The sequence below is a fragment of the Varanus komodoensis genome, unplaced genomic scaffold (assembly GCF_004798865.1).
Source record: "Varanus komodoensis strain SLA01 unplaced genomic scaffold, ASM479886v1 scaffold16, whole genome shotgun sequence".
NCBI lineage: Eukaryota > Metazoa > Chordata > Lepidosauria > Squamata > Varanidae > Varanus > Varanus komodoensis.
This window is the reverse complement of record NW_025335468.1, coordinates 15,415,482-15,894,373: the sequence shown is the minus strand read 5'-3', so window position 1 is coordinate 15,894,373 and position 478,892 is coordinate 15,415,482. Positions and strand designations below refer to the sequence as shown.

Sequence of the window (478,892 nt, the reverse complement as noted above, 5' to 3'; positions counted from 1 at the left end):
TGTTTTTCTGGAACTCCCTAGCATTCTCCATGATCCAGCATATGTTGACAATTTGATCTCTAGTTCCTCTCCCTCTTCGAAATCCTACCTGTACTTCTGGTAATTCTCAGTCCTCATACTGCTGGAGCCTAGCTTCTAGGATTTTGAGCATAACTTTTCTAGCATGTGAAATGAGTGCAATGGTGCGTTAGTTTGAACATTCTTTGGCATTGCCCTTCTTTGGGATGGGAATGTAAACTGACCTTGTCCAATCTTGTGGCCACTGCTGAGTTTTCCAAATTTGCTGGCATATTGAGTGTAGCATTTTTACTGCATTGTCTTTTAAGATTTTGAATAGCTCAGCTGGAATACTGTCACCTCCACTAGCTTTGTTGTTGCTCAGACTTCCTAAGGCCCATTTGACTTCACATTCCAGGATGTCTGGCTCGAGGTCAGTGACCACCCCATCGTGGTTATCAGGGATGTTAAGCATTTTCTTGTATAGTTCCTCTGTGTAATCTTGCCATCTCTTCTTAATCTCTCCTGCCTCTGTTAGGTCCCTGCCATTTTGTCCTTTATCATGCCCATCTTTGCATGAAATGTTCCCTTCATATCTCCAATTTTCTTGAAGAGATCTCTGGTCCTCCCTATTCTATTGTTTTCTTCTATTTCTTTGCACTGTTCATTTAAGAAGGCATCCTTAGCTCTTCTAGCTATTCTCTGGAATTCTCCATTCAGTTGGGTGTATCTTTCTTCTTCTCCCTTGCCTTTTGCTTCCCTTCTTTCCTCAGCTATTTGTAAAGCTTCCTCAGACAGCCATTTTGCTTTCTTGCATTTCTTTTTCTTTGGGATGGTTTTAGTTGCTACCTCTTGTACAATGTTGAGAATCTCCGTCCATAGTTCTTCAGGCACTCTGTCTATCAGATCTAATTCCTTAAATCTATTTGTCACCTCTATTGTATATTCATCAGGGATATGATTTAGGTCATACCTGAGTGGCCTAGGGCTTTTCCCTACTTTCTTCAATTTAAGCCTAAATTTTGCAACAAGAAGCTCATGATCTGAGCCACAGTCAGCTCCTGGTCTAGTTTTTACTGACTGTATAGAGCTTCTCCATCTTTGGGTGCAGAGCACAGAGTCAATCTGATTTCTGCGTTGACCGTCTGGTGATGTCCATGTGTAGAGTCGTCTCTTGGGTTGTAGGAAAAGAGTGTTTGCTATGACCATCGTATTCTCTTGACAAAATTCTACCAGTCTGTGCCCTGCTTCATTTTGTACTCCAAGGCCAAACTTGACTGTTATTCCGGTTATCTTTTGGCTTCCTACTTTAGCATTCCAATCTCCCAGGATGATAAGGACATCACTTTTGGGTGTTAATTCTAGAAGGTGTTGTAGGCCTTCATAGAACCAGTCAACTTCAGCCTCTTCAGCACCAGTGGTTGGGGACTTGGACTACTGTGATGTTGAATGGTTTGCCTTGGATTCGAACTGAGATCATTCTGTCATTTTGGAGATTGTATCCCAGTACTACTTTTCCTACTCTTTTATTGACTATGAAGGCTACTCCATTTCTTCTGAGGAATTCTTGCCTGCAGCAGTATACCTGATGGTCATCCGAATTAAATTCACCCATTCCTGTCCATTTTAGTTCACTGAATCCTAAGATGTTGATGTTCAGTCTTGTCATCTCTTGCTTGACCACATCCTGCTTGCCTTGATTCATGGATCTTACATTCCATGGATCTTGCATTCCAGGTTCCTATGGAGTATAGATTTTTGCAGCATCGGACTCTCCTTTCACCACCAGATACATCTGCAACTGAATGTCCTTTCGGCTTTGACCCAGTCACTTCATTCTTTCTGGCGCTACTAGTACTAGCCCTCTGCTCTTCCCCAGTAGCATATTGGACACCTTCTGATCTGAGGGGCTCACCTTCCGGCGTCATATCTTTTTGCGTTTTGGTACTGTCCATGGGGTTTCTGTGGCAAAGATACTGGAGTGGGTTGCCATTTCTTTCTCCAGTGGATCACGTTTTGTCAGAGCTCTCTGCTATGACCTGTCCGTCTTGGGTGGCCCTGCACGGCATAGCTCATAGCTTCATTGAGCTACACAAGCCCCTTTGCCACGACAAGGCAGTGATCCATGAAGGAGATTCAGCAAATACACAGCACTAATATTTAAAACTTTTGTTGAAGTGAAGAGCAAGCCAGTGTGAAAGGTTGGCACCCAGAAAGATAAGAAGGCTGCGGGGAGAGAAAGTGGGCAGATTCACATATCACAAAAAGGGTTAGTAGAATGGGGCTCCCTGCAAAGTTCCAGACGCCGGCAAGAAACAAAAAAGACCGTGAGCATCACATCTGGACTGTGCACCAGAATGCACCGGAAATCCCTATTCCATGAGATTTGTAAAGAACATCAGGCTAGGGTTAGAGTTTAGAAACCATAGCACCTTGGACTGGTTCTGGCAGTGGTAGGTGCCACGGATGTTCAGTGATGTAAAGGAACTATATGAGAGATGCAGTCTTGCGCATAGGAAGGAACCTAAGGAGGCACAACTCTCAGTTTGCTGGAAGTACAAAGGCCCGGAAGTATGGAAGGGAAAATTTCAGCTTCGGGCTGGGGTTAGCAAACTGGGGCACTCTGCACAGCACTGGAACCCTGGAAGTCGATGGGGGCAGGCTACCAAACATAGCAAACACAGAGAAGACCCTGAGTGTCACATCTAGCCTGTGGCCCTGATTGCATGGGAAAGCCTTTTCTGTGAGATTGCTGGAAGTGTTCAGGCTAAGGTTTCATTTTAGAAACAGTCATTTCTCTTTCTTTTCTCTGGGCATGAAAACTCTTGTTGGGTAGGAATGATGTTCAGCAGTCACAGTCAAGCACATGAGAGATCCAGGTTTCTACTTCTGCCCAGTTCCAGGCAGTACAATGGCTTGAAATTATTGCAGGGAAAATCTAAGCATAGGACTGTGATTAGTAAAATAAGGCATCTTGCAGAGTGTCAGAGCTCTAAAGGTTGATGGGAGCTCTAAAGGTTGATGGGAGCAACCTACCGAACACAGCAAACACAAAGAAGTGTATGAGTGTCACATCTGACCAATGCCTCCCATTGCATGGGAAACACCTATAGGGCAAGTTTTGGCAAAAAAAAAGGTCAAGAAAAACTTGTAGTTTGGAAACCTGGCCCCCAAGATTGGTCTGGGTGGTGGAACAATTTCAGTGCATTCCACGGATGTTCCGCAGTCGGACCATTCAATGTGAGAGATGCAGTTTTGCACTCTTGTCAGTTTCCATGGGCCAGATGTGACACAGGCTCTTCTTTGTGTTTTCCGTGTCTGGGAGCCCGTTCATAAGGACTTCCAGGGAGGTGGAGCTGTGCAGGTTGCCCAGTTTTCCCTGCAATAGTTTCAGGTCATTGTACAGCATGCAAACTAACAGAAGCGCAAAACTGTGTCTCTTGGGTGGTTCGTTTGGACCACAGAACATCCGTGGGATCCGTGAAGCTTTTCAAGGCCCTGGACTAGTCCATGAGGCCCAGCTTTCTGACATACAGACCTAGCCCAGATGGTTTGCAAATCTCACCAAATAGGTTTTCCACATGCAATAAGAGGCATGGGACAGATGCGACACTCAGGCACGTCTTTGTGTTTCCTATGTTTGGGATCCCATTCGTAAGGACTTCCAGGGCACCGGAACTGTGCAGGGTGCCCAGTCTTCCTAACCATGGAAGTCTGTGAGTGTCACATCTGGCTGGAGCCGTGGATTGCATGGGGAAACCCTATTCCGCAGGGCTAGGTCCAGGCTACGCTTTGAGATTTGGAAAAGTGGTTTCTTTTCCTGCGGCTTGAAAATTGTTGGTGGCTGGCAAAGATGTTCAGTGGTCCATAGGAGCCTCCTGACAGATGCAGTTCTGTGCTTCTGTCAGTTTGCATGCATACACTGGCCTGCAACTATTGCTGGGAAAATCTCAGCATAGGGTTAGTATTAGTAAAGCTGGCCACCCTACACAGCTCTGGCACCCGGGAAGTTGTTAAGAACGAGCTCCCAACACAGGAAGCACAAAGAAGTTGGAGGGTCCCATCTGGCCATGCCCCTTAACACATGGGAAAAGCCTATGCAGTGAGATTTGTAAAAACAGTCACACTAGGCTTGTATTTCAGCAAGAATGTCTACATGGAGTGTTCTGGACAATTCAAAAGTTCTTGTGGTTCCCTTGGATGATCTGTGGTCCAACGGAAACACATGAGATGCTGCTACACAGCTCTTTGAATTTGCAGGCAGTACAATGCCTGAAATTATAGCAGGGGAAATCTCAGCCTAGGGTTAGGGTTCGGAATCCTGGGCACCCTGCACCACTCTGGTGCTCCAAACATTGACTGCAGCCTGTTACAAAATGCAGCGGACACAAAAATCCATGTGTGTTGCATCCAGCATCTCCCATGTGGTTCCATTGGACCACATAACATCTGTGGGATCCAGCGAGTCTTTTCAAGTGCTTGGACTTCTCCATGAGGCCCTGTCTTCTGGCATACAGCTGTAGCCCGAATGCTTTTGCAAATCTCACAGAATAGGCTTTTCCCATGCTTTAAGGGGCACGGGCCAGATGTGACAATCAGGGTCTTCTCCATGTTTTCTATTTCTGGGAGCCTGTTAATGACTTGCAGGTGTGCTGGAGCTGTGCAGGGTGCACAGTCTTCCTAGCCCTAGCCCTAATCCCAACCCTAGCCCTAGCCCTAACCCTACATTGAAGTTATCCCTGAAATACTTTCAGGGCATTGTACTGCCTGCTCATTCACATAAGTGCAAAGCTCCATCTCTCACATGGTTCCATTGGATCATGAAACATCTGTGCAATCCACCAGTACTTTTCAAGTGCCTGACCCAGTGCATTTGGCCCTGCTTTCTAACCTCTAACCCTAGCCTGAACTTTTTTTGCAAAATCCCACAGAATAGACTTTCCCCATGCATGCAGGACCTCAGGCCAGGTCTGACATGCAGGATCGTCTTTGTGTTTGCTACATTTGGTTGCCTGCTCTCATTGTTTTCCAGGGCACCAGAGCTGTGGAGGATGCCCTGTTTTCCTAACCATGATCCTGAGATTTTCCCTGCAATACTTCCAGGGCATTGTACTGTGTGCAGACAGACAGAAATGCAAAACTTCACCTCTCAGAACTTTCTGTTTGACCATCCAATATCCAGGGGATCCACTGAGATTTTTCAAGTGCCCAGACCAGAACAAGACACCCCAGTTTCCTATGTCCCAGCCTAGCATTTGGGGACAGCCTTACAGTGTACTGCACATTGCACAGCTCTGGATCCCTGGAAGTCAATGGGAGCAGGCTGCCAAACATAGCAAACACGAACATGCTTTGATGTCACATCTGGCCTGTGCCCCAGATGGCATTGGAAAACCCTATTGCATGAGATTTGCCTATAAATTGAGGCCAGTCTTGGAGTTTGGAAACCTTGCCTCTTGGACTGGTCCAGGCTCTTGTAAATTCTTAGTGGATGGGATATATTTTCCACCCAGTGGTCTAAAGAAGCTATCTGAAAGATGCAATTTTTCACTTCTGTCATTTTTTAAGCAATGCAGTATGTTTGTTTGTGTGTTTGTTCTTTCCTCTCATGGGAGATTTAACAATGGTACATCTTGTTTAGCAATGGTTCTACTACTGAGGAGTTCCAATGTTCACAAAGGCATCACTCTGGCAACTTGATTTGTTTGGATGTAAGTCTCATTAACTTCAAAATTTATTTGCTGGGTAAAGTTTCTTGGGATTGCAAACAGATCTTTTTTCCCTGTTCCTCTTTTTACTACAGCAGTGTAAGCCCCTCCATTTGCTGTATGAAAGAATTAATGAGTAGAGATTTCATATCGAAAATGCAAAAATGCAGAGATAGTAATTCTTTCAAAAAGTTAGGTCATGTCTGGGCTATGTTTTATATTCTTTATGGATGAGGACATGACTTTATGAAATGGAGCCAATGAAATAGAAGGATAACCCAGTGGCAACGCATTTCAGTCACTTTTATTTGTAAAGGAAGTTAGAGAACTGCAAGTTATTATTATTAATGGAGTATCAACAGAGGGCAGCAAACACTTGTGGGTGCCCCTCACTGATGGAAGAAAAAAAATAATATCAGCCTAACAACACTCCATGGAAAAACTGTTCCATTTGTTTCTGTCGTATAAAGCAATGATTATAATAAATCTTCTCTGATGACCCTTGCATATTTGGTAATATGAGATGTTTACTGCACTGAAGCCAGGTCTTGGGTATAACAATGTGAAGGGTCAAGTGAAAGCAATGTTTTTATTATAAGATTTATTTTCTTGTGGAAATTTCTTTTAAGCTTTTTAATAAACCTTTCGCTTTTTGTTACTAAGCAGACCCTATTTACCTTCTAAAAAATGCTAATTTGTAATGCCGGTAAGTGCACGAGGGCAGGACGTGCTGTGCAAGCTACTGCCTGCAAATGGAGAGAGCACAAGCTCGGGGTGACTGCCACTGCTCCGAGCAGCCTTCCCCAAGCCAGTGCCCCCCAGATGCATGGGACTACCACCCCCATTATCTCCAGTTTCTGCTCCAAGGAGCCATACTGGCTGGGTGGGATGGGAGTTGTAGTCTGACGCATCTAGCAAGCCTCAGCTGGGGAAGGCTGGTGTACTGGATGGCGCTGGAAGAAAGATGCCGGTTTAAACCGGAAGGCTCCCTGGGGGGCTTTGGGCCAGTCGCTTTCTCAGCCTTACCTAATTATCCCATGCAGGCCACCCCTGCTCCATGGAGAGAGGAAAGGATATCAGTGCAATAGACAGAATTCCATTCTCTCTGTGTGTAAGAGAATGCCATTTGTTTGTTCCTTGTGTTTTAAAAGTCCAGGCTACTTTTGCCCGATTAGACTGTTCGGGTGAGTTAATACTCACACAATAGATTGCCAGCAGTCCCTCTTGTTCTGCAGAAAGTCGAAGGGGAACCCACCTTACAGACTTCCCCAACCTGGGGCTTTCCATTTATGCTGGGCTATGTATCCCAGGTGCCACCATCCCTGGCCAGTACCGCCATCGGGAGGAATGGGGGGCTGTCAGAAAAGGCTGCTGTATGCCACATTTGCAACATGTAGTACAATAACATGACACTTGGCCCACATGCTGATCTTGCCTCCTGTACAACTACAGGAATGACTTGTTTCTGTTCCATTGCAGATGTGTTGATCACATCATCCCTTCTTTTCCATATACTGCCTTCCCCTCTAAAGCAGCATTCAGTTTTTCAGAGTCCTTTGCTTCATAAAAAGCTTCACCCCTTACTTTTGAGCTGCAATATTGGCACTCAGGTAACCATAGGAACTACTGCAGATGAAGGGGTTACTGCAGGTCTCTCCAGTTAAGGCATGGTGCTCATCACTGCCACGGCGCTTTAACAGCCCAGAGCAATGACAGGGCCTGTTCTACAGTTGAAGAGCTGACTATAAATTAATGAACTTCTCAGAATGTGCACAATAAATGATGCAACAAAGTGTTTACATTTAAACAGAGATGAGAAGGCAATTCAGTCCTTGCTTGCATACTCACAATCTAATAGACATTATTATACAAAGGGAAACAGAAGGGTTGAAGAAATAAAGCATTGTCGTAAGAGTTCTTTCTGGAAGGAAAAGCATTTAAGGGAACAAGCCTATGCATGTTCAGGCAAGAAAGAAATCCTGCAACTCCCAGCATGGTTTACTGGTGGGATGCTGGGTGTTGTGGGACTTTTTTCTGTTTAAACATGCATAGCATTGCTCCCTAAGTCAACTGGTATGTTGAATATGACCTGCCCGACGTTTTTACTGAGTCATGATGATAAAGCTAGGCAGAAATCTAGTAATGACCTTTTGTGATGTCATAAATTGTGCTTGCTTACAAGTAGCCCTCTAGGCTCTGATATTTTCCCTGGGTCTTCCAGATCCAAGTCTAGATGAGACCAACAAAGCTCCCCAGGTTGTCCTAGAACAGTATTGCTTTAAGAAGCATCTGAACTTTATTGTATTACTCAAGGAATCCTCTTGTGAGTTGATCCAGGCCTGCCTGTTCCTTGTCAGCAAGCTCAATTAGGGATGTATTACTGATCACAGGGCACATTTGTTCAGCTGGTAAATTCTTGGCAGGTTTGTGGAGCTTGGCAGGTTTTGAATCACTGGATTTCCCTGAAAAGAAATCTACTATTACAGTTTTTGAGAAATACAAACTAAACAACAAAACTCAGACACGGCATTAACTGAGGAGATGTGTATAGATAAATAGATATACCTCTTTACAACCAGCATAGTTTACTTTAGAGCAGGCCTGCACAGGGTTCCAGCATAGCTTTTTTTTTCTTCCCTCCGTTCATCAGTAAGAGCAACTCTCTTGGCCTTCAAAATCACCTCACGCTTTTCTCAGATTACTATTCTCTGCTCCTCCTCCTCTTCCACTGTCAAAAAGTTGACAGGAACAGTGAAATTCAAATTAATTCAAATCAATTCAAATGGTTGTAGTCTAGGCCCAGAGTAAAAATGAGCATGCTTGAGATAACTTGGCTGCTACAGGGCTTCACGGGGCAGAAAAACTTCCATGATTTTTCAACTACTGCTCAGAATTTCATGAAACCAATGAAAGACACACCTACCGAAAAAGCCTGAATAAAGTGCATAAGTAGTTTATGCACTTAAAGTACATAAGTAGTTTTACCAGAGTTGGAAAGAAACATATGAAATGCCAAGCCACAGCTTGAGTAAAAAGTCCAAATGTTTCTATTTTCAGCACTTTTAGCTTGTTTAATCTGCAGCAATTTGCATTGGAAGGGTTTGAAATTTTGCAGGATTCCAGAGGACATCAGGTAGATTATAGATGCCAACTGTCAGCCTGCTAGTTCTATGAATATCGATTTTATAAATTGCAGGAAGATGAGGATTAAAATAGCAGAACTTTTGCCTTTGCAAGTCAACTGAACGAAAGGGGTGCTGTTGTGCACAGGGATAGCTGGTGCTGCTAGGAAGCGAAGTTCAGCTCTACGGCATCTGAGCATTCTTAGGCGAAAACATTGTTGATTCCCAGATGTAGTAGGATGATTCTTCTGGTGCTGTTCTGCTGGCATGACTCATGTAGCCTATAATCAAATAATCAGCAGTGGCACCCACTCTCTGGAAAGTTCTCCCGTGTGTGCTCTGTGAGACAGAAACTGTGGCAGGCTTCAGACAACTTTTGAAGACATATCCGCTTACGTAGACTTTCCCCGACTTGTAATTGCAAAACTTTGTTCCACTGAAATACTTGATTCTATCTACTATGTTATATTGTTTTCACATTGTTTTCAATTTTCCGAAAATATTTTTGGTTTAAACCAATTAGGGACATAGTCTGGGAAGCCGTTGAAATCTTTGGAGTCCCAGTTCTGAGATCTTGTGATCTCAGAACTGGGACTCCAAAGGCCAAGTTTCTGCCCTGCCCTTTCACAGCTGGTGGAGACAGAACAGTACTGGCTGCCAACACCACTCCAAGGTCACTGTTGTGTATTGCTCCTGCCACGGGATGCTAATATGCCTCTGAGTTTGGAGGATTGCAAGCATCTCTCACAGGGATTATAGGGTTGCACCTTCGGAGATCTTAGGATATGAAACAGAAGACAGGCAGTATGTGCATGTGAATAAATGAGTCAATAGAAAACGCAGAGGCTATCTTTTAGGCACTGGCTGCCAAATGTTATCTTTTTGTCTCACTTTTCTTGCATATAATCGTTGTGTTTGTTTTTCAAGATTATAGCAGGTCACACATCCTTTTCCACTTCACAGATCTCATATCCTTGATATGTAAGAAGCTCTGATTGGAAGAGCAGGATTCAGCAGAATTGCCTCTATATCTTCTGCCATGTCTATTTCCATTCTGAGATATGTTTGATTTTCTGTGGAAAAAAAACCGCACATGCTTTTCAGGAACATATAACTTTTTGTAAACAAACAGACAAAAACTCTAACCATTTTTAAATCAATAAAAGATATGTTGTATGTAGCAAAAACAAACAAACATGTCAGGTTGACTTGCAAAGGCACCTGATGTCAGGAATACACAGTATGGGTAATTTCTGCTGATATATTTGACAAATTGACACCAAGCACGCGTGCCCTTGCTTAGTCATTTAGAAAATTGTGCTTCTACTAGCAGCATCCTGGCATTAGTTACTCTGCTCTCTTTGGGTACTTGGCATCCATAAAACTACCAGGAAGAGAACCGATGTATCGAAAGCCCTTATGTAAGAGCTGTCTCCCAGCTCATGAAATAATTATGTTCTTTTTGCTCACTGCAGGACATATGACCCAGTTCCAAGGATCTCAGAATGTAGAAAGTGGAAAATACTTCAAAGTTAAAACAAACCATGATCTGAAACAAATAACTCTTGTACAAATATTTGGGGAATTAAAAACCTATCAAACATTTTAATACAATAAACACAGTTGAATTAGAGCTGGCCAGTGTTAGCTCTTTTCTTCATAATATTGGACATTTTGGATGCCGACATGTACAAGGGCCATATTAAGCAATTCAAAATGACATAGGCAACAGGACAAAAGTATGCGTGAGCCATTAACATTATTTCTTTTAATTGTGACATGTTGACTTTTGGGATTCAGTCCAGGAACATCTGTATATATGCCAAAATATTCACTAGTGTTCCCATCTTGGTTACTTTTGGAACATTATCTGAGACTGTCCAGTATCTTGTTACCTTAGGATGGCCTTTCATTGCACTAGAAGCATTGTAGAACTACTGCCAAAAGCAGCTCTGGCAAACCTGGCAAAGATTAGTTGGTTCTTTCCCAACCATCAGGAAACACCATTACTGGCCAGGACAAGCATTTTTTTTTTTCTAATTTAGGCCTGGATTTCATCAAGTGTTTATATGCTTCACTTCAGAGATACTGCCATCCTCAACCTAGTTGCCCTCTCATTATGTTGGACTACAGCCCCCACCATCCACAACCATCATGGCCATTATTAGTTGGGGATGATGGGAATTGTCTTACATGAGGTTGGACATAAGCTGGAGCAGGTCAGAAATGGGACATAGTTTGAAGAAAGTAATAAATACTTAATAATTTAGCAACCCCACTGAGCCAGTCGCAGTTCGATTGTGGCAATCTATGATTAATTTTGCTTTTCTCAGTTTTTTGTTAAAGATATTAGTGCTTTTGAACCAAAAGGCAGTCCACTGCTAACAGTTACCAAGTTGCTGTCAAAACCATCAGGAGCATGGCTGACTGCAAAAGGTGTCAAATAGCACTAGTTTGGGTAAGAAGCTTAAGTCCTCTTCAGCTGGACCAGCTGAATGGAGAGAACAGGCCAGGAAATCCAGCCACCTCTGTGCTGTGATCACTAATGTCACTGTAACCCGGGCATGATCCAATTCTATGTTACTTATTTAAAAAATGCAATTATAGCAAAAAGGAGAAAGGAGGACAAAAGTATCGAAAGGCAACAAACAAGGCAAAGAAAAGCCAAAAACGCATATCCAGCTGCAAGAACTGTTCACAATTAATAAACAGAGAAGAAAAAAAAGGGGAAGCTATTTTACCCTACTGTTTTAGATATACAGCTAAATAGAAGCAGTCCATGTTTCTAAATGAGCATCCAAACCGATGGCTGTAGGCTACGCATGCAAACACAGCAAGAAGAGTAAGGTGCCGAGCTTAAAGGTTGTGGGTATTTGTCTTTCCAGGCCTGAAGAACGCATCGCTTGGCCCCTGGGAGGGCCCTCGCAGCCCCCTCGGATGCCTTCGCGCCTCAGAGAGGATTGCCATGCCCAGAGTCACAGCCTTGCATCTGGGCTACACTGCTGAGCGTGCTGGAATGAGTGGTGACTGTGAGCTCCTGTGGGACATCAAGATCCTCCTGCCAGACTTACAGAGGACAAGCTGGGAGATACATGCACACTGCGGTGCCTGCCCCAAAGGGCCACGGCTGCGGCACCGTCGATATGAACCCGGTGCCGCCTCAGGGGCGGTCATAACCCACACCAGCTGTGGAAATGCACCCTTCTGCCAGGCAGAACCACTGGGTAGCGAGCCAGCTCCAGCATGCTGCTGGAGGAGAACCTGCACGGGCCCCCTGGGAGAAGGGCTCGGGTCTCTCCAGACCTTTCATCAAACTTTTCCACCAGAAAGGTGCTGGTGCTGGTGTGGGGGCAGGGGCGGCACATGCGGGCACACGGGCTGAGGCCGGGGCAGGGCATGTGGCGCGGCACGGGCAGGAGTGCATGTGCGCAGTGAGACGAGGGAGGGGAGGCGAGGCAAGGGTGGGCACGCGCCATGAGGCAGCTGCACGAGGTGGCAGCTTGCTCTGCTCGCTTGGAGATGGTTTTCTCCGAGTGAGCAAACCGCTGCCTCCCCACGCGTGGGGCGAGGTGGGCGGTGGCTGGAGCGTGCGCGGTGGGTCCAAATGGGCATGGCGGGCCGGAACCAGCCCCCAGGCTGTAGTTTGAGGACCCAACTAGAGGAAGACATCCCTGTGAAAGAAAAATAGATTTTCCCAGGAAGAAGAAAGGGGAGCACTAGGAAAATCAATGCTAGAAGCCACTGAAAGCCAGTGTGGCATAGCGGTTAAGGGTACAGGCGGGGAGTCAAGCGTCCTGGGTTCTAGTCCCTGCTCAGCCATGGAGCCACCTGGGTGACAGACTCTCGGCACAGCCTGCCTCGCAGTGTTCTTGTTGTGGAATAAGACTGAGAGCAGGAGGAGAAGGAGAATATTGTAAGCTGCTTTCAGTTCTTTAAAAGAAAAAAAGCAGGCTATAAAACTAATAAACAACCAAACAAACACTGCGTCAACAGAGGAAGCAGTCCCTTATACTCTTTCGTAATTCATCTGAAAATATCAGGTTGAGTTTAAAGTCCTACTATGATGAAAATGTGGACTGCACCACCATCAATTACTCTTGTGTGTGTGCGACCCAGAGAGAGAGAGAGAGAGAGAGAGAGAGCACACTCTTACAAAGGGGAAAAGAACAAGGCCAGTATTCCCCCAACCCACTTTGTAGAGCAGCTCTCTAACCCCAGATTCACAGCATTTAATTTAATTTAATTTAATTAAAACATTTCTATGCCATCCTTTGCAACAAGCCTCAGGATGGCTTACAAAAGATAAAAATAACAATATAAATAACAACATAATAATATAACTATCATTAAAACATTCCACAATAAAACAAAATAAACAACAATATATCTTTTCATAACTAAAGAAAAAGAAAGAAGAAAATGAAAATGCAACTGTATAAAATTAATAATATTGTTAAAATTAATGATATTAATTATTAAAATGGTGGTTAAATAAAAAGGTCTTTACCTGCTGCCAGAAAGAGTAGCAAGTCGGCACCAGGCAGACCTCTTTGGGGACCGTATTCCATGGTCCGGGCGCCAATGAAGAGAAGGTCCTCCTCCGGGTGGATACCCTCCATACCTCCTTCAAAGAGAGTTCCCGGAGCAAGGCCTCCCCTGCCGATCTTAAGGGGTGTGAGAGCATATAGGGGAAGAGATGTTCCTTCAGGTATCCTGGTCCCAAGCCATTTAGGGCTTTATAGGTTAGTACCAGCACCTTGAATTGGGCCCGTACTTCAACTGGGAGCCAGTGAAGCTGATAGAGGACTTCCGCTATATGAGAATAATGGCCAGTCCCCGTCAGCAACCCGGCAGCTCTAGTTTGTAAGAATTGAAGTATTAAAGTAGTAAAGGCTTATGGGATCTCCCCACATCCCTGTCACAAATCCAGCTCCATAGGCTAAACCTGTGGGGGCTGTAGGTGGAGCATAGTCAGTTGCCCTGGAGCCAGAGCAGTGTTTCCCAACCTAATGCCCTCTGAATGTTTTGGATTTCAACTCCCATCAGTCCCATCAGTTAGCAAAAGGGCACCAGGCTGGGAAAGCTCTGCAATGCCAATAAATCAGTCGTGGCCAACTTTGTCATCTCTAGAGAAAGCCTTCAACTACAGCAGAAGTAGCTAGTCCAAGGTAAGGATAATAAGCGGGAGCCATGTGTCTGCATTATTTCAGTCTCAAGCATTCTTTAGTTTTATTAAAGAATAATGAAATTGTGGCACAAGAGCCTGACAGTTCCCTCCCACCCTTTGTATACAAAGAAAAGCAAAACAGAAAGAACATCATGTGTTTGAGTTCACCAACAGCAGATTCTTAATTGTGGCTACCCTTTGCTAGGTTCAGAAAGGTCCTTCAAAAGTGATGGTCTTATTTTAATTGAAGCATCTAATGAACAGATGCCGCTAGTTTGTTTTAAAGCATGTGACTACATATTTTCATATGTCATCTGTCACCCAGAGGCACATGCTGTCCTTGAACTGGGCACAAAGCTTCCTCTAAGCTTCCAGCTTATCAGATGCTATTAAAAGAAAGGGACTTTGGTAGTGTGGAGTTGCAGATGAGTGGAGAAATCAAAAGGATTTTTAGTGGCTTCCTGTCTGAGCCATAAGAATGTCACAGCATGATCTTCTCCCTGTGGCAGCTCGTAACTCTGTGTGTCTATCACATTTCATTGATCCCAGTGTCACACCCACTTGTTGCTTGCCGCTGATGCACCATGGGGGACTCAATTACACACTCAAAGCTGGGCAAGCAAATAGCAGAGCAAATGTCCCTTGCTGATGAGACATCGTTGGCCTTCTCTTAATGCTTTTACTGAGTTTTGGTTTAAGCGTGCTGATGCAACATGTTTGCCTCCACTCCCTTCTCCTGCTTGTAATAATGCTTCTCCTGAAAGAAGAGCCACACAATCACCAAAACACCCATCGGCATTAGTAATATCATCTGCAATCTGGTGCAAACAGCTCTTCGTTGAACACACCCATGTGAATGCACACTTAGGCTAACTTATGCCATGCTAATCCATGAACAATTTACAGCTCTGTATATCCAAAGTGTATGTAATGTGATTTAGTTGCGACACCAAGACTATATCCTTGTTTGTGGAGATTTCAGGACGTTCTTTGGTAAGCTGAGTTTATTTACAAAAGTAAAGCACGCATCAGTGGGGGAACATCGCTTAGCATCCCTACAGGCAACCAATACAGTCTCCTCCAGCAGCTCTCCAGAATGACCAAGCATTCCTATTGATCTTCACCTGCCAATTCAACCCTCTCTGTCCCCATCTAACTCTGACTCAAACTCCAGTTTCTTTTTCCCCTAACAGAGGCATAGACCTGAACTGCCTGATTCTTAGCTGGATGGTTGGAAGAAGTGCCCCAGTGCCAATCTTTTCCCCGCATCCAGAATGCTCAAGGAGTAGGACCACGCACAACTAGCCTGTCGCTAGGGCCTAACAAAAGGACGCACAGCCAGATTTGGCTGACAGGTTTGACCAGGAAGGACTTCAAAGCAGACTTTCTAGTCTGTTTAACGTCTTTTTGTCCATACTTAAAATCCTTCATAGCAATTAGATGGCTGTTCTGTCAGATTTTCTTTAAGCAGGCCCTGGCAAGGCATTACCGAACGGCAATTCTTCTCCCTTAAATTGTCTGGCAATAAATCAAACATTGGGGGAAATTACTCTTTACCGGAGTCCACGCCTTCCCATGACTGCTTAAGCAGCTTATCCAGAGAATGATGGGGAAAGCAACCAGTGTCACATACAGTGTGGGCGAGGAGTCCCAGAGCCCCCCCCGCCCCCCCGCCGCCTGCAAATAATATGGTCACTACATGTTTGTTTGTTACTGGCTTCAGAGTTCTTGACTTCTGTGGAACAAAGGGAACAAAATTCTAACTGGGACACATTGCAGAGCAAGCAAAACATGCATCGCAGCCCATTTCTTGGAATCACCAGGAGCTAGAGCGGCCAGTTTTGCCCAACATTGCTACGCAGCTAAAATTTCCACTGCATTAGAAAGACTGGGCTGGTATGACAGAACAACCCATTGTGGGTTCTTGTGAACCTGAACAAGCCACCCTGAAAATCTATGGGTTGTTCTAGGGGTTGTTGTACCCACAATAGGTTGTTGTATTATCAGAATCTGAGGGACAGATTCTGATTTTATGGGTACTGGGAATTTACTAACTACTTGGCAGGAGCAGAAAAAAATCCTTGTTGAGCTTGCTGTTCAACAGCAAGTGAACAAGCAGAAACAATTGGCACTGGCCCTCTTCACCATAATCTGAGACTCCTTTGTTTACCATGGTTTTTTCTCCCTTTGTCCTTTTCCCGCTGAGATCACAACATCTGACTTGATAGCCAGCACTTGCAATCATCATTTTGGCAGCTTCTGACCACCTCCTCAGAATACCTAAGCTTCACCTCGGTGTGGGCAACAAATGTTTTAAAACTTATTGTTTTGCATACGGTGTGTGCCAAAGATCCTCATTCTCACACTCACACAACAGCAGACCTGTCCAAATTTGCAAGCTAAACAAAAGCCTTTAAAAGTTTGTGCACATTGTTCACATCATCATAATAAGAAAATGCTTGTTGCATTTGGACGCTTCAAAGTGGCTCTCATTAGCTGCCAATACAGGGCACACGAAGGCTTGCCTTCAAGACAGATACTGCAACTGCCAGGGGGGAAATCTAAAGAGGCAGAAAGCCATGGTGAGCCGAAATTGGTTCAGGATCATAGGAGGGAGGTGGCAAGCAAGCCTGCTGCTGCGTGGCTGTCTCAGATTCCCAAGGAAAGACCAAGAGGGGAAGCGAGGGAGGGAAGAGGCAAAACAACTGTGTCCAGTTCTGGTCCCTAAGATTTAAGAAAGGTGCAGAAAAATTAGAAAGGGTCCAGAGGAGGGCAACAAAATGACCCAGGGTTTGGAAACACTGCCTTATGAAGAGAGACTGAAAGAACTGGGTATGTTCAGCCTTGAGGAGAGAAGACTGAGCAGGGACATGATATCCTCCTATAAGTACCTTCAAAGGCTGTCACATGGAGGAAGGTCAAGAACTCTTCTTGCTGATATCAGAATGCAAGGCACAGAATAATCGGGTCAAGCTGAGACAACCCAGATTCAGGCTAGATATTAGGAAAAGCTTCCTCTCTGTCAGAGAAATATGACAGTGGAACCAGCTGCCCAGAGAAGTGGTGGGATCTCCCTCAGTAGAGGCATTCAAACAGAAACTGGACAGCCTTCTGAGTGGGAGGTGTAAATTGGAGTCCTGCAACAGCAGGGGGTTGGACCTGAGGGCCTTCCTGGACCCTTCTGACCCAGCTGTTCTGTGAATCTGTGACTCAGTGACCCTTCCAACTCTACTATGCTATGATTTCATGAACGGATGGTGAGCCAGACATCGGTTCACTGAACAACCAATGTTCACTATGGCATATTGCCATGGTGAGTCTGTGTGATTTATGAATGCATCCAGTGGCTGTCACTGGAAAGCACCAAAAAGGGAACCATGTCCTCTCTTCATCTAAAGGATCAAAGAAACAGCAGGCAAGACCAATTTCCGTGAATTTGGGGTATTAGGTAAGGGAACAGACATGTTAAATGTAGCTGGGGAATAGGATGAAAGAAAGGGCAGGCAAATATGATTGGGTTTAGGGATTCCTCACTAAATTTAGAGTTTCAGTGAAACATAATGCATGCCATCAGCCTGACACAATAAATGGGCACACACAAATCATAGTATGAATTCCAAAGCTTTTTAAAATACTTCATTCAACAAATGATAGCCACTGAAGTTTCTGGTGTCTACTTCTGCCCAATCACTGGTTAGTTTCTAATACAAGGAGCGGAAATGCACTTATTTCATCCATCTGTGCTGGAATCAGAGATACCACATCCTACAGAATTCTGCAGATCATTTCAGTCTCTGTAGATGTCACTCTTGCCCCTTCCTTTAATGGAAGCCTCTCCCTCCTCCCTTAACTCATTAACTCCAAGATCAACAGTATCACAACTCCTAGTTCTCCAGCTTCAGCTTTTTTCAACTACGCCAGAAATCTCATTCTTTCCTGACAATGATATTGCCAGGGCAAAGAAGGTAAACCCTTTCTGATTAACAATATTTGGCGAATAGATGAGAAGAGTAAATAACAGCAAGAGCAGGTAGCTGGATTGCCAGTATCAGCCACAATTGTCCACGCTGAACAAATGTCCACGCTCTACCATATTTTCAGATGCAGAAATCACCCAGTGTGTTTTAGCCATCTGCCCACAGAAGCTGCATTTTGCAAAGCAGAATACCCATCATGTCCTCCATCTCTAATGTTCAGACAGTGAATGTTATTGCTTATGAAGCCAAAATAGTACCCCATATGCTCACTTGAGGGAAGTCTAATTACTAGAGGCATGAAGGAATGCCAAGGCTTACAGAAGTACAGATTTTTTTTTTTTTTCAGAAGAAACCTCAAAGCACCTTACAGCACAATCCTATTCATTTTAGACAGAAAAAAAGCTAACAACTGTTAGCATGCTCCTGTCAGCCATGCTGCCTGGGGCATGCTGGGAGTTGTAGGCCTTTTGTCTGTCTAAACATGTATAGAACCACACCATGAATGACTAAACACAGTTCTCTGTCTAAGCATGCATATGATTGCACACTTAATGACAATACACAATCCTCTATTTAAATATGCATAGAATTGCATCTTTAATTGCTTTTGTTGCAAATGTCATTTGCTGCATTGTATGTTCTTGTCCTATAGGTCTCCATACTTTCTGAACACAAACCTGTAATTTCATCATGCAGATTAGATTGCATTGAGGCATTCTGTCCTTGCCTTTACTGTCCATTTTCTAATTGGATACTTCAGATGGTTCAAAATAGAGCTGCCAGGATGCTGCCAGGATTATTCTCATATAACCCCAGTCCTCTATCAGCTCCACTGGCTTCCCATCAAAGTCCGGGCTCGATTCAAGGTGCTGGTTATTACCTATAAAGCCCTAAATGGCTTGGGACCAGGATACCTAAAGGAACGCCTTCTTCCCTATTTGCCCTCCTGCCCCCTGAGATTGGCAACAGAAGCCCTCCTCTGGGAACCCTCTGTGAAAGACATTAGGAGACAGAGTACCCAGAGGAGGGCCTTCTCTGTGGTGGCACCCCATCTATGGAATGTGCTCCTCAGAGAGGTCTGCTTGGCACCATCATAATATGTTTTTCGGCGCCAGGTTAAGACCTTTTTATTTAAATGTTATTTTAATAAGTTTTAATATTGAATTTTATTACTGTATTTTAATTTGTAGCCAGAGTGGGTTGTCAATTTATTGTTTATGTACCTTGGAATTTTATTTGTGTAAGCCGCCCTAAGGCTCTTGCAAAGGATGGCATACAGATATCTTAAATAAATAAATAATTCCAATAAGTAAATTAATAAAAATCATGCACTACTAACGATTCCATTTTGTGAGACAGGAACGCAGCAAATCCAAGGAAGGCAAATGTCTTAAGTGTGATTGGAAATCTTGCACTGTGCCTGCAAAGCTGGCAAATGCTGGCTTGTAAACATACAGTGCTCAGCCAGCCACAACAGGCACTTCGTAATCTGTAATTCTATTAAGACCTATTTAAAAGTACTTACAAAAGCTACGATGTTCAGGTATACATTCTCATAGATAACCACAAGTGATGTTTATTTATAAAAGCATAAAAGGCATCACCCAAGATGTAGTTGCATGAATATGTTTTCCGTATTACCTGCATACTTGTTATGATGTTCATACAGCATGGAATAGTTAACTTATTTTATTCTGAAATAATGTTGCAAGCCGTCCAGAGACGGAATTAATGGACGGCATACAAATTTGATAAACAAATAAAACACTTGTGCAGTACTCTTTCCCGTTTTGTTGTGAAATCCAGTTAAGTTGCCACAGGACGATGTAATTCACAATATCCTCTGGGAACAGTATGAGAGACTGTAGAAATGATATTCTAGGTTTCACAGTAATTATTTTTCTTATAGGCCACTTACTTAGCCAGCATATGCTGAGAATGACTGCAGAGGATTGTGGAATAACAGTTCCTCACATGAGATATAGAAGTTAGAAAACAATGGATATATAGGGAGTAACTACTTTGGTATTTAAGGGTGTATGTGCAGTTAAAGCAAGGTAGTTATAAATGGAAGTTCCAACAGCAGGAACATCCAGAATAATTACTGAATGAATGAAAAGTAATGAACACACTTTACAGCTAAGCCAAATGTTCCAAATATATGCATGTTGGAAGAAGGCAGTGATGTAAATATAACTCATGGTTATCCCCAAACTATGCAAAGTAGCCAAATGAAGGTACACATTTACTATGCCACCATGTACATATGTACACCATAGCCTTATCATGAAAAATGTTGTGTCAATGGCTAAAAATTGTGTGCATGTGGATGAATTAATGGATGAACAAATGCATAGTGGAACATTTCTTATGAAGATTTATTCATACCTACTTGGGTGGCTGAAGTTATTCAAACTTTGCCCAAGGCAAGTAGTTATGTAGGAAAAACGGCACAGTTGGTAGTATTGCTCTTTATTTTGCAATAACTGAAGGACACCAGGTGCTTGTTTAACATCTCCCTTCCTGTTGTAGACTGTATACATGTCTAAACAATCTGTTACTTCTTTAAAAGAAAGATTTGTAGCTAATAATACCCAAGTGTGGGCAGCTAACAACACTATCAAGGAAGAAGGTGTGTGCCTCTTTAACTGAGAATCCAGACTGTAGTAATAATTGCAGAATACAACAGTATGGGGAAGACACTGAAGAAAGCCAGAAACGATTTCTGCATTTAAAAAAGAATATCTTGGAACAAGCAAATCTAAAGTTCATTAAAGATAATAAGGTTTAAACTACTTTAAAAAGTCAGAAAGATCCAGTCAAAGGTGATTCAAAAGGCTATCTGCTTGGGACCATGGACAAGTGATCCAAGCAAGGTGGATAAATAACATATCATAATTTAAAGAACAGGTCTGCTGTTAAAGCAGATCAAATACTAGCAATGGCAAATTTGATCATTTCTGAGATCCCGCTAACCAAATGTTTAATGCCACTTAATGTATTAGGTCAAATTTGCTTGTTTTTTTATACCTATGCCAATATTCCTAACATATCCTTTAACATTATGAAAAAACCGTCCCAAAAGTCACAATTATCAACCCCCCCCCCCAACTGTCACAAATAATTCCCACTTCTTTCCAAGAATCTTCCATTGCTGATTCATAGGGCAAACGAGTTTGGGAAACTCAACTATGATAGTAATGTTAAATCGGGCCAGTAGATGGTGCTGTGGTTACATTTCTAGGCTGATGTTGGCTGTTTTGTTTTTTGGTCTGTGGCTTTAGGAATGTGTGTCCTACCATTCTCCGGATTTTGCCTGAACTTTGGCTGGGAAATCCTTCAGAAAAATAACCTTGGAAGATACCCTGACCATTAAAAAAAACCCACATTTCTTCTCCCTATAAATCTGTAAGTTTTCTTGTGCAATGTGAAAGCAATGTTGTTTTCCAGATTAACTGCTGTTTTAAAAAAGATCATAAATTCAAGCTCTGACATGTTTTAACTTCACTTGAAAGACATGTAAGGAGATGAGGCCTTGAAGTTGCTTGGACAGCTCTGAATCTTTATGTGAAAAGTACTTTTCATGACTTTGTGATGTTTATTAAGCTGGATGAATTTATTCCCAGTTCTGTCTCAACAGAAAGTGACAAATTGCATACAGTTAAGCAACTTTAAATCCAACTGCTTCTAAGGAGAGAAACTCACGTAAATAACAAGGCAGCCTCCTTCCACCCATGTCCACACCAAGCTTGCTCACGATGTTTAAAAAACACCTACCCAGAATTTGTTTTTGTGATAATGTTTATTTTCCTCCATGTATTGGAGAACAGTGATACATCTTTTACCAGTCTGGAATGTGTTAAAGCATGACAAATAAAGGAAAGAATGAGGCAATCAAAACCAATAACATAGACCAAATGAAAATGACAGGCGGCACCAGAAAGGTGGAAACACCTCTGCTGCCCCGGCAAGTAGCTTGTATCTTCCACCTGCCCTGTTGCTGGCTGGACCCATGTGGTTGTTCTAAGAAAGGCACTTTCAGATATAAATTAAACTAAATCCTAGACTGGAAATTACAATTGGGCTGTGATCCAGAACTGCAAAATTTTCCTTACTCATATTCCCCCCCTGGTGCCGCCACTGCTGAAAACAAAGGTTACGATTCTCAATATATTAAAAAAATAACAGGGAATATTAAAAATAATGCCCATACACTATATATATAATATATATATATATATAAAACATATAAAAATAATTCTGTACTTTAAAGATTACAGGGAGAGGAGAAACTTTTTTCTTTTGTTTTAAATATGGCTAACTTCTTCTTTCATGCCAAAACACCCACCCAGCCACTCACTCAGCCACACCGCACACACCGAGAGTCCATTGCACTTCGCCTGGCCGGGCCGTTCAAGTATAAAAGGTAGTCCCTGCCGCCGAGGGAGGGGCTTGCGAGTAGCCAATTCCCTGCCGTGAGGGGGGAGAGAAGTCAATACGGAGCGGGAACGAGTCTGTCGCCGCCGCCGCCGAGCGCTGACTGCGGGAGGGAGGGAGAAGAAGGGCGGCCTGCGAGAGGTCTGCAGTGCCTGCTCCGCAGAGCGCGGTCCAGAGTCCCTTCGCCTCGTCCCCTGGGCAAGGGCACGCCTCTTTCCTCCGGGAATGCGACGCTCAGCCTCCCGTTCTTGCCGGTAGTCACCGAGCTGCTGGAGCGGCGCTCGCCCGCGCTTCTCCGCTGTCGCTCGCTTCTTCCCTGGTTAGAGCTCACCGGCGCACCCGCTGCGACGCCTATATCTTGCGAAGGAGGCGGCTGCGCGACGGCCGAGCGGGGCGCTGGGCGGCAAGCGCACGTACCAGGCGGGAGAGGGCGCTGCTGCTGCTGCTGCTGGCGACGCCGTCGCTGCGCTGCGAAGCTGCGGAGGGGGCGCGCGCGCGAATGTCCGCCAGAGAGCGCCGCCTGCGGCCGTAGCCGTGCGCGCTGATCTTTCTGGGCGGGTGGTGGCTGTCCTTGTCCTTGTCATTTAGGTGGAAGATCTTCTGCTGCAGGTTATGCGTGTTGCACGTCCCCAGTCTGCATCCGATACGCAGGGCTTGGAATGAGGAGCCGGAGTTGACGCTCTGGCGGTAGCGCTTTACGCGGATGCGGCCAACCTCGGGGCGGCTGAGAAGACGAAGGAGAAAGAAGCCGTGAGCCAGACGGAAAAAAGTCTGGGTCGGCGCTTTGTAGAGCGCGCACGAAAACAGCCGATCCCACCCCGTAGTTACAGCCTAGCGTGGCTACTCTGCATCCCTTTGGTTTTAGCAGGAACAGTCCGCAAATCAAGCACGTTTTTCTAACTTTGAAGCCCCCAGACCTTAAATTTAGCTTTTAAGGCTTCCATCCCAAAAACGCCTAGAAAGGGGGTGAAGACAGTTGGACTCCAGGCCGGACAAGCGCCAAGAAAGCATGCACAGGTTTGCTCCAGCGTCGCTGGGTCTGACTTCCCCCGCGCCTCCTCTACGCGTTCAGATAGACCGCTTTGGAACTCTGCTGGCAGCCCGGCTCTCCCTTTCCCCCTACGCCCCTCGCTCGCCTGCTCGCTCTGCCGCCAAAATCGCTCCAGGGCCCGCGAGCGCCTGGCCGCGTCACAACAACGCTCGCAAGGAGAAGGAATAATTACCTGGGCTGCGCCATTCCGGACTCGCCTTTCACGTCCTGGGTGCGGATGACTGACGGCACGTTTGCATCAGCCGCTTGTCCCGTGCTGAGCAGCGCGGCGGCAGATGTCAGGTCCCGCCTGACGCGGCTCACTGCCCACTTACTCCACCTGAAAGAGACGGGCGGGGAGAAGCCGGTGAAGCGAAAGTTCGGCGAGGGGTGGCGCCCGGGGGGGGGGAGGGTCGTCCTCCGCAGGCGGAGAGCGCGGGTCGCTCCGAGCTTTGCCCATGAAGGGCAGCCTACAGCTGTCACCGGGTTAGGAGGACGCGCGGTCGCTCCGCGGCTGCAGCCAATGCCCCCGACCCCTCCTCCCCTTCCCGCCTTATCGTGGTGAGGGTGGTGGGAAGCTGGGCAGACAGTTTCTCGGCTGGACCCGAAGCAGCGCTGCTGGCCACTGACCTTCTCTTGAAATCTGATGCAACGTCCAATTTGGCTGTCTTCACCCCGAAGACGGAGACGGAGGCCAGGTAGACCAGGGCGAAGGAAACCACTTTCATCCTAGTCAGAGAAAGAAAGGAGGAAAATCTTATCAGTCTGCCCTTCCTAAAGGGGACGCCCTCTTGTTTTGCAGATCGCCAGGCAGGTCGCTCTGCCGCCCGGCAGACTCCCCTTCTCATCGCCTCTCCCGGTGCCCAAGCGGGGGACTTTGGGAGCCCGTGTGACATCCTGCTCTAATATTTGCTCAGTAATTCATCACAGCAGGATCAATAAAGGAGCCTCCAACGTCCACATTTGTCAAAGTTTCGATTTGCATAGCAGGGTGAAGGCTAAGCGAGCCCCTTCGAAAGCGGAGAAGCAACGGCCCCTCAGGCGCTTGCTGCTGGTGCACTTGCAGGGACGCAAACCTCCCTACCGGCTCCCCATCGCATCCCCCGCGTAGCCTAACATAATTGGAACAGCCACCTTCACGCTGGAAGTGCCCTTTGAATTTCCAGGCGGGACGAACTCCTTCAAGGGCTTGCTGTCTAAAGTAAGTTCGGTTCTCCAGCAGTAGCAAAGAGAACAGTCCCTGGGCAGCAGAACTGCACGTGCGGATCTGCTGGCCAGAGTTTGGGGCCCTTCTTGCTAATGGAAGGACCACAAACCCTTTTTCAGCTCCCTTTTTCTAAACGACCCCTCAGCTCTTCTTTCTTCCCCCTCCCGCCTGCCCGTCCTTATTCTTCCATTTAAGAAGTGCAGACCTGATAATGACGATAGTCCACCGAGCTTGAAGAGGGAATCCTCGGATAACTTCGTTTGCAAAATGTCAAAACAGCCCAGATCCTTCAAGACCTGCTGCTGATCTCTGAGGCTGTCTTGCTTGCACCACTGAAGTTACTACTGACTGTCCGGCGCACTTTGCGTGGTTTTTTTATAGAGCAGCACCAGGCAGGGAGGGGGGAAGAGCAGGGGGGCGGGACTCGCCGCGAGGAGTGGGCAGGAAACACCATGAAAGTTTAGTTTGCACACTTCCTCAATTGATCTAGAGATTGTGCGTGTCCAGGGATGTGCACTGGAATCTAGCAAGTCCGCAATTATTTTCCCATGGATTCTGCCCACTGTTCTTACCCCGTAAGGTGAGCCCTACTGAATCGAACTGCAGGTGAAGCTTACTCCGTATTCGGCTTCCAGAAGTAGCTTCCAGAAGTGGCTAGATGGTTCTGCAAAACTCATAAACGTGAAGGCAAGAGACTGTTCCTGTTACTGAGGAATACTGCCTCTGAACACAGAGGCTCTGTGGAGCGGTCATGGATAATAGTTCCCGGTCCCGGTGTTGCCAGGCATGGTCCCTGTCAGTACTGGCTGTTTCTCACTTTTCCCTCTGCTGATCTGAATACCAAGAGCAAGTATGTTAGTTGAAATGACATACAGTTAAAAGACAGGTGGCTTATTTTTATCATCATCATCATCATCATCATCATCATCACTATCATCAATTTCATTCCTGTACCACCCAGTAGCCAAAGCATTCTGATCAATTTGCAAATATAAAGTTGTGCCTTGTTCTCGAAGTAGTGCAATTAATGGATCAGTTTAACTTAGTGTCTTAGTGTTCATAGTTCTAATATATGAAAGTGAAGTCCTGCTGTACAAAGGTAAGAATAAATTCCTGAATGACATGTCTGTGTGGCTGTGGGTACATGTGCATGTGTGCTTGGGGAAAAGAGGTGCGTAAATTTGCTGAACAGGAATGCCAGTAACAGCAGTGGCATTGCAGAGCTGATTACTCATTTACATGTGAGCTTTTTTTCTCCCGTTGCTGCACCTCCTCATTAGCTCTCCAGCCTACGCTTAATTGTACACGTAGCCACTGCTGGACTAGATGGGTCTGGCCGGGTCCTCCTCCCGAGCGTGTGCAAAACGATGCAAATCTGGTGGATTTGCTTCTCCTTTTCTTAGGGGTTTTCCTGTATGTGCCTTAACAGTCAAGAAGCTTTAAAGATCAGAAATCAGATTAAAAATTCCCAGAACCTTTTACAATATAGCTTTCCAGATCTGCAAAAGTTTGGTGGCTGAGCCAAGCTGGTATGCCCTCCTTGCCTTTGCATGCATGAACTATGCACTGCATGGTTGTTATGTTATGATAAGCATGGCAGTGCCTGACATCTGGGAGAGGTGTGTAGATGGACATGATGGAGGCTTTGCCTGGTTTTTCCAGGTGAGAAGAGCTTCTTGAGCATGTACTACTTTTGCTTCTTGATTGCAATATGGGAGGTAATTGTACCTTTTATTTCAAAAAAGCTGCAAACCTGTCTCAGAGCAATAGCTGGAGGCTATCCAGTAAAGGTAAGCAAAAGAATCAGTAGAGCAGGCTCCCTCAACTTGGTGCTCTCCAGATGATTTGGATTTCAGCTCCCATCACTCCTGCCAGAACGTTGGGAGATACGGTCCAAAAACTTGGTAGGCACCCATCTGGGGAAGGCTGCAGTACAGCTTAATAATACACGTTGTTAAATCTTATTTGGAAAGGGGGCTTAATGCCACCACTTTTATTTTGAAGGAAAAGTAACTGTTGGGTGAGTAGCAGAAGGGAATTAAACAGCAAACAGCAACCTCTTTTCCTTTGCTTCCTCAGCAGGGGCTAGAAAAGAGTGTGTATGTGTGTGGAGGGAGGGGTGATCTCCAGCTAGGAAACCTCAAGGTACCCTTCCCTGAGAGCCTCCTTCTGCAATCTTTGCCACTCCTGGGGACCTGTGGGAAGTGCTTACTCTTATCTGCTCTCTTTTGCTCCCCCTCTCTAGTCTCCACAGGTTTGGGCACACAAGGCTGCCTAGAGACAGAACCCATGGCAGCTTGTAGGGTTCTGGAGTGGTTTGGAAGACCTTCCCCACTCTAATCCTTGCAGGGTTCAGAAGACAGTGCAACCCACGTATCCTGAGGGTAATTAGGCACCTGCATAACTTTTCCTCCCAACCTCCAGTGAGAGAGATGCTTCTGCTCTCTGCTCATTCCCATCCTCTTGTTCTGTGGACAATGCATCCAGAGATTTGCCTACTGTTTCATTTGCTCACCTGCCTACACAAACTGGTCCACCTTGCTGCAGTGTCCAGAGAGAGGTAGCAGGCGAGAGAGGACCTTCTTGCCTATTCTAGCAGCATGCCCCCCCTGTAGAGCGAGAGAGGATGAGTAATAAGGGGCTGCTGTTAGCAGCCACTATACAATCTCCCCAGTTTTCCTTCTCTTGTTAGGAAGGATTGGGCAAGTCTGCATGGCCCCTGCTCCCTCTTTGAGCAGTGCAGTGCAAAGTGCTGGGGTTAGCCATCCAGAGGAAGCAGGGGAGTGAAATACAGCTCTTCTTTGGAATAGCAACTATTGTCTGCTTCACCTGCTGTCATAGGCTGATCCGGTGGATTGGGCTATTAGGACCAATCCCCACCATTGTATGCAGAAAAAAGAAAGAGAGTGGGTGAGTGAGTGAGTGAGTAATGGGATGTGGCAACTATTCCTTCAGTGCCCGATTGGTTATGCTGTGCCACCCAAAGAGAAGGCGAATTGCGAGGAGTTGAGTCTGCTTATGCTCCTCTTCTTAACAGCACTCTCTGCTAAGGTGCCTGGAGTGGATAAGCAGGAGGGAAGAGTAGGAACAGCAGTTCCCTTCTTTGCTTATAAACTCCCTTTCTGAAAATATTCCTTTCTTGAAGTGTGGGGAAATTCCAGACTTCTGGAAAGGGGGTGGACTGTTCCCATCATTCTTTTCCATTCTCTTTCACATGGCAAGGAAAAAGAAACGAGATGGCTGTTTGCAGTTTCATCCCCACTTCTCAATAAGGGGCTGATTTTCCTTCAAGCTTCCTTTTTCAAATACTTGTTAAATGTTGTATGTATTCTGGCCCTTAAGTAAAGATGGTTATAACCTAGTAAATGCCATTAAAGGCAAGGGTGGCATTTAGTCAGAGTTTAGCTTTCTAATAAAAACATTCACAGGCAGGACAATTGTATGTTATATATTTGGATGAGGAGCCGTCTACTAGTGAATTTGCCTATTAAATCTACGCAGCCGAATCTTATCTGCTCTGGCAATGCCCCTGGAAAATTTTGGGCAAGGTTCTTTCCCAGCCCTACAACCTGAGATCCTTTAACTAGAAATGCAGTCTGGATCCCTGTGCATGGAAAGAAAGAATTTGATTTCTTGGCTTTTGGCTGAGTCTTGTAAATAGCTGTCTTGCACTGATACAGGCATGTGCACACTATGAGTTATATGGAACTCTTACACTGAGTAGTAGCAGGTAACTTACCCTCATAGGAGCTAACTTTCAGTTTAGCCTTATGAAGATTAATGACCTTACCACATTTGTTTTATTTATATTTTGGGGCATATTGTCAACTCCATTCACTACCTGATTTTACTTTCATTTCTCTGCATACCATGTATTTCTCATACAGAAGCTGAATGTATTGACAAGTTATTATAAGGGCAATTTAAGAAAACTCAGAAGCAGATGACTGTCTGCTAAATGCATCATGCAATCAAGAGGTAAATTTTGTTGACCCACTTGGAAACACTGATCACAGTATTATCAGATTTAATATGTGTTTCAGTGGAAAAGTTGTCGAAAAGGTCCAGTGCAGTCACATTGACTTCAAAAGAGGACATGTCTCTAAAATAAAGGAACTGTCAAAAAGGAAGTCAAAAGAGGCTTAAAACATTTCAAAATGTTTAGGAGTTATTCAAAATCACAATAATACAAATTTAGCTGTAAGGTATATTACAAGTTAGGAAAGAAAACCAAAAGGTCACTGGCATGTTTGACAAGCAATGTCAAGGAAGCTATTAGAGAAAAGAAGGTTTCCTCGAGGAAATGAAAGTCCTCCCCAAACGAGTAAAAGAAAACAGAGTACAAGCAGTTTTGATATGGAAACAACCTTTCTTAATATTTAGTCATATGGAAATGATACAAATAAATAATAAACATTGCATAAAGTGAGATACAAGCAGACAACAAGAGATACACAAAAGTATTTTGAGAAGTATGTTGTTAACAACACCAAGGCCAACAATAAAATAATTTTTAAACATGTCAGAATCAAAGCAGTTGGACTATTGGATGATGATGATGATGATGATGATGATGATGATGATGATGATGATGATGGAGTTAAAGGCATACTAAAGGAGGATAAGGAGATTGCAGAAAATCTGAATTAAGTTTTTGTCTCAGTGCACTGGAGAGGATACAGGCCAGAAATCTGCAGCTGAACTAATGTTTTCAGAAAGGGAGCCTGAGGAATTGAGGCACAATGTGGTGACAAAAGATGACATTTTCAAGATTGGTTGTTGTTAGTCGCGAAGTCATGTCCGATCCATCGCGACCCCATGGACAACATTCCTCCAGGCATTTTCAAGATACTGACAAATTAAAAGCTAATAAATCACTTATTTATAGTGATTATTAATCACTATAGAGCCCAGGTGGTATCTATCCTAGCTTTCTTAAAGAACTCAAATATGGCCATAGGTAGGTGCAGACAATACTTTTACAGTTGCTGGGGTGGATGCCTCATCAGCTATCAAGTACAGCAAGGGCCTCCTGGTAGTGACTCACCCTTCCCACTCCGTTGGACCTTCAGCTGGTATCCCAGGAGACATTGTGCTGGAGCGCTGAGGGAAGCAAGATGGCAGCAGCACAAGGGCAGATGGACACTCATGAGCAGCCTGGCTCTCCTGGCATCAGCAGGAGTTTGGGGTGGAGAACCTCAACTGGGGGTGAGAGGGGAAGCCTAGTGATGCAGCCCTTCCTTCTTCACAGGGGAGAGGACCAGGCACGGACAGGCCGAACCACTCCTTTCCCAGCCCAACTCATGAGTAGGAGTCAGATGTGAAGGGACTATGATTCTGCAGAGGGTGCATGTTTGGCTGGATCTCCCTAGCCAGAGGCCTTGCTGATCCTGCTATCCTGGCCCGCCATTCCACACCTTCACTTGGTGCAGCATTCATAAGCACCACATCATTCAGGGATGGCAAGGCAAGCTGCGCCCGTCATGCACCCCTTCCCGAGCCCTGAGTGGGGTTTGGGAAGGTTGTGTGGCACAGGCCCTGGCAGTGCATCTCCTCAGAAAGGAAAGGCAAAGGGAGGTGGGGGCAGGGAGCACCTCCTTTCCACCATGCCAGCCAGTGACTGAGAGAAGAGCAACTAAGTGCAGAGGAGGGACAGGAGCGATTCCACTATAAGGAAACGTTGGAACAGCTTGGGTTGTTTCGCTCCAAAAGGGCAAGTAAAGGACACAAAAGAAGTGTACAAAACCATGCATGGGGTAGAGAAAGCAGAGAACCCATGGTCATCCTAATGGGAATCTTGGCCTGATCCAGCATGGCTCCTCTTACCTTCTTACGTTCAAAGAACAGAATGACAAAGCTGTCTTTCCTGAGCAGCGTATTATGTTTAAAGTGATACTCATAGATATTGTTCAATGAAATGCTCCTCTTAATTTCCAGTAAGATGAGGAATAGATACTGTGGGAATACTAGATGTTCTAGCATTATTAAAGCCAAGCAAGTTTTGACTTGTCCATTTTAAGAGTGGGATATACACACAGAATAAATAAATATTCTTTGGGGGGAAAGAAGCCTTCCAGTTAAGACAACATTTCTCTAAAATTAGGAAAGTACCTATAAATTTTGGGGCCAAAAGGGAAATAACAAAATCTGAGCTGTTCCAAGAAATAGTTCAGAAAGAATTCTAGATGGATTGAAGATGTGTAATAAATCACTCATGGATGCTATTTGCAGAACAACCAGCAATGTAAATTCATGAATATTTGCAGATCACAGATCATTCTTCAGTAACATAAATTAAGTAATTTTAACTCACCTTGGAACTATAATAATCTTGGAAACAACCATTTTGCTCTCCTCCACTCCATATGCACATTCTTCTATTTTTAAAAAAAAGCAGCTTAGACCTGGCAATTCTTGTCAATCCAGGCTACTGCAGTGGAGGGATCTCTTCTAAAATCAGATGCCCTTTAGGAATGGCTTGGTTCTGGCATACCTTGCCTATGACACTCCAATAACTAGTGAACCTCCTGTGCTCCAGTTGCATTTCATAGAGCAGGAGGAAGTGGGGGACCAGTGGGGTTCCTGACAGCTCTGGATTCCATTTCTCCCTCTGGTGAAGAACTGGTCAGGCAAGATATAGAAAGTACGGGACTTTATCATCTCACTTAATGTCTATGACTGCAGTTTTTGCCAATAGGTCATCAGCCTATTGTAGTTCTTTTAGATGTCATGCAGGGATGAGTGAGCATTTTGCTCTTAAGGACAACCATCTGGCAGCTCTTAGGCACATGAGCATACCACCTACAATTGTACCATATACACATGTGCAGGCAAACATGTAAATGCATGCATACATTTTCTTCTTCCCCCATCTACTTTAGTGCCTAAGGAAAGATGAGTTTAAACCCTGTAATGCAAAATAATTAATTATTTTAATTATTAATATTTATGCTGTTCATTGTTACTTGTATACTCTGCCTTGCTCCAAGGAGTGCAAAGCAATGAACATGGTTTCCTTTGCATTTGTCCTGACAACAAACCTGTGAAGTAGATTAGGTCAAGTGCTAGTGACTGGCCTACAGTCACATCAAGGTCTTCACAGTTGAATGGAAATCTGAACAAAGGTCTCACCATTCCTCGTCTGACACACCAGCCCATGGGTAGGCAACTTTTGACCCTCCAGATGTTTTGGCCTACATTTTTCTTCATCCCTAGTCAGCATAGCTAACAGCGAAGAATTGAGCTGTAGGCCAAAATATGAAAAAGGCCATATTATTAAATAAATAACTTGATTTCACGGTGGACTCATACATGCTTGTAAAATTACTTCATTTATGAAATATAAAGGTTCTAAGGCATGGTCTACACACATCAGATATAACAAACTCCCTGGATACTTATTGTAGTAAATGGGATACACAGAGATTTTCCTTAGCTTCCTGCTCTTGTCTCCTTCCTAAGTCAAAGGTTGCAGATCCTTAGTAAGCTACTACAAGTTGGTTGTTCATTCTACCGGATAACCTTAAAATCTGCTTACAAAAATAAGCAAAAGTTAACAATAGTGATGATGCGGAGGAGGCAGAGAGCAAAGTCAAGACACACTATTATAACTATTTTAATATGAAATTGGATTTATTATACAGGCAAACAGTATAACATCTTTATTTAAAAGGAAGAACATATTTATTTCTAAACCTGATAAATGCACAAAAGGTAGAACAATACAAGGTACCCAAGTGACTTACTATTGACTGGCACAATGTCATGCCCAGTGGAGTACCCCAAAATGTAAATGGTTTTGATAGTCTTTTGATTGCAACCCATTAAGAACACTTAAAAAAATCAAATAGATGTTCCAGAAAGCTGCTGACAGCTTCTGACATTTGCTGCATCTTGGTAGGGGACAAAGTGGAGGGAGGTGGAAAATTATTACCATCCCGCAGCTTTGTGGACTACCCAGGAGGATGGTCCCTCTCCCAGTCCCAGGTGTCTTTGGCAAATGAAGAGGAAAAGGGACTAGCCAGTTATAGGGATAAGTGAGAACTTAATTGGTTATTTTTGTAGGAACTTGCCAAAACTTGCAGCTCTTTTTATATGATAGAATTTCCAGATTACAATTACTTGAACACAGAAGAAACAAAAACTGACTAATCAAAACCAAAATGGAGGGAAGAAAACCATAATGATAATCAACATGAATACACCTTGAGCTATTTCTTAAAAGCCAAGATGAACTGGATATATTGAGTCTCAGAAGAAATAGAATTCCAAACATCATTCCTCAGATTATGGCACTACAGTGTAATCCTCTGCATGTCTACTTAGAACTAAGTTGTACAGTGTTCACTGGGGCTATATTGTCATGATGTTATGAATCCTGAAATGTTATCTCGCCATTGTATTTTCTCCATTTTGTCCCTCTGTTTCCCATATATGAAATATGCATCTGATACTTATCTTTAAGTAATGCTTATATGGCATTTTAACTGGAAAGGTGCTGTACATCATGACTGGTTGGAGCCCCAAAAGTTGTCTAAATAGAAAATTAATCAAATTCCCTCCTAGCCAACTGAAAGTTGCACTTAGATTGTACCTATAGTAAAATTGCGTATGTTTTGCAACACTTGCAGCCTGTTTTCTGCTTCAAAATTCAGATTTCCCCAATAATTTGACTCTTTCTTGGAAGGAATGCAGGAAAGGAAATCCATGAAGGATGGGTGAGAAATAAGCACAGGCCACAGTAGCCCTGGTATAAGGTTAATGAGTTGTTCAAAACACCATAGCTCAGGAATGGGGGAGTGCTGACCAAAAGGCCAAACCCTGCTTTCTTTTGGGATCTAATCTGGTCCTATGAGACTAATCTCACAGTGGCTCTGCCCCCTTCCCTTGGTCCTGCTACCAATCATCTGTTGGTTCCCAGCTTTTCTGCAGTTCGTCTCCCATATGCCTCCCTTAAGACCTAGTTATTGGAGTAAGGGCTTAGTATGCTGAGAAGTTTAGCCCCATTCCTTTTGCCCTCGATCCTACCCACCACTGGAATGCAACCTCCAAGAGCATCAAATCTAAATTTGGTTCTTAAACTGAAAGAAGTTTCCCACCTCTGCTATAGCAAAATCCACCAGATAAAGCCCTGTGCATAGCCTAAGGCTTCTAAAATTGTCACATATTTACACATTTTTATGAACAAAGTATGAAGCTTATAAATCAAGAAGTTCTAACTCAGTAAGGGAGTACATGTGCTTTGCGTGTTATGTATGTTATAAACTTGTATATTAAAATAATAGTGCCTTTTCCAACCTGATACCCTCCCGGAGTGTTGGACTACAACTCACATAATCTCACAGCTTCCCCAACCAAGAGGCAAACAGTTTGGATGGATAGCTGTGCTGGGCTATCACCAGATATCCCCACTACTTGAAATGCTCATTATGATTGTGTCATTGGGACAATATGTGAAATTTGCAGGTATTGTGAAACGCAACTTTGGCCTACACCTTATAATTGCTTCTTGTTAATCCATAAGCCCTCGTTGCAGAACAAATAAGCTCTTTTTCCAAGAATCTGCAAAGATAATTGAACATCCATATAATCCATGTTCAAAATGTTTCTTTTAATAAATGCATTCTAAGAATTAAAAGGCTTTTTAACCAGTATTTTATCACAACTTTTAGAAGATTCAGTGCTTATGTGAGGCTTACTGTTGTAAGATTTGTACTAAACTGTTAATAATAGATTGGTCAATAGTGAACTCATGTCAAAAACTCTTATGATGGCTGCTGACATCTGGAGAGTTGGGGATTCCAGATCAGCATCATTGGTGTCTTTATTGGTTCAGTTTCAGTTCATCTACAGTCACAGGCAACAGGTCAAGGATCTACTTCTTGGAAAGCAATCATGGTGTTGGGAGGAAAAAAGACTTTTGAAATTCTCATTCCATTGCATTTATATCCTACCTTTTTTCCTCTTGTGAGAAATCTAAGGTAGTTTACATAGCTCCATTTATCCTCACAAGAACTGTGTAAAGTAGGTTTGTCTGAGGGTGAGTGACTGGCTCAAAGCCACCCAGTGAGTTTCACAGATGAGTGAGGACTAGAATCTGGCTCTCCCAGGTTCAAAGTCCAACGTTCTAACAATCACATACATCACTTTGCTCTAGACTTGGGGAAGAACATACTTCTATATTGCTTCCTTATTGCAGATCTTTCCTCCCCGATACTGGACAAAGTAACTCATGTGGTCCACTAAATTCTATGGAAGATGGTTTCCCTGCAATGGGGAAAATGGAACAGGGATGCAGCACAGCCTATCTCAGCATACAAACAGTAAGAGAGGTTCATTTGCGGGGGGGGGGGGGTACCATGTCGTCCTCTTTCCTGATTTTCATTGAATATTGGCTGGAAAGTAAATAGGTCACAAGAATTCTTACACATTCCTTGCATGCATTGTATGAAAGCTTTGTGGGCATTTTGACCTTGCTAAATCTATCCCTCCCCCATCCCTGACATGGTCAGATGCTAAGTGTGATAAATATGCATAACTTACTTAATTGCCTCTTGTAGTTTCAGTTCTGCAGTTATGTCCCCTTGCTGTGTACACAATTAAATGGCTGCAGTATTTTCCCCCAAATAGTTTCTTCCCTTCAGGAGAGGAATAAATGTTCTTTGTCCCTTACTTCCTTCACAGGGAAGATGTATTGTGCAATTCATACTTACTGTTGCTCAATACCCTTCAGTCAAACAATGACAGAGTACAAGTTATAACTTTATAATTATAGAATTTACAGTTCTACTATTTCCCACTGAGGGTTTGGGCCATTAAGCACTAAGTAAAGATAAGTTAAGCCTAAGTAACAATTCACATTACCTTAGAATTATCCCATTAACTTACTTTCTGTAGGAGACAAGCTGTTGTAAATAACATACACATGGGCACATGCACATTCTCTCACCAGTTAATGGTAGGAAACATCTGACACGAATGTTGACTAGAAATGCTTCTTGTGCTACTAGCATAAAGGTGTGCACCAGCCCTCATACTCAAGAGACTTTGGAGGCCATCCACTTGAACTTGGGTACCAAAGCTGGAATGAGATTTGGAAATCCAAGGCTTTGTGCCTCCTAAGGACTATCACAAGAAATTAACAAAGTGAATATTTGCGAGCATGGTACCCCCTTAGAAGGAGATTGCCAAAAGTCAGAAAAATAGGAGTATGGAGTTTTGTGCTACACATTTTATTTTGATTTATTGCTTTTTAAAGGTAACTTACTGGTCGGATTTCTTGGGGGGAAATGTACGATATTTGTAGGGATAGTTCCCCTTCCAAGAGGATCAAGTGTACCAAGTTTCAGATGAATAAGCACAGGGGTCTTTGGGCAAGAGCAGCCCTGACATTTGAGGGTAGCTCAAAGAGGACATGCTTATTCCCATGTTCCTTGTGAACTATTCTGAAAATGACAGGTAGCACAGAGCTATACCCAAGAAAGCAGCAAATTTCTGAAAGGACAGGTGCAGCAGTTCATAGGTCAGGTAAGTCCTCAAACTTGAGGTGGGGATCATTTGTCCCCCCCCTCCCCTCACAAGTTTGGAGGCATAATTTGTATGAAAATTGTGAACATCATTGAAGTGTCTCCAGGCAATCAATCTGCAAAGTTTTAGAAAGATAGTTGCAAAGGCTTTGGAGTGACAATGATTGAAAATCAATAGAAGTCTTTCCATACCAAAAGTGGGGGTGTTAGAATGATCATCTCACGGTCTCATCCTTCCCTTCCCTGAAAGCAGTGACCGGAGCCCCTACTTAGTTTTAGAGAAACTAAAACTGAAACACACCGTTTGGAGAGGAGACAAAGATTATTTATTTATTTAGAATATGGGCAACTTCATACAAAACTAAAAGCCACTCTGTGAAAAAGCTATGTAGTTGTTCAAAGAACAAGCTACAGTATAGCTCTAAGGTCTAAGTTTCAAATCCAGAGTTGCTCAGTGCAAAGGGGTGAAGTGGTTGCTACCCCTTTCACAAACAATTATCTTCTTGCAAGTTTGCTTTATGGTTGCCAAGCTTGCTGTTTCATAGCTAAGACATGAATGCAAGGTCATACATTTGAAAACTGGCTTTGTCAATGTCCATAAATGTTGCCTGCTATCAACGTTAACCAGGCATGGCTTCCAATTTGGAAGTAGTTGGAGTTGGGCAGCTGCAAAACTTTGAAATGCCAACTAAAAGTAACGAGACAAAAATAAAAACATTTGTGCATGCTTCAGTGAAAAAAATATAGTGGACAAACCAGTGATGGCCATTCCATTGTGTTGCCTGGGCACACCGGAGGGGCTGTTACTTCAGAGATCATGAAAAACAATTCCTGAGAAAAAGCACTGCCAAAAACAGTCATGATCAGAGCTGAGTAGAGCAAGATGGAGATGGCTGCTTTGAATTGCTGGTGGGCGCTTGCTAGCTCTTATGGGCAATGGCCTAGGCAAGTTTTAAAGGGTGCCCTGGCACTTTTGCTGCTCTTGCAGAAAGGTTGCTCATTGCTTCTCCGGTCCTACAATGGGATTGATGTGCCAGGTTTGTATGACACACCAAACCATTGTCTGCCCAACCATTCCTAGAGGAAACCATGGGATGTCAGAGTGGCATATTGCCCACCCCTTCAGGAAGCAGTCCATGTTCACATGACACAACCAACCCCCCCCCCCACTACTCCTAGCTACTCATGGTGGGTGCTGTGCGAACCCACTCACTGCCCGCATCTCCGAGCATAAATCAGTAATGAAGCCTTGTTCTAGCCTAGCTTTAGTTTTTATTTCATTTATTTCATTTTTGAACTTTCAAATAACTAAAGGGACTTGATCTGCCTAGTCTTCATCCAAATCTCATCTACATCTCTACTTTTGGCAGATGGAAAGTTGAAAGGAAAAAAGAATGGAAGTGCCCCAGAAGTATTCATAGCATTGTTGTTATAATTTGATGCAGACTATTTTCAGTGTAAAATTGAGAATGAATGCATTCTGTAGGACATAACATCTTTTGTTCTACACAATCCATGATGTTTGTGCTCAACTGTTTTGCTTGTTCTCCACCCACATAGTAGTATAATTTCAGAACAAGTTTCTATGCTCTCAGGACTGAATAGCACTTTTAAAGCAGAGGTCTTCTCCAGTGAATGAAAAATATGCAAATGAGCTGAAACAGTGGTGGTGCACTGGATGATAATTAAAATGAGGATATCATTAAGAACATTAAACCAAGAAGAAACATTCCTTCTTTAAACTAAAAGCTAGGGGAGATTTTAGGGCTTGCTTAAGAGGTTTCTTAACTGTTGTCTTCTAAGATTCAAAACAGTTTTACAGAATTGTTTGGAATTGTTTACACAGAATAAAACATTTCCTCTATATGTTTATACATAAAAATGGCACCAAGGCCTCCAAATAACTAGATAGCATTTGTGGTAAGAAAAAAATTGAGGCTTTCTGTCTCAAATCAGTTTGGAAAATTTGCAGTTATACTACTGAGAATGGGTCCCCTTTCATTTTGTATATTTTGCAGCCTGTGAAACAGCCCTAAGATGTAAATGACACCTTCCATGTACATTGTTTGCATACATTCAGTCACTTTGTCAAACAACATATTTCAGAAACACAGGCCATCAACAGCATGTTTGCAGATTCTGACAAGCCAACTGGACTCCCAGGGTAAGACCAAAGAGGTTTTGCAGTCTAAAAATAGATCCTTTAGGCTCCAGGGCACTTTGGTCACCGAAGAGTGGCACTTTCCCAGGGTGTTGCACAAATAGCTAAGCAGTAGGCCATCAAAGATTAAACCCAAGAGATAGTCAAGGCGAGCTCCTGGAATCTTCCTGCTGCAGGATTTAAAGTGAATTCTGGCAGGGAGCCTTCCCACCTGTTTGGAGTACCACTTTTATGTTTGGTAGTTCAAGTCTCCAGGTGCAAAACCAGCACTTTTAGATATGCTGGTTATTCTCTACCGGAAAGATAGAGACACAAAAAAACTTGCAAAGAAAGGAAGACACTTCAAAACAACATCTGAAGGATACACAATTATTAAGTAGAAATGTAAACACCTGGGAAGATTTTTTTTTTCTTAATGAACAAATGAAACTTTTTTTCAGGAACTTTTGGAAAGTTGGTTTCCCTCCAAATTGTTCTTTTTCTTCTTGTCTGCTTCTCTACAACGGCATCTCCGTAGGCATAAATTTTCATGGACCAGTGCCTACTTTGTAAAGTGGACATAAAGTCCATTAACCAGAATTTAATCAGAATTGGGGTGAGCCACTTCCAAATGATATTTAATTGGCAAAACAAGATTAATAATGCACATGGACACCTAATGAGGAATAAATATTTTCTGTAATGAGCTAGCCACTCCCAGTTCAAATCTCACACCAGCTTTCTAGAGAAAGTAATAGACTTTCATTAGGAGTTTATCTGGTATTTAGATGAAGTGGTGCCATTCCTTTCTGATTTGACTCTTAGATTTTTCACAGAGCATTTGGCTCTGAATTGTAATGAGACACATCGATGCTCTGCATCACTGGGGTTCATTCCAGTAACTGTCCTGTCGGCATTAGACCTGTCTGTTTGTATGTAGGGACAGACAATCAAAGACGGACAGACATTCACTGAGGAAAAACACTGTCAGAAATACAACTGACAGACTGGACCCTAGTCCATGATAGTTTATGCCAAAATAAGTTTAGTTATTATAGTGCTACGTGAATCTTCTGGGATTATTGCAATAGGTAGGGCTATTGCTTTGGAATCTGGCACTATAAACTGCAAAAACAAGCATAATGGCATTGCAAGCTTTGCCTCTCTCCATGCCTGTATCCTTGCAGCAGCTTTTCCTTTTATACTCTTTTCCCTTAAGTTTTTATTCCTTATCACTGTCCGAAATCACTTACTTCATTCATTTATTTTAAAAAAGTAAACTGTAGCTTCATTCAGACATAGATGCCAGGAACAATACATAAAAATTCCAACTATCAATACGTAACTCATACATATTCAAAATTTGAGAGGTAATAAACAAACAAACAAAACTATTCAAGCAGCTAAAATGCTAGGCTAAATTTAAGCACTGGAAAACAGGGGTCAGGTCTATTTGTTCTTGCACTTAGCTTAGTAATGCACACCTTGTTCTTGGTTTTAAAATACAGGTTTATAGCCAACAGAAGCATTCGATAGTCAAGAATACTTCGGCTCATCCGTAGTGGTGTTTTCAATTTTTGCCAAGTCCTCTTGTGCATTCCTCTGTGCCATATTCCATACTGTTTCAGACAGTCCACCAACTCTTAGGAAAAGCTTGTGAGGGAGGGGATGCAGCTGGGAAATGGAACTGGTGAAAAATGGGTGCCGCATCTTCTGTGAGCAGTAGCATTTTTCACTAGCACAGAGCCAGGATCAGATACAACCTACAATTATATAGAATTTGCTTTTCAATAAATTAGGAGCAACTTTTAATTTATTCTACTAAAAAAGAAAAGAAAAAGAAAGATTCAGCTGACCAGCTGAACAATGCAGCTCTTGTAATAATGAGGACACAAAACATTACAATAAGAGGAACAATAATTGCACAGCTACCAGGGAAGTCCTGCTGGGGTAACAATAGCAAAGCTGGGTCAGAGAGAATGTTGGGTCAGTATCAATGTATTCAAGAATTACTACTTAATTTGATGAGGTCTGGGGTGCCTTAGGATAGTAGTATTTATGATAGACGTGTTTCCTACATATTTTCATTCATTCAGTGGTGTGATTCTCTCTCCATTGTACTTGTCCTGCACGTAAAGAGCTATCTGGTTACTAGCACTGTGGAATTCAGGTTTCCCTACACTGTCCCTCCCACACACCAGATCTTCCTGTTGACTTTATTACAGGAGGCATTACAGTGCGGTGCGTAAAGTTACTGCAAAAGAATAAACTGGGTGATGAATGAGGCCCACTGCTGTTTTATTATTGCTTTCTCTCAAATGGTACTTAAGAGGGCACATCACACCAGTATGATAATTGCTCACATTGCACATGAGCCCCACATGGTGTGTCTGATTGTCACACTTAGGTTGTACAGACCTGCTTCCCCCCTTCTTTACCTCCCAGTGGGGTGTATTGCTAGCCTCAGTCCAGAAGAAAATGTAAACAGGAAACATCCTGGAAATTCCTGGCCATGTCAAAATTCCATTCTTGAGAATGAGCTCAGGGGGGTTACATTAAAGAGGCCTCTGTTGTCCATATTGCGGTTCAGGATAAGCAATGCATCAGCAAAATATTAAAAACACATTGCTGCAAACTTTCCAATAGAAAGTGACCCAAAATCAAATTTTTGTGGCTGGAAAGGGCTTTCTAAGATAGACATGCACAGAATGAAATCCACCAGAGTCAAAGCCATAACAAAGGCAGCATGGAGAACACTGGAGGTAGGGTACCTACAAATAATCTTATTACTTTGTCAAAATGTGCTCTAAATTCTCTCAGTTTATTCATAAGTTCTACAAAATAACTGTTTCAAAACTAATACTATATAATTGCATAACTGATTTAAGAGAAGCAATGTGCCTCCATAAATCTTCTCTATGAGCCATCTGCAGAAGCCCATAAAGGCAAGCACAACTGCTGCTATCACAATTACTCTGCCTTCACCCTAACCCACATCCAGTGTTAATTTCTTTGCAATGAGCTTGCCCTTACGCTGCATGACTTTAAGGTGACTAAAATGGTTTAACTACAATGAATGCATATTAAATGGTTTGTGGATACAAGAGCATCAGTGTCCTTGCTGACAATGAAACGTTCAGACTGGCCTCTTGAGTGAGTGTGGTCTCTGTTGATCTAAAACTTTGTTTGCCAGGCAACTGGAAGTGTGAAATGCTACCATGTGGAAGTGTGGTATGATGGAGATGCAAGCAATTTAAATAGTGATTTCTATAGCACCTGTGAACATGCAGCTTGCTTTTATGAATGCCAAAATAATAGTTGTGTTATTCCATAAATTTATTCCATAGAGACGTAAGTAATGTGCCCCATATTATTACTGTCACATGAACATTCTTAAATAATATTCCACTTGCAAGCAACCAATGAAGTTCATATTGCAATTAACCAGATGACTAGAATGTCACAGCGTTGTCTTCATATCCTGCACTCTAATTAAACAACTGAATCCTGTGCATTTACACAATAGGCTGACTTCTCATTGGCCTTCAGAATTGTGTTTGTAGTCTAATTTATTCTGGAGTGAATTTTACTTGAGTCCTATTTAAATCTTGGTTTTAACATCTCAATAGAACTGGATGTGTTTAAGATGACAGCTTTTTCAAAGGTCTACACTAAAGATTAGATTATGTTGCACACAGAAAGCAAAGTGCTATGAAGCTTCTTGGTGGGCTGCAACTCCTATCAGCCCTAGCCACTGGTAAAAATGAGAACTGCAGTACTATAACATCAGGAGGGCCACAAGTTACCCATCCTTGCTCTAACCCAAGACACCCATCCATACTTGAAGAACAAATTTCCTGTGCACCATTCCTGGCTTAACTTGAGAGGAGTTTGCACGCAGCTGGGGAAAGGAAGGGAGCAAGAGAGCACTGATGTGTGGCATATAGGTGCCAAAGGCTCACTGAGGGAATACAGCGTGCCTCATAGCTGGAGTTCCAGCTTAAGCAAAGGACTGAGAAGAAGAGAATATAAATCACATTCTGCAGGATGGGCATAGAGAACCCTTTTCGTATGAAGGACTTTGACACAGAAGAAAATTCACTTTGGGGCAGCAACAAATGGTGGATAGGAGAAAAGCTACTAGACTGCCAGAGCCAGAACCAAATGTGGGCAAGGTTTGCAGCACCGAAAAACTGCACAGCTCTTCTTCCCTTTGTGCCATCCATCTCTTCTTTCTTACACACACAGGAATCAACACCAGCAGAGGCCATTAAAACATGTTTCAGAGAGCAAGTGCGGATCCATAACATCTAGACAAACAGATGATGTTGAGGGCCATATGAAATTGGGCCAAGGACAGCAAGTTCCCCAAACCTGCTATAGCAGCTCCTTTGCATTTTGTTAGCTCTATGCCTTTTATATTTTGCTAATTCTAGACCAAAAGTCATTAGCAATTTATGGATCTATTCTACCAGTCTTGCTAGCTAGGGTAATTGAATTTTATTGTATCTATTTTTGTGGTCAAACTACATCGTGTTGCTTCACAACTAATTATATATGCTTGTAATTATATATGTTTTCAGCTTGGGCTGATTTGCCAACTGCATCCCTTCCAGGAGGAGAGTGACGTGAAAACACTAGTGCATGCACTGGTAACCTCTAGGATCAATTTCTATAATGTGCTCTACACAGGGCTACTTTTGTTGCCTATTCTGGAAACTGCAACTAGTAAAAAATATGTCAGCCTGGTTGGTCTCTGGACTATCATGGAGAGACCCCATTTCACTGATATTAAAGACTGTACTGGCTGCCAGTATGTTTCAGGACACAGTACAAGGTGTTGGTAATTATCTTTAAAACCATTCATGGCTCAGGTCCAAGATACCTTCAAAAGCATCTTGTTCGTGAAGGACCTCTGAAGATAATCTTCTGAAGCTTCCTTCTGTATGACTGATGGCTGCTAACCAGAGGACTTTCTCAGTGGTTGCCCCTAAACTATTGAATGGCCTCCTGAGAGAGATGTGTCAGATATCCCAGATTGCTACCTTAAAGAGCAAGGTGGATAAAAATCAATGATTTTTTAAAATAAAAATTGGATTTTTAAATTTAAATCGGATCTTTTAAATAAAATGCTTTTTCAGGAAAAATCTATCCAAAGATAGTTTTCTATTTAAGATTAAAGACAGTCGAAAGGTTATTTATCATGATTAATTTTTAATTATGCAGCATGAGTCTGCATATTCATGCAATGTTTAAATTTTTTGGTAAAGAAATTCCATGAATCCATTCCCAATGTCATGCTCTTACTGAGGTTTCTATAAGATTATTGCGCAGTTTTTCTCTCTAGAGGATATTATAACAGATGCTTGGTTTTTCAGTTCTCAAGACTGTGAATTTGTGTCTGCAGAGATCACATGCCTCTTCTTCAAAGGAAAAATGTTATAAAATAAATATATAGAGTTGAGAAAAAGACCGTAATCCCACTGTTCCTTTGCAAATCTATAGACACAGAATCAACCCCATATCTCTTAAGTGCTAAGTTTTAAAAAAAATCAATGAATAGAAGAAGGTTGTTGGGAGTGGAATAGAACTGCACAAGAAGCTAAGTGTGACAAGGGAGGGGCAAGCTGTAAAAATGAAAGTGAAGGTTTTTGAGCAGAATACTCCACAAGTCTTTGGATCTTTTTGTGTATAGCCTGAGGTTTATCATATTATTCTTTCCCTGGAGCAGAAAATCTATAATGGCAGCAGGCTGTAAAAGAGACCCAGTTTTCAGCTATTTTAATGAAGTTCGTCTACTCACATGTAAGGCACGCATGCAAAACCATGATTTAAATGTAGTATTACTGACTAGTGATTTAAATCAATTTGATTTAAATCAAATTCACCTTATTTAAGAGGGAGTTAAAGATGGGCCTCCTGACTAGCCTTCCCAGGTTATAATTAATATGCTTGTTTTTAGTCGGAATTTTAACTTAGGTTGATTTTAATCTCTTGTATACTGTCCAGTGTTTCCAGGAATGGGGTGGTATACAAAAATATAAATAAATACTAAAAATAAATAAATATACTAGGAACAGAGCTAAGCCACAGAAGTTTTTTCTTTCTTTTTGTGAAAGCCTTGCTATTTCAAGATAGTAGCCCTTGTAATGTCTGGAAAACATCTAAAAACAGATTGAGCAAGGCTCTGGTGCCACAAATCCCAATGTATGTACAAGTGATGTACAGTGGTATGTGGACTGATGAGACCATTTGAATTAAATGGACAATAAAACAGCTTCAACACTGACACTTAAGCACTGTGAAAATCCTACACTGGTAAGAAACATATACCTCTGTCCCTCACTTCGTATGTTCTCTCTGGTTGGTAATTTAGCGGTTGAAAAGGATCCACATCTGTGACCTCATACAACTTTGGTAACATGAGCTTTCTAGATTATCTTTATTGCATCTTTGTAACAGAGCAAAATCTCCAGGAACGCATACTACTGGCATGAAGACCTTTCTATGATACAGCAGATCCTCCTAGAGAAGCATTTGTGGGTATTATTACAGCCACATGGAAGCGAGTTTCCAAACAATCTCATCTTCTGTGTAACATGCATAGTCCTTTATCATTTCTGAAAACATAATGTACCTTGGTTGTTTCTATGACATCCAAATCCAGAGATTAGCAACCCAGAATTAACCATACGCAATTGTTAACTGTGAGCTGTTTAATCCCTAAACAATCCACAGTTCCTGGGTTTAGATATGTTAAGTACCTGGGAGACAGCACACTCACACTCAGCCACAGCAGTTCCTGGGTTAAACAACCCGGGAATAGATATAACAGGCAAACCAGGTCAGAAACGAATTGTTTTTACCTTAAAAGTTAGGATTCATTTAAAAAGTACCTATCTACAACTGGCACACAATCTTTTATTTTACCTTCCTGTGCGGCACCTAATAGCTTTAAAAATTTCATACAAGGATGTTCGGACTGCCACCCTATGCACACTGAACTTACTTCTGAGCAAACTTGTGCAGAACTGCATTGCTAAGGCAGCATTGCACACATACCCGATGCCAAAGCGGGGCGGAGGCTGCAAATGGCAGGATGGACACTGCTTTTAAACAAAACTAAACACCTCAGGTCGGAAATGAGCCTGACCAAAGTTCGTGGGGCTCACTTTTGCGGGTTCATACTTAGAGACGAGAAACTGTGGGAACGCGGCTTGTGGTCTCCGCCCGCCTAAAGCCCTGTTTCCGTCGAGCTTTCCAAACAGGAAGGAAGCCTCAGATTGAAGAGGCTGGCTGAGCTTTAATTTCTCCGAACGCCTTCCGCTCGGCGGCTTGCAGACGATGTCCAACCGAGCCTTCACCGTAGGCGAATCCTATACAGGAACGGGCATTCGCGTCCCAGGGATTTCACATCAGGCCGAGACGACCGCCCAGCACGGCTCCTCGAGTGCGCGAGCGCGCGCAGCCACACTCGCACGACTCCAGCGCGTGGTGTTTATAAACCCCGCAACCGCCCGCCCAGCTCTGGCGAGGTCATAGTCCCGCGGCGTGAGGAGACAGAGAAAAAGGGGAGGGGGAGGAGCGCGCAGGCGCACTACCAGCGGCGTGTCCAACATGGCTGAGGTAGTGAAGCTTCTTGTACAGAAGCAGGAGGTCGGAGGAGGATGCTGAGCTTCCCGGGAGTAGCAGCTGTGGCAAGGGTCGTGGGGACCGAGGCAGGCTCTCCTCAGCCATGGCTAGGCTGGCAGATTATTTCATTGTGGTGGGCTATGACCATGAGAAGACAGGTAGGTGTGGCTCTTCGTGGTGGCTGGTGTGTGTGTGTGTGGGGAGGGGAGGAGGACCTAGGCTTCCTTTTCCGTGGGGTGGGGGATGCTGACTGGAGTGGGAGGCTAATGAGCGGAGTAAACTCCTGGGCGGAGTGGGTGGAGGAATATGGTGGGAGAGGGTTGGATTTCCTCTCACGAGACTGGCTGGGTTGGGGGTGGGGGTTGTGTGTGTGTCATTTTCTTCGCAGGAACTAATTGGAGAAACGATGTGACTGGGCCAGAAACATGCAGGAATTGTTCAAAGACAGCAGGCCGGGTTGCCTTTCACCGTTCTGAAAATTGGTTAAGAAGGGATGGGCGAGTGTAGCTTCCCCCCTTGGCCAACACGCTCGCGTGGTGACGGTGGGCAAGTTGGCCTCACAGCCCTTTCCAGCGTGGCTGTATGATTTTATCCAAATGTCTGGCAAGGAATATGAAAACACTAGCAGAGGTTTTTCCTCTTCCACTTCTGGCGCATCCTGAGTGTGTATTCAATGAGGCAAATGGGATGTTTTGGGTTTTTTTCCCCCCAACAAGCATTCAAAGAAACAAGCATCATCCGTTGGTTAGTGTTTGTATCTATTGGTAATTGCAGTTGCTGGCTTTTGTTGCATCTACTTGAGAGGTGGTCTATAATAATTTGTATAAAGGAAAACATGAGCACACCAGTAATGTGTCAAGGCATGAACAATGGACATCATTCATAACAAAGAGGCTATTTATGGCTGTTCTAAAATTAATTCCCAGCAAGACTTTGAGTCTGCAAACATAAATGAACTCTTATGTATGTGTACTGAGGAGTAGTTTGGTCACATTTCTTTATTAATAAGGAATTGCGCTGTTGGTGTTTTGCAGATGACCTTAGATCTGTTCAGATAATATTGTGCAAAGATATTAGAGGAAACTGTCAGGTTCTGTGGAGAACTTCCTAAACCCTATAAACCCTATACAAGTTTCATCTTCCTCAGTTATCTTTACAGGTATAAACAAAAGTCCATATTCATGATACTGCTCACAGTCTTCCCCTTTGCTAAGTCGCAAACAAAGTGTATTGCATTCTTGAATTCTCTAAGGATGCTTCTACACAGGAATGTGTTGAAACCATCACTTATGTTAAAACATTATTGGTATGGCTCGCAGTAGTAGTACTATAAAAGACAAGTTCATGAACTGGTGAGTCTACTGTTGAGGGCAGATGAAGGAAAATTTTAGAGAAGTGGATAAGTTGGGCATGCTGATTTGTGTTATTTTTCAGTATTAAGACAGCTAAATAAAACCTTATATAGTTAAAATGTATGCCACCATCATGGTGGCATGATGTATGATTTATATTAATAATTTGAATGTAAGTTCTTTATAAAAATAAAAACATAAGGTTGGTTCTGTCTGCAGACTTGTGCTGTATTATGACAAGAAGTGAAATAAAATACACAGGAAATATATGAAATTCTTAAATTTCTTAAATCATTATAGATTGAAACAGCTATAGAAAAAACTAATATTGTAAGTATAATATGTGGGAGTGGGGAGGGACCTGTTGTGTCAGAATTTTTTCTTAAGTTTTAACACGCACACTTAAATGTAAATATATATATGAAATGTATTTCCTGGCATGAAGTCTTTTATGCCATGTTTTAGCCAAAAAGCCTCCCCCAGCAGCTTACTTATCAATTAGATAAGACAGTACTGACTGATAGTTAAATATCTACATGGACTTGTGCTTTTCAGGCATTATATTTGAGTGAGCCTTTAATCTTCTGTTGCCATTAAGGAGGATTTCAAAGGGCTGAATGCTCTCTAATAACTTCTTGTGGCCATGCTTAAGAAGATCCTATTTGGCCTGACACCTTTATGCAAGTACTGTGTATAAATGATTACAAATAAAAATGCTATTTGTTTCTTTCATTTAAAGCAAAAACATAATGTAATTCTGTGAAATCAGTGGATTTTACATCAAAGTAAACGAATTAAGAATTGAATATCTGATCTGCAACTTAATATTAGATATCTCATAATATACAAATTCATTATAGTAGAACAATTAGAGAACTGCAAACATTTAAGAACATGTACCACCTCACATTCTTGACCACTTGGCTGGTGTTTTTCATATAGAAAGTTAAGTACTTGCAGAATTGCTATTGTTTGCAATGTTGGAGTTGGTATATTGCCATAATACTGTTTTAATTATTTTCTAATTACTAATTACTATTTTCTAATTACGTATGGAGGTGACAACTTGTGGTAGTGGGGAATGTAAATTAAAAAGCAAGTTTTAAATTCTGAATTGCTAAAAATTGCTAATAACTGTTTTCTTCTGTAAAGAAGTAAACCCAATATGTATTCAGTGAACTTGATGCTATGTCACCTATGTTATGGATAACAAACTAGCAGATGCCAAGTAAATTTGAAGCAAATTTGTCTTCAGATAGTAAGTTTGTGCTTTAAAAATAAAAACTAAAACAGCTATTCCTTTCACTGTTTTGTTTTTTATTTAGAATCCAATAATTCTAACTATTTGAGAGAAAATGTTTTGTGACAGAATAAATATGCACTGTCTATTCTGAATTCCATTATCCCACGTTCTGTCCCATAATGCAGAGAGAACTGACCTTCCTTTCTTACTCAGATTCTTTCCTATTCAGATTCTTTCCTATTCAGATTCCAGTGCTATGATATATATGTGCACACGCACTTACATATTATACTGCTATGGGGTAAAAGAGACCCTTGCTCCACAGCCATGTTTCAACTCTATATAACACCACTTAAGATTCTCATTCTGAGGATTTGCAGTGTGATATTAGAGCGATATTAACTATTCAATGTTGTGGTGGTAGTATAGTTAATTCCAGCAGCTATTTTACATGCTTTTGTGCTGATGCATCAAGACTTGAAGCTGGGCTCTAGTAACTTTAGGCAGTATAGCTGTAGCTGTTCCTTTAAATGTGAATCCTAAATTGGATCAAACAGTGTGCAGCCTCTTGAAAACCTGCTTCAGTCTCTCAGCTTGGAGACTAATGTTTACTTAGTACACCACTGAAGGAATGGCAAAGACAACTTCACTTTTCTGCTCTCTCACTGCATTTTTGCTAGACACACCTTTCAGCTATCTAGCAATGGTGTTTCACAGGGAGAGGAAAATCGGCTGGAACATCTTCAGGGTACCTAATACCCTTGCTACTCTAGTATCCTCCTCTCTCTACTCTCTTTTATCCCGTTTCCAACTTTGAAGAGTAGCCACAGCAGTTCTTTCTGTGCCAGCTGTGTGGAGAATAGATTTGAAGTTCTGATTCCTAGCTCTGAGGTGAAAATGCTGTCCTCAGCCCCAGAGCTGGGAATCTCAAGTATCCTGTGACCCCTCAGATGATATAAAGGGTCCACATAGGATCATGGCTTTGACTATTCAACATTAGATAAAACCTTAAGAAGAACCTTGCTAAATTGGATGCCCTGTACTAGGGCTAAATTTGACTTCATCTGTTTTGCTGTTTATTCTAAATGATTAGAAACATAGAAACAGAGTGAGTCGGAAGGGGTCTCCCGGGCCATCTAGTCTGACCCCTGGCTCCAACTGGCTCTGCTCATGACATGCCTGACTTTCCCATTGATGCTACCTGAAGGCAGTGGATTGAACAGGAAATACTTTGCCAACTTTGCATCTTTTATTAAGTACCCTATGAATCAAGTATAACTGTTTGCCTTATATTGAGTCTATCCATTTATTTATTGTATTAAGTATCAGTAAGTCATATTTTAGGGGAAAATTCTTAGATAAGGTACAAATTTAAAATGACAATGAGAAAACTAATAATAATACAGCAATAACATACAAATTAGGCTGGATAATGCTATATACCCAGTGACACACAATAACATCTCAACTCAGTTACAGGGCAAGATAAGCAGGTATATGTTAGAGCTTCTTAGTTTGCCAGGCTTCATCAATTAAAAGTGCATTTGCAATTAATGCAGCTGGTACCATATAAATGTTGTATTATCTAGCTGACTAGTACCTACCACTACTTGAGTGCTGCATTTTGTACTCATTGAAGTTTCTGAACTAGCCTAGATGTCACTTGAGCATAGATAACTGAAATATATCCTCTCCAGATAGGATGGTCAATGGCATACTAGCCTAAACTGATCAAAAGCACTCTTGTCGCACCAGTTGAGTTTCCCTAGCAGTGTCAGGACTACTTAAAAACTGCATGCTTAGTCATTCAGGGGAAGTGTAACTCCATCTAGGATTGCTAACAAGCCCCCTTCTAGCTTGGTAGTATCTACACTTATTGGCAGCCGCTCTCAAGGGTTTAGACTTTCCTAGCTCCACTGGTATTCTAGGGATCGAACCATAGACTTTCTGAATGCAAAGTGTGCGTTCTGCCACAGAGCTGAGGCCTTTTCCAATAAATATGAATTTCATATTAATGTAATAATCTACTCTAACCATCAGCAGCTCTCAGGGTCTTGGGCAAAGACAAGATCTTTCCCATCCCTGCTTCTGAGGCTGTTTTAACAGGAGATGCCTGGGCTTAACATTGAAGCCTTGAAGCCTTGTGGATACATAATGTACACTCCATTGAGCTATGGCTCCTTCCCTAAGACTTATTTAGAAAGTATAAACATTATTGAATTTTGTGGAATGGTTGATCAGTCATCCTTGAAAAGACAAATTTAACAAGATCTCAGAATATCTGGTTGAATGTATGGTGCAAATTCATATGTTTTGCTATGCAGTTATTAAGTTATTAGCTGCTACAAAAGTCTATGCTGCCTGCATTATCAACTTAATGCATTGAAGAATTGCTATGAAATTTTCTAAACTAGTTTATTATAAGGCAGGTGGAAGCTTGACTGGGACCTATTGGTACACCTGGGTGATTTGTAGTCAATGAACAAGAGTTTCCAACTATCGGTGGTTTATCAATAGTCACAACAAAAGACATTTTCCCCTTAAATTTGACTGCTGAAATAAAGCTTGGGGGGAAGCAAGAGTAGGTTTGTGTTGGAAAATATTTGTATGCAAACTCTTAGTTCTAGAAGGCCATCGGCTCCAATGACCTGCTATGGCAGGACACTTAAGTTACACCATCCCATTCAGATGACTGTCCAGATGCCTTTTGAATGTCTCCAGTGAGGGATAGCTCATGTAATAGGTTCCATTGTTGTACTGCTCTGACAGTGAGGAAATTCTTCCTGGTGTCTAGTCTAAATCTGATTAAAACAAACAAACAAACAAACTTAAGTCCATTATTCTATGTCCTGCACCCTGGAATAAGTGAGAAAAGATATTGGCCTTCCTCTTTTTGACAGTCTTTCAGGTACTTGTAGGGTGCTATCATATCACTGCTCACTCTTCTCTTCTTGAGGCTGAACATGCCTTGTTCTCTCAAACTTTCCTCATAGGGCTTTGCCTCTAATCCCTGAATCATCTTTGCCCTCCTCTGTACCCTTTCTAGCTTTTCTTCATCCTTTTAAAACTTAAGTGCCTAGAACTAGACACAGTACGCCAGGTGTAGTCTGAGTAGCACTGAGTATAGTGGAACCATTACTTCATGTGTTTTGGAAGTGATACTTCTGTTAAGGCAGCCCAAAATAGCATTTGCCCATTTTGCAGCAGCATCGCATTGTTGGCTTATACTTGTTTTGTGTTCCCCAGCAACCCCAACATCCTTCTCCTTTGCAGTATTTTTGAGCCAAGTGTTTCCCATCTTGTAGTGGTGCATTTGGGGTTTGTTCCTAAGGGGAGGACTTGGCATTTGTCCCTACTGAATTTCATTTGGTTGTTCTCTGCTCAGTATTCTAACCTATCAAGATCATCCTGTATCTTATATCAGTCTTCCAGGGTATTTGCTATTCTACACAGCTTTGCGTCATCTGCAAATTTAATTATCTTCACTTTTACTTCCTTATCTAAATCATTAATAAAAATGTCAAAGTGCAGTTTGAGAATGTACCACTGATGGGCTCTCTTTAAGTTTGATTTTGTAGCCGATTGTGAATCCACCTAAGGGTTGAATTATCTAGTTCGCTTTTTGCTAGTTTGGTAATCAGGATGTTGTGGGGCACTTTGTTAAAGGCTTTGCTAAAATCTAGTTAGATTGTGGCCACAGCATTCCCACAGACCATTTGGGAGATTACTCACTCAAAAAATGAAATTAGAATAGTTTGGCAGGATTTATTCTTGAGAAATCCATGTTGCTTCTAGTAATTACTGCATTGTCTTCAAGGTATTTGCAGGCTGTCTGTTTTATAATTTGCTCTAGAATTTTTCCAGGGATTGATGTAACAGTAACTGGTCTATAGTTGTCAGGTTCATCTTTTTTTCCTTTCTTGTAGATAGGGACAACACTAGACCTTCTGCAGTCATCTGACACTTCTGTCTTCCATGAATTCTCAAAGATGATAGATAGTGGTTCTGAGAGTTCTTCTGCTAGCTCTTTTATGAATCTGAGATAATCAGGCCCTGGGGATTTGGATTCATTTAGCCCAATTAGAAGATCCTTGACCATTTCCTGTCAATCTTGGGCTGTCATCCTGCTCCTTCAGCTTGTTCTACACTTTCCTCAGGAGGGTTGTAGTTCTTCTTTTGGGAGAAGACTGAGCCAAAGTAGAAGTTGAGCACTTCTACCTTTTCTCTGTCATCTGTTATCGTTGTTCCATCCATGGTGAGTAGTTGGAACACTCTTCTCTTTCGTCTGTCTTTTGCTTTGAACATATCTGAAGAAGGGTTTTTTTTCTTGTTTTTAGTTCCCCTCAGTAGCCTCAGTTCATTCATTGCTAGATGTATATTAAAATATGGCAAATCATAATTAAAATTGCCAATTTAGGAAGTAAGCTGCTAGAAATAGTTAGCAAGCATTTCTTGCCTTTTTCTTTCAGAAAACTTAACAGTGGACCTATGTTGTAGGTTATGTGCTGCTCTTTCCAGTGGCACATTACCTAAAAGCACTTTGCTGTTGATATTCACAGTGATTAGGAAATTTGGGTAAGAGAGCATTTAATTAGTTCACTGTATTTTTATCCTGAAGGAAGAATGCTCTTATACAGTGATACCTCAGCTCACAAATACCTCAGTTCACAACCAAATCAGGTTGTGAACAGAAATTTCAGAAAAAAATTGTCTCAGGTCGCGAACTCCGCATTGGGTGACAATTGCGATCGTGCCTGTCTTCCCTGCATGGGTGTGATTGCGGTCATGCTTGGGGGAGGAAGACAATCGTGGTCGTGCTGCGGGGAGATGGCTAGGTGGTTGGGTCGGGGGGTGGGGAGATGGCCGTGATCTTTGTTGTTCTTTGTAACTTTGTTTCAAATTTTTGTGATTAAAAAATGGTTACAGAACGGATTAACCTTATTTACATTGAACCTTATGGGGAAATTTGACTAAGGTCACAACCAATTTGGGTCGCGACCTGAGTCGTGGAACGGATTAAGTTTGTGAGCCAAGGTACCAGTGTACTAGGTATCCCAATTTCAGATGGCAGGAGAGGGATGAGAATGTGATAAAAGTGCCCTTTGGCCTGTTTTATGTTCTATTTATTAACTTATTCTAGTGCATAAAGTTAACATTTTGGTGGTGAATGCTTTGTGATTGGTTGGAGAGCTGAAGCAAATTATGTCAGCCAGACTGTTACAATGCATTTCGTTGGTAAATACATTGCATAAGATAGCAGTGTTCAACTGTCAGTGGAAAAGTTTTTTAAAGTTGCCCCAAGTTCAAGTTTCAAAGTTGACTTTGAAAACTTTTTTTAATGCCTTAATGCCACAGAGTTTCAGGACAACTTGTGCCAATATTCCATTCCTTGGTGCTATCTAGAAGAAATAAGATTAATGTATTTCCTTTTGAGATTAAATCACTGCACAGTGTGTGGAAACTACTAAATTGAATACAAACTCTACAGAGATTCCTTAACTTTGAATTGCTAAAACATGTCTGTTACAAGCATGAAAATATGCTACCTTTAAAACAAGTGACATTTTTAATGCTGTCCTAAAAACATTTCAGTGGCAATGGAGGCAAGCAAAATGTGTTCTTTCTAACAGGAAATATTTCACATGACCATTTCAGTTTTAAAAGCAATGCCCAGAAGGGATGCACATTTTTGTCAGCATGCAATCCGGGAAACAATTTAACTTGTCCTGAGATTTGAGGACAGTAAGGCTGTTTAGTATAAGGCAAATAATGAACTCTTATATCATTATAACTGTGGCGAAGAAAACAATTGTGCTCTCTTATGCCATGCTTGAATGAAACATTACAGTTTGTTCCTAATGGTTGCAGTTTTGTAACCATTAGTTACCAGCATCCACTTAGCCAGAACTAAATACAGTCACACACATCTTTCAGTAGGAAATGATGGAAACTTAACCTTTTTAACTCCTTTTGATTGAGACATGCAACAACAAAATTTAGAAGAAAATTCATTTTGTCTTTTTATTCATTGATGCAAATCAAAAACAAATTATGTAAAAATACCTATAAATTATGTGCTGCAGAATAATCATTTGGAGTTTGACTCAGACATGACTAATAAAGTTTCCATTACAAGTGAAACTGATTCTAAATATTTCTAATTTAGAGAAAGATGGATGGAATTTATTAAAACTAATTATTGAATTGAATGGTTATAGTAGACATATTAGAAGGTAGTAAAATTTAGAAGAAAATAATGGTCTGAAACACATGAAAAGCTAGTGAATTTTTCCTACATGATATGCTCTTATTTTAAAACTGTGTCCTGCAGCACTTAAACCTGTGTATCTTCAGTTAATTTTGAAACCAGGGACCATGAAAAGGTTGATGCGTTTTATTGATTTTATTGTCATATGAGGGCACCCCATACCATGTAATTTGACTTGTGAATTTTAAGTTAATGTGCCATCTTAAATACTTGGTTGTCTTGTGTAACATTGCTATGTTGCAGTGCTTCAGAATTATAGAAAATGTCACCAGCAATGTTTATAAGAAATGCTTTTGTTAGGGTGTGTTTATTACTGATTTACCCTCTGCCTTTCTCTCTCTGTTCTGGGGCAAGGGGTATGGATACTGGGCAAGATAAGGAATATATTGGTCTGTATATATTGCATGTGCAATGAGGCATAAGGTGAAGAATTTTGACACCTTAAAATGCTCAGATTTCGTTTTATGGAAGTATCCATTTAGCTTTCAAGGTTCCGGTGAAGAAATTCAAAAAGATATGTACAAAGCTACTATGCTTATATAGGGATTCCCCTTTGCATGTAGAAGTTAGTATGTAATTCTTGGCTGGTCCCATTTCACTTTCTGCTTGTAGACACTCTGGTTTCCTATTAGAGAGGATGAAAATGGCTACCAAAAGATCATAAAAATAAAAGAGGTATGATTGTTCTGTGACATTTCTAAGCAAATTTTTCATGTATGTGAAAATAATTATTTAATGTACATCTAAATCATAAACTTACTTGAAAATGTGACTTTAGTACAGGATACACACGTTTATGTTTTGAAGTAGTGTTGCTACTTAAAGAATATTTGTGTGTGTGTTAGAATTAAAGCATTTCTGGTAATGGTGTTTTTTTAACAGAATAAAGATTATAGCTCCTGTGTAAAATATGTTCTTATGTTTCACAAAGAATCTGATTTTTGAGTTGTCATATTTATTTATTTTATTTTATTTATTTGGAATATTTTTAGGCCGTCCAGTCACACTGAGTCTCTGGACAGCTCACAACAAAGTAATGTATTTAAAGGTGGATGTTGAGATATATTGTCACAGCACCCTCATTTTCCTTATCCAAGTGTGGTGAAAGAATTGTGGCTTCCTAACCCTGCTGTTGTAATTCAAACTTTCAGGTGGCACAAGCTCCAACATATTCTATTTCAGTTTAGTTTTGCTCTGTGCAGGGAATGCAATTAGTATATCGATCACTTAATTAATATATTTTCATTAAATAAGGGAAGAATGAATGTTTGGTCTGGATTTCAGATGGCACATATGATAAAGGGTACAAAATGCTAGTAAGTAAGTAATGTGAAGACAGATGATCAACATGGGTTAGTTGAGGATTGGCTGTTTGTATGTTTTCCATATGCTTTCACATTCCTTAAAAAATCTTGAAAAAAGTATCCTTTTCCTTTTGGCTATGGTATTAGACCCTAATATTAACAGTATAGACACTTGTTTGTCCGATTCTCATCTTCCTGTTACTTGTTTAATGTCTGTTCAATACAGTTTAATTTTGTTGCCCTCCATTTTAGCTCTCTTTCTTTTAGTTGTCTCATACAATTTGGACAGTGCAGTTGATTGTCTCTCTATTTTCCACCTCATCTCCTACTGGATGGAACTGGGTGTAACTATGAAACCAACTGTATGTTTTCTGAAGCCATGTATACGTATCTGAAAAAACTGGAAGCAAGCATACTAGTAAAACTACAGTTCCTTTATCGGAATCCCAGAAAGCCACTGCCTTAGTTAGACAAGATAATGGCAACTTAATGGATTCTCAGCTGAGTGAAGGTGGGACTGCCTTGAAGACAGAGACTCAGATGTCTCTTCTGGGAGAAGCAAATGTGTTTTCTCCTTCCTTTATAATGGGGATAGGACACCTCTCACCCATGGCCTTTGAGGGTCTCCAGTCAAGCCCATGCCCCTAAAACATGCTCTTCTTCTGAAATGAACTTTATTCCTTTAACCTAGGTGCTGTAGTGGTTACAAATATTAGACTCTGTCAGCTGACAGGCATGGAGAGAGGACCAGTGGATTAGTTAGGAGAGGACCCTCCTACCCAGATTTTCATCCCTAAATCAGGGCTAAATTCTCTGCCCAGTATAGTGTGATTGGGATGAGAATATCTTTCAATCTGCATGAATTGGCTCTGGGTGGGGCTGAGAAGTTTGTGTGTGAGTGGGAAGGGTATGGATGGGAGGAGGGTCATGCAGGCTTCACATGGCAAGGCGAAATTTCACATACTTAACTAAGCTGAAGAGATTTTAGAACACTTTGGCCCCCAATTCTTTCTACTACTTTTCAAGTTCACATACACACTTCATATGATTGAAAGGAATTGAGGTGGAAAATGTGTTCATTAAAAACTTCTTCATTGCCTAACCTATATATTTTTGTGTATATTGAGGCATGATTTTATATAAGTTTAGACAGAAGAAGGACCTATAACTCTCAGCATCCCAACCAGCATAGCATGGCTGACATGCAGGGAGTTGTAGGCCTTTTTTCTGTCTAAAATTGAATAGAATTGGACCCTTAATTTTATCTACTTTGTCATATCATAGCTTCCAGGAGGTCTGTTATATTGATTATATTTATTTCCATTTTTAAATATACTGTCCCATTCCCATAGGCTCTGGGCGGTTTACAAGAGATACCAGTAATAATTAAAATTTAAATTAAATTAAAATTTAGATGCAAAGCAAGCATATTAAATAAAACTAAACTGAGAAGTCCTGTCGGAAGAGATACTTCTTTAGCTCCCTCTTGAAGGTAGGAGTCTGGGATATCTGATGCATCTCTCCTGACAGGCCATTCCATAGTTTAGGGGTAACTACTAAGAAATTCCTCTGGGTTGTTCTCCCAAAGCAACCTATCTTATAGCAGCAAAGTTCAGAAGATCGTCACCAGAGGACCTTGGCAGGTGAGGCAGAATATATGGACAAACATATTAAATAAATAAATTTAGTGTTGCACTGAGAACTTAAGGTGTTCTGCTTCAGAGATACTAAACCCTAAAGGCCAATATCCAAAACTGATTTACAGTCAGAAGGTTCATAGAGAGAATTTTTGGATGACAACTGTATTGAAAGGATGTTTGTTTATGTAGCTGATGAACATCTTACATTGTCAAATCAATCTTCCCTTTGCCACCCAGCAGAACTCTTCAGGGTTGTCTGGGGCTTACCACATTCTGGCACCAGGGACATCTTAGAACCATATCAGGCCTGCTGTAATTTACTTGCTGGGCACTTCCAGGAAAAAAATCTCTTTCATCTACCAGGACTTGGGCACCAGAGTTAAAGCTGGACTCTGTCGTGATATCCAGTATACAGCCTGGTCGGGTTTTGGTCATCTAACAGCTGTGTTGCAAATAGGGAGGGAAGGAGGCTGGGGTGTTGCCAGGATACATTGTATGCTTGCAGTCCCTGTTTCCTCCACTACCTGCCCTTCCCCACCTCCTTTCCTCTTTACAGAGTTTGATTTTATGACCTCAGACACACTTGGTACAGTTTTTTCTGTGCCTGCTGCAATTGGTAGGGAAGGGAATCTGAGTACAGATCTCCAGATCTCTGGAACTGCAAATCTAAGAGTCCTTTGACCTCTTAGACAATGTCTAGGGGGACACAGGATTGTGTTGTAAATGAATAAATAATAAAAATTCAAATGTCAGTGTCACTGAACCAAAAATAGTGGCCAGTTGCACCCTTTTTGCACTTTCTCTCAGCAGCAGCTCAGTAGCAACCAAGAGGAAAAGCCAGGCATTTGCCACAGCTCAAGATGCTTTAAGGTAATATATAAATGTTAAAAATAAAGAATTAATTGATGCCAACAGCAGGATTCAACCTCTGGGGGTTCCTTGTGAAACCTCCCCTGCCCCAGCAACATGGAGAGCAAATGTCAATCCTCTGCAAAAGGAAAGAAGGAGTAATTACACAAAAGAATGGCTAAAATGATCTATACTTGAGATTAGTGTGTTGTTCCATTTTTTTCTTTCAAAAATTTTAATGTTTATGTGGTTTGAGGAAAATAGGAAAGATACACTGGGGAAGGGAAAGAACATCAATATGTTGTGGATTGCTTATTGATATCTGACCACTCCATAAAAGTGAGTAGAAGGATAGAAACTATTGTTGTTGAGCTGAAGGAGCAAAGCAGGTGTCCTGCATGTCAGTATTCATCATAGACCGAGATAAAAGTTTCTTAGAATTTTCAGCAGTAGGACAGGGTCTCACCTAGCAATATCTAGCACCAAATATTCTTCTTTATACTTGTCCTGAGAACCACTATTCCTCCACTGGTGAGCACAAGCCATCTCACAACGTATATGAGTTTTTCTTACTTTCATATTCCTTTAAAAATGGGAAGCTATTTTAAGACATACCTAAAATATTTCTGAGGCATGCAGCCCAATCCTCTGCATGCTAATTCAGACATAAGTTCCCCAGATCTCACTGGAACTTAGTGAAAACTGCATCCAAGATAACTGAACATGGGTTTTCAATGTTTTGTGGATGTGTAACTTGTATATGCTATGATTAGTAATGATCAGAATTGAATTGCCATTGCCTCCCACCCCAAATATGGCTAGCTACCAATTTTATAGCAGAGCAACTCTGAGCGAACTCTCACACAAATTGCACACTCCTGTTATTGCTGAATTTAATCATTTTTAGGCAGCTCCACTCATATTACTATGTATTATAACATGGCTTCTCAAAATAGCAATAGTTGTTACTAGATGAACATTGGTCATCAATCTACATAATTACTGGAAATGCTTTGTTCTCAAAGTCTGTATAATCACTCCAGACAAAATATTTGTCCCAGGAAGGGATATATTTATGTTTTGCCTCAGTTTCTGTGAGAACATCCTTTCTTTTAGAGATGAGATGGGTGGGAAGGTGAGGGCATGTGTTAGAAACAGTGAGTATCCAAGGTAGCTTATTGTCAGGTACGTTTGTGCAGCTGTAGTTTTGAAAAAAGTGGGACATCACTATGTTTGTATGATCAAAATATTATTGAAACCGTTTATCTTGATGCTGCAGGAAGCACAGGCAGTTGAGCATTCCAGGTAGTCAATACACTTTGGCTGCTGATGAGCTATCAATGGGATGTTGATAATATTTTAGCAGCTGTTTGATTCTGGGAAGACTAAGACCCATTGTTCTTTAATTATACGTTTTTGTGAATATTCTCATCATGCGGATAACTTCTTGCACAAATATTTAGAATATCCAGCTTTTAACAGTAACTGTCCCTTCACAATCTTATTATTTTATTTTTTAAAATATTGTAATTATTTATCTAAAATAAGTCTTAAAATAGTGTTTAATATTGGCATTGAGATATGGTACTCTTGACTTTTCATTGGAGAGTCTTGAGGAAAAAGATCAAATTCGGATGACTTAAGTAACTCTCAAATGGAGGGCTCTTAGCGCTACAAAAAACCAGTATCATGCAACTATTCTGTCTTTCCCTCCTTAACAGGTTGTGATTAAAAATGCTAGAAAAAGCAGAATGACCACTACTTAGAAACTTGTGTTGTGTGATGCAGCAGTATTGTGTATGCAGAGTAACTGCTGCCTAGATTTGTTTTTCCAGGGGCATCTATAAAAGTTCTGGAAGTTAAATATTTTTAGGTAAAAATAAAGCTCCTATTTGTAAAAGTTTGTGTTTTGTACTCCAGGGTATGACCATAATGTTCTTAGTCTAGTATCTAAACCATTCCCTTAAAAAGGAAACTTTAAAATAATGAAGTAACTGAAGCCCAATATGGATGAAATTTTAAATCCAAACTCTACCCAGAGTGAGGAAATGTGATTTCACCTGCTCTGCTATTTGAACACATGAGGTACATTTATGTGTTGAATGTAATATTTGAATGGTTTGTACATTGGTCTGGACTGTATAGTCATATCCTGGATTTTATGTTGATTTGGCTTCAGATCTTTGGTCATCAATGCCTTGCTGAGGGAGGGCCAGGTCCTAGCCCCTTTGAAGGAGGTGGGGACCAGGCCTGTCCTGAAGAAAGTGACTGGACCCAAAGTTAGCCACCAACTATATCTCGTTCTTGGGCAAGGTACGTGAGTGTGTGGTGGCGGGACAACTCTAGGCTCTCTTGGAGGAAACTGACCATCTAGACCCATTTCAGTCTGGCTTCAGACCAGCTGTGGGACTGAAACAGCCTTGGTCACCCTGTATAATGACCTGTGCAGGGAGAGGGACAGGGGGAGTGTGTCCATGTTGGTTTTCCTGGACCTCTCAGCGGCTTTTGATATCATCGGCTATGGTATCCTTTTGGATAGGATGGCCGGGTTGGGAGTTGGAGGCACTGCTTTGCAGTGGTTCCACTCTTACCTGTGGCTGATTCCAGAAGGTGGTGCTAGGGGATTATGGCTCTGTGCCATGGCAGCTCTCCTATGGAGTTCTGTAGGGTTCCATTTTATCCCCTGTGCTTTTTAACATCTACATGAAACCACTGGGAGAGCTCATGCAGGGATTTGGGCTGCAGAGTCATCAGTATGCTGATGATACCCACCCGTACCTCTCTTTTCCATCTAGTCCAGGTGAGGCAGTGACTGTCCTTAACTGGTGCCTGGCCAGGTTCCTTGCCTGGATGAGGGCCAATAAATTGAGACTTAATCCAGACAAGTTGGAGGTCCTGTTGGTGGGCAGTTCAGCCTTCCAGGTAAGTGACTTTAACCCTGTCCTGTCCAGGCTTGCACTCCCCCTAAAGGATTGGGTGTGCAGTTTGGGAGTTGCCTCCACCCAGAGCTGTCCCTGGAGTCTCAGGCGGCAGCAGTGGTGAGGAGCGCTTTCCTCCAACTTTGGCTGATCCACCAACTGCGGCCTTACTTGGATGAGCATTGCCTAGCAACGGTGAGCCACGCTCTGGTAACTTCCCAATTGGATTACTACAACATGCTCTGTGTGCTGCTGCTGCTGTTGAAGATGGTCTGGATACTTCAATTGGTTCAGACTAGAGCTGCCAGGATGTTAACAGGGACTGGCAGGTATCCACACATTACGCTGGTCCTCTATTGGTTACGCTGGTTGCGAATTGAAGTCTGGACCCAATTTAAGGTGTTGGTGATGACTTATAAAGCCTTAAATGGCTTGGGTCCAGGATACCTGAAAAAGCACCTTTTCCCCTATGTGCCCTCCTGTCCCTTAAGATCTGAGGCAGAGGCCTGCTCTGGGAGCCCTCCTTGAAGGAGATTAGGAGGGTGGCTACCCAGAAGAGGGCCTTCTCTATGGTGGCACCTCAGCTATGGGATACACTCCCCAGAGAGGTTCACCTGGCACTGATGCTTTATTCTTTTCGGCGTCAGGTGAAAATCTTTTTGTTTTCCCACTATTTTAAAGTCTAGTTGGTTTTAACTGGAGTTTTTATCATGAGTTGCTGGATGTTGTGCTTGTTTTGTTTATTTTATTTGTTGTTTATTGTAAGCCATCCTGAGACATCAGTGGTGGATGGGGTAGAAAAATTTTAAACAAACAAACAATAAAAAGAACTAACATAGTGTGAAATGTGGCTAATGTTGCTATCAGGCTTAACTGCGTTCTCTCTGTGTGACTAGCTCTTGCTCTTTTAATATAGGTGGTGTGCCTTTTCTAGAAGAAAAATTAGTCTCTGTTAGGAAATCAAAAGTGGAAAATTAAAGTATGTATTCTGTAACAAATGAAAGTCTCTTTCATTGGAAGTACACACTTTATTAAACTACTACATGTATCAGCATTTTGCTCTTTATACTTGCAATAAAAGTGATCTGCACTACCAGTACAAACTCCTGAAACAGAACAAAATGCCAATCATATTCTTAAACCTCAGATTCAAAAACTGTTTTGGAAAGAGTAATATCTTAAGTGTCTTTTATATAAGTTGCAGAAGCCTTAAATTAGTCTTATGTGTATGGCATGCATTTTACCTGTATATAATATATTGTACTTGCAATATTACTCAGTGCTTAATGATGTTGCTTGAATTCACACAGCCCCAGTGAGATTTAATCCTTTAATCTACTTTCAGGAGCACTTAGCATTGTTTAGAAAACAATTTTTTCATGGGTATTCATTGTCAAAGATTTTATAGCTGGCACCATGCTGTCAGTTAAGATTGTGTCTTTCGTTTTCCTCCTCGTCTTCCAAGAGGACTAGCTCATCATGTCATTACATAGCCTTTAAAGTCAGTACATTAAAAAAAAGTGACAGTCACTTTATATGTATTTCACTTGTTGGTGTGGCCAAACACTTAGCAAGTGTTTCAAACTTGGAAAGGCTTGTGTTTTGCACTATAAGTTGTCTGTTGTAATTTCTGTATGAGGAATTTAATCAGTATGATGGTTGATTGCGACTAAGACTTTTGTCATGGGTGTTTTACCAGCTTTGATCAAGTAGTTTTGGATGTCTGTCATTTGGATTTGGCATGTGAGAGGATTGAAAATTCTTTATTACTATCAGGATGCTTAAGATATTACACCACATAATAATAATGGGGCATAATACTGAATTTTCTAATGCTTACACTTTATTAAGCATTACTGAAGACATACCAGGAGAAGTTTGTTTCTCAAGGCAAGAATCAAAGCTTTGTTTGTGGTGCTTTTTTCCTTGAGCAGACATAATCAGTGCTCTATAGAACAACAATCAGACGTGGCAAATAGGAATGGAAAATGTTGTATTATATAAAAGATAAAATTAAAGGAACTCTCAAATAGTTCAAGAGAGTGAATCAGCCATTGAGACATGTGACATACACTCTTTTGTCAGATTTGACACTCTTCTTCCTCCAGACTGTCCAAGAACTTATTGGTTTGAGTTATGTATATAATTACAGCTCCTTGTTCATATGTGCTTCTAGAATCATAGAATAGTAGAATTTGCAGGAGCCATGAAGATCATTGGGTCCAACCCCCTGCTGTGAATGTCTCTAGTGTGGGAGAGCCCACCACCTCTCTAGGCAGCTAGTTCCTCTGTCATATTGCTGACAGTGAGAAAACTTTTCCTGATATCTAGCCTGAACCTGGATTCTTGCCATGTGACTTGATTATTCTGGGTCCTACACTCTGGTATCAGTGAGAAGAGATCTTGACCTTCCTCTTTGTGATAGCCTTTAAGGTATAGAAGGATATCATGTCTCCCCTCAGTCTTCTCTTCTCAAGCCTGTACATGCCCCATTCTCTCAGTCTCTTCTCATAGGGCAGTGTTTCCCAGCCCTGGATCATTTTTGTTGCCCTTCTATGGAAGCCTGCCACACTCATTATTTGGTTATTTGCTTCTGAAAACTGCATTTGGTTAGATCTTAGTTGGCTTTGTTAATGTTATTTTATTTGGTATGGTTTATGTATTGTTTTTTGTACTTGCTTCATTTTTTATATATTGTACGTATTTTTGAATGCTGAGGTTCAGTGTTGATTTTGGGGATAGACTATAATCATAAAAATTTTAAGCATTGGTTTTTACTTGGGCAAGTGTGGTTTAGTACAGCAAACCAAAAATTCCTCTGCTAAACAAGCTTCTTGCAGGCTCTCATGTTACACAAAACGAAAAGATTCTCTTTGTCCCAATGTAATCTCCTTCATCTGACTGTTAAAAGCTGTGCTGTCACAATTCACATCACTTGACTGTTTATCTGCTAATCAGTCACTAAACACACCTATATCTGTGACCCAGCACCCATTTACTGAGCTTTCCTCCCCTCCAACCATGGATAAATCCGAAGAAAAGAAAAGTTTCTGAAGAAAACTGAACGTTTAATGGTACGTGGGTAGATTCATTTGCTTTTGCTGCTGACGAACTTACGGGGTTTGCTGTTTAATGCATGCAGCCCTTTAGCACTGACTTTGACTCTGCAGGAAGCTGTTCCTTATATGAATATATGAAAGGAATCCTACTAGTTGATAATGTAAGATTAAAAATAACAGTTTTTAGTGACTGAACAAGAGCTGCAGCTAAATCATAATGAAGATATAGATCTACTTCCTTGTTTTAAGAAGATCCTTATAAAAATTCCAGCAACATTATTACATTGGGAGAGGGATGTTTGTTCAATATTTCACCACGTGATAAAAGGATGAGGGCACACAGAAGCAGACGGCATTTTTGGTTTGCTGCAGATGGCATGTTTGGTTTGCTGCTAGTGGATAATATAAGTTCGGCTTTTTATTTCATAAATACGAGGAGGACTCAGATAGACATTGAGTATTTTATTTGAAGGTAACTTTCAACCCAGGGTCTTTTTTTTTGGAGTTCAAAATGTTTTTGTTGCATGCAGAAATAAAAAATTGTTTTCTCTGTAGCAATTCGTTGATTTCATAAATGCAACACACTATAGTTTTTTTATATATAGCATAAAGGCAAAAAACTATATATGCAGTGTTATCTTCATATTAGATGTCAAAAGGGCTTTGCAGCTCCCGGTGTTTTCTTTTCTGTGGGAAACGGGTCCAAATGGCTCTTTGAGTGTTAAAGGTTGCCGACCCCTGGTATATGGGAACTAGGAGTCAGCTGAGACATAGCAGAATGGAACTTGCTAAATCTGAGCAGGAAAAAATGTCTAAAAGAAGAAATCATTGCATAGTACCCAGAGTGGTAAAACTGTTTGATGAAATCTGTAAGTTCATGACTAAAACCAGTGTGGTGAGCTGGTTAGATTGTTGTACTGGGAACCTGGGAGATTTGGGTTCTAGTTCCCACTCAGTCATGAAGTTCATGTGTGACTTTGGGCCAGTCACTCACTTTAAGCTTCACAGGGCTGCTGTTGTGAGGATAAAAGTGGAGTACAGGAGACCTATGTATGCTGCCTTGGTTCCTTGCAAAAGGAAACAGAGTGGAATATACATGCAGTGTGATGATGATGATGGTACACATTGACCATGCTCTTAGAAGTGTAAAGCTGGTATATTTTTAAGTTAATATTTGTTCGTTTCAAGACTGTTGTGTTTCTAATCAGTTTGTTATTCATGGGTTAAACAATCCAAAGATAACCAAAAAATTATTCATGGGTTGCTAGTTCCCAGGCTTGCATGTCATGAATCAGTCTTCAGTCACGATGATCAGACATTGATCATGTAAAGCATAATGTTTTTGCAAAGCATAATGCACCTGTAAATTGCATATTAATTGATTTTAACCCACAATTTGGGTTATGTGCCAAATGCTGCTTTATATTAGTCCTATATAACAAGTTGACCACAATTTAAAGGAAACTCATTTCATAATTAGTTCTTAAAGTGGGTTTATTGTCATATCACAATACTTCTGTGCAAGGATACATAGAAGTAAGATCCATTGAGGTTTGTTGTTGTTGTTAGTCACAAAGTCATATCTGACCCATCGCGACCCCATGGACAACCTTCCTCCAGGCCTTCCTGTCCTCCGCCATCCCCTGGAGTCCACTTAAGCTCACACCAACTGCTTCAGTGACTCCATCTAGCCACCTCACCCTCTGCCGTCCCCTTCCTCTTTTGCCATCTATTGTTCCCAGCATTAGGCTCTTCTCCAGGGAGTCCTTCCTTCTCATTAGGTGGCCAAAGTATCTGAGTTTCATCTACAGGATCTGGCCTTCTAAAGAGCAGTCAGGGTTGATCTCCTCTAGGACTGACCGGTTTGATTGCCTTGCTGTCCAAGGGACTCACAGGAGTCTCCGCCAGCACCACTATTCAAAGGCCTCAATTCTTCGGCACTCAGCCTTCCTTATGGTCCAGCTTTCACAGCCATACATTGCAACCGGGAAAACCATAGCCTTGAGTATACGCACTTTTGTTGGCAGGGTGATGTCTCTGCTTTTTAGTATGCTATCTAGATTTGCCATAGCTTTCCTCGCCAGGAGCAAGCGTCTTTTAATTTCTTGGCTGCAGTCCCCGTCTGCAGTAATCTTGGAGCCCAGGAAAATAAAATCTGTCACTACTTCTATTTCTTCATCTATTTGCCGGGAAGTGAGAGGACTGGGTGCCATGATCTTAGTTTTCTTAATGCTGAGTTTCAAGCCAACTTTTGCACTCTCCTCCTTCACCCACATCAAGAGGCTCTTTAGTTCCTCTTCACTTTCTGCCATTAGAGTGTATCATCTGCATATCTGAGGTTGTTGATATTTCTCCCAGCAATCTTAATTCCAACTGGTGATTCATCTAGCCCTGCCTTTCTCATGATGTGCTCTGCATATAAGTTAAATAGGATGGGCGGCAGTATACAGCCTTGCCAAGCTCCTTTCTCAATTTTGAACGAGTCAGTGGTTTCGTGTCCAGTTCTCACTGTTGCTTCTTGACCCGCATTTAGGTTTTTCAAGAGACAAATAAGATGGTCTGATACTCCCATCTCTTTAAGAACTTGCCACAATTTGTTGTGATCCACACAATCAAAGGCTTTAGCATAGTCAATGAAGCAGAAGTAGATGTTTTTCTGGAACTCCCTAGCTTTCTCCATGATCCAGCGTATGTTGGCAATTTGATCTCTAGTTCCTCTCCCTCTTCGAAATCCTACCTGTACTTCTGGTAGTTCTCGGTCCACATACTTCTGGAGCCTAGCTCGTAGGATTTTGAGCATAACTTTGCTAGCATGTGAAATGAGTGCAATGGTGCAGTAGTTTGAACATTCTTTGGCATTGCCCTTCTTTGGGATGGAAATGTAAACTGACCTTTTCCAATCCTGTGGCCACTGTTGAGTTTTCCAAATTTGCTGGCATATTGAATGTAGCACTTTTACTGCATCGTCTTTTAAGATTTTGAATAGCTCAGCTGGAATACTGTCACCTCCACTAGCTTTGTTGTTGCTCAGACTTCCTAAGGCCCATTTGACTTCACATTCCAGGATGTCTGGCTCGAGGTCAGTGACCACCCCATCGTGGTTATCAGGGACATTAAGCTCTTTCTTGTATATTTCTTCTGTGTAGTCTTGCCACCTCTTCTTAATCTCTTCTGCCTCTGTTAGGTCCCTGCCATTTTGGTCCTTTATCTTGCCCATCTTTGCATGAAATGTTCCCTTCATATCAACAATTTTCTTGAAGAGAACTCTGGTCCTCCCCATTCTATTGTTTTCTTCTTTTTCTTTGCACTGTTCATTTAAGAAGGCATTCTGATCTCTTCTAGCTATTCTCTGGAATTCTGCATTCAATTGGGTGTATCTTTCTCTTTCTCCCTTGCCTTTCGCTTCCCTTCTTTCCTCAGCTATTTGTAAAGCCTCCTCAGACAGCCATTTTGCTTTCTTGCATTTCTTTGGGATGGTTTTAGTTGCTACCTCTCGTACAATGTCGCGAACCTCCGTCCATAGTTCTTCAGGCACTCTGTCTATCAGATCTAATTCCTTAAATCTGTTTGTCACCTCTACTGTATATTCATCAGGGATATGATTTAGGTCATACCTGAGTGGCCTAGTGCTTTTCCCTACTTTCTTCAGTTTAAGCCTAAATTTTGCAACAAGAAGCTCATGATCTGAGCCAGAGTCAGCTCCTGGTCTAGTTTTTACTGACTATATAGAGCTTCTCCATCTTTGGCTGCAGAGCACATAGTCAATCTGATTTCTGTGTTGACCGTCTGGTGATGTCCATGTGTAGAGTCGTCTCTTGGGTTGTTGGAAAAGAGTGTTTGCTATGACCATCGTATTCTCTTGACAAAATTCTACCAGCCTGTGCCCTGCTTCATTTTGTACTCCCAAGGCCAAACTTGCCTGTTATTTCGGTTATCTTTTGGCTTCCTACTTTAGCATTCCAATCCCCCATGATGATAAGGACATCATTTTTGGGTGTTAATTCTAGAAGGTGTTGTAGGCCTTCATAGAACCAGTCAGCTTCAGCCTCTTCAGCACCAGTGGCTGGGGCATAGACTTGGACTACTGTGATGTTGAATGGTTTGCCTTGGATTTGAGCTGAGGTCATTCTGTCATTTTGGAGATTGTATGCCAGTACTGCTTTTCCTACTCTTTTATTGACTATGAAGGCTACTCCAATTCTTCTGAGGGATTCTTGCCCACAGTAGTATACCTGATGGTCATCTGAATTAAATTCACCCATTCCTGTCCATTTTAGTTCACTGAATCCTAAGATGTCGATGTTCAGTCTTGTCATCTCTTGTTTGACCACATCCAGCTTTGACCATTGAGGTTAATGGAACTTAATTCCAGGTGAGAGTATATAGGATCTCTCTCTCTCTCTTTCATCTCTCTTTCTCTATATATACATATCTATATCAGAATGGTAATAATCATCTCCTGAAGAACTTCTGAAATAAAAGTATCAAGTTCATAGTTCAGTTGCAAACCTGATAAGAGAATATTGCTCTCTTGCTTTAGAAAGAGGTGATTTTTTTTCTGGTGGGTTTTTAAGGAAGTAACTTTCTGTTCTCTTGAGCATGGATGTCATAAATAGTTATTTAATGCTGAACAAGATGTCTAATTGGCTAAATTCTCTTGAAGGGTAGTGATAATATTTTTAAAACTTTGGATGCATGGAATAAGTTTGTTTCAATAGTAATTTGTCAGTAATTCTGAACTGTTTCTCAGAATTACAATCTTTAAAAAAGTTTTTAAAAAGAAACATTCTTACATAACTCAAGCCTAGAATTCTTTGTAAACAAAAGGGTTACATAAACGTATAAAAGAAAGCTGTCTAATGTAATAAAAATGATACTTAAAACATTTAACATACTGTGATGATATTATGCAAGTGTCTTGCATTTAATAATACAAGCTTTCTGCAGAGTATTTCATACTGGGAAATGGAACAGTGAAGAATAGTGTTTATAATGTAAGGAAGCAAAAGTACCAAATGTGAACTGATTATATGAAACAGCACAAATACTTGGCAATTTTACCTATTTTGAAATGTAATCTTTTTGGTAGCATTTTCATTTTGAATCTAAACTTATTACTTGGTTAGGAGGATTTACCCTAAAAGGATGCATATGAATATTTTAAGTACAAATAAGTAATGCCTGTTTATTAGAAGTTAATATAATGAACATATGATTGAATAACACATGATAAAATCAGTAAGGCGGCATCTCATCCTCTGTTCTAGCTTTTGCTTGCGCTGGAACAGCACAAGCTTTATGCTAGAGTAGGACAGAGCTTGTGCATCTTACTTCTTGAAAGCCTCCCTAGCCCTATTTTGCTGTAATGAAATTGAAAGGAAGGTGAAATTCCTTCACAAGGTGGTCTGCTGATAGGCCCAACGATAGCTCTGTCATTTCTTTGTGGTTTCTAATAGGACTGCTGGAGAGCAAAGTATACCATAAAAATAAGAGAGCTTTCTCTCACTTCCGTGTCTTGGTTTTTCTCTCTCTGTCACTTGCTTTTTTATCTTCAGGAAAAAAAGACAGGAAGGAAGGAACAGATGTTTTTTAATGAGAAGGATATTCTTACTTGTGGGCCATCATCCCTATCTGTGCTTGCTATCAGGGATGTTGAAGTCCTTCACACCATAGATAGAAGATGAGGACAAAAACTACAAGAAACTGATAATATCAATATGAAAGTGATTTAAAATTTATATGTGTAAAATCCTAAATTTTAGAAGATACATAGTACAATCCTCTTCAGTATGACGATATAGAAAAGCAGAAAAAGTATAGTAATCAGTTGTTCATGGATACTGAACATAACTTTATTGAATAGTATTTTTCAATAAGTTTTTTCAACACACTAATTCAACATTTTCAATAGGGAAAGTGGCTGTATTTACCTCATAATGGGAGCACAATAGGGCATAAGTTTAGTGTGAAATATAACTGCTTTATGAAGTAATAATTAATTTTTCTGTCCCTTGCCTTCAGTGCATAAATGTTCTTTGTGGCTTACAGATTAAAAAAAAAAGTTTGGACAAGAGGTCTGGGGAATGGGATTGGGAAATTCTTCATCTGATGCTGAAATGATATTGGAATATGCTCCTTGCAAGCATGCTTAGGGAGAGTGTTCCACAAGTGTGATTCCACAACCAAGAAAGCCCTTTCCCCAGTTGGTATCCTCTTGCTTTAAAAAGTTGGAAGCTTCCGGAAAAAGGCCTCTGGGTCTGGTGCTCAGAGTATCTGGGTCTGAAACCATGCAAAATTTTAAAAGTAAGAGTCAGGAATTTGAATTGAAATTTGAAAATGGATGCACAACCAGTGAAGCAGTTTAAAACCAGTGAAGTTTGAAAATGGATGCACAACCAGTGAAGCAGTTTAAAACCAGTTGAAATAAGATATGAATGCCAGCTTTTTTCCATTTAGTTTCAGTCTAGATAATTCAAAGCTTACTTTGTTTCTGAATTTTCTTCCAAAAAGACACCAAGGCACAACAGCCTTCTGTGGTAAATGGTATGCCATACCACTGAATCCTGTGCCAAGCTCCCTTCTGTAAATGTTAAGAGTATAGCCCTCTCTGCAAGAGACCATAAAAAGAGCCATACTGGTTCAGACAGTTGATTCACCCAGTGTATACAATGGGCCCATCTCTTGATTATTACAGACTGTTCAGATAGATTTGTCTAATTTTGAGGAGTAGGTGGAAAAGCAAGGAGAAAAGCTGGAGTTCAAGGTTACTTACTGAAATTTCCCCCTCACCACTTTGACACTTTCTCTGTACACTAATGTGATGTATCCCCTTAATCACCTTCCCCCCCTAAGATAAGCAATCTCATTGTTGCAACTGTTCCTCATAAGGCAGTCACTCCAACCCTTTAAATATTTTAGTTGCCTTTCTCTGCACTTTCTCCAACTCAATTATTTTTCCCCAGGTCTAGTGACCAGAACTGCCTAAACATGAGCACAATCAAATATTTGTATAAGGGGAATATATTCTTGGTAGTTTTATTTTTAATTCTTTTCTCAACTATGCTAATTCCTAATTATACCTAACGAGGAGTTTGCCTTTTTCATGGTCGCTGCACACTGGGTTGTCATTTTCATCAAATTGTCAACCATAACCTCAAGATCTCTTTCTTGATCTGCCACTGCTAACTCAGATCTTATCAGCTTATATTTACAACTGGGATTCTTTGCTTCAGTGTGTATCACTTTGCACTTGCTTACATTGAACCACGGCTGTATTTTGATGCCCATTTCCTTGCTTGAAGAGATTTCTTTGGAATGCCTCATAATCCATTTTGTTTTTAATCACCCTAAATGCTTTGGTGTCATCAGCAAACTTGATCACTTCGCTGCTCACTCATATTGCAGATAATTTATGAATCGGTTGGAAAGCAGTGGTCCTGATACAGAACTTTGTGGGATTCCACTGTTTATATCCCTCCATTGGGAGAAATTGCCACTTACTGATCTGTAAGACCTCTCCACTTATTCTATAACTGCTAAGTTTGCTCAGGAAGTGAGGGACTTTTATTTAAAAAAAAACAAACCTTTGGAAGTCCCAGTAAACAATGTCTAACTAATCATCTATATATTTATTGGCATGATCAAAGAACTCTAATAGGACAGTGAAACATGAATTTTATTTGAAGAAGCTGTTGCTTCTTTTTCAGCAAGGCTTGTCCATCTGTATGCTTACCATATATCTCTTTATCTTCTGATGACTAAGCTTCAATTCCTTGACCCTCATTCAGTATGCTACTTTACTCCAAATCTTGGCATACTTTTATTCCCCCCCACACACACACACAAAAAGAGGAAAGTACGGGGGTCAAGATGAAACCTTGTAGAATCTTCAGTCCTGGGAAGTTATCTGCAAGGCTATGATACTGAAAACTGATGAAAGCCGACACATTCATGCTGTCCTGCTTAGTTAACAGACAAATTCCCCATGCATTTTTCCATTACCTCTCACCAACATCTTCAATATTTTGCTGCTCCTAGTAGCTGCTGAGCATGCTCAATTCTCACTGAACTATTTTTAATCTGTTTCTTTTAATCGATAACAATTACTGAGGGAAATGACCATGTATGTCAGGGGTCTCAGACTCAACTTACCTGGGGGCCGCTGGAAGTAGAGTCTGGGTTAGGCTGGGCCGCATCAAGTATTCCACCACCATGGTGGTGGTGGGCCGCTCATCCCATGTCGCCCCCGGAGGCCGGCCTGGGTGCCGCCGGCGCTTTGAAGGCTGCAGGGCCCCTCCCCTGTGCCCCGCCCGTCCCGGCAATTGGCCCGCGGGCCGCGAGTTTGAGACCCCTGATGTATGTAGAAACCACAATCTTACTTTGGCATGCCTTTGTTTGTTTTCCAGAATGATAGGCAGTTAACCACTTGAGTTTACTCTTAATATAGATAGTGAAGATATATAGAAGAGAATAATTGAGAATTGGTCTAAAATGGCTGGGTATTTTCATTTTTACAAATGGGACTTCCTATAGATTCAGAATGCATAATTCTTCTTAATAAGTTTTTGACTTCTGCTCTTGTCCAGCTGTGACACATAGTGGCCTGGTCATTCTTTCCTGTTTTTCCTCTCAATTCATTTGAATTATTATCCATTTCCTTACTATTATCTGAAATAGTGAATCAAACAGAGAAAAACCTCTCTGCCTGTAAATCTCTATAAGATGAACTTGCAGTGAGGCATTCAAAGCTGCAGCTCCTGCTCAACCTTAAATATTATTTCCTGTTGGGCCTTGGCTGCTACTTTTCTACTGTGCATCTGGCCAGTTTCCTGTTAAGTAATTATCTAGTTATATTAAGTGGCTATGAAATCAGAAGGTAAACCTTGTAGCAGTTATTAACATATGAACAAGACTTGCTACTTCCTAGCAGTTTGTGGAATGATTTGTGTTGAAATGTTCATAGTATAATGTGCTGAATTTGTAACTGCTCTGTGTGTGTGCATATATTGTGATAGTGTATCCAGACACACACAAAATGTTTTTGTAGAAGTAATTGTATGCACATTTATCTGGAGATAAGTCCTATAGAATAGAATAGGACTTGCCTCTGAGTAAACATGCATGGGATTGTGTTGCAGAAGTTTAAAATTCAGGATAAAACACTTTCAACAGTATGTTTATCAGCAACTATTAATTTTAAAATTGGTAGTAGTATAATACCTCATTAGGCTAACAGTTGTAATTAATAATTTTTTTACTAGTAAACAATTGTAAATAATAAATTCAAAGGCCATAAAAATTAACTGAATTCATCTTATATTGATGTAAGAATTAGCATTTCTCCTAATAAAAGTTGGAATACTATTTAAGAAAATAGCCATCATTCCATTACTTGTTGAATTGTTATAGGTTCATTTTATATAGATTAAAATACAAGTGTGAGACTGAGAGATAGTGACTTGCTTCAGGAGAGCCAAGAAGTTTGTTTATGGTCCTAGCTCACAATGTACATTCTTAACTACCATGTTATGCTAGTTTTATGGTAGTCATCAGTTCTTCAGTTCACCAACATCAGGCTTTGTTTTAGGGTTATGGGTTTTTCCAAAACAAGTTTTCCAAAGTAAGCCAGTCATGGACTCTAAGCATATCCTACCTCATAGCATTGTTCTTGTGAGAATAAAGTGGAGAGGAAAATATTGTAAACTGCCTTGGGTTCTCTGTAAGAGGAAGAAAGGCTGGATATAAATGTAATATAATAATTATTAACCTGATTATAATAATCAGCATGCTTTCCCTCTCATTTCAGTTAATATGATGTGTTAAACCTAAGAACTCTAGCATCAGAGAAAAGGTCGGTCCTCCTTGGCACTCCACTTATTTTAAGCAGAAACAGGAAAGACTAAATAATATTTCTCCCCACTTCTCATCCTTGGCAGGGAAATATACTATTGATGATTTTCTTGAAAAGTCTCCATGTTGCAGTTGAACTCACGATTCTGGGAAAGGTAATATGCATAGCTACTTTGACATACTGCACTTTGAAATCTGTTCACACCAGGGAATGTGAAGAGGATAGTTATATGCTGAAGATAAGTCCACTCATAAATGTTGGCAGGTAGAAGGAAGATGTCCCATGGGAATTGGCCAGACTGAACTGATGAAAATTTTGCTCCCCTGAGTGGCACAGAGAAGCTGACAGAGATTGCTGGGCATTGGCAACCTGCACTGTGGTGAGACTTGGTAGAGAGACTGCAAGAGACTGCTGCTTAATGACTTCTAGTATATATAGACGGGAACATTTGGCAGTCAGCTGAGAGATATCCAGTAACAGCTCCCACAAGAAGTTTCTGCACAAGATAAAATTATAAAACAATTGAAGTCATGATACTTTACTTTTGGGTATCTCTAAAGGGGGAAAAGCTAAGCATAACTTCCATAATGGGACTTAAGATCCTTCTCCAAAAAAAAAAAAAAAGTTTCAAGATGTAATTTGTATCATTGCAGTATGAATACATTTAGAGGCAGAGGACTAGAATTCACTGTTAGAATGAAAGACTAGCAAAACTGAATGGCAACAGATGACATCTCACCATTCAGAAATTTGGCCATAATTCAAGATGCAAGAACACATACACATTCTTATCTTGTTTTTCTGTCCTTTTTATGTTGAGAGAAGGTGCTAGACTTTTATGTACAATTATCTCTGAATGTTATGAGTGCTGGTATGATGGAAGTTGATAGTCAATGTCTGAAAATAGCCTGGAATTTTTAGCTCACGTGTTTTGGGGTGATGGTAGAGGGACACTATTGCCAAGTATTGTTTTTTATAAGAGAAACTGCCTCCAAATCCTACAGTTTCCTCATAGCGCAGTAGTTTCAGAATGGTAATCTAAGAAACATGAACCTGTGGTAAAGCTGCTATAACTCCAAACACTGCCATTTTGCCAAAATTTCATCTATGGCTTGTGCTTGACCTCTTGCTCAAGGGAGGTATGTGTGGGGATCTAAAAGTTATCTTGCTGACAGAACAGAGCTGTATCAGACTTCAAACACTAGATATTTGGCATTAGGCATCAACTGAAGGGCATCCAAGTGTAGTTCAGAAGCACATCCTGATCTGTCATTCCATTTGTCTTAAGAAGCTCATTGCTAGTAGAATGATTAGGAACAGTTTTGTATAAATTAGTCTGATATGGAAGAACAAATTCTGTTTGTGATTGTAGACAAAATTGTGGCCTCTTAAAACAATAAAAATGGAAAGAATTAATCAAACAGATCACATATGCTTTTGAACTATTCTTGGAAGTACTTCACCTTCTACCTAGTACGTGGGTCAATTTTTGCTCTTCTGAGTTTCAGTTAGAAGTACTACAGAAAACTGAAGATGGTGGAGATGCTGAAGAGAACAGAACAACAGTAAGAGGCAGTATTAGGGGATGTCCCACTAGAGCTGTAGCTTCAGATCTTTTACTTGGAGCTCCAACTCTCTGGGAGATCATTTGCACCACGATTCTGCTGTCCATGGCCAGTAGCTAAAGTAAAGGTGCAGGGAACCTTATGATTTATGTGACAATTGATTCCCTGGATTTTCTGGCTTTTTGTCTACACATGCTTCATCTCCTGTTGTTCCTCCTGAATCTTTCTGTCTTGGATTATTTTTTTTCCTTCCGGAAATCTAATGTGCTCCTCTTTCCTGTCCATGCATCTCATTTTTACAAATAAGGGTGGCCTTAAGAGACAGTGTCCTGTAAAGATACACCCATAGACAGACTTACAAGCATATTTAACTTAGCATGTACAAATTTGTACTTTTCTCAGGGGGGGACGGGGTCCTGTGGGCCTGAGCTCAGGGTATTTTCATTACCTTGCATTACCCCTGGCAACATCTACCAGAGAAACAACTTTCGAAAACCAGGTGAAGGGAATTCTTTTTTTCTGTTGAAGCAGGAAAGGCACATATTAGTGATGGGAGAAACCACTCCTAATATCTCTCTCTTTCTGCCACCCTCCTTTCTCTCACTCTTTCCCTTGTGTCATAATTACAAGAAATTGAACCCCTGCCTCCCATAAATTCACTAAATAACATTCTCATATCACTGGGTAGTGCTGAGAACAAGAAGCCATTTTTAAGCTGGATGAATGTGAAGGGGGTTACATATAGTATTTTTAGTGTGGGGATGGGAAGTCTGGCAAATAAAGACAGAAATACCTTTGGCGAACCTTTGATGCATAGCCTGTCTTGACTGGGGTTGTACTTCCCCTACAAAGTAGGTTTGTATCATGGGAGTGCTCCTTGACTTAGCACTCTTGTTAGATGCACAATGATGAGGAGTATGTTTTTTTGTCTACATGTAGTACACAGGCTGTGACCTTTCCTAGTGAAATTGGAGCTTGTTGCAACTATTCAAGCCCATGTGAGCTCCAGGTTGTTGGGCTGCCCATGAAAAGCATCTGGAAGATTTTGAAATGCTGGTGCTTGGGTTTTGACAGAGCTTAGGACTCAAGAACATATTTTAACCTAACCCCTGAATAGCCTATGTCCTGGGTTGCTTGAGGATTGCCTTCTTCTAATCATTGCTCTGCTCAGTATCTGAGACCTTGTTCCAGATTTCTTGGTTGTGAAGCATGATGAGAAACTTTAAGGAGCAGGGCTTTTTCCTTGATGGCTTCCACCTTGTAGAATGCTCCTCAAGGTGAGATCAGTCAAATCCAAATAGTGTACTTGCTAGCCTTTAAGTTTCTTGACCACTTATATTTTGACCATTTATTTAAATGCTGTCCTGGCTTGTTTTAATAATATTATCCTGTTTGTTGAGTTTTTGGATATGTGCTTTTAAATTTTATGGCAGTGCTTTGAAGAGACCAGCTCCATTTTGGTTATCATCTCTCTTGTCTACTGTGCTTTCCCACCACTGAACAGCCTGCTTAACAGTTTTTATACTTTGACACTTTATTTGTTTTTTCTGTAATAGTTCATAATATTTCCCTTTGTTCTGACTACAAGCATTTTCTGTTCTAGTAGGAAAAAGCCAACATGTACTGTTTCATAAAAATCTATCAAATGTGATTTAATTTTACTCTTATCCTTATGCAGTCCTATGAAACAATCTTGAATGCATGATAATTTTGTGATGTAGCAAATAAGAAAATAATAAAAGGGCAACTAGTTTACAGTGTGCTGCCACACAATTTTCTTCTTGGTGTCAGTTTTTCTCCTAGGTAGTAATAGCTTCATGGTTATTACTAATAGCTTAATGATCACACATACTTGTAATTTATTCTACGGAGCAAGACTCCTCCAAGGCACAGTGTTTATTTATTGCTTTATGACTCAGTGTAATAAGATGTCATTAGTATTATAACACTAAGACATCTGAACTAAAACACATTTTCTGAAATTACGTATCCATTGAACTATATCCAGTTTTGCCTTCCCCTCCCCCAAATTGGCACTGGTGTGGCCCCCAACTGTCTAGTCCAGCTCTGTGGGATGCAAGAAGTCTTGGGGTTGGGAATGAGCTATAATGTTAGCAGATGTTATTTTGCTGATGTTAACCAAAATGCTTGTATTCATTGATTTAGCCTACTGTAGTATAACTTCTCCCCTTCAAGGATCCTTGCCTTGCCATAGTAAAGGGGCTTGCATAGCACACTGAAGCTATGAGCTATTCCATGCAGGGGCAACCAAGATGAACAGGTCATAGCTGAGAGCTCTGACAAAAGGTGATCCACTGGAGAAGGAGATGGCAATCCACTCCAGTATTCTTGCCATGAAAACCTCATGGACCGAATCAAAAGGCTAAAAGATATGACACTGAAAGACGAGTCCCTCAGGTCAGAAGGTATCCAATATGCTACTGGGGAAGAGTGGAGGGCTAGTACTAGTTGTGCCAGAAAGAATGAAACAGTAGGGTCAAAGCCGAAAAGACAGCAGATGTATCTGGTGGTGAAAGGAATGTCCGATGCTGTAAAGAACATTACAGCATAGGAACCTGGAATGCAAGATCTATGAATCAAGCTAAATTGGACATGGTCAAACATGACATGACAAGACTGACCATTGACATCTTGGGAATCAGTGGACTAAAATGGACAGGAATGGGTGAATTTAATTCAGATGACCATCAGGTATACTACTGTGGGCAAGAATCTCTCAGAAGAAATGGAGTAGCCTTCATAGTCAGTGAAAGACGAGGAAAAGCAGTACTGGAATGCAATCTCCAAAATGACAGAAAGATCTCAGTTCAAATCCAAGGCAAACCATTCAATATCACAGTAGTCCAAGTCTATGCCCCAACCACTGATGCTGAAGAGACTGAAGCTGACTGGTTCTATGAAGGCCTACAACACCTTCTAGAATTAACACAAAAAAATGATGTCCTTATCATCATGGGGGATTGGAATGCTAAAGTAGGACGCCAAAAGATAACTGGAATAACAGGCAAGTTTGGCCTTGGAGTACAAAATGAAGCAGGGCAAAGGGTGGCAGAATTTTGTCAAGAGAATACGATGGTCATAGCAAACACTCTTTTCCAACAACCCAAGAGATGACTCTACACATGGACATCACCAGATGGTCAACACAGAAATCATATTATGTGTTCTGCAGCCAAAGATGGAGAAGCTCTATAGAGTCAGTAAAAACAAGACCTGACTGTGGCTCAGATCATGAGCTTCTTGTTGCAAAATTGAGGCTTAAATTGAAGAAAGTAGGGAAAAGCACTAGGCCACTCAGGTATGACCTAAATCATATTCCTTATGAACATACAGTGGAGGTGACAAATAGATTTAAGGGACTAGATCTGATAGAGTGCCTGAAGAACTATGGATGGAGGTTCGCAACATTGTACAGGTGGTAGCATCTAAACCATCCCAAAGAAAAAGAAATGCAAGAAAGCAAAATGGATATCTGAGGAGGCTGTGCAAATAGTTGAGGAAAGAAGGCAAGCAAAAGGCAAGGGAGAAAGAGAAAGTTACACCCAAGTGAATGCAGAATTCCAGAGAATAGCTAGAAGATATAAGAATGCCTTCTTAAATGAACAGTGGAAAGAAATAGAGATCTCTTCAAGAAAATTGGAGATATGAAGGGAACATTTCCTGCAAAGATGGGCATGATAAAGGACAAAATGGCAGGGACATAACAGAGGCAGAGGAGATTAAGGAAGAGGTGGCAAGACTACACAGAAGAACTATATAAGAACTATCTTAGTGTCCCTGATAACCACGTGGGGTGGTTGCTGACCTCAAGCATGGCATCCTGGAATGTGATGTCAAATGGGCCTTAGGAGGTCTGAGCAACAACAAAGCTAGTGGAGGCAACAGTATTCCAGCTGAGCTATTTAAAATCCTAAAAGATGATGCAGTAAAAGTGCTACACTCAATATGCCAGCAAATTTGGAAAACAGGATTGGAAAAGGTCAGTTTACATTCCAATTCCAAAGAAGGGCAATGCCAAAGAATGTTCGAACTACCACACCATTGCACTCATTCCACATGCTAGCAAAGTTTGCTCAAAATCCTACAAGCTAGGCTCCAGCAGTATGTGGAACGAGAGCTACCAGAAGTACAGGCAGGGTTTCGAAGAGGCAGAGGAGCTAGAGATCAAATTGCCAACATACGCTGGATCATGGAGAAAGCGAGGGAGTTCCAGAAAAACATCTGCTTCTGTCTTATTGACTACGCTAAAGCCTTTGATTGTGTGGATCACAACAAATTGTGGCAAGTTCTTAGAGAGATGAGAGTCCCAGACCATCTTATTTGTCTCTTGAGAAACATGTATGCAGATCAAGAAGCAACAGTGAGAACTGGACACGGAACTATTATTGGTTCAAAATTGGGAAAGGAATACAGCAAGGCTGTATATTATTCCCCTGCCTATTTAACTTATATGCAGAGCAGCACATCATGGGAAAGGCCGGTCTAGATGAATCTTGAGCCAGAATTAAGATTGCAGGGAGAAATAACAACCTTAGATATGCGGACAATACCACTTTAATGGCAGAAAGTGAAGAGGAACTAAAGAGCCTCTTGATGCGGGTGAAAGAAGAGAGTGCAAAAGCTGGCTTGAAACTCAACATTAAGAAAACTAGGATCATGGCATCTGGTCCTATCACTTCCTGGCAAATAGATGGGAAAGAAATGGAGGCACTGACAGATTTTATTTTCCTGGGCTTCAAGATCACTGCAGATGGTGACTGCAGCCAAGAAATTGAAATGCACTTGCTCCTTGGGAGGAAAGCTATGGAAAATCTATACAGCATACTAAAAAGCAAAAGCCTCACCCTGCTGCCAAATGTCATACAGTCAAAGGTATGGTTTTCCCAGTTGTAATATATGGCTGTGAGAATTGGATTATAAGGAAGGCGCCAAAGAATTGACATTTTTGTATTATGGTGTTGTAGAAGTCTCCTGAGAGCCCCTTGGACAGCAAAGAGATCAAATCAGTCAATCCTAAAGAAAATCAACCCTGGCTGCTTTGTAAGCGGACAGATATTGAAGCTGAAACTCAAATACTTTGGCCACCTAATGAGAAGGAAGGACTCATTTGAAAAGACCCTGATGCTAGGAACAATTGAAGACAAAAGGAGAAGGGGATGGCAGAGGTTGAGGTGGCTGGATGGCATAGTCACTGGGGAGGTGGGTGTGAACTTAAATGGACTCTAGGGGATGGTGGAGGACAGGAGAGCATGGAGAAATGTTGTACATGGGGTTATGATGGGTCTGGCATGATTTTGCGATTAACATCCAACAAACAATGAAGAACAGGAGCAGGGAAATGGACACAACAGTTCCAAGGGTGAGATGTAATTGAAGGAGAAAAGAGAAGACAGACAACAAAGAGTGAAATGTTCAGGTGGAGTTGGTTCTGAGAAATCAAGACTTGAGGGTTTGGTTTTGAGAGCTTGTGATGATTAATTACCAGGAATGGGAGAGGTTAACTTTCAACTGGGTTGTATTACATTAATTCTACAGATAGCTAACACAGTTTGTTTCTTTTGTTTTTGATTTCTGTAAAACGGTCTGTAACCTAATGCCAACTTTTCTTGTCTACAGTTTAGGATAACAAAACCTGCTAAGTAGAAGAACAGTTCTTGTGCTTACCTGCAGAGTGGGGAAAGAGAAGTGACCTTACACATACTTAGCCACTCTGGATTATCCAAGGGTCAAGCAACCCTTTCATAACCGATGGTTTGTAATAGGATTATGTAAGCTTGGTTTAACCCTTGAATAACTCAGAAAGTCTGGATTTGGATAATATGGCATCTCAGAGAGATTGAGGGATTGCATATTTAAGAGGGTGCCTGGTGTGTACTGCAGTTCATTGCGGGTTAAACAACTCACAATGTTGTGTGACCTAGGTTGTTGTTTACTTGTGTACAACATCCTCTACCATCCGTTGGATCACTGTTTCTGCACATAACATAAAATGTGACTATGTGCATGTGGAAGCATTGTTCGACATGCATGCATGAATATGTGCATGTGGAAGCATTATTTGGGATGAATGTTTTGAATGCATTGGCTATTTCAGTTGGAACCTCTCTTGGCTCTACTTTTTTCAAATACTTTGCTATTCATAAGGGATTTTCCAGATGCTTGGATTAGCCATTTTGACAGGCTTGTGCCTAAGTTATTTAGTGGGTTTCCATCCAAAAATTCAAATTACTTGGAATTGCTGGGGCTCTCTTTAAGTCTTGGTTTGGAAGCTAAATTTTCTTTAGCTTGTAATTGTTAATTTTTGTCATTAGGAGCAGAATTAGGCTTTTGAAGACTACTTTGCCTTTGTAGTATTGGTCTATAGTATCAGGTGTTGTGTAGACTGCAAGAAATACATGAAACATTTTTGCTACAAAGACTGTGTAATTCTCTTTTCCTATTCATAATAGATTAACCTAGGGTCAGTCTAACTATACAGTTGTGATAAATAGAAAGTAATATCTTATGAAAGTTAATTCTGTGCCATTTAGAACATGAGACTAAAACAAGGCATAAACATACACACTGCAAATAAACATATATATCTATTATTGTCAGTTCTTTTCCCTTCATGGGAATACAGTTTTTTAATCATCATTCTGTTTTATTTTGCTTAGACTCAGTGTTGGGTATTTTAGGGGGAACAGTTTAACAAGGCCATGATTGTTCAAAAACACGAGCAATTTTTTTTTTTTTTTGCTACCTGAACAGTTGACTCCCACCTTTACTTTCTAAATAAATTTGGAGGGACTTGTATTTCTGAAACAAATGGCTGATGAAGACCAAGGCAAATATTGTTTCCAAGCAACTGGTAGAAGTTACAGTACAAAGAGAGAGATTGATCGACCCTGGAGAGAAGGTATAGTAAGTCTTCTGTGATGACTATGCACTTTTTATATCAAAGTCAAGGCTGGGAGATAATTGTTTCAAGATAGTAGAAATGCTAAATTGTTTTTAAGAGGTTTTATCAGGGGATTTTTCTAATAAAGGTCATTAGCAAAATAATATATTCTGAAGAAGAAACATATTACATTATGATAATCAGTGCACTGAAACACTAAATTTAAAAGATTTTCAGTATTATTTTCTAATAGTGAAGTCATATTTGGCTTTCAGTTTAAAATTTTATAGTGCTATTCTACTGATGATAACTGTGACTCCTAGTAAAACTATATTATGTATATGATAAAATCATACAGTGGGGTAAGCTAACTGTTTGGGCGCATGGACACACTTGCATCATCTGTCCTGGGCATTACCATGAAGTGGTTGTAATGGCAGGTGTGACTAGCCACAAATGACAAGTAATAGAAGCCTGTTCCATTGAAGGCAAACTGCCAGTTAACTCAGTTTCCCATTCTCTTTTTTTTCCACTGTCTGGATCACTCTGGATATAGAGAAGTTATATGTTTTAATAAAAGCTTCTGAATATCACACTTCTAGATAATTTATTAGAGTATTGTAGTTTTAAGATCATAATGATCCCTAGTAATCTCTGTATTCAATGAAATTTCAGGACACCCTTGCTAGGAACACCAGAAACTGCCTTATACCACGCCAGAGTATTGAGTCATGTTACTCTACTCTGACTGGCCATGTCTTTGCAAGGTCTCAGGAAGAGGTTTTTCAGGTACCCTAGGGACCATTTCTTCTAGGGAAACATTTCAGAAAATGACTTCAGAGGAAAATAGCAAGAAATTAAGAAGAAATACTTGACTTTTGTCTTCCCTGTCATATTTTTGCCAAGTTATCCTCTTCCCAATTGGCTGTTCCACCTTCACACACAAGGTTCCAGATGTGTTAGAGGGATTTGCATTGGGATACTGGTTGAAGTAGGAAGGATTAAGTTTGTTTTGGCATCTATAGATTGGGCTGAGAATGATTTTTTCTGAAATCATAGTGAGTTGTTAGTTATTTTGTAGATTATATTAAGTGAGAACGGTGATCTGACTCAATATAAGGAAGGTTCTTAATGCTCATCCCATTTTTGCCTTTTTAAAAACCTAAAATCATTGTTCCCAAAGCTGCTTTCTTCCTCTTGGATGCACACCTTTGTGTAATGAGGTGTCTGAGATTGTCAGAGAAGCCAAGAACAATGCTGCCAGGAGGCCAGTCTTTCTTAGTAGGGCTGGTCTTCTAGCAGTGTCAAAGCTGAAAGTCAAAACTGAGACAATGGAATAAGATGTATCTATCCTCTGGAGGAGAAGCAATCAAATTAGCAGAAGAAAATGGATATCTCTAATGGTAATGGAGGCAGAGAAACTTCTGAAGGACAGCTACTGGGCTATAGCAGTAGTTGAAGGCAACACTGGAGAAGGAGCTTTCATAGACAACAGCAATGGCAATCAAGCTAACTCTGGCTAGTGCTGTGCAGGAGGCGGCAGTGGTAAACCATTTTTGAATATGTTTTACCTAGACAAGCCTATGCTGAAACAACTCAAAATGGAACAAATGATAGTGCCAGAAGATGAAACTTGCAAGCAAGAAAGTACTTAACTGGCTACTGGAGAAGAGCAAAGGGCAAGTACAAATGGTGTCATTGTTAATGAGACAGCTAGATCAAAGTTGAAAGGAAGTCTAGTAGCTGACATGTTCAGAGACATATAGTATATAGTTAACCTGTGGAATTCACTGCCATGGAAGTGGTGATGGTCACCAATCTGAATGACATTAAAAAGGGATTGGAGTGATTCATGAAGAAGGAGGCTATCAGTGGCTACTAGCCTTGCTGTCTATGTGCTCCCTCCTCCACCAGAGGTGGACTGCCTGGATGCACCAGGTTTTCAGGAGCTTGGGCAGAAGTACATCTTGCACCCATCCTGCTTGAAGTATCTTGTGAGCAGCTGGTTTGCTACAGTGTGAAAGGAGTGCTGGATAGATGAACCTTTGGTCTGATCCAGCATGAGTTTTCTTCTGTTCTTATGAAAGCCTGATGCTGAACAGTGCATACAATTGGAACACAAGGAGTATGAATCAAGGCAAACTGAAAACTACAAAGCAAGAAATGGGACATTTGAACATCACAGTACTTGAAATAAGCACAATAAAGTGGACTGAAATGAAAAATTTTCAGTCACACACACAAAGTATATTATTCTGAAAATAGCAAGCTCCTCAGAATTGGAATGGCCCTAATCCTGAGGCAACATGTAATACATACAGTAAGAGACTATAATGCAAAGACTCTTTGAATCATCTGAATGTGTGGAAAATGTATCAACATAACCATCATTCAGATGCTGAAGAAGTAAATGAAAAATTTTGTGCAGGTGTTAAAGAGAAAATTGATAACACAGCAAAGCAAGTCATGTTGATAATTGTCGGTGATAAGAGTGCCAAAGTAAGAAACAAAGCAAAATCAAAATTTATGGGAACATTTGGCTTGGAGTAATAAACAAAGCAGGAGAATGACGCAGAACTCTGTGACTTTAACCAAATGACTATCAGAAATACATATATCAAGCAATCAATTAGACAACAGTACACATGGCCATCAACAGACGGCAATATGGAAATCAAATAAAGTAATTGGAAGTAGGACATGTTGAAATACTGCCAAAACAAGACCAGGAGCAGATTGTGTTGGTGACCATTAACTCTTAATAGCAGAAATCAGAACTGAAAAAGATCACTGAAAGAAGCATAGTGCTGGAATACAGCATAAATAACATTTCTGAGGAATTCAGCGCTCACATAAAGAACAGATTTGCATCACAGTAATTGGAGTGAGCATACTAAAGTGGAGTGGAATGGGATGTTTTCATTCACACACACACAAATTGTATTACTCTGGAAATGACAAACTCGGAAGTAGTGTCTCATATCCTGAGGCAATATGTAATGCAGACAGTAAGGGGCTACAGTGCAAAGTCTTGAATAGTTTCAGTCAGAATGTTAGGAAAACCTTTTCAACAAGTACTAGTAAAAAAAATATGTAGGTGTTAAAGAAGAAAACATACCAAAACATGCAGGTATTTGTAGGTTACTCTTGAGGGATAATTTGGTCTGGGGTAAAAAATGAAGCAGGAGAATGACTCATAGAATACTTTGAAGCAGACCATTTATCACAAATACTTCAAACAACCGTTCAGACAAGCATACACATGGCCATCACCAGAGGGCAACACAGGAATCAAATAAACTAATTAGAAGTAGGAGATGGAGAAGCTATTCTCAGTCACTGGGCATAAGTGGAAAATAAGCATTAACAGCATCCTTACTGGCAAAACAAGACCAGGAGCAGATTGTGGTAGTGAGAATAAAGCCAAAAAAGTTCACTAGCAGGAGCATAGTGCCAAAAAACAGCTCAAATAACTTTCCAGAGGAATTTAAAGTCCTCAAAAAGAACAGATATGCATTATTGAAAGGAATTGAGAGGGAGCCAGAAGAACTGTGGTCTGAAACTAGAGAAATTATTAGGGAAGGATGCATAAAGATAATTCCTGTAGCAGAAAAGAAAGGAAAGGTCTGAATGGAGGACAGAAGAAACATTCGCAATTGCTAGGAACTATTGCAAAAGCAAAAGAGTAAAATAAAGAGAAGGTGGAAACAACATGTGGAAGAACTATACAGAAGAGAGAAAAAGATGTCGGACTCTTTTGAAGATTAAGAAGCAAAAGCTTCTCTGAAAGTGTCTTCAGAATGGATCGAACACCAATGGAACTATTTCAAGCTGCCGAGACTAAATCTGGTCAAATCTCAACAGGAATATGCCAACAAATATTGAATACAAACCAATAGCTCACAGACTGGAAGGATTTAATGTACATTGCAGTCCCCAAGAAAGGAGATGCAAAAGAGTGCAGCAACATAGGACTATTGCACTAATTTCCTGTGTAAGCAAAGTGATGCTTAAGATGTTATAAAAAAGATTATTACCCTACCTTGAGCAAGAAATGCCTGATGTTCAAGCTGGATTTCAGAAAGGAAGGGACATTTTGGATCTCAAGATGATAAGAATGATCCTGAAACAAATGGGTGTGCCTGGCATTTGATTGTCCCCAATGCATAACCTGTATCGTGCCCCCCCCCCGCAAAAAAACCAACTTCTATTTGGAGAGAATATGAAGAAATGGAAATCAGAAGAATGGTTTCCTATAAGCAAAGGCATCAGCCAAGTGTGCATTTTATCTCCCTATTTATTCAGTTTGAATGCAGAACATATCGTAAGAAAATCTGGATTAAAATCGGAGAAACAAGTAAAAATTGCTGGAAGACACACCAGTAATGGAAGATGCAGATGATGTCATACCAGTGACATAAAGCAGTAATGAATTGAAATGACTCCTGATGAAAGTGAAAGAAGAAAGTGGAAAAGCAGGACTGTAGCTGAACATTAAGAAAACAGAAATCATAGCTTACAGAAGAAGTGCACAACTTGAAGTTAACAATGAAGAAACTGAATGTGTCAAAGATTTTGCATACCTAGGTTCAGTCATCAATTCAGAGGGAGACTGCAGTCAAGAAATTTGAAGAAGACCAAGACTTGGAAGGGCAGCAGTAAAGGAATTAGAAAAGATCATCCAGTTCGGAAACATTATATTGGCAACCAAGACCAAGATTATCCATGCTATTGTATTCCCAATCACTGTGTTTGGATGTGAAAACTGGACACTGAAGAAAGCTGACAGGAAGAATGCTGATTCATGTGAAAAATTGTGTTGAATGATTGCTTTGCAAGTACCCTGAATTGACAGAAAGACTACAAGTGACTCCTTGATCAAACCAAGCCAGAGCTTTCCCTAGGAGCAAGAATGTCAAAGACGAGGCTGTCATACTTTGGGCACGTCATGAGAAAGCATGACTCCCTAGAGAAGAGAGGCACGCCTAGGGAATGTCAAAGTCAGAAGAAGAAGAGAAAGACCAAGTATGTTTCCCTAAAGGAAGCCCCAGTCTGGAGTTGAGCACAGCTGTCATGGATAGAACATTTTGGAGAGTTTTCATTCATAGGGTTGCCTTAAGTTGGAGATGACTTGACAGCACATAACAGCTACGTGGTTCAGAGGTGAATATTTGAAAACTTCAGTGAGGATGCATCCATAGCAATATCTGAGAGTCAATGACAGATCTACAGGGGCTGGCCCTATTGCTTATAGTTCTTGGCAGTGCTGATACATGTACATGGTTCATTTTGATTGTGTTGGCCAGCTAGCTAACGTCTATGTCCCTTGTCCCCATTCTAATCCATTTTCTGTGTCATAACTTTCAACATGTTCCTGTTGTAAGCCACCCCGAGGCTTTGTTGTGATGGGGGCGGCATAAAAAAGTTTTAAATAAATAAATAAACATAGTCTGATGGGCAAATTACAGCTGCTCCAATTCAGTGATGTCCTGCTGTGCTAGAGAAATTAGTAAGATGGAGAGCCAAAGTGAAAATCATACGAAATACCAGCTGAGTTTCTATTTGCTGACCTGGTTTGGATGACATGACAACCCACTATCAGCTATCATAGGTGGGTGGTTCTGTCATGAAAACACAGATCAGGTCAGCCAGTTTGCATTGTTGTTGTTTTTCTTTTCGTGAGGAACCCAACCTGAGGATCCTTGGGCTCTACTATGGTTTTTGTCACCCAGGGTGGGTTGTCATGTTGTCCAAACCTGACCCTTAGTAGCCAGTGAGCTGCTTAATGTGTGCAGCAATAATACTTCGTTGCTCTTGACAAGTAGCTACTCAGTGAGCCTCACTTGCAGCAGCCTCCAAAGAGCCCTAGAGACACCTGGAAGCTGCTATCAGAAGCTCTCCCCTCCTACTACAGAGTGGTCCTCCTTTCTGACAGCTTGAAATTAGACCGCAGGAATGGCCAGGATCATCTTCTCACTAAGACTTCTCAGTCTGGAGCCAGGAACTAGCAACCTACCCCATGGTTCTGCCTTTTGCATGAGGAAGTGCTACAGAATGGGTTGGGCACACTACCTTCTCCTTTCCAAAAGCATATCTCTCAAGCAGCAGGAGGAGCTGGTGATCCCCTTAGTGGCACTGCCCCATGATTGAGGTAGGCCTGCTCCCTCTGAAGCAGAAAGCAGCAATGTCTGTTCAGCTTCTCTGTCCTCCCTGTTGCACTTCAGGGCATCAGTTATGTTTGCGCTGTGGGGGAAAACATTTTTTTTTCTTCAAGAAAATCTCTCTCCCTGTGGTACAAATAAAGTTCATGCCCTGAGATGCAACAGAGTCAACTTTCAGCTGGACAACATGCAGGGGGCTACCCACTGCAATCAGACAACAGACTTCTCCCAGCATATTGTCCCAGCCAAGTCTGGAAGTTGACCCTGTTACACTTCAGGGCACGAGCCCTGTTTGTTCAACAGGAACTTTGACAGCTGCAGCAAGCTGAAAGCAGCTCACAGTCATGGCTATCAAAGAGACCAGATGCATTTCTTCTTGCAGTGTCCCCTGGGATACTGCATAGAAGTACAAGAAGAAAGTTGGAGAAGGGAGGGAGCAAGCAAAGTATCCACGATGAACCCAATTGTGGGTACTTAGCAAAAGAACCAACCCAACCCAAAGAACCAGCCAACTAATTGCTAGACTGGGTTGTCATGTAATGTGAACTGATCTGTTATGTTTGAGAACTGACTGTGTCTTAACATAGGTTGTTTCAGGTTTGTAGTCAGAGAAGATATAAATCAGTAGGGACTTAATTGAGTAGATTTTCATTTAAATCTGACAAAAAGGATAAAATAGAAATATCAAATCTCCCAAGGAATATTTGGATATTATGCACAGATCATATGAAGAAGAGTCAGGCTGCCAGCATCTATAATTCATGTGGGAGGTAGCACATTTGGAGATCGTTAAGAATCAAAATTCATGAATAAAATAACTCATTACAAATATTTCATATATTCCATTTAATGATAGTTGATGAAATTTGAAAAATGCATTGAGGGAGTCATTAACTTTGCTTGCATATGTGAAAAGGAAGCAAGTGTGGTGTTAATATATCAGTATTGCTCAAAACTCTTGCTCTGGAGGAAAAGAAAAACAAACTTAGAACAGATATTTGGAAATACTTTTAATGAATTTTTCAGGAAAACAGCTAGGAATTAGATGATCATTGAAGGGACATAGAGTACTTAAAGCTGGTATTTCAGTGACCAAATATTGAGAAATAGGTCACATTTTCATTTTTACAAATACAAAGCATTGTTGACATGTTGTACTGTGAAAATCCAACTCTGCATTAAAAATATTCATGAGAAGAGAGTCTTTTATAATGTATCTATAAAACTATATCAGTTTTTTTCTGCTATTATTTCCTGTTGGATACCATGCCTTAATTCTTGCATAATTTTTTCAAGGGTGGGGGATAAACGCTACATAACACCCCACTCTTACTGAAGGGGTGAATTCCTTGCTTTTTAAAGGTGAGATTTCACAGTGGCTTCACAGCTCAACTTTTCAGTCAGGTATCATAATCATCTATTCATTTAATTTCTATACCTCTCAATAGCCAATGCTCCTTTACAGCATTGGCATTGGATTACAGCAGCACATAACAATATAATAGAATAGAAACAGAGATAAACAACAGACACAATGTCCCAATACACTATATACAGTTGATTCAATGCCCTGTTACAGAGGACAGTCTTAACCTGGCAGTGGAAAGATAGTAAGGTTCATAACAGGTGGGCATCACTGGGAAGCTTGTTCCACAATTGGAGGCTACCACTGAAAAGCCTCCTTCCTTGTTGTCACCAACTGAGCCTCCTTTGAAGATGGCATTTGGAGGCAGGTCCCAGTTCTTGACCATAAAGTCAAGGTAGATTGTAGTGAGAGTGATGTGCTATCAAGTGTTGTGGTACCAAGCTATGTAGAACCAGCACCTTGAATGGGACCAGGACATTTATAGGCAACCAGTGCAAGAAGGAAATAATTGGTGTTAAATGTTCAGACCTTCTGGTCATGATTATTAATCTGGCTGTGACATACTGCAGAAGTTGCAGCTTCTGAGCAATCTTAAGAAGCAGCCCTGTCGTAGAGTGCATTGCAGTTGTCTACCTTAGAGACCATCAGATTACTCAAACCAGGCTATTTCTGTCCAGATAAAGACATGCTGGGCCACCAGCTGAAGTTGGTTGAAGGCACTCAGTGTCACTAAGACCACTTGCAGCTCAGATGACATAGATGGCTCAAGCACCCCCAAACTATGAACCTGTTTCTTCAAGGGTGTGTGTGCGCGTGCATGCAACCCTATCCACTCACTAAGAGCATCTCAGTCTTGTCTAGATTGGGATTCAGTTTGTTGGCCCTCACCTAGTCCATTGTTGCAGCCAGGAAGTGGGTTAGCACATTCACAGCTTCACCTGATGAAGATGAAAAGGAGAAATAGAGTTGCATGTCATCAGCATACTGATGGCAACAAACTCCAAAACTCTGGATGACCCAACTCAGTGGTTTCATGTAAATGCTAAATAGCATGGGGGAAAAGACTAATCCCTGAAGAACCCTATTTGGAAGAGTACAAGGGACTGAGCAGTATGCCACAACCACTGCTTTCCAGAGCCAGCCATCCAGGTAGGAGCAGAACCACAGCAATACAGTATCCCTCCTTCTTGACTCAGTCAGAAGAAGGATACTGTGGTCAAAGTTAATGAAAGCTACCGAGAGATTCAGGAGTAGCAACCGGGTCACTCTCTCCAGTCATAAGTCATCATGCAGTGTGACCTTAGCTGTTTTCAACCTCAGTTGAAATGTATGTAGATAATCATTCACAAGCAAGAGCTGGTTAGCTACCATTATCTCAAGGAACTTGACCAGGAAAGAGATATTAAACCTAAAATTATTCATATCTTCTGACTCCAGAGAGGATTTTTCAGGAGTTGCCTTACCCCTGCATCTTGTAAAGAAGCACTGAATACTTCCCTGGCCCAGCTAGCAGTTCCCTCCCTGCTACCCTTTATAAGCCTATAGGTACAGGGGTCTGGTACAGGATGTAGTTACAGAAACCTGTCCAAGCTACTTGTCAGCATTAACTTGTACCAACTGAAACTCATACAAAACAAAACCAAAACAAAACAAAACAGACCAGGCTGTGTTCTGGGTACTTATTTATATTCAACTGCTATTCCAAGTCTTGGAAGGTGCAAGAGATTTTATTTGGAAGTGTCTAGAAAATACCTTGCAGCAGACCCTCAGAATGGTCTAAGACAGGGATGCTCAAACTTTTTCAAAAGAGGGCCAGTTGAAAGGCGGCAGCGGGTGCAGGCACAGCGAGGTGGGGGTGGGGTGGCCACCCCTGGGCTCACATAATTAAAAATAGATTTTAAAAGCTATATTTTTGTTACCTTCAATCCTTTCTTCGTTTTCGTCTCTTTCTCTTCCGCCCACCTCTCTTCTGTTTCCCGCTCCGTATTCCTGCTCTGTATATGCATGCAGTTGGGGTGGGGGGAGCTGGTGCACGTGCAGTTGAGCTGTTGCAATTTGGGCATGCACCGGCTCTCCTGCGTTGGCTCAGAGCTTTTGAACTCACTCAGAGATTGTTTTCTCCTAGCGAGTCCAAAACCTCTGAGGCAAGCCAGATAAATGAGCATGGCAGGCTGGATCCAGCCCGCGGGCCATAGTTTGAGGACCCATGGTCTAAGATGTCTTTGGGGCCAGTGGGTAAAAGACCCTTAATGTAAATAATAGAAACTAAATGGCTCCGTTGGGCAGCAAAGAAGGTTGAACAGAAGCAGTGAAGTATTGTTTCTTTGCTGCCTTCTCTGCCCCCAGATATATCTTAATTGAGGCAATTGTCGAGGCTTGATTGCACCCACTAGGAGATTTTCTCCATCTATATACAAGTCATTTCCTCTTTTCTTTCATTGCTCTCATTCTCATTTCTCCACCCTGCCACCTCACCATCTGCTCTCCTTTTGAAGGTCTACAATAATAATGCTTTGACAATTGTATAATGGTTTAAAGTAATCAGAATGTGTCACAGGTGTTAGTAAAATGGGTCAGATTTAGTGACCACTGTGCGGAGGGGGAAATGAGGCTGAGATACTGGCTTGTCTAAGTACACCAGCTTACAAAGATGGAAGCCTTGCCAGCAGGTACCGAACTGTAATGCATTGTTTGCTGCCCTAACTTCCAGGCCATAAAGAGCTTGAAATGTGGTATTCCTTCATTGCTTCTGGATTTAGATTCTTGTCCTACATTATATTGGTGATTGTATTGCAGCTCAAACCAACCCCACAAACAGGCTAGTGTTGTTATGAAGTGGTGGTTGCAGTTTTAATCCCAGCAGTGAAATTGCTTCTGTCATTTTTTTCCTAGTTTGAATAAAATAATCAGCTGTTTGATCTTCAAGTAGAGTTGTGGTTTTTTAAGAATCTCTAGCTGTCAATGCTTATGATCAGTAACGATTTTCTATATCATTTAATACTCCTTTTCATAAAATACAAGTCTTTATCCCAAACTCAAATCAGGTGAATTTGAAAGATAACCATATAAAGAAGTGGTAAATTATACTTGATGTGATATGCTATGAAAAGTTGACAGGAGCTCTTTCAGAAAAGAGAACATGTCACCAATACGGGAGTGCTGTTAGGATAGATAATCTGTTTATAGAATTCAAGGATATAAAATATTTTATTTGAGACTTCTGCCATGAGACTACATCAGGCAGTTGATTCTGGCACAGACTGTTGAGGCTGGCCTTGCTGGTATTCAGGATAATAATCCTTTCGCATCAGTTGACCAGCACACTGTGGTTATTTTGATTACATAATGTGCAGGCAACATGACATAAATCTGATGTATATGTGGAAGCCATATTGGGAGAAGAAGAAGGGAGATGATAATGGTATAATATGGACAATTATTATATTAATCTTGTAGTATACCTTAAGGTCTAATTCTGAGGTAGAGAGTTGGCAGGGTTTCTTTTTTTAAACTATTCTTAGAATATTTGACTATGATACGTCACTGGCAAATAGATAATTCTGCTTGCTAAAATTCATTGTTAGTGCTGTATTTTGTTGTGCTGCTAGAATACATGTGTAAGGTATAAAATAGAAACATTTTTAATTTAATTTTAATTTAATTAAAACATTTCTATGCTGTCCTTTGCAGCAAGCCTCAGGACGGCTTACAGAAGATATCTAGAGATACAACAACTATAGTGTGTTTTTGCACCTCTTTCATAGGTCCTGCGTATGTGTGGAGAAGGGAGAGGATGAGAGTAAGTGGGGGGTCTCTGATGGGGAGTCAGTTAGTGTAGAGATGGTAGAGGGAAATATGACTGACTGCAGGGCTAGCCAAGAAAGATGAAAGATGGCCCAGGCAGTTAATTGCTGCAGCTTGTTCTGGCTTTCCTTGTAGCTGCATGTTTGGTGGGTTGCCCTGTTAGATCATCTTCGGGTTCCCAGATGCTGCTTTTAAATGCCAGAATTATGCACAGTAAGACCTCCCTCATTCATTTCATAATAGTGAATCAGGCAGCCAATCTGGAATGTATAGCTGAGACCTGGGTTGGTGAATGGGGGTGGGGGGGGGAGTTAGAAGTTTCCATTTCTGCTTATTATGGTACATGTAGCAGGGTATGCTCTAGGTTGATTTCTTTTTCAGCCAGACATGAAGATAGTGGTCTGAAGGTAGGAGACTTTGAATTGGTCCCTTTGGCATGGTCAGATTACTGCCTGCTGAGGTTTAGACTGAGAGCAACATTTCCTCTCTTCAGTTTAGACCCATTAAGCAGGTTCTTCCCCAGAATCTAATGGATCTGAATGATTTCCAGAGGGCTCTGAGGGGGCTTTCTGGCTGAAATGGTTGGTGGCTCTGTTGAATCCCTGGTCAATCTCTGGAGGAAATAACTTTGAGGTGAATCTTGTATATATTTCAAACCTTTTTCTTCTTCTTGTAGATCAATAGTTTCACTATTAGGATATTCTTTTGTACTTAGTTTTAAGTGGTCTAGGGAGACCATAATGATCTTCAACTTTGGGGGCCCTAACAATACACAAAAGCACAATTGCTCAAGACCATACCCAGTGTTAATTATACTGATCCTTAGCTGAAGTTATCATCCTAAACATATTTTGACAAAGTTCCTCATCAAATGCTCCTGAGCAAACTAAGCAGTCATGAAATAAAAGGGGAAGGGATCCTCTTATGGAACACTAATTGGTTAAAGAACAGAAGACAGAGGGTGGGAATGGAGAGATCTAACCAATGGAGTTTTGTAAGGTCCTGTATTGGGGCCAATGCTTTTCAACCTGTTCATAATTTACCTGGAATTAGAGGTAAGTAGTGAAGTGGCCAAGCTTGCTGATGACACTAAACTTTTTAGGATGGTTCAAACCAAAAGGGATTTTGATGCTCTTCAAGCTGGAAGAGTGGGCATCAAAAAGGCAAATGCAGTTCAGTATAAGCAAGTGTAAAGTAATGCATGCTCGGGCAACACCCTCCCCCCCCGCTTCACATATATGCTGATGGGATCTGAGCTAGCACCGACTGAGCAAGAAAGGGGTCTTGAGTTAGTAGTGGACATATTGATGAAAAAGTTGGCCCAGTGCACTGCTGCTGTGAAAGAGGCAAAATCCATGCTAGGCATAATTAGGAACGGTAATTCCTAATTCATAATTAGGAAAATAGAGCTGCCAAAATTTTACTCCCCTTGTACAAATGTTTGGTATGACCACACTTGGAATACTGTGTTTAGTTCAGGTCATCTCACCTGGAAAAGGGCATTATTGAGTAGAGAAAGGTACAGAGAAGGGCAGCAAAAATGATCAGGGGACTCGAGCAACTCCCTTATGAGGAGTGGCTGCAGCAACTGGGACTGTTTATCTTAGGAAAAAGGCAAGTAAGGGGAGACATGACAGAGGTATTTAAAAGAATGCATGGTGTGGAGAAAATGAGAGGGAGTTTTTTCTCTCCCATAGCACTAGAACTTGGAGTCATCCCATGAAGCTGATTGGTGAAAGGTTTAGGCCACACAAAAGAAGTAATTTTTCACACTGCATATAGTTGAGCTATGTAATTCACTGCCACAGGAAGTTGTTATGGCCACCTGTTTGGATGGCTTCAAAAGGGGAATGGCAATTTTGCAGAAGAGGAGGCTATCAGTGACTACTAATCTTGCAGGTTATGTACTACCTCTTTCACCAGAGGTGGCAAGCCTGCATATACCAGTTGCTGAGGAACTTGGGCAGGTGGAAGTCTTGCACCCGTCCTGCTTGAGGAAGTCTGGGGGTATCTGGTTTGCCACTATGTATAGGAGTGCTGGACTAGATGGACCTTTGGCCTCATCCAGCACCGTTCTTCTTGTAAAACTGGAGCTCAGTGGGGTTTAATTTCAATTAAATATATTTTGAATCAGGCTAAAAGATATGATGCTGAGAGATGGCATTAAGCAGGCCATTATAAGGAGAAACAAATTAGTGTTAACAAAGAGCATTGAGTGCATTATAATTCATTATGTCATCCATGTGGCGTGTTAGGAGTTGTGTATGCCATACTACATTTTTGAGCCATGAGCTATTATTACTTCATAACTATTATTGTTCCAGCTTTCAGGGATCATGATTGCTACCATGGCTAAATCCCACAGTTTTAAAGTGATTTACTTCTGTATCCATAAAAAGAAAGATTTTTGTTTATCCTGTATGTTAAAGTGGCCTGTGCTGAACTTATCAACTGCCCCAAGAAGATTTTTGCTTATTCTTGTGCAATGTTGCATTCCCTACTAATTAGACTCATCCGACTTTCTGGTGCCTTTTGAACTTAACATAGAATTGGGGGAAAAAGAAGATGAACTATTTGGCCTTACTTTTTAAAAAAGAACAACATGGCACTCTTTCCCAGCACTCAGCGATATTGTGAACTAGTTGATGTTGTACTCGGGTTTTTGAAAAACTGCAATAGCTTTTTCACACAAGAGTTTGTAGTACTTACCATAATAACTTTCGCAGAGCAGGTGTCTGTTCATGTTCATTGACAGGCAGTTTTTTCTTACCATAAAGATGTTATTTGGTAGGTGAATTATGAAGTTTCAGCCAGCCAGTGCCTTGCTTAATGGTACCAATCATGATGCAAATTCACCTGAAGCTTCTAAACTGGAGCACATTAACTACTTCTTACAGAACTGTAGGTCAGCTTTAATAGTAACAAACATAAAGGTGATTAGAGAGCCTGCTTAAGGGGAAGAGAGGCTCATTATCCATATTATTGCCAGGCTAGATTGTCTTGGCATGCAAACTCAACCCAATGTCATTGGGTAGTACCTTAAAGGCAGGTGGTCTTTGTGGTAGCGCCTAATGTCTGGAAAATACTCCCCCATACAATGTGTGAGGCGAAAAATGTGGCATGTTTTAAGTGCCTCCCGAGAATGCACTTGTTCATCCAGGCTTTGGCTGGCTTGTAATTATTTGTGGTTAATCATATGCTGCTCCCTCTTACTATTTTTTATTGTTATTCTAGGTGGAATTACAGCAGAACCTTGTTGATTGGTTCCAAGCCCCCCAGTGGATGCCTGAAACTGCAGATAATAGCAAACATTCTATTAAATATATATTATATACAGTTCGTTTCTTTTTTCACAATTTCATTCATTCTTACCTCAGCGTATGGGTCTTTTCTTTCTCTGAGCCACCAGATACTGTGGTCCTGCTGTATTTTTAACAGTTTATTTTAAATGTGATTTGTACTATTTCTGCATTAGAATATTTTAATAGTGTATTTTAAAGTGGTTTTTAGCATTTGTTTATGAACATTAGATACAATCCAGTGAGGCTGCTGATAACCCTCTGAACTTGGAGGATTATGGGCATTGTTTGTATGGTAGGAGGAGTGCATAGGTTATGAACAGTTAAATGATAGATTTCAGCTGTCTTAGTGTTTGGATTTGGAGTAACTTGGAGGGGAGTACAAGCTGTTGTGAGAATAAATACATTATATGTTGTTGGAGCCTGCTTCTCTCCCTGCCCCTAAGGGTGCTTGTGACCTTGATGCTGCAGCTACTACAGTTCTTTCCATGCTACTGTGCAAATGGGGGAAGAATGTGCTGAGTTAAGAGTTACAGATGTGACCTTGGAGCAAGTTTCTGTCCAAGGCTGAAGCTGGGACTTGGTAAAACTGACCTCTAGATTCTGTCTAGTGGACATAGGATTGTGCCACTAGAATTTTTTTCTCATTAAGCAGTCCATATTATTAATGAACCAATAACTACTTTGAAAAAATTATTCATGAATAATTGTGTGAACCTCTGGTGCTGTATAATTTTTCTTATGAATTAGGTAAATTCCTATTTCAAATCGCAAGATCTGTAGTTTCAAAAGTTTTCCTTCTTCGGTGGAAGGCTTTTCAGGGCTGATCTCCCATTTAGGAGAGCTTTAAAGGTGTAAGTCAGCCTGATTGACAATTTATCTGATTCACGCTTTTAAAGGAGTTTTGGACAGACTTTCATCTCAGAAAAGGAGAGCTTTGAAGGGTCTTCAGGTGCACAAGGGGAAGGGAGTGATTAAGAAGTGAGTGGGCTGAGATGTCTGGCGGGGCCTCAGTGTGCTTTTTTTGGTCTGTGAGCGCACACTTGCATAATCCGATTTGTCATCTTTTGGGGGGGGGGTCTGGTTTTTTTGGTTGTTTTAAATCATTATGTACTTACAAATCTGGAAGCATACAATTACACATTGTCATTGTACAATTCTTAACATTGGAAATGGAAGGAATTATGTTCTTATCCTTTACTGCAGTGGTTTTCAACCACCAGTCAGCAGACTAGCACTGGTCCACTGGCATTTCCTGCTGGTTTATGGCAGAGCGGCTGTGGTGTGCACACACGACAGCGTCATCTCGCTCGCCAGGACCAGCACGGGCTAGCTGTAGTCTTGCTGCTGATTCCCCGCCTCTTCCTTGGCTGAAGAGGATGGGGAGGAGAGAGGAAGCTCAACTGGTGCTAGTTAGGAGTCCCGTCATGCAGGTCTGCCCTCTGGACAGGGTCCCTAAGACCGGGCCTTTCCCTTTTTCTGCAGTGTTTTCTACTGGGAAGGGAAATGGTGAGGCAGGGCTGTGCCGAGGGTGTTTTCTCAGCCAGTCTGTGCTGGTGTGTAAGGGGGTTTGAGTAGGTGGGGTTCATTGTATTTCTGTATATTTAACATTATGAATATTATCGTATTAAGTAACTGTATAGTTTTGTATTGCTCTGCTGCTAATATTGTATTCGAATTTGTATTTGCTATGAGCATAGTATTACTCATATTTATTTGAATTACATATTGCTCTCTAAAAATTAAATTGTATTCAATTACATTTAATTTCAATATTTTGTTCCTATTAGCATTTTTACTGCTCAGGTTTTGGTTATATTAAATAATTTTTATTTTTTGGTACTATATTTAAAAACTGAAGGAAGTGGTGAGTAGCTAAGAAACTGGAAGCAAATGAGATGTGTAAAACCACAGGTGGTGCTATGCTAAGCTAAGCAAAGAGTTCAGAAGGTAACAAAATGAACTGTATCTGCCACACCCTGCATAGCTAATATCTTCATTTACGTGGTCATGTGATAAATGAAATGAGAGGGATGGGTAATATGTAAGGAGTAGATGGAGAGACTGTAACTCCTGAGTATCCCAGCCAGTGAGGAGAAAAGGGGAAGGGCTATGCAGCCGTGGAATGGAATAAAAGAGATGAATTGAGAGGGACTTTTTTGGGAAGGACATTGAGTGTCACTTTGGTCTTTCCCCCTCTATTGCAATAAAGAGATCTTGACTTCACTCTGTGAGTATTACTATTTTGCAGAAAAAAAGGTTAAGACAAAATTTTATAACAAAAACAAATACACAAAATACTGTATTATGTATATAAGGGTTTTTATTTCTGCCTCAGTCGTCCCTAAAATAATTTTCCTATTTTTGCCAGTCCCCAACTGTAAAAAGGTTGAAAACCATTGCTTTACTGTGTTTTATTTAATGGACAACTTAGGACAATTTTAATCTCTGATAGAAATTGTACTGATTTACAAAGATCTTATGACCACTAGTTGGTAGGAAGTCATCCCTGTTCTATTTTAGTAAGCTGTAAAGGGGCTTGCAGTTTCTGTGAAGTAAGAGAGAGATTTCAGTTTGGCTGACAATAAAACCTCACTCAAGCCCTAAAGACAGGATAAAGGCAGGAATTGCTTTGTGAAGCTAGTAGAAGACTATAAAGAGTAGCTGAAGGAAGGCTGTTAACTAAGCAGTAGAGTGAAAAACTGGAACCTGAGGGAGATGAGGCTTGAGGAAAAGTACATAGTATACATGCAGCACAGGCAAATGGAAAGGAACAGGGAGTCAGGTTGGAGGCTGATGCCTTCTAATTCAAGAAGGGGTTCTCTGATATGAAACATGGAAAGGAAGCTGATTGGATGTTGGTTGGATGCCTAAATTCAGGGCAGCTAAAAGAAATAGAACAAACTAGACATTGACCTGAAAAATCAAAGGCTTGATGAATTAAAATGCTGTGAATACATGAGGATCAAGAAAGGAAGAATGACTTATACATGCTTTCATGGCTGTATCTTTCCACCACCTGTGTACACAGTGTACAAACATGCATTTGCCACTCATAACATGTGAAACTGCCCTAATTCTAATTCATAATTAGTAACCAAAGTCAGGTGACAAGAAAGGCAACAACAAGGAAATGTAACAACAATGGGATGCTATTTGTGTGCAATGATTTCAGCAGCTCTATCACAGCCCTTCTTTGAATGAGAGAGAGAGGGAGATTGCAGTGACTACCTGGGCCAAATTGCTCTCATTCACACTACAAGCAGCAAGTATTAATTGAAGTGGTGAGCCAATCCACACATCGTACAGGAGCAAGCTCATGTCTGCCCACTGACACTCATTTGCAAGTAATTAGTGTGTGTGTAAAATGTGTAGTGCAGCTTTATAAAATGAGCTTTAGCCAGAGGAAAAGGTTAATATGCGCAAATTCTAACTTTTAGCATCCTTGTGTTTTAGTTGCATGGTTCACTTCTGTGCTTGTTTGATAGCATGATAAGTATTGAGCAAGTTCTAATGCCTCCTGCTCATTACTGTAGACAAATTAAACCATTTGTACCCAAAACATTAAACACAGAGTTAAAAATAAATGCAGCTTAAATATATTGTTTGTTCATGTATCACAGGGGAAAAGGCACAGTTTATCGCACTTCTCATTAATTCGGAATGTAAGTTGAACTAACAATTTGCTCCTGGAATTTAAAGGGCAGGCAGGAGATGGCATGTGACCTTTAATAGCATAGATTTATATAAGAAGGGAGCTGAGGCAGACAGAGGATCAGGAACTCAAAAACTTTGCCAGGATTTTAATGTTTTGTATGTATTACTTAAACCAAAAAGTTTTTCAATGAGATATTTTTGGCGGTTGAGTTTTCGAGGATGTAAATTCTTCATCTAAATGAGTTTAATTTAAATAGTATATGCTGGAATTTATAATATATTATTATGCACAGTAAAGTTAGTTCCAAAGAAAAAATGAGATATTTTTATTTATCAGATAGAAAGAAAACTTATTTAAATTCCTCATCAGTTCAGCACTGCAAAACTTCATATTATAAATATTTCCCCCCAAAAAAGGTATCTTTGTTGTAGATTGTATGTCTTGAATGCATAATATGCACCTGTATATTTTTCTGTTTTATTTTGGCATCCAGCCTTAAATGCTAGATTATTTTAAAAATGTAGTCAGTCTACCAATGAAACTGTACTGGTATTGTCTGTACACTTAGGTTGATTATATTGTGCCTGTGAAACCTATTGTCAACTCAGTAGGAAGCCAGCATTTCCTAGAGAAGTCTTGGGAACAAGCCAAAGAGGCAGTTTCTACATGGGCCATGTTAGCAGAGCGTCTTTGTATGTGTTCTGCCGACCTGTTTTATTTTGGAAATTGGTATTTTGGCTAGTTTCCAGTCACTTTAGGGAGTACTAGCTTTCCTCTGCTCTGGAAGTAGGTCCAACTAATGCACAGATAGGGTTGGACACTGCCCATAGTTTCTTTGCACTGGGACCAAGGCAAGGCATTACATTCTGGCTGTGGTTGTGTTCATGGGGCACACAAATTTCAAACCTACAAACTGCCAACAAATCTAAAACAGTTCCCTCTAATGCTTAAAACTTCTACTTGGCAGTTTGCAGGAGGGCTACAAACTATGCTTTAATAACTAAATAATCGGTTAAAGCATTGGCTGATTCATAGACTCACCATTCTGTACCCTTTAATAGTGACTCCAATTTGTATGACTTTCAAAAGAAATTATACAAACTTGTGAAACATAAGACTATCAATGGCTATTAGTCATGACGTTTTATGTTACCTCCAGTAACAAAGTCGCTATGAATCTCTGTAACAGTTACTGGAAAACATGACTGGAAGTGTGCCGTATATGTCTTGTTTTGTGCCTTCCCTAGGCATCTAGTCGGCCACTGTGCAAAAATAATAGTGGAATTGAACATTTTGATTGAACCAGGATGGCTGTTACGTTACTCTGTGATTTACACCTTTAGGACTGAGAAAAGCCAGATGGAGGATTGGCCACTTCTGGTAAATGCAAGTCATTTCTTGTTCTAGACAAGGGTTTCCATCCTTTTTGGACCCATAAGCACATTTGGAATATGAGAAACTGCTGGGGCACTACCACAGAATGCCTAATTAGTGGATCATCACTTCCTATCTACCTCTTGTGTTTCTGGATCTTAGGTCTCAGCAAAAACTTTTGTTTCATGTGTATTGATCATTGCAGTGTCTCATTATGGAGTGACTGGGTTCACATGACATGCTAAACTACTGGGGAGAGTAGTTTAGCATGTCATCTAAACCCCTTGCTTCCCCAGGGGTGGTTTTAAGCCTTTTTAACAAAGCTTTTGGGTGACTGGGCTACAGTACAAAAGTACAGTGGACACTATAGGCATCTATTATAACCTTTATTGCAGAGTATCTCTGAGCATTGAGTGCCGCTTCCTGCATTGAATGCTTCTGGACTGGGTAGGAGTATTTGCATAAAGTCCACGACTAATTGCCCCAGAGATCATTCAGTTGGCAACATAGAAGAATTTCATATAGTTGAGCAATAGGAGCAAAAACCAGGGACAGGGTACATCAACATTGGAAGTATGTGACCATGGATGGCTTTGCCTTTGGAGACTATGCCTTTTAAACACACTGGGCAGAATGGGATAGACTTGTTTTACAACTTGATACACATTTTTCAAATGTTACCTGTACCAAATCACTTTCACGGGGTTTGCAAACTTATTTTGTTATAAAAGTCTTCACTTTTCATTTTTGAAAAGTGATTTGAAACTTTTTAAATGGAAAGGCCTTCAATCTTTAAAAATATTAATCCAGTATAAAATAATTTGAAAATGTGGATGGAGCTGGACTGGTACAGTAAATCCTTGTGTGTTCCAGCAGATTTGCCTCATGGGCCACAATTGTAAAACAGGATACCATCTGTGATTGTGACAGCGTTAAAATATTCAGTTTCTTACCCATAAGATCTCTTCTGCTTATGCAGGTAACAGATTTAACATGAGATAATTACTTCAATAAAATAAGGTATAAATTTAAAGTGGAAATATATGTGAAAAGGATTATAATTAGTCTGTCCATGCTAAACCAAAGCTGCAAAACAATTTTGTGCATGCACTAATTTGTTTCTTGATTAGTTATTGTGATTCTGATACATCACTAGACATAATAGAATCCTTAAGTGGCTTAATTTCAGAAATCTTTGCAGGCATGACACACATTTTGCACTTTATTTCAGTGTTCCAAAATGGTCACATCTATATTGTATAAATCCAGTTTTAAGCAGGTCTTTAAATCTAATAATACGTTAGAAATGGGAAGATTGCTTTTTATTCTACCTGGTTTTGGATATTTCATTATAAAATATGTTCCATGAAAATACACTCCCAAATTTTTAAGTCTTATTTAATATAGCATTATAAGCTGGGAGCAAATAAGTCTGAGTGAAAATGGATTTGACGCTGAGTTACTCTGTGGAATGTGGCCTCCCAATATTTATGGAATGTTGTCATTAACTTCCATCAACCTCTGTTGAATTTGAAACCAGCCTTGCTTGTTACCAAATTTTTCATATGCTTCTAATGAAACATTTTCTGCTAACACCTTCTGTGCTGCCATGCCTAAGAATGTGAAAACATTTTTGTGTGTATTCATATTTACAGGATGGTAGAAGTGCTGTAATCTGAGATTTCCAAAAGTGGGAGACTAGCAGACAGTTGAAGGACTCATAGAAGTTAGTTGAAGATTGTTAAAGTCAATGACCCAATGAATTCATGAGAGCTTGGAATTTTATTGCAGCTTAATGTTGTGAGGTGGTAAAAAAACAAAGAATAATCAGGGGTCATCAGGAATTTATACCAAAATATTAGAAGAATTTGACGTGTACATTTCTCTCAATTTTTTAAAAGTGGAGTATTCTTTACTTTTAATGAAAATGCATTTTATATGTTAAATCAGATAACCTGATTTTAAATGACTTTATAAGTAGCTAGACAGAAATAAGGGGAATCTACTGCATTGTATAGCTGTATTAATGCAGCCTTGCAAAGCAGTTAACCCATGGAGTGTTCACTCACGTTCTGTTAAATTGTTATCTGCTTCTACTGCTACTTCCAATCCCTTTCCTCATGTGATATGGCCGTGTCCCAAGTGTCTGTCCTTTTCAAAGCTAGGAGAGTCAGCCAGAATGAGTCTACACTACGCATTCCATGCAGGAGACACCAGAGATTGATGTAGTAGAGCCATGCAGTTATGTACACGCTCATGTTGCTCTTTTCCCCTGTCCAAGCCCTTTTAATGTCAGGGGATGGGAGGGGGGGAAAGAATGCACAACTGCTGCTGTTACAAGCCAGAGAGATCAGCATGCAGATATTGTGTGTGAGAAGTGAAATCCGTATCTGTGTAATCAGTATTTGTGATAACTAAGACTTCCAGTCTTCTTACAACACAGTTTGATTGGAAGAATATGTTAGAATATTTGAAACATCTCGTTCTAGTTAATCATTCAACTTGTTCAATTTGATCTTTCCTCACAGAATATAAAATCAATAGTACATTTCTAGTTAGGTTTTATGTGTAAATACAGTAGAATGAATCTGCATTAAATATGTTTACATATTGGTTGCTATTTGAAATTAATGGTACGAAGGAAGTCTGTTACAGAAATTGGATAGAAGTACAATACATGCAAAAATGTTTTTCACATTCATTTCTTAAAATACTTCACTCAAAGAAATATACGTGCACCACCCCCCGGCTTCCTGCCTTATATTCATCTTACTTCTGTTGTAGGCACAACTTTGTACCTGGTCACTCAGTTTGAGACACGTTTCCTTTCTAAGTATGTTCTGTATAATATGACAGTTATACCAGTTTTGAGGGAACTGATCCAGAAACTGGTTGTCCTGATGCAAATCACACACATGACACAGATACATTTACAACATAAACACATGTCTCTTTCGATCTGTTGGTCTATTTTGCTTTTTTACTTCAGTGTCTCAAGAAGAGTCAGACCATGTCCAAGCACTGGAGTTCCATGAAATTTACATTGCCATAAATGTTAATTTTTGTTAAATGTTGCAATAAAGTAGTACTACACAATACAATAAAATTGGAGTTCATTTTCATTAGTTCTTGAATATATGCTTCTACGTAACTTTTGACTTGCAATGGCTAAACTGAAAACATATATAAACTGGTAGAGGCTCCATTCAAGATTCATTGATTTATATAGAAACATTCAAGATTCATTGATTTGTATAGAAACAAACATCAATGCTCAGGAAGGGATGGAAATACCAAGTTCTTCGTCATGGCCTCTGTGCATCACACATATAGGTGCTGCGCCTGCGCAGTGCCTAAGGCCGGAAGATTGAAAGCTAATAGTTTTTGGCGGGAAGCTCCGCTCCCCTCCCCCTCACTAGTATATATAGAGCAGAGCGTCCGCCATTTTACTCAGTCTTTGCGACCGCTGTTCGCCATGCCTCGGGCCACTATCGCTCTTGCCTAGACTTTCGATTTCTCACCTCGTGGTTCTAGTTAGCATTCTTGTTCTACTTCTTGTTCATTCTTCTTCTTCGATCCAAGTTTTTCGTGTACCCAAGTTTTATAATTCTTCTCAATTCTATCTCTCTAGTTCTATTAAAATAAATAAATAAATATTATCTTTCGCACTGCACTATCATCTTCATTTCCTTTTCATGATGGCACAGCAGGCAGCGTTCTGTAAATGTGTTAACTGCGACTCTAAAATGTCGCTGGCAGACCCTCATGACCTGTGCCTCCTCTGCTTAGGAGAGGGGCACAGAACAGATAAATGCAAGCATTGTCTGGCCTTTATGAAACAGGCCAGGAAGAATAGGGAAAATCATCTCAGGAAGCTGCTCTGGGACCAAGCTCTCTTACAATCAGACCAGCTGGTCTCGAAGTTGGCTTCTGATTCGGCCCTTGCCCGATGACCGGCCCCTGCCCAGGCACCTCCTTCGCGATGCCCTGCTTCTGCCTCTGCCTCAACCACAGCTCCTTCGCACCATTCGGATGAGGGCATGACTTCTGTGGCTCAGCAGCCTGCTTCGCCTCCCAGGAAACAGCGGGAGAAGCGCAAGCACACCGTCTCCGAGAAACATTCTGGTCACAAGAAGGCTAAGAGGAATAAACTACAAAACCTGGCTTGGAAGGCTAAGAAGCCTGTACAAGACAAACCCTGTGATTCTGGTTCGTTGGCACCCTCGGTCCCGATTGTCATCTTGGTACCGACCCCAACGGGTCTGACGCTTCAAGCTGCCATGTGGGTTACCCCTTCAGGTTCCCCTCGGCATGTAGTCCGGGCGGAGAGTGAATCCCCTCAACACCCTGAGGCTCCACTCCATGATTCCATCTCGGATGGAGAGATTCGCAATTCTCCCCCAAGGGCTAGGTCGCCTCCACCTATGCCTCCAACCAGACTTGACACCAAGACTGCCATGTCTCCTCTGAGAGAGTGGAGCCGTTCCTCTGACCGCCGCTCTGACGACTGGAACCCTTGTCTCCCATACTATTTGGGATGGGGTGATTATCACTCCTTTGGATACTATCCAGACCAAGGTCGTCCTTCCTCATCGGGTCCGAGGGACACACCCGTAAGAGAGCTGAGGACCCAGAGCCGATCCTTGTCGCCGAGGGGTTCTTCATCTAGCAACCCAGGACATTACCATATCGACTCGGACGAGTCTGAAGCGGAGTCTGCATCACCTGACATGGCTGTAACTTCTCAGGGCCCAGGATCACCTGAGGAGCCCCACATCTCCTTTGCGGAGCTGCTGCCCTGGCTTGTTCGGTCGCTGGAGATCGAGGCGCAACAACAGCCGGGTCCCAGCACCGACAAGTTTTATGATGTGGTCAGGGATGAACAGTCCGCCACCATCACCTTACCGTTGATAACAACCCTACGCCAGGCGATGGTCCAGCTCTGGGACATGCTTGCCAACCCTCAGCCAACGTCTAGGAGGTACGAAGCCATGTACCGGGTTCGAGAACAGGACATTCCTTTTCTCTTTCGACACCCGAAACTGAACTTGGTTGTGGTGGAGTCCTCTCAGGGCAGAGAGGCTAGAGGTCACATGGCACCCCGCGACAAGGAAGGGAGGAAGATCGACTCCCTCGCACGCCGAGTCTATGCGGCCTCTGGGCTTGGCCTGTGTATTTCAAATTATGAAGCCACCTTGGCGCGCTATCAATACTTTATAATGCAGCGCCTTGATAATATCATCTCTGCCCTTCCTGACAATCAAGGGGAGCTCGCAAAGGTCTTAATAAAGGAGGTGATGCAGGTTGCTGTCCAACAACTCTCCACCACAAGGCATCATGTCAATACGACTCGAGAGCCCTAGTCAGTGCCATCTCGCTCCGGAGACATGTGTGTTGCGAAACTGCAATTTTCCGGACGACATGAAAAGGAGGAAAGAAGAGATGCCTTTTGATGAGTCGTGCCTATTCAACTCAAGAATGGACCACAAGCTGAAGTCCATACACAAGTTGAGGATGACAGCTCATTGTATGGAACTACAGCTGCAGCAGCGACATAAGTGGTCATGGCCTCGCCCTTCATACCGACAACACTACCAGCCCAGGCAACAGTATCAACTACGGCAACACCGTTGCAAACAACCCCAGCAGCGCTTCCAGCAGGGCCATCGATGCAGACAAACGTCATTGTTGACAAGTCCAATCCGGTTTACACCTTGCTCGCTGGTATTGTTGCATGAAGTTCATCAGCTTCTTGGCAAAGGAACGATTCGTCAGCTATCTCGATCTGAAGGACTCCACGGATTCTATTCAAGATATTTTACGGTCCCGAAACAGGATGGTGGTGTCTGCCCTATATTGGACTTAAGAAACGTCAATATATTTATCACACCAAAGAAATTTAGAATGACCACTCTTCAAAATATCCTGCCGTTGCTGAGGAGAGAGGATTGGTTCACCTCGCTGGACTTGAGGGATGCCTATTTCCACATTTCCATTCATCCATGCCATAGGCATTTCCTCTGATTTGCTGTTGCTTCAGAAATATTCGAATTCAAACTGCTCCCCTTCGGGCTGGCTATTGCCCCATGGGTCTTTACAAAATGTATGGCTCCGGTCTGCGCACATCTGCGGGTCATCGGTATTCAAATATACGCTTACTTGGACGACTGGTTGTTAGTCTCCCAGACCAGAGAAGGTCTTCTGTCGTCCATTCGCACAACTTGTGGCCTATTGAATGACCTTGGACTTTGTATTAAGCTAGAGAAATCCTCTCTTATGCCTGCACAGAGAATCAACTTCATCGGTGCCTGCTTGGATTCTGTAGTGGCGAGGGCATTTCTCCCTCAGGACCAACAATACACCCTCAGCTTACTCATTCATCGAATTCAACAGGACAAAATAGTTCCAGCTCATTTGATCCAAAGGGTGGTTCTCTCAGCTGTTCTTCAGTAATGACACCTACCCTCCTCCGATTATGGTAAGCTTGCTAGTCACCCATATGTGTGATGCACAGAGGCCATGACGAAGAAAAGCAGGTTGCTTACCTGTAACTGATGTTCTTCGAGTGGCCATCTGTGCAGTCACACAACCCCGCTCAGTGTCGGTGAGTGGATTTTCTCATCAGTACCATATCTTATGTCCACGGTACCAACGATACCTGCTGTAATGTATTTCTCTCCCACAAGAGGGCGAATGATCGGTCTTCAAAGACTGAGTAAAATGGCGGACGCTCCGCTCTATATATACTAGTGAGGGGGAGGGGAGGGGAGCTTCCCGCCAAAAACTGTTAGCTTTCAATCTTCCGGCCTTAGGCACTGCGCAGATGACCACTCGAAGAACATCAGTTACAGGTAAGCAACCAGCTTTTGTTGACTTTGTATTCTGCTGTCTCATATTGGTGAAAGTGCATTTTTCCTATGTACCATGGCCTCTTTTGTGTAACTGTGAATTTCTCTATTTCTAGTTATTTATTATATTTATATTCCACCTTTTTTTCCTGCAAGGAATCCAAGATGGCTTACTGTTTCTCTGCCTCCTTTTTATTTTATCTTCACAACAGTCGTACATGTGAAGTGAGTGAACAGTTGAAAGTGAGTGAGTTGCCCAGAGTCACCCAGTGAGCTTCATGACTGAGTGGGAACTAGAACCTAGAACTTCTAAGTGCTAGTCCAACGCTCTAACACCACACTGATTTCTGCTTGATTTATATGGTAGACAGGCAAATTATCTCCTTGTATAGGCTAAACAAAAACAAAACACCCATGCATAGCCTGCCTATTTTTCTTATAAATCAGATCAGTGGTAGTTAAAAGAGAAGGTGAGCAGATGTGGAGAACTAACATTGCAGATGCATGGCCTGTGGCATGGCGCAGCATAGAGAAGCTCTTGATTTTAGTGTGTGGCATTTAGTGATCTGGTTTGCACAATCACAGGATTGTTAAGCACACTGCATGTACTTGAATGGTGAAACTTGCAGAATTACCCTCAGCATGTTGTGTGAATGGTGACTTGCTGCTGTGGTTAAAAAGCCATCCAGAAATCATAGCAGTTATTCCCAAGCTGAAGTCATGTGAACCCATATGAATGTACTTGTCCAAAACCATTTTAATGAAAAAGTTAAACTAATTTAACGTGGCGAGTAGCTTTTTTATTTCCAAATGATAGAAAGCTGTATATAGGATGAAAATATCGGATTAACATTTTGCCTCCTACCCTTCCACTACATTGCATGGTGACAAGAAGCAATAATTTACTTTTTATTTGAATAAATGAAAGGGGATGTCTAAATCTTCATGGTGCTCAGAATGTATGAAGTGTAGTAACATGATTTAGTTAAACAATTTTATAGTTTATTTATTTATTTATTAAAGCATTTTTATGCCGCCCCATTCGCCGAAACCTCGGGGCGGCTTACAACAATAAATAAAATGATTATAATATTAAATCCAAAATATAAACATTCAAAATATAAAAATCCAAAAAATAACATTAAATTAAAAATACAAAAATACGATATAAAATAAGCCGCCCTGGCCAGATAAAATCCAATAATATTAACAGTTAAAATGCCGCTTAAATAAAAAGGTCTTCACCTGGCGCCGAAAAACAAATAACGACGGTGCCAGGCGGACCTTTCTGGGGAGCGCATTCCATAACTTAGGCGCCACCGCAGAGAAAGCCCTCCTCTGAGTACCCACCCTCCTAACTTCCTTCATGGAAAATTAGTTGCATTATAATATTACATACTTTCATCTTTTGATCATGTTTATGTGTAAGAGCATGCACAACAGATGCACCTTAACGTCACTGCTATGCGTGAAAGTTTAGAACAGAAGTCCTACAAGCAAGGTGAAGATATCTTGCAGTGTCTGCAAGCTTTAGAAGTAACTTGTCACTTGAGAGCAGTTTTCACCTGAATGCAGTTAAGTGGTCATTCAAAACAGATGTAAACATATATTGAATGTGGCTTTTGCCTTATATATTTATTTTTTACTTTAAAAGTTAAGGGCAAGCAAAATTTATTGTTTCTTAGAACTCATTCTCTCCCTTTTTATCTTCTTTCTGTAGGATCAGGAGAAGGCTTGGGGAAAATAATCCAAAGATTTCCTTTAAAGGATTTAGATGACACGCCTTTTCCACAGGGAATAGAATTGGTAAGTTGATCTACAGCATGCATCTTAAATAGCCTGTGTATAAATCTTCATTTGTTGGTATATTATACAGTTAGAATGACTATGTTTTAACTGCTATAATGGCTCTAGTCATTTCTAATGAATTTGAAGAAAACAGCAATCATCTCTCCAGATGTTACACCAGAATTAGTCCTTATATCTTTTGAAACTTGTCTTTAAGCATGTAGAGTCAGAGATGATTCACTATTCTGTTACATCAAACCATGCAATCTTGTCCATTATTTATGAAATCTTAAACTTTAAAAATAATACATACTTCTGACTTCACAATAAAATACTAAAAAATGTATACTGTATAGACAATTATTTATATAAGGACATAAGAACATAAAAAAACAAGCTGGACCAGACCAAATGTCCACCTAGTCCAATATACTCTTCACACAGTTGCCAACCACCTACCTGCCCATGGGACATCCAGAAATAAGACATGAGTACTGCAATACCCTCTTACCCAAGGTTCACAGCAATTGTAGAATGTAGGCATATTTTCTCTGATACTTACAGGCAGCATATATCCATCAGGACTAGTAGCCACTGATAGCCCTCTCCGCCATAAATTTATTCAGTCCCTTCTAAAGCCAGCCACATTAGTGGCAATCATTCCATCTTGTGGAAATGAATTCCATAGATTTTGCCCTGCATAAAGTACTTTTCTTTTAACTGTCAGGAATCTCCCACCAACAACTTTATGGGGTGATCCCTGATTCTACTATTATGAAAGCAGGAGAAAAATGTCTCCCCGTACATCCATAATTCAGTCTTTTGCGTCACTCCTTACTAGTAATTTTTCTAAGCTAAACATTCCCAGCTATGTAACCTTTCCCCATAGGGGAGTTGGTACAGCTCCTGGATCATTTTAGTTGCCCTTGCTTGCACTTTTTCAGTTCGACAATATCATTATTTGGGTGTGATGACCAGAACTGTACACATTATTCTAAGAGTAGCCTCACCATAGAGTTGCATAAGAGGATCTTGTCAGTTTCATTTTCAATTCCTTTTCTATTTAGGAACAAAATGGAATTTTCCTTTGTCAAAGCTGTCACACATTTTTCTCAGATGTCTATCATAATCTAAGTATCCTCTGCTAGGCTTCCTGTCCTCCCTGCCCCCCACACCTCACTTAAATTGTTAGATTGGCATGCTGCAAAATTATTTCTAATAATACTCTGGACACCACATGGGGCAAGTATGTGATATGGCATTTGTGGCTCAGATTCCATCCCTGTTTTATACCCAGTGCTTTGGTCAGGTTATTCACCTCAGAGCCTCACCTGTTTGCATTCTGGGAAATTAATTTTTTGTGATTTTCTGACATACTGCCATCTTGTGAATGGTTGGATTCTCCTATCACATTTCATGAGAGTGGCAATTGACCCAGAAAGCTTTGAAACTCTTGGTATAACCTCTAGATTGGTTTTTAGGTGGGAAGCATAAGACAAGATGCTTATTGTTCTAGATTGCCCATTGTAAGAATGGCTGAGGGTCTCCACTTCTTACAAACAAGATAACATTGTGATGTCAAGATGTATAACAAGGGCAGAGGCAGGCAACTGTGGGCAGATATGTGGAACAATGTGCACTTGTTTTGTTTTTTATTATACTATACTCTGAGAACATATTTTCAGTGTCTTGTAAATTCATATTGTCAAGAAAATATTTTTAGAGATGTGATCCAAGAATTTAGTCTAATGAATTCTTGGCTAAGCGAAAGCTATATTATGGAAACAGAATACAGTAAAAGCAATCAATGCTGAAATTATAGTATGTATACTTGCATAGTTGTCAACAACTGAAGACTTTCCAAGAATTCCAAATTTCTTTGCCTTCTGAAAGTAAGCAAGCAGATCAGGGAGTTGCATCATGCTAAGGATGTTATAGTATGTACCAGTTTGTGCTATGTGCAGTCAGGTTGTCTCCAACTTCTGGTGACTCCAATGACTGTATGCCCTTCAAAACATCCTGCCCTTGACAGCCCTGCTCAGCTCTTGTGAACTCAGTGTTGTGGCTTCTTTTATGGAATTGATCCATCCCATACTTGGTCTTCCTCTGGTTCTTCTGCCTTCAACTTTCTGTAGCGTTATTGTCTTCTCCAGTGATTCTTGAATTCTCATGATTTGCCTGAAGTATGACAGCTTCATTTTTAATGATGCATATTTTAATGTAATTATTTTTTACATTTGTACTCCTTTATTCCATACAATATGGCAAAGATGGTTAACAGTAGCACAATCTACAATACTGTACAAAAACAGCAAATAATGCAAAGGTATCTAAAGTCAAATAAGAGCATGCAAATGTCTTAATGAAAATATGAAGGACTTGCAGGTGTTGAGAAAACATCTACGGCCTCAAGTAAAAATCAGGAGTTACAAAATGAAGGGTGTATATATGGAGTGCTCAAGTCTCTCCCATCCAGACACTTACTTGACCCAAGCTTTGTTAATTTTAGCAGGTTGCAGTATCATGTGCTTGCAAACAATAGCCTTGGGCATGTTGTCTTCATGGGGGACCCTATGACCAGGTTTGCACATCATGAGAAGCCGTGGTGATTTCTTACCCTTGTTTGTCTGTCATGTCTGGACTAAGTCACAGAAGTTTTGCATGGTATATTTAGCTTCCTGAAACCATGAAGAGAAGCAAAGGCCTGTTTTAAGATTTCCACACTTCATACAGGGTCTCTGGTACTCCAGCCTCAAAATCTCCATTTACCACTGTTAGTATAAAAATACCATAGAGATCTCCTACAACCTTCACCTCCCTAGGAATTCTTGTGCCATTACTTGCTTTAATTCTCTTGGCTGAGCAATTTGCCTATCTCCCTGTTTACTTTTGAAAACTGGGAAAATCAGGTAAATGCATGGAGGGAGAATGGGGAAATTCTGGCAAAAGTGTTAATGATTTGATTAAAATTCATGCATGTGCTGGAATGGCTATGTAGCATTGAAGGGGTGCAGGTACACTCGAGGGGGAAGAGGGAGAACACACCTCAAAACCTCAGTGGACCAATCATAATGAGGCTGCTAAGGTCCATAGGGGGCAATAGAGAAAGGAAGGAGATTTTGCTTGCTGGGTCTACTGGGATGCATGGCTGGAGCAGGATAATGGAGCAGGGTGTGTACAAACCATGTTGCTCAGGGAGCCACACATTTGTCTGACAGGTAAGTTTAGGTAAGTTGAAACAACACAGGGTTATTTGCCTTACATATGAAGCCAGCCTATCTGATTCTCTTCCTCCTTTTATAATCATTGTCTTTATGAAAGTACAAGGAAACCATTTCACTCTCAAACTGCAAAAGACTTTGTATTATTTTGCAGCTAGATTGTGGAATGATCATTTTAGCTCAACATTCTCTTTTCATTTATTTATTTATTTTTACTTGGTAGGTTGGCAAGCTCGGGCGGGGGTAGGGGGCTTGTAACAGTATGACCAATGGTTAATTATAACCACAGGCTATATTTATGATTGTCCTGGATTGATTATGTGTGACTGGTTGGATTAATGGAACATGTGAGGGTCTGAGTGCTTGAGAGCATGTTTGAGTTAGAGGTAGGCATTGACAGTGGATAGGAAATTCTGGTTTGCTAAAGATATGTTTGGAAAATTATTACGTAGGAACCCATGGGTATAGTATTTTTATTCCAGTGGTTTTTGGCAGAAGGAAGTGTGGTAAGGAGAGTGAATCAAGATGTCTGAGAAGAATGAATTGCAGATATTTAAGTACCATTCACTTTCTGCCACCTCTGCCATTTGCCATGTACCTGGTAGCTCGTTCACTTGAACCGTCCTGTGCTGCTGTTTAATACCATGTCAGTCCTCAGTAAGATCTCATTCAGTCACAATTTAATAATTGGTGAGAAGGCCAATCTGGCCTGTATTATTGATACTTAAATGGGTGAGCTGAGTTGGGCTCAGCTGTCTCAGCTCTGCCCAAATGGTTACTCAGTTCAGCACCAACACAGGGTGGATGACTTGTGCTTCGAGGAATCATTTGGGTTTGCAGAACTTTTATCTCCCTTAATAGAATCCACTCTACCTTGGAACAGGCCTTGAGGAGGCCATAGAAACAGATGGGAGATTCTGTTGGTATACCCCTCACCTGCTTCCCTGATTGAATTGGCAGAGGTGGTCTCAAGTGTGGTGTTGAAGAAAGCCAGGACAGTGGTCCAACACATGAAGCAGGATATAATGCAAAATGCAGCAGCTCAGCTGTTAGAAAATGTGTCTTTTTAGGATGCAACTCCCTTGCTGAGGGAGCTATCCTGGCTGCCTGTTCATTACTGGGCTAGGTATAATATCTTGCTACTAGTGTCTAAAAAAACTTGGCACAAAGGCTCTTGAAAAAGTGCCCTTCCCCCATACCAAGATCACTGAAGTAATCAGCTAGCATCCTTCTGGTGGTTATGTCGGCACTTATAGCCTGACTGGAGTTCACCTAGAGAAGAGCTTTCAGGCTTAAGGCTCCCTTTTGGTGCTATGTCCTGCCTGTAGAAGTCACGTAGGCACCAACACTATGTTTTGGCACCTACCAAGAATATCTTTATTTCAAGAAGCCTTCCCATGGTTTTATTGGTATTCTGTTTCTTTTTAAACCTATAATATGTTGTTTTAATTCTTTCTATCTGTGCTCTGGAATCTGTTTAGATGTGGAGCTGGACATGAATTTTGTAAGTAAATAAATTAGTAAATAAGCATTCCTTAACATTTTTTATTTCTCAGATGTTTGTTTTTTATCACTTAACTGTTTGATACATACCGCTCCTCTTCTAGTCTCTGCTGTCCAGTTATATAATTTCATTATCCAGTAGTTATTTTTTGGCATCTCTGACTGGTGTTGAGGCCCTTTGTATTATTGGGTTGACTTTGGCTCATGTTCCTTTTTTGTGTTTAACCATTGTACTGTTGTCTGGCAGAAGGCAGCATGAGTGGAAATATCTTGCTTATAGGCATTCCACTTATTTTCTGAAGATGACATTCTGTCAACTCTCCTCCTTCTTCCTGGAAAATGGACAGAACTCTTGTTTCCCACACTTTTTTGGGTGGTCCCATATCAGAATAACACTATGTTAATGGACTTCTCTTATAGTTTGTCTTGACTGCTTGAATGTTTTGGAAATCCCGAGGCTGTGAAGCAGGAGACAACTCTGAGGCCTGCTGTCTCCCTTTCAATTGTGAAAAAACCCAGAGTCGAAGGCTCATTGTCTGTACAAACCCTAACATTATATTAATTTTCAAAGCACCTAATGTCTTGCCTGATACTGTTCTGAAAATTTCAGTAAAGAATTCCAGATCTTCCTCTCCTTCTTTGTGTCATTATTTCAATCAGTATGGAAGAAAAATAATGAAAACCAGGTTGATACATTAAATCATATTCTGAGATGTCTGTAAGTGTCCATACAAAGGACAAAACTAGGTTAGATTCCTAGCTTTCATTTAAAAAGATAATAAAAGGCCCTTGTAGGACAGGAAACAAAATGTATAGCTGCTGTTATGCCAATTTGTTTTATGAGAAACTAGCCTTCACCTGTCTTTCAGTGGCTGAGCTAACATGATAATGCACCTAGTCAATAAACAAGAGGGTGTTGGTTTTAATGCAACTGTTAAAAATAATTCCAACTACAAAAATAATAGAAGGAAAAATAACAGAGGGCATCATATGATTTAGTTGCAATTAATTCCAAAGCAGACAAACAAGTGCATTTTCATGGAGCAGTTGAAACATACCACATTTCGGCCTCCTGAATTCCGTAGGGAAGAGTTTTCCCTGGGGGAAGGTGCCACACCAAGAAGGCCTACCTTGAAGATGTTACATAAAGAGATTGGATGAGTTCACACATAAAGAGATTGGATGAGTTCATACAAGATAATCTAGCCGGGAGATAATCCATTGTGGGTTGTTTGTTTGTTTGTTTGTTTTTTATACACAATACACATAATGACCCAACACATGATTGGATTCATCATATAGCTACTTTATTTCCTCCCCTTCCTTCTTTCCCTTCATTCCTCCAGGCATTATCCCAGGGACACTACAGGGAAGAACAAGTCTCCTCTCTCTGATAACTAAGATCATCAGCTGATTTCAGATCACTGTGGATGTGAGAGTGTCCGTGTTACACAAATCTGAACTGCAATGGGAGAAACTTCCATTCTCTGCTGGGACAATGTATATAGGACTATTCACTACCTTTCTGTAGGAGGCATCCCTCTGAATGTTGCCCCAGCTGTGTCTGGAAGTTTCTCCCTGTTGCATTTCAGGAGAGGGTGTCTATTTGTGCTATTGGGACTTGTTTTTTCTTGTTTGCCCTCATTGCAAACAAGGCTTCTGCCCTGCAGTGTAATGGGGAGAAGAGGGGTGCCCAATCCACTCAAGGATGGACTGGCACCACTGAGTGGATCATCAGCTCCTGTCCTCTGCCCAATAGATCTATTCTGAGGCAAGAGGAAGCGTGTGTGTGTGTGTGTGTGTGGGTGGAGGGGTGCCCAATATGCTTCCAGTGCTACTCTTAAGTTGTCACCAAGTCAGTTGGGCACCCCTGCCTCCTTACCATTTGCCAGTGGAATGGTCTTTCTTTAACTTCTGTACTCCCTCTTCTGCTCTGGAGAGTTAGGTGGAACCTCCAGAACAGATTTGGAAGGTTTGAGGGGAGGGATGGGAGGAGGAGAAAAAGGGGCAGTCCCATCATGTAACCTGACATCCATTGTATTTAAACAGATGTTTTCCATCCATCTTTACAAAGCATTAACAATTCAGGCATTAGCTTCTGTTAGTAGCTTCTTTTAAATAGCTTTAATCATTATAGTGTGTGTGTGCATGCGCACACATGCACTTCTGTAAGTAGGAAGTCTGTACACATGTAACACTTCGTTATTAATGGATTAAATATTTTAGAGAGCAAAATTATGATTAAAGATTCATAATCAGCTTTGTTTCTATTTTGCTTCTGTCTTTTCTGAATTATATTTAATCAGTGCAGCTCTAAGTGTGTCTAAACTGACAGTCTACAACTCTAGGTTGAACTTCCCAATAGTACTTGGGATAAACTTGGGCACATTTGGTTTTATATCACAAATTCCAATTTTCTAGATGAAAACATAATTTTCCTGAACAAAAAAATACACTTTTTTCTATTTTCAAATAAGTTGTCAAGCCAAGTCATTCTAAGGTTTTGAAGTAACCTCAATTTATATTTGTATTAATTGTTTATTCTTTATTTTAATGTTTGTAAGCCATCCCGAGATGTCATGCATAGAGAAAGGCATCTAAAAGTTTTAAATAAATAATACATAAATTTAGTAAAGGTCATATTAAGTGCAGTATTTACAAGATTTCTTTAAAAAGGACAAATAGTGTAAATAATGTGCTAAAAAGAAAATGGGGAAATTTGAGTTAAAGTGAACAATCAGGAATATACAGTGGTGCCTCGGTTCACTAATGCCTTGGTTCACAACCAAAGCGGATCATGAACAAAAATTTCATGAAATTTTTGACTTGGGTTGCGAACTCTGCATTGGGTGGCAACCAAGATTACGACCATCTCCCCACCCCGAGTAGGGAGATGGCCACGATCACAGTTGCGTTTGTGCAGGGAAGACGTGCGTGATCACGGCCGCGCTCCTGCAGGAAAGACAGGCACAATCTCGGCCACCTCCCCCCACCCCAACCAGCATGATTGCAGCCATCTCCCCATCCCCACCCCCGAGTGGGGAGATGGCCACAATTGCAGTTGCGTTCATGCAGGGAAGACATAGAGGAGCTGACGACAGAAGAACTTGCTGAACTCCAGAGTGAGCAGCAGAAGGCACTTGCTGAGGAGGATTCCACTGAGGAAGAGGAAGACAGGGAGGAGGTTAGCAGTGATGTGATACAATCCATTATGAAAAAATGGAATAAGTGCCAGGATTTCTTTGAGAAGCACCACCCCAGCATAACTGTAACAAACGGAGTGTTGAATCTGATGAACGATAATGTGGTCTCTCATTTCCGGAGGGTTTATTTATTTTATTTATTAAAACATTTTTATGCCGCCCCATTCGCCGAAGCCTCGGGGCGGCTCACATCAATAAATCAAAATAATTATAATATAAATTAAAATATAAATATAAAAATAAAATACAACAGTACAGTATAAAATGCAGTGCAGGAAAAAACAAGTGACTATAGACTGATTTTTCACCAAAATTGACCCTGCAGATAAGAGACAAAGAAGAGAGGAAACCCCTGAAAGAGATCTCCCCAATGTCCTTATGGAGGGGGACTCTCCCTCAAAACAATAACTTCCCCCCCACCTAGGTTAGGGTTCTCCACTGTACTGTACAGTACTTTGTTACTTTGTTGTTCTTTGTCACTTTGTTCTTTGTCACTTGGTTTCAGATTTTTCTGATTAAAAAAATAGTTACAGAACGGATTAACTTTTTTTACATTGAACCTTACCGGGATATTTGACTTGGCTCACGACCAAAAATTGGCTCACAACCACATTCAGAGGGGCCAGAACAGATTAACTTTATTTACATTGAATCTTATGGGGAAATTTGACTTGGGTCACAACCAGAGTCGTGGAACGGATTAAGTTTGTGAGCCAAAGTACCACTGTAAATGTTTTCCACCCAATACTTTATACTCCTCTAAACAGTGGGAACTCTTCAGTTGTGAATGAGTGAGAGTGGAGTTCTTGTAAATGCAGTGCATTCTCATTTCTTGTTCCTGGTTGCCATTAGCTTCTCATTCTAAATTTTGACCAAACTCTTCTGTATCATCTTTGGGCCTTTGCTTAAGTAAAAGATTAAACAGAAGAAAGTAAGAGAAGTGCTTGGTTCAACTAAAGGCCTATTTAGTCTAGCATTTGATCAAACATAGGCCAAGTAGGGAAGGAAAGCCCACAAGAGGACATAAATATAATAGCGCATTCCCACTTGTGTTGCCTAGGTGCTGGCATATTGTACAAATTTAGATAGCTATTATGATAAGTAGTTGTTGATAGCCTCCATGAATTTGTCTAATTCCACTTTAAAGTTGTGCAGATCTTCTAGTGAATTCTATAGTTTAACTCTGTACTGTATGTAAGTCTGCTCCTAAACTCCCATCATTCATCTTCAGTAGTTGCAATATTAGGAGGGAGAAAGGCCTCTTTTCCATGCCCGTGCATAATTTTATACACCTTCTTCCCTTTTAAATGAATTCAACAGACCAAGCATGCAACTTTCCTAATAAGAGAGTTGCTCCCAGTCTGTTAATTATTTTGATGGCCATTTTCTGCACATTTTCCTGCTCTACAATATTGTTTTTAGACAAACTGACTGGAACGGTATATACTATTCCAAGTATAGCTGGGTTATAGATCTGTTTAAGGCATTATCATTTGGCAGATTTGTGTTTTATTCCTTTCCTAGTTACTCATCATGGAATCTACTTTTATCGCAGCAGCAGCAGCTCAGTGGGCTGACATATGTATTGAACTGTTCACCCCAGATAAACTGCAGTTATAGCCCTGGACTCCTGTGACAACTTTTAAAGAAAATTTGTACATTCAGTTTTTCTGGCCCTGCAATCAAACTGAACTGAGACAAGATGTTATTCCTGTCCTCCTTCTCAGTGTGGCTCTTGGCAATAGCAGATTTTGAAAGAGTAGGTTCACCCTATCAATGAGCACTTACTTGTTCTTCTGGGAGAAGGAAACAATAATTCCACATTTGTTTGAGGAAGAAGAGTGTGAACTCTGGCTTGTACTATGGAAGAAAAAGTTAAGCATGAGATTAATAGGTTAATATTCAAAATGCATTCCATCTCCTATTGTTCTGTATCATCTTACTCGTAGTTTGGTAATCCTGATACTGAATAATATTGGATCATCATAGTGATGGTACCCAGTTCAAGGTGGATTTGCACATACCTTTACAGTGTGTTGCTTGTAGCTAGGTGCAAGAGTACATGATTGTGCATATCCACTGTTGGGTTATATATAAACAATAGTTGTTCAAAATGTTGGAGTAGTTACATTACTGTTCATGTGTGTACCCTGCTCTGTCCTGCCATGGTTTTTGGTCAAACCGGCTTTTCAGGTTTTTATAACAGTTCAAGCAGGGTATGAAATAAGTCAGGTCTAATTTTCACCAGCACAACCAGGATTCTTGCCCTTCGTTCTGTTTTATAAATGTATTGATCACGTTCTCTCGCTGAAGCAACAGAGACAATGCAAATGTGGTATAGTTTGGTGTAATTGGTTTTGGAATTATGTGCTTTTTGCACATATGTGAAAAAATGAAAGCACTTACTACGTTCTACTGCGGCGAGGATTGCATTTGCCCAACATTGGAAGAGTGAAGAGCCACCTACCGACGAACTGATTTTAAAAAAGATCTTGGACTGTGCCAAAATGGACATTGACTTTGTCTCTGAAGGAGAAAGAAGATACAGGCTTCTATCAAACTTGGAATTCCTTTTATTATTGGCTAGAGAAATGGGACTATGCATAGATTTAAATATGTTTATATGGATTACCATAAAAAGAAAAAATATGGGGGGCTGACCCAGTAGGTCTGATGTTTTTGATGATTGACAATTTTTTATTTTTTTTCTGTTAGGTTTGTTAATTAGTAGAAAATAATAATAAAACTTATTTTTTAAAAAAGCACTTATTCATTTGTTAGCATATGATTCCCCCTCTTCCCAAAATAGTACAAGCTAACCTCTCCTTTTCAGCAAGTCTAGAAAATCCTGTATTTTTTTAAAAAGCACAAGTTGTCTGTATTGGAAGCTCTTTGCAGCCTATCTAATCAACTGCACTTCTGCATTGACTTAACTAATGTTACAGTAACAGCACAGTCCTGTGCATTCTTATTCAGAAGTGAATCCTGTTGAATTAATCTGAATTCCTGGAAACTAAGATTGCATTAAGTTTCTATTGGTGGATTTTCCCCTCCCTGCAGTATCAGAAGAGGAAAACTAGTAGGATTCTATACTCTGTAAGCTTCAAGGCTAAACTGCTATAATATGCTTTAACATGGATTTGTCTTTAATTCTTCTGGTATTCTACAACAACAACAAGGATAAAAGTATCTCTCTAAAAAAGGAAATCTAGTTTTAGAACTACTGTTGGTAGTTTTAAGTCAGTCATTTAATACTGTATTTTTCACTCAGATGCACCTAGTTTTTAGAGGAGGAAAACAAGAAAAAAAAATATTCTGTATCAGATGGGCACATAATCACAGGCACATTCCCCATCGCTTCCCCATGGGCTGCACATCTGACAGATTTACTGCACACACATATTCGCTCTATAAGACGCACAGACATTTCCCCTTACTTTTGAGGGGGGAAAAAGTGTGTCTTATAGAGCAAAAAATACGGTACATTTTAGAGAGGCAGTAAGACTCCAGTGTATGAGCAATTGTCTCTGGAATAGTGAAATTAGAGAATTTTGCTGTTTTTAGGTCTGAATTATTAGATATATTTGAAATTCTCTTAAGATTTTATGTTTGTCTGTCTCATTGTTGTGGAAAGTTTCTGAAAGATCCTGAAAATCAGAAACTATTGCCACAAACTTTTTTTCATGCTCCTACTGTGTGGGTCTGCGTTCTTTTCTTAATGAAGTTATGACATATTGGAACAGACAACTAAGTATCCATAGTTTCTTACAAAAATAGACATGCAGATGTAACAATTTTAAAAATAAGTCTCAATTTTAAATTTTATATTATAAGAATTTAAGAACTTATAATATTACCATAAACACATTTACTTGGAAGTAAGTCTTACTGAATTCATTGGAAATTCTGAGCAAGCAGATATGCATTAAGGCATGACAAAGGTGTTAATATGCTATGCCATGATTGGTATTCACATTTTTCTTTAGGCTAAATGGGATTGAAAGAATTGTCTATCTTACTCATATTCATGACACAAAAGACAATTACAGCAATGCAACAGTCATATGAAATATATTCTAGGTTTGCTACTGTGAGTGTACATTCATCTGCTCTATAATAATGAGTCAGTGAGTCTATCTCTAATCATGTTTTTGTAGTTTTTAATTCAAGTGTGTGCAAGTCCAAAAATGTGCATATGTTTCATGGCAATCAAATTATGTTGCTAAGTAACTTTTGGCAAATATTTTATGTAACACATGTCAGTCTCCTTTTAAATGGAAACTAGAGTTGTTCTGAAACAAGGTTGAAGTTTTATTTCAGGTGCTGTGTTAGTGCCACAGCAGCCAACCATGGTAATTGCTCTTGATGTGTTCTGTAAAGATTTTTAAAAATTACAGAATTACGAGTGCCTACTACAAATACTGATATGTCTCAGATATATCTTTTGATGTTGTGAAAGCTTGTGCTAAACTTGAAGCTAAGTTTCAGATCATTTACTGTTGTAATGGGCTATTAAGTCATTTCCAACTCATGGTAATCCTATGAAAGAATGCCCTCCAAAATGTCCTGACCTTAACAGCCCTGCTCTGCTGTTGTAAATTCTAGGCTATTGTTTCCTTTATGGAATTTACCCATCTTATATTTGGTTTTCCTCTACTTCTGCCCACAGCTTTCCTTAGCATGGTTATTTTCTCCAGTTAGTCTTAACTTCTTAGTAAGTGTCTAAAATATGATGACTTCAAATTCATCATTTTTGCTTCCAGGATGAGTTTTGGCTTGATTTGTTCTAGACGAGTGGTTTTCAACCACCAGTTTGCAGACTGGTGCTGGTCTGCAGGAGATTTCCTGCCGGTCTATGGGGGCTGCATCCCACTCACCACAGACTGGCCAGGGGCTGGCTGTGCTCCACCACCTCTTCCTCTGTTGGCATTGCATTCATGGGGTATGCACCAGTGCCTCCAGGGAGGGAAGAGACGGCTCAGTGGGAGCCATCTGGAAGCCATGCTGCACCGATTTTAATGTTTTGTTCTTTTGTTGGCATTTTTTGTTTCTCTCTGGTTGTTTTGGAGAATTTTAATTTTTTTTGGTATTGTGTTTGGAAACTCATGTACAGAATACTGTATTATGTGTATGGTGCTTTTTGTTTCTGCCTCAGCGGTTCCTCCGGTGGTTTTCCTGTTTTTGCTGGTCCCTAGCTGTAGAAAGGTTGAAAACCACTGATCTAGACCATCTTCTTCATCTTTTCTGTCTTTCCAAAATATTAACAAAGGTCTCCCCCAGCACCATGTTTCAAATGCTTCAATTTTCTTCCTATTAAGTTTTCTTCACAGTCCGTCTTTTGTATCCTTACACAGTGATGAGGAATGGAATAGCATGAATGATCATGCTACTGCATGACCATTCAATGCTGCCTTTCCAAATTTCAGACCTCCTTAATTTCTTGACTGTAGTCTCCTTCTGAATTGACAGTTGTGCCAGAGTATAAATATGTTAAAATCTTCCATAAATTTCCATAAAAAAATAATTTCTGTTTGTTCATGTTTAACATTGAAGTTGTGTAATTCTTCTGCTGTCATGAATTTTTGTTTTCTTAACATCCAGCTGTAGTCCTTGGGCTAAGCTCATTCCCCCCCCCCCCCAGTTTATATAGGAGGGGCTCCCACCCATTTTTCCCAGGTCTCATTATTATTATTATTATTATTATTATTATTATTATTATTATTAACATTTCTATGCCGCCCTTTGCCGAAACCTCGGGGCGGCTTACAACATGATAAAATACATTGAAATACAATAGTACATAATAAATTACCATTAAATATAAAAATACAAAAAATACATTGATTTACAAATACAAAATTAAAATTATCAGTATAAAATAAAAATATAGGATGAGAAAGAGAAGGAAGAAGAAGTTGCCCAGGCCAGATCATATGTTTTAACAATTGAAATGATGTTTAAATAAAAAGGTCTTTACCTGGCGCCGAAAAACCAGTAACGACGGTGCCAGGCGGACCTCTTTGGGGAGTGAATTCCATAGGTTGGGTGCCACCGCAGAGAAAGCCCTCCTCCGGGTACTTACTCTCCTAATTTCTTTCATGGAGGGTTCCCGGAGAAGGGACTCTCCTGCAGATCTCAGAGGGCGGTCGGGCATATACAGACGTAAGCGCTCATTCAGGTAGCCAGGACCCAAGCCGTTTAGGGCTTTGTAGGTCATAATCAACACCTTGAATTGGGCCCGGGCTTCAATGGGAAGCCAGTGAAGCTGATGGAGGACTGGAGTCATGTGAGCATAACGCCCCGTCCCCGTCAGCAACCTGGCAGCTCTGTTTTGCACCAATTGAAGCGTTCGGACTGTCTTCAGGGGAAGCCCCACGTAAAGCGCGTTACAGAAGTCTAGGCGGGAAGTCACCAGCGCGTGTGTCACTGTCGCCAGGCAGTCGTACTCCAGCATTTTGGCCTTGCAACCAAGGAGGAAGTGGCATTAACATCCTCACCTGCACCACCCTGGCACTGGTCCAAAAGGAAGAAGGGATCGGAACCAAAGGCTGTCGACACCAATGTGGTGTCAATGGGTGGGTTGTGTGAATGCACAGATGACGGTTACACATAAGCAACCTTACCTTCTTTGTGGTCTCTGTGCATCATGCATTTGGGATCTGTGCCTGCAAGGGGCCTGTTGTCAGGAAGATTTTCCTAGCTAAGCTCATTTTGGCAGGAGCTGCCCCCCCCCCCCCCCAATATATATAGGAGGGACTCCAACCATTTTCCCCAGTTTTTTTCTGACACTTTCTTGCCTTGAGGCTAGGAATGAGAATGAGAGCCCTTTTTTCCTCAGCTTTTCATCAATTTTTTAAACCTTAAAATCCTTTCCCCTACTTACTTCAAACTTACTTTTTTCTACATTTCTTATTCATGCTCACTTTTTATCTACCCTTATCCAACTCCCCCCACCAAAAAAACCACCCTTCTGACATCATCTCATTTTTGGACTTCTTACTTCAACTATACCTTTCTTTTCCCTCTCCCCCAGTGGTGCTCATTTAGGTAATGTGTGCAGTGTGGCACACAAATGCCTTATACAGATGGGCATTCACTTTGCCTTTTTTGCCTAGGTGAAGACCACCAGGTGAAGGCTTGCCTTCACTGCCAGGCTCTCAATAAGCTCAGAAAAACCAAGCAGGCCAGCTCAAAACAGACATGGGCTACTGCAGACCCTCCATGAAAAGTGACTCCCACCTTTCATTTCCCCTTTTTATTTTTCAGTATTAACTATTGTATCACTGTATGTCTTCACTAATGCTTGTACCTTGTTAACTTCAGAGCAGAGGTTAACACTAGATTGAAAATTCTGTTTAAAATTACCCACATTAATACTGAAAAGAAAACTGGTATTAGGAGGAGGAGGAGGGAGTTTGCAGGAATGAGATGGTTTAATTAACTTTAATAGGAATATTTCTGGTAAAGATGACATTTTTAAAAAGTAATGAACACAGTTGCAGAAGAGATATAATAATAATTGCCCTTGCCAAATAATTGGTTTTGGAGGAAGAAGAGGTGCTCCCCATGGTAGATTGCACTTGGATTTCTAGGAGTTGAAACTGTACAGTGCATCACATATTCAAAGGCTTGAGGCTTGCATATTCTTTTTTTAACTACTCCCAGTTCAGTTATCATTGATCATGGAAGAGTCCATGATCATGCGTTGTCCACAGGACTCTCTGGTCTACTATTGATTGTAAAACGAAGTCTGCCTTAGAAACCTGACTTACCTCATGCTCGCTCAATCCTTGCCTTTCATGGCATGTTTGAGACCCATTTGGGGACTGACTAGATGTATAAGGAGAATGGTGAACACATTGCTGAGTGGTGATGTTATCCCTACAGCTTTCAAAGTAGTGGTGTGGCTACTCTTGCAAAAGAGATCTTTGTCATCATCCAGTCACAAATACCCTGTTCCTGAGTAAGGTGCTACATAGTAAGATGTTCAGCTGCAGGCAATTTAGAATGAAACTGATTATCTGGCTCCAGTCCCCGTTTTGGGAAGGAATTAACTTTGGAAAGGAGAGTGATGGGGAATATGACCCTATAACTTCTTCTGGATTTCTCAATAACTCTTACTACCATTTACCTTGGTATCCTCCTGGACCATTTCTGGCAGTTGGAGACACTGTTCTGCATTGATTACATCCATTCTTGTGAGGTCATTTCCAGAAATAGCATGGACTCGTACGTCGGCTCCATTGCACCTGGACTATGGGGTGCCACAGGGTATCATCTTGTCCTCAGCTTTATTTACTTATTTATTTATTGGGTTTTTATCCTGCCCCTCTAATCATAAGGCTACCTGGGCAGGTTACAAAGTTTTAAAATATACAAGAAAAACACAACCAAAATTAACAAAAAAAACTAACAATCCACAAGCAAAAACTTCACAGAGCCTTATACAAAACCAATATGAAAGGCACAACAAAAGAGAACAAGCAGATATAAAATATTAAAACCATCAGTCTAACAATTAAAATATTGGGAAAATAAAAAGGTCTTTGCCTGGTGCCAAAAAGAATACAAAGAGGATGCCAGAATGAATCTCTCTGGGGAGCTGGTTCCAAAGTCAGGGTGTGACTGTCAAAAGGCCCTTCTACTTGTACTCCCCTTATTTCCTGAGGAGGGGGCTCCTTCAGAAGGCCCTCTGATGATGATCTAAAGGACACATGTGGGTACATGTGGGAAGAGGCACTCCTTTAGATACCTGGCACCCCATATTATATATGTATTATCTATATGAAGCTTTTGTAAGTGTTATTAGGAAATTTGGAGCAAAGTGTTACTAGAGTGCTGATTGATAGCCAGTTCTATTTCTTGGTGAGATCTGAATAAGAGAAACTGTACCTTGGCTGTTGTTTGGTTGTAGTTATGGCTTGGGTGAGGGCTGAAGCTAAATCCCAAAAAAGAAAGAGACCCTATGGCTTGGCAGTTAATTCCCAAATCCAGGATGGTCTGTTTGCCTCTTCTGAATGGGATTTCACACCCTTAGAAGAAACAGGTATGCAGTTTGGGCATGACTCTGTTTCCATTTTTGTCACTGATGACTCAGGTGCCCTTGATGACCTAGAGTGCCCCTGCTAGCTTCAGTTTGTACACCAATTATGCCTGTTCCTGGATGGGAATATTGTAGTCATTGTGATCTATGCACTGATGATATCATTACTACACTAGTGTACTGTGTTCTGTGTGGGGCTGTTTCAGCTATGGGGGCATAGGTGGCTGGTGTCTGTGTCTACAATACCAAGACTAGTGATGTTGGAGGTGGGTTGGAGGTCTTACTGGCATTCAGGAAAGCCAGAGACAAAGATGAAGTCAAGAACAAACATGGGTCAGGTATTCAGAGAGGCAAGGCAAGTGTCAAAGACAAAGGCAGAGCCAGGAATGACCAAAGTCAGATACCAACAGGGCATAAGAGGTCCAGAAGCAAAGGCTGGATCAGGAACAGGAAAGGGTCAGCTGCTGACTAAGTGGTAGTCCAGAAGTGAAGGCAGAGTCAGAAACATTTGAGGATCTTTTACTGACAAGGCATGGCAGAACCAGAGCTGAGGCAAAGTCCAGAGGCAAGCTGAGATCAGAAACTAGCATGACAAAGCAGGGGCAGGATTAAGTGAGGTCAGAGAAGAAGGAACAGGTACCTGCCAAATTGGGGTCATATTGAAGGCAAAAGCAGAAGCAAGAGCTGTCAGAAGATAAGACATGGTCCAAGGCAGGACTGGAAGCAAGATCAGGAGCATTATGTAGCCACAACAAATGCCTGTGGTTCTGTGGCAAAGCTGAGCAGTGCAGAGAAGCCTTTGACAGAGCCTTCCAGAGCTCCCAGCTGCATTGTGTCATTACAGAGGCTTGCATTCTTGCAAGTACCTACAGGTGTGCTCCCAGTCCTGCAGGTAGTTGTAGACTAACTCTAGCTGCTCATCACCAGGGGGTGCTGTGTTACAGCTTCAGATCCTGTCAGGCTGGCCGTGGGCTTGTTTTAGAAACTGCAGTAAGCACAGAATGCAGTAGTTGGGAGTGCTCACTGGGACACCCAGCTATGCTTATATAAGATCTATGCCAAAAGAACTGCACTGGCTGGCTGTCAGCTACTGAGTCATGTTCAAGGTTATGCTATTGACATTTAAATCCTAACCAATTTAGGGCCAGAATATCTAGAAGGCTGCCTTCTCTTATATACATGCAACTGACTGTTAAGTTCTTCAGAGGAGGCCTTGCTAGTCATTCCAAACTTATCAGTATATTGGTGTGTAATGACAGGCCCTCTTGATGGTGGTACCCACCTTCCTGCAGATAGGGAGACAGAAAATTTGGTAGCTTTCAAACACCTCCCGAAAACATGCCTTTTAATCCAGGCTTACCTGACACATAATTAACCACACAGTTCTGTTTTACTGATCCTGTACTGCTGTATGTTGTTATTGTGATTATATTACTTTTAAGATTGTATTGTAAATACGATTTGAACTGTGATTTTGTTATTTACATGGAAACTGTGGTATAAAAATGATATAAAAATTAAAAATCTAGAGAATTAGGCAGTTACATCAAGAATATTTCTAGGGAGTGGAATGGAGATAAACGCCCTTTTGTTAGAATAGATCTTAATCTTGGTAAACCCATTAAAATTTAGCTTGTGACTGCATACCTACTTAACTTGAGAGTGGTCCTTCTAAAACCCAATGGAATCTGAGTAGATGTATGTAGCTTACCACTGTTTCACTACCATATGACCTTTGCCAGTTTTGGGGTTAGTGTTGTAAAGTGCATTTTTGTTATCATCTTAATTTAATTCATAGTCAAATGGAATTCAGATACTTAGGTAACAGAATAGTTTCACTTATGAATTCACCTAAATAAGTAGGTGATCAAATTTTTAAAGTTTTCTAGGGCTTATATACCAGTAATACATGTTGATATTTATATAGGTGAAATAAAAAATTGTACCTCTTGCTGATTTTTATTACATGTAGTGTTTTAATTGGATATATGCCACGGAGATGAATTCATCAGCATTTGGTACATTTTAACATGCTGTATTGGATGACACTCAGCATAGTTTAACAATTAAAGAAAAATACAGTGTTATTACTAATTCAGCCTAAAACTAAACTAATCCATTATTTCGACTAAACATCATTAATTATATAATATTCTTTTTAAATGGATTCAATTCCTTTCCTTTCCAACCTCCCAAATGGACAGAGGGAACACTGTGGACATAGTCTACCTAGACTTTAGCAAAGTTTTTGGCATAGTGCCACACAACATTCTGATAAGCATATTAACAAAAACTGGACTAGATAGAAAAACTATTAGGTGGATCCAAAATTGGCTGCTGAATTGGATACAAAGAGTGCTCATCAATGGCACCTTCTTAAATTGGATGGAAGTAACTAGTGGGGTGCCACAGGGTTCAGTCCTGAGCCCAGTGCTCTTCAACATCTTTATTAATGATTTGGATGAGGAAGTAGAAGGAAAGAGAATCAGATTTGCAGATGATACAAAACTGGGTGGAATAGCAAACATCCTAAAAGACATAATGAAGCTCCAGGGTGATCTTGATAAACTCTGAACACTGAGCTTAAAGCAACAGAATGAGATTCAATAAGGATAAATGCCAAGTCCTGCACCTAGGAAAAAGGAACCAAATGCACTGATACAACATGGGCAATTTGTGGCTTAACAGAACTGAAAAAGATCTAGGACTAATTGTAGATAATAGGCTAAATATGAGCCAACAATGCAGTTGTTGTTGCTAGTTGTGAAGTTGTGTCCGACCCTTCACGACCCCATGGACAACACTCCTCCAAGTTAAAACGGCAAATGTTATTTTGGGATTTGTAACAGAAGTATTACTTCCAAATCACGAGAAGTAGTTTCCCCCCATACTCCTCACTAGTCAGATGCCATCTGGAATAATGTGTCCAGTTCTGGGCATGAAGATTTAAGAAAGATGCAGAAAAATTAAAAAGGTTCCAGAGGAGGGCAACAAAAAATGATCCAGAGGGACTGAGAGAACTGGGCATGTTCAGCCTTGAGAAGAGAACACTGAGGGAGGACGTAATATCCCTCTATAAGTACCTCAAAGGCTGTCACAAAGAGGAAGGTCAAGATTTCTTCTCACTGATACCAGAGTGTAGGACATGGAATAATCCAAGCTGTGGCAACCCAGATTCAGGCTGAACATCAGGAAAAGCTTCCTTTCTGTCAGAGAAATATGACAGTGGAACCAGCTGCCTAGAGAGGTAGTGTGCTCTCCCACAGTAGAGACATTCAGAAAGAAACTGGACAGCCATCTGAGTGGGATGGTGTAAATTGGTGTCCTGCAACAGCAGGGGGTTGGACCCAATGGCCTTCATGGCCCCTTCCAACTCTACTATTCTACAGTTCAAGAAAGTTGAGTGCTCATGTACATAAAGGTTTGCTGCATGTATCTTGTGATTTTATTTTTCCATTGCATTTGAGTTTCCATGTGTATTTTTTGTGCTTGTGGTTGTTATGTTTTCAGAATGTTTAGTGAACACCATGGGATGAGAGTTTATGACATGTATTATATGACTGCCTTAAAAAAGGGGAATTATATTATGGGAAGCGTTGTAAATACCTATAGTGCAATACTGTTGATGTCTAAGGTTAGTGGTCTTTAAATATTTCACCACTCTTGTCTGTTGCATTCCACAGTGTATCTTATTAAATACTTTTTTCTATGCAATACAGGAAATAAACAATACAGAATGATATAAAGAGTATTTTGAGTTTATGACTGCTACAGCTTTCTGTCTTAGAACAGGTGGATTTTTTTCTTGATGATCTACTCATCAGAACACTGACAGCAAAAACAAGGGTTTGTTTTGGATGTCCTGTTTCTAAAACATTAGACACATTCCTAGAGCATTCCTAGACAGATAGAGCCTTGCCACAGTCACCCACACTTAGGTAACCTCTAGACTCGACTATTACACTGTGCTTTATGTGAGGCTGCCCTTGAAAAATGTCTGGAAACTTCAACTGGTACAGAATAGGGTGGTGCGATTGCTGGTTACCAGTTGAGCTCCAGGACCAATTTAAGGTGCATTTTAATATATAAAGCTCTAAACGGCTTGAGACCAGGACTGCCTGCTCCCATATCTACCTGCCTGACCCCTAAGATTGGGTTCATGGTTCCTTCTGAAGGAGTCATCCTCCAAGGAGGTAATGAGAATGGCTAATAGAAGAGGGGCCTTCTCAGTGTCTGTGCCCCATCTATGGAATAGTCTCCCAAGAGCTGTTCACCTGGCTCCTTCTTTATAATATTTTTGGTGCCAGGCAAAAACATTATTGTCCAGACATTTTAACATTTGATTTTACTTTTTACAAATTTTAATCAAATTAAATTTTATTGACTCTCAGAATTTTAACACATATTGTTTTAACTTCTTACATCACCATCTAACTTTCAGTTGTACATTGCTGCACACAATATATTGGTGTGAATTGTTTCTATTGTTGTTTTTGTTTATAATATTGGTTTCTTGTTATAATTTCACTGATATAGATGTTCTGATTTTTGTGCTGTAATCTGCCTAAAGAGTTCTGTTGAAATAATTGGTTGTGGAATATCAATTCAATGGTAAACAAATAAATATATTTATCCATATGTTTCCTTGGTGCATATTACATTGTTTGCCATCAAATGGGTGGCAAGGCGGCGGCTCGCTCGCTTGGAGATGGTTTTGGACTCGCTGGGAGATCTCTGAGCGAGCGAGCCACCGCCTTGTGCATGCCCACCACTGCCTCACTGGCCCATGCCCACAGGTCCCCCCCCGCCTCACCAGCCCATGCCTGTCACCCCCGCCTTTCAACTACCCCCCTGTTGAAAAAATCTGAGGACCCCTGCTGTAGGTAGACATATATAGGTACTGACATTATGTAATGATTACATCCTGCAGAGCTATAACTTGTTCTGCAGACTATGAGGGATTTTTTTTAGCATGTGAGATTTTAGCAAAGATGGGAGCAGGACACATGGAATGAACTTTGCCAATATTGCAGCATTCTGCTGAATAATGCCTGCTGAAGTGTGCCACAGACTGAAATCTAGATAGCTGCATATCTGTGCTAGTGCCATAAATAATGTTTCCTCCTTGGCAACAGAGTCCTTGAAATTTTGCTAGTAGTTCTAATTTCTTACTTTTTAAATGGAGTCTGTACCCATTATAGTTCTCAGGCAGAACACATCAGCAGTTCCTGTTAAATGCTTAGTAATCATCAAAATTTTGTGAGCCATCCCGAGGCTATGTAGCAAGGGGATGGCATGTAAAAACTTTAAGTAAGTAAGTAAGTAAATAAAATGGTTGTTTCAATGGTAAAGTAGTGGTTGTTTAGATAACAGCATTCTGGGCACCCCGGTTCAAGACAGATGAAAACAAACTGGAAGAGATTCAGATGGCACCACCAAAGATGACCAGGGGACTGGAAATAAAGCCCTATGAAGAGAGAGTGAAAGAACTGGGCATGTTTAGCCTTGACAAGAGAAGACTGAGAGGAGACAGGATAGCACTCTTCAAGTACTTGAAAGATTGACAGATGAGGGCTGGAATCTCTTTTTGGTCATTTCAGAGTGCAGGACATGGAATAACAGGCTCAAGTTACAGGAAGTCAGATTCTGTCTGAACATCAAAAACAAAACAAAACGAAAGCCCACCACCCCTTTCTGATGGTTTGAGTACTGTGACAATGGAACCAATTACCCAAGTATGTCTTGGACTCTCCCACACTGAAAGCATTCGTGATGCAACTGGATAGCCATGTAACAGGGATGCTTTAACTTGGAGTCCTGCTTTGAATCAAGGGGTTGGGACTAGAAGACCCTATTGACCACTCTGCTCTTCTGTGATTCAGTGCTTCTTTTCCTGATACCTTTAACTAATTTATTCTCCATGCATGTGGAGGCTAGGTATGAAGATGTAAAACTGGAAGACATAAGTATAATTTACTTTTAAAAGTATATTTGAAAACTGCAGCCTTGCATGCACATGGACCTGCTAGGTTAGGAGGGTCAGTGAGCTCACAAAGCTCCTTTGTGGACAGGAATTTCTCCTCTTGGAATCAGGGTGGGAAGAAGATCTGAACATGTGTCCTATACTATAGAGCTTTCAGGAAGAAAGTTGCTGATTAGTTGATTCCTTCTTAGTTGAATGAATATTTTATGGAATCCTAAAATATTTACACTGTGGAAAGTGTACAGGACTGTGTTCAGGCATGTATGTCTGTTTTTCTCCTGTCTGCTTTCCTGTCATTTTTGTTGACATCCATAGTGTCAACAAAAAGCCAGAACAATTTAAGTCCACACGAAACGATGATGGCAACTACAAAGCTGACGGAGAAGGAGATACATCTTGTTTCAAAAGAGTGAGTCAGCAACTAGCTATTGAACCTACCAGGCAGAGTTTGTCTCCTTCACAGATGGTAGATTGACCTAGTTCTTAGTAGCACCACTTCAGTGTCTGTTAAAACTACATACTAGAAAAAATTACTTCACAGTGAAAGTTCTTCATTCTGGCTGCAGTCAAGTACTTGCAGAGACTTGTTGACATCTTGAAATGTCAAAGACACAGTGTTGGACTGATTTTCATATTGACTTGTGAGTTTTGTATTAAATTTTACCTCCTTTTCCTAAGTTTTAGTAGAATTTGCAAGATCTTTCAGGAGAGGGGGGAAAGTGCATTCCACCCCCCATATTTAGCTATATTCTTTATAGGAAAGATGCTGTACCAATGCCTTTTTTGTTACCTTTGTAGCAAAATGTTTTCTGAAGTAGAAGCATTTTTCTTCTAAACTAAATAAAATATACCAGCAGTTTAGAATCAACACCAGCATTTCTAAACTTTTGGGAAATAACTAAATTATGATGTGTTGGAAGAAACTAGACTCTAAAACATGTACCAGAGAAGAACGCAACTAAAGTTACATTTGCATATGCACAGCTGTGCACAACTCTTAATACAACTGGATGTGAAACCCATTATGCTATCAGTTAGCAAGCATAATGGACAATCAGTTGCACAATGGAAAGATTCAGTGGAATTCCACTAGCACTATTTGATTTTGCAGAATAACACTGTTGGATACTGTTCATTAGATGACGTTAGAGGTATTCTGTATATAAAAATAAGAAACTGATATTAAAAATGATAAAAAATAAGAATGTCAATTTCATTCTTTTAAAATTTTGCCATGACTTTATCTGGAATGATATCTGAACGAACAGCCCTTGAAAAATTAGCAGTATTGTTTATTTTCCTATATTTAAGAGGAACCAATAAAAACTAATGCCCTGGAAAAATAAACCACAGTTTGAAAAACAACATAACTTACTAAGTTTGAACACTTCTATGAAGATGTTTCTTAGCAAGCTAAATTCCGTTGGTAGAAGCAGCTTTATCCTAAATCAGCTTTTTCCAACTTGACATTTTCAGATCTCTGTCATGACAGACTATAATCTACAGAGACTACAATCTCTGTCATCTGGGTAGGGATTATGGTAGGGTGCCCACGTGGGAAAATCTGTATTTTTCTGTTGCCTGTTACTTCAGTATGAATTGTATGTATATGTGTGTGTCTGTGTAAGATCTCAGTTTATCTAATTTTCAAGTGCTATCTCCTTTTTTTAAAAAAAGGTTACATTTAATATTAGTCCTGCTTAGAGTACTCCTACCAACATTCTATACAAATTAGTGACTACAACCTTATGCAAGAAAGTTTTAGCGGAGATTTATTTCAGCTTTAATTTTTCGGGCCACTCTACACATTACAGCCACCACCTGTGGTCACTCAGACTCAAAATATGTGGCATATCATGGGATTGGAGTGGTTGATGGGAAGAGACGTGCCAGTGCAATTGTCTCCTGTAGACTGACATAGCGTAGAGGAAATCACCTTGACTCCATAGCAAGTCCCATGAATGAACAACGTATTCAATTAATTATTTTTATACCCTTCCTTTTTCGTGCAAGAACTCCAAGGCAGTTTACATAATCCTCTTCTCCATTTTATCCTCACAATAACCCTATGGGGCAAGTTAGGCTAAGAGTAAGTTACTGAGCAAAGTTACCCAGTATGTTTCAGTGGAGACTAGAACCTGGAATCTCCAGAGTCACAGTTCAACACTGTAACCACTATACTACAGTGGCTCTCAATGGTGACATTTGATACATTAGATAGGAGTGTGTGTACTTATTACATAACAAAGTAGAAACATTAGGAGTACATTAGGAGTGTGTGTACTTATTACATAACACAGTAGAAACCAAAATTGATGGAACTAATCTATTTATTTAATTGTTAGAAAAGAAATGAATGGCAAAGTGTTAAACAAGTTCATTTCCTAGAAAAATCAGGCCTGATGGAACTATTTTAATGTATTTTTAATGGCATACTAATAAGTCATGAATTATGATTGATCATGAAATACCACAGAGATTAATAGTTGTGAGAATAGATCTTGAGAACATCCTGAAATATGTTGCTCATCTTTCTTTGCATATATCCTTATTAGGAAAAAGGTAAGTGCTATGAAAGTGTAAGTAAAATACATTCCATTTCAAGAGCTAATGCAGTTAACATATTAGTGTTAATGTTGTAATAAGATTATTAAACATTGAGCCATATCATTATTATGTACACCCAGTAATGACTCATAGTTTAAAATATGCTTTCATTTACTTAATTAGTGATTCTTAATTCTTTAAAAGGAAAGATTATAAAATAAGATTATTTGCATTGACTGCTTGGTCATAGTAATAGTTAATGAACTTGCAAGTTAGAGAAACAGTCATGGAACAGATTCATTAGTAGTGGATTAAGGTTTTAAATTCAACCTGTACTTCAGGTCTAGGGATTTAGGTGTGGCTCAGTTCACTGAATGTATCATTAAAGTCCATCCTTATTGTCGAAATGTTATAATGAAAAGCCCACAAACTATTCATTATATCCTACATGAATCTACTGCACAAATGGCTAAATATCGACCACTGCTCAAAATAATTATACAGAATTGATCTATAAAATCAAACTTGTATTAAACTACTAACACATTTGATACTTCTATTTAATTCAATATCAATACAAGCTCTCCCCATCCAAAATAAGCAAGTACTTCTAGAAATATTTCCTTTCTTCTGCATGGTATCTGTCTCAAATATACGGGTTGTGCTCCTGTACAGAGAAAACAATCATTTGGAACATTCTAGAGCTAAATAGAATTGATGTGGGAGCCCCGCCCATCTTGTCTGCACATACTTCAGGTGCACTTCCCACTTGCCTCTCAATTCCATTTCATCTGCTGCAGCAACCAGCAGCATCTTGAACATTCTCCCTTCTGGAATGCCCTTCTTCTCTCTTTGTTCCTCAGGGAACATGGCCTCAAAGGTCTTCTTCAAAAATGTATCTGCTGTACTGGAAAAATACCATCAGCCAAAAGATTACTGTTTGTTGTGCTTTGGCAAAGCCCCCAGAAAAGATTCTTTCTCCCACAGCAAGGTCTTCACCAAGAAGGCTAGGTGGAATAGAACAGCATATCATCAAGTCTTCCTTTGGGAGCAAGCACTGAAGGTCAAATGTAGCCATGCAAAACTAGCCCCTGTATACTGCCTCAGCCTCCGTTTCAAGATGCCACCTCTACTCTCTTCTCTAATTTCTCTGGCTAAAGTAATGGAGATCGCCTCTACATATCAGACTCTAATATTGGGACCACCCATCTGGTACCAACAACTTGATACAGGGTGAACTTTTAACTCCCTCCACCCTGGACAAATTGCTTGAGATTGGCCCTTTGGTGCAGATGGTCAATATGAGCAGGTCAAAACAACCACGTCCTGAAAAAGTAACCCATATATAACTAGGCTCCAGGACCTGAGAACAAATAGAAAAGAGGAATTAATTAAATAGAAATTGACATAATTGGTGATGCTTCAGCTCTGATCCAGCCACCCATAACTTGGATGGTCCCCCAAACACTATTGCATCCTTAAACATTGATCCTGGAAAAGCTATAAATTGCATGTGATCAGAACAGCCCAGACACAATGCTTCAGCTCATTATCAGATGGTGAATCAAAACAAAACTTCTCACCAGAGCCATATTATCTACCTCACCAGCCTTATCAGCCCTTTTAGGAAGTTTCTTTTGACATTGCTACAACATGCCCCTGTAGGGCCACAAACACTCCTGCTGCTTCAGTTCTCCCTCATCCTCATATGGGGATTGGACATCACAGGCATGGCCAGACTTGCTCAGCAGATGAGCCAGATATGGTAAATGGCGGGTGTTTGAGAGCTGTAAGTGGGTGGCCACGCGCACCTGTGGTGGCAAGCTGCAAAATAAATTCAAAGAGCAGATTAATATCTGTCTACTTTTTTTCAGATAAAAATGGTAAATCCTGGCATTACCTTTGTTCTTTTAATTTATTTTGTCTTCTGCTTTGCCTGTTGAAAGTGCGATGCCTTCTTTCTCTGTCTGAGAAGCAGGTCTTGCTCATCATTCCTTCCTTGCACCACCGTTCAATTTGTGACAGCTATAGAAGTGGCTGTCATCATTGTTCCTTTCCTTTTTCTGCATGCCAGCTACCTGAGAAGCAGGTAATAATGTATGGCAAAATTTTGTATGGTAAAAAGTTGGATACATGCAGAATGCATGTATTTTTTGAGATCAAATAACTGCATCCACAGAGTAATTGGTGATGCATAATGTTCTTTACTTCTACTGATGCCCAGAATGCATGATAAAGGATGTGTGCACATCCTCATTGCTGTTTGAAGAGAAATAGTGCAAACCATCTTCTATTACTGAGCAGTATCATAAACTTAGTAATGCCAGCACTTCCAAAAATGTTCACCTTTTAATACCTTTCTCTTAGGTGTTTAAGCAATTTACTATCTGCTTAGTGAGTTTCACAATACCACTTACCTGTATGAAACATGGGGAAACGTTTGTAATTAAATGTAACTTCTGCAGCATCAGCTAAATATCCTCCACCCCATATTTGTACAGTGTATCTCAAGAAATTATCTATAGTATAAGTAACACATGCCAGGTAGAATGTTAAGAAGAGGTGGTGTTCCCTGCTTCCCTTTACAATATGTATATTTAATATACTTCCCTATAATTTAGTACCATATCTGGCTTTATCTCTAACTAAAGGAGAGCCAAGACAAAATATACTTGGAGTGTTACATTCAGCCGTGTACACATTGCTTGTTTTTAGAAAAAAATTCAGGTGAAAGCCTTTCTTAGCTATAGTCAGCAGACTTTATATTACTTTTATGATTTAGTTTTCATTTGCAGCTGTGTGTAGCTGATATCGTCAGTGAAAAAATATTTGTAGAAATTCCTTTTCCCTATGGATTTCAAAGGACATACCATTTGTCTGATACATCATAGGACAAAATTGCAGCAATGTGACTTGATTCTATACAGGTACTAGGCACATTAAAAAGAGAGGAATTGGCTCCATATGCAATTTGAATAGATTCTCTGGCTCTGACTCTCATGCTACTTTGAAAGCAGAACCTTAATTTGAATATAAAGGAACAGACTTTTTGTGGAGGAAATGGATTGATAGTGGAATGTATACTTCAGATTAGTTAATAGGATTCTACAATGAGTTTTTACCATTCTTCTTTGTTCTCTGTGTGTATTACATATATGGGCTCTGCAGCTGGGTGGAGCCTGCTGTCAGGAAGTTTCTACAGCTAAGTGTTAATTTGGGTGGAAGCCCCTCCCCTGCCTGTTCTCTAGATCCATGGGAGAGGCTCCCACCCATTCGCTCTGTTCCTTTTCAACCACCTCCATGCCTAGATCGGGAAGTGCTTCTCTCCTCAACTTAAATATTTTTTCCTCTACTGTTTTATACTTGGCTCCCTATTCAGCCATCTTTCCATGAACTTCATTTTTACTCTTCACTTGTAAAATCCAGAACAAAACAAAACTTTCCTACTCACTTTCTCTCTGATCTTTTGTGTCCTTCTACCAGTCCTTCCTCCATTCTCTGTTCTCTGTCTTCCCCATCTACTGTGATGGCATCAAAAGCACCCTTTAGAAAATGTGTCTGTTGTGTAAGTAAATCCCCTTCTGCCACAGACAGTCACTCCCTCTGCTTTTCTGTTTGGGTGAGGGACACATTGTTGAATTATGCCTGCATTGCCAGTCCTTCACAAAACAGGCCTGGACACACGGGGCTGATTGCCTGAGGGTCAGGATCCTGGAAGCTGTGGATTTCTGGCATGGCCAGAAAAGCACACAAATTTGGGGGAAAAGATGGCCGCTGCCATCACCACCAAGTGAAAGTTGTGGATAGCATGAGAACCCCTGTCTACCATCAATGCCTAGGGCAGTGATGGTGAACCTTTTAGAGACCGACTGCCCAAACAGTGCCAACACTGCAATAAAACCTGAATATTGAGGCTTTAGTTTAGAAAAAACAACTCATACATTAACATCTTTTGTCTTAAAAGAAAAACACAATAACAGAGCTTTTAATGATACAAACAGCTTTTTATTGAAAGGTAAAAGTTTGCATTTGGTGTGCTTTTGCACAATTAATGTGATAGTTGCTGTTCTATGCATGCTGATAATTTGTCACACCTGAGAGGGAACCCCTAACTATCATCTACACTCAGGCCAGTTGCCTCATCAGTCTCCCATCAATCCCAAGGGGGCTCCAGGGCAATCTGCAAGGAAGAGTGCAACTTTCAATCTTGAGAGGACATTCAGGTTTACTGACCTCAACACTAATCTGTCAACTGTCAGGAACATTCATCCCACTGGCACCTCTATGAAGACTTAATACCAAGCAAACATGGATGGTGATCTTTGATGCTACTGACCTTAAGACCAAGAATGTCCTCTTCATTGTCAGATCCCAAGGATTATGTGTCCAACTTGGACCCAGATGCAGTACTATCCACCTCCTCATCTGATGTAACCATCATCACACAGGATCCAGTGCCTCCCTTGGAGGAGATGGGCAGATTCTCCAAATAGGTCCTGTAAATGGCAAATTCCCTCAGCCTCTAGACACAGCAGCCTGGAATATATAGTTATGGATCCTGTCTTTGACACCACCCACATGGAAGACTCAGCTGCACTGGTGACACCATTCCTGTCCATATTATTGCAAGTGATCCAGTAGATGTAGAAGGTCCTTACAGTCACACATGCCACCTCAATTGGTTTGAGAGCATGTATTGGGTCTTGGAAGGAGATGCCCTGTTCCTCTTCTAGCACCCATGGCCCAATTTCATTATTGTTGATCCTGCACAGGATCTAATGCAACAACAACCATGGCACCAGCAGACCAGGAGGACAGGCCAACTGCTCCTATGGGACAAAATTGGAGCCATGGGTGACCACCCTGCTGATGATGACAGGGAACTGACTTGAGTGTTGCAGTTAGAGGCCAAGCATGCATCCAGGTCCCAGGCAGCCCCCCAGGTCAGAAGGCATGACACCACGGTTCACAAGTGCAAAATCACCTAGAGGAGGAGGAGTGCCATCGCTGACTACCCTTGCCAGCTCCCCCCCCCCCATCTTGATGGACATCTCTCTTTGTTCCTTCCTGTATGGAAGTGATAACATCCAACTCCTGGGTCTTATCCATCATTGAGAGATTCTACCAGTTTGATGCTATCCCACCTCTGTTCCCAGTGTTGATGGCAGAGATTGATTCACTGCCTTTCAAGGGGACAGTAGAGTGAGTCCTTCATTCCAACCTTTCCTAAGGCTTTGACTCTTAACTACTTCATGGAGCTGAAATGAGATGGGAGCCTCAGACCCACCCTAGACCGCAGGGGCATCAATTGCCTATCATACCAAGGAAGTTCAGGAGAGTTATCCTCCAGAGCATCCTACCTGCCCTGCAGAGAGGGGACAGGTTCACCTCAAGTGATCTGAAAGATGCCTACTTTCAAATTACCATAGACTACCATTGTTGGCACTTTCTATACTTCCAGATTGAAGATGAAGTGTTCCAATTCTCTGTACTCTCCTTTGGGCTTCCGGCTGCCCTCAGGACCTTCACTAAATTAATGGTAGTGGTCTGCTCACACCTGTACCCCCAAGGAGTACAGGTTTTCCTGTACCTTGATGACTGGCTCCTAGCTGCAGTATCTAAGATCCATCTAGGAACTATCACACTTAATCCACTTCACCTGTTCTTTCCTACAGACTGGGGCTCTGTATTAACCATGAGAAATCCATTTTCTCCCCATCCCAGTCCGTCATACAGGCCTGGCTCAACTTATCCTCAGAGAAAGCTGTCCTTCCAACATCCAGAACATCTGCATCAAGATGGCCACCAGACTCAACACTAGAATGACTATTTCAGCCCACAGAGTACAAATAGTCACTCTAGTGTTTGACTCATAGCCATGAAAATGGCCGTGGTCCTCTTTGCAAAGCTCCAAACATGAGCCTTACAAAAGTGGTTTGTCCATGAACATTGGGCAATCCACAGAAGACATGCCTGATGTCCTTCCACCCACCAGGAACAGCTGCCACAGGTGGATCAATTCTCACAATTTGCCAACAGTAGTCAGCTTCTCAACCCCCCCAATTCATCATTGTAACCACAGATGCATCACTATCAGAACGGGGGTCAATTCTGGTGACCTGAGAAGCCAGGGGACCTGCAGTTGACAAGAGTCCAGGAGATTCAACATGTGGGCAGACACTAAACTGCATGACCTTGATATGAACTAGTGGCAACTGAGCATCAGATTGTATTTTTGCACTTTGCTCAACTTCTTTGCTTCTGCCACAGGACATTCCTCTATCTCTCTTGCAGTCCAGGCCTGATACCATGAGACCAGGGCAAAATCCTCCACCCCGACATTAACCCTCTAAGTCTCACAGCATGGCACATTATTCCATAAATTCTCACTGTTGATACTCTGCCAAAGGGTGTCAGAACCACCCTCGATGCTGCCCCAAAACCATCAGTGTGAAAGTTTTACCTATTCAAATTGCAGGCATTCATCACCATGTGCAAAGAATGCTCTTGACCCATGCGATACCATGATTGAGTACATCCTCCAATCTCTACATGCGATTTTCCAAAAAGGGGCTAAAGTTCTCCTCAGAGACTCTCAGCCTAGGTCATGAAAACCATCTCTCCAGCCTATGAGCTAGCCAGTGTACAACACTTGGCCCATCCAAGAGCCCACCCTGCATGAGTGACGGTGACATCTACAGCCCTCCTCATGGGAATTTCTTTGCAGGACCTTTGCAGAGCAATTACATGGTTCACACTTGCAATTTTCATCAAGTCTTACAGACTAAATGTCTGGGCAGGGGCAGGCTGCCCCTTTAGCAGAGCAGTCCTCTTCATGTCCCTCCATTGACAGCCACATTCCACCATCGTCTCCAGGGTAAGTTGCTAGTCACCCATATGTGTGATGTGAAGAGACCATGAAGAAGAAAGTCAACTTGCTTACTTGTAACTGTCATTCTTTGAATGGTCATCTGTGCATTCACACAACCCTCCTACTGGCCCTGTTGCGTGTCAAACCAAAGACAGTTAGCTCACCTCTGCAAGGGGCACAGGGGCTGGACTAGGGCAGTACAACACTGCTCTTTTGGTCCCAGGACCTATAGGCACCCTATAGGTGCCCTCAGTGGAACTGAGGGAATGGGTGGGGGCCCCTCTCTTGGATGCAGGGAACCAGAAGGGGAGGGGGTCCTACCCAAATTAATGCTTAGTTGTAGAAACTTCCGGGCAACAGGCTGCACATAGGCTCAGAGCCCATATGTGTGAATGCACAAATTACCACTCAAAGAATGGCAATTACAGGTTAAGCAACCTAACTTTTTTGATACCGTAGCTCTTCTCATCTAGTACTGACTGGCAACATATTCAGTTACTACATTTTCTGGTGTCTGTACATGCATCATCAGTGATGTGTGCTTCATTACCTACTATACTGTTGGAGGAATTGAATGTATTTTACAAATGCTAAGCCCTCTCATATAGATTGAATGCTGAGAAAGGCATTATTAATTCACATGCAGGGCTGTTTCAGAGGAGGTACTCATTCAGTTATGTAAGCTTTAATGCTATGTAGAGCTGTAAAGTTAAGCCCCTGGCATCTCTGTTAGACTCAGTAGTGAATACAGACTACAGCAAAGCCTTTGACTGTGTGGATCACAAGAAGCTATGAATGGTCCTGAAAGAAATGGGTGTGCCCTCAGCACTTGCTTGTCCAGATGCATAATCTGTATCACAGACAAGAAGCCACTGGTAGGACAGAATATGGAGAAACAGAATGGCTTTCCATAAGTAAAGGTGTCAGACAATGATGTACTTTATCTTCCTGTTTGGTCAATCTGTGTACAGAACATGTTACAAGAGAAGTTGGATTTGAATCAGAGAAAGGAGTGAAAATTGGCAGGAGACACATCCAGAATGATATGCAAATGACACCATACTGCTGGCGGAAAGCAGCAATGAATTCAAACAATTCCTGATGAAAGCGAAAGAAGAAAGTGCAAAGTTGGACTGCAGCTGAATATTAAGAAGAAAAATCATGACCTCAGAAGAATTGCAGAACTTTACTGTTAACATTGAAATTGTGAAAGACTTCACTTACCTTGGTTCAGTCGTCAAGTCATAGGGAGACAGTAGCCCAGAAATTCAAAGAAGACCGAGGCTTGAAAGGTCCGCAATGAAAGCACTTGAAAAGGATCAAATGTAAGGATGTTTCACTGAAGAGCAAGGCCAAGATCATCCACACTATTGTATTCCTGATCACTGTGTATGGATATGGAAGCTGTGAAGAAAGCTCACAGGAAGAAAACGGATGCATTTGAAACATGGTGCTGGTGAAAAGCTTTGTGAATACCTTGGACCAATACATGAGCAAGTGGGTCCTAGAGGTATAGAGGTACAAATCAAGGTGCAGCTTTCTTTAGAAGCAAAGATTACAAAACTGAGGCTGTGTCATACTTTGGATTCATCATGAGAAGACAGGACTCTGTGAAGAAGACAATCATGCTAGGGGGAGTCAAAGACAGAAGAGTAATACCAAGCATGAGATGGTAACGGAGGTTATAGCGTTGAGATTACAAGAGCTGAACAGGGGCTGTCATGGTCAAGAAAGCCATATATGGTCACCATAAGTCAGAGATGACTTGAGAACACAATAACAAAGTGAATAAGTAGACAGTATAGTTCTCTCAGAACTTATATAACACAATTCCACCTAGATAATCCAGCCAGAATCCTACTGGCCAACTTCTCTACTAGTTGAGGTTTTTAACCCATGTATACATTTCAGTATTCCAGCCTGAAGCTTACAAGAACATGGATCAATGTAGTCAGTTTATCCCTGTTCAGGAAAGGCTACAACTGATGGACCAATGCAAGCTAGTAAATATTCTTGGAGTCACTGGGGCCATGAGGGTCTCTAGTGGCAACATTGGATCAAGGAATACCTCCAACCTGTACATCTGCTCTTCTTCGTCGTGGCCTCTGTGCATCACACATATGGGTGCTGCACCTGCGCATTGCCTGTAGCAGGGAAGATTTAAAAGCTCCCCCCCCACACACACACAGTATAAGAAGGCAGAGCGCCTGCCATTTCCTCAGTCTTCTTGCGACCGCTGTTCGCTGTGCTTCGAGCCTTTCGTCTCTCAGTTCGTATATCGTGTATCCTGTTCTCCCTTAAACCGTTGTTTCTCTTAGCTTCTTGTTAAGATTTCCAAGTTGTTATACCTCTCCGGTAGAAGTTTTCTTCACATTCCCCTTTTTCCCTGTTAACCAAAAAAAAAAAAAAAGTTTTTCTCTTCTTTCATTTCTAAGCTTTTTCTGGTGAATACTGTTAGTGCTGGCTAAGTTGAATTTTCCCCTTTTGAACTGACAAAGTGAATTTCTTGAAGATTTTACCTTTAGCAAAAGGTGGATGAGTTTTTCACATGTTTATAAAACTAAAATTTTGGAGTTGTTCTTAATGTTCTATCATCCAGTGATCTTTGCTATAGTATTCAAATGCATTTGTTTCGCATTTTAAATTGTTGGCACATTTTGTTATGGTTTGCTGAACACAGAGATTTGATATTTCAAAACTTACCTTGTATTGTTTATATAGCACAAATATTGACAGATGCAAAAACAAGCTTTTACAAGGCTACCTTTTAACTCTCTAAAATTTGTACAGCTTTTACTACCATTCAGGAGTTGTTGGACAAATACGATTTGGATAGTCTTATATATATTCATAAGTGGAAGATTTCATTTTTCAGACTGCTTGACTCTTTAAACATTTCCCTTTGTTATATTGCAGTCCCAGAAGTAAAGTGGAATGCTGTGTAACCTTCTGGAAGGACTCAGATTGTTCCTTTCTTTAAAAAAAAAAACACCCTCAAGTAAGAATAGAATCATTAGTTAGTGACTAAGGATAAATACGTTTAGCTTACCATTCTTTATGTTCCTGTGTTGTGAAGAGGCAAACTCTTATTATTCCTTGATGGAAGATAACGGAAAGGAAAGCTGAATCTTTACTAATAAGCCAAAGCAGGAACTAAAGGAGACTATGATTGTTTCTCTTGGTTGTTTTGTAATGAAGGTTGTTGTTCCAAATGAATGAGTAGGAGTAGCGACATGTAAAATTGCACGTTGCTAGCAAGATAACTGACCTGCCAAGATTCCGTTCACTTTCTCACGGTAGAAGGAATGTTTTATCAGAGGAAATCATGTTGCTATGTAATAAGCAGTATCTCGTAGCAATAGTTAATTTTATTGCAGTGTCAAATTCTAATATGGCCAGAAAACAAATGTTATAAATATTCATGCAGCTACATTTTTTCAACAAAAATCATGAAATCAGGTCTTAATTCTGCTCACAAAAATCTTACCATTAGTAGCCAAAACTTTGCACAGAAGAAATGGTATTTAATATCACATTAAATACTTTTCAGGGTATGTGCAAAATGCCCTAACATAAAGGGAAATTATCTTTAGAGCTTGTCATAGGTACTTTGCAGAACAACCAGCCCACTGTGGAATACTGTCACAGTAGGTTATTGTGATGTGCAAACTTGCCTTTTGAGTGTGTATACCTGCATATCAGCTAACAGTTTTTTGAGGCAAAGAAATGAAAAGAAAAAGGGTGATCATTGGATGACCTGAAAAGATCTTTTTTCCCAAGGGGAAGTAGTGAGGTAGGATGAAATGAGCATCAACCTCACTTTCCATATCAACTGGACAAGGCAGAAAGAGAAAAGGGGGAGAAATGAAGCTGTCAGGAAAGTTGTCAGAATGGCTTGTTGCTACTTTTCTTTCCTCAAACCACTGTGTTTTTGCTTGTAGGACTTCCAAGATGTACATTTAGGCATTTAATTTTTAACAGTGATTTTTAAAGACCTCTTAAAGATTATGGTAAAACAGTTGTTCATGTATATAGAACCAGTAAGATCACATTGGCAAATGCCATTTAAAACATTAATGGCTGAAGAGTGCTACCCCATGACAGTGGTCAGCAAATGGAGGACAGACACCTACCATCCCCTCACAGAACTGCTCTACTCACCATCTTGGTGAAAGGTGAAGGTGGGAAGGAAGCTTGCTGAACCAGTTTTATAGTGTGAAACCACTCCCACCAGCTTAAGTTATAGTTATGGGAAATCAGCACCTTTGTGAATAGCTCACAAATGGTGCAGAACAGAAAAGCAGCATGAAAAAGTAGTTGTAAAAATCTGGGTTACAGGGGCAGAAATAGTGTGAGAAGGCTGATTTGGGGAGTGTGTTGTGTGTTACATGACCTGGGTTAGGTGTAGAAGTGTGTGCCTGTGGGTGATGTATGTATGTGTTGATAATAGCCTAGGGTTAATAGATAAAGCCTTTATCTTTATGTGGTATCCTCTGATTTATTTCAGAACATCTTTAATTGAGAATTCTCACAACATTTGAAGAGGTGTATAGATGCATCTTGGCTCATGCTATTCATTTTCATAAATGATCTATTTTTGTAAAGTAGTACATCTGATGTGCAAGACCTTGGATGTATTTTTAAAAAACAAAGAGCTGATTCATTATTTCCTGACAGACATTCTGTCCTGTAACATTCATTGGCATGAACTTTGCAGTATCACAGGCAAGAACTACTTAAGAGGCAAATTAGTTTAATCTATTTAATGGAAATATGAATTATCCCAACTTCTGAAGCTGAAGAGAGGAGTACTGATCTTGTGTGTCATTGACTACAGCTGAGTGCTCTAGACCCACTTATGGAAGCTGGTTTAGATATTGTGAGTGTCTGCAAATATATTGTTCAATTGGCCAAAATTCCATTAACCCAGTTTGATGCCACTAGGAGAGTAGAATTGGAAAGTTTTGGGCACAGGAATGGCTGTGCCATGCAGCAGCACGAAGCAACCTATTTCATGTAACAGTAATGAAGACAGCAGCTACCAACAAGACTTTAAAAGTGTGGTACTTGGCAAGGAGAGGGAGTCATTTGAACTTTGCTTCAAGCAGCAAACAATCTTGTACTGACATTGGTTAGGCAACTTCTTAAGATCATCTAAGAATATGTAGCACTATTTTATAGCCATCTGACTGTAGCCCATAGGGCAGACACTGTAGTTCAGTAGAAGAGCATTTGCATGTCCCAGGTTTAATCCCTTTCATCTTCAGTTCAACAGCAGCCCCAGGATGGGGATAGGAAAGAGCTGTCCCTGCTTGAACTGTGAAGAGTTGCTGCCAATAGCTGTTCCACTGAGTAGTCCGAGCTACTGTCCCTGGATTCACTGAGCCCAGTTTACTGTTTTCCTGAGATGTTTTCTTTTTCTTTTTTGCTTCTGTTGGAAATTTCAGAATTAAACCTGAGAGCTTACACTTTACCCTACTTATTTACAAGTGAATTCAAAATGGCAGAGTACTGACTTCAAATTGTGCATTCTAGCGTTGTTTGTGGTCTCTAACCAGGAACTTAGAGGCTTAGAGCATTCAGTGAGGTAGCAAAACTAACTGCAGAGTAAAGCTGAACAGTCTTCTTTTTTTCCTTTTTTCTTTTTTGATAACTTGCACATTCTCTTTGTGTGTTTGGAGGTGGGTGAGGGACTGGTTTGGGAAACTGGGTTATTTCTATTTCAGATAAATGATAAGAGGTTTTGAGAACAGTGATATAATAACAAAATGGGCTGCAGTATAAAAATAAAAATTAATGATGAGCTTCCATGACAAAAGAAGCCTTAGAGTTAAGACAAGGACTGATTTGTAACCTGTATTTAGCCTTGGTCTTTGGAGAAAAAAAGAAATGTACAAAAGGACAACTCAGAGACGACTTCAATGTATATTCAGTTTTTGGATTAGGTATTTGTATTTCCCTATTTCTTCTCAAGGATGTGATTCTAAGAACTTGGTAGGACATAGGCAAGGAAGCCAAATGGGAAAAAGCAAGAGGCAGAAATGAACTCTGAAGCATTAAGACAGCAGTTCAAATACAGATTAGGAGTTGCAGTTAACAGTAGCTGATTAGAAGTCTTTTTTTCCTTTAAGGCCTCTTGGTGACCTAGTTTAGCTGAGTCAAACAAGAACAGCATCAGTAGTAGTCTTTTGCCTGCCCAGAGCTTAGTTCCAGAAATATAGCTTTCATGTAACAGGGTACTTATGTAAATAAATTAGTTACTTAGATAGTTAAAACTTTTAAATCCTGCCCTTCACAATGTCTCAGGAGGGTAATGCAATAAAATAAGATACAGCATCAAAATTGTAGTAGATAAAATCCAATCCTAAAAACATGACTAACATTTTAAATAATGTGAAAATAAAAAGGTTTTGGCCTGGTGCTGAAATGAAAAAAGCATAAGTGCCAGGCACACCTCTCTGGGTAGCCCATTCCATAGCCAGGGCACCACCACAGAGAAGGCCTTTTCTGGTAGTCACTCTTCTGATCTTCAAAGAGCGTTCTCGAAGAAGGACATCCACTCCAGATCTTAGTGGTTGGGCAGGTATATATGGAAGGAAGCACTCCTTCAAATATCCAGGTCCTAAGCTATTTATGGCTTTATAAGTCATCACTAGCACCTTAAATTGGACCCAGATTTCCATTGGAAGCCAGTGCAGATGGTACAGGACTGGCATTATGTGTGCATATCTGTCACTCCCTGCTAGCAACCTGGATGCTCTATTCTGAACTGATTGAAGTATCCAGACTGTCTTCAAGGGCAGCTCCATGTAAAGCACATTACAATAGTCCAGTCAGAAGGTTACCAAAGCATGGGTCATCGTCACTTGGCTCTGCTCATCCAAGTAAAAGGAAAGCGCTGCTCACCACAGTAGTCACCTGGAACTCCAAGGATAACTCTGGGCTGAGGAGCACTCCCAGACTACACACCCTGTTCCTTAGAGTGAGTGCAGCCCCATCCAGAATAGGGCAAAGATCACTTACCTGGAGAATTGAACCCCTTACTAACAGGACCTACATCTTGTCTCGATTAAGTCTCACCTTGTTAGCCCTCATCCAGCCCATCACCCAGACACCAATTAAGAGATCCTAGTCTTTGAATTCTAAAATTGATATGTATTGGAATGTGATTTTTTAGACTAGTTGTGATCAAGTTAAGTGTGTTTGTGGGGAGCATGTAATGTAATAATTTAAGTTAAGCAAATTAAAGTTTTTTTTATGTTCAAGATAGCAGTTTGCCCTATGTTATGTTCAGAAATGTATTGTTATTGTTGATTTGTGATTAAGATTGCTAGAAAATGAGGGAGACAGACTATCCTCCTCAGCTGTTGGTTCCTCAACATTGTCAACTGGGAAAGAGATTTTTATTTGGACCCTAAAACACACAAAATAAATCTGCTAGAACAGATTCACATCTGGTTGGCAGATTTCCTTCATGGAGAGATTCCAAATTCATTGTCAAGATTAGTGTTAGCATTTATGGGTTTTCGGGATTTTGACTGGAATTCGAAATATTGTGTTTTGAAGCAATGGACAAATTAGTGTCTCAAAGGTATTTGTTTATGTTCTAATTTTGGAGGAGGCTTTGACTATGTTCTAAACTCAAACTATGCCTCATTTTTGGGATTGTCTTGGGATTTCAGAAACATTCTCAAAATATGGAAGTGTGCATGCACACTATTTCAGTGTACTCCTTTACGGAGTCTGCAAAGGTAAATACAGTTGTCTTCTATCACTTAAAAGTGAGATCCTCCTTGTAAATTTATTCAGAATTAAAGGTGCTGCTACAGAATTAAAGTTATTGGTAGATTTCTATATTATATTACAATTATTTATATTGTGGTGGTCTGTTTCCTACCTGCTATATATTGCCACAGCATCTATTGCCACCTAGCCCCCTGCAACCAGTGTTGTAAGAGGGAGGGAATAAAAGTAGTTCTTGAGCTAAGGTTGATGAAATAGTTTGAGACACAATCTGGAACAAAAGTGCATAAATCTTTGTGATAATCCTAATTGAATACATGTAAGAAGTCATGGTTTGGATTATTATGTGATAGTAAGGGTAACAAAGTAATAATTTTTCATCACCAATACAGTGTTGTCCAGAATTTCTGTATGTCTTGGGGCCCTTTGTAGCGTAACCTAGTAGGCAATATGGTAGAACTTTTGGTAGCACTCTGTGACATGTTTGCAAGACACACTGAGAACAAAATCTCTCTGTGTTGCAACTTATACATCCCACTGGAGGTGTCCAGGACACTTTCTGGTCCTATTTAGTTCAGTAACTTTCAGTGACTGCACATGATAGGAAGGCACTTAGCCTATTCCAGTGAACCATTTGTATGCTTATCTTTTTGCTCCTTTCAACTTACTATATTTAGCAGGAATAAAATGACCAGCTAGGTCCAGGAGGTAATAAATTCCTCATTAAGAAAGGTGGCAGACCCAGCTTCTTGTAGGAGATGGCACTGTGATTGGTCCTGAAGGCAACTACCATTGACCCTGAAGCCATTGGCTAACATCCTTTTCCAAACAAGGTGTTTGACTGGACCTGTATTTCTGGATGAGTCTGATGTTTGAGATATGTTTCAGATCTGGTTTGGGCCTGGTTTTGGTATTGAAACTGTCTTACCCTAAGAGATTACCCTTGCAGGAAAAAGAAGTGGGTATTGTCCCTTATTAAGTCTCTTGGACCATTAAGTGTGTTCAGTATTCTACACTCCATGCCTGAATGGAGTGTAGGTGGCAGTGCTCTTCATTGGGTTTCTGCTTTTACTTGGATGGCTATTTCGAGAAGATGGCTCTAGGTTATTTCTACTTGTTTCTAGGCCATTCTTTGGGGTCCCCTTCTATTGGACATATATATAAAATGACTGAATTAAGTCTATGGATTCATTTTAGGATATGGCAGAAGCAGGCAACCTTTCTGGGCCCATGGGCACATTTGGCACTTCAGTACTATCACAAAATGGCTGTTGTAGGAGGTGTGCCAGTCACAGTCATTTCCTATTCAGTTTAATTACCTGTCACAGCTTCAGAGCAATGATCCCTCTGGCCGCTGCTGGACTTGTGGCTTGTACAGTACCTGTTACAGTTCTGCTCCTTATGCTCACAGCCATCAGCAGTAGCATCACCACAACAATGATGTGGCTATCACAGTCCCTACAGTTTTGGTGGCAACAGTTCCTCCTACCTATCAACAGTTCCTCCTGAGTTCTAGTTCTGGTTTCAGCACTGTGGCTCCCACTTCTTCCTCAAGGATAAAGTAGCTTTCATCTCCTGCTTGATTCCTGCCTCTGCTACCCAAGGAAGTTTGGACAAGAGAGAAAGTAAGAATAGGAGAACAGGACAAAAGAGCCTGGGAGGGCATCCTGTGTGCGTGTAGTAGGTGCTGGCGCCCCATAGGTGCCAGGTTGCCAACCTCTGTACTAAATTCTTTTGAGCCCAGGATTCATTGCTAACAGAAACCTATTTCACAAAATGTAAACACTTTTTCTCCCTTTACCACTTTGTTGCCCAACTCTAAACTTTCTTTTTGCTCTCACTCTGCACCACTACCCAAACACACACACTCTAAACCCCACATTCCTCTGCCTCTTTTTCTCACACACATGCAGCCCATATCCATTCAATTATTCAAGTACACAACCTTCCCCGTCTCCTGATAGGCTCGCATTGCCTTCAGTGATTCCTGCTGGGTTCCTACCAGTTCCCTGTTCCTCCAGCAGGATTATTGGTGCCCTTTCTGGCCACTCCGAATGCTGCTGTCAGGGTACGAAGGACTATGGGATATTTCAGAATTCTTCTCCTAAACACATTCCTATGATCTCAAGAGGAGGAATCCAGCATCACATCCCTCCCACTCCCTTACTGCTTTGCAGCTGACCCATAAAGAAGTGTACTGGCTGCTTCCCAACCCCATAGAGGCTGAAAAGGGGGAGTTCTAGTGGGCCAGGAGGGAGGGGGAGGAGAGATTCCAGATTTCATCATCCATTCCCACCCACCACTGATAAATGAGCTAGATGTGCTCAAAAGTCTTTTAAGCAGTTTGAGTCCCCGCTTCTTTCTGTGGAAGAAGAACAAGAAGCAAAATGGTTTCCCCCCTCCTCCTACCCTGCTGGCTTCACCCCAAGAGCCATAGGATTCTTTAATGTCTTTGCACCATAGGACGGTTCTCTTTTTAAAAGCTTTTTATGCTGTAAATTGCCCAGAGAAGATTTTTCTATGTGAACAAAAATAGGATAAATAATAAATATGCTTTTAAAAAGCCTGATTAGGTGGGGAAATTCCTGCAAATTTTTAAAATGCAATTGAGACTTATAATTTTCTGTCAACCATTTATGGATCCCTGGATTTTTTTAAAATTCTTTTTGGACAGAAAAAAACTAAATGTCAACTATTAAGACAATGATCTAAGTTAGTGCATTTGTGAGTGTCCACTTCTGGAGAAAACCTAGTCTTTACCCTTTGGGACTGCTCTCATTTGTCATACATTATTAAATTTTCAACACTTCCTCATGAAAAAATGTTCTAAGATATGTTCACTTTACAGTTTTTTCTAAACTCATGAATTCTTTTGTTTCCACTTTATTTCTGTCGGGTGAAAAATGGTTGGATGAGTGTTTGAGCAATCAAAAACAAATGCCTCTTATGGTTCTTATAATACAGAATTTTTTCATGTCTAGTTTGATATGAGACACACACACACGCATGCACATACTCTTATAGATAGATATCCCAGAACTGGTTACATTTACTCAGTAGAATAAGACAAAGCTGGGTAAAGTACAAAGTTCAGTTCAAACTTAAACTCAGAATTTCAGGATCAAACTAATGTTCTTATAGCTAATGTGTGTACCACAAACCTGCAAAGTCTAAGTGAAGGCTTTGCCTTAATGTTTGCACCAGGAAAGCAGTAAAGGCAAATTTTGCATTCTAAAGTGTTGCTTGCTGAAAGCAGCTTAGGCTGCAATGCTGTGCGCATTTACCTGGGGCTTGCTTAGAATTGCACTCTGTATATCCACTGTTTCCTTTTGTTTTTCAATGCCAAGACAAAGAGAAACTTCAACTTTCCTTGCAAGTTGGCAGCAGTACCCAAACTGAGCTCTATAGAAATGTCTAACAATATATATCCCTGTAAATTCTTAATTTATTCTAAGCCTTATCTCTATTTGGAGCCTAATTTGCTGTGTTTAAGTAAGCAAAGATAAAAAACCAGTAAAGCAGCTCTTCAGGCACTGTTACAACAGAGGATTTGCTGTACTCTAGTTGTTAATTCATTTTAAACAGTCATGAGTATAAAGACCTAGCCAGGTGATGGTGAACCTATGGCACGCGTGCCCAAAGGGGCACGCAGAGCCCTCTCTGTCAGCACACAATCACCCCAGCAGCCATGCACATATTCAGAAAGATTAAGGGTGCCAGGCAAGAGGTCGCTCATTAGCTGCACTGTGAGCTGCCACAGATTTGTATGGACTGTGATTTTAGCGGGATGCAGGTGGCACAGTGGTTTAAACTGCTGGGCTGCTGGGCTGGTTGATCAAAAGGTCACCAGTTCGAGTCTGCACAACCTGTTGTGATTTTAGCAGAAGGTAGGAAAGTAGGACTTACACTCAGGTAGGAAATACACTCAGATGCCTTTTTCAGGGCTGGCCAAAATCTGGTGGTCAGTGGAACGTTGTCCCCTTGTGCTGGTGGTCAGCAAATTCAGTGTTGGCACTTTGCGATAAATAAGTGGGTTCTGAGTAGCAGTTTGGGCACTCGGTCTCTAAAAGGTTTGCCATCACTGGCCTAGCCCATGCACGTTTTACATAAATGCAGAACTTGTCAACCTTCTCTTACTGATTTGTGAGTCACCATAAGCATACAGACACTTGCTCTAATGTCTGCTTCCCCCAATTTTTTCTTTGTTGACATCCTGTATTTTATCAAGTTTGTTTCATCATTGTAGTCTCTGTGCATTACACATATGGGTGCTGTGTCTGCACAGTGCCTGTATTTGGGAAGATTTTCTCAGCATTAAGAGTTTTTGTGGGAACTCTGCCTCTCCCACCCACCCCCCGCCTCCGTATAAATAAACAGAGTTCCTACCCCTTCGCCAGTCCACTTTCAACTACCGTTCACTGTGTCTCAGGTCTCTCTCACTGCTTTGTTCCCTCACAAATATCCTTTGAATTATTCTTCACAAATCTATTTTCTTTCACTCCTAGTTAAACCCCCTTGTTATCTCCAACTTTTGTGCTTCTTTGGCTCAAAATTCTTTTCCCTCTTCTTTCCCCTTCCCTCCTAGTTCCCTTCACAAAAAATAGTAATAATAAGTGTATTATCAATCTTTCTTGGGAACAAGGGGGCATTCTGCATCATGATCTCCACACACTGAAACTGATGGCCTGGCTAATCCATTAACCTTTACAGCATGGGTTCTCAAACTAAGGCCCGTGGGCCAGATCCGGCCCGCCATGACCTTTTAACCAGCCCACCCCACAGATTTTTCACTCTCTGGGCGCGCAGGCATGCGGCTTGCTCATGAAGAGGACATTTTGGACTCGCTCGGAGAAAACGATCTCCTTGTGAGCAAGTTGGCACCTCGCCCCATACCCCCCCCGTCCCCGCCTCGCGCCCTTGCGCCCCACCCCGGCCCACACCCTCCCGCCAGCACCGCCTTGGCGGCCCACGCCCACCACTGACACCTATCAACTGGCCCCCTGTTGAAAAAGTTTGAGGACCCCTGCTCTACAGCATCTCTTTTTGATCCAGAAATCCACTTCATTTTACAGTCAGCTCTGTCCAAATACAAGAAAATTGTACACATCTAAATGGAAAAGGTTTGAAATCTATGGTGCTAACCATAACTTTGTGGCACCCACAATTCAAAATATCCTTCAATTCCTCTTTTCCTTTCAATAGGCAGGACTAAAGCCAATATCTATTAAGGTTTACCTTGCTGCCATTTCGTTTCACAGAAGACAAATAGAGGGATAATCTGTCTTCTCCCATCAATTAATTGTACACAAAGTGTACAAAATTTGAATCATCTGATCCAGTTGATCATTGCAACATCAAGTCTCTCTGTTGTTCTACAAGCCTTGACCAAACCACCGTTTGAGCCACTCGCATCCTCAGATTTAAGACTACTCTCATGGAAAACATCCTTTCTGGTGGCCATCACATTGGCTAGGAGAGCAGGGGGATGCCAGTAGGACCTCAGCGTTTGCCCAAGTGAATGGTCAAAACCATCAAGCTTGCATACCAACTTGCCAACATAGAATGAGCACTCACCCAAATGGGCATTCGACTAGAGCCATCTCGACTTCGACAGCACTGCATGCTGGCATACCTCTGCATGACTTGTACAAAGCTGCTAAATGGGCAGTGCTGGGCACATTTATACCATCCCAACATTAAAGCCAGAAAGGACTGCTCCTTTGGATGCATGGTCCTCTCTGCTGCCCTGCAATAATGACACCTTCCCACCTCCTGGGTAGGGTGAGTTTGCTAGTCACCCATGTGTGTGATGCACAGAGACCACGACAAAGGCAGGTTGATTACCTGTAACTGTTGTTGTTCAAATAATCATCTGTGCATTCACACAACAGCCCTACCAGCCCCACATAGGTGTCGGTGGAACAAATTTGGCTGACTTCTTTCTAACATGTCAGCACTAGTTGGGGAGCGAACCATTGATCTTCCTCTGGAGGGAGGGAGGGAGGGAGGGAAAAGCAATCCAGTACAAATATGGTAATTGATTGTAGGATTTGGTGAGGGGAGAGGAACATCAAAACTCTCATGCTCCATGATATGATGTTCAAGAATAGCTCTGGTCTTGTTTGGTTTATTGGGAAATTGTCCCTTTGTCAAAAATTAACATTGTTTAACTCCAGACAGCTTACTGGCCTTATCAGGAGAGACAAATGTACACAGTTCTTTGATTCAGTCTAGGGTAGAGACTGATGCCTTCCCAACACTCCTTTCTCCCTTGTGGAGAGGACACTGAAAAATACTTCCCTTGGCTCTGCAGCAGCTCTGCTGATTGCTGCAGGAATCTCACAGGGTAGAGTGCTGTCCTGCCTCAGCGGATGCCTTCCTGTGAGGCCAGTGCCAGCTCCTATGGCCCGGAGTCCAGCACCTCTTCCTCAGGCTTGAGATGCCCAACCAGCCCCCACTTTCACCTCCTCATCTGTGGCTAGCAGCCGCACTGCTGGCCTGCCTCTGCCTATGCTCTATTCCACGTTTGGCCCATGCCTCTCACCCCCACCCCAAGCCTTCTCCTGGTCTCCTTTTATCCTCCTTTCCCCATGCCATCCTTTCTCCGCCCTCCCCCAGGTGTTCCTCATTGAGTTCAATCTGTGCTGCTGCGAGGTGTTGGCATATGCCGGCTGCAGCCAGTGGCTTTCCCTCTGAAACCTCCGCCTAGGCAAGGACACTCCTCCATCCCCTCTGTGTTGTTTGTTTTTTCCTTATCTGCTCTCTGGATGCTGAGTGCGAAGCAGCCCTGACAACCTCTCACAATGGTATTAAGAGTTAAGGTCTGGAGGGGGTTAGAGATATTAGTGGCTTTTCCACTTTCATAGGGGTCCTGTACCCCTAACCCTTGTGAATGTGGAGGGGCAACTACTTAGATTTCTTCAACTGAAGCAGTGGGGCTTAGTGAGTATACTTATCGAAAAGACTTTTTAAATTGGTTGTATACAGGTAGTCCCTGGATTACAGATGAGTTGCATTCCTAAGAACATCCTTAAGTCAACTTTAAGTTGGATCACATGAGTAAGCCAAAAACTTGTCTTAGCATATGTATATATTTTATCTTTCTATGCATATAAAACACTTAAACACTCCCATATTCACTAAAACATCTTAAACACAATAAAGCATTGTAGTAATGATAATACAGTAATAATAAAGTAACTACAGGTGCTGGAGAGAGAGAAAATCTGTATGCATTTGTGTATGTGGGTAGCTATATGAAGTATTGTAAAAAGCAAATAAAAGAAACAGTTCTTAAAATAATTTAGAACATTCTTGAGGCAACAGTAGCCTAACATTAACAGATGTTGATAGAGATGGACCCGGTGCTGGCGAGTCAGGGTTTGATAGTGTTCCTGGAGCGGGGAGTACCACTGGAGTTACTTTCTTTAAGTAAGCATCGAGGGTTGTTTCTACAACTTTTTTCCTTTTCTCAAATGGCCTTGTAGAAATTGAGGGCCTGTTACAAGGGCAAATGCTAAAGAAACACCAAAGGGGAACAATGTGTCTTACACATGCCCTGAAACACACTGGCTTGGATACACTTGAGCCAACGCCCAGAACGAAAAGTCATAAAAACTGTATCTCTAGGGAACTAGGCTGCTACAGATGATATGTTGCTAAACACGTCATGTAGTCCTCTAGATATTCATGTAGGGTTTATGGCAGCCCACATGTTCTTAAGTACAGGTTGCTTATAACCTGATGAAATTCTGGAAAGCAACCATGAAAAAATATCTCTGTACTCATGAATGGTCAGTGAAAGTGGCATGTAGTGAGAATAAACTGGGAAAGATGGGAATTTTTAATGAACTATGTTGTTGGAGCACTGCTCATGGAAGGATAGTTGTCAGGTCTTACAACAACAGTGAGATATGCTTCTGAAGTTCAGCAGAACAACACTAAAGAGGTAAAGCTGCAGTTCTATGCATGCAACTAACTAAGAGTAAAATCCATTTAATAGAGTGGAACTTCGAAACAGAAATGCATAGTGTTGCACTGTAAGAACTTATATTAGTTCCTGAGATTTTCTTTTCCTCTTTAATGCTTTAGATAAATAATAAGGCAGCAGAACTGCCTGGAAATGCCTATCAAAGGGGAATGTATGTATTTATTAAGTAAAGCCGCATTTTATATCATTCTACTTATATCTGGTAGTAGATCCTGTCCTCGCTAGAATGGCATCACATTGTGGTGCTGTGCAGCACATGGGTACAGCTTTCAGATATGGTACTCTAGAGAATTTGCTTGTCTAGAGGGAGCTGTAGAGTTAAAGAAAAATTCCAAAAGCTGAAACGGTGGAGATGAACCGGGCAGTTAAGAGGCATTTGTCTTTTTAATTCGAAGATACTTTAAAGCGTTAGACTAGTTTTGGTTTTTATGTTCTGGATTGTTTGCCCTAAATAAGTAACTGGCATGTTTTCCCTAAATGTCAACATCTCTGGTTTCTGTAGGAACTTATGTGTTGTCAACACTTTTTGTTACAAAACATCTGTGTCCCAGGAATCCAAAGGCAAAGTTCAAGTATGAGATCTACTGCTAAGTGCAGTGACTGAAAAGGGCTTAATTGTTACAAGATTGATAGTCTTGCTCCAAAGTATGGCATCCCTACTATATCCTGTTAGGTGTGGCACATTAAAAAATCTATTTTTGGATGGTCAAACTAGTATAGAAAATTAGATTCAGCTGTCTTTGTTTTAGAAGTACTTGCTGAATGGAGGAGAAAGTTGTTGGGGTGGAAACTTACTGTGGTGATATGTGTTTTTTCCCTCCCTTCCATGAGTGCTATCTCCTGAGTGCTTAGACAGTTAAAACAAAGATGATTGAGAAAGTTGGGACTCTGTACACTGCCCTAAACAAGTTTGTGGGTGCGTGTTGTCTCCAACTTGAGCGTGATATAATTAAATCATTTAATTAAAAGTCAAGTTGATGTAGGACTATGTACACGTTTGAGTTGTAGGGAATGCTTCATAATTTCTGCAGAATGAAGAATGTCAGTTCACTTGTAGATCAATCTGTGCTTGTCCGATAATTCTCTTTCTATCTTCACACCACATACTTAAACCAAATTTATTACTACAGGATAGCTTTAAAGGAGGATTAGGAAGATCAATGACTTGCCATTATGGCTAATACTATGCCCAATATTGGAGGCAGTATGCTTTTCAGTACCGGTTGTTGGGAAACATGAGCTGTAGCTGCAGGGCAACATACGTACTAACCCCCACCCCCCTGCCCCTGCAACAGATTATAAGAATCAGATTAAAATGAATTAGAAAGTATTATTTTAAAAGCAAGTAAAGTTCAGCAATTAAGAGATAAAATTTAAAAATGTAGCCAGGTACTTAGTAAAATTGAAGCGTATAGTATCTTAAAAGACAGAATAAAAAGGTCCCTGAGTAATGGAAAAAATCAACAAAATAGGTTCCAGGCAGATCTCTCAATAGAAGGCATTCCACAGTTTGGGCGTCACTGCAGAAAAGTCTGTTCATGAATAACTGCGATCATGTGAACAAGACTTCAGATGACATTTTCAGGGCATGGGTGAGAATACATTGGAAGATGTGTTCCTTTAGATCCTACGGTCCCCAAGCTGTGAAGAGAATTGTAGGCCAAAACCAACACCTTGAATAGGGCACAGAAATGAACTGAGACCCAGGGAAGATATTGTGATGCTGGCATAATAGGATCATAACTCCTCAGTTCCCCAGGCACCATATTTTATACTAACTGAAATTTCCAAATTGTTTCCAAGCCCGACATACATCCCATTACAGTAATCTAGCCAGGATGTTTATCAAGGCATGGATCACAAACTAGACTGTCACCTACATGACATTTCGACCAATTAGGGTTGTAGTTGGCATACCAGACTAAGCTGGTAAAAGGAGCTCTGAGTACAAAAGGCTCTTTTGCTTTCAGTGACAAAATTGGATCTGCAAGCACCACCATGCTGCAGACTTGATAACCTAGCAGTCAAGTGACTCATCATGTAAGGTGGTTTACATAATTCTCTCATATCCTAACAACAACAGCCTTGTGAGGTGGGTTGGACTCAAAGTCTGTGGCTGGCCCAGAATCAGTGAGCTCCATGGCTGAGTGGGGACTAGAACCCAGGTGGCCTGAGTCCCAGTCCTGCACTCTTAACCATTATATCAACCACACTAACTTTCAAAATATGCACATAACAGCTATTTATTTGTTCAGTACTAAAATGGTGTTCTGTGGATTCACATTTCTAAAAGAAGTTGTATTACACCTAATTAAACTGCATAAAGTTTAGAAGGTTAAGTCACTTTTGGCTCAATAAGCTACAGAGGAAAATTGGATGGCATGGTAAGTATACATTCTGGTTCTAAAAATTAAGTATTCTTTGCTTGGAAACAAACTACAGGGACTTGTAAAAGTCTGCCTGAAAACTGTAAAGGTGTAAAAAGGATACAAGTTTAACTAATATGAAAAGGTTGCTAGAGATTTCCAGCCTCTGTCATTGATGGAGGCATAATACTAAATGACTAGGAAAATAATATTGGGTGTTGCAGCAGGTTTGTTGATTTTAATTTCCTGGAATGAAACTGAAAAATAATTACCACCAACAGTTGTACAATCCAGCTATACGTGGATTCAAACTGTCTCTCAGCCAGCTAGAGGAAACCCAGGTGTGGAAGTTCCACACTTTACAAAGAAACAGCAATTATTTTTGTGAAGACTGATACATATGTTTCTAGAACAAGGGACTCTCAGCTTTTATATTACTCCACTGTTGATATGTGTATTCCTTTTGGTAATGTGTACTGAAGAAATAAGCATGTGGGCACTGTGTCAGATCCTTATTTGTAGTCTTCTCCCTTTTAAGCTGTAACATAGCTCACTTCTTACATTGATTTATTGGAATTGAGTATGGCACCTAGAATGCTGCTGTTCAGTCTGACTGCAAGATGTGACTTGGGGAGTAAAGTGTGAATAAAGTTCATAACTGAGAGATTGAACTTTATATAACAGCATCCTGTCAGAGTGCAAATACAACATTTAAATAGGTAATAATACTTGAGAACGTAATTGAAAATAAACAATTGCTGCACAATTGGATGGCAACATATAAACTATAGTCAAGGGCAATTTAATAAGCTTTTAATATGTATAAAATAATCCAGAGATACTTTTCCTTTGCCTCTTAACACCCAACTTTGGATGAATTGAAAAAATGCTTCACAGAGGAACACTCTTGCAAAACCTGCTCCATGTTTCTGTGAACCTTTATCTGGGACCCTGTTGGCACTACTCATTTGGCACCAGTTCCTCCTCTAACCATACTGTTTCCTCATTCCATTCATACTCTTTTCCATTCTAATGTTTCACCTTCTAAATCATATATAAAATGTGTATGGTATAACAACTCCTTATTGTCAAGAAGAACAATACAAACTTTTGAACATCATTAATTTTCATTTTGAAATGTTTTATAAAACAAACACAGCTTAGAAAACGCACCAGCAAAATTGATTTTAAGCTGAAGTCCATGCAAAAAGAAAATAAAACTCTACAAGTTAGTAGTTTTCTTCTGAATAAATATGCAGAAGGTTTGGCTGCAGTCGCAGAAGTACCCACGTACTTAGGAGTAGGTCCATCAAACACTGGACAACCTTAGCATTGCATTGTAAGAGCCACTTATACAGTTTTATCTGTTGGCAGACCTTTTTTTGGACTGCATTCCTGAAATGCTCCTCCACCTGAAACACTTGACTACAATGAGGAAAGTGACATTTGAAGGAAAAGATTTCCTCCTGGTCTCCTTCCTGACAAGCTGTCTTTTTGCAGTGAGGTTTTCCCTTTTTCTTTGTCTTCAGGTTTTGTAGTGGCAGGGACATTCCATCCCCCCCCCCCCCATATAATTGCATTTCTGTGCCCTTTTACATTTTCAGGTTGTTGGCTTTTTGAGGGGGGATAACTATTTTCACTAAAAATGGTGCTCAAGAGGCTAGCAGTAATAAAGACTAAAACCAAAATATCAATCAAACATGAAAAGAAATCAAACAAAGCACAAAAGCTATCTGCCTATTCCTATCCACTGGCGCTGGTGATCAAAAGCAGAAAACAGTTAATCAGTTATTTCTGAATAGATATGTAGCTGCCTGTTCATGGTAAGGCAACAAAGAAGGACCCCGCCTGGTCTCCCTTGACAGGATCTTGCAGAATGTTGGAGCAGCCACTGAGAAGTTCTCATGTCTCCTCAAAACATAGAACCAAGGGTCATACCTTTAGATCTTAACAACCAGGCAGGCTCATATGGGAGAATTCAATATTTCAAACTGATCCCAAATCATGTAAGGCATTATAAGTCATGACCAGCACTGTGACCAGAAATGCACCATAACCCAGTGAAGCTGTTGCAGCTGGTGAGTTATATGTTCCCTGTCTGCTGGCTCTGATTTAATCTGCAGTGAAAAAACAAAAGAATCACTTCTGGTAAGTTCCTTTTATTTATCTTACAAAATACCTGTGCTTGGAAGCAAAAGAAGGGCCTTGGTAAACTTATGCCCTGGTTGAAAGCTAGAACTGCCAGCCACATAACTAAAGTTAAAACATATTTGTTTTAATGTTCTATTTTAAATACATGTTGAGTGCCATTTTTAGTGGAAAGGTGGGGTTTTAATTTAAATGATAATAATGCATTTCTCCTTTTTTCCCCTCCTGGTATTCTCCTTTATATAAAGTTTATGGAGGAAGTTCAGCAATTTTCAACAGATTTGCTTTAAATAACTTTCCCTCAAAGTCAGAAATGGGCTAAAAGCATTTGGAGCAGCCTGATTTTCTTCAGAGGAGCATTGCTTCAGACAAAGCACAAATCTCACCAAAGTGCCCTGCCTCATTTCTGGATTGGGGCTTTTAACATCACAGCAACTGTGAGGTACATTCAGGATTGAAAGGTAGCATCTTGCCCAAAGCAATCTGTTGAAAAATGGCCAAGGAGGGGCCTAACAAGGCAGAAAAATGTATTGAGCTGACCCTGAAAGTTACATAAACATTTACAATCTGAATCAGCCTTCCCCAACCGTCCAGTCGATGGCTCTGGTGGATGGGAATTCTGGGAGTTGCATCCAAATGCCACCAGGTTGGAGAAGCTGATCCAAAGGATATGGTACAAAGTAGGATTTTGACTCACCAAGCATCTTGTCTCATGGTTTAATTCCAAATTCTTCTAGGTTTAGGATGCTTTTGGTGCATTCTATTTGGAGAATAACATAGAATAGCAAAGATAGGGGAATAGAAAATTATGAGGCACCTAGGTCCAAATATAACAGCTACTGGAAATATACTCTGTTGTGAACCATCTTTATGCCTGTTTGGTATAGATGGGATAGAGATGTTAGAAAGAAAGAAAGAAAGAAAGAAAGAAAGAAAGAAAGAAAGAAAGATGGATATTATCAATTCAAACTCAGCAAAACTACAGAAAGTCATGGTGCCTGCTCATGACAATTGAGTGTGTGTTTTTTTAAAGCAAATTATGAGCACATCTGAGGGACACAAGCTTAGGGAAAGCTTTGTACTTTGACATTTGGTTCACAAACAGGAAACCCTTAGAAAGACACAAAGTACAGGAAAATATTATGAAGATCAAATAGGCACATAATAGTTTTAGCTTGAAATAGATGCATGAAATGAATGCTGTATGTTTTCAGGAGTCTGTTGAAGTAATGAATTTTAGAGTAGGTAAGTGACAAAATGGGATAAGGATGGTATTGTTTTCATAATACCTTTGGATAGATATCTAACATTTATTTAATATTTTACTTTGCCTTTTGACCCAGATAAGACCCTGATGCAGCTTACAATTGCTAAAAGCAAACAATAACATATTTGTATTTGTTAACTTATTTTTTGTAGCAGAAACTAAAATTCTCACCAATTCTTCATCTGTCAAGTTTCTGATCAGTTGAACTTTTCTCCCTCATGGGAAATATTTAAGGCTCAATTCTGTGCATATGTGGGTTTTTTTATAAGTTCTATAATGCACAAGCACTGTTAGCCAGTCATGGGAAATGCTGGTAGTTGTAGGACTTTCCTATGTCTAAACACACATCAAATTGTGCCTTAAATTCCTATGATGGAGGAAAGCTCAACTGATTAGAAACTCAGATTAATAATACGGGGGAGTTACAGTGGGACAAGCAAATGAAGGTGGTGTTTTTTAAGCCATGTGCTACATTGTTTTTGCCACAAACAAATATCAAGAAAGAAAAAGATAAACCTGTTAAATTGCAGTGGTAATAGGAATTGAGTTCTTATTACTGGTGAAGAATCTTATATTGTAAAATGCATAACTGCATCACATATTGTCATGGTTTTAAAAATTACTTCTGGATACTTTTGTGTACAACAGTAGCAATAATTATACCAAAAACCAGGACATAGTTGGCTTTATTTTGATTTGGGTAAGTGTACATTTGTTATAAACAAAAAACCTGGGAAACAATCTGGGACACATAGTGCTTTCTATCATAATATTTTAGTAAAATGTGCAATATCAAAGCCAGAAATCATTTTGACAATACCTTGATTTCTTATGCCAAGATTCTGAAATTAAACCTGTTTCAAAACTTTTCTTTGGAACCATGAGCATTAGAACATGTCATATTGTGTCTCATGTAAATTATGCTGCCGTAGGACTAAGTGTTGTAATTATTTGAGACATTTCATCTCTGAAAGCACAGTGAAAGCGCAATTGTACTCATACATTTTGCAGTCAAAATAGTGTTCCTCATATCCAACTTCGTTATTTAAATGTTTGTATTTGTACATCTTGATGGTGTAATAATTTCAGTTTTAAATGTAATTTGTCTAAGTAGAAAGTGCAAGTAATTTAATGCTTTCATTAGTTATTTGTGACTATTCTTATCTCATTATTGATACAATGAAAAGGAAATCGGATTATGTTTTGCTCTATTACAGGTTTGGCTACATCTCATCAAAGAGAGGGGTTAGAAAGCGAGCTGTTATAAATAAATGGCAATGTTCAAAGCAATAACATACTTGTCCATTGAAAACAGAGGACCGTTTATTCAGGCAGCAAAGCAGGATATCTGCTGAAACCAACAGGAGTGCCACTTGTTACATTGCCCACACTGCTGTTGCTGTCCCTCTTACTGTTATTACTGCATTCAGTTTGTGAAAGAGTGTAAAAAACTATGCTGAAGGTTGTACAATGGAAGATAGATTACTCTCTCTTTTCACGGGTGTGGATCTGAGTGTAGCTGAAGCATGGTGTCTGTGGAGGTTGAACCTATGCCTGTGCATAGGGTCCAAAATGTAGCAGATAGCCTCTGGAGTCAGGTCTCATGAAAGGCCTAAAGGACTGGCAGGCTCCCATAGAAGTTAGCTAACTCCGTGGATCTCTTCTCAGTGTCCAGCTCCAACAGAAATACCCTGCATTAGGCTCATGGGTAGCATTTAACAACACAACAGAAAGAAACAAAGGAGGTTCCCTGGGAAAGAGGACAGGCAATGATCCAGAACAGTAAAAAGTTTTTTTATGTATTACAGGTCTTGGCCTTACCTCTTCCGTATAATTTCAACTACAAAAAGTAGCAGATTTTTTTTAAAAAATATTTTTATTAATTTTCAATCTAAAAGACAACAGAAAGACCCTACATTTGAAAGCAAAAACTATAAAGTTAAACATACAATTAAACTAATTCTTACAATACAGTGCCCCACTACCACCACCAGGACCAATTATACATGTTATAAATCAAGGAAAAAAACTCATGCAAACATTTCGGGACATTCCCCCCTTCCAAAAATTGTAATGATCCTTTTGAGGGCTTGAATCCTTTCCCCTTTTAAAAAACATTCTCAGTAAATACACACCAAATATTAAACTCAATTTTCTTCATATGCCCTTTTCTCACTTTATTCCAAACTTCTTTATACCAACCAGACAGTTGGTAATTATATGATACTTTCCAATTCTTAGCTATAATTAATCTCACTGTAGTTATAATTTGTTATTAATTCTTTATTATTCCAGCTCCATTGGTTCTTTGATCAAATACTGAGAGTGATGCAATTCTGGGGCATATATCTATAATTAGTATTTTACGATACTCTTGAAAACCCTCTTTCCAAAATTTCATTATATCTTCACATTCCCATCACATATGGAAATATGTACTCACTTCATGATCACATCTCCCACATAAATTGGGGTCTTTATTATCAATGCAATTCAACTTCATGGGAGTGAAGTTCCACTTCACTTACATACAATCTTGTAATTTTTTTCCTTTATTCTTATTGACATACATTCTAATATTCTCCAAATAAATAGTCCAAATATTTTCTCAATCTTCATTACAAATATTTTTTCTCAAATATGTTTCCTGTGTTGTTTTGAATAAATCATATTGATCCTGTTCTGCTAATAATATTTCATAAATTTACCCACTATCCCTTTTATCTGCATATTCTCTTGTTTTCTCCCCATTTTTATTCATTTTCTCTAACCAATATTTTAAGAAATGGGGGAGTGCACCCCTGTTGATTCTCTCGGATCTCTCAGCAGCTTTCAATCCCATCAACCATGGTATCCTTCTGGAGAGGCTGGCTGGGCTGGGAGTTGGGGCACTGCATTGTGGTGGTTTCACTCCTATCTGGCTCACCTTCTCCAGTTGGTGCAGCTGGGGGACTGTTGCTCTGTGCCATGGCATTAGCACCATGGCATTTCACAGGGCTCCATTCTGTCCCCCATGCTCTTTAACATCTACATGAAACCACTGGGCGGGGTCATAACAGAGGTATGGACTGAAGTGTCATCAGTAGGCTGATGACATTCAGCTCTATCTCTTGTTTTCCTCTAACCCAAGTGAGGCAGTGACTGTCCTGAATCAGTGTCTTGCCTCAGTGATGGACTGGATGAGGGCTAATAAACATGAAGCTCATTCCAGACAATGGAGGTTCTGTTGGTGGGCAGTCCATTTGTCCAACTGGGAAATTTTCAACCAGCCCTGGACGGGATTGTGCTCCCCAAAAGGTAAGGTTCACAGCTTGGGAGTCCTCCTGAACCCTGTGTTCTCACTTTTTTCTCTGGTGGCCTCAGTGGTCAGGAGCACTTCCTATCAGCTTATGCTGATTTTCCAACTACACTCCTACTTGGATGAGCAGAGCAGAGCCACAGTTATCCTCATATTGGTAACCTCTCACCTGGATTACTCTAATGCACTCTACATAGAGCCGCCTTTGAAGACAGTCCGGGCTCTCCAATTAATCCGAAACAGAGTAGCGCAGTCATTAACTAGGACCTACCCTAGAGAACATTTCATGCCAGTCCTCTGACAATTGCATTGGCTGCTTGTCATTGCCTGGGCCTAATTCAAAGTCCTCACACTAACATATAAAGCCTTAAACGGCTTGAGACCAGGATATAAAGGTCCCAATGCGGCAGAAATACCTCCCACATTTTAAAGGTTAAAAAAAGGAAGAAGAAACAACATTTATTAAAAATTAATTTCACTATTGTTTAAACAAAGGGTTACAGTTTTTATTCATTTGGTTTTAAAAATTACATCCTCCAAATGGTGGCCTCTATTCACTATACACTGTTGTAGATGATTTCTGAAACCTGAGAGATAAAAATGAGCTTCATCACTTGTGAGAAAAACAGCATTTGCAGGAACATTTTGAAGGATATCGTCACAGCATGACGAGCGAACTTCCCAGTCGCGTTTGTGCAGTTTCTGAGCAATCATTAATTTGTATGGATGGAACTTCAGATCAGTGTGTAGAATTCTTCTGACTGTTCGATCAGACAATCCCAAGGCAGAAGCATGTTTACGAGTTGAACATGTAGGAGACTGAGTAACAGAAAGTCTCACAGCTTGAACACTTTCTGGAGTTCAAGCGCTTCGAGGTCTTCCAGGTGGCTTTTTTTAAAGTGCTGAACCTGTGGCTCTGAAATTTGCAACCCATAGCAGTATTGTTTTTCTATCCGGAACAGCATTCCGACCTAACGTGTAATGAGTTCGAAAAGTTCTCTGTGTTGCAATTACAGATTCACTATTCTTCAAAAACATTTCTACAGCAAAAGCATGCTGTGCACCAGTCCAAACCATATTGCTAGATGTGGGTATATGAAAAAAATGGGAAGTCATTAGCTAAATGAAGACATCATTGGCACTTGCATAAGTTCATTAGCAACACATAGGTGAAAGTTTAAAATGTGGGAGGTATTTCTGCTGCACCCTGTATACAGGAACGCCTGTCTCCATATGTGCCTGCCAGACCACTCAGGTCATCAGTAGAGGCCCTCCTTCATAAGCCACTCCCCAAATGAGGTGGGGGGGGATTGGCAAGGAATCGGGCCTTCTGTGTCATCGCACCTCACCCTGAAGGTGCAACTGGCACCCACTTTATCTTGCTTTCAGCGCCAAGTTAAGCATTTTTAAATTTAGTATCTGTTTTTAGATTGAACTATTGGTTTGCTGGTGGTTTATTGTTTTATTGTGTATTGGTTATTGTTATTGGTTATATTGTGTTTACATTTCTTCCTGTTCTATTTATACAGTTGTATTGATATTGTATTTTAATTCTATTAAGTGCTATGATTTTGGCTGTTATTCTCATTTATTTTTATTTGCATGTTTTAAATACTGTGCTGTGAGCCATCCAGAGAGCCTGTGGCTATGGGAATGCTATCTGTCTGTCTGTCTTTCATTTCTTAATATTTTCGCTAATATATTCCTTAAGTTTAATGGAAATCCTTCTAATCTGCTAATTGGGCATTATAGTGAGATTGATGGCATATATTTTCCTTATACTTGTTCCATATTTGTAATATATTATTAAGGAAAGGATTTTCTGCCTTTTTAATATTTTTTTATTTTCATATTTAAAAATAAGATCAGTTTTAACCATATTAAACTATCAGGTTGTATTTTAATATCTGATATATGCCTCAATTGATTAGCTATATAATATAACTTAATATTAGGCATCCCAAATCCCCCTATCTTTTGTGAGCCATACCATTTTTCAAAATTTGTTTTTGTCATTATTTGTTTTTCGGCGCCAGGCTAAGACCTTTTTATTTAAAACTTAATTGCTAAATTATTGAATTAATTAGAATTTTAAAATTAGCCGAGAATGCACCGGAGGGTTTTTAAATGTTTTTTTTTCTTTTAAATTATTATATTATTATTATTTATGTATGTTTTTATGTATTTTTTGTGAGCCGCCCCGAGGCTTTGTTGCGATGGGGGCGGCATAGAAATGTTTTAAATAAATTGAACCTCACTTTTTAATCCCCATTACAAAATTATTAATCATAGCTTGCTACACTTTTAAATCTTTATCTGTTAACTTAATTGGTAGCATCATAAATAAAAAGTTTATCTTAGGCAATATTATCATCTTATATAGTGCTATTCTAAAAAAACAAGTAATTCAGTTTTATCACTTTTCACTAAAAAATCACTTTTTTAAGTTTATAGGTAAAGGGGAATTCAAAGGACAACCATAATGGTACTAATAGAAACATTAGGATTTGAAATCTGATTTAAAGGCATAATTGAACAACTATATTCAGCTAAAGTAACAAATGTAATAGCAAACAGTGGTATAACAGAGGAAATACTCCTAGACTGAGGTACTAGACAAGGATGTCTTCTTTCTCCAATACTGTTCATGTTAGTCATAGAATTATTAGCAAATAGTATTAGGAATAATAAAAGGTATAGGCTTCAAAAATGAGATTAAGATCAGCTTATTTGTTGATGATACTGTATTAACAATAAAGGACACGTTAGAAGTTATGGATCAGTTTAGATTACGTTCAGAAGAATTTAAAGAGGTAGCAGGTTTAAGATGATGTCATTTAATAGTGATAAAAGAAAGAAAAATTAGGAATAAATTTAAGGAAAATCAGCAGATATTAATTCACGCTACACCTTGTCTCATGCTCTCACTCTGTCTCCATGTAAAAAGTGTCTCACATTGGCACCCCAGTCTCCAGTTTCCTGGGGCTTCAAACTTTTCCTTGCTTGAGCAGCTTGCTATCCCTGCTGCCCTACAGTCTCTAACCGTTTCACCACCTCCTACAAAGCAAGTGCAACATATTTGCATTGTCATCCATCCTCTGGACTTTTTGGATGGCCACGGCCATTTTTAAAGTTCTGGTTGAAACTTTTGTTTTCTCGGGTGAGGAGAATGTGGCTTCAGAAGGGTTGAGCAGCCAGGGTTAGGGTTAGGGAGGGCCATTCTCTCTCTCTCTCTCTCTCTCTCTCTCTCTCTCTCTCTCTCTCTCTCTCGACCTTTCCTGATTATCTGGATCCTTTTCAGTCCGGCTTCAGACCCGGGTACAGTACTGAATCTGCCTTGGTCGCCCTGTACGACGACCTGTGCAGGGAGAAGGACAGGGGGAGTACATCCCTGTTGGTTCTTCTGGACCTCTCGGCGGCTTTCGATACTATCGACCATGGTATCCTTCTGGATAGACTTGCGGGATTGGGGGTTGGAGGCACTGCTTTGCAGTGGTTCCGCTCCTATCTCGACGGTCGATTCCAGAAGGTAGTGCTGGGGGACCATGTCTCTACGTCATGGCAGCTATGCCATGGGGTACCACAGGGCTCCATTCTATCCCCTCTGCTATTTAACATCTATATGAAACCGCTGGGAGAGGTCATCAGGAGGTGTGGGCTGCGGAATCATCAATACGCTGATGATACCCAGCTTTACCTCTCATTCTCCACTAATCCAGGTGAGGCAGTGGCTGTGCTGAACCGGTGCTTGGCCGAGGTAAGGGAATGGATGAGGGCCAATAAACTGAAACTCAACCCAGACAAGACGGAGGTCCTGTTGGTTGGCGGATCGGGTTTCGGAGAGGGTGGATTTGACCTGGTCCTGAATGGTGCAACACTCCCTCTTAGGGATAAGGTCCGCAGCTTAGGTGTACTCCTCGACCCGGAGCTTTCTTTGGAAGCTCAGGTGACAGCGGTAGCGAGGAACGCCTTCCTTCAGCTTCGGCTGATTAATCAGCTGCGCCCCTACCTGGAATACGACTGCCTGGCGACGGTGACACACGCGCTGGTGACTTCCCGCCTAGACTTCTGTAACGCGCTTTACGTGGGGCTTCCCCTGAAGACAGTCCGAACACTTCAATTGGTGCAAAATAGAGCTGCCAGGTTGCTGACGGGGACGGGGCGTTATGCTCACATGACTCCAGTCCTCCATCAGCTTCACTGGCTTCCCATTGAAGCCCGGGCCCAATTCAAGGTGTTGATTATGACCTACAAAGCCCTAAACGGCTTGGGTCCTGGCTACCTGAACGAGCGCTTACGTCCGTATATGCCCGACCGCCCTTTGAGATCTGCGGGAGAGTCCCTTCTCCGGGAACCCTCCATGAAAGAAATTAGGAGAGTAAGTACCCGGAGGAGGGCTTTCTCTGCGGTGGCGCCCAACCTATGGAATTCACTCCCCAAAGAGGTCCGCCTGGCACCGTCGTTACTGGTTTTTTGGCGCCAGGTAAAGACCTTTTTATTTAAACATCATTTCAATTGTTAAAACATATGATCTGGCCTGGGCAACTTCTTCTTCCTTCTCTTTCTCCTCCTATATTTTTATTTTATACTGATAATTTTAATTTTGTATTTGTAAATCAATGTATTTTTTGTATTGTTATATTTAATGGTAATTTATTATGTACTATTGTATTTCAATGTATTTTATCATGTTGTAAGCCGCCCCGAGGTTTCGGCAAAGGGCGGCATAGAAATGTTATAATAATAATAATAATAATAATAATAATAATAATAATAATAATTTGCACCTTGTATTAGGTCAGTAGGACAGACTGGGGATTCTGCTGGTGTAGAGCCTACCCTGCAACCCATGAGTCTGCCTAATTGAGATGACAGAGGTTGTCTTGGATGGGATGCTGGGATTCCCCAGACTGTGATTCTGGGAGGGTTCAGCATTTGTAGGAGAGTTATCTGGAACCGCTCAAGGATTTATGGCTGCCATAACAACCATGACACTATCTCAACATGTCATCAGCCCGACATATTTAGTGGGCCACACTTGAGACTTAGTCTTTTAGTCAAATATAAGGATTCCGCACTGAGTGTGGGTGATTTTGATTCAGTCCGTGTCATGGTCAGATCACTGACTGCTGAGATTTAGACTGATGGCAGCTTTTCCCCTCTCCAATGGTGGTGTGGGGAGGGGAATGGTCTACCCCAAGAGAATAATAGATCTGAATGGTTTCCAGAAGACTCTGGGGGATTTTCTACCTACTTTGGGGGGCATTCTGGTTCATGCCCTGGTCACACTGTGGAACACAGAAGTTACCCAGACAGTTGATATGATTGCTGCAAAACACCCTCCATGTTGTAAAGTTCATATGGGTTTGTGTTATACTCCAGAGCTGAGAGCTGTGAAACAGCTTAGGAGATGGCTTGGGTACAGATGGAAGAAAACTCGCAGGGGATGCAAGCAAAACCTAGTGAGTGCTTACAATCGGGTATATTTAGAGGCAATGAAAATGGCAAAGAAACAATACTTCTCTGTTAATCAGCGGAACTTTTTAGGGTTATCCAGAGCCTATTAAATGCTGGTCCCAGGGACATCTTAGAACCATTTGTGGGACCTGCTGTAATGTACAGTGGTACCTCGGCTCACGAATGCCGCAGTTCACGACCAAATCGTGTCACGAACAGAAATTTCATAAAAATTTTGCCCCAGGGCGTGATTGCGGTCGTGCTGGGGAGGAGATAGCTGAGTTTGTGCTGTGTGTGTGTGTGGGGGGGGGGGGATGGCCGATTGCGCCCATGTTCCCGGCCCAAGCATGCCTGCGTCTGCCTCACCCACGCGTGCCTGCGCCTGGTCCCCTGCGTGCCCACATCTGCTTCCCCCCACAGTGCGCCCACGATCACGCCCATCTCACCCCCCACACACAATCGTGGGCGGGGGGAGATGGCCACGATCTTTGTTGTTCTTTGTCGCTTTGCTTCACATTTTTGTGAGTGAAAAACCGATTAGTTGTAGAACGGATTAGCCTTATTTACATTGACCCTTATGAGGAAATTTGACTTGGTTCACGACCAATTTGGGTCACGACCAGAGTCCTGGAATGGATTAAGTTTGTGAGCCAAGGTACCGCTGTATTTGCTTCCAAGTAAAATTTCTTGCATCTGTCAGGACTTAGACTCCAATGTTATTACAATGGAATCAGGTTTGCTACCATGTGTAGAGAATGCAGGACTAATGGTCCTTTGGTCTGATCCTGCATGGTGTTTTGTTTTGGTTTTTTTACTGGTAGCAAACATTCCTTACCTGGGCAAGGTTCTTCAAAGAGTGGTTGCCAGTGAACTCCAGGCACTCTAGGATGAGACTGATTATATTTTAGTCAGGGCTTATACCTGGTTTTGGCACAAAAACAGGCTTGGTCACCCTGTATGATGGCCTATGCCTGGTAAAAGATAGGAGTGTGACACTATTGATACTCCTGGATCTCTCAGCAGCTTTCCATGCCATTGTCTATGATGTTCTTCTTAGTTTAGAAGTAAAGGATACTGCTTTGCAGTTGTTCCTCACCTACTCAGAAGGCTAGAATGTGGTACTTGGAGAATATTGTTCAACCCCAGCATGCAGTTTCTCAGGGTTCTGTTCTGTCCCGGATGCTGTTTAACATCTACATAAAACTGCTGACTGGTGTCATCCAGAGTTTTGGAGTGTGTTGCCATCAGTACGCTCTGTTTCTTCTTTTCATCCTCAGCAGTTGAGGCTGTGGATGTTCTAAACTAGTATCAGCCTGTGGCAATGGCCTGGATGAGGCTAACAAACAGAAGCTCAATCTGAAATGCTATTGGTGGGTGGTTGTTCTGGCCAGATGAAGGGAGTTCATCCTTTTCTAGATAGCATTGCACTTCCCCTGAAGGTGCAAGTTTAGAATTTTGGAGTTTTCCTTTATCCACATTTGTGTATCCACTTGAGATTCACTTGTGGCCTCTGTGTCTTGGAGAGCCTTCTACCAGCTTTGGCTGGTGGCTCAGCTACACCGCTGTCTGGACAGGGATGTCCTGGTTTCAGTAATCTACCTCGTAATCTCTAAATTAGATTACTGCAATGGAGTCTTTGTGGGGCTCACCTTGAAAACTGTGCAAAAGCTGTAGCAGAATGCAGCAACTACACTAATAACCAGGACCCATAGGTCCGAACACATATGACCAGTTTCAGCCTGCTTGTATTGGCTGCACGTATGGTTTCAGGGCCAATTTAAAGTGGTGGTTTTAACCTACAAATCCTTGTAGAGCTTAGGATCACAATACCTGTCAGATCACTTCTAGCTGCAATCTATTTGGATGCTATGCTTAACCTCTGGGACCTTCCTTCAAGTGTCAAATTCAAGGGAGGTTCAGAATGTGACAACAAGGAGGAAGGCGTTCTCTGTGGTGGCCCCCATCTATGGAACAGCATCCCTAGCTTAGCTTATCTGATGGCAACCTTGTAATCTTTCTGGTGCCAGGATAAGCAGCCTTTATGCTGAGACTTTTAAAGATTTCCTATCCAGGGGTTTAAGGAGATTACCCTTTCTAAGTGTTTTTTGAAAGCGTAATTCTTTACTGAATGGTACAGCTGTTATTTTCCTGGGCTCCAAGATCACCAGCATATTAAAAAGCAGAGACATCACCCTGCCAACAAAAGTTCGTGTAGTCAAGGCTATGGTTTTCCCATTTGCAATTTATGGCTGTGAAAGCTGGACCATAAGGAAGGCTGAGCGCCGAAGAATTGAGGCCTTTGAATTGTGGTGCTGAGAAGACTCCTGCGAGTCCCTTGAACCGCAAGGAGAACAAACCGGTCAGTCCTAGAAGAGATCAACCCTGACTGCTCTTTAGAAGGCCAGATACTGAAGATGAAAAGCAAATACTCTGGCCACCTAATGAGAAGGAAGGACTCACTGGGGATGACCCTAATGCTGGTAACAATTGAGGGCAAAAGGAGAAGAGGACAGAAGAGAATGAGGTGGCTTGATGGAGTCACTGAAGCAGTTGGTGTGAGCTTAGGTGGACTCCGGGGGATGGTGGAGGACAGGAAGGCCTGGAGGTATGTTGTCCATAGGGTCGCAATGGGTTGGACACGACTTCGCAACCAACAACAACAGCAGCTGTTGTACTAATTATTGAATGTTTGTTGATTTTTAAGCTTTATAAAATGTTCATTTGAAAGAACATATTTAAGTGTTTGTTGAATTCATATTTTTATTTTATTGTATTTTGTTATCTTGTATTTATGTAAACTGCCCAAAGAGCTTTGGCAATGGGGCAGTACAGAAATGAAATAAAATGCGCAACTCAGCTCATTTTAATCAGAGCCCAGTCCTTCTGTATGTACTGTATGGCTTGTTCTTCTTTTGTAGTTGAGAAGGGTGGGAAACATAGCTTAATACAAAGTATTTATGCATTTTCTAATGAGGAAAAGGGTAATTTTGAACTGCCTACAGCAGTTCACAACTAGCATACAGAATGCACATTTTATACCTTGCACATATGTAAGCTGCACATGTGAAAAACAGATGGAAGGAGCTCATTACAAGGATCAGTGCTTAAGAGAGCTCCACTCACAGGACACTCCCACCGGAGGAAGTGGGGGATACAATTTTTGCCAGTGCGTCCTTGCCCTTGTGGCCCTATGCCCTGAAAATCTGCTCTGGTGTGTTGGAATAGCCTCCAAAATTTTGTGGAATGGGATGCAGGGGCTGCAGTGTGGAGGGAGAAATAGTGAAAATAACTTCCTCCTCCCTGTTTTCTCCAGTGAGAATCTCTGTTGGAACTCAGTCCCTTTTGCAAATGGAAGGAGCCCTTCTGTTCTTGAAAGAGCAAGTCTGGATCTAACCCAATGTTCTTGTAAAGGATTTTCCCAGATTCTCTAAGGAAAGCTGTTCCCTGTATCTTGTAATATGAAATTCAGTTTGTAAAATGTCATGGGTCAACATATGTTTCCTGGTATGAAAGTGTTGAATCTAACCGAATGGTGACTCTCACAGAATAAGCCAAATGTGTTTGCCTTGTTCTTTGTTTTGTAGACTTTTAAATCTAATTGCTTTGTTAATATTGCTTTCATTTTTGTATGGATAATTTTCTTTAAAAAAAAACACTGTTCTTGGCAGACGTTAAACTGAATTACCACAGAAGGTCTTTCAGTCATTTAATTCCATAGGATTTGTAAACTGGGCCCAGCACCTCTGCAGATGCACTCCCAAGAAGAGATGGGAATGATTTTGAATAGAGGGGGAATTGATGATGTGCCAAGGGTGTGGGAGTAGGACACCAGGGAGAATAGCAGAGTCAGAAAGGAAGAAACACAGCTGTTGTCCAATCTTTCAGAAAACAGCCAAGCTGGACCCTCTGACCCCCTGGGAACACAGCAGTAGGAAGGGATGGAAGAACCAAACCTAAGAGTTGGGCATCAGAGAAAAAAGGAAAGTCATGTGATATTCAAAGAGACTTACAGCTAGGGAGATGACCCCATGGAAAGATCCATGTTAAGGGTGGAGGGATTCGGTAGCACTTTCTTCTTGAGAAAGGTAGGCTACAGTAGACAGATGTAAAGGACTCTCTTTCATGATGCTCTAAGGCAGGGAACTAACTAAAGCTGATGCAGCTCTGCATTATGTTATGTCTGTCTAGAACTTTTGTTCTTTTTGGCTGCAAGAGGATACAGTCTGTAACATGAGACATGCTTGTTTGTAGTTTGTATAATAAAGGTGTTTGACTAGAAATAGGACTTCACAGCTTGACTGAAAAGAGAGAAAGAGGTCAGACAGACTTCAATACACCATAATTTCTAGATTCAGTTTGTTATAAAGATGGAATATATTATTCAGTGATTTGGAGAGGGTCTCCACTTTGCCACCAACTAATTGGAGCATCCAACTATAGTCAGTTGTGTAGCTAGGTGATTTTAGACCCTGAATTCAATGTTTTTGGATGGCTGTGTGTATTCCTGCAGTTGTGAAGTGCACAACTAACATTTTTCTTCTCTCCTATACCCCTAGATCAGCCTATGCTTTACAAGTACTTCTGCGTTCATGATAAGTTGGAGTGAGCAAAACAAACATAAAACACTGTCAATACTGACTAAAAGAATACTCAGAGTATTCTGTTGCTAAAGATATTTATTTGTGAACAAGGACTGTTTGGATATATGTAAAAATAGTAAAATGAGCATCTTACCTATGTGTGTGCTTGGCCAGACTCCCTGCCTATAAAATGTTCTTTGAAGTAAGAAAGGATGCAGTGGTGACAAGGTTCAGCCCCAGTGGGCCCCAGCATGCTAGCATAAAGTCTGTTTCCCACAGCTCTTATCACCTGCTGCTGTCTCAGTCATCACTAGTGTTCCAGATTTTGACCCCAAGTTCTAGTTCTGGCTGCAACTCTGGCTATATAAGGGAAACTTGAAATTCAGCAACCTTGCTGGGAGACAGGAACCCTACTCAGGCTGAGGAGAAATTATGGATGTGCTAGCCAGCCCTACCCTGTGCATTGCATCTCTGTTGAAAGGTAAAGACCTCCAGTAGGGAGCCTGTTGTATTCAGGTATATTTCCTATGTGAATTAGGCCCTTGATTTTCCAGGGTTGTAAATCATATAAAATCCCTCAGAAGGTTAGATAGTTCCCCACTGCAGACAGTCTTCTCCAACATGTTGAGGGCAACATAGGTGCAGTGGCGGGAATAGAGGCAGTTAGCCTGTTTCATCTCATGCAGTTCTAGCCTTGGAAAGACTTTAACACTTGAAAAGGCATGGGAGTACTGTTTCGAGGAACTCACAAGTTATTTTCAACTATCTGTGTAACTGAAATGTCAGTTGGATCAGGGTTTGTGTTTTCCATTACAAGAGGCATCTAACAGTTAACGGAAGGAAAGTGAGTGCCACAAGTTATAATTATGAAGATTTATGATTTAAGAAAATCTTTGCTGGTCTACTTTGTGAAAGTATAGATATGCTTAAGCATATTTTAACAATTCATTTCAGGTACACTTAATTATCCAAATAAGCTAAGCTGTAACTATTAGATTTTACATTTAAATTACTGTATTATATGCAACACTATAGTATTTTGGGCATCAGTCTTGAATTGTCTTAGAAATCAGTAATTAATTTCTAGTTGTATTCTAGCATGATCATTAAATTTCTATTTGCCAATCTCTTACAAAATGCAATGGGAATTGTATAAAAATCCATATGGTGCTTTCCCCCTCCCTTTCCATTCATGTATCTCAAGAATTGCAGAACTAGCCAAGAATAGTTCATTTACTATAAAAAGTGGGAAATGCTAACTTTGGCCATTTCTTGGCAACCCAAGAGAAGAGTGCCAAGAAGTCAGGCAAACTCATTACTTGTGGTTTACTTAAAACACACTAAATGCACCAAGAAAAGAGAGTGAAAGTACACATTTTCTTGATTGATACCATCTAGCTTATTGGACTGTGGAAAATCTTTCAGTCTGATTATGTTAAACTCTGTGCCATTCTCGTCTTTCAGATTTCTTGAGAGTGTCCCCAGTTGAACATTAAGTTTATTGTCATTGTGTTATATTTTGACATATAAAGGCTTTTTGCCAACACATGAAAGACAAAATTCTGGTACTTGAGTGGTATTAAAAGGTGGATTGGAGATAGCAACGGAAGGTGCCTGGTATTGGTTAGGATCTTAATTATTCAATTAAGATATTTATAGGGTGCCTTTTTACAGTCAGACTCTCGCATGCTGGCTTCTGAAACCTGTTCATAAAATCATATTCAGTCTGAAAGTCACTATAAAAATAATTACACTCCATAATAATAAAATACTAAGGACAACAGTAACCATAACAATATACAAGCAAGCAAGAAATGGACAAACATAAATACTATACTGTACAATACTATACACAGTTTATGTTTATGCACATTTTCCTGCTATCAGAGAGTACTACTATATAGAATACCAGGCTGCTACAGGGCAAAATGCAATGCAACTACAACTACATCTTAAAGAACAAAGAACTAGAAATCCTAACTTAAATAGGTGAGCCCAGCCACAGATAATAGAACAACATGCAGACAACATGCTAGTTGTTCTGGCAGCTCTTTTTCAGAGATGAGTAATTGAAGGTAGGAGATGGTATTGTGGAAGGCAAGCTTGAATAAGTAGTGACGAATAACAGGCTTCAGCTCCTCATCACTGTCCCATGGCAGCTAGTTCTATCTCTGCACTCCCAGAACTAACCACCTCCTCCTAGTTCTGCATCTCTAACTACAATGTTTCTCTGAAAATAAGACACTGTCTTATATTTTTTTTTGCTCAAAAAAACACATTTGGTCTTATTTTCGGGTTGGTCTTCTTTAATGTACACCCTTCTGCTCTGCACTTTTCTGCTGTGCACGCTTCTGCTTGATATCACTCCGCCCTTCACAGGAGCCAGGACTATAGAGGAAGTATCGGCTTAAGCCGCTCTGCATCCTCCCACTGCACCCTCTGCACCCTGCTGCGCCCTCTGCACCCCGCTGGCACTCTGCAAGTAAGCAAAAAAGTAAGACCTATTACCAATAATTTTTGGTAATAGGTCTTACTTTCGGGGTAGGGCTTATATTATAAGACCTACCCTGAAATAAGACTAGGTCTTATTTTCAGGGTAGGTCCTATTTTTGGGGAAACACGGTACCTCTTCTGTGTTTCTGCTTGAACAAACATTGACAATGATTCCACCTTCCTATTGAATTGCCTATTGTATTACCTTGTCCCATTATGCCTATCCAAGTCTCTGCTGCCAAAATAATTTACATCTATCATATGCCTTCCCTTATTTTCTGAACTCTCAATGATCTCCCCACTGTCTCATTCTTCTCTCTTCCAATTTTGCTTCCTTTGATCCCAAAGATCTCTTGCTCGTCTCAAAGATATCCCACCCTTGCTATGCACTGTGTTTGGTTTTGCACCCCAAAATCCTGTATGATGCTGATTTTCTTGCTTGACATCTCAAATGCTAACTTTTCCATGAAGGTTTTGGTTCAGTCCCTGTTCCTACTGCAAAGAAGCTGTAATCAAGCCTAACTATGTGTAATGACACATTCTTCTCTTGTTTAGCTCTGCCTTTATCTATCTCCCCTTCCTATGTTTTGCCTGTGTTTAAAGTTTAGATTGCGAACTTATGATATGTGGCATTAAAGATCTAATCAGCATTGTGATTATGTAAGATTTGCAACTTGATTGTATCACTTAACCAACCTTATTAAGACCAACAATGATTGACTGAATATCCCTTTTTTCCATATGTACCTCTTTCAGATTCCAACTTTATTCTAAGATTGGGTAACCACATCATAAATTTTCTGATAGATTTTTGTCTTATTTAGATTTTCAGATAAACCAATGGTTTCTCTGTATTGTTAGTGATTCAATGCATGTTCCAGCCAACATGTAGTTTGTATGCCTAAAGTATGATGATAGATAGCATGGGTATTGTTCTCTTGGCAGTCTCAGAAATTCTTTTGATTGATAAAGAAACTTTCAATATCAGCCTGATAAAAACATAAATGTAATAATTTCTTTCTTTCCTTCTCACAAGCGAAATCTGAAAAGGGAATACTTTTAATACATGATCATGTTTTCTGATAAATCATTTCCCTCTTGTATGAAAATACATTTTCTGTTTTCCTCACTGGTGCTTATAAGCCAGCAAAGCATCAAGCATAGTATACCTACATTGCTAATATAGTAGAAATGGAAGTCTATTAAAACAATATATACTATAACTAAAATAATATGTCATTGGCACCTGGCAACTGCTTCTTTTTCCATGGACTAATAGAAAAGTTTTATATATGAAAAGATGAAACAACAGGCTTTGGTGTTTGATCCAACAATAGAGAATATTTTGAATAAGAGGATTAATGCATTAGCAGAAACAGCTGATTCATTAAGAGTCTCCAAGTTAGAATATCACTTTGTAAGTATTATCTAGTCTCATGACATGGATTACATGTTTTGACTTTAATATAATCATACAAAAGTTTCTGAAAATAAAATGCTTGGAAAACTTTAGGTATTTTTAAATAATAATTCCCCGCACTGTTATACCTTATAAGGACACTGGAGCAACATTTTGTAGCAAAAGCATATGCAATTGTTTTACAAACAACTTCTGTTTTAGCATTCATTATTCTGAAGAGTATTAAATATATGTAAAATGTTGTTAGTCGCGAAGTCGTGTCTGACCCATCACGAGCCCATGGACAACATTCCTCTAGGCCTTCCTGTCTCCCGCCATCCCCCGGAGGCCGCTTAAGCTCACACCAACTGCTTTAGTGACTCCATCTAGCCACCTCATCCTCTGCGGTCCCTTTCTTTTGACATCTATTGTTCCCAGCATTAGACTCTTCTCCAGGGATTCCTTCGTTCTCATTAGGTGGCCAAACTAGTTGAGTTTCATCTTCAGTATCTGGCCTTCTAAAGAGTAGTCAGGGTTGATCTCCTCTAGGACTGACCGGTTTGATCGCCTTGCGATTCAAGGGACTTGCAGGAGTCTCCTCCAGCACCACAATGCAAGGGCCTCAGTTCTTCGGCGCTCCACCTTCCTTATGATCCAGCTTTCACAGCCATACATTACAACTAGGAAAACCATAGCCTTGACTACATGCACTTTTGTTAGCAGGGTGATGTCTCTGCTTTTTAGTATGTTGTCTAGATTTGCCATAGCTTTCCTCCCCAGGAGCAAGCGTCTTAATTTCTTGGCTGCAGTCCCCATCTGTGGTGAGATCATTCTGGAGATTGTATGCCAGTACTGCTTTTCTTACTCTTTTATTGACTATGAAGGCTACTCCATTTCTTCTGAGGGATTCTTGCCTGCAGTAGTATACCTGATGATCATCTGAATTAAATGCACCCATTCCTGTCCATTTTAGTTGACTGATTCCTAAGATGTCGATGTTCAGTCTTATCATTTCTTGTTTGACCACATCCAGCTTGCCTTGATTCATGGATCTTACATTCCAGGTTCCTATGGAGTATAGATCTTTGCAGCATCAGACTTTCCTTTCACCACCAGATACATCAGCAACTGAGTGTTCTTTCGGCTTTGACCCAATTGCTTCATTCTTTCTGGCGCTACTAGTACTAGTCCTCTGCTCTTCCCCAGTAGCATATTGGGCACCTTCTGACCTGAGGGGCTCATCTTCCAGTGTCCTATCTTTTTGCCTTTTGGTACTGTCCATGGGGTTTTCATGGCAAAGATACTGGAGTGGGTTGCCATTTCCTTCTCCAGTGGATCACATTTTGTCAGAGCTTTCTGCTATGACCTGTCCGTCTTGGGTGGCCCTGCACGGCATAGCTCATAGCTCCATTGAGCTATGCAAGCCCCTTCGCCACGACAAGGCAGTGATCCATGAAGGAGATATGTAAAATAGACAATGATAATAGATCAAACACAATTATTATTTATACATTTCTATATTTCCCAATATTTATTCAGTTAATTTCTATACTGCCCAGTAGCTGAAGCTCTCTATGCAGTTTGCAAAATAGATTTAAAAATTAGAAAATAAAAATATATCATAAAATTACTGCTATTCATAATACAATTACAAAATAAAAAGTCAAACTAACAGCAGTGCTACAATCTGAAAAGCAGAGATGTAGAAATGGACCTAATGTTGACCATCTACAAGCAGAATGGACATTGCAGGTGGATTTCCTTCCGCCTCTCTCAGCCCTAATTGCACCTGCCAGATCTGCTGTGGAAGACTGAGAAAACGGGAACAGATTCGTAGGAGGGTATGGGAGGAGAACAAGGGGAAATCCCACTGAATGAGCAGAAGTCTACAGTGTAGATCCAGAGAGAATGAGCTGCTTAATACTCCGCTTTTTTTAAACCAACAACCAAGCATCTGTTCATACTAAAACTTATTTATTTTTAATTAACCTAGATATTCATGTACTTGTCCTAAAACACATGTTCTCCAAGAAGCTCCTAAAATACATGCAGTATTAAAATGCAGTAGAAAACACAATAGAAAAGAGTACATCAATTCACCCTTTTCAGGCTATTGCAGATTCTCGACTTCAAGGGTAGCCCCAGGTAGAGTACTCCTCAGTACTTCAGCTTTGGGCTCAGTCATTCATTGTTTCAGCATGTTATCTATGTGTCCTTGGGGGCGGGGAGTGGAGAAAGCAAGACTGTGGGATAAGTTGTAGTAATAAATTGGAAAATCTTTGCAGCCTTAAGCAGACAGTGGAGTTCAAGAAATTCAGTAGTGACCATGGGTGCTTTTCCTCAACAATAGTAAAAGGTGAATCCACCATTTTTCTTTTCATCTGGACTGAGGGGCATATCTTACCTTAATGAGTAAAGAAACAAAACAAAAAGGGAACTGAAGATATATCAGGTCTATTTTGATCCTGTGATGTGCAATAGAACCATAGCCTATAGTGGCTTTACGTTCATAATATAAAACCCACACCAGTCAGCCCCCCTATACATTGCTCCAGCCAAGGTTATACGTTTAGCCCATTGAAACTCAGGGCACAGGCCCTTTTTGCATTATGGCGGTGATGAAGTAGTTCCTTGTCTTTGTAGCACAAATAGGGCATTGAGCAACGTATGCTTTTGGCTAGACAGAGCAGATTGACTACCATTGAATTTTGATTCATTCAGTTTTGATTCATTCTACCTTTGGGTTTTGTAGTTTCCTTTCTTTTTTTGTTAGGTACATGATGTTTACTAAACAAGAGTGTTTCCTAATGTTTTATTGAGAAAATAAGTGTTGACTATTTTTAAATAAAAAAATCTTATCAAAACTGTGATTAAAATACCTGTTGGCTTAACACATTCAGTGTTACAAATACACTGTGCCATCACTTCTTGGGACCTATTTTGAGAAACTGAACTAGATCTTGTTATATAAATGTCATGTTACCTAGATTAGTCTGCACTGATCATTGTGCTGACCCAGATTTGCTGCATGGATCATTGTGCTGGATTTTAGTGCTGTTTGAAACTCACATATGCAACGGAATTGAAAACTGTAGTAAACAACTTTTAATTGTTGCCTACATTAAGAAACTAATGCACACATTAAGTTATATTATGTTTATATATTTTGTGAATGAAATGAGAAACTATTGAAAAATAATGACGGGAACTAGACTGGCACAAAAATAGTTTAGAATTCCAGTTTCCTTTGAAAATCACTAGTGGTTCTGTGCCCTTTAATATTTGCTACTTTGCATGCTGGTACTTTGAATTCCCAATTCATATTTGGAGCAGAGAAGCACTTACTTTGACATTTCTAAGTAATATAGTATAGTTTATGTTCAGGGCTGCAAGTGTATAGCACCTGATTTGGATTGTAGAGAGAGACGCCCCAAGCAGCTCAGGGTTTGTTTAGGCAAATAAGACAAAGAGAATCATATGAGCAGTTGCTGAGATGCTTTTTTTCGGGTGCAGCAGCACCACAGAAAATTCTAGGTGCTGTAAGGTATGCTGAAATTTAAATTATTGTATTTCTACAGATGTCAGTATTGTAACAGCAGACACAAGGAAGTATTCCACAATGTCATTTTATGAACACAAATTATATTGCAATAGCATAACTTAAATAGCATTAGTTTGTGCAATGCATTTTTCCAGGAATTTCACCATGCATGCTAACACAATTGATGTATTGCTGGGACCACTTAATCGTTAGTGAAGTAACATTGTTGGATATTGCCCATAATATGCTTTCGCAGAAATGCATATTGTTCTACTGAACTCATGAGTTCATGAACTATTAAGGCTTTCTGCAGAATGAATAATATGCTGTCAGATATGGATTTTGTATCATCACAGCTTAACAGATTATATGATATTTTTCTTCTTTGACATACATTTTTATTAGTTTTGCTTTCTTTGTTCACAGTTCTGTCAGCCTGGAGGATGGCATCTATCCAGAGAGAGGAAGCAGCCTACATTCTTTGTGGTCGTTTTGACAGATATAAACTCTGAACGGCACTACTGCTCTTGCCTAACTTTCTATGAAGCAGAGATCAATTTGCAGGTAAATACTTGCAGCAGTAAACAGTTAGCAAAGAAGTACCTATCCTATATGACATGCCACCAATCTAGATTTTTCTTGTGTGTTCAGTTGCATGTACACTACCCACCCACACCTAGAAACCTAATTTCTGCATCTTCTTACATCATCTGTCTGGCGAATAATGCAGCCAACTCCCAAACACTTTTTTCCCATATGCCCCAGCCCACTTCAGCTATTTCTTCCATTTGGCCCATAGTAGGGTTGCTGGTAACACATGATAGCGTAGTAGTGTTCATGGTAAACAGTAAGGAATGCTTATTTAAAAAATAATATAAATTATACTTTTATTTAATTGCTGAAGGGCTTTCTTAATTGGCCAGTTCTGTTTATATTTTCATGGTGTTTACATTTATTTCTATGTTTAATTAAGGTGTTGCTTAAATTCTGCTTTATTAACCAACTTGAATGCCATTCCCTGACAGAAACCCAGAATATTAAAGAAACAAACATATTTATTTTAGCCAAACTACCATTTAGTCTAAATATGATTTAGTCTAACTACTAGTATTTAGTCCACTGCTACTCATTTATCTATCTATCCATCCATCCATCCATTCCAGTCCAACTACTAAGTTCTCTCTCTTTCATTCCACTTGTGTCTTTTTACAAAGCAATTTGGTATGGTATTCAACTTGTGGTTTAATTCAAGTTCTTGGCTGTATGTTTTGGTAAGATTTTTTTAAAAAAATAAGCTACTCCCTCTGGTGGCTGCCTGTATATTCAAAGAGACAAAAACACAACGATTTTATTTTGATGTGTATGTATAATATCATATGTAATACAGCATGGATCAAACCATTATGTTGTGGTGTTATAGTCCAATAAACAGGTGTGTGTGTGTGTGTGTGTGTGTGTGTGTGTGTGTGTGTGTGTAAGTAATATTGGTTTATGTTCTTCCATCTATTTGCATAATTACAAAGTGTACTACTTTTCAATCCTGTTTGCTTGCTCAATTTTTTTTTGTATTTAAGATCTCTAAACGCATATTTAAATCTATGAATGCATTCCTTAAAACAGAAAAGTTAGGTTGTCTTTGGGTGTAACCTGCTTGGGAATTTTCCTTTAAAATATGAGCCTTAATAATACTTGGACAGCTCTAAATTGTTCAAAAATAGATTTTGAAGTTGTTCATCCAAATTGGAAATTTCAGATAATTTTCTCTGACACATGTTTTGGAATAGTTCGCAGGGAGAATCTAGGGACCAAGATAATATAACTTGTAATTGTGAAATGTTATTGTAATGTTTGGAATGTTGCTTCTTGGCTAAGGTCAAGTGTAGTTTCCTTCCAACATTGTGCATAACAGTGAGCTATCATAAGTTAAAGATCATTGCTAATTTTCATAGAAATATGTTTATAAAATTATATTAAAAATACAAGTATTTTAAATATCTAATTGTAGAAATTAGTTCAAAAGTCTCATTAAATCAAGACAACACTTTCAAGCCTCTGCATAGGAAACAAATCAACTGGTCCGAGTCATCAGAGATCTGGGGACAGGTAAATAAAAAGGGGAGCAAGCATGGGAGCAGGGATAAACCAGATAGCTTACGCTAAATTATTTATCTTACCACAGCAGGTATTAATTAGTGTGCCAGTAACAAGGTGTTTGCATTATTGACACTAATTTGTGAATATTCTTTTAATTGCTTAGGCTTTAGCTTAATAACGATAGTATATTTGGCATTTCATTTCCCTTATCGCCAGTATTATTCTGCATCTACCAGTGTATACAATGTGAGCACAAGAATGGTGAATTGTATCTTTTCCTGCTCCTGTTCCTGGCTTGAATAAACACAGCAGCTTCAACAGAAGCTCTTTCCATGAGCACAACTCTTCTTCCATTAATGAAATGGAAGCTCCTTCCATTCACAGAGTGAAAATATTAGGCAATCTTGTGCAAATAAATGAGAAGTGCAAACAAATATAGTTTGTGTAAATAAATGAGAATTGGCAACATTTATGTTAAAACCAAGGCTGTTATTCTGGCAGTAGGAGGCTAAATTGGTATCTTTCTATATTTTGAATTATAATCACATTTAATTTAATGGAAGTCTTGGCCTTTCTCTTTGGAAAAAGAATTAAAACAATTTAGCACCTGATTTATAATATGGTGTTGAACATGCATCATGTGCAGGATAAAATGTTTACACAGCACCACACTTAAATGTGCTGATCTTGGTTTTTTTCTTCTAGAATGTGGCTGCAAGATCTTTTGTTCAGATTCCAACAGTACTTTTTAAAAGAATGCTAGTATGTCTGTGGTCTGGATTAATTGCTTGAAATTTACACTGAAAATAGTAGAGAGTGATAACCATTATCACTAAAAAGTGATAACCATTTAACTGTTGTTGGCCTAGATGACTTGGTTCAAGTAAAAGGCGTTGCCATGCTGATTTTAGGCTTCTTAGAATCCATTATTTTTAATGAATGGTGCTTTGAATAGAGGTGCATCTTTTTAGAGCTGCTTCTATATGTTGTAGCACTAGTGGGTTGCTTCTAGTTCCATGTAGCTTTCCATTTTTACCACTCCCTCCCTCCTTCCCTCCCTCCCAGCTTTGTCACATTTCTGTAGACATAGCCTTATGTAAAGCACATCATATTAATTCAAACTATGGGTCATCAACACATGGAGGCTACACCAGGTCTCTTTGTCTTTTAGAATTTGGTATAATTGCCATATCAGTTAAAGCTGAATAAAACGAACTCTGAGTCATGGCTGCATTCTGGAGTTTGAGTAGTTACACTGGCCTTAGCTGTACCCCCAGCCTACAAACTCAGTCCTTTGTGGAAAATTTAATGGCAGATTGAAATGGAAAGCAGGCAGTTATCCTGTCTTTATCCCAGACTTTTCAGTGAACCTTACTGCATTTTTACAGAACATCTTGGATATTCTCTATACACCTTCCTACAAACAGAAATGAAAAATGTTTTCTTCCTTCATTGCAGAGGAGGGTTTGGACCTGGTTTTCTTGTTCTGTTCAACAAGTTCTTCCTTTCCTACTTTTGGTGTTTGAGAAGGGACTAAAGTATTCTTATATTCAGTTTTAATTAGCTGCTATTTTGACATCTCATTGGTGACTGCAGGACATTTTTCTTTTGGTGAAGCAGTTTCTTATGGAAGCCACGGTCTTGCACTTCTGGCCCAGCCTCTAATCCCATGATATAACTTGCAAGTAGTATGCCAAGCCCCACAGTGAAATCTTTTGAGCTGCTCATGGCAATTGATCTTCATATCTACACCTGGTTATATTTTCTTTATACAAGGTGGGGCATAAAGATCTCCCACTTTTCAAGGGGGCACTATGCGGGCTGTAGTGGGGGTAGAGAAGTTGGGTAGATCTCATTTGGTAGGTTAGGCTCTACCATTTTCAGTACCCATCATGAGTTGCACCAGTGAACATTGAGGCTTTGTTGTTCAAGTGTTTTATGAGGACAGCTGTTCTGTGATAGCAATGCATAGAGCGTTCCGTGCATACTTGGTCAAAATGCATCTGAACCAGATCAGAAAACAATTTTGCTATGGATTTCCAACCTTCAGGCAGCTGGATCCACACTGAAAAGAAAATCACCTGGCAGACGTAGGACCATTAGAATGCCAGAAAATGTGGAAGCAGTAAGAACATCTATCCAGCAATCACCAAGGCGTTCCACTCATAAGCATGCCATGGCGCTGGGGATATAAAGTCAGAGTTTGAGGAGGATTCTGCCTGCCGATTTAAAACTGCATCCTTACAGAATGATGTTAGCACAAGAATTAAGTGAGAGAGATCATGCCAACCACAGAGCCCTAAGTGTGGAAATTCTTGAACAGGTTCCTGCTGCAGTTGTTCTTCTGAGTGGTAATGAGGCTCACTTCCATATCAGCGGAGCTGTAAACAAGCAGATTTTCACTACTGGGCTAAACATAACCCTTGTAAACTCCATGAATGACCGCTCCACTCTCCTCGTGTAACTGTTTGCTGTGCAGTTGCTGACTTTGGTGTGATTAGCCCGTACTTTTTTGAGGAAGGTAGTGCAACCATAACTGTGACCTCCAACCGGTACATTGAAATGTTGGAGACCTTTCTGCGTCCCAGACTGGACGATGTGGATACAGAACGTGTGGTTTCGGCAGGATGGGACACAGCTCACACAGCACGGAAATGTTCTCTGGGCATTTGATCTCTTTAAGAGGAGACGTGGGGTGGCCGACACGGTCATCAGATTTAAGCCCATTTATAAATACCTAAAAGAAAAGGTTTTCAAATATCGTCCTCTCTTGAGAATTTGAAGGAAAGGATCAGACAGGAAATTGACGCCATTCTGCCTGAGATTACCTGGAGAGTGATGGAGAACTTGTCAGAATGTCTTCAGCAATGTTTTGCCAACAACGGCTGCCATTTTTTTGATATGATTTTTAAAACCCATTGAAACAAACTGTTTTTATGTACTTTTCAGAAATATATGCATTTTTTTTCTAGATAGCTTCATTCATTTTTATACTCCTTCAAAATGTGGGAGATCTTAATGCCCCGCCCTGTATTTTGAGAATGGTTACAGTAATAAAATTACACTGATACAACCAGTAATAATGATGAATGCTGATACTATAAAAATAATGATTTGTAAAATGATATTTGACCAGGACTTTATTAACCTGATATGGGAATATACATTGTTGATGTATAACACGTAACATCATATACTATTTCATATATGATCATTGTATCACGGCTAAACAATATTTATTCATAAACAGTATTATTGAAAGTGCAGATATGTACTGAAACAGAGCATATCTGTAATACATCTTTAGGAAAATTGAATAAACTTTTTTAAGAACACACTCATGGTCTTTTCAATCAAGTGCACTGCTGGGGTAATCTAGTCCAAACAAGAAATTTTCTTCTGGAGCTGTCTTGAGAGAGTAAAATGGTTATCATGAACAAAGAACACAACAGAAAATTGAAGGTGATAGACCACGTTAAGCTCATGTACAATCACTTGCCAAACTTCTTGTCTCTGTTTAGGCTTGTCCTGCTTTCACCATGTCTTTAGAATAGCCCAACATGTTCATAATGCATATATGTTTGGACTACCAATGCAATGTTACTTTTTCATGTGCTCATTTTAAAACATCCTCTTTAGTTGGAAAGCACAAGAATTCAATAATTATCGCTGTTCTTTCCACTCCTTGATCTCTTACATTGTTCCTATAGCATCTTCTAAGTGTCTCTCTCAGCTTCACTTGCAGTGTGATATTCATAGAATCATAGAATAGTAGAGTTGGAAGGAACCATGAGTCCAACCCCCTGCTGTTGCAAGACTCTAATTTACACCATCCCACTCAGATGACTGTCCAGTTTCTTTTTGAATGTATAGTGTGGGAGAGCCCACCACCTCTCCAGGCAGCTAGTTCCACTGCCGCATTGCTCTGACAGAGAGGAAGCTTTTCCTGATACCTAGTTTGAACCTGAGTTATCACAGCTTGACTCGATTATTCTGTGTCCTACACTTTGGTATCAGCAAAAAGAGATCTTGGCCTTCCTCTTTGTAACAGCCTTTGAGGTACTTACAAAGGAATATCATGTCCCCCCTCAGTCTTCTCTTCTCAAGACTGAACATGCCCAGTTCTCTCTGTCTCTCCTCACAGGGCAGTATTTCCAAACCCTGGATCATTTTTGTTGCCCTCCTCTGGACTTTTTCTAATTGTTTCTGCATCTTTCTTAAATCTTGATGCCCAGAATGGGTCACAGTATTCCAGAGGGCATCTAACTAGTGAGATGTATAGGGGAACTACTGTTTCTTGTGATTTGGAAGTAATACTTCTGTTATGATAATGCATTCCAAAATAGCTTTTGTCCTTTGGCGGTGCATCACATTGTTGGTTCATGTTTAGCCTGTTGTCCACAATTACTCCAAGGTCTTTTTTGTTTTCAGTTCTGTTGAGCCATATATTCTCCATCTTGTATCAATGCAATTGGCTTCTTTTTCCTAGGTGGAGGACTCGGCACTTGTTCGTATCTGTTTTTAAAGATTTTGCATTGCCTGTTGCCAGTCTTTCATGTTAATAACTTGTTTTTCAGCTGCTTCTGTTCTCTTTTGGAATTGGTGTAATTAGCTTTGTACATTAGTTACTGCTGTTTTTATCAAGGAGACATCAGTGGAGAGGGATTATAAGAGGGCCATAATACTCTCTGGTGAAATGGCTATATTTCAGGTGGTATGAGGTCTGTACCTAGGAGGTTTTCCCTGCCATTTCCAGCCTCACTAGACCCACTGAGTTTGCAGTTATCAAGCTGCAAAAGTGCAGCCAAAATTAAGCAAGGAAAACAAAATAAAAACTCCCTACAATGCTACTACAGGGACACAAGTTTCCTCCAGCAATTGGAGACTCCATCAGTGGTTTTGTGTTGCAGGATCATTTGTGGAACCTGAAGTTCACTAAATTGTTGCTCTCTAGGTAGACATCTTGACCGGAAGTCATTCACCCATATGTCAGAGAGCATGAAGAAGAAATGGTTCTTTAAGTGGTCATCTGTGCATTCATTCAACCCTGTCCCCATGCCCACATCAGTATGAGTGTTGGTTTTCTTAATTCATACCAAAGTTGGTTCAATTCTGTCTGTTTGATACCAATTTCTGAACTGGTGTTGCTATCAAGATTTTTTCTCCCAAGTTCCAAGGCCACAATGGATAAACTTAAGGAACTAAAGGAATAGGTAAGAACTCTCTAAGGACATGGACATATTGATGGTGCAGGAGGGGTTCACATATAATTCCTCAGTTGTGGAAATATCCTGAAATAATCATCGAACATCAGCAGAGCTCCTATGTATGAATACACAGATAATTTCTTAAAGAACTATAGTTGCAGGTAAGAAACTTGTCTGTTTTGTTTCACTTACGGAAATAGATTTTGAAGAAGATATGGTTTTAATGTATATTCATGGTTGAAAGTACTATAGCTTGATTTAGCCAAAATTTTTGAAATAGATTAATGAAGTGCCTTGAAAATATTTCTCCACATATGCCCTGAAAGAGTGGGGGAACTCTGTTTTGTTCTTGCTTGCTTGCTCGCTCTGTAACATAAGCAGTTCATAGTTGTTTTATGATGGTCTGTATTCTGAATTTATTAGATTAAAAATGTGTGGTTTCTCCCAAGTTTAATTTTCTTTGGTCAGACTACAGAGAGTATTAATAGTTGCATGAGAAGCATGTAATTGTTAGAAAGGTGATCTCAAACTCGTACTACTACTAAAAGTGCTTTTTCAGCTCAACACATATCAAATCATGTGGCTCTTCTTCCAAGGGGATGGGTTTATTCGTTTAAAAGAATGATGAGCAAGTTGTGGCCCTCCAGTTGCTGAGGCTACCACTCCCATCATTCCCAGGCTGCATGGTAAGGGAAGCAAGAGTAGCAGTCCAACATTTGGAAAGTCACAACTTGCCCAACTGCAATATGCACCTCAAAAGCTCAGCTAGTGAGGAAGACTCTTCTCTTCTGCATGAAATAAACCTGTTAGTTCCAAAGAAAACCATAACACTTTATGTAAACTGGGCTGATTAATCACTTTCAGTGTGCCTTTGAGATCCCTGCTCTCTCTTTTTAACCATTAGCTATTAGTTTCTCTTGTAAAGTATTCTGGTAAGATATTCATAAGGATGTTCTTGGTGGATGCTTTGCCATTTCATAACTTAAACAACGATAGTAAAACCTATAAGCTAAAAGTGTTTTGTGCACATTTTCTCATGTATAACCATGCATGTCATAAAAGAAATGAATACAGTTCATAAAATTGCTTAATAAAAATGAGGTTACTATAGATTAAAAGCCTGATTTATGTCTGTTTTTCTATTCTTTTTAGATAAGACAGGGTTTGTGAGCTGGCTTGGATATTCTTTACACAAGGTCAAACTGTTCTAGAACATTTATTCTCCTGCACTGGGGTTAAATATTTGTTCACATATGAGCATGAATTATCTGTCTTTTCCCCCCTAACACATTTATCTTAACTACAACATGTTTTCATAACAGGTATTCAGAATTTAAGTACTTAAATTAGATATGTTAGGATCATATTTCAGTATCATCTTCGCTTTTATTTGTTCTCCAAGGCACTGAATAGTTGTCTTAAATATTTTTGTAAGTGGCTCATTAATTTAAAGTATTTGTTTGCATTTGCTTAATATGTGGTCTGTGTCTTGATTTAGTGTGAATTCAGCTGGTGAATATTTACTCACATACTATGAAAGTACATTATAGCTAAGGAAACACTGAGCTTTTGAATTAGGTATGTGATTCTGCATACAATGCATTCTCATCTTCATTTGATGCAGGAGAGACATGTGCTAGGAGGGATATGCTAAATTATGACAAACTACTCTGACCTCATGTTATTCACACACAGCTTTTCATACATCTGTCTGCATTTATTCCTAATTGACATCTTGGAAATAATTCCCTTTCCTTTCCCTTCCCTTCTCCTTATTTTGGAAGTGGATTACATACTTCAGCAGCTTTCCCCAGCCTGGTGCCCTCCAGATATTTTAGACTTATTGGATTCTTGACTATTGGCTATGTTGGCTGGGAAATGATGGGGAGTTGTGGTCCAAGATATCTGAGGCATCAGATATGTTCTGCTCTGCAGTTTTCCCTGAAATAATTTGTCTTGAATTTAGGTATACCCCTGGAGTGATATCTGTATTTGTAGAAGGAAGGAGGGCCAGCCTAAGGCATTTGCTGTCTGAGGTGCTGCAGCAAATGGCTCCCCTCACACCTGCTGCCAAGTTTCATTGTATCCAAGGTCAACCAAGGAATTCTGGCACCTGACACAGACAATCCCATAGATACATCTCTACCTTCCTGACCCTAAATAGCCACAGTAACTAATTAAATTACCAGCTATTTGTTCTCCTTTCACATCACCCCAAATGTGACTCCTGCCTCTGCCTAGTCTGTAGGACCAACCTATTTATAAAGCCAACTGCAATAGGAGTTTTCAAGTAGTTGAGGACTACTCTGAGATCTTCCTCTATTAGTGAATTGCCCATCCCTACAAATGTTGCACCAGGAAATCAAACTGGATATGGCAGCATTACCTCGTGTACTATTGGTATTAGGTTTGTGTGAGTAATTTAAGGTGCATGTATAGACTGGAAAAGGTCTTACAACTCCCAGCATTCCCCAACTAGCCATTTTCAGTCTAAATATTACTCCCTTAATGCATTTAATATTTCATATAGCAGTAATCAATTAGTATGAAAAAGAGAGCTGAGATAATGTTGTTGTGACCACTTTAAAAAAATCAATAACATTTAATAATAAAAAGTTAGGCAACATTGATGGAATATACATGCCCACGTGCCATGATACAAGTGTTCAGGTGATAGGATATTGCAATGTCTTGTGGTATACAGTGGTCTAAAATGTAAATAAGAGTTGTAAATAGCTTGACTAGATGTAGTAACTATTGCCATTGGCATTTTTGGCCATGTAAATAAGGCTGCAGTGGAATGGTATGGAAATAAAAATAAGTGTATTTAATTGACAACATTTTTTGCCAGTAGTCCTTATATCATCTAACAGAAATCAAATGACTATCTTTAAGAGTTTGCCTTCTTGAAGTTACATTCAGTATTCCCTTGTTTCATAGACAGGATGTAATGAATTCATATAGTTCATATGAAAGTTTCCCATTCTTCGTTGTGGTCTCTGGCACAGCACCCATAATGTGTGAATGCACAGATGACCACTCGAAGAACAACAGTTACAGGTAAGCAACCTGCCTTTCTGGGAAATTCAAATGTCATTTTCAGCTGCCGGAATTGTAATATGTAACTTATGTGATCACTACCGAGTATTGGGTCTTCTTAGTTATTGTGAGAAGCAGCAATACTTTACTTTGGAATGATCACACTGGTTATAGAAAATGATCCTTTTATTATTTTTAAAATATGTTTATCCTGCTCCTCAGACTAAAAGGCTTCCAAAATAGCCTACATACAGTGAATCAAACACGATAATCCCTATCCGTAGGCTGACAGTCTAGAAAGACAGAACTCAAAAGGAAGGAAAAGGGGAAAAATACATAGATTTTCAGAGGGTTAGTGAAATGCCACTGTTTCTTTGCAGATTTCCTGCCTTTTGCACTGCAGGAATGGCTGTGGATTGTGTCAGCTGAAGGAGAAGAGTCTTTATAGCGGTGGTCTTTCTGTAGGGAATGGTTAGTAGAATGGCTCAGCCCACTTCTATCTCATCTTCATCAAACATCTTCATGTGCCTTTTGTACAAAGTTAACTAGAATGGTTAACAACGTTCTCTCAATGTTTATCTGTGTCCAGAAATGCTGTAAACAGAATCTGATCAATAAGTCACATCTTTAGATATGCTGTAAGGAAAAAAAATGTCAATTGAGCAGTTTTACGTTGTGCAAATACCCAAGCCTCTTTGTTTCCCTACTTGTAAAGTGGGTGTTCCATGCGTAGACATGCCCTAAGCCTAAATTTCAAACAGACCTAGAGAGAGGGCAGGAATGTGTCTTTCCTGAAAATGAGGGTTCCTAAGGTAACCTGCAAAATTATACATTTGGTGAGGTGGGGATGGAGATAGAAAATCTTGTTTTCTCTTTGCCTTTTCCTTCACCACCTCCTCTTCTTCTGTTGTAGAACTTTCAAACACCCTCATGTTGCTGTTCCGTCAGAATCAGTTCTGCAGAAAAATAAGCCATCCCTATGCACCCTGTTTCCTTGCACAATAATTCTCCTCTCAGCCTCTCAAACAGCTGCTTGGTGGACTGGCCAAAGAATAGCACATGGGTGGCTTTCTTTGTATGTGCTCTGCTTCCCTGAGATTCTTCTGGGAAAGCATTGCATGAGGGAGGTGCACTTTTGCCCGCATATTTCCAGGCAGGATCGCTGGGGAGAAGGCGAGGTTAATGTCACTTCCTTCTTCCAGCAATCATTAGCAAGAGCACTGTGGTGGAGGAGAAGGCCTTAACCTTTCCCCTATTACAGGGAGCTGGATCAGGAGGGAAGGGTGCATTCATGTGTGTGTGTGGGGGGGGGGGAGTGTCTTCCAAGGCACATGCAGGTGTGAGGGCCTAACAAGTTGCTCACTTCCAACTATACAAACAGAATACTAGCTTCCAAAATAATGCTGCTCTTTTTTTCAACATAACCAGGTATGCACTAGCTTGTAATTCCCAAATGTACTTTCTTGACCTATTCTCCTGTATAGATTCTTGCTTTACGTAGAAATTAAACCTTAAAAACAAATAATTAAAATTAGTGTTTGATTTAACAATTTTGACTTTTACCAAAAAATGTTTCACTATGCAGTCTGAACTCAGACCATAGGAATAGAGGATGTTTCTATTCCTTCCAGTGCCAGACTGCCTTGAAGGATGATTTATGGAAGTATTCTACTTTACTGAAACACTAAGGGGTAGAGTTAAGCTGCTGTCTTTGTGTCCGGAATGAATATACAGAAATTTACAATACTCATATAAATTTCACTTACTCGTATTTTTGTGTATGGAATATTAGACTGTTCTTCTGTGTGAGATAATATGTATTTCTTAACCAGACTCGAAAGATTAGCTGACCTTGGGCTTGCAGCATTACACTGTGTGTCCAGAGAGAATGCATATACTGTTACACTGCTAATACTTAAAATATGAAGCAGTTTAAAAGTCATGTGCTTGAACTAATTATCCTCTTAGGCTGCGACTTCTGATAATGGTATGTTGGGTAATACCTCTAGTCATATATTTGCCTAGCTTTCATTTTTCTAGGAATTTCTTTGATTAACAAATCTAATATGATAAAATAAGCGCATTCTTAGTGTATTATTATGCATGCTTTAAATATGCTTAGAAGAATTTTTTTTTATAAATAGCTCTTATAAAAATACAAAGTAATTTTGGAGCCAGAGGCTTAGCAAGAATTTTACATAGTTGAATAAAAGGAAGTCTTTATACAATTATATATTTTTTGGAAAAAATGGGCCCAGTTTTTCATTTTAGATATCAACATTCATTGTAAGTGTGCATATACACATACTTCCTCAAGTTGAAACCAGTGCAGCTGACAAAACAGACTAAAATCAAATTACGATGATATAATCAAATGACCAACAAAACAAAGTAGGGAAATTAAATGGGTTTGATCCCAAGTTGGTCTTCTTACAAACAGAATGACTCTTTCTATTTAAGGAAGTGATTGCAGTCTAGTGGAGGCTCACTCTGGCAGATTGGTGGGTGACTTTTCAGGCAACCCCATGCAACTTATGGGGTTGCCTGAAATCATTTGGAGCAAATATTTTAGGGGACTGAAGGGGGAAGGAATAATGGACAAAAAAGACTTCTCTGCCACCTACCTCTACCCTTTGGTGTGCAGAATTCACAGGACCAGAGTTCTGCTCGTAGGGCCTCTGAACCAAAGGCATAAAAAACAATGCACAAGAATTCCGAGGAAGAAATAATTCTCCACATAATCAATAGGAAACATAATCCACTATCACAAAGGTACAAGAGAATACACATCCAAACAGTAATCATTCTACACCAAAGATCTCTCTAAACACACTTCAAAACATTTTCTTAAGCATACACACACAATAAAAACATTTCAAAATAAAATAAAAATAGTGCCTAATATATTAACAGGAAAAAAAATATGGAACATTTTTAACCATCAATCCCAAGACTTCTGAAACAGTTCAGCACAAGCACAAAAATTATTTTAAATCCAGACTGCCATGCACTTAAAGATGGGCTGAAATAAACATGGCATTAAAGTTCACTGAAAAGAAACCAGGAAGGAAGCAAAACATATTTCTTGAAGGAGGGCATTCAACAGAGTTGGGGCTACCTCTGAAAAGATCCAACCTCTGTGCCTTGTGCCTGCCAATCTGACTACTCCAGTTGGCAGATTTTATTTAGTGTTAAATATATTTAGCATTTTGTCCAACTATATCTCTATGTAGAGTATTCCACAAATGCTGACAAAAATGCTAGGTTCCTCAAATATCTGCTGTTCTTCAGTGGAGGAATCTGCCTCAGAGCCTCAGATATTGAAGAAAGCACTCACAGAGGAACATATTAGCAAAGACAGATGTCATGGTACCCACATTCCTAAGCTGTTTCGGGCTTTAAAGGCTGAGAATCAGATTGCGCTCTCTGTTAGTCTTGTGCATATGTACTGTATAAACATATGATCTAATATCATCCTAATCTCATCATGTGAGAATAAAATCTGGATAATCTATCTTTTACAATCTAAACTTAGCTGTTTGTGCTAACTTCTTGTATTTAAAGGTCATGATCTTTTCCTTATAGGAAAAAAGAGTATTAAGAACTGAACGTAAGGAATTGTTGCCTAGAAAAGATTAATGTACAAGACCATAGAATCATTCAGTGATTTTGGCTTTTCCTGACATTTTATTTATTTATTTATTTATTTGGAATTCTTATATGCCGCCCCATTCGCAAAAGCCTCGGGGCGGCTTCCAACACAAATAAATAGCAATACAAATACATAAAAAACTGAAAACATCCTGGCATAAATATAAAATCAATAAAATCAGCAATTAAAATAACATTTAAATAAAAAGGTCTTGGCCTGGTGCCGAAAAACAAATAACAACGGTGCCTGGTGGACCTCTCTGGGGAGCGCATTCCATAAGTGGGGCGCCACCGCAGAGAAGGCCCTTCTCCGGGTACTCACCCTCCTAATATCTTTCACAGAGGGTTCCTGGAGAAGGGCCTCTGCCACCAATCTCAAGTGGTGGGAGGGCAGATATGGACACAGGCGCTCCTTTAGATAACCAGGTCCCAAGCCGTTAAGGGCTTTATAGGTGATAACCAGCACCTTGAATTGGGCCCAGACTTCGATGGGGAGCTAGTGAAGCTGACGGAGGACTGGGGTTATATGAGAACAACGCCCAGTCCCTGTCAGCAACCTGGCAGCTCTAGTTTACACTATCTGAAGTATTTGGACCGTCTTCAAGGGCAGCCCCTTGAATAAATATAATTTATTTTAAAATGTATATGCTGCTGAATAACCTGACAGGGCTCTCTAAGCAGTGAACAGCAAGAAACAAATTATAATTTAATTGAACAGTGTAATTTCTATGCGGGGGGAACGAATTGCTGGTAGTAGAACAAAATATTGTAGGTAAGTTGTTAAAATTAGGATTCAAAATACCTATGGAAAAGAACAGTTGAAATCTCCAGAGGCAGCCCTATGATATGATATATGTACATGAAGACATTGGTAGAATTAAAACTCCTGTTTATAAATACTATACTTCCATGTAAGAATGATGTTTATTATTTTATATATGCATACAAAATTATTATTTTTTATTTATTCAAAACATTTTTATCCCATCCTTTGGAAAAATGCCTCAGGACATCTTACAAATGTTAAAATAGTAATATAATAATACAGTAAAACAATAATTAAAACATTACATAATAAGCACAACATGAAGCAACCACTTTCAAAAAACTGGGGAAAAGGAGGAAAGGAAGCAAAAAGAAAGAAAAGAAAGAAAATGTGATTGTGATCCAATCTTAAAACATCTAAAATTCTTAATTATTAAAATGATGGCGGACCTTTCTGGGGAGTGCATTCCATAGTCCATAGAGAAGGCCCTCCTCCAGGTAGATACCCTCTGTACCTCCTTCAAAGAGGGTTCCCGAAGGAAGGCCTCTCCTGCCAATCTTAAGGGGCATGAGGGCATGTAGGGAAGGAGACATTCCTTCAGGTATCCTGGTCCCTTATATGTACATTTGAACATGCGTTCTAAGAATTCTTTTAATAGTATCATTTGTCCAAAGCCTCTTTCTTGTGAGAACTAAGGTTGTTGCACTTTTTTTCTTTTCAAAGTTCAGTGCACCTGGAGTCAGAAAACTAAGACATGTTAGTTCATCCACTTTTAAAATTAGATCACACTAAATTTACAGACGTCAGTGTTTTGAGCATCTCTATGTGGACCACGATTATGGTTCTAAACCATAGTTAATTTATACCCATCTTTCAGCATGTTGTTTGAGCTGGACTGTTGTCTGCTTGCACTTTGCTGCCAAATACTATGCAAATATACAAGAATTCTGTATTACTCAGTTCAACATCAGCCTGAAGAACACGGCTGCAGTTTCCTGCAAGGCCAACAAGGGTGATTTCAGACAAGGTTTCCCTTTAAACTAGGTAGGTATGACTGATAGTGGAAATACCTATGATCGCTGATGGCTGAAACACAAAGGAGAAAACCCTCAGGAACTGTGCAGCTGTGCTCCTCCATGGCATTGTTTGATGGTGAAGTGGCTTGTGGTGCTACTATGAGCAAAGAAGGAAGTAGTGTAATCAGATGCTGTGATCACTGAGAATGTGAAAACATTCCTAATTGCTAGATAGTACTGTTGTGTTGTCAGTTCTCCGGCTCCGGCTCCGGGAGATTACCAAAGACAAGGAGAGATAAGAACTAAAGTGAGCTATATTTAGTCTTCAGTGAAATATCTGGAATTTTTACCATGTGAATAATTGTTACATGGTAACAATTGTTACACAACAATAAAACTGTTGTATCTACAGTTTTGACTTGGATGCAGCAATATCTTAATTTTTCTCTATGTGGTTTGATGCTGCGCATGGCTGGTGACTGGCTCTCTGCATCCATCTTTTTAACATAGTACCTTCTGATAACTAATGTCCTCCCTCTATAAGGCTTCCTGCCTTTTTAGTATTTTTTAATTAAACTAGAATGTGGTTAAGGCATAAAACTATTCCAGAATCTTTATTCAAGTAATTGCACAGGATACTTTCATACCTCAAACAATACGCTCCAAACAAGAAAACAAAAGAAGGTTCCATACAGATCATCTTGTTCTCTTTGTAATAGTAAGATTCTTGGAGACCTCTTACTGAAAGAAGTGGGGTTAGTATCTCCATTGCTACCAATGGAATTTTAAATTTCCACTGCTCAAAAGCCTCTTAATAAAATGTGTGTCACCTTTAAATGAATCAACATCCTTTTGAAAAACTTTATTATTTTTATTAGAACCTTTAGAGGAGCAAAATTTGGTGTGTGTGTGTTGTAATTAAATTTAATAGATTTAATAGATTAAGTATATTTTGAGCTAGTGGGAGTATGTGGTAAGTCACTAATAGTAAATGCAAGTTTTTTTGGATTTTTCCTTGTAGGGCACTTAAGATAGATTTTTTTTGTTACATGGGGTTATTTTATATTTTTGTGGATGATAATTTTATACATTGGTTCGTGCAGTATCATTTCCTCCTTATCATAATTAATGGCGATGCTGCAGGGAAAGGGAAATGCACAATAAGCGGAAACTCAGAACATTGTCTTTAGTTTATTGTATCACTTCATGTATTTGTGAAACAATGTTAGGAATGTTGCAAATGAAAGAACACGTATCCTTTGACTTTAATTGTGGCTAGTATAAACTTTGTGCAATAATGTTTGCTTTAATTGCCATATAAGGGCTTTTGTAATTTGCTCTACAAAGTGATGAGTAATAGCTTTGCAAAGTCAATCCATTTCATTAGCTCTTTTACAACAATTTAGGATTGCATAACCTTGGGGATTCTTCTATGCCTTTAACTGATTTCTTCATGGAGAAAGTTAGTTTCTTTGTGTACATTTACTAGCAAAATAATTCTCTGACATTTATGTGTACCAAAGATAGCTGAAAGGCTGAAAATAAATGTTGGCACACCTTGAATGAAGGAGTGAATTATAAAGTTTTAAGCTTCCAGTACTTAGTTTTCTTGATGTCTATGACTGTATAAAAATCCAATAGAAAAAATGCAGCTCAGTTACTCTCATATTTGAAACTTAATAATTGTCCTTTATGGGAAAATGTGGGAATGATTGCATTAATACCAAATATTTAGTGATTTAAAGTCATATAATATTTACCATATTGCATTGAATTTTTGCTGGGTAAATGGTTTGTTCTAATATTCAAACTTCAGAAAATGCTATTCCTTTGCAGATTTAAGCAGAAACAGAAAAACAGAATTAAGTTGTCCAGAGCTAATGCATACAGATACACAAAAGCTAAAGCTGGCATGCTTTCAAAACATATTTGAAGATTCTCCAAATACCAGGAAGGTGGGTGGGGTCAAGAAAAGTTGGGAATCAAAGAACGGTAGTTGGAAAGAACAGTGGGAATAATAGATCAGAAAAGGCAAAGAAAAGAAGAATATGTGCCCATGGTTATGAAAAAGATGTTCCCATGAACCTTGTACTCCCCCTCCCCAGATAGATACATACATACAGGCCAAAAATAGATCTCCACTTCTTCCTTAGGGTTTATTATACTGTTTGCATATTTTTGCTCAGTAAGTATTCAATCTATATTTTATTCAAGAAGATAGATGAATGTAGTGGAAAGCTGACCAGAATTCTCCACTCCCATGGACACCTGGGCTGAAATACCTCCCAGATCCTCTCTGGTCGCAGAACCCTGGACCAGACATTGGATTCAGTACACAACAAACCCAAACTTAAGGCCAATAGCTTTATTAAAAGGATAAAATAATGGGGGTGGAAGGTCCTAAAAATACAGATAAAAGGGATAAAAAAGGAAAGGGGGGAAGGGAAAGGGAATTTGGAAAGCAGCAACATCAAATTTGCAAGAACCCCCAACTCAGAGGCCTTGTTGACTCACTTGCACAGCAAATAACAAAACTCAGCCTAGCCTCAACTATATGCTCAAATACTGTACCAGCTTCAGGCATAGAGAAACATAGAAACAGAGTGAGTCAGAAGGGTCCTCCCGGGCCATCTAGTCTGACCTCTGCAGGGTCAGACTAGAGAATGCAGGGTAGCACAGCGTTCTTCAGCATGGCACAATGGCAACAAAAGTGGAACCTCTCCACAAAGAAGAACCCCTTTCTATCTCCTGGACTTTATTCCTCTGCCAGCCTGGGTCAGCAGACCCATGGGGTGATGGTCTGTTTTACTCCATCGTGCATATCTTGGGGGTGTAATTTCTGATAATTCCTCCCTATGCATAACAAGTGTATTTCCTTGCCTCTCGTGACCTTGGGAAGCTGCAGTGCTGGTGCCTGGTTTTTCCAGCATTTACTCAGTATGTCAGTTAAGCCTTCCTTGTCTTCCCGAGTTATCAACTGGTTCACATTACAATGACCTTGTTCCTGTGGTCTTTTGTGTAATCCCATTAATTTTGTGTAATCCCATTAATTTTGTGTAATCCCATTAATTAATACTGACTACCATGTTTCCCCGAACATAGGACCTACCCCGAAAATAAGACCTAGTCTTATTTCGGGGTAGGTCCTATAATATAAGTCCTACCCCGAAAATACGACCTATTACCAAAAATTATTGGTAATAGGTCTTACTTTTTTTGCTTACTTGCAGAGTGCCAGCGGGGTGCAGAGGGCGCAGCGGTAGGATGCAGAGCGGCTTAAGCCGATACTTCCTCTATAGTCCTGGCTCCTGTGAAGGGCGGAGTGATATCAAATGCACTCCGCCTGTCACAGGAGCCGGCACTATAGAGGAAGCATCAGCTCATGCCGCTCTGCTTCCTCCGCTGCCTGTGACAGTACCAGTAGCAGGCGCTGGAGAGGATCGGTGTATACAGCTTTTGGCAGCAATTGGAGTGCAGAGCAGAGGCATGCAGAGCAGAGGCATGCAGAGCAGAAGCGTGCACAGCAGAAAAGTGTAGAGCAGAAGGGTGCACAGCAGAAAAGTACAAGCAGAAGGGTGCACAGCAGAAAAATTCACAGCAGAAAAGTGGAAGCAGAAGGGTGCACATTAAATGTACATTTTGTACATTAAAAAATAAGACCTACCCAAAAATAAGACCTAATGTGCAAAAAAAATTCCTTTTGAGCAAAAAATAAAATAAGACAGTGTCTTATTTTCGGGAAAACACAGTATATACCTCTTCACTACCGTTTTTTGCATATTAGTGAGTGCTGGGGTGGGTTCAGATTGCCTGCTTGTTGGACAAAAGTGTACCAGCACTGAATGTGCTTGGAACTCCAAAGAGGAGCCAGAGGAATGCATTCATCAGTAGACAGGGCATGACTTTCTTAGTATTACTTCATAATTCAGCATGTACTTGCATATTGCTATTCAGATTAAGTTCTGTGCTTTCTGGTGAATGTAAAATTAGATGACCTTGTTTTTATATTTGAATCTGGAAATGCTTTTGAGAAGGTATTTTAGATCTTTGCAGTTTTACTGAGTTTGTTTTTTTAATGTGAATTACATTATTTTATTAATATTATCCTGCTTAATTTATAATGTAAGCAGTCATATAATTTGTGGTGATTAAAAATATACAGTGTAAGGGTCATTAAAAATAAGTGGAGTTTCTCGTGGAAGTGTGCAAAAAAATTTGTTCATATACTTAGTAAATGTAACTGTTATTCATAGTGTTGCATGTTGTTTGTAGGAGAATTCTGCTATTGATTGGATTCTGCTCTCCAATTTCATAGAAAGGATGTTAAGACTTTCCAATTTTATTATGTTGCACAGGTATTTCAGGATGATGCTGACGTTTCTATCTGCACTGCCTTGAAAATGAAAAAGGAAATGATGTAGCCCATTGCAACTGCATATATTGTTCTTCAAATAGGCTTGCTTTACTTTTAAATGGTTGGGTTTCTATTGGATTTCTCAGTTGAAAAAAAAAATGACTAAAGAGGATTTATTCCAGGTCACTCCTATGTATCATGGGGCAGCCCCAATAGAAGTCTTGAAAGGTTGGGAAAAAGAGTCTCTAGTGCCATCTACTGGCACTTTACTAAAATAACAAAAGTTGAACCCACTACAGCACCATTCCTTTCTAACAGTTGCAGAATCTTTAACACAAATTCACACTGGTAGTGTGATTAGTCAGCTGGTAAAAGAAATATAGGCTTTCCTTTTGCTTCACAATTTAATTTATTAACACAAAAATATGCTAGCTTGTCATTTCTTTCTTTCTTTCTTGGAAAAGTAATAGTCAACTGTTTCCATAAATTATTTATTTATTTATTTAAAACCATAAATCAATAATTAATTATTTAAATCAATTTTACATGTGAATATGTTTTTTATGAAGAAGTAGTGACTTGGCAAAGAAGAAATACTGGCAATGACTGTATAAAAAGAAACCAGGTTTGTTGTTGAGCTGGTTCCACCAGTTGTTTCTGGCAGTCTCTTTTTTATCTTTCTTTTTCCCCTAAGCAAAACCTAAGGCGATACAAAACTCAACTCAATACTAGTTCATTTGAAATACCAAACTGTAGGTGTGATACTGGGTAATATGCAGTATTCTTAGAAGATTCACTTTGGATATATTGAAAGCTGTAAATAAAATCAGTGCACTATTTACTCATAAATTATTTTCCAGCACACCAGGGGACCCAGTAATAGCCAGTTTACTCTGCTTTAGAATGATATACGCCCTACTAATCATAGCTTACAGTAACGTAACTAGAAATACAACATCCTATTTACCTAATGTAAATGATATCAGTTACTGATATACCAAATATGATGCAGGGTAACCAAGTCTAATAAGCTCTCATTAGTTTGCTTTCAAAAGTAATTTGACAAAGTAAAACACAATGACCAGACCTGCATGTTATGACAAGCTGCAACACTCGCGCACCCTTCTGCAGCTTGTGTTTTAAAATATCAGCCAGTATGCAAGGAGAAGCTCTGTGGTGAAATTAACCCATGGTGTCTTCTTATATGCAACTAGCTCACTGTTTTCTTCACAACTGCAAAACATTCTGCTTATAGTTGAAACCTTTTACTGGGCTGTGAATATGCAAGCTGAGTTACCCAAAGCAGGATTTTGCCTGACATTCAGGGTAATTTTAAGAACTTGAACATTCTTGCATAACATTTTGGTCCTATAAAACTCTTATTGCAATACAACAAATTAAAAGAAAAAAGTTTCTTTAACTTGAACCTCTCAACTATTGACTATAGCAGTCTGGTCCAAGCCATTATTGTTCAAAGAAAACATGGCAGTATGTCAGTGGATCAGACCAAATGCCCAGCATTCTGTTTACATGGTGGCAAACCAGTTGTTCACAGGATCCCTAAAGCAGGATGGGTGCAAGATCTCCTCCTTCCCAAGTTCCTCATTAACTGGTATATGCAGACATGCCACTTTTGTTAAAGGAGGCAGCACATAGCAAGCAAGACTTTTAGCCATTGATAGTCCCCTTCCTCATGAATATGGCCAATCCTCTTTTATAAATATTGATCAGTTCATAAATAATTCCACTCAACAGGCAGCAGTGTCACTTAAGCAATGTATTCTCTTCTTTCCTGATAAATGTCCAAGGCACATTGCAGGCAGTGAATTAGAATTAACCTACACTCTCCTATTTCTGGTTGCCTGGAGCTATTCTCCAGTAGTTAGTTCAACTGCATGAAGAATGTGTTTGTTTATTCATAGTAGACAACACAAAGTGATGGAAGACATAAATTTAGTCTCTAATGGGGCAGATAGATCCCAATTCCTTCTTCGAATAGGATCCTGCAATAAAACAAAGGAGTTGTGTTGGACTCCTGGGTCAGGACGAGATGGTTGTTCTAGGTTAGAAAAGAGCCACTGTTTGTGTGACCACTGCCAGTCAATGCATGATTCGTGATTGTCATGCTGTTAGAATGGAAAAGTGCAAGGCAGTAGGAGAAAATACTAAGTCAAGAGGCAATGAAATGAAAATATCTTGACCACATATCTGTTGCTGTAACATTTCAGTGGGTAGGTTCAGGTGATTTTTTGGTAGCTGTGTTCTGCTATGGTTTGATATTTAGAAGGGATCAGGTCAGCTTCAGCTATTGGGTGGTTTGGAAATATAATACAATAAAGATGGGAAGACATCAGCACCACAGAAAGCACCAAGTGGTACTGGAACTGGAAGTCTAGCAGAGTCATACATATGTTGTTCTAACAAAGAGCAGATTGAGACTGATCCTTAATTAGGAATTTGTTCACCATTAGGTTTTCTGGCTCCACATCTATGCTGACTGAGACTTTGCCTTTCTAAGAGGCCTGGCCTGTTTTAGTGACTTCAAGCTGCTATGATGCAGAATAGCTGTGGTATGTGAGTGCCCTTTTGACCGGAGCCCTCGGAGTCCAAAGTTGGCAAGTTGGTCTCCTCAGAAGCCGAGGAGCCAACCCCTGGATTTTTTTTTTAATTTGAGGAACTAAGTCCTGGGGAGGTGGAATTCTCATTATGATTTTCTTTGACCAAATCCTCTTTTTAATTCTGGAGTCTTCTCAGAGAACAAGGAGTCAAGATCTGGAACCTCAGAAAATGTGGGGCTCTAGGCCATGACACTAGATATTGGGACCTGTCTAGAGAGCACTGGCTGATTTTGGCATTGAAGATGGGAGGGATGCTCAGCCAGTTCCAAGTGGTCCATTGAGATGCAGCAATCTATCATCCATTGTTATTGGGCCCCTCAAATATACACATGATATAACATCAGATGCAATTGCAAGTGATCAAAATAATAATTAGAACTTAAACAGTGACCCATCGGTTCATGCTTTTATTGAAAACTGTTATATATGTGATGAAAGAGGAACCTTTGGCCAACTTAGATGAAACAGTTTATTAGGCACTTCAGTAGTTTGCTACATTTTATGCAGATGCTACATTTAAGTAATTTATTTGGCTATCCTAAGCCATCTTTTGAGCTGTGCAGAACCAGTTGTGTTGTGATGGTTTGTTTTAAATCTACACATTAATTAAAATGTGTTGTCTATTTCCAATGGTAGCATTAAATATGGTTTTCATACCAGTTCTTCATAATAGTGGCTGCCTTTTTTTCTCTCTGTTGACTCAAGTATGTCTGTTTTAAAGGGGTCAAGAGAAACTGATGGAGAAGAGGAGTCAGGTTTGATTCAGCCTGCAGAAGTGTTTGCTCCCAAAAGCCTGGTGTTGGTGTCCAGACTAGATTATCCAGAAATTTTCAGGGTAAGGTAGCTGTCATTTATGAGTTGTCAGTGTACAAATCTAATTTGTTTTTAATGAACAACAGTAGCAAGTTTTGATTTGAACTACTTCTATACTGTTGCAGGAATACAGCAAACATAAAAAATTACCTTCATAAAATCAATATTTTCTCTTGAGGTTTAATGCAATACATTTTTTGTCTCTATATGGTTCTGAAAAAACACCTCTGTGAATTCAGCGAATAACAGGGCTGAGCCGCACACAGTATCAGAGTTGCTCCCGGGAGTCAAAGCTTATCATAAAAGCAAGGGCTCAGTCAAAATAGTTTTTTAGTGTTTTCTAGTCTTTCCTGTCCTAAATGTTCCAAAAGTCAACCTGCCTGATCAGGATCACTCCAGAGTGCTCACTACCAAGATGTTCCAAACTGCAGTTTTGCCAGTCACCACACAACAGTCTCATACAAAGTCAGAGGCTCAAGGTTTCCTATCCTGGGAACTCATTGTTAGCAACTAAAAATTTAAGCTTCTGAGCAATTAATTTTAACAAAATAATTCAGCTGATTTGCACAGGTAGTATAATAGTAGTGAGGCTGGATAGCAAAGTGGACAAAGATTGGACAAAGCAGATAAAATATTTTAGCTTCTCCCCAAATCTTATATATCTTCAAAATGAAATGATTGAGAGTTCAACACAGGTCTAATAAAATTATTGTCTGGAATATTCAATGTAACCTCCTGCTATTTTTGATGATCACCAGGATGCTATTTATATTCACATGAATTCGAGATTGTTCACATTTTGATATTTGAGGTTCTAGAGAGCTTCTGAATTGCACTCCCTTGCTTTCTTGCATCTGCAGAAGCTGGCCTTGTAGTCACTTTTTTTTTTTTAATTTAGAAGATGAGTGTTATACAAAGAACAAAAAACACAACTTTCTTTCATCCACATGTTAGTTACTCTCCCCACCCCTTCATTGTAGAATTATATCCCACTTTTTTACTCTGAAAAACAAACAGTGAGCTACCATTTGAAGAACAGGTGGGAAGATAACATCTGCACCAAGCAAAGAGAGGAAAATGTGCTAGCAGCACTGTGGCCACTTTTCCTGAAGGGTTGAAACTTCTGCCCACCAACTGGGCTGCCAGTAACAGTTCCCTTTTTCCATATAACTCGGGACTCTAATTGACAAATTGCACAATAGCCTAGAAGGAGGCAGGAACCTAAGAGTCACTTTCTGTACTGCATAAACCATACATTGTGACAACTTGCCTATGGAAAGATAGCCTACATCTGATTTACTACAGATTAAGGATTCTAATTACCTTAGGTATCTCACAGTCAAGCAGAAAGCCAGATTATAAATGTTCTTAATAACAAAGAATGGGCCATGTCTAATGAATGTTACTAAAACACTCTGATCTACTTCATGGTCAAGTTCATTTAGATATATATACCTACAATTATGTATGTATGTATGTACGCACATACAGAAAATACCAATAAAATTTATGCAAATTGAACTCTTTAAAAAGTTTAAGATCTTATTGTTATATTATGTTTATTATACAAAGTTATTTTTCTGCGGCGTGCTTAAGTATGCTAAGATTGTATTTCTTACACAATAAATATATAATATCTAGTAACTATTAGTACTTGCTTGTTCCCAGGCTGCAATTTTATATGTTCTCATTTCATGGTTTAGGCTTGCCTTGGCTTGGTCTACACTGCGTATGTGGACAATCTGAATGTCTCATTGGAGAGCCTCATTGCAAATCTCTGCTCATGCTTTGTTCCTGCTGCTGGAGGGTCACAGGTAAATAGAAAAAAGGATATTTATTCAGTTAATTTAATTTATGAAGAAAGCAAAAAAATAAATTCTTCAAATATTTCGATTTACTAAAGGACCATAGTTCAGTTGAGTATGTCCCAATAGCCTGTCTTCTAACGAGAGCAAGAATTCCATTCCATGATTAGGTCAAGAGGTTAATGTTGTCATTCCAATTGCCTTTACAGCACACAGCAATAGAAACACTTCAGAGTTAACTTTCTTATTACTGGTGTTGGAAAATATTTTTTCTTAAATTATTTGGGAAGGGAACTTCTAACTTCCTTATATTGAAATATAAATGGTGATGTTATTCAGTGTTTCATTGGTCCATGTATTTCTGTAATATTTAAGGTTGTAATGAAAATACAGTGGTGAAGCAGCTGTGCATTGATAATTTGAAGCATATGATTACGTATCAACACAGAACTGGTATATGTGGCTCATTCTGTTTTGACCACAACCAGAAGCATCTAGAATCTATCATGTTGATGATATCCATCAGTAGTGCTTTTGGTCCATACTGCCCAGATTGCTGCTAACATAATGCTGGCAGTAAATTGGAGCATGGTCATGATGGAGAACTGTTAGGGGGGAACAATAAGCAATGAAAGGCTGGAGTGAGCAGACTGTATTGAAGAAAGAATAATAATTTCTTCTTCATGGTCTCTTTCCATCATATATATGGGCTTTGCGCCTGTACAGAGCCTAAAATTGGAAAAAGCTTCTAAAGCTAAACATTCAAGTTGTGGGTGGGAACACTACTGTTCCCAGGATGCTGGGAGAGGGGTTCCCACCCATTTTAGATGGGAATCGCCTTCTCTCCTAAGTACTAGCATTCTCTCCCCATGTTTTTTTCCCCTCTCAGTTCTGCCTTTTCCTTCAAATAACACTTTGTTTCTATTTTTCCATTCTTTTTCTTAAAAAATTACATAAATATCACTTCATCCCACTTTACTACTTCTACCTCTCAACTCCCTCCATTTGACCCCCCCCATCCCATCCCTCAGTGGCATTAGGACTTTTTCTGAAATGCCCATGGCTCTGGCAGTAGAATGTGCCCCTATGACAGGCATGATGAATCCCTCCTCTGCCTTGGCAAGGGGCACGTGGTGATGCCAGGGCTTCAACAAACAGACCAGAAAGCAATGGGCCGTCCACCTCGAAGCTCGTCTCTGAAAGCAGATTGCCACCTCTCACCTGCTTCAGAGATGTCTGTGGCCATTTCAGCGAGCACAAGCTGGGCCCCCAGTACCAGCATGGCACCAGTACTGGAACTACTGCCACAACAACTACTGCTGCCACCACTGGTAGCGCGCACCCTGATGCCTCTCCAAGATGCCTCCAGCAGCCATAGAGAAGAAGCTAGAATTTCTTATTAGTGGTCTACTACCACTTGGCTTAATTCCCAGCTGCTGCTTGTACATGGCTATGGTTAATTAGGCTGTATATTCATTGAACTTGATAACAATAGCCTGACCAAGCAACCAGTTTTCTTTTATGTCATATCCCCATGCTTTGGTTCCTGTTCAGCATGCTGCTCTCTTAGGTGTATATAAGCTTTGCATCTCTGGCATCTCCATTTAAAAGGTGATGGGAGTTACTCTTCTACATTTGAGATCCTGGATGTGGAATAGATCATATTGGGATAGATTTGCAATGTATGCCAGTATATGGCAGCTTTCTGTTCTTAAACTCAGTCTTCTACAGCCTGTTTTAGCCTTGCCCTACTTCTTTCACTTGCTTTCCCAGTTCATCCCACTGAGCAGACTGTTTGAACTGATCCACCATCCAAATTGCTTCCTGTTCACCTAGAGTTCATTTATGGGTGTCACTGTTCAGTTGACAATGATGTTTAAGAATCCAGGATTGTATGGTAATGAATAGCATGTGATTAAAATTGGTAAATAGCAATGTGATTTTGGCATATGATAATCAGACAAAAAGCAAACCACCTCATATTGCATAAGCCATAATAATGTATTAAAATATCTTTCTACAGAAACTATTTTCCCTAGGAGCAGGAGACAGGCAGCTGATACAGACTCCTTTACATGATAGTCTTCCTGTTACAGGGACTAGCGTGGCTCTTCTGTTTCAACAATTAGGTATGTTATTTTTTTATTATGATTTTAATCTTTATTTTGAAATCACTGTACAAATGAAATACTAATTTTGCCTCACTCTGAATTTTTAATTACAAAGTGTTGCTTTTCCTACATTTTTGGGGCAGTGTTAATTTATATGCTAGTAGATTATTGAAACCTTACTGGTTTCTGGGAAGGGGATGTCGTTTTTAAATAAATGCATCCACTTTGTTTACTGCTTGGGTGTTGTGCCTGTTCTTGCCTCCCCCACAATTGAGCCAAATAATTCTGAAGCTAATACACTTCACAGTGACTTGAAGCATTGCACCGTATTTCTAATATGTCGGTTCTCGGTAGCCCCTTTGCACCCTTTCAAAAGTAGATGCATTAGTGTAAAACAATAATAGGGAGGATATCTCTTTGGTATGTGATCTTTTTCTTTGTTTGTCATGAACTGCAGTTACTCATTCACTCACTGGGTGTACAACATTGACAGTTTCCCTTTCCTTTTCAATTTTTAAGTAATACGCATTTAAAAACACATTTTTGTGTATGTGCATGTGTGCTTCCATATAATTACTTTCATGGAGAAGATAACTGCAAAAAACAGCTAAACATAGGAACCACAACTCACAGGGATGGTAAAATACATACATTGTTATCACTGAAGCTCAGTCACTGAAGTGTGGTCATTTGAAGGAAGACATTGCAATACACCATTCAGAGAGAGAAACATCAGTGGTAACTTGTCAAAAAATGAAGTTTAATATTCTTTGTACTCGCATGGGGCCTATATATTCTGCAGTGATACTCCATGCATTCAGCTATGCCCTTTTCTCAGGATATTCTCCCATTTGCTGGATTACAGTGAAGTTATAATATATTCTTAAGAAGTCTGGATCCATAGCAGCATAGGATTTGGAGATACTTATGTTTACTCCTTACTTAGTTTGGTCTATTCCTCACATGGCAAAAATGTAGCTGAACTGTGTGATGTGGCTTCAAGTAGGGCTGCCTACAGGGTAGCAAGAAAGCACCATGTTCTCTCTCATCTCATTAGACAGTCTTTGGAAAGTAGTAATAGTACCAGACAGGTATTGAATTTCAGGGAGAAAAAGGGATTCTTCCCTCTGAGATCAGCAGCTATTATTTGATGATATCTTTATGGAATGCCCTGAAAGCTGCCTGTATTCAGGTTTATGTTTTGTGTCTTTTTCTGTTCCCAGAAAGGTAGGAAGCAGTTAACAAAGGATGGCTGAGTGCTAACTAAATTGAACAGGATTTTGCAGTGTGTGTTTTGACCATGTGACTACCTAGGCTAATGCTACAGTTGCTTTAATCTTTCATGTGCTAAATTAGCAGAAAAATGTTTGGTTAGCACAGAGGTTGTGTGGTTTCTTGGTATCTTGTGTGCTGAATGACTAATTCCAGGATCTGAAAAAACCTTCCTGCAACTATGACTTTGGAGTCATGGCAGAACAAAATGTTTTGTGACTGCCTGATCTTAATGATGGCTTTCTTTTACTGTGGAGAACTGTGGGACTGAGTGGAACTCCAGCATTTCAGAGTCTTTCCTTCCTAGTTGTTTGTCTGCTGAAAATCTCCCCTCCCAACTATTTTCCTCTCCAAAAAATAGAAGATAATATCCCTACACATTTTCCCCTGAAAGGAGAAAAACACTATAATTTTAAGCAGACTGATAACTAGCAATGAAACAGTTAAAGCCTCTTTATACTGCTAAAACTAAAACCACCCACAGCTTCATGGCAAGAAAGCTGTTGGAGTGGGTTGGGGGAACAATTATGAAATGAAACTTAATGTCCTCAATCTAAGGAGAAAAAAAGCCATACTGATGCCGGAAATACAGAATGTTTTGTTCACTTACAGAAATATGCTGAGTAATATGTTTAAGGCATACACCAACTCATTCTTGAGTATTCATATACTTGGATAGGATTTGGAACCTAGAATAGAAAGGCAACCAGACTCTTTTAAAGCTTGGGAAAAATTTTTACGGTGAGAATAGAACATAACTAACCAGTCTGTTGATAGACTGAAAAACATAATTGCTTTGCCAAAGAAGTTAAGAGAAGCATATTAGATATTCTATGGTTAGTGAGAATATACATTTTACTGTATGCCAACCAATTTTAAGCAGACCATTTGCAACTGGAACTAAATTTAGCAAAGATGTTTAGTGTACTCTATCATAGCCGTCTCGTGGTTCTGCTTCTGTTACAGATTGCTTTCAAATGTTAAAATAAACCTTATGCGGGAATGAAAGACTGGAAAATTTTGAAACAAGTTTCTCAGACAGCATGAATACACCCCAAGCCACAGAAAATGCATGTAAGTGGTTGGAGTTGGAAACTAGCTACCCTCAGGTCACCATATTGACAAAGCACATTGTAGAGTATCGTTATCTAAAGCCATGCTCTGTAATGTTTGGAAAGACTTTTCAAAAAAATCCTTTTTTGCATAATTAATCCTCACTGATTATCAGTGAACATAAATCAGCTATTGCCTAACAGTGGCATGTTTCTAAGATTCCTGTAGTAGATTTCATACAGTTTTGGAACAAGGGAAGACAGTCATTGCAGTATATATAAAGAATCTTTGGGAGTCTAGGGAGTATTTATAAAGAACCTTTGCAGTATTTATAGAGAAACTGCTAAAATTAGATATTCTGTACATGTAGGAACACAGAATGTAGCTCTAAATATTATGAATGGAAGTGGCTTGCTTATTAGAATGTACAGTTTTGAGATAAGGCATTTCGGCGGATTTTGGTTTACTTATAATTTACATGACATTGGTGCATAAAGCTCAGTAATGTTGAGATGAATCTCAGGCTTTCACTGAGAGATGTGAAGATTTCTAACACCTTATGCTACACTTGGCACAAGGCTCTAAGCAAAGATGGTAAAGCAGGACAAGTGTGTAGTTTCCATCAGATGTGCTCCAGTTTCTTCTGTCCAATTTACTATCCCCTTCCTTTTACTTTCCAATAATAAAATAAATAAATAAATAATCAAGCCGTACAGAGTTAATTGACTAAAATGGTTAAGGTGCATCATTTTATAGGCAATACATCATGAGTAGCTTTACTGATGTAAACAAGAGAATGCAGAAATGGCAAAACCCTAGCCCTTCATCCTTTATCTTTACATTGTACCAAGAAAGACATTCCTGCAGATAAATACTTCAGGAAGGTTTGCAACACATACTCACACTTTAAAGCGTTTCATCAGTTGTGTTTTTCCTTCCTCTTTGAAGCAAATGATTTGACACATGAAACAAATGTACAAAATAGGTTTGAGTCAAAATGTAGAGATTTGAGTTCTTTTTATGAAATACTTTTGTGACCCTGATTTTTAAGGAATGATTATTAAGGACTGCAAAAGAGGTACGTCATGGAGGTAATCCTTGATTGGCGTGTATCACCTCCATGTAACCAATAAAAGGAACAAGAGAGCAAGGAATCCTATGACGTGATATGGAGGACAATTAATACGAACTAAGAGCAGTTGCGGAAATCCACAAAATAATTAGGGGGGTTTCAGAAGGTACTTGTTCCCTCCATGACTATTTTCACAGTGAAAAAGCCATTCAAAAGTACAGAAAAGAGAAAATTATAGGGCATGCTTGAACCCTCAGTTCTGTGAAAATGTCTATTTTTGAGACATTGTGGTGCATATTTGCTATAATTAATTAAATATGATTAGTCAGATGTTATGCGTTTGTCTTGGCCTGTATTATATGATCTCTTTTTAAGTTTCAATGTGCTTTTTGTTCTAGAATTTGTCTAAACTGGGACCAGCTTTTAATTCTGTATTTTATTCAGTTCAAATCTTAATATCACAATGTAGCTACTTATTTGAAATTGATTTTAAAATACCCTTGGATTAATAACTAGCCTTCCATACATTTCTCCCATCATTCTTTTTCTATCCTTTTGCATGCAGGCAGATGAATGGTTAAATTAGGCTGGAAGGTTTAGTATAGAATGGTGCAATCTTACTGTTCCACATTGTTCTTTCTTTGTTCTAAATTAAGCCCCGAGTGCTAAATATAAAACATTTTGTTAGAATACTAGTTCTACACAGACGCTCTGGCACAGCTACTCCTTCCATTGGAATGACAAGGCAGACAGTCTGATGTATATTTGGCTCCCACCAACCAGGAACACAGTTTTCTCACTAGTGCAGAATTCCAGGTTGCTATAATACTTGATTCTTGATTTTTAATGGCAAATTGTTTCCTACCACAGAGGCAGCCTTACATTATTATTTTTTTTTTCAGTAACACAGGGCATTCTATGGTAAGTGTCTATATAAAATAAAATGTTTTCATGAGTGATTCTAATAGTTTAAAGAAATATAACTGCTTTAGCACAAATATGAGCTGTTACAACAAGCTGTTCTCATGTGATTACCAAATATAGAATTGTCAAGAATTACAAAAAGAATCTATCATTTTTTTTTTTGTTTAGAGAGATATTGTGCAACAAAAACCCACCCACTCCCATTTCACCACTTTTGGCAGGAAAATAAGGGAGGACCTCCCTAATGTATCCAGGACACATTGTTTCTAAACATCTAGTACACCAACCTGCAATTGGGGGCAATAGGTCAAAATAGTTTGGATCTTTAGTAATTCATGAAACATGTGAATGAAACAGGATTTTGAAACAGAATTGATTTAAGATATGTGTTTATAATTGACTGGAGCTTATTATTCCTCACATCTTGAACATGATGTCAGTTTTAAGAACTAGGTTTAGATAATGAAAGCCAATAATCTATTTTTAAAACTTGCTTTCTGGGAATATCTAGCCTTTTGGGAGGAGTGTTTCAGTGTCTGTCTGTTAATAAATATATGGTTCCATTTGAAAAAGTTAGTGAAACTAATAATAGATTGTGCAGAATTAGATCCCATCCTGGATGAAGGAGCTTGAGTGGGTCAAAACAAATGTTATTCACCAAGACTGCTTTACTGAGAAACAATTATTTAATAAAAGATCCATTTATAATCTTTTCTTAGAATATGCTTGTTCAAATTGCTTTCTTGTCTGTGTTCCTATCAGTGCCAGATATGTGAATTATTTAATTACATGTTGCTTGATAATTCTGTTAAGACGCTGAATGTCTGCGTCTTAACAGAATTAAAAGTCCTTTCATAAAAAGTCCTTTCATACTCTAATTCTGCACAGCTTCTGTGGCATGGTTGTTACTGGCCTGTGAGCTGTCTTTAAAAAGTGACTTCAGAGTGTGACCCTTTGTTCACACATTTGTTCACTGCATGTCATGGAAGAGGGTCAGAAGATTTTGAAGTCAGCAGTACTTATTTTTTTAGGGAAAAAAAGTGTTTGTGCAGGGCTCAAACACTGGCCTCTGATTGGAAGTCTTTCCGTTAAACATTGAGAGAGGACTCTGTTAACTCAGGAGCAAGGCCAGAATATTCTGTACTTTTTAATGAATCCTTGAATCTATTCTTAATATGCTTTAGGGATAAATCCTGCTATAGTAGAGTGGAACCCTGCCAAGAATTATGTCCTGCAAGTTAGCTCTCTTTTCCTCCTATATGGAGCTTCCTTCACAGGTTGCCTATAGCATAATGAAATCAAGGCCAGTGTGCAACAAGAGGAATGTAGGAATGTAGCACAGTGACAATGTATGGAGAGCCTTTTGTGTATGTGCAGATCTAGCTTCAGTCTAGAGCTGTACCACAACTTCTTTTGGGTTGGTATATGATTGCAACTGAACTGAGCTAGTTTCTGGGAAAACTGTATTTAATTAATGCTGTTTGAAGTCAGTTCTCTTGTTTCAGTCTTGCATCACAATTAACTGCACACAAATGCACTTAGTTTCACCCTCCATTTTCCCTCCCATTCTGGTAATTTCATTTTTTGCAATTTTGCAAGATATTATAGGGTGTTATTTCTCACCATTGGGTTGCTGAGTTAACAAAAAAGGAGCAAAATGAAGTCTCAGTGGAGATCATGACTTCTTGAAAATAGAATATCCCCATTTTTACTAATGAGCATGGCAAAGTAGTATGATCTTATGAACTCCTATAAAAGGTAATCTCAGGTTAGTCACAATGTGTGTTGTCTTCAACAGATCTCTGCTGCATTTCCTATAGTGATTCTTCTGTTAATCACCCTTTGAAATATTATCCTTCAGTTAAACAAACATGGGGGGTTTCATTTAGCAAATTCTTTGTAGTTTCCAGACAGGAAGCAGAAGAGAAGGCTGTTATACATCCTGGAATATTTTCGCTATGCACACTGCAAAAATATATAATTCTAAGATAATCCCTCTTCTAAGAATTGCAGTGGTAATGTAATTTATTCCCCAGTGATTGTTTTTCTCCCTGTTGTTTGCAGAATGTCCCCAATTATATAAATTTTGGTTTTGCAAATACCAAATGTTTGTAATGAAATCATTTTTTCACTGATTCATTCTCCAAATGTTACCTTTTAATGTGCTGCAATCTTGGGCTACTTTTTTACTTTATTGCAAAGCTTATCTACTTTGTGGGGATTTCCAAAATGTTGTTATTTCAAAAACTCATTTCATCAGCAATTCCCATGCTCAGGAGCATGAAAACATAGTATTGTATATCAATATTGTTTCATTATCAGCATTTAATATTCTCATTTCTGTTATTAAGAACATTTATCTCCATGTTTGTTCATTATTGGAAGGTGTATGCCTTTCCTCTGTCTAAAATTGCATATGATTCCTACTTTAAATCTAATGATACCTTCTTTCCTCTAACTTGGTGCTTTTCCAAAGTGGTTAGTGGCTTTTTACAAACTGAGCCAGAGAAAGAAATGGTAGAACCCTCAGTAGCTCACTGTGATGAATTTGCACAGCACTTTGGGGGTAAAGTTGCTTGGACTCCTCATTTAATATAGTTCCATTAATAAAGGCATTCAGTGCACCATCTGGTCCAACTTTATTGGTTGAATTTCAGTTATTGAGGCCTGAGGATGTGGACAAGGTGCTTGGTCAAATCTGGCTTACTACCGGTATGCGTGACCCTTACCTACCATGGTACGCTGGCTTATCATTGGCAGTAAGAAAGGGATGTATACCTGGATCCAGGAGGCTGTAAATGCCTCTTTGAAAGAGGCTGTAATTAAACCTCTACTGAAAAAATCTAAGCTGGACCCAGAGGATGTTAACCACTATATTCCCTTCTTGGGCAAGTTGTCTGAGTGGGTGGTGACTGAACAGCTCTAAGCTCTCTTGGATGAAACTGATCAATTGGTTCAAAATACGGCAGTGAGGCTGCTGATAGGGACTGACCAGTGCAAAAAAACATCATGCCAGTCCCCTTCCAACTCCACTGGATACCAATTGACGTCTGCCTGATTCAAAGTGCTTATAGTAATATTTGAAGCCCCAAATGTCTTTGGGGTCAGGTTATCTAAAGGAACACTTCTCCCCATGAACACTTATCCAGACCCTGAGGTCATCATCTGAGGTCCTTCACAGAGAACCACCTTTACAGAAGGTGGCTACAAGGGGAACTGTCTTTTTGGCTGTGGCACCCTGAGTATGGAGTCAGTTCCCCAAGGAGGTGTGCCTGGTTCACTATTTATTCCTTCTAGTGCCAGGTAAAAGCTTTTTATTCACCCAATAGTTTAGCAATGGATGATTTGAAGTCTCTTAATATATTGTGCCTATATTACATGTTACCATATTTTATTGCTGCTGTACCCTGGAATAATTTGAGCATTACTGCTCTGGGTTTATTATGTGCCTTTTGTTGTTATTCTTGTGTTGCTTTTATATTGATGTATTATCTTTGATTTTAATGTATTGTTTTTATTTTGATCATGTAAACCACTGATCATGTAACAGGTGGTATAGAGACTAAATAAATAAATAACTGAGATGGTAACCCACCAGTGACAGTTACTTCAGAGTGCTGCTTGGACATTGGTGGGAATATCACCAAGATTGGCTCAGGTTTTTGAGAGTCTTGCCAAGCACTTTGTGCACATCTTCCTGGGATTGATCTCCTGGCTTCAGACAATTCATCTACCCACTGTGGGTTCAGTATCTCCCAGCATAAGCCATGTTATGGTTTATTGGTCCAAAAATAAACTGCTCAGTAGGAAGCTGTCTGCTTGTACAGCGTGACAACCCACAGTACCTGGTTACCCACAATGGGTTGCCTTGTTATGTGAATCCAGTCTATGTTTGACTGTGAACATATCTGACATTTTCAGAAATGAATACATTTGCTGCACAAGTAGGGATGTGCAGATTTTGTTAATTTCGTCCCATCTGTGTTTCATGGATTGTCAGGCATCCCTTGTTCCATAATTAGCTCACTGAAGGGATTCAAATTCCTTAATTTACAAGAATTTTGTTCCACTTGTGCAAGTGTGCGCTAACATTAATGTGCATTAGCCCAAGTGCCAATTAATGTGAGTAAAAGAATGAGCTTGTTAGGCCCTGCAACTCAGGAATTGTGTCTGCTGCAGAATCTGCAGATCATATTCATAGAAACTGGAATTCAGTGGAATCCACTGCTGATATTTTTAAGATACTTTCTAAGTGGTGCAAAAATAAGGGCATGCAGGTTCAAAGCTGAAACCAAAACTGTGAACCTGCATCTTCAAGCAGAGTGCAAAACTATCCAAAAAGACTGGACCTTCTATACCATGATTTGCCAACTATACTGATTTGCCATTTACTGTCTTGCCTGTATGAAACTTCAGTTTGTTCATTTTTATCCAATTTATTACTGACTGACATTAGATACTTATTCAGAATTTAAACAGCACCCACGAACATTTTGGTGGCATTGAATGCCACCAACTGACCTTTTGCAGTTTCATGTTGATGATAAATGGCAAGTAGAGCAAGATGGAAAGGAATGCAACAGACCAACAGCCAAGTCATTGAACAAGAGCCTCTCAGCACTTCCTTCTGAAACCATTCATATGTACAGAATGACTGTAAATTAGTGTGTCCAAGTCTCATCTGAGCAGGCTGTCAAAATGCACAATGGCTACTTAAACCAAAAGCCACAGAAAGGTCCGGAATAAGTATGCATTTTCCCCTTACTAGTTATGAATATATATCATCCACCAAGTCAACCAAAACTGTTTTCTTCCTATAACCAAGCATAAAGCTAGACTTAAGTTGATCTAGATCAGTGCTGTGTAACCTTTTTTCAGTCAAGGGCCATATTTAATCAAAGGTAATTTGTTGGGGATTGAGGCCTTCCCACTTGCCACTTCCTTTTCCATTTCTCATCTTTTCCATTCACTGGGCTGTCATAGAAGGAACAACAGACTTTTGCCAAAAGTCTGAACTTACCACATGTGGTGGACTTTAGAAACTAGGTTGAGGACCTGATCCAGGTAACGTGTTATCCAAGAATACTTGAGATGCCACTAAGCGCACTGGGCCACATGCTAATATATCAACATTACAGTTGTTAGGTTACCAAAGCAGTTTAGTTAACATGTACATTCAGTATAGGCTATTGTACTGCCAGTCTTAGGGAATATAATAATCATGGACTCACTTTAATGATAGAAAGGGGTATAGCAAAGAATGTGACTGTCTAAACTTCCCTACATTGTCCTGTCAGCATGCCTATGTTCTGATAAGATGTCTTATAATTCTGCAAGGCATCTAGTTGGTTCCAGGTTTTTTTTTCATATCATTTTGCTACTGGTAATGGAAATTAGGTAATCAGTAGTGCTAATGGCTTTGCAGTATAATTAGAAATACCAGGCTTTGGGATAAAGAGACAAATATCCATCTAATTTCAACTTAGCCTATGTTTCGGAGAGATGCACTGGCCACGTTCCATCAGTTCTGTGTATATTTTAAAAATATGAGCTATAGGGTGGTATCCAATCTGTGCTGCACACTAACAAGAACTGCCACTAGTAGCATGGAAAGCTAATTGTCCCTGGAGCATCTGAAAAATGAGGGGAAACACTTGTTTCTGAAACAGGGCAGATCAACAAAGCTTGCAAAAGAAAACTTTTCAGCTGGTTTCCAGGGTTGCTTTTTTAACCACTACTTTATTTTGTGTTAGCAGCAGTAAGTCTGCTTGTGCAACAAACTGAGTGGGAGTGCAGAAGCAGTACTGGTTCCTGGCTTCAGGGTATATAAAAATGGAGGAAAAGCAAAATTCATATATGTCAACTGGCCTAAACAAATTTGTAGGATTTGTACATTGCAGTGGTATCTGTTTTTCAAGAACTAATCCTATTTGTCTCCTCAATTTTTACTAAGTTTTTAGATAGGAACATAGTAAGTTAAATGTTCTCGCAAAATCAACTGGAAATCAAATTATGTTTATAGTATTTGCCCCCTCTCCTAAATATACAGGACAAAAATATGAAATAGAAAATAGGTGATTCAACTTTGAACAGTAGTTCAATAGAAACTAAAGTCTTTAGACTTTTTTCCAAAGACCACAGAACAGAAATGCTTTTCTCTCACTGAAGGTGTGATTTTCTTTGAAGCCTAACTTAGTAGTCACTTGTCGAGAAGGAATTAAAACTCTGCTGCAGCACTTACACAATTTAGGCACAAATGTTATTTATTTAAAGGAGTGATACATTGCTTTCCAATATATGCTGTCATGGGATTTAACAATATGGTTATAATTTCTAAGTAAGTAGAATGGATTTAATATAGTGTTTTAAAGTAAATATGCACCAAACATATTAAAACATTTAAACATTTTCCGCCAGCCCCCTTCTAGTCATTCTGTGACTTTACATTGTATTTGACCAAAGCTTGTCTGATACTGCATGCCAGTATCATGTGCGCAATATCACGTTGCTACAACTGATGACAAGAACGTATGCAGAAGAATTTTCAAACATCCATCTCTGAGAAAATTTGTCCACTCTTTTTTCTTCGATGACACAAGTTTTGTTTAGTTAATATATAGTTAACTACAATTTCAGATACTTAACTTTCCTATTTAGGAAAACAAGGCCTGAAACACGTTTTGACCTTTGCCACTCTAGCTTGAATTATACATTATATTAATACTGTATTCCTAAATATTAAATCCAGAGATTGATTAAATTCTATCTTATTAAAATGGCTGTATTACATCATTTTCGTTTGTCTCTTCTGGTTAACATTCTCATCTGTTTACTAGCCAAGTATACCAATTTTCTCTGAACTTTATTTCAGAATATCACATTAAAAAGGGACTGTTTCTTAACCAAGTCTGTTTCTCTTTCCCATTAAGATTTTGCCTTATACAGCTTCTGTACTGGGCTGTGTCAATCTCCAGAATCATTCAGAAAAGCTTTGCAGTAGTTGTTGACCCATTTCTGTGGATTAGTCTAAGTTACAGATTATTTCTTCTGTTAAGCTTTTCATTATAGCCCCCTATTCTAAGAACCTGAAACCAGTTGCATCATGTTCATTAAAGAGTTTATTGATCTTGGTGAATTCAGTAATCTTCTGTCTCTGACCTTAAGATACTTTTAAAATGAGCAATGTTTTATAACGGCACTGTGAAATAATAATGAAACAATGAACTATGTACGTGTATGTGTGTGCATAGCTCTTAAATCATCTTTTTTTTTTTAAGGAACAACAGGAAGCAGGCTGATGGATTACATTTTTTAAAAAGTAGGAAGTCAGATATTGTACTGTAAATTACATATGTTTTCAAATCCTTGAAAGCAGTGAAGGCCAGTCAGGAAACTACTGTTCAAAATTTTCCAGCATATGGGTAATCTTCAACAGGATGTATGCCTGACTATGGAAGTCCAGTCTGTAGTAATCAACACTAGAAAGCTTCTTGATTTGTTTTTTGTTTGTCTGGTCTATTTGTGCCCTGGCTAGTCAGGGTCACAGATGCATTTCAAAGTTCAAGGATACCAACAAATATAGTTTTGCTTTCCAGTATAAGGAAGTTACACTGATTTGTCTTAGGATGTTCCTGCTACAAATCAATTAAAATTCAAAAGCCAAATGTGGCATCTTCCTTGTTTGTTTAATCAAATGTTTAAAGGAAGGAAGATAAGTAAATATTATTACATTCACTTATTAGGATCTATGCTGAAATGCAGGTTACTGTAAAAAAAAATGGAGCATTTGTGTAGTTCAATTTACAGAACAATCCTATAGATGTTTATTTAGAAGTAAGTCCTATTTAATGAATTGAGGTTTTCTCCCTTACATATAGGTGCAAATTTGCAGTTCTTGGCCACTGTACTGGTTTCACAGAACAACAAAAAGCCATGGTAGCATATAAGCCAGGAGAAGCATGTTGTCTGTTGTCAGAGTGGGTTCAAGCCACTCTGGCTGGATTCAGTGAACAGTAGGAACAATCCTTGGCTTATAAACTATCATAGCTTATTATGTCTTGTGAACTCAGTCTTATGGTAGCCTTTAAGGTGTCACGGAATTCCTTTTCTTGCATTTGAAATGACTTTTTTTTATCATGCCTGGCTTACCTATGTCAGAACTAGCTTCTGAAATGCACAACTCCAAATATAAATACACACTTTATCCATTATTTTAATTAAATAATATATCCCGTAAGCCTCAAAAAAATCATCCACTTTTCAGAAAAGTATGCTTTCCTCTGTTTTTGTTGTGTACCATGAAATTAAATATGCAATAATAATACAGAATTCAAAAATTAATGACCACTCAAAATAGTCTGAAAGCAATGTACTCCAAGGCTATGTGTGAGTGTGAGTTTGTGTATGAGTATTTCTCACTCTCCAACTGTGCCAATTTATCTTGAATGTAGCAAATTCCTGTCCCCAGAAAATTTCACTCTCCAAGAGACTTAATTTTTAAAGCAGCAGCTAGTTATTAGGGTCGTTTATATAAAACATGATGTTAACTAAGTCAGTGATGTGGGGTGGAATGTTTTTCAAACCAGTAAATTTTACAGTGCTATCTTTTTCTATGGTAAGTTTTCCACACCTAATATGTCTGTACATATCCATAGCTGTCTAGGCTTTTGTACTCCAATAATCCTAGTTAAAATAACAAGAGTCTTAACAGCACTCTCCTGCCCAAGTTTCCCAGATCTGCATCCTTTAGTGAACTAGTTGTTCTGAATCAGATTTTTCTGAACTTGAAATGGAACCAATAAACAGCATAGTATGTGCAGCTGAAGATGATGCTACAGTTACTTGCATAAAAGAAAGTTAATCTTTTGCTATAAGGAACTTCAGCCTTCTTTGGGTATTTGTCTGAACATCAATGTGTGTTCTTTCAGGTGTAGGTTTGTTGTTGTTGTTGTTAAATATAAACATGCTTTTTGAGGAAGTATATGCTAATGGCTTTACATTTTTACTACTTTTCTAATAAAATAATTTCTGCATTAAGCTTATAAGGCAGTGGTGGCGAACCTATGGCATGCGTGCCACAGCAGGCATGCAGAGCCCTCCTTGTCAGCACGCGAGCCAAGTCACCCCAGCATCGCCCCAGCAGCCAAGCATCGGATAACAGCGCATGCTCAGAAAGGAGTAGCGGCGCCATGCAGTGATGTCACGAGCCATGACTCATTAACCATGACTCGTCCGAGCTTTCGCATGGCCTGCTCAGTGCGCTGCCAAGGATATATATATTTCCTTGGACTGGCTGTGAGTTGTTTTTTCTAAACTAAAACCTCAGTTTTCAAGTTTTATTGTAGTGCTGGCACTTTGCAATAAATAAGTGGGTTTTGGGTTGCAGTTTGGGCACTCAGTCTCTAAAAGGTTCGCCATCACTGTTATAAGGTATTTGACTGTAACATTTAAACAGTATTTTGTAGTCAATTAAATCTATCCTAAGCAATATTTCAGTGCAAATATTTTATCTATTGGGAAAACTTTTGATATATTTATATTGCACTTAAACCTGATATGGATTACATTTTTAGATTTGTTTATTAAATAATAGATATATTGTGTTCTTACTGAGGGAAAGTGTGTGTTAGGGAGTAAAAATAAATCAAAAAACTAGCTAAATCAGATAATAATATTTAGAGCATTGGAAAAGTTTTAGAGAATTTTCCACTTCTACTTTTTCTGGAAAACCGGCTGAAGTTGAAGCCCTGTGGTGTACATTATATATTACTTGTTTACGAGAGTTGCACATTAACTTCTACAGGATTGATATTTTCCACTTTCAATGATGCTCGAAGTTATAATTAGTGAATACCATGTAAGTAAAAGTTCTGTCTATGGCAAAGAAAATTGTCATCTTTTACATGTCAACATGATCTTAGCTCTTGATAGTTTCTTCTTTCTTTGTGTTCAAGGGAAGATGTGGGAGGGGAAAAGGAGAAACTGTTTGGCTGTCTGCTGAAGGAGAGGAAGCTATACTTGTTAATCAGAATGTGCAGAGCTGGGGAACAGAGTGCAGGAGAAGATCATTTTGAAATGTTGTGCTGGATTTTGCGATAGGAATTAATTGCCTGCATTCTGTTTCTCTATACAGAATGAACACATTCTGTGGTTGCAGACTGCTAGTAGTGGTGATAAAGTCAGTGCTTTGTCGTTACCTGTAGTGTATCCATTTTTTCTGCTCATGGCACATTTGAGTATATATTATGTTGAGAATGACATTGGCTGCAAAAGCATGCCATTGTCCTGTATACTGTGCACCAAGCCCTACATATTAGATGTCTAGAGTTGTTTGTAAAGGAGTATTTTTCATTTTGAAAGACTATTCAATATAAAAGTGGATCTTGCTAGAGTAAATAGAATTGAATGCTGTTATCATTCCTTTTAATAGTGAATTGAACAACTGGCTATTAGGCCATGGAATGATAGTAGTTTGTGTGTTTTTGCAGGGTACCCTAGTTTTGCAGTATTGTGTAAGACTGAAAATTATCTCCCCCCCCTTTTTTAAGGTTTTTTTTGGGGGGGTTGGCATTTCCTTCATCAAAACCTTTTGGGACAATATTCTAGACACACACACACAGAGAGATGCATGCATAAACTTCTGCATGCATATGCATATGACTGCAGTGGCATTTGTAGAGGAATATTTTGATGTATAAATTCACTGCATGTTGAAGATTTCAGCTGAAAGTTTCAGGAGTTGGAAATGGAGAAGGGGGCGACCTACTTATACCTCTTTACTATTAGTGGCCTAATAATACTTGCATTAGCATTAGGGATCAGGGGGATGTGTGCTGGAAAAGTAAACTACTCTCCGTATACTTTAATGGAAAGGAAAATGTCATCCTTTCCCTTTCTCACGACTGATAGATGGCAATAAAACACTCAAGTTTATGGTTGGTAGCCAGCCACAAACCTTTTAGGTACAACACTGAAGGACTGTGGCACAGTGGTAGAGCAATGGTCCCAGGTTCAATTTCTGACTTCTCTGGGTAGGCTGGGAAAGATTCTTGCCTGAAACTCAGGAGAGTCAGTGTAACTCAGAGTATAGTTGACCTTAATGAACTAGATAAGCCAGTGTTCTGATTCTGTGCAAGACAGCTTCTTATTTGAGTAAATGGCACATGTCTAATTTATGTGTGTTTGCTCATAGTGTGTAGTACAGGCAATCCCCAGGTTACAAAGTCCATGTTACAAACAACTCATACTTACAAACAGCCATAAAACCTATTAATTTAAAATTTGAGTTAAAGGCCAACTGCAGGAAATCATCATCACTATAGAGAGAGGAAGTGAAAGGGGAGAGAGGGAGGCCTGCAAGGCTTTATGTTAGAAGGAGAGGAAGTGAAAGGGGTAGAGAGCAAAGCCTCCAAAGCATGCCTTCCTGCCCTGACCATCCAGAGAGGGAAATCTCTCCATCATTTCCTTGCTGCAAAGAGGAGGCACTGGTGAATTTAAGGGGGCAAGGGCTAGAGATGCTCATGGTACTTCCACATACACGGGGTTCCTGCACCCCTACCTCCACCCCCACAAAAGTGGAAGTCTGACTATATATGATCCAGCTTACATACAAATTCTACTTCCAAGATAAAATTCTGTTTTCTCAGAACAGAACACATTCATAACTCTGGGACTGCCTGTATAGTGTTTTATTCTAGGGTTTTACTGTATACCATTCTGTGATACTGTCCTGAAGGAGAGCTTATAAAATTAAGTAAGCACTTACATGGGACAAGGCAAGTACACAACTATTTCAGCAGCTGTGCAAATGTAACTTCAATTGGAGTCTCCTTCTGTGCAAAGTTCAGAATTTTAGTTTCTGCCCTCACAAGATCATTTTCTGTGACGGAAAGGAATATTTGGATATTTTCTGGGCCTCAGTATTCAGTCATTTCTTTGGGCTCATTAATTAACTCCTGAACAGTATCAGCGTCTGGCATCCTGTAGCAACTGCCAGTAAGTACCCTGGCATCTGACCCAGCAACACTCACTGAGATATCTGTCTTGGGTTGTGTTAACAAAAGATGTATGCCCTTGCTGGTCCCCAGTTGGCATCTTTGTTTTCATGTATGTATGTATGAATATATGTATGCTTAAGAAAAATACTCAGTTTCAGCCAGGACTCTATTTATGCTTCTTGCATTTACTTGCATACATATATTCTACACTAATGATCAATACACCTGTATTATTTTAATAAATACTGCATTCTCCTTTTAAATGTGCAGTTTTTCATTATGGAACTGTTTGACATACATATTCTGATGCCTTTGAACTCTATAAAATATGTTGGCTTTAAATGGTAACTTATTTTGGTAATGTCATCTAGTAATAGAGGCAGAACTGATGAACTCCAGATCTTGTACAGCTGAAATCATACACTTGAGTCTGTTTGTCAAGATGAAAAACTTGTGGAACATATCTGCTTGTTTCCATGTACAAATTCCTACTGGTAGCTGAATAGTTACTTGCCTAAAGTGCAGCACCAACTTATGGTGGAAGCTACTTCATTTTTATTATGTACCTTCACCATTCATTACAAACTGTAAAATGTCAGTAATGAATCTCAGAGTAATAAATATTATGTCATTGTATTTTCATATCACTCACAGCTGAATGTCAGTTTAAGAACTATTGCTAAAAACAAGGCATTCTGGAAGTAAGATGTATGTTTAGCACAGCAGGGGCTTCCACATTTGCACTTGGATTACGAACCAGCTGATCATTGGTTCATCTTTTGGCTTTTGTAGGATGTTTAAGAACTGCCTACAAAACACTACCTACAGAAGCCAGGGCAGAAAAGCTGCTCATCCTTCCCTTCCCTCCATAGTTCTACATCAAAGGTGGGCAACTTGTGGCCCTCCTGATGTTTTGGTCTATACCTGCCATCGCTCATCATTCTGAGAGTTGAGGAGACTCTTAAGCCAATATATGTGGATGGTCACCAGTTGTCCACCTGTGATCTAGCCTGATGAAGTGTTCTGAAAAACTCAGCAGCATGCACATTCATTTGTGGCATTTTTGTTAGTCCCAATAAAAGTATCTGTCTTTGTTTTTATGATCCATAACAATGTTGATTTAAATTTGTGTGAAGGGATTTCTCTTATTACTTCCTGATGTTCAAACCAGGGCATTTCTTTTTTTTTTTTCTACATTATTTGAAAATCAGTAATAATTTTTGTTCTCTTGTTTGTCTTTATACCCTCATTTTCAGTCTCTGCTCTTCCATTTTTCCCACCCTCTCACACTGTATGTCATCTAAAGTTCAGTTGTTCCAATCCTGTGAGTTACAGTAATTTCAAAGGAAACATGTTGATCTGGGCTAATAGTATCTTGAGCAGCTAAAACATTAGAATTAAGGTATTAATTTTAGATTCTTAAGTCATCATAATCCATTACAGTGTATTTTTGTCACGTAATGAGCAAAAATAGGATTACTTCATTACTTCCTTTAACTATTATTGCTTCCCTAAGTAATTTAGTTTGCCTGCACTGCAAGAAAAAAGGAAGAAAGAAAATGACAAGCCAGGAAGTGTTTCTGAATATTGGAGTGGGAAAAGATAGAGAGTGACACCTAAGATAGGCAAGAAAATTGTGGGTTAAAATCATACAGGGCTTCCCTAAAATTTCCAGAGCCCCATGGGAATAGAAGAGTATTATACCTGCAGGCAGCCCACATGCTAGCAGTCAATATGGGCAACAGAAAACAGCATGCAGATATAAACTCTCATGCAATAGGGATTGACATGCTGAAGGTCACGAATCTTCTTCTTCAGTTCAGTCTAGGGTACAAGGTTGTGGGGGACCTGCCAGCAGAGACTATTACCCATCCCCGAGGCAAGTTTTGCCCCAGGACACTTTAAGCTATAAAGGCAATATTACAGTATCATTAGTACACTTATTAGGACAACTTGGGCTGATAATCCTCTTACCTACAAGGAATCTTCTTTGTCTGGTCTCTGTGCATCACACACATGGGAACTGTGCCTGCTTGGAACCTGTAGTCAGGAAGATTCTATAGTTAAGCATTTATTTGAGTGGGAGCCCCTCCCCTTTCTCTTCCAGGTACATATGGGAGGGGCCGCAACCATTCCCTCAGGTCCCTTTTAACCACAGTGATGCCTTTAGAAACTAGAATGAGGACCTGATCTAGGTAACATGTATTATCCAAGAATACTTGAGATGCCACTAAGCACACTGGGCCACATGCTAATATATTAACATTACAGTTATTGGAGTAAAGCAGTTTAGTTAACATGTACATTCAATATAGGCTATTGTACTGCCAGTCTTATGGAATATAATAATCATGGACTCACTTTAATGATAAAAAGGGGTATAGCAAAGAATGCAACTGTCTAAACTTCCCTACATTGTCCTGTCAGCATGCCTATGTTCTGATAAGATGTCTTATAATTCTGCAAGGCATCTAGTTGATTCTAGCTGCTGCTTCTTTTTTTTCTTTGCACTTCTGTCACTTCAAACTTGGACCCACAAAGTGACCAAGATAGACCCTACTCCTTGCTGCTTAAATGGGACTGGGCCTCTTACTGGTCACCACCCTTGGAATGGTCTCAAAAGGGCTCCTGAGCATCCCACAGAGATTACTGTAACTCTCAGTAGCCTGATGACATTCAAGACTAACAGTCACACAGCACAGCCAGTGAGTACCAAGACATAAATCTTCTGCTTGACTCTTCACTACCCACTGATGCATCTATGAGGACCTGACACTGGCCGGATCCTCCTGTATTCAGTCCTCATGGTCATGACAGTAGCAGTGGTCCCCTTTGCAAGGCTCCAGGTGTGTCCCATACAATTATAGTTCATCCACATGTTCCCAGAAAATCTAGGGAACCTGGAGCCATCCAGAAGCTCGCAGACATATCAATTTCCTTCAGATGCTAGCTATCCAGAAAGCTCTGACTTCATCACACAGATAACACCACCATGATATTTTACTTCAATAAGCAAGGCAACACATGGTCTATCCAACTAATAAAACTGGCCATCAGAATCTGGGACTTGTGCATCAGCAAGGGCATCATGCTCATGGTGGCAACAAGCACAGGCACTGTTGGACACGCTCAGTTGTAGAAAACCTTCTAGTACATGAGTGGCACCTGAACACCAGAGCCTTCTGCAAGTTCTTCAACATTTAAGACACATCCACAATCAAGCTGTTTGTCACAACTGACAACACAGTGTGCTGGAATTTCCTTTCTCAGCAGGCTAAGAGACCAGCTCCATGGGAGAGACATTCCTCATCAAATGGTCGGGAACAATATTATACCTCTTACCTTCCTACCCCATGATTACAATGGTGTTAGCAAAGCTTAGGAGGGACAAGATGGACTGCATACTTCTCACCCCCTGGTGACTGAGGCAACTGTGGTTCGCTACCTATTACAAATCTGTCATGGGATATTCCTTGACTTCCATACATGCTTGCAGGAGTGGGGCAGAGTTCTTTGCTCTGGCATTGACACTCCACGTCTCATGGCATGGTACATCACGCCGTAGCTCCCACCTGAAACACATTGCCACAAAGCATCAGACCCATCAGTGGGGAAGTCCTAGTTAACCAGACGGGACACCTTCTCCACCTCTATGCAACAAGAAAACTTCAGCCCACAAGATGCCACATCGAACACATTCATTTCCTGCTCATGCTTTTCCAGAAAGAGCTAAAGCCTTCCTCTGTCTGAGTATGTCTCCTCTTTTCATACAGCAATCCAAGGTTTCCCAGTCTTCTCTCACCCTCTGTCCCACTGAATCTTGCAGGGGGTACAAAACCTAACCCTACCTACCTGGCCCTCCACTTCAACACGGGACTTTCAGTCACACTTCAGATCCTTGCCAAGAAATTCTTTGAGCCACTGGCTATGTTTGACCACCACCTTCTCTCATGAAATGTTGCCTGCCTTGTGACTGTCACACCAGCCAGATGTGTTAGGGCACTGTGCATCCTTCAGATAGACCCTCCCTACCTCACTTTCCACAGGGATAAGGCCTGACCTGGCTTTGCTTCCCAAGATCCTGTCAGCATTCGACCTCAGCCTGGACATCACTCTCCCAGCCTTCTTCACTGTCTCCTCCAACACAGTGGAGTCCACCTTGCACTCTTTGGATGTTCAGAGGGCTTTCACATTTTTTTTTCATTCTAGGACAAAATCCTTCCTGCAGTCATCAAACTCTTCATATGCTGTTCATATGCTAAAGAAACAAGGGGCAGCTGCTCTCTATTCAGAGACTAGTCACCTGGGTATATAGTTCAGCTATAGTTCATCAAGCACTATAGACTAGATGCTCCAAGCAAAAACAGACTGCTCCCTCCTCTCCTCAGTCCTCCAGTGATGACATTATCCCTTTATCTGTTTCAAAGTAAGCTTGCTAGTCACCCACATGTGAGGTTCATAGAATCCTCAAAGAAGAAAGTCAGGATGCTTACCCGTAACTGTCAGTCTTCAAAAGATCATCTGTGCATTCTCACAACACCCTCCTGGTGTTGACCCTTAAAATGACTGTCCTGCCACGCCAGAGGTCAGAGCTGGGCAGCACAAGACTCCTCCCTTGGTCCTGGGACCTACAAGGTAGTCTCAATGGAAATAAGGGAATGGGTGAGGGGCCCTCCCATATCTTCATGAAACAGGAAGGGGATGAGTTCCCTTTCATATGAGCACTTAGCTGAAGAGTGGTGCATGTTTTTAATGTAATATAATGAAGAGACAGTATTCTGTAATATCTCTCAAAACATCCCCGAGAAATTCATAATCATCTGAACATTTTATGCATTCCTATCATTTGAGTGATATCAGACCTTCATAAAGCATCTTAGTTTATCATTTATTCTGGATCACAAAGGTGATGCTACTAGTTATCCAAGTACCTCTTTGGTTTAACAAACTGTTTATCATAATATTATGTCAGTGGTACATTTCAACATTTAAATTTGTAAATGGAGCCTTAAAAGATCACTGAGGCTAAGCACATTAATTGCTATTAAATTCCATTGAAACCATAAATGTATTCAGAATCACAAAGTACAAGAGAAGTGTTATCAAACATAGTCATATCTTATAGCTACTACATGTGGTACAATCTCGAAAATATAATTCCAGCATAATTCCAGAAGTAGTATTTTCACAGAGATGGCTTCAGTGCTTAAAATGCCTACATATGTTTTGCCATTATATAGGTTTATTTTTAACTGGAACAAGCTTCCTTCTGCCTTCATAGCAACATTTGTTTTGCTAACACAGTTCATGTAGTACTTAGTTACTTTTTCAGTCAGCTGGTCTTTTGCATAACCTGTGTTGGCTTCTTTTCAGACTCATAACTTAGAGTTTATTTTTAAATTTAGTTAGACATTTTTATTCTTTCCCAGCATCAGCACCCTAATGTATTCAGAGCCTTGTTATGTAAATGTTGATATGTTAAGCTTGGTTGATAACTTAACCACTTGTCTGGCTCTTGAGTGCATAAATAGTTGAACAAAATGCCATCTGAGGTCATTATTGAGCACTGTTGAGAAAATAAGATCAAATATCCTAAATGAGATCTAACGAAATATTCCAAGCATAGAGAAATAATCACAGAGTAGTGGTCCAGCCTTTAAATAGAGGTGGAGGGGGAAGAGAAACAACTGAATAGTCATGGAAAAGAGAAAATCCCTAAGTTGCAGCATATTATACTCATACCACAGATTTTCCTAAAGAGATTCCAGGAATGTTAATTATTTCATTTTAACTTTCATTCTTCTGTGTTGGCAATTCGTTTATATCTTTTTATATGTGTGTTTTGTTATTTAAGGGATTCAAAATGTGCTGAGTCTGTTCTGTGCAGTCCTCACAGAAAACAAGGTCCTTTTTCATTCTGCAAGTTTCCAAAGACTGAGTGATGCCTGTAGAGCACTAGAGGCTTTAATGTTTCCTCTCAAATATAGGTAAGCCTTATTGCACAGTTCTGACATAGAGAAGTACCAAACAGTTTTTAATGTGAGCTATTATGTATAAGTATTGTTTTTTCTGAAGTTAGAACTCCTTTGAATAGATTAAAAATCAAAAGCTTTTAGAGAACAGAACAAAAATGTTACTCTGTTTCATCATTCAACTTACTAATTTTAATAGATTCCAAAGCCAATTCACAGAATACTTTTAGAAGCCTACTCTCATGTAAGAGTCAGCATCACAGATGACATTTAGAAATTCTAAATTTCTATTCTAGTTGAAACATATTCTCAGATATATTGTTCAAAAGAGGCCGGTACCTGTAACAAAATGTTTTGGTAAGTTTTATAACATTAAAAATCTTCTGTAAACAACACTACATCGTTCAACCAAAAGTGCAGATTGAGGATAATGTAAAAAGTATGTAATATACACATAATATAAACCCAGCTGTCCGTTCCTGAATTGCCCATTATTATGAGCCCTCCACCTGGATTAAAAGGTATACCCTTTGCATAAGAGGTTATCTGTCTATTCTAAATGGCTCATTTGCTAGTGTTGACAACCTCTTTTTCTGACAACATCATTCTCTGTGACAATAGCAGAGCCGTCACTTTGGAGTGTGATCCTGCTATTACATCTCTAAAGATCTCATCCACCAACCGCGTTCATTGGATGCCATTTCATCAGATTGTGCTGTGTGTGCATAACCACATCTGGAGTATCCATGCATTAGCAACTGTTTGGATTTGGAAGCACATACAAATCAATAATGGAATCCGCCTTCATGTGAAAGCCATGGCTTACATCCCAATCTATTAAATTGTCCAAGTGCCACATATCAGCATTCACAGAACTTTGCAATTTCTGTTCCTTGAATAAGCACAAATTAATAGCATAGTGATACTGTTACGTTTCCTTTTAATGGTCTCTATATTATGAAAATAATTATATTTTATATGTAGATATATTACAAACACACTATAGTGGTTTGTCAGTAAAATTCACAGTTAGTGGTCATGATTGGTAATTGATCTTGATTTTAGTCATTTTTAACTTAATGCTCCCTTGTGGTGTTTTCAGATTATCTCTTCTAGATATATCTTCTGTCTGCGGATTGCATGCAATCAATCGCACTTTGTTTTCTAGCAACCTTTTTGACTCTCAGAGAGGACTGTGCTTTGAGTTATGGCACTGTGAAGTCTGTAAATAGTAAAATATAGTACATGGAGAATCTTATGAGAGGGAATATATTATTATGTTCAGTTGCCACTGTTAACGGTACACAGGAAAAAAAACTTGCTAGATAAAATGTATGCAAGTGAGATAGAAAGCCCTGCAGTATAAATGATTTTTAGCAGCTTCAGTGGAAATGATGAATTACAAAATAGAGAGGACATTATAAGGAAATTACTTCATGTAAAGTTTGGTATTCAGGTAAATAGTGTTGCTGGACATATTTCCTCACCCTTTGAATTTTTTTTCCAGTTACCCATACATTCCCATTCTCCCAGCACAGCTCTTGGAAGTTCTCAGTTCACCCACACCTTTTATTATTGGTGTACATTCTGTCTTTCGTAATGACATTCATGAACTTGTGAGTATATTCAATTTCATTTTATTTATGTTTAAGTTATAATAGAGAAATTATTGAGTACAATATAATGTCATTTAATTTTGATTATTAAAAGAACTGTAATATTCAAGTAGGAAAAACAGATTATCTACTTAATATAAAAGTTACTGATAGACATGCTCTAAGTATGCATAAAATGAAAGAAAAGGGGGAAGATAGGAACACTATTGAATATATTTCTCTTTAGCCCCCCGCCCCTACATGTTTGGAAGTAAAAGATAAAGAACTACAGACAAGGATAGTACAGATAGTTCAATTTTAATAACAACATAAGGATGAATAATATGTTCAGTCTAGGGGTGATTGTTTTAATGTAAGCATCACTAAAATAGATATGTTTGTATGGAAGCAGCATTTGGTGAGCAACAGGAATTCCCTGTGGAACTGTGGTTGCTGATCACGTCTGAAAATTCAGTTTGAAAGATATTCATTTATTTGATGGGTTGTATCCAGGCTATTTATAGATGGCTTTCCACTCATGGGTTTTAATTTTAATTTCCCCTTCTACCTTCAACGGCTTGTGGCCCTCAAAACCTGCTTTGGAAGGTCAAGGGACCTTCCGGAATAGCATGAGAGATGGCCCTAGAGGCTGCAGGGGATGGGAGTAATTGGTCAGAATCACTTGCTCTGCCCTTTATCCAATGGACTGCTCCACTGGAACTCAGTACCTTTTGCAAATAGGAAAAAAGTTTCTATTCTCAGAAATGCAACCCATTACTTTTTGTGCCTGATTAGATATACAAGCTTATCTTATAAATTAGAAAGATTTCAACCAATCAGAATATTTTAAATGATCTAGGACACAATTCTATGGCCCCTAGCACCCTCCCTTCACCCTAGTAGCCATTCTGGAAAGAACTGCACTAGCTATTGCTCCAAGGCTGGATGACTGACCTTGGAATGAGAAGTTTGTGGGTGTGCCAGGAGGTGGGGAGGGGAGAAGTGAGGCTCTGCCATGATATAACATGTGCTGTTGGCACCACAACCTCTCCTTCTTGCACTCTGGGGCTAATCTTTGCCCCCATGCTCCTTCTGTTCTGTATTGGAAGGCCATAATCATCCAAATTCAGAAGGTTATACATTGCAACACTGTATGGTGCTGCCCACCATGGTGTGTCTCTGTTCAGAATCAACTGGTCCACTGTGTTCCCAGCTGTGCACTGCTTTCAGAAGGCAGGAGGCTATATTTTTCACCTGCAACATTTTCCAAGCGGTAATGTAATTTTTAAAAAATTGCTGCTTCAGTATTCTACTTGTGTTCACGTTCATGAAGTCAAATGTAACAGAAATGAATGAATATTTTATATATGTCTTTCAGTTAGATGTAATCATAGCAGACCTAGATGGTGGTACAATTAAAATTCCTGAATGTATTCATCTGTCCCAGCTCCCAGAACCACTGCTTCAGCAAACACAAACTGCTCTCTCTCTAGTAAGTCTGATTCCTGATCATATATAATTTCCAACTCCGCAGTTTCATGCTTTGCTTTTATTTTCTCTTCATTCCTGTTAAGTACCTGACTGCTTAAGTGATTTACATTATTAGGCACATCTCATGGTCATGAGAGCCCCTTTCATTTAAAAATATTTATTTATTGTATTTTTAAATACAAAAATCCAATGTTCAAAGTTACAATTATTTTCTTAATCAGAAGGACGTATTAGACAAAAATACATAAAATATTTTCTGTATGTTGATACAAGACAAATACACTAGGCCAGCGTATATTTTGTAAGCTGTCCCGAGACACTTGTAGTGGACAGGTTAGAAAAGTTTTTAATAAATAAAATTTAAAAGAAAACAATACTTACGTTTTCTGAGAAATTGCAAAGGAAACTTATATTTGTATACCTTCATTGAATACCTTTAGAATATGGCGGCGAGCCTTTCTAACATTTCTAACATTACCTTTAGAAATGGTGGGCCCATTTAACCGGCCTGCCCCACAGGTTTTGCTCTTGCTGGACACATGTCTTGCTCGCAAGGAGGTAATTTTGGAGTAATTTTAGCTCAGAGAAAACGATCTCCTCGCAAGCAAGCCAGCTCCTTGCCCCGCATGCCCCCCTTCTCCCCCTCACAACATGTGCACATGCCCCCCCCCCCCTCATCCGCCCCCCCCCCCCCCCCCGCTGGCACCGCCTTGGCGGCCCACGCCCACCACTGGCACCTGTCAACTGGCTCCCTTTAGAAAAAGTTTGAGGACCCCTGCTTTAGAAGAATCTACCTTGCTTCCTTTTTCCAGTTTTTGAAGACAATTTTTTGTTGTTAGGGTTACAGTTCTTTTTTTGTTGGTTAGTAGTGAGAGCTAGTGTGGTATACTGGTTAAGAGCTCTGGACAGGGACTCATGCCACCTGGGTTCTAGTCCCCACTCAGCCATGGAGCCAGTTGGGTGACTTTGGGCCAGTCACACACTCTCAGCCCAACCTACCTCACAGGGTTGTTCTTGTGGGGATAAGGAGGAGTAGAGCAGGAGGAGGAGAATGATGTAAGCCACTTTGAGTTTGTAAAAAAACCAGGATGTAAAATAAATATATGGTATTCATCCATTCCCCTTCATGGATCACTGCCTTGCTGTGGTAAAGGGGCTTGCCTAGTGCAATGGAACTATGAGCTATGCAGGGCCACCCAAGATGGACTGGTCATAGCAGAGAGCTCCAAAAGGTGATCCACTGGAGAAGGAAATGGCAACCCACTCCAGTATCCTTGCCATGAAAACCCTATGGACAGTACCAAAATGCAAAGAGATATGACACTGAAAGATGAGCCCCTCAGGTCAGGAGGTGTCCACTGTGCTACTGAGGAAGAGTGGAGGGCTAGTACTAGTAGTGCCAGAAAGAATGAAGCGACTGGGTCAAAGCCGAAAGGACATTCAGTTGCGGATGTATCTGGTGGTGAAAGGAAAGTCCAATGCTGTGAAGAACAATACTGCATTGGAACCTGGAATGTAAGATCGATGAATCAAGGCAAGCTGGATGTGGTCAAACATGAGATGACAAGACTGAACATCGACATCTTGGGAATCAGTGAATCAGTGAACTAAAATGGACAGGAATGGGTGATTTTAATTCAGATGACCATCATATATACTACTACTGTGGACAAGAATCTCTAAGAAGAAATGGAGTAGCCATCACAGACAATAAAAGAGTAGGAAAAGCAGTATTGGGATGCAATCTCCAAAATGACAGAATGATCTCAGTTCAAATCCAAGTCTGTACCCCAACCACTGATGTTGAAGGGGCTGAAGTTGACCGGATCTGTGAAGACCTACAACACCTTTTAGAAATATCACCAAAAAAAATGATGTCCTTCTCATCATGGAATATTGGAATGCTAAAGTAGGAAGTCAAAAGATAACCAGAATAACAGGCAAGTTTGGCCTTGGAGTACAAAATGAAGCAGGGCAAAGGTTGGCAGAATTTTGTCAAGAGAACACACTGATCATAGTAAACACTTTTTTGCAACAACCCAAGGGACGATTCTACACATGGACAACACCGGATGGTCAACACAGAAATCAGATTGACTATGTGCTCTGCAGCCAAAGATGGGGAAGCTTAATACAGTCAGTAAAAACTAGACAAGGAGCAGACTGAAAGTCAGATCATGAGCTTCTTGTTGCAAAGTTTAGGTTTAAATTGAAGAGAGTAAGGAAAAGCACTAGGCCACTCAGGTATAACCTAAATCATATTCCTTAAGAATATACAGTGGAGGTGACAAATAGATTTAAGGGACTAGATCTGACAGAGAGCCTGAAGAACTATGGATGAAGGTTTGGCACATTGTACAGGAGATAGCATCTAAAAACATCCCAAAGGAAAAGAAATGCAAGAAAGCAAAATGGCTGTCTGAGGAGGCTGTGCAAATAGTTGAGGAAAGAAGGGAAGCGAAAGTCAAGGGAGAAAAGGAAAGATACACCCAACTGAATGCAGAATTCCAGAGAATAGCTAGAAGATATTAGAATGCCTTCTTAAATGAACAGTGCAAAGCAATAGAGAGAGATCTCTTCAAGAAAATTGGAGATATGAAGGGAACATTTCATGCAAAGATGGGCATGATAAAGGAAAAAATGGCAGGGACCTAACAGAGACAGAGGAGATTAAGAAGAGGTGGCAAGATTACACAGAAGAACTATATAAGAACTATCTTAGTGTCCCTGATAACCACGTGGGGTGGTTGCTGACCTCAAGCATGGCATCCTGGAATGTGATGTCAAATGGGCCTTAGGAAGTCTTAGCAACAATAAAGCTAGTGGAGGAGACAGTCTTCCAGCTGAATTATTCAAAATCCTAAAAGATGATGCAGTTAAAGTGCTACACTCAATATGCCAGCAAATTTGAAAAACTCAGTAGTGGCTGCAGGATTGAAAAAGGTCAGTTTACATTCCAATTCCAAAGAAGGGCAATGCCAAAGAATGTTCAAACTACCGCAATATTTCACTCATTTCACATGCTAGCAAAGTTATGCTCAAAATCCTACAAGCTAGGCTCCAGCAATATGTGGACTGAGAACTACCAGAAGTACAGGCAGGGTTTCAAAGAGGCAGAGGAACTAGAGATCATTTTGCCAACATACTCTGAATCATGAAGAAATCATGGGCTTTCCAGATCATCTTATTTGTCTCTTGAGAAACCTGTATGCAGATCAAGAAGCAACAGTGAGAACTGGACATGGAACTACTGATTGGTTCAAAATTGAGAAAGGACTACGGCAAGGGTGTATGTTGCCGCCCTGCCTATTTAACATATATGTAGAGCACATAATGCGAAAGGCCTGGCTAGATGAATCACAAGTTGGAATTAAGATTGCCGGGAGAAATATCAACAACCCAGATATGCAGACAATACCACTCTAATGGCAGAAAGTAAAGAGGAACTAAAGAGCCTCTTGATCCAGGTGAAGGAGGAGAGCACAAAAGTTGGCTTGAAACTCAACATTAAGAAAATTAAGATCATGGCATCCGGTCCTCTCACTTCCTGGCAAATAGATGGGAAAGAAATGGAGGTAGTGACAGATTTTATCTTCCTGCACTCCAAGAAGTCACATCGTAGAGTGTGACTGCAGCCAAGAAAATTAAAAGATGCTTGCTCCTTGGGAGGAAAGCTATGGCATATCTAGACAGCATACTAAAAAGCAGAGACATTACCCTGCCGACAAAACTGCGTATACTCAAGGCTATGGTTTTCCCAGTTGCAATGTATGGCTGTGCAAGTTGGACCACAAGGAAGACTGAGCACCAAAGAATTGAGGTCTTTGAACTGTGGTGCTGGAGGAGACTCCTGTGAGTCCCTTGGACCGCAAGGAGAACAAACCAGTCAGTCTTAGAGGAGATCAACCCTGACTGCTCTTTAGAAGGTCAGATACTGAAGATGAAACTCAAATACTTTGGCCACCTAATGAGGAGGAACAACTCACTGGAGAAGACTCTGATGCTGGGAACAATTGAAGGCAAAAGGAGAAGGGGACGTCAGAGGTTGAAGTGGCTAGATGGAGTCACTGGGGCAGTGGGTTTGGGTTTGGATGGACTTCAAGAGATGGTAGAGGACAAGAGAGCCAGGAGGAATGTTGTCCATGGGTTCATGATGGGTCTGGGACAACTTTGTAACTAAACAACAACAAAGCAACAAGTTATCCTTGTGCTTTTTCTCTGGATATTAAAGCTTTCTTCTCTGAAAAGGGGCAAATAAGGGGCTAACTTGGATGCAAACTTGTTCTTTAAGATCTGATATGAAATATATTTATGGTACACCCTTTATTTAGGAAGAAAGCCTAGGAAATGCTGCCAATAAAGTGCTTGCTTTCAAAATTTGCTTTTGAAATTGTAGGTTTTGCATCCGGATTTGGAAACAGCAGATTATGCATTTCCTCCTCCTCGAACAGCTTTATCGCAGTCCAAAATGTTGGTAAGACATACTGCTAACTTTGTAATAAACTGGGCAGTGGTAGTGGGGAAGTGTTCTCCTTACACTTCAGTAAGTTAATATATTTTCCTGATTGCTTCTCTGTATTCTAAATATTTCTATTATCTCTCATTAAGTATGTTAATTTTTCACTGATTTTTAATCCCTAAATATGGGCTATTAAACTGATGTTTCTGAAGTTTATACAACTATACCTTTTTATTTAAACATCATTTCAATTGTTAAAACATATGATCTGGCCTGGGCAACTTCTTCTTCCTTCTCTTTCTCCTCCTATATTTTTATTTTATACTGATAATTTTAATTTTGTATTTGTAAATCAATGTATTTTTTGTATTGTTATATTTAATGGTAATTTATTATGTACTATTGTATTTCAATGTATTTTATCATGTTGTAAGCCGCCCCGAGGTTTCGGCAAGGGGCGGCATAGAAATGTTATAATAATAATAATAATAATAATAATAATAATAATAATAATAATAATAATATACATCTTGTTTGGAGTTTAGCACCTATATAAACTCACTGAAAAAATAAGTATGTCCTATACCAAGCTGAATTTAGCTGCACCAAATCCATTGACTCTTGACTTTAATGTTTGGTGCCTGTGCTGTTTTAACTCTTGGACATCAATAGTTATGCTATGGTAAACCAGCAGAGTAGAAGAATGCTGTGCTCATGGTGCCTTACAAGGTTAATAATAATGGCTCCATTAACTGTTGATGTGGCCTGGTGCTGTAGCCTCCACCCTAGGACTTGCAGTTAAAACTGCTGCAACTGAGTTCTGTTACTTCTTCCTGAAATAATCTAAGCTTTGGACTCCCTCCACCCCTAGGAAATACTGTAACTAGTTGATCTACTGAAACATTAGGCAGGTTTGGAATGGCATTCAAATAGCTCATGTGATCTTAGGACTGTTCTTTGTGATTCCAGAAGTAGTGATACAGGTTAAATTCTGATGTTTTCGTTAATCTTGGGATAATTTATTAGCAAATGAAAAGTTGATCTTTTCAAGAACTATTGCCAAATAGAAGGATGCTCTTCCTGAAACTCCTCTGGTCCATAACCATGGCACAGCATTATTTTTATTGTTTTATTGAAATAAATTTATAGATTTAAATTTTAATTTATATACTGATTTTTGGCTGTTAGAAATGAAATTTATTAAAAATAATTTGTGTTTTAAGAGAGGATAGTAGCACTCAGTTTGCTTGTCTTTTTCAGGATAAGGAGGTGCGAGGAGTCTTTCTTAGATTATTTGCACAGCTTTTTCAAGGATACAGATCTTGTCTTCAGCTGATCAGGATTCACTCAGAACCAGTAATAAACTTCCACAAGGTAAAAGCAAAGCTTCTAGATGAGCATGCAAGGTTAAAATATATACAGTCTTATAATTGTTAGTGTAGTAATTGCTTTGAACAATGTTATTATTTAATTTACTCTTCCAGGGTAGACCAGTTTAGTACATATTGTATAATGGACGGTAGCGTTTTCCCCCATGGTAAGATAGAAACTAGAATTTTAATCTGAATATTTTTTATGTGTTGCCTCAAAAATAAGATTGTATCTAGATAATATTTACAAATAAGTTATACACCTCTCATTGCTTTAAGTGGAATTTCTAGACACTTTAGCTTAGCGCCAGAAGTCAGAGCTGAAAATGATGTGCTTGCTGCCCTCTTGTCTTATAAAGGAGGAATCATGCACACAGTAAACCCTTAGAATCCTCAATTGTACTACTAGTGAAGACTGGAATGAATAATGTGCTTCATGTTAGATATTAATTCATGATTCTATGAATAGTTTTGTAAAATAATCCAGATGGCTCTAGCAAGTGATCCAAAATATGCTTCATAAAAAAAGAATAAACAAAGGCTAGGAAATACTAGTTTTTTCTGACCATGGGGGAAAATCCTTTTTGACCTCAACAGGATTTTGAACATAAAACAAAATGTATCCACCACATTGTTTTTCCTCTAAAACTTTTCTTGGCCGCCTAGCAGAAGTTTACTCCACCCAGCATTCCATCTTCACTTGTCCCATCTCAGACCCTGATGCCCTTAAAGTAGGTTAAAGGCGGGACAACATATTAGATGGTCTAAAAATAGCACCATATCCTAATAGATTGAGGCATAAGATTGAAAATTCCAGTCTCTGAAATTTGATCTAACTATAGTTTAACACCATTTAGGTATGACCAAGTTGCTTACCTCCCAGTTGTAAAATAGATTTTTGTTGCATTTTACCTTTCTTATTATCTGTTTGCTAAAAGAAAGCAGACTTCTGAATGCATTCCAAGCATATTTGGAATGTGTATGCATGTGTTGATGGAAAGTTTTCTGTTTACAATAACCTTGGTGCTATGTTAGTTCAGGGTTTGGTTTTAATAAAGGCATTAGATACTCGTTATTTCCTTTGTTATTTTACATTCTGTTGTTTCTGTCCTTTTTCACCTCATTTGATAATTGTGGATAGTTACATGAAAAATTTATTTTTGTAGTTAAGATTTACTTTATATCTGTAGGCAGCCTTCTTAGGCCAGCGAGGCTTGATTGAGAATGATTTCCTTACGAAAGTTCTGAATGGCATGGCATTTGCTGGTTTTGTGTCGGAGAGAGGCCCTCCTTACCGATCCTGTGATCTCTTTGATGAGGTATATGCATTTTTGAAGTCACATGTGAGAATCAAGAAATGAAATGCATGTTTATACTGAACAATTATTTTTTCTATCAAAGATCATTGTTTCTATCATGTTATAAAATGTGTAGTTTTGAAATATACTACAGTGGATTAGTTCTGTGCAGATATTACTTTCTGTGTTCAAATGATTTTATTAAGACCACTGGGTATTATTTACTTCAAAATAATACAAAATACATTTGAAAAAATGGGGGGAAATCTCCCGGGAATATTCACTAGCATAGTAAATACGTGTGAACATCATGCAGTATTTTGTCATAATAAAAATCACTACTGTAAAAGTTTCTTTTAAAACCTTTTTGAAAATGTCAGTATTCTATACATCTTTTTTCATATTCCAACCAAATGATATTATTTATGGGAATTAGTTGATATAGAGGAGGCAAGCAGGTCTAGGAAAATTCCTGTCACCCCCACCTAAATAGTTTTGGATCTTAATAACTGATATAAACAATTCCATACATTTTCTGTATTTTTCTATAAAAAAGGATATAATCTTGAATTATTATCCCTCATTTATTGTTACTAAATTTGCTGTTTGTACCTCTGAATCTTAACGTAGTAATACATACAAAACTGAATTGATTTTGGTATGACACAGCTATATGAGAGTAACATATATTCGAAACTGGAGTTTAAAGTTTAGCATTCTAAAAGTTATGCATATTTATATCTATAATAATATTCAATATTATAACATACTATTCTTTTAGAGTCCTACTGCACTAGTTGGGAAATGATTAATCAAATCTAGAATTAAGAGACTTGAATTTAGTTTCAATCATTTTACATTAAAAGTGAAATAAGAGCTCCTTTATAATGTATTATGATGAGTTACATATTTATATGGCAAAATAATATTATGATCCATGTTTACTATAGAAAGTCACTTTATATTAAACATGATGTTCTTTTAAAAGTTGGTAGCATTTGAAGTAGAGAGAATTAAATCAGAAGAAAGCAACTCATCAAAAATGTTAAAGCATGTCAGAGAACTTGCCGAGCAGCTGTTCAAAAATGTAAGTACAGTACATTCATATATAACAATGTGACTAAATAATATTTCACTTCAGTCCTTGAAGCTGTAAAAATTGAAATGGTGATTACATTAGCCTTACAATATATGTTGAATTTCTGTATGAAGTTAGGGTTAAGTTATATAACTTGCCTCCAAATTTAGTTGTAGATGTTGACCTATGTACAATTATGCTAAATTATGTTAGTTTTAAAATTGATACAAATGTGCCACTTTATTTAAAATTAAATTTAAATTAAAGCTATAAAGGTTAAGGAGGACGGGAGGGAGGGGAGGGAGCGGGGAGCAGCAGTTGGACAGCCATCTGAGAGGGATGGTTTAATTTGGAGTTCTGCATTGAGCAGAGGATTGAACCCAATAGCCTTTTCAGTCCCTTCCAACTCTACCATTCTATGATTCTAAGAAGAATTTCTTAGGAAGCTGGGTTATATAGCCAGTATGGTATCTGTGATTCTGCTGTACTGTCATGTTTATGTGCAAAGCCTAATAACGATGGGAAGATTGAACCATTAATATACAATAGCACCAAATAACATAAAGTAATGCAATCATCCCTAAATAGTGAAAAATGTGTCAAGGGTTAACTATTCTGTATTAGATTCTGTATTAGATTCTGTATTGCCACAGACACAGACATTATACTCATGCACAGAGTCGAAAATTGATCAAGGCATGGACTTGCTAGCCACTTCAAGAAACATAATCTGTTAATTCCCCTGCAAGTGTTAGGATTTTGCTCTGTTGTTGCTCTGTTCAAGTGGTGTGAGACAGAAGAGCTCATTTACAAATCACTTGCACTAAGATAGCCGCTTCTTGATTTGAGACACATTGCTGTAAAAAAAGTGTATGTCCATGCATGTGCACATGTGGAAAGGTTCGTTGTAAACATCCAGCAAAGAACTGAGGAAGAACATGAGATTTAAATACTCTGAGATGGACCATCTGTGTAAATAAGCTTAGATTGAGTGTCTGATTTAAATGAATACTGTATGGAAAGAAAGCATAGGATTATTATATTCTCAGCTGACTTGCTGGATGGATTGAGATTTATTCATATTCAGAGCAAACCTTTTGAAATCAATGGGACTAAAGGCAATTATGAATAACTTATGTCTCATTGATTTCAGTGAATCTCCTCTAAGTATGACTATATTTTTGTGCAGACCAATGTACTGTGATTTAGAAAGATAGAAACATAGAAACAAGCGAGTCAGAAGGGACCTCCCGGGCCATCTAGTCTGACCTCCGGCACCAGCCGGCTCTGCTCACGACATGCCATTTTATGTAAAGCACTGTGAGTTTAAAACAATATTCATGGATAAAAATAGTTTATGTGAATAGCTTGTGAAGATCATTGTTCGAAATACATCAAGGTTGAGGGGAGCTATGTACATATTTAAAATGGTGCTGTGAACTAATGGACAAAATCCAGTGTTGAATGAGTGAACTTTCTCTGCCTTCCTTCTACCCTGCACCCCTTCACCCTCATCTGCCCAAACCGGTTCCAGATTGTTCCCCGGTCCTGCAGATTAAAATTTTCATGGCATGTTGTCTTGCTTCTCCTTTCTACAGAAGCAGTTCTGTTGGTAGGGAGAATTAATGGAATTGTTCCCTTTGACTTCCAGCCTTGCAGTCTATAGTTCTATACCAGATTTCATATGTCACAATTTAAATTAACACAATGTACATATTTTATTGTCAAAATAGAATTTTTCCTTTGCTTTTTCATAAAAGTATAAGAAAAGCATGCTAGATCATGTCACAGAACTATCTAGTGCAGCATTCTGTTTTCAAAGCAGCCAACCATATGGCTTGCAGGAAGCCTGTAATGAGAAAATAAGGCAGTAGCATCCACCAATTTGTATTACTTATTAACTGGTACTGAAAGAGATACAGCCATCTGATACTGAGGTAATATATAGCCACTTACCACCTTCTGTTCCCTTAATTGGTCTAATCCCGTTTTAAAGTCATCCAAATTTCAGTTCCTTTGGATTCTGATATTACTAATTTTGTAAAATTGCTTGGATGATAGGACATAATGTTGCACATCTCTTTAATTGCAGAATTAGGTGAATGTATCCTTGGTTTTATTTTTAAAATTAGTAGCTTTATAAACAAGAAGATGGTAAAGTTAAGAAACTTCATCGTACATGTCCGTTTCAAAACTCTAGAATTTCTACTCTTATTTGAGTTCAAATCACTCACCCAGCCAAGCTTTGCTTATTTTAAATAAATTAATATTCTTTTGGCACAATGCAGTCAGACTGGAGCACTTTCTCAAATCCCATTGTTTTCAATGAAAGGATAGGAGCGTGCTTTAATATTTTATACTGAAATCAGTGCTACAAAACTGCATCACTTTTTACTATGTACCCATGGTGTTGTAAATCTTTATGCACTGTCAAAATGATACTTTTTCATGGGTTATGTAATCATTTCACCCCTTAAATTGCTATTTCATCTGTAAATGATGGAACAAATCTGCCTTTGTTACATTGCTCTGGTTTATAACAGTAGATACTGTTATAAAGATTAGATGTTACCTTAATATATGAAGTTATGTTTTGATTCCAGGAGAATCCATATCCTCACATGGCATTCCAGAAAGTTCCACGACCTACAGAAGGGTCTCATCTGCGAGTTCATATACTTCCTTTCCCCAGGATTAATGAGAATCAGGTCCATGATCTAATCCAGGAAGGATTGATTAAGAACCAAAGTGCACCGCCTTCTTCTCGTGTAGAAAGGAAATGTGTGGTTCCTGCTGGCCCACCTGTTGGTATGAAAATCATTTTTGTTTCATTCAGTTGTAGCCATTTCACTGTATTATACTGTTTTTCTTAGAAGAATAGTACACATTTTATTATTTGTTTCAGAATGCCCCAAAATATCTTTTTAAAAGAAAGAAGCTACTTTTTACCCACTGTAAAAGATCACTAGAAGTCCTTTTAAAGATGAGGACAAAGCTGACACTGTCATTGGTTGCTACCTATCTTCAGATATCTTTGGGTTAGATGGTCGGGCTGGATCTACATTTAAATTAGATTAATTGCATTGATGGAAGTGAACATCTATGTTCTTTCTTTCCATGCCAGCCCCTTCAACCTCCAGAAAATGCTTCACAGAAAGTTCAAGGTCCTAAATGGAGTGAGCATAGTATGAAAGTGAGACAAAGGGAACCCCCAAAATCAGTTGGAGGAATCCTCCATGAGCATCTTTCCTTCCTTATGTGAAAGGCAGATCATGATTCATCTCTTTGCATTTTTGGTGGCCGTGTGTAACAAAAGGAGTATGATTGTTTTCCAGTTTTGTTGGTTTCACTTTTTTTGTATCCCATTCTCCTTTAAAGAGATCAGGGTATGGATCTAGCACTCCTCCCCATTGTATTAAGGCCCTCATTCATAATTTTATATGTTAAAGTAAGGATCTTCCACTAGACAGTAAACTGTGCTGTTACCTATGCTGAAGTGTAGAGCTTTTTAAAAGAAATAAACCCACCACCGAAAGTTTAGTTTACTGTACTTCCTATGCAATTTCAGCTATTATACTGACTCTTCTTTATCTCACTGTGCCCAGTATATATACTTGGCATTACAACAGAAGTGCATTAATTACTTGCTGACTTGTTTTCATCTGCTTGGTACTGTTTATTATACAATGCTATAATTGCATGTGTAACAGGGTGGTTTTGCATGTGCAGCCTTAGAAGTGTATTTGGGCTGGGTGAATACTGCATTTTCGAACACTGAGTGATGTTTGAAAATGCAGGCAAATCTCCAAGGGAGTTCCTCAAGGAACTGGATTTTCCATTCCACTGTAGTCAATGATACTCTTCAGAATATGTACCTGGCCTTGGTCCAACCTTTTAATTCTCCACTTCTGGAATTGGAGACTTCCTGGGTTACATCTCCCTTAACCAACTTCTGTGGAAAAAATACACCTGACAGTTATTACCTTCTAATGCCAACAGTCATGGGGATTTTTCCATGAAAATTCTTCAACAGAATGCCATATAAATGCTTGGTTCCTGCTCATAGACTTACCTAAAAATTAGCATAGATTTTTATATTCTGCCATTACAGTTCTGACAAATGTGCTTTCATAGTTTTCTCCCTGGGTAAAGTGTCACTTGACTCTGACCACATATCAATAATATATTTGCCTGTGAAGTAAGAGGGTTGTGTTGTAAACATCCCTGTATTAGTTCTCCTGTACATCTAATGAGAACAAATATAGCAAAATAAAATAACAATATCCTAGCAGTCATCATAGGAATGTTTCTAATATTGCTTTAGTGATGGTGGTTTTTAAAATAAAATGTTTCACATATGTTTCTACTTCTTGCTTTGTTAGTTTCCATAGTAGAGAAATCAAGTATGGTTTTCAACAGTGCACAAAGGCTGGAAGTTGTTAGAAACTGCATCTCTTTTATATTTGAAAATAAAATATTGGAAACTGAAAAGGTAATAAATGTTTTTGCTAAACTATTTGAGGAGAGCTTCCAAGTTAAATTCATACATGTTAAGTGATTGACTTCTTTGCCAGTCCTGCCAGATTTTAGTTCTATTTTCATATTTTCATTGTTCTTTTTGGTAAAGGTCAGATTGAAATTGACAGAGCTACCATTTGGATTGGAGAGGTTTGTGTGTACATGGTGATCAGTTTTTAATATTAATGAAAATTCAAAGAGTCAGTCACACCCGTGTCTGTCCCTTCTCCTTTTGTGTGTCCCTGAGAGGAACTCAGCTCCATTTCTGCTCTGTTTTTCTCTTTCTCATGAATAGAGACACAATTGTTGACTACAGGAACTTGTCCACTGTTCTGTCCAGTGAACAACTAGGCTCAAATATGAACTTTGTTGCACAGTATGAGAGGAAACAGGAAGCCTAGATTCTGATTGTTTACACTTAAGAATATACAGCATTGGGTCATGTCCAGTTGAGAAAGTTGAAAACTGTTGATTGGCCAAGTATTTAAATTCACACATGCCCAAACCTAGTCAGCTGTTCTTACATAACAACAGCTCATCAGTTTAAAAACTAATGCCTTGTCATGTATTACTGGCTTTGTACCTGCTCTTCCACTTTTACTCAACCTAGCAGTTAACCCTTCAAGAAACCTTGCATTATCCTCTCAGTTGTTTAGCCCCTAAACAACACAACAGTCCAACAGTACAGGCTTCATATTGCACAACATGTAAAGGAGTCAGTCATAGATTAGGGAGTCAAAGTATAAAGTCGAAGTGTAAGAGTGAATCAAAGTCAAAGTGTAAAGTCAAAGGTAGGCATGCTGCAGGCATTTCACCTGTTCTTTCCCACTCAGCAAGAGAACCCATTGGTTTTTAAAGAAATGGGTTTCCATTATGAGTGAATCACGGCATGCACTTGTGCTTAAACACATATGGCATGAGAATATGAAGCAGAGAATACGAAGTATTTAAACATGTGAGCACCCATGCTCAGATGGTTCTAAGCAAAGTAATGGCAGGCACAGCCTACAGAGGGCAAACCCCTGCGGAGTTTCAACCATACCTCAGTTGCCTCTGCTTTCTGCTGCATCAACTTCCTCCTCCAAACAAAAACAAAAAAATCAACTTTGGGGAAGAGATTCAGTGTAGTAGGCAGTGAATGTTCTGAAGTAAATGTTCATCCTTTCACCTTGACAGGTACAGAGTTACAACTATCCTTTTTTCTAGTTTGTGAGTTGTATCTCTGAGGGAAAAGGGTCAGTATAGCAGGCAGTGGATAGAAGGACTTTTTATATATCCCATTAAGGGATTTTGTATGTTCAAACAAGCTAATTCACTTTTAAGTGTGAGCAGCACTTGCTGCTCATGTTCAGTGCTGAGATACATTTAGTTGTTTTATCTTGTGCGCACCTGAATGTCAAAAGGCTTACAACTCACGCAAAAGGTCATGCTCAGTGTGATAGAAAAGTTCTGTCTAAATTAGAGGACAGCTCTAATTCTTACGAATGTTCTCTGTATTATGCTCTTTAGACTGACTTGTTCCCTCACTACATGGCTAGAGCCTAGAAGAAATAAAAACAAAATGAGGACATGTGCTAAGCCAACATGAGAGGAGCAGCTCCTTCTCCCTCTAGGAATGAACAGGGAAACTAACAACATGAGTATTGTTTTCATCTTGGGGAAGCTTGGGATTTACCTTCAGTTCTCAAGGGCATACCTCCCAAGAATATTCTGTTGAAAAGTTAGTTACAGATGAAAAAACTTATAGAATGTGTTATATTTTGTACTAACCTGTCTATGTGCTTGTGAAATCATTAACCGTGATTGATATCTGTGTCCCAGTCATATATTGAAAGCAATTTGATCATATAGCATGCCCTTTTTAACCCTATTTATTTTATTTGCTTTAATGTGCCCATCCATAAGACATATGTACATTATATAATGCACCCATTTAAACTTTCCTATTTTTTATATACCACAAATTGCTAAAATGTAAGTCATATGCTTCCTTTCACAACATTCTTAAATATCTGTGGAAACACTAACACTTTTGCTTCTTCCTGAAAATGTACAGAAAACGTATGCTGAGCTGATTTTTCTCTAAGCATATTTCAAAACTAGACCACAACCTAGAAGATCCTGCTCTAAGCCATCACAGTTCATTCTAACTACATCTGTTTCAGATGCAGTTAATTATGCAGTTTAATTATGAAATATAGACATATGAAAAACAGAGCATTTAAACCTCAGAAATTAGCTGAAGTGCAGGTCATTTACAGAAGATTTGCTGTTTATACATAATGAAAAAATATTGCTGAAGGAAAATAAATTCATACAAATGTTTTGATGCAACTGGAATATTTTTAGTTTTTTTTAATATTGCTAAGTTTTTACTTCTGTAGACTCTTCCTGCTGCGTTGAGAGCCCTCAAAGGAAAAGCAGCTCGACAATGTTTAACACAGGAACTAAGCCTCCATGTTTTGCAAAATCGCGCAATACTGGATCATCAGCAGTTTGATTACATTGTACGAATGATGAACTGCACTTTGCAGGTACAGAAAACATGCATTTAGCTTGGACTGTTATACAATTGCATATGATCTTTGGGGGAATACTAGATTGCATTTTACAGTTTGCTGTACTGAGTATTGACCAACTATAACATTATAGTATTTATAACCAAAATGGGATATACTACTATTTGTACCACTTCCTGTAAGAATATGCTCTTGAGGATCTAAGAGCATGTCACCCCTCCATGCAAATAAATGTGAAGTTGTTACTGCTATCTGAAGACAGCAGGGGTTCTGACCATCTGAAGGTAGCTTTTGTCTGTACTCAGAATTGTTTCTCAGAAAATACATTCTTTCCTTAGCTTGCACATAGTTTCACATACTTGGGTTGTTGCAGCTGAGTGCTTTTGAGAGTATAGGGAGAAGTGACTATGAAATTATTAGTGATGAATGACACAACTAATATCCTATCCTTTCACTATTTTGTGAAGTATTCAAACGTTTGATGATCATTATTAGTGCTGCAGAATGTGAGTACTCCTTTGCTATATTAATCAAGAAGAGAATTTCATGGTAGAGTCTGAAGCTTTTTAAGTAGTATTAAATAAAATAAATTAAATTGAATGGGTGGCAGGTGTACCTCCTTGGGAAGCTAAGGGTGCCACCACCAAAGAGGCCCTTCCCCTTCTAGCCACCTCCTTTATTTCCTTCAAAGGTGGTTTGATCTCAGACAATGATCTCAGGTACCAGGTAAGCATGTCTGGGAAGAGGTGTTCCATTAGGTAACCTGGCCCCAAGTCATTTAGGGCTTTAAAGTAAGCACTCTGAATTGGGCACAGACTTCCATTGGTAACCAGTGAAGTGGGAAAAGGACTGGCCTAATATGTTCGTATTGGCCAGTTCCCATCAGCAGCCTCACTGCCCTATTTTGAACCAATTGAAGTTTCTGGACCATCTTCAAAGGCAGCCCTATGTAGAGAACATTACAGTAATCCAAGTAAGGGGTTACCAGAGCATGGGTCACTGTTGCAAGGCTCTACCTGTCCATGTAGGGAAGATAAATTACCTGGTGTGATAGAAGGCACTCTGGACCACCAAGTCAACCTGCAACTCTAATGACAGTTCAGGGTCCAGAAGCATCCCTCAGTCTACAAACCATGCCCTTTAGTGAAAGTGCAACCCCATCCAGGACAGGTTTAATGTAATCCAAGTGGACAGATGACCCTACAACCACCAACAGCACTTCCATTTTATTTGGATTAAGTCTCAGTTCATCAGCCCTCATTCAGTCCATTACCAAACCTGGACACTGATTCGGAACGACTACTGCCTCACCTAGATTAGATGAAAAAGATAGCATATAATTATTTAAGAGGGTTTTTTATTAGCATTTTCACATTTTAAAAGCATATAGTGTTTTTCTAACAATGTTCACCAAAATAAGTGAATATCTTGAGCTTTGTTTATTATTTTTGCCACAGCAGTTCTCTCCATTCAATACACAAACAGGTGTTCATCTCTTTGATCTCTGCCATGGGTTATACTGAAACAGGTATATCAGAAAGTCAGTTTATACTAGAATTATTGTAATTAGAGTTTTCTAAATGCCCAGGATCACAATATCTCTATTGAGTTTGTAGCTCAGTAATAGTATTTTATCAATGGTTATGGTGATAGCATTCAATTCAAGGCATGGTAAAATACTGCAATTAAAATATTTCATGTTGGAAGCTGTAAATATTTATTGATCATAATCTGACTTTGTTTATACAAGCATAATGTAGTAAAAAGATGCTGAGCATGGGAGTTAAACAAATCTCTGTCTAATAAACTGTGATTCACAGTCCCTTCAAAATCAATCTTTGAACGTGAAGAGTGTGTTTGGGCTATAAAATTAATGTACCATAACTGTATAATAGGCATTTACATGGGAAAGGACAAAACAATACATAGAGAAGTGATTCAAAAACAAGTAGGAGAATATCAAATACGTAGTATTTACAAAATTGAGACCAATTTAACTGCAATTTAAACAAAATGCAAGCTAAACAAATTAATTGCAATATGGAATTACTCTTTTTTCATCATCATACAATTGCAAACTGCAATCCGTTCTCGTTTATTCATATTGATATTTAGCTCATCCAGTCCCCAAAACACTGCATATTTCAGTAAATTTAAGCATAACATTGTCAACATTAACATAATGCAATGAAAAAATACAGTGTCCAAAGCCCTGCCTGACCATCTTTTCTTTTTCCCAGTATCTCTCATTATTCATGCCTTGTTTCTTACCGGAGGGCGGTGGCTTTTGACCTCTTCTCCAATTATACTTTTGTGGGCACTGTAGTTGAAGATGATTGCCATAGTATGCCATTCCATTGGTCAGTGTATTTGTGATAGCATTCATTTTCAAGAATCAGGTCTCTCACTGAAAAGTCAAAGCTTCTTATTTTCTATTTTCTGTATTATATTTCTGTTACTGATAAATAAATTGTCTTTGGCATATGAGATAAGCTACTGGAGAAGGTTAAGCAGATGTTAGACTTACCTAATTTACTCTCGTGTTTGACTAGAGTCCTGTCATTTATACAAAGGTGTAAAGGTTTTATCTTTGTATCATCTGATGGTTTAGAGGTCTTCTACGCTGCTCCCTTTAACCATTGGGATTACCTGCAGAGCTAATTCTTATCTGAGGTATATATGATAGAAACTCTAACATCAAACACTCAAAAATATGTACCATAGTTATACAAAGAATATGTAAAAAGAAGCCAGTTAACAGTTCCACTTTACAGGTACAGGTGATATGACTTGGACCTAGGATTTTCTGGCAGGATTCCTGGTCACCTTCACCACACACCTTTCCTGTCAGTACAAGGACACCAGGAGTGCAGTGAGGGAAGCTAGAGCATGTGTTCCTTGCTCCCTCTATACAGCTTTAAAACTAAACACCTGACCTCTTCATGGGTAGCTAATAATGGTGTTCTAGTATTCTATTGTGAGTTATTCAGTGGGGAAAGGACTGAATTGGTGTATGTATTTATTCCTTCCTGAAGAGACTGGAGTAGATTTAATGTCCCATGTCACCTTAGTAATTTTAGGTACCACTCATTCAACTGGTTCATAAGGTACTAAGAGCATCATCTTTATTAAGCTCTGTCAACTCAGCATATTCCAGAATATTACATTTCTATCCTGCCATTTTTCCAAGGAGCTCAAGATCTTTACTTTTTATTTCATCTGTACAACACCTATGAGATAAATTAGGCTAAGAGATGGTGCCTGGTCCAAGATCTCTCTGTAAAAGACATGGATTATTGTAACACTCTTTATTTGGGGTTGCCTTTGAAGTACAAAACTTTCATTAGTCCAATATGCTTCTGCATGCTCTTTGGATTCCTTACAAGGAGCATATTACACTGGTAATTTACTTGTTTCCTAACTCAACTGAAAGAGCTAGTGATAATCTTTGAGGGCTAAATTGACCTGGGTCCAAGAAATTTGATGGACAGTCTTCTCCAGTAGCAACCTGCCAGCCACTAAGATCATTGACATCAAGCGCCTAGTTCACATCTCCACCCATTGTAGAAGATTACATGGTTGCCTTTGAGAGCACATTTTGGTGATTTACCTGAGCTTTCATATTCTCTTTCCCAGGCAGCTTCGTATTCTCTTCTCGTTCAACAGGTGGCAAATAATGTTTTCCTTTTTGTTAGAAGGTGTGTGGAAATATAACCTGATGACTGGGATCTTCTGCTGAGTATTACTTAATTGAATACTGCAGTTTTATTTTCTGAAATAATATTTCAGCTTTTTCTCCATATAAATAGTGTTATTTCTGTAAATTTGTAGCATACAAATTACATTTTTTAAAAACATTGCTAGCTATCCCGAATATCTTGTGATGGAAAGATAGAATAGAAATACTTCTAATAAAATTAAAATAGAAGGGATTGCCTAGAACAATTCAGGCTTAATGCTAATAGTCATTTTGATTTCTTAGGACAATAAATGGGAGTTTATTTTATGCTGCTTATAAATCAAACTTCTTAAATGGTCATGAATTCAACAGAAAATGTCAAGTAATAAAACTCTTTTGTAGCTATATGTGCAGAAGGACATGTTGGGGGAAAAAAAGACATACCTCATGCTTCGTTTCACCTGAGATTTTCATATATATCATATTACTACGCCTTGTCATGTCTTAGCATATTTTCATTCTTTGTGTATTAACTAGGGATTAAAGTTAATGCAATGCAAAAATTGCTTAGATTAAATAAATCTTTATGGATTTCATCAGATAGTTTCTCCCATGTTGCAAAAAGTACATCAGTTACAGAAATAATAGCAAATATTATTTGCTATTATATACATGCTATAGAGCAGGGGTCCTCAAACTTTTTAAACAGGGGGCCAGTTCAGTGTTCCTCAGGCTGTTAGGGGCCAGACTGTGGTTTGAAAAAAATATGAACGAATTCCTATGCACACTGCACATTAAAAGATTAATTAAAATTAAAATTAAAATTAATTAAAAATTAATTAAAATTAAAACATTAAAAATTTAAAAAGTTTGCTCCACTCCCTTGGGCTGCAGTAGAAGCCCAAGATGAAGTGGGGAAGAGCCTTCTCTGGGCAAGCTGCAACCGCCTCACTGAACCTGGGGGCAGCCACTCGACAGCAGCAGCTTGCCCATTGAAGGGCGTAGCTCCCATGTCCCCAGGGACGTGGCTCACATACTTAAAAATGGATTTAAAAAGTTATATTTTTCTTACCTTCAATCCTTTTTTAGTGTCTTCATCTCTATCTCTCTTCTGCCCTCTTCTCTTTCCCGTTCAGTGTGCCTGCTCTGTATATGCATGCAATGGCCGGGGGGGTGGGGGGGAGCCAGAGCACACGCAGTTGAGCTTTTACAGTTAGGCCTGTGCGCCGGCTCTCTGCTCAGCTTCAAAGAACACCTGCACTGGCTCAGAGCTTTTGGACTTGCTCAGAGATCATTTTCTCCGAGCAAGTCCAAAACCTCTGAGGCTGGCCGGATAAATGAGCATGGCGGGGATCTGGCCCACAGGCTGTAGTATGAGGATCCGTGCTATAGAGTATATTGTTGCCCATGAATGGAAGAGGGTAGACATCTGCAGGGGGGTGTTTAAAAAGTTGATGGAATTAACTAATTTTCATAAAAATTATACATACAGTATAATGCATCTGTGTTCCTTTTCTTAAGTGATGTCAGTGATTTTAAAATCTGGCTAGAACCACATTGTTTTCAGTCTGCATACAAGCACTAGTTTTTATTACCCATGCTGTCATTTTAGAGTCTGAATGGTTTGCTGAAAATAAGGTCTGTGTTTGTGGAAATGGAAAAGCAGATTTGCCAAATACATCTTTTACTTTAAGCCAGATGTAATGTGACTAAGAATTCAAAATGTGATCAACACTCTCTCACATGCTTATTGACATTGCTCAACCAAACCCAATTTTTACAGCATTTCCTCTTTGCTTAAGAAGATCCATGTTGGATGAGGCCAAGGGTTCATCCTTGTCCAGCGTTCAGTTCAAACAGTGGCTAACCAGCTAACCACAGGAACTCACTCTGGTTGTGTTCCCCAGTAACTGGTGTGCATAGGCATACCACCTCTGATGTTCAAGGCAGCACACACTGGTAACCTTATCCCTTATGAATTTATCTAACCCCCTTTTAAAACCATCCAAATTGGTGACTATCATTACGTCTTGTGATAGTGAATTTATAGTTTAACTCTGTGCTGTGTCAAGAAGTACTTCCCATTATGTGTCCTGAGCCTCCCAGCAGTCCAGTCCATTCTAGGTTCCATTATTATGAGAGAAGAAAAGTGTCTCTCTGTCTACTTTATCCACACTATGCATGATTTTTTATGCCTCTATCATATTTCCCTTTACTTGCCTTTCTTTTTTAAACTAAACCGTCTCAGATGTTTTTACCTTTTCTCATAGGGGAGTTGTTCATTTGATCATTATTATACTTAATTTGGAATTCCCCCTTTTCACTGCAGCTCCAAGATCTTTCTTTCTTTTTTACCGAATGTGCATCACTTTACACTTGCTTACATTGAATCAAGTTTGCCCTTTTTATGCTTATTCTTCCAGTTTGCAGAGATCTTTTAGGAGCAATTCACAATCCCTTCTCATTTTAACTACTCTAAATAATTTGGTGTTATCAGCAAACCTGACTGTCTTACTGCTCATTCCAGATCATTTGTGAATAAGTGGAAAAGCATTTCTCTCAATACAAATGCTTGCTTGCATCACTTCATTGGGAGAATATTCCATTTATGCCTATTCTCCTTGCTATTCTTTAATAAGATACTGATCCATAAGAAGATCTCTCCTGTTATTCCCTGGCTGCTATGTTTGTTCTGGAGTCATTTTTGAAGAGTTTTTGTCACCTCTGTCCATGCATTTACTGACATTCCTAACTAACTATAATACATTACTGAGATGAAACTGACCTTCCTATAAGCCTTGTTGATTCTGTTTGAGCAGGGTGTGTCTGTCTGAATGCATGCTAGTTTTATTGTCAATAATGCAGATTTTCCCAGAACTACCTGTAGTTTAATCCTCTCCTCCTCCTCATATCTTTTTCAAAAAATGGTCTTTCACTGGCCATGTTCTCCATTCCTCTGGTACAGAAGCTGATCTTGGTGGCACATCGCATGTTTTTGTAGGAGAGTTGTTTTGGGGTACATTTCAAGGCCAGGGAAACTCATACTCTTCAGAGGGGGAGGGGGAGGAGCCCTGAGAAACAGGGCCTCCAGGTGTTGAGATGGAAGAGGTAGGAAGAAGGAGTTCAGGTGGACTCTGGAGAAAAGAAACAGTTTGCAACTTCTGGGAAGGTATGGAACAGGAGACCCAGGAACCAGATGAGCCTGGTAGGATCGTTGACTCCATGATGCAGTGTCAGGAGAGAAGGGCTGGCCTACTAGAGGGATGGCATACAGCTAAGAGGCTGGGCCACTTCCAGAAGGACCCTCCCACAAGGGTGGTGTCCAGGGTTTCTCAAAAGGAGGGTTATCATGTCACCACAGGAAGAGCCAGTGTGGTGTGATGGGTAGAGTGTTGGACTGGGGGCTTGGAGATCTGGTTTCTTGTCTCCATTTAGCCATGAACCTCACTGGGTGACTCTGGGCCAGCCATTCATAACCAACCTCACAGGGTTTTTGTGAGGATAAAATGGTTCTTTGAGAATAAAATGGGGCTGTGTAAGCTTCCTTGGTCCTCATAAGAGGGAAAAATGGATATAAATGCAGTTGTTCAATAATAATAATACGCTATATCATATCCATATGCTTAAATAGACATCTGTTAATGGTGTGGCCTTTAACAGTTTCTATTTTCCAATATTTTAGCACATGAATGAATATGAAAGGCCAAAAGCTTTCTTGTTAATAGAATTTGCATTCTGGCTTGTCAGTTTGTCTCATACCCCTTCATTTTATTTTATGGCATTTCTTTGGAAAGTCCTAACCCTGTAGCTTTTCCTGTTCATTTAGCCTCAAATGAACACATCTATTAGGCTAGAATTCTATGTATATTTGTTCAATTGGACTTAGATCTGAGAAGGCATGCAAGGAATTGTACATTTGTATTTTTCTTCTTCTTGTCCCTAATTTTTTCCTGCTACTTCTGCTTCTTGTTTTCAAGTCTTAAAATTTTAAAGGACTATAATAGTGCTTAAACAGAGCTTTGACTACATACTGTCAAATGAGTAACACAACTCAAGGACATTTAAAATAAGAACAATATGATTATGTTTAACCCTTTAACCTGCAATGAAAGACAATTAAAAGAAATTATACCAGTCATAGGAACATTTACATGGAGTAACCTAAGTGATCTGCACATATAGTAAGAATATATTTAATAATTAGCACCTCAATACCAAAATAGTACAAAGGCTCCTTTGCACCTTCATCCATTGATGTTGCCATTCTGCATTAAAGCACTTTCATTAACTCCCAGTGTCCTACAGCAGTATAAGTATCATGCCTCTCTAGCAGTTGTATATATTATTTAGTAAGGGTTTGTTCCATATACATTTAACTCTAGAGGTGATTCTCCTTTAAGTCCGTACTTAAGTTCATGCTTAAAGTTATCCAGAGTTCTGAACTTTTTCTTTTCAGTCATAGTAGCATATTATATAATTAGATTCCATTAATGCTATGTCTCAGCTACAAGAAATAAGAGCACTTCCTAATGTGGGAACAACTTAAACATAGTCCTGGAGAAGATGCGAGCATTAGATTTCATATGAGATGGTACTTAATCAAGAAACCTAATCATGTTCTTTGGTACCTGCAACCAACTTGTCCAAAGCTACATGTACAAATTCAAAAAATGTCAGGAAAATATGGCTCCATCAGAATTTGAAAAGTGGCTGAACATTGTTCATCTGTGTGGTCCCTGCTCAAAAAAAGTTCTGGTTTTACCCAAATCCAAATTAAAAGGATGTTGGTGGTCATATGAAGGGGACCATGCACTGAAGTTTGGCCAAGAGCCAAAGAAAAATGTTAGTCATTTCACAAGCCCCAAAAGGTTTGACAGCATGCTTTTCTTCTTGAAAAGGAGTACGTACATGCTTAACCTACTCTTTTACAAGAGTATACTATATAACTATACAAGAAAGAACTTAACATACCTGATACCCACGATGCGGTGGTCACTGACCTTGAGCCAGACATCCTGGAATGTGGAGTCAAGTGGGCCTTAGGAAGTCTGAGCAACAACAAAGCTAGTGGAGGCGACAGTATTCCAACTGAGCTATTCAAAATTCTAAAAGTAATCCAATGCAGTAAAAGTGCTACACTCAATATGCCAGCAAATTTGGAAAACTCAACAGTGGTCACAGGATTGGAAAAGGTCACTTTACATTCCAATCCCAAAGAAGGGCAATGCCAAAGAATGTTCAAACTACCACACCATTGCACTCATTTCACATGCTAGCAAAGTTCTGCTCAAAATCCTACAAGCTAGGCTCCAGAAGTATGTGGACCGAGAACTACCAGAAGTACAGGCAAGGTTGCAAAGAGGCAGAGGAACTAGAGATCAAATTGCCAACATATGCTGGATCATGGAGAAAGCTAGGGAGTTCCAGAAGAACATCTACTTCTGTTCCATTGACTAAGCTAAAGCCTTTGATTGTGTGGATCACAACAAATTGTGGCAAGTTCTTAAAGAGATGGGAGTGCCAGACCATCTTATTTGTCTCTTGAGAAACCTATATGCGAGTCGAGAAGTAACAGTGAGAACTGGACACGGAACCACTGATTGGTTCAAAATTGAGAAAGGAGTATGGCAAGGCTGTATACTGTTGCCCTGCCTATTTAACTTACATGCAGAGCACATCATGGGAAAGGTGGGGCTAGATGAATCACCAGTTGGAATTAAGATTTCCAGGAGAAATATCAACATCTGCAGATATGCAGATGATACCACTCTAATGGCAGAAAGTGAAGAGGAACTAAAGAGCCTCTTGATGTGGGTGAAAGAGGAGAGTGCAAAAGTTGGCTTGAAACTCAACATTAAGAAAACTAAGATCATGGCATCTGGCAGATAGATGGGGAAGAAATGGAGGTAGTGACAAATTTTATCTTCCTGGGCTCCAATATCACTGCAGACAGGGACTGCAGCCAAGACATTAAAAGACGATTGCTCCTTGGGAGGAAAGCTATGGCAAATCTAGACAGCATACTAAAAAGCAGACACATCACCCTGCCGACAAAGTTCGTATAGTCAAGGTCAGGGGTTGGCAACCTTTAACACTCAAAGAGCCATTTGGACCCGTTTCCCACAGAAAAGAAAACACCGGGAGCTGCAAAGCCCTTTTGACATCTAAAATGAAGATAACAGTGCATATATCGTTTTTTTACCTTTATGCTATGTATAAAAAAACTATAGTGTGTTGCATTTATGAAATCAATGAACTGCTACAGAGAAAACAAATTTTTATTTCTGCATGCAACAAAAACATTTTGAACTCCGAAAAAAAAGACCCTGGGTTGAAAGTTACTTTCAAATAAAATACTCAATGTCTATCTGAGTCCTCCTCGTATTTATGAAATAAAAAGCCAAACTTATATTATCCACTAGCAGCAAACCAAACATGCCATCTGCAGCAAACCAAAAATGCCGTCTGCTTCTGTGTGCCCTCATCCTTTTATCACGTGGTTAACTATTGAACAGACATCCCTCTCCCAATGTAATAATGTTGCTGGAATTTTTATAAGAATCTTCTTAAAACAAGGAAGTAGATCTATATCTTCATTATGATTTAGCTGCAGCTCTTGTTCAGTCACTAAAAACTGTTATTTTTAATCTTACATTATAAAAGAGTAGGACTCCTTTCATATATTTTGAGTAGGAGAACAGCTTCCTGCAGAGTCAAAATCAGTCCTAAAGGGCTGCATGTATTAAACAGCAAACCCCATAAGTTCGTTGGCAGTAAAAGCAAATGAATCTACCCATGTACCATTAAATGTTCAGTTTTCTTCAGAAACTTTTCTTCAATTTATCCATGGTTGGCCTGGAGGTGGGGGGGCGCTCAGTAAATTGGCTCAGGTGGCAGATCGGCAGCTGTGCCAGAGATATAGGTGTGTTTAGTGACTGATTAGCAGATAAACAGTCAAGTGATGTGAATTGTGACAGGTCCCAAGGACAGCTTAAGATGAAGGAGATTACATTTGGACAAAGAGAATCTTTTCAGCAGTGTTTTGTTTCGTGTAACATGAGAGCCTGCAGGAAGCTTGTTCCACTCTTTCCCTGCACAATAGCAGAGGAATGCAGTGATTTACTTAACCAGCTAGCACGGTGTTCCTGAGTGGAGCTTCAGTCACAGATCAGTGGCTGTGCCGGCCTGTGTTTTGAGTGACGGAGCCGCAGCAGAGGGATTCAAGAGCCACGTGCGTCTCCGGAGCTGCGGGTTGCTGACCCCTGGTCAAGACTATGTATGGTTTTCCCAGTTGCAATGTATGGCTGTGAAAGTTGGACCATAAGGAAGGGTGAGCGCTGAAGAATTGAGGTCTTTGAATTGTGGTGCTGGAAAAGACTCCTGTGAGTCCCTTGGACTGCAAGGCGATCAAACCGGTCAGTCTTAGAGGAGATCAACCCTGACTTCTCTTTAGAAGGCCAGGTACTGAAGGTGAAACTTAAATACTTCGGCCACCTAATGAGAAGGAAGGACTCACTGGAGAAGAGCTTAATGTTGGGAAAAATTGACAGCAAAAGAAGAAGGGGGCGCCAGAGGATGAAGTGACTAGATGGAGTCACTAAAGCAGTCAGCGTGAGCTTAAGTTGACTCCAGGGGATGGTGGAGGACAGGAAGGCCTGGAGGAATGTTGTCCATGGGGTTGCGATGGGTTGGACATGACTTCGTGACTAGCAACAAACAGCATACTTAACAAAAATGTTTGAATTCCCATCTTTATCATTTAATTAAAGTTCTTGCTAAAACTCCATAGTGCTACTCATTGTTTTCCTGCTTTAAAGTTGTGGTTTCTTTAAAACCACATTTTTTTAACTGTAATGCATGAATAAGTACCACGTGCACTATAGCTTAGTCAAGCAGAAAGAATTATATTTAGGTTTTTTCTTATGATAATTGGATTCCTTTGAGATTAGGTAATTATACATCATTTAAGCTTGTGTACTATTATATAAACTACATTTGAACCATGTTGTAATCTGCAAAATGTTCAAGAATCATTTAAAAACACAGGGGGGGTTTTCAGCTGTGATTTTTGCCTGCAGTTGAATATCATATCTAGTAGAAAACTTCTGTTCTAATGTTTTAATGTGCTTATGAAATTCTTACATGTACTTTTATGAAGAAATGTTAACAGTAATTCTGCCAATACATGACTGTGTTTTTATAAAGAAAAGGTTATTCTTTTATGCTGTTGCACTTCATTTCTTTATTGATGACAGCTGTATACATTTAACAAATGCTTTGCAAAATTAAATTCAAAATAAACATAAAAATAGTATTATTGTTTATCACAGCTTAATAAAACAGTATGGTTCAGTCATTTTTAGCTGGGCATTTATATACCTGTTGGCATTAAAGTATCATTCCAAAAGGAAAACTGTAAGGAAAAACTCTTTTGTGTAGAAATGAGGTGGTGGGGAGGGGGGAGATATTCAGGCTTTTTGCCAACTGCTGGACAACTACAAAAAACTCCACAGTTGAACTCTGGAATGCAATTGAACCTCCAAGTGACTTGGAGATGACTGGGACCACCAGGACAAATGTGTACTGTTGCCAAATACCAACTTGTGTGCTTACCAAGTCTTTCTAGTACCCAAGCTTCATGTAAACCTCTGAAGAACTAGGATACATTGAGACAACAGTGTAGTGAAGCAAAAAAAGGGGAAGAGATAACCACAAAGACACCTTGGGTCCTTGAAAATTAGTGCTAATCTGGAAAACTTCTAGATCTAACATACACATAGAAGGAATTTGTGCAGATGTTACTGTTAAATTGGAATAAATTCAGTATAAAGCAAAAGTGTGTGTTTTAGTCACTCACACTTGAAAGAACGTGCAAATCACAGTAAAGCTATGGAATGTTAATAAAGAATGAAATGTTTTCTTCACACAGATTATTTTAAAATGCCCAACTAGTCTTCTAGTTTCAGATAAACTTTAAAATGTCAATAAAGGATGAAATGTGTCCCCCCCACACACACACATTCTGTGTGTGTAGGCATGCGTGTGTGCATTGGCTCCTTCAGCCAGCCAGTGCATCAGATATTAAAGACCAGGATAAAGCTATGAAACTTTTATTATTGTACAGTCTCCTGAGACTGAAACTATGATTATATGCACAATATTCATAAATTAAGTTGAAATAGATGTACTGATTTGCTCTTTGACTTGTTATTTGTTAACTCTGTGCTGTTTCTCAGGGATGTTACAGTCAGCCTGAAGTGGTCCACTTAGCTATACTATAATGACTATCTTACCAAGTCGAAGAGTCAGAAGCCTCCCAGTTTCAGTCAGCTGCAGGTCTCCGCTTAAGCAAAATGCCAGGTCACTTGATACCGGCATTGTAATTCAGATGACCTGGTTAACGTCACCTGTAGACCAAGCACCACTAACTGGGGATGAGCCATTACGGGACAGAAGACACCAAGCGATAGAGTCTACTGTTATCTCCATCCAGAAAGAATGGGGAGAGACCAGAGGACATATATTCCACTGAAAAAGGAATTTAGTGGCCTTTCTTTTCCAGCGCTCGGAGAGGTTGCCCCATAGTTTCTGCAGAACAGGTGCCCAGGTGTAGTTTCCCCCCCCCCCCGGAGAACTTTGCCATGGACACAGTGGATCTGCAAGGAACCAGGAAGACAGTTTGTGCAGGGCTGTGCTGCCTCAACTACATTTCCCCTTTTCATTTGACCTTTGTCACTTCAGATTGCTTATTGTGTACTCATCTTTTTCCCATTCTGTAAGTATCTCGAATCTTTAATAAATCTTCTCCCTGTTTTTACCAAACCCATACTCTGTGCTGGGTGAAAGAGGGGAGACTCACAAGGGGCATGCCATATTTTGCAGTCATGCTACAGTTATTTCACTGCCCAGGTTGCATGCAACATGCTGAGTAAACCTTCTAATCCAGCTGTGCTCCCTAAGGACACAGGCAGGCAGGAGAGAAGCCCAACGCAAAGGTTTCTGGGCATTTGTTACCATGGGACTCAGAGTGCTTGAGAACAGAGGAGACTGGATTTGTTTTACTCTCAGTGGTGGCAGCCGCTATAAAAAGTATAACCAAGATAAATCAAGCATTCCAGAGGCATCAGTCAAAGACATGGTGTGTGTGTGGGGTGGGGGGGACTGGAAATAAGGAAAATATATTGGTATTCATAAGAAAAGTTCAGACTAACTGATTAACTGTGATGAGTGAAATGTGAAACAATTCATTCTGAAGGAAGAAAAATTCAGATTCCTGCTACAATTATGGAGTTTTCTATTTGGCAAACTTCTGAGTCTTCTGTTTTCTAAGATCATTTTGAGTATTGTACCGAATATATAGGTAATATATAGGTATGCATTCTCTGAGCAATAAGATCTTGAGAACAGCAGAATTTTTTAAAAGTCCCAAGCTTAAAAATAGGCAGAAACTAAAGCCAAGTTACTTGCATTTTGGCAGCATTTAAACTGTATACTTTTAAAAAAGAAAGGGATAGCTTTCCAGTAGTGAAAAAAATCCCCAAACAATGTTATACTCTAAAGATGGACATTATACTGAAAGTTAATCAGTTAATCAGGCTAATAAGTAAATATACTCATCTTGCTGTACTATACAATAGAGCACTGCAAAATTATTTATCTTTATAGTACCACCACAAACTAAGGAAACTAAAACTAGCACCAGAAACATCTGAACCCAGTCATACTGTGGGATTATCTATTTGACTGTCTGCATTATCACGTTTCTTCGTATGTTGAAGAAAGAATTCACCATCCTCTGATATTTGGACATACATCATCAAATTTATGTGAAACTGTTTAAATGAAAACTCAACAACAGTGTAACTCTAGAAGCTGTAAATAAGGGTGTTCACAGAAGACAAGATTCAATTTGAATTCCACTTATAATAGCAGGTCACTTCAGGCATAACCCATATTACCTTAAATCTAAAAGAGAATCTTACTTTGGAAATCTGAAACTTTGTATTAACTATTCACTTTCATGGGAAAATGAACCAATGATAACTTTAACTCTGACACAGCCCATTTTGAGAGGATTAAGCCTGCCAAATTTCAGAAAGATAGGTATAGAGCTTTTTGTGCAAAAGAAATGGTTAAATAGTTCTCTTCACCTACTGGATCCCACCCACATCCCATGCCCTGTGAATACAAGAAAAAAAGAGAGCCCTGATAAAGTAATTCTCTGGTTGGAAACGAAAGTTTTCACTCATATGACCTCCCACTTCCCTACCGGACATTTTCCTTTTATGGAAAGGGAGGATCTTCAACAAAGATGCCTGAGTCATCCATGTCCTTCTAAAGCTCGAAAGGGGTTCAGAAGCTTCGAAAGTCTACTTAACTTTGGACAGCTTTGAAGGATCCCTGCTGTACCTAAGACAAAGCATGAATCTGCAAAATGGCCCACTTTTGGTTCCAGATCTGGGTTTCATACAAAGTGGATACCTACCCCTAATTGATACTACCTGTCTTAAAACATAAAGTACTACTTTATGATCTTTCAAATAGATCTTTTTAAATTGTTGCTGGATTAGCTCTTCATCACTGTCCCAGTCTACTATCTCCTTCACACTTCCACTCTTGAGTTTTGATTTTTTTTTCTTTTTTCTTTTTTTTCATGGTTAGCCACTTACTATTTTGTTTCTGGGAAAATCTTGTTCCTAGATGAGCTTTCATTAGAATAGTATATGGATAGAGTGACCTGCGGATGTGTCCTTGAACTTCCTTTGTTTCCTATTTAGCTGTGACCACTCCTTGATGGTTATCATAACTCACCAATTAGCATGCTTTCATGGTAGTAAAACATAGCAATTACCATGAATGACACACACAACAGCTTCTTTCATTTTCTTTTGAGAAATACAATCTTAGCCCTAATACTTAGAAGATTTCTAAATTCTTTTAGAGGAAATCCATCCTTCTCTTAGAAGGGATTGTCACCATGATTCTCTGTTTGGTCTGTTGTGACAAGGGTTTTCACCCATTCTGTTTTTATGACATCTTTACTTCACCAACTAAATTGTTGTGAAATCTATTTTGTGGGATTAATAATGATATTTTTCTGAAATGTCATATGCACATTTATTTATTTAAAACTTTTATATGCCATCACTACATGCTTCAGCATCTTGGGACGGCTCACAACGTACAATTAAAAACAAAACAATAACAAAATCCATAAAATTATATAAAAACAAAAAGCAACAGTTAATGATAAAATACTAATTTTTAAAATAGCAATTAAATATGCGTGACTTTATATTTTTCCAAAGGGCGGTTATTACAATATAATGTTCAGTGCACTGTTAGAACAAATGTTTGTGTAATTACTCATTGCTTGCCTTTCTTTTGCTCCAGTCATTGAAGCAAACTAACAAAAATTGAATAAGATTAAATTTTGTTACAATTTTTTCTAGGAATTCCTGTTGTGACTGTTTTTCTTTTGAAATGCCATTTTACTACATTTTTGACTTTTTAATTTTATTTTATCTTCAAGTTCTTTTGCTTTGTTTATCTTGTGTGAATGAGTTATTCATAAACTTCTTGGTGTTTCACAGTCTTCATTTAGACTTTAAATGAAATTGCATGCCTTGTAAATGTGCAGAAAAATAAGAATTGGAACAAACTGTGCCTTCACTGGCTAATGGGTTGCTCCTACTACTTAAAGGACCTCTATCTGCTGCACTACTGACTTCACTGAGCATAGTTTACTTCTAATTACAACTGCTAATTAAAACAATGGAAAAATACAGAATGAGAGAAGTGGTCATGTAAATCAGAATGTTGATATTGCTGGAAATGTAGCTTCCTGACTGAATCTGGTAAATCAAACCTCAGAAAAGAAAAGGGAATTATTTGTTAATTTCTCCATATTCAGTTATTTTAAAAGGAGTCATTTAAACAAAGAAATGCATGCTATGTGCTAATCTGATTCTGTTTGTCCCATGGGTTATGTGGGTTTCACATTCCTGATTTTGTTTTAACTTCAGTATTTTCTTCATCCTGTAAAACTGTAAAGTCATCTGGAAAATAAACTCAATTAAAAAAAGGATATGTGACTTGTAGCTGAGATGATTCAGAGCAATGACCAAGCAAATTATTCAAATGACTGGAAAGGTTATGCTTTATTTAATAGGTTTGCTCATTTTTGCCTGTTGAGAATTGGCCCAGGGGGGCAACACGTGCAAGATAGTTTATCACTACCATTGTCACTTTACTGCTGTTTGAAAAAAGTAACATTTTTCTCTTAAATGAAAACATTTGCTTACTAAATGTATAGGAACATTAGCCACTGATGAATTCTTCTTGGGGCAATAAATTATCTTCATAGTGTAACACATCTGAAAATATGTTGGGGCTTGTTAAATATTCATTTCACATGATTACACATCTCTCTGTGATAAATTTTATATATGAAAAACAGAAAACATTGGTGCGGTGTTGAACTGAGATTGGAGAGCAGAATGGCAAATAGGCAAGAGCACAGCCTGATGAAAGAGGAGATAGCAAACTTAATAGAAGTTAAGCAGGTCTAGATTAATTCAGTGCCTGAATGGAGGTTGTTTATGAACCTGATATATGTTGCTATGCATACTACTGAAGAAAGGTGGAAAAGTAAAAAATAAAATATCTGAAGATACCTTGACCTCTAATACTTATGCCAAGCACAGAAAGTATGTTTCTAGTTTGGAAACCTAAAAAAACAGAGCACATGCTTTGCGTGCAGAAAGTCCCAGGTTCAATTCCCCAGAATCTCCTGGTGGGCCTGGAGAAATTCCTGCATAAACCCTGGAATGCTGGTGATACTCAGCCAGGCTGCTTCCCCCAGTCACTGCAGCCCATCATGGTGTACTGCACTGTGAGCCAGTAGTCAGTTTCCTCACCTGGAATACTGTGTTTAATTCTGGGCACCCAGGTTTTAAAAAGATGCAGCAAAACTGAAAAGGGGTCAGAGGAGGGCAACTAAGCTGATCCAGGGTCAGGAAACTAAGCCCTATGATAAGAGGCTATGAGAGCTGGGCATGTTTAGCCTAGAGAAGGGAAGATTGCAAGGAGTAATGATAGCACTCTAAAGGAGCTCGGAGGCTGTCACAAAGAGGAAGGAAAAGACCTCACTCATCCCTGAGTGTAGGACGTGGAACAATAAACTTAAACTGCAGCATACCAGATTCAGGTTGGACACCAGGAAAACCTTCCAAACTGTCAGAGCAATGCAGCAGTGGAACCAGTTGCCAAGAGAGTTTGTGGGCTCTCCCTCATTAAAAAGCATTCAAGGCAAAACTGGACAGTCATATGACTGGGGTGGTGGCATTTGGTGTCCTGCAACAGCTGGGAGTTGGACTCCACGGCCTTCTTGGCCCCTTCCAACCCTACTAATCTATGTGTGCCTCTCAGTGCCATAGCACCAGGACTATGAAATCAAGACATTAGGTGTACAGTTTAAGGGGACACTTGAGGTGTTCATCTCAGGGTTATTTAGTTCTTTAAATGACTTAAGTAATTCTAATTAATGTAGATGTGCCCATGTGTTTGAAGTCTGCACTAGTTGGCAAGCTTTCCTAACCAGCACATAGTTTTGTAATCAGTGCAGTTTGAAGCCAGGGTGAATAGTCTGAGGGACACAATTATATCTTCTCTTCCTGCTGTGGGGCAGCCCCCCTCAGGATAATGGAATGGACAAACAAAGTAGGCATGATGTATCCAAGTTTGACTGCCGTGTTCCACTACTTGAAGGCTTTGCTTTATCAAACTTAGGACAAATTTCAGCTCATGCAAAGCTGCATGAAATAAAATGAATACAACACAACATCAAAGTAATTCACAAAGAATTTTAAAGCCTGGAAAAATAATGAAGTCTTTCATTTTAACCAACATGGCAGAAATCTATATGGCAGAAGGCTCCTTGGGGACAGAATTCCACCTAGCTGAGCTGCTACCACTGGATAAACCTTTCCCCTGTAGTCACCAGTTTCACTTCTGCTGGCAGGGGGCACCAAAAAAAAAAAAAAAAAAAAAGAGAGAGAGAGAGAGAGAGTGTTGAAGGCCTTATAGTAAAGGCAAGTTCATACAGAGACAAGCAGTTCCCAGGTACTGCAGTCTCCAACTGTTAAGATCAAAACCACCACTTTGAATTGAACCTGATGTAGTGTGTGTGCCAGGGACTCTTTGCTGACTTTCCAAGGTCCTGTGCTATTGAATTCTGAAGGGGAGAAACCAAAGAAGAGGCAATGGGAGGGAGGAGGATCAAAGGGAGGCAGGAGCCTCTGAAGCTCCATCAAGGTCATTGCCCACAGTTTTCCAGGCCCACCATGATAGAGTTGACATTTTGGAAGTGATGGGAGGGGAGTTAGGCGCAGAGGGAGAGACTTTGCCTTGCTTAGTCCCTGACCCCATGATGAGAGGCGCGCTACCCAGTTAGAAGGCTTATGAAAGTCTTGCCAGCTGGATCTCCATCAGTGGAAATCTGAGGGTGGATCCTGCAGTGTGAATGGAAGAAAAGGATTGGGGAGAAGTTACCAATTTGAGTTTGACACCTATGCACACTTTACATAAGCAAAGGAGATTGTTCAGCTTGCCAGGGGTTTTGGAGCTTCATTGCCTTATTGGCTGTGAAGTGCCAATAAAGAGCTGCATTTTACAGTACTGCCTGGTATTTTGGAGCAAGAAGGGAAGGGTCAAGCTCATGACACCTGGAAACTGGAACTAGTACAACTGGTAAAACTTAAGTGTAATGTCGTAGCATCCAACCCCACCTAACAGGCTTGAAGTTGAAATCCAGCCATCTGAGCTCGAGTAGTTTCTATGGATCATGTGGATCTTCAGCAGGTGCCTTTTCAGCTTGTAGAGATAATTGCCATATTATGAAGTAGAATGCTGACAGTTTACTGAAGTCTGAGTTACCTGGAGCCTGTGAAGTATGGGTATAACAGAAGCACTCTACTTTTCAAATATCTTTCCATATTGGAGGGCGGGCATAGCCTGGAGGAATGTTGTCCATTGGATCGTGATGGGTCAGGCATGACTTTGCGACTAAACAACATAGGGAAGATTCTGGAAGCATTTACACCACATGCAAATTGACGTGATAGTAGACTTTACAACACTACAAATCAAAGATTGCGAAAGCAATACATTGGTACTTTTCTCATCTTTTATGTCTTGTGTCACCTGTTCATATTTAATCAGTATATTCCATTATACTTGGGGAAATGACACTGTTATGCAGGGTACCTTTCCAATTAACATAGGATCCCTGGACACAGTATTCAGCAATTCTTAGAGCTTGTTAATCTCTTTTCAAAAGTGCAAGCACTAACCAGTTTGGTGCTTATTGTAGGCATAAACCCATTCAAAACACTAACAAAGACTATTGGAAAAATAATTAGATGCTGTTTTGAAGTGAGAATATTTAACTGTCTATCACATTAATTTTGTTAACATTCATTTTCATTTAGAATGGAAATATAGGAAACCAATTTGCTCTGTAAAATTATTTCTTTAAAATGGTCATATACTCTTTCAGCAAGATGGACTATTCAAATGTAATGACAAAGCATTGGTTTAAGAATGATGGGTTTAGCCTAGAATGAGTGGACTTGCAGCATGCCTGCCTCTTCTGCTTTAGTGCATAACCACAGTCAGCTTCTTTATTTTATTATTTTTTATTTATTAAAACATTTTTATGCCGCCCCATTCGCCGAAGCCTCGGGGCGGCTTACAACAAAAAATTTAAAATAACATTTTAAAATATATACAATAAAATACAAATATACACTATAAAACAAGCCGCCCTGGCCAAATAAAATTCAATAATATTAACATTTAAAATACTGCTTAAATAAAAAGGTCTTCGCCTGGCGCCGAAAAACAAATAACGACGGCGCCAGGCGGACCTCTCTGGGGAGCGCATTCCATAACTTAGGCGCCACCGCTGAGAAAGCCCTCCTCCGAGTAACCACCCTCCTAACTTCTTCCATGGAGGGCTCCCGGAGAAGGGCCTCTCCCGCCGATCTCAGGGGGCGGCTGGGCATATAAGGATGTAAGCGCTCCTTCAGGTAACCAGGACCCAAGCCGTTTAGGGCTTTATAGGTCATAACCAACACCTTGAATTGGGCCCGGACTTCAATGGGAAGCCAGTGAAGCTGACGGAGAACTGGAGTCATGTGAACATAACGTCCAGTCCCCGTCAGCAGCCTGGCAGCTCTATTTTGGACCAATTGAAGTATCCGGACCGTCTTCAAGGGTAGCCCCACGTAGAGCGCGTTGCAGAAGTCCAAACGGGAAGTCACCAACGCATGTGTCACTGTCGCAAGGCAGTCATTCTCCAGATAGGGGCGCAGCTGATGAATTAGCCGAAGCTGGAGGAAAGCACTCCTCGCCACTGCTGTTACCTGAGCTTCCAGTGAAAGCTCTGGGTCGAGGAGCACTCCCAAGCTGCGGACCTTGTCCCTAAGAGGGAGTGCAACCCCATTCAGGACAAGGTTCAATTCACCCTCTCCGAAGCCCGATCCACCAACCAACAGGACCTCCGTCTTGTCTGGATTGAGCTTCAGTTTATTGGCCCTCATCCAGCCCATTACCTCGGCCAGGCACCGGTTCAGCACAGCCACTGCCTCACCTGGATTGGTGGAAAATGAGAGGTAGAGCTGGGTATCATCAGCGTACTGATGGTTCCGCAGCCCACACCTCCTGATGACCTCTCCCAGCGGTTTCATGTATATGTTAAACAGCAAAGGGGACAAAATGGACCCCTGCGGTACTCCATGGCATAGCTGCCATGGCGCAGAGCCATAGTCCCCCAGCACCACCTTCTGGAACCGGCCATTGAGATAGGAGCGGAACCACTGCAAAGCAGTGCCTCCAACCCCCAATCCCGCAAGCCTATCCAGAAGGATACCATGGTCGATGGTATCGAAAGCTGCTGAGAGGTCCAGCAGAACCAACAGGGACGCACTCCCCCTGTCCTTCTCCCTGCACAGGTCATCATACAGGGCGACCAAGGCAGATTCAGTACCGTACCCGGGTCTGAAGCCGGACTGCAATGGGTCCAGATAATCAGTTTCATCCAAGAGTGCTTGGAGTTGTCCCGCCACCACTCGTTCTAACACCTTGCCCAGAAACGGGATGTTGGCCACTGGTCTATAATTAGTGGCCATCTCTGGATCCAGTGACGCCTTCTTCAGGACCGGTCGGACTACCGCCTCCTTCAAAGGGGCCGGCACCCGACCCTCCCTCAGAGAAGCGTTAACCACTTCCAAGATCCAGGTTCCAATCCCGTGCTTGGAATCATTTATTAACCAAGACGGGCAAGGGTCCAAAAGGCAAGTGGTTGGACGTACTCGCCCAAGCACCTTGTCCACATCATCGGGCCGCAATAACTGAAATTCATCCAATAAATCTGGACCAGACGGCAGCATTGGTGTCTCCTTTGAAACCTCTGAATCAATAGTGGTGTCCAGCTCGTGACGAATCTGAGCGATTTTCTCCCTGAAATGCCTGGCAAAGTCGTCACAGCGGGTCTTTGAGGGTGGAATCAGGTCTTCCTTTGGACCTGGACGGACCAGGCCTTGCACCACTCGAAAGAGCTCCGCCGGACGGCATTGTGAGGAGGCAATGGAAGCGGAAAAGAATCTCTTTTTTGCCGCCCTCACCGCCACAGCATAGGCCCGATAGTGGGCTCTTAAGTGTGTTCGGTCAGATTCATCTCGTGATTTCCTCCACCTACGCTCTAGTCGTCTCCCAACCTGCTTCATCGCCCTCAATTCAGGAGTATACCAAGGGGAAGAGCGGGCTCTGCCCGGTGGGAGAGGACGCTTAGGAGCGATCGTGTCTACAGCCCTGGTCATCTCCCCATTCCACAGTTCGACCAGAGCCTCGACAGGAGCACCCGTCTTGTCAGCCGGAAACTCCCCCAGGGCCTTCAGGAATCCTTCTGGATCCATCCGGCTCCGGGGGCGGACCCACATAATTCTTCATAGGTTGTGCCACATGACTTCCAAACCTGGACCGTTGGATTGGATAGGGGCTAAAGAACCCAGCAGTTAACCCAATAACAAACTAAAAAAGTGTGCAGCCAATCTGAAACATGGTGAAATTGGCAACAATCAGCATTCAGTTTGGAATTATTTAGAATTGCCCTATGAGGAAGGAAAACAAGATGAAACAGAGTTCACCCACAGCAAAGGTTGGAGGAGAAGATCTGTATCCACTCGTTTCCATATGTATTGGTATACAGGCTGAGGCAAGGTACTGATTTCTGATTTTTGTGCTGGTTTTAAGGGAAGAACATGCTATCAACTTAAAGTGGAAAAATTATACAATTTTAGTATTATGATTCTTGTATGTTCGAAAGTTAGGAAGTTTTCTAGGCTGTTATTAATTTTCCTCTACTGTATGTAAGAAAGTATACATGTTTTGTTTTGTTGCAGTCTAATTTGTTGATAACCATGCTATAGTGGAACATTGCAGCTATTTTATGGATGTTCCAAGAATTTTCTGTTGCTGTCTCATTTAATTAATTTGCAAGTTAGTTTACCAAGCATTTTATAATCATGTTTGAATCATTGCAGCAACTTTTTTCTGAACTAACTTTTTTTAGTGCTGAGTACAGACTTTTATGAGTTGCCCTTGAATTTTTGAAGTATCTGTTGATCACTTCTGTCTTCTGAGTTTGTCATGCATTGTAAAGCTTCCAAGTTCTTAATTTTAAAAAAAAGAAAATAGGTTACTTCTACAAATTCTAGAATGGGCTAGTGTATTGCAGATGGTGTAGTTTAAGGTTTGGACTGAGTTGTAGCGAATGAGGTCCTGCTGTGAAATAAAAGTCAAAAAGCATCTTGGCATCCCAACCATTTCCTTGGGAAAAGATTACAGCCTGAGTATGCTGAACTTTATTGCTGTGGGCCTCATGACAGTTTTCAGAAACATGCAAGGCATTCTTGCTAAAGAAACTCAGATGTGCTGAAACACAGGGGATGTCATTCTTGTATTTATCAGTGTTTGCAGAAAAAATTAAAAACAAGACCCCATAGGCTTATTAGTTTTGTGTTGTAATATTGTATAATAACAATACTGATGTGAAATATGGGAAATGACTCTGTTGCTATAGCTGAGCATTTTTCCTACTGTGAGAGAGGGAAGAGAGCAACAAATTGTAACCTATGATTGTGGAAATGAATGTGTGTTAAAGTGTCATCACTGATTTTGACTGCTGCTAGGTCTTAAGTGTGGTAGAGCTGCCTGGGGCAGATGTTTTCCATTGCTAAAACTCATAACAGTGTTGAGGGTAAATTTAGGTAAAAGGTTGTTTTTATTTGTGGTAGAAGTAATTGCTTCCAAGTCTGACTAATGAAAAAGTACATTTCAGACTCATTTGCCCCACTCCCACCCTGAATGCACGCAAACCAATTAATGTCTGTTTCTTGGTTAGCCATTTCTGAAGAAAAACAATCATGGTAAAGATAGGACTTCTATAAAGTATTAAGTCACAATGTAGCCTTTTGCACAATGGCACTGCATTCCAGGCTTTATAAAAGTTAGGAACCTCAATAGAGATGATTGAAGTAGTTCATAGGGATCTGGCTCCTAGCATCTTGGGCCAGCTAGTCAGGTAATCCTGTGTGTAATCCTAGGGCAAACTGACTTCTATCCCCAAATGTGGAAGATCATCCTTTACCAGGTAATCCCTCCCTTCTCTTCTGCTTCCACCATTAGAGTACACACCATTTATTTAATATACTGCAGATTGTCAGTTCAGCACTTAAAATCGAGAAGATTACATTACTAAGGGCAAAATACTGCCATACCCCTTTTTGGTGCACCTTCTTGTGCTCCCCCCCCCCCCAGTATTTTTTTCCTATTGGAATTATGTGTCTGGCAAATTTGTGCACTTTAGTCTATATGCCTTAATTAATCTATTAATTATGTCACTTTGCTGCTCCTTTGGCAGGTGAAACAGATGAGCAAATTGACCAGTCAAGGCTACAATTGTAACAGTGCATTTGTGAAAGGCTGACACACACAAAATACATTATGGACACAGTTGCATAATTTTGTGGGGCTCAAAAAATGGTGGTGAAGCAGTGATGGCTACACCAAAGTGCCACTTGGCATCAGTAGTGGGACTGTTACTGACAGCAGAATGGGCAAAGGGTTGGTTTGTTGCTCATCTTTGCAACCCTTTATGAAATTGCTGTCTTGAGTTTGGACAACACAGCAGTCCATTATGGTAGAAACACCCCCGAGAAGTAGCCATGGGTTGTCAGGGTGGCTTCCTTCCAAAGGGGAGGGGGGGGGCTGCAAAAGTAGTCTGAGTTTAGACAACACAGCTCACCATGCTTACTTACCTTACCATGATGGCTCTGCAAACCAGGTGTTCACACTGACTCTTTAAATCAAGGTTACACAATAGACAAGGGAATAGTTTTGCAGTCCTAAAAATTTATAGTATACAATGCCCAGGTATGATATCCTGAGGTTACTTTTGCTCCGGTAATATTTTCTTATTATTGGTGGATATGTGTAAACAATTTTGTGGTTTTATTTTGCCAGGAAAGAAATAAACATTTTAAAATAATGCTCAAAAGATGTTTTATTAGAAGTCATAATACATGTCTGCTTCTTCAGGAGCCCTAGGGAAAAAAGCAGGAACTACATTAAGAGTACTAAATATTTTAGAGTATATTATATCAAACCATTATATCTTTTCAAATATATTCTCTCCAGAATGTATGGATAAACCTTTTCAGAACATTTTTACTGTTGTGCCTTTTTATTGTTGAAATCATAGATGCCTACATTGGTCAATGTAATAAGTATATTTAGTCAATCTAGTTCTTGTTGTTATTACTATTTGCCCCCTCCCCTCTCTCTGCATGAGAGAGCGAGCGAGAGAGAGAAGCTCCTTCAAACAGTTAAACAGTTAATTGGGGAAATTAGCTGAATAGTTAAATCAAGGTATGGACACATGCTTTGACTGGGCTAAAAGGGGCTAAGCTTATGTGTGTGACAACATCAAGGGAATGGGGAGTAACTAACTCAGACTCCCTTACTCTCAGAGGCAAGGAAAAGAAAGATTGAGAGTGGGAGCATGGGAAAGAAGGGAAGGATTTCAGGGAGGCTGATCCTGAAGCTCAGTTACAATAACAAGAAAGAATGGAGATGAGAGGCCAAACTGGTCTGACAGCAACCTCACATTAACTCTTGGTTATAATTCTTTGTACAATTCACTCCCCTTTGCACTCCAAGAGGAAAGGTGGACTTGCACCTATCAATGTAGCAAAAGTGTGTCTTCCTCACTACTGTTAGAAGCAATTTGATTCTTCTAAAATTACCACTCTCAACTTGGCCATACCTTCTGCAGAACTTGCACATGTGAGATGAAAAAGGAAGTAGAAACAAAATAGAACAGATAAGGAAGACTGCACTATGTAACTGGAGGTCTTACCAAAAGCAATTTAAAGTCAGCCTAATTACCACATGCCAACCATAGAAAAGGAAGCAAATAGTGTGAATTTAAAATTTGTATTAGGATCTCCTAAAACTGGATAGAAATTTTAAAAATGCCACTCTGTGTGAACCATTCCAGTTGCTGAATGTTGACACTCCTGAGTGTCAGCAGAACAGAAAAAATGTGCCCATTTAGAAAGACTTGCAGCATATCTCAGCCTGTAGCTAGGAAAGAAACTAAGCAGGAAAACTAGGTTTAATCTGGGCAAAATAAAAAGTTGCAGAAGAATGACAGAACTGCAGTGCCTCACAACTGATGAGTGGTTCTTTCTGAGCTTATCCAAGGATAGCAGGGATTCCAGGGTTTATCTCTTTCCAAAAGAGAAAGTTTGGAGCTCTTGCCAAATAGCATGATCTGGAGACCAAGTTGCTCTCTAATGAGGACCCAAATAGTACTGGTCCTACAGGAAATGAATAAGTTGTCATAGAGCCAAAATCTCATTGCACTGACACAAACTACTATTTCTGCCCAGTAAGCAGATAGTCATGCACATGATCTCATTACAATAAACTAGATAGCCCTGATAATCCTAGTGTCTTCATAGCTATGTTGTTGTTGTTTGATTTATTTACCTAAAGAAACTAAGCTATCTACTAGCAGAAGACAGGGAAGGATTGAATCTCTTGGCCTCTCTGCCCTGTTGCTAAATATTTATGATGTGTAACTTGTGTGTGTTCGTCACTTCTTTTTAACGTGTTGCCTTGCTACTCAGGCTCCCCAGTGCACTCATTGGACTGGGTCACTATTTCATTAACAGTAAATTTGTCACATGCATTCTTAAATCCTGAAAATGTATACTAAATTGCCTCTTCTATTGTAACTGTAGGTTAATTTCAATTCAGTTTGCATGCTCTTAATTTAGTCTCACTCCCCCCCCCCCCAAAAAAAAACAACAACTGAGTAGCATTCTTGGCAGTTCAGTTCACTTTTTAAACTATTTACAGACATCATAATCAGATGGTTACAATCCAAACATGTATGTTAAATTTAGCTTCTTGGTGCTCTTTACATTAACAAGCATGACTTTTGCCATTAACCTTAATGTGCTGATGACACATGGCTTAAGTACACAGGGCTTCAGTGAGAGGAATGTGAGGCAGGAATCTGTTACTGTGCTCATGGATGGGCAGATAGACCCAACAAATCTCAAGCATAACAGGATAAGACATACTCATAGCTTAAGACAGCTTTGCTGGCTTGTGAACCTGTTGGAGCAATCATAGCAACTCAATGTTAAGAACATGGCATCATGGACCTTTCTGACACGAATTATCCTCACCAGTCACAACAGCAGTTATAACTGGTCTATGGCAGAGGAGACAGTCCAATGTCCTTCAGATATTTTGGACTGCAACTCCCACCATCCCCGATGATTGACTGTGGTGCCCTGGAACTTAATGGGAGTCTCAGCACTGCACTTCTGAAAGGCACCAGCTTCCGTTCCCCTGCCCAATCTCAGGCATGTCTGGGTTTGCCAAGGGTAGTAGAAAGGTATTGCCAAAATAAGAGACGTTCTCGAGACATTGCATCTTATTTTTTCTTATAAAGCCTGGATTTGGTACACCCAGTCCCCCAGGTGCGAATGTTGGAGTTAAGAACAACCATTATTTATGAATGAGCAAACGCAGAAGACCCACTACTTGTCCACGAGCAGCAAGTAGGTACCCATAGCTGATGATTACTGGGCAGCAGGGAGAGGTAGGAAGGAAAGGGAGGGAGGATGGAAGAAATGGCACGTGGTGCCTGTAAGCAGCAAATTTGGAGCTAGAAAGTGACTCCAGTGGTAACCCCCATCCTCCAGCAGCACAATCAACACCAGTCCCATCTTCATCTCCATCATCATCCAGTTACTGTTAGGCTTAATATTAGTTTATTAAAGAAATTTTAATGTTTAATAATATTTTTGCTATTTTTCTATCTTTCTATCTAAACTGTTTTAAGAACTGTATTGTATACCTACACACATATAAACTCTCTATCTCCAGTACCTGTAGTTACTTTATTACTGTTTTACTATCTTTATTAAATGCTGCATTGTGTTTAAAATGTTTTAATGTATATGGAAGTGTTTCTAAAGTGTTTTATATGCTTTTTATATATGTGATCTGACTTACATACAAATTCAACTTAAAGATGATCTCAAGAACTGAACTTGTTATTAACCCAGGTACTGGGTGTATAGGGTTTATCAAATCTATGTATTTAAAAGCAAAACAAAGCAGAAGTAAAATATCAATCTAAGATTCTGTGTTTAGAAGAAATTCCCCAAACAGTGTGTTTTATTTTTTACTGTTGAATACAGGATTTGTGTTTTGTACAGAATTCAGAATATTTAGCATCCATGAAAGGGAAGTGAGAGTGGTATCAATAGACTACTTCTTGGGACTGCTTTGGAGATGTGTGACAACATAGGATACCTTGCTGATTCTGTTGCCTCTTGTCATACTTGTCCCTGCGATTCCCTCCATTCTACTTGATCACATCTGACCAATATGGAACAGCAATATGAAAGAAGAGGGGTGATGGTGTATGAACTATCACAGAAAAATTGTAGCTTTTTAACCCCCACCCCATCCCAATTCAAGACTATTGACATCTAGCACTGCACATACTATGAATGTTGTCTGCAGGAAGTGGTATGAAGACACAAATGGGACTGAAGAAAAATAAGCAGCTGAGAGCTTGCTTAATAGTACACATCTGATGAGCCCATATCCCCCCCTCCCCCAGTCCATTGGGTGAGGAAGCGAAAGGAGGGAAGATGTTAATGATTTTTCTTATGTTCTGTCCAGTACTTTCCTTGTGTTTATTTCCAGTTGGGACCTTACTGAAGGATTAACATTAGACTGCACAGCCATTGGCCTGTGGTGTCGGTGTTGTATCCACCCCCCCTTCTTAAATAGTTACATGAAACCATTGGCAGTGATCATTCAGAGCTTTGGGATAAGGTGCCCTAAAATTCTGATGTCAGCTTGTTCTTTGTTACCTAACACCAAGGAAGCAGTTGAAATTATTATTATTATTATTATTATTATTATTATTATTATTATTATTATTATTAAAACATTTCTATGCCGCCCCTTGCCGAAGCCTCGGGGCGGCCTACAACACAAATCCTTGAGTATTGTCTGGGTTTGCTAATGGATTGGATGTGGGGAACAAGCTGAGGTTAGACTGACAAGACAGAGATGGAGTTAATTGGTAGAAAGTCTGGCTAAGGTTTGGGATTCTTCATCATTCTGAAGGGGCAGAATCTTCTCGAAAGGACAGGTCCATAGCTTCAGAGTACTCTCTCATCCTACACTGGCTTTGCATCTTCAACTGCTGGTGCTGATAGTGGTGGAAAAGTGGTCATTGCATAATTATGCCTGAGACACCAGCTGCAACCCTTCCTTAACAAGTCTGACTTGGAAATAGATTTCCATGTATCAGTTATAGCATGCTTAGACTATTGTAATGCACTCTACATGAAACTATCCAAAGAGTTTCTGAATCTTCATCTGAAACAAAATGCAGCATTTACCTGGTAACTGGTACATAGTATCAAGACCATATTACATGGAACCGCTGGGAGAAATGATTCAGAGGTATGGGCTAAGATGTCACCAATGTGCTGGTGACACTCAGTTCTACCTCTCATTTTCATAAACTCAGGTGAGGCGGTATCTGTTCTGAACTGTTGCCTGAGCTTGTAATGGACTGGATGAGGGCTGATAAACTGAGACACTATCCAGATATGATGGAGGTGCTTGGGGGTGCTCCTGGTCCCAAAACTATCACTTGAGTCTCAAGTCGACTCAGTGGCCAGGAGTGCTATAGATAAAATACTAACTGAGGTCTTACCTCAACAGGCAGGGCCTGATCACAGTCACCCATGCACTGGTAACCCTTTGAGTGGGCTATTGTAATGGTGCTGCCTTTGAAGATAGTTCAGACATTTCAAGGTGTTCAGAACAGGGCTTTGTGGCTATTGACAAAAGCTGGTTCACACATCCCTATTATGCCAATTTTGTACCATCTACATTGGTTGACAGTTGAGTTCCAGACCCAATTTAAAGTATTTATATCAACATACCTTAAAAGCTTGGGACAAAGATACTTGAAAGAATGCCCACCCAATCACTAAGATCTGGTTCAAAGGCCCTTCTCAAGGAGCCATCCCCCAAAGAGGTGAAGGGGATAGCCAATAGAAGAGGGATCTTTTCAGTGGTTGTGCCCCACTTATGGAAGGCTTCCCAGAGAAGTATGTCTAGCACCCTCATTGCCAGGCAAAAACATTCCTATTTTAAAGTTTGAATAATATTGGATTTATTTTATATTTTTAGGAATTTTAATGATGGTGTTATTACTACTATACCTGAGTAATTTTAAGTCTATGATCTATGTAGTTGTAATTATATTATTGTATTTTAATTTCATTACATTTCAGACTGCCCAGAGAACCCCATAGAGTGATGGGAGCAGTTTATAAATCTAAAAATAAATATTAAATCTATCCTGAAAGACCTATTTTATTGAATTAGTCATTGTATTTTTATCTATCCAACGTCCAATGTTCTCTGGATGGATTAAAACAGTTAAAAGATTGTGATAACATACAAACAGTTAAAAAATGAACATTTAAAAATAAAATACAAATATTTGAGTAAAAGGCAAAGCTCTAGATATGAGGAATTCTAATAATTACACTGAAAATACAAATTATTGTGACTAGTTAACCTTTTCTCTTTTTGTTTGAACTTCAAGGATTGTTCAACTTCAGAAGAATACAACATTGCTGCAGCGCTGCTACCACTAACAACTGCTTTTTATAGGGTAAGTTGTGGTTTTCTGGGAGTTTGCTTAAATGTACACTGAGGTGATTGTAAAGGATGGAAGTTGGGAGGGCATAGGTTGTCCTACCTAGATCTCTTACTGTTCAGAGAGCTAACAACCTACCCAAAGGCTTCAGCAAGTATAGTGGCCTATATGTTACAGCACTGTGCTACCTTAGCTAGCATTGAAGAGCAAGAGTGCTGGAAGGACAAACTTTTAAGGTCCATACTGACTTGAATTAAGCAGCCAGTGCTGCAGCTGCATGCTTCCAATTTAAACTATATGTTTCTTTCTGTATTCTCTGATAGCCAGTGTAGACATTGGTTTGCAAAATTAAAGGACAAGAATTACTATAGCTTTAGATTCTGATGTCAAACAACAGTTAGGAGCTCTTTTCCCTGTGTTATATGGTAGTTTTATATTTATTGTATTTTTTATATCTTGTAAGCTGTCCTGAACGCTTGAAGCAATAGGACAGGGTATAAATGTATGAAATGTGTGTGTGTGTGTGTGTGTGTGTGTGTGTGTGTCCTTTAATGATATTAAAGGCAGATATTAATTAACAGATATTAAATGTATCCTTTGCTCATAGTTAAATTGAAAAGTAAATGTACTCAGTTTGGATGCTGAGGCTTCAAGATTCAGCTTCCACACTCTTTCAATCTTGTTCTTTAAACAGCAGTACTGTTTCCAATTAGTGTTCACTAAAACCATTATTTAAAGCTAATAAATACCTAGCATAGGTTGTTGGTGGAAATGCTGAAAACACTATGTCTTTGAAATATTAATATAAGGACAAAATAATACATAATGATCAGCAAATCTGCATTGTTGAACAGTGAAAAAGATAATCTAATAGGTTTTGCAAGCTGTCCACAAGTGTGCAAATAGCAAAAGTTTAGTTTATACACAGCACACATATGTACTTAAAATAATGAGAGAGAGTTTGTTTGCAACATACTGTTGCTCCTGTGATGTCCAGTAAAATTCCAGTACTTAATACCCAGTGACTAGGCTCTTCCAAAACCGGACAGAGCAGGATGTGACTGGAGAAATCCACAGGCTCATAGCCGTCAGCATCAAATTCATGGACAACAAGTCAGTACACTGGATGCATATTTGTGGCCTGGAAAATCTCTTTTATTGCTCCAGCAACAAACATAACTGTATCTTCAGTTCAGTAAAATTTTAAATTACTAAACCTAAGTAATCAAAGGATTGTGATTCATCTAAATCAGGAAGAGCAGTTTTCACTGTGCAAGCAAACAACTATAACCTCTAGGGCACAAAGCAATGTTGCTGTTTACCAATAGTAATATACTTGGAATTTGTTTAAAATATAAATAACAAGTGATACAGTGTTTCCCATTCTTTTAGATGAAGATGGCCTGTTAAGGTTAATTTTCTAGTCTGTGTTGTTAAAGCACTATTGTAGGGAAGCATTACTTCATAACTTTATGTACAACATTTATTTTAAGAGTACTTCTACAGATAGATCATATTTCCTTTCTTTCTATGATCTAGTTCCTGCCCTGGTTTGAGGACCAAATCAACATTAGCTGTGCTTGTGGCTGGCCTTCAGTGTAAGCTGGCCAGAGGAATATGTCCCTGTTGACTTGTTTTGTTCTCTCGGTTACTATCAATACAATTGGCCACAGTATACTTTTAGTGTGCGGGCAGGGGGAGGTAGGCTTCATGGAATAGAACGTGACAAGCTAGGTTCAGGACAGGTCCACTGTATTTTCCCAAGCATATATAAGGACGAGACATGTACACATAAACTCTATTGTGGTCTAAACTGAAATTCATTTACCTGATTGTCTTAGTCAAAACAATGTTATACAATACGTTGAATTCATTGTTTTTTCATTACATTATATTACATTTATATTCTGCTTTTTTGCTCTTGTAAGCCCTGGGCAGCTTACAAAGTTCTCTCCACTTTATCCTCACAACAGCTACCCTGTGAGATAGATTAACTTAGTCCATGACTGGCCCAAAGTTACCCACTGAGCTTCATGGTTGTGGGGACTAGGATCCAGATCTAAATATTTATATATGGTCTTTCATGATCAAATCACTTGATGGTGTACAAAATGGATTAAAACAATTATTTTAAAAAGGTTAAAAACAATAATGAAGAACACATGCCACCAGCAAAACCAGATCTATGCCGACAAGTTTTTGCAGGTTCCTAGACAACATCAAAAGATGGCACCTATCAAATTGCAGTGAGGAGAGAATTCCATTGGCAGGGACCAAAATATATAGATTGATTCAATTAATAATATCAAAGCTACAGTTCTGAACACACTTACTATGAAATAAACTGCACCGGACATGTTGAAATTTCAAGGAAAGATGCATAGGATTATACCTCAAGCTCCACAGAAGTCACTGCAACAAATTAGTTGTGATAAATCTGAGACCTATTGCTTTCACTTGGATGTGCAACGTGATCATTTTATTTATTCATTCATTTATTTATTTATTTTTATTTAGAGAATTTCTATGCTGCCCCATTCACCAAAGCCTCAGGGCGGCTCACAAACCGAACATCATTAGTATGTTCGTCCTATGTTTGTCCTACCAGTGCTGTTTGAAGGAGATAGATTTGAAGTCAGAGTAAATATTTGATCAAAAATGCATCCTACTGAGTTCAAGAAGAATTGTACAGCGCTTATAGCCTGTATAAATCTTCCTGGACATGGCTAACTTTAGCTATATCAGTGCCTTAACATTTAAGGGGGAAATGGTAAATTGTATCTGACCACTGTTAGATCATTGTATCATTTCTTGAACACTTTGCTTAACACCGCTAGAAGTTTATTTTAAGAATTTTCCTTGAAATGTATTACTTGGATGACATTTGTTTGATTTCTTAATGGTATATGAACTCTTGTCTAAGAAAATCCTAATTAGTGTTCAGCTTGAGATTAAAAATTCAAACACTGAACAAATCTAGCCCTTGGGATTCACAGAATAATTCCTCATTTGAAACTTTGTTTATTCTTCTACACCCACCTCCACCCATGATTCCTAAGTATTCCCCAAGCAAGGCATTTTATTTTGAACTTGTGTACATTTATTTCTGAGAATCTCCTTTTCAATATTATGCAATGATGATTAGTTTAAGATGTATTTATGACTATGTTACAAAAGACAGTGCTCTTGTCCTGGTTCACTTTCTGATCGCAAGCAGTAAAAAGTGAATAATCCCAGTAAATATGCTCCATTGTTTCTGCGATCTGAATCATTCTTAAACCAGTATTAGTAATTTTATTGAAAATGAAAATGACAGGGTTTTCTACTTCAGGACAAACCTGCAGTAAGCTGTTTAAAGTGCATGCTATTTCAATTGGCTTTATATAACCTTACTGAGGAAAAGATTGCAGCCATTGCTATCCTCAACCAAAAGTAAGACGGGACACATAATACAAGCGCTTGTAATGCATGATCATGTAAAAGCTCTCGTACATTAGCAATTCTTTCTTTCCTCTTCTGTCTCTGTCTTATCATAACATAGGTGTCCATGTAGCATACAATATATTTATAAAAACAGATGTGTTACCCTTTTGAACATGAATAACATTGATTGCTATCTTACGAGTATGTGTTTTTATCAAGCTATATATGAGAGGGGTGCACCAACCACAAGATTTAACTCAGACTCCCATTCACTTCGGAGAATAGTCAATTTTAGCTGAGATTGGAGTCTCCCCACTTCAGTTTGGGTACTCCCTATGTGGATCAATGAAATGATCCACATTTCTGAAAATGATAAATGGCATTGAAATGGATATAAAAATGAAACCTGTACAATTTTGGAATAAGTGTAGTAAAAGGGAGTCTTTCCTTTGAGGGGGAGTTGATTCTTACTCCCACCTTCCTTGTTTTTGTTCTGCTTGGTTTTGTATGGTCAGTTTGTATGAAAATGCCACGGATCATTAAGTCTTCATCAGGCAAGAACTTTGCAGCATTTCAGAGGGATAGGTACAGGAGCTAGGGAGTTATTATGAAGTTATGTTTGAAAACTGGTAGGATTGTCGCATAGTGAAGCACTGTAGCATGATAAACAGCCATTTCATAGTCCCATTTTGTCATGCTCTTTTGGATTGAGCTGCCTCCCTGGGACACACAAACCAGAGGGAATTTCAGGAAATAAACGTAATTAATAATGTGCTATAAATCTTATTAGTAAATGCTGAGGTAAAAGACAGTCAAACTGGAATTTCATATGAAAACATCAAGAAAATATACCAGTGAAGAACGGAGCCAAAATTCAGTAAGGGGAAAGAAGAATTAAGGTATGTTGAACTGCCTTTTGAAAAAGCAAAGCAAGAGTCATAGGCAAAATAGGGGAATAATATATAGGAACCTAGCTTGCTCATCACAGTGACAAGTCCTGGGTTGTTCACACCCAGAAATTGTGAAGGTGAGCAAAGCATGCACTCCTTTTCCATATCTTATTAAGTTCCTGGGTCATTTTGTGATGTGCTAACCTAGGAACTCTGGATTATTGATGGGTTAAACAACTCAGAGTTAACCTACAATTATCCATGATCAGATAGAACTGTCAGTTCTTCAGCAGCACTCTTTCCCTCTGTAACAGAGCCTCATCTATCTTCAGCTTCAGGCAGCCTGAATTACATGGCTTGGGCTTTGGATTTCAACCAAATCCAATTTATATCCCATGTGTACATGGCCTTCTTCACTATTCACTGATTCCAAAGATCATAGAGAGTTTTCAGAAAATAAAGTGTGCATATCCATGTTGTTTCTTAGTCTTGAGGTTAGCTGTAACTGCAATTTCAGCTAAGAGGTATTTTCCTTATCATAATGCTTTGTGTATATATGTAGGGCCACAAGTAGTCTTCAGTTTCAGTATTTTACCAATTTTCAGCATGTTGAAATTGGCACACGAAGAAACCTTCTTGAATATATACAATATAGTGGCGCCATTCACACTATGATAGTTATGAAGTTCCATCAGAATTTTTAGGATGTTCCCTGTTGAGGTTTCATAACTTGGCATCAAAAATACTCTTAGCAAAAATAATGTTCATGTTTTTTCTGTTAGGGTATAGGGAATGGGCAATGTGAATCAGAACATTAAACTGAAAATTAAATATTTGCTCTTCACAGTATTCTGGAGAAATACACATATTCATAGTTAAGACTGCACAGTTGTACAGTTCTAAAAATACTGGGCATTCAAGTCAATGAGTGAGTTATGCATATCTCCCTTTGGAAATCAGTAAAATTCAGTGTCCCATTAAATAGTTTTGCATATATAATTTGGTCAGTTTCTCTGATGAGAATTCCTTATGCTTCATCACAATATAAATGCATATTTGGACTCCAGTACTGCAGTCATTAGTCTTAATCTCAAAGAAAAGAGAAGTAAAACTGCATGTTTCACAATATACCTAATTAAGATCTAAGTGTAGAGACTTACAGGGCTCTCCAAAATAAGTTACTTGGGATGACCAGGCTTGCGGTTCCACGTTTCTGTGGGCTTTTCCACAGAGATAATAATAGAGCTACGAATGCATTTATTTGTGGGTTACCCGTACAAGCCCAAGCATAGTAACAATAGCATTAGTAGCCCTGTCCATGTGCAATAACTATAGGAATAGTCTTACTGCATAGCCCTACTCCCATTGGCTCCCTTTTAATGTAGCAAGGCGTTCATTCCCTTGCAGAGGAGACAAGAGACAAAGTTCCCAATGATTTGAAGACCAGAGGGATAGTGTAGGGCATCTTTGAAATGGAGTGAATAGGGGATACTCTTAAATGTTGTCTGTGGGAAGGAGTCTGAAGAAGCACATCAGGTCTGCCTAACTGTTTCGCACTCTTCTGTTGGTTACAGGGAGACTATTATTAAACCATAACAAGAATAAATCACTGGGTTCTATCCAACATAATGCTAGCGGAAACATTGTAAAAAGTGGTGGTGTCTCACTTGTCATGAGAGTGTTTCTCCCTCTCTTTTCTACTTCAGCAGACTTAGATGAAACTTCAGAAGCACTGTCTGTTTATTAAAGCATAGCAGATTACAAATAAGTAAAAAATCAAAGTAGCTGTTCTCTTTGAGATGTGAGAAAAGCACCTGCCCATATAAAGAGTTGAATCTAAATTGAAACTTTCCCTCCTCTCCCTTTAAAAAAAAAAAAAAAAATCTGACTCCACCTTATGGATAATGCTGGCTGCCTAAGGGCCAAACAGCAGGAATGGCAGATATCACTTCATTGGTTGGCTGGCTTTGCCTATCGGCTCCTGATTGGGTCAGGGAACTCCTTCATAATCTGTTCCCTGCAAGCTCTGAAAGGTCATCTTCTTTCCAAGATGGGCCAGTTCTCATGCTTTGTCTCAAAAACTTGACTAGGTAACCTTGAAACTGCCAAGTTATCTGCCTCCTTCTGCCTCCCTCTCAGAATCAGATGAATCTAATCAGCTGAGTGTCCTCTCTACACTCCTGGCTAGTATTTGCACAACTACTGTCACAACTAGCACTACTAGTGCAACCAAGTCTAATAAAGTTGTGCAATGAGTTGCAGAACAGATTGTGCAATGACTTGCTGAATGACACTTGTGCAAGGGGAAAAACAGAGTTTCTGCTATCAGTACTGGTTTTTTCCAGCTAAATAAGACCATTGGATGTAACTTGTTTTCAAGTAATGAGCTGGGGTTCTTAAGCTACCAGTGCCAGCACCAAAATTCGAAACATTTCTAGTATATTTAAGGCATTTATATGCTTCCAGAAGCCAAAACTATACCGCTTCAACACAACCAAAGGGCATTGCAGTAGAAGAATAAAAAACAAAACATAGACCAATCCATCTATCAGAGTAAACATACTAAAAAGCATTGGAGAATAAAAGTCTTCACTTGTCGTTGGAGAGCAATTTCAGGATGGAAGGTGCTTCAGCTAAAGAGGCCTATATAATTCCAGGTCATTGCTTATTTCACCTCAGGCAGTACAGGGGCCTGAAGAAGGTTCTTTAATGAAAGACATGTTTGTGTGGAAACAAGCAGTCCTTCAAGTATCCTTGTCATAAGCTAGTTGGACTTTGACAATAAAATCCATAACTTTGAAAAAGGCTAAGGATAAGCTAGTTGTGCTCTAGAAATTAAATGCAGCATCTTGGCACGGGCTCAGAATTGGATCACGAGCAAAGGAAACTGTTTCAAGACAGGTGAGAGATGTTCCAATCACCCAGTTACCATATTCTTTCCTAACTGTTCTGACCCAACTTCAAGGGCACCCCCCCTTACCATACAAAGTATGCAGTATTCTAACAGGATGTTACCAGAACTTGAGTAATTGAGGCCAAAATATCTTTGTTCACCAGCTTCAGGCAATGGAAGATTCTTTGTATCACCAGGACTAATTAGGGTTCCAGAAATAAAGCCTGAGCTAATAACAAACTACAAAACTTATCCTTAAAGGACAGCACTTCCAGAACAGGCTGTAAGTCAGATGAATGAGCTACCAGCAGCACCTTTATCTTATCCAGAATTAACTTCAGTTCATTCACTCTCAATCAGTATATTAAGTTGTAGATTTGTAGAATATCAGTTGCTTTCAATGTCTAATTTGTTGCATGGGTAATTAGGCTCATACAGAACTACTTGAGGCAGCTAGGCAAGGGAGGGAAGGAATATGTTTAGGCTTAGTGGTGAAGTGCACTGCTAATGAGCCTGGAGATTGGATGAAGAAAGCAGAATGTGTAGTTACATGGCATACCTATGCACAAAATCTCCTTTTATAGGTAGATTTGATGGGCAAAGGTATGCAGTGAGCATTTTTGAACTGATGGTTTGTCAGGCTTCCTAACAGAGAAATAGTACAAATTCTCACAGAAAGCTGTTGCCATCTGCTGGCTGCACTTTGTTTGCACTGAATGACATTCATATTTTTATAGCAAAACACATGCAAGCTATACATAAAGGCTTAGTATAAATACAGATTCATCATATCATTAGCATAATACGGTTTGGAGGGAGAAAATTTTGTATAACGTCCTATATGATTTAATGACAGGACAATGGTGGGGGGGGTTGATTGATCAAATTCAATGATCCAACAAAGTTGTTCTTTAAGCTTCACCATATGTATATAGGAATCTAGTGTTGCAAAGTGGAGTGCTAAGCTTCAAAAAGAACGTCAAACTTGCTATGGGGTTACATAATCCATTTATAGTATTTGCATAACGTTTGCAAATAGACTCTGTGATACAAAAGATAAACAGGTTTTTTTCCTGGAAATGCTGCTTGATGTAACCTTCTGAAGAACTGCTTTGAACTCTGAAAAAGCTTCTGTCTTTTTACAGATGTAGGTGTACATGTACAGTTGTAGCCGTATATGAAGATGATAGCCCATATGTAGCTACCAAGGTGCTTTGTGTTTTATAAACCATTTCTTAAAATATACCACCCTCCCATGATTCTCTTCTGGATCTTGTGCCCCCATGTTGACCCTCACAGAGCTTCTATATATGAGGAATTTAATCTACTTCTTTACTGAGGAACCTTCTGTGGTCATTGTGGGAGGAAAAAATGTGTCCTTTATATGCCCCTCCCTTTTGTATTTCAGCTTTTCTATGTATTCTATTAAGTAACTACAAGGTGGATCTGTAATATAGCCTCAGTGTTGTGGATTTGCAGCAATACATGAGGTCTTTCTTCCCATATGTTGCAATTGAAAATGTAATACCAGACTTTCCTCACTTTAAAAATACCACTGAAACAAGCTTAAAAACACAGGCCATATCATTATGAAAAGGGTCCACAAGCATCCATGACCAAAAGATCACAAATGCCCAGTAAATACCATGCAGAAAAGTCCACAGTTTTGTCTCCTGGTAGAAGATCCAGACTCAGGACTGAACCTTCTGTGAGATACTGTCTTCAAAGAAACATAATTATGGGCGATTCCCTAGTTTACTCAAATGTACTAGAGAGGCTATAGCCATAAATACCAGAGAACTCTGGCTATAGTTAGTATCTAATAAAATAAATAAGATTATAAATATATGCACATACTTAAGCTTATTTATCTTACAGTACTGAAACTCTTAATGATTTTTATTGTTAGTACAAATGAATAATGTTGTTGACCTTGCTCTAGGACATTATTTTGATGATTTATTATGTTTCTAGAAACTAGCTCCTGGAGTCAGCCAGTTTGCATATACCTGTGTACAAGATCACCCAATTTGGGCTAACCAGCAGTTTTGGGAAACAACCTTTTACAGTGATGTGGAAAATCAAATTCGTTCCCTCTATCTCTCAGCCAAGGAAGACAATCATTCACAACATTTAAAGCAGAAGGTAAGTAAGGCAATAATTCAGGCAATAACGAAACAGAAACAAACCAAACTAAAAATGTGTTAATGACATTCAGTTGCGGGAAAGATGCTACATTGCAAGGGAAAGCTTGCTCAGCTTTTTGAATATTTGCTGCCTTGATATAATATGATTGCGCATAACAATTTCCAAGAATGCAAAGCATGATTTGATGAACTAATTCACAATCTTACTTTTGATTCACTTAACATACTGAACTTTGTTTTTTAAGTTTTATGTTCTGGTAAAAATATTATATTCTACAATATAATAAACATTATTTCTTGTCCTTTCCAATGTTTAAAATATATACTATTTATACTGTACTATTCATTACTCCATTTAGTTAAAGGAAAAGTTTATACAAATGTAAAATAATGCTGTGTTGACTAGAGCCATGCCAAAAATTTGCCTTAGATTAAAATCAAATTGTTTTACCTTCCATAGCATGCCAGTTTGTTGGAATAAAAAAAAACTTGGCAAGGAGTATGTTCATAAATTGGCATTTGTGTTCATTGGAATTTGTTCCCCAGAACTTGTGCTACTAGGAGATAATGAGATAATAGTATAATATTGTTAACCTACTAGAAAGTCCTATTTCCAATTTATTAATAGTGTGGACAGATTTGCCAAGGCATTTCATCTATTAGGCAATATAATAAGCTAACAATCATAACATCTCCTTAACATGTTTCTAAACTTGGCAGATAAACTTCTTCTGCTTAAAAATCAGAAGTACCTTCCAGTTAAATCTTACCCCACTATTAAAGATGTTTCATTTTCCTGGAAATGAACAAATACAGTAAAATCCCCACATTCTTTGTTTCAGTTACCACAGTTTCACTCAATCACAGTTGACTGCAATCCAAAAAATGGGAAATTTTTTGGAGTTTCACAGCCTACTGGGCTGTCCACAGATAGCTGTGTGGGGAACACTCTGCTTCCCTGCTGCTGCCATTACCACCCGAAACCCAGGGCAGTATACCACCTCCCAGCAAGGATGGGGCATGTGCTGGACTCGAGAGCAGACATGTGGCCATGCATGAAGCTCATGATGGGACACAGGATAATCTTCTCCAGAGTGGGCCACATTCTGGTGCATCAAGTCTTGTTTTAAGTGAAAGGTTATTCATATTGTGGAAAAGGTAATTGTAATGCAGCTACCAGTACACGTATGGCCAACAGTATTAAGAGTTAAGGTTTGCGGGGAGGGTGTAAGGTCCAGGGCATGGGTGGCAGGAAGCTAAACAGAGGCACCAGGACCCAGATGAATAGAGTATATCAAATCTAAGTCATTATGCAGAGCAAGCCAAGGTCAAAACCAGGAGCAAACAGATGAATCAAACAAAGCATAGTCTGGACAGCAAAGTGTAGTCAAAATAAACCAGAGGTCAGGAGCAAAGAAAATAGCACAAGGACAGGAATACCTTTGGAACAAGGGCTGGGTCCAGGAGCAGGGTCAAGGTCCAAAAGCAAGAACGAACACTACAGAGAGCTTCTGCAAACTTGAGGCCAATGTTTCTGAGGTAGCTTCTGGAAAGAAGGGCCAATTCTTAAATAGCTCTTCCCCCAAGGCTCCCAAGTGGTGCTCATAAAGGCCCTGGCAGCTACAGCAGAGTCCAGGACCAATCCTGCAACTACCAGGGCTGTTATTCTGGCATTTGGCTAGCAGGAGGAGCCTTGAAGCTGCCCAGACCCTTACAGGGTGGTAGGGATGTTTGTAGTTTTTCCACTTTTGTGGTGGTCCTGTGACCCTAACCCCTGGAATGTGGAAGGCTGTCTGTATAATGTTTGCTACTATCTGCAATGTTGGACATCCACTGGGGGGCTTAGAACCTATCCACTGTTGATAGGCGTGGGGTCCTACTATGTTGTGAACACTGAGGCTAATGAAACCCAGAATAAAGATTTTTCTACCACTATGCATAAATGTACCCAGAGCAATTTCCAAAGTATTTTCCCCTTCCCAATAGCAGTGTGAATAACTGTGTAAGACTTTAGATTAGCCTTTCCAAAATAGTTTTAGATTACCTCCTAGCATCCCTGACCATTGGTCTTGATGGTCGGGGCTAATGGGAATTGAAGTCCAAATCATCTGAAAGGGACCATGTTGCAGATGGCTGGCTTAGATCTTGGATAGCCAAATTCAAATGTCATGCCTTATTTAACCCCACAATAAGTCTAGTTCTGGACCCCTTCTGTTCTGACCTACCATGCAATATGTATAATATCTGGAGTTGTTATTAATGTATTGATTCATATTCTGCCTATTTCCAATATTGGAACTCCAGGCAGCTTACATCAGTAAAAATTTAGGCAATTAAAACTTAACTAGAAATATACATAAGTTGAAGGAAGAGGGAATCAATCTTGCCTCCGTGTGAAAGGAGTACAAAGCCCTGGGGCAGCCACAGAGAAGGCCCTCTCCTACATTCCCACCAAGGTTACCTGTGAAGGTGATGTGGCTAAGAGAAGGGCCTTCCCCAAAGATCTTAGAGTATGAGGGGCTCTTAGTGGAGATAGGTCTTACAGGACCTGAGCCATATAAGGGTCTGTAGGTCATAACAGGACTTTGAACTGTGCCAGACACAAAATTCTAACTTGTAAGCTATATTCTATATTTGTGCCAATAGTAGCCCAAATTGTCTTGGTTCTCATGGTTCATGAATCACAGACATGTACATGGTAGGTATGTCATGAGCAGAGCTAGCTAGAGCTGGGGGTCAGACTAGATGGCCAGGGAGACCCCTTCTGACTTGCTCTGTTTCTGTGTTTCTATGAACAATAACAATTCTGATTCTGAGCACCAATCCAGAAATTTACCCTTCCTCTTTTTCAGCTACTCCCCAGAAAGGTCCGCCTGGCGCCGTCGTTATTTGTTTTTCGGTGCCAGGCGAAGACCTTTTTATTCAAACGTTATTTTGTTAATATTATTTATTTTATTCTTGGCCAGGTCAACTCAAATTGTATTGTTTTTATATTGTGTTTATTATTGTGAGCCGCCCCGAGGCTTTGGTGAATGGGGCGGCATAGAAGCCTCCTAAATTAATAAATAAATAGTAAAGTTGGGAGGAAATCATGATAGCAACAACAGCCTAGTCAGTGGGGTAAAAATAAAAGGAGTTAGCCAAGATGTGTAGCCTTGGGTGGGAGGGGAGGAATGAGCAGTAGCATAGGTGGCATATGGATATGACTTACTGGGTACAAAAGCAGCAGCTACTGGGAGAACTGTCAGAAGTCAATATTATTGGAAAGTGTCCATTGCTGGCTTGTGTGAAGAGGTATGGTGTTTCATACATGTTTAACAAAACTTTGCCAGATCTTGTCAGCTGAACAAATATCCATGGTATGAATCCAATTGTTCTCTCTTTCAGCCACTTCTCTGGGCATACTTCTTAAGAACACATGTATAGAAAATTAATATGAAAATCAGAACATTCCTGTAATGTTCACAGCTTTCAGCCACAGATAAAGGAAGTTTTGTTTTTCCCTTTTGTTGACTCATTTCCAAAACAGGATGGAAAATGCATGTCAGTGCAGCACCCTAAATTGGCTCCCATTTATGAGCTTTTTCAGTATGCCTTGGTTTTCTGTGGCATGGCTTGCTTTCCCTTTCTCCTTCCTAGCTTTTTTGTATTTTTATCTGCTTTATTTTTTAACCTTCATGCACAGTTGTCATGAAACTGCAGAGATCTATTTTTATTTTAGTTATTACATTTTTATACCATCTAATAGCCTCAGCTTTCTTAGTGCACAAGAAGTAAAACATAAAAGCATAACATAAAATTGGTTCTCTACCCAACTGCATGACTTTTCTATTTTTGTGGGTATTGGATGTCTTTGAAGGGAGAAACACAAACTGGGCAAGGCAGCAGATGCTGATAATAAGCCTGACCTCATTTCACCGGCATTATAGGCAGTACTGTAGCTTAGAATGGAGATTGAACTGAATATGTAAAAAATAGTGTAGGCATGGCCTGACTGACCAGTTAAGAGAGACAGTAGATCACTTCTCCCCATTATGGCAAAACCCGCAAAATGTGGGATATTTGGCAAGTATAGAAATGGCACCCTATCAGCTTTATAGTCTCATGTTGCCAAGAACATGCCTCCACAATTATATGAAATACCAGACAGATTAAGAAAAGCAATCAGCAAGTCACTTCCAGTATACGGTATAAGTGGATGATAGAGAAGAACAGCAGCATAATTGGAATTTAGGTTCCCTTGAAGCCTCTCTCCATTCCTTGAAGGACTCTGAAAGACTGACTGTAGAGTTGTTTGTTCCTTTGACTTTCTCCTAATGAAACTAAGGCTATGCGATAACAGATGCCAGACAACTCTGCCATAATTTCTCCAGATATATTTTGCCTACGTAACTTTTACCTGGTTTACAGAAATGATAAATGCAGCATGTGAAAACATGGAAAATCTTTGCTAGTATATAAACTGTTTACAACTACACATGGCTGACTTGCTGAAACGCTAGAGGAGGTTGGACAGGAACATCTGTGCCAGACAGCTAATTTAATGTTTCTCCAACTAGTTCATGTTGTCTCTCAGCATGAGCCAAGCACTTGGAAGTGAAAAGGAACAGCAACAGTGCACTAGCTTGTAAAACTGCACAGAACAAAAACTTCACAAAGCTGATGATGTATAGAAAAGGTTATAAATAAATTAGACAAATGAATACTTCTGTTATCATGCATTACTATAAATTCTATGGGTATCTGTCAGAAGCTGTATTTAAAATTCTGTTGTTGTTGTTGTTGTTGTTCATTGTTGATTCATTAGTGCCTCCTGTGCTTGCATATGAGACTGGGTTGGAATGTGAGTGGAGATAAGAAGAATACTTTGGACATTTGGAAATAGGGTAGTATTTCCAGTATTTCACCCAGCTCGAAATTTAGTTCCTTTCCTGAGACAGGGCAACATGGATGTGAAATCAAGATGGGTTCCCAGACAAGGATCAGCCCAGGCACCTTCCTACAGTGTCCTGTTGTCTTCTAGTAGGCAATTACATGGCCAGGAGGAGTGGGCATTATGCCTCAAGAGCAACTCCTGTGTTGAGTCAGCCAGGCATCCTCCTTGGCCATCTTTCCCTCTGTGGCTTAATGCCATGCATAATATACAGTGGTACCTTGGCTCAGGAACTTAATCCATTCCATGACTCCATTCGCAACCCAAATTGGTTGTGAGCCAAGTCAAATTACCCCGTAAGGTTCAATGTAAATAAGGTTAATCCGTTCTGTAACCATTTTTGTATCACAACAATTTGAAATAGTGACAAAGAACAAAAAAGATTGCAGCCATCTTCCCCCACTCCCCAGCACGACCGCAATCGCGCCTGTCTTCCCTGCATGAGCACAGCCACGATTGCACCCATAGACAGGCACAATCACGAGTGCACTCAGGGTGGGGGGGAGACAGGCGCAATTGCCTCCCCAGCACCCCCCAGTGCACCCACAATGTGGAGTTCACGTCCTGAGGCAAATTTTTTGTGAAATTTCTGTTTGCGACCCAATTTGGTCATGAACAGAGGCGTTTGTGAACCAAGGTACCACTGTATGGGCTTCATAAGTTGTTCTTGTTCATCCCAATACCCATGACTTGTTTGAGATATATTAGGTTCTTTAATAAAGATTGCACCCTGATATCTTTCCTTCCTCCTACCTCTGAACTGTACTTTATGTGCAGCACCCCCAACTCTTTCTCCATTAGGGAAAAAAAACTTTTAAGAAGTCAAGACTATAATATAATATCGTTCGACCACTTTTGCCTCCCTAGGAGAAGAATCCTGAAGGTCAGGCCCAGGAAAAAACTGCCATGGATTTGGCCGCTGAGCAGTTGCGTCTGTGGCCCACACTTACTAAAGAGACTCAACAGCAGCTTGTCCAAAGTGAGGAGAGCATGGTTTTCAGCCAGGCAATTCATTTTGCCAACCTCATGGTGTACCTGCTGGTGCCACTGGACACCAGTAAAAACAAACTGTTAAGAACTTCAGCTACAGGCGACTGGGAGAGTGGAAGCAATAGCATTGTCACAAATAGGTGCGTAATTAGTATTATCGCATCTTTACAATCCATGGTCATTCATAGTGATGTTTGCTTGCTTGTTCTTTACTTCCATGTGGACTTAGTGTATTAAAATTGCTTTCTTAGTATTGCAGGCAGCGTTGCAGAGAGCTATGACACTGAAAGCGGGTTTGAAGATTCTGAGAACAATGATATTGCCAATGCTGTTGTGCGCTTCATTACCAGGTTCATAGATAAGGTTTGTACAGAGAGCGGAGTTACACAGGATCACATCAGGAGTCTTCATTGTATGATACCAGGTATGAAGAACCATGATCTAGTCTTAAAATCCTTTGTGAGAGAAATATTTTGTACTGTCTGAGGGAAGGTATTTTCGGAACGAGTGTGTTTTTTGTGGAAGTTATTTCACTTGAAAATAAGGGCTTGTACTTCTAATTTTAGTCTGTCAGTGTCTACATAGTCATGAGACAGTTCTATTCTAGGTTTTCTGGAAGCAATTTTTAGAATGATAGAATTATTTTAGTTTGTTTTGTTCTTGCTATGTTGTGCTCATTTGTTTGTGGTGTTTATTGCCAGGAATTGTAGCAATGCACATTGAGACTCTGGAGACTGTCCATCGAGAAAGTAGAAGATTGCCACCAATACAGAAGGCAAGTATTTTGGACTGTGTTCCTCCTGGCTTATAGGTACTAGTTATATGGCAATTTGATAACTTCAGTTTTCCTCTTTCTATAATTGAGGAAACATTTAGAACATGTAAATAGTAAGCTGAAACATTTGACACATCAAAAGAGAAGCAGCTTGGCTATAGTCTGTGAAATATGAACTAGAGAAAATAGCTCAGCCAAATCTCTGAAAGACAGAAGTTACTACTGCATGTCCATTTTGATTTAAGACCCATACTCTGCCCACCTGCTACCTTTCCAAAGGCAGAGTACAACTAAGCTTTCCTTCTTGCATTGAAGAGATGGAATCTCCAATGAATTCAAACCTTAGTTCTTTGCTTCAAAGAAGAGTGAATTTCTTGTGTCCATTTCTTGATCTTACCCAATATATATGGTCCAGTTTCTCTCAGAAACATTCCTGACCTGTGCCTGTGGAAATCTGCTTTAGAACACTGTCCCTATGGAAAAGATAACATGTTGTTAAGTCCTTTTCCTTCAAAATAAGTCACCCTTTATAAGTTGTTTCAATAATTCCAATTAAAACTTTGTTTAGTTTAACACTTGTAGTGTACTGTGTGTTGCACAATTGCTTTTTTTTAAAAAAAATCTTGTCTTTGGGCTCAGCCCAAGATCCTACGACCAGCTTTGCTACCAGGGGAAGAATTTGTGTGTGAAGGTCTCCGTGTGCTCCTGGATCCTGATGGCAGAGAGGAAGCAACTGGAGGATTGCTTGGAGGCCCTCACATTCTCCCTGCAGAAGGAGCTTTATTCCTTACTACGTACAGAGTTATATTTAAAGGCACACCTCATGATCAACTAGGTATGGTTTTTGTTCTAAATGTCAAAATATGTTTACTCCAGAACTTCCTTCAAGCTAGCATCTGCTCTTGCAGTCCATTTAAGGTACTTTTAAAAACACATCCTGTATCATATAATTTTCCATAATGTAATCTTCAGAGTTAAATATTAAAATATTGAAATTTCTCTCTTGATATATTAGGCTTTGTAAAAATCAACTATATGGGGCCCATTCACATATATATTTTGCTTTCATAGGGAGTGCCAGCCATTTCAAAGCAGAAGCTCATAAGAGTACATTTAAATGTCCTGCAGGAGATCATTATCAGTAGTCAATGGGAACTTTTATGATCTCAAAGACTGTTAAATATGTATTCAAGGTCATGGAAACCCCAATTATAACATCACTAATTCTCAGGCTCATACATTATGTTCTCTCCTGTGGGGAACAACTCAGTGATAGCCTGAATCACTTACATGCTGATTAATAAAAATCTTGTCTGGTGCCACCAAGTAAAGCAAGTGGTCTAAATTGAATGTGAGTGCATTCATTCTTGCATAACAGAATTTTCTCAGAATTTTCTACCTCATTCCTCCCAAATATATTCCAGAAAATGGTCCAACCATCTGGGACAGATTTGAGGGACTGCAGGGAAAGGGAAAAATCTAATCTGCTATCAGTGTCTCTTCCGCTGGCAAAAGAACACCATTGGATACAATCTGTCCCAAAATGTTCATGCTTGCTCAAGATGAAGAGTCATGGGATTGGGATGAAAAAATGATTAAATGTTTAGACTGAGGGAGCTTCAGTCAATATTCTTTGCACACCTGGTACTGCAGCAACAATTTCTGCCAACATAGCAAAGAATTTGAACTTATATACTAGTTCACTTTCAAAATACAGTAGAGATAAATAAAATTATAGCATTTCAAACTGCCATGAGAACTATGAATGTTAACAATTGCAAAAACATTATCTTGGACACATGGTAAAAATAACATTCCTCCATCTAGCATTGCAATGCTTTTATCTGTGTAGTAAAAACTGTGTAGCCTTTTCAAGAATAAGAATTCTTTTAAATTTCTGTGGGTTTCAGAAAAACAGAAAATAAAGTCCAATCATTTGTGTAGAAAACAACAGGCGATGCATAAAATAAGTTGTGACTTTTTTGATGCACAAATACATGTTGGGATAATGTAACATTTGTACATTTAAAATAGTATGCTTGCTTTTCATCAGCATACCTGTAGCTTGATTCTGAGACTGGTTCTAGGAGTGGTTAAGTACTAGGCTGAGATTCATCAATTTCTGATCAGCAACAGATAACCAATTTGATATTGTACTAATAGCCTTGAAGAATTACTACAGTAATACAGTATGTATGTCACGTGCAATGTTTGGAATGTGGATATAAATGTGTATAGTCTTTATCACTTTCTGTAGTTTCCAGGAAGGTAAGCTGTTACAGTCATATAAAGACAATTATTTTTCTGCGCAAACTAAAAGTACCACCCAAAACACATTTTTAATTTGGTGCAAATCTTCCACACATCTTGCTCTGTTGCAACTAGAACATGTGCATCCTATTAAAAGAGACTAGCTTTACAGCAGAAAAGTACCTAAACACTAATGTGGGAAAATAAAGATTTTAAAAAATGTGGGAGTTGATAGTCTTGATTCTATAACAGCCTGCCATGGTACAGTGTCCTCCAGAAATGTTAGATTACAGCTCCCAGCATCTTGCTGGCAGGACATGCTGAGAGTTGAAATCCAACGCATCTAGAAGAACCAGATTGGTAATGACTGCGCTATTCACACCCTCTTCTTTACAAAATATGAGTGTGTTAGCATGGGGTGGAGCTGTGTAATATCACTAATTACAGCTTTTCCCACACCAACCTGTCCATGCTCTGAGATCATCATCGGAGGCTCTGCCTTCACATGCCCCCTGCCAACTGAGGTAAGGCAGGTGGTGACTGAATGGAAAGCCTTCTTGGTGATCGCATGCCATTTGTGGAATTTGCTTCCCAGGGATGATTGTTCTCCTGAAGACTGCATTTTGACACTAGATCAAGCCCCTCCTAAGCTTCAAGTTTAACGGCTTTCCGGTGTTGCTTTTACTGGTTTTTATTTTACTTAACTGATTGTGTATTTTTATTGTTAAAGAAACAATGTTGGAAAGAGTTTGGAAGGGTGATATAAAAGAAAAATAATAAAACTTATTATTTAGGTTGTCATTGTACTTGGGCATCAGCAATACCAAAGGGGAAAGTATCAGATTTCCCCATATACAACATTTCCCCAAATACAAAGTATAACATACCCAATGCATGAAAGATGCTACATCCCCTTGACAGAAGTACATCTCAAGGAAAAGATACGTATTATTAATTACGTTTTCATGGGGAAAGGCCTTTAGATTTTTTTCATCAATTGATTGGTACTCTTTAAAATTATCTTAGCAAGTACTTTCAAAGAGCAACTGGACTAGTTTTCTATATTCATCTTTCTCATGAAATAGCCAAGTTGCTGAGACTGCTTAATTGAGATTGCTGAGCTGTAGTTCTGTTCATATTTACTGGGGGGGTAAGAGTCACTAAACTCTGTAGAACTTTCTTCTGTATAAGCACACAGAAACTGTATATATGTCATAATAGATTTTGAAGTAATGTGTTCTAATTGGATGGATACATGTAATAGAACATGACATTTGGTAAAAAGAAAAAGTTGAAATTAAATGTATTCCTATAATGAGTAATTGATTTATTTCAAGCAAAGGAATTGGCTGTTCTGGTTTTGAACCTGATAGACTGCTTAAAATGTTGTTTGTGAAATAAGCTCATATTTTGATAGCATTTCTTGTTTTGGCAATGGCTTTGATTTTATATTACAGCATTGTATTTGTTTAACATTATTCATGCATGTACGGTAGAGTGTGTAAAACATGAACAAATTTTATTACTTGGCCTAAAATGCAATGGTTCTCTGATTCATATTCTTAGTGGGAGAGCAAACAGTTATTCGGAGCTTCCCTATTGCTTCAATAACTAAGGAGAAGAAAATTACTATCCAGAATCAGCTTCAACAGAGTATGCAGGAAGGACTACAAATAACCTCAGCTGTCTTTCAGGTAAAATAAAGCTGTTTAAATTTCATAGGTCAATATTGTTGCTGTTGTTGTTTGGGGACTTTTGATTTCTTCTCTATTGTAAGGTCTCTAGCCCAAGGATCTCCATTAAATTGCACAACAGCTTACACATATTTGCACAACCATTTACACAACCATGATGCACAGTTGCTTGCACAGTGGAAAATATCAGCAGAGCTATACTAGAACTGTTCAAGTTTGCATAACGATGCTGTTGGATATTGCCCAGTATTATAGAAGATAATTATGCTGTGTGTAAATACTTCCATCCAGCATAAATGAATCAAATATTTAAAATACGTTGCAATTTGGGTGTTCCATTTTAGATATATTTTCCTCCTTTTATTGATGTTCATTGAGAATGAAGTTTTTATACGTAGAATTATATATTGTATGCTGGCTTCTGATCAAATATGTCTGCCTTTGCTTTACAGGTTTCTTTCCCCCTTTTATTTATTTTTTGACAGAAAAAAAACCTTAAATACAATCATGGCAATAATAATATAACATAACAAGAACACAATAATTAAAAAAGAATAAATGAAAGAGTGCACCCACCACCCTTGAGACTAATACTACCACCATAAACCTACTATAACAATTAATAATATATAATATACTTCAATTACAGTGGTACCTCGGCTCACGAACGCCTTGATTCATGAACAAATCGGGTCATGAACAAAAATTTCTGAAAAATTTTGGCTTGGGTCACAAACACTGCTTTGGGTGGTGACCAAGATCGCAGCCATCTCCCCCCCACCCCCGTCAAGTGGGGAGATCCTGCATGCCTTCCCTGCACAAAAAGCAACTGGGATTGTGACCGTCCCCCCACTCAGGGGGGTGGGGAGATGGCCATGATCGGAGTTCCGTTCATCATCAGAGGTGCGCTGCTGCAGGAAAGACAGGAGCAGCAAAGCAGAGCTGTGGGGGAGATGGCCGAGATTCCGCCTGTCTTTCCTGCAGGAGCGTGCCTCTGATCAGGCACTCCTTCCCTGCACAAACGGAACTGCAATCCTGGCCATCTCCCCACCCACACCCCGAGTGGGGATGACAGGCACGTGCAGGGATGACAGGTGTGATCTCTGTCATGCTGGCAGGGAGATGGCCGCACTTGTGTTTGGGGTGGAGGGGAGATGGCCGCGATCTTTGTGTTGTCACTTTGCTTCACATTTTTCTGATTTAAAAAATGGTTACAGAACAGATTAACCTTATTTACATTGAGCCTTATGGGGAAATTCAACTTGCCTCACAACCAATTTGGGTCACGACCAGAGTCCTGGAACGGATTAGGTTCAGGAGCCAAGGTACCACTGTATTCCCATATCCACTTCAGAAATTCTTATAATCTTGACTGGGTTTACATCCTTTGCCTTCTATCAGTACTGCTTTTACAAAATCTTCCCAAATTTCATTATATTCATTTGCTTTCATTAACCCTTTTTTAATTTTTATTTCTGTTGTCAGTTTATAATTGATTACCATATTCCATATTTCATTATACCATTTATGCCTTCGCAAAACCCAATTCTGTTTCCAATATCTAACTATCACTAGCCTAACTGTCATTATCATACTTATAATCAATTCTTTCTTAGATTCATTTATATCTTGTTTTTCTATCAACAGTAATAACACCATTCTTGGTGACATTTCTAAATCTATATCTAAAATTTCTCCAATTTCCTTAAATACCATAATCCAAATCTTTTGTATATTTTCACAATTCCACCACATATGTTTATAAATTCCAATCTCTTTACCACATCTCCAATATATATTAGAGTATTTATCATCAATTTGATTTAACTTAACTGATGTTAAATACCATCTCCTACAGGGTTCTTTAATTAAGTTATAAATATAAAAGTTTGTGGCAAAGTTTGCATATACACAGTCTTGCATCTCTACCCTTTTCCTGGGTTATGGAAATACAATATTAGTTCTAGAAGTATTATTTTACTGTTTCATTTTGATATTGGAATAATATTTAACAATTCAAGATGATTGCACTAGAAAAACAAGATAATTTAAAATTTGGAACCTGGATTATAAAAGTGGGATCAAAATGCAAGATGGCCCTTTTGCCAAACATTTGGCCCACTGTAAAAGGGGGAGAGGCATTTCCATGATCAGAGGCATATGAACAGGATTTTTTAAATTGTGCCAATTTGAATGGCAACTACTATGCTTTATAATGATTATACAAAACAAGAAAGCTCCATTCCCTATGTTTCTATCACTCTTCCTTCCTCTTTTTCCTTATTCCCAGGTGACTGATGTATTACATTTAGTACCTTTAAACTATATACTAACCAATTAATGGTTTTATGATGTCATTCAGAGCACAGTGCCCAGTGTAAACCAACCCTCTTCCTTTTGATGACTTTTGTCAAGAAAGTGTGTTCAGTCATAATTTTTCTATACATTTCCCCCCTTAAAATACATCTTCTTATCACAGAAGTGAAACAGAAGTTATTACCACTTTGTTATTGTGTCATAAATTCAGATAAAAGAATCAAGAGAAACTAATTTACCATGTTTTAAATGTTAGCAATCCATTCCTTGTGTCACTCATAAGACACACCTAAAGAACAGTTTCAAGTTATATCACCCACTAAGCTATTTTTAAATGTGTTGGAAAGAATCCAGTGCTGTCACTGCCAAAATCATGACCTAATTGGTCTTAAACATTTTCTTTTATACTTTTTCTATTCAGGAAGCACTGTGTAAATGATTTCCTAAAGGTTCAATATTTTACAGTAATGCTTAAATAAATTGCTTTATGAGTTAGTAGTAAGTGTTGCTGTTAACAGAATAGTATGGAAAACTAATTTTATCTTTTAAAATTTAGTTTTTTATTATCTTTTCTTTAACATACTGCATCTTTTATATGTAGCTAATTAAGGTAGCTTTTGATGAAGAAGTGAGCCCTGAAGTTGTAGAGATATTTAAGAAACAGCTAATGAAGTTTCGCTACCCCCAGTCCATCTTTAGCACTTTCGCTTTTGCAGCTGGTCAAACTGCACCTCAGATAATCTTACCAAAGCAAAAGGAAAAGAACACTTCTTTTCGGTAAATAAGTCCCTTTTTATTTATTTATTACATTTTGAATGTTCTAAGGACTCTCCAATGCAAGGGTATTTCACTTTCTATAAACTTGGGCATATAGCACCGCTTAAGAAGGGAGAAACTGCAGTATATGTGAAAACTGTAATCATTAATAAAATGTGACATTAATGCTTATCATGAAGGCAAGATTCTTTGTAATCCTTTACATTTCCTAGTTGCCTTGCCTCCGCCTCTCTCCCTCTCTCTCTCTCTCTCTCTCTCTCGGTTGAAGAGGGAAATGCATTGTGAAAATATGCTTAAATACATGCATGTGGGCTATTTATGAAACATAAAGATTATGGGCTTACACAATAAAATCTGTCCTACACTAATGGTTCTGGAACTCATGGGACTACACCTATGCTTTTGTACATGTGGCGCTCATTTCAGAGGATCTTAGAGCAGAAGCTCCTTGGGGAGGACAGTGTCCAATTTTTATCTTTTGACCACAGAATGGCTACAGATATTTTTGTTCTTTGCTGAATTTTAGTGCTCTTTCAAAAACAATTGTAAAAGGAGCAAAACGTGCAGGAAAAATGACAATTGGGCGACAATACTTGTTAAAAAAGAAAACAGGAACCATCGTGGAAGAAAGGATCAATCGTCCTGGGTGGAATGAGGATGATGATGTATCAGGTAAAATACACTTTCGAGGGTTTATTTTTCTGGACACACGCTAAATAAAATTGCTGTACTACGCTTTTCTATGCATTTGCCTCACTTGTAAAGTTTCTAACTATTAAGCTAGTAAAGTAATGCCATTTTAGTTTCAGATGAGAGTGAAATGCATGCTAGTGGTACTTTGAAGGCATCAGAAAAATCAACAATGGAGCAGCTAGTAGAAAGAGCTTGTTTCAGAGACTATCAACGTTTGGGGTTGGGCACCATCAGTAACAGCTGTTCTCGCTCAAAAACAGAGTACTTTCGAATAACTGCCTTGAACAGGATGTATTCTCTTTGCAGAAGGTGAGCCAACTTAGTTGTCACAATTCCACCCACAATATACATTGCAAATATTATTGCTGTTTTTTAATGAGAAAATATTGCTTACATGAAATGTTACCAGTGCATGAAGTGGTAGAACATATGTATAGTTGCCTACCAGGGAACAGCATAATTGTGCAGTCGGTTAAGTTAAAGCAGGGATGGGCAACTTGTAGGCCTCCAGATATTTCAGATTACAATTCCCATCAGCCCTAGCCAACCTAATAAATGCTGAAGGCTAACTGGGGTTGTAGACCAAAACATACGGAGAACTACAAGTTGCCGACTGTACTTAAAGAATTGCATTCACATATACAAATTGAAATATGCAAGTAATGGTCTGGTACCAAGAGTTGAGCAGGGCCATCGTCAATCAGCACAATACTACCATTTTCATGAAACTGACAGAGCTTTTCTGTTGTCCTGCAAGTGGCCCTCTAGAGATCCAGAATCTCCCTGCCATAAGTCTTCAAACCCAACATAGCCTTAAGGCAGATAGTTTAGAGGTGCCAGCAAAATTTGGTCAGTCATTAACTGAGTAGGACATAATTTAAGGCTCGGGAGCCTGATATGTTACTCCCATGAGGTTTCTGTCATCCTTAGCCATGCTGCCCTAATGCCTGATTTGGCCACTGTAGTCCAGGGCTTTTGCCTTCCAGCCAGATTATAAACCTGTCTATATCACTAGTTTTTTATCATTATTCACTGCTATATTTAGGGGGCTGTGTGCATTGTAGCAGTAATGTAAAATATTTTTCTTTTCTTCTTTGAGCATTTTCATCCCATGGATTTTCCTTAAGCTTTCCTTGCCATTTCGTTCTGTCTTGTGTTCATTCCCTTAACCATTTCTCCTCCCATACTCTTAATTGCCACCATTCTATTTCATATACCATTTTCCCCATCAAGTTTACTTCAAGTGTCTATAGCACATTCAGATGCCTCATTGGAATACTTTAAAGTCAAAATCCTATCTCTTCTTTGCTTTGGTGAAGAACATTTACTCCTTTTCACACTTTGCTGGCAGGTGTGTGACCTTCACCTGCTATTTTTCTTTCTTCTGTTATTTTAAAACCTGGATGATGTTTGTGTGACCATCATTCTTCTAGCACTTAATCTGTATGAACCCTGGTAGTATTAGTATACTGAGTGCATCCCACATAACTTCACCTCTGTGAAGCAAATACAACTGTGTTGAAGCACTTTCCTCAGTTTAACCCTGTGTAATTTTGGCCTAACAATGACCATTTTTGGAAAATTATACACTCAAGTCTGAAGAATCAGAGGGCAAGTTGAAAATACTCATTCCTACTAGCACATAGATCCTTTTGTCCCAAAGTCTGGTGTGAATATTTTTCCTCCAGAGCTTCCTGTGGCATAAACAGCAGGTCAGCCTGAGTGTTGGAGGGATGGAAGAGTGTGAGTTGCATCCAGCTTTTCATCTACTTCAGCCTCATCAGCATCTTTCTCTCATTCCCATTTTTCTTCAGCATCCTCTTTCCTATCCATTATTTCATTCAAATCAAATAAGAATGTTTATAACTTAGTATTTCTAAATACTCTTTGGCAGGTATAATAGTTACTTGTATAATTTCATATATGTGGCACAACTGCTCCAATGTCTGCTAATACCTTGGAGGAAAAGCATCAAGTGAATTTTGCCATCTTGGGAACTTTACATGCTTTTATAAAAGATTCACTTACCTTTTCCCTAGATTTAATATACAAGATCATATTGTATATTTCTAATATCTAGGTTTTTCAGAATTTTACATATTTTTTCTGTAAGTAGCATTAGAAACCTCATTCAAATTCACCCTATTTTAACCTTGGAAGTGTCTAAAATATTTTCTCTTTCTGGGAGAAACAAAGGCAATACTTTACTTTGTTAACATTCCATATTTTTAAAAATAAATTACATAACCAGTGGTTTGCATACTATAATTTCAGAGCTTGATGCAACCCAGAGTTGGTTACTTGTCAGAGCCAAAGAACTGGCAGTGTTTAGTGTGTTCATTCACAGCTTCTAAACATTTTTGCTCATAAAAAGTAAGTGTCTATAAACAGTCAGTCTAGGGAAAATATGAAATGTACCATGCTGTTTCTTTCTGTTGCTGTAGTAATAATCTGATAGCTCTCATATGAACAGTTGTGTGCCATCTGATCTAATATCAGGGCAGAAAACTTATATTCCACTTAGCAGAATAAGCCAGCAGATCCCCAAACATTACCAACCAAAAGATGTGGGAGCATATAAAGCCTAAAATCCAGAATTTAAAATTACCTAACTGTACCACTGACTAATATGACAGGAATCACACTGAAAATAGTAGACATAGAATAGTAGACACTGGAATAGTAGAAAAGTATTTACAGTCTTCCACATTTCCCCTTGCCATGGAGAATGTGGTACCATCCCCTGGAGAACACAAAAAACAATAAAAAGCCTTTATTTTCCTTTAGAAGTGGCAGTGCTGGGTGGAAATTGTCATGGCAGCTCTGTATTGAACCTACCCACTCTCCAGTTCTAAGTCTGGGAAGACGGCTGGGGCCTTTTGGCAGTTCTACATGGCTGAGACACCCAATGCCAAATCATCAGACCTGCCCGCTCCCACCCCCTGCAATACCTTTGCTGCCCTGGATCAGGAAATGTTTGTGGGGGCTTCCTTGCTCTTACTGGGCAGAGGTTGCCCAAGTGTCTTTCCACCAGCAGGCAAGCCAACAGGGACAAAGGGAGAAAAACAGAAATTTGTCAGCCACAGTATCTGACTTGGCCAGTAAGGCCAGACACATTTGTGTATCATCCAGTTATAACAGGGGTGGGCAGGTTTGCTCAGCAGAAAAGCCACATACAGTAAATTTCAGATATTCAAGAGCCGCAAGTGGGCGCCTGCGGGCAGTGGCTGTGAGTGGCTTGGGAGATGTTCAAGAGCCGCAAGTGGGCAAGCCACCAGCCGCAAAATAAACTCAAAGAACTGCATGCAGCTCGCAAGCCTCAGTTTGGCCACCCCTGAATTATAAAATGGTAAGTGAAGGAAATAACAATCATGTAATGTCCTAGGAGAAAATTATCATTAAGCCTTTTTTCAACTAAATATTGCAAGTTAGCTTAATGTAAATAGCCAGACTTCTTTAATACCATTCATTTACTTGATAGTCGCATTTTACTTTCCACTTTCTTGCTATCATTAATCTAGCTGCTGTTACCAAATTTGTCAATTCTTTAATATTTTGTCCCCTTTGTTGTCTAAGTAACAGCAATAACACTAATCCAGGGTCTTCTTCAATATTTAGATTCAATATTTTTAATAATTTCTATGAAAATTATTTCCCAAAACTTATATTAACACTCCCAGCACATATGGAAATATGTACCTATTTCCCAATTACATCTCCAACATATATTGGAATATTTATTATTCATGTAATTCAATTTTACCAGTATTAGATACCATTTTGACACTAATTTGTAGATATTTTCTTTAATTTGTATTGATATACATTTTAAAATTCTCTTATCTCACATGTTCCTCCATTCTTCGTTACTAATATCTCTTCTTAAATCTATTTCCCAAGAATCTATAAAGAGGATTGTATTGTTCCCCATTTCTCCTTGTATATTATAAATTTTACTTGTCATTCCTCTCATCCACATATTATCTTGTTTTTCTTTCTGTACAATCATACCTTCAAATTTAGTGTATTCTCTACATTTACCATTTTTCTTCAGCCAATCTTTAGTCCATTGATCTAAATTAAGTATATTATACCAAGTTAAATTTCCTTCTCCTAGTATTTCCTTTATATTTTTTCTTTTTCTTTTACTATTTGCTTTCTCTAATCCAGCCCTTCAAATTAATATTTTGTTGGTTCTTCAATATTTCCCCCAAACTACCACTCACATTTTCTAGAAAATCTTTTAATTCTGTAATTTGATATAATAGCAAAATTGATGGCAGAAATATGTCTATATATTTATTCCAAATTTGGACCACAGTCTTTAAAAAAGGGTTTCCTATCTTTTTAATAATAATTTTATTATCCTGTTGAAAGAAAATATTTGATAAGGATCCCTCAACATAATGAAATTCTAGTTTGCCCCGTATTATCTTACTGGACTGTAGTATGATATCCAGTATATTCCTCACTTGATTTACTGTATAATAAAGCTTCACATTAGGAATACCTAATCCCCCTTTGTTGGGGGGATTTATACCATCTTTATTAATCCTTGCCTTTTTTTGCAAAATGTATCAATCATATTTTGCCATTCTTTCAAATCTTTCTCTATTCAAACATTAAAAAACAAGAAGTTGATCTTAGGTAAAATCTTCATTTAAATGCTGCTATTCTACCAATCCACATTTTCTCTTTCACTTCAAAGGCTTGATAAGTAAAAATAATCTTGAAGATATTGTGACCTGACTTAGGACCTGGATATCTGAAACAGTGCTTCCTTTCCTATATGCCTGCCCACCCCTTAAGATCTGGTTTGGAGGTCCTTCTTCAGGAGCCCTCCTTGAAGGAGATTCAGAGGGTGGCTACCCAGAGAAGGACCTTCTCTGCAGTAGCACCCGGTTATGGAACACCAGTTATGGAACACATGCAGTTCCCCAGAGAGGTTCGCCTGGTACCAACACTTTATTCCTTTCGGTGCCAGGTGAAAACCTTTTTATTTTCCCAGTGTTTTAAGGTTTGAGTGTGATTTTAATGTGGGGTTTTATTGTATAGCAATTAATTTGGATGCTGTGCTCCACCCTGTTTATTGTAAGACCATCTCAAGACCTCAGTAGTGGACAGGATATAAAAGCAAATGAATGAATGAATGCATCAATGAGTGAGTGAGTAAGTAAGTAAGTAAATGGAGACCATTTATTGACTATGTTTTAGTAAGGGGAAAGGGTTGTGTACCATTACAAGACTCAGTGCAATTTTGGAAGGGAGGTGGGAGTGCAGCTACCTGGATGAATATCTGTTCGTCCTGATGGAAGGCAGCACTGTTGTTATTGTGTTGTTAATGATGATTATGATTATGATAATTTGCTATTGTATTGTTTTACATTTGTATAGATTATGAGTTTTGTTTTTATCATATGTGTTTTGTATAATTTGTTCAAAAATAAAAAAGAAAATTATTATTCTACAGGATATTTAAGTAACATTCATGTAATTTAAAATGAACAGTAGATAAAAGAACAAAGTAATAAAGAGTTGTTGTTGTTGTTGTTGTTATTATTATTGGTTGTTGTTTTTTTCTATTCAATATACAGCAGGACCCCTGTATCCATGGGCATAGGTTCCAAACCTCCAGAGGATGCCTGAAACCACAGATAATAGAAAACATTATATGTACTATATACTGTACATATGCATTTCTTTTTTTCACAATTTTCTGGTTAGAAGATTGTTCTTGCCATACATCCTGTCAACCTCAACATACTTTTTCTCCCTATTAAATCAAGAATTTTCACTTAAAGGAACACTTTACAACTTCTCTTTGGCACTTTATAGTTTCTCTTTTGGACTGAGACCAGCTGTATTCAAGTGAAAATGCAGTAACTGAACCAGTAGATACAGGAGTTCTGCTGTACTGTTTTTTGAAATTCAATCTTCAGAGTGGCTTACATCAAATATAAAACAGCATGATGAAACAGTGGCATGTATAGGAGCAGTAAGCGATCCTTTTAAAAAACCATTAAAACAATTCACAAGCTAGGTAGAGTAGAAAAGTTCTAACCGCTCTTGAAAGGATCTGATGAGCCTCCCACAGGAGAGAATGCTTGTGGATGATGTCTTTGCTTTCTTCAGTGACGAGTAATAGTACTGTTTAAATGGTGGAAATCAAAAGAATTAATCTAAAATGGTCCAAAGTTACTGAATCAGCAGTGTTATTCATTTTAACACTAAGATGGATTAAATTGTGAAGGATTTTCAAATACTCTGCTTTGACGTTATAATGAATCCCTTCTGCTGATTCATGAAAGACAGTTGCAAATTAAGATGAAATTATGGGTAGAACTGGTGCTAAGCTAAGAAATTCAAGCTAGGCAAACTGACTGACAAATCAGTTTGGAGTATTTATACCCACCAATTAACTTAAATGTTCAAGGTTGCCTACAGTGCACAGAAAAAATGACAACATAAGCAAGAGTGATAAGGGTGTGGTGTATACAAGTTTCCCAGCAAATTTCAATTGTTCCAGATGCCACTGCTCTTCTGCATCTCTGGGCGATGGCAGGTCTCAGAGGAAATTACCCCAATCTGGAAAGTATTGTCAGACTAGGCAGATGCTAGTCCTACATAGGCAGGGCCCATTACCCAAGATGCTGGCACTGCTGATGTCTCTCGGCTGCCATTAATTTTAGCACTTGTTGGCAGGCAAAAGTGACACACACAGAGCAAAGCTGTTAACAAGTCCTCAAATATCCCAGAGGTTTTACATTTACACAATTTTTAACTTGGTGCAATATTTGGAATACAGAAGTGACATTCCCTTAGGTCACACCCACTTTTTCTTGTAGCAGGTTACTTGCATGGGGCATTTAATTATTTTCCGTTTTCTCATTGATATAGCTATCCAGGGCTACTAGTGGTACCTCAGTGTGTACAAGACAGCAGCTTGCAGAGGGTAGCTCGCTGTTATAGACACAATCGTTTGCCAGTGGTCTGCTGGAAAAATGCAAAAACCAGTACACTCCTGCTTCGAGCTGGTGGCTTCCATGGCAAAGGAGTTGTTGGCCTTTTCAAATCTCAAAACACACAAACTTCAGGTGGGTGTTTGTTTCCTCTGCAGGATATTTTAGTGGGAAGATGTTTCATTATAATGTTATACTATCTGTTTTTAATATTGGTTTAAATATCATAGTTATGGAAATTAAACAATAAACAGAAATGCTCTTATTGGCATTTCTCCCCTTTTCTGTGAAATGCTGGAGAAAATTGGTTTATACTTTCAAATGCCATGGGATGAACTACTTATATGTCCTGTTCCTCCATGTGTTATTTATTGTATAATTTAGTACTTATTTATTTTATTACTTCTGTATTTATTTATGTGTTGTGAGCCGCCTCGAGACTTTGTTGTGATGTGGTGGCATAGAAATGTTTTAAATAAATAAAATAAAAAATAAAATAAAATAAAATGTAGTAACTGTCATGCATGAAGCCCCGACAGAAACAGTGACTCACGAGGAGACCTGCACTTAGCACCCTGCACCCAAGAGTCGCCCCCACAACCCAATGCGGGAGCAGCTGAACCAGCTATTGTGTCTTCCCCTGAGCCCCAGCTCATTGAGCAAACGCCTGGACCTTTATCAGAGACAGCGAGTCATGAGAAAGAGCAGAGCAAACTGCCTCCTCCCCTCCTGACGCTGATCTCCCCGAGCCAGAAACAGAAGACACTATAGGTGTCATAGATTTCTCAAAAGCTGAAAACAGACGTCTTTTACGCAGATTTGAACAAATACAAAGCAGACAGTGTAAGAGAGAGGAAAGGCATGACTTGGGAGAATGATCCCACGTGGGCTCAGAAAGAGAAGCCATTATAGGACTGACATCTGCTCTACAGGGACCGCTATTAAGGAACTTATCTATAGTATCGTAAATCTTGTAGACAATTAACATTAAAAGACTTTAGTTTTATTGCTCTGTGGAGAATTGAATGTTTATACAACCCTTTCACGACAGTAACCAGCAACTGTAAGAGGAATACTGGAGCTGATCTGCCTTCACTAACTGATATGGCAAATGCTCACATGACATAACAACCCATCCCGACCACAAGCCACAGTAGATTTTGGGTTTTGCAAAGTACCCAGGACTGAGCCAAGTCCTCCTCATCAGGGAGGATTGAATCTCAGCCATCCTTGCTGGGGGCTTTAAAGACAAGCTCTTGAGTCACTGGCAAGGATGGCTGCTCTTTGCTGCCATGTCTGACAGAAGCCCCTAAGTGCTGCTTCAGGAGTTTGGAGGCTGCTATCAGCTGTGCTCACCTGGCAGTTGCTTGCCAAGAGTAGCAAAGGACTTTTGCTTCTCTTACCTAGTTACTTGCTGGCTGGCCGGGCTCACCTACAGAATCTCACCTGTAGATTCTGATGACATAGCAACTCACCATGTGTGGCAACAACCTTAGAACAACACATAAGCACTGAAGGGGTGAACCGACACCAGTTTATATGACATGACAATGCTTCTATAATAACAAACAAGGATGGGGTGTTGCGTCGTCCAAACCAGGACTCCAGGTTCTTATTAATATGTCAAAGAAAAAAGCAGTGGAGTTCAAATGCACATCAGGCTTCTTTATGGTGGCCTATGCTTGCCATTTCACAGTGTCATCCTGACATTATGCATATGCCTCATGAAGATCCACAATATCACTCTAACAAGAAGCATACACAATGTTTCATATTCACTGGAATCCTTTTCCAACATTCCCCCAAGGTGCAAAGATCCTCTGGGAGGCACAGAGCCAAAATGTAGATATACCTCAGTTAATTTTACTAAGAAAGGAAGGGAAGCAGGGTTTATTCTGTGTTTCTCTGGTAAAGATTAGTCTTGCTGGCCTGTCTGAACAACTTGCCCTATGGAATTTCTGAAAAGGACATTGGATAAAGTAACTCATAGTTATGTACCAGTTACATAAGCAATGAATCACTCAAGAGTTCACAATGAGGATAGATTTTCATGGCCTAAATACTTTAGTGTAATCCTATGAATGACATACTATTTTTGTGAGTTTGTACATAAAGTATATCTACACAATAAATTGATTCCCTCAAAGACTTGCAAATAACCTGCAAAGCATCTCTTGATAGATTTTTCTTTCTTTTCAATTGAACAGTTTAAAAACATAAAACACAGCAGCAGAAGTACTATTTTGGCCTCACCCCAATCATAAACAACCAGTACTAAAAACACATTGTGCAGAGTCCAACATTCAGTGATTACATAAACAGAACTATGTGCAAATAGAGACTATCCCATTTTCATTGCTGGCTGGATGAAAAAAGAAAAAAAATCTAATGTACATCTCCCTTCCTTGGGCATATCTAAGCTCCCTTTTGTTTATACATTGTTTGGTCTTTGGTAAGGATTTCTGTTTTCAGGAATTTCTCTTAATACACTAATCTATGATACATTGTGATGTTCCACCAACATTGTCATAATGTGGGGTATGTGGGTGCATACATGAGCTAGCCAGATTTTTTAGGAGTCAACCGTGGATGCAGAGGAAATGTTAAATACACCAGTGAAAACCACTGGTTTTGCTGGTGCATACCTGGTCTCCCTCCTGTTTTCTTCCTTATCCTTTGTTGCTTCCCCAAGGGTCATAACTCTTAGTTCTTATGGGTTATGACTACTCAGTAGTAAGAGAAAGGAACACCACATACACTTGCAGTCATTCTTATAGTTCTTTCAGATCATCTGGACCTCAAGGCCTAAAATGGAAACAGAGTTTGGTACTATGACCTAGATCAATTTCAATCCTGCTTCCATGAGAACCTCTTAGAGATTTTTTTAAGTAATGAGGAGGAGAAAAAGGGGAAGTTGGAACATTTCTAAATGGAGGAGGAGAAATGAGGAAATAATGTTATAAATGTTTCTTTTTAGTAGAAAGATGAACGAAGAAGACTGAGTTGAAGAGGGATTTCTGACTAAAGGAAATAGATTGTGCAAAAATAGCAAAAAGTAGAGGATAACAGTAGAAATGCAATAAGAAATGTACTAAAAGAGGAGGCAGCCATATTGTGCATGCACACCCATGCACACACGCACACCTGCATGCATGCGCACAGAGGAGTTCATGTTAAAGAAGATGAAACTTGCTTCCTGTGCACTTGAGAACCATAATTGGCAATTGCCAAATTCCTTGTTATTTAATTTTACACCCATGTTCACAAGACCTGGTTCATAAGATCAAACAACCCTTGGTTGACAAAATGTAAGTTGTTTGTAAACATATGGGGGCTTGTTGTTATTTGCTTGCCTGCTTTTGCCTTCATGTAACCCCATTGTTACTATTACATCTGAATTCAGTAACTGTAAACTGTTTAGGGCTACACGACTCAGAATTATTCCATAGTTTGCTATTGGGTTGTTGAGAGTTTGAATTAAAGAGTTCAATCCTTAAACAACCCAAAATTTCAAGGTTCAAATATAATGATAACAATCCAAAAATTGGGTGTTCCTTAGTTGTTTAAGAAAGCAGAAGCAACACACAGGTGGGAAGCAGCATGGTTAATTGCGGCCCAATGGTTGCAACCTACAAACAAGGTCATACTCATATAGTTATAAGATAAGCTATCCTTACTGATATGAGAAAAGTTATGCTTATATACTTAAATTATATGATAGGACAGACATTGTCTATTCATCCATCAAGTAAATTAGAATTGATGGGAAGGGTAAATCCTTAGCCATAACAAACTTTTAGGGTTTCTCTACATGAGGTATAACCCAGCATTTTACCAAGATGGCTTCTTCCATTTTCTTTGTGGGAGGAAAATCATCCTTTTACCCAAGATTTTTTTTTCCTCCTGCAGGTTTTCCTCCTGCTTCTTTTCTATATGTTCCTGTATGTTTCCTCGCACAGCACAAGGTGGTGCTGTGCTATGGAGCAGAATTGCAAGACTGCACCTGGCTTCTATAGTGAAAAATAATAACATCTAGGAAAATTGCAGGCTTTACTCACTCCAAATAAAGCTGCAGAAATGGCTGGAAAACTAGGGAGAGACCCTGGAAGAGGCAGCTCTGCAAACTTCCATGAGAGAGATCACAAGCACACAATAAATGCCTCATGTAGAGAAGCCCTTACAGGCAATTCTGTTACCAGTGGTTATAGAGATGTTCTCACTGGAGTCAGGGGAGTTATCTGAAACCACTTGTGAAATTGTCTCATTGTAGTTTCGCTCATGGACACCGACAGACTTTGTACTTCCTGTTGAGTAGAGTGGGAAAAAATCCATTTTTGTTGCTTTTTATTTTTCATATATGTATCCTCTTCCTCCTCAACATTTTTATATGACCTGAATCCTAGGAGTGGGATTCTGCTATCTAAATAAGCATATACATTGGGTGCCGTTTTCACTTCAATAAAGTGAACTGGTGTTGTGTAAAGGATGAGTATAATCCATTTCCTGCATTTGTTTTATAGCCCCAACATCACTAGAATCATCAAGCAGCATAGAACAAGAAAAATACCTTCAAGCCTTACTGAATGCAATTTCTGTCCATTGCAAAATGAATGGAAGTAATACCCTTACTGTCAGGCCATCAATTGCTTTGTCTCCAGGTAACATTATTCATTTATTCAAATGTTACCGCAAACTTCTTGGATTACTCTGATTCTTTACTGATTTTGATTTCTGTATTCTCTCAGCATGCTCTTGTCTTAGCTGTTCATTATTTAGGAAGCTAACCTCTCTCTTGGTTTCTGCAAATACATTTTTCATGGTTAAAAATAACTCAAACTTAAGCAAAATTACTATCTAATGAAATTTTGTTCCATATCGGTGCAAATATATGCAATGCATTTATTTTATTATTAGAGATTTATGCAAAAGAGATTGCTTATCATTTTTCTTACAAGCACATTTTTAAGCTAAAAGGTTAAATGTAATATGCTTTTTGGAGGGTAGGTCTGGATGAAGCCATTAAGAAATGCATTAATATTCTATTTCAGTTATCATGTGATGAAACCTGATAGGGTTCATACAAGGTAAAGCTGCTGTCTTAGACACAGGAGCATGCAACTTGCCAAGTATGTCCATTTGGCTTAATCAACTGGTGAAATCAAGTATACCTAAATTCTGGCTTTTCTCGTAACATAACACCATCACCCAATTGTGCATGCTTTGCTTCATTTGTTGTTAAATACTTTGATTGTGTTAGCCATGCCTAACATTCTGTGGTGCTGCAAATGTATACACGTAATTTCTAATTATCTGTAATGTCTCTTAAATATGGAAAACTGACAGCAGTTAGAAGGTGACTCATAAAAGATAACATCAGGGTACTGAGATCAGGGTAACATCTAGGTAATGTCAGCTTGAATGATAATTGTACTTTTAATCTCTCCATTCTTTTTGACTGACTTTAGGCACTGAAAGGAGGGCTTCAAGAATGTCCACTGTGTTTAAGCAGGTAGTGCCAGGACATTTGGATGTAAATCTATCCAATAGCTTTACCCGAGGAGGTTAGTAAGACTAGTTCAAAGCCTTCATGCGGATGTAATATGGAAAAATCCAGGATAACATTTGAGGTGTTGCTCTTTTATTATGCTTCAGTTTATCATTCTATACTACATGGATGCCAACTAGTCTGCCATCAGCATTTAAAAGCTTTGCTTGACCTACATGTAGGAACGGGCATATCCTTGCTGGAATAGAACTAGTGCATATTAATGGGTATGTGCATGATTCTTGTGCTGGATTCTTGAAGCCAACACTAAGGGCCATGCACACAATTCTGTTTGCTGGACTGCAGCCATTCCCAGTTTAATAGATGGCAAGTGCCACCTATAAAATTGTGGGTGGAAGGCCTGAATCCAGACTGCCTTTCAGATAGAGAAACCCAACTATTGATTAGTGCTGATAACAGTGACAGCACTGATACACGTAACAAGGTAGGATCATGCACATATATGCACACAACCCAATGGGTGCAATGTGGACAACTCATGGCCAGTGTTTTCTCTACAGAATAGATGTAGCCACTCAGGCTACAGGGATTTAGACCACTCTTGCTGGTTGTTCTTCTCCGAGCTGCAAATATGAATCATGACAGAGATTTGTGTTACTTTGTTTATCATGAAGATAATGTGTAAATAAGCCTTTTGTATTCAAATAGGAATGTCTGTTCTACTATAGAAATATTAAGAAACAATAGCAAACTCAAATTATTTTTAAACCACCACTCTCTGAACACCAACATAAACTGCCTCTTCTTTTGCTGGTAACATAGCCAATACAGATTCTGACTTACCTGTGGACTTCTTATCCATGTTGTTACATTGTTTACATTTGGAAATCATGTTCTATCAACTAAGAGGTTAAAAACTAATAGAAAATAAATTTTAAAATAGAGTAAAGCCATATTCGTGGGAATAGTAGAATTTTTAATACTTGCTGTTAGGTTGTATACCAGTAAAACTTTTGGAAGGTGCTGAATTATGAAGGTGGTAGCAAGTCTAATTGCTTACTTCACATGTCAGTTTAGTCAAAGTTCTCAATTTAGAACAGGTTAGTCTGTTGACTACAGTGTGGCTATCAGTTAAGAATAGGCTGTAACACAACCGTAGTAATTGAACTGAGTTAAGAATGAGTGATGGGATGATTACACCAATTACTAGCAAGACTTATTACTGACTTTATTGAATTTAGGGGACAATGTAAATAGGGTATATAATAGGGAAGTCCTGTGCTGTAATGGGAAGAATCCAAGCCATTTGTCCTGGCATTTCCTGTAGGCAGTGCCCCAGCTGAGAGTGGTTTTGCACCATCTTTTGGAAGCCATTTTGCTGCAATAATATCTTCACTTTATAGGGATAATGTGAGACTATGCAGTTACTGCAAGCAATAGGAGAGTGCCTGAGCTGCACGCATATTCAGGATACGCAACAGAGATCTGTTGGGCACATGCCTCCATTCCCTGCTAACAGAAGTAATTCCCAGATGGGAGATCTCCATGCGTTGTCATATAACATGTCAACCAGAGCAGATGAAATAGTGCCCTGAATGGAGCATAATAGGATAGAATTGAACTCATTCCTTTTCCTCTTCTGTCGCAGAACATTATAGTGCAGTGTGTACCACAGACTATTCTACAACTGTGTTCTACCTCTGAGTTAACAGCTGCAGTATAATTCATATGAACAGAGTATGGGATACAATTTGGAACCCACATAGTTATAGTGCCATTTTTGGTTTTCCATGTTCCAGGGGATAGCTTACATTTTCATGAAGAGTGTTCTTAACCTTAAGGACCGAGCACTTATTTCTTACTCTTGTATTTAGAAACAAAACATACCTCCTCTGACCATATTTTATTATATTCAATATAAAGGAAACATTAGTTTTACCACAAAGTCAAAAAATTATACTATTACAATCTGGAAGGATATTTTAATGTTCATGGTAATTAGCTTATGTCATACAGATTATATAAACATGCTAATGTTCTGATCTAATATCAGTTGCAGTTGCTTGCATTTCAGCCATTCAGCAACAACAAAAGTAATGACAGCTCTTTACACTGTTTATGGTGCACATTTCTTACTTTTACATTCTTTTACCATAGTCATTGGAACAGAATCCCCTTCTAGGTTCAGTCTCTTTGGCAAACAATACCTGTTTCCTTTTCATAACTCCTCTCTCCATAATTTTGGAGTCTAGAATGTGTTTCCCCAAGGGATGATTAGAATTCCCCCAAATGTGGTATACTGGCAAATATGCCAGATTCCATAATTTATGACATTTTTCAGCAATTTGACCAAATAGTTTCATTTTGCAGGCATGCGAACATATTACGTGAAGTAGAGACTTCTGCTTCTAATTACCCTTTTTATTTGGCTCAAGTATCGTATGGTACCTAATCAGGTATATGAAGCAATGTTTGGCATCCAGCTTATACCCCAGCCATCCAAATATTTATTAAGTGATACTGTTGTTGGAATAGAATATTTCCACAGTAATAATGGTCACCTGTTGGTCTCAAATTACTTGTTATCTCTGTAGAAAAACAATGGAATCAAAGCTAAAATGCTTACAATGAAATACAAATAAATTGCAGGAGTCACTGTTACTGTGATTTTCTATTTAAAATTACATCTCATTATCCCAAATGGCTTAAATAGTTTAATTACATGAGACTAGATCTTCCCTTCCCAATCACAGTGCATGAGTCCCGCTTGACAGGAGTGCCCAAAAACAAAACCATGCATGCTAATAAATTGACTGTAAATGACTTGTGCTTGGCATGGTGCTTTAGATATGTACATCTATGTAGGTAAGGTTTTGTTCATGTTATGCTTCTGCCAATCAAATAAATAATACAGATGAATTGTGCTGAACATTGTTAACTAACAAATCTTATATATTGGGGGCGGGGGGAGATTCCATTTGGTATAATACAGTAGTGCATCATTTTGGCTGTTTTGCATGGCTGCAATTACTGCAGTGACCATAAACATTTTCTATTTAGTAAATAATTTAATGCAGTAGTTTTGTTTTCCTTTAGCTCTATTTGCAAAATTTGTGTGGTTCCTTGGCACTAGATATTAAAAATATAAGTAGTTTTATTTTACTCAAATGAATAGAAATGTACAAGTAACCTTTTTCTTCTCTCCTGTTCAAATTGCTGTGACTGTCTCATTGCAATGTGCATTCCATTGCTCCTCCTTTTCCTACTGTCCTTACTGCTCTCTGCCAGTGCTTGGGTACAGAGATAAATGTTTCACACATTCAAATTCCAAATCAGGAAGAGTCTATCAAGGTACTGTATTTCTTGCACTAATAGTACATTCTGCCATCTCCATGACTGTGCATATCAGTATACATTAAAGAAACCATGTTAACTTGCTAAAGCACACAATTTAGTTGCTATGTGAATATCATGCAACATTATAAAGTGAAATGATTCCTGGATTATAAGCATACTCAGAATCAATGCAAAAAGCATATAATGAAAAATCAAATCATCCAAATGTTATTGTTCAATAGCTGAATAATAAAGAAATATTGTTACTTAAGGAGTGAGCATTCTTGTTGACATTATTGTTACTAGTGCTGGGAGAAGTAGTAGGAATCTCCGAATTAGCACAGGAAATAAGATGAATGCCACTTTTGTTAAAAAGGAAAAAAACGTTTTCCATTAAGACAAGTGACTTAGGGGAGAAGAGTGACAAGTTGATACCTATATACCTTTTAATCACTGTAACCCATCACTGGTAAGTGTTATAGTCTGCATGTGCTTTTAAACTTGCAGTGATCATTGCTTTTTATGTGGTGCAAACTATAATCACATCCTGCTTTGTCAGTGGCAACAAGTGGGCAGGGAATACTTTCTTCTGAACTTCCTTTAGTTTCTATTTTACAGAAAGTAATAGCATATTTATTTTGTCAATGAGAGCTGTGAGGTTTGGATGGCAAATTATTAAATATTTGTGTTGCTAGTAATATTATAAACATGTTTCCAGATTACATGTTCCATAAATCCTGCTTTATCGCAACTTCAATTTCCTAAGAAATCAGTTTTGTTTGCTGTGACCAGAGTGCTCACATGTAAAGAGAGGAACCTGACTATGGTATACCAGCAGAAATGTCCCTGTCATGCTGAGTAAACTAACTTGACTGAATTGTTTTAAAAGACAGTAATCTGAAATGAATATCATTTGGCCAGGAACACTCAAACAGATGAATGATTAATTTGAGAACAAATGTAAGCCAATAGCCTCCATCGGAAATCTTGCAAGCTTGGTCTATATCAGGTTGCAGGTTTCAAAGAGAGATAGAAGCTAGAGAGTAGAAGTCTCTTGCTTCACATGTAAGCTTATAAGGCCACAAAGGCTGAAGGAGGGAACACTCAGTTGTAGCCTGGTTCATGGATTATCTGTGGTTTGGCAGCCACTGTGACCAAGCTCCACATTGTTGCTGTAACGTCTTCATTGTGGTCTCTGTGCATCATGCATATAGGCTTTGTCCTCACATACACTATTCCTGTGAGGAAGGCCTGGAGGAATGTTGTCCATGGGGTCACAATGGGTCAGGCATGACTTTGCGACTAACAACAACAAACACCCTTCATTGCACATATCCCACCTTCTCCCTCAGTTTTTCTTTGATTACCATTGTGATTGCCTTGGAGAAGCTCCCATCATCCTTACAGACTGATCTTTTTTTTTTTTCTTCGTTCTTTTTCTGTTATTCCACTTTTTTTTGCTTGCTTTAGTATTTTTGCTGCCTCTCTTATGATCCTCAGTTGCTGTTAGCTAGAGGCTCCTAGGGCCATATGACCTTAAAAGCACCCTTCCAAAAGTGTACCCACTGTGGATACAAATTTGTACCAGCTGACAGCCATTCCTTGTAGCTGATCTGTTTTGGAAAGAGATGGTTAGCAAAGACCTGTTCCTCTTGTCAGATGTTCACAAAACAAGCAATTAACAACTGGTTGGATCAACTTAAAGCTGTCTTCTGGAAGTGTATCTTGGAAGTGTATTCTTTGCTCCTACATCTTCAACTGACAAAGGGCTGTTGGTATCAAAGCCAGCTGTTCCTTTTCTTCTGGCTCCAGTTCTGGCTTGAACTAACCTTCCAACTCCTGGCTGCTCTTTTATGGTTTCAACAGTCAAAAACATGGGCCAAAAAGGTGCAAAGCTCCAAGAGCTCCAACTTGCACAGGAAAAAAGAAAGTTGACTGACTCACTCTCATCTACCATACCATCAGTGCTCTTAAGGTAGGTACCCCCACCTACACTCTTGGATTCTCCAATTCCAAGGGTGTTGTACTCATGCTGTCTGTTTAGCTTTGGAGGACAAGACCCCATTCTTCCTCAGGTCTGAGAGCTGCCTATACTCCAAGACTCACCTGTATATGACAGTTCAATATAAGGAAGATTCCCAAGAGTAAATACTGTTGGGTGCTCGACCACAGGAGAGTTAACTACAAGGCTCCGTGTGTTGACATTGTTCTTACTTGCCACATTGAGATTAGGACAGACAATCTGATTGGTCTCTCGTCCCTCACCATTCTTATTATAGGGACACAAGGCAACCTCATCAGGATCAGTGGGATTACTTATGACCACCCAAGATATTCCTCAACCTCATCATGGTACCAGTGGCCACCTCTGTCAGCTTTGTTTTCACAACTTTCTCAGAAGGACATCTCACAAGGCCACATCAACCTTTTCTCACTTGCTTTTGACATTGCCTGCTGCATGCAATACCATGACATGATTTTTTTTTCTTAACACCCAAGAAGTTCTGTATGAGAATCCTAACAACTATTTAGGTAGCTTCTCCTGAAAAAACGGATTGGTTTGTGGCAGTGGAATTGGAAGATATATTGTGGTGGCATCAGAGAACCAGTGCTGTGTCTGCTTTATTGTCAGTTCGGTGACTTACCAGTTCAGTTCTTGCCATTTGGCCTGGCTATGGCCCCAAAGGTCTTTACCAAATGTATTGCCATGGTTTGCACCCACCTTCATCTTTGTGGCATTCAGATATACCTATTCATAGATTATTAGGTACTAGTAGCCCCTTCCAGGTATGAACTCCAGTGGTCTCTTGACACTACTTGTAGCTTCCTTCAGAACCTAGGCCTTTTTGTGAATGAGAATAAATCAACTTTGATTCCTTCTCAGAGATTGTTTCCCACTGTGGCAGACAAATTGTGCAGTCATTATCCATTTCAAGTGTTCTCTATATACCAGCTTCTAGAGCTAATGGCAGCTGTAATTCCAGTAGTTCTGTGTGCAAGATTCCATATTCTCCCTCTACAAAATTATCTATTCAAGCATTGCCTATCTTGGCCAACAACCACCATACCTACTGTCTCATACCAGAACCCATTGCAAAAATGCTGCAGTGGTGGATTGTCCTTGTCCGTTTATTGAAAAAACAACCTTTCCTACCAACATTGATGACAGTTTGGGGGTACATTGTCACAAGCTGACCATTCAGGGTTCTTAATATACCCATAAAGGCTCCTACCACATCAATAAAGGTAAAGGTTTCCCCATGATATTAAAGTCCAGTCATGTCTGACTCTAGGGGGCAATGCTCATCTCCGATTCCTAGCCAAGGGAGCCAGCATTTGTCTGCAGTTTCTGTGGTCATGTGGCCAGCATGATTAAACACCAAGGTGCACGGAACGCTGTTACCTTCCCATCGAAGTGGTACCTATTTATCTACTTGCATTTATACACTTTCGAACTGCAAGGTTGGCAGGAACTGGGACAAAGCATGGGAGCTCACCCCATCTGCAGATTCGAACTGTCAGCCTTTCAATCAACCAGCCCAGCAGCTCAGCAGTTTAAACCACTGTGCCACCCACTGTCCCACCACATCAGTAGCAGTACACAAAGTGCTGCAAGCATTCAATCCTGGCCTGTGGAAGTGATATGTGCAGGTTGCAACCAGCACCACCATAGTGAACCATTACTTAAACAAGTAGGTTGAAACACATTCAAGTTAATGTTCTGACTCTCCAAAATCTGCATTGCTACCTTTTGCATGAAATAACACTGATGGTAATTCATATAGCTGGTGCAGACAACTCACTGGTGGACACACTGAGTCAGTCCTTTCAGATATCCCATCGAACTCCATGAGGAAATGACTGCTTTTCTGCAGGTGGATGATAGTCAATTGCCACCATGAGAAACAAAAAAAAATATATCAAGAGTGGGGATAAGGAGGATCACTGGAAATGCCTTCCTCCTAACCTGGAACAAGACACTCTTCTGCATTTTTCCCCATTCCCCTTAATGATATAAGTAATATTGAAACTTCACCTGGACGGCACCATCGGATCCTGATTTTCCCATGAGACAACCATGATTGATGCAGCTCCTTCACCTGCTAAGGGGGTTGTTTCCTTCATCTCCCAGGTGGATCTCCTTTAACGATGTCAGAGTCACATTTGCCACACCAAGTTGACAGCTTGAAGGAACTACTTAGAGTGAGATGATTCCCCCTCCTGCTGGAACTGCAAGAAAACCTCACTACTGCTGGGAAGGCAGCCATGAATCTGTCCTATAAAAGGAAGAGGAAGGTTTTCAAGGAATGTGTGTCCTCTCAACAGAGCAGTCACACCAGTTGTTCAGTAGACTATGTTCTTCATTTTCTTTGTTGTTTTTATTCAGTAAAAGTTTAAAATTATCCTTGTTACATGTTTATCTCTCTGCCATCCCAGCCTATAGAAGTTTCCTCAGTTTTTTCTCATCCACTGCTGTATCACAGCATCAATAATGTTGCTGCTTTGGCATGGGTTCTGATATCCCAATGGAGCCTTCTGTTGTCCTGCATGCTCTTACCAAGAAACCTTTCAGAACAATGGCTGAGCCCAACTTCCATCCCCTTCCTTGAAAGGTAGCCTTCTTAGTAGCAATCATATCTTGTTGATCCATCCTTCCCAAAGAGAAGGTTGTTCTACACTCTGATGCGGACTTTCTGCCTAACGTGGTCTCTGCTTTTCACTTAAGCCAGGACGTAGTGCTCCTGTTTTCTTTCCTGCCAAATACAGAAAAATGCTAGGTCACTACCATTCCAGATCTGAATCATTTCATCATTCACCTCATGTTTCTTTGTTATTGGAGGCCATCTTGGATTGTTCAGACCATCCAGTTGGCATGCAAGTTAGCAGGTCTCTCCCATGCAGAACCCCTATGAGAAAATTCTGCAATGGGGTTTGTGGCTGCAAAGGGAGTGTGTCTCTCAGAAGCCTGCAGTGCAGCAACTTGGTCTGCGCCTTTAACCTTCATTTGTCATTGCCACTTGGATGTACATGCAAAACACATTGCTCTTTGGGCCATGTGATTCTTTCAATGATTCTAATATGATTATACCCACCACCAGTAAGTCAGCTTGTTAACCGCCAAAACACATGATGCACAGAGACCACAACAAAGGAAGACCAGTTGCTTTCTTGTAATTGTAGTTCTTTGAGTGGTCATCTGTGCATTCAATAACCCCACCTTGCATCCCCATGTTGATGTAGATTATTGGATTTTAAATCCCATATCAGGGGGACATTATGTTACCAGCATCAGGTAATATTAATGCCTAGGTAACTTGACCCGATACATAGGCACTCCCTCCTTTTTTCTGAGTTCCCAGTCAGTCTCATTGGAACTGAGAAAGCCAGACATGTACAATGAATGCTGGAGGAGGGAGTCCTGATTTTTAAAAAATCCTCATTGCTAGCTTCCTGAACAAGGCTCTCTGCAGGTGCAAAGCCCATATGTGTACATGCACAGAAAACCACACAGAGGACTACAGTTACAGGTTAGCAGCCAGTCTTTATGCAAACATAGCACTGAGTGGAATGCCTTGAAATCATATGCTAACTTTAATGGCAGTAGTTTCTTTCTGTAAACATGAGAAGTAACCACATGACCCAAGCGATGGGGTGCTTGCTTGTGTTGCTATTGTAACATAGAGCCCAACTACGATTAGGAGGGTGACTACCCGGAGGATGGCCTTCTCTGTGGTGGTGCCCTGACTATGAAATACACTCCCCAGAGAGGTTCACCTGGTGCCAACATTATATTTTTTTCAGCATCAGGCAAAACCCTGTTTATTTCCCTTCATTTTAATGTTTAATTGATTTTAACTGGGGTTTTAGTATTTCGGTTGTCAGATGCTGTGGTGTTTTGTTTTTATTCTACTCATTGTATTGTAAGCCTTCCCAAGACACTAGTGGGAGACAGGGTAGAATAGTTTTTAATTAATTAATTAATTAATATGTGACGTGGTTTTCTGATGGCAGCCATACCACAGCAGTAAAATGTGGGCCAACCCTAGAAAGAGCAGCTTCTTCTTCCCACTGTCACTGTACGGTTAGACATCCCACTTAGAAGGCCCTCAATATGCTGGTTTACAGTGAGGGGGCAGCATGGCTATTCCAACCTGAGAGCTGTGCTAGATGTGAAGGAAGGTTACTGTATAAAGTTTTAAATATGAAGTGGTTTGACTATTATCTCATTCTGTACACCTTGATTGATCTTGGTTATGAATTAGAGCAGGGTGATTCTTTTCCCAAGACACATTAAATATGACAGATCCGTAAATATTCCAATTCAGAAGCAAGTATTTTTATTTCCAAGTATATTTCTATATGCATGCTTTACTGGAGATTTACAAAATCATCCAATTCCATGAAAAATGTTGTTGCATTTTTAATCTTTATGAAGGTGTATGGGCAAGTCTTCGTTCTAGCAGTCGGTTTATCAGCACCCAAATGCCATTCCTTGATGTTGGAGCAAGATTAGCAGGAAAAGATGGTTCACCTTCTTATACCAGCAGTAGTGCATATTTTCAAAACCAGCTTCTGAAGCGCCAAGCTGCCCTCTACATATTTGGAGAAAAATCTCAATTAAGGGTATGTCTATTTTCCATATATTGGTTTTGAAGTTTTGTTTAGCTGGTTTTAATATTAAGAACTGTACATAACTGCAGGATTGTATAGGATGGGTTTCAGCCCTCTTGATTTCAGTAGGTTTCATAACTGTTCATAACTGCATGCTGGATTACAAGACATACTTGGTGTTGTAATGCTGCAAAGAGTCTTAGACTTCCTTAAGAAACAGAATATATTATGTCACATTCTTTTATATATTTGAGTCTACTTCATTGAGTATATGAAGCATTATTCTAAGATCAGGTATATACACGTATGGGTGAACTATAAAATGTGAGGAGGAATAGCAATACAAAATGTAAAATGTACAGTCTATGGCAAGTCAATTAGAATTTAAATCATATGCAAAATAAATACACTGACAGTTCATACTAGCATAGACATAATTTACTTGGCACTGCTAAGTAAATTAGTGCTTGTGATCAGACAAAACTATTGTCTGAAGTTAGACCCAAAAAATAGAATCAAATGGTAAAACCTATATACATCCTACTTAGAGTAGACCCATTAAAATCAATGAAACTAAAGTTAGTCATGACTAAGTCCTACTACATCAGTAGGATAGTAGGACTTCCATATAGCCTGAAGTGCTTGATCCTGCTTAATCTTGAAAGTTAAGCACAATCAGGCCTGGTTGAAATCTGGTTGGGTGACATAATGTTGTGAACTGCCCAGAGAGTTTTGGCTATGAGCAGTGTAGAAATGTAATGAATAATGATACTTAGAGTAGTCTCTGTACTTAATAGCTAAAGTTTTATTCAGTTACATGGCTATGTTACAGAAGGCTTCCGCTGCATTTTAATCCAGTCTTCTTGTTCATTCTTATTCAATTATTTCACAGTAGTCTCCTTTAGAAATTCCTAGGTTAGAGAATGGTATCATCCAAATGTAGATGGTATTTATTCACAGTCCACTGTTTTCAATAGGATGTATATTCAATTATGTGTCCATTTATATATATTATATTGGACATAATTACTGATATTTAAATACTGTTTTGTTTTGTACATGTACTAGCAGGAGCATCAAGGAACCTGATTGGTATTATGTATTATTTTTCTTTGTTCCTTGTTATTCATGAACTTGCCCTGTATATTAACAGAATACTACTGTTACCATAATGAAAGAGGTTGGATTTTGAGTTTCAAAATAATTCAGATAATTAACATTTAATGACATCTGTGGTAGCAATCAGCCATAGAAATTATTCTCTGTAGCAGAAGTCTGCCACAGAACATTTGATAGAGACTAAATTCATGTATCTACATATATATCAACACTGGCTTGAAACCTTTCCTTTTTTGAATAATATATAAATGATATAAAGCCGAATATAAAGGTGATACCCCCAAAAGTTTGAACTATTCAAGTGTCATAGTATACTTCGACTGAATACTTCAAAGACAAGGAAAAGGCCACTATTGGCATTAAAAGTAAGTGTGGCAATTGTAGTACAAGAATCCACTGCCTAACCAAATAAAAAAAAATCAGGCTCTTTATTTGCCAGCTGCACCTGCTATCTGCTAGTATATAGAGTTATAAGAAGCAGCAGCAGCAGCAGCAGAAGAAATTGTAGGGAGTTAAATCATTTGGATTGTGCAGTACAAAAACAACCACAACCAGCTACTGTAAAAAGAAAGGAGGTATACCCAGTAAGCCATGTCAGTTCCAAGACTCAGAAAAGCATTAAACTCTTACAAGAAAGGAGGGAAGCTGCTTAATAATAGAATAATTTTTCTAAAAGCAGATTTTTAAAAATGAATAATCAAAGTAAATGCCTTTTTCATTTGCAGGGCTTCAAACTGGATTTTGCTTTGAATTGTGAATTTGTTCCAGTTGAATTCAGTGACATTCGGCAAGTGAAAGCTAGTTTTAAAAAGCTCCTGAGTGCATGCATTCCTAGCAGTATTCCTGCAGATTCTGAAATAACATTCCTTAAAGCACTTGGTGAATCAGAGTGGTTCCCGCAGGTAAAGTGATATGGTAGATCATAAACATCTATGATGTTTTTTATAGAACAAAATGCTGTTCCTATCCAGAAAAGTTCTTTTGTCCTATATAATTGCTTTTAAATGAAATATGCTGGATTCTTATGCAGATAATTTTTTTCAGTGCAACCAAGTGACAGATGTGAGGCCTGATAATTAGGACAGTGCATGACCACTCTTACTTGAAGTGAGTCATAAAACCATAGTACCAGGACTGTAATAATTTGCATATTTTCTTAAAGTCAGTTTACATCTTTTATTGCCACTTAAGCACTTTTAAGGGACTGTCAGTGGCTCTCAAAATGGAGATTGTGAATATTTGCTGTCAAGCTGGTGATTGTGATCTTTAAAAGAGAGAGGCAAAGGGACAGAAAGGCCATAGCAAGCAAAAGCAGCTTGCAGTTGCAGCAGGGTGAGAGCAGACAAGTCACTCCTCTTTTGGAGTGCTCTCTCATACCCACAAAAAGATTGAGGGGGAAAGAATGGGCAGACAACACAGGGTAAGCCCAGTCATCTGTCAGAAGCACCATGAGTTGTTTCCACAACAACGTATTACCAGGGTGGGTAAACTGATATGTGAAGTTGCCCAGTAGCTCTAAGCTCAGATTCCCAGTCAATATATGTCTGGAAGTAATATTTAGCATTTGAGGATTTTGTAAGCATTTTAAAAATTTGTGTTGGACTGTGCATTACCTCTACCATGGAGATGACATCAAAAAATTCTCCTTCTTGTAGTATTTATAAGCTCTGAGTTCAACAAGATTTGAACTGAACAGATTGGATTGTAACTTTCTGACAAAGGCATCCAATATTTTTACATAAAAACAAATGTTTGCATATTAATTTCTTACAGAGCTGGAAATCTTTTGAGTACCAGCAAAATCTGATTCTATTAATCATTTCATTTATCAATTTATCCTTCTTTCTAATAGCTTCTGTCTTTTATCTTTTGTATAGCTTCATAGGATAATGCAGTTGGGTGTAGTTATATCAGAACTGCTAGAGAATGGTTCTTCAGTTTTGGTTTGTCTGGAAGATGGCTGGGATATCACAGCACAGGTGAGCCATTATTGCCTGTAAAAAAATGACAACAACTGGGGGGGAGGGGGGCCACCCTCAAGAACTGATTTGAGATGGGGGCAAAGGGGGCATAGATCACTGAAAATTGCCCCTTTTCCCATTCCACCCCATGAATCCTTCTGTTCTTGGAAAGAACTAGTTGGAACCTTCCACTCTGTTTTGATCAATTGATTATATCTGTTTAATAACTTGAAGCCCTAACACATTTTAGAACATACAAAGCAACCCATATTGAACAGTAGTAGAAAAGAACGTATCGCACATAAAACCCCTTAAGTTGTTCGAAGTTAGTTGTCTTCTCTGTGCTACTCATGTAAATCTTAGCCTCATCCTTGGAATCCATTGATCTTTTTGAGCTTGAAGAAATGAACTGATATGTAGTCTCCGTGTCTATACAGAATAGGAGAAAACCTGTCTTGTATATTCATACTTGCAAGCAGTCTTGCCCTGTGATTCTGTCAAAAAGAAACTTCATATAAAAACCAAATTCCAGGAATTCCAAGCCAAACCATTAGTGAGATAGTGATACCAGATCTCATTAACTCTGTATACTTTTATTTCATTTTTAAATGAACACAACACATAGTTAAACTATGGATTTCACTTCCACAAGATGTAGTGATAGCAATCAATTACATTGTCTTTACAAGGGATTAGATAAATCCATGGAGGAGAAAGCTACTAATGTCTGCCAGTCACTACTGTCTCCAATAGCAAAGATAGTAGGCCTATATATACCAATTACTGAGAAAGTAAGGCAGGAGGGTGCTGTTGCACTCATAACCTGCTTGTGGGATCCTGTGGGCAACTAGTTATGTGAACAGAATGCTGGACTAGATGGACCATTGACTCATGTTTGTATGTTCTTAAGAACAGTAATACAAACTCAAGGTCCCTGTCATGAGTACAAATGTTTAAAGTTGCACAAAAGAGAATCTCAGCTACTGGGTAGCAAGTAAGTAAGTAAGTAAGTAAGTAAGTAAGTAAGTAAATAAATAAATAAATAAATAAATAACTTTGAGCTTCGTCCTCATGTCTCTCAATATTTACTGTTGTAGCAAGCCATGTTGAATACCATGGTCAGTTTTGAACCCTCCACAAATATAACTAATATAATTGCATATTCCCAACACTGTTGTTAACCGTTTCTACCCTCCAAAAGGGCATAAATGCCTAGTTGTGAGACTTACGTTAGGCTTTCTGCCAAGACTTTCTGTCAAGAAGTACCACATGACTGATAGAATGAAATACAGCAAGAAAGCTATGAATAAGTGCAGTACTCAATTTTATCACCTGCTATGCAATGGTTTGGGAGACTACTCATATTTGTGCCAAATACTAGATTGTTATACATATACTGTATCTGGTATTGATGTACATATCTCCTTTCATGGCCTAGGTGGTATCTCTTGTGCAATTACTCAGTGATCCATTTTATCGAACACTTGAAGGCTTCAGAACATTAGTGGAAAAAGAGTGGCTGTCCTTCGGCCATAAATTCAGCCAGCGCAGTAATTTGACCCTTAACTGTCAGGGGAGTGGGTTTGCTCCTATCTTCTTGCAGTTCTTGGATTGTGTGCACCAGGTAAGCATAGCCACAAGCAATGTCTAGGGGAGCATAAATACCAAGGTGATAAGCAAATGGGTTAGAGAAAGTAGAGCATGCTTTATTCTGTTAGTAGAATTGTTTGTTCTTGTTATGTACAGTCAAGTTAACTCCAACTTAATAGTGACTCTATGAATGAATGTCCTCTGAAATATCCTGCCCTTGACAGCCCTGCTCAGCTCTTGTAAACTCAAGGTTTTGGCTTCCTTTACAGTCATTCCATCTTGTATTTGCACTTCCTTTTCTTTTTCTACTTTTTACCTTCCCTAGCATAATTGTCTTCTTCAGTGAGTAATGATGTACCCAAAATATGATAGCTTCAGTTTTGTTATTTGTGCCACCATTAAAAGTTCTGGCTTGATTTGAACCCACATGCTAGTATTTCTGAGAATCTAGAAATATGCAAAGCTCTCTTCCAGCACCATGTGTCAAACACATCAGTTTTCTTCCTGGCAACTTTCTTCACTGTCCAGCTTTCATATGACGGGGAATACAATAGTGTGGATAATCTTGGCCTTGGTCTCCAGTGAAATGTCCTTACACGTGATGATCTTTTCTAGTTCCTTCATTGCTACCTTTCCAAGTCTCAGTCTTCTAATTTCTTGGCTGTAATCCCCCTTTGAATTGTTGACTGAGCTTCAGTATCCAAAATCTTTCACAATTTCAGTTTCTTCATTGTTAACCTTCGAGTCCTGTGCCACCATAGATGCAAAGAGAGGTGGTAAGAGGGATTAGAAGGAAGAGGAACCCCCACAGGAAATGGACGTTGAGGCAAGTGGACAAAAGGGTATACCAGGAGGAGGCTGCATGATGCAGAAGGATTCTTCACCATGCTAAGGCTGATTATGAGCTGAGACTTGCAAAGAACATCAAGAGCAACAAAAAGGGCTTCTACCTTCATGTAAATAGGAAGAGGAAGGGGAGACAGATGGTGGGACCACTTAAAAGGGAGTGAAAGGATCTGGTAACTGATGAGAACAGGCACAGATGTTAAATGGTGGTTTTGCTTCTGTGTGCTATCTAATTTGGCACAACAAACAAAAACGAGAGTGATAGAGCATCCAGTTCAATATTATGTTTCTAACAGAATATATGTCAGTGCCACAAGTCATTTTACAAGCAGGCACAATGGGAATATTCATTTCTTATTGCTGATGCCCAGTATCTAATAATCAAAATTATGTTATCTCTTCACCTGAAATTCTTGCCTATCCTGGGTTATTACATCCTATGTTGAGCATAAGTATTGCACCAGATTAACTGATTTTTGAATTGTGGTCTTCCCTATGTAGAACATTGCTTTCTAGAACTAACACTCTACATTTCTCAATGTGCTCAGAGATGTTATATTCTGATGCCAAATAACTGTTCATTAATTTTGGATCTCCCATACAAATTCATGAAGTACTGTCTTCAAAGAATGGAGACTAAAAGGATTTTTAATGGCATGCCTCTTTTAGCATGTTGGATGAAACAGGAGGATACTAGGGAAAATGTCCTTGTTTCAACTACCGAAAACATATGAAGTAGTGCTTCTTAAATTAGAACTTCATCATCTTCTAAAAAGCTATTGTTTATGCCAATATCTCCAGGTGTCAGCTGAATGATTAATGTGAATCATTCTTTCTCAATAGCAACATCTGGTAGATCTCCTGGTTGTTTCTCAGAAGGCAGAGTTGGCGACAGTGATGTCATACCAGGAAGTTCCCATCACGTTAGGCAGCAGCGCATGTCTAGTGTTTTGGTTAATCCTGTAGGAATAATGTTGTATTTGCGTAAAAACTATGGACATTATTTTTTCTCTTCCTACCTCTTCTCTTGCTTCCTGCCTTCACAATAGTGTGGGTAGGTTACCACATAATTTCTTTTCCCAAGAATCCCTGTGCTATCCCTATGTTTGTAAAGTCTGGGTACAATCCAGAAAATTTTACATGCACCAAAATGAAAAGGACATATCTGTTGAACTCTCATTGATTATAAAGGGAAATCAGTGGACAAAGATGCCCATGATAGCAAGGATCAGTTCTTTTAGCAAGGGAGAACTTGGAACATTGTGCTGTTTTGAATACAGTAAGTGCAGTTGGGCAACAACAGTATGCACATCAGAAATTATCAGAAGGATTAAGTCTCCATACTCAAAAGAACCATTTAGGAATGTGGCAGAAAGCTTCTTAAAGAAGGCTTAGCTGAGTGGTAGACTGAATTAGATAAAGGTTTCCCCATGACATTAAGTCCAGTTGTGTCCCACTCTAGGGGGTGGTGCTCATCTCCATTTTTTAGCCAAGAGAGCCAGCCTTTGTCTGCAGACAGTTTCCGTGGTCATGTGGCCAGCATGACTAAAGAATGGGGCACATGGAATACTGTTACCTTCCCACTGAAGTGATACCTATTTATCTACTTGCATTTGCATGCTTTTAACTGCTAGGTTGGCAGAAACAGGGACAAAGCAACAGGAGCTCACCCCCTCGCACAGATTTGAACTGCTGATGTTTCATTTGACAATCCCAGAGGCTCAGTGGTTTAAACCCCTGCACCACCTGTTGCATACAAATAATGTTATGTCCTAAATTATTTGTATGCAAATCCTTTCGCCATTTCTGCCAAGTGGGTAGCCAGCAAACACCTCAGGTAGCCACCCCCAAAGTGCCCAAGTGGCACTTGGAAGCAGCTATTGGAGGCTTTTGCCATTCACAGCTCCCAGCCAATTTCCCCACCAGCCATCTGAGTGAGCCATTTTGAGTCAGCAGCAGTTCATTTCATCTAATTTGGTTGCTGCAGCTGAAGAGCAATACTTGCAATTGCAACATCTGTTGAAATTTGGGTTTGGCCCTGCAGTGTTTACAGCTTCACAGTCTGCCTCACTATTGGAAATACTTATCAGGACAGATCAATTATAGTAATTAAGACTGAGGGGGGACATTAGATCGCTCTGTAAGTACCTCAAAGGCTGTGACAAAGAGGAAGGTCAAGATCTCCCACACTAGAGGCATTCAAGAAGAAATGGGACAGCCATCTGAGTGGGATGGTATAACTTGGTGTCCTGCAACAGCAGGAGGTTGGACCCCAATGCTCTATGATTCTGTGAATCCATGATTTATCTTTACAATGTGGGAGGGGAGTAAATAAAGATGATACATAGGTTCTAAAGTTAAAGGCAAAATAATGAGAAGTTTGGGGGTTCAGCAATGCTACAGTTGTTACAGTTTGGAGGAAATACGCAATTTACTTTAGATTATAATTGTATAAGATTGAAAGCTGCCAAACTTTGAGGTTCATTATTTTTCCCTTCTATACAATTGTGTAGTCCATTCCATTCTGTACAGACTGTCAGCGTTTTAGCTTTCATAACTAAAGCTACAATAATATTGTGTAATAAAATAGCAAAGGAATTGCAAACTTTTGAACTCGCTGTGGATCATGAACAGTATGCAGGTTGGAAGTGGACAAGTTTTTATGAATGTGACAAAATATTTTAACAAGTTTCTTGATACATTCAGTGCTTGAAGAACTGTTTATATAACCTTTAGCCCGTTAAAAGTAAAATACCACATTGTCCTAATTGGCCTAGTGCAAGTCCAGCTGACAAAGTGTGCATATGAGATTATAATGAAGTTTGCATGTCATTGGGTACTATGTTGCCAATTCTTTTGTGCCCTGGCAGTTCTGTTGTGCAGGTGGCTCCCACCAGACCCACACGGTGATGATCTAGTACTTCCAACTACAATTCAAAATGAGCAAAGTGTCTCTATAAAGGAGCTCCACCATCCTGTCCAGATCCAGAAACGAGCACTTTTGCTCATTTTGGGGCTTCCTGTAGAAAGCACTAAACCCCAGTTGCATAAGTAGTAGGTCCCACTTGTTCAGGGAAATGGAAGAACACACAGCTTGTGGGGAATTGTTGGAATGGAAGGGAATTAGCAGGGGTGTAAGTAATGAATACTTTCTATTATTTGTTCATTAAGATAACTGCATTTTAAAACCCCAAATCAAGATCTCTCCTTCCAGGGTTGATTAAGGGAAGCAACAAAATAACATATTTAGCTGTTTTTACTTTGATTTTAAAGTGTTTTCATTGTAACAAAACTTTCCTTTTCATTTTTTTTTCAGATCCATAACCAGTATCCAACAGAGTTTGAGTTCAATCAGTATTACCTGAAGTTCTTAGCATTTCACTATGTTTCCAATCGATTCAAAACATTCCTGCTGGATTCAGACTATGAAAGACTCGAACATGGTATTGGCACTAGCCTAGCTGATTTTGATTTATTTTCTTTCTAAAGTACTGCCTCAAGTTAACACTGAATGTGCAGAAATACTGCCACAGTGAATAACCCAGGAAAAATATAGCATATGCCTGTCAGTCTTTTGCTTTTATACAGTTAGATACTCAATGGAATTTAGCTGTGCCACTTTAGGCATAGTCCTATTGCCTCTGCAACAGATACTCATAAGCCTCTGAAGGATTATGAGATCCAGTGGAACACTTAATAGAGGGAATCGCTACCCCCTCTGCACCTCATTTTTTGTGTTCTGTGGCATCAAGCTGTCTCTGACTTACGGTGACCTATAGATGAAAGCCCTCCAGAATGTCCTGACCATGAGAGGCCTGCTCTGCTTGTCTAAGTTCAAGACTGTGGCTTCCTTCATGGATTCAATCCATCTCCTATTTGGCTGCGCCTCATACCCTGAATTTTATCTAGATGCCTTTCAGTTTGCTTGAGTAGCACTAGGGAAGGTAAAAGAGGAGGCTGGAACACTGACTGAAACTGGCAACTCCATAGCCCCAACCTCCTCCCCTTCTTGCCCCCTTTGCAGGCCCAATTGCAGCCTCAGGACAGCTGACTCAGTTCTTTCCACAAAAAATGTCCACTGTGCATTATAAAATATTTTTCCAGAGCGGATACGTGCACAGGGCATTGAAACAAAGTAATTTATCTGCTTTTTCACCATATTGATACATGTATGCATTCTTTCTTCCTAGCACCATGATAATTGTTATTTTAATTCAGAAAACTATATTTGTAATCTATGCTTTGCACAAGCAAAGGTAACCCATATCTGGGAAAATACTTGTCCTAGAAAACACCCATTTAACCATCCGTTACTATTATTTAGCATCAAGAGCAATAATTTTTAAAGCACAACATCCTTGCCAAATCACTCAAACACTAAGTTCCAGCCTTAAAAGTGCTGCAATAGTACCACAAACTAGTAGTGATCCAAACATAACTATTTTCAGAGTTCTTTGATCAGCTTGATTGTACACACCTCCATTCTGTAGGCCAATTTTAGTTGGAAACGTATTTAAAGATGATCATAAATGATTACCTTTTCTATTCTTGGAAGAGTAGAGCATAACCTATACAATGTTATTAAGTTAAGGCTGTTAGCTGTGTTGTCATTTGTTCTGCAAGAGCATGCCAAATTTTCAACTGAAAGTATTTGGGTAAGATAAAGTAATGCAATTATTACAGAAAGAACAGAAGTCTGAGCATATATTCTGTGTGAAACAACATGGGCATGCAGTTTTTATATTCTGAGTAGTGCTGTCTCTTCAGTTATATTTATTTTGATAACTGAAACATTTTTAAGTCTTGGAAGGATATTTTAAAAATACAAATTTATATTTATTCTACTTCATTTTTATTTATATTCCTAACCCTTTCCATCAGAAATACCTTCAAGGCAGGTTTGTTTCATGTTAGAAATAGTTTCATTTGGCTTTTTGGTTTCTGTTTCTTTAGGGACATTGTTTGAGGATAAAGGAGAGAAACATGGCAAAAAAGGAATTTGCATGTGGGAATGCATTGAAAAAATACACAAGAAGAGTCCTGTTTTCTTCAATTACCTCTATGCACCAGTTGAAGCAGAGGTATAAGGCATAAATATTTAGGATCTTTTAATCCTTGTATCTTTAATAAAATCTGCTATTAATAGAATTCAGTTTTACTTATTTGAAACTTATTGAGTTAACTGTCCAGATTACCAGAACATTTACTTGTCTAAAGTTAAAACAATAGCTCTTTCTCTACTTTACAATCACATCCAGGATCCAAATGGGTTGACTTGCTCAAATAATTTTTTTAATTCTATAAACAACAAAACTGGCCAAGTGTCCATTTCAAAAAGTAGGTTGCTATATGAAATGAAGTAGTTGTCCTTTTTTTGCCTTAAAGCTGATCCCACTCCATCTTAATCCATAGCAAAGAGCATTGGTTCTGCAGCATTTTTCTTGTGTTCTTTTTTTCTATAGGCAATGTAGGGATAGCATATTTCTCTCTTATTTAATTGAAGATGTTGATATATTTGCAATATTTTATAAGAGCTGTACAATGTTGTCTTTGTGCTATAGGTCTGCGCTGAAACAACTGACAGCTTGGCTGGCAAAGTCATTGACAGGATAAGGCCCTAGCACTGTTAACAATAGTTTTGGGTAGTTCCCCTTTGCTGTAATGCTGGAATTTCAGAAAATCACAGAGCTGGAGGTGTCCATTTAGGTGAGAGAATCCAGCCTCCGTCTAGGTGAAAGAATCCAGTTTAAAGCATCCCTTGACAGATAACTGTCCAGTCTCAGTTAAGTATTTGCACCCTAAGTACCTCTGTTTGAATTTCATTCCAACTGCAAATACTGAGCTGAGGATTCCAGCAGGAAGTACATTTCTGACAGTACGCAGAGGGTTGAATAGTCATTGACATCACAAAAAATTTGAAAAATGTGCTTAATTTTGTATGATACATTTTGGTGGGGCTCTGAGTATATAAAAACCATACTTACTTTACTGTGGAAATTTCACCAATTTGTATTATTGGGCAATATCCATTTCATGATCATAAATGAAACTGCAATAATGGAAACTAGGTTCTGAACTATGTGTAAGAGAAGAATCCAACTAAAATTACATTTGCACAAGTGCAGTCATGTAAGTGGTTGTGCACTAATCTTGTACTACCCATTGCATATTACCTTTGTTCAGCCAGTTGTGAAACTCATTGCACATGGCTTGTGAAGCCTTTTATGCAACCTATCATGGAGTTGCTTGTACATAACTCTTGTACAACCATGTTTATGCAAATGTTTATCCATGTTTTGTGAGCCGCCCCGAGGCTTTGTTGCGATGGGGTGGCATAGAAATGTTTTAAATAAATAAATAAATAAATGTAACTGGTTTTGCACAGCCAGCTGTACAAATATAATGGAGAACCACTTGCACAATGGAAAAATTCAGCAGAGCTCCACTTGAGTTTGAAGAATGACATTGTTAGATACTGCAAACTCATTTCAAATGAGTTAGTCTGGGTAAGGCCACTAGTCTACCACGAGGGTAAAGCATCTGAATGAAGTCTGCTGGCAAAATGAAATTTAAGGAGAGGAAAATGGAAGAATTTCTGCAGTTTGAACTTGTATATGGACAGAATTTACCAGAAAAGTTTTTTATCCTATGATATAATGGATTAAGTATTTATTTTGATCTTCCAAATTTTGCTGTTTTCAATAGCAATTCAGCAAATTTGAAGTCAGCTCCAGAATGCTCTCAATAAAATGCCAAGATCAGGAAAGTAGTCTAAGCAATACATAACATCTGAGTTGTTTGGGAGAGAATACGATGATACTGGGAAGCACTATCAACTTTGTAATCTGTAGACATTCTTTTGTACAGGTACTAAAACCAAATGTAAACATATCCAGTCTTAAAAAGTGGGATTACTACACAGAAGAGACTTTGGCCAGTGGTCCATCATATGACTGGATCATGATAACTACAAAATGTAGTACCTTTGAAGAAGATCAGATAGACATGTCACCATCCCAGAGTAAGAGGAAAATTGTCTGGCCCTGCTATGACAGCATTAACAAAGTACAGCCTGATGCCATCACCAGCCTATTAAATGTGAGTATAAATGTTTAACACATCCATTCACCTCCACTGCCCTTTAAAAAATCTTCTTGTTGGGGTTAAAGAGAGTAGGGGAGGAGGGGAACCATAAGAAAAAAAGGGAAATGAGTAAAACAAAGCAGTATAACAAAAACATTAATAGGAGAGAATGTGCTGTTTGTATATTTTAGACATTTCACCAAAAAATCCTTTTGGAATTCAGTCACCAACAGGCCAATCCCATCACATATGGATGTACATTCCATAGTTTTGCATCCCACACTTGATACACAGGCTTCACATGGGAAGAAGTCTTGCAGGTATCAGGTTTCACCTGTGTAGTTTTTTTTTTTTTTTTTTTTTTTTTAAGGAACATTCCTTGGGCTGAAATACAGTGAGATACTATCTTACCACTAAGGGAAGATAACTTCTTTTTGCAATGAGGCTGCCTTTATTAGTTTCCTAGTTTGAATTGCAAAAAGTCCATTTGTCTGTACAAATGATCTAACCAGATAGAATAAATTTTGGGTTTCATCCTTTTCTAGAACCATTGAGATCTAGCACAAGTTTTTTCAGTCTGCAATAGCTACTAGGGCTTGCTGGGATATTGTCTCTCTTAACAGTGAAATGGTTGATTTGGTGTATTTGGAACAGGAAGCACATGAAGCTGTTCTTGGTGTACAGCAGATCTATATTGGTTTCTGTAGTTTCCTTCCTTTAAGCTGGCTAAGTGGAGCTACTATATCATGCCTGCTATGCTCAAGGGAATAATACATTCCATTGAAAAAGCTGTAGGCAATAGTTTCAAAGGAATGCAGAAAAACAAATAAAAATATTTATAGGTTGGGTCTTTGAAAGCAGATTTTATAATAAGAAACAGGAAGCCATTTTTAATTAATTGGTTTTTAAAGCAAGAACAAATATGACAGTGTTTGTTAGAATTTACGGATGTTTGTGTGCCTAAACAACTTCAGCTCACAATCATTCTGAGCAGTGCTAACATACTATGGAAAATGTATTCTAAATTAGCCCATAATAATAGTCCATGTTCTTGGCTTCATGTGCTTGAATTCAGATCGTTTCCCTTCTCTTAGCATATGATCCTTTTTGCAGTTAGGAGAAACTGTAATTTTGCCATAAATATAATGTGTGGTTTTGAAACATAACTACTGACTCCAGCTAGGTGTGACAACTCCAGTCTTCCTAGAACTTCTCCCCCTTTTGCTTTAGAACATTCAGGCTCAGATCCTAACTTTTAGGTTTATGAATGGAAGGAGCTTGTGTTCACAGAAGGAGTTGCATTCATGGAAGCAGTTCTTCTGTGAACACAGCATTCCTTCCATTCACAGAGCTGACTATTAGGATCCGAACCATAATTAGAATGCAACCATTTTTATTAAAGAATTAATATACAATGTTTCCCAACAGAAATCCAATTTTAAAGTAGTTAGCTTTGTTAAATCTGAAGTCATTAGCTTTGCTATTGTTTCTAAAGTAGTTTGCTTTATTGTATTGTTTAGTATATTACTTTATATCAACAACACTTAAACAACAAACCTTTTCTACAACCATATAAGATATCTAACATTTTCTCATGGAATATTGTTGACCAATAAATTCTTTACACTTGTGTTGAGTTGTTTCCTGTTGTATCCATCTGTTGAGTCAGCAGAGATTTTATGAATGGAAAGTCAGAAAGTAATTCTTCCCAATGTCCTCTTCCATGGCCTCCCATTACACTTCCCATTGTGTTCCAAAGAGCCCTCATACCATCTAGAGCAGATTGTAGGAATGGGCACAGAGGATTGCAAAGGAGAAAAGAAACAAGCAGTTCTTCATCGTGGCCTCTGTGCATCACACGTTATGGGTGCTACGCCTGCGCAGTGCCTGCAGCCAGGAAAGATTCAAAGCTTTAACTGTTTTGGTGGGAACTCTGCACCCCTCCCCGCCGTAGTATAAATAGCAGAGTGCCCGCCATTTCCCCAGTCTTCTTGCGACTGCCGTTCGCTTTGCCTCGAGCCTTTTGTTCTCTCTCGATTGCTATACTTACCATCTTGATAAAACTACTCGTTCTTTCTCTCTTGTTAATATCTCCCTTCCAAGTTAAAACTACCTTATCCCTTCCCTAGTTTAGAAAGTTTCTCCCCCTTTCTCTCCCTTCCCCCCCAAAAAAACAACAAAAAAAACCAAAACCTTTTATCATTAGTCTTCTACTTCTTTTCTCGCTTCACTATCTCCTTTTCTTCTTCGATGACTCAGCAAGCGGCCTTTCGTAAGTGCTCCAAGTGTGGGGCTAAGATGTCCCCCACAGATCCGCACAACCTGTGCCTTCTTTGCTTGGGGGAAGGACACCGGATTGACAAATGTGGCCACTGCCAATCCTATACTAAGCAGGCCCGCAAGAATCTTCTCCGGAAGATTCTTTGGCACCAGGCCTTGCTTGCATCTGATCAGCTTGTGGCTCAGACCATGTTAGTAGGCCTGTCCGTGGCTTCTCCTCCTTCTGCATCGGCTGATGGTACAACCTCCATGGAGGCCACTCGCTCCTCTCGTTCTCCTCACCAAAAGGAAAAGAGGAAGCACACTGGGTCCAACAACCCCTTGGTTCCTAAGAAGGCCAAAAGGCTAAGATGGACAAGTTGGACCGCAAGCAGAAGAAGCTTGCTAAGGCGCCACAGAGAGACTCGGGTTCAGCCACACCATCGGTCCCGACCGCTGTCTTGATCCCGACTCCGTCTGGTCCAAACATCCAGACCATGATGCAAGTGACCCCACCAGGGTTTCCTCGGAGAATTTCCATATCAGCTCTATCCACTCTGGACTGCTTTGAGGCCGCAGTTCGTGGGCCCATGTCAGATGGTATGATTTGGGACTCACCCCCACAATCCCAAACCAGATGACCATTGGCGCATTCACCAATAACGCTGCTGACCTCGCCTGAGGCTTCTCCAAGGGCCCAGTCTCAGTCCGACACGCGCTGCCATCAGTGCATTTCAAATCAGCCCTCGAGGAGCTGGGTACCGATGCCCTACAGTGAATTTGATCTGTCCCAGTCCTACCCATGAGATAACCTTCCACCATATGGGTACTACCCAATGCCCTCCATGCGCCACCATTGCACCACTCCTCATCTGACACCAAGAGACGACCCCTCGACATCGGCGGCTGCTCTCTCCAGACCTCCTCCTTCTCCCGCTGGTTCGTCCTTCAGTCCCCGTATCTGACTCTGATTTGGAGGACTTGGAGCAGCCTTCCATCTCGCCTGACACTGTCATCTGGACGCAAGGTCCTGGTTCTCAAGAGGAGTCCTATTCTACCTTCGGAGAATTGATGGCAAGACTGGCTAGATCCCTGGAGGTTGAGGTTCAACATCGCATCAATCCCAGTATGGACAATTTCTACAACATGGTCCGCAAGAAGCAGTCTTCAGCCATCTCCCTACCGCTCATCACGACCCTTCGGCAGGCTATGACTACCTGAGAGTTTCCAAATCAGCCACACCCGACCTCTCGGCGCTACAGATCAATGTATAAGGTCCAGGAACAAGACATCCCGTTCCTTTTAAAACATCCCAAGCCCAACTCTATTATTGTCGAGTCTTCACAGGGTTGGGAGAATAGAGAGCACTCCACTCCCAGAAACAAGGAGGGACGCAAGATCAACTTGATGTCTCACCATATTTACGCTGCCATGGGACTTGACCTGCGAATTTCTAATTATGAAGCAACAATGGCCAGATACCAATATTTTCTTATGCAAAGGCTTGAGTCTATCATATCGACTCTTCCTGAGCAGCAGCGGGACCTGGCTCGTGTATTCATTCACGAAGCCATGCAGCTGCCCATTCAACAATTGAGTACAGCAAGACATCATGTCGATTGTGACTCGAGAGCTTTGCATCGGCATGTTTTTGCTCCATTCCTGCAACTTCCCCAATAAGACTAAGAGGTGCATTGAGGGCATGCCATTCGATGGTTCCAGACTCTTCAACACGCGGACCGACCATAAACTGGGGAATATCTACAAGGCACATATCACTGCCTACCGAATGGAGATTCCCGCCCAGAGCTGATGCAAGTGGCCACAGTCTCGCTCTCAGTACAGATACCAGCCTTATCATCAATATGCCTCCCGTCAGCAGGCCTGTTGCCGCCCCGACAGCAACAAGTATCAGCATTGATGGGACACGCGAACCTTTCCTCTCTCCCACTACCCACCTTCCCCTCTTCCTTTTGGGGACCGGCTGCAAGGCCAACTCCCTATTTGGGAGTCCAGCACATCTGATAAGTGGGTACTTTCTATCATGGAGCACGGATATAAAATTGAGTTTGACACCGTGCCCCCATCGGGACCAATCCGATATACGTCTCCTTCGTAAGTCTTCAAGGCGAAGTTTCCCAACTACTTTGTAAAGGAGCGATTCAACAACTCATCCCCTCGGAGGGGCTCCACAGCTTCTACTCGAGATATTTTATGGTCGCAAAACGGGGTGGTGGTCTACGCCCAATATTGGACTTATGCGGCATCAATAAGTTCATCAAGACTAAAAAATTTTGGATGACCACCCTCCAAAATATCATTCCATTGCTCAGGGGAGAGGATTGGTTCACAACTCTAGACTTGAAAGACGCCTGTTTTCATATCAGTATCAACCCTGCTCATAGCTACTCCGGTTCACTATCGGTACTGACATTTTTAATACAATGTTCTTCCCTTTGGCCTCGCTACTGCTCCAAGGGTCTTCACCAAATGTATGGCTCCTGTTTGCACCCACCTGAGGCTACAAGGCATTCATATCTACCCTTACCTTGATGATTGGCTGATCATCTCCTCTTCCAGAGAAAGCCTCCTATCTGCCATAGATTCTACTTGTACCCTTTTAGACAAACTTGGACTTAGTATTAACGTTGAGAAACCTTGCCTCGTTCCTTTGCAGGTCATCAATTACATCAGAGCTCGCCTCGACTCACTTCACACCCGAGACGTCCTTCCACAGGCTCAGAAGGACAAGTTGCATTCTTCCATCCATCAGATCTCCACGAACTGGACTGTCTCCGCGCTTTCCATATAGAAACTGCTAGACCACATGGCCTTCACAGTCTCTCTGGTGCCCAATGCCAGATTGTGGATGAGACCATTACAGCTATGGTTCAACCATCTCTTCTGTCCACAACTCAACCCTCCTCATCGGCCACTTCAACCTCCTGTTTCCATTCTTCAGACTTTGTCTTGGTGGAAAGTGGAAAACAACCTCTCCATCGGGGTCCTGTTCCAACAGCCCCAGCCAACTTTGACACTCTACACCAATGCTTCCCTTACGGGATAGGGGCTCACTATGCCGATCATCACACTCGGTACTTGGCAGGGAAAAGAGGCCTCTAGACATATCAATTATCTGGAACTTCTGGCAGTCTTCAAAGCCCTCTGGTCCTTTGAGGCTATCCTTTGGGACCGAATCGTTTAGATAGCTTCAAACAATGTAGTTATGGTGTTCTACATCAACAAGCAGGGTGGCACGAAGTCTGCTCCACTGGCTTACCTTGCCCTCCTATGGGACTGGTGTATTCCCAGAGGGATCACCCCTCTCGCCGTTCACCTTGCTGGAACTGACAACAAGGAAGCAGATGCTCTCAGCAGGCACATGTCCACAACTCACGAGTGAGAGTTAGATCGCCAAGTTTGCCGACATCTCTTCCAACTCTGGGGCCCACCAGACACAGATCTGTTTGCCACCACAGCAATTCAGTCTGCATGACTTATTGCTCTCGGGCAGGCATCGGTCCGAACTCAATGGGAGATGCACTGATGGTTCCCTGGACAAACATGTTCTTTTACGCATTTCCGCCAATATCTCTCATCACAAAGACTCTAGCCAAAATCAATCAAGACAGTGCCTGAGGGATTCTCATCACACCTTGGTGGCCCTGTCAACCATGGTTTCCCACCATTCTTTGCCTCTCCAGAAACACTTACTTTCATCTTCCGCAGATTCCACATCTTCTCACTCAACAAAGCGGCGCCATTCAACATCCAAATCTACACTCTCTGAACCTTACAGCCTGGCTCATCCAATAATTAATGCTATATCATCGGTACCAACAACTCTGCCAGATCTGACACCACCTCTGCAGCCCTCCACCACGGCAGCACCATCAGTTTCAACATCAGTTCCCAGCTCTTCATCGAACCCAGACACTTTCTATCCTGACGTACAGTTTATTCTTCAGTCTGCTCTGAGACCAGCTACTTGCCACTCATATGAAGCTAAATGGAAATGCTTTGCCTCCTTTGTGTCAACCAATCATTTTACTCCTCATTCAGCCTCAGAACATTTTGCATTTTCTCTTATTTCTACACCAAAATGGACTTCAACCTTCTTCTATTAAAGCAGGGGTCCTCAAACCTTTTGAATAGAGAGCCAATTGAAAGGCTGCGGTGACCATCGTGGGCCGGTGAGGTGGGGGTGCCTGGGGGCGCGGACCAGTGAAGCACCATCAGGTGAGCGCGAGGCGCTGTTGGGTGTGCGCAGTGGTGGCTCGCTCACTCACTCGGAGATCTCCCAGCGAGTCCAATACTCGCTGGTCTCCAAGCGAGTGAGCCCCCCCCATGCTGCGAGGCAGTGGCGAGCACGCACATATGGGAGGCAGGCGGCGGCAGCTTGCTCACTCAAAGGCCATCTCCAAGCGAGCAAGCCACCACCTCCCCGCCCGTGCAGCAAGCACGCGCACAGGCAGCAAACAGTGGCGCGGGCCGTAGTTTGAGGACCCATGTATTAAGGTTTACATTGCCGCTATTTCACATCATCATGGCTCCATATCGGGCTGCTTGGTGTTTTCACATTTTCTCGTTCATCGCTTCTTGAAAGGACTGCAGAACCTCCAACCACCAGTCTGTTCGGTGGTACCGACGTGGAGCCTTTCAGTAGTTCTCCAGGTTCTTACCAAGCCTCCATTCGAACCATTAGCCACTACTGACTTGTGTCTCTTATCCTGGAAAATGGCTTTTCTTATAGCCATTACCTCAGCCAGGAGGGCTAGTGAACTTTGTGCTCTACAAAATGACCCTCCTTATCTCAACTTTCACAAGGAAAAAGTTGTTCTCCGCACCAACCTGGCTTTCCTCCCTAAGGTCACCTCACCCTTCCACATTAATCAAGATATCGTCTTGCCAGCATTCTTTCCTACGCCCTCGACGCTGATAGAATGTTCTCTGCATTCATTCAGTGTCCGATGCTGTTTGGTGTTCTATCAATCCCAGACTGAAACTTTCAGAAAGACTAAACGCCTCTTCATTAAATATTCTGAACACGACAGGGGCTCTCCAATTACCTTTCAGAGACTCTCTAAGAGGATTGTTCAAAATGTTGAACTCTCCTACCACCTATCCAAATTGGACTTACCAGTGATGCCTAAGGGTCATTCCACAAGGGCTGTTGTGGCATCTTCTGCCTTTTCTGCTAGCATTCCGTTGCATGATATTTACAAGGCGGCTACCTGGACTACCCCTTGCACATTTACCAAACACTGTCGGCTAGATTTTCGCGCCAGACAGGACTGCTCTTTCAGCTGTGCAGTCCTCTCTTCAGTTCTTCAGTGATAACACCGTCCTGCCTCCGGGTGTGGTAAGCTTACTAATCACCCATAATGTGAGATGCACAGAGGCCACAACGAAGAAAGCCAGGTTGCTTACCTGTAACTCTCGTTCTTCAAGTGGCTATCTGTGCATTCACACAACCCACCCGCCGGCCCCACTTGGTGTTGGTGACTGGGTTAATGGGAATTACTTTTTCCTTTGTCCTTCTGCATTGGTTTTACCTGTATAGTATAGGTATACCCTCATATACCTTATGCTCTTTACTTGAGCATCCCTATTGGATCCTTCATTTACTGTGAATTCGTTTATTCACCTATCGGATCCTTCATTTACTTGTGAATTTGTTTAATCACCAATTCCACCTGGGGGCAAATGGATGGTCTTCAGTAGACTGGGGAAATGGCGGGCACTCCACTCTTTATACTACAGGGGGGGAGGGGCACAGAGTTCCCGCCAAAACCATTAAAGCTTTGAATCTTTCCTGGCTGCAAAGATTATGGGGAATCTTTCCCCATAATGTGTGAATGCACAGATGGCCACTTGAAGAATGACAGTTACCGGTAAGCAGCCTGCCTGAATCACCTAACCCCTCTGCCCCCAACTCACAGTAGCCTCTACTGAGTAAAAAGAGCCTTCCCTCAGTGGCTGGCAGGGGACATAACCTGAGTCTATACTACATTGTGTGCTTTGTCATAACTACCCACTGGTGTATATTAGTCATTATTAGTCCAACATTATTGATGACATTCTAGCAGTTAGAACTCTCCACAACCACTCTTGTGCCAGAAAAGCCATTTTAATTCCATATTCTATGCATGACATGCATTAATGAAAATATGTTTTCAGAGCTTTAAGACCATATATTTTCTTCCTCTCTCTCTCCCACAAAAGTAAAAAAAAAAAGAAATTGTTAGGTTTGAATGCTCAAATCCAAGAAATACTACATTCACTATTTTTCAGTGATTTTTAAGAAGGTATTGATGTCTATTTTGAAATGCTGAGTGTCACAGATCATCAAGAATAATATACTGTGCAACATCTTCACACTGACACTAGATTTTGCAGAAATTACCATTCATTCATTCTTATACCTTATACATGGTTTCTGTCCACTAATACACTATGCATGAAACTCCAGCGATTATCTCCAATCTGTGGTTTGCATACTTGAAAATTGTTGCACTGAGGCCTACTCCTGAGCAGACATGATAAGAATTGACCTGTACTTTGTCTGCTTGGTGAGGAAATGTTCAAATAGACACAGATTATAATTGATGCATCTTTCTTTGCTTGGATTGGTTTTTCGGCCTTTGTTGTTGTTAGTCGCAAAGTTGTGTCCGACCCATCACGACCCCATGGACAACATTCCTCCAGGCCTTCCTGTCCTCCACCATCCCCCGGAGTCCACTTAAGCTCACGCTGGCTGCTTCAGTGACTCCATCTAGCCACCTCATCCTCTGCCGTCTCCTTCTCCTTTTGCCATCAATTGTTCCCAGCATTAGGCTCTTCTCCAGGGAGTCCTTCCTTCTCATTAGGTGGCCAAAGTATTTGAGTTTCATCTTCAGGATCTGGCCTTCTAAAGAGCAGTCAGGGTTGATCTCTAGGACTGACTGGTTTGATCGCCTTGTCCCCATGCAGTTAGCCCCACCTACAATTTCTGAGTCCTTCCCAAATTCAAATTTCCCTCCCAGGTAAAAAAGCTTCACTACCTGTAGCATCAGAGGATGAGGTAGCTAGATAGAGTTACTGGGGCAGTGGGTGTGGGCTTGGGTGGACTCCAAGGGATGGTGGAGGATAAGAGAGCCTGGAGGAATGTTGTACATGGGGCCATGATGGGTTGGCCACAACTTCGCGACTAAACAAAAAAACAAAAATAAAATCCATACCATAGAACAATCTTACTTACAAACGCAGGAATAATTATTCTCAGTAGTTTAATGTCTACATGGAAATGCATGAATTAATTTTTGCTGAGTGAAAACAGAATGGTTTAAACTGGATTTTTAGTAATGCACTTGATCAATTTATAAGCAAGTTGTATATGCATATTTGTTACAGTAAAGCAACTTGATGAGCTAAAGTTACAAACATTATATTTACTTAAGGGCTCAAATTCAGCAGAAGCCTAAAATTTTTCAGTGAAAAGTGCCAGTTCCTCCTTAAATAAATACTTGCCAAAATACCCTGAAGCTTTGGCAGTTTGTTCTCTGAGCATTTACAGCATGATATGACAAGATCCAATCTCTACATATATCCTGCCCAACCCTCAAGCTGGCTGAGTCACGTGTGTGTCAGGGTTAGCGCAGGGCCTCTAGGGATCTGTAGCATTCTAAAGAGTGATCCTGCAGCACCATAAACTGACTACTTTAGGGAGATTGGGGGCCAATGGTCCCTTTACCTATCTAAGTGTGCGCATGAGTGTGCACCTCGTGTGTGTGCTACCAACTCTGGCTCCTCTCTCTCCCTGGCGCCTTTTCTCCCTCCAGACCCATGGAACAGAATGGAGCCATTTCTCCTATACAGGCTTAAGAGAAATCAGTTATTGGCTTGTATAGGAAACAGTCATACCCACCAATCCAAAATACTCTGAACAGGGGACAAAACACATCCTGCCAAGGATTCTGTTGCTCCAGTGGTCATTGCTGAGCACTGCACTCTCCACTCCCACACACACAAACTATTGACAAGCGGCCAGCATGCTGGGGACTCCTTGTTTGGACTTGCTGAAGAGCCATATCACATCCTCAAGAGTTTTATGTTTAAAATTTTGGTAATTACCACGGATGGCATGGATGGTAATTTTATCTCAGAACTTGCTCTGACATTGTTACATAAGGCTCTGTCACAAAACATACATTAATAAATGACCTTTTTCGTATTTAGTATTCAGAAATTAACAGGAAATAGCCTTAACTAGAAGCCACAAAAGAGTTCATTTTTTCCAGTTTCACAACAGGAACAACTTTACAGTTTGGCATATATATACTAAATAGGCTTTTCTGTTTCATTTCCTTTTTATTACAGTTTGGGAATGCTTCTTACAAAACAGGGTAAATGCTAATCTTGGCAGTGTGTAATGCTGATGTCATAGCATTGGACCTGAACTTTGTAAATAATAAAGCACATACGCACACATACAAAACTCCAGCCTTTATCTTTATTTCACCATGGCATGTGATTGTAACTTTTGCATTTGAAGATATAAACAAACAAGTCAGAAATACTTAATCTCAGAAAAAACTTTGCATTGTTTTCAGGAAATCGAAAGACTGGAGAACAAGTTAAATCAAAGCCCAGAAAGATGGCAGCCATTGTGGGAAAGAGTCAAAGTAAATGTTAAAGAAGATGCAAGGCAGGACAATGTAAGTGGGGAAAGGCATCCTTAGACACGTCATTCCTTCTACAAAGGTTGCCAAGATTTGTGACAAAGCACTTTGCTGAAACTGACTTTTACCTGTTTTAAGTAACATAGAAACATAGAAACAGAGCAAGTAAGAAAGGGCCTCCCGGGCCATCCAGTCTGACCCCCTGGCCCCAGCCGGCTCCGCTCACAACATGCCCACCATGTGCATGTCCAGCCTATCTTTGAACACCTGCACCAATGGGGCCTCAACATCCTCTCGTGGAAGCCCATTCCACACCCTCGAGGTCCTAACTGTCAGGAAGTGCTTCCTGGCATCTAAATGGAACCTTGGTTCCCTGAGCTTGGCTCCGTTGGAGCGCGTCCTGCCTTCCTCTGCAGGGCAGAACAGGTCTCTACCCATCTCCATGTTTAAGTTGTATTTTTAGTTTCCAGATTATTCTGTGTATGAACTTTCTGAATTTGTACTTTTAACCACCTTGCAGCACAGTCCTGTTTACGCAGAATTAAGCTTCCTTAGTTCAGTGGAAATTACTCAAGGGTAACCTACTCCAGTTTTGATTCGGGTCCAGTTTGCAGAGGAAATTAGGTGACCCTGTTAGGTTACCTGCTTTGTGAGAAGAACATTGCATGCCCGACCCTGTTAACTCTTACCAGTCTCTCAACAGCTTCTGATATCATTTAGCACAGTATCCTCCAGTTCTTCCTCTGTGAGTTGGGGACCCTGTTTTATAATTGTTTACCTCTTACTTAAGTAGGAACTCTGGAGAATACAGTTGGTTTGATTGCATCTCAGCCTGTGGGATGCCTCAGAGCACTATTTTGCTCCCAGTGTTATTCACTATCTATGATAAAACCATTGGAAGCAAGAGATTTAGAGTGACATGTCACCAGTATATTGATGATATCCAGCTCTATTTCCTTGTGACTCCTAAATCAGGAAGCTTCATGTATATTCCAAACTAATGCTTGGATATACTTGCAGATTCAATGTGGGTTAATAAATTGAGGCTGTATCCTGATGAGGCAGCACACCAGCCTGGGGGCGGGGGGTGTTCCCAGTTCTGGGAACTAGAGTTGCACTCCCTCTGAAGTGGCAGATTATAATTGGAGACTGCTCTTGCACAGGTTTGGGAACTACATCTAATTCTGCATGCTGGAGCCATTTTCAAGGTTTTGTTGTTGGTATCATGCAGGGCCAGGTTAGCTAACTGACTGCTCTCTCCTATATATACCAAATCAACCACTGAGATCTTATGAGGGAGCCCTTAATGCTTATTCCATCACTAACGGTGTGCTGCCAGGTAATGGCATATAAACAGTCCTTCTTAGTACTGGCATCCTCCACTGAAACACTCCTGTGTATGGTTCCAGAGGCAGACACTGCAGCAAGCTTCACACATGTCTTGAAAATGCATTTGTTCACTCAAACTTTCCCTGATTTGTAAATCAGTCATGCCACTTTTCTGTTTTACTTCTTTGCTGTAAACTTTTATACTTTTCTGTTGTCTTATACTGTTTTTTGCTTAAGGCTGTTTTATACTGATTTTGTATTGATTTTATATTGTATCGCATGTGTTTTATCTAAATTGTTTGGGTGTTAAGTGGTATTGAACCAGCTGAAATGAAACAAAAAAGAGTATAGGATTGCAATCTTGGCTTCTCAAGACCACATAACATGCACATGTTTGTTGTTGAACAACAAGGGAATTAATTTATTTCTTACTTCACTTCCAAAATGAGCAATCCCAGCAATCCCAAAACATTTTGGGCTCCCCACTCAAAGCCCAGGTCCCACTGGGCCCAAACTGCATTGTTTTAAAAAATCAGTTAGGTTTTGTTTCTTTGTTTACCAGCCACTAATGATCCCTTTTAAAATGAAACAGGAGAGATTGTCTTGGGTCAAGACTTGCATAAGGAGAAAGTTATTATGCAGTGGTATCGTTCATATTCTCTCCCTTCCACTGCCCCCCCTTCTGCACATATTCCCCAAATCTGTTTTTGGACTTTCTGAAACACGGGGGGTGGGGAGAGAAGGGTAGTTTTATTGGGAAAAGGGGTTCAGCAAAAATCAGGTGGAAGCACCATGCACTGGAATGCCATCAGGAGTGGTTTCTTGGGGACAGGATGTGTGGTGAGAGTTTAGAACAGATGTTGATGTAGCAGCTTTCCATTTGTCTAAGCCTAGATCCATGCTATTACATCCAGCTACATATTCTTTAAATATAGAAGATATAAAGTTTAAATTATTCCTCACACAAAAAGCAGGAAAATGAAAAGAGCTAGCGATGTTAGCTGAAACGTGAACAATTAGCCACCTTGCATTAGTTATAATCAGTGCTTTCAAGTATAACCATATTCACATTCACTGTTCTATATCTTAGTTAACACTTAGGACTTCAACCACCATATTTAGATAAGTTTTTCTCCTGACCTTTCCCCTTCTCTCCAATGCCCAGATATCTCTCAGTGTGTGATATTTTTCATCCTCAGCAACCAGGGACTACCAAGTTTCTTGTCATTTATAACCTTCTTGGAAAGTGTTCTTTTTTTATAGGCAGTAATACTGGCCTCATTCTGGCCTTTGTAAATAGGTATTTTTTGGTTCATCTTCTACATACACTCTTGCTTCTTCCTTTTTTCCAATAACTTCAGTAACTACTCACTCTTTTACTAATGTTCAGCCACCGCCTTGTCTTTGCCCTACCCCTTACTGATTTTCCTAGCTGTTACCACTCTCCTTTCAGTCACTTAATATTGTCCTTGATTTTAAAAAAAGTTTCTGCTGTCACTAGGATCACTAGAAAGGGCACAGAGGCACCTTCTCACCTTTGGCACCTTCCTCACATTTCTCATTTCCCTAACTTCTAAAGTTGTCCTCTTTATTCCTCCTTCCAGCTATCTGTCCAGGGCAGAAACTTGTCCACTCTTCTTGTTCCTCTGCTGCTTTCCATGTCACCCTATATGTGCCTACAACAGCTTCCTTCTCTGTTCTTCCATCCAGTTGTTTCCCATCCTTTAAATCCTATTTCTTATGCACACAGTTCCTGTCCACTGCAGAAGCACTGCTCCTTTCTGTCTACTCTCACGTAACCCCTTCCTCATTTCTAGTGCTAATTAGGAATTCCACTTTTACCCTACCCACATTAACACTGGCCAGGTGGCAACAGTTCCCCCAGTATATTTTGCACAGGATTAGAGTTAAGCTGTCCACAGGATGCCACTAAACAAGAAGAGGTTCCACCTTGTTAATGTCATGCAGAGGTATAGTTAAATTCATTTTAATAGTTAAAAAATAGCCACGTGTTATTTTTAATTGACTAGCGTATAATCCCTTGCATGTTGGAGAGTTGTAGGATTTTTTTCCGTGTAAACATGCATAGGTTTGCATATTTCTCAGGCTTATTTCCATGTTTCTCAGAATTTGTTTGAATCACTATGTCTGCCAAGTAGTAAACTAATCAGAGTTAATTATGTGGGACAAATTACTTTCTTTGTCCACTTAGCAGAAAACTAAATAAACTTTTAAGGGATTCTTTGAATATTTTCTTAGAGTAAACATACACATGTTATTTACAAGGGGTTTTAAAATTCATTGTTTTCAAACAATAGCTATAATATCAAACTCCCCCCCCCCCCCCGCTGCATGATGAAAACTAAGCATTATTGAATGAGGCCAGTATTTGTATTTTAGTCTCCCAAACTTTTAAATCATCCTGTGGATTTATTGTTGAACTCTACCAAAAGAAATGTAAGAGTCACTACAGTTAATGCAGTCAGTAGTCCCGGTTTAGAAAGTTGCTATGTTTGGAACTTTAGCTAACCCCCTAGTTAGACATCTTGACATTTTATCTTACTTTTTAAAGCATCGGAGGCATCCGTCTGGCTCTTCAGCAATAATGTCTGTCAATCTGCATTCCTATCCGAAGAGGTCTTTGTTGCATCTACCAGACAGCGGACTGGGTGAAGATCAAAACGCCAACATCTCGCCTTCCAATGGTGTGGAAAGGAGAGTAACAACTTTATACAATCAGTTCACATCAAAGAATGATGAAAATAGGTAAACATAGTGCTCAGACTGACACAAAACTTCTTCATCCAAGAGATGGATTTCTTAATCTAGTATTTTAAACTGCAGCTCATTACGGTTAATAAAATATCCAAAATAAAAAGCTAGAACAATCACCTTCTACTTCTGCTTTTAAAAGACATTTGCTATATTTTTAATATTTATTTATTTACCCTATTGCATTTTCCTTCCAAATAAATTTTGGGTAAATGTGGAGTTCACAAATGAAAAACTTTCTCCAGAGAAGTTTATGCTTTTATTAATATTGCCTTTTCATTTTCATCTTAATGCACATTCAAGTTATTTAGCATGGAGATGCTAATTGCATTATGGTTGTAAATGGAGACTGAATAATTGCAACACTCTGGCATGCAATACAAACAGCCCCCTTGTTAAATAAATAAAATACTTGAAGCACTTCCGTTCTTATCCATTATCACATGGGCCTTGTACCTCATTTATAGAAGTATGTACACTGATCCTGCTGATATGTTAACAGTAACAGTGAGGTAAACAGCAGCCCTTTTTGTAGAGAAATATATAGGTAGATGTCCTTGTGGGTAGTACTGGTTATTTGTATTTATTTTTAGTGGGTGCAGTAAATTTAGTGAATATATGAATTAGTCATTATTGTACGTTGTACGCACTACATAGCTTAAAGTAAGATGCATATGTTCCTTTTCTTTAAGGTCATTTGAAGGCACTCTCTACAAACGAGGGGCTTTGCTAAAAGGTTGGAAACCTCGTTGGTTTGTGTTGGATGTTACAAAGCACCAGGTACTTTAATAATAAGCTAAAAGCCAACTTCTGCTCACGTAACAGACCATTCCCCCTTCCTTCTCCTGCAGCTCTATGTACATCCCCCAAATCATTCCAGAAGGTCTCCTCCAAAGCAGATTTGGGACCTAGTTGGCAAAAGCAATTCCATGAGCAGGTTAACACAACTGGGTTTCACCATTTTTATGTGAATAATCTTATGAATCGTAAAGTAATGTTTACATGAAATGCAATTGAAGATGGCATGAAGAGAAATGGGTTGATTTTGCTGCAATTTTCTTAAATGATGCAAAAAAGGCCCTGATTGGGTGGGTTTTCTTATAAATTTAGACAAAGGTTAAAATAAGATGAACCGCTTTTTGTTTCTAGCTTCTGATTGTCAGAGGTATACTGCTGCTGAACACAATGAATTCTGCAAGTTAACCATGCAGAGACAACTGCTTAAATTATAGCTAATATTTGTAACAACTGTCTCTTATATATTTACTATGCAATCTTTCCTGCAGAGTTGATTTGTTTCAGAAATCCAGAAACTATACATTTATGCTGTATTATTGTTTTCCAATCGGAGCCAAGTTTTAGATTGTCATGTACACTTTGCTGAATGCCCTTCCAAAAAAAGAGAGAGAGAGAGAGAGAGAGAGAGAGAGATTCAAAGACTGTGGCATTACTTCAATCTGGGGTCATGCCCATGCAGCCCCTTTTGTGCACAGGGATATGTGAGGGATTTGAATCCTTGAAGATCCTTACTGCCCAAAGTATTTATTTACACTGTTCTTTATTTACATAATTTATATGCAGCCTTTCCAGTACAAAATAAAACTTCCCTCTGAGATAACTGCACATTGTACTTTGTCCAGCACCTAGTGGCTCATAAGTGGTAGATTCTCAAATCTGCATCCGTTATTGCTTGTCATAATAAAGTATTCCTTTTCTTTTCCTTTTTTCCATAGCTAAGATACTATGATTCTATGGAGGACACATGCTGTAAAGGCCATATTGACCTTGCAGAAGTAGAGAGCGTAATACCTGCCTCACCAACTATCGGTGCTCCAAAGCATGCTAGTGAGAGAGCCTTCTTTGATGTGAGTGCTTTGGCCTCAGTCCTTGGACTGCTTCGTACTGGTACACAAACACCCACACACTCTAGCATTGCTCCATATTTCTGCAGCTTGCATTTGGCAGCCCTGGCCATATCACATTGCTGGCTTGCTCAGCGTAACAAGAATGTGTTTTGTTTTAGTTTAGCTTGAATAGACAACACAAGTGTCTGTTGCTAAGCTGTGCTCTGATCTGCTTGATGCATATCACTTTCAGCCTTGAGTGCTGATAAGAGAATGCACCACTATGATATTCAACACGATGCAGATCTTTCAGCATATGCATTCATGCTGGAAGCATACGGCAGAAATGCCTACAATATTTTTTTCATCCCCAGGTACAAAATTCATTTGGCAGGACAGGAAGTCTGCAGAGATACTGTCCCCTATTACACATGCAATGTAACCTGAGGCAGGTGTCTGCACAGTATCCTGGGTGTTCACAGGATCCACTGCATGGCCTCTGACATGCTCCACAATGTCTGAAAAGGAGATGCATATTTCTAAACACACAGAGCAGTGGATATGCACCAGGGGAGCCACGATTTGGCTGCACCTTCTCTGAGCATGCCCAACACGAGGTTGCAGAGACAGGTCTCCCATTCAGCTTGTCAATGGGAGGTATATTCGTGCACTACATAAAACATAGTCATAATACTTGCCAAAATGATAGAGGAATGGGTTTCCAGTCCATAACCATGTTATTTTTTAATTTTTATTTTGCAGTTGAAGACAAGTAAACGTGTATACAATTTCTGTGCCCAAGATGCACAGAGTGCCCAGCAATGGATGGACAGGATACAGAGCTGCATTTCAGATGCGTAATAAGGAATCTCATTTTACTGCCAACAGCAGAAAGGAAATGCTTTCAGTATGCACCAGTAACTTTTGAATGTGAGCAGGATTGTTATTGCAGATGAAATAGCCTTATATTTCAACCATAAACATTCATAACATCACCTTTCCTTACATTTGTTACTTGCATAATGATTCTTTCTCCGTATGGAGGACACTCAAAATCAGTAACCTCTTTGCCTGAAAAATGTTTATCTTCAATATAATTCCAAGTGAGATGATCTGGCAGCATTGCACTGGAACATGCTATTATCTCAGAACTGTTATATTTTCAAAACACAGGAATATTCTTTACAAATAATTCTGATTTTTTGTGAATATTTTCCCCAAAAAATAATACTCTATTTTCCACTTAGTTTTACTGTTTCAGAAAAAAGGATCCCACTTCCAGTCTAGTAGCTTTTGGAAGGAGAGCATTATTTAAGTCTTCAAAACCTGTAAGTTTATAGGTTTTGGAAACCTATAAACATACATTTTTGAGAGTACTTAGGTACATTGATTCTTGACACCAAACAAAGGTTAATGAATTATTTCTTTTCTGCTCTTTGCTCTCTGAATTTTTGTCTTAGGAAAATGCCATTTTATACCAGTTAAAGAATATATTACCTTGATTTGTATTCTTTTACCTGTTGCAGTAGATCAGTGGAAATAAAAATAAAACAGACAAGAGAAAAAACCTGTTATAAATCAGATATGGATAGGAGAAAAGCCTGAAAAAATATAAAAGTTGTATATTGTGTGCTCTTCTGCTCATTGTACAATGAAATAACATGATGAATGCACTAAATAAAACAAACACTTGCACTGAAATCCTTGAAAACAGACATTTTGAAGGACAAAAGTAAATTATTTATAGCAAAATGCTAGCTAGATAACAGTGATTACTGATAATAGATATGTACATAATTGGGCTTGATATGGTGTGATTTGATACTTTAAAAACATTTTTGCACATAAATTGGAAGAATGTTTTTAGATTTTTTACATTTGCTAACATTGTGTTTGTTCACCTTAAAAAAATCTTTGAGGAATGTTGTGTGTTTTTTACAATCCAAAATTAATACAAGTTTCACTTGCTGCAATCTGTGATGACTTTTGAGTGTGATGTCTCTAGATAGCTAAATGTCATGTTTTGTTTTAAATACTAATGTTAAATATCAAACTAATATGTCAGAGTTTGTATATACTAGTCAGTATTTTCTAGTGTTTAGTAATACCCTTGTAATTTAATGGCTGAGTTCACATGTAATGCTAAACCTTAATGTTATGTAATGAGGACCAGTGGCAGCGAACCTTGTGCTACTTCTTCGCCAGTGTGGCCATGAGAAGAGGTTTGGAATTTCTCACATTTATTTTAAACTAACCCCAGTCTGTTGTGATATCCAAACCTGGACAAACCATTATTCATTTTCATTATGGTTAGTGGGGAAAAGTCCATTTCAAACCATAGTTTATGAAGCTCGCTTGTTTTCACTAACCATAGTTAAGATAATCCACAGTTAATCTAAAACTAAAGCAGAAGCTTCCAATACCCTTATCAAGTCCATGCTGGAGGAGTGGGAGGGGAGCACAAAAGCCAAGTCTCACTGCAGGTTGTCTTTGTAAGGTGAAGCCACAGTTCAGCATTACATGTGAACCAGGCCAGTATTAACTAACCAAACTGATTTCATTTGTAAGATTTCAGTTACTGAAATTGTTTACCTTTTTTAAAAACCACTATTTTTTCTATTTTTTCTAGTAAATAGTGAATAGATTTCACAATGTACACAAAATAGAAAATGCATCTGTTTTTAATACATTTGGAATTCCAAACAAAAAAACAAAGGAATGAAGGATTTTTTAGCATTTTCAGCTAATAAACCACCACCTGTGAAAAATGGTGTTTGCACATTTATGTACGTTTCTTTGTATATGAAGTACTTTTCCATGTACTTTGTATAAAAAATGATCCTCTTTTTAAAGGTTTGCTTAAAAATGTACACTACATTACTTATATGTAGTTTTATTTGATGTATGTTACATAACTAGTATATGCTAGCTAACTTGTAATAAAGATACTTCATACAAAAACATTCCTTCTTTACTTTTACCCAGTGGTATAGTACCATAAATATCTCTCACCTAATTGTACTGCTAAACTATATTCCAAACTACCCTGCAATAAAATTCATTATTTTTGTACAGGCAAGTACAATCTTGCATGTGAAAAAACTGTTCTTAAGTCTATTTTTTCACTGTTAAAATATGCCATGAACATCACAGATTGGCCATTATCACTGTTACTATCTTCTTAGAAATGTTGTGTTTTATTTTGTGTTGAGTGAATAAATAAAAATGTATTCAACATGAATATGGCTACAGTATACAAATTGGGTACACAACAGTAACTGACTATTCAAATCTGTTATCAGTGTAACCACCATAAGAAGTCTTAGAGATACCTGCCATTAGCTTGTTGTCCTTACAAGAAATTATTGGTTAACAAACCTTTCCCATGGGGGTTTAACATACATGCACTCTTAAGCAGAAACTATAAACTTCATTATATTATCAGCTTTAGTTTATTATTCACTACTCAGGAATCTTCTTAGATATGAAATGGTGTATGAATCTTGCAAACAAATATGTGGATCTGTCCTCCATATTAAATTTGAATACCACCAAATTCCTTAACAGCATAGCTACAACATTAATTTTCTATGCCATTTCTGCAACTAAAAGTAGTGCAAGTAAAATGTATAATCCAAAACCTGTTTTCATGTCCTCTATGAGTTAGTGCACCAGTTCTGGGCTTCCTAGTAATGCTATTGTCTAGTACCAGTGTTGTAATCTCCCTAGTGTTTTATCTCCCATGTACCAAATATTGTCCCGCCACCCCTCCTCCAGTACTATTTTTAATAGCAATTACCCATCATCTGATTAGTCATTGGCTTTTTAGTTTCTGACTTGCTCATCATAAATATGATGCTATGAAATGCCCTGATATTTCACAATTTGAGAGTGTTTAAACTTCCCCACCTATTTTTTGCACATTCAAGGATGTTAGTGGTTGTTGGACACACCACTACATTTTTCTTAAGTTAAGCCTAGTCACATAAAGGGTCCCCTAAGGCCAATTTCATTTGTGCAGTTACTCATTTGGGTGGCCACTTAAGAAACTATGTGGGGTACAGCCAGGTCCTTAACTACTTGGGGCCAGATGGACTGAAGCCCAAGTCAAGAAGCCTCTGGACCACCCCCTGTTTGTTAACCACTTACAAGGTGGTTTTTCTTCTTGCCAGCTGCAGCTCCACCCAACATCACTGCTGCGTTCTTGGCTCATTCACAGCAATGTAAAAGGATCACAGTGGCCAGCGGAGGTCAGTAAGCCTGTCCTTGCATTCATGTGAGTGAGTTAGCCAGGAGCCCAGCATACGACGTGCCTGGCAAGATGGGAAAAAACTGGCCATGAGTGGAATAAAAGGCAGGCAACATCTGCAGAACAAAACGGAGAAAAGGCATAAGGAATATTCTGGTCAGGCAAGCAGGGCATTGCTCAGCCTCAGCAAGCAACTTGTGATAGGATAGAGTTCTCCCCTCCTTCTCCAGAGATGGACAGGGATGGGGAGGAAGCACTCGATACACCAAATCTCTTTGCACAAGGGTCAGGAGAGGCAAAGAGAAAATAAACTCATACTTGAAAAGTATTTCATTTTCCCAAAGATTTGTTCAGATGCTCTATAGAGTTTATAAGCTATTCTTGGGCTGACTTGGATAGTCATAGTTACATCTCTTGGGCGCACTCTGTCCAGGTTGGTTTGGGGCTCTCCTAGTTTGCCCATGTTTTTCAGCACTACATTTTCTATTTGTGCATTATTCTCTCAGCTTACATTATATTTATTTGATGAAGGGATTTTTAAAATGTTTTTTCCATTTTGGGTTTTCTAATACAAATAAGCTTGTAACACCATGGTTCTCAGCAACTATTTTCTGCTCTGCTGCACCCTGGAAGGCCAAGGTGGAGATGACCTAGGTAGCACACATGCCACATAATTTATCCCCCCAGCTTTCCCAAATCCCAACAAGCAATGCTTCAAAACTAACTGATACATCCTGCCAACCTTGCAGGGTATATATAATAGTTGAAAATACAATCTCATTCTGAGAGGACTCCCTCATTTACTCAGATTTGTTTCCTGAGAAAGATGGCACTGGAAGCATTAAGAACGTAATAAAAGCCATGGATCAGACCAAAGGTCCATCTAGTCCAACACTGGTTACACACTGTGGCAAACCAGCTGCCTCACAGGATCCCTCAAGCAGGATATGGATGCAAGACCTCTGACTGCCCAAGCGCCTCAGCAGCTGGTGGATGCAGGCAGGCCGCCTCTCGTACAAGAGGCAGCACACAGCCAGGAAGGCTAGTAGCCACTGAAAGCCTCCCTCATGAATCTCTCCAGTCCCCCTTTAAAGCCATCCGGATTGGTGCCCATGCTTCCCAATGTCTTTCTGATACAGTTCATATCAGTGAGATGGCTGCATCCCATTGTTTCTCTGTTCTACCAGATTTCTGTAATGTCCTCTCTCTGCCCTCTTTTATCACCAGGCCCTCCAGCTCTCCCATTTTGGCCCTAAGGCTGCTAAGCATTTGCACAGAAACACCCAGGCACAATGTCCCGCTCCAGCCATGTGCAGCTTTTGTTCTGGCACTTAGACTTCTCCAACTGGTTCTCAGGGCTTACCATAAGCTTGTTGCCTCCCCTCCTGCACTTGGGCAACCTGAAACTTCCTCCCCTTCATCCACTGGGAATGATTTGACCCAAACAGAATGCTTCCCAGCTTCTGCTGGCTTTCCCCCAGGGTTCACTTTAAAAGCTGTTCTGCTGCCTTTTTTGTATTACACTTCAGCAGCCTGGTTCCATTCTAGTTCAAGTGTAGTCCAACCCTCCTGTACAGGCCCTGCTTCTCCCAAAATGTTCCCCAGCGCCTAACAAATATGAAACTCTTCTCTACGCCACTGTCTCATCCACACATTGAAACTCCTCGGCTGTGCCTGTCTGGGAGAGAGTAATGGATTTACTTCTCAAAAGTTCCTTGCACTTTACCCTCCTGACTAGAAAAGGGAGCAGACTTCCATACCCTGGCCTCCTTGCCCTGTTGTTCAACTTGCTTATGGGCTGATGCTCCATCACTGGAGCTCCTCGCACTCGGAGCATTTCCTCCCAAGCCTGCCTTCTCTAGCTCTAGGAGGGCTGGCCCAACTGCTGCAGCAACCAATCTGAGTGGAAGGTCTTGTCGGAAAAGCAAGGGAGGCTGTGGCTGAGCTCCTGGTCAAGTCTGGTCTAGTTTCCAGTGTGTACGAATGAATGAATGAATGAATGAATGAATGAATGAATGAATGAATGAATGAATGCTAATTGTTTGTTAGTTGGCCCCTCTGGGAATGGAGATGTCCTGTGAGCACAACAGTGAATGGGTCACAATCAATAGACAAAGGAAGCTGATCTACTGAAGGGCAGGTGTTTGGAAGTCTGACTTGCATGGTGTGCGACCTAAATCTGAATGACAGCTGCTCTCAAACCTGCTCCATTTCTGAGTTTTGGTTGGTGAGCTTACCCATAGCCCTAAAAACCTGAGCCTACACAGAGCCCAAACTGAAGCTAGCTTCTCCTGGTATTTATAAGCAGTCTCTCCCACTAACCAGTACAGTACAGAGCTATGTACAACTTTCCTCCCTGCTTTCTAAGTCTGAGTTTAGTCTACTAGGGATTTGCTTTAAATTTGGGCTGCAGAAGCTGGAGGTTTCTGCCTGCATTTCCTTCTGAAAGTTAGTCTCCTCCAAGCAGAAGCCTATACAGAGTTACTCCTCTGGGAATTTTGCCCCATTGCTGTGCCCTAAGCCTGCCTTCTTTCCCTTAATTATTAATTATGTTTGTTTGGGAATATTATCAAGAGTAATTAATACAGATATAAAAGGGATTGGTAAATTGCCCTTACCTTCTCCCCACCCACTTGCTCAGCTAACTTGTGGGCTGATGCTTTGTCTCTGGGGCTGAGACACTTTGTCACTGGGGCTCCTTGTGCTTGGAGAGTGTTCCTTAACGTTTTATCTACACTGAGCCCACCCACAATGGTCCCAGTCCAACAGCCCTTGAACTCCTGCTCAGCTCCTTAGGGATTTTTCCCCAGAGATCCCAGGTCAGCCCGCATCTTTTCTACTTCATAGAATCACGGAATAGTAGAATTGGAAGGGGCCAGAATGCTTCAGGCTGACTTCCTGCTATCCCTCAGGCCTGGTGGCATGAGCATAACCAGTGCAGGAGGAACAGAGAGCTAGAGAGCGGGGTGGTGAGGAAATCCCAAAGCACATGATGCTCAGCAGCACTGATGGCAAGGGTTCCGTGAAATAAATCTGGTGTTATTTCAAGCACGCAACATTTGCTTTGTGATCTCTCCAGCTGCTTGTGCTTCCTAGAAAGCCCCCTGAAGGCCGTGGGGATTTCAAGTGCTGCCTGTCCCACTGAGAGCCTCAGAACTTAGCCAAGCTTTTGTGAGGTGGTGTAATTGTCATTAAAAGAAAAGGTAGACAAAGAAGACAACTCACTTGGAAGGCATTTTGCTGGTAGGACTACTGGAAAGCCAGAAGGGAGGAAATACTGGTTAAGTCAGCTGGGGTTGGGCGGGAGGGGTCAGAAGGACCAAACAGGGTCAATATGATAAAATGAAGGGTCTGCACACTAGGACCACCACCCTGCCGCCACCTTCCAACAACGTGGTATGCACTGAAGCCCTGCACACCTTCACAAATGAGGCAGAAAAAGCAGGTGGGTTTCTGGCACAGGGCTAAAGGTAATTGCCTTGGCAGCAAAAGCTAATGGGTGAAAGGTTATGTTTGTTTAAATATACTGCTAAGGGCAGGTTCACACATAGATGTTGATCACTTGATTGTGACACCAGCTGATATCCTCCATGTTGACTTGCTTAAAATGCTCCACTGTTCCCTGGTTGGACGGCACATTCTGCTGCAAACCATCAGGTGTGGCGCTAACCACACGCGCCTCGGCCCTCCAGACAGCGACTGCAGTGTGCAGCTGCAGCGGCTTTAGGCCTCCATCTACAGTGGCAGAGCACTCGTTCTGCCTCACTATCCTCTTTTCCATCTGGGATGGAATCATTTTCCTTTAATCCGCTTCCTCTTCCCATCTCAGGAATTGTAACTCAGCGGAATAAGACTAATCAGACTCACACTTCGGAACGCTGGGATCGTTGTAATAACAGGTTCCATCATTCCACATTTGTAAATCAAACTCCAATAAATAATGTTAAAAGTTAGCAGATGTTGCAGCGGGCTTAGGCTCAAACTTGGCATCACATTCTGGATCTACAGTTTTTCTCATGCTACACTAATAAAGAGCTTTCGTGATTATATGCGTCTAGCTATGCATGCTTCTTGTTCCAGGCACCATTATCTTCCAGTGTCCTTGGGCTCAGTGCAAATGACTGCGCCTACAGTAATCATGCAAGTATGTTGGCCGATTATGGTTACCAAATGGTCACTTCAGAGAGTTGAAGTTCTGGGCTGGAATTTTGAAAATCCCTTCCATTATGAGAATAGCTATTGCACCTTCTGCCTGGTTTGTTGCCAGATGTTGTTCGTTTCTTTCCAAACATTTGGCTAACACATGATCCCAAGTCTAGAATTGTGACCACATTCTTAAGCAGCAACGTAAGATTGTCATGTTTCCACCCTTTTCCCGCCTCTGCTGTATTTGATTCTTAATATAGCATCCAAATGAGAACATTGCCAATTATTAGATTCCATTTTAGAAGCTGCCACTGTGTGACAGCACAGTACACTGATTCTGCACTAGGATTTTAATCTATAACGTTGTGCAAATATGCATCTCTGCTCCCACTTGGTGAACTTCAAACAGTTTTACCTTTGTCCTACTTGAATCATCCACACTTTGTGCTGTTTCCCTTACTTCTAAAACATGTTATGGAACTTAGCAAGCCTTTAGTGATGCAACTAGCAAACTCAATTTTAGCTGATCAGGTATCTGGATGTACAGTTTCATTTATGTGAGATTGTATTTTGATGCAGTTGCCATAGTATGACAGTTACTTGACCTGTGGGGAGGCTGCATACTGAGCACCTATGGAAGTCACTTATATAGCCACCCCCACCCCCCAAGAGATTGTCATGTCATGCAAACCTGGCAAGTGTGGGTTATGCAAGGGATTCTAACCCTCTCATAACCCTAGAGCAGACCCTCACCTAGCTTCCTCTTGCTGAGCTTGCACAACATAAAAACCCTCCAATGGGCGGTTGGAAAGGCAAAGGTCAGCGGTGCCCACTGTGTTCATCATGCATTAAAATGACCCACAATGAGCTATGATGTTACAAGGCTGGGTCAGAGTGTTACATGGTTAAGACAAAACCTAAGCTTTAAAATGGCCATCGACTTATTCAATAAAGACAGTCAGTCAGTCAGTCAGTCAGTCAGTCAGTCACAAAGCCTAAGCTAGCATTTAGTCAATGCGAACTAGACCAGTAGGAAGCTATCTAAATCTACTATTTTAAGCCTCATTTTTATGTAATGACTCATATAAAATATGAGCCTCCAGGGCAGAGTAAGATACAAATTTAAATATAAGGCTGAATTTGGACAAATTTCCAATAATCTGGATTCTATTTAGGATTTAGAATCATAGAACAAGAGAACTGGGAAATGTTGAGTTGGCTGGACCCTGAGATCTACCCACCGAAGGGGGTGAGTAAGAGATTATTTTCACAACCCCGTCCTTCCTCACTAGCTCCCCCAAGGGAGCCACTGAGGGCAAGTTTGCTGAGGAGGGGATGGGAGATGGGGAAGAAACCAGGCAGAGGCACCTTCTGCTCTACTCCACTTCATTTCAGTCTATGAAGTAGCCCAACCCACTCAGCAAAGTTCTCCTTGACCCTTGGTGTGATCTTGGGATGGACGAATGGAAGGTTGGAAAAGTTAGATGCTTCCCACATCCTTCTATGGATGGATTTTTGGATCCAACCCAATCCTGTTTTTTGAAGCTGAATATTTAAGGTCTAAAGTATATTTATATCTTCATACTGGTCCTTCTAAGAGTGCGGGCCAATTTTCCATTATTACAATGGCTCATAGTGGCATCCATCTTAAACTCAGCATTCTAGAAAACATGGGCAATGCCCAAAGGGTCATGAAATATTTTTGCAGTTGTAATTTCTGAGTATTTGTAATTAATTGACACAAAACATTAACAGATAAGACTGCTTTTAATTAATTGTAATGAAGAATTGTAATTGTTCTGAAAATTATTATGGCCTAGTCCAGATATAATCTTTATTACATTTATTATATAACATTCTGAGGGCTTGGTGACCATACCGCTACCTGCTGAGGTTGGTTTGGCTGTGCCACACAGAAGGGCCATCTCAGTTGTGGCCACCATCATGTGGAACCATCTCCCCACTGAAACAGGCAGGCTTCCCGTGTGCAATGCTTCCATCAACAGCTCTGAACAGCTCCACTGGCACAGTCAGCCACTCTTCGTTATTATAATGAAAATTAATTGTTTTAATGATTGGTGCTTCTCTGAGCAGGGCTTTCAAGGTCAGGATATTTTGAAGGTCGCTGTAAGTCAGCAATGGCAAATGGCAATCTGATGGTAAATGCTGTTGCGACAGCAACAAATCACAATTTCATCTTATGCACCACTTTCATTCTTAAATGAAAAGTGCACAGACATTATCTGAAACTGATAATATATGAAATCTGAACCTGTCCTAAGTGCGTGCATATTTCCTTTTGTATCGCGGCCCAGTACCTGAGCCCTGTCGACACTGAACAGCATGGCTGGTGTCCCTGTGGGCAGATCTGCACCCTGGAACTCCTTCTGGCCCCACAGCCTAATGCCATGCAGAGGCAATGGGGCAGCAACAGGAGCTAGTGCCCCGACATGATCCCTCTTTGCTACTTTACGAGGGTAGTTTGCCTGGCAACATTCTAAATGCACAAGAAATAACTTCTCTGCCAACTCAAGTGTGTCTTTGGGTGGGTTGGATGCCCATCAGAAGCCCTGAAACAGCTGATTTTTCCAGAGCTGTGTAAGGTCTCTCAATCCAGATAACTTACTGAGATCCTTCAGAGATTTATAATTCAGAGATTTAGAATAATAGAAATACCATGGCTTTCGCATTTTATGTCACATTCTTCAGAAGATTTGTTTTTATTCAAGTTCCTTCCAACCTTTCTATGAAGAACATGTTCCACCTTTATTAGACAAACACCAGCTGTAAAGCACCACCACAGCATACTTTTGACTTGGAATTGACAATACGGAAATATCTGTATTTGGTGTTTTACCATCCAAAGGCCCTGGAGTGAACCATTAATAAACCAAGGAAATAAACAGAAGGATCAAATTCTGAAATGGGGTTAAGTCGTAGAGCTTCTGCAGCAGGTTTTCTTTAAAGTACTGAATACAAAAGAATCTGCACTAACACAAGCCAGCCTTTCTCCAACCTGGCAATTTTCAATGGTCTCAGATTACAACAGTCTCAGCCAACGTGGTCAGTAATGGTGCCAGGGCAGGAAGGCTAATATGGCCACTCACTTGACCACCTGATGTCAAACAGTTTCTTTATTGGTGAGCAGTGTTTACCAGCACCTTCTAGAACTGTTGGGCTTATATCTTTTAACTGCAGATAACAAGTGGGGGATGAAAGCAAAAGTACTAAAGCAGCATCCCTTTTCCTCTTCTCTTACCTGAGATTTGAAATAATTAATAATGATACCATCCAAGCATGTGGATTATTACTTTGTTGAAAGGCTAATCCACTTCTTACATATATGCTTTCCCATCTGGTTCATATGAACTGGGTGCCATTTCTGTTTGGAGGGTTCAACAGTGCATTGGTAACAGTTGAATCAGGAAGCCATGACTTGTCTCTGAGATCTCTTACTCTTCCCAGGATCAGGGTTACTTTGGTGGCAGCCCCACCGCAGCATTCATTTGATTACGGAAGCCACAGAAGAGGGACTACATGAGGAAGGAGTCCTGCAGAGGTGCTCAAAAGGCTAACAACGGCCAGAACTGAGACCTTCAATATTGAAGGGTTATCATCATGATTTGGGTGAATCAAAAGAAGAAGAAAACACATCCCCTCTCCCTGCACCATATCTGGCAGGGTTCTGGTGAGAGAGTGGCATTCAGGAAATCTCACTCAGCAAGATGGGCTTTCTGATTCCATCAGGTGACGGTGCACTGAAAGAACAAATTACCTGAGTTTCCTTCCTGGCCTGTCCAAACATGGAATCCTGTGACAAAGCTACATCCGCTAGAGCATCTGCCTACCGCCCTGGCTCAAAGTGTACGGATGTGGTGGTGCTCAGCCAGTCTGCTGAAATGCAAGTGTAGTATTTATGAAAAGCCCATATAAAGATGATTTCTTGCTGGAACTCAGCTTTTGCAGAGCCAATTCTGACATTCAAGGGGGTGCATGACACGGGCATTTGTTACACAAGTGTTCCATGGATCACTTGTTTGAAAGTGCCTCCCATGTTAACATCTCCTTTTAAGCTTAATCTTCAGCAAGATTTCTAGCATTTTTGGCCAACATACAGACACATTTTGAGTTTGTACAGTTCTGTGCATGAACCTTTGAATTGGCTTGTATTGTAGGTTTCTGAAAGTATTTTACTATAGACAAACTTACAGTATTTTCAGAGAAAAAAATACTTGGCCTGCTTTTATATACTATAGCTGTCCACAGAGATGCAAGTCCTGTGAAGACAAAAAGCCCATCTCTGTGGAGGATCAGTTTCTCAAAAGCTGGACTTTTGGGAGACATCTTACCGACCTGCCAACCAGCTGGTTGCAAGCAGCCCCTGAAAAATCTTGTGCTTAGAATGTGAAGCAGTACAGGTTTCGTGGCCTCTAGTCACCTACAGATTTGCTACTGCCAAGTGAGGAGTCACAGGTTAAAAAAGCCAAAACTCAAGCACCAAACACGGCACAGGATAGAAATCACCAACATTGCTGCAGACACGCTGCTGCTCACACACCGAGCCAAGCATTGCTGTGGATCTTCTGCCATAAAACCTGCAGAAGCGTCTGAATCAACCCTCGAGAGCCCACCGCTGATCCTTTTCTGCCGGTGTGCAGGGCCTGTCTCAAGGGTAGGCACGGCCAGGCACTTGCCAACACCCCCGAGCCAGCAGGGGGCAGGCTGGGCTTGCTTCTCCTCTGCACCACTGCAGCCTGTGGGATCATCGTCCTCTCATGCAGGCCCAGGTACCAGCGGTGCTGGGAGGGAGGAGCTGCAGAAGCCACTGCCTGCTTGTGCACTGGCTCTCTGCCTGCCCAGCAAGCAGATGGGAGCAACATGGAGGGAGAAGAGGAGCTAGGAGAAGGCTGGCTGGCCAAGAGGATGGCCCCAGTGTGAGTGCCTTGCCCACAGCCCTCACCCAGCTGGAGCCAGCACTGCTGTCCTACAGCCAGTTGTGCATGGAAGTGATCACGTGGCAATCCACCCAGGCAAGCCTCGGGACTTACAAAGGATTCGTTTGACTGGGGGTTCAGGAGGCATCACGTGCTTGTACGTCAGTTAGCTGTGACGTTTTGCATTCCAGATTCAACTTTGTTTTCAGCAAGTGGGATTCAAGGAAGCAGTCCAGTCTCATGGTGCTAATCAACCAGTTGGACCACTTTATTGTCATCTTTCAAATGTTATTTTATTGATGCCATCCATTGTTAGTAAGAAGACCTCGTTCTGCTAAGTCCCGAGTCGTTCATTATATGGCTGGTATTGCCTCTTTGCTGACTCAAAGGAAAATGAAGTGCTCCAAGACCATTTGCTTTCAGGCTTTTTTTTTTTTTTAAATAAACACTTAAGAAATGGAAGTTGTGCAAGGCTTGGGAGCATGCATGCCAGAATATCTTGCTGCCTCCAGAATCCATCACCTGTCTTTCCTGAGCCAGACAGCAGATGGAAAGCAAATGGTCTTGGAGAAGCAGGCCAAGCATTAAACGCTGCCTGGTTCTTTATGCGGTTTGGCAGAAACAAGGATGTAGCGGTTTGGCAGAAACTAGGATTCCTCACTTGTAAAGTGAAGAATCCGCCTCTTTCTTTGGGACTTCTCACCCAGTTCCAAATAAAATAGCTCCATTGGTGTGCCTGTGTGTGCACTCAGCACCTAGACATCCTGTTCTGCTATTCCGAAGACTATGGTAATGATACAGTTTCAGTATAACAATTGCTTGTCCCTCTAAATGCCCCCAAGTGGCATGTCCAAATTGGTTGCGCACTGTTCTCAGCCAATGTCAAATCTGTGCCCTAAATGAATTGCACAGATCTGACCAATGGCAGGCTCTGAGACCTGGCAATCTCTCCGGGAGGTTTCTTCTGTTATATTCCCACTTGAGACTGGTTGAGCCATTCCCTCAGCATCTGAAGGCCATCATTTGATGATTTTTCTCCAAACTAAGCTGACTGTAGGCTACTGCAGATCTGGGACATACAAGAAAGTACACAGCTCCCCTCCTTGAAAGCATCTCTTCTTCTCTGATAGTGATGTTATCACAGGCTGAAAATTTGCTACCGAGGAAGAATAATGGGTACCAGGAACACAGCAAAGTTAGTCGGGCTATTCCAGTCTGCAAAAGGCAGGTCCTTGACCCCTGCATGGAGTATTAACCATGTCAATATGGCCCCAAGGTCAGGCTTCAGACACACGAAGTTGCCACAGCAGTTGCCTCCTGCTTAAACAGTCGTGTTAACCCTCCAATGGCCTGCTTCCCGACTGCACTATGGGCATCTCTTTTTGCAGATTGTGTTCGTGCACCTGACTCACTTGCATTTTTCAGGAAAGTTCTGTTTGAGAAGTCACAAGAGTTGATCTTCTGGGTTTTAACTGGGCTACGTCAAAGGATACATCCACATATGAATCAAGTTTATTTATTAATTTCATATATTTATAGCCCACATTTCTGTGTGAAAACATCTCCTTGGTGGCCTACATAAAACAAAGGGAAAATAACAGTATAAAAACCATTTTTAAACTTCAAAGAAAACAGTCTGTTTTCAACAATGAAAATGAAGCAGGAGGATGGCCACCTTTACAAGCTGTCTAGACCTAATTGTAGACAGATTGGTAGCACTGGAAACAGTTTCCCCACGAGTTAAAATAGAGAGAGCACAGGAAGCAAGCCGCTCTGAAGAGCGCACTCCATGCAAAGACACCAAGACCGGAAAGGCGCATCTCATCTCCAATGGCAGAGTCACTCAGGAGATGATCAGAGCACACAAATAGCCTCAGGCCTGAACAGATAAATCCTTGGGTACCCTTAAGTTCCCTGTTCTTAAACTAGGTAGAGCTTTAGAATTAAGCACCAGCACTTTGAGTCAATACCAAAGTGGATTGGGAGCCGAGGAGGCAATTGTGACAGCACGGGTTCGATGTGTGTGATCTCACCCTTCATTTAAAAAAAAATTTCAGAGGGATGTAAAATGTATGCGAAAGGTAATACAATAGAATGATAATCTGAACATAACAAAGAAGGTAATGGAACCGAGAAAAAAAAAGACATTATTGCCAATACATGCAGTGTGCTGGGTAAAGAGCATCCTGTTGACGTGGTACCTGAAGGTTTGTGCAGCTGGTGTTGCCCAGGGCCCAGAACCAGGAGCAGCCTGGCAACTGCAGTGTGCCCTGGTGCTGCTTCCGTCCACCCTCCTTTGCAGACACGCGCTCTGCAAATTGTCTGCACATTCTCACAGACACACATTTGCTAAATCATGGAAGCCTTGTGCATTCATCAGGGGGCATCTATGACTCCAAGGTGACCCCAAAATGAGGGGGCACGTGCACAAAACAATGAATACATCTAGGATGCAATCCTATGCCTGCTGAGATAGAAAAATGACCTACAGCCCTCATAATTCCTCAGCCAACCAGAATTCCCCCGCATCCTTTGAGCTGAACAGGCATAGAATTGTACCCTGATTATATATTAATTCAAAATAATGTATGTGCATTTAATAAACACTGATTATGGTCACTTGACATGTTTGCTGATTAAAGCTCAGATTTAAATTGCCCAAGTTGGCTTCAGGAAAATTTGCTGGGTCATGCAGTTTCCCTGGAAACACAAGCATAAGAGTAACAAGGAACCTGCAGGTATTCAGAGAGAACTGAGGGGAAAATTAAGCACATCTCACAGTGGCTGGTTCCAAAGCGCAGCAGAGGTGACGGGCAGGCGTGACGAGGAGCCACATGCTGTGGGGAGAGTCCAAGGAGGAGGGGAGTGGGTGGAAAGGCGTTCCTCACACTCACAGGTACTGGAAGAGAGATGGTTGCGCGAAGCACTTCAGAGCAGGGTGGAAGGAGCAGCCTTGGGGTGCCGCTGTGCAAACCAGGAGGGGACTGTGAGCCAAATACATGGATGGAGCTTGCAGTTTAAACATTTCTGCAGCAGGTCTTTATCTGTGCAAGCCTATGAATCACCCTGTGCAGCATGAATCATCCTGCACATGATTCCCACCAGTGAAAGAGCAGGGCAGGCCTGCACAAAACAGCCAGGGCTCCAAGAAGGGCAAGTTAAAGCAGACAGCCAAATTGCTTAAATGCACATGCTGCAGAGGAGGATTCTGGGCCAGAAGGTGCATTTAGAGAAGGTCCTCCAGGAGCCCCGTCTCTTTCCTTGGATCTGAATGATTCAGTCCTGCAGGCAGGAAGCAGAAGAGTGCGGACTCTCTGGGCATGAGGCTGTGCAGAAAAATGCCCATTCGGACAGTGGGGTGGACCTCCTATGGGGCACACAAAGACCTAAGAGCCATAGGAAGAGCTGGCAGAAGTGTGACTTCCCAACCAAAGACTAGCTAAATTTGTTTTAGTACTAGAATTGGTGGTGCTCAATCTAAAATAAAGGACTTGATCATGCATCTTACAAAACGCATCTCTAGCCCAAAAGAATGGCTGGCTCAAAAATGCATGCTGAGAAAAAGAATTTATGACATTTTGCAGTATTCCAGAGAGAAATCACTTTATGTATAAGATATATGCACCTTGTTGTATTTCACCCTTTTACTGGTTTGGGATACATGCACCTTTGTAGGTTCAGTTAGAATCAATAATGTCTGATCTAGCCTTGCATACGTGGCATAAATGCTGATGCTTATCCATTTGTCTGTATCTTCTCACCTGAGACAAGGTTGGAGATCAACGATGCCACATTTAGCATTTTCTTGCCAATATTAAGTCTGTTTGGTTCACTTAAATACCAACTGATTTGGTAAACCCTGCCTAGAACATTACTGAAGCCTCTAATGGCAAAGCTGGATTTATTAACACATCCAAACTACAAAATCACTTCTAAAGGGAAGACTAGGTTGAGCCTTATGTCCCTGCATAGACACACCTCTCACCAGAAGTATAACTGATGACTGTATTGAAAAATGCAAACTCCATGTAAGGCATCATTATGAGAGGAAATGAAAATAAAACTGCCAAGATGTTACCCCCTTATACAAATCTATGAAGTGACCATACTTAGAATAATGTGTGCAGTTCTAGTCATGGGGCACCTGAAAAAAGGCATTGTAGAGTAGGAGAAAGTACAGAAAGGGCAACTAAAAGGGGCTGGGACAACTCCCCTTCAAGGAAAGTTCACAACATCTGGGATCATTTAGATGAGAAAAAATGCAAGAAATGAGAGACATGATAGAAGTGTTTAAAATTATGCATGGTGTGGAAAAAAATAGGTAGGGAAACTTTTTTTTTCCTTTCCCAAAATAATTGAACCTGGGGTCATCCCATAAAGCTGATTGATGAGAGATTCAGAAGAGATAAAATGTATATCCTCACACAGCACAAAGTTAAACTTCCTCAATTTTAACTTCTTCAAGATGCAGTAACGGCCACCATTTTGGGTGACTTTAAAAGCAGATTAAACAAATTTATGGGAGCTCAGGTTAGCAGTGGCTACTAGTCCTGATGGCCACATGCTATCAAAAGCAATATGCCTGTGTACACCAATTGCTGTGGAACAGGGGTGCAGGGTGCTTTGGCACTCCTGTCTTTCTGCTGGGATTCCCTGTGGGCCACTGTGTGAACAGAATGCTGAACTGGATGGAGCTGTGGTCTGATTCGGCATTGCGAAGATCTTTCAAGCATTGTCTCATCATTCACTTCAAGCTTGATTTGCATTTGCAATTGCTGCTTGCTATGTGTTGAGGGAAATACACACAAATTGAGCAGCATTTGAACAGAACTGGGCAAATCTTCCCAGATTTATGCAAATATCCGAATTTCTTCCATTGACTAAAACAAGGCTGAGTCAGACCGCTGAAGATTTCGAGGAATGCCAACATATGTTTGACAGTTTATGAATTGTCAGTGGACATGTGCGTACCTTCATGTTCAGAATTCTCATGAATTTAAGAAAGAGGTAGCAATTTTCTGTGCTGTGTTCCACTATACATTAGGTGCACTTAAGGACCATCACTGAAACTCAGGTGAATTGTGACCAAGGACTTCCAACACAGCTGAAGAACACAAGTACTCACACAAAGAGCTATTCTAGAAAGGCAATTATTTTAGTTTTCATTGAGTTTGCCAGGAATGGAGAAGCAACTGTCACTCAAAATGAGTGTTCTGCTTTGTTTCTGACCTTCTCACTCTGTGACGAATATTTCTTTTCCATTTTACTTCTGACTTTGGCAATAGCATCATTAGGAAAGCAAACATCTGGATCCTGATGGCTTATTTGCCATGCAATCATTGGAATGGCTGTAAGATCTCTACTAGTGTAGCTCTGACCACAAAAAAGTGATGGACCTTAGAGAAATGACATTCGTAAGAAGGGAATCTTTGGGTGTTCCTTTTTTAATATTCTGGGCTATCACCTTTAATACCATAATACTATACAGCCTCTTGTCTGAACCAGGAAGCAGACCATATCCATGGTGGCCCGCTCTGTGTGCAATTACTTTGACTTCTCTGGGTTCTGTCATTCCCTAAGTACGGTTGTTTTTACCAATTTGGTCAGTGTTCTCAAATCAGGGGGTTCTCGGTTGGCAGTGGGATAACTGATGCCACAGAGGAGGGCTCTTCAGCTGGAGTCTCCCTCCTACACCTCACAGCCTTCCTATCCACATGCCAATTTGAAGTTCTTTCCTATTTGTGGTCAACATAACACTTCTCCCATATTGCCAAAAATGTTCCATTTCTTGTCCCTGACAAGAAATGTTTACAGCAACATAATGCTGTCTTATTAAAAGTGGCATTTTTGCATAATTTGTTAAATCTGCTTTTCTGTGTAGCATGCTGCCTTTACCTGGTACAATGTCAAGGGTAATTCATCTGTCTGAGGCTATTTGCCTGCCTGACCTCAAGCTAGTTCAGAATGCATTAAGAAAGCTCTGGTATGGCTATGTACGCACATACACACTATTTCTCCCCTTTTGATTCAATGCACTTGGATAGCTCCCTTTCATGCAATAGCATATCTCAAGAGCAAGAATGTAAAGAGAAATTTCGGCACAGTAAAACTCAAGATACGCCACTAGCCTCCCTCCCAGCTCCCAGAGTTCACCATGGACAAAAACAGGGAAGAGACGGGTTCTTCCGACACACACACACTTCATTTTTGTAGAGGTAATAGAGTCTTGCAGTACTGAAGTCCAAGATCCATGTGTGCCATACACAACATGAGAAGCCCCAAAGCCCCTGCAGCTGTTGTTTACCATTTGGTTGAACATTCTCGTCCTCCGTGTGGGTCTCTGTGGACACAAAGTTCCTCACAGCAAGCTGAGAACAGGATTAGTTATATAACTGGTGAGAGGTGGTAGCGGAGCATGAGAAGGCCGGACAACTAAACAATCTACTCCATGAGAGTCCTGCCTAGCAATAGCATTTCTTTTCTCCATCCACCCCACGCTCCCCAAAAGGTTTTGCGTATGACAGAGCACTTAGACTTTCACTGGAAAGCTGGAAATGCACATGACCCTACACGGATACACTCGCCAAATGAGACATAACAGTCAAAACAAGAAACCATTCTGTGCAAAGAATCAGAGGTCAAAAATCTTGGAGCAGAGATTCCAAATGGGTTGTCCAAGAGGCTTGACCCAGGAAGCACCTAAAACATGCCAGAGACGAATTTCTAATAGAGCCTTGGATGAACATTCTTGACCCTGAAAGTAAATGGTTTGGAATGCAGAAAAGTACAACCCGATTCCTGCCATTAACCTTACATTTGAAATGCCTCTCTTCCTTCACCTTATATGACATACAAAAAAGGACTCACAATAGCAATTTCATTCATTCATTCATTCATTCATTCATTTATTAGAACATTTCTATGCCGCCCCTTGCCGAAGCCTTGGGGTGGCTTACAACAGAGAGAATGCACAAAACCAATAATGGATTTGTGGTTAACACAGGCATTGTAACAAGCTTAGAGGCAACTTCTGCTGTTGGTGGTAATGATGTCACAGGAAAGGAACTAAAGGAAGGGAGCAGAGTCAATGTTCCTTATGTGATATTTCAAGTAAAACTCTCAACCCTTGAACTACACTTCTTTAATGGTGTCAAAAAAAGATGCACCGATAAAATTTCAAGCATCTTTTTTTCATATGGGCTTATACCAGCTAGGATATTATTTTCAGAATGCTGCAGATAATATTAACTTAATAATTAGTTAATAATGCTGTGCCCTGGTTTTGCTATTAATGCACAGTTTTAAAATATATATTTAGGGTTTAAACATTTTAAATAGAATATATTTTTGTTATTATATTTTTATTGTACATTGTCTTGAGCAATTAATAGCCTGGTTCACATGCAACAACTACTCATATTTTTGCAAGCAATAGGAGATGATCTGAGGACCGGTTTCAACTAGTTTAATACTAATTTTCTGAATAGGGTTGTTTATATTTGGGGTTGTTTAAAAGCCCCAGGATCACCGTCCCGTCTTCTCCTGCCCAGGACCTGGCCCTTGACAACCTGGCACAGTTCAAACCTCATCGTGTAATTTTGTCACTTACTCCAAATTAGTGCTTCACTCCTTCCTTAGTTGTTTTATTAATGTAAACTCCTTCATTTACAAGTTTAAAGTTCTCCACTCGTAGGCCTTTCAAATGCCTTTCGCCTCAATAGTGAGGTGCCTCTACTGCTGATCCATCATTGCTTTCACGGGGAGGCTTTAGCCTATGCAAATGTACCCCTCCACCTCTCTCTAATCTTTTTCTGCTAATCTTTTCTGAAGCCATAGGAGAGAAGGGTGCCTGGGAGCACTTTCCATAATTCAGCATTATACTGCGAACTAAAAGCACAGTGAGCAGGACAGATGTGAAGCACAGAAGCATAAAAACTTGGTAGTTGACAATGAGGAGTAGGTGGAAACAAAATTGCAACTGTGGTCTTAGCATATTCTTACAATTAGGCTGCTGAAATATTGTCTGCTTGTAATTATGACCAAGCTGGTATGCACAATATAGAAATAAGTCCGTAAGTTTTATTTCCCAAGTGTTATTTGCCAATAAATCTCTCTCTCTCTGTTTGTCCTTTCAGGTTCGCGCTGGTTCATCTGCGCTGACTTCCAGTAATAGTTTCTCGAGCCGGTTACTCCATCTGTTTACATGGGTCAATCTTATACTGCCACAAAAGCCACTATGTCTGTTGCCGAAGCCACAATGGCAATGTCAAGCCATGGAGATGAGACACCACAGAAACATTCCTCTGCTTTCGGCTTCAGCTCTGATATTCAGCTTGTGCGTGGGGAGGGGTCTCCTTAGAGCCCCCATCATGTATAGACTAGAGACCATTCTCTTTTCTAAGATGAGGTCTTCTTTATTAGACAGCCAGTGTGGTGTAGCAGTCAGAACATTGGATCGGAACAAGGAAGCCCAGATTTAATGTCCCACCGGGCCATGAAACTTACTGGATTATTTTGGACTAAGGGGATCAGTAACCAAACCTCAGATGGATGTACCTTACAGGATGGGATGGAGAAGGTTTGTGTAGGCTGCCTTGAGCTCCTAGAAAGAAAAGATAGGATGCAAATATAATAAATAAAGTGAATGAACCCATGAATGGATGGATGGATGAGAGGTTAAAACAAATTGCATTGAAATATGGCTCCCTAAGATGCTGCCCACTGGAAATAATTAATTACATAGAAGCACAGGTATACACTGCTGAATTTGAAACTCTACTCAAAAATGTACCCAGGTGCTCTAAGCCATTCATAGAACTGTGCTTCTTTTCCAAATCAGAGAGAGGGTGTATTGTTTGTCTATCTACCTTTAGATACCACTTTTCTGCTGTCAAGGAATCCCAGGTCACGCTTGGCAGTTTCTGAGCAGTCTCTCATCCAGACATACCTGCCTATTAGCCACAAAGTAGCTGCATCATGTGCCTTCAGGCCCTGTTCTGGCTTGCCCTTGTTTAATCTCAACCTTGAAAAAATATAATGAGACTAATCAGAAGCCCCAAATTTATTTCAGGCTGCTCTAGTTGCAAAATCCTATGCATGGATACTCAGAGGAAAATATCATTGAGTTCATGGTGGGTATACTGCATATGACTGTAATTTTATATACAAATGGCAAACATTATGTGACTTTTTAGAGCACCAATTCTTCTTTTTTTGGAATTAATGCAGCAAATTAGCATTAACCTGTTGTGCCAGAGGATCTTGGTCATCTGCTCCTCCATAGCCCCATATGAAGAAAATCCTCCTCCTCCTCCTCCTCCTCCTCCTCCTCCTCCTCCTCCTGGCTATTTTGCAGAATCATCCATTTTCCACCAAATATGTAATCGGTTGTTCTGGAATTGTCAGCAATCCACATCTTATGTAATAGTCCCTTGTGAAAGTGTTCACAATACAGTTCATTTGGCACTACTGCTGGGACCCATCTGTGTCTAATTCTCTTCCTTGTCTCCAGTTTGTTCAGGAACCGTTGTTCAATCACTTGCAACATCATAGTGCAAAAGCCGAGCACGAGTTTTCAAAATGGGCCGATTTCATTTGCCTCCCTCAAATGCATCGGCGTGCGCTTGAAAAATATCCCAGTGCCCCAAATGATGCCAGAGGGCCATTAAGCTGCATCTGGCCTGCCCAAATCTGGGTATAGAGTTTAGCCCAATCCAACCAAAAGCAGCCTCCCTCCCATTCCCAGGCCTGAAACTGGACTGGAATGGCCCTCGCTCCAGGGCTGGCAATGCAGCACTCAGGCACCCCCATCAGGCCCACAGGGCAAGTCTGCTGGATCCCAGCACCAAACCTTCCAGGCATTCGCTGCAGTGAAGAAGCAGAAAGCTTCCGAACTGGCCGACTTCCTGCCTCCTTGCTGAAGTGGTGGCTCAGAAGCCTGCAGGTGTGCAGTGGGTGAAGGCCAGGTGTGCAGTGGGCAGGCCAGGTGCGATGCAGGGACAGCCACGGGATAGTGGGCAAACTATTGGTGGAGGGTGGGTTGCAGAAGGGGAAGGGGGAGGAAGAGGAGGATAAAGGGGGAGGGTCAAGAAAGAAGGGAAGCAAAGAAGGGGCTGCAAGAAAATGTGCTTGGTGACCTGAAAAAATTGCTGGCGGCAGCCTTTGTCTCCCAGATGTGGCCTGTCTGATCTAGCCAATTTGCCCCCTACCCAGGAGCTGCAATGCCCCCCTGGAGGCGAGGGGGAACATCCCTTTATTTACAGCACATGAGGAGGTGGAGATGGTCATAGGACTGTGCAGACCTTCTCTCTCTCTGACACGCCTTTGAACTGTCTTGGTCTCCAGCCAAGCCTGTGCCTCTTCCTCTTGCTCATCCCTCCCTCTTGCAGGTCTGCAGGCATGTGTGAATCCACAGACACACAAAAGGATAGAGAATTCCGAGGTCCTTTGCAGTATCATCCTAGACCCCAGCTTAGCTGTGTGTCACATAGACCCGTTGAAATCAATGGGAGTCATTAATCACTGACTTAAGTCCTACTGATTTCATGGAGTCTGACTATAAAAAGGACTAAGAATGCATACAACTCAATGGGCCTCACTTCCATGTGACTATCCGCTGGCTGTTCAACATCTAGATTTAAAAGGAAAGCTCATTTATCTTTCCTAACCTTTAATTTACTTTCAAAACAGGAAATTCTGTGGTAGCAGCTTTTTAACCAAGCTATCACCCTTCTCCATCCAAGAAGCAAAGCAGCTAAGACGTCATGCAGTTCCCAAGGATGTCGCTGAAGTGTGTCTGTGTGGGTTGGCAAGTGCTTGTCTGTCTTAAGGCTTCTCTTTGTCTAAACAGGCCCTTGTGTCAACCCACAAGGGTGGAAGCATTCCTGTTCTTGCAGTGCCGGAGCTGGAGATGAGCGCAGGTCAGTGGATAGTTTAACAAAATACAGTGAAAGCTTGTCTAATTGCTGGGCTGTTTCCAGCAGCTTCCGGCAAAGGGAGCCGCAAAGATTCCCTGTTCTCGCTGAACATATTCTGAAGGTGGCTTCTGCCACAGGGCAGAATGGGACAGAGGATTCGCTGGGTGGGAGCGAGCGATCCCATTGGACTGACCAGAGGAAGCCTTTCTCAACAGTTACTCTGAGCTGGGATAGGACAGCTTCCTGTTTGCCCATGTAGCCCAGGCTTGGCTGAATGGTGGTGGATTTCCGAAATGTCAGGCAAAGGCCCTTCCCATTGCCCACTGCCTGCTGACGGCTCCTGGATGGACTCCCTCCACCTTAAAGAATCAGGTAGTCAATTTAAAGTTTTTTGTTAGCCAAACACAGGATTGCTGGGGCAGTGTTCGCAAACCACACAGAAACTAAAGTCCCCAGAGGAATGCAACAGAGATCCTTTGAGATAGCAGGACACAGGTGGTCACAGCTCTGTGTGCCACTTCGGCCAGGTGAAATGAGTCTTCCACACAGCTGGAGCACAAAAGGGAAATGGAATTCTTGGCCATGACAATGAAGGTTGCAGTTCATAGAATCATAGAAAAGTAGAGTTGGAAGGGGCCATGAAGGCCATTTGGTCTAACCCTCTGCTGTTGCAGGACAGCATGTTACACCATCCCACTGAGATGGCTGTCCAGAATCTTTTTGAATGCCTCTAGTGTGGGAGAGCCCACCACCTCTCTAGGCAGCTGCTTCCACAGATATTGCTCTGACAGTGGGGAAGCTTCTCCTGGTATCTAGCCTGAATCTGGGTTGCTGCAACTTGAACAGATTATTCCGTTTCCTACACTCTGGCATCAGCAAGAAGAGATCTTGACCTTCCTCTTTGTGACAGCCTTTGAGGTACTTATAAGGGAATATCATGTCCCTGCTCAGTCTCTTCTCAAGGCTGAACATGCCCAGTTCTCAGGCTCTCCTCATAGGGCAGCATTTCCAAATCCTGGATCATTCTTTTTGCCCTCTGCTGGACCGTTTCTAAGTTACCCGCATCTTGAAGGCTTTTCAGCTTCCAAGACTGGGAAAAGCTGAGCAACGGCACCAGCGGTTCGGCCTTCCCTGCCTACACCCCCCTCTGTTGCTACAGCTTAGCATGTGCGCTGTGGCCCGGCTTTGCTGGGGCTGGCTCCCCGCCACTCCGAGCGCCATGAACTGCACACCCATCACCACCCACTGACTGCCTGCTCCACAGTGGCCGCCTGCACAGAGCTGGCCTGCACGCCCTCACTCTGGAAAAGGCAGAATGGAAACCCCACGCTCTGCCAGGGAGCCGGTGGCAGCTGGAGGAGTGGACACGGAAGGTGTGGGAGCAGCACGAGCCACAAAGGGTACTGGAACATGACATTAGCCCTGTCTGTTTCTGATCCAAACGGTGCTAAGGGACCAGCTTCAAATATCCCCAGCCTCCCTCTGAGTCTGCCTGAGTAAGAATGAAAGCTTAGATCCAGATTTAGTCCGACTTGCAATCAACCAGGCTCATGCTATTCAGGAGCAACCTAGGTCACACCAATTCCAGTGGGTGGAATCTTGAATATGACTAAAACTGAACCCGTCCCATAATATTGAAGTATGTTTAAACTTCCCTGTCTGCTTCTGGACAGCCTAAGTAAACTTGTGCTGTCCATGCAGTGTCTCTGAACGTCTTTGGTTCCTCGTGTACCTGGCTGTTCTTCTCAGATGGGACCTCTTGCCCTCTTCCACCCGCTCCGCTGTCCCTGAGGGTGTTAGCTCGGCCACAGGATTAAAAATTCACAGGAACCAAGAGTGGCCAGTTGAGGACAAGCAGAATGGTATTCAAGCCATTACTGGAATTCTGATCTGAGACGGCTTTAGTGAAGAACTTAATAGCTCCTTGCTGGTGCTCTTGGGGCCGGCGCTTGACAGGAAATGAGTTTGAAAGGTTCAGAGGCAGGTCACAGAACACGCTCCTCTGCCAGTTGCTCTGATGACCCTAACATTGTGTTTTGAGAAACTCGATACACTTGCTTATTATGAAAGCCCGTTTTCTTTGGAGAAGTCATGTCAAAATTTGGTTCCACCAGACACATGGCTAGCCTATTACACATCCTTCCTCCCAAGCCCCACTGCCACGTCCCTCTCAAGTGACACTTGTCCGATGACCTAAGACTGCAACCATGTGAAAAATGCTACGTTGTAACATGAGGCTGAAGCCAAAAGCATCATCTGTTTACAGGAACGTTCCCGGCTTGTTTTGTTTGTGGCCGTTGTCACACTGCCTCCCCTGCGGACCCCAACCGAGGGCTGGAAATTCCGGCATCTGTGAGCCAGATTCTCTAAAAGCTAATTAGAAATCTAAGCTGATGAACCATGGACAGCACATTTGGGTCAACCAAATTCACAATTTTAAAAGAGCCCATACCTCTCCACATCCTGTTCTAAATGAGTTATTTTGTTGGCTGTGGCACATCCTAGAAGCAGAGACGATATGTGTCACTTGGGTGTGCCTCTGATTCTCTTATTCCCCCCCCCATCCCCTCACAATTTAAAAATAGTGTTACAGATATCAATGCAAAAAACAAACATAAGGAGAAAACTTGCACAGGGCAAATTTCTTTTCTAACCTACTGCAAATTCTAAGGCAGCCTAAAAAATATAAAACTGTTGTTGCAGTAAGTTTGCATGAGTACCAATATATGTTCCACTACAGCAAGGAAAACACAAGAAAGCCCTGTTGGATTAGATCAGCCTGCCCCAACCTGGTGTGTTGGACTGCAGCTCCCATAATTCCTGGCAGCATGGCCAAATCTGTCAGCACTCGTGCCAGAGTGCAGGAGCGGTGGCACAGCCACAGTCTGTGCATGCCTTATGGGTCCATGAGTATATTATTAGCACATGCATGCCTGATCAGGCCAGGCACGCCTTATCAGAGCAGGCCATGCAGGCATGATGAGCTTCCCTGGGGGAAGGCTCCACCCCTTGCCCATGGCCCCAAATCAGGAAGGCTCACACAGGACTTCTTCCCATCAGTGCAACACCAAATTCCAACCCATCTTTAAATGACCCACATCCTGTGGAGGAGATGGTCAGAGACAATGTTCCAAGGGTTTATCACTAGGCTGGGCTTTACAGTATGCATCCTCTAGGTTAGTGTACAGGAAACACCATTCCAGAATTTGCTAACTTTGATAGTTCCAGGGCTTTTTCCCCATGTTAGTCCAAAAATTCCTGAAGCATGATCAACACATGACATGAAGCAGTAGAGATGGAGCACATGGATTTCTGCAAGATTACCCAATAGTGTGGGGAGGGTCACAGAAACAAGCAAGTCGCTGTATCTATGCACGGGGCACTTGCAAGACAAATGCGTTATTTTAATACTGAATGATCCTTAGTAACCTGGGGGTTTGTTTGTTTTTTTAGAAATGCTGATTTGGAAGAGTCACTGAAATTCCCTAACAGATGTTTTTTAAGTCCTGATCTCTTGCCTACACAGGCTCAGCGGAGGGAACATAAAACGTCACGCTTCAGTATTCCAGCCAAGCTTAAACTATTCTTGAAATCCTTATTTGGAATCATGTTTGCCAAATGTCACACCTCATGGCTGCACGTGTCTGACTCACCCGCAAATTGCTGTCACCAGCTAGGAGCAAATGACCACATATCTTCACCACAGTATATGTCGACTTAGTTTGGGCAGCAGTGACTTCTTGGTAAATGCACTCACCTGGTACCTATCTGAGCCTAATCCAAATAACTGGGAAATATCCCAGGATGAGGTCCTCTAGGATAAGATCCAGGAAAGTGAAAGTTCAATGTAAGGCTAATATTAGCTTAACTACCTCTTAATAAAGGAGCAGCCAAAATAGCCACACTGGAACATTAGAACTTGGCAAGCATTGTCTACAGTAAGATCTTAAAGAAAGTGGGGACAATGTAAGCACTGTTGAATGAAACAGATTATCTACTAGACCCATTTCAGTTTGGGTTCTGAAAGAACAATAGCCACCCTGATGGATGGTCCTTCTCAGGAGAAAGCCAGGGTGCCTGCAACTTGTTGGATCTCCTTTATTTACCCGTGGTTTTTGATGCTATCCACCAAGGTACCTTGCTAGTCTGGCTCTGCAGATTGCATGGTGCAGGCATAGCGATGGCAGAAGTTCTGGTTCCACCTCTGGGCTGGTTTCAGAAGTTGGTATTGCAGGTTTTTGTCTGAGCTTGTGGCATCTGTGCTGCAGCTTCACCACAGCATACATTGGTGTGCTCCTTGTTCTGAAGGCTTTTGAATGCCTTGTCTTGCTTGCCAAAGATGAGTTTGAAAGAATAACCAGTCTCACAATCACAAATATTCTGGGTTTAACATGATCCATCCTAGAAAAGCCACCTTTCAGGCAAGAGAAAGAGCAAGCCTGTCCCTGTGGTCTTAGCATTATGGAAACTGTTCCACAGGGAAAGAGCAGTAGAAAGATGGCATATGTATGTTTCATTTGATTTGAAAAAGCAGCAGAGTAGCAGGGAGCTGGAGCTGGAACAAATGAGCACGGAAAAAGTTGACAATCAAGACCAGGTGGAACATGTATATGTGTGGTCCGACATTTAATGCTGCTGTATCCATGGCAGATGAAGAAAATAATCTAACTGACCCAACAAGTAAAATAATTACACAATAAATCGCCTATACTTTGGGCAAGGATTGTTCATAAGAGAACACTCTGCCCCAGTCCCAGAAGGAATGGAAATAGCTTAGGCTGTGTTGTTGCTTTCTGCCCAAGCAACAAAGGAACTTCACAAAAATGCAGACTATTTTAATTGGTCCTGTCTGGCTCCCTGGGGGATGCTGTGTTCCTCAGCTTGCGGGGAACAGAACCAAGGAAGTTGTCCCATGTTCATCTGCTGATAGTCTACTCAGAAACGTGGAATGCTCAGAAGACCAGATCTGCTTGGAAACACTGAAGACAAATGTAAAATCTGCAAAATGGAGCTTTGGACGGTAGTGCTGGGAGGGGTCACCAAGTCTGAGTTTGCTGTGGATAAATTCTTTAAATTAATTACACATCAAATTCAGCTTTTCTTTATGAAGTGTCAGCTCTGTATATTGCATGCACATTAGAAAACAATCCATACCCAAGAGAGCTCCCACAGTGAAGGAAACAGGCCAAAGAAACAGAGCCAAGGAAGAACAGAAAAACTTAATTATTTCCTAGTCTTTGAATAGCCTTGAGGACACAATACTTGGTTTAGTTAATTAAGATTTTGGGATCGTTAACCCAATCCCCTGAGCTAAACATAGCCCATAAGCTCTCATGAGGACTGCAAGGTACTTATTAACACCCCTTTCCCCTCCCCTGAGTTATCTGCAGTCCTAGGCAGGCAGCAAAAGTGGGAAGTTGCCTGTGTCCCTGGTGGGCCATCACAGGTTAATAGGCCAGAGAGACCAGAACCTAGGCAAGCCTGTTCTACAGAGAGTTTCCTTAGGAAGAGCCAGATATTCTTTACAATTTCATTTGGAGCAATGTAAGTGCAGATTGAACAAAATAGAGGGAATAGAACATATCTACTGCAGTAGCAAAGCACTCTCGGCAGAAGAAGATTAAGAAAAGGCAGAGATCATTGAAAGAATGAGTGGGAGAACGAGGAGGAGGAAGAATAGTTTTAGAATGATAACAGTGCAATGTACATGCCCTAGGAGTACTAACCCTGCCAATCTCACAACACTCCATGATCCTCAGTTTTTGCTGTGCTAGAAATTAGCCTACCAGCACTTCATCCCTACCCCTTTGATGAGCACTTCTCTTACCACTACTTCTGTTCCACCAATTCAAAAGCCACAAAACAGTTGCCACATGGAGGCCACTCTCTGGGCCACATCCTAGTAGGGCCCCGCTGGTAAGTGTCCCCTGGAATGGCTCCTCCATTCAGCCTGATTATTCATCTGCCACTTGCTCTGGACCAGGCAACAGGTGTGGTGAGAAGGAAGAGCCACATGGCCAGTGGCTCGCCAGATATGCAACTGTGCGCAGCACTGATGGGGAGATCCGCTTCACACCACTGCTCTGCCTTCAGCGCCACTCAAGTGCCTCCCACTCACTCCACTCCCCAGGCCCAGAAAACAGAATGCCCTGCCCAACCTCCTCCGCTCTGCTATTAATTAATCGTTCTGCGGTCAGTCGATTCTTTTCCACGCATCTGAATCTGGGAAGAGATTGCTTGCATTCACATAATGCTACACAAGGTAGTCTGATATTCTCTGGGGCAAGCTTCATTTTAAGCACTTAATCATAATAATTTCCCTGTTTTGTTTGTTTAGCCACAGGATGTTTAAGATTCCTTGCTAGGGTTTTTTTTGTTTTGTTTTGTTTTGTTTTTTGCCCTTTTTGCAGCTGTTCTTATTATTTGCTTGTGTTTGTGCTGCCTTGCTGTCGCTTTCTAGGCATTTCACAACAGGATGAAGATCAAAACACCCACAATAAAGATTAGAAAATGGCAAAACAACGAGAGATTAATCACAATAAAGAAGATACTGTTTCTGGAGCTGGAAGTCCTCTTTTGACCCTTTTGTGGAAGTACTTCTTCAGGTTCTGAGAGCATGGTAAGGCTGTCTGTTAAACTAAGGCTGTCTGCCAAGAAACTTCCTTGAGAAATAGTCAAGGGCCAAACCAGATATTCAGCAGAGATGCAGGCCTATTTCCACCAAATCTCTAAATGAACCTAGACAGAAAGGACAAGCATGAACTGGGGAGAGACGCAGTGGGTGTGATGGACTGCTTCACCCATGGAGTTCAGAATAGCTTCTCTACTGAGACTCATACCATCCTGTACCACTTTGTGGAACTCCAGTGCAACCCTGAACCCCAAATCCTCTGTGATTTATTCTGCAATGCACCTCAGAGGCACCTTCTCCATTGAACGTGCCGTTCTTTTGAGGTTATCTGCCAGCAGTGGGACAGGTCAGAACTAAAAGTGGGTGCGTCTTGCAACACTGCAGAATTTGATCTGTCTCTCCCACCCTATCCTCTCTCCATACTGCCCCATTTCTGCAAGCTCCATGAAATTGGGGCTGCATGAAACTTGGGTCTTGGCCTCAAGTCCCCACCGTTGTCTCACACAGGCTATCTTTCAGGTGACATGGACTAACCACTTTTAGCTGGTTAGCCAATGTTAGTCACCTTCCAACTAAACAAGCTGTAGGCCAACTAACCAATTGGCCCTGGCTAGAATGAAACAGCAGCATGTTTAACATTCAGAAGGACTGGTTGATAAACAGGGAGCCCTGGATTCCTCCTGAAGACTCCAGGGGTGATATGGAACTGTTAATAATGGCATGAGAGCTTTTCAGTGGACATGCCAAACCTTTATGCCTCCTGATCATGCTTCCTCTTTGGAAATGACAACAACTTTAGAACTGTTAAAGTATAAGCAATTTAAGAATTTGCATGAGCACTATTAATGATTTAACATGTGTTCTTTGTTTTGAAAAACAGAACGTTATTTGAATTGAGAGGCATCTGGCATTTAGTGTTTGGCTTTTAGCAAGCAAGGAAGCAGCTTTTCCAATCAATGCTCTGGGAACTCATCAGTTTTAGAAAATGTGTGTACATTATACAGAAGTGTGCAAAGATATAAAGTAAGCATTAAATCATAAAGAAAGCAGATAGGTAAAAGCAAAGTGTGATGCTATCAGCCCATGCAAAAGTTAGAGAAAAATGCATTGGGGCACATGCAAATTTAGACCACCGCACCCCGCCTGGGAGCTTGCTGGCAGCTGCAGGCCTTTTTTGCATCTAAACATGTTTAAGTTGCACCTTAAAATACCTGAGGTTGCTCTAAACCTGTAGCTCTTCAGATTTTGTTGGACTTCAACTCCCATCATCCCTATTAGTAGCTGTACCAACTGGGACTGATGGGAGTTGGAGTCAAATAATACATGGGAGTTCCCCACTCCCTTTTCTAACTAAAACTAAGGAACAGACAGTTTCCTGTTCTGACCGTTTTGTGTCACTCTTAACCTTGCAGACAGATGTTGATTAAAAATATTATTCAGCAGACTCTCCTACACTTCACTGCTGTTTTATACTTTTCTCAGGATAGTCAATGATCCAATGGAGGTCAGATTTCTATGTATTAAATTAGGACTCCTGCGCAAGTTCACTAGCACTGACACATATGGAAAAAAAAGAAAGACACATCACCAGCAACACACCATGTGAAAACAACACTGAATACCACACAGAAGCAGCAGTTTTCAAATGTAGATCTATCGATATATTTTGCTGAAGTCTGCATTCATCTGTACAATGAAACAGCAGCAGATGTGGATTGCTTATGAAGGCGATGTGAAAGGTCCTTTCTGGCCTTAAGGTGGCAGTGTTGCTTTTCCCTCTAAATCTAGGTGGAGGGTATAGAGGGGTCGCTGGTATGAGTAATTAATGCTAAGCAGTTATACAAAGACATTTTCCAGGCCTGTAATAAGAAATCATCCATTTGATTGGCATTATATACTTATTTTGTCTAGGCATGATCAGAATTCAGAAAAGACACTGGAAAACTATCTCAGATACATAATGTAGGTTATATATTGTCTGCTCCTATAGCCAATATCACTAAAAGGCTGGTGTGATAAAAGGCTTTCATTGTTTATTTACTCTGGGTTGGAGTCATACTTTGATTAGGCCCATTGAAGTCATTAGGACTTACCCCATTGATTTCAGTTGGTCTATTTTAAGTATGGAACCTTCCCTCTATAGATATGTTGTGTGCTTATCAACAGAATCAGTTACTGAGGGAGAATCAGGGATGGGAGAATATTTTCAGATGGGAGAATATTTTCTAGGAGTGAAGTAACCATGACTTGACTTTGCAGCAGCTTGATGATTTGATCTTAAATGTGCTCTAGTTTGCAATTCATGTGAACCTGAAAAATCTTTGCAAAGTGCAATGAATCAGAGTTGAGCCATAATTTTAAAACATATCTTGGGGCATTCACAAAGCTTGTTCACAATGCCAAAAGTAATAAAAAGTACACTGTGACACCCCCCCCATCCCAAACATTCACACACATACAATTGTTTTGGATGGCCCTGTCCGGAGTTCCAAGCATTGCTTCCTCTGCCAGCATCCAAAAGCTGGTGATGCTGCTCCACAGTATCGTTAAACGCAGGCCGAAGCAGAAATATCTCCACTGACACTTGATCCCCTTGTATGGCACAGGTTCAGTAATTTGTGCATGACATTGCTCAGCCAACAGGACCAGTGGCTGGCTGTAGATGATGAAAGCTGTAGCCCAGCAACAGCTGAAGGGGTATGGATTCCTCACATATGTTTTAAATCATCACTACATAATTTATTTACCATATTTTATACCAACCACTTAATATACTAAAACTCCTAGACAGCACACATAAAAACGTTAGAGTCCCCTTACCAATGGCAGCAATGAGCACTCAGACCCACAGGCAAGACTGAATCGCCTTGAACCCCAGCTTTTTCATTGGTGAGATCTTCCAGCCCCCCTGCAGTTCACTAACAACAGCATGCTACCAGGTAGCAGTCCTCACAGCCAACAACAAAACTTCCAGGACATATACAGGATGTTTTATAGGTTCTGAGTTACATGCCATAGCAGCAGGGTGGATGATGACAAAATAAGGGGAACACAGGCAAAAGAATGTGAGAGCTCTGCAGAGGCAACAATAGTGCTGATTCAGATTCAGGAAGGCAGGGATTTTTTTACCAGTCTTAGCTCTGAGTCTCAATCATGCAAATTAGGGTTGTTGCAATACCACTAAAAATACTGACCTAGCAGCCTTATCAGCTGTTACTGATCAGCAAGAGAACAGAGAAGGAGTAACTTCCCTTGCAGCATCAGAGGTTAGCTGGGAGTTCCAATCTTTTAAACTAACAGCAATGCTAAAAATAATCTGGCTTGGAATTCTGCTACTTTCTCAGAAAGGGGTGCATGTTTGATTTTAGAACACAAAGGCACATATAAGCAACCTTTTTCTACCAAGATCTATCTGAATTTCCCAACAACAATGCAAGGGAACAAGATAAAAAACATAAAATAATAAATAATTCAAACATTACAAGATATCTATAAAAGGGCCAGTAGCATAATCTTTTCCACGGCAACCAAAGCCTGAGTGAACTGGTGTTTTCAAGAGACATTTAAAATCTGTCATAATTTCTGCTCCTGGAGCCGTGTCTGGGAGAGTGCTCCAAAGGGCAGGAGCCACCACTAAGAAGGCCTGCTTCCCTTCCTTCATCTGGCAACATCTTACTGGTCAAAGAGTGATCTTCTCAGAAGATCTCAGGACTACCATGTGGCAGCACTCACCCACACATAGGCACAGACACACGGGCACACAGGGACAAAGCACGGGGCCTATGGAATAAAAGTGTGTGCATGTGGTGAGCCTATTGCTGCAGTGTTTTTAGTGCCTTAGGTGTAACCTTCCTATGGCAATTAAGAACAGGTTTAACACCTCATATATTTTTTATTTATTTAAAGTTTTTCTATGCCATCCCATTACTAAAAGTCTCTGGACAGCTTACAAAGAACAAAAAAACCAGAGAACAAGATCATCAGTATAGAGGTTCCCTCAGTATGTAGAATTTGTTGGTCGCACAGCTCATAGAAGTCACAGTCACTGTCCAAACCACAAGCTGGGACAGTTCTGACACTTCTACTTGCAACTCCTACAAACAGCTTTTCCCTTCTGAGGAAATCAGACAGCTCTACTTCAGGTCTGGTAAGGCCTCTTCTTTGCAGTCTACTTCCTGATTCATCAGAACCTCTTGAAAGAATTCCTTTGTGCAAAGTTTTTGTTTTAATCTCTTCTGTAACACAAAAGCTTTTTGCAGGCATGCTGTCTGTTGATGATTGTGGTGGTCTAATGAACACACCGAGTTTGCCAAAAGGGTGAAGGGAAACTATGCTGTGCAATTTTTAAAAGATGCAGCTATTAGTTGCTCATATAAATTGGCACCAAACCCAATCATGAATGTACTTTGAAAATACTGCTGATGGAATAGTAACTTTGTTGTGTCTAGCCATTTACACAGTGGTCTATGAGATTCCTCGGTTCTTACCAGTGGGCTGAGGATAGACTTTTTGCCGTTATCAGAAGATAACTACCGAGTGACTGCAGAAGATTAGAAAAGAAAAAAAGAATTCCTGCGATAGTACAGTTTGTTCAGGAAGGTAATCCAATGATGATATTTGTGACATGGCCAATATGGTTAGTAGCTGGAGTTTATATAGAGAAGGAGCATTCGCTTATCAACACCTCATTTATCAGGCTTTTTATAGCCTTGAATAATACATGTGCTTAGCTCTAGCTGGAGGTGGTGCTCGGCCTAGATTATTGCTGTGGCTCTGCATCACTTCACGGCTCTGGAAATTGTTAAGATTTGGAGCAGTATAAAAATGTTGTAAATAAATAAGCAAATAATTATGGAGCAGAAAGTGCAAGTCACACTTTCAAAATATCACTACAAATAACTACAAGGAGGCACTTACTGCACGTTCTTGATCCCTCACTCATGACAGTGTATAGATCCTTTTCACAATGTCATCCTCCTCCAAGACTTCTCCTGTGTCTGCAAGCCATTTTTACAGCTTTTTTCAGAGCAAGGAAAATCTGATATTTTTCTAAATGGGCTGCAATTATTTACTACTGAAATCGCTTGTGTTGTCACAAGTCCACTCTATGCCACAGCGCCACCTTGTGTTTTGTAGTGGAATATATTGGAACAAATCGGAAGGTCGAGAGGAAGAGCCCCCTTGCGAGAAGCGCTCCTTGCACAAAGAAAATGGAAGAATTCCTCGTAAAGTGCTGGGCATGTGCTTCTTGGAGAAGTCCTACAACCTGTGAGTGAGTGAGTGTAGGCACGCCTGCTGGCATGGCCACGTGTTCTCCTTTTCAGGATGCAGGTCTTTTCGAAGGACTGCCCAAACCAAGCCTAGTTTAGAGATAATGAACACAAAAAGGCGAGCCATGAAGGGCCTTGAAGTTACCCATAAGCAGTGAGCACGGACTGCTCCAATAACCAGGTCGCCTAGTCACAATCTTCCATCTGTGGTGAGATGTTTGTATTTTATTTCAATGTTGACATTTGTTTTATACATATAGGCATAGGATTTTGTGCAAAAATGTATTTTTCGCCCTCTTTCTGAGTGCCATATAAGTGGCTATACTTTGAGTTTTAAAAGTTCTTTGGTGAAGGTTACTGCAGCAGTGAATGAAATTCTTTGAGCTCCTGTCAGAGGGTTACAATAACCCTTCAAAGATAAGATCCCATACTAGCAGCACATTCTCACCCCAACCCTAACCAAATTTTTATATATGCAGGCAGTTAGAGCCTCTTAGCACTTAAATGCTCAAAAAAGCTGTGTGGAGATAACTTATACGTGCTTACTTGGATGTAAGACCCTTCAAATTTGTTCTCAATAAGTGTGCAAAGGATTGCTGTTTTAGCCAATAATCTTAAAACAATGGTGAGAAGAAGAGTATATTTATATGACTGCAATCCTATACACACTGCCCTAGGAATGAATTCCACTAAATTTAGTGGGATTTACTGCTGATTTCATGATCAGATCCAATATTTACAATGATGGCACCAATATTCTTATGATGAGTAATTTCTACAAATCATACTTCTCTTGTGTGTGTTTGTGTGTGGTTTTCCCCCCCATAAATGACCCCAGGATACCTCTCCCTGTTCTACCATTTCCCTGGTTGCCTTTGACAAATATCCTTCCCTCCCTTTCCAAAAAAGTAAATAAAACCAGATTTATAATGCAAATACATCTGTCTTTTATATGATGAATCTGAAAACAAAATGAAGAGTCACACAGAGAGTCCCAACTATTTTGCAGATGATAAACTGCTTTAAACAAACTACTTAAATATGCAGTCAGGATGTGAATCTGGTAATGAACAGAACCAGATCAGGACAGGCTTCAGGGTGTTATTTTCCTCTCATCTGTGACACAGACACACACACTCACACTCAGCAGTGTACTCCTGGGCCACTGGGCCAACACATCGGATGAGCATTCCCAGTCCTTCCTTGGTCCGCAAGTGGGAGTGCACACTCTTCCAGGCATGTGCTGTCTGCTCCTCTGTAGCTGTGGGGTTTCCTCCGCCGAGGAAGGCTCTTGAGAGGCTGCCCTGCTTTGGGAGAACTGGCGAGGAGTCAGGCATTTGATATCAGCATCGTCTCCAGCAGTCGTTCTGCCTGGGAGAGTAGGCACCTATGTAAGCGTTGCCTCGGAGTATCTTCCCGGACACAGCTCTCCAGAGGCAGTCTGAAGTTTCCTGTGAGAAGCGCAGCAGACAGCAGCTAACTCCAGGGGCAGCACAATGCATTTCTTGCTGCTGGGAAACAACAGCAGGTGGACATCTAGAGGAAAGCAGATGGGGGAGGGCATGTACAGAAACCTGTAGGAGTGGTGCATCTGTTACTAAGTAGGGCAGAGTAGTAGAGGTTGGATGGATACAGCAGCTCCTCCAGTTGCTACTCTTTCCAGGGGACTCTGTGGTAGAACAAATCATTGCTTCTATAGTGTGGTTTCTGAAGACAAAATGTACTACACTGAAATACCATAATTGGGTTCAGGTGACCTGGTAGGCAAACAGTGGTAAGAATACTGCTGTAATGTCATGCAAACCCAGTAAATGACAGGAAGTTTTCACTGCACTGTGTCCCAAGTTCAGCCCAGAATTTAGCAAACTAGATTTAGTGGTAAAATAATGGCAAACTGGTGTAAAGAATGAGGCAGGCAGTGCTTTTCTTAGTATGGACAATCCTTGGTGGAAACTTTGCCTACTTAATTTTTTGTGCCAGGCTGCTGCAAAAGGCCTATGAGCAGAGTCAGTAAAATAACATTAAAAACCCTTCTAACAGAGAATACCTGAAAGGAGAACTGGACAGGACAGAAGGTTTTGTGTGGTAGGATGCCTGAAATTAATCAGATACTAGGAAATTCCGTCCCATCCATTTCATTCCTTGCAAAGGAATTAAAGATACACTCTAAAATCATATGTAAAGCTCAGAAAAAATAGGACACAGATACTGTTGTGACCTGGTCTCTCTCCCCACCAATCTCTTCTTGTCCCAGCCGATCAAAGCAAGAGGCTTCTGATGACAGTCTTTTATTAAGTTACACTAGCCAGTCAAGGTAAGCTTTGTGATACAGATCTTTTGGCAGTTATAGGCAGTCTACAAATATGTATGTAAGTAAGTAAGTAAATAAATAAAGTTCATCATCAAGTACCCACCAAGTTAATGACTCCTCTGATTGTATAGTTAGTTCTGACCATTTCGGAGAGTTGATTCCAAACTGAATTCCGCTCCTCGTTTCCCCACCCTCTCTATCCTTAGAGGGGTTCATGCTGCTTGAGGGTCAGGAAGCAGGAATTCCTGACATTCATTAGTGTTGCATTGAACTTTTTCAGAATCTGGCCTCTTCTATTTGACTGCTTCTCATGCTTGGCCTTCACTTAGGAAGTGAGCCGAGATGAGAGAAGACCTGCCAACAGTTGAAGAATTTTGGTTGTGCAATTGGCAACCTTCTTCCATAGCATGTGCAGTACAAACAAAGCCTCAAGCCATGTGTACAGATGAGGGATGCTGCTTCCACAGTATTTGCATGGGACTAGATTACTGGCAGGTGCCCACATGGATTCTCAGTGCCAAGTTGGACTCATGGCTATGAGAAAGTGAGTCAGAGTACAGGGAACCAAGCCATGGAAATCCAACGGATCCCCACCTGCAATGGAGATTCCTCACACATCCCTAATGCTAATGAATTGTCCAAATAGAATAGAATTAGAAGTGGAAGGGGCCTGTAAGGCCATCAGGTCCAACTGCCTGCTCCACTTCAACCCACCTGGCTGCAGGCCCATACCTTTCCAACTTAGCAAAGGAGACTTGATGTGCTAGCCAGATACACAGTAACGCAAGCAGGTTGCTTGTTTGATGTGGCATCAAACCACTCTGAAATGTGGCATTGAACATCTCCCCCTCTGAATTCCCCCTATTCCACAGTGCCTTCCTCCAAATCATAGATGGTCTGGTTCTCACCAGCTGTTTGGCATATCTTGAAGCTTACTTGGCCGTTCAGCCAAGCACTGAGATCCTGCTGCTTCTTCCAGGTCATATTAATATCATATTAATATTAAGATATTAAGATTTATAGTGTTATATTTTAAAAGAAGCAGGTTCCTTGCCTACAGATGTAGAAGGAAGGCAATTCTGCTTTTTATACAAGGTAGCAAAGACAATGTACGTACAATGTAGATAGATGTATATCAATAAAATAAGCAGATATACAGCAATATTTGTACCACTAGTCCATACTGATATCATGTTGCACTAACTAATAATTACACATTCTAGCTAGTACTGTCTTAGCTGATTTGTTCTTTTAGTGACATTCAGATTTTCCAGTAACAAAATACTGCACTTTTGACTGTTGGGAAATCTTAATCTTAGTTAACCCTCCCAAATCAGCAGATTACACACACCCCATAGATGGTGAGAGGATTGTAGAGGCAAATGTGTCATGGTTATCTCCTTTATCTGTCTTCCCACTGTGTGCTTGTGTGAGTATTAAAGCAAGGCCCAATATATTTGTGGGACAAATCTGCTGAGATTCACTGCAACCATTATTAACAGATCGGGTACACCAGAGTTAAGCAGTGTAGCTCTCACAGGAACCATTGTGCCTCCAGGTGCCATTCTGCTTTCTCACCTAACTTTAATTAAAATAGTAGTAGTAGTAATAACAACAACAACAACACATTTTATTTCTAGCAGCTGGGATTGCTGGGATTATACTTAGTCTTTTGGGCAGGTTACTTGTCCTTTGCAACCATTTGGTGGTGGGACCCAGGGCAATTTCTCAAATTCTCAGATGTGCACATGCCCAAAAATTATTGCTATGCAACTTGGAAATTTGTGTGCTCTGACATTTGTTCCATGTGGACATATCTTAGCATCACAATACTTCACAAATACTGTCATCGCTGAATTTAAAAAAAAATCTTGAAAGCCTTCTGATGATGCAAATAGAAAAACCCAAATGTACTATATTGGTCCCATCTTCTTAACCATCTTTGGCTCCTTCTGTTCTGTTAATTACATATAAAGAGGGCAGAAAAGCAAGGCATTATTTATTGTTCCTGACATGCACATATTTTTATTCTGCATTGGAATCAAGAATTCAGTCTACAATTTATTGAACTGACGTGGGTTCACAGAAGCCAACTGTGGTTCTTAAGAAATAAGATATATGACACATTCAAAAAAGGGAGAAGAGGAAGGAGGAGGAACACCAGCAGTAGCACCAGCAGCAAACCAGCAACAATAATCTCAGATTCTAGAAGTATTAGAAACAACATGTGGAGTAGCCCTTTCTGGGTTATATTAATGCAGATGGAACACTGCATGTTCAAATGCTGTCCCTTGTTAAGAAAAAGAAAAATAATATAAATTAGACTTCCCTCTGACATACGAATTTTCCAGTATTTTTACATGAAAGGTGAGAAAAATTGACATGTTAAAATATGCAGTCTCCCACATGATCCCCATGTTTAGATGCAATACATTCTGGAAAGTCTTGATCAGCTCAGATCATTGTGTTAAGGATTTTTTTTAATGCAGGCAAGCCCTAAATTAAGAATAGCTGGCAATATAGAATTTCATGTTGTAGAGCCTGTAGATTCAATATGTGTTATATTTGACTCTAGTATCTGCTCGAGAAAGGGAATTGCATATCATTTACAGTATAGTCATATGCATGTAAACTCAGAAGAAAGTTGCACTGAGTTCAGTGGAATGCACCTCCCAGGTGCTGGGAGTTCTATGCCTGGGAAGAAGCCCAGCGGAAGATAATGGGCTTCTGCGTGGAGGAGAACATGCTGTTAAGTCTTGACAATTTCAAAGGGAGTTTTGTCAGCATTTTAAAACCAAGTTCCATACAGACATGCTCATAAAAGTCAAGTGAAGGTTTTTTCCCAAATCTAAGAATAGCTTGCAATTTTGCAGCAGTCCGTTTTAGAAACAGATAAGCAGGAGCTCTTCTTGTGGAGTGCAAAGTCTTCAAGGGGATTCTTGTAAAAGGCACACCCTTTGCTCTTCCAAGTGGATCAGCCTAACTCCAGGATCTGAGGTTAAAGAAATGAGAGTAGCCAGAATGAGACACATTCCAGCATTATTCCAGATGAGCACTTTTGCTAAAATATTGGCAGAATATTACAACCACTTTCTCTTTTTTTAGCCAGGAGAGCATGTGTGACTTTCACAGTCCACATTAGTCAGAGGCTTCATTTGAAACTTCCCTCATTATCCAAAACCTAGAATAACAGCACTTGGGCCCTGACCCAGACAACCAAAGGAATAGGACTCCGCAGCATGGCTGCCGTGCACATGTAGAGAAGCATTGCGTAATGCTGGGATTCAAAGGAATCCCAAGGGGGAATGCACATTGTTTCATGTGCATTTACAGATGGCTAGATGTGGTCTTTCCCCTAACCACAAATCGGGGTTTCTTGCACCCACTACAAAAGCTCCAACCACAGAAATTTATTTTGGCCAGCAGATTGCATTTGCTGGATCAGACTACCTACCAAGCCGGGCTTCCTGAGCCAGGGACAAAATGGTACTTTTCCTCCAATCCATGTACAAAAGCCAAGCGGACCAGCCCTTGAATCTTCCTTTCACACTGCCCATGGGATAGCATCCTCTGCCACACCTGAAGGCAGCAAACTAGCTTAGAGTGCACACTGTATAGTGGGGGGGACACACAAGGGATTGGAGACCACATGACCCCACAACTGTCTCCTCCAATAACTATTGTCCCTCTCCCAGCATCAGCTGCCTGAAGCAACTGCTTAATTTTGCCTAATGGTAGGGCTGGCTCTGAAACGGACTGAAGATCTAGAGCACATAGTGCACACTGGACCTTACTTTCTCATAGACATCCATGGAACAGCAGCTTAATCCAAGCATCCAGGCTCATTCAGATAGGTCATCTGAGCTTAGCTAAAGCAAACTGGGCAGCTAGTACCTTGCAGCAGTTGAAATCTTGCAGTCCTGTATATTACTTAGCAGGCACGGGTGTGAGTAGCACCTCTTCACTGTGTGCAGCCACTAAGAGTATGCTAAAACAGATCAGCTTTTCATGAATTTAAAATTTCGAGTTGTGATGGATTCTTAACCTCAACATTGTCTGGGGCTTTTGTGTGTGCTTAAATATCACCAGCAAAAAGCAGAAGGAAGCAGTTTGTTTGCAAGCTTGTGTGCTGCCCTGACAGTTTTTAGCAAATAAATTAATTGAAACATTGTTCAAAAGAGTGATTTGAAATAGTAATGTCTCTCATAACCTTCTTAACATTTCTTACTAGAACTCTGCCAAAATTTCCCCAAATACAGACAGTCCCCAAGTTATGAATGCCCAAGTTACTAACAACCTCTGCTAATGAAGGACCTGCCATAAAAAATAAGATTTTTTAAAAAATAACTGAAGAAAATTGTCATCATCATAGAGAGAGGAGAAGCAAAAGGGGAGAGAAAGGACGCCTCTGAAGCATCACCAAAGAGAGAGAGGAAGTGAAGGGGAGGAGCGGAGAGGGAGACCTTCAGAGCATGCCTCCAGAGAGAGAAATCTCACCAGCATTTCCTTGCTGCAAAGAGGAAGCACTGGTGAGTTTAGGCAGGGGAGTGCCTAGAGATATTCATGGTTTTTCCCACTTTTATGGGGTCCTGTACCCCAACCCCTGCAAATGTGGAGGACCAACTATACATGATCCAACTTGCATACAAATTCTACTTCAAGACAAATTTTCATTTTCCCAGGCGTTCCTAATCCAGAGACTGCCTGTACATTTCTGAGGTTTCCTTTTTTCTTTCGTGAGCCCCAAGAAAAAGGTGACTTTGCAGATTTTTCTTTGAATATTTTGTTTTGTTTTGTTTTTTAAAGCAGTGCAGCTATCGTTTCTGCCCCAGAATGCACCAGAACAATACTAGCTCTGAGGGACTGTGGAAGTTGCCAAGGCCAGCCAGGCTGTCACCACAAGGCCTATTACCACCGCCACTACGGCCTTTCGCTGTGGCAGAAAACAAAACAGAACAAAACAAGCCGAAACTTAAGAAATCGGAGTGCAGCGGTGCTACCGCCTCAGTTAATGGTAACCTCTAGCCCCATGGAACTGTTGGAAGGTTTCTGCTTAGCCTGGAGAAATGTGGTGAAATGGCCCTGTCCCCCTCCCACCAGCAAAGGGACCACCGCTGCCCCCCCTCAAGTGGGGCGAGCCTTGGGAGGGCATTTGTACACGCAGCTCACAGCACAGATACCACAGAGCATTTGCAGGCGAAAATGAGCAGCTGGTAAGTGCGCTTGTCAACATGCACGTTGAGTTCCTGTAGGGTGAAATCCTATGGTTGTTTGGGCAGGAAAAGAGTCCTACAACTCCCACAATTCCCCAGCCACCAATCCTGGCTAGGGCACACACACTGGCAGTTGTAGGATTGGTGTAAACATGCATAGGACTGTCCCTTTAGAAATCTGACTAACATTATATCTGAAACCTGCCCATAAGCCAAAGCGATGCTCTCCTTTCACTTTTGCCCTCAGAGGGCCAAACTGCACTTGATGCTGAATACAGTTTTACATTGTATGGGAAATATTAAATAATGTGAATTGTACCAGGGTGTATATGATTGAACCCCAAAGCTGCCCTGAATGCCATTTTTGATAGAAAGGTCGAGTGAGCATCCATCCAATAAAAATAAGATAAAATGTGATAATTTTTGGTGTTCAGGACTGGTTTTCACTTTAAGACCATTTGGTCTCCTTTGGCAACCTCCAGGTTAAACTGCTCTTTTATTTTATGTGTGGGGCTGCCTTTGAAGACCCTTGAGAAGCAGCGGTTAGTGCAGAACGCAGCTGCTGAAGTACGAACTGGGGCTAGCGCTGCAGTCATTTTATGGCTGTGTTGTGTCAGTTGTGCATCGCTCCCAGTCCATTCCTGGGTGCAGTTCAGAGTGCTGCCTTTGACCTTCAGTGCTATTTCTGGCATTGGGCAGGGCATCTGTCCCCATAAAGTACCCACTTACCTGTACATTAGGACCTGCAATGAAGGGCCTTCTCTGGGTGTCCCCACCATCTGAGCAGCTAGGATGGGCAACTCTTAGCTGGAAAAATAAGGTTTTCCTGGTGGTGGAACCGCGGGTGTGGAACCCTCTCTCCAAAATGGTTCCCTGTTACCTACTGTCGTGGCCTTGTAGGACCGGGCACAGGCTTTGTTTTGATTTTCAGCTTTTTAGAAAATAATTGTTCTTATTTGTGGCCTTTTAGATGAAATTTTAGTACTGTTGTTTTATGCTGTTATAATTTGTGTCTTTCATTTAAATTTTTGTATTACATTTTATTTTTAAAAAATTCCTTGAGGGAAGTGTCCGAAGAAGATGATTGCAGGATGGTATAAAAATACTTACAATTATTCCATTTGACCATGAAGCAAATACCAGGTTTCAGAGGAGGTGTTTGCCTCAGGTGTACAGCAGAAGAGGAATGGTTTAAATTCTACCTCCATTCCTACTCAGACCTGGATAATAATCAGCTTCCTCAGTTGATCCTATTTGCGTATTTTAAAACCTGTGCCTTAAGTGAAAAAACACCAAACCTATTTTGGTGGCCTTAAAGCTATTCTATCTTTCCATTCTCTTTGCTGCTCCATTCACTGCCCACAGAAGAAGAGGCAATAATATAACAATATGAATATATTATTTCTGCTTCCTTTTAGGGAGAAATAATTTTCTGCCAATTAAATTCTGGACCATCAAAAAGGCCGAATAGTGTAATCCAGGTATGCACAACTTATGGCTCTCCTAAAGTTTTGGTCTACAGTTCCCATGAACCCTGTCCGGCTTAGCCAATGGTGAGTGATGCTGGGAGATTTTATTTATTATACTTGTATTCCATGTTTTTCCTGTAAAGAACCCAAGGGAGCTTACATATTCTTCCTCCTTCCCATTTATCCTCCCAACAGCCTCTGAGGTAGGTTAGCCTGAGAGTCAGTGATTGGCCTAAAGTCACACCGGGAACTTTATGGCTGTGTGGTAACTGGAACCTGGATCTCCCAGGTCCTGGTCCAGTAATCTAACTAGTAGGCCACACTGGCTCTAGAGGCCAAAATTTCTGAAGGGCAACCCCTTTGCCAGCCCTGCTTTAAACAGTGGCAAATTGCTGTTGCACGAAAGCAGCCCAATGATTAATGCACCCACTGGGGCAAAGACTGTTCAAGAAACATGTAAGAGGTGATACATGCACAAGGAGCATCTTAAAACAAGTGATATACTCCCGAATTGAACAGAATCAGAACCGCACGAGGGCAGTTTTCTTTTCCCTCTTTAAAATGTAGCTATAGTGGGACAAAGCACGCTGCAAGGGCTGGAATTTGTTCTTGGCTTCCTCTGAGGGGGATTCTCAAGGGAGCAGTCGAGGAGCATTCCCTCCTGTCAGGCACCATGTGCACAATGTCCAGAGCACTCTCGGGGTCAGCAAAACCCCTGAGGCTTGGAACTGACAAAAGCCGCTGCATGGCAGCTGCCCATTGCGTCAACGGGAGCCACCCTGGTCCGTTTGCACATTCCAGTGTACAGTCCAGCTGCCAGGTAATGCAGAGATACACAGGCACACACCCCCTGGGAGTTTTAATGAGTGTTGCTGCATTTATCATAAATAAATTCCTTACCACACCATGACATCTGTTTTGCAAAGCCAAATTGCACACATCCATATATTACTGCTCATACTACAGTGAGGGGCCTGTCAGCAGGCCTGGTTTTGGAAAGATAATTTGGCTGTTTTCTTTGGGATGACAAGAAAAAGTTGGCGCTGCATGATGTAGAGATGTAGTGTAGCGATATGCATCAGTTGGCCCTGGGACGAGGCTTTAGGAACACTTAAAAAGCAACAATGGACACTCTTGCTGGACACTTTTAAAGCAGCAATGCAAATGGCAGATCTGCCAAAGAATCCTCCTGCTACTTCTCCTAACCTCATCTTCAGTTTGTTTTCTGCATATATTTGAAATTAGTGTGCTCTCTCATGAGCTCATCCAGTTGGTTCCCTACACGGTTTTGATCCTTATCTGAAATTAGGTCCAAACCAGCTTTAAGCAGTGTTGTTATTCCAAAAAAACTATCCTGTGAAGCCAGTGTTTGGATTTGGCACCATTGAACCGCTGCTGAGACCACCACCCCGGGCCTCTCTGGCCCTGCTGCTCTTCCCATTGCTGTTATTGCCTGCTGCCTTCCTCCCCAAGCAAGCAGGAAGTGTCCTGAGAATCTCTGCCAGCATCATTACCTTCTTGGCCTGCAAGGCGGTGCTGACTGGGTGTGAGGCCAGTGAAGGGGCAGTGGGAAGAACGGACGGAAGGAGGAGAGCATCTTGGCTCAAAGGCTCTCCAAAACTGCTATTCTGATGCCCCAGAGCAGGGCTGAGTGACTTGTGGCCCTCCAGACGTTTTGGCTGCAATGGCCAGTACAGTCTAACCAAGACTGTTGCAGGTTTAACTTTCACAGATGTGATTATTTGCAGATTTGTCATCAATAATTAAGTGAGAGGCTGTTTGGAGTTTTGCAGCCTACTGTGGAAAATTGTATTCAGCATAAAGAGAGAGGGAGCAACAGGGGAGAGATAGAGGCCTCCAAAGCATGCCTTTTTGCCCTGCAGCATTTCCTGGTGCAAAGAGGAGGCAGCAGTGAATGAAAGGTAGAATAAGAATCTAAGAATGCAATGAATGAGGAAGAGGAGCCCTGCTAGATCAGACCAAGGTCTGAGAGGGAGCAGGAGAAGCAATCCAGTGCATGTATGGTCAGCCATATTAAAAGTTGGGCAGGGGGTCAAGATAGTTGCAATTGCTGCAAACGTGGGGGGGGGGGGCAACTGTATTTTTCACTGTTGGCTATGCTGGCATGAGCTGACGGGAGTTGTAGGCTAGAACAGTGGGGGTTCTGTGAGTTGCTCACTTCAGCTTAAGTGGCTGCACCCTTCTGTGGTTTTGAGGGGGTTTCAGTCAGGATGCTTGCACCAGGTTCCCTTAAGAGTTGGGGGACGGGACAGGACAGGAGGGGATGGGCAGGGCAGGGCAGGGCAGGGACCATCGCCTTTTCACACAACACAACTTTGGACAGAATCTGCCTCCTCCTGGAACTGCTCAGTAGCAACAGCTCTTGACACGCTCCACATAGAGCAAGAACTTTGCCTTTGGGAGGCACCAGCAAACATCGCCTCTTCATCTTACTGGTGCTGACATTCTGATGTAGTGACGTGCCCATCCTGGTGACGAGGTTTATGCTAGACCCAGTTCTGGTCAGCAGTGGGCCTGCTGCCAGCTTGGAGGTCCCAGCAAGGGTCTGAACATGCCAGCAGCAAATGTTATATCAGTGTATGCCTGTCGCCTAGCTCAATTCTACCGCGAGCCAGTGTGGTGTGGTGGTTAGAGTAATGGACTGGGACTCAGGGTGCCAGGATCTCAGCCATGAAGTTCACTGGGTGTCTTTAGGCCAGTCGCTGACTCCCTGCCTAACCCGCCTGACAGAATTGTTGTCGTGAGGTTAAAATGTTATGGAGGAGGAGCATCATGGGTTCCTTGCAAGAGGAAGAAAGGTGGGATATAAATGTATAATAATCATCATCATCATCATCATCATCATCATCAGCTGCTTGATGGCAAGTGCTGGGCAAGCAGCAGCAAGTCCTGGGCTTTTCTCCTTTGCTCACCTGGTGGAGCTGAGCATTCCCAAAAGGGAACCTCACATGCTGCCACACAGGTGCTGTTTGCAGGGAGACTTTGCACCACAAACACAATACAGTCTAGAATTCAGAGAAAAACCCAGACTTTGCTGTAAAATTAATGCTACTCAGTAGTTCTGAAAAAGAATGGCTCTTTAGAAAAAAGGCTAAAGAACTGCTTTCCTGTTGAAGGCCTTAGGTGTGCCGTCAGAGACCAGAGCGGGAGGCTGGGCTGGCGCAAGACAGCTGCTGTCCCTGCTGCATGGGGAGGGGGCTGGCACTGAGCCACCACGGTTGCCTTAGGGAACAGGAGGCTGCCCTCGCAGCTGCTGTCGCTTCCTGCCTCGGCAATGTTGCTCAGAGGCATCCTTTTTCAGATGGAGCGCTCTCAAGTGTAGCAGTAAGAAATGACTGTTGCATTCAGCCTGAATGGATTGTGCTTCTTGAGAGGAATCCAGAAAGAGTCAAAGCAATGGACACAGCTCCCCGGCCTGAGGTGAGCGTGGCCATAGCCTGAGAAGAGCCTGTGTAGCAGCCTTTGTTTAAATAAAGCCAGTCTGTTTGTTTGGAGGTAGAGCCTATTTGAATCCATGAGGTGCCGTCCACGAACTTTAAAATGACCAGCAGCACAACTGAGCTCCGAGGTCCTCTCCCCATCAGTGCCTTCCTCTGAGGAAGAAACTCCTCACAGTGAGGCATTTGGGCTGTGGAGTCGCATGGGGGGTATCCTGCTGTGGCCAGCACAACTCTCCAGAGGGACCACCCACCTCTGCCTTACTCCTGAGCACTGCAACAGCTGCTTTCTGGCCGCAGCATTTGCCACAGAAGTTGAGGGATCAGCTGGGCTCCCCAGCCCGTCACCCTGTTCCTCACTTTGAGAAGCTCAGGCTGGTGACAGGATCTGAACTCTCAGCCTGTGGGAACGGCTGCCTTTCCCAGTCCACAGCTCAAGCCATAGGATTCACCCAACCTCATGGGAAGGCTGGCCCAGGTGCAGGGAGAGACTGACCCTTGTAATGGTGTAGGATTTCATTGCTCACTGTCTCTCCCTGTTGCCTCAGGCCGTAAGAAACAAGGCAAAAAGAAATTGGAGTGATAGGTGCTTGCCGACATTGAACTTCACATTCTCTACCTTCTCTTGGAACATTTTTGCCATCTGAAAGAGCATGAGGTATGAGATAAACAAGTAGAGACCAGCAAATTCAACAAAGGATTCTGCCTTAGAGGGTGATACTGGTGGATAAAGGTTGCATTTAGGGCTGGAAAGAAACAAGGATTGACCCAGAAATTGATTACATTTAGTCTGTAATTTGAGCAGAAATATTTCAGTAATGTATCACACCCACCTTTATTTTGCAGGGTGAATTCCTGTCTGTTTTTCTGTTTCTATGCAACAAACATTACTGCCTGAGGGCTTGATTTACAAATGAATGCATAATGCTGGCACTCTTAATCAACCAAATACTTTCACAGCCTGGGTGGGAAACTTGTGGCCTCCAGGTATTTTGCCCTACAACTCCCATCATCCCTTATCAGTGGCCATGCTGGCTGGGGCTGATGGGAGTTGCTAGCTGCCCACCTGCCCCTTCTTCACACCATTCAACACAGACTGCAGAATTCCTGTTCTCTGAGATCTGCTTCTCTAGTTCACTGTCTAGGAGCAAGGCAGGAACACTGTTTTGCATCCAGCTGGTTGACCGTCCTTGGAATGTTAATTCGCAGTCCATCCCATGAGCGGCTGCAGGCCACGCTTACTCCTTCCGTGCTTTTGAACCCTGTACTGCCAGCCAATTCACAATTCATAATGCTGAATCTTGCATTGATTAGATTTGATTGTCAGGAGTCTAGGAATGCAAGGCATGGTGTATCAAACAACACCAGATGGAAAACACTCTTCCTGATATAAAGTATGCATTTAATATCTTGAATATGATTTAGTGAAGTTATATTTCTTGATTACTTCAAGTCTAACTGCTGGGGTTAGACCCATACATTTTCAGAGCACACAGTCTCAGACCCATACATTTTCAGAGCACATAGTTGTCAGCACCATGGATTAGCCTGTTGAAAGAAAACTCCGGCTGTGCCTAACATAAAAATCATTCCGCTTCATAGCTGGGATGCCATTCCCCCTCCCCCACCCCCCACACACTTTTCCTGTTTCTCCATAGGAGTCACCACAAGCTGTTTGCTTTGCATTTTCCTGCATGAAGTGCAGTGCTAGTAATGAGCTTGTTTGTGACCACCAGAGTTTTTCCAAGACCCATCCTTATCTTTCTTTCCAGACATTTATCCTGACATGACTTTTCCCCTTCCTTCTCTTTGCGCCAGCGTATAAGCAAGGACCGTCTTCCCACTGACACTGGCATTTCATCCTTTCAACCACTTTCCACTTGTTAATTGACCTATAATTTGACCTATTTAAAATCTAGAACTTAAGCAGGGTAGATATGTTGCACCTTTAATTTTAGTTAAATTCTTTGCAGTGATCTTGGAATTTTATTAAGTTCTATTATGTTGGGAGAGAACTCAGTTGATTCAAAGTACTGAGGTACGCCACTCCTCTGATATCTGTGATTTACAACACAATCTTATGCCCAGTTACTTAGAAGTGAGACCCATTGAGCTCAATGGGATTGACTCATGCATACAGGTTGCAGAGTTGTAAGATTTTATCATAAGCACATGGCTGAACATCCGTCTTGTCTGTGAGATTTTGTTTCTTCTATTTCCTGAAATCTTAGTCCTTATTGAGCACCAATCCAGAAATTTACTCTTCCTCTTTTTCAACCACTCCCCAGAGAGGTCTGCCTGGCGCCGTCATTATTTGTGTTTCGGCGCCAGGCAAAGACCTTTTTATTCAAACATTATTTTAATTGTTAATATTATTTATTTATTTATTTTATTCTTGGCCAGGTCAACTCAAATTGTATTGTTTTTATATTGTGTTTATTTATTATTGTGAGCTGTCCCTAGGCTTTGGCGAATGGGGCGGCATAGAAGCCTCCTAAATAAATAAATATAAAAAGCAATTTACATAACTTTCCATATGTTTAGATATTATGTTCCATCAAGTTGGCTCCAATTTACAGCAACCCTACAGCTGAAAGACCTCCAAAATGTCCTATTCCTGACATCCCTGCTTAGTTGTTCTAAATTCAAGGCTGTGGCTTTCTATTTGTTTTTGTTTTGCATAACATGTGCATGTGCACATTTATCTATAAGTACAAATTTAGAAATAATAAATGTTATTTAAATATTTTTCCACCAAGTAAGTGGTTAACCTACATGCCCAGCTCAGTTTGCTGTCCAGGTGCTTCACTATGGATGGACAACTTCAATGCCCTTCCATGCTTTCCTTTTGTACAGTTTTTTATGTTTAAACTGGACTTACTTGGGATGGACAGGTGTTCACAAAGAGGACTGCTCTATAAAATAGGACACATGGTGCCCTGCCATAGTGTTAAATTTGGTCCTTAGCAGTTCCAATTCTTACTGAAGTATTGAAGCTGGGGCTGGGCTGTATCACTTCCAAGTGAAGACTGTTCCTCAATACATCTTTTTTCCCTAAACATAGAAAACCAGCAGGTTAGGAAAACTAGAACTTTTTCCTTTGACACCTAGTTTCCTATTTGGAGCAAATGTCTATGGAAGAATATTCTGTCATGTGCACTTGTACCTGAAACCTGAAATAACACATTACAAGTTTATCACCTCATAAAAAAATAGGCTTCAGTTTTTGCTAACATTAACTAGTTTGGGACCAGTATATTTGAATTGCAATCCTATTTTCCCTTGCTTTAAAATGTATACCTTTATTGTAAATTTGCATATGCAAAGGTTCCTCAGTGTTCATATGAGCAACAGCAAGTCAAAGGAGAATCAGCTCTGGAAAAGGAGCATCTTAGAAGGCTTTTGGGAGGGCCCCATCCTCAGTTCTCCGCTTAACCATGAGTTTCTAGTACAGCACAGGCTTGTAAAATTGACATCCTTTAATAAAGATGGTACTATTTCCCTACTTTAAGGGGGGAAACATTCCTAAACCATACTGTCATATGTTGTACAAAATGACATTTTCTAGGTGCAGACTGAAAATATCACCAGAAATTTTTTCAAGGTAAACCTTTTTGAGCCAATCATGTTTCAGTCACTTGGTGTTGAAATATATGGAATGGAATTAAGTGAATTAACAATGAAATTGGATTCTGAACTTTATCTAAGGGTCGCTTTGGGATGATTGCTAGACAGAAAAAAATATCTTGGCTTTCTAGCAGTCCATCTGTAAGGGAGAGAGTTCTATTCATCAGAATATAATTTGTCCTGGAAAGTACGTTCCAAGTCCTAATTAATTAAGATGAAGTCTTACTGGAGATTGTTCAGGCAGACGTCTCATGAAAACTAAACCCACAAGTCTCAGTGGACTTGAGGCAAGATAAGCTTAGCTTACACTGGAATGTTTGCATTTATAAGGTGAAGCTCTCATGACACAGGATAAGATGCTTAAAGCAACAAAAGGAATCTCCCTACAGTGCTTGGAGAAAACCATGCAGAGCAAGTGCACAGCAGCCAGTTTGCTACCTGAAGCAAGGATTGTCTTCTCCCAGATTTTAGGGCATGCTAGTTTCTAAAGGAATGCAGAAAGCTGTGTTCTAAAACAGACAAAACTCTTGGGATCATCCTCTACCCTGTTCAGGGAAGAATGTCATCTACTCCCTATTTCCTACATTATTGCCATCAGCCTGGTAGTCTGGCCAGGACAAGGTGGGAGCCCCCTCCCTCACTGAGTCTGCCTTCGCTCAGCCATCATCCCCCACCACTCTTGTTCCTCATCCTTTCTCTTCACTGTTGCTCTCGCTTGCTTGCAGGCCAGATGCTGTAGCATCTGCTGCCGCTGCTGCTCCTGACCAGGACCGCGGTCTGGGCCAGAACAAGAGGTAGGAAAACTAGACAGGTAGCTTCTAGAGCAGCCAGAGAGAAGACATTGTGCAGCAACTCCATCATCCTTTTAATGGATTTTCTGTTGTAAGAAAAAATGTGAAAGAACTGGTAGGAAAATCAGATGGGATATGAGTGCAAGACAACAGCTTCTGTCCACCGTTGGAAGCACAGTAAGTGTAATACTTAAGGGTGTGCATACTTTTCATGGCTGCATTGCTAGTACACTGCTAAGAAATATAAATCATCTTAAGAGAAACTGCCTGCAAAAACCAAAACAATCTGGCACTGACACTCTCCAGTGCTTCATGAACACCCGCAAGCTATACCAGTCCTGGTGCTTAATTACGCAGATCAGTTGGCCTGGACATCTGCAGCTAACCTGAGGTGTGCCTGGAAAGCTCAGATAAACTTAGCTCATATACGGTCTCTCCTGATGACAGGCTGGAGGGGCAACTTCCATCTCCTGGATTAGGCCAGTGAGCTGAAGGTTACCCTGCCCTGTTCAGCCCCATTGCTTCCTCCGTGTATTGATTATACACTGAATTTGTTGTCTAAACAAAGCTACTATTATTCCAGTATTGCAGGTGGTAGAGATGATGGACAGACAGAGACTGAGTAGCTTGCTAAGGCCACTTTATGAGTTTCAGGTTGAGGTGACCACCGAACTGGGAACTCATCCACTCACACTCTTAACCAAAAATTGTCACAGACTTGGCTTTCCAAAGTGACTTCTTCAGAAAATAATGTGCCATTTCAAAAAGCAAAAGGAGCGAATTCAGCCAGCTGTGAGAAGGACAGCGCCAAGGCCTATTCAGCTGGGGCCTCCCCAGACAGTGCGTTCATCAAGGTCAGGTGTCAGCTTTTTATGGGACGTGGCTACAGCCTGCTTAAGCAAACTTAGTACAGGCAGCAAACCACAGCTAAGAGGCACAGTGTTTAATTCTTTTGAAGCAAGGCAGTCACAGACCTCCTATGGAAATATGATTCATACTTTCTCCATAGTACATTCTGTTCATTCTGCCACAATAAACGTTAAGTGTTTGTTTGCTGAACCCATCAGAATTAAATTGTAAACCTAGCTAGAAAAGTTCCAGAGTTAAGCTGTGTTTTTAGTTTTAATAGCACTCTCTGTTCCAAGATTATTTTTCTTCTTCCCTACCCCCCATTCACTCCAAATTTCAATTATTGACTTCAAAGCTCCAAATCCTAATATTTTCCAGCCTTTCCAAATTCTGAAGAAGGGAGTAAATGAGATTCATAATTTCAGCATTTGTGTCATTCAAAGATGTTGGAACAGTAAAGACAAGTCTGACTCCCCCTGACTCCCTCCCTGACTCCATCATTTCTCATTAGGTCCCGTTGTCATGCAATCTAACATAGCTATCCAGATTCAGTTTTATAAGACCAGAGAGGGCAGTATAAGGCACAATTTATTTGTTTACCTTGGAAAGCCCTTGTTCCCTGTCATTTACGAGCTCTGGAAGAGGCTAATAGATACAAACTGCAAAAACCCACTTCATTGTTCGTGCAGATATAACAATCCAGCAGGTCTTTATTCACACACAGCAATACCTATTTCCTATAGTACTTCTATTTGCAATTTCCAGTACAAATATTGAAGAATCAGATTGTGCAATGCTATGGTGTCAGTGTAAGGGAACTGATCGTTTGAAAGTTAACCAGCAACTATATCCACACTTGCAGAAATCTGCCCATCTGTGTCAGCACAAATGTGCAGCTGATGCTAGCTAAATGATACAAGCCAAGGAGCGTAATACAGTGTTGAAGATATTTATAAGAAAAAAGCTCCTCAACTTTAGAAGTGGATGATTTAGAGCAGAGAAGTAATGAAGAAAACAGATCCTGCCCGGTGCTTTTCCACTGCAAATTTACCCCATCCACTTTAGATTTCCACAGAGTTGAACAGGCAGGCTTACCTTGTCACTCCTGTACCCCAAACAGCTCCCTCCCAAAAGTGTTTTTCTGAAGAAAGGAAGAAAAAGACATCATCCTTTTTTTGTTTGTTTTGTTTTTGTTAAATGAGTTTCTGTGCAACGTTTTGTTAGTCTTTGACTTGCAAGGTCATTCACTTCTCCGTTAACATTCCCAGTTTTCCCTGTGGAGTGGGATCTGCAAGTTGGATGCAAAGCCAGCACAATAAGAAATGCAGTTTAATTTGTTGCATTGCAGTTCTTGAGCCAAAGAGATGTTGTGCATCATCATCAGAAAGTACAAATAAAGTGTAAGCATTCTAAGATGTAGACACAGCCCAAGAATGTAACTTGTCCCCCAGTTTGTAAAGTTATTCACTTTTACTGATTTTTGCCACCAGAGCCAGTGTGGCATAGTGGTTAAGAGCATGGGTCTGGGACTCAGGCGATCTGGGTTCTAGTCCCCGCTCAGCCATGGAGCCAACTGGGTGACTTTGGGCCAGTCACAGACTCTCAGCCCAACCTACCTCAAAGGGTTGTTGTTGTGGGGATAAGATGGAGGAGGAGAATGATGTAAGCTGCCTTGAGCCCTTTGTAGGAAAAAGGCAGGATATAAATCAGAAAATAAAAAAGTATTAGAACTACATTCTTTCTATCAAAATCTTCTTTTGGCTGTCACTTTGGCTATAGAAGAACCTGGAAAAGGCTACTGAGTTCCATATCAAGATGTCTGATGGCTTCCTTCTGAGCATTTGAGGAGTAATTGCATCTCCCTTCCATCCTTTACTTATTTATTTATTTATTAGGGGTATTTCTAACCCATCCTCTACGGTTCATCTCTAGACAGCTTACAATATAAAACACCTAATAGATACATCATAGTAACACATGACTGGGGATAAAAACATAATTAAAATGTTTAAACTTTAAAATATTGGGTAAATAAAAATGACTTGACCTTACACCAAAATGCATATAACGTCGGCACCAGGCAAACCTCTCTGGGGACAGCATTATACTCTGACAAATTATATTCATTATACCCATTATATTCAGACAAATGCTCAGCATGTAGAGGGATGCAGCAATTCTTGTCACTTTATCAGCATGTTAGTCCCCAACTCTTCCTGGAATGGCCAGTCCATGGATCACAACAGGTTCTTTTGAAGGGATTCTTTGAGCTTCTCTATGCGAGGCATTTATGATCCCTCACTCATGGAAGTGTGCAGGCCTTTTCATGAAGTCATCATTCTCCAGGGCCTTTCCTATGTTTTCCAGCCATTTCTGCGCAGGGTTTTAGAAAAAGGAAAGTTGGGTATTACATTTCAAACAGGAAGAAAAGCCTCCTCAAATGTTGCAAATCTGCTATTCTACAGTTATGCCACAGTGCCACCTTGTGGTTAGTTAATAGAACAAGGCAAGAGAAATACAAACCCTGAGAGGAAAAAATAATGTAAAAGAAGCATGTTTCCTTCTGCAATCAAAACAAAAGAAGCCTCATTAAAGCCTTTTCTACTTGGGTTAAACCTCTCAAGTAAAGAAGCACTTCACACATGTTGCTGTCTCATTTAAGGACAGCAAGGCAGAGAGGGAATCTACAGGTTTTAAGTTCCAAGCCGACAGATTTTCCGAAAAGACATAAGACTTGGCATATCTCTTTCATGAAATTAGCACTCCTGATGTTGGCATGTTTGGATATGAAAATGACACCAATTCTATGACAGTGCTGCAGAAAGAGACTCTGTGAACTGAGGATCTGGTGTGCCTTGGCACTCACAACGAATTCCGATGATGTGCCCCATGATATTTAGAACCTGGATCACGCCCGCCTGTTTGTGTGCTGCTAGTAAGCTTCCCAGAAGTATCTGGCTGGCTAATCCTGGCCACAGCATGCTAACCTGGTTTGGTCAGTACTAGGAAGATGACTGTGTTCTCATTTCTTCAGTGTGAGGGAAGAAATTATTTTCGAAAGACCTGACAAGGGAACTACTCTTGCTTCTTTAAAAAAAATTTTTAAAAATGGAGCTGGCTGGCAGAATTGTTAAAAAGCTTCTGGTTGTCAAAAGCAGTATTTGCCCTATGAAGTTACTACTGTTATTTTGGATCTAGGACTGCTGTAAATCACAGCACTGTGGGTGCTTGCTTCTCTTCTAGGAAAGGACAACTATGCAGAGTTTGCTTCTGCTCTGTTTCTAATTTTTCTAACATTAAGTTCATTCTGTCCTGTTCCTGTTTGTAATATTATTTTCTAAAAGTCTGCACAGAAAAGTCTGCATTCCCATGTGTATTTTTCCTAGTACACACATTTTAATGTATTTTTCCTAATGTATGCATGCTTGCAAGTGATTTTCCCTACTATAATTGATTTTTGTGCACATGCTTCCCTACTATATGCAATTTTACTCACATGTTTTGATTTGCAAAGTGCATTACAAAATTTGGAAAAGTGTGGCTATTGCTGTCTGTGTAACTGTGCTCTGGTTTGTGTTTAGATTCAGGAGGTATGAGTATAAAAAATCGCATTAAAATGTGAACCAGATGATTTTTTTCACCCGTGCTTGTTTTCTCTGACTGTCTACTGATCATATAGTTACTTGGCAATCATGTTCCTGGCGTTTTATGTATCAGCAACAAGGAACTTTGCAGATTTCCTCTTTGGGATGAAAAGTGCACTGAGATACTTCCAGATGATGATTTTTATGGCACCATCATCCTGCCTCACTCAAAGTCAGCAGGGTTCCAGAGAAGTGCTATTAAGAACAAGACAGAGCAGAATGCCTTCTCACTGGTACCACTGGGAGCCCTCCATCTGAAAGTACCCAAAGAAGCTGGTCAAAAATAGGGGCAGAGAGAAGTAAAATCCTGAATAGTAAAATAAACATTGCAAGGAATCAGTCTCTGAAATTTACTGGAATAGCAAACTGAACTTAGTCTAGCTGAACTTTGAAGAACCATGAATTGTGGATGGAAGAGTAGCAGAACACGAGCTTATCCTCCAAATGAATCAGTTTCCTCCAGTGCAGTTGTATATATGCCCACCCAGAGGTAAGTCTCATAGAGTTCAGTGGTGCTTAGTCCCAGTACAGTGGCTCTAGGATTGCCGCCTAAGAAAGGTATGCTGTGAGTACTGCATGATTGCATAGTCAGTATTCATCATAAAACTGGGTTTGACTTCTTATTTGGACCTGAAAGACATATGCAGAACATTGGCTAACTTGAACTGAGCTTCAGAACTTGCTACCTGGCTCCAGCCCTGAGCCATTGGAAAGAAGACTGCTATTGCTTCTCCAGCTGAGAAGTTAGCCTACAGCTAACCTGGGTTGCCTCTTCACTGTGTCTCATACCATTGTCACCATGTCTCATAGAGGTGGTGCGGAATTTGCAAATGCGAAGGGAGAAGCTGGAAGAGGCAAGGCAGACTGTTTCTGCTTTTAAAATGTGCGGCTAGAGAAGGTGAGCAGATATTTCCCTGTCTGCCCAGACAACCTAAGAAATACATGGCTGGCAAGCAAAAACAGATTGCTGTTAGCATAGTTTTACAATGCAGATTCAGTCAACAGCTTGGAGGTACAACTTGGATAAACGTCTCAACCTGTTAAGTCTTGTAGCTGCAATGTGCGATTCACATTTCAATTTTCTCCTTTACATGCTCAGAGAGGAGCCAGCTTGGTGAAATATTTTTGGGGTGAGTAGGTTTCTTTTTTAATGCAGGTAGCTTATCTAGCAGAGTGTAATCCGGAGTCTTTCCTTTCTGAATGTTAATTCTTTTTCAGTTATCCTCAAAGAGAGGGGTATGTGTAACCTGAAGTGCAAGATTATCCTGCTGTGAATAAAATCTCTTTTATTAATAATTACCTTGCTGCTGTGATTGAAATGTAAGCAGCTGCTCTTCATTAATTGTCTTGGATCCCTCTGCAAAAGCTTTCAATTCCTGTGATGTAATGGCAAAAAAAGTTGGCTCCTACCTAACCTTCCACCCACAAGGTCTAAATATGGAGCATGGCAAATCTCTGCAGATTCCAGAGACAGGCTACGCTTAAGACGTGCTCCAGCCTCAAGCCCCACTTGATTGCACCAAACAACAAAAGAAATGTGGTTTTCGGGAGGGAGGTGTAATGAGGATAATAAATATGACTCAGATGCACATGTTGGCTATGTAAACACTTGATGTTGGCTATCTCTTTATGGCACCAAGATGAAGCCAAGGCAAATAAAATTGTTTTGAGTAAATACTACATTTCTAGAGCATGAATAAGTTTTTCTCTTACAGCCAGTGTGTCACTAATGGGAATAAGAAATCAGTACCAAAAGGAACTAGCAATAACTAAACCATCTCTCCCTCCTCCAGATCGTCTACAGCCAAAGCTGTTTGTTTGGATTCATCTGCAAGGGTATTATCAGAGTTGATTCTGAGCAGGTCTGACTGAGGCCAGTTGGGAAATGAAATAAAAATAGCAGCTACAGGTCAGGTAGCATCTGCCCTTGGCTTCCCTGAGTGCAACTGCAAGTAGCTTTTCATTAAAAGATATAAACTTCTTTCCTAGCCTGCAAAAATGTACAGAACGTGTCAGAAGTTCTCTCTCTCGCTCTCTCTCTCGCTCTCTCTCGCTCTCTCTCTCTCTCTCACACACACACACACACAGAGCCAGTGCAGCCTCCACAATATAGTGAGAGAGATACTGCTTTCAGCACTAACTACTAAAAAAGGATCCATTAGGGTCTCTCATTTCCACCCAACTGATTAGGAACCTTATGGGACCTAGAAATCTGTTGGCAGGTGAATATTTATGCAGCTGCATAAATTAACAGACTTGGAGAAAAATCTTCTGCATGCTCTCTCTTTTATCCATCTTTCCCTCCCAAGCCTAATCCATTAACCTTCCCCTTTGACTCATTCAGTGCCAACTTTCAGTACATGTTGCGATTAGACCTGCCTCCAGAATGTAAGGAAAACAAGAAACGATTTGCTCTGTAGTAGCAGGTAAGCTATCCTAGGTTACTCTGGGTCATATAAGTACTATAGAATTTACATCATATCTTTCCAAATAACTTAAAAAGGATTGCCTAGCATGGCTTCCAACAACCAAGCCCAAGGCAATCCTATTAATTGACATTGATTACTTTCTTGCTAGCCATCTTGTCTAGAATCTTCTCCGATTTTCATTACTAACTCATTACATCCCACTGTTTTCTGTATTTCCCTGCCATGTTGCTGTTGTTGTTGGACCTAATTTCAAATGTAGTTGCAGTTGCCTTTGCAATGAGGACTAGCAATCCATATTGAAAAATTCCAGGGCTACAACAATGAGAAAAACATTATAGCCTCACAGCTCTCGTTCAGTTATTAATGCACACCAAATTGTACAAGAATTGATGAATGAAGGGGCAATGCTGCTGTCATGGTGAACAAGAAAAAATAAAGACAGATGCTGCAAGAAGGAAGCTTCTAATTAAAATTGTGTGGGCCCTGTGCTAAATACATCTTACGTTTCAGCAAACAATATCGAAGAATCTTGACTATAGGGATGGGCATTCCAGGATAACAGACTGCCGCACAGTACCAATATTTAAATTCCACCTTTAGCTGGTTGTCAGAAAGCAATCACTCCACATTGCTACAGGACCTTAGGCTGCAGTTCTGTAGCCCTTGGGATGGCATCCAAGAGGGCCACAGGATATATTGGATCTTCCTTTCAGAGGGAAGAGACAGAGGCCCCTCCTGAGATGAAGAGACACAACCTTGGTTCCTCCTGCCCCCTGATCCCCTATGGAAAATCCCACATCACTTACCTTCCCACTGTCAGACATCAGACACTGGGTGGTTCGGAATGTGGTGTGGGCAGATTGGGATTCCACCCTCAAACTATATCTGCAACACAGGGGCATTTAATTCAGTGGGTGGATGCTAGCCATGTATCCTCTTTTACAGAGGACTGTCCTTTGTTTTGAAGACAACCTTCATTTAAAGTGCTGTCCAGTCCATGTCCAATGTAAAGAAAGAGAACCATCAGTTGGCAGAGCTGGGCCATGAAGTTGCCCATCAGCAAAACTCAACAGACTGAGCAAGTCACAAAGATCACCTGGTCACAGGAGTATTTGCTATGCTGAGATGGTCGGTATTGCTATTAAAATTATAATGTGCAAATTTGCAGGTATGCATATATGCAGCTTTTATGATAACATTGTTCTTTTTGGTGATGCATTTCCCCTTTTCTAGATTCATAAGCAACAACCTTGCTGTACAGCAGGATTGCTTTCCTGCTATGTGCGAGCATTGTCTGAAACATGGGGAAAATCTCAACAAAAATTCACCATCCAATTTCCCAGTTTGTATGAATGCAAACAGAATGCAACATTTGGTAACTTAAAAAGTCAAAGAATACAGAAGATAACAACAAAATGCAGTCTGTTAATGACTTGTAAATGAGTAAATATGTAATTAAAATAATAAACCCGCACTATGCACATACAATTCCTATCTTTCTTAATTTCATTTCAGCAGTATGTGCATGTTTGGGTGTGTGTTCACATACAAATGCACACATATGGGGTGGGGGATTCATTTTGTTGCTAATATTCTTCATTAACTGGAAGTCTGAGAAAGTCTTTCAATTTATTCCCAGTTACCCCGAGATCAACCAGGAAATCTGGATTCACCTTCTGCCACTCCTGATGTAAGGGACTCCTAGAAAAACTATTGATAAATTAACCTATGGCTATATAGAATATAACTTGGCTTGGCTGAGTGATTGATTGCCTGTCTCACTAGGCACCTGCCCAAGTACTCAAATCTGCAGGAGATTATCCCTTTTGGGGCTGTCATTACCTGCATAGGCCACCTGTCAGGAATGCATGGAATCCATTTCTTTTGTCTCACACCCAAATTGTAGAATGCGCTCTTTCATGACCTAGAATTGCCCCCACTCATGGCTTTCTAAACTGTATAAAGATTTCAATATAGCCTTTCAGAATGTGCAGTTTTTAATGTTTTACTACTTTCATTATTTGAATGGTCCTGTTTTATTATTACAAAGTGCTATTGGTTGAAATTATTATGCACTGCCTTTGCTATTTTTTTAGCAGATTTGTTTTTACATGGCATGAAGTTGTCTTCGACTTAAGGCGGCCCTTTGAACGAAAGCCTCTGAAGTTCCCTGTCCTGCTCAACTCAAGGTTGCGGCTTCCTTTATGAAACTGAGCCATCTCCTAGTTGGTTTTCCACTTCTTCTTCTCCCTTTGACTTTCCCTAGAATTAATCTCCATGGAGTCCTGCCTTGAGAATCCCTTTGCTTAAATGGGAAATTATTGCAGCGGTCCTGCTTTTGCATCTCCTTTCTTAGGGATTTAGATGTATATTAAATGTTTCCAGTTTGTGAGCATTGTTTTGTTTTTCATTTTGGTTCACATATCTTTGTTCCCCCTTCATGGAACATTGCCTTGTCGTGACGAAGGGGCTTGCATAGCTCAATGAAGCTATGAGCCATGCCGTGCAGGGCCACCCAAGACGGACAGGTCATAAGCAGAAAGCGCTGACAAAACGTGATCCACTGGAGACGGAAATGGCAACCCACTCCAGTATCTTTGCCATGAAAACCCCATGGACAGTACCAAAAAGCAAAGAGATATGACGCCAGAAGATGAGCCCCTCAGGTCAGAAGGTGTCCAATATGCTACTGGGGAAGAGCGGAGGGCTAGTACTAGTAGCACCAGAAAGAATGAAGTGACTGGGTCAAAGCCGAAAGGACACTCAGTTGCAGATGTACCTGCTGGTGAAAGGAAAGTCCGATGCTGCAAAGAACATTACAGCATAGGAACCTGGAATGTAAGATCGATGAATCAAGGTAAACTGGACATGGTCAAACATGAGATTACAAGACTGAACATCGACCTCTTGGGAATCAATGAACTAAAATGGACAGGAATGGGTGAATTTAATTCAGATGACCATCAGGTATACTACTGCAGGCAAGAATCCCTCAGAAGAATTGGAGTAGCCTTCATAGTCAATAAAAGAGTAGGAAAAGCAGTACTGGCATACAATCTCCAAAACGACAGAAAGATCTCAGTTCAAATCCAAAGCAAACCATTCAACAACACAAAGTTCCAAGTCTATGCCCCAACCACTGATGCTGAAGGGGCTGAAGTTGACTGGATCTATGAAGGCCTACAACACCTTATAGAAATAACACCAAAAAATGATGTCCTTATCATCATGGGGGATTGGAATGCTAAAGTAGGAAGCCAAAGGATAACTGGAATAACAGGCAAGTTTGGCCTTGGAGTACAAAATGAAGCAGGGCACAGGCTGGTAGAATTTTGTCGAGACATAGCAAACACTCTTTTCCAACAACCCAAGAGACTACTGTACACATGGACATCACCAGACGGTCAACACAGAAATCAGACTGACTATGTGCTCTACAGCCAAAGATGGAGAAACTCTATACAGTCAGTTAAAACAAGACCTGGAGCTGACTGTGCCTCAGATCATGAGCTTCTTGTTGCAAAATTTAGGCTTACATTGAAGAAAGTAGGGAAAAGCCCTAGGCCACTCAGGTATGACCTAAATCATATCCCTGATGAATATACAATAGAGGTGACAAATAGATTTAAGGAATTAGATCTGATAGACAGAGTGCCTGAAGAACTATGGATGGAGGTTCACAACATTGTACAAGAGGTAGCATCTAAAACCATCCCAAAAAAAAAGAAATGCAAGAAAGCAAAATGGCTGTCTGTGGAAGCTTTACAAATAGCTGAGGAAAGAAGGGAAGCAAAAGGCAAGGAGAAAGAGAAAGGTACACCCAATTGAATGCAGAATTCCAGAGAATAGCTAGAAGAGATAAGAATGCCTTCGTATATGAACAGTGCAAATAAATAGAAGAAAACAATAGAGTAAGGAGGACCAGAGATCTCTTCAAGAAAATTGGAGATATGAAGGCAACGTTTCATGCAAAGATGGGCATGATAAAGGACAAAATGGCAGGGACCTAACAGAGGCAGAGGAGATTAAGAAGAGGTGGCAAGATTACACAGAACTATACAAGAAAGAGCTTAGTGTCCCTGATAACCACGATGGGATGTTCACTGACCTTGAGCCAGACATCCTGGAATGTGAAGTCGAATGGACCTTAGGAAGTCTGAGCAACAAGAAAGCTAGTGGAGGTACCAGTATTCCAGCTGAGCTATTCAAAATCTTAAAAGACTATGCAGTAAAAGTGCAACACGCAATATGCCAGCAAATTTGGAAAACTCAGCAGTGGCCACAAGATTGGAAAAGGTCAGTTTACATTCCGATCCCAAAGAAGGGCAATGCCAAAGAATGTTCAAGCTACCACACCATTGCACTCATTTCACATGCTAGCAAAGTTCTGCTCAAAATCCTACAAGCTAGGCTCCAGCAGTATGTGGACCGAGAACTACCAGAAGTACAGGCAGGGTTGCAAAGAGGCAGAGGAACTAGAGATCAAATTGCCAACATACGTTGGATCATGGAAAAAGCTTGAGAGTTTCAGAAAAACATCTACTTCTGCTTCATTGACTATGCCAAAGCCTTTGATTGTGTGGATAACAACAAATTGTGGCAAGTTCTTAAAGAGATGGGAGTACCAGACCATCCTATTTGTCTCTTGGGAAACCTGTATGCAGGTCAAGAAGCAACAGTGAGAACTGGACATGGATACTGGTTCAAAATTGAGAAAGTTCAGCAAGGCTGTATAATGTCGCCCTGCCTATTTAACTTATATGCAGAGCACATCATGACTACTCTTTTGAAGGCCAGATACTGAAGATGAAACTCAAATACTCTGGCCCCCTAATGAGAAGGAAGGACTCCCTGGAGAAGAGCCTAATACTGGGAACAATAGATGGCAAAAGAAGAAGGGGACGGCAGAGAATGAGGTGGCTAGATGGAGTCACGCAGTCGGCGTGAGCTTAAACAGACTCCAGGGGATGGTGGAGGACAGGAAGGCCTGGAGGAATGTTGTCCATGGGGTCGTGATGGGTCGTACGCAACTTCACGACTAACAACAACAACATCTTTGTTCAGATTTGGACCAATTCATTCTCTGCTACTTAGAAGATTTCTATTGGTATCCTGTGCATCCCAGGTAATTTATTCCTTCCAAATGCTTTCACTTCAGCCTTCATTTCACTTTCTAATAATGCAGATTCTTGCTCATAGGATTCCTCTTTCAAGGAGTCTGTCATCTTTTTATATCTTTTGTACATACAGAATATATATACAATCAGATACAGATAGAATATACATACTGTCCTAGTCAGATAGTATGTCATCCTGTTTGTCTTTCAGTATTTGTGATCTAGGTTGGAATTGCCCTGTGATTTCTTGAATTTTCTGAAAGAGATCTCTTGTTTTTCTTCTTTTGTCATCCTGTTCTATTTCTTTGCACTGGCCATTGTAATAGTCCCTTTTAGTCCCTAAGGATAGTCACTGAAAGGTGGAATTCAGGATCCTGACCCTTTTCCTGTCATCTTTCGCTTTTGTTTCTCGCTTGCCCTTAGCAATTGTGTTTCTTTAGTCATCCAGCTTTGCTTTTTCTTTCTTTTTGTGGCAGGAATTGTGTTTTCCCATTCTTCCTTAATAATGTCTCTGGTTCTGGCCCTACTTCTGGCCTGCATTCAGTTGAGGTCAGTAATGCAAATCTGTTCTTTATGAGGACTTTCTTTAAGTTGTTTTTGGCACTGTGTTTCTATTAATGACCTTTTCCAGCTTTACTTTGATTTTTTATATTAATAGTTCACAATCACTATCACAATCTGCTCTTGGTCTTGTCTTGCCAGTGAGAATATAGATTCTTCATTTTCTACTACCAATTACACAGTGCATTTGATATATGTACTGGCCATCTGGTAATGTCCATATCTACAGATATCAGACTGGTTGCCTCAAGTATGTATATGCAATAAACAGACAGTTGGCTTCACAGAATTATATGAGTTGTCTTCCTGCTTTGATTCTGAACCTTAAGCCAAATTCTTCCACAATATTGGATTCTGCTTTCATTCTTGCTTTTGCAATCCAGTCCCCTATGATTAACTTCAGGTCTTGTTTTGTGATATTATAAATTTCCTCTTAGATGTTTGCATAAAATTTTTGATACCTTCTTCAGCATCTGCTGTTGGGGCATAGACTTGGAACGATGGTCATGTTGATAGGTTTTCCAAGAATCTTGATTTGCTCAGACTTTGCATTATAGCCCCTTACACCCTGTGCAACGTCTTGCCTCAATAGAACCACTCTCTTCTGAGTTTGATTTTGTCATTTCCAGTTTGCCCACTGTTGAGCAGCAGGGTAGGTGCTACAAAAGAGTAATCTTTGTTCTGCCAAAAACACCTGAAACATGTTTGGATACACACATTTGAAGATAGACAACTGTAGGATGGGGCCCTTAGATGGGGGCAAAATCACTATAGTTCACTGTGACCCTCATCCTTCAGGTCTTGTCTGCTGCCACACAGAGAACCCAGGTGGGCAACGCTGGGAGAGATTTACTTCCCCAGCCTCATCCAACAGGGTGTCCATGATGCAAACTAGGTTGGCACACCCATCTGGCATCAAGTCCTAGATGAATGGGAAAGCAACAGCATCAACACCAAATGGGACAGCAACAGCTTCAGTACCTTCAGCTCAAAGAATTTACCATCAGGGCTGCCAGGTTCTCTGATGCAGGAGATAACACTGGAGAAACCAACACCCTATTATGTTCCCCACCTCCATAATGACCAGCTGTCTCCAGCCACCATATTCCCCTCTGCCCTCAACTGTTCCAAGGCCATTCTCTGTACCCCTGCAGTTCTCTGTGCCTTTTTAAAAGAGAAATTACTGCTCCTATTGCATCTATCCCTGCCTTATCTCCTCTTGCAGTGAACTCAAGGCAGCTTACACAGCTTTCTCCACTCTTATTTTATCCTCACAACAGCATCCCTGTGAGTAGATTAGGCTGAAAGTGAGAAACAGGCTCAAAGAGTTTCATGCAACTGGGCAGCCATCTGAGAGGGATGGTTGAACCTGGAGTCCTGCACTGAGCAGAGGATTGGACCCAATGGCCCTCTTGGCCACTTCTACCAGCAGGTGGTGCAGAATATAGCATTATAGATTAATAACCAGGATCCAGAGGTCCAAACATATAAGACCAGGCCTGGTCTACCTGCATTAGCTGCCTGTATGCTTCTGGTTTCAATTCAAGGTGCTGGTCATAACTTATAAAGCCATACACAACTTAGAACTACAATACCTGTTGAAGCACCTCTCCCAACTTCACCCTATCGAGACACTACACTCAGCTTCAGGGGCCTTCCTTGGGTACCAACCCTTCAAGAGGCTTGAAGGATGGCAACTAGGGAGAGGGCTAGTGGTGGTGATCCCCCATCTTTGGAACAGCCTCCCAAATTTACCATTTTTCAGCACGAGGTTAATGTAGTCCTCTTTGCGGAGGCCTTTGAAGACCTCCTTGGACATTCAGAGCCCTGATACAATTAGCCAGGTGCCTTAAACTCTTGGCTGGGTATTTTTAATTGTCTTTTAATGTTCTTTTAAATTGATTTTTAGTTCTTACTGTTTTATTTATTGCATTTTATTGTTTCTGTACTTCATTGCACACCATCCAGAGAGCTTTGGCTATGGGTAATATAGAAATGAAATAAATGATAACTCTACAATTCTATTGCAGAATCGAGTGGCGACTAGAACCCAGATCTCCTGAGTCCCAGGCCAGTATTTTCTCCATCACACCACTAGTCACCACATGTGTCCCCCACCAGCTGGCAACAATTGAATGTGTGACACTGCAGTAGATAAACAAGGAAGCCCCTGTACAGTTTCTTCCCACAGAACGGTTGGCCCTTCCCCTCATTCACCCCTGAAGTGCCTCCTGCAAAGGGGTGATCCCACTGGTAGTCAATAAACATCATTAATAAAGATTATACCTAAGAAATAGAAGTGTTAGTAAATAACCAGTTTACAAATGCTCAGCTCCCTGTGAGTGATCTAAGGTGGATTTCCCAGCCAGTGAATGGTTCCAAAGAAGAGAACTAAGAAACAGAGGCCTATGCCTATGTTAGCCTCAGCTGGCAGAATCCAAGCAGTAACACTTTCTCATCCTTTGCAGGCTGCCAGCAAGCCATTTCTGCCAGCAGAGATGCTCAAAAACTGTACAAAGAGCAAGCTACTCTTTCCTTTTGCATTGCACTTTACAACTGTAATATGAGGAAGTGTTTTTAAATACTGGAGCTTATAACGAGTTAGCATAGTTGGCTAAACTCTCAAGAACCCTTCTGCTAGAAGAAAGATTGGTGAAATGTGATATTACTAGTACTGAATGAGGTAAACACAGATGATGACATCCTTATTTAAATTTACCATATTTGGAAACGTACGTTCCTTCTGAGATGCCCAACAGTCAATTTTTCACTGGTGTGGCCACTTCTGCCAAAAAAAAAAAAAAAGAGGAAACAAGTCATCAAAACAGAGGACCCCTTTAAAGGGCTCGCTTTTTAAGTATTTGCATACATTTGTCTATCCTAACTTTTATATGCAGATGCAATTTTAGAAAGAATGACTGCACAAGAAATAGAACTATATCTCACTTATCCAAGTGGTACTATTGATGGGCAAAGTCAAGGTTCCCTCCTGCTGCCCCCTCCTTATGGATCTTTATCTAGAAACCAGACTTGGTCTGCACATCTCTTCAAATAGAGGAGTGCCCTCTGTAAACTAGCACACATGTGTTAGGCATGGCTGTACTTAAGGTAGGGTGTCCATTTGTCCACTTTAAACCAGATACGTTTGGGAGTAAACAGTGTATTCATGAAGTTGACCGAGAAGAAAGGTTTGGATATGCCACTCCTTTCTGGATTACCTGTCCCTTTCTGAAGTTTTAAAGCAAGGATACATCTTCTCTCAGAGCAGACCTGCCATTTCATTGACTATATTAGAGAAAAGATACTGTGATATGGTTGAAGGGGAGACTATGCTGTATGTGCCTCAGTCAAGGCAATTCACCCCTTAAAAGTGTGCATGATTTGAAAGTATAAATAGAGGAGAGAGAAAAATTCTGGTTGCAGCATGCTGGGAATTGCAGGCCTATCTCTGTTCAGACCTGCACAGGATTACACGCTTAGCATCTTTCTAAATAATCAAAGCATTTCACATTCAAAGAACAAAGAACAAAGCATTAGTAGCTTTTACAGGGTTACAGATAGCCAGGGCCGTCTTAACGCATGGGCCTGATGGGCACTTGCCTGTGAGCCCCATACTAATCTGTGTATGTTAACCCTTGGAAAATTGGAAAACTTCCAAAATTAACAATAGTTGTCGTAGGGGCCCCAGTACACTGCTTTTCCGGGGGCCCATAATGCTGTTAAGACGGCCCTGATGATAGCCCTTTCTAATGGTCATTATATTCAATACTCTCCTTCACAATACTAAGCACATCTTTTCTACTGTTTATATCACTCACATACTGCTTGCTGAACTCATATTCTGCTTATTCTGCAAAAACAAATTCAGTCACTATGATAATTTACTATTTTAAAAGATGTTTTTGGAAAACGAAAGCTCACTATCACTCTAAAGGAAAAAATCCATACAGCAACATACTTTCTTCCAAACATTTTCATGCGAGGGTCATCGTTCTTCTGTAGGCCACGCCTGCCATCTAGTGCCCCAGAATTGTAGTGCATCCTAAAAAGCAATGGCTTCGAGCATATCCATGCAGGATTAGAACGAAATTCCCCTGCGCTCAAGAAGACTTGCTTAGCGAGGGAGCGTGTTTAGGGTGAGGTTGCATGAAAACCAGTCACCACAACTGTACAAATTGCAACTTGTCGTTTAATCTCCACAGCATGCTGAACCATGTACTGAAGGGCAAAAAAAAAATGGCAAAACAAAATCAATTCCTATTTCTTTTTGCAGTTTTCCCCCACGCCCTTAAGAGGACAGTTGAAATGCAAACAGGGCCAACCTCAGGCAATTTAGTGAGCCATCCAGTGTATTTTTAGATAGGAAAAAAGTCCTCCAACTCTCAGACTACCCCCCCAGCAGAGGACTGCACCCTTCAAGCAGCAGCTTCAGGAAGTTTGGGTGTTTTGAAAGAGCAGCAAATAAATTACTACTGCAGGACATACCTGCCTAGCCAGCATGAAGCCCGGGTTGACCGCTCATGGCATCAACCAATATCAACCTAAACTGAAAAATCACACATAGCCCGAGAATGAACAATCTCCCACCAAATTTCCCAGCCCTACTTCAGGTAGCTCAGTCTCCCAGGTAAGCATGGGAACCACTTGCACTCAAATGCATTAATCAGCACTCCCAGCAGGAATTTCGACCCAGTAGGCAGCTGTCATTGCTACCTGGTCAGCGGAGGTATAAAGGGGACTCCACAATGCGCTAGGGGTTGATTACCATTTTGCTGTGCTCAAACTTTATTATGGAGAATAAAGCAGTTTTGTATCTCTTATCTTTGTCGTGCTTCATTGGGTGAAGCATACCAAGTCTGGACCCCCTGGGTCCATCATTACTTATAGATTCATAGAGTAGCAGGGTTGGAAGGAGCCAAGAAGGCCATCATGTCCAATCCCCTGCTGTTGAAGGATGCCAAGTTACATCATCCCACTCAGATAACTCCAGTTTCTTCTTGAATGTCTCCAGTGTGGAAGAGCACATGACCTGTCATATTCACAGTCAGGAAATTCTTCCTTGTATCTAGGCCGCACCTGGTGTACTATAGTTTAAGTTCATTGTTCTATGGTCTACCCTCTGAAATGAGTGAGGTCTTTTCATTTTTCTTTGTGAGAGTGTTTCAGGTACTTTAGAGTGTAATCATATGTCCTCATAGTCTTCTTTTCTAAAGGTTGAACAGGCCCAGTTTGTTCAGCCTCTCATCATAAGACTTTGTTTCCAGGCCCTGGATCATATTTGTTCCCCTCCTCTGACTTCTCCCCAGAGTTTCAGAATCTTTTTAAAGCATGGGTGCCCAAAACTGAACACAGTATTTCAAGTGATGTCTGACTAGTGCAGAGAAGAAAGGAATGAGTACTTCTCTTTTTCTGACAGTAATACCTCTATTTATGCATTCCAAAATAACACTTGCTTTTTTTGCTGCTGTATCACATTGCTGGCTCATATTTAGCTTGTTGTCTAACAAACTGAAGGTCTTTTTCAGTGCTATTGAGCCAAGTATTCCCCATCTTGTATTGATGCATTTGGGTTTTTTCCTAGGTGGACAACTTTGCATCTGTCTCTGTTGAATTTCATTCTGTTCCTTTCAGCCCAGCGTTCTAGTTTGTCTAGGTTTCTCTGGGTCTTCTTTTTGTCTTCAGGGTGCTAGCTATTCCACCCAGTTTTGTATCATCTGCAAGTTTAATTATTGTTCCCTGGACTTCCTCATCATTTATAAAGATGTTGAAAGAGTACTGGCCCCAGGACTGAGCCCTGTGGCACCCCACTCAGTCGCTCTCCAGTTGAGAAGCTGCCACTGATGATCACTCTCTGTGACCTATTTTGAAGCCAGTTGTGGACCACCTAATAGTAGTTGTTATTAATGCATGTTTGCTGCCCCGGATAAAAAGAGGCATTTGGGTTTCCACAATAAATTGCCTGGCTATTGCACTATGCACTTTGAATAGGGTGGGTGATAAACCACCTGGGGAAGTAGAGATGTGAGGCTGTGGTGTGAGCACCAGGTTCACAACTATGGGTGGCAGCTTCTTTCTTGCTAGCCATTCCAGAGAAGAGCTGAGCTGTCATCTCAAAGGGTCTTGCTCTTGGAAGGCACAGCGTTCAGAGGAGCAGGTGAGGCATGGAGCTGGGCTCAGGATGCTGGCAGGTGACTGGCTTCTAATAGGCCAGCTGGCCATCCTAAAGATGCCAGCACCACCTTTGAAATGCTACCCCAGAGCTAATGCAAAGCATGTAGCTGCACCATGGCCAGAGAGCAGTTGCTGGAGGGCAGAGCTACTCTGTAATGCAACTCAGCCTTCCTGGAGCCTCTGTCGCTGGCTTGCTATCCTCCAGTGGGAGACGTGGCGCCATTAACAGTCCTGAACTAAGATTCAGTTGCCAATTCAGGCAGCTTCTGTGCAGGGCACATGGAGGGCATATGATGCTGGTCACAGCTGTTGCTTCTTGTTTGGGGGTCATGCCTCCCTCTGCCTTGCATGTTCTTTCTGGAATAGGGCAGGTCACCAGGCTTCATCTAGGCAAGCACCATGGATACCATATTGAACACCAAATGGTCTTGGGAAGCTAACCGACATGGTGTGAGTAAAAGCTCTCTGTCACCATTTCCCCTTAATAATCTGTATGCAGAAGTAAATTGCTTCTGAACAAGCAGATTCAATTCGGCTGTTGCAGTTGTAAGGAGAGGCTTCCATAGGAAGAACTGGGGTGGAGCACGAAGGAGTAGTTTGGGGTGTGTGGAGCTGAGGAAAGCTGTGGGTGGAGTGGTATACAGGCCGTCTACTTATGAATCACCACAGTGCAGAGCTACAGAGAATACTGGTTTCCATGCAATTTGCATATGATATGGGTGTAGATCCATATTTAGAATTTGTCGTATTATTTCATGAATCATCAGATGACATCAAGCACTGAAACCTAATCCGTACCTATCCGTACCTAATCCCTACCTATTAAACAGCAACAGTCTATACCCCACCCTGTATCTCCCTGTAAATATACATTTTAAGAGCAATCCTATGCAAGTTTAGACAGAAAAGCCCTGCAATCCCTGACATTCCCCAGTCAGCATGCCTGGTTAGATTAGTAGCTGTTCAGGGCAGTTCCTGCTCTGAATGGGCATAATGTTTTTTGTACCGCATGAAATACATTAGATAAAATCCTGGGAATCTCCTAGAGATTAGGTGGTATAAATATAATGAAGCCACATATTTCTGCTGCTGTACCCTTAGCGGTTTAAACTGTAGGTTGAATATGAATTTCAGTGTGAGATTTGTTCATGTGTGCATATGTAGGTGTTGGTCACAGAATGGCGAGACAGATGTGTTTTTAAGTAAATACTTGTTCATGGTGCAGTTATTACACAGCTTTTAGGGCAACATCATTTCCTCTTGCACATCTGTACATTCCTCTATTTGAAGGGCTCTCCATTCCAAAACTGGGTTAAAAGTAAAGCAGAAGGAAAAGTTGCCCTCAGCAATCAACAGATCAAGCTGTCACCTCGACACCATTCATTCTAACTGCACATGTGCATATGTAAGTTCACATCCATTATGCAATGGTGTGGCTTCTTGTGTTTCCTTTTTGGATGATGCATTTCTGCTTTTGGAGTGATACATGAATGGCTACTCTCCCACAGAATGAACGTCTTTCTGCCAGGTGTATCCTCAGAGGAAAGCCCCTGTGATTAAGAGCACTTGGGGGCCTGTTTCATCCCATCCAATAGTATCAGATCTGAAGAGGGGCTGCAAAAGTAGCAACTGGGAAGCATCAATTGAGGAGCAGCCCTCTTTTAAGTCCATATCTTAACATGCAACTGAGTAGAGAAACATTCTTTAGAAGCTTTAGTGAACTGCTGTTTGCTTGAGTAATCTGAGAGGGCAAGCAGTGTTGGAGGTTTGCTGAGGCTCACTTCTTCTACAGGCATGTTTTAACTCTATTGCTAAACAGTATGAGGAAAAAAGAGTGGTTCTTGGCTGCCAGTTCCACCTGGAACTCTCACTCTCCTGTCAGCTTGCTGGAGGGGAGGTGGGGCTGGTGCATCCATGAGAACTGGGAATGACTACTGTAAGATGGGAAGATCAAGGACCACACGTATTATCATCACTGTGGCTCAACAGCTCCCAGAGCCACTAATTAGGCCAGCCCTACAATAAGCAGAATGAGGTGATCCTCACAGGCAGCAGATGCTGGGGACATGGCAGCAGCCCCCTGGTCATTCTTCTTGAGGGCGCTGTCCTCAGGAGCCCAACTCCAAGGGTTGCTGGCTGCCGGCCTTGAAACCTGTCCCGAGCCTCTAAGCTAACTTGTCAAGCTCAGAAGTGGAGAAAGGGGCATCCTCTTACCCTCCAAAGCAGGCAGCAAGACATTTTGCACTAGTCCTTGTCCTAGTGTGAACTTCATATATCAGAAGTGAGGACGTGCTTCAACACACGTTTTCTTTTCAACAGCACTTTCCTAATGAATGTGAACTGGAATCATCTGACTCGCCCTTTCACCCAGTAAGATTCTGTAGCCTGCAGCCAGACAAAGAGAACTAGTACAGGCAGCTGGTAGGTGTTCTCTGTAATTTACTTCTTTGCTGGAACAGTTATTGGCAAGCAACTCATGTCTGAGTGCAAGGAGAAATGTAAAGAATGCTGCAGTGGAGCTGTGGATGCAATCACATTATCATGTGAGAAAGATAATGACTATACATGAGCACAGCTGATGAGACCCACAGAAGTCAAGCAGCTACATCAGATTCAAAATAAAAGGGAAAAACATAAAGGTGTCATCTCACTGACAAATGTGGGGGTTCATGTTGATGGTGGAAGCTTATCTAAACAGGCTTCTCTTATCCCATTGGATTGTTTATGGCTTCAACATACCATTCCAAAGTTCCCTTCCAGATGTTTGTGGTTGATTCATCAGCTTTTAAAGGAAAGGAAATAAACATATTCTTTCCACCATAATATATTCCAGTGCAGTGTTAATGGCAATCTGCTCTACATGTAGGAATGGTTTCCTGTAGCTCATGAAAAATCTGGGTCTTCAGCATCTCAGGTGCTACTTTGTCTTATTTCAAGTTTTACATTTGAAAAGATGCAGTTAACAGTGAAGCGAGCTCCTGAGATTTGGCATGCAAAGCAGGTGCTCTGCCACTGAACGATGGCCCTTTTAGAGGGCTAATTTGATAGACTTCAGAGACCCAGTTATTTCAATATGTGATTGAAGGACATTTTTAAATCTGTCATTTCTCTGAAATGTGCCAATGTTGTGGCCTCATGACACCAAAGCCTTTAACTAACAAAATATCATTAGCATGCATGTGTGATGTATGGGATGGGTACTCACCAGTTTACGTGTCACAGCTGCTAAGATGAAGATACTGAAAAGTAATTCTATGTAACAGTCCTCCTAGGAGGACTTATAATTTGTGTAAGCCTTTTAGAACCTAGGTTGGATGCTTACATTATGAGTTATGTACCCCAGTTCTATGTTAAATTAGCTCCTTATTTGTAAATTTATGTTGGAGTTAATCAAAGTATAGTCCAACACAGATACTGGACTTTTTTCCCAACTACTTTTGCTTCATACTAAGTCATAAATCCCTTAACAGTTAAGTGATATCCCTTAGCAGCGTATACATAGCTCTTAACAGCACAGGACTGTGTTGAATAGTCCATGCTTGTAAACATGTATGTTTTAGCCCAATTATGTTAAGATATAACTCCATGGGTTTAGGATTGCTTAATTCGGCTTAAGATAGCATTTGTTTTCCCATTCAACATAGTCTGCTCTCTTGGTGTTAGATTATATTTGGCAAAACCATCATAAGGGAAAAGATAGTAAGAGACCTTTATGCAAGGCTGGTTTGTTAGCTGTAAATAGTGTAGCTGTGAGTGTGCCCCTTGGAATCTAGCCCATAAAATTCTCCCCCGACCCTGCCCCAGGAGCTTCTGTAAAGAAGCTAGTGTGCAATTCCACTGCCAGCTTCAACATGAGAGTCACTAGAGCCAGAATCTCGATCTTCACTCAATTCTATCCTTCCGTTAAATTCTGTAGGCCTTAAGATTAGCAGATCGACTCTTTAACAGTGGGTAGGTAGGTGCAGCTATTAAACAGTTGGTTTTGAATAGTTGCTTCTCTCTGATTCTGGTTGGGAAGAGTTCAGCTCATTAGAAATCTATAAAATGACGACTTCCTTCCATTTTGTCTGACTGAATGGAACACATGCTGTGCATCCATCCTTTTGATAAACTACCACTCTGGAACAGTTTAAGATCAGCTTTCTCCAGCCTGGTGAGGAATCTGGGCTAGTCACACATTCAAGGCCTGCCAACCTCACAGAGTTGTTGTGAAGCCTGCATTCCAACATCATCACACCATCAGGAATGCAGCTCCTTTGCTGGCACTTTCATTCTGCTAAGCCGCAGTGGAGGGGACTAGCACAGCCTGAAGCCAGATGATGTGACCTTATAAGGCACTGATCTGCTGAAAAAGCTGATCCAACCCCACCAAATGGCTGTGATGCATCTTGAGTAAGACACAAGGAAAATTACTCCATCAAGGGCAGCAGGACTTTCCTGTCTTGGAATTAATTTAACAGGATAGAACCTGAGACAGTCAGTATAGCCCAGCAAAGCACAAAGTCCTACAGAATGCCACCTGGTCATGGGAAAGCACATGTGAATTGTGGGTTATTCACTGTTAACAAACCAAGATTTGTTAGCACAACTGGGTTCAGACAACATGTTCAACAACCCACAGTTTATCAATAAAACACATTCAACCCACAAATTTGAGTCATGGGGTTGTCTGAAGCCTGACAATATGTTTTTCAAGCAGTGTTGCACTTAAAGACTATCCATCCCACTACCCACCCTAACATGAAATGAGCCATACATAAACTCATGGAAATCTATACTTATTTTAATAGATGCTTTAGTAAAAACAGAACATATGAAAAAATGTATCATTGGCACTTGATCCAACATATTGTGGTAGTTAGCAAAAATATTAATGTAGTTTATCAAATGCAGTGTAACACTAGGCATTAAACTAATATGTTTGGACATTATAAATATTACCACAACTAGCTTCCCAGATTTTAACAAACTATAACAATGCTACTATTGATGGTTCAAATCAAGTTAGGAATGTGAACATATTTCCAACATAAAAACTAATGTTTATTGTAAATTAACTACAAAATTGAGAACCTGAATTCCATTAATATTCATTCACGTAATCATTTCTTGGAACATTTCTGATAAACATTTTCAGTTAGTAAAAACAAATAGAACTAAGCACAGGAAGAACTCCAATGGAGCTGGGGCATGTCAATGTTTGTTTACCCCAACAGTTTTTTTGCCCAGAATCACAGAGGTCCTAATTCAGCCAGGATTATTGCTCCATACATGCCATACATTGCATCCATTAATTCCACGAGATAATCTTAATGACATGAATAGAGAATGATGCATGGTAGTGCTTGCATGATTTCCCCCAAGTGAGTTCCAGAACTGAAGGAATGGCTCTTTTTCAAGACTGCATGTTTTGTCTGTGTGGTATTAAACCATACAAAATTGAACAATACTATTCTTTATTCTACTACTTTAAAGCTAGAATATTAATTTTACATTAACCTGAAAAATAATTTAGCAACTATTAGCTGCACTTATACTTGGACTGTATAGGAAAACTGTACAAATTTGGTAAGCAAGAATTGTTTGTTAACAAAGTACATCAGCAAATACCTGTAATTAAGAAAGCAGATGAATGGAAAACAGTACAAACCTATGCATGTCTACTTAGAAGGAAGATCACTGTGTTCAGTTGGACTTACTCTGGGGTAAGTGTGCACAGGACTGTGTCCTTAGACAAGCGGAGCAAATAGTGTAGAACACTTCAGTCGAAGAGACCAGTGGTCTGTGGCAGTGTTTCCCAAACTGTGCAACTTGAAAAGGACTGATATGTCCTCTGAAAAGTTGAGCAATCACGTTAGATACATCCACCACCCTGTATTGCAAAGTGGGAAGAGTCCACGCAGCACTGGTCATCCAAGACCAGGATTCCTTTAACAAGGTCCTCACTAGAAAAGGGGAAGAAGGAACTCCATAAGCATCACCATCACCCCAAAAACACTGGATAAAGGGGAAGGTAAAACATTAATTGGACCATATTAATTGTGCTATCATGTCTTTGCACAGAAAATAGTCTGCCTATTACACTGAGAAATGAATAGGCAAATATGTACATATCTGAATGTAAAGATTAATGTGTGCCTCCAGTTTTAACCCAGAAAATATCCTGTCCACCAGGTATCAAAGGTTTGAATAACACTGGACTACAAGAGATTTGCATGGTCCCAACAAAGACTTCCTTAGAGATGTGTCTTTAAGGAACAATACTAGATCAGAAAAGTTTGGCATGGTAAACTCCTGGTGCCTGATACTTGAGAGAAAATACAAGTGGACAAAAAAAGTCAATATCGTAAACATAAAAATCATTTTTTTTTTCTGTTTACAGAGGTCAATAAGAATAGTAAGAAACCCTTTTCCAAGTCCAAATATATAAGAACTACAAAAACCAAAGAAAAACAAAAGAATTAGTAAAAAGTATTTTAAAGTAAATACTTTAATCACTGCCTTGTTGTGATGAAGGGGCTTGCATAGCGCACTGAAGCTATGAGTTTTGCCATGCAGGGGCACCCAAGACAGACAGATCATAGCAGAGAGTTCTGACAAAAACTGATCCACTGGAGAAGGAAATGGCAACCCACTCCAGTATCTTTGCCATGAAAACCCCATGGACAGTACCAAAAGGCAAAGAGATATGACACCAGAAGACAAGCCCCTCAAGTCGGAGGGTGTCCAATATGCTACTGGGGAAGAGCAGAGGACTAGTACTAGTAGTGCCAGAAAGAATGAAGCGACTGGATCAAAGCCGAAAGGACACTCAGTTGCAGATGTATCTGGTGGTGAAAGGAAAGTCCGATGCTGCAAAGAACATTGCAGCATAGGAAACTGGAATGTAAGATCGATGAATCAAGATAAACTGTATGTGGTCAAACATGAGATGACAAGACTGAACACTGACATCTTGGGAATCAATAAACTAAAATGGACAGAAATGGGTGAATTTAATTCAGATGACCATCAGGTATACTACGGTGGGCAAGAATCCCTCAGAAGAATTGAAGTAACCTTCATGGTCAATAAAAGAATAGGAAAAGCAGTACCGGCATACAATCTCCAAAATGACAGAATAATCTCAGTTCAAATCCAAGGCAAACCATTCGACATCACAATAGTCCAAGTCAATGCCCCAACCACTGATGCTGAAGGGGCTGAAGTTGACCGGATCTATGAAGGCCTACAACACCTTCTAGAAATAATACCAAAAAATGATGTCTTTATCATCATGGGGGATTGGAATGCTAAAGTAGGAAGCCAAAAGATAACCAGAATAACAGGCAAGTTTGGCCTTGGAGTACAAAATGAAGCAGGGCACAAGCTGGTAGAATTCTGTCAAGAGAATACGATGGTCATAGCAAACACTCTTTTCCAACAACCCAAGAGACGGCTCTACACATGAACATCAGATGGTCAACACAGAAATCAGACTGACTATGTGCTCTACAGCCAAAGATGGAGAAGCTCTATACAGTCAGTCAGAACAAGACCAGGAGCTGGCTGTGGCTCAGATCATGAGCTTCTCGTAAAATTTAGGCTTAAATTGAAGAAAGTAGGAAAAAGCACTAGGCCACTCAGGTATGACCTAAATCATATACCTGATGAATATACCGTAGAGGTGACAAATAGATTTAAGGAATTAGATCTGATAGACAGAGTGCCTGAAGAACTATGGATGCAAGTTCGCAACATTGTACAAGAGGTAGCATCTAAAACCATCCCAAAGAAAAAGAAATGCAAGAAAGCAAAATGGCTGTCTAAGGAAGATTTACAAATAGCTGAGGAAAGAAGGGAAGCAAAAGGCAAGGGAGAAAAGATACACCCAATTGAATGCTGAATTCCAGAGAATAGCTAGAAGAGGTAAGAATGCCTTCTTAAATAAACAGTGCAAAGAAATAGAAAACAATAGAATAGGGAGGACCAGAGATCTCTTCAAGAAAACTGGACATATGAAAGGAACGTTTCATGCAAAGGTGGGCATGATAAAGGACAAAATGGTAGGTACCTAACAGAGGCAGAGAAGATTGAGAAGAGGTGGCAAGATTACACAGAACTATACAAGAAAGAGCTTAATGTCCCTGATAACCACGATGGGGTGTTCGCTGACCTCAAGCCAGACATCCTGGAAAGTGAAGTCGAATGGGCCTTAGGAAGTCTGAGCAACAACAAAGTTAGTGGAGGAGACAGTATTCCAGCTGAGCTATTCAAAATCCTAAAAGACGATGCAGTTAAAATGCTACACTCAATATGCCAGCAAATTTGGAAAACTCAACAATGGCCACAAGATTGAAAAAGATCAGTTTACATTCCAATTCGAAAGAAGGGCAATGCCCAAGAATGTTCAAACTACTGCACCATTGCACTCATTTCACATGCTAGCAAAGTTATTCTCAAAATCCTACAACCTAGGCTCCAGCAGAATGTGGACCGAGAACTACCAGAAGTACAGGCAGGGTTTCGAAGAGGGAGAGGAACTAGAGATCAAACTGCCAACATACGCTGGATCATGGAGAAAGCTAGGGAGTTCCAGAAAAACATTTACTTCTGCTTCATTGACTATGCCAACTGTTGCCCTGCCTATTGAACTTATATGCAGAGCACATCATGAGAAAGGCAGGACTAGATGAATCACAAGTTGGAATTAAGATTGCTGGGAGAAATATCAACCACCTCAGATATGCAGATGATACCACTCTAATGGCAGAAAGTGAAGAGGAACTAAAGAGCCTCTTGATGTGGGTGAAGGGGAAGAAAAGTTTGCTTGCAACTCAACATTAAGAAAACTAAGATCATGCCATCCAGTCCTATCACTTACTGGCAAATAGATGGGGATGAAATGGAGGTAGTGACAGATTTTATTTTCCTGGGCTCCAAGATCACCACAGACAGGGACTGCAGCCAGGAAATTAAAAGACGCTTGCTCCTGGGGAGGAAAGCTATGGCAAATCTAGACAGCATACTAAAAAGCAGAGACATCACCCTGCCAACAAAAGTTCCTATAGTCAAGGCTATGGTTTTCCCAATTGAAATGTATAAAAGTTGGACCATAAGGAAGGCTGAGCGCTGAAAAACTGAGGCCTTTGAATTGTGGTGCTGGAGAAGACTCCCTTGGATTGCAAGGAGAGCAACCCTGAGTGTTCTTTAGAAGGCCAGATACTGAAGATGAAACTCTTTGGTCCCCTAATGAGAAGGATGAACTCACTGGAGAAGAGCCTAATGCTGGGAATGATTGACGACAAAAGAAGAAGGGAACAGCAGAGGATGAGGTGGCTGGATGGAGTCACTGAGGCAGTCGGTGTGAGCTTGGATGGACTCTGGGGGATGGTGGAGGATAGGAGAGCCTGAAGGAATGTTGTCCATGGGGTTGCGATGGGTCAGGCATGACTTCACAAATAACATAACATAACATTTTAAAGTAAAAGGCTCAGGAGTACACACTGCCAGGACTGAACTATGAATTCCTAAACTAGGCTTCCTAAACCTAGGAAAAGAACTGCAAGAATTCTGCCAAAAGCTATCTTCCAACACAAAGGATATTTGTATTTCTCAAAATTACAATAATTTGCAGTTGTCTACTATTTGCAGACAGATATTACTAAGTTATGAGATATTTAACATACAATTCATGGAGCTGGGTTCAGGAACTGTCTTCCACAAGCAGAATGACTCAGCTTGAGGAAAGTTCCTTGGCCTGTTTTTTGGGGATCTTCCTTTCCCCTAGCTCAACCCATTTCACAGGGTCTCCTGACTCTCTGGGTAGCACATTTTCAGGGCTAAAGGAGGGAGTGGGAAAATCCACTTCCACCAGCACAGCTGATGCAGCTTAAATCTGAATCTAACTTACATTCTCTTCAAATTTTCCTTTACACACTACTGTCTTGCTAAGATTTAGAAATTGCCCCAAACATGTAACTAACAGGTTGAGTTTATAGTGCATTAGCCAGCCTATGTTAACTGAACACAGTAAGAGGCTCACTCAACTTTCCCATCAAAAGGCAAAAAGCACAGTTCAAGTCAGAACACACAATCTTTTCTGATCTGGGTAAGGGTAGTAGTCAATATAGCAACAATTTATGTAAATTTCAAGCCATATGGACCCTTACTCCCACATCCACCCAAACTGTGCTATAATTTATTGGTTTACATTGCATAGGAGCATGACAATGCTTTAGTCAAATATGTGCAGTAGAGAATGGATATTTTGTTGGCCAATTCAACTTGTTGATGGAAATCTTGAACCAGCTCTATTTTAAACAATGGTATTTTAAGCTGGTATTGCTTAATATATTTAGCAATTAGATTTCTTCCTGCCTGCCCCCAAACATTTAAGCTTCGTTTACTGCTCCGAAGTGCTCCTTTTCCCCTTCCAACTCTTCTCTCTTTGTTCAAGTTCAGCTTCAGTGAAGGCTGCTGGTCCCCAATTTGTGATCAAGTGAGGATTCTTGGAACCTGTAACACACCGCATTTTTACTTGAAGCACTTTCAATGCCAATACTGCAGCCCATCTCGAGTTACACCCCAATCCTTGTGATTAGTTGTACCACAATTTGGATATGGTAGTTCATCCCCTCAAAAGTAACAGTTTATTTAAAATATTTTAACTACCTTTCAGCCTCAGAGGTACCAGAGTGGGATACAATAATCATGTATAGAACATGTATAAACACCAAAACCACAATACTATATACTATAAACTAATAGAATAATCTTCATAAAACTGCAGTTATATTTTAAGCTGTCAAACTCTGGTTTAAATCATAATATGCAGTTTTAGAAACTTCAACCTGTAATTATTCCATCTGATTTTTACTGCTTTCTGTAAATTAAAGTATATGTTGAAACTATGCCCTTTTAAGGTGTCAGTAAAAATTGCAATTGGGATGCCAGTAAATAGGACAACTATGGATGCTTGAACATAAAATCTTAAATGCTTAAAAGCAGCTGTTCTGGTAGAAACCACACTGTGGGGGTACTGCAGAAGGAAGGAAAGCCAGTGTGCTGTAGTGGCTAGAATGCTGCACTGGGATACAGGAGATCTGCACTTGGCTGTGAATTTGCTGCTGTTGTCACATTTATATCCTGCCTTTTTTCCTCCTGCAAGAATCCAGTGAGGCTTTACAGGGCTCCCCTTCTCTCTACTTTATCCTCACAACAACCCTGTCAGGTAGGTTAGGCTGAGAATCAGCAGCTGGCCCAAAGTCACCCAGTGAGCTTCATAGCCAAGGGAGGTCTAGAACCCAGATCTCTTAAGTCCCAGTCCAACACTCTAACCATTATACAACAATGGTTCTTTTAGCTAAGGTGATAATTGCAATCAAGGTGTAACTTTTCCGATGGTTAAAGTTCCTATTTCCTCAGAAGAAATAAAAAAACCAGACCGATGAGGTATATTTTCTGCTAGTGGCCAGCCACTTTGTTTTCATAAAAGGGAAAGCAAAGAACTACACATATATGCACACATTGCAAGTTGGCACTGTAATCTCAGACATATTTATATTTGTACAATAAACAAAAAGGAGATGTGTAAAAGCTGAAGACAACTTTGAGAACAAAGGCTAGCAGAGTTTCATAGTTGAATAGTTTCATACTATTATTATGTCACGATGATGTTTTATGGGGAGCTTATCACAGCAGCACCTACCATATCAGCTGGCCTTGTTTGCAGCCCATTCCTATATCCATTCAGAACTTACTTAAATCATGTTTTCCCAACTAGTCTTTCCCAGTCTGCTAAGAGGAAATGCAGCCTGGGGTGATTAATTAACAGCTCAAGTGTTGTAAGCCGCCCCGAGGCTTCGGCAAGGGGCTGCATAGAAATGTTCTAATAATAAATAAAATAAATAAAATGTCTGGGAAAGCACAATGCATCATGGTTAATAAAAATAACCAACAACAACTTTGCTGATTCACAGAATTACTTCCCACCTGGTTCAATTAATCGAATCAATCCCTCATGATGAGCTACTTTGTCTTTCCAGCTCTTGGTCTTGTTTGCTGCTGCTTCCAACTTCTTTTTTACCTCCTAAAACAAGATTCAAAGAAGTTAAGTAACAACAGTAAGTGTTTTATTCATTCTAGAGGCAAAAATTGTAGTTTACAAGAGAAAGAAGACCACAAAAAGAAAGCCTTTTCACATTACCTCTGCATCAGCCTGAGGCAAGGCAATCACATGCACTCCACATATCTGCCTTCATGTGTTTGCAGCTGCATATCATGTACTATCCTTGGCTGAATCCTGCACATGCTAGCAATGTTGAATTTTTAAACTTTATGGCTCCAACTACCCTGTCACCAAGGCTTTAAAACACTTAATTTAATCCTTTTCCCTTCAAACAGATGTCCAAGTCAAGCAGATATGCACGTTTGCATTAGCTCACCTCATACTGTTCAAGTGCTTGCTTTCTATCCAATTCCAGCTGTTCTAACTGCTGCATGGCAACTTGAAGAGCATGTTCCTTCGCCATTCTCTGATTTTCCAACTCCTGCTTCTCAGCTTCAGTCACCTGAATGGTCTGCTGTTGCTCTAAATGCCATTTCTCCAGTTCTGCTCTCTTGGCGGACTCTTCTTCCAGCAGCCTAGAAAGAGTATATACCAACTGAGGAATGTATACTTAGAAAAACACTGTCCAATCTGCATCTCTTTTCCAGATGAGCTACTTGGCCAAGGAAGGATTAAGTCTAAAACAAATCAGTGGAAGGTCTTCATACTCCAACCTACTACACTTGGAGTTGAAATTACCTCACAGACCAAAATAGCTGCTCCCTTTCTGATTTTTCTATCATCCCCTTAAGCACATAGCTCAGTTTACATTAACCCAATTTCTTGACTACAGACCACTCCAGCTTAATAGATCTTGTTCTCCTGCCCTTCATGTTATAGAATGCCAGAAGAAATGTTTCACATGGGTTGAAGAATGGTGGATCCTGCCTCAGCATAGGAATATTAACATTGCTTTGTCATCCGGCAATGCTATACCTCTTCAGGCATTCTGCTGGGTAAGTGTTAGGTAAGTGAATGGCAGCCCCTTCATGCCATACTGTCGAGCCCGCAATTTATTCCTGTTTTATAAAATTACAAACTGACCTGGCTTGAAGTCTCCTGACAGTCTCCTCATCTTGGCGTGCTTGTTTCTCATCTTCCAAGGCCTCCTGCAGCTGCTTATACATTTCCTCAAGTTCCCGGACTCTCAGTAAATATTGTTCTAGCTCAGATGACTTCTGTGCAACCTGCTCTTCCATTTTCTGTCTTATCTAGCAATATAAAGGATTATTTCATCATTCTTCAGAACAAGGGTCAGAATCTTCAGGTCTATGAGCCAAATCTAGCGTCCCTAGGATACCAAGCCAGCCCTCAGGAATTACCAAATGGCCTCAGCCCCTTTCCCAAGCACCAATGGGCTGGTGCTTCCTGGCCCTTGTGCTGCTTTTGCCATTCTAAAAGGCTGAAATGCCTCTCTCAGGGCTCAGATACTGGCAATGTGAGAGTTAACATACCAGATGCTAGTACTTTCTGGAGTGTTTGGCCCCTTCACCCCTACATTCTCACCAGAATGCAGCATCCAAGAGCTTTTTCAAACTGAGTCTGGCCCTTGGGCTGAGACAGTCTCCCAGTTCCTGGTCCAGAACAAATGGCAGCATTCATCCTTCTGTGAGGGAAGTCCTTTCCTCTCTCTACCAAGAACCCCCTTCCCACAGGCTCATAAGCTTGTCTCTGATTTCTCCTTTTTATCCACATACATGGACTAGTAATACCTTAATCACCATCATATTGTTTTGTTGTTCGGAGACACTTACCATTTTCTCTCTCTCTAGCTCAAGACTGAATCTATCTTGCAGTTCCATTTGAGTCTGCAGACGCTTCTTCTCTTCCTCTGAAGCTCGAGTTGCAGCTTCTTCAAGTTGCTGTATTGGAAGAGAGAGAGGCGATATTTCCTACTGATTTGTGTATATGCATGGGTCCAAACTATTATGTAGTTTTAACATTGCAATGTTTTTGCTTGATTGTATTTGTAATGTTAAATGTGTTGTAAGCCATTCTGGGGGGAAATATGAAAAGGCAGGATATAAAATAAAAATTAAAACCAGGAAGGTATTTGCTTCCAGGCTGGACTAATTCTTAGTTGAACAATCAATTGTGAAACCATAAGTTTAGGAAAGACCTAAAAGTCAGAAAGTCCAGCAGCCTACACTACATTCAAAATGTTCTGAATGCTAGGATTCAGACAAAATGTTAGGATTTTAATTAATGGAGTACTAACAGTTTTCAAAAGGAGAAGAGAACACACCAAGGATGCTCTTTATCACTTCTTTTATTTATTGAAGTACTGGAAATTTTGGCAAAGAAATAAGTTAAGCATCAAAAATTAAAGGCTTAAAAGTAGATGGAGAAGAATATAAAATGAAATGTTATGCCAATGATATAGTTCTGACCATTTTAAATCCACATCAATCTAATCTTTATATAGTAGATCAAATAGATTTTTTTACTTTATTCAGTCTATAAGATTAATAAAATATTCAAGTTTGCAATGAAACGGGAAGAGAAGAATATAAAAAAAGATTTCAGGATGTGAAATAACTTCAAACCTGGTCAAATATGTAGGGATAAATGTAATGGGACATAACGGTACATTATTTCAAGACAATTACCAAACAACATGGATGAAGATTCAAAAAGATCTGCAAAAAAATGGACCAAATTAAAAGTATCGAGATTGGGAAGAATTTCTATTATACAAATGAATGTACTATCCAAATTGAATTTTCTATTTCAGATGACATCAATTTCAATACTGGGAAAATCTTTCCAAGAGTGGCAAAAACAATTGAATACTTTTATCTGGGATAGCAAAAAGTCAAGGATTAGATTCAAAATCCTTCAAGATGAAAAGGAGAGAGAAGATCTCACAATAGCTAATTTAAAGCTATACTATTACACAGCTGGCCTGGTTTGTATTTCAGACTGGATAATGATAGGCTAGTGAAGTTAGAAATAGCAGATCTTGAAGGAGGAATACACAATTGCTTATGGGCCAAACACTTAAAAAGAACTGGTATCAAATAATAATCATGCATTAAGAGACAGCCTAATAAAAATGTGGTGTTCTATAAGAAAAAGAATTAGTCCTCTGATTTCTCCTTCAGTGTCCTTCGTTGAAGCATATGGAAAATACTTAAGGAAAAAATGACTTTATAAACTATGGGGATATGACTGACTAACAAGGACAAGCTAAATCTTGGCAACAAATAAAAGATGAAGGAAAAAATACACAGTGGCTTGTTTATTACCAATTGGGAAAGGCACTGCAAGAGACCTGAAAGATTCCAAAAAGCTGATTATGCAACAAAATGATCATCTATTAGAAAGACTCTAAAAGTAGTTACTTCAACATGATATTGAAAATCGGCAAGATAAGAAATGGATGACAAGTTGGATGCAAAATCTCGGAGAAGAAATAAATGGAAAGTTTTACGGAAGAAAGACATTAAAATTATATCTAGTTATGCACCAAGAGATAATTGGCATGTTTTTTCGATGGTATATCAGCTCAAAAGGTATATAAAAATAGAGAAGAACTACAATGGAAAATGTTGGAATGTAATAAAATAGATGGGACTTTCTACCATATGTGGTGGACTTGTGAAATAACTGAAAGATTTTGGAAGTTGATACATGCAGAAATAAAAAAAAAACTTTTACAACTAAATGTCCTATAAGTCTTCAGAATATGCTTTGGAACATAATACCAAAGACTTTTTCAAAGAACATGTCAGAGTTATTTAAATATCTGACAGCAGCAGCAAGACTTATAATTGCTTCTAAATGGAAAACACCAGAATGCCCAACTATTGAAGACTGGAAAAATAAGTTGGCAGAGCATGCAGTGATGGCAAAATTAAAGAATTTTTAAATTTAGTTAATTTAAATTAACTAAAGAATTTAAAGACTAACCAATTGAAGAATTTAATGATAAATGGAAATTCTATTATGTCCAGTGTGATTAATATGATGTAAAAGGAAGCTTGTAAAATGTTGTTAATAATTTATAATTGATTTGAAGTGACTGGAAAATTTGTCAGTATAGAAAACTATAGCCATTCTTGTTTCGAGCTTCAACAGAATATTGACTGACAGAAAAATAGAAATTTTTGGTCTGTTTGAAAATTTGCAGGTTATGAATGTATTGGTTATATTTGTTTAAAATCCCTTGGCAATTTTATTTCATTTTTTTCTTCTGTCCTTTTTCTTTCTGTATCTTATCTATATTAAGAAAACAGTAAAAAAAAAATTAAAACCACATTCTGAATGCATTAACCCACATAAACTAGAGAACAGCTCACAAAAAGCAAGCGACACGTAGGATAAAGGATGCACTGTCCACAGATACTTGTTGAGCAGGAAATAAGATTTAATATATCACACCCATGCAAATGAGTGGTGCCACGTGCTAAAACAGAACAAGGAAAGGATAGCCTAGGCCAGTGATGGCAAACCTTTTAGAGACTGAGTGCCCAAACTGCAACTCAGAACCCACTTATTTATCGTAAACTGCCAACCTGAATTTGCTGACCACCAGCACAAGGGAGCAACGTTCCACTGACTACCAGCTTTTGGCCTGCCCTGAAAAGGCATCTGAGTGTATTTCCTACCTGAGTGTATTTCCTACCTGTCCTACCTTCTGCTAAAATCGGAGTCCAAGCAAATCCCTGGCAGCTCACTGACCAGCCATGAGTGACATTGTTGCCTGGTGCCCTTCATCTTTCTGAATATGCGCATGACTGCTGGGGGATCTGGGCGATCCATCCTGTGCTGACAAAGAGGGCTCTGTGTGGCTAATGAGTGATGCCATTGCCTGGCGCCCTTAATCTTTCCAAATATGCACATGGCTGCTGGGGTGATTGCATGCCAACAGAGAGGGCTTTGCGTGCCCCTTTGGGCACACGTGCCATAGGTTCACCATCACTGGCCTAGGCTAATGAGGAAAAGCTCTGGTACTGTGTACAGACCATAAAACCCTAGGATAGCACATATATCATGCCAGACTCATGCAGAAGGCACAGGCCAGCATTACTTTGATTTGCAATTCTACCAGCAATGGCTGGGACCCTGCTTGGCACATGCTCAAATGCTTCTGTGAGCAACAAAGGAGTGTCTGGATTGTTCCTTGCAGCAGCAACCTCTCTGTGACTTTCTTTTGGCTATCCTGTACACACTGCCAGCCTTCCTATTGTGCAGTCAGGATAAGGTACCAACAGATGCGGTCTTATGTTACACAATAAAAGAAGGAATGTTGAAGAACAAGACCCTGGATTCAAGCTTGGCCACAACCACTAGCCATATCTAACTGGTTTCTAAAACGTTTGGCATTTTGTGCTAAACTGGCAATAAGAAAGCAGTAGCAAAATAAATACTTGTGGGGAAATTCCTCCAGCTTTACTATGATGCCCTTGTTGGCCCCATAATTCTTTCACCATGCTAAATAAGCTATCAGACATTTAGGTAAACTAAATAGGCTGAATACGCGTCACAGGATTAAAAAATGAACCTTTATGAATACACCTTCTGTCAACAATAAAATTCAGTACGTGATCTTCCAACAAGTCCCCACTCTTGCCACACACACACTATACCAGTGGCAGACTGTGCTTTTCTCAAACTTCAGTTTCTTGTAACAGTCATTTAGAACAGTTAATTTTTGCCTCAGTTCACTACTACGTTGTCTGTTACCTACTAGTAGTTCCAGTCTGCATCCAGCAAACTCAGAATTATATTTTTGCCTGACACTAGAACACTTCCTTTCATCTGAGTGTGGCTTAAAACTCATAAAGAAGGAACTCCCACATCTTTGCACTGTACTCATGTATTACTCTGTCTCTGCATGAGTGCTAGCCATTATTATGAAATACTTTAAGTTCAATGCATTAGAAGGAAAACTGCACAGCTCTTAAAACTATACCAGGGGGTCCCCAGCATGGCACCCCAGTGACACCTCCACAGCTCTTCACTCCTAGTCCCCTTAAAAATAATTAAAAATAGAAAAAAATGTGGGTGCCAGATTCTCCTTGTTCAGTGTGCAAGAAAAGAAAGCAAGACAAAAGGGTAGGGAAAGAGTGAAGAAAGGGACTTGGAATGGAGCAAAACAGAGATGTAAAGAGCTTGGTAGAGGGACAAATAGCAAGGGTAGAGGCTGGAAGTGAGACGAAACAGCAAGATAAAAAGGTGAGTGGGAGAAAAAGAGCAAGACTGGGAGCTAGGAAGGAAGGGAGAGAAAGAAAATGGCTAGTGGTTTAGGCAGGAGAGAAAAGGCAGGAAAAGGGTTGGGGAAGAAAAATATCAAGGCTAGAGACTGAGAATGGAGAGAGAAGAGGAGGGAGAAGGAGCAAAGAGGAGAAACCTGTGCGGACCATAAGGTCTGAGCGAACTAAGGGGCACCTCCTTCCCAGTCTCTAGCCTCACTATTTCTATCCTCACTACCACTTCTTGACAAGCAGGCTCCCATGGCATTTGTTATGCAGCAAACCACATGGGAACAGCAATTTCTCAATTTTCTAAATACATTAGTGAGTCGAAAAGGGTTGGAAACCCTTGGACTACACAAATAAGAAAAGCTGTTCTGGGCAGCTTGCAGATACAGTTTCACAGTAGAACTACCCTAACAACATTGAGAACCCTAAGATCAAATCAGCTAGTGAGCCCTAATTATCTTTTTATTGTATAAAGTGCAATTCTATGTGATTCTATGTATCTATGCCAATGACCTGAGCCTGTTATCTTCTCCCAGGCCTGAAAATTCCCTTCAAGGATGAGCCATGTGCTTGGCAGCACCAAGGAATCTTCCTCCCCTTGACTGCAAGATAATCAAGGTGAGCAACATTCAACTTGCTGGAATGACAGCACAACATTATCCAGATTTCCCCAATCAAGAAACTGTGGCTTTATTACACATTTTTGTATTGGATAAAAGCTCTTATTTCATGCTAATACAGCACATGCACCCTCTCTCAGCCTTTGTGGGTAGAAACTTTCCTCTTCTCCTCTGAGCCGGGGTGGGGGGGGGGAGCAGAGAAGAATAGCCTCTCAGGAACTTCTGCTATGAAAGAAGAATTGTGCAAGATTATCTACTTTCTGGTGCAATTCAGTAACAAAAAACAAACACATTCAGTTTCTTTTTCCCATCTCCATTTCAAAATTGTTTTAGAGAGAAGATAATTCACATGGTGCAATGATTATATCTGAGATAGACTTTTTAGAGCATGCTGCCAGGACATTCTATTACTATATTTAGTAAATTTTACCAGGAGCAGACTATGTACTTTGGAAGTATATTTTGACTGAAGAAGTTCCAAGTTGTACTTCTTGAGGCAAGGGATCTTTCCTAATCAAAGTATTACATTTTCATAGTGCCCAACAGAGAAAGCTCTCTGGGTGGTTCACAACAATTCAAAACAATTAAAAACATAAAAGATAGCATAAAATACAGTATAACACTTTAACTGACTAAAACCAGGGCTTTTTTTTGTCACAGAACACACCGGAACAGCGTTCCAGCACCTTTTTTTGACGGATTTTTCCAAGTGATTGTGAATGGGCATAGCAGGTTGGCGGCAAAAATCATTAACATAGTGCCTGCGGGCTGCTTGTTTGTCAGCGCTGATTGTCGGCGCTGATTGTGAGGGCGCCGCTCGGCTTGGGACGCTGCTCGGCTTGGGATCGGTCATGTGGTCGCGTGCTGAGTGCTTACTGCCGGGGGAGACCATTGTGTAAAAGTGTGACCCAAAGACGTGAGTTCCAGGACCTTTTTTTTTTTTTTTTTTTTTACAAAAAAAGCACTGACTAAAACTATAGCATTAACATGAAAGTAAAAGTTCAGAGTGAGGCCTAACAGTATTACAAAGATTTAAAATCCAGTACAGGGTTTAAAACAGACCAAAACTAAATTTGCTGGGAAAATAAGGAGGTCTTTGCCTGGCACTGAAAAGAGTAGTGCATTGTAGTCTCTGTTCTAACAGGACAGAACGTCACTGAGAGGAGGCCTGAGGCCTGTGCCCACCTTTCGAACCATCTCCAGTTCCTTCTGTTTGTTTTCATTGGCCACTTGCAGCTCTTTCATTTGCCTCTCCAGTTCCTCTTGTTCAGCTTGCAGTTTCTGGCGTAATTCTTTACGTTTCTGGCGTGCTTCCTTGTGAGGGGGAGGGCTATTTAATCTTAGCAGGTTTACAGTTGTCTGAATAGCTGTTTGAATTGTTTATAAAAAAAATGCAGAGAGAAAAATTATGCACTATTTATTTAACAGCCACAATATTATTTTTTGATTTAAGAATAGACATTCCTTTACTACAGTTGTTAGTCTGGTATCTTCCAGTCATGCCTTACGATTTAACTTCTACACTGAAGCCAGTACGCCAGGATGACTGGTCTTGTATTCATATCTGTGATCCACATGCTGGTGTGATGGTCATAAATAACACTGGTCTACAAATGTTGGGAAATTATTAACCTCCAAGATAAAATGTGCTAATTCTTACATATTTTGATTAGTGAATTAGAAAACAGGTGATAAAGGTCTGGTTGGCTAAAGTTTTCAAGATATTTCACAATAAAGATTTATACACAGGCAAGTATATTTGCCTACAAGGAAGGGAGATGTCTGATGATCATAATGCCTTGTAATTTCTCCACAAAGTACGGTAGAACAATGAAAATGGTTCCACATGAAAGTGTATAAATTTATCTTCACTTTGAAACTAAAGATTATTACCTAACTGTAATGTATTGCTCTTTAATTGCAAGGTACATTTGTCTTGGTCAGATCTACGCATCATACAGTTACATCTGGTGGCTTGTGAAAGTGTCATTGCCTAACATTTCCAGGAAACAGTTGTGTGGTACTTTCCCTCAGAAGTCAAGATGCTTTGCATGAAACTGGTCACAGGTTCAATTAGCAGCATCTCCAGGTAGGGCAGGGAAAGAGTCCTGCCTGAAACCCTGGATAGTCCCAATCCTAACCCTAATACTCAGCTAAGCAGGCCAGTGGTCTGACTCAGGAAAGGCAACTTCCAACGTTCCCAGAACCAATGTTCCCAGAACTTACAGCTCACATGCAGCCCACAGAATGGCAACCTAACAAAGCCTACTTATACCTAATTCCACCTATCGCACTGAAAGTGGGGTTTACTTTCAGGTTAACCTTATTCGAATCCAAGTATGAAAGAGATTTCAGGAAAGCCTGTTGCTCAGCAGTAGAGTCCACCATTTGCAAGCAGGTGATCCTAAGGCACCTCCAGTGAAAAGATCTTCAGTACAGTTACTAGGAAAGAACTCTACCTGAGATGCAAGTGAGAGTGGCCAGAAAGATGGACTGCTGAACTGACTCAATAGATGGCGATTTCTTCTGCAGTTTGGCTTACAGTTTCCCCTCTGAAGCCTTCCTGGTGCTCATGCTATCACCACTTAACACTGTCCTCCACTACCAGGCATTTAATGGTATTTACTGCCACAGGATGGGGCATTCATGTTAGTTACCTTTTTTAAGCTGCTTTAAACTGTTTTAAATTCTGTAGAATGAAATGTTATATAATGTTTTATTTCCTGCATTTGGTTTTCAAGAACTGTTGTGAACCACCCAGAGAGTGTCACCTATTGGATGGTATAGAAAAATGTGTTGTTGTTGATGATGATGATGATGATGATGATGATAAATATAAGCACAGACAGCAGTACTGAGCAAGCTGCAACACTGGTTAACAATAAAAAGGGAACTTTGCACTCTAGAGTATACAGTGTGTTCAGCTTTTTAGTATCACGGCAAAGTGATAATTCAGTAATAGCACACTGCTTGACCAGATCATAAGTCCATCAGTCTCTGATAGGGCTAGAGATTTTAACTTGGGTCTCTCAGGTCCTAAGATACTAAGCAGTTGCTGTTTCCTGTCTGTTCTCATACTAAAAAATGAGTCTGGGACGTTGGGGTTTATTACTTAGGCCTGTTGCTCTTATAAAACATTAAAAATAGTAAACATACAAACAGAAGTAGGAATGATGTGAAATAAGATAGCACTGTTTGACATCATCTCTCCTTTTACTCCCCAAAGCCCATAATTTTTCTGAGACTGTACTACACAACAGAGTCTGTACTGCCTGTACTGCTGAATGACCAGCACACTCTCAGGCAAGTTACTGTCTCAATTTTGAGCCAACATAATTATAGCCCAAATGGTTTTCCTGCCACAAAAGCAAAATGCTAGTTTATTTCTGTATGTTGTTACTTCTAATGTCAAGGCGTTAGAGATCCAGCATGTACACACTAGAAACAGTACAGAGCACCCATGTCAGAACTGAAAAATTGTTGACTATATTGGGGTGGTACAAGTACCAACACTTGATATTTTTGCAGCTTCTATCACCTAACAAAAAGATTTCTTGGTATTAAAAAGGCAGTAGTTAGAGGAGCTTTTGCAATTTTTTCTTTTTTCTGAGTTTACAGATATCCCTAAATTTCACAATGCAAACAGATGTTTGGGGACTTTTCCCCCAAATAGCTTTAAAATTCTAAAGTTGCCAGTTCATCCTTACCTTGAATCCACTCCTGTTTCTTCTTCTTATCAGAGGCACTGATTTCAAAACATTTCTCTAAGCTATTTATAAGAAAGAGGCATTTCTTCCCATCTTTGTCAGGCAAGGCCTAATAAAAAGAAAATTTTGCTATTAATAGACAGACAGTATAGCATTGTACTTGTACACATACAAGTGTTTGTAAATATAACTCTTCTTGCAAAAATTAGTTCAGAAGAAATATGACTATACAGTGCAGATAACTAAACCCCACAACAAACAAAATCTCCCACTTAGTGTGTATGTGTGTGGGGGGGGGGTGGAGAACCATGTGCAGAGAGATCTCCTTCACAAGCAAATTCATTCTCTGAATGTATGGAACTCCTCTTCAAAACCAGTGCTTTTTTGGTCATAGAACGTACCGGAACAGAGTTCCAGCATCTTTTTTCAACAGATTTTCCAAGTTTTAAAAGTAACTTTTGAAAATTTGATGTTTGGTCCACGTGGATTTGAATCGCCCTGTCGAGTGTAGCAGGTTGGCGGCAAAATCATTAAAACGGTGCATGTGAGCTGCTTGTGTGTTGAATCCAACGCATGTGTACTTCGCCTGCACTGGTTGTGATGGCGCTGCTTGGCTTGTGGCACTGCTCGGCTTGTGATTGGTTGTGTGGTCACACGCTGAGTGCTTTCTGTGGGTGGTGACTGTTATGTTTCATTACACAACTGACGTGTGTGGGTGTGTGTACAGTGATCAACTATGTGCGAAAGGTAAATAATTTCATGAGTTCCGGCACCTTTTTTTCTTACAAAAAAAGCACTGTTCAAAACTATACTTATATAAACATCAATAAATCTTATCAGTTAAGGTAATTTCCACGCTAGCAGTATCAAATTGTCCAACTTCCATTTTTTACTGTTTTCTGGAACAAACAGGTTCCAGAGGCTGCAAATAGGTTCCTTCGTGCCTATCTGACAGTCATCAACTGATTAGTTATCAAATGAAAAGCACAGCAGTGAAGGGGATTTTTTCTCAAAAGGAGGATCTGCCCCTTTGGGGAAGCTCTAGCTTTTTATTATCAGCCTTACTGTTCTCAGTCCCCTCCACCTTTGTCACACTTCCTTGAGCCTCTGGATAATATGGACAAGGGAGATCTACCTCCAACTCCCTTTTCAGGTGCACTTTCTTTTGACAGCTATCAAAAGAAAGGGTTCATTCAATCCATCTAACAAATTTCAGTATTTTGGACAGGGCCAGTGAAATATATGCAGATTCCATTGCTGATGAAATCTGTGTCTTCTTTACATCTTTCTGTGTTCTCTTTTTCTATATTTGGACATAAGAACAAAGACACCGGTCATTTGATTGTGTTCTCAATAAAGTTTAAAACCTCAGAAATAGTTCAAGGGATAGAAACAATTCTTAAGGGAAAAATTCATTTATCCTGGTGACCATCTTCCTAGAAAAGAGAACATTCCCATGGGTATAACATTTCATTTATTTATTTTTACCTCTACAGTACAGTTGCTGTCCAGTACTATATCTCCTCTTTTATCTTTTAAATCTTCACTCACATAATATGATATAACATTGGGTTTTAAGACAAACCAACGTTCTGTCCAGTTTTTCCTTCTGTGGCCTTTCTTCCACATATAACCCTTTAAAATATAAAATTATTAATTTACTTAACATTAGAACTCCTGGTTTAGAATTCTGATCTGAAATCCAAACACAGTCAACAGAGATGTACTTTTTTCAACAGACATGGATCAGGTCTGTTAATATAATCTGTGTAAATGTTCAAAGATAAAATTTCAAAGGTATAGTTACTGAAAGTTCATCAAGATAATTTAATGCTTTTCCTGTGAAGACATCTAATTCATGCCAGTTAGAAATTAAAAAGTGGCCAAAAATTCTACAAGCCTGTTTATGTGAATGAACATTACATTCCTGACTGCTTCTTCAGGCAATGTCAAACCATGGTTTAATATTAAGCCATGATTGACACTAATATTAAATCATGCTTAAATATTACTATTGCATGCTGGTTCACACAAGTATCACATAGTTCACACAGTGCAGTGATGGTCTCCCCAACTTCCATCAACTGGTTTACTTCAAAATATGTATGCACTGAATGAACATATAAATTCTTGTGAAGATGGACTCCCAAATCTTGATTAGCAATCCCAAGATACTTGTGTATTCACATCATATCTCATTTCCAAGTTTAGAAGGGCAATAAAGGCCCCATGGGGTTGGGGTAGTATATTTTGTCCTCCTATTCTACAGGAAATTCATTTTTAAAAATCAAAACACACAAGTGTTTGACCCTTGAGGTACACAGATTACCTTCAACATGTACTACTTAGGTTCTAATTATGGATACAGGTGTCAAAATGGCTCTACTGTACATTCAAAAGAGTGAAACACATACCTGTTGGGGTTTATCCAATTTGGGTAAAGCTATTCAAAATGGTACCACACAGAAGGAGAGAGAAATGCAAGTTTAAAGACAGGCCATTCCATTATTTATATAAGCATTAAATCTGCTCGCTTTAGAAAGGTTACTGACAAGAATTTAGGAAAGCAGTTCAGTAGAATTATAGTTATGTGCCCTATCCCCTCTGCTCCTTAGCCTCACAAGAATTTTTTCACTTCTTGAAAGGTTCCCCTTGAAGCTGCTGCTTTATAAAAGAGGAATCTGTGGTAAGATAAATTAAGGTGCTTTACATAAAAGAAAAGACCTGGATATATAATATCCTGTGAGTGAAAACTGGTGGAAGCAGAAAAGTTTTGCTGTTTAGAATTTAATATTTTCCAGTAGCATGTAAAAACCACAAGAGAAACCATTCTGGCACATTTTCCCAATTCTGCAAAGTCCAGGAAATGTTGAGATAAGAATATCTGTTTTCTTAAGCTAAATCACCTACCTGCGTTAGAACAGCTTTTTCCAGCCCAGTGCCCTCCAGATGTTTTACACTACAAATCCCAGCATTCTTGACCATGCTGGTTAGTGCTCATATAAATTGAAGTCCAAAACACCTGAAAGCACCAGATTGGGAAAGGCTGCTTTAGGCATAAAATATTCCAGCTTCAGGAATAAAATTGGTTAGTCCATCAACTTCCATCCAACAGTATAGCACATCCTCTTATGGTTATTTAATCAGAATCTATATTAAATGAACTAGTTAAAAGATATTTCTGTTCAGTGCTGCACAAAGAGTATTATTTCCCTGGAAATGCTGAGGCACCAACTGACAGCTTTGGGTCAAATGTGAAGCAAGGCTTAACAGATTTAGTTTCACTGACGCTAAACCACAACTGGTGCTTCACTTAAGAAAACTGCCGCCACCACCTCACCCATGCACCTGGACCTCTGAGACAATTCTTGCTTCCTCTTTAGCCTACCACATGACTGCATGCTTCAAGTCATATTCACACTTCAGGAACCACAGTAAGTAGCACGCACTTTTTTTGCAGAATTTCCAAGTTCCACTCAGGAAATTCTACAAAAATTCTACAAAAATTTCTTGCCCTGTAGTTTAACAAACCCTGATAATGAAAACCCTGATAATCATCAACATATTAGACATAAATTAAGACAAGGTAATCAGCATGTTGGCCAGTAGCACAAACCCAGTCACTGTAATCAGAATGCTGTATGATCCAAACAAGGTCACCATCATATGAGTGACCTGCAGTGACACATTTCTATGAATAAAAATGATACAGTAAACATTTTGATTACCATCCCTTCTTCTTTCCTTCCCTTTATGTACAACCACTAGAAATGTGTTGACATGGCTTAATGTAGCTGTATTTCCCTAGTAGTCAATAGCCTCCCCAAACCTGAGCTAAGCTAAGAATACCACGTGAAAACTTGAATTATTCTTTTCAATCTTTATTTAGAGGTGATGTTGCAGAATGGGTGGGTATGGGAAGACTATAGTGCATTCTCTAACTGCACTGAAAAGCTGTAGAAATTGATACTGGACACAAAGTGCAGTACCCTAAAGAAACTGAACTTCCTTTAAAAAAATAATAAAAACAGTCTTCTAGTTGTTAAGACTGCAAATATGAACTTTAACATTGTGGTGAAGTCACAGAAGCCACAGGGGAGACAATGAAGGATTTCTAGCAATCAGGTCCCTTTATTTTTCTTTGTCCCACACAAGACAAGCAAAAGCAGATTAATTTGATGTAAAATAGGGCATTCAGGCCATATTAATATGAATTATTTTTCTGTAGGTCACAGAATTTTGCTTTTCTTAGTGCAAACATTTTGAGAACACTTAAAAATTATGGATAGTGTACAGATGTAAAAGACTCTGGATATTAATCATTCATTCTAGTATTTTCTGCATTTTATGCAGATCTTACCTGTTTCAATACATCTAATATAAGTTCATTGAAGACTTCATTAATTGCCATAGACACTGTTTGTCCATCCATTCCTTTGCTAAACCGACCACTTCCAATGAGTTCAATCAATTCCCAGGCAGAAAGACCTTCCCAATTGGTGTCCAAGCTGATCTTGTAATGTTCAAACTGTTCTTGGTGCCAGCCTAATCCCATGGCTTCTGTCAGTTTCCTAAGCAAGTATTCAATCTGTACAAAGACACAAAAGAAACACAGTCCTTGAGCAAACACAATAACTAACCATCCTGCTAAAAATGACTGGGAACAGTGGCTCTTCATAGACCACTGTCACAGTGTCAGAGTTCATGTGGTCAAAGGTTCCTGCTCTGTAATTCAGAGTAAAGAAAAGTGACTCTAAAGGGTGGGGAGAGGGGATGCTATGCTAAACTTTGGGATTAATAGTCCATGAAAACAATCCCAAGGGGAGACTGTTTATCCAAGCTCCCTGCATACCTGAATCATGTACATATACTCAGAAGCTTACAATGACCCAACTATCTTCAGCAGACAGTCATAATGAAAGCCATGCTGGATCAAACCAATCTTGCCCCTCTTGTCCAGTGTTCTGCTCCCATGATGGCCAACCAGATGCCCTAATGGGAAGTCCACAAGCAGGATATGAATGCAATAACAAGCCCTCCTCATCTAACCCAGCAACAGGTGTTCCAAGATACTAGTACCATTATAACTAATAGTCATCCTTATCCTCCACAATTTGGTCTAATTCTTCTTTAAGGCTGTCCAAGTTGATATCCCTGACCCAAGATTTCTGTTCACAGCTTCTGTAACAGGTCTAACCCCCAATAAATAAGCCTATATAGGTCTTCAAAGTGCTTGCTTTGTTTGGCATTAAAGAATAGTTGCTTACAGCAGTACAATATGGCTTTAGTCAGCATTCCCCTGACCCTGACAGTCTGCTTTCATGAAGCTGAGGAGTTTCTCTGATATTAAGATGGGACGAGGGCCATGAACAATGCATATCTACAGCCTCAAATGTTCCTTATCAGGCATTACTCCTGCAGGCAAGAGGTTATAATAAGCTTATGCTTTTATGTCAGACAGAGATGAAACCTTTGCCATCCAGACAGGAATACTTAGTAGCTCACTATGCCTCATTATTTCTTAACACCTGTGTAAACAATATTAGTCCTGTAATCATACCTTTTAATTGTGTAGAATGCTGCATGCATGCATGCATGACAATACTGTAAATTTATAATCTATAAAGGCTAGCCACTTCTTTTGTACTTTAGTTCAGACTGCTTTCAAGGGGGATTCTGCTTTTTCTCTTTGAACCCAGCTGATTGGAATCCCACCTAGCTAGCTTGTTTGGTATTATTGCAATAATAAACAATCTTGTTCTTAGTAAACCTGGAGTTGGAGTATCATTCTCTGGAAATCTAAAAAAACTGTACTGCACATAGTCAGGGCAACTCTGTAGACCCAGAAAGAGAATTTTGTATTCTGGTCACATTCCTCAGAATCATAAGGGGCTCAACAGGCATACCAACATATGCATGTAGAGTTCCTACAAACCCAGTGAATTCTGGGCTAAATCAGGAAGAACATTATAGACATTGGTCAAATTGAATATAGGGCCCCTCTTCATGCACACTAAAGGAGTGATGAGAAGGTGACATGGCTGGCAGATAGATATTGCAAGGCAGATGGGGCAAGACTGCAAATGCCAAGACATGTTCTTTAAATGTATCAGGAATTCATTTGAAATCTTCATTTGCCATGGTAGTCCTGGAATGGGTAGCAAACACACAGTCAGAAGACTGTGTGTGTGGGGGGGGGGGGGGGGGGGGGGGAAGGGAGTTAAAGAGACAAATTTGTGGAATCTGCAACTTCAAACTTGAAAGACAGTACACCTGAAAACAACTCCTCTTCTAGTAATGGTATGAGGAAATACCACTGCTTCTTTCATTCCTGTTTTTGGGAGCCATAAGCACTTTTAAGACATCAAGCAACACTATACACATCCATACACTTATCTCAGACCTATTTGCATGTCCCCAACCAACATCTCTCAAACTAAGGAAAAGGGCATAGGCTGCTATGTTTAACAAGGTCAGAAAAGAATGAGACCATAAGCAACCACCAGTCTGGCATGGCAGCTGGAGTGCTGGACAGGGGCTCAGGGGACCTGGGTTCTTGTCCTCACTTGGTCATGAAGCTCACTGGATGACTCCAACCCTCAACCTAACCAACCACACAGGGTTGGTTGTGGGGAAAAAATGGAGAGGCTTCTTGGAGGAAAGGCAAGATATAAATGCAGTAAGCAAACTGACTAACTAGCACAGCTTCTCCATGCATATCCAACGATTTTCTTAACTGCAGAACATTCTACTGCCCTATAAAAGCTGTATGTCATAATCTGTTTTTCAAAAGCTCTACTCTTTCATAGTTCTTTAAGAAAGTCAATAAATACATGGACAGAAATAATCCAGTAGAGATTATTAACTTGGACTTCCAAAAGACATCTGATGAAGACTTCAGAAAGTCTCCAGAGCAAATTAAGTAGTCATGAAATAACAGGGAAGGTCCTCTTATGGATCACTAACTGGTTAAAGAATAGAGGACGGCTATAACAGTGGGGTTTCACAGGGATCTGCATCAAGACCAATGCTTTTCAGCTTATTCATAAATGATCTGGAATTAAGAATGAGTATTAAAGTAGTGAAGTTTGCTGATGACCTCCCACTACTGAGGGCAGTTAAAACCAAAAAGGATTGTGAAGAGCTCCAATTAATCTCTCCAAACTGGAAGAATGGGCACTAAAAGGCTGACTGAGGTTCAGTATAAGCAAGTGTAAAATAATGCATGTTGGGGCAAAAGAAAGAAAATCCCAATTTCAACTATGAGTTAATATGCTCTGAGAAGGCAGTGAGTAACCAAGAAGGGGATCTTGGGGTTGTGGTAGACAGTGCCATTAAAATGCCATTCCAGTGTGTGGCTGCTATGAAAAGGCAAACTCAGAGTTAGACACAATTAGGAAAGGAATTGAGAATAAAACTCCCAATGTCATACTGCCCTTGTACAGATGTATGCTGTGACTGCACTTAGAATATTATGTACAGTTCTGGTCACTGGACCAAAAAAAGAACATTATAAAGTAAGCAAAACCACTGAAAAAGGCAACTAAAACTATCAAAGGGGTGGAACAACTCCCCTGTGAAAAATGGTTATAATAGCTGAGATTGTCTGGCTAAAAAAGGCAACTAAGGGGGACATGATAAAGCTGTACAGAATTATACATGGTGAGCACAAAGTAGAAAGCAAAGCATTTTTCTCCTTCTCCCATAATACTAGAACCTGGGATCTTCCCATGAAGCAGGGGATACAGGACAGAAAAAAGGAAGACTTTTTCACACAGCACACAGTTAAACTATGGAATTTGTTTCCATAAGATGTAATGATGGCCATCAATTTGGATTGCTCTGGGGAGGAATGGACACATTCATGGAGAAGGAGCCTACCAATAGCTAGCAGTCCTGATGACTATATGCTGCTTCCATATATATACACCAGCTGCTGGGGTACTTGGGTTGGAGGTGTTCTTGGACTACTATGGGAACGGAATGCTGGACTAGGTGAACCCTTTGTCTGGCCAACATGGCTCTTCTTATGTCCTCAAGAATCCATTCCTGCAGAAAAAGAAATTCCATGGTCTGCCACCACGTGTGCCCTCTTGTGCCAGAATGTTATTATTGCTTCATAGTTTCAACTGCTGTTTAACAATACTGAGAAAAAAGTGAGTTCTGTCAAGCTTTCTCCTGCTTACTTTGGAAACATGCCAACCACTGCTTCTATTGTTCAACTGCTAAAATAGAAAAACAGAACAGAACTAAAGATACTTAAAACAACGTTTATCTTTAAAAGGCACACACTGTTTAATCAGGCATTTGTGGCAATGTATGTAAGTATATGCATGTTTACAGACAAAGGCTAAGGTGTTTATTTTAGGGGTGATTATAGTTAAACATTGTCAACAAACCGTGACATCACTTTGTAACCGACTGTGAATAATCAATGAACAAATGAGAACCTTGTTTGGCCATAGTGCTAGAAAGCCACATACCTATGGCTTTGATTCGGTGACCACTAGACAAGAAGCCAAAGCAGTACCTCGTTTTAACGTGGAGAGCCTGACATGCACACAGGACCTCAACCTTTCAAGCCTTCCTGTGATCCTATGCCTGACAGGAAGGTAGCAAAGAAACAGGAGGGGTGAGCTGCCCGAGTCTGCACTGTGGGTGCAGATTGTGCCATGGTAGCATTAGTGGACATGAGACATTAGAAACAACCAGGTGCTTGAGATACATCTTTGGTTTTTCTAAATATCAAGAGACTATGGGAAAGGGGTTGAGCTAAGACTAGTGCTCTGTCTCAAACAGTTCTTCACCAATGGACTCAGAATTATTTCCATGGTCATTGAGGACAAGGCATTATCAGCATATTTTATAAAGAACTTACAGAATTTACAATATATTTTTGAAGCACGTCATCTACCTGTGGGCTCACAGTCTAAAATATGGCATCACAACAAAGGTTAGAATCCAAAGAACCATTAAAACCAGTTGTGTGCATAGTTTTCAGTTTTTCTTTCAAGAAGAGCAGACACATGGCCAACTGCTTTTGAAAATAAGGCAAGTTTTAAAAGCAATGTGACAGCAGGTGTGGTGTGATGGTTAGAGCACTGGACCGGGACACAGGAGATCCAGCTTCTAGTCCTTATTTGGCCTTAAAGCTCATTTATTTATTTAGAGTATTTGTATGCCGTCCCATCGCATAGCCTTGGGAAGGCTTACATAAAATAAAACATAATGCACATAAAATCCAGATCCACCCCGGCTGCAGATTAAAACCTATAAACTGATGTTAAAAGTTATTAAAATATTGTTGAAATAAAAAGGTCTTAGCCTGGCACCGAAAAACAAATAACGACGGCGCTAGGCGGACCTCTCTGGGGAGTGCATTCCATAGGCTCAGGTGCATTCATTGGGTGGCTCTGGGCAGTCAGTGACTTTCAACCCCTAATCTATTTCACAGGGATGCTTTGAAGGCAAAATGGAGAGGAGGAAGACCACATAAACCACCATGGATTCCTTGCAAGTGGAGAAAATGTGGGATATAAATGTTTTTTAAAATAACATACATAAATAAAGAAATATTACACGGAAGTCAAGAACAAAATGGGTACTGAGAAAGAGCAACCTCTGTGCCTGAGCTTAGGAACCTCTCTGGATCATGTTAATAATCTGGGAATAAAGCAAGCAAGAGAATTACATGCTTCATTTTCAGAATACTACTACTAGTCAATATTATTTTTCCACCAACTGCAACAGAACAATAAATGCCGGAAAAACCCATACATTTTAGATACAGCTGGAGGATTATTTGAATACATAAAAGAGTTATTTCCTACCTCCTCTGGTACGATGATTAGTGGATATTTATCTTCAGATAGAAAATTGAAGATGACCCATACTTTAAAAGCATCCTCATCAGTAAGGAGCAAGGTATTTCTCTTAAGGTTCTTTTTGGCACACAGAGTCCAACACATTTTATTGAATTCAACTTTGTCAAAGTTTCCTTGAACCTAGTCAAAGCAAAGCAAAGCTAAAGTTAAAAGAAAAAATTAAAGAGACAAAGCAAAAAACTATACAATGTACTGGTGACAGCAGCAAGGCCACTGAAAACTCTTTCACAGGAAAGCTGAAGCTATATCACATGTTGATCTGTGGGCCTCGTTCTTATACTCCGTATTTAAAATTGGGCAGAGCCAGCTGTACAAATTGCTCAAGGAAGAATGTCTGTGCCAGTACTGGCTGCTACTTCAGACTGAATGCATCATTCTCTCAAATCTTCTTTTGTGTCTTGAGGGTGACTGCAAATTTGCTGACAGAGCAGTGGCAAGTCAATCACCACTGATGTTCCTTGTCTGCCATGAAGACTAGGCGGAATTAATGTGGAATAGACTGTCACTCAGTCTTGAGCGTGATCCTTCAAACTGAAGTTAGTCAAAACCATGAGCCTTCAAGACACCTTTTGATTTAGCACAGCTTACTGTTAATTAAGGGTAGCAGCAATTCAATATTCCAGCACAAAGAAGCAAAAAGACGCAAACTTCCCCTTTATTGAATAGCCAGTCTGGGCATTTCTCCATGCTCCCTTAACTCAACAATGTAAACTCTGTTAAAGGACAACTACTCTCCCCAGTGAGCTAGATAAATAATTCATTTGCAATCAGGAGCACAAGAGGAACTATTTTGAGAGCTTGACCGGTGTGGTCAATGAGATTTACGTGGGAGATGTGAAGCAGGATAACAGATTTCCTGTTGAACCAAGAGTTTCTTGTTTTTTCTTGCACAAATTGTCACTATTGCTCACAGGAAAATGATCTGGACTAATCTGTGAATGGGCACCAGTTGGAAAAAACAGAACAATGCACTGAATACAGCTGGCCAAATTTTCTCATTTTCAACCAAACAGAGCAGTGAGGAAAATATTTATGAGGCTTTGATCCTAGTCATATAGAATACTAACATTTATTTTCTGAGAAATTCTTCCCAGTGTGAAGATAAATGAAAATCAGTTGGTATGAAGGTACTGATCCAAAAAGCACTGGCATGCAAGCCATCCCATTAACAAAACTTGTTTTCAGAGGTGCCCAATTCACTAAGAACAGGCCATGTACAGTAAGAGGCTGTATTCCAGTCATATGCCAAAGGCCCTAAGTTCATTCCTGGCATCTCTGGTTAAGATGTGTGTAACAGGACTGGGAAAGACTTAAACCTAAGCTTGGAGGGTGGGGGTTGGGAGAAGGAGCTATTGTGTCTGTTTCTATACCTGGCATCAATATGGTATGTGTGCTTTAAGTAGCTAAAGGTCAAGTAACATGTTAAAACGAACAGCATGCAATTAAGTCATTATTTTAGAACTGTGATAGTATGGGCAAGTTCACATGATTGGAGAAGAAAAATAAGGCATCATAGATTATTATGTGCCCCATACATGCCCACTGCATGCCAGTAAAATACCATAATTATATTCACCAGGCTTGGTTTGCCATGTCCAGTAATCTGGCAAGCACAGGAGTAGTTTGAATCTACCCTGTAATTCTAGAATAAATAATGCTTTCTGGGATAGTTTTTAAATCACTGCCAAATTACTGCTCCAGTAATATGGCAGTGTGAGGGCTGTATGCATGGACAGGAAAATAAATCATGGTGACTATTTTCTTTTCTTGATTGTCCAAACCCAGTCCACATGTGTATGTGTCTGTATGTGGGGTGGGGATTTCCAAGGATCACAGAATTAAAGTGCACAGCAGAGGGAATTGTAATCTTCTCCCCAGCAGCTACTGTGATGAAAATTGCCCACCTTCTGCAAGTAGCCTTGCAGGGGACAAGCCTTCCATTGGGACCAGTGCAAAGTTCTTTTCCTAAGGATCCCTGCAAGGTGGGGTTGGGAGATTTTTGTTAAGGCTACAGTATCTTCCCTGTGTATTGTATCCCATGTCCTCACATCATGTATTACATTTAAATACTTGACTGCACACTACAGTGAGATAGAAAACTGTGAGATGGAAATGCAATATAATATCATAATAATAAATGAACCAGTGACTCTGCTTAAAGGGGTTTCATAGTTCAATTACCCTTCTGTGGTAGTGATGGAGAATGATTGGGAAAGAATTGATTTCCCATAATTTATACTTAAGAGGTGGTTGACACCATCAGTTGACAAATGTGGCAGGGAAAAGGAGGAGCTGTGAAATGATACTATGGCTTCCCCACTCTTAATATCTAAAACAAGAAGCCAATGATTACTGGCTTAAAGATGGGTGTCTTCAGCAAATCATCAACACTTCAGAAAAAACAGAAATCCGTCAAAGAGAACATGAACAGTTAAAAGAGAGCACATATTTTTTTAAAAGCCTCATTTCAGTAAAGTATAACTACAAAACAAGGAAGTTTGCTTTTCTTGGATTTCCTTCATTCATAAACTTTGCCTTTGTGAAAAAAAGTAGTGCTTCGTGTCATTAAACTGTAGCTGGTTTATATGAACCTCACTCTCTGTTCTCCTGACCATCCTAAGCAAAAAAAAAAAAAACACTTTATGGTGAGGTTAGGACAGACTTTGTGAGAGTGTTCTACATCCTCTCTCTTGTTTTCTAAGAGTATCCAATCAATAACAGCAAACTGCAGTATTAAGAGTGGTCACAGCCACAAGATGGTTGTCGCAAGTCTGGGACCTTATCCTTTAGGCCTATCACAAAATTCTCACGTATACCTTCACACATGGCAAAAACATGTATCTGTCTGGATGCTACATGTACAAGTAGCATTCCTGATGTAAAAGCCTCATTTGTTCTTTTTACCACATATACACACCTTGGAGATCCAGGGAAAAACATGACTTCCATGTGTTCAACTCAACTGCAAACTGACATGCAAATTTTGGTGATTCAGGAAAAAGTACCATCCCACCAGGTCTGGTTAGCTTCCTTTACTCCTGTTCCCATAAATCAGTCTGGAAGGCCATTCTGTATCAGTGACTCTGGAGGTTTTTTGATCTGAAATACTTCTCTGTATTTTCTAAACACTGGCTCACTTCACAGATCATGTTAATTTTTATCTTTTTCTGAATTCTACTTTTTACTACTGGATAACAAAAACATTACTTCTAATTAAAAATAAGAATCTAAAAGTCAAAGTGTACTCAGGGACAGAGACACACATACCTTTTCCAAGATGAATCTGTTTAAATAAGGCATATAACCCTGATTGGAAACAGGTCCTTCATCATCATCCCTAAAATGCTCTTCCAAAGCCACTGGATCATGTGGAACATTTAGCAATGTGCACAAGTTGTGAGAAAGGACCTATTAAAAAAACAGAGTAAATCAGTAAGTATGCAGCAACATAACAAAACTGTACACATCGAGTAATAGCGCAAACAGGATTTTTAATGATGAAAAATACACTTGCAATAGCACCACTAGTAATAATATATTAAAGACAACATTGCTGTTATATTATTTTACTTGTTTTAGTTTTATACTGTTCATCACTCTAGAATCTGCTTAGATATGAAGTGGTATACAAATTCTGTAAATAAATAAGTGAACGTTGGAACTAAGGAGGCATCCATTATCTGTATTTTGAAAAATAGAGACAAACAAGTTAGGGTCTTCAAGCTCTTTCACCTAGGAAACCAGGAACAGTAACAGACCAGAATAGGACTGAGTTCTTCTGAAGTGAACAGAAAATATGCTCCCTCAAAGTCTGAATAATTCTATGACCACCAGACAACATAGGGGAGCATAGAAATGCACCTTTAATCCCCCAACCTAAATACATACAACCCCACAGAGTTCAATGAAGGTTAAATGCATGCATATATGTTTAGATTTGGAACTTTGGCTATTATTTTAACACAATGTTTTCTTTTACATTGTAGCAAAAATACTATTCAGCAGAAAAAATGCAACCACATTTAGCAAAATACTCTTCTCTCAGGAAACCCAAGTACCTGCCTCTAAAAAGAAGCTGCCAAAATTAAAGCCTTTATTTTCACTTCTGCTATTTTGCTAAATGCCAGAGTAGAGTAAAGATGCACAATGCAAGCTGGTCCAAACACTTACAATAAGTGAAATATAATCAGCTTTCAGAGAAAGATTATGGCTCTATAAAGATGCATATTGTCATATGCACAGTAAATGCAGAGGAAATCAGTCTGAAATCTTAGGAAATTAAGTCCAAACAGAATTAGATTAATCAAATGAGAGCCAGTGTGGCGTAGTGGTTAAGAGCATGGGACTGGGACTCAGATGATCTGGGTTCTAGTCCCCGCTCAGCCATGGAGCCAACTGGGTGACTTTGGGCCAGTCACAGACTCTCAGCCCAACCTACCTCACAGGGTTGTTGTTGTGGGGATAAGATGGAGGAGGAGAATGATGTAAGCTGCCTTGAGCCCTTTGTAGGAAAAAGACAGGATATGAATGAAATGTAGATGAAATTTCAGTTTAATATCAAAGATTATGCTTTCAAAGGAAGATAAAATCCACCAAATATGGACAGAATTACTAATTTCAATTAAGATTCGAGTTAAAGTCCAAGCTGTGTGATGCAAGAAACCTATGATAGATTTCCTAACATCTTTTTAAGGCTTAGCAGGACATAGGGGACATTTTTTCAGGGCTTGACTTCCTTGAAAGCTGTAGAAAAGGCTATCTTAATTACCAAATCCTTTCAGCTGCTGTTAAGCTTTTAAAAGCATGTTGGGAGATCATTCATGGATCTCATGCATCATCTCTAATTTGGCCTGAACCATGACAAGAATGAGAATGGAAAGTGCATGAGGCATTCTATATGCTTTGTCAAAATATCTTATCTGAGCCAATACAGGTCTAAAAGTCACTAAGTCTGTCTTTAATGACACTTTGGAAAGCTCAACATGTAACACCAGTTCTGTACCAGCTGCACTGGTTGTCAGTACATTTCCATGCTCAATTTAAAATCCCGGCGATCATCTTTAAGACCTTAAACAATATGGAACCAATTTATCTGAAGGACCATCAGAACCTGTATGAACCTGTCCATATCTCAAGATTGTCCATGAAGTCCACACTCGCATATCTGCTGATAACAACTATTAGGTTGGCAGGCAGAAGTAACAGGGCCTTTTCTATGGTAGCCCAAATCATACAAAATGCCCTATCACACAAGGTGAATCTCTTTCCCTTCTTGACTGCTTTTAAACAGGGCTTGAAGATGTGGAGGCTTCTCTTCTTTTAAATGGAAGGAAGCAAATCTTTATTTGATAAAGAGTTCTAACTGTTGCAGTTACTTTAAGAAATGTTTTATACTGCTACTTTAGTTAATTGCACTCCATATTTATTGTTGCATAATTGTACCTTGCAAATTGTCTTTTGGAGACTTAATTTTGAGAGGTGGAATTAGAATACTATGAACAATATACCCACTTACTTCAGAGTAAACCACACAGAACTTGAAAGACACTTCTGAGTAGACATTGCACTAAGAGCCACACTTCCCTGAAAATGCATTTTACCTCTGATAAACATGCATAAGATTTGTCTAAATATGAATTAATGTCATACACTACTGAAGTTCTGTGGAGGAGATACTTTAGTATCAGTGTGTATACCTAGCAAACAGGCAAATTCTGCTTCTAATGTACAGCTGCCAAATTAAAGCCCCAAAGTAATCCATAGTACCAATGTAGGACTTGGAGAAATAGCAAAAACAGCAAGTATGAGAAAAAGAATTTTGACAAATAATCTTAAGGAAAATGAAGCCAAGCTTCAGTGAAGCATTGTGACAACCAGCAGCAGTAGGAGCAGCAAGAACTAGAAGTGCCTGGGGAAAAAAGTAAAATTATTTCTGTGAAGCTGCACTAAGAGAAAGATGTTAGATGAAAAAAAGTACACAGGATTTTGGCTTCAGATGTCTTGCTTATCTATTCTCTCACTAAATCTGCCAGGGACAAAAATATAAACCCTCTTTGGATTTTCATATAATTTACATTACTGAGCAATCGTGTTTTTCAAAAGAGGAATTAAATGAGGGTATTAAGAGTCTAGGCTTCTCTTAAACAGGAATAAACTTCATCAGTAATTCTCATTCTTCTCGTTTCATGTGGTTGCTAAGCAACACAGAATGTTCTGTGCTTCAGTGATGGAACCTTGAAATTCAAGAACATAGATGTCTAGGTGGTTCACTTATTACAAGCAGTAAATGAATTAGAAGACAGGCACTTCCCCATTATACTGAAAAAGTGCAAGAAGTATATTCTTTTAATATAGCTCTGCCAACAATGTCACTGACTTTCCACTAGTTATAATTGTAGAACTTCCTTGTCTATGTCTGCAAAGTCTCGCCTCACTGTTTCTATTAATTATACCAATCCTTCCTCTTTGAACAAAAGGTATGATTCATCTCAGTGATTCAGATTCTGACCTGAAGAACTGCACAAAAAATAAAGCGGTGTGTGTCCCATTCCCTCCTCCCAAACGCTTTCAATTTGCTAAAATGTTACAGACTTTGCCTCTGCAGGACAATGAAAGGTTAAGAGAGAGAAGTAAGATCATTAACCTATTGCCACTGAACATGAAAAGTAAAAAAGAAATTAAGCATCTATTGAAATAAATGGATCAAAATAAATTGCAGGCACAGGCTCTCCAATCCTGATAAGGACCACCTGATAAGGACTGAAGCCCCCACACACCAGTGTTGCAATCCAGAGCACACTTCTAGCTATGTCTTTAAAGAAAAGTGCAGTTTGAGCCTAAGTCCCAAAATCAGCAGATTTTGCTTGTGGTATCTCCGCATGCTTAATCCTATTGACACTTGTAATGCCTTTTTCTGTCAATTCCAAATATAGCTTATCAACTACAGGCCAAACTACCACGTGCAAAACAAGCATTACAGGAAGATTTACACAGTGCCAGCAGTAGAGTCATAAAAGAATTGACCTAGCTGCATCCAGAATCATGCACTATACCAAAGTCTAAACGCACAAGTAGACTACAGGAACAAAGCTAAAGACAATGTTTATTTTTAAACTACAATAAAAGATAACAACTAAACTGAATCGGTACTATGCGATAAAGCATTATCATCCAGCAGTGCAAATTTTGGCATAGTACAACCCTGAAATGCACAACATGGCTTTGGTGCTTCTAAAAATAACCAGGGAAATGGGTGGAAATGCTCATTTCCAGATGGAATTGGTCAGTGGAGCTCTCTCTCCTGCAAGCTCTGGTGACCTGCCCCATTCCAGAAACAAGTGTTTCCACTTGGCTTATTTTTAGAAGCAACCAAGTCCCCTTGCATGAGAGGTGGGCTCCATGAATGCGTAGGCACAACAGGCTGCTACTCCCACTCTGACATTCCAAGATACAATCTCAGCATACTGAATCTAGGGCTGAGTTTTTTACTCAGAATTAAAGCCTGCATGTCCACATTATGCTAAATGATGTTAAATAATTGTCTTTCACAATCTGTGCCCTCTGAATGTATGGAATGGAACTCCTATCATCCACAGCCAGCATGGCTATTGTAGTTCAGAACATCTGCAGGGAACTAGGTTGGGGAAGGCTGAACTGAGAAGTACAGCTACAAGGACTACACAAACCACCACACATGGACATCAAAATTAAGTGTAGAGACAATTTGTGGAATACTACATCATCTCACAAATACAGAAGAGAGTTCAGAAATAAATTTGTTCCTACCCCAGATCTAAGCCCCTTGGTCTTTTTATGCAGTTAGAAATACTGCTCTGAACTATTCACAGGGCTCACAGTTTGGCCAGCAAAAGAATACACTACAGCTGACCTAGTGATCATTACAATGACCTACTGTCTGAGTCACTGCACAGGTGTAGAGTTCTATTCAAACATTTTTTACAGCTGGCTTGAGCAGAGAAATTGAGGGCCAAGAGAGTCTAATGAAGTGTGCCCAGATTTGCTGATCAAAGTCCCACAAGCTGTATGAGAATTCTGTCCAAAACACTATCCAGACCATGTGGCAAGAAAAAAGAATGGAGCCTCTTGACTACTTCTCCTGTTAGCGCTCCAACAAGAGAACAGTATAGAATCTATCTCTCCTTTTGGCAGGCTTCACACTAAGCTAAAAACAAAGCCAGTCCTTTTTATTTGGATGCCTGAATGTCATGGGCCGCTGGGATAGAAAGAAAGTGCTGGCTACAGCCAGTATTTGAAGTGGGTGGAGGCAGGATCTAATACTTTTTTTGGTGCAAAAGATGACGTCAAACTTGTTGGATACAAAACACAAAAACAGGAGAATTGCTATAGTAAAATGTGTGTATTAATCAGCCCTATTACAACTGTGTCTAGCAGTTCCAATCATGGCATGAAATATCCTAGAATATGTGTTATACATCTGTAGTCAACTGAAAGATCTACAACAATAACAGCAATTATAATTAATTCTCCAAGAATTGAAAAGACATTACAACAGAGACAGCATGATCCAAATCTAGACTTTATCCCAATAATTGTTCCTGTCTGATTTCATTATTCATGCCTGATCACCTAACCAATTTTAAAGAGAAGGAAGAAGGAAAGGGTCTACATGATAAAATACTTATATGAGTATTATGCTGCCTTTCTTTCAAAGCAACCTTCTAACCCACTTCTCTGTGTCCGATTGTTCTAAACACTGGAAGAGGAGCTGCAGCTCAGAGGCAGAGCAAATAATTTACCTAGAAAAGCTTTCAGCTTCAACCCTGGCAGCATGGCCAGTTTAAAAAATCTGGGGGCAGATGATGGGAAAGACGGTTCCCCATGACCTTTGACAGCTACAGGATATGCAATATGAGCTAGAGAAACAAAATAGTCTGACCTGGTATGCATAAGACCACTTCCTATGTTCCTAAACTCTTCCAGAAACCCAAGCTCATTCCACCACACACAATGACTCCCTATTATTCCTTATCAAAGATAAGTTATCTGTTCCCTAGTGGCCATTATTACAGTAAGTAACATAATGGACTACTCCTAGAGACAATGCAAAGACAAGATGGAAAAGACATGTAGCAGCCTCCAAAGTGGTAAAACTTAGGAACAAGCAGGGAAGTCACCTTAAAGTGAATCAGACACTTAATGTGTCTGATTGAATTCTGCTTATATACGGAATTCTCAATTTTCAGATGGGGTCTTTCCCAGCCCTACTGGCAGATGCCAGAGATTGAACCTGCAATGATTTGCAAGCAATGCATGTGTTCAACCTGAAAGTATCTCTCCTCCTATGATAAGAAGCAAAATTACTAACATTTTGCTGCCTTTTAACAGTAATCTAAATTCTGCCACCTAAGGCCAGCCACAGAGGAGAAATTCAAATGATCAAGCAGTAGAATGGATCAGTGCAATCTTCAGTCTGCACTGATTCCGCTGCATAATGGCTACACCATACACTTAGCCAGCTCCCCTTCTCTGTGGCAGGGCAGGGCAGGGCAAATGTGTCAGCAGGTGTAGCCATGCCCACTCACATGGTTATTCCCACAGAGGACCCAGTGAAGGCATAATTTCACCCCCACCAAGAAATGGTTCTGTATCCCAGAACAGACCCAGCAGTTTAAGATACCATATACTGGCATATAAGACAACCTTTGAAAATGAAAATAGCAAAGCAAAAATCGGGTATCATCTCATATGCCAGGTGAAAATGTTCCCTTACTGTAGTTTGTCTTCCACATCGCCCTGCAGGGTGCTTGTGTGGCGACATACCTGGTTCCGAGTCTGGCACCCATCCACCCTTACTGGGAGGCACCATGCTGTTCCAGACCAGCCAGGACGGCAGCCGGAAAGGAGAGCATTCCCTGCGCGGAGGGAGTTAATCCTGCATCATGTCACATCATGTGCAGCCACACACCTGGTTCCAAGTCTGATGCCTGCCCCATCCACCCACCCTTGTGGGGGAGCTGCACACCATTCCGGGCTGGCAGCAGAAGCAGCTGAGAAGAGGAGCTTTCCCGAAGCAACTAACTAGAAGCTTCCAGCTGACAAACACCTGTATATACTGGCCTATAAGATGCCCCATGAACTCGAAAATAGTGAAGCAAAAATTGGGGGTTCTCTTATAAGCCTGACATATAATACACATCAGAAAAACAGCCCAAAATATCAACCTTGTTTTATACACAAGTTGCCTTATATAACTGTATATACAGTATAACCTAAAAGGTGTGGGGGGTGTAACCTAAGACTACTCAAATATTTTAGTTGCACTATTTATGGGACACCTACATTTTGAAAGATTTCATCCTTTGTGCTGGCACAGTGAATATGCCCTGATCTGTGAGATGCAATCATGGCATGGAAAACTGGTGTAAATATAATACACATTCACACACTGTTCCCATCTCACTGTTTGGTTGTGTCAAGTGGCCCAGAGTGCAATACCTCAAATTAAATGTAACAGATAAGATGTAAAAGCCACCCTAGTGGCTTACCATCCTTTATATATTCTTTTAATTTGTTTAAGATTCTGAACAGCCATTCCAAAGAACAACACTAAGATACTACCTAACATCTTTATCAGAACATCAAGAAAAAAAAGGAAGCTATTTATGCTTGCTATTTTTTTTCTGTAGGACATGCTTCCTGATAACATATTCTGATGACTTGAAAAATACATAGTGAATTAGCAACACTGATCAGTTCCTATAATTTTATTGTACCCTGGGGATTTTGTTTGAATGGACCAGCCTGCTTTGGATTCATACACTGCTGAGCCCAAAAGAACTTGCTCCATTTCAAAACAGCAAGGTCACTCATCTGTGCCAAGAAAAATGAAAACCCACCTCTGGAGATACAGAAAGCTGAAATGACCCATTTCAAGCAATACCTTCACTAAATGGTCTTGTAATGGGATCGAACTCTGTTCACAGCCAAAAGTGCCATAATCCCAGTCCCTGTTACTGAAAGAGGGAATAAGTGTTGCTCAGTGGTAAAAAAAACAGGCCAGTTACGCACAAGGCTCCAGGTTCAATCCAGTATCTCCAGGCTGTGAAAACGCTTTCCTTAAACCCTGGAAAATCTTTGCTGCCAATCAGTGTCAACAAAACTGGTTTACTTAGGGTCCTAGACCAAGAGTCTGAACCAGTGTAAGGCAGCTTCCTATGTTCCTATATTGTTCATTATGTGGGAAAGCTTTCTTAATATAAGAAACTCCTTCACCTCCCTTGTTTCGGGAAGGGGGGGGTCAAAAACGCAGCCCAGTCCAGAGTTGCCACTCCCAGACCCTGCGAACAGCCTCCAAGAGACCCTACCAGATTTTCACCGAAGGAGAAAGCCCACCAAGGGCAGCCGTTCTCAATACAGGCGGCCGCCGCCATCCCACCTGATGGCATCACGGATTGTAGGTACTACCTCCTCTCCCCCATACAACACCTTAGTTCTGAGAACCAGTGAGGTGAAGGAAAATAGGGGGCCCCCACCCGACCCCTTTCTATTCAACCCAAAAAGGCGCATGAAAGGGCCTTCTAGGAGAATATGTCTGGGATGTGCCTGTCAGCCCTGCTTAGCCAGCAGGCTTGTGCCACGCCAGCCAGTCCGCCCTCGCTCTCCCCCCTCGGCCCAGGCCAGAAGGAGTCGCCGAGGGTGCTCCGAAAAAGGGGAAGTGCGTCGCGGAGGCGCCGCCGAGGAAGGCAGAAAGCGGCCGCGGGAGAGCAGAGGCTGCCGCCCCTCCGCCCTCGTCTTGGGGGCGCGCTGAACTTGCCTTGAGCTGGGACTTGGAGACTTTGCCGCTCCTGTCCAGGTCCAGCGCGGTGAAGGCATGCCAGATGGGCTTCAGCAGCTCCTCCTTCAGGCTCGCCATGGCCCGCGAGCTGCAGCGGCTCCGCGCAGCGCTCGCTCAGCCGGCACCTCCCCGGAGCGGCCGCCACGAAAGGAGGGCTTCGGCCTGCCCACACCTCCGGCCGCGCCCAGCAGCCAACTGCAGGCGTGCGGAGGGCCGCGCTCGGAAAGAGCCCCCGGCTGCCTAGGCTGCCGCTTTTCCTAAACGGCGCAGCGGGCGCCCCCGGCCGAGAGCAAGCTGGGCATTCTCCTCCCATGTGCTCTCAGCTCTGCAGATGGGCGGGACTAAACCGCAAGGCTTGCCCATAACAGAAAGGAAGCGCTATAAAGGCGAAATTCCCCTGAGGCTTCGAGCCATTCGTACGGCAATGTACAGAGGAATGACTCGACGTTGCTTAGAGGGAAGCCCCGCACTTCCAATTAATGTGGAACTTTCAAGCAGATATGCCCAGAATTGCAGTCTTGACTTGATGGCCGCCCGGGATGGCTTTACTGATTTCATAAACTTCGCTTCTGCTGAACTGAACATTACTCTTTTCTGAACAAGTGACAAGGATTCGCAGAATGGAAAAGAAAGATTTATCGGTTTGACTTGACAAAGTGGACTTATAAAGAAAGAGACATCTTCTTTCATCCATCCTTGCAGCTACATTGGCAAGGTGTGGGACAGTGTACTGGGGTGTTCCACTGAAAAATCTACCATAGTGCTGCTATATTTTGTGTTCCTGATGGAACAAGGTTCCTGATGAATCCTAAATCCTCAGCCAACTGAAGTCCCATTGTTTTCAATTGATGGTGTTGTGGCATTTACTCCAGAACAAATTAGTTTACCAAGGATCAACCTTTAATTTGAACCAGGGCTTAGAATTAAAGCATAGGGACTCATCCTCTTAAATTTGTTTTCCTGGTCAAGTTTCAGCCATGGAACGTATGAGATAATAGAAGACTTCTGAACTGACAAGATGATTTTTTCCTATTTGGATTAGCAGAGTTCTAAGTCAAAGATGAAATTTCCAGACATACTCATATTCCATTAGGATGCATTGTTTTATTTATTGCTTCCACCCATGGGTACCCTGAATCTGCTGCCATTGCATCCCCAGCTACTGATTTCTCTTTTACTACCACTGCTATCGGTCATGAAAGAGCAATCCATTTCAGGGAAGCTGGAGGATGAGTAGAAGGAAGGCCTGAATCAGCCATGACTTCCAGTCAGTGATAATCAGAGGTATCCCTTTTGCAGCTGCCTAAAACAGGGATGGACAAGAGAACCACTGGTCAATATCTGATGGACCATCAGCTAAGCGGGGTCCCCCAGGGCTCTGTCTTGGGGCCGATCCTGTTTAATCTTTTCATTAATGGCATGGAAGAAGGGGTAAACAGTCTGCTGATCAAATTCACAGACGACACTAAAACTGGAGCAGTGGCCACAACTGAGGAGCAGGTGCTCCAGATCCAAAAGGATCTGGACAGACTATGGAAGTGGGCAGGAGACAGCAGGATGACATTCAATGTGGATAAGTGCAAGGTCTTGCACTTGGGGCATAGGAATAGCTGTCATAAGTACAGGTTAGGTGACAAGTGGCTGGAGAGCAGCACTTGTGAAAGGGACCTTGGGGTACTGATTGACTGCAGGCTAAACATGAGTCAGCAGTGGTCAAGAGGGCGAACGCCACCCTTGGTTGTATAGCCAGAAGTGTGGCTTCTAGATCAAGAGAGGTATTACTATTTATTTATTAAAACATTTCTATGCCGCCCCTTGCCGTAGCCTCGGGGCGGCTCACAACAACTACTACCACTCTATACGACTCTGGTGCACCTGCAACTGGATATTGTGCTCAGTTTTGGGCCCCTCATTACAGAAAGGATTTAGTCAGGTTAGAGTCAGTGCAGCGTAGGGCCACAAGGTTGGTGGCCGGTTTGCAGGGGGTGGGGTATGAGGCGAGACTGAGGGAACTGGGTCTCTTCAGCCTGGAGAAGAGGAGACTCAGAGGGGATATGTTGGCGACATACAGATATGTGAGGGGACGTCACATGGAGATGGGTAGAGACCTGTTCTCCCCTGCAGAGGAAGGCAGGACATGCTCCCTGAGCTTTGCTCCATTGGAGCATGTCCTG

The 478,892-nt window shown here is 40.4% G+C and overlaps 3 protein-coding genes and 1 long non-coding RNA gene across 14 annotated transcripts; 2 read left to right on the top strand and 2 right to left on the bottom strand.

Annotated features, from left to right (window-relative positions):
• Window positions 1–21,754: 21,754 nt before the first annotated feature.
• On the bottom strand, window positions 21,755–24,989 carry ADM (adrenomedullin). Its single transcript, XM_044426140.1, has 4 exons — window positions 24,851–24,989; window positions 24,069–24,167; window positions 23,632–23,778; window positions 21,755–23,132 (listed from the first exon to the last, which is right to left on the bottom strand). The coding sequence occupies exons 2-4, from the start codon at window positions 24,164–24,166 to the stop codon at window positions 22,760–22,762; spliced, it is 618 nt and encodes a 205-aa protein (XP_044282075.1). The 5' UTR covers window position 24,167; window positions 24,851–24,989; the 3' UTR covers window positions 21,755–22,759.
• A 20,899-nt stretch (window positions 24,990–45,888) lies between these two features.
• SBF2 (SET binding factor 2) lies at window positions 45,889–363,853 on the top strand. Of its 9 annotated transcripts, none has more exons than XM_044425686.1 (43): window positions 45,915–46,100; window positions 82,762–82,909; window positions 111,122–111,207; window positions 186,269–186,406; window positions 209,309–209,422; window positions 211,104–211,214; window positions 213,229–213,334; window positions 235,488–235,620; window positions 237,113–237,221; window positions 238,579–238,692; window positions 243,088–243,165; window positions 244,411–244,524; window positions 245,711–245,839; window positions 246,807–246,905; window positions 249,500–249,704; window positions 251,279–251,388; window positions 253,799–253,948; window positions 284,902–284,970; window positions 294,136–294,306; window positions 300,109–300,371; window positions 300,483–300,655; window positions 300,933–301,006; window positions 301,646–301,841; window positions 304,823–304,950; window positions 307,868–308,043; window positions 308,570–308,715; window positions 308,853–309,045; window positions 315,634–315,830; window positions 320,216–320,353; window positions 321,161–321,256; window positions 324,490–324,552; window positions 330,974–331,161; window positions 332,994–333,170; window positions 334,146–334,247; window positions 335,668–335,853; window positions 339,982–340,108; window positions 341,619–341,746; window positions 343,533–343,763; window positions 354,599–354,703; window positions 358,569–358,762; window positions 359,461–359,548; window positions 360,502–360,633; window positions 361,375–363,853. In XM_044425686.1, the coding sequence occupies exons 2-43, from the start codon at window positions 82,819–82,821 to the stop codon at window positions 361,471–361,473; spliced, it is 5,727 nt and encodes a 1,908-aa protein (XP_044281621.1). In that variant the 5' UTR covers window positions 45,915–46,100; window positions 82,762–82,818; the 3' UTR covers window positions 361,474–363,853. The 9 variants fall into 9 exon arrangements, with proteins under 9 accessions (XP_044281622.1, XP_044281626.1, XP_044281629.1 ...); XM_044425685.1 differs by having other exon boundaries at window positions 45,917–46,100; window positions 308,847–309,045; XM_044425687.1 differs by lacking the exon at window positions 82,762–82,909 and having other exon boundaries at window positions 45,889–46,100; window positions 308,847–309,045.
• On the top strand, window positions 160,838–183,269 carry LOC123021170. Of its 2 annotated transcripts, none has more exons than XR_006414270.1 (3): window positions 160,838–160,849; window positions 173,475–173,477; window positions 183,128–183,269. It is a non-coding gene; the product is annotated as an uncharacterized LOC123021170 (long non-coding RNA). The 2 variants fall into 2 exon arrangements; XR_006414271.1 differs by lacking the exon at window positions 173,475–173,477 and adding an exon at window positions 161,403–161,405.
• Window positions 363,854–416,145: 52,292 nt separating the features above from the next.
• Window positions 416,146–476,970, bottom strand: SWAP70 (switching B cell complex subunit SWAP70). Of its 2 annotated transcripts, none has more exons than XM_044425796.1 (12): window positions 476,698–476,970; window positions 468,171–468,311; window positions 464,850–465,023; window positions 459,380–459,607; window positions 456,508–456,654; window positions 455,020–455,128; window positions 452,498–452,679; window positions 446,241–446,348; window positions 445,531–445,697; window positions 444,824–445,022; window positions 444,372–444,468; window positions 416,146–416,849 (listed from the first exon to the last, which is right to left on the bottom strand). In XM_044425796.1, the coding sequence occupies exons 1-12, from the start codon at window positions 476,794–476,796 to the stop codon at window positions 416,812–416,814; spliced, it is 1,689 nt and encodes a 562-aa protein (XP_044281731.1). In that variant the 5' UTR covers window positions 476,797–476,970; the 3' UTR covers window positions 416,146–416,811. The 2 variants fall into 2 exon arrangements, with proteins under 2 accessions (XP_044281731.1, XP_044281730.1); XM_044425795.1 differs by lacking the exon at window positions 416,146–416,849 and adding an exon at window positions 441,767–442,895 and having other exon boundaries at window positions 476,698–476,969.
• Between the last annotated feature and the right edge of the window lie 1,922 nt (window positions 476,971–478,892).

Bases quoted from the DNA above. Each gene is read 5' to 3' on its own strand.
- SWAP70 (XM_044425795.1), bottom strand. From the start codon at position 476,796: ATGGCGAGCCTGAAGGAGGAGCTGCTGAAGCCCATCTGGCATGCCTTC. The intron at 452,680-455,019 runs GTAAGGATGAAC...CAATTCAAACAG, and splicing joins GAAACAGGAGTGGATTCAAG to CTATTCAGACAACTGTAAAC. The intron at 446,349-452,497 runs GTGGGCACAGGC...CTTCCAATACAG, and splicing joins AACTGGAGATGGTTCGAAAG to CAACTTGAAGAAGCTGCAAC.
- SBF2 (XM_044425685.1), top strand. From the start codon at position 82,819: ATGGCTGATGAAGACCAAGGCAAATATTGTTTCCAAGCAACTGGTAGA. The intron at 186,407-209,308 runs GTAAATACTTGC...TCTGTTTTAAAG, and splicing joins AAGCAGAGATCAATTTGCAG to GGGTCAAGAGAAACTGATGG. The intron at 284,971-294,135 runs GTAAGTTGTGGT...TTATGTTTCTAG, and splicing joins TAACAACTGCTTTTTATAGG to AAACTAGCTCCTGGAGTCAG.
- ADM (XM_044426140.1), bottom strand. From the start codon at position 24,166: ATGAAAGTGGTTTCCTTCGCCCTGGTCTACCTGGCCTCCGTCTCCGTC. The intron at 23,779-24,068 runs GTCAGTGGCCAG...CGTCTCTTTCAG, and splicing joins GCATCAGATTTCAAGAGAAG to GTGGAGTAAGTGGGCAGTGA. The intron at 23,133-23,631 runs GTAATTATTCCT...TCGTCTTCTCAG, and splicing joins TCCGGAATGGCGCAGCCCAG to CCGCCCCGAGGTTGGCCGCA.